Source organism: Phalacrocorax aristotelis, chromosome W (genome assembly GCF_949628215.1).
Source record: "Phalacrocorax aristotelis chromosome W, bGulAri2.1, whole genome shotgun sequence".
In the NCBI taxonomy this organism is placed as follows: domain Eukaryota; kingdom Metazoa; phylum Chordata; class Aves; order Suliformes; family Phalacrocoracidae; genus Phalacrocorax; species Phalacrocorax aristotelis.
The window spans coordinates 12,398,319-12,975,034 of record NC_134310.1 but is presented as its reverse complement, the minus strand read 5'-3'; the positions used below and the strand labels follow the sequence as shown (position 1 = coordinate 12,975,034).

The following is a 576,716-nucleotide window of genomic DNA, read 5'->3' as shown; positions in this document are numbered from 1 at the left end:
CGCCTTGTCAAAGTGTTAAAAATGTTCTGTCTTACTCTGCGCCTAGCATTGGAAATGAAAGTGATATTTACTCCAAAATTCCACGTGTGCGCCTCCTCTCTTTTTGTTTAAGGATGATCAGATCTATCCAGGAAACAGCACTGGCATCCCAAACTGAAATAATTAGGACGTTTATAGACCTGACAGAAATGGAAAGAGGGTGGGGAAGCTGACGGTCTGTCTTGCCTAATTGATTCTGTTAAAAGGCGTGCAGGAGATGTGAACGCCTGGGCGCTCCCATTCCCACGCTCGGGACAAGTGGCAATTCCATGCCCCGGCAGCCCGTGACAGACAGCCCTGCTGGGGGCTGGAGGATAAAAAAACTCAACAAACCAACAACCCATCAAGTGCACTATACCATGCTCATCTCCATCGCCTCCGTAAGTGGAGGCATTTCGCACCCACAGCTATCTGCAGGCTCCCAAGTGAGAACACCAACTGCTTTGTGGCCGCACACTGTCTCTTTCTGTTAATTCTGCAACCTCAGTACAAGCTCCTCGGGAGCAAGTTTCACTTTTCTTCCGTGGCCCAAGTATCGCAGATGATTTAGGAGAGGCAAGGCAGAGGCAAGGCAACTCGGGAGGTGCAGCTATGGAGACTGTGCCTCTCTTCCCTGATGGAAAAAATAGCAGACATCATGTGTTGACCTTGCAAACATCTCACGGTTCTTAATACACTTGTTTGAATGCTATTCATATTTATAATTATTGCAGTTTAGGCACCTTTTACAGTGAAATTGAGCAGGATTAATTTTTAAGGGTAACATTTTCCTTTGGACTTGACCTAAACATCTTTCTAGAGACACACTAGTGTATAATACTACCTTAAAAATTGAACATCTCTAAGGTAGATTAAAATAAGATCAGAGATAAGGGAGCAATTCTCAACGTTCTTCATAAATTAAAGGGCTAACCTTGTACAGGCAGGGTTTTGTTTGGGGTTTTTTGTTTGTTTGTGTTTTTGGTGTTTATTTTTTTTCAATTTTTACTTCGGAATAGGACGGCTCACATAAAATATTGTTTGGGGTTTTATAATGGAAATATTTACCTTTACGTCACATACTCTGAGAGGAAGGAAGCAGAGAACCATCAAACAGGTCCTAGAAACACCACACGCATTGTTGATTTAAAAGAAAGAGTTAGCCTCTGAAGTCATCTCATCTTCCCTGTAGTTCCAAATATATTCTATAGGTTTTTCAGTCTGAAGGGTTTACTTGGTGGCTTTTCTACTGAGATTCAGCTAGTACCCCAGCCAAACTGTATTTACATAAATTCCCACTTTAGCTGCTGTACACGTGCCAAAGTTTTACTACTGTAGTGACCGATGAGAAGCCCCTTGTTTATTTACATTTGAAGCACTGTTTGTGTGACCAGTCTTTCATTGCTGAGTGCCTGTGTGCCTTTCATTTACTGAGTGTCCAGGGGTGCTATTTACCTAGACCCATTGTCTACTACAATTAACATTTACATTACAAAGTATATGGTTTTCTTTCTCAAAGAGCTTCAATTAAGGCAATAAGCTGTTTTCTGGGGAAACCTATTGCTTACTTAGGCATTCAATGGAGTCAATTTACTTAAGCTTTTGCTGCGTCTTGGTCTTTTATGTAAATTTATTAAGAAAAACACCCAGGAAAAAAAATCAATATAATCGTGGTAGCCACTGTAATATTAAATGGATTTGTACCCTATTGACGTTACATGATTATCAATTAATAAAATACATCATTATTATTATTATTCATTGCTTAGAGAAGCAAAATGCCCCATTTCTTCCCCCTTTTGTCCTGAAAATCTTGGGAAAAGAGAGCATGTTAAAATGTAGTAGCATGCCTTCCAAGTTTATGCTTGCCTCACATAGCAAATAACGTTCTATAAAATTATCTATCTGTAAAATGCTGTTTCCTTAAAACTTGTAAAAAAATCAAACAATATACAGCTTTAAATAAAAAGAAGTGTAAATATGAGTTGAGCAGTCCTTTGAAAGCTAGTTTTAGCACTGGGAAAAAACAGATCAAGTTTATTTAGCATATCGCTCCATTGTAAAACAGTTGGAGTGAAGTTGCAAGTTGACTGAGTATGCATGTTAACTAGTAGGAACCCAGGCTTATTCTTTGTGAAAAGGGAGCAGCAGATTGCTGTGAAGGCCAATGTTAAAAAGGCAGCTAAATTTAACACCATCTGGAAGAAAAGATCCCTTCACAACTTTCTCACACCATCAGACAAAACTAGTCTCTTGTTCTGGGCCCTTGTCTATGCAACCATACAATACTGAGTCATTATACTTTTGCTGAGAGAAAATTTGAGAACACAATATGGGTAACCAGTGAATGATCAAGTTTCATTGTGCCTGCTTAAGTCAATTGAAATCTAGGTCTAGAGCTATGAATGGTAGTATTGTTTTCCTCACTGGGGCTGTACTAAATGTCAGCACAGTGTAAAGAAAAACTTGAAGTCTGCAAATAACTTACCAGATCTCAATTATAATATTTTCCCACACTAGAACTAATATCATTGCTAAGGTCTACAATGCCCAAAATGCAAAAAGAATCGGAGAAAAATGAGTTCATTTACAAAATATTTTAGTCAGATAAACTTTTGATTTTTCTTATGGGAACTTGAATTCAGCATATAGAGCTGGCTTATAGTTTCCTGAGAAGTTCAAGTTACAAACCTGCTTCTTATGTAGTTAAGAAAATAAACTGTGTCAGCAAGCTTGTATCTTGCAACTATTCCAACTCTCTAGCTTGGGACTGATAAAATGTAAATCAGTGTACTCCATATTACATGGGCTGCTTCTGAGTTGAGCCTAGGGAAAGATTTCCCCTTGAATATTTAGAAGAAATAAGACTGAAGTTGATAAACAAAGTAATGGCTAATATATTTCTGTAGGTGTTGGTGAAACCTGTTAATATATCTCAGTGTAGATCCAGGTACCAGAAGAAATGTTTCCAGTTCTCTCAGTTTTTATTACCTTTTTTTTTTCCTTGAGAACAGTTTCTATTATAAGTGCTATTCAGTTTAGTCCTCTATTTAGCATTCATATATCAATTAGCATTGTTCACAATGCAGACTGAGAAAAAGAAACAGTCCAAATGCATTACAAGGAGTTATATATTTTATTTGAATGCCTGTGTTTTTAATCTAATTGTGATTTTGTTAGTTTCATAAGATGTCATACAGTTCTTAGCATAAAACTGCAAAGCAATGAGCAACTACACTTTTGATGAATAATACATCTGTGCCAACCACATTACCTAGTAGATTTCTAAGCAGGAACAATATCTGCAGCATTTGACATTTGTAATTCTATTGTGTAATACTGACAGAGACACCACTCAGTGTGGCTTGTGAAAAGTTAATGTTAGAAAAGTTGTATTATCTTAATTTCAAACTAATTGTAAGTTAAGAACAATAATAGCAATTAGAATAATCCAGACTTGAAGTACAAAGATCAGAATGACACTAGAACACGTTTAAATTCCATTCATGGCAGGTAGAAAGAAAAGTCAAAACTCTGTAAACCTTCAGTAAGCCATAGCGCTAGTGGGGCTGTTGCACTGTCAGTAAAAAAAGCTGAGTATTGTACAAAATATGGCACTTAGGGAAACTATATTTACCAGTCCAGAAATTGGTTGTATGAATAGACATTTTCATGAGTGCATCTGCCCCTTCCTAAAGTTGCCATTAATGTACATTAATATAGAAGAAATTAATTGTTTCAATTAAAATAGAAATATTTAAATTTCAGTATGTGAAATATTTCATTTTATAAAGAACTTAACAGTGTGCTGTCTTTTAGGGCACATCCAGCCTTTCCAGTGTGAATTAGAAGTTGTTTTCTTATTTCTGTTGTCTAGCTCCAGAAGGGAAGGTGAAGTAGCAGTCCCACAGAGACACAATCATAGAATCATAGAATTGCTTAGGTTGGAAAAGACCCTTAAGATCATCGAGTCCAACCATTAATCTAATGCTGCCAAGTCCACCACTAAACCATGGCCCTAAGCACCATGTCTACACATCTTTTAAATACCTCCAGGGATGGTGACGCAACCACTTCCTCGGGCAGCCTGTTCTAATGCTTGACAACCCTTTCGGTAAAGAAATTTTTCCTAATATCCAATCTAAACCTCCCCTGGTGCAGCTTGAGGCTGTTTCCTCTTGTCCTATCACAAGTTACTTGGGAGAAGAGACAAACACCCATCTCACTACAACCTCCTTTCAGGTAGTTGTAGAGAGCGATAAGGTCTCCCCTCAGCCTCCTTTTCTCCAGGCTAAACAACCCCAGTTCCCTCAGCCGCTCCTCATAAAACTTGTTCTTTAGACCCTTCACCAGCTTTGCTGTCCTTCTCTGGACACACTCCAGCACCTCAATGTCTTTCTTGTAGTGAGGGGCCCAAAACTGAATACAGTACTCGAGGTGTGGCCTCACCAGTGTCAAGTACAGGGGCACGATCACTTCCCTACTCCTGCTAGCCACACTATTCCTGATACAAGCCAGGATGCTGTTGGCCGCCTTGGCCACCTGGGCACACTGCTGGCTCATGTTTAGCTGGCAGTCGACCAACACCCCCAGGTCCTTCTCCGCCAGGCAGCTTTCCAGCCACTCTTCCCCAAGCCTGTAGCGTTGCATGGGGTTGTTGTGACCCAAGTGCAGGACCCAGCACTTAGCCTTGTTGAACCTCATACAGTTGGCCTCATGCAATGAAAAAGTCCATTTAGATTTTTAAAATGCACAACAGTTTCATAGATTTCACACCCTGGGGTTAATTAGCCCTTACATCCTTCATTATTTTAATTTAGAGGAAAGAAAATGTCAGACTTATGACAAATTTCCCCACTAAATGGTAAATGCATGATATACATTTTTATGGCCCTTTCTGGGAGGGAACGGGAAAGGAGAAGAAGGGAGCCCTTTGGCTTCACAGTTTTCTACTAACAATAACCTGTTTTGTTCTTCTTGAACCTGTCACACGTATTTAGCTATATACATATGTACATGTATATATAGACCTATACATTTATAGTGTGTGGTGTAAAGCAGGTGTGAAGATTACCTGCAAGGGCCAGAGTCTAATCTGGATGAAATTGTGCTATTAGCTTTGCTGGAAACAGGACTGAGTCTCATACCAGAGTGTTGTTTAGCAGATTTATATGCATACATATAGTAGGAGAAAGGAAGGGAAGTGGGGTGTTCAGTCTGTGTCATTAAAGTTAATGCAATTTCCCCCCTAATTCAATATGATTAAGACTTAGCTATTAATGAGCCAAATCTTGCAGTTCTTGTTCTTAGAGCTGCCACTGAAAGAAAGATTGGATTAATGGTTGCCCACTCCTGTATGTGTTGAAGACAGTATGGGGAAATCTATTATTAAAGTGTAGCTTGCCAAGAAAGGGGCTCTGGCCCCATTCCCCCAATCTGTTGTCTACAGTGGACAAACACATGGGGCAGGGGAGAACAAAGATTCTTTGGGACCCCAGTGAAGGAAAGGCCTTGTGCTTTGGCCCTATAGAGTCCATGCACGAGGGTTCCCTTCTGGAAAATGAGGAAGCTGCGGGCAGCACTGCACCTGCCACCCTCCCACCCCAGCTTGCCCTGCGTGGGGCCTGGCCATCCTTGGCAAGCTTGAGGGTTACCCAGGCCACTGGCCTCCCAGGGAGGGGTCACTTCACCCTTAACAGCTTTTCCAACTGAATTCAACTGGAGATGAGCTGAAACCTTGGTGTTGGAACCTGCTTGCTGCCCTGGTCGCCTCAGCCTGCAGTGAGCGTCGTGCGGGAGGCACCTCTGCAGGACTGAAGACAACCCCCACGACCTCCCACCGCTGAGGGCTGCTGCTCTGCCGAGATGGCAGTCTGCTACCAGTGGAGTGTTGCGCGCCTCCTGCAACTGGGGTGCTGATTAGCGTTTCCTGGGAGACCAGCAGCAGCGGCAGGGCTCTCCTAGGTGCTGCTGGGCCATGTTAGTCATGCTGGGGATCATCCTCCCTCACGTCCCAGTGGCTGCCGACCTTTTTCCTACTATAGTCTTATATATAGTTATGTACATATGTATTTAGCTTATATACTTATACTGAGTATGCTGGTTTTGGCTGAGAAGGGGTTAATTCTCTTCACTGTAGTGGTCGGGTACCTTTCCAGCTTCCTGCGCTCTGCCATGTCGGTGGGAGGCTGGGAGGGGCGGGGCCACAGGTGGGGCAGCTGACCCTGACTGGCCAATGGGATGTTCATTCCATACCATGTGGCACCATGACCAGTATATTAAGGGGGGGCAGTTTGTGGCTTGAGGTGTGGTGTTGGGTTGGTGGGTGGTTGTGTTGTGTGCTGTTTGTTTTGGTGGTTCGTCCCCCCAGGGTTTTGTGCCTCTTGTTTTCCTTTCCATTGCATTTTTGTTGTTGCTTTTTAAAAATTTTAATTATTAAACTGTTCTTATCTCAATCCATGAGCGTTACCCTTCTGATTCTCTCCCCCATCCCACTGGTGGGGGAGTGACTGTGTGGGGCTGAGTTGCTGGCTAAACTATGACACTGAGTTATTATTATACTGATTTGTCATTATGCCAAGTGCTTTCATTTGCATGTGGAAAGCTCCTCCTGTGAATAAAGTGAGACCTCTCCAGGTGTGTGACTGTCCCTTGGCTTGAGGGTTGCCTTGCGGCCCCTCACCTGGTGCACCTCGCTGCCTGGCCACGAGGACTGCGTGAACAGTATGCCAAGGGAGACAGTGGTGGCTATTAACTGTTTCGGTGTGCCTTTGTGTAAGTTTGCATCATTGCAACGTGGTGATGGGGTGGGGGAGCTGGGAGCTGCTCCATGCCCCCCTCCCTCTTCATGCCTCAGGAAAGCCTCCCAGGCTGTGGAGAGTTACCTCCTGACCAGTGTGTCGTCAGAAGGCTGAGCTATCCCCTTTTGGTAGAAAGAAGTTGACCAGAGGTATTTTATAAAAAAATTTGTGTCTTAAGTACTTACTAAAGCCAGTTAATAACATCATGCATGGACATTTAAACTTCTTGTAAATTCCAGAAAGGATTAGAGAGAAATCATGCTGTGTGCAGCTAATGATACCATCTTAACTCTTCAGTTCTTTAAGGTGAAGCTAAATCCACCTTGGTATGGTGCATGGCCACTTTCCTTTTAGCCTGCATGGAGGCCAAGGAAGACAAGGAGTAAGGGCAAGTATGATACAAGGACACCTGGTCAGACAGGGACACTCCTCCTCAGTTCCAGCTGCCCACTATTGCCTTTCCTAGTTCAGTGGTCTATTAACAGTCAGGGTAAAGCTGCATTTCTAAAATGTACCTTAATGACTAATGTTGCCTCCCCAGCATCAAGGCCTTGCCAAGTTTTTTCTTTCATAGGTAAACAGCAGCAGTTCCAACAGATCTCAGAATTGTTCTTTCCTAGGGCTCTGCCATAGGCTGATAAGAAGGGCTAATTTTTCCATGCTACACTGTTTTGCTTTAACTCTGAGGCAATATTTGATACAATGGAAATACTGCTGATTCTTCACTGCATCAGTAGTAGATTTTCTTACAAGAAGTAGCATTTTGAAAATGTTTTTTTGCTACCCCAACCATTTGTAATGTTATTCAATTTTATATCTGTAACCTCTTGTCTTTAAATATTTTTGCATCTGGGCTACACCTAAATACAGGTATTTGTACAATAATTTATAGTAGAATGGTAAACACATGGTAAACACACACATATTTAATGTAGACATAATCATGGGATGCATAGAGTTCAGGGCAAGATCGAGGTTGTTCCTCCAGGTGTAGGTGGTTTCTTGCCTGTTGTGAGAACATCTTTTTCAGTTCCTTGAGCTCTTACAAAAATCTGAGGCATGTAACATTGGAAGGTAATGATGAACTGATATTTATTCACTTATCCTAAATACTGATTATTTAAATATTTATGCTAAAGTGCAATTTGATAAGAACACTGGTCGTCTTCATTTGCTTAATGTTTTGTAGACTGTTATGGCTTTGATGATGCTGAAAACCATGTGAGTAAGGTCACAGCAGTGAGCAGGATCACCAGCCTCCTCTGATACAGAAACTAAGGGAACCGCCAATATAAAAGATTTAGGTAAGGAACCACCTTCTGTTTAGTCTTTCCACTTCCGGTTTGTGTATCAGTATGGAGAAAATAGAAACTAGGTCAAAATGAGCTTCATAAACGAATGACTATGAGAAATGATCAGTAATTTGTCTTGTTTAAAGTCTAAGAAGAGTTGTTTGGGAAAATTGAATGTCCCATGCTTTGGGTCAAAGCTTGGTCAGTCTATCTTTGGACTTGAATAATACCAGCATTTGGCCCTTTGTAAAGAACCTGTATGGTCTGATCAGCATAATTTTAATTCCAAAATAAACTCTGTGCAAAGACAAAGCGACATACAGTTGTTTTTTTAATCAGAATTTTCAAGAGACATCTTTTCAAATAAGTTACATTTATTCTGTTAATAATGTCAGTTCTCTGAAAGGGACATTAACATAAAAATACTCCACTGTCATTGTCATATAGAATATTATCTTTAGGAAACAAGAGTTTGGGGTGTTATAAAATAATATCATTATCATGATAATATCAGTAATAGTTTAATGTAATTGGAATCTAACGCAATAACCTTGTATGAGAAAGCTGAAGTCAGTAACAGAAAACCTGCACAATAAGGATAGAATGTACATGTGTGAGTTGTTCTCACTTCAGCAGCAGCTGTGGTACATAAAAAAATGTAAAATTAACACTTTCGTATAAATATAAATTATTGTCTTTAGCTGTTTTCTGTCACAGAAAGCAATTTCTATTGAAGCACTGTAGACTTCTCTGTAGGTTTACAGAATAGTATAACCTTGTGGTGCTACCAACTGAAATGGAACTGGAGCTAATTTTTCACTGATTTTTCTGTATTAAATATTTGCTTCAAAAAAGACCATTAAAACCTCCTTTCCTATAGCTGTAATTGATGTAAGCATACATTATATAGGTTACTGCTTAGTTGAGTATTGAGGATTTTATGAGGTACCAATATTTTACCAGTAGCCATAAATATATTGTTGGAAATGTATGACTATTAATTTCATATCTTCCTCTAAATCCACCTAATTCTCAAATAGCATAAATTAGTTTCATATGATAGCTATGTAGATTCTCTTTTTATTTTAGAAACATACATGAACAGAATTGACGTATGCACTCAAACTTGTTTGTGTGTATGTGTATGCATATGTAAGTTTAAATGCTTAAAAAAACCCTATGATCTGTATCTGCATATGCACTTTCATGAAGTAAGTTCACTACACTCCCAGTAACCATAAGCTCTACCACATTTACCTCAAAAAGACTTCACATGCTAAGGGAAGATTCATAGTACAACTGAGTTAACAAGAGTGAGTTACCGCTATCACCCATCTGTCTACAATGACAAGTCAGAAAACTTCCATTTCTCTCCTGCATTGTTGTTTACAATTGATTGCCAATGTGATAATCTAAAATAACTGAACTAAATAAATAACTATTTAATGATATTATGATAATAAAAATCAATGTTTCTTCTGACAGTTGAAAAAGAGAGACTCCAGGGTTTTATTGTAAATTATACTTAAATTCACTTACATTCTACTAGGAATAATATTATATTTGCTATAGAATATTCTAATCCTATTCTGTATTTAAAAATTGTCTTTTTCATAAAATGAAACTAAAAAGAGAAAACAGTATTTATGCTTTCATAATTTAAAAATGGTTAACCAAATATAGTGATGTTAGATATGACATCTTGCACACCACTGCATTATTAAGTAAATTTAATGCCCAGAGTCATTGTGCATGTTCCTGGGTGTCTTTCTGATATCTCTCTAGTCCACTGGATTTTGAAGTGTGATTATGTAAATTTTTCATTGATAAATAAATTACTACAATTGTAGTTGAAATATCACTCAAATTCTTAAGACCATTGCATCTAAATAATATATTATGCATTACTTATTTATAAAAACTAATTAAAAATAACTGTAGGGCAAAGCATAAATTTATTTTCAAATAGTCTTTTTTTTGCACCAGGTAGAAAGAATATTCCAGATGTGTAAAAAAAAAACAAACCACCCCCAAATAATCCCCCCCCCAACATACCCCCAGCAAAAAAAACCCCAACCCAAACCCCCAAGTTTCCTTCATTAAATGCATTTTTTTTTTTTTATTAATAAGATTGTTAGTGTGTCATGGTTTAACCCGAGCTGGCAACTAAGCACCACACAGCCGCTCACTCACTCCCCCCACAGTGGGATGGGGCAGAGAATCAGAAGAGTAAAAGTGAGGAAACTCCTGGGTTGAGATAAAGACAGTTTAATAGGGAAAGAAAAAAAACTGTGCACAAACAAAGCAAAACAAGGAATTTATTTGCTACTTCCCATCGGCAGGCAGGTGTTTAGCCACCTCTAGGAAAGCAGAGCTCCATCAAGCATAATGTTTACTTGGGAAGACAGACACCATCACTCCAAACATCCCCCCCCTTCCTCCTTCTTCCCCCAGCTTTATATACTGAGCATGACATCATATGGTATGGAATATCCCGTTGGTCAGTTTGGGTCAGCTGTTCTGGCTGTGTCCCCTCCCAGTTTCTTGTGCACCTGGCAGAGCATGGGAAGCTGAAAAAGTCCTTGACCAGTGTAAGCGCTACTTAGCAACAACTAAAACATTATCAACACTGTTTCCAGCACAAATCCGAAACATAGTCCCATACTAGCTACTATGAAGAAATTTAACTCTATCCCAGCCAAAACCATGACACAGTGATGCCATTCTTATTGGGACCATGCTATCAATTCAAATATATGTTGACTGATATATATATAGTTTCTATTAACAGGAATACAGGAATGGAGCAATTAATGTGGGTGGGAGGTTAGTGTATATAGCAGTAAGAACAGCATTTTTAACTTGCACTGAGAAATAGTGAGGAGCTGGCAAGATTTTGGTGGCTATGGATTTATCAGTGACAGTCAGAGATATATAAAAAAGTGCAAAATTAATACCATGGGCTATGTGTATTTTAAACCTAGCATTCAATACTAAATGTGCAAAGGCTCAGTGAACTTCCTGGTGGTTATTAGCAGTACTAGACTGCTTTCAGGGAGGTCATTTAACTGTACTTCATAGACGCATAGAACAGTTTGGGTTGGAAGGGACCTTTGAAGATCATCTAGTTCTAACCCTCTGCAATGAGCAGGGACATCTTCAACTAGATCAGGTTGCTCAGAGCCCCATCCAACCTGACCTTGAACGTTTCCAGGGATGGGGCATCTACAACCAGTCTGGGCAACCTGTTCCAGTGTTTCACCACCCTCATCGTAAAAAATTCTTCCCAATCTCTAGTCTGAATCTACCCTCTTTTAGTTTGAAACCATTACCCCTTGTCCTATCACAACAGGTTGTCATGGTTTTAGCTGGGATAGAGTTAATTTTCTTCACTGCAGCTGGCATAGTGCTGTGCTTTGGCCTTAGTATGAAAACAATGTTGATAACACACCGATGTTTTGGTTGTTGCTGGGTAGTGCTTGTACTAGTCAAGGACTTTTCTAGCTTCCCATGCTCTGCCGGGTGCGCAAGAAGCTGGGAGGGGAGGGGGCATGGCTAAGAGAGTGGATTCAAACTGGCCAAAGTTTTACATAAACTTTTACTGGCCAAAGATTACATATCATGTAATGTCATGCCCAGTATGTTAACTGGGAGGAGCTGGCTGGGGAAGGGAGGCAGCAATCACGGCTCAGGGACAGGTGGTGAGTGGTTGTATTGTTTGTTTCTGTTTTTTTCCCTTTTTCCCTTTTATTATATTATAATTGTTATAATAATAATAATTATAATATTTTATTGTAATTATTAAACTGTTCTTATCTCAGCCCACAAGCTTTTTCTTTTTTGTGCTTTTGCTCTTCCGATTCTCTCCCCTGTCCCACAGGGGTGGGGGGAGTGAGCGAGCAGCTGCGTGGTATTTAGTTGCTGACTGGGGCTGAACCACGACAAAAGTCTGTTCCCGTCTTTCTTATAAGCCCCCTTTAAGTATTGATAGGCCACAATAAGGTCTCCCTGGAGCCATCTCTTCTCCAGGCTAAACAACCCCAGCTCTCTCAACTTGTCAAGGAATTTTAGTTTTACTCTTGTGCAAATTCTAATTCTAGACTGGGTTTTAATCATCATGTAGACATCATAGATATAATAATTTTGCACTGTATATGCAATAGTTTTCCTTTTCACAACAGACCTTTATCTAGTTGCTAATGAAGTACAGGATATTGATTGCAGAAAACCCGTGAGGGCATATTTACTCTGCCATATATAGTAAGCCCCATTTGATGCATTAGCATTTAGTAATTTTCTGCAAGTTTAGCAAGAAAATGACTCATGTATGATTTAATATGCATCAGCAGTAACTCATAACATCCTTATAAGAGGAAAGGAATTAAAAATTCATTAGAAAACTAGACTAGTGTTGTTACATGGTTAAAACATTATTAAAGCATTTTTCAGTGTTTTGCTTACATTAGTTTTCCCATCATGGTGCCACCATTTCATGACAAAGAGCATAGAGGAGAAAACATTCAACTTAAAATGTCTGCTGGCACACATCACTGAATTTGTATGTCACTAAACAATGGACGAGCATAGACTTGAATACCAACTATTTAATTAGCACTTTAACCATTCATACGTAGCAAATAGATCATTTACATGCATCATGCTTAGCTATTATTTCCATAAATAGCTACCAATATTTTGTCTAATGTATGTTGCATTCTACTATGCCATCATAAGAAAATCAAAACATATATTATTTTTAAAACCTTGACGCTCAAAAATTTAATTAAAACATGTAAAGCCTTTTTATTTCTCTTGGAAGTTTATTTTAATTATATAGTTTAACCTTAAGTCTGCCATAAAAGTCTTGATACAACTAATAATTAAGAACTTCAAAGGGCAACAGAAACCCTCAAACAGTCCCCAGTTTAATAAAGGCTATTATTACAAAGCTCTTGGACACACAGTTACATTTAATGACAAATGGTGACTTCCAAATGCTGCATTTGAAAGATACTGCTCTTATTCTAAACACTGTTGATAGATGATGCTGAAACAAAAATTCCCCCAGTGAAATAGTATATTTTGAACATAAATGGGATACATTTGTGAAGCATTTTGCTTAGAAATATTCATTAGTTTTTTTCCATGCCTCTCAGTATCTGCACAACAAATAGAATATCATTGAAGGAAAAAGGTATGCCAGTTAATGTAAATGAAAGTCAGCCACTTGAACCACATTTTGCTAATAATGTATAGGATACAAATACATAGACTTGCTATACACATGATAAACATAAGATACTATATTTAACACAAATGTTTAATTTGTTACATTTAACTTATAATATTTTTCCATGCTGACCTAAGAAAAATTAAGTTTCGGTGTATTTAACCCATGTTTTTGTAAACAATATAAACCAAAGTATCTGTAGGAATGTAGGCCAAAACATCTGCCAAATCAGAAGACGTTGTACAAACTATTACTTATGTGTAGAGCCAAATCCTGTAAGGTCCCAGTTATTCAGGTAGTCATTACTTACATAAGGTGTTTCCCTAGTTTAAGTGAGGCAGCTCCTATAAATAAGAACTAGGTTGGGCCTATCATACAGCAAATTAAAATTGCTCATTAATGTATACAAGTTTGTGTATGCTGAATTTTCAAACTGATTTTGACCTGTTCTTTCTGTGTCTTCATCCCTGTGGTTTTGCTACCTGAAATCAAGCCCAAGCCTGGCTTTAACATTAATTAAACAGAATGTTAAAGACCAGAGGATATTTGAAGTCTCAGGTATAATATGACCAGTACACCAAAAAAAAGTGAACAAAGGAATATGTAATTTTATTGCTCTAATACATTTACAAATGAACAATGTAATTTTTTTCAAAAATGCTTATATAATTAGAATAATAGAATGGTTTGGGTTGGAAGGGACCTTTGAAGATCATCTAGTTCTAACCCTCTGCAATGAGCAGGGACATCTTCAACTAGATCAGGTTGCTCAGAGCCCCATCCAACCTGACCTTGAACGTTTCCAGGGATGGGGATCTACAACCAGTCTGGGCAACCTGTTCCAGTGTTTCAACACTGTCATGGTTTTAGCTGGGATAGAGTTAATTTTCTTCACTCTAGCTGGTATAGTGCTGTGCTTTGAAATTAGCATGGAAAACAAAACCTGTTGAGATAACACACAGATGTTTAGGCTGTTGCTGGGTAGCGCTTATACTAGTCAAGGACATGTCTAGCTTCCCATGCTCTGCTGGGTGCACAAGAAGCTGGGAGGGACTGGCCGGGGGAGGGGGGAGCAATCGCGGCTCGGGGCCGGGCAGCGTCAGTCGGCGGGTGGTGAGCAGTTGTATCATTTGTGTTTCTGTGGTTTTTTTCCCCCTGTTTTTCCCTTTCCCTTCCTTTTCCCTTTTATTATATTAACATTATTGTCATTATTATCATAATCATTTATCATTATCATTTTATTGTCATTATTAAACTGTTATTATCTCAACCCACAAGTTCTTTTGCTCGTCCGATTCTCTTCCCCATCCCACAGGGGTGGGGGGGGTGAGCGAGCGGCTGCGTGGTGTTCAGTTGCCAGCTGAGGCTGAACCACGACAGTCTATTTTTGGCGCCCAATGTGGGGCACGAAGGGTTTGAGATAATAACAGTTGCTGGTCACAGCATTGATTCATCTACTCTCAGTATTAGTTTGTCCAGTCTTTACCATGCTGATTGTAAAGTACATGTTAAAACTTGCTGTTGGTTTTGTCAGTTTGCTGTGCTCTGCAGTGATTAGAGATATTTTGCCTAGGAGACTTGTTATTAAAACACTGGCCTTGACTGTTATTGGTTATTTAGGTCTTGCATGGAAGCCGTTACTGTACTACAGCTACCACCTCATGGAGGCAATTAGCAATTATACCTCCTCCTCTGAGAAGTTTTTTATGGAGGAAATACAGAATGGCACCGTAGCTACCATCTTATGTAATGTCTCCTCCTTCATTACAACAACTTTTCAGTATCTTGAACATCCTTGTGTAGTCAAGATACATCTGTTGATATTGCTTTGGCAGATGGTATCAGATCTGTCTAAGGTTAGTAAGCAAGTTAAGAATATAATCCAGAGATCTGTCCCAAGGCTCGATAGCTATGCGTGGCAGGGTATGTGGGATAGTATGGGCAAATGCCTAAGACGGTGGGCACCCCCCGTGGTGTGGGACTTCACCCCTGAACAAGTGCAGAATCCTGAAAAATTAGTAGAACATTTGGAGGAAGTATGTTGTCACCCTGGCAATTCCAGGGAGATACAAATCACTGCAATGTGCTGGGGTCTGGCTTATGCCTATCGAGCCCGATTTAACACTATTCAGTACCCCCAAGGGAAAGAGAAGGGAGCTACTCCAACCCCCGTGACAAGCACTGCGGCCACTCAAACCCCCAAGACAGACACTGCAGCTACTCCGACCCCAGCGACAAGCACTGCGGCCACCCAACCCCCTACGACAGATACTGCAGCTACTCCAACCCCAGCGACAAGCACTGCGGCCACCCAACCCGCCACGACAGATACTGCAGCTACTGCAACCCCAGTGACGAGCACTGCGGCCACCCAACCCGCCACGACAGATACTGCAGCTACTCCAACCCCAGTGACGAGCACGGCGGCCACTCAAACCCCCATGACAGGCACTGCAGCTACTCAAACCCCAGTGCCAAGCATTGCAGCTAAACCAGAGGACCAACCTGTGCCAGTATCAGTCGCCCCTATACGCAAGAAGAAATCATGGAAGAGAAGGTCAACTCATTTAGAAAGAGATTACGAGGAACCAGGACCATCACGAGAAGAGGAGGAGGAAGAGGAAGAATGTGTACAAGAAACGGAAACTACCCGATCTCTATCCTTGAGTGAGTTGCAGGATATACGGAAAGATTTCGGGCGTCATTCAGGTGAACACGTTATCACCTGGCTGCTCCGATGCTGGGATAATGGGGCCAGTAGTTTGGAATTAGAGGGGAAGGAAGCCAAACAACTGGGATCCCTCTCTAGGGAAGGGGGCATTGATAAAGCAATTGGAAAAGGAACACAAGCCCTCAGCCTCTGGAGGCGGCTCCTGTCCGCGGTGAGAGAGAGGTATCCCTTCAAAGAAGATATTGTATTTTGCCTAGGAAAATGGATGACCATGGAGAAAGGCATTCAGCATCTAAGGGAATTAGCCATGCCTGAGGTGGTTTATGGTGACCTGGATGATCAACGGTCCTCCAAAGATCCAGATGAAGCCGAGTGCACACGACCCATGTGGTGGAAGTTTGTACGGAGCGCACCATCCTCATATGCAAACTCATTGGCAGTGATGTCCTGGAAAGATGATGAGACACCAACGGTGGCTGAGTTGATTGATAAACTCCGGGAATATGAAGCGAATCTCTCTTCCTCGCTCGTCTCTGCTGTTGAGAAACTGTCCCGAGACTTCCAGCAACTCAAAGAAGATAGGTCCTACTCCCCACCAGTACGGACCAGTATCTCAGCCATTAGGAGTAAGCGTCCCTTGGCTCAAGAGAAGGGATACACACGACGGGGCACCCTATGGTTTTACCTGCGTGATCACGGAGAGGACATGAAGAAGTGGGATGGAAAACCTACCTCAGCCTTAGAGGCATGGGTACGTGAGCTGCAAGGGAAAACAATCACTCAGGGGAGTTTCTCCAGGAGACCTGCTGCTCCAGTTTCCAGTAAGCAATTCCCCAGACAGAGGAGCAGAAGTGCTGATGTCCTGACTGATCTTAACAGAGACACCCGTGATTCATATTTACCGGAAGTGAGTGATGAATACTATGATCAGGACTAGGGGGGCCCTGCCTCCAGCCAGGTGGAGGAAAGGGATAACCGGGTTTACTGGACTGTGTGGATCCGATGGCCTGGCACATCTGACCCACAGGAGTATAAAGCTTTAGTGGACACTGGTGCACAGTGCACCTTAATGCCATCAAACTATATAGGGGCAGAACCTATTAGCATTGGTGGAGTGACAGGGGGATCCCAAGAGCTAACTGTATTGGAGGCCGAAGTGAGCCTCACTGGGAATGAGTGGCAAAAGCACCCCATTGTGACTGGCCCAGAGGCTCCATGCATCCTTGGCATAGACTATCTCAGGAGAGGGTATTTCAAGGACTCAAAAGGGTACAAGTGGGCTTTTGGTGTAGCTGCCTTGGAGACGGCGGAAAATAAACAGCTGTCTACCTTGCCTGGCCTCTCGAAGGACCCTTCTGTTGTGGGGTTGCTGAAGGTCAAAGAACAACAGGTGCCGATCGCCACCACAACAGTGCACCGGCGGCAATATCGCACCAACAGAGACTCTCTGATCCCCATCCATAAACTCATTCACCAACTGAGGAGCCAAGGAGTCATCAGTAAGACCCACTCACCCTTTAACAGTCCCATATGGCCAGTCCGGAAGTCTAATGGAGAGTGGAGACTAACAGTAGACTACCGTGGCCTGAACAAAGTCACTCCACCGTTGAGTGCTGCTGTGCCAGACATGCTAGAACTTCAATACGAACCGGAGTCCAAGGCAGCCAAGTGGTATGCCACAACTGATATCGCTAATGCATTCTTCTCCATCCCTCTGGCAGCAGAGTGCAGGCCACAGTTTGCTTTTACTTGGAGGGGCGTCCAGTACACCTGGAATCGACTGCCCCAGGGGTGGAAACACAGCCCTACCATTTGCCATGGACTGATCCATAATGCTTTGAAAGAAGGTGGAGCTCCTGAACACCTACAATACATTGATGACATCATTGTGTGGGGCAATACAGCAGAAGAAGTTTTTGAGAAAGGAAATAGTTCAAATCCTCCTGAAAGCTGGTTTCGCCATAAAAAAAAGTAAAGTTAAGGGACCTGCACGAGAAATCCAGTTCTTGGGAATAAAATGGCAAGATGGTCGTCATCAGATCCCCATGGATGTGATCAACAAAATAGCAGCCATGTCTCCACCAACCAGCAAAAAGGAAACACAAGCTTTCTTGGGCATTGTGGGTTTTTGGAGAATGCATATTCCACACTACAGCCTGATTGTAAACCCTCTCTATCAAGTGACCCAGAAGAAAAATGATTTCAAATGGGGCCCTGAGCGACAACAAGCCTTTGAACAGATTAAACGAGAAATAGTTCATGCAGTAGCTCTTGGGCCAGTCCGGGCAGGACAAGATATAAAAAATGTGCTCTACACTGCAGCCGGGGAGAATGGCCCTACCTGAAGCCTCTGGCAGAAAGCGCCAGGGGAGACCTAAGGTCGACCCCTAGGGTTTTGGAGTCGGGGATACAGAGGGTCCGAAGCCCGCTATACTCCAACTGAAAAAGAGATATTGGCAGCATATGAAGGGGTCCGAGCTGCTTCAGAAGTGGTTGGTACTGAAGCACAGCTGCTCCTGGTACCCCGACTGCCAGTGCTGGGCTGAATGTTCAGAGGGAACGTCCCCTCTCCACGTCATGCAACTGATGGTACATGGAGTAAATGGGTTGCCCTGATCACCCAGCGGGCTCGAGTAGGAAACCCCAGTCTCTCAGGAATCTTGGACGTGATTATGGACTGGCTAGAAGGCAAAGACTTTGGAATATCACCAGAGGAGGAGGTGACACATGCTGACGAATCCCCACTGTATAACAAACTGCCAGAAAATGAGAAATAATATGCCTTGTTCACTGATGGGTACTGCTGCCTTGTGGTAAAGCACCGGAGATGGAAGGCTGCTGTATGGAGTCCTGCACGACAAGTAGCAGAAACTGCTGAAGGAGAAGGTGAATCGATCCAGTTTGCAGAGGTAAAGGCCATCCAGCATGCCTTAAACACTGCTGAATGGGAAAAGTGGCCAGTGCTCTATCTCTATACTGACTCCTGGATGGTGGCAAATCCCCTGTGGGGCTGGTTACAGCAGTGGAAGCAAAGCAACTGGCAGCGCAGAGGCAAACCCATCTGGGCCGTCGCATTGTGGCAAGATATTGCTGCCCGGTTAGAGAACCTGGTTGTAAAGGTACGTCATGTGGATGCTCACGTCCCCAAGAGTCAGGCCACTGAAGAACATCAAAACAACCAGCAGGTAGATCAGGCTGCCAAGGCTGAAGTAGCTGGGTGTGTCTGGACTGGCAACATATACAGTGAACTATTTCTAGCTCGGTGGGCCCATGACACCTCAGGCCATCAAGGGAGAGATGCAACATACAGGTGGGCTCGTGATCGAGGGGTGGACTTGACCATGGATGCTCTTGCACAGGTTATCCACGAATGTGAAACATGCGCTGCAGTCCAGCAAGCGAAGCGGGTAAAGCCTCTTTGGTATGGGGGACGATGGCTGAAATATAAATATGGGGAGGCCTGGCAAATTGACTCTGTCATACTCCCACCAACGCACCAAGGCAAGCGCCATGTGCTGACAATGGTAGAAACAACAACTGGCTGGATGGAAACATATCCCATGCCCCACGCCACTGCCCAGAATACTATCCTCGAAAAACAAGTCCTGTGGCAACATGGCACCCCAGAGAGAATTGAGTCAGACAAAGGGACTAATTTCCGAAACAACGTCGTAGACAGCTGGGCCAAAGAGCAGGGCATTGAGTGGGTGTATCACATCCCCTATCACGCACCAGCCTCTGGGAAAATCAAAAGATACAATGGACTGTTAAAAACTACACTGAGAGAAATGTTGGGGGTGGAACATTCAAGCACTGGGATAGACATTTAGCAAAAGCCACCTGGTTAGTCAACACGAGGGGATCTGCCAGACAAGCTGGCCCTGCCCAATCAGAATCCTTACATACTGTGGAAGGGGATAGAGTCCCTGTAGTGCACATAAAAAATATGCTGGGCAAAACAGTCTGGGTTCTTCCTGCCTCAGGCAAAGGCAAACCCATTCATGGGACTGCGTTTGCTCAAGGACCTGGGTGCACTTGGTGGGTGATGCGGGAAGATGGATGAGGCCAGTGTGTACCTCAAGGGGATTTGATTTTGGGTGAAAACAGCCAATGAACTGAATGGTATGCTGTTAATTGCCGTATAATGTTGTATGTCATCACTACTATGGTTGCTATATGCCATATCAATGGTATCATGGTGGGAATCTCCCAAATTAATAATAATAAAAAATGAACTTTCAATTGAACCAAGCGAAGTGCAGCACTGAGAGAACAAGAACTAACAGTGCAGCGGTGATGGAACGAGGACTGACTTCAGCATGCAAGAATCCAACACCACACACAGCACCTCTCTGAAAGACTCTTACAATAGATGAAACCCAAAGTCATGGACTAAATGAACTCAATGGACATTTCACAGACATTTTACAGGGGTGGTCCATAGGCTAGGGGAATGATAAATTAAATCTGTATGTTCTGATAAAGGATGCGAAGGCGGATAGGTGTTATTGAAATTGTACTGGATAGTATGGGACCTGAGCATGACGTAAATGATATGGAATAAGGGGTGGATACTGTCATGGTTGTAGCTGGGATAGAGTTCATTTTCTTCACTCTAGCTGGCATAGTGCTGTGCTTTGAACTTAGCATGCAAAAAAACCTGTTGAGATAACACACAGATGTTTTGGCTGTTGCTGGTCAGTGCTTGTACTAGTCAAGGACATTTCTAGCTTCCCATGCTCTGCTGGGTGCACAAGAAGCCGGGAGGGGAGGGGGCACAGCTAAGAGAGCGTATTCAAACTGACCAAAGGGATATTCCATATCATGTAATGTCATGCCCAGTATGTTACCTGGGAGGAGCTGGCCGGGGGAGAAGGGAAGCAGCAGTCGTGGGTTGGGGACCGGCAACGTTGGTCGGCAGGTGGTGAGCAGTTGTATCATTTGTGTTTCTGTTGTTTTCCCTTTTTCCCTTTTCCCTTTTATTATATCATTATCGTTATTACTGTAATAATAATCATTATTATAATTATTATTTTATTGTCATTATTAAACTGTTCTTATCTCAACACACAAGTTTTTTTTCTTTTGCAAAAGTGTTTTCCTAAAGATCAGCCTTGAAGATTAGATGTGCCTTTAACATTAATGATATGCTTCTATTAAGATCTGCACACTATGCAGCAGAGATCTGCAAAGCTGTTTGTGGCAAAGCATATTAGTGTAGGCAAGCAATGGAATCCCTTTGCTTGAGGTAAGCAAGTTGGCATCCTTCTGAACAAAATGTCCAAACATATGTGTCATGGTACAAAAAAAACACAAAAATGAACGGGTGCTAGTGGATGGCCAATTTTCAATCATGTATACTTTGGAAGACGTTTGTTTTGTGCACTGATATTTAGTGAGATGAGAATTTCAGTGAATGCCATGAAGGAAGCCTATGTTGCTGTGGAAGATCTCTGCAGTTCACTGGGGGTGGGTGAGAGGAAGGAAATTGGGTATATTCTCATACCCCATCTTGTACATTTAAATCCTGGGATGGAGAGCTAATATTGGAAAGATTTATCCTCTATGGATATTATGTTTCAGTCGCTCTTATGTTCCCCTCGCTTCTAGGAGGAATGTGGAGACAAATATCCATGTTGAGGAAGGTAGAATTAATTCTCCCCATTCCTCATCCCAGTATCATGTAGTTAGGCTGACATAAGATGGCAAATTACTTTTAATGGGCAGAGGGGATAATATATAAATAGCAAGGCTCTTTTGTTTGCATTAAATATTAGTTTATTGATAAATTGGTATCAGAAATAAATTTTTGTGACATAAACCAGACATTTTGTCACAAGTGGAGTCTCCCAGGGATCGATATTGGGCCCAATGTTATTCAACATCTTCATAAGTGATCTGGATAATGGGATCAAGTGTAGCCTGATGAAGTTTGCGGATGACACCAAGTTGAGTGTGGAAGTAGACACTCCAGAAGGGAGAGCTGCTCTGCGGGAAGATCTGGATAGGCTGGAAGAGTGGGCCAACAAGAACCTTATGGAGTTCAGCAGGGACAAGTGTAAGGTCTTGCACCTGGGAAAACATAATCCGGGAGTGCAGCACAGACTGAGATCCACCTGGCTGGAGAGCAGCTCTGTGGAAAGGGAAGCGGGGGTCCTGGTGGACAGGAAGCTCAATATGAGCGAACAGTGAGCTGCTGCGGCCAAGAAGGCCAACAGGATGCTGGGTTGCATCTAAAAGGGCATTGTGGTGAATCACGACACGGACTCCATATTCATGCACAAGCAAAGCCAAAGCCGTTTGTTAGCAAGAGATCAGCCTTAATATAGCCTGCCTCCTGAGCTAGTATTTTTCCCTTCTCTCCGCCTCTGAATGTGTTCTATCACACTAGCTCCATATATGGTATAAACATAGATAAGCGCACTGTTCTGCTTCGGTGCTCCAGCTGTGCCCCTGACCTTCTGTCCCACATTTCAAGGCCTCAGTTCTGTGTTTTTGTGGGTTGTTTTTCTATCCCATGGCTTGCGTCCAACAAGGGCGATGAGATCTCCGGTGCTGTCATGGGAGGCCACATTCACTTATTCCACAATTCCCCCTTCTTTTTCAACTATCAATATGGTTTTCAGAGATTTATCTATTAAACGGTGTAAGCATTGTAATAAGCATAGGATACAGATAACAATACACAAAAATATTCCAATGCAAAAGATTACATACTTCACAAGGGTGTTTACCAATCCGCCCAGACCTAGCCCACCAAAGAACTGATCAGGCCAACTCCAATCACTGTCCATTTGCAGTTTCTGCAGGTTTTGTTCTAGCTGCTGAATACTTTTGTGAATAGATTCAGAATGAACGAGTCTTGGTTTATGGCTTTCGCCAGTGTTACCCAAACATTGTTAGATGATGGCAGCTTGGGTAACCCTGGTGTCGTGGTTTAGCCGGCAACTCAGCCCCACACAGTCGCTCGCTCACTCCCCCACCGGTAGATGGGGGAGAGAATCAGAAGGGTAAAGCTCGTGGGTTGAGATAAGAACAGTTTAATAATTATAATTAAAAGAAACAACAACAGAAATGCAATGGAAAGGAGAACAACGAGAGGCGCGAAACCCGGGGGAGGGGGAAGGGAATGAACCGCCGAAACAAACCGCACACGACGCAGCCGCTCACCGCCCGCCGAACCAACGCCGCGCCTCCCTGAGCCGCAAACTGCCCCCCCTTAATGTACTGGTCATGGTGTCACATGGTATGGAATGAACCTGCCATTGGCCAGTCAGGGTCAGCCGCCCCTGACATGGCCCTGCCCCTCCCAGCCTCCCGCCGAAGTGGCAGAGCGTGGGAAGCTGGAAAGGTAGCTGACCCCCCACAGTGAGGAGAATTAACCCCTTCTCAGCCAAAACTAGCACACCTGGCCAAGAACATACCCAGTTACATGAACAGATTATAAATACAATCAACAAACAGAGCATCTTCATTTTCCTTCAGTAGGGTTTGGTTCTTCCGATACGGAATTTTCTGTTGAGGGTTGATACCGATACGGCCGAACACAACGGGCTGGGATCCAGCGATGTCCTGACCCTGTGGAGACACAAGCATAACCTCTCCCCCATGTTATTAGGGGGAAGGGACCCTCCGTTATCCCGGATTCTAAATTTCATACAAGGACCTGCGCCTTTCCTTCAGTGCTCTGCCGGTCTGTTTGCAGAGAGAGATAGTGTCGGCTCATTGGGGGACCTGTATCGGAAAAATTAAAAAAGTTAAGGACATAGAGTGCTTTTGCTAAACACTCTTGTGGAGTTAAGGTTCCAGCTCCCCTGCTTTGTTGTAACAACATGCATTTTAAGGTGTTATGTGCTTGTTCAACGATGGCTTGCCCTGTGGGGGAGTGAGGAATACCTGTGATGTGTTTCACCCCCCAATCTTGAAAAAAGGTTAGTAGACGATGTGAGAGAGAGGCTGGGCCATTATCGGTCTTAATTATACGTGGGATACCTAAGGATGCAAAGGCACAGGTAAAGTGTTTGCTTATGTCTCGGGCTCTTTCTCTCAATGATAAGAAGCTGTTGTGGTTTAGCCAGCAGCTCAGCCCCTCACAGTCGCTCGCTCACTCCCCCACCGGTAGATGGGGGAGAGAATCAGAAGGGTAACACTTGTGGGTTGAGATAAGAACAGTTTAATAATTAAAATTAAAAGAAACAACAACAGAAATGCAATGTAACGGAGAACAACGAGAGGCACAAAACCCGGGGTGGGGGGTGGGGGTGGTGGTGAAGGGAGGGGGAAGGGGAATTAACCGCCGAAACAAACTGCATGCGATGCAGCCGCTCACCGCCGCGCCTGCCCCGAGCCGCAAACTGCCCCCCCTTAATATACTAGTCATGGTGTCACATAGTATGGAATGAACATGCCATTGGCCAGTTGGGGTCAGCCGCCCCTGACATGGCCCTGCCCCTCCCAGCCCCCCCCCCCCGCCACTCGGGAAGCTGGAAAGGTAGCCAACCCCCCACGGTGAGGAGAATTAACCCCTTCTCAGCCAAAACCAGCACAGAAGCGAAAATTGCTCCCGAGAAGGTATCAACAGAAACGTGAATATATTTCAAGCGACCAAATATTGGAAAATGGGTAACATCTGTTTGCCATAATTCTAAGGCAGTCAATCCCCTAGGATTAATGCCTGCGCGTGATATTGTGCTAAATAAGCCTTGGCAGTCTGGACAAGCACTAGTAATGTCACGGGCTTGTACAGACGTCAAAGAAAACATTTTTTGTAACGCTTTCGCATTTTGGTGAAAAAACGCGTGGGAAATCCGGGCTTGTTCCATCATATTGGGAAGTACTTGAACAGGCATGGTCAGGGCATCTGCTCGCCGTTCGCCTTCAACCAAAGGGCCAGGGAGAGTCGTATGCGCTCTAATATGCATAATAAAATAAGGTTCTTTTCTGTCATTCAAAAGACGGGAGAGCTGGAATAGCTAGTGGAATAATAGCGGATGAGAAATGTCCTGCAAACATTCATTTTCTAAACGAGATACTAGCCCGGCTACATAAGCTGAGTCTGTTACAATACTGAGGGGTTCTTGCCAAAGTTGAAAAGCTCGGACTACTGCAGTGAGTTCCACAATTTGTGGAGAACCATCAGCATGGCTGATATCTGACAACCAAGTTTGAGTACATGGATCTTTCCACACAATAACCGCCCGTCCGGTTCGACCTGATCCATCGGTAAATATGGTGAGGGCTGATAGAGGTATATGTCTTCTGTTTAGGGTTTCATATAATATAAAGTCGTGTTGGATCAACTCGTGGCTCGGGTTATGATTATCTAGCTGACCAGGAAAGTCTACTAAAGCCGTTTGAAAGTCCAGAGAAGTTTGCATCAAATACTGTAACATATGTGACGACACTGGTACAATGATTCTGGCAATATCTTGTCCTGCTAATACTGTGAGTCGTTGTCGTCCTTTCATAATTAGCAGGGCAAAGCTTTCAGGATGCGTCGCGACGGTCTTATGTAACTGATAAGCAAGAAATATCCATTCGATTATCACTAAGGGGTCATTGCATGTTACATCCCACTGATAAAGCAGTGCATGTGGCTGAGTAGATGGATTCAAGATGACTAGTTGAAAGGGTAGTTCAGGGCAGGCGCGATCTGCTTGACGCGAAGCGATAGCGTCAGAAACCTTTGGCAGTGCCACCGTCGCTTCAGGGGTTAAAACGCGAGGTGATAAAAGCTCAGGGTTGCCTTTCAATAGAGAAAATAAAGGGCTTAATTCATGATTCGTAATACCTAACAGAGGTCAAACCCAATTAATAGTACCTAAGAGTTTTTGTAAATCATGAAGTGTCTTGACATTAGTTTGGATTTTTACATGTTGTGGCCTGATTTTTTGTTCTGTTATTCTCCACCCTAAATACTGCCATGGGCTCGCCCGTTGAATCTTCTCTGGTGCAATTTGCAGACCGGCCTGCTTTATTTGGTGGGATGCAAACGCTAAGGTCATTTGCATATATTCATCAGATTCTGCGGCTATAAGGATATCATCCATATAGCGATAGATAAGTGCTTCAGCAAATTGTTCACGTACTGGGGATAGGGCTTTCGCTACAAACCATTGACATATTGTAGGGCTATTTTTCACGCCTTGTGGCAATACTACCCAATGATAGCATTTGTGGGGCTCACTAATATTAATGGAAGGGACTGAAAACACAAATTTAGGGGCATCGTTAGGATGCAAAGGAATTGTAAAGAAATGGTCTTTTAAATCAAGAACAGTAAGATGCCAATTGCGGGGGATCATGGCAGGTGATGGCATCCCTGGTTGTAGCGCACCCATATCCTCCATTACAGCATTAACTTTCCTTAGGTCATGTAAGAGACGCCATTTGCCACTTTTCTTCTGAATTACAAACACAGGTGAATTCCATGGACCAGTGGTAGGTACTATGTGTCCTGCACGTAATTGTTCGTCAACTAATTCGTGTAAATGGTGCAATTTGACAACAGGCAGGGGCCACTCTTCCACCCATACCGGAGTTTGTGTTGTCCATGTCAATTCTAAGGTGGCTTGCACCGCAGTGGCCCTCAGGGTAAATTTGACCCAATTTGCACCCCCCACTGACTCATACAGTCCCGTCCCCATAATGTAATTGGTGTTGCTAATACAAACGGGCGCACCGACGCTACATGTTTGTCAGGCCCTTCGATTGATATCATGTTTTTACTCTGCAAAGGTAAAGCATTCCCGCCAATTCCAGTTACAGCTTCCCCAAGTTGCACCAGAGACCAGTCTTTGGGCCACAGTTCTTTAGAGATGACGGTGACATCAGCACCAGTGTCAATACCGGCTAATCAGAGAGATTTCTTGTCTTTCGTCGTCAGGGTACAGTGCAGCATGGGGCGCGTAGCACTCACTGTTTGGGCCCACAAAATATGCGGGGCTCCTGTTGATTCAAAGCCTTGACACCCTTGTACTGTGTCAGTGGTTTGTGGGGGATGGGCATTAAAGTAGACTAACTGGGCTATTCGTGAGCCTTGCACAATAGTGCAAGGTGGGGTGGGAGTCCAGGCCATAATTTTGATTTCACCAGAGTAATCTGAATCAATAACGCCGGGTAAAACAAATAGCCCTTGCAGGGTTGTAGACAATCATGGGGCACCAGGGTAAAAGATTTCATGACCAACCCCAACATGTTCCTTGAATATGGGGATCCCAGGCCATATTCTATCACTCCTCGTCGCATTTCCTTAATAATGGAAAAGTTAAGTCCTTCCCATCTCGGTTGTTGATTGGGATCATAGATGACAGGGGATACAATCTTTGCGGCCAGCTTGTAATCCCCAGCGGCTAATGGCTCTCTGCGGATCGCTTGCCATTGATCATGTGGGTCGGGGGGATACAAATTAGGTTCTTTCTCTGGGTCAATGGGTCCAGGATCAAATGGGTCATCAGGGTCATCATCACTGTTCGAGGACCCTAGGTAAACTTGAGTCTTACATCAGGTGCCTTCCCTTTTTTCTGGGACCTCAGATTTAGCTGGCATTAGGGGGGCAGCAGGTAGAGCAGCGGAGTCACACTCTCCGGCATCTCGGTAACTAGCTTCCTGCTTGTGCATAAGCTCTAATATTTGTCTCCAGGGAGTTAAGAGCTCTGCCACAATTTTATCCGACCTTGTTGCTCTATCCCACAATTTAACTCCTGCTTCGTCCCAAGTTTCAGAGTTAAAAATGTTAACTGCATCGACCCCCTCACAGTTTATCGATACCCACTTCAAAAGTCTCTTTAATGACTGCGGGTCGATATCAACCTTGTGCTTTTGTAGGAGTCCCTCCATTAGGCTCCGTACTGACTTCTCCTCGGACGTTATATTACTCCCCATAGTTCCCCACAGCTCACCTCACTCGATGAGGGATTCCAGCCGGCTCTTGCTTCCTTTCAGCAGCACTTCAGTCCTGTGGGGCTCGCCACCGGTTCACCTTCTTCGGTCGATTTGTCGCTCCTCACACGGGGCACCATTTGTGACGATTCAGGACACGGACTCCGTATTCATGCACAAGCAAAGCCAAAGCTGTTTGTTAGCAAGAGATCAGCCTTAATAGAGTCTTCCTCCTGAGCTAGTATTTTTCCCTTCTCTCCGCCTCTGAATGTGTTCTATCACACTAGCTCCATATATGGTACAAACATAGATAAGCACACTCTTCTGTTTCGGTGCTCCAGCTGTGCCCCTGACCTTCTGTCCCGCATATCAAGGCCTCAGTTCTGTGTTTTTGTGGGTTGTTTTTCTATCCCATGGCTTGCGTCCAACAAGGGCGATGAGATCTCTGGTGCTGTCACAGGAGGCCACATTCACTTATTCCACAGGGCATCACCAGCAGAGATAAAGAAGTAATTATCCCACTCTACTCAGCGCTCGTCAGGCCACACCTGGAGTACTGTGTACAGTTCTGGTCCCCTCTATACAAAAAAAGATGTGGACAGGCTGGAAGGGGTCCAGAGAAGGGCCACCAAGATGATCAAAGGACTGGGAAGCCTGCCATATGAGGATAGGCTGGGAGAACTGGGTTTGTTCAGCCTTGAGAAAAGGAGGCTTAGAGTCCAACCTAGAAAGGCTGGACTAGATGATCCCTGAGGTCCCTTCCAACCCGGGAGTCTGTGATTCTGTGATTTTCCTTTCTCAAGCATCCACCTAGTTGTGCCAAGCCCACTGGCCAGTCAAATAGCATGTTTGTAAGCTTATAATTTAGGATTAACTGAAAACACAGACAGTTTTTGATGCATTGTGGTAATGCTGTCTTAATTTGTTCCCATCCTTTACATATGGCAGACAGTAACTGGAGCCAGTTTTTGGCATAAATGAACACAAAATGAATCATGATCATGATCATTATCAATTTCTTGTTCAGACCAGGTCTTCCATGAATTAGGAACTAATTGGAAAATTTTTGCTGAATGTTACAGAGATAAATCCAACCTCCTGTTTGGCCCTGGAATAACAGTAGACAGAAAGAAAATGGTATATTCCAGTGAAGCGCCAAAGCCAAAAATCAAAAACATTTTCCATTTTCGAAGTCTATTTCTGGCTACAATTTTTGCATTAAAAATGAAAAACCTGACTTAGGTAACAAACATTGTCTGTCTTCATTCTCAGTTATACATTCTGGAAAAATGGATGAATGCTTTTCTAAATATTTTTAATTTCAAAATGTTGTTAGTGTTTGAAAAAATATTTTAGCAGACTATGATAAAATATATAATATTTATTATTTAAAATATAAAAGAACAAAAATCTTTCATTTATAGGATGAAATAAGTACCTTAAATTCTCATCTTCCATGATCATAAACAACACTAGCTGGTTTACTTGCTGTTTTAATGCCAAGTGCTACAATAGTATGGTAGTTACAAAAAATGTGTAGTTGTTGAAAAATTATGTCATAAATGGATCGATCAGTGTCTGTACTTTAAGGAAACAAATTCAAGGATATTGTAGAACAAGCAAATTAGTGCGATAACTTCATACAGAGATGTAGATGACAAATATTTAGTCATACTGAAATCAAAATATAAAGAGCCATTGCTTTTCTAAGTGCATAGAGTAACAAGCCAGCCTGATGCTTTTCTCCCTTATATAAACAACAAAATGAGTATAAGTAGGATGGTAGCAAGTGAAACCAGAAGAATTCCCCTAAAATTCATGTAAGCAGCCTCCATAAAATGATAACAAGAAAAGTTTGAAGCTAGGAATTCATATTAATCTTCATAGCATACTTTCCTTGAAGATTTCCACAGAATTCTGCAAAGAATTGCCAATCTATCAGCATTAACTTACATCCTCAGTTTCTGTGTTGTTTTCCAAATGGGCTTGTGCACTGTTTATCACAACATTAGGAAAGGTTTTGCCAGCATGACTTCTAAGTTAGTTGTATTATTGTATTTGTATAAAACTCTACAGCCAGTGCATTTATTTCAGCACTTTTTCACCTGTTTGAAGGATCTGCTGAATTCATAGGCTTCATCCCATTCCCTCTGCATGGGGCTACAGTTCCTTCCCTTAGTGGAAAATTTCAGAGAAAATTCTGTGGAGAATGTTATGGCATTGTCTTTTTTTTTTTTTCCCATCTTAAGTATATTTATTTGTGAATGGAATGCCTTAGTTTTATATTTTTACCCAATAATAATTGCACTTGCAGCGTTAGCACAAAAGTGAAATGAATAAAGCAAAATCAGTCAATTGTTTTATCATCTAGAGAGAAAGAAAATATTTCAGTTAGCTTTATCTACTAATAGGAAGATCCAGAAAACAATAAAGTTATTTGTAGCATACCAAATATGGGTAAGAACACTTCTCAACTCCCTAACACAAATGTCTTGTATCTCTTTTGCAGGTGCAGCAGGTACAGAGTGAGCTAAGCACAGGGAATGGACAAGGCTTCATCAACATACCTGAGCTTTCTAGCAGGCACAGTGATGCAGGGGTAAGGGATAATTTACTATTGGAAGAGATCACCTACAGATTACTGTTCTCTGGAGCAAGGGGTGGACAAAATAAAAAATTGTGACTTTCTAGAAGTCTCTCTGAAATGAATCGGTACACATTACTGCTTAGACAGAGCTAGTTGTATAAGTAGTCTAACTCTAAAAGAAGAGCACTCAATTAAAAGAAAATCACAAGTGCTTTCCTTTCTAATTTAAATAATTCAGCGAGCTATTTAGTAGCTTTACCTGCACTGATACTTTAGCAGGATATTTATTCTTTTTAAAGAGTGGTAGTGATTTTTGTAAAAGAGACATAACATTATTAGAATACAGTAATGTGAACACTTCAGAATATAAGTAACTTCTATCATATAAGTAGTCCCACAGAAGTCAACAGTGCTTTGAGTGCTTCCCTGTTTGCATTTCTGGGCACTTGATGCTATTTCTTTTATTTTGAATCACTGAGGTTTATGTGAATTATGTTCACTCTAGAAATATATTATCTAAAGATTTTTTTTATATTTATATTGACACAATATACAGCTATGGTACAAATTTTATGAATGCCAGAGAGTAAAGTACCTTTTCCAAGCACGCCAACATTCATCATGAACTGACATCTCTGCAAACTGTTTATGTTTCTGTCACATTCACAGTTATTGGATCTGGGCTTATTCCTGCAAACAATTAGAATAATTGAATCATAGAATTGTTTAGGTTGGAAAAGACCCTTAAGATCATTGAGTCCAACCATTAACCTAACACTGCCAAGTCCACCACTAAACCATGGCCCTAAGTGCCACATCTACACGTCTTATAAATACCTCCGGGGATGGTGGCTCAACCACTTCCCTGGGCAGCCTGTTCCAATGCTTGACAACCCTTTCGGTGAAGAAATTTTTCAGAATACCCAATCTAAACCTCCCCTGACGCAACTTGAGGCCGTTTCCTCTCATCCTATCACTTGTTACTTGGGAGAAGAGATCGAGACCCACCTCACTGCTACTGGGCAGCTTTCCAGCCACTCTTCCCCAAGCCTGTAGCGTTGCATGGGGTTGTTGTGACCCAAGTGCAGGACCTGGCACTTAGCCTTGTTGAATCTAATACAATTGGCCTTGGCCCATCGATCCAGCCTGTCCAGATCCCTCTGTAGAGCCTTCCTACCCTCAAGCAGATCAACACTCATGCCCAACTTGGTGGTGTCTCCAAACTCGATCCCCTCATCCAGATCACTCATAAAGATATTAAACAGAACTGGCCCCAATACTGAGCCCTGGGAAACATCACTTGTGACCAGCCGCCAACTGGACTTAACTCCATTCACCACAACTCTTTGGGCCCAGCCATCCAGCCAGTTTTTCACCCAGCAAAGAGTACGCCCGTCCAGGCCATGAGCAGACAGTTTCTCCAGGAGAATGCTGTGGGAAACGGTGTCAAAGGCTTTACTAAAGTCCAGGTAGACAACATCCACAGCCTTTCCCTCAGCCACTAAGCGCACCACCTTGTCATAGAAGGAGATCAGGCTAGTCAAGCAGGACCTGTCTTTCATAAACCCATGCTGACTGGGCCTGATCACCTGGGTGTCCTGCACATGCCGCGTGATGGCATGCAAGATGATCTGCTCCATAACCTTCCCCAACACCGAGGTTAGACTGGCAAGCCTGTAGTTCCCCAGATCCTCCCTTCCAGCCCTTCTTGTAGATGGGCATCACATTTGCTAACCTCTAGTCAACTGGGACCTCCCCGGTTAGCCAGGACTGCTGATAAATGATTGAAAGTGGCTTGGTGAGCACTTACACCAGCTCCCCCGGTACCCTCGGGTGGATCCCATCCGGCCCCATGGACTTGTGTGTGTCTAAGCCGTGTAACAGGTCGCTAACCATTTCCTCTTGGATTATGGGGGCTTCATTCTGCTCCCCGTCCCTGTCTTCCAGCTCAGGGGGCTGGGTACCCCCAGAACAACTGGTCTTAGTATTAAAGACTGAGGCAAAGAAGGCATTAAGTACCTCAGCTTTTTCGTCATCCTTTGTCACTATGTTTCCCCCCCGCACCTAATAAAGGATGGAGATTCTCCTTAGCCCTCCTTTTGTTGCTAATGTATTCATATAAACTTTTTAAATTGTCTTTTACAGCAGTAGACAGATTAAGTTCTAGCTGGGCTATGGCCCTTCTAATTTTCTCCCTGCATAACCTCACGACATCCTTGTAGTCCCCCTGAGTTGCCTGCCCCTTCTTCCAAAGGTCATAAACTCTCCTTTTTTTCCTGAGTTCCAGCCAAAGCTCTCTGTTCAGCCAGGCCAGTCTTCTTCCCCACCGGCTCATCTTTTGGCACATGGGGATGGCCTGATCCTGTGCCTTTAAGATATCCTTCTTGAAGAATGTCCAGCCTTCCTGGACCCCTTTGCCCTTCAGGACTGCCTCCCAAGGGACTCTGTCAACCAGGCTCCTAAACAGGCCGAAGTCTGTCCTCCAGAAATCCAAGGTGGAAGTTCTGCTACCCCACCCCCCCCATCTTCTCTGAGAATCAAAAACTCTATCATTTCATGATCGCTATGCCCAAGACGGCCTCCAACCATCACATCACCCACAAGTCCTTCTCTGTTTGCAAACAACAGGTCCAGCAGGGGCACCTTCCCTAGTTGGCTCGCTCACCAGCTGTGTCAGGAAGTTATCTTCCACACTCTCCAGGAACCTCCTAGACTGTTTCCTCTCTGCTGTATTGTATTTCCAGCAGACATCTGGTAAATTGAAGTCCCCCATGAGAGCAAGGGCTAGTGATTGTGAGACTTCTCTCTGCTGCTTATAGAATATTTCATCTGCCTCTTCATCCTGGTTGGGTGGTCTATAAGAGACTCTCATCATGTTATCTGCTTTGTTGGCCTTTCCCTTGATTCTTACCCATAAACACTCAGCCCTTTCATCACCATCGTCAAGCTCTAGACAGTCAAAACACTCCCTAACATACAGGGCTACCCCGACGCCTCTCCTTCCTTGCCTATCCCTTCTGAAGAGTTTATAGCCATCCATTGCAGCACTCCAGTTGTGCGAGCCATCCCACCATATTTCTGTGATGGCAACTATATCATAATTTTCCAGCTGCACAACGGCTTCCAGCTCCTCCTGTTTGTTGCCCATGCTGCGTGCGTTGGTGTAGATGCACCTCAGTTAGGTTGTTGATCCTGCCACCTTTTTTTGGGGAGAAGCCCTAATTCCTATGTGATTGTTCTCAGGCGCTTCCATGGTTTCTAACACATCAATAACCCTTGCGTCTTTGTTGCCTGTGCTGGTTTTGGCTGAGAAAGGGTTAATTCTCTTCACTGTAGTGCCTGTAGTAGTCAGGGACCTTTCCAGCTTCCCATGCTCTGCCACGTGGGCAGGAGGCTGGGAGGGGTGGGCCATGGCCGGGGCAGCTGACCCCGACTGGCCAATGGGATGTTCATTCCATACTATGTGTCATGGTTTTAGCTGGGATAGGGTTAGTTTTCTTCACTCTAGCTGGTATAGTGCTGTGCTTTGAAATTAGCATGGAAAAAAAAACCTGTTGAGGTAACACACAGATGTTTGGGCTGTTGCTGGGTAGCGCTTGTACTAGTCAAGGACATTTCTAGCTTCCCATGCTCTGCTGGGTGCACAAGAAGCCAGGAGGGGAGGGGGCACAGCTAAGAGAGCGGATTCAAACTGACCAAAGGGATATTCCATATCATGTAACGTCATGCCCAGTATGTTAACTGGGAGGGGCTGGCCGGGGGGAGGAGGGAGCAATCGCGGCTCGGGGCCAGGCAGCATCGGTCGGCGGGTGGTGAGCGGCTGTATCGTTTGTGTTTCTGTGGGTTTTTTTCCTTTTTTTCCCTTTCCCTTCCTTTTCCATTTTATTATATTAACATTATTGTCATTATTATCATAATAATTGGTACTATTATTATAATTTTATTGTAATCATTAAACTGTGCTTATCTCAACCCACAAGTTCTTTTGCTCATCCGATTCTCTTCCCCATCCCACAGGGGTGGGGGGGGGGGAAGTGAGCGAGTGGCTGCGTGGTGTTCAGTTGCCAGCTGAGGCTGAACCACGACACCATGTGATGCCATGACCAGTATATTAATGGGGGCAGTTGAAGCTTGGGGACTGGTGGCGTTGGGTTGGTGGGTGGCTGCATCATGGGTGGTTTGTTTTGGTGGTTCACTCCCCTTCCACCCTGCGCCGGGTATCGCGCCTCTCATTGTTTTCCTTTCCATTGCATTTTTTTTGGTTGTTGTTTTATTTTAATTATTAAAATGTTCTTATCTCAACCCATGAGCTTTACCCTTCTGATTTTCTCCCCCATCCCACCGGTGGGGGAGTGAGCGAGCGGCTGCGTGGGGCTGAGTTGCCAGCTAAACCACAACACTGCCGCATGGATCTCTATCCCCTACCTCCACTGAGATGGCAGACCAAAGGACCTCGCTAGTGCACTGTCCCTGAAACATTGGCGTGCTGCCCCTATGCTTATCTCTAGCAAGCCCGGCTTTATCCCTTTCCCCCTTCAAATCTAGTTTAAAGCTCTTACAGTGAGCCCTACTAACTCCTGTGTGAAGATCCTTTTCCCCCTTTGAGACAGGTGTACCCCATCTGTCGCCAGCAGGCCTGGTGTTGCGCAGACCAACTGTACTGCTTCAGCCTCAGCTGGCAACTGAACACCACGCAGCCGCTCGCTCGCTCCCCCCCACCCCTGTGGGATGGGGAATAGAATCGGAAGAGCAAATGAACTTGTGGGTTGAGATAAGCACAGTTTAATAATGACAATAAAATAATAATGATAATAATGATTATTATAATAATGACAGTAATGTTAATATAATAAAAGGGAAAAGGAAGGGAAAAAAGGAAAAAAACCCACAGAAACACAAACGATACAACCGCTCACCACTCGCTGACTGACGCTGCCCGGCCCCGAGCCGCGATTGCTCCCTCCCTCCCCCGGCCAGCTCCTCCCAGGTATCATACTGGGCATGACGTTACATGATATGGAATATCCCTTTGGCCAGTTTGAATCCGCTCTCTTAGCTGTGCCCCCTCCCCTCCTGGCTTCTTGTGCACCCAGCAGAGCATGGGAAGCTAGACATGTCCTTGACTAGTACAAGCGCTACCCAGCAACAGCCTAAACATCTGTGTGTTATCTCAACAGGTTTTTTTTGCATGCTAAGTTCAAAGCACAGCACTATGCCAGCTAGAGTGAAGAAAATTAACTCTATCCCAGCTAAAACCATGACACAACCCATGATCAAAAAACCCCAAATTTTGCCGGTGACACCAGGCTCGGAGCCAGGTATTGATCTGCTGGCTCTTCCTGTTTCTTTCCTCATCATTCCCTGCAACTGGAAGGATAGAGGAGAACACTACTTGTGCTCCTGATCCCTTAACCAGTTGTCCCAAAGCCCTGAAGTCATAGAATCATTAAGGTTGGAAAAGACCTCTACGATCATCAAGTCCAACCGTCAACCAAGTCTCTCTTCATTGCCCTCGGACTTTTTGTTGCAACTTCATCACTGCCTACCTGAAAAATCAGTAATGGATAATAATACAAGGGCTGTACCAGGGTAAGACGTTTTCTCTTCACATCTTTAACCCGGGCCCCAGGGAGGCAGCAGACTTCCCTAAGAAGTGGGTGCGCATATCGGGCCTTCTGTTCCCCTCAGGAGAGTCTCCTATGACAAAGACCTGTCTTTTTTTCTTTATGGAAGTGGTTTTGATGCAGGGCGTAGGCTGACTTAACCTTGGCAACACCTCCAAGCTAGATAAACCATCATCCTCGTTATTGTTCGGTTCCACTTGCAGAGCCTTGTACCTATTATGCAAGGACACCTGGGAAGGTGGGGTAGTCACAGAGGAGACGTGCCTGCTGCGCCAGGCAGGAACTTGTTGCCATTGCCCCCTATCCCTTAAGTCACTGTGTTCAGCCAAGTGGAGAGAGGACAGGGAATCCTCCGTATCATGCATCTTGCCTGCCTGTCGGGCCTGTCCCAGGGAAGGTAGGGTACGATTCCAGTAGTCTATCTCTCCCTCAGGCTCCCTGATACTCCTCAACTTACTTCCTCCCGGAGTTCCTCTACTTGGGCATACCTCACACAGGTGTGTTTACTACTGCCTTCTGGTACTGGCATAAGAGTAGGGCTCACCCTGCAGCCCGACACCTGGGCGGCAGCATGTTCCCACTAGAGCTCTGTCTGGGAAGCTGTGTCAGTCACGGCGGGTGCAGAGTTTAGAGAGAACATGGCCTTCTGCTGGAACGATACCGTTGCTCCCTGGTGGAACCGGCAGAGCTACAGCGCCCTTCCGTGCAAACTGCCGCGCCGTGCCCTTGCTGATGCACCACGCCCTGATGGCTAGCGCCCCCTAGGGGCTTCTTTTATACATTTTTGTGGGCTTGGCCGCTGCTGCTCCTGGCCCCATCCAGGTCTCGTCAAGCCGCTGTCTTGCAAGCCGCGTGCTCCTGGCGGCTCTCTCAGCTCTCCCTGAGCACTAGAGCGCTCCGCTGCGGATCGTGCCGGCACCGGAGCTGCTCGCCTCGGCAACTGAGTGCCTCTATATTCCTTCTAGGTTACCTGTCCCTGCTTCCACCTTCTGTATACTTCCTTTCTGTGTTTGAGCTTTGCTAGGAGCTCATTGCTCATCCATGCAGGCCTCCTGCCATTTTTGCCTGACTTCTTGTTCATTGGGATGGGCTGCTCTTGAGCATGGAGGAGGTGGGCCTTGAATATTAACCAGCTTTCTTGGGCTCCTCTTCCCTCTAGGGCCTTATCTTATGAGACTCTTCAAAGCAAATCTTTGAAGAGGCCAATGTTTGTTCTTCTCTCAAGTCCAGGGCTGTGAGCTTGCTTTTTGCCTTGTTCCCTTCTCTCAGGATTCTGAACTCCACCATCTCATGGTCACTGCAGTCAAGGCTGCCTTTGACCTTAACATCCCCAATGAGCCCTTCCTTGTTTGTATGAGGTCCAGCACAGCACCTCTCCTTGTTGACTCCTCTATTGTTTGGATAAGGAAGTTGTCATCGATGCTTCCTGGATTGCTTATGCCCTGCTGTGGTGTCCCTCCAACAGATATCGGGGTGGTTGAAGTCCCCCAGGAGGACCAGGGCCTGCAAATGTGAGACTGCTTCTAGCTGTCTTTGGAAGGCCTCGTTCACTTGTTCTTTCTGATCAGGTGGCCTATAGCAGACACCCACTACAATGTCACCCATACAAGTCTGCTCTTTAATCCTTACCCATAAGCTCTCAACAGGCTCCTCATCCATCCCCAGGCAGAGCGCCATGCATTCCGGACGCTCTCTCACTTAAAGGGCAACTCTACCTCCTTGCCTCCCCGGCCTGTCCTTCTTAAAGAGCTTGTATCCCTCCATTGCAACACTCCAGTCATGCGAGCTACCCCACCACACCTCTGTGATCCCAACAAGATCATAGCCCTGCAACAGCACACAGATCGCTAATTCCTCATGTTTATTCTCCATGCTGTGTGCGTTAGTGTACAGGCACTCGAGAGAGGCACGCCAGCACGCTGATTTCCCAGAAAGGAAGTGCACAGCTATAAAAAAACCCATATACAATTATATGCAACATATACAATATATACATATATAGAAAGATATATATAAAGGCGAGTACAAATATGTATAAATGTACTATTTATTTATTCATAGATACACTATTATATACATATTCACATATGTATATGGGCAAATATATATTTGCCCATGGTTGTGCAGGATCTTACAGCTACCTGTAAGACCATTGTGTGGTGCAGGCTGGTGCTGTATGTATTTCCTTATCCTTAGGGAAATGCTGCAAAGAGGCAGAGGACTGCCCATGCAGTCAAGACTGTCCTGTTAGACAATGATTACTGCAAAAGCAGGCTTTGGGACACAGGCTGCAGCCCCGTGCTCTTAGAGACCACAGCTACTGCAGAAAGAACAAGCAGGTCAGTAAGAGCAATGGGGGTACTGCAGAACTGAAAGACCATGATTATCGTTTGGGCACAGAGGAGTGGCAGGCAGGGTGGTGGTGATAAAAGGGCTGGTGGGGCTATTAGTTCTGGGGCCTTGGCTTATAGGCTAGCAAAACAGAAAAAAAAGATACAAGAAAATGCTAATTAGGAAAAGTTTGTGTTGCTGCAAGTGTCATGTTGGCAAGGGGTTACGGGGACCATAAGGCCCCTTCAGTGCAAACTGCCTTTCTGAACTTGATGGGCCGGTGAACATGTCTTCCACTAGGGTAGAAAATCTCCCCCTTCACTACATGAAGCCTATGAAACATTTGTTTGGGGTGTAGAGCAAATTTTTGACCATTTACGCCAGCTGCTTGAACCTGGTGGTTATGCTCAGCTCTATGTTGAAACTCTTTATATTCTCCCGCTATTAATTGAAACAATATGAATGCAGAGAGAATTTTAGACTGAATCAGTACTCTCCTGCAAAGTAGAAGATGTATTTTGAACAGACTTTCCGCCTGGCTATCATTATTGTAAAAGCTGTTGGGGGTGGAGTTTGCAGAACCCATTCCAAAACTATAGACAAAACCCAGAGCTATTTAATTGATCTAAATAACAGTGACAATAACCTCTGTTTTGCTGGGAGTCTCACAGCACTTATAGCAGTGAGGGACCTGACATGCAGAACTGTTAAGCAGAGCAGAACAGCTACATGACAAACTGGGGTGGCCTGTGCCACCCCATGCTGAGTGTCATGCTGAGTTGTTTGAGGATCTGCTACATCTTAATATATGCATAATATCTGTTTATACATATTTGTACACTCCTTTAGATATATATTTCTATGTGGATATTGTATATAAATATATATATATCTTTATAGCTGTGTGCTTCCTGGACCAAGTGAAATGGACAGCCAGTCAGAGAGTGGTCTGAGATCCTGTGGGTATGACAGTGTCAAAAAATGGCACATGGGGAATGACTCTGTCAAAAGTGGCGGTCTCCCTGTATGTAGTGAGAGGGGGCTTCCTTTTCTGACATACTTCTGGGTACACTGGTAGGGGCAGCTAGTCCTAGCAGCCAATTACAGGGCAGTATGAAAACACACAGGGCGTGACATTGTCAAAAATGGTGCCTTCCTGCCATAAAATAGTGGCTGAAACAACATGGCAGATCCTGTACATTTAGAGGGAGGGGCCTCCTGCTCTGATATCCTTCTGGGGTAAACAGGAAGTGGGTGGCTGGTCCAGCCAGCCAATCACAGGGCTGCCTGGGAGCACATGGGTATGACTATGTCAAGAAATGGCTGTCAGCCAATCACAGAGCAGTTTGAAAACATGGGGGTGTTGTGGTTTAGCCAGCAACTCAAGCCCCACACAGTCACTCGCTCACTCACTCCCCCACCGGTGGGATGGGGGAAGAGAATCAGAAGGGTAACACTCATGGGTTGAGATAAGAACAGTTTAATAATTAAAATAAATAAATAAATAAAAACAACAAAAAAATACAACAGAAAAAAAAATCATGAGAGGCACAAAACCCGGGGGGTTTTTCCCAGGGGGAAATGAGGCACCAAAACACAACCACCCACCAACCCCAACACCACCCCTCCCCAAACTGCAACTGCCCCCATTAATATACTGGTCATGGTGTCACATGGTATGGAATGAACATCCCATTGGCCAGTCGGGGTCAGCTGCCCTGGCTGTGGCCCCGCCCCTCCCAGCCTCCTGCCGACGTGGCAGAGCGCGGGAAGCTGGAAAGGGCCCTGACCGCCACAGGCACTGCAGTGAGGAGAATTAACCCCTTCTGAGCCAAAACCAGCACAGGGGGTTATGACATTTAGCAAAATGGCAGCTCCCTGCCATAAAATGGTGGCTGAAACAAAATTATGGTCCCCCATGTATGTAGGGGAAGGGGCTTCCTGGTCTGATGTACTTTTGGGTAAACTGGAAGGGGCGGATGGTCCTGCCAGCCAATCACAGCAGAGCATGTGAACAGAAGATGGGAGCGACTTCCAGGGAGAATAGAACATGTGGCTGCCTGCAGGGGGCAGGACTTCTGCTGGAAGCTGGGGGTGGGGCACCTGTCACTTCTTATCAGTGGTCCCTATAATACTGACAGGGCCATTGTTTTACTTTATCTGATTAAACATTAAAATAAGACAGTATTGCCACAATGCATCAAAAACTGTCTGTGTTTTCAGTTAATCCTAAATTATAAGCTTACAAACATGCTATTTGACTGGCCAGTGGGCTTGGCACAACTAGGTGGATGCTTGAGAAAGGAAAATCACAGAATCACAGTCTCCCGGGTTGGAAGGGACCTCAGGGATCGTCTAGTCCAGCCTTTCTAGGTTGGACTCTAAGCCTCCTTTTCTCAAGGCTGAACAAACCCAGTTCTCCCAGCCTATCCTCGTATGGCAGCCTTCCCAGTCCTTTGATCATCTTGGTGGCCCTTCTCTGGACCCCTTCCAGCCTGTCCACATCTTTTTTTGTATAGAGGGGACCAGAACCGTACACAGTACTCCAGGTGTGGCCTGACAAGCGCTGAGTAGAGTGGGATGACGACTTCTTTATTTCTGATGGCGATGCCCTTTTTGATGGAACCCAGCATCCTGTTGGCCTTCTTGGCTGCAGCAGCACGCTGTCCGCTCATGTTGAGCTTCCTGTCCACCGGGACCCCCACGTCCCTTTCCACAGAGCTGCTCTCCAGCCAGGTGGGTCCCAGTCTGTGCTGCACTCCCGGATTATGTTTTCCCAGGTGCAAGACCTTACACTTGTCCTTGTTGAACTTCATAAGGTTCTTGTTGGCCCACTCTTCCAGCCTATCCAGATCTCCCTGCAGAGCAGCTCTCCCTTCTGGAGTGTCTACTTCCACACTCAACTTGGTGTCATCCGCAAACTTCATCAGGCTACACTTGATCCCGTTATCCAGATCACTTATGAAGATGTTGAATAACATTGGGCCCAATATCGATCCCTGCGTGACTCCACTTGTGACAGGTTGCCACTTGGAAAAGGAGCTATTTACCACCACCCTTTGGGTGCGGCCTGTCAGCCAGTTCCCCACCCACTGCACAGACCACTTGTCTAGGCCATAACGCATTAATTTCTCCAGGAGGAGGCTGCGGGGGACCGTATCAAAGGCCTTGGGGAAGTCCAGGTAGACAACGTCCACCGCCCGCCCCATGTCAACCAGGCAAGTCACATTGTCATAGAAGGCCACCAGGTTTGTCAAGCACGATCTGCCTTTAGTGAAGCCATGTTGGCTTTTCCCAATCATGTGCTTCATTTGACTTGCGATGGCCCTCAGGAGGATTCGTTCCATAGCTTTCCCAGGGATTGAAGTAAGGCTGATGGGCCTATAGTTACCCGGATCCTCCCTCGAGCCATTCTTGTAGATAGGGGTAACATTTGCCTTCCTCCAGTCCTCTGGGACATCCCCCGTTCTCCACGACTTCTCGAAGATTATGGAGAGTGGCCTTGCAACGATGTCAGCCAGCTCTCTCAACACCCTCGGGTGGATGGCATCAGGACCCATCGATTTGTAGGGGTCAAGCTCCTGTAATAATTCATGTACTAACTCTTCCTTCACTGATGGTGGGTCGGTGTTTGGATGAACCGGCAATTTCGTTCCCAAAGCCTGGGACCCGACAGTGTTGGTAAAGACAGAGGTGAAGGAGGTGTTGAGGACCTCTGCCTTTTCAGCATCGTTGGTGATTGACTCTCCTTTTCCGTTTAACAGCGGGCCTATGTTTTTCTTCTTTTTCTGCTTATGGTTGACATGTCTGAAGAAACCTTTCTTGTTATTTTTGACATCTACGGCCCGTTTCAATTCGAGTTGGGCTTTTGCTTTTCTAACTGCATCTCTGCACGCTCTGGCAGTGCCCTTGTAGCTCTCGACGGATAATCCTCCACTCCTCCATCTCTGGTATGCTTCCCTTTTGGATTTGAGTAGACCCAGGAGGTCATGGTTGAGCCAAGGGGGCCTCTTGCTCCGCTTACTTCCTTTTCCTTTGTAGGGGATAAATTGGCTTTGTGCTTCCAATAGAGAGTTCTTGAAGAACTCCCAGCACTCACTCTAGCTCCTTTGTCTTCCATGGAAGCTTCCCGTCGAATCCCTCCCAAATGAGCCTCGAGTGCACTGAAGTTTGCTCTTCTAAAATCCAGAACCCTTGTCTTAGAGCTGACCTTCAGTATGCTCAGCAGGATCCCGAACTCCACAATACTGTGGTCACTGCAGCCAAGGCTATCACTAACCGAGATATTACAAAGCAGGCTTTCTCGGTTTGTGACTAGCAAGTCCAGCAGTGCCTCCTTCCTGGTTGGCACTTCTAACATTTGTGTCGGGAAACAGTCCTCTATGCGTTCCAGGAACTTGGTGGATGCCATGCGAGCTGCCGTATTGTTCTTCCAGCAGATGTCTGGGTAGTTGAAGTCACCCATCAGGACCAGGTTCTGTTGGCCAGAAGCTTGCTTCAGTGCCCCAAGTATTGCTTCATCGGCATTGTCGTCAGGATTAGGAGGTCGGTAGCAGATGCCCACTGTGAGGTCCTGCTTGGAGATGACCCCTTTGACTTTAACCCAGAGGCATTCGATAGAGCAGTCGCAATCACCATAGTTGACTTCGATACTTTCGAGGTTTTCCTTAATGTAGAGTGCGGCGACTCCACCTCTTCTACCCTGCCTGTCCTTACGAAAGAGCCTGTAACCGTCCATTGCGATCCCCCAGTCATTTGAGCTGTCCCACTATGTTTCAGTTACTCCTATGATGTCATACCCCTCTGAGTGGGCACGGAGCTCCAGTGCCTCCTGTTTGTTACCTAGACTGCGTGCATTTGTATACATACACTTGAGGTGATTACTCTTCTGTTTCACCTCTTGGGAGACAGCTAAGGAACCTTTGTCACCACACTGCTTGGCCTGACTTACTCCCCCGTTGGACGTGCTGGTGTGAGCATTTTCGCAATGGATCCCACCCCCCCAAGTCCTTCAGTTTATAACCCCTGCCCCTAAATTGTCCAAACATTGATTCACACAGTTGATGCTGCTAGGTTATTTTAACATGTTTATTTGTCATTCAACACTGAACTCCTTTCCTATTGCCCACAGCTTGCCTGGAAGGTAGAGGTAACACAGACTTTGCTTCCCAAATAAATGACAAGCATCTGTCCTTTGTTCACTGTTCTGTCCTCTTATATGAAGTATCATGTTTCTTCAATGAACTGCTCACAACCTCCTTCCTCACCTTCAACTATCCCCACTAATTAAGTCTACATTTGTCATTACTGACAGGTTTCTCCTTAAAAAAGTCTGTGACCTCTGTTACACACTGCCTCATCTACCCCTGCCTTCTTTCTAAATTCTTGTACTGGGTTTGCGCAGCAAGGTTTTGGTAGCTGGGGGGTGGGGGGTGGGGCACAAGGGTGGCTTCTGTGAGAAGATGCCAGAAGCTTTCCCCAGGTCTGACAGAGCCAGTGTCAGTCGGCTCCAAGACGGACCTGCCGCTGGCCAAGGCCGAGCCAATCAGCGACGGTGGTAGAGCCTCTGGGATAACATATTTAAGAAGGGGGAAAAAACTGCTGTGCAACAGCAGCCAGAAGATAGGAGTGAGAATATGTGAGAGAAACAACTCTGCAGACACCAAGGTTCGCGAAGGATGGGGAGGAGGTGCTCCAGGCGCTGGAGCAGAGATTCCCCTGCAGCCTATGGTGAAGACCATGGTGAGGCAGGCTGTCCCCCCGCAGTCAATGGCGTTCCACAGTGGAGCAGATATCCACCCTGCAGCCCATGGAGGACTCCACACCCGAGCAGGTGGATTCGCCCAAAGGAGGCTGTGACCATGTGGAGAACCCATGCTGGAGCAGGCTCCTGGCAGGACCTGTGACCCCGTGGAGAGAGGAGCCCACACTGGAGCAGGTTTTCTGACAGGACCTGTGACCCCGTGGGGGACCCATGCTGGAGCAGTCTGTTCCTAAAGGACTGCACCCCATGGAAAGGACCCATGCTGGAGCAGTTCTTGAAGAACTGCAGCCTGTGGGAAGGACCCACGTTTGAGAAGTTCTTGGAGGACTGTCTCCCATGGGAGGGGCCCCAGGCTGGAGCAGGGGAAGAGTGTGAGGAGGAAGGAATGGCAGAGACAATGTGACCACGACCCCCATTCCCCGTCCCCCTGTGCCACTCGTTGGGGGAGGAGGTAGAGAATTTGGGAGTGAAGTTGGGCCTGGGGAGAAGGGAGGGGTGGGGGTGGGGGAAGGTGCTTTAAGATTTGGTTTTATTTCTCATTACCCTACTCTGACTTTTGATTGTCAATAAATTAAATCAATTTTCCCAAGTCGAGTCTGTTTTGCCCATGACAGTAACTGCCGAGTGATCTCCCTGTCCTTATCTTGATGCATGAGCCTTTTGTTATATTTGCTCTCCCCTGTCCAGTTGAGAGGGAGTGATAGAATGGCTTGGTGGGCACTGGGTGTCCAGCCAAGGTCAACCGACCACAATTCTGTCTCTGAGGACACTACACTCCAGCTTCTTCTAGCTCAGAGGACCTTCATTCAATATTTCTTTGCGGCTACAGTCACCCCCATGAGCTCTTTTTTTTTTCATAGCTAGCCCTGTTTTGTGTTCTCACACTGACAGATAACCTAGGAAGTAGGGGTAAAGCAGTAGTAATAGAAAGAAGTAGCGGTTAAGTTACAGAAATTAATGCTAAGACATTAGCAGCATCTTTAGCTGTAAAATACCAGTATCATTAAATCACACTATCAATAACCTTATTTTTTCAGCAAAACAAGTGGAAAAACATTGCTCCCCATTAATTGCAAACACAAGAATAACGGCAAATTTCTTTAGTGGTATGTCATTAACATGATACAAACTTACTGAATTGTGTGTGTTGGAATAACAGAAACAGCACTGTGTCAGGTCTTGTTTTCTTGCAATCTTTTACATTTATGTAGTATATGGTTCTCCTTACTCAATGAAGATGAACAATAAGATCTTGGTTTCTGATCATGAGATCAAAGATGGACAAAGAAGGTAAAACCCACTTCATACAACCTTACTCTGCGTATCCTTGCTTCTTTACAAAAAAGAAGTATAGGAAGGATACGTACTAAGTGTTAAAATTGCAACTCTCAAGTACAGGCATTGAAGGCACTCCAAAGTAATTTGCTTTTTTGAAGAACTCGCTGTTGAACACTAAAAACTACTCACTGTTCCTTGAAGTCCACTGATACCATTGTTTTTTCAAGGAAAATTTGCTTCCAGACTGTTAGTTGAGGTGATGGAAGCTGTATATTATGAAGCAAAATGCATGGTTTTCCTAGTATGTCCTAGAGTTGTTGGAAAATAATGGCAGCATCATGACTACCATCTTTTGAGTGTCAGACAGTGCAAAGAGCCATCTGCTTGTCATGTCAAGCAGACGTTCTCTTAACATGATGTTCCCATTCTTCATCTCTTCAGTTGATTTACTGATGACTGTTGCAGTTTCACCACATAGGAATTGCAACAGTCACAAATGCAATGACTCTGTTGGTTTACTAAAAAACAAATTTAGATAATAACTTGGAGCAGAGAGTAAAAATACAGTCAAAGTTAATGGATGCCTTATCTAAAGTCTTTAGAAAATCTTTCACTCTCTGCAGTAATTTCTTCAAAATCTAAAACTTCTGTCCTGGTTTCCTCTGTTGGCCAGAAGCTTGCTTTAGTGCCCCAAAGAGTGCTTCAGAGAGGCCAAAGTCAGTATGATTTTAATGATATTATGGTTATAACATGGGTATATTATGGGTATAACACCACCCCCCACCCCCCTTTTTTTAGGGGAAATAGCCCTCACATTTTTTCTACCATTTACAGAACTTGGAAAACCTCTGTCAATGCACTCAAATTATTATTAAATAACACATTAAGATATCCTAAAACACATCACAAACAATACAGAAATCCTTCATGTTCAGAAATCCCATTTCCTTCAAAGGATTGACTTGATTTCAGTGTAAACAGGGGGATGAAAATCTAGTTTCTTAATAATAAAAAAATCCTGATTCCGAAAATAGAGATGACAAAAAAAATCAAGCACGTTTTAAGAAAAAGCTTGAACACAGATGTTCTGTAGGGCTTTATCATATTCATTTTAGCTATCGAAATCTCATGCATATGCAAGTTAATATAAAGTTAATAAATGTCTTATGTACTAGAACTCATTTGTGAGATATATGGGTGAATTAACATCTCTTAAAGACAAATGTTTCCTTAACATACATGCACACATTTTCTAATAGCTGTCACAATTGCATGCTTCTTGCCAAGTCAAAATATGTCCCAACATACATATACAATTCGCATTCTTTAAGAGGAATTTCTCACATAATGATATATATATTTATATACATATGTATGCACATCCTTCTCTAATTTCTAGTGGTTTCTAATTCCAGAAGTAAAATGAATGCTTACATTGCTTTCAGGTGCAAATGTCCCATCAAGCTCTTACAAAGAGAGTACTTAATTTAAACAATATTTTATTCATTTAAAATGTAACAAAATATTTAATCTCTTCAGTACTTTTAATTGTAGCACCACTCTTACTCCATGAAAGCATTAATGAGATCTCACACTGATTTTGATTCTATTACTCATCTTAGATTTTTGTTAAATCACAGAATCACAGAATGGCAGGGGTCGGAGGGGACCTCTGGAGACCATCTCGTCCAACCCCCCTGATTGAGCAGATAGACCTAGAGCAGGGGGCACAGGACTGCGTCCAGGCAGGTTTTGAATGTCTCCAGGGAAGGAGACTTCACAGCCTCTCTGGGCAGCCTGTTCCGCTGCTCTGCCACCCTCACAGTAAAGAAGTTTTCTTCTCATGTTTAGGTGGAACTTCCCGTGTTCCAACTTGTGCCCATTGCCCCTTGTCCTGTCATTGGGCACTACTGAAAAGAGTTTAGTCCCATCATCCTGACACCGACCCTTTAGATATGTATAGGTATTGATGAAATCCCCCCTCAGTCTTCTCTTCTCCAGGCTGAACAAACCCAGGTCTCTCAGCCTTTCCTCACAAGGGAGATGCTCCAGGCCCCTGATCATCTTCGTAGCTCTCCGCTGGACTTGCTCAAGCAGTTCCATGCCCTTCTTGAACTGGGGGGGCCAGAACTGGACACAGTACTCCAGATGTGGCCTCACTAGGGCGGAGTAGAGGGGGAGGATAACCTCCCTCGGCCTGCTGGCCACACTCCTTTTTATGCACCCCAGGATACCATTGGCTTTCTTGGCCACAAGGTCACATTGCTGGCTCATGGTCAGCTTGCTCTCCACCAGCACTCCAAGGTCTGTCTCAACAGAGCCGCTTTCCAGTAGGTCAGCCCCCAACCTGTACTAGTGCATGGGGTTGTTCCTCCCCAGGTGCAGGACCTTGCACTTGCTTTTGTTGAATGTCATCAGGTTCTCCTCGGCCCAGCTCTCCAGCCTGTCCAAGTCTCGCTGGATGGCAGCACAGTCTTCCGGCGTATCAGCCGCTCCTCCCATCTTGGGATCATCAGCGAACTTGCTGAGGTTACACTCTATCCCTTCGTCCAGATCATTGATGAATATATTAAACAGGACTGGAGCCAGCACAGACCCCTGGGGAACACCACTAGTTACGGGCTTCCAGCCAGACTCTGCCCAGTTGATCATGGCCCTCTGAGTTGTGCTGTTAAGCCGGTTCTCTATCCATCTCACTGTCAACTCATCCAACGCACACTTCCTTAGCTTGTCTATGAGGACGTTATGGGAGACAGTCTCGAATGCCTTACTGAAGTCGAGATAGACAACATCCACTGCTCTCCCTTCGTCGACCCAGCCAGTCACGCCATCATGGAAGGCTATCAGGTTGGTCAAGCATGATCTTCCCTTGGTGAATTCATGTTGACTATTCCTGATAACCTTCTTGTCCTCTACATGCCTGGAGATGACTCCCAGGATGAACTGCTCCATCACCTTTCCGGGGATGGAGGTGAGGCTGAGTGACCTATAGTTTCCCAGGGCCTCCTTTCTTGCCCTTTTTGAAGATTGGAGTGACATTTGCTTTCCTCCAGTCCTCGGGCACCTCTCCTGTCCTCCACGACCTTTCAAAGATGATGGAGAGTGGTTCAGCAAGAACATCCACCAGCTCCCTCGGCACTCACGGGTGCATCCCATCGGGGCCCATGGATTTGCAAGGATCCAGTTTGCCTAGGTGATCTCTGACCCAATCCTCCTCAACCAAGGGGAAGTCCTCCTTTCTCCAGTTTTTTTCTCTCTCCTCTGGGGGCTGGGATGCCTTAGCAGTAAAGACCAAAGCAAAGAAGGCACTCAGTAACTCCGCCTTCTCTGCATCCTGCATCACCAGGGCCCCTTCCTTGTTCAGCAGTGGGCCCACTGTATCCCCAGTCTTCCTTTTACTGCTGATGTATTTAAAGAAGCCCTTCTTGTTATCCTTGACATCCCTCGCCAGATTTTGTTCCAAGTGGGCCTTGGCCTTCCTCGTCGCACCTCTGCATACCCTGACAAGATTCCTATATTCCTCCCAAGTGGCCAGTCCCTTTTTCCACATACTGCGAAACTCCTTCTTCCATTTGAGTTTCTCTAGAAGCTCCTTGCTCATCCATGCGGGTCTCCTCTGTCTGACTTCTTCCTCCCAGAGATGCACCGATCTTGAGCTTGGAGGAAGTGGTCCTTGAATACCGTCCAGCTCTCTTGGACCCCCTTGCCTTCTAGAGCCCTAGCCCATGGGATTCCTCCAAGCAGGTCTTTGAAGAGGCCAAAGTTGGCCCTCTTGAAGTCCAAGGTTGTAATCCGACTTGTTGCCCTGCTTCTACCACACAGTATCCTGAACTCGACCATGTCATGGTCACTGCAGCCAAGGGTACCCCCAACTCTCACATCCTCAACCAGCCCTTCCTTGTTTGTTAGGATAAGGTCGAGCAGCACATCTCACCTCGTTGGTTCCTCCACCACTTCCATCAAAAAGTTGTCCTCGATGCTCTGCAGGAGCCTTCTGGATCGTGCATGCCTTGCCATGTTGCTTTTCCAGCAAATATCAGGGTGGTTGAAGTCCCCCATGAGAACCAGGGCCTGCGATTGTGAGGTTACTTCCAGCTGTCTGTAGAAGGCTTCATCAACTTCCTCTTCTTGATCAGGTGGCCTGCAGTAAACGCCCACAACAGTGTCACCCATATTTGGCTGTCCTTTAATTTTTGCCCACAAGCTCTCAACTTGCTCTCCTTCCACTCCTAGGCAGAACTCGATGCATTCCAGTTGCTCCCTCACATAAAGAGCAACTCCCCCACCTCGCCTTGCTGGTCTGTCTTTCCTGAAAAGCCTGTAGCCATCCATGACCACATTCCAGTCATGCGAGCTATCCCACCATGTCTCTGTGATTGCAATCAGATCATGGCCCTGCGACTGCACACAGACCTCTAGTTCCTCCTGTTTATTCCCCATGCTGTGTGCATTGGTGCACAGGAATTTCAGAAAGGTGCTTGAGCATACAGGTTTCCCCAGAGGGGTGCATGAGGACCCACTATAGCCATGCAAAGTCTTGAGGTGGTTGGTCTCTTTGTTGCCATCGCATGAGTCCGCTACGGCAACTTTATCACTGCTCTGGTTGTCCTGTCTTATTCCCTCATTGTATGTGATGGCATTAGCATTGCAGCGTCATTTGTGCCCACATGGAAGAGCAGCAGAGGATAGTAATCAGTGCTCCTGATAAGTTGTGGCACCCTCTCAGTGATGTCTCGGATCTTAGCTCCTGGAAGGGAGCAAACCTCTCGTGACTCCCTGTCAGGTCGGCAGATGGGTGCCTCAGTGCCTTTTAATAGAGAGTCACCCACTACGAGCACTCGTCTCTTCTTTTTACTGTATCCACTCTGTGCTGCTGGTACAGTTGCACCTTGCAGACCTTGCTCGTGGGTGTCTGCAGCCGCTAAAGCTTCAGATCTGTTGGTGGTGGTGATACTGCAAGGTGGGGGCTGAAGCAGAGCCCTGCTTTTGTGGGTCACCAGGGTCCAAGGTGCCTCCTCAGTGGTGTCTGCTACAGAAGCGTGGTTCTGAAACCACCTATTTATCTCTGCCTCAGTTCTACTAATACTACGCAGCCTTCTAACTGTTTCCTGCAACTCAGCCACCTGGCGCAACAGGTCATCAACCTGTGCACACCTTGTGCAGGTACTGACCTTCACAACAGGAGAAGTGTCAGGGCACTTGTTGCAACCTACCGCCTGTACTGAAGCCTCCTTCCTTACCAGTTCCATCTGAGTGGATGCATCAGACCTCTCTGGGGCTTTCACCGTGGGAACACTGGTTTTAGCTCTGCGGCAAGTGCCCACCATCCTGGCAGAGACCTAGACAACTTCCCTGGGCTGTGGGCCTACAAGCGGGATGCAGCACCCTCCCTGCTCACTCTGCCTGCGCAAACTACCGCGCCACACCGTGGTCGCCGCGCTCCCTAGGGGCCCTTTAAATCTCCAGCGGTTGCTCGTGGCAACGTCCAGGCCGCGTCAGCCTCACTCGCGAGAGCTGCGGGGACCTGGCGGGCCGCTCTGCGCTTCCTCGGGCTTCCATGGCTCCGGAAACCCCTTTGTCCGCCCCAATCTAGCGCCCAGCCACGGAACTTATCGTTGCCGACTGACCGGGCTGGCGGTTACACCGCGTTTAAATATGCATAACTCAATTACTGATCTTTTATGGTACAAGCTAAAACCAATGGAAACTGAAGCACATCTAGAACATGGCAAAAGTAAGTCTCCTATAATAATTTAGTTTCCTGAAGAGTAGTGAATTTAAGTACAGGCTATATATAGGAGTGCAAATTACCTTGCAGTGTGTCGTGGTTTAGCCCCAGTCAGCAACCAAGCACCACGCAGCCGCTTGCTCACTCCCCCCACAGTGGGACGGGGGAGAGAATCAGAAGAGTAAAAGTGAGGAAACTCATGGGTTGAGATAAAGACAGTTTAATAGGGAAAGAAAAAGCCGCGCGCACAAGCAAAGCAAAACAAGGAATTAATTCATTACTTCCCATGGGCAGGCAGGTGTTTAGCCATCTCCAGGAAGGCAGGGCTCCATCACGCGTAACGGTTACTTGGGAAGACAAACACCATCACTCCAAACGTCCCCCCCTTCCTCCTTCTTCCCCCAGCTTTATATACTGAGCATGACATCATATGGTATGGAATATCCCGTTGGTCAGTTTGGGTCAGCTGTCCTGGCTGTGTCCCCTCCCAGTTTCTTGTGCACCCGGCAGAGCACAGGGAGCTGAAAAAGTCCTTGACCAGTGTAAGTGCTACTTAGCAACAACTAAAACACCTCCGCATTGTCACCACTGTTTCCAGCAAAAATCCAAAACACAGCCCCATACTAGCTACTACGAAGAAATTTAACTCTATCCCAGCTAAAACCAGGCCAAGTGCTATACCACTGCTACTCAGGAGAGTTTTCATGAACTTTCATATAAATTACAATGTGGTGTGCTCTTAACTCTTGGGGATACAATAAGAATCAACAAGCTAATCAACAGTATCATTTGCCTTAGCCCTGCAAAATAGTTTGGATAGGACAAATTTTGTTCAGTTGGGCTGACTTGAATCAAAAAGGTAGCGGCATTTGTTGTGGTATTTGTTCATCTTCTGAAGAAGTGTGATAGCACTAGTATAGAGATTCTTTTGTTAAAATACCTATAGGTATTTTATCTGCTGGTGTTCCTTCTAAATTTTTTGTTCTCTCTGGTCTACTGAATCTTGAATATTTCTTAGCAAAGTGGCACATCTTGAACAGGAGTGAAGAGTGCCCTCACCCAAGAATAGTCCATTCCTGGTATGCAGAGCAGGTTCTGACTTTCCCTATGTCATTATTTTAGCTGGGATAGAGTTGGTTTTCTTCACTGTAGCTAGTATAGTGCTGTGTTTTGGACTTAGTATGAAAACGGTGTTGATAACACACCGATGTTTTGGTTGTTGCTGGGTAGAGCTTACACTAGTCAAGGACTTTTCCAGCTTCCCATGCTCTGCCAGGTGCACAAGAAGCCGGGAGGGGAGGGAGCACAGCTAAGAGAGCGGATCCAAACTGGCCAAAAGGATATTCCATATCATATGACGTCATGCCCAGTATATTAATTGGGGGGAGGTGGCCGGGGGCAGGCAGCGATTGCGGCTAGGGGACCGGCAACGTTGGTCGGCAGGTGGTGAGTGGTTGCATCGCTTGTAGTTTTTTTTTCCTTTTTTTTTTTTCCGGGCTTCATTTCTCTCTGTGATTTTGGCTGGGATAGAGTTAATTCTCTTCGCTGTAGCTGGTAAAGTGCCGATGGCACACTGATGCTTTAGTTGTTGTTAAGTAGTGGCTAAGTGTCGCTAAGTAGGGCCTATAGTAGTTAGGGATCTCTCCAACTTCCCATGCTCTGCCACATGGGCAAGAGGCCTGGAGGGGAGGGGCCACAGCCAAGACTGCTGACCCAAACTGGCCAATGTGATAGTCCATACCATGTGATGCCATGACCACTATATTAACCGGGGGAGTTGGCGTAGGGTGGGGTAGGTGGTTGTGGCTTAGGGATTGGTGGTATTGGGTCGATGGGTGGGGTTTTGCCCCCCCCGCCCCCCATGTCTATCTCTCTCTCTCTCTCTCTCTTCCTTTTCATTGCATTATTACTGTTGTTATTATTGTTTTATTTTAATTATTAAACTGTTCTTATCTCAACCCACGAGCTTTCTCGCTTTTACCCTTCTGATTCTCTCCCCCATCCTGCCGGTGGGGGAGTGAGCGAGTGGCTGTGTGGGGCTGAGTTGCCGGCTAAACCACAACATTATATTATCATTATTATTATTATCACAATTGTTATTATTACTATCGTTACCATTATTACTTTATTTTAATTATTAAACTGTTCTCGTCTCAACCCATGAGTTATCTTGCTTTTGCTCTTCCGATTCTTTCCCCCATCCCACAGGGGTGGGGGGAGTGAGCGAGCAGCTGCGTGGTGTTTAGTTGCCAACTGGGACAGAGAAAAACCTACGGGCAGCCAGTGACAGACACAGGGACTTTGGTGAAATTCAGGTCGGCTGAATCCAAGCCAGTTTAATCTAACTCATTCTTTCTGACATCTTTTCTGAGTCTGCTAAATAAGTCAGAGAGTGGTGGTGACTTTGTGATATAGGCACATGTTGTGGTTTAGCCCCAGTCAGCAACTAAGCACTATGCAGCCACTCGCTCTCTCCCCCCCACAGTGGGATGGGGGAGAGAATCAGAAGAGTAAAAGTAAGGAAACTCATGGGTTGAGATAAAGACAGTTTAATAGGGAAAGAAAAAGCTGCGCGTGGAAGCAAAGCAAAGCAAAGCAAAGCAAGGAATTCATTCACTGCTTCCCATGGGCAGGCAGGTGTTCGGCCATCTCCAGGAAAGCAGGGTTCCATTAAGCGTAACAGTTACTTGGGAAGACAAATGCCTTCACTCCGAACATTCCCCCCCCCCTTCCTTCTTCTTCCCCCAGCTTTATATACTGAGCATGATGTCATATGGTATGGAATATTCCTTTGGTCAGTTGGGATCAGCTGTCCCAGCTGTGTCTCCTCCCAGCTTCTTGTGCACCTGGCAGAGCATGGGAAGCTGCACAAGTCCTTGACTAGTGTAAGCACTACTTAGCAACAACTAACACATCTCCGCATTATCACTGCTGTTTCCAGCACAAATCCAAACCATAGCCCCATACTAGCTACTACGAAGAAAATCAACTCTATCCCAGCTGAAACCAGGACAGCACACAAACAGAGAACAACTGAACTCACCCCGAATAAGACTACTTTCTTGGAAAGTAAGGGTCTTGAGCAAAGTTCTGATCTCTCTGGAGATTACGTAAACAGAATAACCTACTGCATGGATAGAGCAGAAGTCTACTCTCTCTGGCGGATACAACCTACCACTTACTGCTTTTGCATTTATTTATAAAAGGGAAGAGCCCTATAATGAAATGCCCTCTCCTGTTCTGAAGGGAATGAAAACCAAGATGAAAACAAATAATAAAATAAATATCAGCATTAACACAAAATCACTGCTTTATGTACTTTTTCACATCATAAACTCTTTTCCGTTTTAATTAATTACTTAGTTATAATTGCTATAATCCTTCCAAGGTCTGCATGTTACTTGAAGAGGGACTTCTTTTGTTATCATTTTATGGAAATAATGTGGTATGCATATGAGTATATATGGCAGAGAGAGAAAAACAAGCCCTTCTGCTTGCATGAAGACCTTAGAAAATTTTAAGATTGGAAGTTTTGCAGTAAGTCAATATACCAAAAGTTTTATTAAAAGAGAATCATGTACAGTCAAGATTTTAAAAGGTTGGAAATCATAGAATAGTTTGGGTTGGAAGGGACCTTTAAAGGTCGTCTAGTCCAACCACCACTGCAATGAGCAGGGACATCTTCAACTTGATCAGGTTGCTCAAAGCCCCGTCCAACCTGACCTTGAATGCTTCCAGGGATGGGGCATCCACAACTTCTCTGGGCAATCTGTTCCAGTGTTTCACCAACCTCATCATAAAAAATTTCTTTCTTATATCCAATCTAAATATACCTTCCTTTAGTTTGAAACCATTACCCCTTGTCCTATCTCTACAGGCCCTGGTAAAATGTCTCTCTCCATCTTTCTTATAAGCCCCCTTTAAGTATTGAAAGGCTGCAATCAGGTCTCCCAGAAGCCCTCTCTTCTCCAAGCTGAACAACACCAACTCTCTCAGCCTGTCCTTGTAGGAGAGGTGCTCCATCCCCCTGATCATTTTTGTGGCCCTCTCTGGACCTGCTCTAACAGGTCCATGTCCTTCTTGTGCTGAGGACTCCAGAGCTGGATGCAGTACTCCAGGTAGGGTCTCACCAGAGCAGAGTAGAGGGGCAGAATCACCTCCCTCGACCTGCTGGCCACACTTCTTTTGATGCAGCCCAGGATATGATTGGCTTTCTGGGCTGTGAGCACACATTGTTGGCTCATGTCCAGGTTTTCATGAATCAGTACCCCCAAGTCCTTCTTCCCAGGGCTGCTCTCAATCCCTTCACCCCCCAGCCTGTACTGATAATGGGGGTTGCCCTGACCCAAGTGCAGGACCTTGCATTTGGCCTTGTTGAACCTCATGTGATTCTCACAGGCCCACCTCTCCAGTTTGTCCAGGTCTCTTTGGATGACATCCCGTCCTTCTGGCGTGTCAACTGCACCACTCAGCTTGGTGTCATCTGCAAACCTGTTGAGGGTGCACTCAATCCCACTATCTCACTGATGAAGCTATTAAACAGTACTGGTCCCAATATGGACCCCTGAGGGACACCACGCGTCACCGATCTCCATCCGGATATTGAGCCGTTGACCACTACGCTCTGGATGTGACCATCCAGCCAAGTCCTCATCCACCGAACAGTCCACACATCAAATCTGTATCTCCCCAGTTTAGAGAGAAGGATGCTGTGGGGGACCATGTCAAAGGCCTCACAGAAGTCCAGCTGGATGACATCCGTTGCTCTTCCCTTTTCCACTGATGTAGTCACTCCATCATAGAACGCCACTAGGTTCGTCAAGCAAGACTTGCCCTTGGTGAAACCATGCTGGCTGTCTCAAATCACCTCCCTGTCCTCCATGTGCTTTAGCATAGCTTCTAGGAGGATCTATTCCATGATCTTCCCAGGCACAGAGGTGAGGCTGACAGGTTGGTAGTTCCCAGGGTCCTCCTTTCTACCCTTTTTAAAAATGGGTGCAATGTTTCCCTTCTTCCAGTCCCCAGGGACTTCACCTGACTGCCATGATTTTTGAAATATCATGGAGAGTGGCTTAGCAACTACATCAGCCAATTCCCTTAGGTCTCTGGGAAGCGTCTCATCAGGTCCCATGGAATTATGTATGTTCAGGTTCCTCAGGTGGTCTCTAACCTGATCTTCTCTTACAGTGGGAGGGACTTATGGCTGACATACCTATAGAACCCCTTCTTATTCTTTGCGTCCCTTGCCAAGTTCAGCTCCAGCTGTGCCTTGGCCTTCCTGACCCCATCCCTACACAACTGGGCAACGTCCCTATACTCTTGCCAGGATACCTGTCCCTGCTTCCACTGCCTGTGCAGTGCACTATAGCCATGCAAACTCTTGAGGTGGTAGGTCTCTTCGTTGCCATCACATGAGTCCACTACGGCAACTTTATCACTGTTCTGGTTGTCCTGTCTTATTCCCTTGAATGTGTCAGTGTAGGGAAGACATATAGACAGATGAATGTCAGTCATGACCTTGAACCTAAACTGGTTTCATCATTTCAATGATTCCATCTGCAGTGGAGACATGCACTGCAGCTGGATCTGTGGCATTGCCTGTCATTTCCTCTGTTCAGACGCCAAGCATTTAACTGACAATTTCACCACGTTGCTAGACCCTGCTAATAAGCATCAGGGAATATTCACTTATTAGTGATGTTGCTAACAACATGTTCAGCATTCTAAACAGACTATCGCTGGCATTTACAAAACAGAAAACATAAAGCAAAGCAAAGCCAGTCACCACTGATAAAATGTAAGCATATAAGACTATGCAGCCAAAAAAGGCACAAGCTGCTCTGTTATGAAGCAATGTTTTTCTTGACTTGATTGTTGCACTTAGAGACCAGGTATCCAGTACCTGAGGGAACTAGCTGTGCTTGAGGTCATTTATAGTGACCTGGATGATCAACAGTCATCCAAAGATCCAGACGAAGCCGAGTGCACACGACCCAAGTGGCGGAAGTTTGTACGGAGCGCACCATCAATGCGTGGGAACTCATTGGCAGTGATGTCCTGGGAAGATGACAAGGCACCAACGGTGGAGGAGTTGATGGATAAACTCCGGGAGTACGAAGCAAATCTCTCTTCCTTGCTCGTCTCAGCTGTGGAGAAACTGTCCCGGGAGGTCCAGCAACTCAAAGAAGATAGGTCCTACTCCCCACCGGTATGGACCAGTACCTCAGCCATTAGGAGTAAGCGTCCCTTGGCTCAAGAGAAGGGATACACACGACGGGGCACCCTATGGTTTTACCTGCGTGACCACGAAGAAGTGAGGTGGAAACCCTACCTCGACCCTAGAGGCACAGGTACGTGAGCTGCAAGGGAAAACAATCACTCAGGGGAGTTTCTCCAGGAAAGCTGCTGCTCCAGTTTCCCGTAAGCAATTCTCCAGACAGAGGAGCAGAAGTACTGATTTTCCTTCTGATCTTAACAGAGACACTTGTGATTCGTATTTACAAGAAGTGAGTGATGAATACAGTGATCAGGAATAGAGGGGCCCTGCCTCCAGCCAGGTGGAGGAAAGGGATAACCAGGTTTACTGGACTGTGTGGATCCGATGGCCTGGCACATCCGACCCGCAGGAGTACAGAGCTTTAGTGGACACCGGTGCACGGTGCACCCTAATGCCATCAAACTGTACAGGGGCAGAACCCATCAGTATTGCTGGAGTGACAGGGGGATCCCAAGAGCTAACTGTATTGGAGGCCGAAGTGAGCCTCACTGGGAATGAGTGGCAAAAGCACCCCATTGTGACTGGCCCAGAGGCTCCGTGCATCCTTGGCATAGACTGCCTGAGGAGAGGGTATTTCAAGGACCCAAAAGTCTACAAGTGGGCTTTTGGTGTAGCTGCCTTGGAGATGGAGGAAAGTAAACAGCTGTCTACCTTGCCTGGCCTCTCAAAGGACCCTTCTGTTGTGGGGCAGCTGAGGGTCAAAGGAGAACAACAGGTGCCGATCGCCACCACAACAATGTACCGGCGGCAATATTGCACCAACCGAGACTCCCTGATTCCCATCCATGAGCTCATTCGTTGACTGGAGAGCCAAGGAGTCATCAGCAAGACCCACTCACCCTTTAACAGTCCCATATGGCCAGTCCAGAAGTCTAATGGAGAGTGGAGGCTAACAGTAGACTATCGTGGCCTGAACGAGGTCACTCCGCCACTGAGTGCTGCCGTGCCAGACATGCTAGAACTTCAGTACGAACTGGAGTCAAAGGCAGCCAAGTGGTATGCCACAATTGATATTGCTAATGCATTCTTCTCAATCCCTCTGGCAGCAGAGTGCAGGCCACAGTTTGCTTTCACTTGGAGGAGTGTCCAGTACACCTGGAATCGACTGCCCCACGGGTGGAAACACAGCCCTACCATTTGCCATGGACTGATCCATAATGCATTGGAACAAGGTGGAGCTCCTGAACACCTACAATACATTGATGACATCATCGTGTGGGGCAACACAGCGGAAGAAGTTTTTGAGAAAGGGAAGAAAATAGTCCAAATCCTTCTGAAAGCTGGTTTTGCCATAAAACAAAATAAGGTGAAGGGACCCGCACAAGAGATCCAGTTCTTAGGAATCAAATGGCAAGATGGTCGTCGTGAGATTCGAATGGATGTGATGAACAAAATAGCAGCCATGTCTCCACCAACTAGCAAAAAGGAAACGCGAGCTTTCTTGGGCGTTGTGGGTTTTTGGAGAATGCATATTCCAAATTACAGTCTGATCGTAAGCCCTCTCTATCTAGTGACGCGGAAGAAGAACGATTTCAAATGGGGCCCTGAGCTACAACAGGCCTTTGAACAGATTAAACAGGAGATAGTTCATGCAGTAGCCCGTGGGCCAGTCCGGGCAGGACAAGGTGTAAAGAATGTGCTCTACACTGCAGCCGGGGAGAATGGCCATACCTGGAGCCTCTGGCAGAAAGCACCAGAGGAGACCTGAGGTTGACCCCTGGGGTTTTGGAGTTGTGGATACAGAGGGTCCGAAGCCTGCTATACTCCAACTGAAAAAGATTTACTGGCAGCATATGAAGGGGTTTGAGCTGCTTCAGAAGTGGTTGGTACTGAGGCACAGTTGCTCCTGGCACCCCGACTGCCAGTGCTGGGCTGGATGTTCAGAGGGAACGTCCCCTCTACACACCACACAACTGATGCTACATGGAGTAAATGGGTTGCACTGATCACCCAGCGGGCTCGAGTAGGAAACCCCAGTCGCCCAGGAATCTTGGAAGTGATCATGGACTGGCCGGAAGGCAAAGACTTTGGAATATCACCAGAGGAGGAGGTGACACGTGCTGAAGAAGCCCCACTGTATAACAAACTGCCAGAAAATGAGAAGCAACATGCCTTGTTCACTGATGGGTCCTGTTGCCTTGTGGGAAAGCACCGGAGATGGAAGGCTGCTGTATGGAGTCCTGCATGACAAGTCGCAGAAACTGCTGAAGGAGAAGGCGACTCGAGCCAGTTTGCAGAGGTAAAGGCCATCCAGCTGGCCTTAGGCATTGCTGAATGGGAAAAGTGGCCAGTGCTCTGTCTCTATACTGACTCCTGGATGGTGGCAAATGCCCTGTGGGGCTGGTTACAGCAGTGGAAGCAAAGCAACTGGCAGCGCAGAGGCAAACCCATCTGGGCAGCCGCATTGTGGCAAGATATTGCTGCCCGGTTAGAGAACCTGGTTGTGAAAGTGCATCACGTGGATGCTCACTCCCCCAAGAGTCGGGCCACTGAAGAACATCGAAACAACCAGCAGGTGGATCAGGCTGCCAAGTGGCTGAGGTGGATCTGGACTGGCAACATATACAGTGAACTATTTCTAGCTCGGTGGGCCCATGACACCTCAGGCCATCAAGGGAGAGATGCAACATACAGGTGGGCTCGTGATCGAAGGATGGACTTGACTATGTACGCTACTGCACAGGTTATCCATGAATGTGAAACATGCGCTGCAATCGAACATGCGAAGCGAGTTAAGCCTCTGTGGTATGGGGGACAATGGCTGAAATATAAATATGGGCAGGCTTGGCAGACTGACTATATCACGCTCCCACAAATGTGCCAAGGCAAGTGCCATGTGCTGACAATGGTGGAAACAACCACCGGCTGGCTAGAAACATATCCTGTGCCCCATGCCACCGCCTGGAACACTATCCTGGTCCTGCAAAAACAAGTCCTGCGGCAACATGGCGCCCCAGAGAGAATCGAGTCAGACAACGGGACTCATTTCCGAAACAACCTCATAGACAGCTGGGCCAAAGAGCAGGGCATTGAGTGGGTGTATCACATCCCCTATCATGCACCAGCCTCTGGGAAAATCGAAAGATACAATGGACCATTAAAGACTACGCTGAGAGCAATGGTGGGTGGAACATTCAAGCACTGGGCTACACGTTTAGCAAAAGCCACCTGGTTAGTCAACACTAGGAGATCTGCCAATCGAGCTGGCCCTGCCCAATCAGAACCCTTACGTACTGTGGAAGGGGATAGAGTCCCTGTAGTGCACGTAAAACACATGCTGGGGAAAACAGTCTGGGTTCTTCCTGCCTCGGGCAAAGGCAAACCCATTCGTGGGATTGCTGTTGCTTGAGGACCTGGGTGTACTTGGTGGGTGATGCGGGAGGATGGAGGAGTCCGCTTTGTACCTCAAGGGGATTTGATTTTGGGTGAAAACAGCCAATGAACTGAATTGTACGGTGTTAATTGCCATATAATGTTGTATGTCATCACTACTATGGTTGCTATATGCCATATCAATGGTATCATGGTGGGAATCTCCCAAATTAATAAAAAAATCAACTTTCATTGAACCAAGCAATAGAACAAGGACTAACAGTGCAGCGGTGATGGAACGAGGACTGACTTCAGCATGCAACAATCCAACACCACACACACCATCTCTCTGAAAGACTCATACAATACATGGAACCCAAAGTCATGGACTAAATTAACTCAGTGGGCATTTCACAGGCATTTTACAGGGGTGGTCCATGGACTAGGGGAATGATAAATGAGATCTGTATATTCTGTGCCTGTGCCATTCCTTCTTGCCTTTTAGTTTGACCAGCAGGTCTTGACTCAGCCATGCTGGTCTCTTGCCTTCCTTTCCCAATTTCTTACACCTGGGGAGCAAGAGCTCTTGTGCTCTATGGAAAGTATCCTTAAAGATCTGCCAGCTCTGTTCTGCTCCCTTGTCCCTGAGGACTGTTTCCCAGGGGGTCCTATTGACTAACTCCTTGACCAGCTGGGAGTTTTCTTACCTAAAATTCGGGGTCCTGACTTTGCTCTTCGCCTGACCCATATCCCTCAGGACTGCGAACTCCACCAGTGTGCGATCACTGCAGCCCAGGCTTGACATCACCGACTGACATTACCACTTGCGTTGGTGACCAACAGGTCCAGTATTGCAGCCCCTCTGGCAGTGCTGTCTGTTACCTGGCTTAATAAATTATCCTCGATGCACTCCAGGAGTCTCCTGGATTGCCTACAGCTCACCATGCTACTTTTCCAGCAGATGTCAGGGTGGTTGAAGTCCCCCAGCAGGATGAGAGCCCGCAAGCACAATGCCTCCTGTAGCTGGAGTAAGGTTTTGTCAATAGGCTCCCCTTGTTCAGGTGGCCTGTAGTAGACACCAATCACAAGGTTCCCTTTGTTGCCTCAGTCTCTAATTCTTACCCATAAACTTTCAACCTGCTCGTGGCTACTCTTCAGAGACAGCTCTTCACGATCTATTCATTTCTTGATGTAGAGGGCAACCCCTCTGCCCCTCCTTCCTTGCCTCTCCCTTCTGAACAGTCTGTAGCCATTGATAGCCACATTCCAGTCACGGGATTCATCCCACCAAGTTTCAGTAATGGCAACTAGGTAATAGCTTTCTAGCAGCACAGTGGCTTCCAGCTCCTCCTGTTTGTTGCCCATGCTGCCTGTGTTGGTGTAGAGGCACTTAAGCTGGGCTGTTGGCCGTGTCACCTTCTTAGAGGAACACGTCTTAATTCCTTTGAGGTATTTCACTGGTGTTTCCCTGTTGGCTCCTATTACCTCAGATGCCCCTGGCTCCTATCTGTAAAACTTCAAGTGTGCTGTAGTGTACCCCGCACGTCTCAGAGCAACAGGCTGAGGACCCTCGCTAGCACCCTGTCCCTCTAACCTTGGCATGTCATCCCACAGCTTGTCACGGGAAAACCCGATATTATCCCCTTCCCCCTTCAAGTCTAGTTTAAAGCTCTGTCAATGAGCCCCACTAGCTCTTGAGCAAAGACCCTCTTCCCCCTTTGAGAAAGGTGAATCCATCTGATGCCAGCAGGCCTGGTACCATGTAGGCCATCGAAAAAACCCAAATTGTGGCGGTGACACCAGCCATGGAGCCATGTATTAATAGACTGGGTCTGTCTTTTTCTTCCAGTGCCACTGCCCACAACTGGAAGGAGAGAGGGAAAAATAACCTGTGCTCCAGATTCCCTTACCAACCGTCCCAAGGCCCTGAAGTGTCTTTTGATTGCCCTTGGACTATGTGTTGCGGCTTCATTGCCACCCACACGGAAGAGCAATAATAGGTAATAGTCTGAGGGTCATACCAGGCTAGGAAGTTTCCTAGTGATATCCTCAACCTGAGCCCCAGGGACCCCATGGTGGCTGTACCCCTTTGGGTCCTTAAAGTACCCTCTCCTGAGGTAGTCTATGCCAAGGATGCACAGGGCCTCTGGGCTGGTCACACTAGGATGCTTCTGCCACTTGTCACCTGTTAGGCTCACCTCAGCCTCCAACAGAGACAACTGCTGGGATCCCCTTGCCACTCCCAAAACCCAGATGGGTTCTGCTCCCTTGTACCTTGATGGCATTAGGGTATACTGTGTACCAGTGTCCACTAGAGCCTTATACTCCCGTGGATCTGATGTGCCAGACCATTGAATCCAGAGAGTCCAGGAAATCCTATTGTTCCTTTCCTTTCTTCCTGGTCAGAGTATTTGCTATCTGAATCCTGCAGTATCAGACCAGAAGTCCCATCACTGAGGTCAGGAGGAGAGGCATTCTCAGACCTTCTTCTACATCTTGGGGATTGCTGCTTGCCTTCCAATGTCTCAGTAGCAACTCGGGTGGCAGCCTTAGCAGATGTCTTCCCCCACAGTTCATGTATGCAGGCTTATAGCTTTGAGGTGGACGCACCGTCCCACTTCCACATATTCTCCTCCTGGTCACATGGGTGGAACCATAGGGTGCCATGCAGCGTGCACCTGGGGTTCCTCCTCCTCGTCGTCCCTTACTAACAGATTGTATGGACCCATCAACCTCTGCAACCCATTGTTTTGTTTTGACTACTGGGGAAATTACTGTGGGGTTTGGGTCTCTGTCTCAGCCATGCTGTCTTCAGATGCAGAGGACCTCCTTCCCCTGCTCCTCTGATGGTGCTGGAGAGAGTCTTAATGGGCATAGGCCAAGTCCCAAAGCAATGCTAGGAGTTGCTGGGTCTCATAGGGGTAAGCAAATCACCCTTCTGTCAAGTGGCGCACCAATTCAACAGTATTCTATACCTGTTCAGGCATAAAATCCCAGGCTATTGGAGGTGATAACTGGCCCAGGCACCTGCCCAAATCCTCCCACATACTCTGCCACCCAGGTATCAAACAGCTTGGGGCACATTTCTTTGTCACATCACCAGCTGGTTGTTTACTCGTACGCCAGGACCAAGTCAGGTTCCACACACCTAACAACAAGACAACCATGCTGGATAATATGATTACACAGTTTACATGCGGATGTATAAGAAACTCAGGACCCCATGCAGCAAAGCTGAATTCTATCATTCATTTCATCCCAGAGGAGAAAAAGGGATGTGTAACCTAAAGATAGACCATCAGATTGTGTTTTTAGCAACAGTGCTATCAAACTGAAGAAACCCCACTAATTTCAGAACAGCTGCCTTGGATTTACATATGAATTACAGATGTCAAATCAGTCTCTAATTTATTGCTGAACATTAATATATTGAGTTTAAGCGGCAAGGCTTTGGTAGCAGGAACTGTGGCTCATAGAGAGGAGCCCACACAGGAGCAGGTTTTCTGGGAGGAACTGTGGCCCATGGGGGACCCATGCTGGAGCAGTCTTTCCCTGAAGGACTGTATCCTGTGGGAAGGACCCCAAGCTGGAGCAGGAGGAAAGTGTGAGGATTAAGGAGCAGCAGAGACGAAGGGTTATGAACTGGCCGCACCCCCCATTCCCCATCCCCTCTGAGCTGCTCAGGGTGGGGAGGATGTAGAAGAGTTGAGAATGAAAGAGTGGAGTTGAACCTGGGCAGAAGGGTGGGGGAAGGTGGTTTTTTAGTTTTGTCTTTGTTTCTCACTACCTGAATCTAATTTTAATTGGCAATAAATTAAATTCATTTTCCCCAAATCGAGTCTGTTTTGCCAGTGATGGTAACTGATAAGTTATCTCCCTGTCTTTATCTCGACCCACAAGCTTTTAATCTTATTTTCTCTCCCTGTCCTGCTGAGGAGGGGGAGTGAGAGAGCAGTTGGGTGGGCATCTGGCAGCCAGCCAAGGTCAACCCACCATAATTACCAAATACAAATTTCTGATTGCAATTCTAATTCTTGCCACCAAGGTTGAGGAGAAGGCTGAGGTACTTAATGCCTTCTTTGCCTCAGTCTTTAATAATCAGAACAGTTATCCCCAGGGTATTCAGCCCCCTGAACTGGAAGGCAGGGACAGAGAGCAGAATAAACCCCCCCATAATCCAGGAGGAAGCAGTTTACGACCTGCTGCGCCACCTGGACACTCACAAGTCTATGGGGCCAGATCGGATCCACCCAAGAGTACTGAGGGATCTAGTAGAGGAGCTTGCCAAGCCACTCTCCATCATTTATCAGCAGTCCTAGTTAACAGGGGAGGTCCCAGATGACTGGAGGCTTGCCGATGTGACACCCATCTATAAGAATGGCCGGAAGGAGGATCTGGGGAACTACAGGTCTGTCAGCCTGACCTCGGTACTGGGGAAGATTATGGAGCGGTTCATCTTGAGTGGGCTCACCTTGCATGTGCAGGACAACCAGGGGATCAGGCCCAGTCAGCATGGGTTCATGAAAAGCAGGTCATGCCTGACCAACCTGATCTCCTTCTATGACAGGGTGACCCACCTAGTGGATGAGGGAAAGGCTGTGGATGTTGTCTACTGGGACTTTAGCAAAGCCTTTGACACCATTTCCCACAGCATCCTCCTAGAGAAGCTGGCGGCTCATGGCTTGGATGGGTGTACTCTTCACTGGGTAAAAAAACTGTCTGGATGGCCGAGCCCAGAGGGTTGTGGTGAACAGGGTTGGCAGCCGGTCACAAGCAGTGCTCCCCAGGGCTCAGTGTTGGGGCCAGTCTTGTTTAATAGCTTTATCAATGATCTGGATGAGGGGGTTGAGTGCACCCTCAGTAAGTTTGCAGATGACACCAAATTGGGTGGGAGTGTTGATCTGCTTGAGGGTAGGAAGGCTCTGCAGTGGGATCTGGACAGGCTGGATCGATGGGCCGAGGTCAGTTGTATGAGGTTCAACAAGGCCAGGTGCCGGGTCCTGCACTTTGGTCACAACAATCCCATGCAACGCTACAGGCTTGGGGAAGAGTGGCTGGAAAGCTGCCTGGCGGAGAAGGACCTGTGGGTGTTGGTCGACAGCCGGCTGAACATGAGCCAGCAGTGTGCCCAGGTGGCCAAGAAGGCCAACAGCATCCTGGCTTGTATCAGGAACAGTGTGGCCAGCAAGAGTAGGGAAGTGATTGTCCCCTCGTACTCAGCACTGATGAGTCTATACCTTGAATATTGTGTTCAGTTTTGGGCCCCTCACTACAAGAAGGACATTGAGTTGCTGGAGCGTGTCCAGAGAAGGGCAATGAAGCTGGTGAAGGGCCTGGAGAACGAGTCTTATGAGGAGTGGCTGAGGGAGCTGGGGTTGTTTAGTCTGGAGAAGAGGAGGCTGAGGGGAGGCCTTATCGCTCTCTACAACTACCTGAAAGGAGGTTGTAGTGAGGTGGGTGTTGGTCTCTTCTCCCAAGTCAGGAAATTTTTCTTACAGGAAAGAAAAATTGCCATTAAAAACCTAGTATAATAATATGCATACCAAGACAAAGCATTTAGGCCTAAATTTTCTAAATAGCCTTTATAACCTGTATGAAACTATTGCCACAGAGAACAAGATTCTAATTCTGGACAGACTACACGTGGGGGTTTGGTACAGATTTATAGAGCTCACTGAAGATTCAGTAGTTTGCTTGCTGTTCTGAAGACCCAGAGTCCAATAATCCATATTCCTAGATTGTATCTTCCAGTTTTTATGGACTATGCCCCATGCAAAATATATGTTATGAGAATGAAAACAACTGCTTTATCTCACGTATGAAAGATTTTCATGCAATTCATAGCAATTAAAAGCACCACACAGTGCATAATATTATTTAAAAGTATGCACTGAATATAGCTGTCTTTGAACCAAGTGATTGTGGCAGCTCCTGTATAGGTGCAGGCAAATTCTTATAGGTAATCTTAAGGAGGCAGATGTTTCCTCTTCTAAATTATGGAGCTATTTTATCTATGTGACATCATATCAATGAGTTGTAAAACAGTTTTGCTAGGAGATGCTCTGAAACAAGGAGATGAGGGCATGATTGTATTCTTTAACATTAGCTTGAGAGATATTATCCTTTCAGAAAGAAAATAAGTTTTTGTCTTCTAGTTTCTTGGAGGAAGGTGATAATGGCGGTATTGGATCATGGTCAATCAGTTCAGAGCTACTAAAAATCGTTCTTGTTTATAAAGAAGTTTAAAGATGTTGTATTTGATTAATTCCATATTACCACAAGATGGAAATTAAACAAATGGGTAATGTCCCATGTAGGAATTCCACAGAACTGAAGGTACGTAGTATCATGAAAGACAAAGCTGAAGCAGCCAAATTCTTTCTTCTTTTTGCATCCTAAAGATGCTGAAAGCAAAGAAAATGTTTTTATTGTGTGAAATTATGCCTGTCAACATGGACCCATTTGTGTTCCCTTTGCAGTCAGTGGGAGTTTACCATTCTCTTTTGAGTGGGCTACATTAAACCCTCTATCGCAGACTTTTGAATAGAAACCAAGGACCTGATTCTGAAACATTCCCTCTGGTTAGCAGATTGTCCTGGTTTCAGCTGGGATAGAGTTGAATTTCTTTGTAGTAGCTAGTATGGGGCTATGGTTTGGATTTGTGCTGGAAACAGCAGTGATAATGCGGAGATGTGTTAGTTGTTGCTAAGTAGTGCTTACACTAGTCAAGGACTTGTGCAGCTTCCCATGCTCTGCCAGGTGCACAAGAAGCTGGGAGGAGACACAGCTGGGACAGCTGATCCCAACTGACCAAAGGAATATTCCATACCATATGACATCATGCTCAGTATATAAAGCTGGGGGAAGAAGAAGGAAGGGGGGGGGGAATGTTCGGAGTTAGGGCATTTGTCTTCCCAAGTAACTGTTACGCTTAATGGAACCCTGCTTTCCTGGAGATGGCTAAACATCTGCCTGCCCATGGGAAGTAATGAATTAATTCCTTGTTTTGCTTTGCTTGTGCGCGCGGCTTTTTCTTTCCCTATTAAACTCTTTATCTCATCCCATGAGTTTCCTCACTTTTACTCTTCTGATTCTCTCCCCCGTCCCACTGTGGGGGGAGTGAGCAAGCGGCTGCGTGGTGCTTGGTTGCTGACTGGGGCTAAACCACGACACAGATCCACTGAAATCAATGTTATAAAGCTGGATAAACGAACCTCAAATTTCCATAACATAAAAATATACTTGGTGGAGTAGAAGAAAAAGAAAAACAAATATGTTAAAGTCTCTTTGTTTTAAGATCCAAGGAAAGCAGATGCCCTTGAAATTGAAGGTTAGCTGTCCATATTGAAGCTTATATGTGCAATTCAAAAATATATTTTATAATATCACTTTATCAAGATCCGTATAGATAGGTATATAGCAGATATCTCACTTGTCATAAATATAATAGTACTTCTTACCTGTTACCTATGGCTACTATATTTGCTTAAACAGATATCAACAAAAAACCTCAGTGTATTACTAAATCAAAAGATTTTTGGAGGTAGTTTAGACATTGGCTTTTCATTTTTTTAAATAATTGTAAATCCATTATTATTTCATAAACAAGAACATACATTTGGTTTAAGGTTGAATTATATTGATAAATTAAATCCTAATATCAAATGGCTGGAACAATTTTAAAGAGAAAAAACCCCTCTGTATATAGGTTTTGCTTTGTACTCTGCTGTATTCTATATCAGAACAAAGGCTATATGTATAACGAAGCTGTGCAAATGAAGTGAAATCAGCAAAAGTATAGTGGAAGAGGGAGTAAAATATGCCCATCAGTATAATGACCAAGGAGTAGAGAATTTAAATGTTTAATGCTCGCACATTCAAGTTTATTTCTCTGTCATCTTTTTAAATGGGTATGTTGTCCAAAAAGCATATTCGTCACCCAGTGTGCAATGAGTCAATAATCACACACTCAGGAGAGATATTGCTAATTTATTTCAGGGTTGCGCAAGCCTGGGTGCTTGGTGGTTTTCCACAAATCAAGCACACAGAAGCCAGCTACTTTATTATATTTATACAATAAATTCATACATATTCTACCTATCTAATACATATTCATTCTAATCTACATAGGTTGCGTAATGGCATTAAGTCACTCCTCTTGGCTCTGCTTCAGATCCTTCTGTGCATGCCTTCCTCTCTTCGGGGGTCCTTGGTGGTCTTTACAGATGAAGTAACCTAACCCTTTCTATCCATATATGGTTGCGTGTCACCTAAGGACAATTCAAGGATAATTTCTCTTGCCAACTCTCATTTATTTTCTTCCAAAAGGAACGTTTTTCCTTTATTAAATGGATAATGCTGATGGCCAAGATATCATGTCCCTAAGCTTAGCTTAAATATTAAAACACCCAACCATGCTTGATCAAAAAGAAAGGAGTCTAGATTCATGCTAATTAAACATAGACAATACCTCTTCTTTCCAAGGGGGAGTTGTTCTTTTACAGGTAGACTGAGACTCTTGAAAGACTAGAATGAGAAGATCTCTGTTTTGGACCAAAAGGTTTAATAACATTCTTTAACAGACTGTCCAGATATACCTTTCTAGCCTACAGCAGTTTACTTTTATTTTTAAAATAAAGCAGCATGGTAATAATTAGTGGGGATAATGGAGGAGAGGGAGAACCCCCATTTTCTGTGCTTTCAGTGAGTGGGCTTTTTGCCCTGCTGCTCTGTCTGGATGCTAGTTCCCCATGTCGCAGCCATGATGGAAGCTTAGAGTACAATAGAAACACAGAAACAATATGTATTACAAATAGTTGTATATCTTACTGCATGACCACCCCCTTTGAAATGAATATAGTCTAAAAATATCCTCCACTCTAAACTGCTTTACTATTGAGGCAGTCTTGCAAAAACACTACATTTACAAATTAAAAATCCAAACCCCAGACAGAATAATCTTGATGTGAATGGTTTTTCTTCTGTTTGCAAATTCACTATCTTTTTGAAAGATATTAGTCTCATTTAATAATATAAAGTGCATGCCTATGTTAAGAACAATAGTATTTTACTTATAGTGAATTTATGAGGAATATATTGTCACTTCAAATAAAAAAGGGAAAAAATGTAGGAACTATACATGATCAATATATATAATGTTATTTTTCATTGTTGTAGCCTGACAAAACTAAATAATGTCAGCTCTTGGAAAAGAATTAATGTCAAATATTTGTTCACAAGTGAACCTCTTGAGCAAAAAAGAGAAAAAATACACTGAAATAATAAATGGAATGCATATTGAATTTATTTTTTTTTATTTTAGAGCCTGATTCAGTAAATTCACTTATAAGAAACTACTCATATGAGTAACCCCTTTGATATTAAGAGGTTTACTCAAGTAACGATAGTTACTTGTGTGCCAGAACTTGCAGAATCAAGCCCTGTCAGTAAATATTTAGAAAATAAATCATTGCTGAAATACACTATATTTTCAATTTACAAGATTAAAATGTCCATTTGGAAATTGCAAAATGTGCTACAGAAATGCTTTCTTAAAAAAATGAAAATTAGCTAAGTATGAATGACTTCCTTTGAACTAGTTAAATCCATTCTTTAGTTGCTACCAAAAGAAAAACTAAAAGTAATAACTTTCTTTAGCATTTTAATTCTTTCTGTAAAATGTTAACATTGCCAATGTCAGAGTATGGGGCTTAATCAGCATGATTGACAAGGATTTATGAACTTTTTAATTCCAAATGCATTTATATACACACAAGTGTGTATGTATACATAAATTCTTTTTATTACAGCCATTTTACACAAAAAGAACCTTAAGTAGTTGAAAAAAACCCAAACAAAATACTCTTCATATAGCCATAAGTCCATAAACCTTTAAAAATTGTCTTGCTAAATGATGGAAATTCAGACTGCATTATTTGAACATTTGCCAGTTATATCTTGGTTCTTATTTGAAAAGCCCTCAAGAAGATAGGCATGCCAGCAATATAAACCATAGAAGCAGGAAAAAAGTAGGATGCAAGGACTTGTAAATAAATCCATGGCTATCAAGAAGCAGAAATGCTAAGTACACTTCTATGCTTGTAAACCATAATGTGAGATATTGGTGAGATGCAGTATTGCCAGCTCTGCAGAGAAGGGGATGGGGGGAGAGAGTTTGTGTGTGCCCATGTGCATGTGTATGCGTGTGTGTATGTGAAAGGGAGCAGAGGAAGAAGGGAGAGGTGCAAGGGGGAGAGGAAGAGAGGTGGGGACAGGCAGACACAATAAAGCATAATAACATTTCTGCATGTCTAATAGCTTAAGTATGCTATGTCCCTCTGTTTTCTCTTGCTTTATTAACAATTGGTTAATATTTCATCAATAGTTCATATTTGATTCAAGTACTTTTTACAAAAAAGGAAAAAATGCGTAGCTTTGAAGTAAAGGGAAAAATTAAATGTTTACTTTAACAATATTTTCAAGATACAACAGTGTTTGCGTAATTCATGGTAAGTGCCAATCATAAAATAGTAACATTAAATTATTTATATTTTAGTTATGTAGCACAACTTATTATTGGTAAATTAATATTAATAGTTCCAACTTCTCTTTTAATAATAGCCTATTTTAAAATATTACCATTTTAAAGATGCAAAATAAAGCCAAGTCCATAGCTAGCAATGTCCTTTTTTGATGTTAATTAGCTTTATGTTTGTTATTTTATGAAAATACATTTTTTTAAATTTGACAAATACTGCAGCTTTAATAAAGAATGACTGAATTGTCTTAACAAAGAGGATGAAGGCTGTGCGTTACTTACAATAGAATAAACACCTTCCAGAGCTCTTAAATCCACAATATATGTAGTGCAGGTCCTGAGTGGCTTTTGTTTTCAATGTTTTGTAAGCTTTTAGGTTTTTTCTGCATCAAATATGTCAAGTTAATTTACAGGGCTCTATTACTGATATGTTTCCTTGGTTTGTGGTTTTCTGTGAAAGGCAGGCAGCTGAGACCAAATCTTCAGATGGAGGGGGAGGGGCAGGAGGAGAACATATACACATATAGTGTGCCAGTGTCTGTAAATCGGCATATGACAGCAGGCCAGGAGAAACCTCCAGTATCCATTTGCATGCTGAAGAATATCAAGGATTAAACCAAACTGATTTTCCTACAGGATTTAGGCCTGACATTTATTATTCAGTTCACAGACACCTTGAAGGAAAGTTTATTTTCCATTCATAGATGAAAAATCGTCTAAGATAAATAAAGGCTGGCTTAGCATTAACAGTAAATAAATCTCTTTCCTGTATTTCTTATGAATTTATCTTATATGATTACTAAACAGATGTTTGCCACCAAATGATTATATTTTGCTCCTCAACAACTCAAAAATATGTCACACTTACTGTGCAGCATTTGTAAAATATGTCTATTTAATTCCAGAAGTTTGCTTTCCATAAATAAAATTATAGATAATGATTTTTTAAAAATTAATTAAAATAATATTTTGAAAAAAGCTATAAATAAATACATAAGAAAGATTTTTATATCTTTCTATCTTTATGTAGACAGATGTATTTTTCTACCTACTGTATGCATCAAGTAGTATTTTTCAAGCAGTATGGAAAATATTGAGCAACTGTTACATGTGAGTTTGCATGTAGTGAATTTATAACATAGCAGTAGTTCATTCTCATCATCTAATAGATTCATAAAATGTTTTGGTGATGCTTAGCATTACAGCCTTGATAGCTGGTACTGCTAAAACTTCATAATCTAATGTAACAAAATTTTAAATAAACCAAGCCTTCTCTTTTAATGAGAGCTAGTATAGTGCTTTGACTTGTCACTAATTTAAAGAAATATATTACAAATTTTCAAGGTGCTGCTCTCCAGATAGCTCTTCCAATAATTTTGACAGGATGTTGGTACCTCCTCTGAGCTGTTTAGTGTCTTGCAGGATCAGGGCCTTAGTAAGCATATCCACTTAAACATTACTTCAAAATCTCTAGCCTTTGCTGAACAGCTTTTAAAACTTAGCTTAGCCTGAAAACTGAAAACAGAGGACAAATGCAGGCTCAGTTTAATGGCTGTTTCTTCAAGAATTAGGATATATTATCATTAAAAAATGTATAGGGACAAATCCCTAGGTGATGTAAACTTTCCTAGTATATTTCATTCAGATAGGTTGTGACAATTTACATGTGCCTGAGAACTGCGTCCTAATGTTTGTTTTGGTCCGATGTCTGTAAGGCACTGAGCAGCTTCAAGGGGACAGCACTCAGTTCACTAGTGTAAAACCACAATGAGAGTTTGTGTTCAGTGGTGTTCAGGTTTAGACACTTTATGAACACAGAGCAGAACAGGATAAAAGACACTCCTATGACTTCTGAATACAAAATACATATTCAAAGTAAACAGGTAAAATTCCTACATTTATGTATTTGGATATCCATGTTTTCTGAAAAAAAATGGAAAGACATTCATTTGGTCTTCATGGATGTTCTGATAGATTATAAATTTATCATTTAAAATATAATACTTGAGGGCCATATTGTTTTGTTCAGGTGTGATGTACATGCATACACACACACATTCACACACATGCATACCCATTCATTTGGGTATGCACAGTATTTTTTTATTCCTTCATATGCAATAACACAATTGTAAGTTATTTTTGTAGTGTGTCACAGTCAAGTTTATACATACAGTCACTTGAAAAAAAAATGTAAAATGCTAGATTTAACACTCCTATGTTATATAAAGCAAAGATTTCCCACTTATTCCATTATTTCATTACTTTCTGGCTTATTTCCCCAATTAAATTTGAGCTCTCATATAATAACAAAATACAGGACTTTCAGTGAGCTTCTCTTCCACTACATTATTACACATGAAGGACAGTATTGGGCTTATGTCCATTAAAAAAATTCTATAGCTGTCATGGTTTAGCACCAGTCGGCAACTAAGCACCACACAGCTGCTCGCTCACTCCCCCCACCCCAGTGGGATGGGGGAGAGAATCAGAAGGGCAAAAGTAAGAAAACTCATGGGTTGAAATATGAACACAGCACTATACCAGCTACAGTGAAGCCAATGACAAATGGCCAAAGCCATGACAATAGACTACATCAGTAAAATATTAATGAATAAAATAAAAATTATGGCTTCTTTCATAAGTGCAAATGCAGTGATGTATTTATAACACAATAAAGTGTACTCTTAAATTTTATGAACAGACAGTAAGTTCAACTAAGAACATATACAACTAAAATTGTGCTTTCTCTTTAATTTGGCCTGCAATATTTTTTAAGTTTAGGTATATAACCATAGAAAAATTTCTATTAAGACTGAAGGATTAATATAGGACTGATATTGCACACATTGTTTCATGAATATTTTGAAGCTTGTGGCAGCCTAACACACATGTTTTTGCAAATTAATTAACTCTATAACAGTATCCAGTAATACTGTATTTGCAGTGTAACAGGCAACTTTATTTGTTTTTTATAAAAAGCTAGACTTCTCAATCTTACTGTTGCATACTAATATATGGTGAATATCTACTACTATTTTGATTTTTTACAATGCATTATACCTTCATCTGCAAGTAACTTTACTGATTTCAAATGAAATCATGTAATGAATTTGAGGGCCTAGCTGATGTGCTAGCTGCTTAAAATATACAGAACAAAAATGATCATATTTAATAGTCATTATTAGTAATAATTACAAATAGGAAATTCTTAGGCTAAGTCCCAATTAATTTCTTTAATAAAAACCATATCCAAATCCCTAGGATATGCAACAGATCTAGAATATAATTCCAGTATGTCATAGTTACCAAGAAACAATTTAGTGTCATTGTTTCAAAAGTTTACACTTAAAATAAAAGTGAGAAGAGAAGCTTGCTAAATCATTCTATCAGGTGGGTGATCACATTATTGAAATAATTAGATCAAACTCATTTTCAGAAATCAGTCCAATATAAGAGACATTTTAGCCTCCATTGTTATCTGTAGGTAACATAATAATACATAAAATAGCTACAAAAAGACTTTTATAAATTTCATGTAAATCTTAAAGACAGACTATCTTACATCCATGCACACATATCACATGTATATAAAAAACCTGAAGCTTTTAAAAGTAGTATGCTAATAAAGTAACTGATTTTTAAAATCCTACCAGTTTATCCTGCTCCCAGGAGAGACCAAGGAAATATTAAAAATAAAAAGGATAACATATTTGTCACTCTCATTTAAATTGATGCTGCTGTCCTATAAATGTCACATTAGATAATCCTGGAAAATTACCACGAATCTCCATAAATGTGCATATTCATGGTGGTGTTTTGCATAGTGCTAGGAGCAGGCTGCATGGGGGGATATGAAGGGAGGAGGGTGAGGAAAGACAAAGGATTTGACAGACTAAAATTATTACCAGCATCCTAGAAATAGACTCAGCAACAGTTTCAGTTTGCTCGGTTTACAAAAACAAAACAAAGTCCATAGCACTATCCTTATGATGCTTATAATTCATTATTATTTTTGTGCTCTATATTTAGCCATAAAAACTTAATACGCATAAATTGCTGAGAAATGCCAATGCTAATTAGAAGGTTCTTTTTATTACTGACAGTTGTAAAGAAAGCAAGGAATGAAAAATCAGGAGTACTTTTCAGAACTGCCTTTTTTTGTTGCATTTCCAGCATCAGACCAAATCACAAATTTCTCATTCGTTCACATGATATAGATGAGCGTGAATTAAGGTGCACTGTTGTTTCTGCACCAAAAATCACGCCTAAGCAATATTCAGTAAACTATGAGACTTCAGTAAAATAAAAGACTATGAGAGACAGAAAAGTTGTCCTGTGTCTAGCTCAATAGCTATTTGTGCTGAAGCAGAGAGCAGAGTTAATCAGAGGCTTTAGAAGTAATTATCGGCAGAATTTGGATAGTACAAATCCTTGGGTAAACAGCAATTATTCTTTCCACAAGATCCCAAATAGAAACAACAATACTGGTATTGTCCTCCACTTCCATTAAGGGGATTCAGGGATGGAGATGAGTGCCTGAGGTGGATGAGAAACTGTCAGGCAAACTGTGCTCTGAACAAATGTCTCATGATCGCACTACAACAGGCTCAGGCTTCTGGCCTCAGCAGTGCCAGCTGCACTGGGAGAAGCCAAGCCTGTAATACCATCTTCTCATCAAATCTTCAATGCAAACACAAAAGCATAGAGCTTACTGAAGAAAAAATACAAAGGAGAAGATTAGGCCTTGTTAACACTTTCATTCATTTCTTCCTATAAAAAACCTGCAATGAAGGGACTGCTTTACATAATTTTTTAATAAGGAGAGAATTATATTGTTGAGGTGTTGTTTTTATAAATGTTTTTTATACATCTTGCCATGAACACATAACTACAACCCAATGTCGTGGTTCAGCCCCAGTCAGCAACTAAACACCACGCAGCCACTTGCTCATTCCCACCAACCCTGTGGGATGGGGGAGAGAATCGGAAGAACAAAATCACAAAAAAAAACTTGTGGGTTGAGATAAGAACAGTTCAATAATTAAAATAAAATAAAAATTATAATATTGATTATGATAACAGTAATGATGATATAATAAAAAGGAAAAGGGAAAAAGGAAAAAAACAAAACCACAAACGATAAAACCGCTCACCACCACCGACCGATACTGCTGGTCCCTGAACCGTGATTGCAGCTTCCCTCCCCCAGCCAGCTCCTCCCAGTTAACATATTGGGCATGACTTTACATGATATGGAATATCCCTTTGGCCAGTTGGTCAGCAATAGAGCAGAACCCAGCCTAGCGAGAGAGCAGAACCTAGCTTACAATACCTACGATAATTTAAATATCATACTTGTCCTGTTCAGCTTCGTTCAGTCAGGGATTGTAAAGGGTCTGACTGGGATGGGGTTAACTTTGTTCATAGCAGCCCATATGGTGCTGTGCTTTGCATTTGTGGATAAAAGAGTGTTGATAACACACCAATGATTTTGTTATTGCTGAGCAGAGCTTGCACCAGCATCAAGGCTTTCTCTCTTTCCAACTCTGCACTACCACCTTTCCCACTCAGTGAGTAGTCTGGGAGTGGGCAAGAGGTTGGGAGGAGGCACCGCTGGGACAGTTGACCTGAAATGAAATTATATTCCATACCATAGGACATTGTGCTCAGCAATAAAAGCTCAGGAATAGGAGGACTATGGGGAGATGTTAATGGTTATGGCATTTGTCTTCCTAAGCAACTTATATGCACGGTGAGGCCCTGCATCCCAGGAAGTTGCTAAACATCTGCCTGCCAATGGGAAGTAGTGAATGAATGCCTCTTTTTGTTTTGCTTGCACACCCTCCCTATTAAATTGTTATTATCTCGATCCAGAACTCTTTTCGCCTTCCATCTATTTTCTTCCCGTCCTGTGGGAGACAGGAGTGAGTGAGCAGCTGTGTGGGTGTTTGGCTGTTGGCTTGGATCAACGCACCATAGTCTTTTTGGTTTGCAATGTAGGGCTTAAGATGATGACAGGTTTGATTAGAGCATATTACACTGCATTTATACTTGTTCAGTTGTTATTTGGCAGGCTCCTGTGTTGGTCACAGGGCTTGCATACTTTCCTGTATAATGCAGTCCAGAGCTTATTAGTAGATGCTGTCAGCTTTTTCTGTTTGCTGTACCACTTAGAATCATAGAATAGAATAGAATCATTAAGTTACTTGGGAAGACAAATGCCCTAACTCCGAACATTCCCCCCCCCTTCCCCCAGCTTTATATACTGAGCATGATGTCATATGGTATGGAATATTCCTTTGGTCAGTTGGGATCAGCTGTCCCAGCTGTGTCTCCTCCCAGCTTCTTGTGCACCTGGCAGAGCATGGGAAGCTGCACAAGTCCTTGACTAGTGTAAGCACTACTTAGCAACAACTAACACATCTCCGCATTATCACTGCTGTTTCCAGCACAAATCCAAACCATAGCCCCATACTAGCTACTACAAAGAAATTCAACTCTATCCCAGCTGAAACCAGGACAATCTGCTAACCAGAGGGAATGTTTCAGAATCAGGTCCTTGGTTTCTATTCAAAAGTCTGCGATAGAGGGTTTAATGTAGCCCACTCAAAAGAGAATGGTAAACTCCCACTGACTGCAAAGGGAACACAAATGGGTCCATGTTGACAGGCATAATTTCACACAATAAAAACATTTTCTTTGCTTTCAGCATCTTTAGGATGCAAAAAGAAGAAAGAATTTGGCTGCTTCAGCTTTGTCTTTCATGATACTACGTACCTTCAGTTCTGTGGAATTCCTACATGGGACATTACCCATTTGTTTAATTTCCATCTTGTGGTAATATGGAATTAATCAAATACAACATCTTTAAACTTCTTTATAAACAAGAACGATTTTTAGTAGCTCTGAACTGATTGACCATGATCCAATACCGCCATTATCACCTTCCTCCAAGAAACTAGAAGACAAAAACTTATTTTCTTTCTGAAAGGATAATATCTCTCAAGCTAATGTTAAAGAATACAATCATGCCCTCATCTCCTTGTTTCAGAGCATCTCCTAGCAAAACTGTTTTACAACTCATTGATATGATGTCACATAGATAAAATAGCTCCATAATTTAGAAGAGGAAACATCTGCCTCCTTAAGATTACCTATAAGAATTTGCCTGCACCTATACAGGAGCTGCCACAATCACTTGGTTCAAAGACAGCTATATTCAGTGCATACTTTTAAATAATATTATGCACTGTGTGGTGCTTTTAATTGCTATGAATTGCATGAAAATCTTTCATACGTGAGATAAAGCAGTTGTTTTCATTCTCATAACATATATTTTGCATGGGGCATAGTCCATAAAAACTGGAAGATACAATCTAGGAATATGGATTATTGGACTCTGGGTCTTCAGAACAGCAAGCAAACTACTGAATCTTCAGTGAGCTCTATAAATCTGTACCAAACCCCCACGTGTAGTCTGTCCAGAATTAGAATCTTGTTCTCTGTGGCAATAGTTTCATACAGGTTATAAAGGCTATTTAGAAAATTTAGGCCTAAATGCTTTGTCTTGGTATGCATATTATTATACTAGGTTTTTAATGGCAATTTTTCTTTCCTGTAAGAAAAATTTCCTGACTTGGGAGAAGAGACCAACACCCACCTCACTACAACCTCCTTTCAGGTAGTTGTAGAGAGCGATAAGGCCTCCCCTCAGCCTCCTCTTCTCCAGACTAAACAACCCCAGCTCCCTCAGCCACTCCTCATAAGACTCGTTCTCCAGGCCCTTCACCAGCTTCATTGCCCTTCTCTGGACACGCTCCAGCAACTCAATGTCCTTCTTGTAGTGAGGGGCCCAAAACTGAACACAATATTCAAGGTATAGACTCATCAGTGCTGAGTACGAGGGGACAATCACTTCCCTACTCTTGCTGGCCACACTGTTCCTGATACAAGCCAGGATGCTGTTGGCCTTCTTGGCCACCTGGGCACACTGCTGGCTCATGTTCAGCCGGCTGTCGACCAACACCCACAGGTCCTTCTCCGCCAGGCAGCTTTCCAGCCACTCTTCCCCAAGCCTGTAGCGTTGCATGGGATTGTTGTGACCAAAGTGCAGGACCCGGCACCTGGCCTTGTTGAACCTCATACAACTGACCTCGGCCCATCGATCCAGCCTGTCCAGATCCCACTGCAGAGCCTTCCTACCCTCAAGCAGATCAACACTCCCACCCAATTTGGTGTCATCTGCAAACTTACTGAGGGTGCACTCAACCCCCTCATCCAGATCATTGATAAAGCTATTAAACAAGACTGGCCCCAACACTGAGCCCTGGGGAGCACTGCTTGTGACCGGCTGCCAACCCTGTTCACCACAACCCTCTGGGCTCGGCCATCCAGACAGTTTTTTTACCCAGTGAAGAGTACACCCATCCAAGCCATGAGCCGCCAGCTTCTCTAGGAGGATGCTGTGGGAAATGGTGTCAAAGGCTTTGCTAAAGTCCCAGTAGACAACATCCACAGCCTTTCCCTCATCCACTAGGTGGGTCACCCTGTCATAGAAGGAGATCAGGTTGGTCAGGCATGACCTGCTTTTCATGAACCCATGCTGACTGGGCCTGATCCCCTGGTTGTCCTGCACATGCAAGGTGAGCCCACTCAAGATGAACCGCTCCATAATCTTCCCCAGTACCGAGGTCAGGCTGACAGACCTGTAGTTCCCCAGATCCTCCTTCCGGCCATTCTTATAGATGGGTGTCACATCGGCAAGCCTCCAGTCATCTGGGACCTCCCCTGTTAACTAGGACTGCTGATAAATGATGGAGAGTGGCTTGGCAAGCTCCTCTACTAGATCCCTCAGTACTCTTGGGTGGATCCGATCTGGCCCCATAGACTTGTGAGTGTCCAGGTGGCGCAGCAGGTCGTAAACTGCTTCCTCCTGGATTATGGGGGGGTTTATTCTGCTCTCTGTCCCTGCCTTCCAGTTCAGGGGGCTGAATACCCTGGGGATAACTGTTCTGATTATTAAAGACTGAGGCAAAGAAGGCATTAAGTACCTCAGCCTTCTCCTCAACCTTGGTGGCAAGAATTAGAATTGCAATCAGAAATTTGTATTTGGTAATTATGGTGGGTTGACCTTGGCTGGCTGCCAGATGCCCACCCAACTGCTCTCTCACTCCCCCTCCTCAGCAGGACAGGGAGAGAAAATAAGATTAAAAGCTTGTGGGTCGAGATAAAGACAGGGAGATAACTTATCAGTTACCATCACTGGCAAAACAGACTCGATTTGGGGAAAATGAATTTAATTTATTGCCAATTAAAATTAGATTCAGGTAGTGAGAAACAAAGACAAAACTAAAAAACCACCTTCCCCCACCCTTCTGCCCAGGTTCAACTCCACTCTTTCATTCTCAACTCTTCTACATCCTCCCCACCCTGAGCAGCTCAGAGGGGATGGGGAATGGGGGGTGCGGCCAGTTCATAACCCTTCGTCTCTGCTGCTCCTTAATCCTCACACTTTCCTCCTGCTCCAGCTTGGGGTCCTTCCCACAGGATACAGTCCTTCAGGGAAAGACTGCTCCAGCATGGGTCCCCCATGGGCCACAGTTCCTCCCAGAAAACCTGCTCCTGTGTGGGCTCCTCTCTATGAGCCACAGTTCCTGCTACCAAAGCCTTGCCGCTTAAACTCAATATATTAATGTTCAGCAATAAATTAGAGACTGATTTGACATCTGTAATTCATATGTAAATCCAAGGCAGCTGTTCTGAAATTAGTGGGGTTTCTTCAGTTTGATAGCACTGTTGCTAAAAACACAATCTGATGGTCTATCTTTAGGTTACACATCCCTTTTTCTCCTCTGGGATGAAATGAATGATAGAATTCAGCTTTGCTGCATGGGGTCCTGAGTTTCTTATACATCCGCATGTAAACTGTGTAATCATATTATCCAGCATGGTTGTCTTGTTGTTAGGTGTGTGGAACCTGACTTGGTCCTGGCGTACGAGTAAACAACCAGCTGGTGATGTGACAAAGAAATGTGCCCCAAGCTGTTTGATACCTGGGTGGCAGAGTATGTGGGAGGATTTGGGCAGGTGCCTGGGCCAGTTATCACCTCCAATAGCCTGGGATTTTATGCCTGAACAGGTATAGAATACTGTTGAATTGGTGCGCCACTTGACAGAAGGGTGATTTGCTTACCCCTATGAGACCCAGCAACTCCTAGCATTGCTTTGGGACTTGGCCTATGCCCATTAAGACTCTCTCCAGCACCATCAGAGGAGCAGGGGAAGGAGGTCCTCTGCATCTGAAGACAGCATGGCTGAGACAGAGACCCAAACCCCACAGTAATTTCCCCAGTAGTCAAAACAAAACAATGGGTTGCAGAGGTTGATGGGTCCATACAATCTGTTAGTAAGGGACGACGAGGAGGAGGAACCCCAGGTGCACGCTGCATGGCACCCTATGGTTCCACCCATGTGACCAGGAGGAGAATATGTGGAAGTGGGACGGTGCGTCCACCTCAAAGCTATAAGCCTGCATACATGAACTGTGGGGGAAGACATCTGCTAAGGCTGCCACCCGAGTTGCTACTGAGACATTGGAAGGCAAGCAGCAATCCCCAAGATGTAGAAGAAGGTCTGAGAATGCCTCTCCTCCTGACCTCAGTGATGGGACTTCTGGTCTGATACTGCAGGATTCAGATAGCAAATACTCTGACCAGGAAGAAAGGAAAGGAACAATAGGATTTCCTGGACTCTCTGGATTCAATGGTCTGGCACATCAGATCCACGGGAGTATAAGGCTCTAGTGGACACTGGTACACAGTATACCCTAATGCCATCAAGGTACAAGGGAGCAGAACCCATCTGGGTTTTGGGAGTGGCAAGGGGATCCCAGCAGTTGTCTCTGTTGGAGGCTGAGGTGAGCCTAACAGGTGACAAGTGGCAGAAGCATCCTAGTGTGACCAGCCCAGAGGCCCTGTGCATCCTTGGCATAGACTACCTCAGGAGAGGGTACTTTAAGGACCCAAAGGGGTACAGCCACCATGGGGTCCCTGGGGCTCAGGTTGAGGATATCACTAGGAAACTTCCTAGCCTGGTATGACCCTCAGACTATTACCTATTATTGCTCTTCCGTGTGGGTGGCAATGAAGCCGCAACACATAGTCCAAGGGCAATCAAAAGACACTTCAGGGCCTTGGGACGGTTGGTAAGGGAATCTGGAGCACAGGTTATTTTTCCCTCTCTCCTTCCAGTTGTGGGCAGTGGCACTGGAAGAAAAAGACAGACCCAGTCTATTAATACATGGCTCCATGGCTGGTGTCACCGCCACAATTTGGGTTTTTTCGATGGCCTACATGGTACCAGGCCTGCTGGCATCAGATGGATTCACCTTTCTCAAAGGGGGAAGAGGGTCTTTGCTCAAGAGCTAGTGGGGCTCATTGACAGAGCTTTAAACTAGACTTGAAGGGGGAAGGGGATAATATCGGGTTTTCCCGTGACAAGCTGTGGGATGACATGCCAAGGTTAGAGGGACAGGGTGCTAGCGAGGGTCCTCAGCCTGTTGCTCTGAGACGTGCGGGGTACACTACAGCACACTTGAAGTTTTACAGATAGGAGCCAGGGGCATCTGAGGTAATAGGAGCCAACAGGGAAACACCAGTGAAATACCTCAAAGGAATTAAGACGTGTTCCTCTAAGAAGGTGACACGGCCAACAGCCCAGCTTAAGTGCCTCTACACCAACACAGGCAGCATGGGCAACAAACAGGAGGAGCTGGAAGCCACTGTGCTGCTAGAAAGCTATTACCTAGTTGCCATTACTGAAACTTGGTGGGATGAATCCCGTGACTGGAATGTGGCTATCAATGGCTACAGACTGTTCAGAAGGGAGAGGCAAGGAAGGAGGGGCAGAGGGGTTGCCCTCTACATCAAGAAATGAATAGATCGTGAAGAGCTGTCTCTGAAGAGTAGCCACGAGCAGGTTGAAAGTTTATGGGTAAGAATTAGAGACTGAGGCAACAAAGGGAACCTTGTGATTGGTGTCTACTACAGGCCACCTGAACAAGGGGAGCCTATTGACAAAACCTTACTCCAGCTACAGGAGGCATTGTGCTTGCGGGCTCTCATCCTGCTGGGGGACTTCAACCACCCTGACATCTGCTGGAAAAGTAGCATGGTGAGCTGTAGGCAATCCAGGAGACTCCTGGAGTGCATCGAGGATAATTTATTAAGCCAGGTAACAGACAGCACTGCCAGAGGGGCTGCAATACTGGACCTGTTGGTCACCAACGCAAGTGGTAATGTCAGTCGGTGATGTCAAGCCTGGGCTGCAGTGATCGCACACTGGTGGAGTTCGCAGTCCTGAGGGATATGGGTCAGGCGAAGAGCAAAGTCAGGACCCCGAATTTTAGGTAAGAAAACTCCCAGCTGGTCAAGGAGTTAGTCAATAGGACCCCCTGGGAAACAGTCCTCAGGGACAAGGGAGCAGAACAGAGCTGGCAGATCTTTAAGGATACTTTCCATAGAGCACAAGAGCTCTTGCTCCCCAGGTGTAAGAAATTGGGAAAGGAAGGCAAGAGACCAGCATGGCTGAGTCAAGACCTGCTGGTCAAACTAAAAGGCAAGAAGGAATGGCACAGGCACAGAATATACAGATCTCATTTATCATTCCCCTAGTCCATGGACCACCCCTGTAAAATGCCTGTGAAATGCCCACTGAGTTAATTTAGTCCATGACTTTGGGTTCCATGTATTGTATGAGTCTTTCAGAGAGATGGTGTGTGTGGTGTTGGATTGTTGCATGCTGAAGTCAGTCCTCGTTCCATCACCGCTGCACTGTTAGTCCTTGTTCTATTGCTTGGTTCAATGAAAGTTGATTTTTTTATTAATTTGGGAGATTCCCACCATGATACCATTGATATGGCATATAGCAACCATAGTAGTGATGACATACAACATTATATGGCAATTAACACCGTACAATTCAGTTCATTGGCTGTTTTCACCCAAAATCAAATCCCCTTGAGGTACAAAGCGGACTCCTCCATCCTCCCGCATCACCCACCAAGTACACCCAGGTCCTCAAGCAACAGCAATCCCACGAATGGGTTTGCCTTTGCCCGAGGCAGGAAGAACCCAGACTGTTTTCCCCAGCATGTGTTTTACGTGCACTACAGGGACTCTATCCCCTTCCACAGTACGTAAGGGTTCTGATTGGGCAGGGCCAGCTCGATTGGCAGATCTCCTAGTGTTGACTAACCAGGTGGCTTTTGCTAAACGTGTAGCCCAGTGCTTGAATGTTCCACCCACCATTGCTCTCAGCGTAGTCTTTAATGGTCCATTGTATCTTTCGATTTTCCCAGAGGCTGGTGCATGATAGGGGATGTGATACACCCACTCAATGCCCTGCTCTTTGGCCCAGCTGTCTATGAGGTTGTTTCGGAAATGAGTCCCGTTGTCTGACTCGATTCTCTCTGGGGCGCCATGTTGCCGCAGGACTTGTTTTTGCAGGACCAGGATAGTGTTCCAGGCGGTGGCATGGGGCACAGGATATGTTTCTAGCCAGCCGGTGGTTGTTTCCACCATTGTCAGCACATGGCACTTGCCTTGGCACATTTGTGGGAGCGTGATATAGTCAGTCTGCCAAGCCTGCCCATATTTATATTTCAGCCATTGTCCCCCATACCACAGAGGCTTAACTCGCTTCGCATGTTCGATTGCAGCGCATGTTTCACATTCATGGATAACCTGTGCAGTAGCGTACATAGTCAAGTCCATCCTTCGATCACGAGCCCACCTGTATGTTGCATCTCTCCCTTGATGGCCTGAGGTGTCATGGGCCCACCGAGCTAGAAATAGTTCACTGTATATGTTGCCAGTCCAGATCCACCTCAGCCACTTGGCAGCCTGATCCACCTGCTGGTTGTTTCGATGTTCTTCAGTGGCCCGACTCTTGGGGGAGTGAGCATCCACGTGATGCACTTTCACAACCAGGTTCTCTAACCGGGCAGCAATATCTTGCCACAATGCGGCTGCCCAGATGGGTTTGCCTCTGCGCTGCCAGTTGCTTTGCTTCCACTGCTGTAACCAGCCCCACAGGGCATTTGCCACCATCCAGGAGTCAGTATAGAGACAGAGCACTGGCCACTTTTCCCATTCAGCAATGCCTAAGGCCAGCTGGATGGCCTTTACCTCTGCAAACTGGCTCGAGTCGCCTTCTCCTTCAGCAGTTTCTGCGACTTGTCATGCAGGACTCCATACAGCAGCCTTCCATCTCCGGTGCTTTCCCACAAGGCAACAGGACCCATCAGTGAACAAGGCATGTTGCTTCTCATTTTCTGGCAGTTTGTTATACAGTGGGGCTTCTTCAGCACGTGTCACCTCCTCCTCTGGTGATATTCCAAAGTCTTTGCCTTCCGGCCAGTCCATGATCACTTCCAAGATTCCTGGGCGACTGGGGTTTCCTACTCGAGCCCGCTGGGTGATCAGTGCAACCCATTTACTCCATGTAGCATCAGTTGTGTGGTGTGTAGAGGGGACGTTCCCTCTGAACATCCAGCCCAGCACTGGCAGTCGGGGTGCCAGGAGCAACTGTGCCTCAGTACCAACCACTTCTGAAGCAGCTCAAACCCCTTCATATGCTGCCAGTAAATCTTTTTCAGTTGGAGTATAGCAGGCTTCGGACCCTCTGTATCCACAACTCCAAAACCCCAGGGGTCAACCTCAGGTCTCCTCTGGTGCTTTCTGCCAGAGGCTCCAGGTATGGCCATTCTCCCCGGCTGCAGTGTAGAGCACATTCTTTACACCTTGTCCTGCCCGGACTGGCCCACGGGCTACTGCATGAACTATCTCCTGTTTAATCTGTTCAAAGGCCTGTTGTAGCTCAGGGCCCCATTTGAAATCGTTCTTCTTCCGCGTCACTAGATAGAGAGGGCTTACGATCAGACTGTAATTTGGAATATGCATTCTCCAAAAACCCACAACGCCCAAGAAAGCTCGCGTTTCCTTTTTGCTAGTTGGTGGAGACATGGCTGCTATTTTGTTCATCACATCCATTCGAATCTCACGACGACCATCTTGCCATTTGATTCCTAAGAACTGGATCTCTTGTGCGGGTCCCTTCACCTTATTTTGTTTTATGGCAAAACCAGCTTTCAGAAGGATTTGGACTATTTTCTTCCCTTTCTCAAAAACTTCTTCCGCTGTGTTGCCCCACACGATGATGTCATCAATGTATTGTAGGTGTTCAGGAGCTCCACCTTGTTCCAATGCATTATGGATCAGTCCATGGCAAATGGTAGGGCTGTGTTTCCACCCGTGGGGCAGCCGATTCCAGGTGTACTGGACACTCCTCCAAGTGAAAGCAAACTGTGGCCTGCACTCTGCTGCCAGAGGGATTGAGAAGAATGCATTAGCAATATCAATTGTGGCATACCACTTGGCTGCCTTTGACTCCAGTTCGTACTGAAGTTCTAGCATGTCTGGCACGGCAGCACTCAGTGGCGGAGTGACCTCGTTCAGGCCACGATAGTCTACTGTTAGCCTCCACTCTCCATTAGACTTCTGGACTGGCCATATGGGACTGTTAAAGGGTGAGTGGGTCTTGCTGATGACTCCTTGGCTCTCCAGTCAACGAATGAGCTCATGGATGGGAATCAGGGAGTCTCGGTTGGTGCAATATTGCCGCCGGTACATTGTTGTGGTGGCGATCGGCACCTGTTGTTCTCCTTTGACCCTCAGCTGCCCCACAACAGAAGGGTCCTTTGAGAGGCCAGGCAAGGTAGACAGCTGTTTACTTTCCTCCATCTCCAAGGCAGCTACACCAAAAGCCCACTTGTAGACTTTTGGGTCCTTGAAATACCCTCTCCTCAGGCAGTCTATGCCAAGGATGCACGGAGCCTCTGGGCCAGTCACAATGGGGTGCTTTTGCCACTCATTCCCAGTGAGGCTCACTTCGGCCTCCAATACAGTTAGCTCTTGGGATCCCCCTGTCACTCCAGCAATACTGATGGGTTCTGCCCCTGTACAGTTTGATGGCATTAGGGTGCACCGTGCACCGGTGTCCACTAAAGCTCTGTACTCCTGCGGGTCGGATGTGCCAGGCCATCGGATCCACACAGTCCAGTAAACCTGGTTATCCCTTTCCTCCACCTGGCTGGAGGCAGGGCCCCTCTATTCCTGATCACTGTATTCATCACTCACTTCTTGTAAATACGAATCACAAGTGTCTCTGTTAAGATCAGAAGGAAAATCAGTACTTCTGCTCCTCTGTCTGGAGAATTGCTTACGGGAAACTGGAGCAGCAGCTTTCCTGGAGAAACTCCCCTGAGTGATTGTTTTCCCTTGCAGCTCACGTACCTGTGCCTCTAGGGTCGAGGTAGGGTTTCCACCTCACTTCTTCGTGGTCACGCAGGTAAAACCATAGGGTGCCCCGTCGTGTGTATCCCTTCTCTTGAGCCAAGGGACGCTTACTCCTAATGGCTGAGGTACTGGTCCATACCGGTGGGGAGTAGGACCTATCTTCTTTGAGTTGCTGGACCTCCCGGGACAGTTTCTCCACAGCTGAGACGAGCAAGGAAGAGAGATTTGCTTCGTACTCCCGGAGTTTATCCATCAACTCCTCCACCGTTGGTGCCTTGTCATCTTCCCAGGACATCACTGCCAATGAGTTCCCACGCATTGATGGTGCGCTCCGTACAAACTTCCGCCACTTGGGTCGTGTGCACTCGGCTTCGTCTGGATCTTTGGATGACTGTTGATCATCCAGGTCACTATAAATGACCTCAAGCACAGCTAGTTCCCTCAGGTACTGGATACCTGGTCTCTAAGTGCAACAATCAAGTCAAGAAAAACATTGCTTCATAACAGAGCAGCTTGTGCCTTTTTTGGCTGCATAGTCTTATATGCTTACATTTTATCAGTGGTGACTGGCTTTGCTTTGCTTTATGTTTTCTGTTTTGTAAATGCCAGCGATAGTCTGTTTAGAATGCTGAACATGTTGTTAGCAACATCACTAATAAGTGAATATTCCCTGATGCTTATTAGCAGGGTCTAGCAACGTGGTGAAATTGTCAGTTAAATGCTTGGCGTCTGAACAGAGGAAATGACAGGCAATGCCACAGATCCAGCTGCAGTGCATGTCTCCACTGCAGATGGAATCATTGAAATGATGAAACCAGTTTAGGTTCAAGGTCATGACTGACATTCATCTGTCTATATGTCTTCCCTACACTGACACATTCAAGGGAATAAGACAGGACAACCAGAACAGTGATAAAGTTGCCGTAGTGGACTCATGTGATGGCAACGAAGAGACCTACCACCTCAAGAGTTTGCATGGCTATAGTGCACTGCACAGGCAGTGGAAGCAGGGACAGGTATCCTGGCAAGAGTATAGGGACGTTGCCCAGTTGTGTAGGGATGGGGTCAGGAAGGCCAAGGCACAGCTGGAGCTGAACTTGGCAAGGGACGCAAAGAATAAGAAGGGGTTCTATAGGTATGTCAGCCATAAGTCCCTCCCACTGTAAGAGAAGATCAGGTTAGAGACCACCTGAGGAACCTGAACATACATAATTCCATGGGACCTGATGAGACGCTTCCCAGAGACCTAAGGGAATTGGCTGATGTAGTTGCTAAGCCACTCTCCATGATATTTCAAAAATCATGGCAGTCAGGTGAAGTCCCTGGGGACTGGAAGAAGGGAAACATTGCACCCATTTTTAAAAAGGGTAGAAAGGAGGACCCTGGGAACTACCAACCTGTCAGCCTCACCTCTGTGCCTGGGAAGATCATGGAATAGATCCTCCTAGAAGCTATGCTAAAGCACATGGAGGACAGGGAGGTGATTTGAGACAGCCAGCATGGTTTCACCAAGGGCAAGTCTTGCTTGACGAACCTAGTGGCGTTCTATGATGGAGTGACTACATCAGTGGAAAAGGGAAGAGCAACGGATGTCATCCAGCTGGACTTCTGTGAGGCCTTTGACATGGTCCCCCACAGCATCCTTCTCTCTAAACTGGGGAGATACAGATTTGATGTGTGGACTGTTCGGTGGATGAGGACTTGGCTGGATGGTCACATCCAGAGCGTAGTGGTCAACGGCTCAATATCCGGATGGAGACCGGTGACGCGTGGTGTCCCTCAGGGGTCCATATTGGGACCAGTACTGTTTAATAGCTTCATCAGTGAGATAGTGGGATTGAGTGCACCCTCAACAGGTTTGCAGATGACACCAAGCTGAGTGGTGCAGTTGACATGCCAGAAGGACGGGATGTCATCCAAAGAGACCTGGACAAACTGGAGAGGTGGGCCTGTGAGAATCACATGAGGTTCAACAAGGCCAAATGCAAGGTCCTGCACTTGGGTCAGGGCAACCCCCATTATCAGTACAGGCTGGGGGGTGAAGGGATTGAGAGCAGCCCTGGGAAGAAGGACTTGGGGGTACTGATTCATGAAAACCTGGACATGAGCCAACAATGTGTGCTCACAGCCCAGAAAGCCAATCATATCCTGGGCTGCATCAAAAGAAGTGTGGCCAGCAGGTCGAGGGAGGTGATTCTGCCCCTCTACTCTGCTCTGGTGAGACCCTACCTGGAGTACTGCATCCAGCTCTGGAGTCCTCAGCACAAGAAGGACATGGACCTGTTAGAGCAGGTCCAGAGAGGGCCACAAAAATGATCAGGGGGATGGAGCACCTCTCCTACAAGGACAGGCTGAGAGAGTTGGTGTTGTTCAGCTTGGAGAAGAGAGGGCTTCTGGGAGACCTGATTGCAGCCTTTCAATACTTAAAGGGGGCTTATAAGAAAGATGGAGAGAGACATTTTACCAGGGCCTGTAGAGATAGGACAAGGGGTAATGGTTTCAAACTAAAGGAAGGTATATTTAGATTGGATATAAGAAAGAAATTTTTTATGATGAGGTTGGTGAAACACTGGAACAGATTGCCCAGAGAAGTTGTGGATGCCCCATCCCTGGAAGCATTCAAGGTCAGGTTGGACGGGGCTTTGAGCAACCTGATCAAGTTGAAGATGTCCCTGCTCATTGCAGTGGTGGTTGGACTAGACGACCTTTAAAGGTCCCTTCCAACCCAAACTATTCTATGATTTCCAACCTTTTAAAATCTTGACTGTACATGATTCTCTTTTAATAAAACTTTTGGTATATTGACTTACTGCAAAACTTCCAATCTTAAAATTTTCTAAGGTCTTCATGCAAGCAGAAGGGCTTGTTTTTCTCTCTCTGCCATATATACTCATATGCATACCACATTATTTCCATAAAATGATAACAAAAGAAGTCCCTCTTCAAGTAACATGCAGACCTTGGAAGGATTATAGCAATTATAACTAAGTAATTAATTAAAACGGAAAAGAGTTTATGATGTGAAAAAGTACATAAAGCAGTGATTTTGTGTTAATGCTGATATTTATTTTATTATTTGTTTTCATCTTGGTTTTCATTCCCTTCAGAACAGGAGAGGGCATTTCATTATAGGGCTCTTCCCTTTTATAAATAAATGCAAAAGCAGTAAGTGGTAGGTTGTATCCGCCAGAGAGAGTAGACTTCTGCTCTATCCATGCAGTAGGTTATTCTGTTTACGTAATCTCCAGAGAGATCAGAACTTTGCTCAAGACCCTTACTTTCCAAGAAAGTAGTCTTATTCGGGGTGAGTTCAGTTGTTCTCTGTTTGTGTGCTGTCCTGGTTTCAGCTGGGATAGAGTTGATTTTCTTCGTAGTAGCTAGTATGGGGCTATGGTTTGGATTTGTGCTGGAAACAGCAGTGATAATGCGGAGATGTGTTAGTTGTTGCTAAGTAGTGCTTACACTAGTCAAGGACTTGTGCAGCTTCCCATGCTCTGCCAGGTGCACAAGAAGCTGGGAGGAGACACAGCTGGGACAGCTGATCCCAACTGACCAAAGGAATATTCCATACCATATGACATCATGCTCAGTATATAAAGCTGGGGGAAGAAGAAGGAAGGGGGGGGGGAATGTTCGGAGTGAAGGCATTTGTCTTCCCAAGTAACTGTTACGCTTAATGGAACCCTGCTTTCCTGGAGATGGCCGAACACCTGCCTGCCCATGGGAAGCAGTGAATGAATTCCTTGCTTTGCTTTGCTTTGCTTTGCTTCCACGCGCAGCTTTTTCTTTCCCTATTAAACTGTCTTTATCTCAACCCATGAGTTTCCTTACTTTTACTCTTCCGATTCTCTCCCCCATCCCACTGTGGGGGGGAGAGAGCGAGTGGCTGCATAGTGCTTAGTTGCTGACTGGGGCTAAACCACAACATGTGCCTATATCACAAAGTCACCACCACTCTCTGACTTATTTAGCAGACTCAGAAAAGATGTCAGAAAGAATGAGTTAGATTAAACTGGCTTGGATTCAGCCGACCTGAATTTCACCAAAGTCCCTGTGTCTGTCACTGGCTGCCCGTAGGTTTTTCTCTGTCCCAGTTGGCAACTAAACACCACGCAGCTGCTCGCTCACTCCCCCCACCCCTGTGGGATGGGGGAAAGAATCGGAAGAGCAAAAGCAAGATAACTCATGGGTTGAGACGAGAACAGTTTAATAATTAAAATAAAGTAATAATGGTAACGATAGTAATAATAACAATTGTGATAATAATAATAATGATAATATAATGTTGTGGTTTAGCCGGCAACTCAGCCCCACACAGCCACTCGCTCACTCCCCCACCGGCAGGATGGGGGAGAGAATCAGAAGGGTAAAAGCGAGAAAGCTCGTGGGTTGAGATAAGAACAGTTTAATAATTAAAATAAAACAATAATAACAACAGTAATAATGCAATGAAAAGGAAGAGAGAGAGAGAGAGAGAGATAGACATGGGGGGCGGGGGGGGCAAAACCCCACCCATCGACCCAATACCACCAATCCCTAAGCCACAACCACCTACCCCACCCTACGCCAACTCCCCCGGTTAATATAGTGGTCATGGCATCACATGGTATGGACTATCACATTGGCCAGTTTGGGTCAGCAGTCTTGGCTGTGGCCCCTCCCCTCCAGGCCTCTTGCCCATGTGGCAGAGCATGGGAAGTTGGAGAGATCCCTAACTACTATAGGCCCTACTTAGCGACACTTAGCCACTACTTAACAACAACTAAAGCATCAGTGTGCCATCGGCACTTTACCAGCTACAGCGAAGAGAATTAACTCTATCCCAGCCAAAATCACAGAGAGAAATGAAGCCCGGAAAAAAAAAAAAGGAAAAAAAAACTACAAGCGATGCAACCACTCACCACCTGCCGACCAACGTTGCCGGTCCCCTAGCCGCAATCGCTGCCTGCCCCCGGCCACCTCCCCCCAATTAATATACTGGGCATGACGTCATATGATATGGAATATCCTTTTGGCCAGTTTGGATCCGCTCTCTTAGCTGTGCTCCCTCCCCTCCCGGCTTCTTGTGCACCTGGCAGAGCATGGGAAGCTGGAAAAGTCCTTGACTAGTGTAAGCTCTACCCAGCAACAACCAAAACATCGGTGTGTTATCAACACCGTTTTCATACTAAGTCCAAAACACAGCACTATACTAGCTACAGTGAAGAAAACCAACTCTATCCCAGCTAAAATAATGACATAGGGAAAGTCAGAACCTGCTCTGCATACCAGGAATGGACTATTCTTGGGTGAGGGCACTCTTCACTCCTGTTCAAGATGTGCCACTTTGCTAAGAAATATTCAAGATTCAGTAGACCAGAGAGAACAAAAAATTTAGAAGGAACACCAGCAGATAAAATACCTATAGGTATTTTAACAAAAGAATCTCTATACTAGTGCTATCACACTTCTTCAGAAGATGAACAAATACCACAACAAATGCCGCTACCTTTTTGATTCAAGTCAGCCCAACTGAACAAAATTTGTCCTATCCAAACTATTTTGCAGGGCTAAGGCAAATGATACTGTTGGTTAGCTTGTTGATTCTTATTGTATCCCCAAGAGTTAAGAGCACACCACATTGTAATTTATATGAAAGTTCATGAAAACTCTCCTGAGTAGCAGTGGTATAGCACTTGGCCTGGTTTTAGCTGGGATAGAGTTAAATTTCTTCGTAGTAGCTAGTATGGGGCTGTGTTTTGGATTTTTGCTGGAAACAGTGGTGACAATGCGGAGGTGTTTTAGTTGTTGCTAAGTAGCACTTACACTGGTCAAGGACTTTTTCAGCTCCCTGTGCTCTGCCGGGTGCACAAGAAACTGGGAGGGGACACAGCCAGGACAGCTGACCCAAACTGACCAACGGGATATTCCATACCATATGATGTCATGCTCAGTATATAAAGCTGGGGGAAGAAGGAGGAAGGGGGGGACGTTTGGAGTGATGGTGTTTGTCTTCCCAAGTCACCATTAGGCGTGATGGAGCCCTGCTTTCCTGGAGATGGCTAAACACCTGCCTGCCCATGGGAAGTAATGAATTAATTCCTTGTTTTGCTTTGCTTGTGCGCGCGGCTTTTTCTTTCCCTATTAAACTGTCTTTATCTCAACCCATGAGTTTCCTCACTTTTACTCTTCTGATTCTCTCCCCCGTCCCACTGTGGGGGGAGTGAGCAAGCGGCTGCGTGGTGCTTGGTTGCTGACTGGGGCTAAACCACGACACACTGCAAGGTAATTTGCACTCCTATATATAGCCTGTACTTAAATTCACTACTCTTCAGGAAACTAAATTATTATAGGAGACTTACTTTTGCCATGTTCTAGATGTGCTTCAGTTTCCATTGGTTTTAGCTTGTACCATAAAAGATCAGTAATTGAGTTATGCATATTTAAACGCGGTGTAACCGCCAGCCCGGTCAGTCGGCAACGATAAGTTCCGTGGCTGGGCGCTAGATTGGGGCGGACAAAGGGGTTTCCGGAGCCATGGAAGCCCGAGGAAGCGCAGAGCGGCCCGCCAGGTCCCCGCAGCTCTCGCGAGTGAGGCTGACGCGGCCTGGACGTTGCCACGAGCAACCGCTGGAGATTTAAAGGGCCCCTAGGGAGCGCGGCGACCACGGTGTGGCGCGGTAGTTTGCGCAGGCAGAGTGAGCAGGGAGGGTGCTGCATCCCGCTTGTAGGCCCACAGCCCAGGGAAGTTGTCTAGGTCTCTGCCAGGATGGTGGGCACTTGCCGCAGAGCTAAAACCAGTGTTCCCACGGTGAAAGCCCCAGAGAGGTCTGATGCATCCACTCAGATGGAACTGGTAAGGAAGGAGGCTTCAGTACAGGCGGTAGGTTGCAACAAGTGCCCTGACACTTCTCCTGTTGTGAAGGTCAGTACCTGCACAAGGTGTGCACAGGTTGATGACCTGTTGCGCCAGGTGGCTGAGTTGCAGGAAACAGTTAGAAGGCTGCGTAGTATTAGTAGAACTGAGGCAGAGATAAATAGGTGGTTTCAGAACCACGCTTCTGTAGCAGACACCACTGAGGAGGCACCTTGGACCCTGGTGACCCACAAAAGCAGGGCTCTGCTTCAGCCCCCACCTTGCAGTATCACCACCACCAACAGATCTGAAGCTTTAGCGGCTGCAGACACCCACGAGCAAGGTCTGCAAGGTGCAACTGTACCAGCAGCACAGAGTGGATACAGTAAAAAGAAGAGACGAGTGCTCGTAGTGGGTGACTCTCTATTAAAAGGCACTGAGGCACCCATCTGCCGACCTGACAGGGAGTCACGAGAGGTTTGCTCCCTTCCAGGAGCTAAGATCCGAGACATCACTGAGAGGGTGCCACAACTTATCAGGAGCACTGATTACTATCCTCTGCTGCTCTTCCATGTGGGCACAAATGACGCTGCAATGCTAATGCCATCACATACAATGAGGGAATAAGACAGGACAACCAGAGCAGTGATAAAGTTGCCGTAGCGGACTCATGCGATGGCAACAAAGAGACCAACCACCTCAAGACTTTGCATGGCTATAGTGGGTCCTCATGCACCCCTCTGGGGAAACCTGTATGCTCAAGCACCTTTCTGAAATTCCTGTGCACCAATGCACACAGCATGGGGAATAAACAGGAGGAACTAGAGGTCTGTGTGCAGTCGCAGGGCCATGATCTGATTGCAATCACAGAGACATGGTGGGATAGCTCGCATGACTGGAATGTGGTCATGGATGGCTACAGGCTTTTCAGGAAAGACAGACCAGCAAGGCGAGGTGGGGGAGTTGCTCTTTATGTGAGGGAGCAACTGGAATGCATCGAGTTCTGCCTAGGAGTGGAAGGAGAGCAAGTTGAGAGCTTGTGGGCAAAAATTAAAGGACAGCCAAATATGGGTGACACTGTTGTGGGCGTTTACTGCAGGCCACCTGATCAAGAAGAGGAAGTTGATGAAGCCTTCTACAGACAGCTGGAAGTAACCTCACAATCGCAGGCCCTGGTTCTCATGGGGGACTTCAACCACCCTGATATTTGCTGGAAAAGCAACATGGCAAGGCATGCACGATCCAGAAGGCTCCTGCAGAGCATCGAGGACAACTTTTTGATGGAAGTGGTGGAGGAACCAACGAGGTGAGATGTGCTGCTCGACCTTATCCTAACAAACAAGGAAGGGCTGGTTGAGGATGTGAGAGTTGGGGGTACCCTTGGCTGCAGTGACCATGACATGGTCGAGTTCAGGATACTGTGTGGTAGAAGCAGGGCAACAAGTCGGATTACAACCTTGGACTTCAAGAGGGCCAACTTTGGCCTCTTCAAAGACCTGCTTGGAGGAATCCCATGGGCTAGGGCTCTAGAAGGCAAGGGGGTCCAAGAGAGCTGGACGGTATTCAAGGACCACTTCCTCCAAGCTCAAGATCGGTGCATCTCTGGGAGGAAGAAGTCAGACAGAGGAGACCCGCATGGATGAGCAAGGAGCTTCTAGAGAAACTCAAATGGAAGAAGGAGTTTCGCAGTATGTGGAAAAAGGGACTGGCCACTTGGGAGGAATATAGGAATCTTGTCAGGGTATGCAGAGGTGCGACGAGGAAGGCCAAGGCCCACTTGGAACAAAATCTGGCGAGGGATGTCAAGGATAACAAGAAGGGCTTCTTTAAATACATCAGCAGTAAAAGGAAGACTGGGGATACAGTGGGCCCACTGCTGAACAAGGAAGGGGCCCTGGTGATGCAGGATGCAGAGAAGGCGGAGTTACTGAGTGCCTTCTTTGCTTTGGTCTTTACTGCTAAGGCATCCCAGCCCCCAGAGGAGAGAGAAAAAAACTGGAGAAAGGAGGACTTCCCCTTGGTTGAGGAGGATTGGGTCAGAGATCACCTAGGCAAACTGGATCCTTGCAAATCCATGGGCCCCGATGGGATGCACCCGTGAGTGCCGAGGGAGCTGGTGGATGTTCTTGCTGAACCACTCTCCATCATCTTTGAAAGGTCGTGGAGGACAGGAGAGGTGCCCGAGGACTGGAGGAAAGCAAATGTCACTCCAATCTTCAAAAAGGGCAAGAAAGGAGGCCCTGGGAAACTATAGGTCACTCAGCCTCACCTCCATCCCCGGAAAGGTGATGGAGCAGTTCATCCTGGGAGTCATCTCCAGGCATGTAGAGGACAAGAAGGTTATCAGGAATAGTCAACATGAATTCACCAAGGGAAGATCATGCTTGACCAACCTGATAGCCTTCCATGATGGCGTGACTGGCTGGGTCGACGAAGGGAGAGCAGTGGATGTTGTCTATCTCGACTTCAGTAAGGCATTCGAGACTGTCTCCCATAACGTCCTCATAGACAAGCTAAGGAAGTGTGCGTTGGATGAGTTGACAGTGAGATGGATAGAGAACCGGCTTAACAGCACAACTCAGAGGGCCATGATCAACTGGGCAGAGTCTGGCTGGAAGCCCGTAACTAGTGGTGTTCCCCAGGGGTCTGTGCTGGCTCCAGTCCTGTTTAATATATTCATCAATGATCTGGACGAAGGGATAGAGTGTAACCTCAGCAAGTTCGCTGATGATCCCAAGATGGGAGGAGCGGCTGATACGCCGGAAGACTGTGCTGCCATCCAGCGAGACTTGGACAGGCTGGAGAGCTGGGCCGAGGAGAACCTGATGACATTCAACAAAAGCAAGTGCAAGGTCCTGCACCTGGGGAGGAACAACCCCATGCACTAGTACAGGTTGGGGGCTGACCTACTGGAAAGCGGCTCTGTTGAGACAGACCTTGGAGTGCTGGTGGAGAGCAAGCTGACCATGAGCCAGCAATGTGACCTTGTGGCCAAGAAAGCCAATGGTATCCTGGGGTGCATAAAAAGGAGTGTGGCCAGCAGGCCGAGGGAGGTTATCCTCCCCCTCTACTCCGCCCTAGTGAGGCCACATCTGGAGTACTGTGTCCAGTTCTGGCCCCCCCAGTTCAAGAAGGGCATGGAACTGCTTGAGCAAGTCCAGCGGAGAGCTACGAAGATGATCAGGGGCCTGGAGCATCTCCCTTGTGAGGAAAGGCTGAGAGACCTGGGTTTGTTCAGCCTGGAGAAGAGAAGACTGAGGGGGGATTTCATCAATACCTATACATATCTAAAGGGTCGGTGTCAGGATGATGGGACTAAACTCTTTTCAGTAGTGCCCAATGACAGGACAAGGGGCAATGGGCACAAGTTGGAACACGGGAAGTTCCACCTAAACATGAGAAGAAAACTTCTTTACTGTGAGGGTGGCAGAGCAGCGGAACAGGCTGCCCAGAGAGGCTGTGAAGTCTCCTTCCCTGGAGACATTCAAAACCTGCCTGGACGCAGTCCTGTGCCCCCTGCTCTAGGTCTATCTGCTCAATCAGGGGGGTTGGACGAGATGGTCTCCAGAGGTCCCCTCCGACCCCTGCCATTCTGTGATTCTGTGATTTAACAAAAATCTAAGATGAGTAATAGAATCAAAATCAGTGTGAGATCTCATTAATGCTTTCATGGAGTAAGAGTGGTGCTACAATTAAAAGTACTGAAGAGATTAAATATTTTGTTACATTTTAAATGAATAAAATATTGTTTAAATTAAGTACTCTCTTTGTAAGAGCTTGATGGGACATTTGCACCTGAAAGCAATGTAAGCATTCATTTTACTTCTGGAATTAGAAACCACTAGAAATTAGAGAAGGATGTGCATACATATGTATATAAATATATATATCATTATGTGAGAAATTCCTCTTAAAGAATGCGAATTGTATATGTATGTTGGGACATATTTTGACTTGGCAAGAAGCATGCAATTGTGACAGCTATTAGAAAATGTGTGCATGTATGTTAAGGAAACATTTGTCTTTAAGAGATGTTAATTCACCCATATATCTCACAAATGAGTTCTAGTACATAAGACATTTATTAACTTTATATTAACTTGCATATGCATGAGATTTCGATAGCTAAAATGAATATGATAAAGCCCTACAGAACATCTGTGTTCAAGCTTTTTCTTAAAACGTGCTTGATTTTTTTTGTCATCTCTATTTTCGGAATCAGGATTTTTTTATTATTAAGAAACTAGATTTTCATCCCCCTGTTTACACTGAAATCAAGTCAATCCTTTGAAGGAAATGGGATTTCTGAACATGAAGGATTTCTGTATTGTTTGTGATGTGTTTTAGGATATCTTAATGTGTTATTTAATAATAATTTGAGTGCATTGACAGAGGTTTTCCAAGTTCTGTAAATGGTAGAAAAAATGTGAGGGCTATTTCCCCTAAAAAAAGGGGGGTGGGGGGTGGTGTTATACCCATAATATACCCATGTTATAACCATAATATCATTAAAATCATACTGACTTTGGCCTCTCTGAAGCACTCTTTGGGGCACTAAAGCAAGCTTCTGGCCAACAGAGGAAACCAGGACAGAAGTTTTAGATTTTGAAGAAATTACTGCAGAGAGTGAAAGATTTTCTAAAGACTTTAGATAAGGCATCCATTAACTTTGACTGTATTTTTACTCTCTGCTCCAAGTTATTATCTAAATTTGTTTTTTAGTAAACCAACAGAGTCATTGCATTTGTGACTGTTGCAATTCCTATGTGGTGAAACTGCAACAGTCATCAGTAAATCAACTGAAGAGATGAAGAATGGGAACATCATGTTAAGAGAACGTCTGCTTGACATGACAAGCAGATGGCTCTTTGCACTGTCTGACACTCAAAAGATGGTAGTCATGATGCTGCCATTATTTTCCAACAACTCTAGGACATACTAGGAAAACCATGCATTTTGCTTCATAATATACAGCTTCCATCACCTCAACTAACAGTCTGGAAGCAAATTTTCCTTGAAAAAACAATGGTATCAGTGGACTTCAAGGAACAGTGAGTAGTTTTTAGTGTTCAACAGCGAGTTCTTCAAAAAAGCAAATTACTTTGGAGTGCCTTCAATGCCTGTACTTGAGAGTTGCAATTTTAACACTTAGTACGTATCCTTCCTATACTTCTTTTTTGTAAAGAAGCAAGGATACGCAGAGTAAGGTTGTATGAAGTGGGTTTTACCTTCTTTGTCCATCTTTGATCTCATGATCAGAAACCAAGATCTTATTGTTCATCTTCATTGAGTAAGGAGAACCATATACTACATAAATGTAAAAGATTGCAAGAAAACAAGACCTGACACAGTGCTGTTTCTGTTATTCCAACACACACAATTCAGTAAGTTTGTATCATGTTAATGACATACCACTAAAGAAATTTGCCGTTATTCTTGTGTTTGCAATTAATGGGGAGCAATGTTTTTCCACTTGTTTTGCTGAAAAAATAAGGTTATTGATAGTGTGATTTAATGATACTGGTATTTTACAGCTAAAGATGCTGCTAATGTCTTAGCATTAATTTCTGTAACTTAACCGCTACTTCTTTCTATTACTACTGCTTTACCCCTACTTCCTAGGTTATCTGTCAGTGTGAGAACACAAAACAGGGCTAGCTATGAAAAAAAAAAGAGCTCATGGGGGTGACTGTAGCCGCAAAGAAATATTGAATGAAGGTCCTCTGAGCTAGAAGAAGCTGGAGTGTAGTGTCCTCAGAGACAGAATTGTGGTCGGTTGACCTTGGCTGGACACCCAGTGCCCACCAAGCCATTCTATCACTCCCTCTCAACTGGACAGGGGAGAGCAAATATAACAAAAGGCTCATGCATCAAGATAAGGACAGGGAGATCACTCGGCAGTTACTGTCATGGGCAAAACAGACTCGACTTGGGAAAATTGATTTAATTTATTGACAATCAAAAGTCAGAGTAGGGTAATGAGAAATAAAACCAAATCTTAAAGCACCTTCCCCCACCCCCACCCCTCCCTTCTCCCCAGGCCCAACTTCACTCCCAAATTCTCTACCTCCTCCCCCAACGAGTGGCACAGGGGGACGGGGAATGGGGGTCGTGGTCACATTGTCTCTGCCATTCCTTCCTCCTCACACTCTTCCCCTGCTCCAGCCTGGGGCCCCTCCCATGGGAGACAGTCCTCCAAGAACTTCTCAAACGTGGGTCCTTCCCACAGGCTGCAGTTCTTCAAGAACTGCTCCAGCATGGGTCCTTTCCATGGGGTGCAGTCCTTTAGGAACAGACTGCTCCAGCATGGGTCCCCCACGGGGTCACAGGTCCTGTCAGAAAACCTGCTCCAGTGTGGGCTCCTCTCTCCACGGGGTCACAGGTCCTGCCAGGAGCCTGCTCCAGCATGGGTTCTCCACATGGTCACAGCCTCCTTTGGGCGAATCCACCTGCTCGGGTGTGGAGTCCTCCATGGGCTGCAGGGTGGATATCTGCTCCACTGTGGAACGCCATTGACTGCGGGGGGACAGCCTGCCTCACCATGGTCTTCACCATAGGCTGCAGGGGAATCTCTGCTCCAGCGCCTGGAGCACCTCCTCCCCATCCTTCGCGAACCTTGGTGTCTGCAGAGTTGTTTCTCTCACATATTCTCACTCCTATCTTCTGGCTGCTGTTGCACAGCAGTTTTTTCCCCCTTCTTAAATATGTTATCCCAGAGGCTCTACCACCGTCGCTGATTGGCTCGGCCTTGGCCAGCGGCAGGTCCGTCTTGGAGCCGACTGACACTGGCTCTGTCAGACCTGGGGAAAGCTTCTGGCATCTTCTCACAGAAGCCACCCTTGTGCCCCACCCCCCACCCCCCAGCTACCAAAACCTTGCTGCGCAAACCCAGTACAAGAATTTAGAAAGAAGGCAGGGGTAGATGAGGCAGTGTGTAACAGAGGTCACAGACTTTTTTAAGGAGAAACCTGTCAGTAATGACAAATGTAGACTTAATTAGTGGGGATAGTTGAAGGTGAGGAAGGAGGTTGTGAGCAGTTCATTGAAGAAACATGATACTTCATATAAGAGGACAGAACAGTGAACAAAGGACAGATGCTTGTCATTTATTTGGGAAGCAAAGTCTGTGTTACCTCTACCTTCCAGGCAAGCTGTGGGCAATAGGAAAGGAGTTCAGTGTTGAATGACAAATAAACATGTTAAAATAACCTAGCAGCATCAACTGTGTGAATCAATGTTTGGACAATTTAGGGGCAGGGGTTATAAACTGAAGGACTTGGGGGGGTGGGATCCATTGCGAAAATGCTCACACCAGCACGTCCAACGGGGGAGTAAGTCAGGCCAAGCAGTGTGGTGACAAAGGTTCCTTAGCTGTCTCCCAAGAGGTGAAACAGAAGAGTAATCACCTCAAGTGTATGTATACAAATGCACGCAGTCTAGGTAACAAACAGGAGGCACTGGAGCTCCGTGCCCACTCAGAGGGGTATGACATCATAGGAGTAACTGAAACATAGTGGGACAGCTCAAATGACTGGGGGATCGCAATGGACGGTTACAGGCTCTTTCGTAAGGACAGGCAGGGTAGAAGAGGTGGAGTCGCCGCACTCTACATTAAGGAAAACCTCGAAAGTATCGAAGTCAACTATGGTGATTGCGACTGCTCTATCGAATGCCTCTGGGTTAAAGTCAAAGGGGTCATCTCCAAGCAGGACCTCACAGTGGGCATCTGCTACCGACCTCCTAATCCTGACGACAATGCCGATGAAGCAATACTTGGGGCACTGAAGCAAGCTTCTGGCCAACAGAACCTGGTCCTGATGGGTGACTTCAACTACCCAGACATCTGCTGGAAGAACAATACGGCAGCTCGCATGGCATCCACCAAGTTCCTGGAACGCATAGAGGACTGTTTCCCGACACAAATGTTAGAAGTGCCAACCAGGAAGGAGGCACTGCTGGACTTGCTAGTCACAAACCGAGAAAGCCTGCTTTGTAATATCTCGGTTAGTGATAGCCTTGGCTGCAGTGACCACAGTATTGTGGAGTTCGGGATCCTGCTGAGCATACTGAAGGTCAGCTCTAAGACAAGGGTTCTGGATTTTAGAAGAGCAAACTTCAGTGCACTCGAGGCTCATTTGGGAGGGATTCGACGGGAAGCTTCCATGGAAGACAAAGGAGCTAGAGTGAGTGCTGGGAGTTCTTCAAGAACTCTCTATTGGAAGCACAAAGCCAATTTATCCCCTACAAAGGAAAAGGAAGTAAGCGGAGCAAGAGGCCCCCTTGGCTCAACCATGACCTCCTGGGTCTACTCAAATCCAAAAGGGAAGCATACCAGAGATGGAGGAGTGGAGGATTATCCGTCGAGAGCTACAAGGGCACTGCCAGAGCGTGCAGAGATGCAGTTAGAAAAGCAAAAGCCCAACTCGAATTGAAACGGGCCGTAGATGTCAAAAATAACAAGAAAGGTTTCTTCAGACATGTCAACCATAAGCAGAAAAAGAAGAAAAACATAGGCCCGCTGTTAAACGGAAAAGGAGAGTCAATCACCAACGATGCTGAAAAGGCAGAGGTCCTCAACACCTCCTTCACCTCTGTCTTTACCAACACTGTCGGGTCCCAGGCTTTGGGAACGAAATTGCCGGTTCATCCAAACACCGACCCACCATCAGTGAAGGAAGAGTTAGTACATGAATTATTACAGGAGCTTGACCCCTACAAATCGATGGGTCCTGATGCCATCCACCCGAGGGTGTTGAGAGAGCTGGCTGACATCGTTGCAAGGCCACTCTCCATAATCTTCGAGAAGTCGTGGAGAACGGGGGATGTCCCAGAGGACTGGAGGAAGGCAAATGTTACCCCTATCTACAAGAATGGCTCGAGGGAGGATCCGGGTAACTATAGGCCCATCAGCCTTACTTCAATCCCTGGGAAAGCTATGGAACGAATCCTCCTGAGGGCCATCGCAAGTCAAATGAAGCACATGATTGGGAAAAGCCAACATGGCTTCACTAAAGGCAGATCGTGCTTGACAAACCTGGTGGCCTTCTATGACAATGTGACTTGCCTGGTTGACATGGGGCGGGCGGTGGACGTTGTCTACCTGGACTTCCCCAAGGCCTTTGATACGGTCCCCCGCAGCCTCCTCCTGGAGAAATTAATGCGTTATGGCCTAGACAAGTGGTCTGTGCAGTGGGTGGGGAACTGGCTGACAGGCCGCACCCAAAGGGTGGTGGTAAATAGCTCCTTTTCCAAGTGGCAACCTGTCACAAGTGGAGTCACGCAGGGATCGATATTGGGCCCAATGTTATTCAACATCTTCATAAGTGATCTGGATAACGGGATCAAGTGTAGCCTGATGAAGTTTGCGGATGACACCAAGTTGAGTGTGGAAGTAGACACTCCAGAAGGGAGAGCTGCTCTGCAGGGAGATCTGGATAGGCTGGAAGAGTGGGCCAACAAGAACCTTATGAAGTTCAACAAGGACAAGTGTAAGGTCTTGCACCTGGGAAAACATAATCCGGGAGTGCAGCACAGACTGGGACCCACCTGGCTGGAGAGCAGCTCTGTGGAAAGGGACGTGGGGGTCCCGGTGGACAGGAAGCTCAACATGAGCGGACAGCGTGCTGCTGCAGCCAAGAAGGCCAACAGGATGCTGGGTTCCATCAAAAAGGGCATCGCCATCAGAAATAAAGAAGTCGTCATCCCACTCTACTCAGCGCTTGTCAGGCCACACCTGGAGTACTGTGTACGGTTCTGGTCCCCTCTATACAAAAAAAGATGTGGACAGGCTGGAAGGGGTCCAGAGAAGGGCCACCAAGATGATCAAAGGACTGGGAAGGCTGCCATACGAGGATAGGCTGGGAGAACTGGGTTTGTTCAGCCTTGAGAAAAGGAGGCTTAGAGTCCAACCTAGAAAGGCTGGACTAGACGATCCCTGAGGTCCCTTCCAACCCGGGAGACTGTGATTCTGTGATTTTCCTTTCTCAAGCATCCACCTAGTTGTGCCAAGCCCACTGGCCAGTCAAATAGCATGTTTGTAAGCTTATAATTTAGGATTAACTGAAAACACAGACAGTTTTTGATGCATTGTGGCAATACTGTCTTATTTTAATGTTTAATCAGATAAAGTAAAACAATGGCCCTGTCAGTATTATAGGGACCACTGATAAGAAGTGACAGGTGCCCCACCCCCAGCTTCCAGCAGAAGTCCTGCCCCCTGCAGGCAGCCACATGTTCTATTCTCCCTGGAAGTCGCTCCCATCTTCTGTTCACATGCTCTGCTGTGATTGGCTGGCAGGACCATCCGCCCCTTCCAGTTTACCCAAAAGTACATCAGACCAGGAAGCCCCTTCCCCTACATACATGGGGGACCATAATTTTGTTTCAGCCACCATTTTATGGCAGGGAGCTGCCATTTTGCTAAATGTCATAACCCCCTGTGCTGGTTTTGGCTCAGAAGGGGTTAATTCTCCTCACTGCAGTGCCTGTGGCGGTCAGGGCCCTTTCCAGCTTCCCGCGCTCTGCCACGTCGGCAGGAGGCTGGGAGGGGCGGGGCCACAGCCAGGGCAGCTGACCCCGACTGGCCAATGGGATGTTCATTCCATACCATGTGACACCATGACCAGTATATTAATGGGGGCAGTTGCAGTTTGGGGAGGGGTGGTGTTGGGGTTGGTGGGTGGTTGTGTTTTGGTGCCTCATTTCCCCCTGGGAAAAACCCCCCGGGTTTTGTGCCTCTCATGATTTTTTTTTCTGTTGTATTTTTTTGTTGTTTTTATTTATTTATTTATTTTAATTATTAAACTGTTCTTATCTCAACCCATGAGTGTTACCCTTCTGATTCTCTTCCCCCATCCCACCGGTGGGGGAGTGAGTGAGCGAGTGACTGTGTGGGGCTTGAGTTGCTGGCTAAACCACAACACCCCCATGTTTTCAAACTGCTCTGTGATTGGCTGACAGCCATTTCTTGACATAGTCATACCCATGTGCTCCCAGGCAGCCCTGTGATTGGCTGGCTGGACCAGCCACCCACTTCCTGTTTACCCCAGAAGGATATCAGAGCAGGAGGCCCCTCCCTCTAAATGTACAGGATCTGCCATGTTGTTTCAGCCACTATTTTATGGCAGGAAGGCACCATTTTTGACAATGTCACGCCCTGTGTGTTTTCATACTGCCCTGTAATTGGCTGCTAGGACTAGCTGCCCCTACCAGTGTACCCAGAAGTATGTCAGAAAAGGAAGCCCCCTCTCACTACATACAGGGAGACCGCCACTTTTGACAGAGTCATTCCCCATGTGCCATTTTTTGACACTGTCATACCCACAGGATCTCAGACCACTCTCTGACTGGCTGTCCATTTCACTTGGTCCAGGAAGCACACAGCTATAAAGATATATATATATTTATATACAATATCCACATAGAAATATATATCTAAAGGAGTGTACAAATATGTATAAACAGATATTATGCATATATTAAGATGTAGCAGATCCTCAAACAACTCAGCATGACACTCAGCATGGGGTGGCACAGGCCACCCCAGTTTGTCATGTAGCTGTTCTGCTCTGCTTAACAGTTCTGCATGTCAGGTCCCTCACTGCTATAAGTGCTGTGAGACTCCCAGCAAAACAGAGGTTATTGTCACTGTTATTTAGATCAATTAAATAGCTCTGGGTTTTGTCTATAGTTTTGGAATGGGTTCTGCAAACTCCACCCCCAACAGCTTTTACAATAATGATAGCCAGGCGGAAAGTCTGTTCAAAATACATCTTCTACTTTGCAGGAGAGTACTGATTCAGTCTAAAATTCTCTCTGCATTCATATTGTTTCAATTAATAGCGGGAGAATATAAAGAGTTTCAACATAGAGCTGAGCATAACCACCAGGTTCAAGCAGCTGGCGTAAATGGTCAAAAATTTGCTCTACACCCCAAACAAATGTTTCATAGGCTTCATGTAGTGAAGGGGGAGATTTTCTACCCTAGTGGAAGACATGTTCACCGGCCCATCAAGTTCAGAAAGGCAGTTTGCACTGAAGGGGCCTTATGGTCCCCGTAACCCCTTGCCAACATGACACTTGCAGCAACACAAACTTTTCCTAATTAGCATTTTCTTGTATCTTTTTTTTCTGTTTTGCTAGCCTATAAGCCAAGGCCCCAGAACTAATAGCCCCACCAGCCCTTTTATCACCACCACCCTGCCTGCCACTCCTCTGTGCCCAAATGATAATCATGGTCTTTCAGTTCTGCAGTACCCCCATTGCTCTTACTGACCTGCTTGTTCTTTCTGCAGTAGCTGTGGTCTCTAAGAGCACGGGGCTGCAGCCTGTGTCCCAAAGCCTGCTTTTGCAGTAATCGTTGTCTAACAGGACAGTCTTGACTGCATGGGCAGTCCTCTGCCTCTTTGCAGCATTTCCCTAAGGATAAGGAAATACATACAGCACCAGCCTGCACCACACAATGGTCTTACAGGTAGCTGTAAGATCCTGCACAACCATGGGCAAATATATATTTGCCCATATACATATGTGAATATGTATATAATAGTGTATCTATGAATAAATAAATAGTACATTTATACATATTTGTACTCGCCTTTATATATATCTTTCTATATATGTATATATTGTATATGTTGCATATAATTGTATATGGGTTTTTTTATAGCTGTGCACTTCCTTTCTGGGAAATCAGCGTGCTGGCGTGCCTCTCTCGAGTGCCTGTACACTAACGCACACAGCATGGAGAATAAACATGAGGAATTAGCGATCTGTGTGCTGTTGCAGGGCTATGATCTTGTTGGGATCACAGAGGTGTGGTGGGGTAGCTCGCATGACTGGAGTGTTGCAATGGAGGGATACAAGCTCTTTAAGAAGGACAGGCCGGGGAGGCAAGGAGGTAGAGTTGCCCTTTAAGTGAGAGAGCGTCCGGAATGCATGGCGCTCTGCCTGGGGATGGATGAGGAGCCTGTTGAGAGCTTATGGGTAAGGATTAAAGAGCAGACTTGTATGGGTGACATTGTAGTGGGTGTCTGCTATAGGCCACCTGATCAGAAAGAACAAGTGAACGAGGCCTTCCAAAGACAGCTAGAAGCAGTCTCACATTTGCAGGCCCTGGTCCTCCTGGGGGACTTCAACCACCCCGATATCTGTTGGAGGGACACCACAGCAGGGCATAAGCAATCCAGGAAGCATCGATGACAACTTCCTTATCCAAACAATAGAGGAGTCAACAAGGAGAGGTGCTGTGCTGGACCTCATACAAACAAGGAAGGGCTCATTGGGGATGTTAAGGTCAAAGGCAGCCTTGACTGCAGTGACCATGAGATGGTGGAGTTCAGAATCCTGAGAGAAGGGAACAAGGCAAAAAGCAAGCTCACAGCCCTGGACTTGAGAGAAGAACAAACATTGGCCTCTTCAAAGATTTGCTTTGAAGAGTCTCATAAGATAAGGCCCTAGAGGGAAGAGGAGCCCAAGAAAGCTGGTTAATATTCAAGGCCCACCTCCTCCATGCTCAAGAGCAGCCCATCCCAATGAACAAGAAGTCAGGCAAAAATGGCAGGAGGCCTGCATGGATGAGCAATGAGCTCCTAGCAAAGCTCAAACACAGAAAGGAAGTATACAGAAGGTGGAAGCAGGGACAGGTAACCTAGAAGGAATATAGAGGCACTCAGTTGCCGAGGCGAGCAGCTCCGGTGCCGGCACGATCCGCAGCGGAGCGCTCTAGTGCTCAGGGAGAGCTGAGAGAGCCGCCAGGAGCACGCGGCTTGCAAGACAGCGGCTTGACGAGACCTGGATGGGGCCAGGAGCAGCAGCGGCCAAGCCCACAAAAATGTATAAAAGAAGCCCCTAGGGGGCGCTAGCCATCAGGGCGTGGTGCATCAGCAAGGGCACGGCGCGGCAGTTTGCACGGAAGGGCGCTGTAGCTCTGCCGGTTCCACCAGGGAGCAACGGTATCGTTCCAGCAGAAGGCCATGTTCTCTCTAAACTCTGCACCCGCCGTGACTGACACAGCTTCCCAGACAGAGCTCTAGTGGGAACATGCTGCCGCCCAGGTGTCGGGCTGCAGGGTGAGCCCTACTCTTATGCCAGTACCAGAAGGCAGTAGTAAACACACCTGTGTGAGGTATGCCCAAGTAGAGGAACTCCGGGAGGAAGTAAGTTGAGGAGTATCAGGGAGCCTGAGGGAGAGATAGACTACTGGAATCGTACCCTACCTTCCCTGGGACAGGCCCGACAGGCAGGCAAGATGCATGATACGGAGGATTCCCTGTCCTCTCTCCACTTGGCTGAACACAGTGACTTAAGGGATAGGGGGCAATGGCAACAAGTTCCTGCCTGGCGCAGCAGGCACGTCTCCTCTGTGACTACCCCACCTTCCCAGGTGTCCTTGCATAATAGGTACAAGGCTCTGCAAGTGGAACCGAACAATAACGAGGATGATGGTTTATCTAGCTTGGAGGTGTTGCCAAGGTTAAGTCAGCCTACGCCCTGCATCAAAACCACTTCCATAAAGAAAAAAAGACAGGTCTTTGTCATAGGAGACTCTCCTGAGGGGAACAGAAGGCCCGATATGCGCACCCACTTCTTAGGGAAGTCTGCTGCCTCCCTGGGGCCCGGGTTAAAGATGTGAAGAGAAAACGTCTTACCCTGGTACAGCCCTTGTATTATTATCCATTACTGATTTTTCAGGTAGGCAGTGATGAAGTTGCAACAAAAAGTCCGAGGGCAATGAAGAGAGACTTGGTTGACGGTTGGACTTGATGATCGTAGAGGTCTTTTCCAACCTTAATGATTCTATGACTTCAGGGCTTTGGGACAACTGGTTAAGGGATCAGGAGCACAAGTAGTGTTCTCCTCTATCCTTCCAGTTGCAGGGAATGATGAGGAAAGAAACAGGAAGAGCCAGCAGATCAATACCTGGCTCCGAGCCTGGTGTCACCGGCAAAATTTGGGGTTTTTTGATCATGGGTTGTGTCATGGTTTTAGCTGGGATAGAGTTAATTTTCTTCACTCTAGCTGGCATAGTGCTGTGCTTTGAACTTAGCATGCAAAAAAAACCTGTTGAGATAACACACAGATGTTTAGGCTGTTGCTGGGTAGCGCTTGTACTAGTCAAGGACATGTCTAGCTTCCCATGCTCTGCTGGGTGCACAAGAAGCCAGGAGGGGAGGGGGCACAGCTAAGAGAGCGGATTCAAACTGGCCAAAGGGATATTCCATATCATGTAACGTCATGCCCAGTATGATACCTGGGAGGAGCTGGCCGGGGGAGGGAGGGAGCAATCGCGGCTCGGGGCCGGGCAGCGTCAGTCAGCGAGTGGTGAGCGGTTGTATCGTTTGTGTTTCTGTGGGTTTTTTTCCTTTTTTCCCTTCCTTTTCCCTTTTATTATATTAACATTACTGTCATTATTATAATAATCATTATTATCATTATTATTTTATTGTCATTATTAAACTGTGCTTATCTCAACCCACAAGTTCATTTGCTCTTCCGATTCTATTCCCCATCCCACAGGGGTGGGGGGGAGCGAGCGAGCGGCTGCGTGGTGTTCAGTTGCCAGCTGAGGCTGAAGCAGTACAGTTGGTCTGCGCAACACCAGGCCTGCTGGCGACAGATGGGGTACACCTGTCTCAAAGGGGGAAAAGGATCTTCACACAGGAGTTAGTAGGGCTCACTGTAAGAGCTTTAAACTAGATTTGAAGGGGGAAAGGGATAAAGCCGGGCTTGCTAGAGATAAGCATAGGGGCAGCACGCCAATGTTTCAGGGACAGTGCACTAGCGAGGTCCTTTGGTCTGCCATCTCAGTGGAGGTAGGGGATAGAGATCCATGCGGCAGTGTTGTGGTTTAGCTGGCAACTCAGCCCCACGCAGCCGCTCGCTCACTCCCCCACCGGTGGGATGGGGGAGAAAATCAGAAGGGTAAAGCTCATGGGTTGAGATAAGAACATTTTAATAATTAAAATAAAACAACAACCAAAAAAAATGCAATGGAAAGGAAAACAATGAGAGGCGCGATACCCGGCGCAGGGTGGAAGGGGAGTGAACCACCAAAACAAACCACCCATGATGCAGCCACCCACCAACCCAACGCCACCAGTCCCCAAGCTTCAACTGCCCCCATTAATATACTGGTCATGGCATCACATGGTGTCGTGGTTCAGCCTCAGCTGGCAACTGAACACCACGCAGCCACTCGCTCACTTCCCCCCCCCCCCACCCCTGTGGGATGGGGAAGAGAATCGGATGAGCAAAAGAACTTGTGGGTTGAGATAAGCACAGTTTAATGATTACAATAAAATTATAATAATAGTACCAATTATTATGATAATAATGACAATAATGTTAATATAATAAAATGGAAAAGGAAGGGAAAGGGAAAAAAAGGAAAAAAACCCACAGAAACACAAACGATACAGCCGCTCACCACCCGCCGACCGATGCTGCCTGGCCCCGAGCCGCGATTGCTCCCTCCTCCCCCCGGCCAGCCCCTCCCAGTTAACATACTGGGCATGACGTTACATGATATGGAATATCCCTTTGGTCAGTTTGAATCCGCTCTCTTAGCTGTGCCCCCTCCCCTCCTGGCTTCTTGTGCACCCAGCAGAGCATGGGAAGCTAGAAATGTCCTTGACTAGTACAAGCGCTACCCAGCAACAGCCCAAACATCTGTGTGTTACCTCAACAGGTTTTTTTTTCCATGCTAATTTCAAAGCACAGCACTATACCAGCTAGAGTGAAGAAAACTAACCCTATCCCAGCTAAAACCATGACACATAGTATGGAATGAACATCCCATTGGCCAGTCGGGGTCAGCTGCCCCGGCCATGGCCCACCCCTCCCAGCCTCCTGCCCACGTGGCAGAGCATGGGAAGCTGGAAAGGTCCCTGACTACTACAGGCACTACAGTGAAGAGAATTAACCCTTTCTCAGCCAAAACCAGCACAGGCAACAAAGACGCAAGGGTTATTGATGTGTTAGAAACCATGGAAGCGCCTGAGAACAATCACATAGGAATTAGGGCTTCTCCCCAAAAAAAGGTGGCAGGATCAACAACCTAACTGAGGTGCATCTACACCAACGCACGCAGCATGGGCAACAAACAGGAGGAGCTGGAAGCCGTTGTGCAGCTGGAAAATTATGATATAGTTGCCATCACAGAAATATGGTGGGATGGCTCGCACAACTGGAGTGCTGCAATGGATGGCTATAAACTCTTCAGAAGGGATAGGCAAGGAAGGAGAGGCGTCGGGGTAGCCCTGTATGTTAGGGAGTGTTTTGACTGTCTAGAGCTTGACGATGGTGATGAAAGGGCTGAGTGTTTATGGGTAAGAATCAAGGGAAAGGCCAACAAAGCAGATAACATGATGAGAGTCTCTTATAGACCACCCAACCAGGATGAAGAGGCAGATGAAATATTCTATAAGCAGCAGAGAGAAGTCTCACAATCACTAGCCCTTGCTCTCATGGGGGACTTCAATTTACCAGATGTCTGCTGGAAATACAATACAGCAGAGAGGAAACAGTCTAGGAGGTTCCTGGAGAGTGTGGAAGATAACTTCCTGACACAGCTGGTGAGCGAGCCAACTAGGGAAGGTGCCCCTGCTGGACCTGTTGTTTGCAAACAGAGAAGGACTTGTGGGTGATGTGATGGTTGGAGGCCATCTTGGGCATAGCGATCATGAAATGATAGAGTTTTTGATTCTCAGAGAAGATGGGGGGGGTGGGGTAGCAGAACTTCCACCTTGGATTTCTGGAGGACAGACTTCGGCCTGTTTAGGAGCCTGGTTGACAGAGTCCCTTGGGAGGCAGTCCTGAAGGGCAAAGGGGTCCAGGAAGGCTGGACATTCTTCAAGAAGGATATCTTAAAGGCACAGGATCAGGCCATCCCCATGTGCCAAAAGATGAGCCGGTGGGGAAGAAGACTGGCCTGGCTGAACAGAGAGCTTTGGCTGGAACTCAGGAAAAAAAGGAGAGTTTATGACCTTTGGAAGAAGGGGCAGGCAACTCAGGGGGACTACAAGGATGTCGTGAGGTTATGCAGGGAGAAAATTAGAAGGGCCATAGCCCAGCTAGAACTTAATCTGTCTACTGCTGTAAAAGACAATTTAAAAAGTTTATATGAATACATTAGCAACAAAAGGAGGGCTAAGGAGAATCTCCATCCTTTATTAGGTGCGGGGGGGAAACATAGTGACAAAGGATGACGAAAAAGCTGAGGTACTTAATGCCTTCTTTGCCTCAGTCTTTAATACTAAGACCAGTTGTTCTGGGGGTACCCAGCCCCCTGAGCTGGAAGACAGGGACGGGGAGCAGAATGAAGCCCCCATAATCCAAGAGGAAATGGTTAGCGACCTGTTACACGGCTTAGACACACACAAGTCCATGGGGCCGGATGGGATCCACCCGAGGGTACCGGGGGAGCTGGTGTAAGTGCTCACCAAGCCACTTTCAATCATTTATCAGCAGTCCTGGCTAACCGGGGAGGTCCCAGTTGACTAGAGGTTAGCAAATGTGATGCCCATCTACAAGAAGGGCTGGAAGGGAGGATCTGGGGAACTACAGGCTTGCCAGTCTAACCTCGGTGTTGGGGAAGGTTATGGAGCAGATCATCTTGCATGCCATCACGCGGCATGTGCAGGACACCCAGGTGATCAGGCCCAGTCAGCATGGGTTTATGAAAGACAGGTCCTGCTTGACTAGCCTGATCTCCTTCTATGACAAGGTGGTGCGCTTAGTGGCTGAGGGAAAGGCTGTGGATGTTGTCTACCTGGACTTTAGTAAAGCCTTTGACACCGTTTCCCACAGCATTCTCCTGGAGAAACTGTCTGCTCATGGCCTGGACGGGCGTACTCTTTGCTGGGTGAAAAACTGGCTGGATGGCTGGGCCCAAAGAGTTGTGGTGAATGGAGTTAAGTCCAGTTGGCGGCTGGTCACAAGTGATGTTTCCCAGGGCTCAGTATTGGGGCCAGTTCTGTTTAATATCTTTATGAGTGATCTGGATGAGGGGATCGAGTTTGGAGACACCACCAAGTTGGGCATGAGTGTTGATCTGCTTGAGGGTAGGAAGGCTCTACAGAGGGATCTGGACAGGCTGGATCGATGGGCCAAGGCCAATTGTATTAGATTCAACAAGGCTAAGTGCCAGGTCCTGCACTTGGGTCACAACAACCCCATGCAACACTACAGGCTTGGGGAAGAGTGGCTGGAAAGCTGCCCAGTAGCAGTGAGGTGGGTCTCGATCTCTTCTCCCAAGTAACAAGTGATAGGATGAGAGGAAACGGCCTCAAGTTGCGTCAGGGGAGGTTTAGATTGGGTATTCTGAAAAATTTCTTCACCGAAAGGGTTGTCAAGCATTGGAACAGGCTGCCCAGGGAAGTGGTTGAGCCACCATCCCCGGAGGTATTTATAAGACGTGTAGATGTGGCACTTAGGGCCATGGTTTAGTGGTGGACTTGGCAGTGTTAGGTTAATGGTTGGACTCAATGATCTTAAGGGTCTTTTCCAACCTAAACAATTCTATGATTCAATTATTCTAATTGTTTGCAGGAATAAGCCCAGATCCAATAACTGTGAATGTGACAGAAACATAAACAGTTTGCAGAGATGTCAGTTCATGATGAATGTTGGCGTGCTTGGAAAAGGTACTTTACTCTCTGGCATTCATAAAATTTGTACCATAGCTGTATATTGTGTCAATATAAATATAAAAAAAATCTTTAGATAATATATTTCTAGAGTGAACATAATTCACATAAACCTCAGTGATTCAAAATAAAAGAAATAGCATCAAGTGCCCAGAAATGCAAACAGGGAAGCACTCAAAGCACTGTTGACTTCTGTGGGACTACTTATATGATAGAAGTTACTTATATTCTGAAGTGTTCACATTACTGTATTCTAATAATGTTATGTCTCTTTTACAAAAATCACTACCACTCTTTAAAAAGAATAAATATCCTGCTAAAGTATCAGTGCAGGTAAAGCTACTAAATAGCTCGCTGAATTATTTAAATTAGAAAGGAAAGCACTTGTGATTTTCTTTTAATTGAGTGCTCTTCTTTTAGAGTTAGACTACTTATACAACTAGCTCTGTCTAAGCAGTAATGTGTACCGATTCATTTCAGAGAGACTTCTAGAAAGTCACAATTTTTTATTTTGTCCACCCCTTGCTCCAGAGAACAGTAATCTGTAGGTGATCTCTTCCAATAGTAAATTATCCCTTACCCCTGCATCACTGTGCCTGCTAGAAAGCTCAGGTATGTTGATGAAGCCTTGTCCATTCCCTGTGCTTAGCTCACTCTGTACCTGCTGCACCTGCAAAAGAGATACAAGACATTTGTGTTAGGGAGTTGAGAAGTGTTCTTACCCATATTTGGTATGCTACAAATAACTTTATTGTTTTCTGGATCTTCCTATTAGTAGATAAAGCTAACTGAAATATTTTCTTTCTCTCTAGATGATAAAACAATTGACTGATTTTGCTTTATTCATTTCACTTTTGTGCTAACGCTGCAAGTGCAATTATTATTGGGTAAAAATATAAAACTAAGGCATTCCATTCACAAATAAATATACTTAAGATGGGAAAAAAAAAAAAAGACAATGCCATAACATTCTCCACAGAATTTTCTCTGAAATTTTCCACTAAGGGAAGGAACTGTAGCCCCATGCAGAGGGAATGGGATGAAGCCTATGAATTCAGCAGATCCTTCAAACAGGTGAAAAAGTGCTGAAATAAATGCACTGGCTGTAGAGTTTTATACAAATACAATAATACAACTAACTTAGAAGTCATGCTGGCAAAACCTTTCCTAATGTTGTGATAAACAGTGCACAAGCCCATTTGGAAAACAACACAGAAACTGAGGATGTAAGTTAATGCTGATAGATTGGCAATTCTTTGCAGAATTCTGTGGAAATCTTCAAGGAAAGTATGCTATGAAGACTAATATGAATTCCTAGCTTCAAACTTTTCTTGTTATCATTTTATGGAGGCTGCTTACATGAATTTTAGGGGAATTCTTCTGGTTTCACTTGCTACCATCCTACTTATACTCATTTTGTTGTTTATATAAGGGAGAAAAGCATCAGGCTGGCTTGTTACTCTATGCACTTAGAAAAGCAATGGCTCTTTATATTTTGATTTCAGTATGACTAAATATTTGTCATCTACATCTCTGTATGAAGTTATCGCACTAATTTGCTTGTTCTACAATATCCTTGAATTTGTTTCCTTAAAGTACAGACACTGATCGATCCATTTATGACATAATTTTTCAACAACTACACATTTTTTGTAACTACCATACTATTGTAGCACTTGGCATTAAAACAGCAAGTAAACCAGCTAGTGTTGTTTATGATCATGGAAGATGAGAATTTAAGGTACTTATTTCATCCTATAAATGAAAGATTTTTGTTCTTTTATATTTTAAATAATAAATATTATATATTTTATCATAGTCTGCTAAAATATTTTTTCAAACACTAACAACATTTTGAAATTAAAAATATTTAGAAAAGCATTCATCCATTTTTCCAGAATGTATAACTGAGAATGAAGACAGACAATGTTTGTTACCTAAGTCAGGTTTTTCATTTTTAATGCAAAAATTGTAGCCAGAAATAGACTTCGAAAATGGAAAATGTTTTTGATTTTTGGCTTTGGCGCTTCACTGGAATATACCATTTTCTTTCTGTCTACTGTTATTCCAGGGCCAAACAGGAGGTTGGATTTATCTCTGTAACATTCAGCAAAAATTTTCCAATTAGTTCCTAATTCATGGAAGACCTGGTCTGAACAAGAAATTGATAATGATCATGATCATGATTCATTTTGTGTTCATTTATGCCAAAAACTGGCTCCAGTTACTGTCTGCCATATGTAAAGGATGGGAACAAATTAAGACAGCATTACCACAATGCATCAAAAACTGTCTGTGTTTTCAGTTAATCCTAAATTATAAGCTTACAAACATGCTATTTGACTGGCCAGTGGGCTTGGCACAACTAGGTGGATGCTTGAGAAAGGAAAATCACAGAATCACAGACTCCCGGGTTGGAAGGGACCTCAGGGATCATCTAGTCCAGCCTTTCTAGGTTGGACTCTAAGCCTCCTTTTCTCAAGGCTGAACAAACCCAGTTCTCCCAGCCTATCCTCATATGGCAGGCTTCCCAGTCCTTTGATCATCTTGGTGGCCCTTCTCTGGACCCCTTCCAGCCTGTCCACATCTTTTTTTGTATAGAGGGGACCAGAACTGTACACAGTACTCCAGGTGTGGCCTGACGAGCGCTGAGTAGAGTGGGATAATTACTTCTTTATCTCTGCTGGTGATGCCCTGTGGAATAAGTGAATGTGGCCTCCTGTGACAGCACCAGAGATCTCATCGCCCTTGTTGGACGCAAGCCATGGGATAGAAAAACAACCCACAAAAACACAGAACTGAGGCCTTGATATGCGGGACAGAAGGTCAGGGGCACAGCTGGAGCACCGAAACAGAAGAGTGTGCTTATCTATGTTTGTACCATATATGGAGCTAGTGTGATAGAACACATTCAGAGGCGGAGAGAAGGGAAAAATACTAGCTCAGGAGGAAGACTCTATTAAGGCTGATCTCTTGCTAACAAACAGCTTTGGCTTTGCTTGTGCATGAATACGGAGTCCGTGTCCTGAATCGTCACAAATGGTGCCCCGTGTGAGGAGCGACAAATCGACCGAAGAAGGTGAACCGGTGGCGAGCCCCACAGGACTGAAGTGCTGCTGAAAGGAAGCAAGAGCCGGCTGGAATCCCTCATCGAGTGAGGTGAGCTGTGGGGAACTATGGGGAGTAATATAACGTCCGAGGAGAAGTCAGTACGGAGCCTAATGGAGGGACTCCTACAAAAGCACAAGGTTGATATCGACCCGCAGTCATTAAAGAGACTTTTGAAGTGGGTATCGATAAACTGTGAGGGGGTCGATGCAGTTAACATTTTTAACTCTGAAACTTGGGACGAAGCAGGAGTTAAATTGTGGGATAGAGCAACAAGGTCGGATAAAATTGTGGCAGAGCTCTTAACTCCCTGGAGACAAATATTAGAGCTTATGCACAAGCAGGAAGCTAGTTACCGAGATGCCGGAGAGTGTGACTCCGCTGCTCTACCTGCTGCCCCCCTAATGCCAGCTAAATCTGAGGTCCCAGAAAAAAGGGAAGGCACCTGATGTAAGACTCAAGTTTACCTAGGGTCCTCGAACAGTGATGATGACCCTGATGACCCATTTGATCCTGGACCCATTGACCCAGAGAAAGAACCTAATTTGTATCCCCCCGACCCACATGATCAATGGCAAGCGATCCGCAGAGAGCCATTAGCCGCTGGGGATTACAAGCTGGCCGCAAAGATTGTATCCCCTGTCATCTATGATCCCAATCAACAACCGAGATGGGAAGGACTTAACTTTTCCATTATTAAGGAAATGCGACGAGGAGTGATAGAATATGGCCTGGGATCCCCATATTCAAGGAACATGTTGGGGTTGGTCATGAAATCTTTTACCCTGGTGCCCCATGATTGTCTACAACCCTGCAAGGGCTATTTGTTTTACCCGGCGTTATTGATTCAGATTACTCTGGTGAAATCAAAATTATGGCCTGGACTCCCACCCCACCTTGCACTATTGTGCAAGGCTCACGAATAGCCCAGTTAGTCTACTTTAATGCCCATCCCCCACAAACCACTGACACAGTACAAGGGTGTCAAGGCTTTGAATCAACAGGAGCCCCGCATATTTTGTGGGCCCAAACAGTGAGTGCTACGCGCCCCATGCTGCACTGTACCCTGACGACGAAAGACAAGAAATCTCTCTGATTAGCCGGTATTGACACTGGTGCTGATGTCACCGTCATCTCTAAAGAACTGTGGCCCAAAGACTGGTCTCTGGTGCAACTTGGGGAAGCTGTAACTGGAATTGGCGGGAATGCTTTACCTTTGCAGAGTAAAAACATGATATCAGTCGAAGGGCCTGACAAACATGTAGCGTCGGTGCGCCCGTTTGTATTAGCAACACCAATTACATTATGGGGACGGGACTGTATGAGTCAGTGGGGGGTGCAAATTGGGTCAAATTTACCCTGAGGGCCACTGCGGTGCAAGCCACCTTAGAATTGACATGGACAACACAAACTCCGGTATGGGTGGAAGAGTGGCCCCTGCCTGTTGTCAAATTGCACCATTTACACGAATTAGTTGACGAACAATTACGTGCAGGACACATAGTACCTACCACTGGTCCATGGAATTCACCTGTGTTTGTAATTCAGAAGAAAAGTGGCAAATGGCGTCTCTTACATGACCTAAGGAAAGTTAATGCTGTAATGGAGGATATGGGTGCGCTACAACCAGGCATGCCATCACCTGCCATGATCCCCCGCAATTGGCATCTTACTGTTCTTGATTTAAAAGACCATTTCTTTACAATTCCTTTGCATCCTAACGATGCCCCTAAATTTGTGTTTTCAGTCCCTTCCATTAATATTAGTGAGCCCCACAAATGCTATCATTGGGTAGTATTGCCACAAGGCGTGAAAAATAGCCCTACAATATGTCAATGGTTTGTAGCGAAAGCCCTATCCCCAGTACGTGAACAATTTGCTGAAGCACTTATCTATCGCTATATGGATGATATCCTTATAGCCGCAGAATCTGATGAATATATGCAAATGACCTTAGCGTTTGCATCCCACCAAATAAAGCAGGCCGGTCTGCAAATTGCACCAGAGAAGATTCAACGGGCGAGCCCATGGCAGTATTTAGGGTGGAGAATAACAGAACAAAAAATCAGGCCACAACATGTAAAAATCCAAACTAATGTCAAGACACTTCATGATTTACAAAAACTCTTAGGTACTATTAATTGGGTTTGACCTCTGTTAGGTATTACGAATCATGAATTAAGCCCTTTATTTTCTCTATTGAAAGGCAACCCTGAGCTTTTATCACCTCGCGTTTTAACCCCTGAAGCGACGGTGGCACTGCCAAAGGTTTCTGACGCTATCGCTTCGCGTCAAGCAGATCGCGCCTGCCCTGAACTACCCTTTCAACTAGTCATCTTGAATCCATCTACTCAGCCACATGCACTGCTTTATCAGTGGGATGTAACATGCAATGACCCCTTAGTGATAATCGAATGGATATTTCTTGCTTATCAGTTACATAAGACCGTCGCGACGCATCCTGAAAGCTTTGCCCTGCTAATTATGAAAGGACGACAACGACTCACAGTATTAGCAGGACAAGATATTGCCAGAATCATTGTACCAGTGTCGTCACATATGTTACAGTATTTGATGCAAACTTCTGTAGGCTTTCAAACGGCTTTAGTAGACTTTCCTGGTCAGCTAGATAATCATAACCCGAGCCACGAGTTGATCCAACACGACTTTATATTATATGAAACCCTAAACAGAAGACATATACCTCTATCAGCCCTCACCATATTTACCGATGGATCAGGTCGAACCGGACGGGCGGTTATTGTGTGGAAAGATCCATGTACTCAAACTTGGTTGTCAGATATCAGCCATGCTGATGGTTCTCCACAAATTGTGGAACTCACTGCAGTAGTCCGAGCTTTTCAACTTTGGCAAGAACCCCTCAGTATTGTAACAGACTCAGCTTATGTAGCCGGGCTAGTATCTCGTTTAGAAAATGAATGTTTGCAGGACATTTCTCATCCGCTATTATTCCACTAGCTATTCCAGCTCTCCCGTCTTTTGAATGACAGAAAAGAACCTTATTTTATTATGCATATTAGAGCGCATACGACTCTCCCTGGCCCTTTGGTTGAAGGCGAATGGCGAGCAGATGCCCTGACCATGCCTGTTCAAGTACTTCCCAATATGATGGAACAAGCCCGGATTTCCCACGCGTTTTTTCACCAAAATGCGAAAGCGTTACAAAAAATGTTTTCTTTGACGTCTGTACAAGCCCGTGACATTACTAGTGCTTGTCCAGACTGCCAAGGCTTATTTAGCACAATATCACGCGCAGGCATTAATCCTAGGGGATTGACTGCCTTAGAATTATGGCAAACAGATGTTACCCATTTTCCAATATTTGGTCGCTTGAAATATATTCACGTTTCTGTTGATACCTTCTCGGGAGCAATTTTCGCTTCTGTGCTGGTTTTGGCTGAGAAGGGGTTAATTCTCCTCACCGTGGGGGGTTGGCTACCTTTCCAGCTTCCCGAGTGGCGGGGGGGGGGGGCTGGGAGGGGCAGGGCCATGTCAGGGGCGGCTGACCCCAACTGGCCAATGGCATGTTCATTCCATACTATGTGACACCATGACTAGTATATTAAGGGGGGGCAGTTTGCGGCTCGGGGCAGGCGCGGCGGTGAGCGGCTGCATCGCATGCAGTTTGTTTCGGCGGTTAATTCCCCTTCCCCCTCCCTTCACCACCACCCCCACCCCCCACCCCGGGTTTTGTGCCTCTCGTTGTTCTCCGTTACATTGCATTTCTGTTGTTGTTTCTTTTAATTTTAATTATTAAACTGTTCTTATCTCAACCCACAAGTGTTACCCTTCTGATTCTCTCCCCCATCTACCGGTGGGGGAGTGAGCGAGCGACTGTGAGGGGCTGAGCTGCTGGCTAAACCACAACAGCTTCTTATCATTGAGAGAAAGAGCCCGAGACATAAGCAAACACTTTACCTGTGCCTTTGCATCCTTAGGTATCCCACGTATAATTAAGACCGATAATGGCCCAGCCTCTCTCTCACATCGTCTACTAACCTTTTTTCAAGATTGGGGGGTGAAACACATCACAGGTATTCCTCACTCCCCCACAGGGCAAGCCATCGTTGAACAAGCACATAACACCTTAAAATGCATGTTGTTACAACAAAGCAGGGGAGCTGGAACCTTAACTCCACAAGAGTGTTTAGCAAAAGCACTCTATGTCCTTAACTTTTTTAATTTTTCCGATACAGGTCCCCCAATGAGCCGACACTATCTCTCTCTGCAAACAGACCGGCAGAGCACTGAAGGAAAGGCGCAGGTCCTTGTATGAAATTTAGAATCCGGGATAACGGAGGGTCCCTTCCCCCTAATAACATGGGGGAGAGGTTATGCTTGTGTCTCCACAGGGTCAGGACATCGCTGGATCCCAGCCCGTTGTGTTCGGCCGTATCGGTATCAACCCTCAACAGAAAATTCCGTATCGGAAGAACCAAACCCTACTGAAGGAAAATGAAGATGCTCTGTTTGTTGATTGTATTTATAATCTGTTCATGTAACTGGGTATGTTCTTGGCCAGGTGTGCTAGTTTTGGCTGAGAAGGGGTTAATTCTCCTCACTGTGGGGGGTCAGCTACCTTTCCAGCTTCCCACGCTCTGCCACTTCGGCGGGAGGCTGGGAGGGGCAGGGCCATGTCAGGGGCGGCTGACCCTGACTGGCCAATGGCAGGTTCATTCCATACCATGTGACACCATGACCAGTACATTAAGGGGGGGCAGTTTGCGGCTCAGGGAGGCGCGGCGTTGGTTCGGCGGGCGGTGAGCGGCTGCGTCGTGTGCGGTTTGTTTCGGCGGTTCATTCCCTTCCCCCTCCCCCGGGTTTCGCGCCTCTCGTTGTTCTCCTTTCCATTGCATTTCTGTTGTTGTTTCTTTTAATTATAATTATTAAACTGTTCTTATCTCAACCCACGAGCTTTACCCTTCTGATTCTCTCCCCCATCTACCGGTGGGGGAGTGAGCGAGCGACTGTGTGGGGCTGAGTTGCCGGCTAAACCACGACACCAGGGTTACCCAAGCTGCCATCATCTAACAATGTTTGGGTAACACTGGCGAAAGCCATAAACCAAGACTCGTTCATTCTGAATCTATTCACAAAAGTATTCAGCAGCTAGAACAAAACCTGCAGAAACTGCAAATGGACAGTGATTGGAGTTGGCCTGATCAGTTCTTTGGTGGGCTAGGTCTGGGCGGATTGGTAAACACCCTTGTGAAGTATGTAATCTTTTGCATTGGAATATTTTTGTGTATTGTTATCTGTATCCTATGCTTATTACAATGCTTACACCGTTTAATAGATAAATCTCTGAAAACCATATTGATAGTTGAAAAAGAAGGGGGAATTGTGGAATAAGTGAATGTGGCCTCCCATGACAGCACCGGAGATCTCATCGCCCTTGTTGGACGCAAGCCATGGGATAGAAAAACAACCCACAAAAACACAGAACTGAGGCCTTGAAATGTGGGACAGAAGGTCAGGGGCACAGCTGGAGCACCGAAGCAGAACAGTGCGCTTATCTATGTTTATACCATATATGGAGCTAGTGTGATAGAACACATTCAGAGGCGGAGAGAAGGGAAAAATACTAGCTCAGGAGGCAGGCTATATTAAGGCTGATCTCTTGCTAACAAACGGCTTTGGCTTTGCTTGTGCATGAATATGGAGTCCGTGTCGTGATTCACCACAATGCCCTTTTAGATGCAACCCAGCATCCTGTTGGCCTTCTTGGCCGCAGCAGCTCACTGTTCGCTCATATTGAGCTTCCTGTCCACCAGGACCCCCGCTTCCCTTTCCACAGAGCTGCTCTCCAGCCAGGTGGATCTCAGTCTGTGCTGCACTCCCGGATTATGTTTTCCCAGGTGCAAGACCTTACACTTGTCCCTGCTGAACTCCATAAGGTTCTTGTTGGCCCACTCTTCCAGCCTATCCAGATCTTCCCGCAGAGCAGCTCTCCCTTCTGGAGTGTCTACTTCCACACTCAACTTGGTGTCATCCGCAAACTTCATCAGGCTACACTTGATCCCATTATCCAGATCACTTATGAAGATGTTGAATAACATTGGGCCCAATATCGATCCCTGGGGGACTCCACTTGTGACAAAATGTCTGGTTTATGTCACAAAAATTTATTTCTGATACCAATTTATCAATAAACTAATATTTAATGCAAACAAAAGAGCCTTGCTATTTATATATTATCCCCTCTGCCCATTAAAAGTAATTTGCCATCTTATGTCAGCCTAACTACATGATACTGGGATGAGGAATGGGGAGAATTAATTCTACCTTCCTCAACATGGATATTTGTCTCCACATTCCTCCTAGAAGCGAGGGGAACATAAGAGCGACTGAAACATAATATCCATAGAGGATAAATCTTTCCAATATTAGCTCTCCATCCCAGGATTTAAATGTACAAGATGGGGTATGAGAATATACCCAATTTCCTTCCTCTCGCCCACCCCCAGTGAACTGCAGAGATCTTCCACAGCAACATAGGCTTCCTTCATGGCATTCACTGAAATTCTCATCTCACTAAATATCAGTGCACAAAACAAACGTCTTCCAAAGTATACATGATTGAAAATTGGCCATCCACTAGCACCCGTTCATTTTTGTGTTTTTTTTGTACCATGACACATATGTTTGGACATTTTGTTCAGAAGGATGCCAACTTGCTTACCTCAAGCAAAGGGATTCCATTGCTTGCCTACACTAATATGCTTTGCCACAAACAGCTTTGCAGATCTCTGCTGCATAGTGTGCAGATCTTAATAGAAGCATATCATTAATGTTAAAGGCACATCTAATCTTCAAGGCTGATCTTTAGGAAAACACTTTTGCAAAAGAAAAAAAACTTGTGGGTTGAGATAAGAACAGTTTAATAATGACAATAAAATAGTAATTATAATAATGATTATTATTACAGTATAAATGATAATTATAATATAATAAAAGTGAAAAGGGAAAAAAAGGGAAAAACCATAAACACAAATGATACAACCGCTCACCACCCGCCGACCGACGCTGCCTGTCCCCGAGCCGCGATTGCTGCCTCCTCCCCCCGGCCAGCCCCTCCCAGGTAACATACTGGGCATGACATTACATGATATGGAATATCCCTTTGGTCAGTTTGAATATGCTCTCTTAGCTGTGCCCCCTCCCCTCCTGGCTTCTTGTGCACCCAGCAGAGCATGGAAAGCTAGACATGTCCTTGACTAGTACAAGTGCTACCCAGCAACAGCCTAAACATCTGTGTGTTATCTCAACAGGTTTTTTTCATGCTAAGTTCAAAGCACAGCACTATGCCAGCTAGAGTGAAGAAAATGAACTCTATCCCAGCTAAAACCATGACAGTATCCACCCTTTATTCCATATCATTTACGTCATGCTCAGGTCCCATACTATCCAGTACAATTTCAATAACCCCTACCCGCCTTCGCATCCTTTATCAGAACATACAGATTTCATTTATCATTCCCCTAGTCTATGGACCACCCCTGTAAAATGTCTGTGAAATGTCCATTGAGTTCATTTAGTCCATGACTTTGGGTTCCATCTATTGTAAGAGTCTTTCAGAGAGGTGCTGTGTGTGGTGTTGGATTCTTGCATGCTGAAGTCAGTCCTCGTTCCATCACCGCTGCACTGTTAGTTCTTGTTCTCTCAGTGCTGCACTTCGCTTGGTTCAATTGAAAGTTCATTTTTTATTATTATTAATTTGGGAGATTCCCACCATGATACCATTGATATGGCATATATCAACCATAGTAGTGATGACATACAACATTATATGGCAATTAACAGCATACCATTCAGTTCATTGGCTGTTTTCACCCAAAATCAAATCCCCTTGAGGCACACACGGGGCTCCTCCATCTTCCTGCATCACCCACCAAGTGCACCCAGGTCCTTGAGCAAACGCAGTCCCACGAATGGGTTTGCCTCTGCCGGAGGCAGGAATAACCCAGACTGTCTTGCCCAGCATATTTTTTATGTGCACTACAGGGACTCTATCCCCTTCCACAGTATGTAAGGATTCTGATTGGGCAGGGCCAGCTCGCCTGGCAGATCCCCTCGTGTTGACTAACCAGGTGGCTTTTGCTAAAAGTGTATCCCAGTATTTAAATGTTCCACCCCCACATTGCTCTTAGTGTCATCTTTAATAGTCCATTGTATCTTTCGATTTTCCCAGAGGTTGGTGAATGATAGGGGATGTGATACACCCACTCAATGCTGTGCTCTTTGGCCCAGGTGTCTATGAGGTTATTTTGGAAATGAGTCCCGTTGTCTGACTCAATTCTCTCTGGGGTGCCATGTCGCCACAGAACTTGTTTTTCGAGACCCAGGATAGTGTTCCGGGCAGTGGCGTGGGGCACAGGATATGTTTCCAGACAGCCAGCCCATCATGACTGTGACAAAATTACTACAAAATCAGCTTAGATAATTTAAACATTTTGATTTTAGTGTTCTAAATTTAGGTTGCAGTTTTTGATTGACATGACTATGGTACATTCTTGCTTAGGGCATTCCTGATTTCTAGTGATTGTGTCTTGAGATAAAGCTGGTAACTCTTGTTCAAGGCCACATTATTCTTCTGTTTTTTCCTGTTTTCTTTATCCCTGTTTTATTTTCTTATATTCCATTTTGTCCTGAAAAAAACTTATATTCCAATAGCTTTTTTCTATTTTGTAGACCTAAATCTGCTACTGATAAAATCAGTGAGACCTACACCATTGATATCTGAAGAAGTATGACAAAGCACTCATTTGGATAAAATATACCAAGCAAAGGGGCTTATTGAAATTTTAAATGCTGATTCATGCATCATTTTCTTTTATAGTTAAACTTGGCTCCTCACTGACCCAATTCATTTGCACACTTCTGCCTTTTAAGTAAGAAATAAACACCATAATGTATCAGACATTCTTCTGTAGAGGTAAGGGTAATCATTAATAAAGGAAGTGTTTAGCTGCAGCAATATTGCTAAAATAATGTTTGGCCTTTTGTGGATGAAGGACAAAGAGTTTTCTGTATTTAACAATTAAGAATATCTCTGGTGGTCTTGACACACTGATGTAAATTATATCATAAACCAAGCACTCTAATACCCTCCCCCTTTTTTGACTAAGAAGTCAATATCTGACTTTAAAAATAATACTGATTATTTTTCTTTTTGCTATAGCCTGCTAATTACACCAAGTCTTACTCATATATTGTTGGGGGAAAGTTAATTAATAGTAATAAAATCAACCTTTTGAAACTCAAACTGCAGTTAGACAAGATTGTAGCATTTTTCAGTTGTAATAGACACATTTTGTGTTGTTCAAAACTAGACATTTTAATTGCATTATCTGATTCTTTAGAAAAACAGAAATAATTTTTAAAACATAAAAGAATCACTAGTATAATTTTATTTTTCAACAGCACACAGCCAAACCAAGCAGTTTACAAAGAAGGGCTTTAGATAATTTTGTTCTTACTGATGAAAAGAGGGGAGGGGGGACAGATAGGGAGGGAAGAGGCAAAGGGGGTGGGAATAGCTTACTATTCTAATAGTGCAGTCTCTTATGGAAGGACTGCTGAAATACTCTTTGAGTCAATTTTTAATCTAGAAGGAGAATTATTTGATGGGTTTACCCAGTAATTAGCAAGATCCATAATCAGGATAACTGATTCTTTTCTTATTGGGCAATCTAAGAAATTGAACACATCTGTTACAGCACACAGACAAGTAGTCTACAACTGACCTGCTTTGTCATACTAATGTTAGTAGTGTCTGATAAGAAAAAAGAAAGCTATCACTGTATTAATAGCTAAGTTCATGTAAAAATAAAAAAAATATTTATCCAATAGCAATAACAAATGCAGTGTATTACTGAATTGGGTGTCCTACAGTATAGGTAGCAATAAACACAACCAGATGTTTTGAGCTATACCTGGTATAGACAAGTGGCTTGTAATATCTCAAAATAGGCTCAGAATTAAATAATTTTTAATACTTAACTTAAAGAATTTGCAGGTTGAAAATTATTTGAGCTTTTTTTTTTGTAATCTTGTAGCAGATAACTTTTGACAACTTTAATGTTTTAGGGTTGTTTATTGTTTAGATTGTTGCTGAGGCTTAGCAGAAGAGACACTTTCATATTCTGTTCTAGGAACCTCAGGGCTCTCCTTTAGGCAGTTTAGCCTAATGGAATTAAGCCTGACATGTTTCAACTCTATTTTTAATAAAAATAAACAAAACAGTGGTTTAGATGTCTAATAAAACTCTTGAACCACGTGAGACGAAAACTTTCCCTGTTCCTTTACGCATCTGTAAATAAAGATCATAGAAGAAGAGTACAACAGGATAAATCAATATGAATTTGAAATTCACTGCAGCATATTAAATGGTGCAGTCTCACTGAAAGAGAGGGTGACCCCATAGCTTCTTGCAGGTTGAAGCTAATTGTTTTTGTCAGGATGGGAACATCTGGAAGTCCATTGCGGTGTCCCATCAGCAAGACTTCAGTAACTGAGCCAGCTTGCAGAGAATGGATCCACTTTGTAGCAGCACAGCAGTCTCAGACACCACCATGCATAACAACTTCATTGTGCTAAACTGAACTTGAAAGCAACCAAAAGCTATGAGAAGAAGAGGCTACGAGAAAAGCATGCTGTCAGTGTTGGCAAAGGCTGACCTGGAAAGCAAGCTTAGAGACAAGAGAATAAAAGACCAGGGTCCATGAACACAGCATATTGTTTCATTTTAAAACACGATTCCCATACAAGAGAAAGTAGCAAATGTGATGTAAATGTATTTAAATAGATTCCACCACTTAAAAGTTTGCCAGCCGCTCTTATCCAACTTTCCCAGCTCTCTGATTCGTTACTTACAGTGGGAACATAATGACATATAATCATCATTGTAACAGCTTTTTTGCAGGGGCACAATGATGATTAATAGCTAGCAGAAAATTTTCACATGGGCTCTGAAGCACTGTAGCATTAAGCAGCCAAACGCTCCCAAATCCACCATTTCTGTTCCAAAGTTCTCTCCTTGTATCTTGCGGATATGAACAAAGCCTATCTTAATTCCAATCAGCTTTTCCTCATTCAAAGAAAAGTTCTTTTTTTTTTTCCATAATTAATCCATGTGCATTTTTTTAGGGTCTGGGCAATCTGCAACATTAGTACAGACTGGGAGATGAAAGGATTGAGAGCAGCCCTGCAGAGAAGGACTTGGGGGATACTGGCAAATTAAAAGCTGGAAATGAGCCAGCAATGTGCACTTGCGGCCCAGAAAGCCAGTCATATCCTGGGCCGCATAAAAAGAAGCATAGCCAGCAGGTTAAGGGAAGTAATTCTGCCCCTCTGCTATGGTGAGACCCCACCTGGAGTACTGCATCCAGCTCTGGAGTCCTCAGCACAAGAAGGACATGGACCTGTTAGAGCAGGTCCAGAGAGGGCCACAAAAATGATCAGGGGGATGGAACACCTCCCCTATGAAGAAAGCCTGAGAGAGTTGGGGTCGTTCAGCTTGGAGAAGAGGAGGCTCCAGGGAGACCTTACTGTGGCCTCTCAGTACTTAAAGGGGACTTATAAGAAAGATGGAGAGAGACTTTTTACCAGGGCCTGTAGAGATAGGACAAGGGGTAATGGTTTCAAACTAAAAGAGGGTATATTTAGATTGGATATAAGAAAGAAATTTTTTATGATGAGGTTGGTGAAACACTGGAACAGATTGCCCAGAGAAGTTGTGGATGCCCCATCCCTGGAAGCATTCAAGGTCAGGTTGGACGGGGCTTTGAGCAACCTGATCAAGTTGAAGATGTCCCTGCCCATAGCAGGGGGGTTGGACTAGATGATCTTTAAAGGTCCCTTCCAAACCAAGCCATTCTGTGTTTCTGATTATGATTCTAAAGCTCTACATATGCATCACATACACACTTAATGCTTAATTGATACACTTTGCACATGATTGGTGTTCCACTCTGCGCTGGTTTTGGCTGAGAAGGGGTTAATTCTCCTCACTGTGGGGGTCGGCGACCTTTCCAGCATCCCACGCTCTGCCGCGTGGCGGGGGGGGGGGGGGGGGGGGGGGGGGGAGGGGGCGGCTGGGAGGGGCAGGGCCATGGTGGGGGCGGCTGACCCCGACTGGCCAATGGCATGTTCATTCCATACCATGTGACACCATGACCAGTATATTGGGGGGGGGCAGTGGCAGCGCGGAGGCGGCGCGGAGGCGGGTCGGCAGGCGGTGAGCGGCTGCGGCACGTGGGGTTCGTTTTCGCAGTTCGTTCCCCCTCTCCCCTCCCTTCCCCCCCTCCCCCGGGGCTTTGCGCCTCTCGTTGTTCTCCTTTACGTTGCATTTCTGTTGTTGTTTCTTTTAATTTTAATTATTAAACTGTTGTTATCCCAACCCACGAGTGTTACCCTTCTGATTCTCTCCCCCATCTACCGGTGGGGGAGTGAGCGAGCGACTGTGTGGGGCTGAGCTGCCGGCTAAACCACGACAGTCATTTTGGCGCCCAACGTGGGGCTCAAGGGTTGGAGATAACAACAGCTGCTGGTCACAGCACCATGTTGTCCTTTTTGCAGTTGGTGTTAAAGATCGGTGTTGGTTTGTTGAGTCTGCTGTGTTCTGCTGTGATTAGTAATGTTTTGCCTACAAGATTTGTTATGCAAACAGTGGTTTTCAGCTTTATCTGGTATTTGGGGTTTTTGCTGAAACCGTTACTGTACTTTGGATACCACCTTGTTGAGGCAATTAGCAATTATACCTCCTCCTCGGAGAGGTTTTATATGGAGGAAATACAGAATAGTACCTTTGCAACTTTGTTCTATGATGTCTCTGCCTCTATTACAACAACCTTTTTGTATCTTGAACATCCTTGGGTGGTTAAGGTGCACTTATTGTTAGTTTTTGGCCATGTTGTTTTGGTTTTGACTAAGCAACTTAAGAATATCACCCAGAAATCTGCCCCAAGGCTTGATAGTTATGAGTGGCAGGGCATGTGGGATAGCATGGGCAAATACCTAGGGCAGTGGTCACCCCCAGTGTTTTGGACCTTTATCCCTGAACAAGTGCAGAAGCCTGAAAAACAAGTAGAATATCTGGAGAAAGTATGCTGTTACGCTGGGAACTCCAGAGAGACACAGATAACTGCAATGTGCTGGGGCCTGGCCCATGCATACCGAGCCCTGCTCAACAGTATTCAGTGCCCCCAGGGGGAAGAGAAGGTCTCTGCATTGAAATGCAAAGTGACTGGCACTGTAGACAATCCAGCCCTGAGGACAGGCACTGCAGCCACTCAAACCCCCACAACAAGTACTGGAGCTGGCTCAGAGAATCAACCCATACCAGTATCAGTTGCCCCCATACACAAGACGAAATATTGGAAGCGGACATCAACTCGTTTAGAACGGGATGATGAAGAACCAGGGCCATCGCGGGGAGAGGAGGGAGAAGTAATAAATGAAATAGAGACCACCCGATCCCTGTCCTTAAGTGAGTTGCGAGATATGCGAAAAGATTATAGCAGTCGTTCAGGTGAGCACATTGTCACCTGGCTGCTCCGATGCTGGGATAATGGGGCCAGTAGCCTGGAACTAGAGGGAAAAGAAGCCAAACAATTGGGATCCCTTTCTAGGGAAGGGGGCGTTGACAAAGCAATTGGAAAAAAACCACAAGCCCTCAGCCTCTGGAGGCGGCTCCTGTCCGGGGTGAAGGAAAGGTATCCCTTCAAAGAAGATGTTACATATCGCCCAGGAAAATGGACAACTATGGAGAAAGGCATCCAGTATCTAAGGGAATTAGCTGTGCTTGAGGTGATTTATGGTGACCTGGACGATCAACGGTCATCCAAAGATCCAGATGAAGCCAAGTGCACACAACCCATGTGGCGGAAGTTTGTACGGAGCGCACCATCTTCGCATGCAAACTCATTGGCAGTAATGTCCTGGAAAGATGACGAGACACCAACGGTGGCAGAGGTGTTTGATAGACTCCGGGATTACGACACAAATCTCTTCCTCGCTCGTCTCTGCTGTTGTGAAACTATCCCAAGAGGTCCAGCAACTCAAAGAAGATATGTCCTGCTCCCCACCTCAACAGAGTAGTGTCTCAGCTGTTAGGAATAAGCGTCCTTTGGCTCAAAGAAGGGGATACACACCACGGGCCACCCTATGGTTCTACCTGCGTGACCACGGAGAGGACATGATGAGGTGGGATGGCAAGCCTACCTCGACCCTAGATGCACGGGTACATGACCTGCAAGGAAGACCAATCACTCAGGGAGGTTCTTCCAGGAAAGCTGCTGCTCCAGTTTCCAGTGAGCAAGTCCCCAGACAGAGGAGCAGAAGCACTGATTCCATTTCTAAGCGTAATAGAGGGACTCCTGATTCCCATTTACAGGAAGTGAGTTGTGACTGCCATGATCAGGACTAGAGGGGCCCTGCCTCCAGCAAGGTGGAAGAAAGGGATAAACGGGTTTACTGGACTGTGTGGATCCGATGGCCTGGCACGTCTGACCCACAGGAGTATAAAGCTTTAGTGGACACTGGTGCACAGTGCACCTTAATGCCATCAAACTATATAGGGGCAGAACCCATCAGCATTGCTGGAGTGACAGGGGGATCCCAAGAGCTAACTGTATTGGAGGCCGAAGTGAGCCTAACTGGGAACGAGTGGCAGAAGCACCCCATTGTGACTGGCCCAGAGGCTCCGTGCATCCTTGGCATAGACTGCCTCAGGAGAGGGTATTTCAAGGACCCAAAAGGGTACAGGTGGGCTTTTGGTGTAGCTGCCTTGGAGATGGAGGACACTAAACAGCTGTCTACCTTGCCTGGCCTCTCGAAGGACCCTTCTGTTGTGGGGTTGCTGAAGGTCGAGGAACAACAGGTGCCAATCGCCACCACAACAGTGCACCAGTGGCAATATCGCACCAACAGAGACTCTCTGATCCCCATCCATAAACTCATTCACCAACTGAGGAGCCAAGGAGTCATTAGTAAGACCCACTCACCCTTTAACAGTCCCATATGGCCAGTCCGGAAGTCTAATGGAGAGTGGAGACTAACAGTAGACTACTGTGGCCTGAATGAAGTCACTCCACCGTTGAGTGCTGCTGTGCCAGACACGCTAGAACTTCAATACGAACTGGATTCCAAGGCAGCCAAGTGGTATGCCACAATTGATATTGCTAATGCATTCTTCTCCATCCCTCTGGCAGCAGAGTGCAGGCCACGGTTTGCTTTTACTTGGAGGGGTGTCCAGTACACCTGGAATCGACTGCCCCAGGGGTGGAAACACGGTCCTACCATTTGCCATGGACTGATCCATAATGCTTTGAAAGAAGGTGGAGCTCCTGAACACCTACAATACATTGATGACATCATTGTGTGGGGCAACACAGCAGAAGAAGTTTTTGAGAAAGGGAAGAAAATAGTCCAAATCCTTCTGAAAGCTGGTTTTTCCATAAAACAAAATAAGGTGAAGGGACCCGCACAAGAGATCCAGTTCTTAGGAATCAAATGGCAAGATGGTCGTCGTCAGATCCCCATGGATGTGATCAACAAGATAGCAGCCATGTCTCCACCAACCAGCAAAAAGGAAACACAAGCTTTCTTGGGCGTTGTGGGTTTTTGGAGGATGCATATTCCACACTACAGTCTGATCGTAAGCCCTCTCTATCAAGTGACCCGGAAAAAGAATGATTTCAAATGGGGCCCTGAGCAACGACAAGCCTTTGAACAGATTAGACGAGAAATAGTTCATGCAGTAGCTCTTGGGCTAATCCGGGCAGGACAAGATATAAAAAATGTGCTCTACACTGCAGCCGGGGAGAATGGCCCTACCTGGAGCCTCTGGCAGAAGGCACCAGGGGAGACCCGAGGTTGACCCCTGGGGTCTTGGAGTCGGGGATACAGAGGGTCCGAAGCCCGCTATACTCCAACTGAAAAAGAGATATTGGCAGCATATGAAGGGGTCCGAGCTGCTTCAGAAGTGGTTGGTACTGAGGCACAGTTGCTCCTGGCACCCAGACTGCCAGTGCTGGGCTGGATGTTCAGAGGGAACGTCCCCTCCACACACCATGCAACTGATGTTACATGGAGTAAATGGGTTGCCCTGATCACCCAGCGGGCTCGAGTAGGAAACCCCAGTCGCCCAGGAATCTTGTAAGTGATTATGGACTGGCCAGAAGGCAAAGACTTTGGAATATCACCAGAGGAGGAGGTGACACGTGCTGAAGAAGCCCCACTGTATAACACACTGCCAGAAAAGGAGAAGCAGTATGCCCTGTTCACTGATGGGTCCTGTTGCCTTGTGGGAAAGCACTGGAGATGGAAGGCTGCTGTGTGGAGTCCTACACGACAAGTAGCCAAAACTGCTGAAGGAGAAGGAGAATCGAGCCAGTTTGCAGAGGTAAAGGCCATCCAGCTGGCCTTAGACATTGCTGAACGGGAAAAGTGGCCAGTGCTCTGTCTCTATACTGACTCCTGGATGGTGGCGAATGCCCTGTGGGGCTGGCTACAGCAGTGGAAGCAAAACAACTGGCAGCGCAGAGGCAAACCCATCTGGGCTGTCACATTGTGGCAAGATATTGCTGCCCGGCTAGAGAACCTGGTTGTGAAAGTACGTCACGTGGATGCTCACGTCCCCAAGAGTCGGGCCACTGAAGAACATTGAAACAACCAGCAGGTATATCAGGCTGCCAAGATTGAAGTGGCTGAGGTGGATCTGGACTGGCAACATAAGGGTGAACTATTTCTAGCTTGGTGGGCCCATGACACCTCAGGCCATCAAGGGAGAGATGCCACATACAGGTGGGCTCGTGATCGAGGGGTGGACTTGACTATGTACGCTATTGCGCAGGTTATCCACGAAGGTGAAACGTGCGCTGCAATCAAGCAAGCGAAGCGGGTAAAGCCTCTGTGGTATGGGGGACGATGGCTGAAGTATAAATATGGGGAGGCCTCGCAAATTGACTATATCACACTCCCACAGATCTGCCAAGGAAAGCGCCATGTGCTTACCATGGTAGAAGCAACCACCGGCTGACTGGAAACGTATCCTGTGCCCCACGCCACTGCCCGGAACACTATCCTGGGTCTCGAAAAACAAGTCCTGTGGTGACATGGCACCCCAGAGGGAATTGAGTCAGACAACGGGACTCATTTCCGAAATAACCTCATAGACAGCTGGGCCAAAGAGCACGGCATTGAGTGAGTGTATCACATCCCCTATCACGCACCAGCCTCTGGGAAAATCAAAAGATACGATGGACTATTAAAGATGACACTGAGAGCAATGGGGGGGTGGAACATTTAAACACTGGAATGCACATTTAGCAAAAGCCACATGGTTAGTCAACACGAGGGGATCTGCCAGGCGAGCTGGCCCTGCCCAATCAGAATCCTTACGTACTGTGGAAGGGGATAGAGTCCCTGTAGTGCACATAAAAAATATGTTGGGCAAGACAGTCTGGGTTATTCCTGCTTCAGGGAGAGGCAAACCCACTCGTGGGATTGCATTTGCTCGAGGACCTGGGTGCACTTGGGTGATGCAGGAGGATGGAGGAGTCTGGTGTGTGCCTCAGGGGGATTTAATTTTGGGTGATAACAGCCAATGAACTGAATAATAGGCTGTTAATTGCTATATGATGTTGTATGTCATCACTACTATGGTTGATATATACCATATCAATGGAATGTTATCATGGTGGGAATCTCCCAATTAATAATAATAGCAAATGAACTTTTAATGGAAATGAGCAAAGTGCAGCACTGAGAGAACAAGAACTAACAGCGCAGCGGTGATGGAACAAGGACCGACATGCAAGAATCCGACACCACACACAGCACCTCTCTGAAAGACTCTTACAATAGATGAAACCCAAAGTCATGGACTAAATGAACTCAATGGACATTTCACAGGCATTTTACAGGGGTGGTCCATAGACTAGGGGAATGAGAAATGAAAAATCTGTGTGTATATATATACTGTTAAAGGATAAGAAGATGGGTAGGTATTATTGAATTTGTACTGAATAGTATGAGACCTGAGCATGATGTAAATGCTATGGAATAAGGGGTGGATACTGTCATGGTTTTAGCTGGGATAGAGTTCATTTTCTTCACTCTAGCTGGTATAGTGCTGTGCTTTGAACTTAGCATGGAAAAAAAACTGTTGAGATAACACACAGATGTTTGGGCTGTTGATGGGCAGTGCTTGTACTAGTCAAGGACATTTCTAGCTTTCCATGCTCTGCTGGGTGCACAAGAAGCCGGGAGGGGAGGGGGCACAGCTAAGAGAGTGGATTCAAACTGACCAAAGGGATATTCCATATCATGTAATGTCATGCCCAGTACGTTAACTGGGAGGGGCTGCCTGGGGGGAGGAGGGAGCAATCGCGGCTCGGGGACAGGCAGCGTCAGTCAGTGAGTGGTGAGCGGTTGTATCGTTTGTGTTTCCGTGTTTTTTTTTTTTCCTGTTTTCCCTTTCCCTTCCTTTTCCCTTTTATTATATTAACATTATTGTCATTATTATCATAACCATTTATCATTATCATTTTATTGTAATCATTAAACTGTGCTTATCTCAACCCACAAGTTCTTTGCTCATCCGATTCTCTTCCCCATCCCACAGGGGTGGGGGGAGTGAGCGAGCGGCTGCGTGGTGTTCAGTTGCCAGCTGAGGCTGAACCACGACAATGGGAAAGACTTAACTTTTCCATTATTAAGGAAATGCCACGAGGAGTGATAGAATATGGACTGGGATCCCCATATTCAATGAACATGTTGGGGTCAGTCATGAAATCTTTTACCCTGGTGCCCCATGATTGTAAAACACTGGTGCAGCTGCTTCTGACTCCCACACAGTTCATGTTATGGGAGGCTGCATGGAGGCAAGCGTTAGAACAGCATCAATTAGATTATATGGGCCGTCCAGTAGGGGACCCTGCTAGAGTTATGACCCTCAATCATCTCATGGGGACAGGGCAGTATCAACTTCCTCATCGCCAAGTTCGGGAGATTCCCCTCCCCGTTTTAAACAATATTAAAGATGATGCCTACAAAGCCTTTTTAACAGTCCCAGATGTAGGGAAGTCCCAACAATCATTTACAGAAATCAAACCGGAGGCTAAAGAACCGTACATGTCTGTTATCAATCGCCTCCGCGAATGTCTCGATAAACAGGTCCAGCATGAGGAAGCCAGGGAAATCCTCTTGATGAAGTTGGCGGTAGAAAATGCTAATGCTGATTGCCGCCGTGTGCTAAATACATTACAAAATCCCAGCCTTATAGAAATGATTGAGGCATGTAATAGAGTCGGGACAACAGAATACAAATATGAAGCCATGGCAGCTGCTTTTGCAGCAGTCAACTTAGGATCTCAGAATTGTTTTGCCTGTGGCCAGTTTGGCCACCTCAAGAAAAACTGTCTGAATACAAACCAAATGCCATCTCCTAATGTGTGGCCGAGGTGTAGAAAGGGACGGCATTATGCGAATCAATGCCGGTCTAAATATGATAAAGATGGGAAGCCAATCTCAGGAAACTGACTGCAGAGTCCGTGTAGTGAATCACCACATCACGTCTGGCAGAATCTATAACACTGAGGTATCCAGTCTTCCAATACCATGTATGGAGCCACAGAAAGCCAGACTCTGCACTACCCTCTCCTCTTCCCTCCTCTCATTATGTTTAGGTATTTCATATTAAGGAATCACAGAAGCTGAGGCTTGACCTCACATCCAACATATATATTGCCCGAGTCCCTGTTCTTCATCAACTGCCCTACCCACTGCCTGCCTTTTCCTCCCTGCCCTGGTAAATCTAAATTATTTTATGCAGAATACAACAGCTCAGACACAATGGACTGAGAGGATCTCCCACCCTGGAGTACTCTGTCAGGCCATCTCTTAAGAAATTAAATATATGGATTAAATTCAGCAAAGTGAAGGTGGGATGTAAGCATGCATTTCCTATATACTTTATGAGTTATCAAAGCAAGCATAAATAATAAAAAATAAAAGCATAAATAAATATAATAGATATACATACTAAGTAAATAGCAAAAGAATAAAAGTAATAAAAGGTAGGAGGTATCACTGACTCCAACACTGTTTTTTTGTCATGTCCTGTCTAACAGGGGTTTTCTTGATAATCTGGAGAGATGAGCTAAGGTGATAAAGCGCAACAGGCTAAAGATGTGTGTGCTGGTTTTGGATGGGATAGAGTTAATTTCCTCCATAGTAGCTAGTATGGGGCTACGTTTTGGATTTGTCCTGAAAGCAGTGTTGATAATAGAGAGATGTTTTCGTTATTGCTGAGCAGTTCTTACACAGAGTCAAGGCCTTTTCTGCTTCTCATACCACCTCCCAGCGAGTAGGCTGGGCATGTACAAGAAGCTGGGAGGGGACACAGCTGGGACAGCTGACCCCCAACTGACCAAGGGGATATTCCATACCATATGACATCAGGCTCAGCATATAAAGCTGGGGGAAGAAGAAGGAAGGGGCAGATGATGGCATTTGGGAGTGATGGCATTTGTCTTCCCAAGTAACCATTATGCATGATGGAGCCCTGCTTTCCTGGAGATGGCTGAACACCTGCCTGCCAATGGGAAGTAGCGAATGAATTCTTTGTTTTGCTTTACTTATTAAACTGTCTTTATCTCAGCCCACACGTTTTCTAACTTTTTCTCTTCTGATTCTCTCCTCCATCACATTGCAGGGGGAATGAGCGAGTGGCTGCGTGATGCTTAGTTGCCGGCTGGGGTTAAACCACCACAATGTGAAGGAGGCACTTGGCTCTTCAATACTGGACTTTATGTTGAGAACAAGCATGGTAAGTGCCTGTATGGTCTGATGAGAATTTTAGACTATACTCCTGCTTATGCATTTTAATAAACCTCATACCTAGTGCTTTTCTCAATTAGTTGTCTCAAGTAATGATATCAATGCTGCTATAATATCAACACTATGAACATTGTACTGTAATTTACTGTATATTCAAATGGACAATAATATTTGAAGAATTATTTATATTAACAATGATCTAAAAAGATAGCTCTCATTTAGCTCAGCTGATGTTTAAAATCATGTGACAGGCATTTATGTTCAGGCATCTGCTGCTCGATATTATCATCATCATTTCACATTAACAGAATTACTTGTTATGTCATATATAAATTTAAATACAATCTGTAATGGCATTTTAACAGCTGTTGGGAAGTAAATGTTTACTTTCCATAGCCTGGGATAAATGATGTTAGCAAGTAAGTATATACTGCATAGAGATGGAAACTGTTATTTTACAGTAGACAGGTACTAAAAAGTTAAAAGCCAAAGAAAATTCTTGTCAGTTTTCCACAGAATTAAACCCCAAACCAATCAGAGCTTAGGTGTTTTTATGATCTGTAACAAGCTAGGAAGTTAGGCTGGACTCATTGACATCTGCAGATACCAAATTTCGTCCATTTCATGTTTCAGGTGGAAATCATACAAAGCTTATGACTTCTGGCATCAGGATAAACTTAAAAGCCGGAGTTCAGTTCTGATTTCAATTTTTTCATTGAAAGTTTGAAAACTTCAAAATTATAAACGGTGTGCTGTGAGAGGCTGAAAGAGTTAATGTCTCAAACATTGTTGTAAAGTGGGATATAGTGAACTGCAGGTGGGAAACTGATGGACACAGGGTATGGGGGGCATGTTAGAAGATGCGCAGTCCCAGGTTCTGCTGGGCCTCACGTAGCAACTTCCTGAGATCATACAAAGTTTATTTGAGGAAGGGGCTAATGACAGCCCAAAAGACCCCTCGTGACCACCCCTCACAATGGCGCCTGCTCAGAAGATCACAAAAATAACCTGTCGTGGTTCAGCCTCAGCTGGCAACTGAACACCACGCAGCTGCTCGCTCACTCCCCCCACCCCTGTGGGATGGGGAAGAGAATCGGACGAGCAAAAGAACTTGTGGGTTGAGATAAGCACAGTTTAATGATTACAATAAAACGATAATGATAAATGATTATTATAGTAATGACAATAATGTTAATATAATAAAAGGGAAAAGGAAGGGAAAGGGAAAACAGGAAAAAAAACCACGGAAACACAAACGATACAACTGCTCACCACCCACCGACCGACGCTGCCTGTCCCCAAGCCGCGATTGCTCCCTCCTCCCCCCGGCCAGCCCCTCCCAGTTAACGTACTGGGCATGACATTACATGATATGGAATATCCCTTTGGTCAGTTTGAATCCGCTCTCTTAGCTGTGCCCCCTCCCCTCCCGGCTTCTTGTGCACCCAGCAGAGCATGGAAAGCTAGAAATGTCCTTGACTAGTACAAGCACTGCCCATCAACAGCCCAAACATCTGTGTGTTATCTCAACAGTTTTTTTTCCATGCTAATTTCAAAGCACAGCACTATACCAGCTAGAGTGAAGAAAATGAACTCTATCCCAGCTAAAACCATGACAGTATCCACCCCTTATTCCATAGCATTTACATCATGCTCAGGTCCCATACTATTCAGTACAAATTCAATAATCCCTACCCATCTTCTCATCCTTTAACAGTATATACAGATCTTTTTCTTTTTTTCTTTTCTCATTCCCCTAGTCTATGGACCACCCCTGTAAAATGCCTGTGAAATGTCCATTGAGTTCATTTAGTCCATGACTTTGGGTTTCATCTATTGTAAGAGTCTTTCAGAGAGGTGCTGTGTGTGGTGTCGGATTCTTGCATGTCGGTCCTTGTTCCATCACCGCTGCGCTGTTAGTTCTTGTTCTCTCAGTGCTGCACTTTGCTCATTTCCATTAAAAGTTCATTTGCTATTATTATTAATTGGGAGATTCCCACCATGATAACATTCCATTGATATGGCATATATCAACCATAGTAGTGATGACATACAACATCATATAGCAATTAACAGCCTATTATTCAGTTCATTGGCTGTTATCACCCAAAATTAAATCCCCCTGAGGCACACACCAGACTCCTCCATCCTCCTGCATCACCCAAGTGCACCCAGGTCCTCGAGCAAATGCAATCCCACGAGTGGGTTTGCCTCTCCCTGAAGCAGGAATAACCCAGACTGTCTTGCCCAACATATTTTTTATGTGCACTACAGGGACTCTATCCCCTTCCACAGTACGTAAGGATTCTGATTGGGCAGGGCCAGCTCGCCTGGCAGATCCCCTCGTGTTGACTAACCATGTGGCTTTTGCTAAATGTGCATTCCAGTGTTTAAATGTTCCACCCCCCCATTGCTCTCAGTGTCATCTTTAATAGTCCATCGTATCTTTTGATTTTCCCAGAGGCTGGTGCGTGATAGGGGATGTGATACACTCACTCAATGCCGTGCTCTTTGGCCCAGCTGTCTATGAGGTTATTTCGGAAATGAGTCCCGTTGTCTGACTCAATTCCCTCTGGGGTGCCATGTCACCACAGGACTTGTTTTTCGAGACCCAGGATAGTGTTCCGGGCAGTGGCGTGGGGCACAGGATACGTTTCCAGTCAGCCGGTGGTTGCTTCTACCATGGTAAGCACATGGCGCTTTCCTTGGCAGATCTGTGGGAGTGTGATATAGTCAATTTGCGAGGCCTCCCCATATTTATACTTCAGCCATCGTCCCCCATACCACAGAGGCTTTACCCGCTTCGCTTGCTTGATTGCAGCGCACGTTTCACCTTCGTGGATAACCTGCGCAATAGCGTACATAGTCAAGTCCACCCCTCGATCACGAGCCCACCTGTATGTGGCATCTCTCCCTTGATGGCCTGAGGTGTCATGGGCCCACCAAGCTAGAAATAGTTCACCCTTATGTTGCCAGTCCAGATCCACCTCAGCCACTTCAATCTTGGCAGCCTGATATACTTGCTGGTTGTTTCAATGTTCTTCAGTGGCCCGACTCTTGGGGACGTGAGCATCCACGTGACGTACTTTCACAACCAGGTTCTCTAGCCGGGCAGCAATATCTTGCCACAATGTGACAGCCCAGATGGGTTTGCCTCTGCGCTGCCAGTTGTTTTGCTTCCACTGCTGTAGCCAGCCCCACAGGGCATTCGCCACCATCCAGGAGTCAGTATAGAGACAGAGCACTGGCCACTTTTCCCGTTCAGCAATGTCTAAGGCCAGCTGGATGGCCTTTACCTCTGCAAACTGGCTCGATTCTCCTTCTCCTTCAGCAGTTTTGGCTACTTGTCGTGTAGGACTCCACACAGCAGCCTTCCATCTCCAGTGCTTTCCCACAAGGCAACAGGACCCATCAGTGAACAGGGCATACTGCTTCTCCTTTTCTGGCAGTGTGTTATACAGTGGGGCTTCTTCAGCACGTGTCACCTCCTCCTCTGGTGATATTCCAAAGTCTTTGCCTTCTGGCCAGTCCATAATCACTTACAAGATTCCTGGGCGACTGGGGTTTCCTACTCGAGCCCGCTGGGTGATCAGGGCAACCCATTTACTCCATGTAACATCAGTTGCATGGTGTGTGGAGGGGACGTTCCCTCTGAACATCCAGCCCAGCACTGGCAGTCGGGGTGCCAGGAGCAACTGTGCCTCAGTACCAACCACTTCTGAAGCAGCTCGGACCCCTTCATATGCTGCCAATATCTCTTTTTCAGTTGGAGTATAGCGGGCTTCGGACCCTCTGTATCCCCGACTCCAAGACCCCAGGGGTCAACCTCGGGTCTCCCCTGGTGCCTTCTGCCAGAGGCTCCAGGTAGGGCCATTCTCCCCGGCTGCAGTGTAGAGCACATTTTTTATATCTTGTCCTGCCCGGATTAGCCCAAGAGCTACTGCATGAACTATTTCTCGTCTAATCTGTTCAAAGGCTTGTTGTCGCTCAGGGCCCCATTTGAAATCATTCTTTTTCCGGGTCACTTGATAGAGAGGGCTTACGATCAGACTGTAGTGTGGAATATGCATCCTCCAAAAACCCACAACGCCCAAGAAAGCTTGTGTTTCCTTTTTGCTGGTTGGTGGAGACATGGCTGCTATCTTGTTGATCACATCCATGGGGATCTGACGTCGACCATCTTGCCATTTGATTCCTAAGAACTGCATCTCTTGTGCGGGTCCCTTCACCTTATTTTGTTTTATGGAAAAACCAGCTTTCAGAAGGATTTGGACTATTTTCTTCCCTTTCTCAAAAACTTCTTCTGCTGTGTTGCCCCACACAATGATGTCATCAATGTATTGTAGGTGTTCAGGAGCTCCACCTTGTTCCAAAGCATTATGGATCAGTCCATGGCAAATGGTAGGGCTGTGTTTCCACCCCTGGGGCAGTCGATTCCAGGTGTACTGGACACCCCTCCATGTGAAAGCAAACTGTGGCCTGCATTCTGCTGCCAGAGGGATTGAGAAGAATGCATTAGCAATATCAATTGTGGCATACCACTTGGCTGCCTTGGACTCCAGTTCGTACTGAAGTTCTAGCAAGTCTGGCACAGCAGCACTCAACGGTGGAGTGACTTCATTCAGGCCACAGTAGTCTACTGTTAGTCTCCACTCTCCATTAGACTTCCGGACTGGCCATATGGGACTGTTAAAGGGTGAGTGGGTCTTACTAATGACTCCTTGGCTCCTCAGTTGGTGAATGAGTTTATGGATGGGGATTAGAGAGTCTCTGTTGGTGCGATATTGCCGCCGGTGCACTGTTGTGGCGATTGGCACCTGTTGTTCTTTGACCTTCAGCAACCCCACAACAGAAGGGTCCTTTGAGAGGCCAGGCAAGGTAGACAGCTGTTTAGTGTCCTCCATCTCCAAGGCAGCTACACCAAAAGCCCACCTGTACCCTTTTGGGTCCTTGAAATACCCTCTCCTCAGGCAGTCTATGCCAAGGATGCACGGAGCCTCTGGGCCAGTCACAATGGGGTGCTTTTGCCAGTCATTCCCGATTAGGCTCATTTTGGCCTCCAATACAGTTAGCTCTTGGGATCCCCCTGTCACTCCAGCAATACTGATGGGTTCTGCCCCTATATAGTTTGATGTTGTGAGAGTGCACTGTGCACTAGTGTCCACTAAAGCTTTATACTCCTGTGAGTCAGATGTGCCAGGCCCTCGGAACCACATAGTCCAGTAAACCCGGTTATCCCTTTCCTCCACGCGGCTGGAGGCAGGGCCCCCCTAGTCCTGATCATTATATTCATCACTCACTTCCGGTAAATATGAATCACGGGTGTCTCTGTTAAGATCAGTCAGGACATCAGCACTTCTGCTCCTCTGCCTGGGGAATTGCTTACTGGAAACTGGAGCAGCAGGTCTCCTGGAGAAACTCCCCTGAGTGATTGTTTTCCCTTGCAGCTCACGTACCCGTGCCTCTAAGGCTGAGGTAGGTTTTCCATCCCATTTCTTCATGTCCTCTCCGTGATCACGCAGGTAAAACCATAGGGTGCCCCGTCGTGTGTATCCCTTCTCTTGAGCCAAGGGACGATTACTCCTAATGGCTGAGATACTGGTCCGTACTGGTGGGGAGTAGGACCTATCTTCTTTGAGTTGCTGGACCTCTCGGGACAGTTTCTCAACAGCAGAGACGAGCGAGGAAGAGAGATTCGCGTCATATTCCCAGAGTTTATCAATCAACTCAGCCACCGTTGGTGTCTCGTCATCTTTCCAGGACATCACTGCCAATGAGTTTGCATACGAGGATGGTGCACTCCGTACAAACTTCCGCCACATGGGTCATGTGCACTCGGCTTCATCTGGATCTTTGGAGGACCGTTGATCGTCCAGGTCACCATAAACCACCTCAAGCACGGCTAGTTCCCTCACGTACTAGATACCTTTCTCCATGGTCATCCATTTTCCTAGGCAAAATACAATATCTTCTTTGAAGGGATACCTCTCTCTCACCGCGGACAGGAGCCGCCTCCAGAGGCTGAGGGCTTGTGTTCCTTTTCCAATTGCTTTATCAATGCCCCCTTCCCTAGAGAGGGATCCCAGTTGTTTGGCTTCCTTCCCCTCTAATTCCAAACTACTGACCCCATTATCCCAGCATCGGAGCAGCCAGGTGATAACATGCTCACCTGAATAACGCCCGAAATCTTTCTGTATATCCCGCAACTCACTCAAGGATAGAGATTGGGTAGTTTCCGTTTCTTGTAGACATTCTTCCTCTTCCTCCTCCTCTTCTCGTGATGGCCCTGGTTCCTTGTAATTTCTTTCTAAACAAGTTGACCTTCTCTTCCATGATTTCTTCTTGCGTATAGGGGCGACTGATTCTGGCACAGGTTGGTCATCTGGTTTGGCTGCTACGCTTTTCACTGGGGTTGGAGTAGCTGCAGTGTCTGTCGTGGGGGTTTGGGTGGCCGCAGTGCTTGTCACTGGGGTTGGAGGAGCTGCAGTATCTGTCGTGGGGGGTTGGGTGGCTGCAGTGCTTGTCACTGGGGTTGGAGGAGCTGCAATGTCTGTCGTGGGGGGTTGGGTGGCCGCAGTGCTCGTCACTGGGGTTGGAGTAGCTGCAGTGTCTGTCGTGGGGGGTTGGGTGGCCGCAGTGCTTGTCACTGGGGTTGGAGGAGCTGCAGTATCTGTCGTGGGGGGTTGGGTGGCCGCAGTGCTTGTCACTGGGGTTGGAGGAGCTGCAGTATCTGTCGTGGGGGGTTGGGTGGCCACAGTGCTTGTCACTGGGGTTGGAGTAGCTGCAGTATCTGTCGTAGGGGGTTGGGTGGCCGCAGTGCTCGTCGCTGGGGTTGGAGTAGCTGCAGTATCTGTCTTGGGGGTTTGAGTGGCCGCAGTGCTTGTCACAGGGGTTGGAGTAGCTCCCTTCTCTTTCCCTTGGGGGTACTGAATAGTGTTAAATAGTGCTCCATAGGCATAAGCCAGGCCCCAGCACATTGCAGTGATTTGTATCTCTCTGGAATTGCCAGGGTGACAACATACTTCCTCCAAATGTTCTACTAATTTTTCAGGATTCTGCACTTGTTCAGGGGTGAAGTCCTACACCACGGGGGGTGCCCACCGTCTTAGGCATTTGCCCATACTATCCCACATACCCTGCCACCCATAGCTATCGAGCCTTGGGACCGATCTCTGGATTATATTCTTAACTTGCTTACTAACCTTAGACAGATCTGATACCACCTGCCAAAGCAATATCAACAGATGTATCTTGACTACACAAGGATGTTCAAGATACTGAAAAGTTGTTGTAATGAAGGAGGAGACATTATATAAGATGGTAGCTACGGTGCCATTCTGTATTTCCTCCATAAAAAACTTCTCAGAGGAGGAGGTATAATTGCTAACTGCCTCCATGAGGTGGTAGCTGTAGTACAGTAACGGCTTCCATGCAAGACCTAAATAACCGATAACAGTCAAGGCCAGTGTTTTAATAACAAGTCTCCTAGGCAAAATTAATCACTGCAGAGCACAGCAAACTGACAAAACCAACAGCAAGTTTTAACATGTACTTTACAATCAGCATGGTAAAGACTGGACAAACTAATATTGAGAGCAGATGAATCAATGCTGTGACCAGTAACTGTTATTATCTCAAACCCTTCGTGCCCCACGTTGGGCGCCAAAATCGACTGTCGTGGTTCAGCCTCAGTTGGCAACTAAACACCACGCAGCCGCTCGCTCACATCCCCCCCACCCCTGTGCGATGGGGAAGAGAATCGGACGAGCAAAAGAACTTGTGGGTTGAGATAAGCACAGTTTAATGATTACAATAAAATGATAATGATAATAATGATTATGATAATAATGACAGTAATGTTAATATAATAAAAGGGAAAAGGAAGGGAAAGGGAAAACAGGAAAAAAAACACGGAAACACAAACGGTACAACCGCTCACCACCCACCGACCGACGCTGCCCGTCCCCGAGCCGCGATTGCTCCCCCCTCCCCCGGCCAGCCCCTCCCAGTTAACATACTGGGCATGATGTTACATGATATGGAATATCCCTTTGGTTAGTTTGAATCCGCTCTCTTAGCTGTGCCCCCTCCTCTCCCGGCTTCTTGTGCACCCAGCAGAGCATGGGAAGCTAGACATGTCCTTGACTAGTACAAGTGCTACCCAGCAACAGCCTAAACATCTGTGTGTTATCTCAACAGGTTTTTTTTTCCATGCTAATTTCAAAGCACAGCACTATACCAGCTAGAGTGAAGAAAATGAACTCTATCCCAGCTAAAACCATGACATAACCAGAGACTACAAACCGCTTTAACGGGAGCCTTAGAGCGGGAAACAAAATTTCGGAAGCAATTAAATGAAACCCATTCCCAAATTGGTGTAGAAAATATGGATGTAAACTTTGATGGGGGAAAAGAGTTGGGGTTGTTATACCCTCTTAGAGACTTAAAGAAATGTGTTTTCCCCAAAAGGGAGAAGCCAGAATACGCCTCTAATTAAGCCTGAAACTACAGATGGGGGTCCAGGAGGAGGTCAGCAATTTATCACCCATACTGTTCCCTATTCCCCTACCAATTTGGCTAAAATTGAAGAAGAATATTCCTTGGGATCTTGAGAGGCAGAAACTGAATATGTATGGAGGGTGCCCCTTACTGGGGGTGACCATATCTTGCTGAGTGAGGATGAAGCAAGAGGATATTGGGGGCCGGGAGTTTTTATAACCACAAAAGACAACTGAGAGCCTTGGTCCCTGACCCAAAGACTAGTGTATTGGGAAGGTGGATTAGATCCTATGGAGTGGGCGGATCCCTTTTCGATTAAAACACCTATGGCAAGTCACATCTTAGGGAGTGTAAAGAAAGCTGCATGTCTCCAGTTAATGCATGACCAAATACTTGCTCTGTGTCATGGTTTTAGCTGGGATAGAGTTAATTCTCTTCACTGTAGCTGGTATAGTGCTGTGTTTTCGACTTAGTATGAGAATAATATTGATAATACACAGATGTTTTAGTTGTTGCTAAGTATTGCTTACACTAGTCAAGGACTCTTCTAGCTTCCCATGCTCTGCCAGGTGTACAAGAAGCTGGGAGGGGAGAGGGCACAGCTAAGACAGCTGATCCAAACTGGCCAAAGGGATATTCCATATTATGTAACATCACGCCCAGTATATTAAGCGGGGGGAGCCGGCCAAGGGAAGGAGCAATTGCAGCTTGGGGGCACGTGGGGCTGGTGGTGAGCAGTTACAGCACTTGTTCTTTGTCTGTTTTTTTTATTCCACACACCCACCCTGGGTTTTGCCCCTCCCTCCCTCCTTCTCTCTCTCCCCATTATATTATTTTTGTTGTTATTATTGTTTTACTTGAATTATTAAACTGTTCTTATCTCAACCCATGAGTTTTCTTGCTGTCCTGGTTTCAGCTGGGATAGAGTTAAATTTCTTCATAGTAGCGAGTATGGGGCTATATTTTGGATTTTTGCTGGAAACAGTGGTGATAATGTGGAGATGTTTCAGTTGTTGCTAAGTAGCACTTACACTGGTCAAGGACTTTTTCAGCTCCCTGTGCTCTGCCGGGTGCTCAAGAAACTGGGAGGGGACACAGCCAGGACAGCTGACCCAAATTGACCAACGGGATATTCCATACCATATGACATCATGCTCAGTATATAAAGCTGGGGAAGAAAGAGGAAGGGGGGGGATGTTTGGCGTAATGGCGTTTGTCTTCCCAAGTAACCGTCACGCGTGATGGATCCCTGCTTTCCTGGAGATGGCCGAACACCTGCCTGCCCATGGGAAGTAGTGAATGAATTCCTTGTTTTGCTTTGCTTCCGTGCGCAGTTTTTGCTTTACCTATTAAACTGTCTTTATCTCAAACCATGAGTTGCCTCACTTTTACTCTTCTGATTCTCTCCCCCGTCCCACCAGCAGGGAGGGAGTGAGCGGCTGCGTGGTGCTTTGTTGCTGACTGGGGCTAAAACATGGCAGTCCTTTTTGGCACCCAAACTGGGGCATGAAGGGTTTGAGATAATAAGAGTTGATGGTCACAGCATTGATTCATTTGTTCTCAATATTAGTTTATCATATGTACACCATGATCTTGGTTTTGCTCTACATATTAAGGAATGGTGTTGGGTTTTTGTAGTTTGCTTTGCTCCACAGTGATTAGCAATGTTTTGCCTGGGAGATTTCCTATTCAAACTGGCCTTGAGCTTTATTGGGTATCACCTCATGGAGACAATTAGCAATTATACCTCCTCATTTGAGAGGGTTTTTTTTTAAGAAAACACAGAATGGCACCTTAGCTATGGTCTTCTATGTCTCCTCCCTCATTACAACAACTTTTCAGTATCTTGAACATCCTTGGGTAGTTAAGATACTTATATTGGTATTGTCTGGGAGTATTCTTTTGGTTCTGTCTAAGCATAGAAAGCAATTTAATAATAGCATCCAGAGATCTGCCCCAAGGCTCCATAGCTATGCGTGGCAGGGTATGTGGGATAGTATGGGCAAATGCCTAAGACGGTGGCCCCCTCCAATGTTTTGAAACTTCACCCCTGAACAAGTGCAGAATCCTGAGCAATTAGTAGAATACTTGGAGGAAGTACGTTGGCACCCTCGCAATTCCAGAGAGATACAAATCGCTGCAATGAGCTGGGGCTTGATCAATGCCTACTGAGCCCTGTTTACCACTATTCAGTACCCGCAAGGGCAAGAGAAGGCCTCTGGATATAAAAAGACAAAGACAAGGAAAATTACAAGCACTGCAGCCACTCAAACCCTCACAACAGGCACTGCAGCTGAATCATAGAACCAACCTGTGTTGGTATAAGTCACCCCTATACACAAGAAGAAATTTGGAAGCAAAAGTGAACTTGTTTAGAAAAAGATGATTAAAAACCAGGGTCATCACGAGGAGAGGAGGAGGAAGAGGAAGAACTTGTAAACGAGATGGACACCACCTGAACCCTTGAGTGAGCAGCAAGATATGTGAAAAGATTTCGGCTGTCGTTCAGGTGAGTGCATTGTCACCTGGCTGCTCCAATGCTGGGATAACAGTGCCACTAGCCTGGAATTAGAGGGCAGGGAAGCCAAACAACTGGAATCCCTTTCTGGGGAAGGGGGCATTGACAAATCAATTGGAAAAGGGGAACAAGCCCTCAGCCTCTGGAGGCGACTCCTGTCAGGTGTGAAGGAAAGGTGTACCAAGGAATATGTTATATATCATCCAGGAAAATGGACCACCATGGAGAAAGTTATCCAGTCCCTGAGGGCACAGTCACGAGCCCATCTCTAAGTTGCATCTCTCCCTTGATGGCGTGAGGTGTCATGGGCCCACCAAGCTAGAAATAGTTGTTGTGGTTTAGCCCCAGTCAGCAACAAAGCACCACGCAGCCGCTCACTCCCTCCGTGCTGGTGGGATGGGAGAGAGAATCGGAAGAGTAAAAGTGAGGCAACTCATGGTTTGAGATAAAGACATTTTAATAGGGAAAGCAAAAGCTGCGCACGGAAGCAAAGCAAAACAAGGAATTCATTCACTACTTCCCATGGGCAGGCAGGTGTTCGGCCATCTCCAGGAAAGCAGGGACCCATCACACGTGACGGTTACTTGGGAAGACAAACGCCATTACGCCAAACATCCCCCCCTTCTTCTTTCTTCCCCAGCTTTATATACTGAGCATGATGTCATATGGTATGGAATATCCCGTTGGTCAATTTGGGTCAGCTGTCCTGGCTGTGTCCCCTCCCAGTTTCTTGAGCACCCGGCAGAGCACAGGGAGCTGAAAAAGTCCTTGACCAGTGTAAGTGCTACTTAGCAACAACTGAAACATCTCCACATTATCACCACTGTTTCCAGCAACAATCCAAAATATAGCCCCATACTAGCTACTATGAAGAAGTTTAACTCTATCCCAGCTGAAACCAGGACAATAGTTCACCCTTATGTTGCCAGTCCAGATCCACCTCAGCCACTTCAATCTTGGCAGCCTGATCTACCTGCTGGTTGTTTCAATGTTCTTCAGTGGCCCGACTCTTGGGGATGTGAGCATCCACATGACGTACCTTTACAACCAGGTTCTCTACCTGGGCAGCAATATCTTGCCACAATGTGGCAGCCCAGATGGGTTTGCCTCTGCGCTGCCAGTTGCTTTGCTTCCACTGCTGTAGCCAGCCCCACAGGGCATTTGCCACCATCCAGGAGTCAGTATAGAGATAGAGCACTGGCCACTTTTCCCATTCAGCAACGTCTAAGGCCAGCTGGATGGCCTTTACCTCTGCAAACTGGCTCGATTCACCTTCTCCTTCAGCAGTTTCTGCTACTTGTCGTGTAGGACTCCACACAGCAGCCTTTCATCTCCGATGCTTTCCCACAAGACGACAGGACCCATCAGTGAACAGGGCATATTGCTTTTCATTTTCTGGCAGTTTGTTATAAAGTGGGGCTTCTTCAGCACGTGTCACCTCCTCCTCTGGTGATATTCCAAAGTCTTTGCCTTCTGGCCAGTCCATGATCACTTCCAAGATTCCTGGGTGACTGGGGTTTACTCCACCTGGCTGTTGGCTGGACCTCTCTAATCCCGATCACAGTATTCGCTACTCAGTTCTTAAAAATGTGAATCAAGAAATAAAATTCGTGCTTCTACTGTACTGTCTGGGGACCTGCTCACTGGAACATGGAGCAGCAGCTTTCCTGGACGAACCTCCCTGAGTGATTGTTTTTTCCTTGCAGCTCATGTACCCGTGCCTCTAGGGTCGAGGTAGGTTTTCCATCCTACTTCCTCACGTCCTCTCTGTGGTCATGCAGGTAGAACCATAAGGCGACCCTTGGTGTGTATACTCTCTCCTGAGCAAAGGGACGCTTACTCCTAATGGCTGAGCAGGAGTCTGTAGAGGTGGGGAGTAGGAATATCTTCTCTGAGTTGCTGGATCTCCCGGGAAAGTTTCTCCACAGCCAAGACAAGAGAGGAAGAAATATTTGCTTTCTAATCCCGGAACTTATCAGTCAACTCCGCCGCCATTGGTGCCTCATCATCTTTCCCAGAGATTACTGCCAATGAGTTTACATACAAGGATGGCGCACACTGTACAAACTTCTGCCACATGGGTCGTGTGCACTGGGCTTCATCTGGATCTTTGAATGACTGTAGATTGTCCAGCTCACCATAAATCCCATCAAGTGCAGCTGTGCTGGTTTTGGGTGAGAAGGGGTTAATTCTCTTCACTGTGGTGCCTCTGGTGGTCTGGGACCTTTTGAGCTTCCTGTGCTCTGCCACGTGGGCAGGAGGCTGGGAGGGGCAGGACCACAGCCAGGGCAGCTGACCCCGACTGGCCAATGGCATGTTCATTCCATACCATGTGACACCATGACCAGTATATTGGGGGGGGGCAGTTGCAATTTGGGGAGGGGTGGTGTCCAGTGTGCAGGTGGTGAGTGGCTGTATCACTTGTGGTTTGTTTTGGTGGTTCATTCCCCCCCTGGCGTTTCACACCTCTCATTCTTTTCCTTTCCATTACATTTTTGTTCTTGTTTCTTTTAATTTTAATTATTAAACTCTTCTTATCTGAACCCATGAGGGTTACCCTTATGATTCTCTCCCCCATCTACTGGTGGGGGAGTAGCGAGCAACTGCGTGGGGCTGAGCTGCCGGCTAAACCACGACAGTCTTTTTTGGTGCCCAGCGTGGGGCTCAAGGGTTGGAGACAATAACAGCTGCTGGTCACAGCACCATGTTGTCCTTTTTGCAGTTGGTGTTAAAGATTGGTGTTGGTTTGTTGAGTCTGCTGTGTTCTGCTGTGATTAGTAACATTTTGCCTACAAGATTTGTTTTACAAACACTCGTTTTCAGCTTTATCTGGTATTTGGGGTTTTTGCTGAAACCGTTACTGTGCTTCGGATACCACCTTGTTGAGGCAATTAGCAATTACACCTCCTCCTCTGAGAGATTTTATATGGAGGAAATACAGAATAGTACCTTTGCAACTTTGTTCTATGATGTCTCTGCCTCTATTACAACAACCTTTTTGTATCTTGAACATCCTTGGGTGGTTAAGGTGCACTTATTATTAGTTCTTGGGCATGTTGTTTTGGTTTTGACTAAGCAACTTCAGAATATCACCCAGAAATCTGCCCCAAGCCTTGATAGTTACGAGTGGCAGGGCATGTGGGATAGCATGGGCAAATACCTAAGGCAGTGGTCACCCCCAGTGTTTTGGACCTTTATCCCTGAACAAGTGCAAAAGCCTGAAAAACTAGTAGAATATCTGGAGAAAGTATGTTGTTACACTGGGAACTCCAGAGAGACATAGATAATTGCAACATGCTGGGGCCTGGCCCATGGGTACTGAGCCCTGCTCAACAGTATTCAGTGCTCCCAAGGGGAAGAGAATGTCTCTGGATTGAAATGCAAAGTGACTGGCACTGCATCCACTCAAACCTCCAGGACAATCACTGTGGCTACTGAAACCCCCATGACAAGTATTGGAGATGGCTCAGAAAATAAACCCGTACCAGCATCAGTCACACCCATACACAAGAAGAAATCTTGGAAGCAGACGTCAACTCGTTTAGAACGAGATGATGAAAAAGCAGGGCCATCATGAGGAGAAGAGGAGGAAGAAGGCATACATGAAATAGAGACCACCCGATCCCTGTCCTTGAGGGAGATGCGATATATGCGCAAAGATTTCAGGCATCGTTCAGGTGAACACATTGTCACCTGGCTGCTCCGATGCTGGGATAATGGGGCCAGTAGCCTGGAACTAGAGGGAAAAGAAGCCAAACAACTGGGATCCCTTTCTGGGGAAGGGGGCATTGAAAAAGCAATTAGAAAATGAACACAAGCCCTCAGCCTCTGGAGGTGACTCCTGTCTGGAGTGAAGGAAAGGTATCCCTTCAAAGAAGATGTTACATATCGCCCAGGAAAATGGACAACTATGGAGAAAGGCATCCAGTCTCTAAGGGAATTAGCTGTGCTTGAGGTGATTTATGGTGACCTGGACGATCAACGGTCATCCCAAGATCCCGATAAAGCCGAGTGCACACGACCCGTGTGGCGGAAGTTTGTACGGAGCGCACCATCCTCGTATGCAAACTCATTGGCAGTAATGTCCTGGAAAGATGACGAGACACCAACGGTGGCAGTGGTGATTGAGACTCCGGGATTATGAAACAAATATCTCTTCCTCACTCATCTCTGCTGTGGAGAAACTATCCCAGGAGTTCCAGCAACTCAAAGGAGATATGTCCTACTCCCCACCGGTACGGACCAGTACCTCAGCCATTAGGAGTAAGTGTTCCTTGGCTCAAAGGGGAGGATACATGCAATGGGCCACCCTATGGTTCTACCTGCGTGACCACGGAGAGGACATGATGAGGTGGGATGGCAAGCCTACCTTGACCCTAGATGCATGGGTATGTGAACTGCAGGGAAGACCAATCACTCAGGGAGGTTCTTCCAGGAAAGCTGCTGCTCCAATTTCCAGTGAGCAAGTCCCCAGACAGAGGAGTAGAAGCACTGATTCTATTTCTAAGCATAATAGAGGGACTCCTGATTCCCATTTACAGGAAGTGAGTTGTGACTGCCATGATCAAGACTAGAGGGGCCCTGCCTCCAGCGAGGTGGAAGAAAGGGATAACCGGGCTTACTGGACTATGTGGTTCCGAGGGCCTGGCACGTCTGACTCACAGGAGTATAAAGCTTTAGTGGACACTAGTGCACAGTGCACTCTCACACCATCAAACTATATAGGGGCAGAACCCATCAGTATTGCTGGAGTGACAGGGGGATCCCAAGAGCTAACTGTATTGGAGGCCAAAATGAGCCTAATCGGGAATGAGTGGCAAAAGCACCCCATTGTGACTGGCCCAGAGGCTCCATGCATCCTTGGCATAGACTACCTCAGGAGAGGGTATTTCAAGGACCCAAAAGGGTACAGGTGGGCTTTTAGTGTAGCTGCCTTGGAGACGGAGGAAAATAAACAGCTGTCTACCTTGCCTGGCCTCTCGAAGGACCCTTCTGTTGTGGGGTTGCTGAAGGTCAAAGAACAACAGGTGCCGGTTGCCACCACAACAGTGCACCGGCAGCAATATTGCACCAACTGAGACTCCCTGATTCCCATCCATGAGCTCATTCACCGACTGAAGAGTCAAGACTGATTCAGACTGTACTGGAACAGGGAGAAGCTCCCGAACACCTTCAATACATTGATGACATCATCACGTGGGGCAACACAGCAGAAGTAGTTTTTGAGAAAGGAGAGAAAATAGTTCAAATCCTTCTGAAAACTGGTTTTGCCATAAAACAAAGTAAGGTGAAGGGACCTGCAGAAGAGATCCAGTTCTTAGGAATAAAATGGCAAGATGGTCGTCGTCAGATCCCCATGGATGTGATGAACAAAATAGCAGCCATGTCTCCACCAACTAGCAAAAAGGAAACACAAGCTTTCTTGGGCGTTGTGGGTTTTTGGAGAATGCGTATTCCAAGTTACAGTCTGATCGTAAGCCCTATCAAGTGGCCCGGAAGAAGAATGATTTCAAATGGGGCCCTGAGCAACGACAGGCCTTTGAACAGATTAAACGAGAAATAGTTCGTGCAGTAGCCCTTGGGCCAGTCTGGGCAGGACAAGGTGTAAAGAATGTGCTCTACACTGCAGCTGGGGAGAATGGCCCTACCTGGAGCCTCTGGCAGAAGGCACATGGGGAGACCCGAGGTCGACCCCTAGGGTTTTGGAGTCAGGGATACAGAGGGTCCAAAGCCTGCTCTACTCCAACTGAAAAAGAGATATTGGCAGCATATGAAGGGGTTCGAGCTGCTTCAGAAGTGGTTGGTACTGAGGCACAGTTGCTCCTGGCACCCCGACTGCCAGTGCTGGGCTGGCTGTTCAAAGGAAACGTCCCCTCTACACATTATGCAACTGATGCTACATGGAATAAATGGGTTGCCCTGATAACCCAGCAGGCTCGAGTAGGAAACCCCAGTCTCCCAGGAATCTTGGAAGTGATCATGGACTGGCCAGAAGGCAAAGATTATAACCAGAGGAGGCCAGTGCTGTATCTCTATACTGACTCCTGGATGGTGGCAAATGCCCTGTGGGGCTGGCTACAGCAGTGGAAACAAAACTACTGGCAGCGTAGAGGCAAACCCATCTGGGCCGCCACATTGTGGCAAGATATTGCTGCCCAGTTAGAGAACCTGGTTGTAAAGGTACGTCATGTGGATGCTCACATCCCCAAGAGTCGGGCCACTGAAGAACATCGAAACAACCAGCAGGTGGATCAGGCTGCCAGGATTGAAGTGGCTGAGGTGGATCTGGACTGGCAACAGTAGCGTGTATTATTTTCAGCTCGGTGGGCCCATGACACCTCAGGACATCAAGGAAGAGATGCAACATGCAGATGGGCTCTCAATCGAGGGGTGGACTTGACCATGGATGCTATTGCACAGATTATCCATGAATGTGAAACATGTGCTGCAATCAAGCAAGTCAAGTGGTTAAAGCCTCTGTGGTATGGAGGACAATGGCTGTAACATAAATAATGGGAGGTCTGGCATGCTGATTATATCACACTCCTACAAAGGTAAGCGCCATGTGCTTACAGTGGTGGAAGCAACTGCCCTTTTATCCCAAAAAGCAGGTTTATTCTTCCGGTGTGCATAACACCGAAGTACACACAGAGCAGATTGGGTCTTGGTGCCCTTTTTACCTGTGAATTGATGCTGTGAAAAGCTGAAATCAGAACTCAATAGTCTGAACATTTATTAAGCAGGTATTCATTATTGCAGCACTGTACACACAAGGGATCACTCCTCCTAATGTACATGCCTGCACAGATTTAGTTGCATAAGTTATTCAAGCTTTACATCCATATTCACTAGTTTCCTGATAAAATATACACATATTCATTAATTTTCCCTATGAATCATTATCATATGCACATGTCCTTTGCACATGCCTGTTGGTGTCTCTGGGTGGTTGTCAGGGGTCTCTGGATGAAGGATATGCTCTTCCTCACTGTGTCTGCTAGTTAACTTTTGCTTTCGCGCAAACTCAGTTCTGAGATCATGTATATACTGTCCTTGAGGGATGGTCTGTCCTGGTTTAGTGTTTGGCTCTGCAGTTCCTTATCTTTATGGTTCTGTACATCTGCTTCTTCTAAGGTCAAATGTCATCATCGTAAATTTGTTTAGGCGCTTCTTGTCTTGAAGCCTTTCTGACTCCCCCAAATCAACAAGTTTTAGTCACAACAGTTCTAACTCTATCAGTATAATGAATCCGGGAATCAATTCCTTCTACCTTAACCACAGTATAAGTCTTCAATAGTACAATATATGGTCCTTTCCACTTCAGCAGTTCATCTTTCTAAGTTCATATGTAGACAGTGTCCCCTTGCTGGAATGGGTGAACTGGTGCATCCAAGAGAAGAGGAGTCCTTTGATTTAGGTACCTGTATAGTGAAGACAAAGTCTGCGAGAGAGGAATCAAATATTCTTTGATGGCAGCCTGTCCTCTTATATGCATTTGGTTTAGTTTAAGAAGTTTGTAGGATATGCCTTACTATATACAATCTCAAAGGGGCTTACTCCTTCCTTAACCCTAGGGGTTATTTGAATTTGCAAAAATCTGAAGGTAAGGCTTCTATCCATTTAAGGTATGCTTCCTGGCTGTTATGGTTTAGCCGGCAACTCAGCCCCCCACAGCTGCTCCCTCACTCCCTCACCAGTGGGATGGGGGAGAGAATCAGAAGGGTAAAGCTCATGGGTTGAGATAAGAACAGTTTAATAATTAAAATAAAACAATAACAACAACAACAGCAACAATAATGCAATGGAAAGGAAAACAAGGAGAGAGGCATGAAACCCAAGGCAGGGAGGGGGAAGGGGGAAAATGAACAACCAAAACAAACAGCACATGACACAGCCACTCACCACCCACTGACCCGACACCACCAGTCCCCAAGCAACAACTGCCCCTCCACACACCAACTTCCCTGGTTAATATACTGGTCATGGCATCACATGGTATGGAATGAATATCCCATTGGCCAGTTGGGGTCAGCTGTCTTGGCTGTGGTTTCACCCCTCCCGGCCTCTTGCCCACATGGCAGAGCATGGGAAGCTGGAAAGGTCCCTGACTACTACAGGTGCTACAGTGAAGAGAATTAACTCTTTCTCAGCCAAAACCAGCACTGGCAAAATTTAGAAACTTGCCTGTTGAAGGTCTGATTCAGCCTTTCTACTTTTCCACTAGGTTGAGGTCTCCAGGGGGTGTGTAATTCCCACTTAATATGTAAAAACTTGAAAATTCCCTGCACTAATTCTGTAATAAAGTGAGGCCCATTGTTAGAGGAGATTTCTGGAATACCAAATCTAGGAATAATTTATTTCAGTGAAATCCTAATTACTTCTCTAGCTTTGTTGGTGCAACAAGAGAAAGCGTCCAGCCACCAAGAAAAAGTATCTACTAATGCCAATAAATATTTATACTGATTACATTTAGGTAAGTCTGAAAAGTCTATCTGCCAGTATTCCCCAGGAGTTATTCCTTGTCTTTTAAGTCCTTCCATAATCTTCTTCCTGATTTTTGCATTATTAGCACAACAGACAGAACATTTTTTTCCACTACAATGTCTTCTATAGTTTGCATCTTGGGCCCAAAACCGCTTCTTTTAACAGTTAATACCAGCGCATCTGCTCCTGTGTGCATTTCTTGGTGTAGCCTTGTAATTAATATTTCCATCATTTTCTCAGGAACCAATAAATGTGTCAGTGGCATCACCCACCAACCTTGATTATTTTTGGAGCAATCCAATTATTCTGGTAACTGCTTTTCTTTATCAGCATATTTTGGTGACGATAGTTCTAAACAATCCTGGAATTAAGGCTCCTTCCAATGTTGACTCTTTCAGGGCTACCTCTTTAGCTAACCGATCTGCTTTTCAATTACTTTTTGTAATTTCTCTATTTCCCTGTTGGTGAGCTTTATAATGTATTATTGCAACCTCCTTTGGTTGGAGAACTGCTTGCAGAAGTCTCAAAATGGCTGTTCCATATTTTATTGGAGCCCCTTGTGAATATAATAATCTTCTTTCCTTCAAAATTGCCCCGTGTGCAGGTACCACTCCAAATGCATATTTGGAATCAGTATATATATTCACTCCTTTCTCATGACTCAGTTCTAAGGCTCGAGCCAGTGCTGTCAACTCCACCTTCTGAGTGGATGTATTACCAGTCAGTGCTCTGGTTTCCAATGTTTGGGTATTTGTTACCACCATGTATCCAGCTCTGCATTTTCCTTCCAACAGGTAGCTGCTACCATCGGTAAAGAGCTCCACTTCCACGTCAGGCAGAGGCTCATCCTGTAAATCTGGTCTGCTGGAATACACTTGTTCAAAGGTGGTTAGACAATCATGCTGTAATTCCTCAGACTCAGACACAGGGAGTAAAGTGGCAGGATTTAAGGTGGAGGTTAGGGAAAGCATGACATCATCTTGTTCTAGTAATATGGTTTGATACCTCACTAACCTATTCGGGGAAATCCATTGGTGTCGCATGTTTTCAAGGAGAGACAATACAGCATCAGAGAGAAACACAGTAATTGGGTGACCCAGTGTCAGTTTTCAAGATTCCTCAATTAAGGCTTGTGCTGGTTTTGGCTGAGAAGGGGTTAATTCTCCTCACTGTGGGAGTCGGCTGCCTTTTCCAGCTTCCCCCGCTCTGCTCGTGGTGGGGGGCTGGGAGGGGCAGGGCCATGGTGGGGGCGGCTGACCCCGACTGGCCAATGGCATGTTCATTCCATACCATGTGACACCATGACCAGTATATTGAGGGGGGGGCAGGTTGCGGCTCCGGAATGGCACGGCTTTGGTTCGGCGGGCGGCTGCGTCGCGTGCGGCTTGTTTCGGCGGTTTGTTCCCCCTCTCCCCTCCCTTCTCCCCTCCCCTAGGGCTTTGCGCCTCTCGTTGTTCTCCTTTACATTGCATTTCTGTTGTTGTTTCTTTTAATTTTAATTATTAAACTGTTGTTATCCCAACCCACGAGCGTTACCCTTCTGATTCTCTCCCCCATCTACCGGTGGGGGAGTGAGCGAGCGGCTGTGTGGGGCTGAGCTGCCGGCTAAACCACGACAGTCTTTTTTGGCGCCCAGCGTGGGGCTCAAGGGTTGGAGATAATAACAGCTGCTGGTCACAGCACCATGTTGTCCTTTTTGCAGTTGGTGTTAAAGATTGGTGTTGGTTTGTTGAGTCTGCTGTGTTCTGCTGTGATTAGTAATGTTTTGCCTACAAGATTTGTTATGCAAACAGTGGTTTTCAGCTTTATCTGGTATTTGGGGTTTTTGCTGAAACCGTTACTGTACTTTGGATACCACCTTGTTGAGTTGATTAGCAATTATACCTCCTCCTCTAAGAGATTTTATATGGAGGAAATACAGAATAGTACCTTTGCACTTTGTTCTATGATGTCTGTGCCTTTGTTACAACAACCTTTTTGTATCTTGAACATCCTTGGGTGGTTAAGGTGCACTTATTGTTAGTTTTTGGCCATGTTGTTTTGGTTTTGACTAAGCAACTTCAGAATATGACCCAGAAATCTGCCCCAAGCCTTGATAGTTAAGAGTGGCAGGGCATGTGGGACAGCATGAGCAAATACCTAGGGCAGTGGCCACCCCCAGTGTTTTGGACCTTTATCCCTGAACAAGTGCAAAAGCCTGAAAATTAGTAGAATATCTGGAGAAAGTATGTTGTTACACTGGGAACTCCAGAGAGACACAGATAACTGCAACATGCTGGGGCCTGGCCCATGGGTACTGAGCCCTGCTCAACAGTATTCAGTGCCCCCAGGGGGAAGAGAAGGTCTCTGCATTGAAATGCAAAGTGACTGGCACTGTAGACAATCCAGCCCTGATGACAGGCACTGCAGCCACTCAAACCCCCACAACAAGTACTGGAGCTGGCTCAGAGAATCAACCCGTATCAGTATCAGTTGCCCCCATACACAAGATGAAATATTGGAAACGGACGTCAACTCGTTTAGAACGAGATGATGAAAAAGCAGGGCCGTCATGGGGGGAGGAAGAAGAAGTCATAAATGAAATAAGGACAGGGATCGGGTGGTCACTGAGTGAGTAACGAGATACGCGAAAAGATTTCAGCCGTCGTTCAGGTGAGCACATTGCCACCTGGCTGCTCCGATGCTGGGGTAATGGGGCCAGTAGCCTGGAACTAGAGGGAAAAGAAGCCAAACAACTGGGATCCCTTTCTGGGGAAGGGGGTGTTGACAAAGCAATTGGAAAAAAACCACAAGCCCTCAGCCTCTGGAGGCGACTCCTGTCTGGAGTGAAGGAAAGGTATCCCTTCAAAGATGTTGTTACATATCACCTAGGAAAAAACACAACTATGGAGAAAGGCATTCAGCATCTAAGGGAATTAGCTGTGCTTGAGGTGATTTATGGTGACCTGGACAATCAACAGTAATCCAAAGATCCAGATGAAGCCGAGTGCACACGACCCATGTGGCGGAAGTTTGTACGGAGCGCACCATCTTTGCATGCAAACTCATTGGCTTTAATGTCCTGGAAAGATGACGAGACACCAACGGTGGCGGAGGTGATTGATAGACTCCGGGATTACGACACAAATATCTCTTCCTTGCTCATCTCTGCTGTGGAGAAACTATCCCAAGAGGTCCAGCAACTCAAAGAAAATATGTCCTACTCCCCACCTCGACAGAGTAGTGTCTCAGCTGTTAGGAATAAGCATCCTTTGGCTCAAAGAAGGGGATACACACCACGGGCCACCCTATGGTTCTACCTGCGTGACCACGGAGAGGACATGATGAGGTGGGATGGCAAGCCTATCTCAACCCTACAGGCACGAGTGCATGAACTGCAAGGAAGAAGAGTCACTCAGGGAGGTTCTTCCAGGAAAGCTGCTGCTCCAGATTCCAGTGAGCAAGTCCCCAGACAGAGGAGTGGAAGCGCAGATTTTATTTCTAAGTGTAATAGAGGGACTCCTGATTCATATTTACAGGAAGTGAGTTCTGACTGCCATGATCAGGACTAGAGGGGCCCTGCCTCCAGCCGGGTGGAGGAAAGGGATAACCGGGCTTACTGGACTGTGTGGATCCGATGGCCTGGCACGTCTGACCCACAGGAGTATAGAGCTTTAGCGGACACCGGCGCCCAGTGAACCTTAATGCCATGGAACTATATGGGGCAGAACCCATCAGCATTGCTGGAGTGACAGGGGGATCCCAAGAGCTAACTGTATTGGAGGCCGAAGTGAACCTCACTGGGAATGAGTGTCAAAAGCACCCCATTGTGACTGGCCCAGAGGCTCCGTGCATCCTTGGCATAGACTACCTCAGGAGAGGGTATTTCAAGGACCCAAAAGGTTGCAAGTGGGCTTTTGGTGTAGCTGCCTTGGAGATGGAGGACACTAAACAGCTGTCTACCTTGCCCAGTCTCTCGAAGGACCCTTCTGTTGTGGGGTTGCTGAAGGTCAAAGAACAACAGGTGCCGATCGCCACCACAACAGTGCACCGGCAGCAATATCGCACCAACAGAGACTCTTTGATGCCCATCCATTAGCTCATTCGTTGACTGGAGATCCAAGGAGTCATCAGCAAGACCCACTCACCCTTTAACAGTCCCATATGGCCAGTGGGGAAGTCTAATGGAGAGTGGAGGCTAACAGTAGACTATTGTGGCCTGAATGAAGTCACGCCATCATTGAGTGCTGCTGTGCCAGACATGCTAGAACTTCAATACGAACTGGAGTCAAAGGCAGCCAAGTGGTATGCCACAATTGATATTGCTAATGCATTCTTCTCAATCCCTCTGGCAGCAGAATGCAGGCCACAGTTTGCTTTTACTTGGAGGGGCGTTCAGTACACCTGGAATCGACTGCCCCAGGGGTGGAAACACAGCCCTACCATTTGCCATGGACTGATTCAGACTGTACTGGAACAGGGAGAAGCTCCCGAACACCTACAATACATTGATGACATCATTGTGTGGGGCAACACAGCAGAAGAAGTTTTTGAGAAAGGAGAGATAATAGTCCAAATCCTTCTGAAAGCTGGTTTTGCCATTAAAACAAAATAAGGTGAAGGGACCCACACAAGAGATCCAGTTCTTAGGAATCAAATGGCAAGATGGTCGTCGTCAGATTCGAATGGACGTGATGAACAAAATAGCAGCCATGTCTCCACCAGCTAGCAAAAACGAAACGCAAGCTTTCTTGGGCGTTGTGGGTTTTTGGAGGATGCATATTCCACACTACAGTCTGATCGTAAGCCCTCTCTATCAAGTGACCCGGAAAAAGAATGATTGCAAATGGGGCCCTGAGCAACGACAAGCCTTTGAACAGATTAAACGAGAAATAGTTCGTGCAGTAGCCCTTGGGCCAGTCCGGGCAGGACAAGGTGTAAAGAATGTGCTCTACACCGCAGCCGGGGAGAATGGCCCTACCTGGAGCCTCTGGCAGAAGGCACATGGGGAGACCCGAGGTCGACCCCTAGGGTTTTGGAGTCGGGGATACAGAGGGTCTGAAGCCTGCTATACTCCAACTGAAAAAGAGATATTGGCAGCATATGAAGGGGTTTCAGCTGCTTCACAAGTGTTTGGTACTGAGGCACACCTGCTCCTGGTACCCCGACTGCCAGTGCTCGTCTGGCTGTTCAAAGGAAATGTCCCCTCTACACACCATGCAACTGATGCTACATGGAGTAAATGGGTTGCACTGATCACCCAGCGGGCTCGAGCAGGAAACCCCAGTCTCCCAGGAATCTTGGAAGTAATTATGGACTGGCCAGAAGGCAAAGACTTTGGAATATCACCAGAGGAGGAGGTGACACGTGCTGAAGAAGCCCCACTGTTTAACAAACTGCCAGAAGATGAGAAGCAATATGCCCTGTTCACTGATGGGTCCTGTCGCCTTGTGGGAAAGCACCGGAGATGGAAGGCTGCTGTATGGAGTCCTACACGACAAGTAGCCAAAACTGCTGAAGGAGAAGGTGAATCGAGCCAGTTTGCAGAGGTAAAGGCCATCCAGCTGGCCTTAGACGTTGCTAAATGGATAAAGTGGCCAGTGCTCTATCTCTATACTGACTCCTGGATGGTGGCAAATGCCCTGTGGGGCTGGCTGCAGCCGTGGAAGCAAAGCAACTGGCAGCATAGAGGCAAACCCATCTGGGCTGCCACATTGTGGCAAGATACTGCTGCCCGGCTAGAGAACCTGTTTGTAAAGGTACGTCATGTGGGTGCTCACATCCCAAAGAGTCGGGCTACTGAAGAACATCCGAACAACAGCAGGTGGATCAGGCTGCCAGGATTGAAGTGGCTGTGGTGGATCTGGACTGGCAACATAAGGGTGAACTATTTCTAGCTCGGTGGGCCCATGACACCTCAGGCCATCAAGGGGGAGATGCAGCATAGAGGTGGGCTCGTGATCGAGGGGTGGACTTGACCATGGATGTTATTGCACAGGTTATCCACGAATGTGAAACATGTGCTGCAATCAATTAAGCGAAGCGGGTAAAGCCTCTGTGGTATGGGGGACGATGGCTGAAGTATAAATATGGGGAGGCCTGGAAAATTGACTATATCACACTCCCACAAACCCGCCAAGGCAAGCGCCATGTGCTTACCATGGTAGAAACAATGACTGGCTGGCTGGAAACATATCCTGTCCCCCATGGCACTGCCCAGAGCACTATCCTGGGTCTTTAGAAACAAGTCCTGTGGCGACATGGCACCCCAGAGAGAACTGAGTCAGACAATGGGACTCATTTCCGAAATAACCTCATAGACACCTGGGTCAAAGAGCATGGCATTGAGTGGGTGCATCACATCCCCTATCATGCACCAGCCTCTGGGAAAATTGAACGGTACAATGGACTGTTAGAAACTACGGTAAAAGCAATGGGGGGTGTAACATTCAAGCACTGGGAAACACATTTAGGAAAAGCCACGTGGTTAGTCAACACGAGGGGATCTGCCAACTGAGTTGGCCCGGCCCAGTCAGAAATCCTACATACTGTGGAAAGGGATAGAGTCCCTGTAGTGCACGCAAAAAGTCAGCTGGGCAAAACAGTCTGGGTTCTTCCTGCCTCCGGCAAAGGCAAACCCATTTGTGGGATTGCTTTTGCTCGAGGACCTGGGTGCACTTGGTGGGTGATGCAGGAGGATGGAGAAATCCGATGTGTGCCTCAAGGGGATTTGATTTTGGGCGAAAACAGTCAATGAACTGAATGGCACAATGCGAACTGCTATATAATATTGTGTGTCACCTTTGTGTTGTATCAATGTTATCAGAGTACGAGCCTCCCAACCCATGGAAGATAAACTGTGAAACAAGCCATGCAGCAGTGATGGAACGATGACTGACTCGGTAGGCAGCAACCCAACGCCACACACCCCATCTCTCCCACCCTGAAAGCCTGATACAACAGATGGAGCCCAGAGTCATGGACTGGGTGAAGTCAATGGACATTCTAATGGACATTTTGCAGGGAAGGTCCATAGACTAAGGGAATGATGTCTGTATATAATGTTAAAGGATGGGAAGGGGAGGGGTGGTGGTTGGTACGGTTGTATTGCATCATATGGGACCTGGGCATGGTGTAAATGGTATGAAATAAGGGGTGGCGAATGTGCTGGTTTTGGCTGAGAAGGGGTTAATTCTCCTCACTGTGGGGGTCGGCTACCTTTCCAGCTTCCCAAGCTCTGCCGCGTGGCGGTGGGTGGGCTGGGAGGGGCATGGCTGTGGTGGGGGCGGCTGTCCTCGACTGGCCAATGGCAGGTTCATTCCATACCATGTGACACCATGACCAGTATATTGAGGGGGGGGCAGTTTGCGGCTCGGGAGTGGTGTGGCATTGGGTCGGCAGGCGGCGAGCGGCTGTAGCGCCTACGGTTTGTTTCGGCGGTTCGTTCCCCCTCTCCCCTCCCCTGGGGCTTTTCGCCTCTCGTTGTTCTCCTTTACATTTCATTTCTGTTGTTGTTTTTTTAATTTTAATTATTAAACTGTTCTTATCCCAACCCACGAGCGTTACCCTTCTGATTCTCTCCCCCATCTAGCGGTGGGGGAGTGAGCGAGCGACTGTGTGGGGCTGAGCTGCCGGCTAAACCACGACAAGGCTACAGTCACTACTGCTGCCCTCAAGCAGGCAGGCCAGCTTTTACTAACCTCATCTAATTATTTGGCAAAGTATCCTACAGGCCTCTTCCAGCTCCCCAGCTTTTGTGTCAGCCCTCCCAATGCCACTTCTTGTCTTTCATGTACATATAATTGAAGGGGTTTTCTCAAATGTAGGAGTCCCAAGGCAGGGGCTTCCATTAATTTTCTCTTATATTCTGACTGACATTCCCTTAATTGTCTATGTTCTAACTCTTACGTACTGTGGAAGGGGATAGAGTCCCTGTAGTACATGTAAAAAATATACCGGGGAAAACAGTCTGGGTTCTTCCTGCCTCAGGCAAAGGCAAACCCGTTGATGGGATTGCTTTTGCTCGAGGACCTGGGTGCACTTGGTGGGTGATGCAGGAGGATGGAGGAGTCTGATGTGTGCCTCAAGGGGATTTGATCTTGGGTGAAAACAGCCAATGAACTGAATGGCATAATGCAACCTGCTATGTAATATTGTATGTCATCACTACTATGGTTGCTATATGCCATATCAGTGATATCATAGAACAAATCTCCCAATCCACGGAAGATGAACTTTGATGAAACAAGCAAAGTGCAGCAGTGATGGAACGAAGACTGACTTGGCATGCAGCAACCCAACACCACACACACCATCTCTCCTGCCCTGAAAGATTGATACGACAGATGGAGCCCAGAGTCATGGACTGGGTGAACTCAATGGACATTTTTTAATGGGCATTTTACAGGGAAGGTCCATAAACTAAGGGAATGATGTCTGTGTATTATGTCAGAGGATGGGAAGGAGAGGGGTGGTGGTTGGTACGGTTGTATTGGATGGTATGGGACCTGGGCATGGTGTAAATGGTGTGAAATAAGGGGTGGAGAATGTGCTGGTTTTGGCTGGGATAGAGTTAATTCCCTTCACTGTAGTGCCTGTAGTAGTCAGGGACCTTTCCAGCTTTCCATGCACTGCCATGTGGGCAAGAAGCTGGGAGGGGTGGGGCCACAGCCAAGACAGCTGACCCAAGCTGGCCAATGGGATATTCATTCCATACCATGTGACACCATGACCAGTATATTAACCAGGGAGGGGAGGGGAGGAGGTGTAATTGACTAAATTAACTCAATGGACATTTTGTGGACATTTTATGGACATGTTACAGGGGTAGTCCATAGAGTAAGGGAATATTATCTGTGTATTATATCAAAGGATGGGAAGGGGGTGGTGGTGGTTAATGAGGCTGTATTGGATAGTATGGGACCCGAGCATGACGTAAATTATATGGAATAAGGGGTGGATACTGTCATGGTTTTAGCTGGGATGGAGTTAGTTTTCTTCATTGTAGCTGCTGTGGTGTGTTTTAGACTGTATGGGATTGGTGTTGATAGTACACTGATGTTGTAGTTGTTGCTGAGTAATTGCTAATTAGGTGCTATGTTTTGCCAGGTGGTGCTTATACTGATCAAGGACTTCTCTGGCTTCCCTGTTCTATGCTGGGGGTGCAGAAGGCTGGGAGGAAAAGGGGTGTGGCTGGGGCAGGCGGTTAAAACTGGCCAATGGGATATTCCATATCATATGATGTCCTGTCTGGTATATTAACAGGGAGGAGTTGGCATAGGTAAGCAGCAGTTCTGGATTGGGGTTGGTGGTTCGGCTTTTTTGTTTATTTTCCCCCAGTTTTGTGTCACTTGTTATTTTCCTTTTTATTATTATTGTTAGTTATTTTTACTATTATTGTTTTATTTTAATTGTTGAACTGTTCTTATCACAACCCATGAGTTTTCTCACTTTTGCTCTTCTGATTTTATCACAGAATCACAGGTTGGAAAGGGACCTCAGGGATCATCTAGTCCAACCTTTCTAGGAAGAACACAGTCTAGATATGATGGCCCTGCACCCTGTCCAGATGACTCTTGAAGGTGTCCAATGTGGCTGAGTCAACCACTTCCCTGGGGAGATTATTCCAATGGTTGACTGTCCTCACTGTGAAAAATTTCCCTCTCATGTCCAATCGGAATCTCCCCAAGAGCAACTTTTATCCATTCCCCCTTGTCCTCTCCATGTGACTCCTTGTAAAAAGGGAGTCTCCATCTTCTTTGTAGCTACCCCTTAAGTACTGGTACATGGTGATGAGATCCCCTCTAAGCCTCCTTTTCTCAAGGCTGAACAAACCCAGTTCTCCCAGCCTAACCTCGTGTGGCAGGCTTCCCAGTACTTTGATCATCCTGGTGGCCCGTCTCTGGACCCCTTCCAGCCTGTCCACATCCTTTTTGTATAGCGGGGACCAGAACTGTACACAGTACTCCAGGTGTGGCCTGACAAGCGCTGAGTAGAGTGGGATGATGACTTCTTTATCTCTGCTGGTGATGCCCTTTTTGATGCAACCCAGCATCCTGTTGGCCTTCTTGGCCGCAGCAGCTCACTGTTCGCTCATGTTGAGCTTCCTGTTCACCAGGACCCCCACATCCCTTTCCACAGAGCTGCTCTCCAGCCAGGTGGATCTCAGTCTGTGCTGCATTCCCAGATTATGTTTTCCCAGGTGCAAGACCTTACACTTCTCCTTGTTGAACTTCATAAGGTTCTTGTTGGCCCACTCTTCCAGCCTATCCAGATCTCCCTGCAGAGCAGCTCTCCCTTCTGGAGTGTCTACTTCCACACTCAACTTGGTGTCATCCGCAAACTTCATCAGGCTACACTTGATCCCGTTATCCAGATCACTTATGAAGATGTTGAATAACATTGGGCCCAATACTGATCCCTGGGGGATTCCACTTGTGACAGGTTGCCACTTGGAAAAGGAGCTATTTATCACCACCTTTTGGGTGCGGCCTGTCAGCCAGTTCCCCACCCACTGCACAGACCACTTGCCTAGGCCATAACGCATTAATTTCTCCAGGAGGAGGCTGCGGGGGACCGTATCAAAGGCCTTGGAGAAGTCCAGGTAGACAATGTCCACCGCCCGCCCCATGTCAACCAGGCAAGTCACATTGTCATAGAAGGTCACTAGGTTTGTCAAGCATGATCTGCCTTTAGTGAAGCCTTGTTGGCTTTTCCCAATCACATGCTTCATTTGACTTGTGATGGCCCCCAGGAGGATTCATTCCATAGCTTTCCCAGGGATTGAAGTAAGGCTGATGGGCCTATAGTTACCCGGATCCTCCCTCGAGCCCTTCTTGTAGATAGGGATAACATTTGCCTTCCTCCAGTCCTCTGGGACATCCCCCGTTCTCCACGACTTCTCAAAGATTATGGAGAGTGGCCTTGCAACGATGTCAGCCAGCTCTCTCAACACCCTCGGGTGGATGGCATCAGGACCCATCGATTTGTAGGGGTCAAGCTCCTGTAATAATTCATGTACTAACTCTTCCATCACTGATGGTGGGTCGGTGTTTGGATGAACCGGCAATTTCGTTCCCAAAGCCTGGGACCCGACAGTGTTGGTAAAGACAGAGGTGAAGGAGGTGTTGAGGACCTCTGCCTTTTCAGCATCGTTGGTGATTGACTCTCCTTTTCCGTTTAACAGCGGGCCTATGTTTTTCTTCTTTTTCTGCTTATGGCTGACATGTCTGAAGAAACCTTTCTTGTTATTTTTGACATCTACGGCCCGTTTCAATTCGAGTTGGGCTTTTGCTTTTCTAACTGCATCTCTGCACGCTCTGGCAGTGCCCTTGTAGCTCTCGACGGATAATCCTCCACTCCTCCATCTCTGGTATGCTTCCCTTTTGGATTTGAGTAGACCCAGGAGGTCATGGTTGAGCCAAGGGGGCCTCTTGCTCCGCTTACTTCCTTTTCCTTTGTAGGGGATAAATTGGCTTTGTGCTTCCAATAGAGAGTTCTTGAAGAACTCCCAGCACTCACTCTAGCTCCTTTGTCTTCCATGGAAGCTTCCCGTCGAATCCCTCCCAAATGAGCCTCGAGTGCACTGAAGTTTGCTCTTCTAAAATCCAGAACCCTTGTCTTAGAGCTGACCTTCAGTATGCTCAGCAGGATCCCGAACTCCACAATACTGTGGTCACTGCAGCCAAGGCTATCACTAACCGAGATATTACAAAGCAGGCTTTCTCGGTTTGTGACTAGCAAGTCCAGCAGTGCCTCCTTCCTGGTTGGCACTTCTAACATTTGTGTCGGGAAACAGTCCTCTATGCGTTCCAGGAACTTGGTGGATGCCATGCGAGCTGCCGTATTGTTCTTCCAGCAGATGTCTGGGTAGTTGAAGTCACCCATCAGGACCAGGTTCTGTTGGCCAGAAGCTTGCTTCAGTGCCCCAAGTATTGCTTCATCGGCATTGTCGTCAGGATTAGGAGGTCGGTAGCAGATGCCCACTGTGAGGTCCTGCTTGGAGATGACCCCTTTGACTTTAACCCAGAGGCATTCGATAGAGCAGTCGCAATCACCATAGTTGACTTCGATACTTTCGAGGTTTTCCTTAATGTAGAGTGCGGCGACTCCACCTCTTCTACCCTGCCTGTCCTTACGAAAGAGCCTGTAACCGTCCATTGCGATCCCCCAGTCATTTGAGCTGTCCCACTATGTTTCAGTTACTCCTATGATGTCATACCCCTCTGAGTGGGCACGGAGCTCCAGTGCCTCCTGTTTGTTACCTAGACTGCGTGCATTTGTATACATACACTTGAGGTGATTACTCTTCTGTTTCACCTCTTGGGAGACAGCTAAGGCACCTTTATCACCACACTGCTTTTCTTCCTCATTCCCCTGTGTAGTGCTCATTTGTGAATGGGGGTTAAACTATACCATCCACCTCCACTTTTGGAGTGGGATGGGAGCCTGGGAGTCTTGGCAGGTTGATTATATAGGCCCCTTCAGGAAGTTAGATGGGAAGCAATATGCCGTTGTTGGGGTAGAGGTGATGTGTTGGGTTGATGGTTAGACTTGATGATCTTAGAGGTCTTTTCCAACCTTAATGATTCTATGATATTGGGGCTTATGCAGGCTGAGGCCTTTGTGAGAGCAACTGGAGACAATATGGTAAAAGGGTTGAAGCTATGGTTTAGTTACTTATCAAAACCCCAATCGATCCAACCAGATAATGGCAGCTGCTTTAATGCCAGTGTGGTTCAGGAATGGGCAAAAGGCGAGGGAATACAGTTGACGTTTCACATCCCCTATTACCCTCAAACGAATGGGATAGTGGAAAGAACAAATGGGTTGTTGAATTGTGTCCTCAAATCCCATGATTCTGGATGGCCTGTGTGACTCCCTGTTGCTGTAACAAAAGTAAATAGTTGCTGGGAGGTAAACGGATGTCCTAGGCTCATTGTGTTTTGTCCCAGACCCCCTTCCCTCCTCTCAGAGAAAAGGGAACCAAAAGACCTTGTAAAACCACTCCACTACCCAGGACAACCTGTTCTGGTAGATTTGCCAACAGTAGGCGGAAACCCCTTAATTCTAAAAACTCTACTTAATCTCTATTCCTGGGTAGCCACTGATGCTCATGGAAGGGATCACTGAATCAGTACCAGATGGATTGTGCTATCCTTTTGAACTTGTTTTTATTCAATATTAGCTTGTTCAAGATATTCTGAGCACCCTTCTGTATGATTGTCAAACAAATTCTTCATTATACCAATGGTTTACTCTAAAAATTATGTGTTGGCCTCAGTGAACGACTGAGATTTTGATGTATTTATAGGTCATCGTGGAGACCCTTTCATGAACCCTATGTTTATCTTGCTGCCCTTGGTGGTTGTTTGTACCATTTTTTGATTCTCTTCATTGTTTTTTGTATGTTATAACAGAGCACAATGCTTTGGGGAGCCCTCCTTTTCACCTTTGCTCTCCTTGGGGAGGTAAGAGGAAGTAAATCACCCAACTTAGCTTGGGAACTGATTCGAGAGTTTGTATGTGTCTGGACTGACCAAGGAGTTTGTGTTCAAATTCCTAAATCTTCAGGAGAAGGTATTGGCTTTGCTATTATTTTAGTTTTTCCCAGCTATTGGAAAGTAAATTAAACACAGTTGTTAAGAAATGTACTGCCAATTGCACCTGGGGCAGAGTGAGAGCTCCATTTGAGAGTCAATATAATGACATTTTTTATTTTAATGGGAGCTGGAGGGTGAATCAGGATGCATTTTACCAAATTTCCATGGCAAATTAGACTACATGTAATAGATGGAACATGAGTGAGCTAGTAACTCCCATACTGGAGGCCCCATTCATATTACCAATATCTCCTTGTCCTGAAGATTTGATGAACATACATAATGCATCAGGTAAATGGTGGAGCCAAACTCACTGTGAGAATCCCTGCAGGATATCATGCACCCAAGTCCCTTTTTGGCCTCCACCCCCTGAGACAGTACTTCTTGAGCATCTCTATATGGTTAAATGGTCTCCTACATGGTACGTACAAACCCCTGACTGCCCAGGATGAGAATATGGTAAGATTAATAGAACTAGATATGAGTGGGCTTGGTCCATCAAACACGTTGTATGGAGATGCTGATCCTGATCATCCCATTGATGAGGAGAATGATGAAATCCCTTCCCCAGAATACTCCTAATTAATGAACTCTACCACAATCTTAAATTGTACCACGGGTGCAGGAGACCCTATTGAGACATGGTACCTCCCCGAACTTCGAGCCTATATATGGGATATATGTACTTGCTGGGGATACCCTTCCAGGGCTTTTTGAAATTCGGACAATAGATGTGATGGAACCTGAAAAATGGGGAGAACTGCGATTAGGTGCTGTATTCCCACCTCCCATGGCCTGGAACGCCATAGAGTATGGGATAGAGACCTACAGGGTATTTGGGTACCCAGAGATTACTATTATCAATGTAATACAGCATTATACCTGGCCTCACTTGGAACTTTATGGGGGTGTTTGAATGGAAAGATATATTTCCATCTTAATGTAAGAAAACATGCCGGATTACGATATGGAATAGGAGTTCATACAGTATGTTCTTCTAGAGTGTTTGACTTCTTGAGGACTCATCAAAACAGAAGGCACTGAGAAAGTAGTGAGCCCAAAGCACGACCTGAGTGGACAGTACATGGAGTCCAGATACCTGATTATTATACCTGGGCTATGACAACATCTCTAATGTTAGAAAATACATTCACCCCATATGTAACCCTTAAAAGACACCAATTTGTCTTAGAAAATTTAACCTGGCAAGTACACGCCCTGAGCACTTGGGCCAAGTATGCCATCAAGGAAATAAATGTACAGATTCAGCAGGTATCTAAAATGACTTTGCAAAACACATTAGCTTTAAATATGTTATTGTTAAAAGAACAAGGTGTATGTGGAATGTTGAATCTTACCAACGGAGAATGCTACCTCACCATACACAACGCCACCATTACTGTAGAAGAAGCATGGAAGAAAATGAAAGAAGTATCAGAAAAAAACTGAGAACTTTTCCAAGCCACGCAGTCAGTGGACTGGTTTGCTGGTTGGGACCCTAAATCCTGACTTAGCTCCCTCCTGTACACACTAGGGCTTACCGGTTGGGGAAAATGTTCTTTTGAATATTATTGTAATGATAGGCTGTGGGTTCTTGTTTTTAATGATTGGCATAGCCATTGCAAAATGTATGGTTTCATGAACACTATCTTTGTCCTCTCTATCCTCTGTCCGCTATGTGAGTATCACCACCCAGAAAGAAGATTATATTAGACAATTTTTGAGCCACGGGGTGGTGTGAGGGACTGAAAGAGTTAATGTCTCAAACGTTGTTGTAAAGTGGGATGTAGTGAACTGCAGGTGGGAAATTGATGGACACGGTGTGGGGGGTATGTCGGAGGATGCGCAGTCCCAGGTTCTGCTGGGCCTCACATAGCAACTTGCTGAGGTCATACAAAGTTTATTTGAGGAAGGGGCTTACGACTGCCCAAAAAACCCCTCGCGATCACCCCTCACAATGGTGCCTGCGCAGAAGATCATGAAACTTCTGGAACAAGAACCATATAAGCTCACAGGAGGCATATCTGAAGGCAGGGCTTTGACTATAAAAGACACTACAACAGAGAGACTGATGCGCACCCACCACTGGAGGATTGACACATCTGTCCTCATAGGCGCTGGATCCAAGGGTGGTGATATCTCTCCTCCCCTCTCTTTTCCTCCTCTCCTTTTACAAATATTCTTAATAAGAACCCCCACTGTCAACACTTTTGCATGTTTTAAAGTTTGAGTTGCCTTTTGAAGTTTGAATTACTTCTGCATTGAAATAAAATGTTTAATTGATCATTTGGTGTCATTTTACCTTAATTTAGTCTGAGGGGATCATTAGAACCTTGGTCGCTGTCCCTCCTCCTCTCAGGTTGGGACATGATATGTGTCAGAAACCTTAACAAATCAAGAAAAGTTACGTGGATGAGACCACTGAAGAATCAGTCTGTTGCATATGGGGTTGATAAGTATCTGGAACAATGTAGTATATGAGTGCCGTGGTTTAGCCGGCAGCTCAGCCCCATGCAGTTGCTCGCTCACTCCCCCACCGCTAGATGGGGGAGAGAATCAGAAGGGTAACGCTCGTGGGTTGGGATAAGAACAGTTTAATAATTAAAATTAAAAGAAACAACAACAGAAATGCAATGGAAAGGAGAACAACCAGAGGTGCAAAGCCCCGGGGGAAGGGGGGGGAAGAGGGGGAACGAACCGCCGAAACAAACCGCATGCACTACAGCCGCTCGCCACCTGCCGACCCGATACCGCACCACTCCCGAGCCGTGAACTACACCCCCTTTAATATACTGGTCATGGTGTCACATGGTATGGAATGAACATGCCATTGGCCAGTCGGGGTCAGCCACCCCCACCATGGCCCTGCCCCTCCCAGCCCCGCCGCCACGCGGCAGAGCGGGGAAGCTGGAAAAGTAGCCGACCCCCACAGTGAGGAGAATTAACCCCTTCTCAGCCAAAACCAGCACATCCGGGCAGCAATACCTTGCCACAATGCGACAGCCCAGATGGGTTTGCCTCTACGCTGCCAGTTGCTTTGCTTCCACTGCTGTAGCCAGCCCCACAGAACATTCACCACCATCCAGGAGTCAGTATAGAGATAGAGCACTGGCCACTTTTCCTGTTCAGCAATGTCTAAGGCCAGCTGGATGGCCTTCACCTCTGCAAACTGGCTCAATTCACCTTCTCCTTCAGCAGTTTCTGCTACTTCTCGTGTAGGACTCCATACAGCAGCCTTCCATCTCCGATGCTTTCCCACAAGATGACAGGACCCATCAGTGAACAGGGCATACTGCTTTTCATCTTCTGGCAGTTTGTTATAGAGTGGGGCTTCTTCAGCACGTGTCACCTCCTCCTCTGGTGATATTCCAAAGTCTTTGCCTTCTGGCCAGTCCATAATCACTTCCAAGATTCCTGGGAGACTGGGGTTTCCTGCTCGAGCCCGCTGGGTGATCAGTGCAACCCATTTACTCCATGTAGCATCAGTTGTGTGGTGTGTAGAGGGGACGTTCCCTCTGAACAGCCAGCCCAGCACTGGCAGTCGGGGTGCCAGGAGAAGCTGTGCATCAGTACCAACCACTTCTGAAGCAGCTCGGACCCCTTCATATGCTGCCAATATCTCTTTTTCAGTTGGAGTATAGCGGGCTTCGGACCCTCTGTATCCACGACTCCAAAACCCTAGGGGTCGACCTTGGGTCTCCCCATCTGCTGTCTGCCAGAGGCTCCAGGTAGGGCCATTCTCCCCGGCTGCAGTGTAAAGCACATTTTTTACATCTTGTCCTGCCCGGATTAGCCCAAGAGCTACTGCACGAACTATTTCTCGTTTAATCTGTTCAAAGGCTTGTCGTTGCTCAGGGCCCCATTTGAAATCATTTTTCTTCCAGGTCACTTGATAGAGAGGGCTTATGATCAGACTGTAATTTGGAATATGCATTCTCCAAAAACCCACAACGCCCAAGAAAGCTTGCGTTTCGTTTTTGCTAGTTGGTGGAGACATGGCTGCTATTTTGTTCATCACATCCATTGGAATCTGACGACGACCATCTTGCCATTTGATTCCTAAGAACTGGATCTCTTGTGTGGGTCCCTTGACCTTATTTTGTTTTAATGGCAAAACCAGCTTTCAGAAGGATTTGGACTATTTTCTCTCCTTTCTCAAAACCTTCTTCCGCTGTGTTGCCCCACACAATGATGTCATCAATGTATTGAAGGTGTTCTGGAGCTTCTCCCTGTTCCAGTACAGTCTGAATCAGTCCATGGCAAATGGTAGGACTGTGTTTCCACCCCTGGGGCAGTCGATTCCAGGTGTACTGGACGCCCCTCCATGTGAAAGCAAACTGTGGTCTGCACTCTGCTGCCAGAGGGATGGAGAAGAATGCATTAACAGTATCAATTGTGGCATACCACTTGGCTGCCTTTGACTCCAGTTCGTATTGAAGTTCTAGCATGTCTGGCACAGCAGCACTCAGTGGCAGAGTGAATTCGTTCAGGCTACGATAGTCTACTGTTAGCCTCCACTCTCCATTAGACTTCTGCACTGGCCATATGGGACTGTTAAAGGGTGAGTGGGTCTTACTGATGACTCCTTGGTTCCTCAGTTGGTGAATGAGTTCATGGATGGGCATCAGTCTCTGTTGGTGCGATATTGCTGCCGGTGCACTGTTGTGGTGGCGATTGGCACCTGTTGTTCTTTGACCTTCAGCAACAGAAGGGTCGTTTGAGAGGCCAGGCAAGGTAGACAGCTGTTTAATTTCCTCCGTCTCCAAGGCAGCTACACCAAAAGCCCACTTGTAACCTTTTGGGTCCTTGAAATACCCTCTCCTGAGGTAGTCTATGCCAAGGATGCACGGAGCCTCTGGGCCAGTCACAATGGGGTGCTTTTGCCCCTCACTCCTAGTTAGGCTCACTTTGGCGTCCAATACAGTTAGCTCTTGGGATCCCCCTGTCACTCCAGCAATGCTGATGGGTTCTGCCCCTTTTTAGTTTCATGGCATTAAGGTTCACTGTGCACCAGTGTCCACTAAAGCTTTATACTCCTGTGGGTCGGATGTGCCAGGCCTTTGGATCCACACAGTCCAGTAAGCCCGGTTATCCCTTTCCTCCACCCGGCTGGAGGCAGGGCCCCTCTAGTCTTGATCATGGCAGTCACAACTCACTTCCTGTAAATGGGAATCAGGAGTCCCTCTATTACACTTAGAAATAAAATCTGCGCTTCTACTCCTCTGTCTCGGGACTTGCTCACTGGAAACTGGAGCAGCAGCTTTCCTGGAAGAGCCTCCCTGAGTGACTGTTCTTCCTTGCAGTTCATGTACTCGTGCCTGTAGGGTCGAAGTAGGCTTGCCACCCCACTTCATCATGTCCTCTCCGTGGTCACGCAGGTAGAACCATAGGGTGGCCTGTGGTGTGTATCCCCTTCTTTGAGCCAAAGGATGCTTATTCCTAACAGCTGAGACACTACTCTGTCGAGGTGGGGAGTAGGACATAACTTCTTTGAGTTGCTGGACCTCTTGGGATAGTTTCTCCACAGCAGAGATGAGCAAGGAAGAGATATTTGTTTCGTAATCCCAGAGTCTATCAATCACCTCCGCCACTGTTGGTGCCTCGTCATCTTTCCAGGACATTACTGCCAATGAGTTTGCATGCGAAGATGGTGCGCTCCGTACAAACTTCCGCCACATGGGTCATGTGCACTCGGCTTCATCTGGATCTTTACATGACCGTTGATCGTCCAGGTCACCATAAATCACCTCAAGCACAGCTAATTCCCTTAGATACTGGATGCCTTTCTCGATAGTTGTCCGTTTTCCTGGGTGATATGTAACATCATCTTTGAAGGGATACCTTTCCTTCACTCCAGACAGGAGTCGCCTCCAGAGGCTGAGGGCTTGTGTTTTTTTCCCCAATTGCTTTGTCAATGCCCCCTTCCCCAGAAAGGGATCCCAGTTGTTTGGCTTCTTTTCCCTCTAGTTCCAGGCTACTGGCCCCATTATCCCAGCATCAGAGCAGCCAGGTGACAATGTGCTCACCTGAACAACAGCTATAATCTTTTTGCGTATCTCGCAACTCACTCAAGGACAGGGATCAGGTGGTCTCTGTTTCATTTATGACTTCTTCCTCCTCTCCCTGTGACAGCCCTGCTTTTTCATCATCTCATTCTAAACGAGTTGACGTCTGCTTCCAATATTTCATCTTGTGTAGGGGGGCAACTGATACTGATACGGGTTGATTTTCTGAGCCAGCTCCAGTACTTGTCGTGGGGGTTTGAGTGGCTGCAGTGCCTGTCGTCAGGGCTGGATTGTCTACAGTGCCAGTCACTTTGCATTTCAATCCAGAGACATTCTCTTCCCCTTGGGAGCACTGCATACTGTTGAGCAGGGCTCGGTAGCCATGGGCCAGGCAACTGCAAGATGCTGGGGTCTGTGCCTCTCTGGAGTTCCCAGCATAACAACATACTTTCTCCAGATATTCTACTAGTTTTTCAGGATTCTGCACTTGTTCGGGGAGAAAGCTCCAAAACACAGGGGGTGCCCACTGCCCTAGGTATTTGCCCATGCTATCCCAAATGCCCTGCCACTCGTAACTATCAAGGCTTGGGGCAGATTTCTGGGTGATATTCTGAAGTTGCTTAGTCAAAACCAAAACAACATGGCCAAAAACTAACAATAAGTGCACCTTAACCACCCAAGGATGTTCAAGATACAAAAAGGTTGTTGTAATAGAGGCAGAGACATCATAGAACAAAGTTGCAAAGGTACTATTCTGTATTTCCTCCATATAAAATCTCTCCAAGGAGGAGGTGTAATTGTTAATTGCCTCAACAAGGTGGTATCCAAAGTACAGTAACGGTTTCAGCAAAAACCCCAAATACCAGATAAAGCTGAAAACGAGTGTTTGTAAAACAAATCTTGTAGGCAAAACGTTACTAATCACAGCAGAACACAGCCACTCACCAACCCAACACCACACCACTCCCAAGTCCCACCCTGCCCCCCCTTAATATACTGGTCATGGTGTCACATGGTATGGAATGAACATGCCATTGGCCAGTCGGGGTCAGCCGCCCCCACCATGGCCCCGCCCCTCCCACCCCCCCCCCCCGCCACGTGGCTGAGCGGGGGGGGGGGGGAAGCTGAAAAGGTAGCCGACTCCCACAGTGAGGAGAATTAACCCCTTCTCAGCCAAAACCAGCACAATGAGATAAGAGAAGCATTGCTGATGGAGTTTACACAGACAGACATTTACAATCACAGGTTAATAAAACCAACTGCCAGTTTTAATATGACAGTTAAAAGATAGCTTTCTGTATCATATTTAAGTATAACTTCGTTACCCAGAGGCTTTCTTTTTAAGAAGTTCTGTAATTTTTAAAACAATGATGTTACTTGAAGTTTGCAGGCACCCTACTCTGTTTACAGCAATGCAGCCGGTCCATATCCCTGTGTTCTTAAGAATCATAAATAACAGATTTTGCAACAGGACAATCTATAAAGAAAAATACATACTATTGCCTAACTGAAACCAGCTGGCCAATACAAATCCCATATCATCTCTGTTCTGTACTGATATTCACTTGGAGCTGTGTGAAACTACTGAAAAATTCATCCAGTTTTTGTGCTGCACATTCAGTTTTCTTTCCCTGCTGAAGCTATACAGCTATATATGGATTAAAACTGCACCACAGCTATATAAGATGGGAAGGAAGAAAAATTTCTAGCAAAATCAACTCCTGCTAGTAGGAAAAGGGAGCTCTTTGCTTCCAGATCTTAATGGCAGTGTACTGGTTTTAGCTGGTACAGAGTTAACTTTCTTCATAGCAGCTCATATGGTGGTGTGTTTTAGGTTTGTGAACAAAACAATGCTGATAATACACTAATGTTGTATTTATTGCTGAACAATGTTTGCATAGCATCAAGGCCTTCTCTTTCTCACTCTGCCTCCCCAGGGAGTAGGCTTGGGGTGGGCAATAGGCTGGGATGGGGCACAACCAGGCAGATGACCCGAACTAACCAAAGAGATATTCCATACCATATGACATCATGCTCAACAATAAAATGGAGAGGAGGGGGATTTTAGGGAGGTTATCCATCTTTTGCTTGGGAACTGGCTGGGCATCAGTCTACCCACAGAAAGTGGTACATGATTGCCTTTGCATCACTTGTTTTGTTTCTCTCTTCTTCCACTTATCCTTTGTTTATTAAACAATTTTTAGCTCAACCCCTGAGAATTTTGCTTTTACTCTTCCACTCCTCTTCCCCCATCCCACAGGGAGTGGGGTGAGGGAGTGAGCAAGGGTACTTAGCTGCGTGGATGAATCACAACAGTCCTTTTTGGTGTCCAATGTGGGGCTTGAAGGATTTGAGATGATAGATTTGTTTCAAGTGTGCTAGACCAAATTTTTAGCCGTTATAGCTGTTTAGCTATTAATCAGCAGGCTTCTGTGCTTGCCATGGGGCTTGCCTGCCTTACTGTATATTAGAGTCTAGTGCTTGTTAGTGGCTGCTTTTTGCTTTTGCTACTTGCTGTACTGCTGTATCATCTTACTCTACTGTGCCTGGGAACATTTTGATAACAGCAATGGCCATGTGCCTGGGCCGGCAGATGGCCAGGGTACTGCTGCTGTTCCTGTACTGCTGTACTGGACAGGATGGAATTCCAGTGTGAACTTGAGTGGAAATGACTGTGACCTGTGGATAAGTCCACGTGGGAGCAGGTACTCCTCGAAGTGTCTGTGGCCATGGATAAGTCCATGTCACAGCAGGTACACCCCAAAGGGACTGTGGCCTGTGGCTAAACAGGAGCAAGGGGAGGAATTCATTGCAGCGTTAAACCCAGTGGTCTGGTCAAAAGGGACCAGGGATGGAGACTGTAATGGAAATACGTTTAAACTGTTGTAACCTGGGATTTGAGTTGCATGTTATAGGAATTACTATAGCAGAAACCACCCGAACAAATGGAGGATGAGACTCACAAGTCTCACAAGCAGTGCAAGTGCAGCGGTGACCCAACCTGAGCTGTCTTTGGCACCAAATAACTCCATGCAACACATCGCCTCTCCTGTCCTGAGTGACCACCGTAACAGATGGAACCTAAGTCATGGACTAAATTAACTCAGTGGACATTTTATGGGTATTTTATGGACATTTTACAGGGGTGGCCCATAGACTAAGGGGGTCATGGCCAATGAGGATGTATTGGAGAGTGTGGGACCTGAGCATGACATAAATGGTATGGACTAAGGGATGGAGATTTTACTGGGTTTAGCTGAGATGGAGTTAATTTTCTTCACAGTAGCTAATATGGGGCTATGTTTTGGATTTGTCCTGAAAACAGTGTTGATAACACAGGGGTGGGGTTTTTTTAATTGCTGAGCAGTGCTTACACAGAGTCAAGGTCTTTTCTGCTTCTCGCACCACCCCACCAGCGAGTAGGCTGGGGGTGCACAAGAAGTTGGGAGGGGACACAGATAGGACAGCTGACCCCAACTGACCAAAGGGATATTCCACACCACATGATGCCGTGCTCAGCAATAAAAGCTGGGGGAAGAATAAGGAAGGGGGGGAATGTTCAGAGTTACGGCATTTGTCTTCCCAAGAAACCATTATGTGTGGTGGAGCCCTGCTTTCCTGGAGATGGCTAAACACCTGCCTGCCAATGGGAAGTAGTGAACAAATCCCTTATTTCGCTTTGCTTGTGCACACAACTTTTGCTTTACCTATTAAACTGTCTTTATCTCAACATATGTGTTCTCACACTTTTGCTCCTGATTCTCTCCCCCATCCCACTGCGCAGGAGTGAGCGAGAGGATGTGCGGGGCTTATCTGCTGGCCAGGGTCAAACCACAACACTGTATGAACAGTAACGGATTTCTGTGCATATTGTGTATTCTGTAAGTGTGATCTGTTACTGGAATTTGACTTTTTAAATCAATAAAATTCCCTTTCTAGGAACCCTAAATTTGTGAACAATAGAGTCACAGTTGGATACAATCCCACTCTCGATCACATGCAGGAAGCTCTCATTATATTACACTTGAAGCTTGGAGAGTCTTAGAAGGACTGGGACTCCCTGATGCCACATGCAGCACAAGCACAAAGGCAGAGAGATTCCCTGTCTCTGCAGGGTTTACAAGTTAATTTAAAACAGTATGTACCACATGATGTAATAACACCAGACAAAGGGGAAGGAAGGTGTGCAGGTAACAGTCTTAGAATACTGTAGTTTCATTTACTGATATCACACCTTTACACCATGGGGTTTTCCTGCTATGCTTACGGTGTGTTGCTGCAGAGCATCTCCTTTTTGGATTATTCTAGAGTTATCTCAAAAGACTATTTTATTTCTGAGGAGGATGGCAGACATGGCTGAAACTGTACTTCCTGGATGTATCTGTATTAGGCCAAATGCTGTAATGCCAAAGTAAGTCCATTGTAGCTTGTAAGCTTTTTGGATAGGTGCAACATCTTCACGTGACATCTTTCACAGAGCCTAGGGCAACATAAAGCAAGCAATAATGACAGTACAATTAATTACAATTAATAATGATAACCCTGTTTATTCACACATCATGGAAGACTAGTGCCATAGCCATAGTAAAGATTATCCTGCAGATTGCTGCTTGCTATTTACTATATTTGCCTGTCACACCTGCTCTGTTCTTCTACTTCATAAAACATTAATGTTCTTTCCAAAACAGGATTCTCTCTGGATGAAAGCACATTAGCACAAGGAAATGTAAAATAGTCTAATTCAAGTACTTTTAGAAAACAGTCATAAAATCAACTGTAATAATATAAGCAGAGGTGAAATTACACTCCAGCAGAGAAAGAGAGAAATAGAGACACTGAAACAGAGTGATAGACAGCTAAACAACCACTATATGTCTATTTTGAAACACACTTATTCACAATAAGAAACATATATCTACCCACAGAGTCACGCAAAACATTATACTAATTTTCATTTATAGGAATCAGAACTGTCATTCTCACTTTTTTTATGCTGTACAAACCCTTTCCAAAGAGGACAATCTGTTTCTGGAGAATAAGAGAGAGTGTCCCTCAGGCATGGTATGAAGCCCTTTTACTAACAAGGTCATATTCAGCCCTCCAGCAGGTGAGATGGATAGTGCAGGGCTGCCATGGAAGGCAGCAGGATTAGAAAGAGCAATGAAAACCTCAAAAAGTACCAAACATAACTTCTCTGGATACAAATATTTGATGCCTGGGAAGTCTTACAATGGGCTTTTTAAGAGCTAGAAGCATGCGGTAGATCCATTTAGGGAACTCCTTTTTAAACAGACATAGAACTCCTTTTTTCAGCCTCTCAACGTTAAGGTGGCAGATACTAAAATCATTATATATTTGGGTATATAGAAAATTTACAAGCCACAGATGAAATTTCTTCTCTATTTTTGGGGCATATTCAGTTGGAAGATCTAGATGCTATTCACATCTGGGGGAAAGGGAATAATTTTCTGGTATTTGTTTATAAATGGTGGGAGTTTTATTTTATTTTAACAAGACCTCAAGGAGATGGATCAATAGGCAGCAGGAAGGTCAGATGATCAAAGGGACATGTTAAATTATTGCTTCAGGTTTGTTTATATATTTTGTTTATCTGTTAACTCCTGTCTTTCATTATGTACTGGGTTTGCGTGTGTACTGGTTTAGGCTGAGAAGGGGTTAATTCTCCTCACTGTGGGGGGTCGGCTACCTTTCCAGCTTCCCATGCTCTGCCACTTCGGCAGGAGGCTGGGAGGGGCAGGGCCATGGTGGGGGTGGCTGACCACGACTAGCCAATGGCATGTTCATTCCATACCATGTGACACCATGACCAGTATATTAAAGGAGGGGCAGGTTACAGCTTGGAGGAAGTGTGGGGTTGGGTTGATGAGTGGTTGTGTGTGGTTTGTTTTGGTGGTTTGTTACCCTTCCCCCCTCCCCCTCCTCCCCCCCCCCCCCCCCCCCAGTTTCGTGCCTGTTGTTGGTCTTCTTTCCATTGCATTTTTGTTGTTGTGGGGTTTTAAAAATTATTTTAATTGTTAAACTGTTCTTATCTCAACCCACAAGCATTACCCTTCTGATTCTCTCCCCCATCTACCGGTGGGGGAGTGAGCGAGCGACTATGTGGGGCTGAGCTGCCGGCTAAACCATGACAGTCTTTTTGGTGCCCAACGTGGGACTCAACGGTCAGAGATAATAACAGCTGCTGGTCACAGCACCATGTTGTCCTTTTTGCAGTTTGTGTTAAAGATTGGTGTTGGTTTGTTGAGTCTGCTGTGTTCTGCTGTGATTAGTAACGTTTTGCCTACAAGATTTGTTATGCAAACAGTGGTTTTCAGCTTTATCTGGTATTTGGGGTTTTTGCTGAAACCGTTACTGTACTTTGGATACCACCTTGTTGAGGCAATTAGCAATTATACCTCCTCCTCTGAGAGATTTTATATGGAGGAAATACAGAATAGTATCTTTGCAATTTTTTCTATGATGTCTCCACTTTTATTACGAGTGGCAGGGTATATGGGATAGCATGGGCAAATACCTAAGGCAGTGGTCACCCCCAGTGTTTTGGAGCTTTATCCCTGAACAAGTGCAGAATCCTGAAAAACTAGTAGAATATTTGGAGAAAGTATGCTGTTACGCTGGGAACTCCAGAGAGACACAGATAACTGCAACATGCTGGGGCCTGGCCCATGGCTACCGAGCCCTGCTCAACAGTATGCAGTGCCCCCAAGGGGAAGAGAATGTCTCTGGATTGAAAGGCAAAGTGACAGTCACTGCGGCCACTCAAACCCCCACGACAAGTACTGGAAGTGAATCAGAGAATCAACCTGTGCCAGTATCAGTCGCCCCCATACACAAGATGAAATTTTGGAAGCGGATGTCAACTCGTTTAGAATGGGATGATGAAAAAGCAAGGCCGTCACGGGGGGAGGAAGAAGTCATAAATGAAACAGAGACCACCCGATCCCTGTCCTTGAGTGAGTTGCGAGATATGCGAAAAGATTTCAGCCCTTCACTCTAACCATTATAGATGCTGTCATAAAGATTTCTGCTCCTTTCCTTCTCTTTGAGCCAGGTCATGAAAGCACAGCAGTGATTACACAGTACAACCTATTATATGTGTTAGTAATTATTAGGCTTTTCAGAGTACAGATCAGAAGAGCATATGACTCTTAATTATAAAATCATAATAGCTGACTTCTTGTGCTACTTTATAAGTAGCACTATCAATTGATGTACAGAATGGTTCCATACAGCATACTTCCAAGGACTGGTACACTCCAAAAGAAAGTGGTCTAAAAAAGTGCAGAAGGACCATGGCAATAATATCCTTGACAGGAAGCAAGTAAATTTTGCAATTAAGCATGTAAAGGAAAAAGTCCATTTTTACCAGTGTCCCTGTCTAATTATGACCAGAATAAACAACATATAAAAGATGGCCCTTTCCCCAAAGAGTTTACAATTTTAAAAAAGGAAAAAATTGGTAGTATGAGTGAAAAATGAGCTGTTATTGCTCAGTGTGATAAGTAGCAGCCATCTTGTCAGGGCCAAACAAAATCATCTCAGGGACTGCCTACCTATTGAGTGCCATTTTCAGATAATGAAGGTACAGGCCTAGAAAGTTTGCTGCACATATCTGCTTTCCACAGTTTTTTCCCAGACTGCGTGCAGTGCAGTTCCTAAAACTTCTTCAGCATAATATCTTGAGAGGGTTGTGGGTTTTTTTGTTATCAGTGGTTCTTTCTTGCTAAGATACTTTTAGGTATTAGTGGCAAAAAAAAATATCCCCTTGTGACAGAGTGGCATGATGCATATTAATTGATACAGTTAAGTTTTGTAGAAATTTCTTTATCATAGGTTTCTGATGCTTTATACTTAAAAAAAAATATGGAAATAGCCTGCAGTCCTATGAGTCTTTAGAACAGGCTTAATTCCAGCTCAGTATTAGGTTCAGTAAGTGAAAAGCTGAGCAGTGTGTACCGCTAATTACAGTGTAAACATCTCATAAATATTCCTTCTTTTTATCCTTTGCCCTTTTCAAAAATGAAAGGTTGTAATTTACATGTGCAATAGTTCCTAATTGCCTCTTCACAAAACCTGCTTGTTTTATGTATTTTCAATTTTCTTTTGGGAAGAGGTGGAGCACATGAAAAGAGAGCAACATTTCTACCCTCATCTACATCTTCTGTAAAACAACACTCCCTTCAAAATCACCTCCCCAACTTCCTCCCCACAAAAAAATAGATCACAGCCAAGATTATGCATCCACTGGTGAGCTCAAGTGATAATTCTACTGAACTGCATTTTTAATTATAGAATAGCTATCTGTAGACATATGTATGCATACATATGTACACATATTTTGTGCAAAAGCATAGTTTGTTTGCTTTTCTGTTTTATAACTATTCTAATACTGAGACTTTGGGTGGGGGTGGTTTGTTTTTTACAGCAAAGTATGGCTGCAGAAATGGTTATGTTTGGGCTCCATATGCAGGTTCCAGTCATATACTGAAGCTGGACAATAAAGCAGGGAAAAAACAGCTGATATACAAAAAGGACTGTCTAGACAGTGCCCCATCAGTCTGGCTAAATTTGGTGCTGGCATTCCCAAAGGGACTGTAATATAATTGTTCTGGTGTCTGCATTCATTCCTCCTGTCAAACAACATCCCAAATATAGATCCTTTTTTCAATACAATAGGCCCAAACTGTGAAACAACCTAAGCAAATATCTCCTAATGCACAAATCCCCTGTTCTTTAATTGCTGGAAGGAAAAAACACATTGTTCTTTAATCAAAATGGAATTAATTTGATTTTCAAACAAAATCTAATTATTTTAATTAAGAAACTAAAAATAATTTGGGAAAAAAATCCTGAAAGTATAGTTTTACATGGACACAGCAAAGGCATCTTTTTCTGTATGTTTATTAACCACTCAGACAAAATTTAACAGAAACTCAGATGTGAAACTAATGATAGCTATGAATCATAAATTCTAATGAAAAAATAATTTCTAATGAAAAAATGTAATAAAAAAAGTGTTCATGAGCAAAAAGCAAGGAAAAATGCTGTTGTTTTACCCTCCAACAATTCAAAGGAACCAGAGGTTATTTCTTGAATATCTGCAAAGAGGCGATCTTATTTATTTGGACTATTTTGATAGCTCAAAAGATATTTGATAAATACGAGAAGCCTAAACTTATCTTGATTAAAACTTGTTCTATATATTTTGTAAAAATCTGTGAACATTTTATCAAGGAAATAGAGCACAAATTTGGAGCTTCAAAGAAAAAAAAAGGAATTAAGAATATTGTTTATATCACAGGTGTCCACAGAGAGAAACATAGAAGTCAAAATGTGCAAATAAAATGCAAAGAAGTAAAATCCCTACTTTAGGAAAGTAAAATACAGGAAATATGTTTGGAATTTGACCATATTTACATTTATGTGTTATCTCCTTTGCTCTTTTGTTCTTTTATTTCAAGACCTTTATATATAAATAGGAGTGAAAAATTATTTTAAACATTTTAAAGAAATATTATTTTGACTAACTAAAGAGTGTGACTGTGCTGGTACTGGCTGATAAGGGGTTAATTCTCCTCACTGTGGGAGTCGGCTACTTTTTCCAGCTTCCCTCGCTCTGCCATGTGGCGGGGGGGCTGGGAAGGGCAGGGCCGTGGTGGGGGCGGCTGACCCCGACTGGCCAATGGCATGTTCATTCCATACCATGTGACACCATGACCAGCATATTGGGGGGGGGGCAGGTTGTGGCTCTGGAGTGGCGCGGCGTTGGTTCGGCGGGTGGTGAGTGGCTGCGTTGCGTGTGATTTGTTTCGGCGGTTCGTTCCCCCTCTCCCCTCCCTTCCCCCCTCCCCCGGGGCTTTGCGCCTCTCGTTCTCCTTTACATTGCATTTCTGTTGTTGTTTCCTTTAATTTTAATTATTAAACTGTTCTTATCCCAACCCACGAGCATTACCCTTCTGATTCTCTCCCCCATCTACTGGTGGGGGAGTGAGCGAGCGACTGTGTGGGGCTGAGCTGCCGGCTAAACCACGACAGTCTTTTTTGGCGCCCTGCGTGGGACTCAACGGTCAGAGATAATAACAGCTGCTGGTCACAGCACCATGTTGTCCTTTTTGCAGTTTGTGTTAAAGATTGGTGTTGGTTTGTTGAGTCTGCTGTGTTCTGCTGTGATTAGTAACATTTTGCCTACAAGATTTGTTATGCAAACAGTGGTTTTCAGCTTTATCTGGTATTTGGGGTTTTTGCTGAAACCGTTACTGTACTTTGGATACCACCTTGTTGAGTTGATTAGCAATTATACCTCCTCCTCTGAGAGATTTTCAAAGGTACTATTCTGTATTTCCTCCATATAAACTTTGTTCTATGATGTCTCTGCCTCTATTCCAATAACCTTTTTGTATCTTGAACATCCTTGGGTGGTTAAGGTGCACTTATTGTCAGTTTTTGGGCATGTTGTTTTGGTTTTGACTAAGCAACTTCAGAATATCACCCAGAAATCTGCCCCAAGGCTTGATAGTTACGTGTGGCAGGGCATGTGGGATAGCATGGGCAAATACCTAGGGCAGTGGCCACCCCCAGTGTTTTGGAGTTTCACCCCCGAACAAGTGCAGAATCCTGAAAAACTAGTAGAATATTTGGAGAAAGTATGTTGTTACGCTGGGAACTCCAGAGAGACACAGATAACTGCAACATGCTGGGGCCTGGCCCATGGCTACCGAGCCCTGCTCAACAGTATGCAGTGCCCCCAAGGGGAAGAGAATGTCTCTGGATTGAAAGGCAAAGTGACAGTCACTGCAGCCACTCAAACCCCCAGGACAAGCACTGCAGCCACTCAAACCCCCACAACAAGTACTGGAGCTGGCTCAGAGAATCAACCCGTACCAGTATCAGTTGCCCCCATACACAAGACGAAATATTGGAAGCAGACGTCAACTCGTTTAGAATGGGATGATGAAAAAGCAGGGCCGTCACAGGGAGAGGAGGAAGAAGTCATAAATGAAACAGAGACCACCCGATCCCTGTCCTTGAGTGAGTTGCGAGATATGCAAAACGATTATAGCCGTTGTTCAGGTGAGCACATTGTCACCTGGCTGCTCTGATGCTGGGATAATGGGGCCAGTAGCCTGGAACTAGAGGGAAAAGAAGCCAAACAACTGGGATCCCTTTCTGGGGAAGGGGGCATTGAAAAAGGAATTGGGAAAAAACCACAAGCCCTCAGCCTCTGGAGGTGACTCCTGTCTGGAGTGAAGGAAAGGTATCCCTTTAAAGAAGATGTTACATATCGCCCAGGAAAATGGACAACTATGGAGAAAGGCATCCAGTATCTAAGGGAATTAGCTGTGCTTGAGGTGATTTATGGTGACCTGGACGATCAACGGTCATGTAAAGATCCAGATGAAGCCGAGTGCACATGACCCATGTGGCGGAAGTTTGTACGGAGCGCACCATCTTCGCATGCAAACTCATTGGCAGTAATGTCCTGGAAAGTTGACGAGACACCAACGGTGGCGGAGGTGATTGATAGACTCCAGGATTATGAAACAAATATCTCTTCCTCGTTCGTCTCTGCTGTGTAAAAGCTGTCCCGAGAGGTCCAGCAACTCAAAGAAGATATGTCCTCCTCCCCACCTCGACAGAGTAGTGTCTCAGCTGTTAGGAATAAGCATCCTTTGGCTCAAAGAAGGGGATACACACCACGGGCCACCCTATGGTTCTACCTGCGTGACCACGGAGAGGACATGATGAGGTGGGGTGGCAAGCCTACCTCAACCCTACAGGCACGAGTGCATGAACTGCAAGGAAGAACAGTCACTCAGGGAGGCTCTTCCAGGAAAGCTGTTGCTCCAGTTTCCAGCGAGCAAGTCCCGAGACAGAGGAGTAGAAGCGCTGATTATATTTCTAAGTGTAATAGAGGGACTCTTGTTTACCATTTACAGGAAGGGAGTTGTGACTGCCATGATCAAGACTAGAGGGGCCCTGCCTCCAGCAAGGTGGAAGAAAGGGATAAACGGGTTTACTGGACTGTGTGGATCCGATGGCCTGGCATGTCTGACCCACAGGAGTATAAAGCTTTAGTGGACACTGGTGCACAGTGAACCTTAATGCCATCAAACTATATAGGGGCAGAACCCATCAGCATTGCTGGAGTGACAGGGGGATCCCAAGAGGTAACTGTATTGGACGCCAAAGAGAGCCTAACTGGGAGTGAGGGGCAAAAGCACCCCATTGTGACTGGCCCAGAGGCTCCGTGCATCCTTGGCATAGACTACCTCAGGAGAGGGTATTTCAAGGACCCAAAAGGTTGCAAGTGGGCTTTTGGTGTAGCTGCCTTGGAGACGGAGGAAACTAAACAGCTGTCTACCTTGCCTGGCCTCTCAAAGGACCCTTCTGTTGTGGGGTTGTTGAAGGTCAAAGAACAACAGGTGCCAATCGCCACCACAACAGTGCACCGGCGGCAATATCACACCAACAGAGACTCTTTGATGCCCATCCATAAACTCATTCACCAACTGAGGAGCCAAGGAGTGATCAGTAAAACCCACTCACCCTTTAACAGTCCCATATGGCCAGTGCAGAAGTCTAATGGAGAGTGGAGACTAACAGTAGACTATCGTGGCCTGAATGAAGTCACGCCGCCATTGAGTGCTGCTGTGCCAGACATGCTAGAACTTCAATACAAATTGGATTCCAAGGCAGCCAAGTGGTATGCCACAATTGATATTGCTAATGCATTCTTCTCCATCCCTCTGGCAGCAGAATGCAGGCCACAGTTTGCTTTCACATGGAGGGGCGTCCAGTACACCTGGAATCGACTGCCCCAGGGGTGGAAACACGGTCCTACCATTTGCCATGGACTGATTCAGACTGTACTGGAACAGGGAGAAGCTCCAGAACACCTTCAATACATTGATGACATCATTTTGTGGGGCAGCACAGTGGAAGAAGTTTTTGAGAAAGGAGAGAAAATAGTCCAAATCCTTCTGAAAGCTGGTTTTGCCATAAAACAAAATAAGGTGCAGGGACCCGCACAGGAGATCCAGTTCTTAGGAATCAAATGGCAAGATGGACGTTGTCAGACCCCAATGGATGTGATGAACAAAATAGCAGCCATGTCTCCACCAACTAGCAAAAACGAAACGCAAGCTTTCTTGGGCGTTGTGGGTTTTTGGAGAATGCATATTCCAAATTACAGTCTGATCGTAAGCCCTCTCTATCAAGTGACCCGGAAAAAGAATGATTTCAAATGGGGCCCTGAGCGACAACAAGCCTTTGAACAGATTAAACGAGAAATAGTTCATGCAGTAGCTCTTGGGCCAGTCCAGGCAGGACAAGATGTAAAAAATGTGCTCTACACTGCAGCTGGGGAGAATGGCCCTACCTGGAGCCTCTGGCAGAAAGCATATGAGGAGTCCTGAGGTCGACCCCTAGGGTTTTACATTCGGGGATACAGAGGGTCCAAAGCCCGCTATACTCCAACTGAAAAAGAGATATTGGCAGCATATGAAGGGGTTTCAGCTGCTTCACAAGTGTTTGGTACTGAGGCACACCTGCTCCTGGTACCCCGACTGCCAGTGCTGGGCTGGATGTTCAGAGGGAACGTCCCCTCTACACACCATGCAACTGATGCTACATGGAGTAAATGGGTTTCCCTGATCACCCAGCGGGCTCGAGTAGGAAACCCCAGTCGCCCAGGAATCTTGGAAGTGATTATGGACTGGCCAGAAGGCAAAGACTTTGGAATATCACCAGAGGAGGAGGTGACACGTGCTGAAGAAGCCCCACTGTATAACACACTGCCAGAAAAGGAGAAGCAGTATGCCCTGTTCACTGATGGGTCCTGTTGCCTTGTGGGAAAGCACTGGAGATGGAAGGCTACTCTATGGAGTCCTACACGACAAGTAGCAGAAACTGCTGAAGGAGAAGGTGAATCGAGCCAGTTTGCAGAGGTAAAGGCCATCCAGCTGGCCTTAGACATTGCTGAATGGGAAAAGTGGCCAGTGCTCTATCTCTATACTGACTCCTGGATGGTGGCAAATGCCCTGTGGGGCTGGTTACAGCATTAGAAGCAAAGCAACTGGCAGCGTAGAGGTAAACCCATCTGGGCCGCCACTTTGTTGCAAGATATTGCTGCCCGGGTAGAGAACCTGTTTGTAAAGGTACGTCACGTGGATGCTCACGTCCCCAAGAGTCGGGCCACTGAAGAACATCGGAACAACCAGCAGGTATATCAGGCTGCCAAGATTGAAGTGGCTGAGGTGGATCTGGACTGGCAACATAAGGATGAACTATTTCTAGCTCGGTGGGCCCATGACACCTCAGACCATCAAGGGGGAGATGCAACATAGAGGTGGGCTCGTGATCGAGGGGTGGACTTGACCATGGATGCTATTGCACAGGCTATACACGAATGTGAAACATGCGCTGCAATCAAGCAAGCGAAGCAGGTAAAGCCTCTGTGGTATGGGGGACGATGGCTGAAGTATAAATATGGGGAGGCCTGGTAAATTGACTATGTCACACTCCCACAAACCCGTCAAGGCATGCGCCATGTGCTTACAATGGTAGAAACAACGACTGGCTGGCTGGAAACATATCCTGTCCCCCACGCCACTGCCCGGAACACTATCCTGGGTCTCGAAAAACAAGTGCTGTGGCGACATGGCACCCCAGAGAGAATTGAGCCAGACAATGGGACTAATTTCCGAAATAGCCTCATAGACACCTGGGCCAAAGAGCATGGCACTGAGCGGGTGTATCACATCCCCTGTCAAGCACCAGCCTCTGGGAAAATTGAACAGTACAATGGACTGTTATGAACTACGCTAAAAACAATGGGGGGGTGGAACATTCAAGCACCTGGATATACATTTAGCAAAAGCCACGTGGTTAGTCAACATGAGGGGATCTGCCAACTGAGATGGCCCTGCCCAGTCAGAAATCCTACATTCTGTGGAAGGGGATAGAGTCCCTGTAGTGCACGCAAGAAGTAAGCTGGGCAAAACAGTCTGGGTTCTTCTTGCCTCCGGCAAAGGCAAACCCATTTGTGGGATTGCTTTTGCTCGAGGACCTGGGTGCACTTGGTGGGTGATGCGGGATAATGGAGAAATCCGATGTGTGCCTCAAGGGGATTTGATTTTGGGCGAAAACAGTCAATGAACTGAATGGCACAATGCGAACTGCTATATAATATTGTGTGTCACCTCTGTGTTGTATCAATGATATCAGAGTACGAGCCTCCCAACCCATGGAAGATAAACTGTGAAACAAGCCGTGCAGCAGTGATGGAACTATGACTGACTCGGTATGCAGCAACCCAACACCACACACACCCCATCTCTCCCACCCTGAAAGACTAATACGGCAGATGGAGCCCAGAGTCATGGACTGGGTGAACTCAATGGACATTTTAATGGACATTTTACAGGGAAGGTCCATGAACTAAGGGAATGATGTCTGTGTATTATGTTAAAGGATGGGAAGGGGAGGGGTGGTGGTTGGTAAGGTGGTATTCCGTCGAATGGGACCTGGGCATGGTGTAATGGTATGGAATAAGGGGTGGCGAATGTGCTGGTTTTGGCTGAGAAGGGGTTAATTCTCCTCACTGTGGGGGGGTCGGCTACCTTTCCAGCTTCCCGCGCTCTGCCGCATGGCGGGGGGCTGGGAGGGGCAGGGCCATGGTGGGGGCAGCTGTCCTCGACTGGCCAATGGCATGTTCATTCCTTACCGTGTGACACCATGACTAGTATATTAAGGGGGACAGTTTGTGGCTCGGGAGCGGTGGGGCATCGGTTCGGTGGGCGGTGAGCGGCTGCGTCGCGTGCGGTTCGTTTCGGCGGTTCATTCCCCTTCCCACACCACCCCCCCCCCCCCGGGTTTTGCGCCTCTCGTTGTTCTCTTTTACGTTGCATTTCTGTTGTTGTGTCTTTTAATTTTAATTATTAAACTGTTGTTATCCCAAACCACGAGCATTACGCTTCTGATTCTCTCCCCCATCTAGCGTTGGTGGAGTAAGCAAGTGACTGTGTGGGGCTGAGCTGCCGGCTAAACCACGACAGTTGTAACAGTCATGGACTGGGTGAACTCAATGGACATTTTAATGTCCATTGTTCTCTCACTGCTGCACTTTGCTCAGTTCCATTGAAAGGTCATTGGCTATTATTATTTTTTTGGAGATTCCCACCATGATAACATTCCATTGATATGGCATATAGCAACCATAGTAGTGATGACATAAAACATCATATAGCAATTAACAGCATATTATTCAGTTCATTGACTGTTTTCACCCAAAATTAAATCCCCCTGAGGTACACACCGGACTCCTCCATCCTCCCGCATCACCCACCAAGTGCACCCAGGTCCTCGAGCAAAAGCAATCCCACGAGTGGGTTTGCCTCTCCCTGAAGCAGGAATAACCCAGACTGTCTTGCCCAACATATATTTTATGTTCAGTACAGGGACTCTATCCCCTTTCACAGTACGTAAGGATCCAGATTGGGCAGGGCCAGCTCGGCTGGCAGAGCCCCTCGTGTTGACTAACCAGGTGGCTTTTGCTAAATGTATATCCAGGTGCTTGAATGTTCCACCCCGCCATTGTTTTTAGCGTAGTTCATAACAGTCCATCGTACCGTTCAATTTTCCCAGAGGCTGGTGCATGATAGGGGATGTGATACACCCACTCAATGCCATGCTCTTTGGCCCAGGTGTCTATGAGGCTATTTCGGAAATGAGTCCCATTGTCTGACTCAGTTCTCTCTGGGGTGCCATGTCACCACAGGACTTGTTTTTCGAGACCCAGGATAGTGTTCCAGGCAGTGGCGTGGGGGACAGGATATGTTTCCAGCCAGCCGGTGGTTGCTTCTACCATGGTGAGAACATGGCGCTTGCCTTGGCGGGTTTGTGGGAGTGTGATATAGTCAATTTACCAGGCCTCCCCATATTTATACTTCAGCAATCATCCCCCATACCACAGAGGCTTTACCTGCTTCGCTTGCTTGATTGCAGCGCACGTTTCACATTCATGGATAACCTGTGCTATAGCATCCATGGTCAAGTCCACCCCTCGATCACGAGCCCATCTGTATGTTGCATCTCCCCCTTGATGGTCTGAGGTGTCATGGGCCCACCGAGCTAGAAATAGTTCACCCTTATGTTGCCAGTCCAGATCCACCTCAGCCACTTCAATCTTGGCAGCCTGATCCACCTGCTGGTTGTTTCGATGTTCTTCAGTGGCCCGACTCTTGGGGACGTGAGCATCCACGTAACGTACTTTCACAGCCAGGTTTTCTACTCGGGCAGCAATATCTTGCCACAATGTGGCAGCCCAGATGGGTTTGCCTCTGCGCTGCCAGTTGCTCTGCTTCCACTGCTGTAGCCAGCCCCACAGGGCATTTGCCACCATCCAGGAGTCAGTATAGAGATAGAGCACTGGCCACTTTTCCCATTCAGCAATGTCTAAGGCCAGCTGGATGGCCTTTACCTCTGCAAACTGGCTCGATTCACCTTCTCCTTCAGCAGTTTCTGCTACTTGTCGTGTAGGACTCCATAGAGCAGCCTTCCATCTCCAGTGCTTTCCCACAAGGCAACAGGACCCATCAGTGAACAGGGCATACTACTTTTCATCTTCTGGCAGTTTGTTATAGAGTGGGGCTTCTTCAGCACGTGTCACCTCCTCCTCTGGTGATATTCCAAAGTCTTTGCCTTCTGGCCAGTCCATAATCACTTCCAAGATTCCTGGGCGACTGGGGTTTCCTACTCGAGCCCGCTGGGTGATCAGGGAAACCCATTTACTCCATGTAGCATCAGTTGCATGGTGTGTAGAGGGGACGTTCCCTCTGAACATCCAGCCCAGCACTGGCAGTCGGGGTACCAGGAGCAGGTGTGCCTCAGTACCAAACACTTGTGAAGCAGCTGAAACCCCTTCATATGCTGCCAATATCTCTTTTTCAGTTGGAGTATAGCGGGCTTTGGACCCTCTGTATCCCCGAATGTAAAACCCTAGGGGTCGACCTCAGGACTCCTCATATGCTTTCTGCCAGAGGCTCCAGGTAGGGCCATTCTCCCCAGCTGCAGTGTAGAGCACATTTTTTACATCTTGTCCTGCCTGGACTGGCCCAAGGGCTACTGCATGAACTATTTCTCGTTTAATCTGTTCAAAGGCTTGTTGTCGCTCAGGGCCCCATTTGAAATCATTCTTTTTCCGGGTCACTTGATAGAGAGGGCTTACGATCAGAATGTAATTTGGAATACGCATTCTCCAAAAACCCACAAAACCTAAAAATGCCTGTGTTTTCTTTTCGCTGGTTGGTGGAGACATGGCTGCTAGCTTGTTGATCACATCCATGGGGATCTAACGACGACCATCTTGCCATTTGATTCCTAAGAACTGGATTTCTCGTGCGGGTCCCTTAACTTTACTTTGTTTTATGGCAAAATCAGCTTTAAGGAGGATTTGAACTATTTTCTTCCCTTTCTCAAGAACTTCTTCTGCAGTATTGCCCCGCACAATGATGTCATCAATGTATCGTAGGTGTTCGAAAGCTGCACCTTGTTCCAAACCATTATGGATCAGTCCAAGGCAAATGGTAGGGCTGTGTTTCCACCCCTGGGGCAGTCGATTCCAGGTGTACAGAACGCCCCTCCAAGTAAAAGCAAACTGTGGCCTGCACTCTGCTGCCAGAGGGATTGAGAAGAATGCATTAACAATATCAATTGTGGCATACCACTTGGCTGCCTTTGACTCCAGTTCGTATTGAAGTTCTAGCATGTCTGGCACAGCAGCACTCAACGGTGGAGTGACTTCATTCACGCCATGATAGTCTACTGTTAGCCTCCACTCTCCATTAGACATCCGGACTGGCCATATGGGACTGTTAAAGGGTGAGTGGGTTTTACTGATGACTCCTTGGCTCTCCAGTCGACGAATGAGCCCATGGATGGGGGTCAGAGAGTCTCGGTTGGTGCTATGTTGCTGCCGGTGCACTGTTGTAGTGGCGATTGGCACCTGCTGTTCTTCGACCTTCAAGCAACCCCACAACAGAAGGGTCCTTTGAGAGGCCAGGCAAGGTAGACAGCTGTTTAATTTCCTCCATCTCCAAGGCAGCTACACCAAAAGCCCACCTGCAACCTTTTGGGTCCTTGAAATACCCTCTCCTGAGGTAGTCTATGCCAAGGATGCACGGAGCCTCTGGGCCAGTCACAATGGGGTGCTTTTGACACTCATTCCCGGTTAGGCTCTCTTTGGCGTCCAATACAGTTACCTCTTGGGATCCCCCTGTCACTCCAGCAATGCTGATGGGTTCTGCCCCTATATAGTTTGATGGCATTAAGGTGCACTGTGCGCCGGTGTCCACTAAAGCTTTATACTCCTGTGGGTCAGACGTGCCAGGCCATCGGATCCACACAGTCCAGTAAACCCGTTTATCCCTTTCTTCCACCTTGCTGGAGGCAGGGCCCCTCTAGTCCTGATCATGGCAGTCACAACTCACTTCCTGTAAATGGGAATCAGGAGTCCCTCTATTACACTTAGAAATAAAATCAGCGCTTCTACTCCTCTGTCTGGGGACTTGCTCACTGGAAACTGGAGCAGCAGCTTTCCTGGAAGAGCCTCCCTGAGTGACTGTTCTTCCTTGCAGTTCATGCACTCGTGCCTGTAGGGTTGAGGTAGGCTTGCCACCCCACCTCATCATGTCCTCTCCGTGGTCACGCAGGTAGAACCATAGGGTGGCCTGTGGTGTGTATCCCCTTCTTTGAGCCAAAGGATGCTTATTCCTAACAGCTGAGACACTACTCTGTCGAGGTGGGGAGGAGGACATATCTTCTTTGAGTTGATGGACCTCCCGGGACAGCTTTTACACAGCAGAGACGAACGAGGAAGAGATATTTGTTTCGTAATCCTGGAGTCTATCAATCACCTCTGCCACCGTTGGTGTCTCATCATCTTTCCAGGACATCACTGCCAATGAGTTTGCATACGAGGATGGTGCGCTCCGTACAAACTTCCGCCACATGGGTCGTGTGCACTCAGCTTCATCTGGATCTTTGGAGGACCGTCGATCGTCCAGGTCACCATAAACCACCTCAAGCACTGCTAATTCCCTTAGATGCTGAATGCCTTTCTCCATGGTCATCCATTTTCCTAGGCGAAATACAATATCTTCTTTGAAGGGATACCTCTCTCTCACCGCGGACAGGAGCCGCCTCCAGAGGCTGAGGGCTTGTGTTCCTTTTCCAATTGCTTTATCAATGCCCCCTTCCCTAGAGAGGGATCCCAGTTGTTTGGCTTCCTTCCCCTCTAATTCCAGACTACTGGCCCCATTATCCCAGCATCGGAGCAGCCAGGTGATAACGTGCTCGCCTGAATGACGCCCAAAATCTTTCCGTATAACCCGCAACTCACTCAAGGATAGAGATTGGGTAGTTTCCGTTTCTTGTACACATTCTTCTTCTTTCTCCTCCTCTTCTCGTGATGGCCCTGGTTCCTTGTAATTTCTTTCTAAACAAGTTGACCTTCTCTTCCATGATTTCTTCTTGCGTATAGGGGCAACTGGTACTGGCACAGGTTGGTCCTCTGGTTTAGCTGCAATGCATGGCACTGGGGTTGGAGTAGCTGCAGTATCTGTCGTGGGGGTTTGGGTGGCCGCAGTGCTCATCACTGGGGTTGGAGTAGCTGCAGTATCTGTCGTGGGGGGTTGGGTGGCTGCAGTGCTTGTCGCTGGGGTTGGAGTAGCTGCAGTATTTGTCGTAGGGGATTGGGTGGCCGCAGTGCTTGTCACTGGGTTTGGAGTAGCTGCAGGGTCTGTCATGGGGCGTTGGGTGGCCGCAGTGCTTGTCACAGGGGTTGGAGTAGCTGCAGTGCCTGTTGTGGGGGTTTGAGTGGCTGCAGTGCTTGTCACGGGGGTTGGAGTAGCTCCCTTCTCTTTCCCTTGGGGGTACTGAATAGTGTTAAATAGGGCCCGATAGGCATAAGCCAGACCCCAGCACATTGCAGTGGTTTGTATCTCTCTGGAATTGCCAGGGTGACAACATACTTCCTCCAAATGTTCTACTAATTTTTCAGGATTCTGCACTTGTTCAGGGGTGAAGTCCTACACCATGGGGGGTGCCCACCGTCTTAGGCATTTGCCCATACTATCCCACATACCCTGCCACACGTAGCTATCGAGCCTTGGGGCAGATCTGTGGATTATATTCTTAACTTGCTTACTAACCTTAGACAGATCTGATACCACCTGCCAAAGCAATATCATCAGATGTATCTTGACTACACAAGGATGTTCAAGATACTGAAAAGTTGTTGTAATGAAGGAAGAGACATTACATAAGATGGCAGCTACGGTGCCATTCTGTATTTCCTCCATAAAAAACTTCTCAGAGGAGGAGGTATAATTGCTAACTGCCTCCATGAGGTGGTAGCTGTAGTACAGTAACAGCTTCCATGCAAGACCTAAATAACCGATAACAGTCAAGGCCAGTGTTTTAATAACAAGTCTCCTAGGCAAAATATCTCTAATCACTGCAGAGCACAGCAAACTGACAAAACCAACAGCAAGTTTTAACATGTACTTTACAATCAGCATGGTAAAGACTGGACAAACTAATATTGAGAGCAGATGAATCAATGCTGTGACCAGCAACTGTTATTATCTCAAACCCTTCGTGCCCCACGTTGGGCGCCAAAAATAGACTGTCGTGGTTCAGCCTCAGCTGGCAACTGAACACCACGCAGCCGCTCGCTCACTCCCCCCCCACTCCTGTGGGATGGGGAGGAGAATCGGATGAGCAAAAGAACTTGTGGGTTGAGATAAGCACAGTTTAATGATTGCAATAAAATGATAATAATAGTACCAATGATTATGATAATAATGACAATAATGTTAATATAATAAAATGGAAAAGGAAGGGAAAGGGAAAAAAGGAAAAAAAAAAAACCACGGAAACACAAACGATACAACCGCTCACCACCCACCAACCGACACTGCCCGTCCCCGAGCCGCGATTGCCTCCTCCTCCCCCGGCCAGCCCCTCCCAGTTAACATACTGGGCATGACGTTACATGATATGGAATATCCCTTTGGTCATTTGAATCCGCTCTCTTAGCTGTGCCCCCTCCTCTCCCAGCTTCTTGTGCACCCAGCAGAGCATGGGAAGCTAGAAATGTCCTTGACTAGTACAATCGCTACCCAGCAACAGCCCAAACATCTGTGTGTTATCTCAGCAGGTTTTTTTTTCCATGCTAATTTCAAAGCACAGCACTATACCAGCTAGAGTGAAGAAAATTAACTCTATCCCAGCTAAAACCATGACAACATTTTACAGGGAAGGTCCATGAACTAAGGGAATGATATCTGTGTATTATGTTAAAGGATGGGAAGGTGAGGGGTGGTGGTTGGTACGGTTGTAATGCATCATATGGGACCTGGGAATGGTGTAAATGGTATGGAATAAGGGGTGGAGAATGTGCTGGTTTTGGCTGAGAAAGGGGTTAATTCTCCTCACCGTGGGGGGTCGGCTACCTTTTCCAGCTTCCCGCGCTCTGCCGCGTGGCGGGGTGGGGGGGGGGCTGGGAGGGGCACGGCCATGGTGGGGGCGGCTGACCCCGACTGGCCAATGGCATGTTCATTCCGTACAATGTGACACCATGACCAATATATTGAGGGGGGGGGCAGGTTGCGGCTCGGGAGCGGTGGGGCATCGGTTCGGTGGGCGGTGAGCGGCTGCGTTGCGTGTGGTTTGTTTCGGCGGTTCGTTCCCCCTCTCCCCTCCCTTCCCCCCTCCCCCGGGGTTTTGCGCCTCTCGTTGTTCTCCTTTACATTGCATTTCTGTTGTTGTTTCTTTTAATTTTAATTATTAAACTGTTGCTATCCCAACCCACGAGCGTTACCCTTCTGATTCTCTCCCCCATCTACTGGTGGGGGAGTGAGCGAGTGACTGTGTGGGGCTGAGCTGCCGGCTAAACCACGACAGTGACTCTCAAAGCAGAATGATACTATTTATATTACACATTAAGAGTCCACATATATTGCAGTTCATGTCAATGGAAATAGCCACACTGTCTCACATTGGGGCAGTATTTGGAGCATATTTTTTGCATGGCCATTTTACTAATGTTGTAAGCCAGTAATCTAGAATTCTTCCCCCATCTGCAGTTCTTCCCCCAGTCTTGCAGTTCTGACAAATAGTAGCCAGAAGTCTAAAGTATGCCAATAACCCAAATACCAGGCATATATTAAACCCAAAAAACATCTCCCTCCAAACACTACTGCCTCTCATTCCTTGAGTTTTCACTATAGAAAATTTGGTTCCAGCAACTTTTGCGGGCTGAGTGACGGAAAGGACAGAGAGGAAACTCAAGTAACATGAGAGGAGTGTGAGGTGGGGAAAGAGATATTCCCCCCCCAACTCTGCCCATAAATGCGTTGGAAGGAACAGGTGGAACCACAGCTCATGCACTGCAGTATTAAAATCCATGTGCCATCCACAGAGAACTGCAAGGACTAAATGAAGATGTATAAATAAGGACAAAAATCAAGTGAAGGTTTAATGTTAGGTTCACTGGTCAAGCTGGCAGTCACAAAGAGGCCGCCCCACGGCGTGGGGTAGGGAGGGCGAGGCACCTTGCTCTCCCTGGGCCGTTCCGGGGCTGCGACGGGTGCACCGCTTCTCTTCGCGCGCAGGGGCGGGCTGCGCCTCCAGGGCTACAACGCTCCACCAGCGCTCAGGTCAGTGGCTTAAAAGGAGCGTCGGGGGAGGTGGGGTTGGGGATGCCGTGTTGTAGTTTCTTGGAGGCTGGGCCGGGAGTGGGGGGTGAGTGCTGGGCACGGGTCATCTGCCGCCCCGCGCAACGCCACTCAGCGCGGCGCCCTCCGGACTGAGGGAGCGGGGCTGGGGGAGGCGCTCTGCAGCTGCCCCACTCGCACTTGAATAAAGGAGAACTTTTCTTTTGGGACAGGGCGAGATCTGTGAATAGCTTGCTCAATAAGAGATGAGGCATATTGAAAACTGTATTAAATTACCCTCATTAACAATTTATCCACGAACAGGGAAGCTTTGGGAGATCCCTATAGGCAGGGCTGGGGGCTATTCATGCCAGTAGCTAAGAGGTCAAAAGGTTTCTGAAGTTCACAGGCTCAGAGCCTTTGTAATACTAACAGACAATTTCAAATCAGCCACCTGCTGGAGTGTGAAATATAAATGATTCTTTGAGAACTTACAATAAGTTGTCACTCTTGTTCTCCAAATACCAGGACAAGCTGCAAATTTTTAGCAGGCCCTTTCTGCAACATCAGAAGTCCTAAATTAATGCCTTTGTGGTTCAAATAGTATTTTTAAGGAAGCTGTCCTACCATAATAGCCCAAATGTATTTGGTTTTGACTACAAAAAGAAAATCAGGAGTTCTCCAAACCTGACTTTTCCTGTGCTGGAGGTGTTTGGGAAGGGTGGGAGAATGTTAGCACTTAGGAGGCCTAGGGTATTAATGCTATAGTCTGGGAGTTACTGAGAGCCAAAGGTTCAATCCCTCACCCCCGCTCTGAAAAAAACCCAGGACAAGATTTATGTGTCTCAGCAGACTCTAAAGCTTCCTGCCTCCCTTTTTACCAGAGAAGCCATTTAGGTCTGATTTAGGGTACTTAGAAAAAGGGCATAACATAGCCACCCCCCACCCCACCCGCCCCCCCCCTGAAATCCTATAATCCCGCAGCCCCACTGTTTTTGGTAAGCTTCCTGCAGAAGCCACGTGTATCTCTTGGGCAGGAGGATGAATTACCTGAGAAGAATCCAGCTTTGCCACCTATAGTTGAGGGCAATGACATGAGGAAGCTGAACTAAAATAGTTCACAAGGTCTCAGATTTGAAGTCTGAAGTCTAGAGCTGATGAGGAAAAGGCAGGCGCACAAGGTTACGGCAGAGGTACTCTGAGGTGGTAGAGTGCTTCCTACCCGCACTGGGGGCGTGCCACCTCTGCCTCCATAGAGTTCCACTTCTTTCAGGGTGTCCCTGGGACAGAGTAACTTTTTCTCATTGCATAAAATCGGTAGATAAAATATTAGATGTGAGACTAATTTGCTTACACTGGAAATAAAAATCAATCTTTCTTTCTTTATTTGAGCAGATATATGCATGTGGGGGTTATTATTCTGAAACACCGGAATCATGAATTAGCCATGTTCTCAGAGTTATTAATAACACTTAACACTTCCGACGTGCTTTGGGTTTACAAAGAGCTGAGCAAACACAAACTAATCAGGGTTGCCAATTTGTTTTACATATTGAGACATTTTTAAAGGGAAAAAGTTTTCAATTTTCCTGCAAGTCTTCAAACAAATAAAAAACCACTACATTCAACCTACTATTGAAAGCTTGTTGGTAAATTGCCGATAGTGGCAAAATCAATAACCTCTGCAACTGCTAATCTTGAACCAAACACTCTGTATGTTAATGGAAATGCTGCTGATGGCATTTATTCCATTGACAAATAACTTCACTCCCTGGTGAGAGAATTTTAAGCTCTAGAATTTTGTTTTCTTTCTAAAAAAAAAAAGCTATAACAAGGCAGAAATTGTATAATAGCAGGTCATGTCATTACTAAACAGAAGTAGTAAAGAGAATTCGTAGGACAAAATATTTTTTGAGATGATCTTTATACAATAGTTTTAGTACAAAGTTAGGAACTGCATGAAATAGCAATTTTGTTGAAATATGATCAGCACATTAAATAGAATTGACATTAACAGGAACTAATGCTCTTAAGATTTTCCAGAGATAATATAAACAATTTCAACAGTAAATAAGTCATTCAATACATATCAGCAATATTAGACAGCATTAATTTAATTTGGAAAAGGGAGCATCCAGCAGTTTTTTGTCATTCCTGAATGGTATATCTGCGTGCTAGCTTGCAGACATTTATCTCATTCACAAGAATAATATTTTGCTTACATATTTGCTTTCTGTACATACATTTCAACAGAAAACCATACAACAGAAAAAATTATGCTTCATCCATACGTTTGAGTAAATATAAAGGCGGATATGGTTTGCTTGTTGTGCAGATTTTGGCTGAGAAGGGGTTAATTCTCCTCACAGTGGGGGGGTCGGCTACCTTTCCAGCTTCCCAGCTCTGCCACATGGCGGGGGGCTGGGAGGGGCAGGGCCATGGTGGGGGTGGCTGACCCCAACTGGCCAATGGCATGTTCATTCCATACCATGCGACACCATGACCAGTATATTAAGGGGGGGAAGTTTGCGGCTCGTGGGCGGCGCAGCGCTGGGTTGCTGGACAGTGAGCAGCTGTGTCATGTGCAGTTTGATTTGGGGGTTCGTTCCCCTCCCCCCTCCCTTCCCCCCTCCCCCCCCCCCCCGGGCTTTGCGCCTCTCGTTGTTCTCCTTTACATTGCATTTCTGTTGTTGTTTCTTTTAATTTTAATTACTAAATTGTTCTTATCCCAACCCACGAGCATTACCCTTCTGATTCTCTCCCCCATCTACCGGTGGGGGAGTGAGCGAGTGACTGTGTGGGGCTGAGCTGCCGGCTAAACCACGACAGTCTTTTTGCCGCCCAAAGTGAGGCTCAAGGGTTGGAGATAGTAACAGCTGCTGGTCACAGCACCATGTTATCCTTTTTGCAGTTGGTGTTACAGATTGGTGTTGGTTTGTTGAGTCTGCTGTGTTCTGCTGTGATTAGTAATGTTTTGCTATGAGATTTGTTATGCAAACACTCGTTTTCAGCTTTATCTGGAGGCACTTAGCAATTACACCTCCTCCTTGGAGAGATTTTATATGGAGGAAATACAGAATAGTACCTTTGCAACTTTGTTCTATGATGTCTCTGCCTCTATTACAACAACCTTTTTGTATCTTGAACATCCTTGGGTGGTTAAGGTGCACTTATTGTTAGTTTTTGGGCATGTTGTTTTGGTTTTGACTAAGCAACTTAAGAATATCACCCAGAAATCTGCCCCAAGCCTTGATAGTTATGAGTGGCAGGGCATGTGGGATAGCATGGGCAAATACCTAAGGCAATGGGCACCCCCAGTGTTTTGGAGTGGCACCCCTGAACAAGTGCAGAATCCTGAAAAACAAGTAGAATATCTGGAGAAAGTATGTTGTTACGCTGGGAACTCCAGAGAGACACAGATAACTGCAATGTGCTGGGGCCTGGCCCATGCATACCGAGCCCTGCTCAACAGTATTCAGTGCCCCCAAGGGGAAGAGAATGTCTCTGGATTGAAATGCAAAGTGCCAGTCACTGCGTCCACTCAAACCTCCAGGACAATCACTGGAGCTGGCTCAGAGAATCAACCCGTACCAGTATCAGTTGCCCCCATACACAAGACGAAATACTGGAAGCAGACGTCAACTCGTTTAGAACGGGATGATGAAAAAGCAGGGCCATCACGGGGAGAGGAGGAGGAAGTCATAAATGAAACAGAGACCACCTGATCCCTGTCCTTGAGCGAGTTGCGAGATATGCAAAACGATTATAGCCGTTGTTCAGGTGAGCACATTGCCACCTGGCTGCTCCGATGCTGGGTTAATGGGGCCAGTAGCCTGGAACTAGAGGGAAAAGAAGCCAAACAACTGGGATCCCTTTCTGGGGAAGGGGGCATTGAAAAAGGAATTGGGAAAAAACCACAAGCCCTCAGCCTCTGGAGGTGACGCCTGTCTGGAGTGAAGGAAAGGTATCCCTTTAAAGAAGATGTTACATATCGCCCAGGAAAATGGACAACTATGGACAAAGGCATCCAGTATCTAAGGGAATTAGCCGTGCTTGAGGTGATTTATGGTGACCTGGACGATCAACGGTCATGTAAAGATCCAGATGAAGCCGAGTGCACGACCCATGTGGCGGAAGTTTGTACGGAGCGCACCATCTTTGCATGCAAACTCATTGGCAGTAATGTCCTGGAAAGATGACGAGACACCAACAGTGGCGGAGGTGATTGATAGACTCCAGGATTATGAAACAAATATCTCTTCCTCGTTCGTCTCTGCTGTGTAGAAGCTGTCCCGGAAGGTCCAGCAACTCAAAGAAGATATGTCCTCCTCCCCACCTCGACAGAGTAGTGTCTCAGCTGTTAGGAATAAGCATCCTTTGGCTCAAAGGAGGGGATACACACCACAGGCCACCCTATGGTTCTACCTGCGTGACCACGGAGAGGACATGATGAGGTGGGGTGGCAAGCCTACCTCAACCCTACAGGCACGAGTGCATGAACTGCAAGGAAGAACAATCACTCAGGGAGGCTCTTCCAGGAAAGCTGCTGCTCCAGTCTCCAGTGAGCAAGTCCCCAGACAGAGGAGTAGAAGTGCTGATTTTATTTGTAAGCATAATAGAGGGACTCCTGATTCCCATTTACAGGAAGGGAGTTGTGACTGCCATGATCAAGACTAGAGGGGCCCTGCCTCCAGTGAGGTGGAAGAAAGGGATAACCGGGCTTTCTGGACTGTGTGGATCCGATGGCCTGGCACGTCCGACCCACAGGAGTACAAAGCTTTAGTGGACACCGGCGCACAGTGCACCTTAATGCCATCAAACTATATAGGGGCAGAACCCATTAGCATTGCTGGAGTGACAGGGGGATCCCAAGAGCTAACTGTATTGGAGGCCGAAGTGAGCCTAACCAGGAATGAGTGGCAAAAGCACCCCATTGTGACTGGCCCAGAGGCTCCGTGCATCCTTGGCATAGACTGCCTCAGGAGAGGGTATTTCAAGGACCCAAAAGGTTGCAAGTGGGCTTTTGGTGTAGCTGCCTTGGAGACGGAGGACACTAAACAGCTGTCTACCTTGCCCGGTCTCTCGAAGGACCCTTCTGTTGTGGGGTTGCTGAAGGTCAAAGAACAACAGGTGGAATCGCCACCACAACAGTGCACCGGCAGCAACATAGCACAAACCGAGACTCTCTGATCCCCATCCATGAGCTCATTCGTCGACTGGAGAGCCAAGGAGTCATCAGTAAAACCCACTCTCCCTTTAACAGTCCCATATGGCCAGTGCAGAAGTCTAATGGAGAGTGGAGGCTAACAGTAGACTATCGTGGCGTGAATGAAGTCACGCCGCCATTGAGTGCTGCTGTGCCAGACATGCTAGAACTTCAATACGAACTGGAGTCAAAGGCAGCCAAGCGGTATGCCACAACTGATATTGCTAATGCATTCTTCTCAATCCCTCTGGCAGCAGAATGCAGGCCACAGTTTGCTTTCACATGGAGGGGTGTCCAGTACACCTGGAATCGACTGCCCCAGGGGTGGAAACACAGTCCTACCATTTGCCATGGACTGATTCAGACTGTACTGGAACAGGGAGAAGCTCCAGAACACCTTCAATACATTGATGACATCATTGTGTGGGGCAACACAGTGGAAGAAGTTTTTGAGAAAGGAGAGAAAATAGTCCAAATACTTCTGAAAGCTGGTTTTGCCATAAAACAATGTAAGGCGAAGGGACCTGCACGAGAAATCCAGTTCTTAGGAATCAAATGGCAAGATGGTCATCGTCAGATCCCCATGGATGTGATCAACAAAATAGCAGCCATGTCTCAACCAACTAGCAAAAAGGAAACACAAGCTTTCTTGGGCGTTGTGGGTTTTTGGAGGATGCATATTCCACACTACAGTCTGATCGTGAGCCCTCTCTATCAGGTGACCCGGAAAAAGAATGATTTCAAATGGGGCCCTGAGCAACGACAAGCCTTTGAACAGATTAAACGAGAAATAGTTCATGCAGTAGCTCTTGGGCCAGTCCGGGCAGGACAAGATGTAAAAAATGTGCTCTGCACTGCAGCTGGGGAGAATGGCCCTACTTGGAGCCTCTGGCAGAAAGCACATGTGGAGACCTGAGGTTGACCCCTAGGGTTTTACAGTCGGGGATACAGAGGGTCCGAAGCCTGCTATACTCCAACTGAAAAAGAGATATTGGCAGCATATGAAGGGGTCCGAGCTGCTTCAGAAGTGGTTGGTACTGAGGCACAGTTGTTCCTGGTACTCCGACTGCCAGTGCTGGATGTTCAAAGAAAATATCCCCTCTACACACCATGCAACTGATGCTATGTGGAGTAAATGGGTTGCACTGATAACCCAGCAGGCTCGAGTAGGAAACCCCAGTCTCCCAGGAATCTTGGAAGTGATTATGGACTGGCCAGAAGGCAAAGACTTTGGAGTATCACCGGAGGAGGAGACGACACGTGCTGAAGAAGCCCCACTGTATAACACACTGCCAGAAGATAAAAAGCAGTATGCCCTGTTCACTGATGGGTCCTATCACCTTGTGGGAAAGCATCGGAGATGGAAGGCTGCTGTATGGAGTCCTACACGACAAGTAGCAGAAACTGCTGAAGGAGAAGGTGAATTGAGCCAGTTTGCAGAAGTAAAGGCCATCCAGCTGGCCTTAGACATTGCTGAATGGGAAAAGTGGCCAGTGCTCTATCTCTATACTGACTCCTGGATGGTGGCAAATGCCCTGTGGGGCTGGTGACAGCATTAGAAGCAAAGCAACTGGCAGCGTAGAGGCAAACCCATCTGGGCTGCCACATTGTGGCAAGATATTGCTGCCCAGTTAGAGAACCTGGTTGTAAAGGTACGTCATGTGGATGCTCACGTCCCCAAGAGTCGGGCCACTGAAAACATCGGAACAACCAACAGGTATATCAGGCTGCCAAGATTGAAGTGGCTGAGGTGGATCTGGACTGGCAACATATACAGTGAACTATTTCTAGCTCGGTGGGCCCATGACACCTCAGGCCATCAAGGGAGAGATGCAACACACAGGTGGGCTCATGATCGAGGGGTGGACTTGACCATGGATGCTATTGCACAGGCTATACACGAATGTGAAACATGCGCTGCAATCAAGCAAGCGAAGCAGGTAAAGCCTCTGTGGTATGGGGGACGATGGCTGAAGTATAAATATGGGGAGGCCTGGCAAATTGACTATATCACACTCCCACAAACCCGCCAAGGCAAGCGCCATGTTCTCACCATGGTAGAAGCAACCACCGGCTGGCTGGAAACATATCCTGTCCCCAACGCCACTGCCCGGAACACTATCCTGGGTCTTGAAAAACAAGTCCTGTGGCGACATGGCACCCCAGAGAGAATCGAGTCAGAGAACGGGACTAATTTCCGAAATAGCCTCATAGACACCTGGGCCAAAGAGCATGGCATTGAGTGGGTGTATCACATCCCCTATCACGCACCAGCCTCTGGGAAAAATTGAACGGTACAATGGACTGTTATGAACTACGCTAAAAGCAGTGGGGGGGTGGAACATTCAAGCACCTGGATATACATTTAGCAAAAGCCACGTGGTTAGTCAACATGAGGGGATCTGCCAACTGAGATGGCCCTGCCCAGTCAGAAATCCTACATTCTGTGGAAGGGGATAGAGTCCCTGTAGTGCACGCAAAAAGTATGCTGGGCAAAACATTCTGGGTTCTTCCTGCCTCAGGCAAAGGCAAACCCATTCGTGGGACTGCTTTTGCTCGAGGACATGGGTGCACTTGGTGGGTGATGCGGGAGGATGGAGAAATCCGATGTGTGCCTCAAGGGGATTTGATTTTGGGCGAAAACAGTCAATGAACTGAATGGCACAATGCGAACTGCTATATAATATTGTGTGTCACCTCTGTGTTGTATCAATGATATCAGAGTACGAGCCTCCCAACCCATGGAAGATAAACTGTGAAACAAGCCGTGCAGCAGTGATGGAACGATGACTGACTCGGAATACAGCAACCCAACACCACACACACCCCATCTCTCCCACCCTGAAAGACTAATACGGCAGATGGAGCCCAGAGTCGTGGACTGGGTGAACTCAATGGACATTTTAATGGACATTTTACAGGGAAGGTCCATGAACTAAGGGAATGATGTCTGTGTATTATGTTAAAGGATGGGAAGGGGAGGGGTGGTGGTTGGTAAGGTGGTATTCCGTCGAATGGGACCTGGGCATGGTGTAATGGTATGGAATACGGGGTGGAGAATGTGCTGGATTTGGCTGAGAAGGGGTTAATTCTCCTCACTGTGGGGGGGTTGGCTACCTTTCCAGCTTCCCGCGCTCTGCCGCGTGGCGGGGGGCTTGGAGGGGCCGGGCCATGGCGGGGGCAGCTGTCCTCGACTGGCCAATGGCATGTTCATTCCTTACCATGTGACACCATGACCAGTATATTGAGGGGGGGGCAGTTTGCGGCTCGGGAGCGGTGGGGCATCGGTTCGGTGGGCAGTGAGCGGCTGCGTCGCGTAGGGTTCGTTTCGGCGGTTTGTTCCCCTTCCCCCCCCCTCCCCTGGGGTTTTGCGCCTCTCGTTGTTCTCCTTTACATTGCATTTCTGTTGTTGTTTCTTTTAATTTTAATTATTAAACTGTTGTTATCCCAACCCACGAGCATTACGCTTCTGATTCTCTCCCCCATCTAGCGTTGGGGAGTGAGCAAGTGACTGTGTGGGGCTGAGCTGCCGGCTAAACCACGACAGTTTTAACTAGTAGACAGTGACTGCCTGAATGCCAAAGGGAAATGCAACTATTCTCTAGTATATGGCATTATGAGATTATGTTTTTACATATCAAGTATTGTCTTTGAGGCTGATTAAGGTAAAAGGTAATATCACAGCAAAGGAAAGACTGTGTGGAAAAGAACCAAGGAGAAAAAGTGTAAGATGACATCCACAAGATGGCTGCCTTTTCATTCTTTCTCTATGATTATAGTAAAATTTCTAGAAGAAAATTAATGTAAAATGTTCTTTAGCAAATCAGAGGAACTACAGTTGCTTTCTCCTACACATCTGCAATCTAATAAAATGTATTAAGCACATTTTGGTTTATATAAATACAAGAGAATATTATATATACATGTATATACACATTATATATGTATACATATGTCTGAAGCAATACCTACTGCACATTAGTCATCATGCTAATATCTACAAGTTTGGGTGCATGAGAAAAGCAGTAAGTAATGGAAGAATAAAATGAAAGAGAACAATATGAAAGGCAGAATTAGGATACATGCATGTAACAACTACATTATTTTAGCAGATGGGAAAACAGTGTGAATAATATATCAGAATATTTAAAACATATCTTTAGGCTTTTTTTAGAAAGGCTTTTGAGATTTGAGCAAGAAAATTATTTCTTTCAATGATCTTATTAACTCCTTTCTTCTTGGCCTGAAATCTACATTTATTAAAAATGACAGCATTAAAATTAAGGTAATGTTCAACATTGAATTTATAACCATGAATTGGAAGCTTAATAAACCCAAAAAACCTATATTACAAAACATTATATTCAAACTAGGGAGTTTAGACAGAAATAAAGTTTCATATAAACTGTAAATAGTTTGGATTTTAGTCTATTCAGCAAAATTGTTAGGTTACAAGGCTACTATGTGGGCTGAGACTACAGATGAAGAATAAAGCAAATGGTTCATTTTCAACAGGAAATATAATAAAAGCTCTTTATCTAAAAGCCATCAGGGACAAGCACTCAGTACAAGTTAACAAGCAGGAACTGATAAGATAATGTTTATATGAGGTCAGAAGTCAAATGCCAGTCAAAGGCTTTTAACCTCTTGGGTCATAAACAGGAATAGTTAAAACACACAAATAGTTATTTATTGAATTTAAAAGGTATCTGATCATTGTGAGTGAATGACAGGATGATTTAACCAATTGGGATTTATAGAAGAGGAACTCTATAGTCGTTAAAATAAAATGCAAAGCTTCAAGCCTATAATAATAATTCTTTTTTTAAATTTGCCTTTCTGTCTCTCATAAATCTATAAATCAAAGCAGACAGGACCAAAATTATAAACATTATCTTAAAACAGACCAGTACTCAGTCAATATGTGGGTTGATCTGTGCAATCCAAGACTTGTTTAATGATTCAATAGACTAAATATTTACAGTCAACATAGATAAAAGAACAATAACCATCCTCCCTATTGTGGCGTTAATGCCACTGGAGTTTTTTTTTGTTGCTTTTCTTCGCGTCCACTCAAGTAAAAAGGAATCTCATTCCAGGGTAAAGATGATGGGATTTCCCTTCATAAAAAAAACCCAGGTTTTAACATTAAAAATACCTAATTTTAAGTGCATAAATATCACAGGTAGACTTAGAAGAGCTTTAATTATACGTCTCATCTAGTCAGTGAATAGTTATCTCTCCTTTAAATAGTTTTTATTTCCTCTTGTAGATTTACTCTCCAAATTCTGTAATTTGCCTACATTTACATCCAAATGAACATTCTGAAGGTAATAAATAAAAATTACCAAATAAAATATATTTGTCTTCCTAGAGAGAAACGGATTTGTGGGGGGCCTTTTTAGGCCCCCCAAGGAGAACAAGGACTAACCTTTTTCATTCATTTAATGTTTATTAAAAAACAAGCAAGCTTAATCAGCATGCTGATTGCATCATCAACTAACAAATAATTTACTACTCTGAGCACTGCATTCCATTAAAAGCTCGTTGAATTTTCTCTTCTCTAATGGGAGCTTTAGGTTTTGAACCGCATGCTTTTGCTTCAAATTATCATTTCTTCAGTTTTTTGCAAAATGTTTTTCAAAGCATAGATGAGAATTTCAGTACCTATATGCACAAAAGACATGGGAAAATAGATGCCTGATTTTGATTTCTATTATAAATTCAACAACCTTGGGGGGCGCAGAGAGAAATTACTTTGCTAGATTCTAACCTAAGCAGTTTAACTTTGGTGAAACATCCCCCTACTGTGGAGATGAAATGTGAATGATTTAGGTATGCATTATGTTTTGAAGATGAGGGAGGCATAACAGAGCAGTGTTTTGTCCTATAAATTGGAGGTGATCACTTGTTGGGGGAAAAAAAAATGGAAAAATAAGTCCTTTCTATTTTATTATTGTAAACAATGAACAAATTTTAAAAAATCTTTTGGGTTACAGAGTACAAAACTTCTGCCTGTCCTAAATATAAGGGACTATAGTCAGGATGTTGTAGGGAGGGCTCACAGGAGAGGAAAAAGCTCAGATATTCTTCCTCAGCCTTGAATACTAAGCTGCACGTAGTAATTATATTTCATAAGTGAAATGCTAGAAAATGTCAGACCCTAAATTAACATGCATCTTTGGATTGCTAATTGTGCTCATTGCAAGTTTGGGTCATTTTGCATGAGTAACTCTAACATAGGGCTGAAATTGCCATATAGCACAGTGGATTCTTGATTCCCTGTGCTAATCCTGAACTCAGTGATTGTGTCAGGTGCAGTTCTGTATGCTCCAGCAGCTGGTTCATCCTCATCAATGCAAATAAGGCAACTCCTACAATCAAAGCTTTTCAACTCTTAAGCCTGATTACCAAGGATAGGCTAAAGCACTGCATGAACTTACTTTCAAATCACGCTGACAAGGCAAGTGTTATGTCCCTCCGGTTCAAAATCAGTCTTTTGCCAAACAAAACAAAAGAACAGGGAGATCCATCAGTCTAGGGGTGTACAAAATGTAGGTAGATCTTCATGGTTGGTGGTAAAATAAATTAAAAGATAACCCCTGAACTTGAATGAAAGTCTGCACTAGTAATAAAGTAATATTTGAAGAGTTATGAAGAAGTCGGGCAACTAATGACTATATGTAAAGCATGGGCTTTTTCTTTTCTCAAGGACATTTCCTAAGGACTCTTTTCAAAGTGTCCATTCACTTCCACAGGCACACCCACAGCAGGAAAATGTAGACAAAATGCAGGTGCCATCCTTGGGCCATCCTGTCCCTCAGGCTCTGCTCCCAACAACGGCCCAGCTCAACTCCATGCCCCTCCCCTGCTCTTTAGGGCTCTTCCTCATCACCTTTCTCCATGGGAGGGGTTGCTTGACCACGAAGGAGACAGGCCAATTATTAGCTATTCAAGTCAATTGTTAGCTCTTCTCCCACCCAACCAGCTGGTTTGACTCTGAAGTGGGATGCCCTTCTGTCCCTTCCCCCGCCCCCACCTCCACCAGGTGCTTATACCCACACACAGTTAGTTGTGCATGTGTGTCCATGCATATGTGGGTGGGGGGCCCTACCTGTGGGTATTGTACAGGTTCAACTCACACCAGTGCTGCAGTCCTCTGCCATGGTTTTCAAAGCACCTGTCTCATGTTCATGCAACCACTCTGGCTGCACCTTGGAGGCAGTTTCTAATTTACCTTTTGAACGTCTATCTGAAAAAAGAGACAGGCTTGTGGTGTCCTTCACCCACCCACTCATTTCTTCCTCCCATCTCTCAGGAAAACCCCAAAGCAACACTCTTAGAAAAATCTCCCCACTACCTGCCCCCAAACTTTGGGTGTTGCTTAATTGCCTTTTTAGAAAGCCCCCAAATATTAACATGTTGCCTAAAAGTGATTAAGGGTGTGAGAGAGATGTAAAAATCTAAAGACTACATTCCTCAAATGATCAACATATATAAACACAAAACAGGCTAATGTAAGGGAAATATTAGCCTTTGCAGTAGGATAACATAAACCCTCATAGACAGAGCAAAGCTGCAACTCCAATAATGCTGACATGGTGCTGAAATTCTGATGCAGATAGTATGTTTTTGCAAAGTGGCCTTAGGTAGTGCAAACTGTGTCACATCCCTCCTGTGTTTCCAGAAATAAACACATAGATAAGAATACAGATATTTGTAGCTCAGGCCAGAACAAGGGCTCCAAGTTAGTCACTGTCCACAGAACAGGGACTGCCCAGTAGGAGAGTTAAATCTTGCAATCTTGCAATTTGCTGAAACACCAACTTTCCCTTTCCCTCTCCCTCTCCAGCCAGGACAGCAGTCTTTGGCCAGGGGCACTTGCTGCCACTGCCCGCCTATTTTGGAGATGCCCTTACCTACATAACACCACAACTCACATAATTTGGAAACCATCACCAAAAACTGTGACAGTAAATCAGACCCAACTAGAACCCAATTTTTTACAGCTGCTCCAGCCACATAACTGATTCTTGCTCACTCATGCCTTTCTGTGCTGGTTTTGGCTGATAAGGGGTTAATTGTCCTCATCGTGGGGGGTCGGCTACCTTTCCAGCTTCCCGCCCTCTGCCGTATGGTGGGGGGCTGGGAGGGGCAGGGCCATGGTGGGGGCGGCTGACCCCGACTGGCCAATGGCAGGTTCATTCCATACCATGTGACACCGTGACCAGTATATTGAGGGGGGGCAGGTTGCGGCTTGGGGACGCGCGGCGTCGGGTCGGCGGGTGGTGAGTGGCTGTGTCGTTTCTATCGGCGGTTCGTTCCCCTCCCTTCCACCCACCCCCCTGCCCCAGGGTTTTACGCCTCTCGTTGTCCTCCTTTACATTGCATTTCTGTTGTTGTTTCTTTTAATTTTAATTATTAAACTGTTCTTATCCCAACCCACGAGCGTTACTCTTCTGATTCTCTCCCCCATCTAGCGGTGGGGGAGTGAGCGAGCGACTGTGTGGGGCTGAGCTGCCGCTAAACCACGACAGTCTTTTTTGGCGCCCAACGTGGGGCTCAAGGGTTGGAGATAACAACAGCTGCTGGTCACAGCACCATGTTGTCCTTTTTGCAGTTGGTGTTAAAGATTGGTGTTGGTTTGTTGAGTCTGCTGTGTTCTGCTGTGATTAGTAACGCTTTGCCTACAAGATTTGTTTTACAAACACTCGTTTTCAGCTTTATCTGGTATTTGGGGTTTTTGCTGAAACCGTTACTGTACTTTGGATACCACCTTGTTGAGGCAATTAGCGATTACACCTCCTCCTCTGAGAGATTTTATATGGAGGAAATACAGAATAGTACCTTTGCAACTTTGTTCTATGATGTCTGTGCCTCTATTACAACAACCTTTTTGTATCTTGAACATCCTTGGGTGGTTAAAGTGCACTTATTGTTAGTTTTTGGGCATGTTGTTTTGGTTTTGACTAAGCAACTTAAGAATATCACCCAGAAATCTGCCCCAAGCCTTGATAGTTACGTGTGGCAGGGCATGTGGGATAGCATGGGCAAATATCTAAGGCAGTGGCCACCCCCAGTGTTTTGGACCTTTATCCCTGAACAAGTGCAGAATCCTAAAAAACTAGTAGAATATTTGGAGAATGTATGCTGTTACGCTGGGAACTCCAGAGAGACACAGATAACTGCAACATGCTGGGGTCTGGCCCATGGCTACCGAGCCCTGCTCAACAGTATTCAGTGCCCCCAGGGGGAAGAGAATGTCTCTGGATTGAAATGCAAAGTGACTGGCACTGTAGACACTCCAGCCCTGACGACAGGCACTGCAGCCACTCAAACCCCCACAACAAGTACCGGAGCTAGCTCAGAAAATCAACCCGTACCAGTATCAGTTGCCCCCCTACACAAGACGAAATCTTGGAAGCAGACGTCAACTCGTTTAGAACGGGATGATGAAAAAGCAGGGCCGTCACAGGGAGAGGAGGAAGAAGTCATAAATGAAACAGAGACCACCTGATCCCTGTCCTTGAGTGAGTTGCGAGATATGCAAAAAGATTATAGCTGTTGTTCAGGTGAGCACATTGTCACCTGGCTGCTCTGATGCTGGGATAATGGGGCCAGTAGCCTGGAACTAGAGGGAAAAGAAGCCAAACAACTGGGATCCCTTTCTGGGGAAGGGGGCATTGACAAAGCAATTGGGAAGAAACCACAAGCCCTCAGCCTCTGGAGTCGACTCCTGTCTGGAGTGAAGGAAAGGTATCCCTTTAAAGAAGATGTTACATATCGCCCAGGAAAATGGACAACTATGGAGAAAGGCATCCAGTATCTAAGGGAATTAGCTGTGCTTGAGGTGATTTATGGTGACCTGGACGATCAACGGTCATCCCAAGATCCAGATGAAGCCGAGTGCACATGACCCACGTGGCGGAAGTTTGTACGGAGCGCACCATCTTTGCATGCAAACTCATTGGCTTTAATGTCCTGGAAAGATGACGAGACACCAACGGTGGCGAAGGTGATTGATAGACTCCAGGATTACAAAACAAATATCTCTTCTTCGCTCGTCTCTCTTGTGGAGAAACTATCCCAAGAGGTCCAGCAACTCAAAGAATATCTGTCCTACTCCCCACCTCGACAGAGTAGTGTCTCAGCTGTTAGGAATAAGCATCCTTTGGCTCAAAGAAGGGGATACACACCACGGGCCACCCTATGGTTCTACTTGCGTGACTACGGAGAGGACATGATGAGGTGGGATGGCAAGCCTACTTCGACCCTACAGGCACGAGTGCATGAACTGCAAGGAAGAACAGTCACTCAGGGAGGCTCTTCCAGGAAAGCTGCTGCTCCAGTTCCCAGAGAGCAAGTCCCCAGACAGAGGAGTAGAAGTGCTGATTTTATTTGTAAGCATAATAGAGGGACTCCTGATTCCCATTTACAGGAAGGGAGTTGTGACTGCCATGATCAGGACTAGAGGGGCCCTGCCTCCAGCCAGGTGGAAGAAAGGTATAACCGGGTTTACTGGACTGTGTGGATCCAATGGCCTGGCAGATCCGACCCACAGGAGTACAAAGCTTTAGTGGACACTGGCACACAGTGCACCTTAATGCCATCAAACTATAAAGGGGCAAACTGTTCTTATCCTAACCCACGAGCATTACCCTTCTGATTCTCTCCCCCATCTAGCGGTGGGGGAGTGAGCGAGAGACTGTGTGGGGCTGAGCTGCCGGCTAAACCACGACGCTTTCTCCCTCCCTTCCCCTAATAGTGTTAACAGACATTTTCCTAAAAGCAGATCAGAATTTGTCAAATCATGTGTGACAGTCGATTTGCTCACAATATCTGCTTTCTTTCAGTACTGAAACAGCACTATCCTCACACAGTTTAATCAGGCTGATATAAGGCATCTTTGAGGCAAACATTTGTCTTAGCACCTTTACCCTCTTTAATTTTTAACATTTCTTTAAAACACCTCTTAGCAGACTAAGATCACCAGAGCCTCAGGAACCCTGGCATCCTGATGGTGCAATTCATGCACAGTATTATTGCAATGAAAGGCTTCTTAATGATTCTTGTAGTCTGCTTTCAACTATGTCTCAGGTTCAATAATCCCCTTTGGAGGCTCTATGCCATGCTGTGCAGCCCTGGCTACTGTGCTCATGGGGGGGCTCCGTGGGGCAGCCTGTGGCTTTGCCCAGCTCTCTCCACTCCCCTGCGGGCCCCATGACCACCCCCTCCCCAAGCCCCTCCAAGCCATCTTCTCCTGCAGCACCCGAGCAGCAGGGGGGCGCTCCCCACCCGTGGATCTGTGCCTTTGCCCTTCCCTGTGTGGCTGGGAACGAGGGGGGAAAACCTCATGGCTTAAGGATGGCAAAAAACTGGGCTGCAAATGAACCTCGAAGGGCTCCTTTTCTTTTCCAGAAGACAGTTTGTGATGCTAGTAGATGGCCCTTCCTAATGGATTAGTCTTCAAATGCCAGTGCTGCTCTCTGCACTGGAATGGTGCATACTGCAGGAGGAAAGAAAACTCTGCCAATCTGGAAGCAGGACTAAATCCTGCAAATTGGTATATCTAGAGTCCAGCTTTAAAGCTGTGTGTGCTAAAAAAGGACAAGGCAGCTGCAGCGCTTTGGCTTTGAGGCAATCACAGGGTTGCTCTGCTCAACACGGGTGCTGTGAACCACTGCAGCTCTTGGCAGTATCTCAGAGTAGGTGCTTTAACTATGTTTCCATCTCAACCCTCTTCCAGGGGCCTTAAAAGGAGATCCCATAAACCTTGTTTCACTGCAAAATCCCCTTGTTTTCCCAAAAAGCAGGTTTATTCACCTGGTGTGCAAAATGCCAAACTACACACAAAGTGGAGGTATTTTATTAATTTCATTTTTGCACAAAGATGGATGCTAGGTGGTAACTCCACAAAGCTAGCACAGCACCAAGAAACTACAAGGTATTTATACAGTTAAATGTGTCAGTAACAGCTAATATTCACGCCCCCCAGCTAATCATTGGTTAGTTTCTTCCTCACTTCACCTTAAAGGTACAGCTCCCTTTAAATTTGCCATACATGCTCAGAGAGTAAGGGGCTTATTTGAGTAGGGGGCTTTCTGACCTATGGGTGTGATTTTTGGTATTATAATGAGGATAGTTCACCTAAAGGACACTTAGTTTTAGTTCTTATCAACATGCATAAACATCCCAATTAGTAGTCCTCCTTGACTTCATACTTTATCACTACTCAGCTTTTGGTGTCTTCTGAGGCAGGATGTTCCCTTTTATCAGTCTCTCAGTTCTTCTTTAAGGATAGAGTAATAAAATAAATGCTTCCTTATCTATCAGTTCCCTCCTCTGTCCACTCGATTCTGTTTTGCAAAGCTCACATGGTCCATTGCTATTACTTAGTGAAAAATTTCATTTTCTGCAGGATATCATCCTATGTGTTAGGGTTTTTCAGCGGTAAGATTTTCTGGGACTCCTTTTGTAGATAAGTGCAGTTAGGCAGCAGAGAACCCCTAAAGACAAAATCTTTTACTGCATTTAAAATTACCTATAGATTTTCTTAGGTTAATTTGATCCGAGTTTGCTACACATTGTGAGAACAGAATGAGGAGCCTGCAACTGTTTCACTTCCAATATCTATGCATCTATATCTCTGTAATTTTGTGGTTTTTTTCTCAGTTAACAGGTAAACATATAAGATTTGAATTAAAGGGTACTTTAATTTTCAGTAACCTTCTTAGAAACTAATTAGAATTTGTGAAAATAACAGCAAACATTTATTTTAAAGGGTAATTACTTTGAATTTTCCACAAGTCAGATTATATTTTGTTCTAATTTCATCTTCTGCTTTTAAAAGCATTCTCTTTATTTGCAACTGATAATCTTCAAAGAGTTAAGATGAGAGTTTTACACATTACAAAAATTATATGCTAATGTATGAAATTTAAAAATACAGTGAGCCATAAAACCTAGAGATGATGTGGCAGTAGCTCCACAGTTGGAAGTTGTAAAGAAAATGGCACAAGGCTTTAACTGTATCAAAATAGAGGAAACATCATAGTATATATATACAGTGTATGAGAGAAAACTTCTTTACTGTGAGGGGGACAGAGCAGTGGAACAGGCTGCCCAGAGAGACTGTGGAGTCTCCTTCCCTGGAGACATTCAAAACCCGCCTGGACACAGTCCTGTGCACCCTGCTCTAGGTGTACCTGCTCAAGTAGGGGGTTTGGACAAGATGATCTCCAGAGGTCCCTTCCAACCCCTACCATTCTGTGATTAGCAAATCTTTCTATCAAGAGGGTCACCAGCCAGTAGCAATGTCTTAAATCCATTTGACCATACATATAGGTGTATTGGGTTTGTGTGGCAAGGTTTTGGTAGTGGGGGTCTACAGGGGTGGCTTCTGTGAGAAGATGCCAGAAGTTTCCCCCATGTCAGATAGAGCCAATGCTCCAAGATGGACCTGCTGCTGGCCAAGGCTGAGTAGATAGCCACCCTGCAGCCGGTGGAGGACCCCAGACCAGAGCAGGTGGATGTGCCCAAAGGAGGCTGTGACCCCATGGAGAGCCTGTGCTGGAGCAGGCTCCTGGCAGGACCTGTGACCTTGTGGAGAGGAGCCCATGCTGGAGCAGGTTTTCTGGCAGGACCTGTGACCCCATGCAGGATCCATGCTGGAGCAGTTCGTGGAAGACTGTCTCCTGTGGGAGGGACCCTGCACTGGAGCAGGGGAAGAGCATGAGGAGTCCTCCCCCTGAGGAGGAAGGAGTGGCAGAGACAACATGTGATGAACTAACCGCAACCCCCATTCCCCTGTGCCACTTGGGCGGAGGAGGTATGTTGTGGTTTAGCCTCAGCTGGCCCCACACAGCCACTCGCTCACTCCCCCACCAGCAGGATAGGGGATAAAATCAGAAGGGTAAAAGTGAAGAAGTTCATGGGTTGAAATAAGAAGAATCAAATAATTAAAACAATAATAACAATACTAATAATAATGAAAATGAAAATAATGAGAGGCGAAATGTGGGGTGGGGGGAAGGGGGAATGAACAACCAAAACAAACAGCACATGCCACAGCCACTCACCACCCACTGACCCGATACCACCAGTCCCTAAGCCACAACTGCCTCCTCCACACACCAACTCCCCTGGTTAATATAATGGTCATGGCATCATATGGTGTGGAATATCCCATTGGCCAGTTTGGGTCAGCTGTCTTGGCTGTGGCCCCTCCTGGCTTCTTGCCCAGGTGGCAGAGCATGGGAAGCTGGAAATGTCCCTAACTACTATAAGCGCTACTTAGCAACAACTAAAACATCCTTGTGTTGGCACTATAACAGCTACAGTGAAGAGAATTAACTCTATCCCAGCCAAAACCAGCACAGAAATCAGGACAGCACACTTCTGAGAAATCAGGAGTGAGGTTGAGCCTGGGAAGAAGGGAGGGGTGGGGGGAAGGTGTTTTGAAATTTGGTTTTATTTCTCATTATCCTACTCTGATTTGATTGGTAATAAATGAAATTAATTTTTCCCTAAGTTGAGTCTGTTTTGCCTGTGACAGTAATTGCTGAATTATCTCTCCCTGTCCTTATCTTGACCCACAAACCTTTCATTATATTTTTTCCCCACATTGTCCAGCTGAGGAGGGGGAATGATAGAGCGGCTTGGTGGGCACCTGGCATCCAGCCAAGGTCAACCCCCCACAATGGGGAACTCTTTCCTGCATAATCTGAGATCTGTTTAGCTAACAGCTTTCTAGGACTACTCAACGGATTTTAATTTAGATACATTCCTTCCCTCTTCAAGAGGCTGCTCCTGATCAGTGAGTTTCATTGAAAAAATTATTGAAGTATATATTGTTAACTCACCTGTTTTAATAAAACTCAGCCTTTGCTCAAACTCTTTAGAGCTATCTTGTGTAGGTGATTTTGTAACACACGCTCCCTTATATATTACTGTGTTCATATATCCTATGAGCTATCCCATCTATTACATTTTGAGTCAGGTTGTCCATTCAGTACAGACTGAACAAACAAACCAGGTAGGTGAACAAAACAAAACAAAAAAGCAATATAACTTTAAAAAAAGCTAATAATCAATACATGAAAATGATCTAATGTTGAGATGGCTCAGTGATACATACTAAATGCACAATATCTAGATAACAATATCATATTCTATTGTGAGAGTTATAGTTTTGGCCAACACAGGCTGTTACACTGAGAGCTTCTAAAATTAAACATTAGTCTTACAGCTAAAGCTAAAAAGTCAGATTCCATGGTTAGAACCTGTACCAAACTCACTTTCCTTGTGGGTCAAGCACAGAGAGGAATATATACCAAAATACGCATAATAAAAGCTTAGCAAGACACAAGTTGCAAGACAATAGGAAAAAGACAGAATGATGTGGTTCTTATGCTGTTTTCTATATTCAAAGGTGCTCGTTCAGGGCTAACAAACAAATAAGGAACCTCCTAGCAGAGCTGATAGGGACAGATATGTAGAAGGGGATGTAATACTTAGTGCCAATGACTGCCTAAAAGCCTATGTACATCATTCCATTTTTTGGCCTGTCACAAAAATTCAGCCCCGAACAAGACAAGAGGGGAAAAAAGAGATGCCAGAACATAAGATCGCTTTAGGTATACACCAGAATATTCAGTATTTATAACTTCAGCTTTCTTCTGGATATCTACCTTAGTTTGACAATACAGCCATGACACTTATATGCTGACACTTCAGTAATTCACACAACTATTACCTTATTCTAGGGCCGGTTTTCTTGCATCTTGAATTTATCTTATTTGTATACCAAAATACGTTAGCTGAAGTTAATATAAAAACTGGAAAATTATAATATAATTTTAAAATGTCAACTCTGACTATAGAGGAAATACTCAAGATAGTCTGTTGGTAAACAAAGAATAATGATGGAGCTCCTATGAAGGAGCAATGTGCCAAATCAGAGCTATCAATCAAATCAATATAATTTTCCATTATCTCCTGATTATCTGCTCTTTCACTGCACAGACAACTAGGTAGCATGGAAGGAACATGGAAGGGTGGAGCTGGTTGTAACATATTTACTCAAGTAAATGTTTGGATGTAGAAATAATTTTGTTTTAAAATATTAATGTTATATAAATGTTAGTTGAAGTTGAAAGTAAATATTTGTGCTGCGTTTGGCTGAGAAGGGGTTAATTCTCCTCACCGTGGGGGGTCGGCCACCTTTCCAGGTTCCTGCGCTCTGCTTCGTGGGGGGGGGGGATGGGAGGGGCAGGGCCATGGTGGGGGCGGCTGACCCCGACTGGCCAATGGCATGTTCATTCCATACCATGTGACACCATGACCAGTATATTGAGGGGGGGCAGTTCGCGGCTCGGGAGCGGCGCGGCGTTGGGTCGGCAGGTGGTAAGAGGCTGCGTCGCGTGCGGTTTGATTTGAAAAAACCCCCTGGGTTTTGCGCCTCTCATTGTTCTCCTTTACATTGCATTTCTGTTGTTGTTTCTTTTAACTTTAATTATTAAACTGTTCTTATCTCAACCCATGAGCGTCACACTTCTGATACTCTCTCCATACCGGAGGTAGACCCCTAGGGTTTTGGAGTCGGGGATACAGAGGGTCCGAAGCCCGCTATACTCCAACTGAAAAAGAGATATTGGCAGCATATGAAGGGGTCCGAGCTGCTTCAGAAGTGGTTGGTACTGAGGCACAGTTGCTCCTGGCACCCCGACTGCCAGTGCTGGGCTGGATGTTCAGAGGGAACGTCCCCTCTACACACCATGCAACTGATGCTACGTGGAGTAAATGGGTTGCACTGATAACCCAGCAGGCTCGAGTAGGAAACCCCAGTCTCCCAGGAATCTTGGAAGTGATCATGGACTGGCCAGAAGGCAAAGACTTTGGAATATCACCAGAGGAGGAGGTGACACGTGCTGAAGAAGCCCCACTGTATAACAAACTGCCAGAAGATGAAAAGCAGTATGCCCTGTTCACTGATGGGTCCTGTCGCCTTGTGGGAAAGCACCGGAGATGGAAGGCTGCTGTGTGGAGTCCTACACGACAAGTAGCCAAAACTGCTGAAGGAGAAGGAGAATCGAGCCAGTTTGCAGAGGTAAAGGCCATCCAGCTGGCCTTAGACATTGCTGAACGGGAAAAGTGGCCAGTGCTCTATCTCCATACTGACTCCTGGATGGTGTCAAATGCCCTGTGGGGCTGGCTGCAGCAGTGGAAGCAGAGCAACTGGCAGCCTAGAGGTAAACCCATCTGGGCTGCTACATTGTGGCAAGATATTGCTGCCCAGTTAGAGAACCTGGTTGTAAAGGTACGTCATGTGGATGCTCACGTCCCCAAGAGTCGGGCCACTGAAAACATCGGAACAACCAACAGGTATATCAGGCTGCCAAGATTGAAGTGGCTGAGGTGGATCTGGACTGGCAACATATACAGTGAACTATTTCTAGCTCGGTGGGCCCATGACACCTCAGGCCATCAAGGGAGAGATGCAACATACAGGTGGGCTCATGATCGAGGGGTGGACTTGACCATGGATGCTATTGCACAGGTTGTCCACGAATCTGAAACATGCGCTGCAATCAAGCAAGCAAAGCGGGAAAAGCCTCTGTGGTATGGGGGACGATGGCTGAAGTATAAATATGGGGAGGCCTGGCAAATTGACTATATCACACTCCCACAAACCTGTCAAGGCAAGTGCCATGTGCTTACAATGGTAGAAACAATGACTGACTGGCTGGAAACATATCCTGTCCCCAACGCCGCTGCCCGGAACACTATCCTGGGTCCTGAGAAACAAGTCCTGCGGCGACATGGCACCCCAGAGAGAATTGAGTCAGACAACGGGACTAATTTCCGAAATAGCCTCATAGACACCTGGGCCAAAGAGCATGGCATTGAGTGGGTGTATCACATCCCCTATCACGCACCAGCCTCTGGGAAAAATTGAACGGTACAATGGACTGTTATGAACTATGCTAAAAGCAATGGGGGGGTGGAACATTCAAGCACCTGGATATACATTTAGCAAAAGCCACGTGGTTAGTCAACACTAGGGGATCTGCCAACCGAGCTGGCCCTGCCCAGTCTGAAATCCTACATACTGTGGAAGGAGATAGAGTCCCTGTAGTGCACGCAAAAAGTAAGCTGGGCAAAACAGTCTGAGTCTGGGTTCTTCCTGCCTCAGGCAAAGGCAAACCCATTCGTGGGACTGCTTTTGCTCGAGGACATGGGTGCACTTGGTGGGTGATGCGGGAGGATGGAGAAATCCGATGTGTGCCTCAAGGGGATTTGATTTTGGGCGAAAACAGTCAATGAACTGAATGGCACAATGCAAACTGCTATATAATATTGTGTGTCACCTCTGTGTTGTATCAATGATATCAGAGTACGAGCCTCCCAACCCATGGAAGATAAACTGTGAAACAAGCCGTGCAGCAGTGATGGAACGATGACTGACTCGGAATACAGCAACCCAACACCACACACACCCCATCTCTCCCACCCTGAAAGACTAATACGGCAGATGGAGCCCAGAGTCGTGGACTGGGTGAACTCAATGGACATTTTAATGGACATTTTACAGGGAAGGTCCATGAACTAAGGGAATGATGTCTGTGTATTATGTTAAAGGATGGGAAGGGGAGGGGTGGTGGTTGGTAAGGTGGTATTCCGTCGAATGGGACCTGGGCATGGTGTAAATGGTATGGAATACGGGGTGGAGAATGTGCTGGATTTGGCTGAGAAGGGGTTAATTCTCCTCACTGTGGGGGTCAGCTACCTTTTCCAGACTTCAGAACTCTGCCACGTGGCGGGGGTGTGTGTGTGTGTGCTGGGAGGGGCAGGGCCGTGGCGGGGGCAGCTGTCCTCAACTGGCCAATGGCATGTTCATTCCATACCATGTGACACCATGACTAGTATATTAAGGGGGGGGCAGTTTGCGGCTCGTGGAGGTGTGGTGTCGGGTCGGCAGGCGGTGAGCAGCTGTGTCGCGTGTGGTTTGTTTCAGCAGTTAATTCCCCTTCCTCCTCCCTTCCCCCCTCCCCCGGGACTTTGCGCCTCTCGTTGTTCTCCTTTACATTGCATTTCTGTTCTTGTTTCTTTTAATTTTAATTATTAAACTGTTCTTATCCCAACCCACTAGCGTTACCCTTCTGATTCCCTCCCCCATCTACCGGTGGGGGAGTGAGCGAGCGACTGTGTGGGGCTGAGCTGCCGGCTAAACCACGACAATATTGAATAGGCATATCAAAAGGGCATTGTATCATCATTACTTCTCCAGTTTTAAGTCTAACATTCATGCTGTCACTTGCTGTTTGTATCCATTTTCTTATAGAAAATTAATTTTTTAAAATTATACCAGAATGATGATTCAGTATGACAGAAAAAAGAGAGAAGGAGAAAGTTTAAAGATCTTGCTGCCCACAAGAGATTGCGACCAAATTCCCAGGTCTATTGTTTGATTTGTAATGATAATTAGCATTTAGTTATTTGGTCTCTTCTTTCTTTTTCAGGACATTAGAATGAAAGGTACACAGAAGAATGAATTCTCAAGTGATTATATTTTTTTAGCATAATGGAAGCATCACGAAAGTGCTGTTGCTAAAATAACTTATGTCATGGGTTTTTTTTTAAGTGATGCACTATTCATAAGTGCTATATAACATTCGTGCAGATATAGTAGAGACCAAAAACACTCAGGAGACAGGGACAGAAAGAAGAAAATAGAATTAAAAGTGCTGTGAGAAAATCTCAGCTACATGTTCCTAGTCATGTCCAAAGGCAAAATGTTCTAATTCCCTTATGTGCATTGCAATAAGGTTTCTAAATAAGGTATTACTTACCAAGGGACACAATATTGTTTACAATGTTTCTAAATTATGGTCCATTTAAAAGATTCTCCTGAGTCCAAGAGACCTTAGCAAAAGTGTCTCTGCATGGTTTGTGCTCCCAAATATGCCACATACAGGAGACTGAAATGGAGAATGGATATATGGGACTGAAATTATTGCTGATGTGATTTGAACAGAGCTTTCAAGAGGGAAAAGATAGCATAATCACCGTTTTCCCCTAATTTAATATTGATGTAATTCTGTCTGCTACTAGTAGTTTCCTAGGGGTAGAGTTCATATTATCCATGTCTTCTACAATCTTGGAATTCATATGGATAGATTGCATTAAGCACGTGTAAATACATATGTATTCACAATTATTTTTGCTTACTTTCATAGCTAAAATACTTTTTGTCTGTCTTTTGAGCTTGTTAACACTTGTATCTGATGTTGACATTTGCAAACCACTTCTAAACTAATATCCCATTACAAATGTCTCCTTGTTCAGCCACCAAGTTGAGTTCAAACATTTTTGTAGGGAACTGTCATGGTTTTAGCTGGGATAGAGCTGATTTTATTCACTGCAGCTGGCATAGTGCTGTGCTTTGGACTTAGTATGAAAACAATGTTGATAACACACCAATGTTTTGGTTGTTGCTGGGTAGAGCTTGTACTAGTCAAGGACTTTTCTAGCTTCCCATGCTCTGCCAGGTGCACAAGAAGCCGGGAGGGGAGGGGGCACAGCTAAGAGAACAGATTCAAACTGACCAAAGGGATATTCCATATCATGTAACGTCATGCCCAGTATGTTAACTGAGAGGAGCTGGCCGGGGGAGGGAGGCAGCAGTCGCAGGTCAGGGACTGGCAGCGTCGGTCGGCGGGAGGTGAGCGGTTGTATCATTTGTGTTTCTGGTTTTTCCCTTTTTCCCTTTCCCTTTTTATTATATTATCATTATTGTCATTATTATAATAATCATTATTTTATTGTAATTATTAAACTGTTCTCATCTCAACCCGCAAGAGTTTTTTTGTGCTTTTGCTCTTCCGATTCTTTCCCCCGTCCCACAGGGGTGGGAAAACTGTGCTGCTGGAAAAGCAGCACAGCAAAGCTGTAAGCAGTCCAGGAGACTCTTAATCCAGATGATAGCAAAACCAGAAGACAAGCATTACTAGACCTGTTGTTTACCAACACAGATGAACTAATTAGAGATGTCAAGATTGGTGGTAGCCTGGGCTGCAGTGATCATGCCCTGGTGGAATTCATAGTCTTGAGGGGTATGGGCCAGGTGAAGAGTGGAGTCAGGACCCTGAATTTTATGAGAGCAAGCTTTCAGTTGTTTAAGGAATTAGTTTATGGGACCCCCTGGGAAACTTCCCTCAAGGACAAATGAGCTGAACAGAGCTGGCAGCTCTTTAAGGACATTTTTTCTCAGAGCACAAGGAAAGTCAATTCCCATGTGTAAGAAATCAGGCAAGGAAGGCAGGAGACCAGCATGACTGAGTAAGGACCTCTTGGTCAAATTAAAGTGTAAGAAGGAAATGCACACGCAGTGGAACTAGAGACACTGTACTGGGTTTATGTGGCAAGGTTTTGGTAGTGGGAGGGCTACAGGGATGGCTTCTGTGAGAAGATGCCAGAAGTTTCCCCCATGTCCAATAGAGCCAGTTCTGGCTGGCTCCAAGATAGATCTGCCACTGGCCAAAGCTGAGCCAGTCAGCGACGGTGGTAGCACCTCTGTGATATTTCAGAAGAGGGAAAACCTGCCACACAACAGCAGCTGGGAGAAAAAAGTGAGAATATGTGAGAGAAACAACTATGCAGACACTAAGGTCAGTGAAGAAGGAGGGGAAGAGGTGCTCTAGGCACTGGAGCAGAGATTCCCCTGCAGCCTGTGGGGAACACCATGAAGAAGCAGGTTGTCCCCCTGCAGCCCATGGAGGACCATGGTGGAGCAGATATCCTCCCTGCAGCCCATGGAGGACACCAGACTGGAGCAGGTGGATGCACCTGAAGGAGGCTGTGACCACATGGACAACCCATGCTGGAGCAGGCTCCTGGCAGGACCTGTGACCTCATGGGGAACTCACACTAGAGCAGTCCATTCCTGAAGGACTGCACTCTGTGGAAAGGACCCACACTGGAGCAGTTCGTGAAGAAGGTCCTGTGGGAGGGACCCCATGGTGGAGCAGGGGAAGAGTATGAGGAACAAGAAGCAACAAAACCAATGTGTGATGAACTGTCCACAACTGCCATTTTCCATTCCCAAGTGCTGCTCGGGGGGAGGAGGTGGAAGAGTCTGGCGTGAAGCTGGGCCTGGGAACAAGGGAGGGGTGGGGGGAAGGTGTTTTAAGATTTGTTCTTATTTCTCATTATCCTACTCTGATTTGTTTGATAATAAATTAATTTCCCTGAGTCGAGTCTGTTTTGCCTGTGTAAGGGACTAGAAAGTTGTCTCAACGTTGTTTGCAGGCAAGTTTAACTACCAAAGCCTGATCACCACGGCAACTGAGCAGGACAGTTGAATAACCAAGGCAGCCCATTGAGTTCTACCCAACAGGAATGTGTGTGTCCTGTTGTCTTGGAGTACATGTCCTCTGCGCATGTGCCCGGGCCCAGGGTCAACTGAAAACATATGGGTGGGGCTCAGACCCTCTAGAACTTTCAAGCACCCTCTAGTGACAGTACTGGGCATGCGCCCCACTGCCGAGTAGGAGGCGTGAGTATGCAAAACAGTTATTGACTATGCGAGAGGACAACCCTATAAAAAGGGGAAACCAGCGGAAACCACGAGGAGTGTTCTGGAACATTCCCCCTCCACCAGATTCGAAGATACATTGGACGGACAGACAGACAGACGGACTGCATGGACGGACAGACTGCTGCAGATCCATGGTGATAGCTATTGCAACACTCGTTCTCTCTCTTTCCCTTTCTCACTTTTTCCCTCTTTCTCTGCTTTTCTCTTGCGTATTTATTGTTGGCCAAATAAAGTGACTTGGCACTTGACTCTGTTTTGAGTCTTAATTCTATTTCTGAGAATGTAAAAGGAACCTAGTCACAATAAAACATTGGAGTTAATCAGAAGTTAAGCCCAGCCGTCCCCAACCTCCCAGGGCTACCTGAGGTCGGTTGGAAAGCAAGGGGGTTTAACCTCTGCCAAATTGTTCAACCCAACAGTGGATCATGACATTTTTTAATTGGCGTCATGGACAGGATTCTCGGAGAACAGAAAGTACAAAATTAATGTATGACCTCCTGAGGGTGAAGAATAGGGGAAAATTGAAATATTAAGGTGTGGCCCCCTCAGGATGATATAGCCCCTTTGTGTTAAATAAGATGGCCGCTCGGAACACAGTGGATGCCCACGATTATGTCTCTTCACTGGTGGAAGGGATAAATAAGCTATATCATCTTCTGGAGGCGCACCAATCTCGTCCCTCACCCCAGGGACAAGATTGGGCAAAAAACCATTGGTTTCAACCACAGAGTGTAGTAGACCAGATAAGGGTGCTACAGAAAGAAACTAAGGTTAGATCAGGGAAAGGAAAAGCTATAATTTGCGCGGTATTGGGAATGAGTCTGGCAGCGGTGGTGGAAGATAAGAAACAGAGGCTTTGTCAAGCCAATGCCATAATAGACTCACTGCAGATGGTCATAAGGTCACTGCAGGAACAATTGGAGGAAAATAAGCAATTGTTGGAGGAAGAAAGAAATCAAAATTCCATAATGAAGGAAGAATTGAGGAATGAACTTTTGAGGGAAGCGGATACACTGGCAGAGGCAGAGGTGAAGCTTTTGGAGAAGGGGATATGGCAAGTTTACCCTCAGGGAGACTTGCAGAAGGCAAGGGAAACCGTAGAAAGCCTCCCCACATGTATCCACTGGTTAAAACAGTATTTGTATGAGGACAATAACGATGACCATCCTCAAGTTCTTACCAAAGAAGTCCCATTTACAGCAACTGAACTAGCAAAGTTGAAAAAAGACTTTGCAAGAACTCCGAGGGAATCAGAGACAGAATATGTGTGGAGAGTGTCCCTGTTGGGGGGGGATGGAATTTTGTTGTCAGAGCAGAAGGATATTGGGGTCCAGGTGTGTTCCTAACTACAGGTAATTGCTGAGCCCCATGGTCATTAACCCAGAGGGCCACATATTGGGCTGGGGGGCTGAACCCTTTGGCGAGGGGAGATCCCCTTGCCATAACGGGTACGGTGGATCAGTTAGTGGAAAGTGTGCAGAAAGCAGCCTGTCTCCAAGTGATGTATGATCAGGAGCTCAAGCCTAACCAGAGTTCCCCGATGCTGATGCCTGTGGACCCAGAGAGGATGACTCCCCTGATCCAGGGACTCCCTGATTCCCTGAAACCCACTGGCATTCAATTACAGGGGAAAATTCAAAATACTTCTGAAGGAGAAAGAACTACGGCCGCTCTAGAAGGGATGATAACCCCTGACCATTGGCGGTCAGGAAGGAAAGTGTGGACATGGGGGGAGGTAGCACAGGAATTAATTAATTTTGGGAGAAAATATGGCCCTGTTGGTGGATCATTCAAAAAAAAAAAAATGAAACTAGGGTTGTATGGTCTGCAGAGCAAGTTAACAACCTGCAGCTGTCAATTGGGAAGGGCCAAGATTTGAAGCCACTCCATGGCATTTATCTGGGGAGAGAGAGACCCCTAAGCTGACAGGGGTTATGGCATCTAGGGCTTCAGAAAGGCATTCCCCGAGACCTGATGGATGGACTCCCGACCCAAAAATTGGAAAAGCTTGTAAAGAAATGGTCAGGGAGGAAAGCTACTCTCGGACCAGTTCCTGATGCTCCACCCCTGATAGATCTTGAGGGGGAGCCGACCAGGGAAAAGGTGGGAAACTAGAACCTCCATTCCCTGAAGGTGGGGGGTATGGATGGAGGATGGATGTTTTTAAGACAACTCACCTTGAATGTAAGGGGGGATTTATTAATCACAGTTGCTGTAAGACCAAGGAAAAGACCGGTAATTTTTCTAATTGATACTGGGGCACAAATCACCACACTGATGTGGACCAAAGCAGAACAATGTCGGATCTCGATCCCATCTAGAAATCTAATTATCTTAAATGCTCTGGGAAAAACACAGTTGATGCCTATGACTTTAGTGACACTATGGTTACCAGGAGAGGAAGCCTCCATCAATACAATGGTAGCCATAGGACCTTTTCAGACGAACCTTTTAGGTATAGATGTGTTGAAGGGAAGGCAGTGGCATGCCACACAGGTCTTTTGGCATCCCCCAGATAAGGCAATTAGCTGAAACACCTTGGGCAGAGGTGTGCCTATTGTAAACAGCACCTGCCCTTCCCCCCTCCAAGATTACCAATGTGAAACCCTATCCGTTGCCGCTAGGAGCCAGGGAAGGGATAGCCCCAGTAACTGAGGATCTCAAACAGTATGGGACCTGGGGAATGGTTGTCGTGGTTCAGCCTCAGCTGGCAACTGAACACCACGCAGCCGCTCGCTCACATCCCCCCCCCACCCCTGTGGGATGGGGAAGAGAATCGAATGAGCAAAAGAACTTGTGGGTTGAGATAAGCACAGTTTAATGATTACAATAAAATGATGATGATAAATGATTATGATAATAATGACAATAATGTTAATATGATAAAAGGGAAAAGGAAGGAAAGGGAAAACAGGAAAAAAAACCACAGAAACACGAACGATACAGCCGCTCACCACCCGCCGACCGACGCTGCCCATCCCCGAGCCGCGATTGCTCCCTCCCTCCCCCGGCCAGCCCCTCCCAGGTAGCATACTGGGCATGACGTTACATGATATGGAATATCCCTTTGGTCAGTTTGAATCCGCTCTCTTAGCTGTGCCCCCTCCCCTCCCAGCTTCTTGTGCACCCAGCAGAGCATGGGAGGCTGGACATGTCCTTGACTAGTATAAGCACTACCCAGCAACAGCCTAAACATCTGTGTGTTATCTCAACAGGATTTTTTTTTCCCTGCTAATTTCAAAGCACAGCACTATACCAGCTAGAGTGAAGAAAATTAACTCTATCCCAGCTGAAACCATGACAGTATCCACCCCTTATTCCATATCATTGACATCATGCTCAGGTCCCATACTATTCAGTACAAATTCAATAATCCCTATCCATCTTCTCATCCTTTAACAATATATATATATCTCTCTATACAGATTTTCATTTATCATTCCACTAGTCTATGGAACACCCCTGTAGAATGCCTGTGGAATATCCATTGAGTTCATTTAGTCCATGACTTTGGATTTCATCTCTTGTAAGGGTCCTTCAGAGAGGCAGTGTGCGTGGGGTCAGGTTGTTGCATGTCAGTCCTTGTTCCATCACCGCTGCACTGGTAGTTCTTGTTCTCTCACTGCTGCACTTTGCCTGGTTCCATTGAAGGTTCATTCGCTATTATTATTAATTGGGAGATTCCCACCATGATAACATTCCATTGATGCAACCATAGTAGTGATGACATACAACATCATATAGCAATTAACAGCATATTATTCAGTTCATTGGCTGTTTTCACCCAAAATTAAATCCCCCTGAGGTACACACCGGACTCCTCCATCCTCCCACATCACCCACCAAGTGCACCCAGGTCATCGAGCAAACGCAGTCCCACGAGTGGGTTTGCCTCTGCTGGAAGCAGGAATAACCCAGACTGTCTTGCCCAGCATATTTTTTATGTGCACTACAGGGACTCTATCCCCTTCCACAGTACGTAAGGATTCTGATTGGGCAGGGCCAGCTCGCCTGGCAGATCCCCTCGTGTTGACTAACCATGTGGCTTTTGCTAAATGTGTATCCCAGTGTTTAAATGTTCCACCCCCCATTGCTCTCAGTGTCATCTTTAATAGTCCATTGTATCTTTCGATTTTCCCAGAGGCTGGTGCGTGATAGGGGATGTGATACACCCACTCAATGCCGTGCTCTTTGGCCCAGGTGTCTATGAGGTTATTTCGGAAATGAGTCCCATTGTCTGACTCAATTCTCTCTGGGGTGCCATGTCACCACAGCACTTGTTTTTCGAGACCCAGGATAGTGTTCCGGGCAGTGGCGTGGGGGACAGGATATGTTTCCAGCCAGCCAGTGGTTGCTTCTACCATGGTGAGAACATGGCGCTTGCCTTGGCGGGTCTGTGGGAGTGTGATATAGTCAATTTGCCAGGCGTCCCCATATTTATATTTCAGCCATCGTCCCCCATACCACAGAGGCTTTACCCGCTTCGCTTGCTTGATTGCAGCACATGTTTCACATTCGTGGATAACCTGCGCAATAACGTCCATGGTCAAGTCCACCCCTCGATCATGAGCCCACCTGTATGTTGCATCTCTCCCTTGATGGCCTGAGGTGTCATGGGCCCACCGAGCTAGAAATAGTTCACCCTTATGTTGCCAGTCCAGATCCACCTCAGCCACTTCAATCTTGGCAGCCTGATCTACCTGCTGGTTGTTTCGATGTTCTTCAGTGGCTCGACTCTTGGGGACGTGAGCATCCACATGACGTACCTTTACAACCAGGTTCTCTAACTGGGCAGCAATATCTTGCCACAATGTGGCAGCCCAGATGGGTTTACCTCTGCGCTGCCAGTTGCTTTGCTTCCATTGCTGCAGCCAGCCCCACAAGGCATTTGCCACCATCCAGGAGTCAGTATAGAGATAGAGCACTGGCCACTTTTCCCGTTCAGCAATGCCTAAGGCCAGCTGGATGGCCTTTACCTCTGCAAACTGGCTCGATTCACCTTCTCCTTCAGCAGTTTCTGCTACTTGTCGTGTAGGACTCCATAGAGCAGCCTTCCATCTCCGGTGCTTTCCCACAAGGCGACAGGACCCGTCAGTGAACAGGGCATACTGCTTCTCCTTTTCTGGCAGTGTGTTATACAGTGGGGCTTCTTCAGCACGTGTCACCTCCTCCTCTGGTGATATTCCAAAGTCTTTGCCTTCTGGCCAGTCCATGATCACTTCCAAGATTCCTGGGAGACTGGGGTTTCCTACTCGAGCCTGCTGGGTTATCAGTGCAACCCATTTACTCCACGTAGCATCAGTTGCATGGTGTGTGGAGGGGACGTTCCCTCTGAACATCCAGCCCAGCACTGGCAGTCGGGGTGCCAGGAGCAACTGTGCCTCAGTACCAACCACTTCTGAAGCAGCTCGGACCCCTTCATATGCTGCCAATATCTCTTTTTCAGTTGGAGTATAGCGGGCTTCGGACCCTCTGTATCCCCGACTCCAAAACCCCAGGGGTCGACCTTGGGTCTCCCCATGCGCTTTCTGCCAGATGCTCCAGGTAGGGCCATTCTCCCCGGCTGCGGTGTAGAGCACATTTTTTATATCTTGTCCTGCCCAGACTGGCCCAAGAGCTACTGCATGAACTATTTCTCGTTTAATCTGTTCAAAGGCTTGTCGTTGTTCAGGGCCCCATTTGAAATCATTCTTTTTCCGGGTCACTTGATAGAGAGGGCTCACGATCAGACTGTAGTGTGGAATATGCATTCTCCAAAAACCCACAACACCCAAGAAAGCTTGTGTTTCCTTTTTGCTAGTTGGTGGAGACATGGCTGTTATTTTGTTGATCACATCCAGGGGGATCTGACGACGACCATCTTGCCATTTTACTCCCAAGAACTGGATTTCTCGTGCAGGTCCCTTAACTTTACTTTGTTTTATGGCGAAACCAGCTCTCAGAAGGATTTGGACTATTATCTCTCCTTTCTCAAAAACTTCTTCTGCTGTATTGCCCCACACAATGATGTCATCAATGTATTGTAGGTGTTCGGGAGCTCCACCTTGTTCCAAAGCATTATGGATCAGTCCATGGCAAATGGTAGGGCTGTGTTTCCACCCCTGGGGCAGTCGATTCCAGGTGTACTGGACCCCCCTCCATGTAAAAGCAAACTGTGGCCTGCACTCTGCTGCCAGAGGGATGGAGAAGAATGCATTAGCAATATCAATTGTGGCATACCACTTGGCTGCCTTGGACTCCAGTTCGTATTGAAGTTCTAGCATGTCTGGCACAGCAGCGCTCAACGGTGGAGTGACTTCATTCAGGCCACGATAGTCTACTGTTAGTCTCCACTCTCCATTAGACTTCCGGACTGGCCATATGGGACTGTTAAAGGGTGAGTGGGTTTTACTGATGACTCCTTGGCTCTCCAGTCGACGAATGAGCCCGTGGATGGGGATCAGAGAGTCTCGGTTGGTGCGATATTGCCGCCGGTGCACTGTTGTGCTGGCGATCGGCACCTGTTGTTCTTTGACCTTCAGCAACCCCACAACAGAAGGGTCCTTTGAGAGACCGGGCAAGGTAGACAGCTGTTTAATTTCTGCCGTCTCCAAGGCGGCTACACCAAAAGCCCACTTGTAACCTTTTGGGTCCTTGAAATACCCTCTCCTGAGATAGTCTATGCCAAGGATGCACGGAGCCTCTGGGCCAGTCACAATAGGGTGCTTTTGCCACTCATTCCCAGTGAGGCTCACTTCGGCCTCCAATACAGTTAGCTCTTGGGATCCCCCTGTCACTCCAGCAATGCTGATGGGTTCTGCCCCTATATAGTTTGATGGCATTAAGGTACACTGTGCACCAGTGTCCACTAAAGCTTTATACTCCTGTGGGTCAGATGTGCCAGGCCATCGGATCCACACAGTCCAGTAAACCCGGTTATCCCTTTCCTCCACCTGGCTGGAGGCAGGGCCCCCCTAGTCCTCATCATAGTATTCATCACTCACTTCTTGTAAATATGAATCACAGGTGTCTCTGTTAAGATCAGTCAGGCCATCAGCACTTCTGCTCCTCTGTCTGGAGAATTGCTTACAGGAAACTGGGGCAGCAGCTCTCCTGGAGAAACTCCCCTGAGTAATTGTTCTCCCTTGCAGCTCACGTACCCGTGCCTCTAAGGCTGAGGTAGGTTTTCCATCCCACTTCTTCATTTCCTCTCCGTGATCACGCAGGTAAAACCATAGGGTGCCCCGTCGTGTGTATCCCTTCTCTTGAGCCAAGGGACGCTTACTCCTAATGGCTGAGATACTGGTCCGTACTGGTGGGGAGTAAGACATGTGGGAAACTATAGGCTTGAATCCACATGCGGGTCCCCTGATAAGTTGTTTGAGATAGAAAGCGGGCTGGAGGATTATAGGTACGCGATGGAATTAGCTTGACTACAGACCCAGTGTCAGACCCGCTGATGGAAAATTACAGAGATCAGACCCGATGATGGGAAATTACAGAGAATCTGCAAGTCACCAGGAGGAGGAAGAAAGGCGAGAGATATCTCGGCCTTGAGAGCAAAGAAGAAAGGCAGGGATATCTCTCGGCCTTGAGAGCATCCGACAAACAACAAGGAGTTTAGGCACGAAGTACAGAAATAGACTGTTCGTTAAGGAGGTGTCGCAATCCGTATGAAGTAATTGTTGAAGCTTGTTTACAAGAGCATATAAAAGCGCTGTGACTTAAAAATAAAACTGAAGCTTGCTCTATCACTCACGTTGAGTTGGCTGCTTGCTTTCCTCGCTCACCGCAACTGGCGCCCGAACAGGGACCTGAAAAGGACTATTTCTGATACGGCAGCGAGAGACGGAGACGCACTGGCAGACGGCGGCCAGGGGGCAAAAGAGGAGTCGATTTATGCATCATTTCTGATACGTTCCGACCCTCCGGCCTGGGTCCAACCTCGGAATTCAAGAGGGGATCCGCTTTCCGCAGTTGAAGCTAACCCAGGAGCGAGAGCCGTACAAACGACGCTGATTTATCCTCACATCGGGCGATGGAGGTCGAGGTAGCTTTTGAATTATTAAAGCGCTTTTTAGAAAAGCGGGGAGTAAGTCAGTTAAAAGACTTGTCAAGGCTAGTTACAGTGGGCAAAGTGAAAGAGTTCTTTAAAGAACCGGAGTCGATTTTTGAAGTAGAGGAGTGGAGAGCTTATGGTGATTGTTTGTGGGACTTGGTGATAGATGACGATAAGACAGCGAAAAAGCTAATGAAACCTTGGCGGGAAGTGATTAACTGTATGAAAAAATATAAAACTGAAAAAAGATTAGCAACAGCCGCCTCTGATCGGCTAAACAATTGTGACCCCAATGCTGGAAAGATTGGAATTGGCTTAGGCAATCCTTCGCCTCCCTTCTCGGGGATCCCAGTTACCGTACCTCGAAAGCCCCTTATTCCTCCTCCTCCCCCTCCTCCTCCTCCTGGTGGATCTGTAGAAACTAGCGGAGAAGGAATAAGCTTGGGAAAGGGAGGTGAAGATATTGAAAATTTATGTGATGTAGTTTCTCCGGTGGAGGAAAATAAGCCGAGCACCCCGTCTAGTCACCGTTCTGTGCCTAATGTGCGCAGCCGAGTTGACTGGCGGAAAATCGGGTTAGAGGCATTACAAAATGGGGACCTAGAGACCGCCGACTTGTTGGCTCAGGCTTTCCCTGTCATCTATCAACCGGACCCTGCTAACAATCAAAATTTATTCGCACACCATACTCCTCTTGATTGGAAAATCTTGAACCAGCTGAGAAGTACTGTCAGCGAATCGGGTGTACACAGTGAGCCGACCAGACAGATGCTAAATTACATTTGGGGAAGCGGGCTGCTTTGTCCCGAGGATATTAAAAACATTATGAAGTTCATACTGACACAGTCGCAGCAGCTTTTATGGCAGGCTCACTGGCACGCCCTATGCGATAGATCGGCAAACACCCAGCGCCAGCAAAACGATCCGCTAGCAGGAGTAATAGTAGAACAACTTATGGGAATAGGACCCTTCTCATCTCTAGACATGCAAATGCAGACAGGCCCTGATGTATTAAGAGAATCAATGAGGCTAGCAAGGGACGCCTTACAGCGCGTCAAAACAGCACCAATCACCCCTTCTTACATGTCGATTAAGCAAGGGAGGGAAGAGCTTTTTGCCACATTTGTAGATCGAGTTACAGAAGCGTTAGATCGTACCGACTTACCTGAGTTTATGAAGGGCCCATTGCTGCGTCAATGTGTTATGGAAAACTCCAACCAAGCTACTAAAAGTATTTTAATTACACTTCCCCTAGACGCAGGCATTGAGGTGATGCTTGAACGCATGAGTCGAGTACCTACCGGTCCTCAAGCTATGTTAGTTGAGGCACTGAGGGAAGTTGGGCAGGGAATGGTACAGGTTCAACAACAAGTTTGTGCCGCTCTCGCCCCATTGGGTCCAGCTAAAAACCCTAACAGAGGGCCAGCTACTTTTAGATGCTTCCGCTGCGGAAAAGCAGAACACATGAAGAGACAGTGCAGCGAAGCTAACTTATGGTGCAAACACTGCCAAGCTCAAAGCCACAATACAGCTGCCTGCCGGCGTTCGGGAAACGGGAAGCTGAGCACCCAGAGTCGCAGCGCGCAGGCACCAATTGCGGCTCCAGTGACTTCTCAGCACTCCGTCACCACGCCACCAGTCGTGCCGAGCAGCTCCGGCCAGCTTCCAATTTGCAACCCGCCACCAGAGGAAGCCTCGGCTTGGACTTGGCAACAGCAGTAGATGTCACTTTGATGGACACTCGTCCACAGAAGATCAGCATGGCTCACAGAAGAGCCAGTATGGGTCGGGCAGTGGCCGCTCAAACGGGAAAGTCTACAGCAAGCCCACATATTAATAAAAGAACAATTAGATCAAGGACATCTCCGACCGTCGACAAGCCCCTAGAACACCCCTATTTTTGTTATCAAGAAAAAGTCAGGGAAATACAGGCTGTTACATGATTTACGGGCAGTAAATCAGCAAATGCAAGCGATGGGGGCTTTACAGCCTGGCCTTCCAAATCCAGCCATGTTACCAGCTGGTTGGCATTTGCTAATTATTGACTTAAAGGACTGCTTCTTTAATATAAAGCTGCATCCTCAGGATACCCAGCGATTTGCATTTACGTTACCAGCAATCAACAGAGAGGGTCCTGACTTACGTTTCGAATGGACAGTATTGCCACAAGGCATGAAGAATAGCCCTACTCTGTGTCAACTTTTCGTAGATGCTGCATTAAAAAACGTGCGGCAGCAATGGCCGGACACTATAATTTACCATTACATGGATGACATCTTGTTCGCGCAACAACAACCCTTCTCAGCACAGCAAGAATTATATTCACAGCAACAGCTCCAGCTACACGACCTAGTAATCGCAGCAGAGAAGGTTCAACGTTCGCCAGTATGGAAATACCTCGGATGGCGCATCAGTGACTCTCAAGTAAGTCCACAGAAACTTACGTTACACACAGCAATTAAAACCCTCAATGATGCTCAACGGCTGTTAGGAGACTTACAATGGCTACGGCCAGTAGCCGGAATCACTAATGATGACTTGGAGGTTCTTCGCCCTATGTTAAAGGGCACTGACCCTGCCGCGCCAGTCCGACCGACTGCCGAACAAACCTCGATGATACAACGCCTCAGCTCCGAGATCGTTCAGAGAGCAGTAGACCGGCTGGACCCCGATCTCCCCATCGATCTCACCATACTCCATGGTTCTACTCACATTTTGGGTGCACTTAGCGCAAAAAGAAAAAGGGGGAGAAGATAAGGGTGTTGGAATGGATATTTACAAGCCTACAGCCGAAGACAAGCCTGCCCTACCTGCAGCCATCACGGACCAGGCATAGGGCTAGGAGTTAATCCCAGAGGCCTTCAGGCCAGGGAAATATGGCAAATGGACGTTACGCATGTGTCAGAATTTGGGAAACTAAAATATGTTCACGTTACTATCGATACTTATAGCAAGTTTTTATGACCAACAGCACAGTCAGGGGAAAAGGCCGTCCATGTTATACGTCATTTAACAGTCTGTTTTGCTGTAATGGGAACTCCAACACAGATTAAGACAGACAATGGGTCAGCATACTGTAGTCAGAAGGTCCAAGGTGGATACCCAGCAGATGGGTAAAGGCTATGCCTAATGAACAGAAGAACGAAATCTGCGAAGTGACAGGAGACAGTGAAGACGTATGACTGCACCGGTAGAGGTAGCCAGGATACAGATAGAATGTCCCCAATGTAATAAGTGCCGACCCTGGGTACTAAGAGAGTGTCATAGCTGTCAACAGCGCGGGTGGGTAAGAACCCATCGAGCTAGGGGGTGGTGTGACAGTTGCTACTATCACCCATTACAGACACATAAGGTTTTAATTATCGCAGGCCACGAAATAGAGGGTTCTAGACGATATGAATTGCACACCCTTGACTGGATTAGACAAATCAATAGTACTCCCGTTAGTCATCGTAAGTATCGTGATAAGAATCACCGAGGGCATGTACATACCGCCCCAGCCAAAACAGAATGTATGGGTTACCCTGGCAAATCTAACAGGCCAAGATTTCATCTGCCTATCATTGTCATCGCCAGGAAATCCCCTCTCCACCTGTTTGGTTGGAGTGCCGGTTGATAATTGGACGCTAGTGATACCACAAAATACACCACACTTAGGGAGCCTTTGTGATACTCCCCAGAATTGTGTGAATAATTGGGACGGTTGGGCAGTCCATCGCCCTCAAACTAATCTCGAGCCACAAGAGCTTGAGCTATTGGGTTCTTTGTCAATGGATGCTTGTTTATACTTTAATTATACGGAACGAAACCAGTCTCTTTCTTGGCCTGTGAATGCCACCCTAAGTGTATATAAAAATGCCACTGCTTGGTGTAACTACACCTCTGCAAATATCTCACGCTCTAGCAATATGCCTATTGCGCTACCTGCAGGTTTGTTTTTAATTTGTGGAGACCGGGCTTGGCCTGGCATCCCGTCACATATAAAGGGAGGGCCTTGCTCTATAGGTCGCCTAACACTTCTTACTCCTAACACTTCAATGATTTATCAACATTATAGAAAGATGAGAAGCAAAAGGAGCACTCATAAGTTTGAGAACAGCTGTGACTCTACAGCTGAGTTTTGGAATCCGGCAAAGATCATAGCTGCTTCCTTCTTGGCTCCTGGAGTTGGTGTTGCTCAAAGCCTCACGACATTAAACAAGCTAGGGTGTTGGCTAGCTAAGCAAACAAATGCCACATCAAAGGCGTTATCTGACTTATTACTAGATGTAGGCTCTGTAAGACACGCTACGCTGCAAAACCGCGCAGCCATAGATTTTTTGCTTTTAGCCCAAGGACATGGGTGTGCTGAATTTGAAGGGATGTGTTGCATGAATCTATCAGATCATTCGGAATCAATACATGCAAGTATTGAGAGCTTAAGAAGGAGGGTCTCAGAACTTAGGGAGGATGATCCATGGCATTGGTTTAACAGCTTGTTTAATGGATGGGGCATTGGCAATTGGATTAAGAGTATTTTGCAGATGGGACTAATGATATTTATACTGTTTATCATTGTATTAATGTGTGTTCCTTGTATATCGCAATGTATGCGACGAATGATGGAAAGAAGTATGAGTGCCGTGTTCCTTTCTCAAGGAATAAAAGAAAAAGGGGGAAATGTGGGAAACTATAGGCTTGAATCCACATGCGGGTCCCCTGATAAGTTGTTTGAGATAGAAAGCGGGCTGGAGGATTATAGGTACGCGATGGAATTAGCTTGACTACAGACCCAGTGTCAGACCCGCTGATGGAAAATTACAGAGATCAGACCCGATGATGGGAAATTACAGAGAATCTGCAAGTCACCAGGAGGAGGAAGAAAGGCGAGAGATATCTCGGCCTTGAGAGCAAAGAAGAAAGGCAGGGATATCTCTCGGCCTTGAGAGCATCCGACAAACAACAAGGAGTTTAGGCACGAAGTACAGAAATAGACTGTTCGTTAAGGAGGTGTCGCAATCCGTATGAAGTAATTGTTGAAGCTTGTTTACAAGAGCATATAAAAGCGCTGTGACTTAAAAATAAAACTGAAGCTTGCTCTATCACTCACGTTGAGTTGGCTGCTTGCTTTCCTCGCTCGCCGCAAAGACATATCTTCTTTGAGTTGCTGGAACTCTCGGGACAGTTTCTCAACAGCAGAGACGAGCGAGGAAGAGAGATTCGCTTCATATTCCCGGAGTCTATCAATCAACTCAGCCACCGTTGGTGTCTCGTCATCTTTCCAGGACATCACTGCCAATGAGTTTGCATATGAGGATGGTGCGCTCCGTACAAACTTCCGCCACATGGGTCGTGTGCACTCAGCTTCATCTGGATCTTTGGAGGACCGTCGATCGTCCAGGTCACCATAAACCACCTCAAGCATGGCTAATTCCCTTAGATGCTGAATGCCTTTCTCCATGGTCATCCATTTTCCTAGGCGAAATACAATATCTTCTTTGAAGGGATACCTCTCTCTCACCGCGGACAGGAGCCGCCTCCAGAGGCTGAGGGCTTGTGTTCCTTTTCCAATTGCTTTATCAATGCCCCCTTCCCTAGAGAGGGATCCCAGTTGTTTGGCTTCCTTCCCCTCTAATTCCAGACTACTGGCCCCATTATCCCAGCATCAGAGCAGCCAGGTGATAACATGTTCACCTGAATGACGCCCGAAATCTTTCCGTATATCCCGCAACTCACTCAAGGATAGAGATCGGGTAGTTTCCGTTCCTTGTACACATGGTTCCTCCTCCTCCTCCTCTTCTCGTGATGGCCCTGGTTCCTCGAAATCTCTTTCTAAACGAGTTGACCTTCTCTTCCATGATTTCTTCTTGCGTATAGGGGCGACTGATACTGGCACAGGTTGGTCCTCTGGTTTAACTGCAACGCTCGTCACTGGGGTTTGAGTAGCTGCAGTGCCTGTCGTGGGGGTTTGAGTGGCCGCCGTGCTCGTCACCGGGGTTGGAGCAGCTCCCTTCTCTTTCCCTTGGGGGTACTGAATAGTGTTAAATAGGGCCCGATAGGCATAAGCCAGACCCCAGCACATGGCAGTGATATGTACCTCTCTGGAATTGCCAGGGTGACAACATACTTCCTCCAAATGTTCTACTAATTTTTCAGGATTCTGCACTTGTTCAGGGGTGAAGTCCCACACCACGGGGGGTGCCCACCGTCTTAGGCATTTGCCCATACTTTCCCACATACCCTGCCACGCATAGCTATCGAGCCTTGGGACAGATCTCTGGATTATAGTCTTAACTTGCTTACTAACCTTAGACAGATCTGATACCACCTGCCAAAGCAATATCAACAGATGTATCTTAACTACACAAGGATGTTCAAGATACTGAAAAGTTGTTGTAATGAAGGAGGAGGCATTACATAAGATAGCAGCTACGGTGCCATTCTGTATTTCCTCCATAAAAAACTCCTCAGAGGAGGAGGTATAATTGCTAATTGCCTCCATGAGGTGGTAGCTGTAGTACAGTAATGGCTTCCATGCAAAACTTAAATAACCGATAACAGTCAAGGCCAGTGTTTTAATAACAAGTCTCCTAGGCAAAATATCTCTAATCACTGCAGAGCACAGCAAACTGACAAAACCAACAGCAAGTTTTAACATGTACTTTACAATCAGCATGGTAAAGACTGGACAAACTAATACTGAGAACAGATGAATCAATGCTGTGACCAGCAACTGTTATTATCTCAAACCCTTCGTGCCCCACGTTGGGCGCCAAAAATAGACTGTCGTGGTTCAGCCTCAGCTGGCAACTGAACACCACGCAGCCGCTCGCTCACATCCCCCCCCCACCCCTGTGGGATGGGGAAGAGAATCGGACGAGCAAAAGAACTTGTGGGTTGAGATAAGCACAGTTTAATGATTACAATAAAATGATGATGATAAATGATTATGATAATAATGACAATAATGATAATATGATAAAAGGGAAAAGGAAGGAAAGGGAAAACAGGAAAAAAAAACGCAGAAACACGAACAATACAGCCGCTCACCACCCGCCGACCGACGCTGCCCGTCCCCGAGCCGCGATTGCTCCCTCCCTCCCCCGGCCAGCCCCTCCCAGGTAGCATACTGGGCATGACGTTACATGATATGGAATATCCCTTTGGTCAGTTTGAATCCGCTCTCTTAGCTGTGCCCCCTCCCCTCCCAGCTTCTTGTGCACCCAGCAGAGCATGGGAGGCTGGACATGTCCTTGACTAGTATAAGCGCTACCCAGCAACAGCCTAAACATCTGTGTGTTATCTCAACAGGATTTTTTTTTCCCTGCTAATTTCAAAGCACAGCACTATACCAGCTAGAGTGAAGAAAATTAACTCTATCCCAGCTGAAACCATGACAATGGTGTAAATGGTATGGAATAAGGGGTGGAGAATGTGCTGGTTTTGGCTGAGAAGGGGTTAATTCTCTTCACTGTAGTGAGTGTGGTGGTCAGGGACCTTTCCAGCTTCCCATGCTCTGCCATGTGGGCAGGTGGCTGGGAGGGGCAGGGCCATGGCCGGGGCAGCTGGCCCCAACTGGCCAACGGGGTGTTCATTCCCTACCACGTGACGCCATGACCAGTATATTAATGGGGGCAGTTGCGGCTTGGGGACTGGTGGTATTGGGTCGGCAGGCAATGAGCAGCTGTGTCACGTGTGGGTTGTTTTGGTGGTTCATTCCCCTTCCCCCCACCCCTCCCTGCCCTGGGTTTCATGCCTCTCATTGTTTTCCTTTCCATTGCATTTTTGTTGTTGTTGTTTTATTTTAAGTATTAAACTGTTCTTAGCGCAACCCACGAATGTTACCCCACCAGTGGGGGAGTGAGCGAGCGGCTGTGTGGGGCTGAGTTGCCGGCTAAACCACAACACACCCCATGGAAGAGTTCCCACTCCATTTGAGAGATAAAAAGACCCTTTGGGCGATTTGGCAAATCAGTTATATTGGGCCTTTCCAAAAGTCGGAAGGGAAACAATATGTATTAGTGGGCGTGGAAGTAATTTCTGGCCTAGTCCAAGCTGCAGCATTTCCACGAGCAACTGGGGAAATACAGTGCGGGCCCTAAAAATTTAGTTTAGCTCCCTCCCAAAGCCTAGTTCTATTCAGTCAGACAATAGTAGTCATTTTACTTCTGCCAGAGTACAGGAGTGGGCACGGGAAGAAGGAATCAAGTGGGTACTCCGCTCCCCGTATTACCCCCAAGCCAATGGGATAGTGGAACAAACTAATGGGCTCTTAAAACGATTTCTGAAACCTCATAAGCCGCATTGGGCAGAGCGTCTCTGGGACGCAGTTGCCCGAGTCAATGATCAGAATTATCTGAGGTCGGTTGGAAAGCAAGGGGGTTTAACCTCTGCCAAATTGTTCAACCCAACAGTGGATTGTGACAGCCTGTGACGGTAATTGCTGAGTGATCTCCCTGCCCTTATCTCGACCCATGACCTTTTCATCATATTTTCTTTCCCCCTGTCCTGTTGAGGAGGGGGAGTGATAGAGTGGCTTTGGTGGGCACCTGGTGGTCAGCCAAGATCAACCCACCACAGACATGTATCCTGCTAAGAATATAGGGACGCTGCCTGGATGTGTTGAGATGGGATCAAGAAACCTAAGGCACAGGTGGAGCTATATTTGGCAAGGGATGCGAAGAATAATAAGAAGGGATTTTACAGGTATGTTGGCCTGAAAAGGGAGATGAAGGAAAATTCACCCACCCATGTCATACACTGTTCCCGGATTGTTATCTGCTGCGAGACATATTCTGTTTTTTAATGTGCTTCACTGATGAGACACCAGACGGTCAACATATACCACAATTTTATTATATTTTCCGCTGTCCTTAAGCAAGTTGCATTAACCCATATAGTAAGCTTAATACATAATAAGACAGAAATTGGTATAGCAAGATGCATGAAATTGGGGGAAGGGGGATACGACCTGTTCGGTGTTCCAGTAGGTCAAAGGTGAAGACGGTCTCAGGTCAGCTGAGAGGGAGCTCCACCAAGTTACTCCCATTCTCCAATTTTATAGCTGGTGTGAAGCCCCTAGTTCCTACATATCTTTGTACCCAGAGTTTTAATTGCCACAGCATACTCTGCTATGACTTTTGGAGCTGAACAGGGGCTGTTTGGGTAGATAAATGAGAGGCGAGAGAGGAGGGAAGGCCTCATGGTTCAGCAAAAATGTTCATGCTTCTACAGTTTAAAAGAGCAACACAACTAAACTGTCAACCATGAGCTGAGCTTGTGATTAGTGTTTAGCTGCAAGTGGGTGACAGCTTCTTGGTTTGGTTTAAATACTTCCCCCAGAGTGTTTTGTTAGAAACTGTCTAGGCTCTTGACACAAGTTTAGGCTTAATTTTCTGGCAGCTGATAAGCAGTGTAGGGAGTGGCAGAGGCATATTATCAGAGTCTGCACAGTGGGGGCTGGGGGCTAAGCAAGGGGTGACTACCAAGTCTTCACCGCCCCTCACCTCGGCCTCATCGTGGTGTTCCCCTCCTCAGCAGACCCTTGATTTTAGTCTGGTCCCAGGGTCAGGACCCCACACCCTGGTAAATAAGACAGGAGAGCTGGTGACAACCGACATAGAGAAGGCTGAGGTACTCAACAATTTTTTTGCCTCAGTTTTCAATGGTAATCTCTCTTCCCACATCTCTCAAGTCCCTAAACCTTAAGGCTGGGATTGAGGGAACGAAGTCCCTCCCATTGTAGGAGAAGATCAGGTTCAAGACCACCTGAGGAATCTGAACATACATAAATGGAAAAGCTGGACATGAGCCAGCAATGTGTGCTTGCAGCCCAGAAAGCCAATTGTATCCTGGGCTGCATCAAAAGAAGCGTGGCCAGCAGATCGAAGGAGGTGATTCTCCCCCTCTACTCTGCTCTGGTGAGACCCTCTGTGGAGTACTGTGTCCAGCTCTGGAGTCCACAGGACAAGAAAGTCATGGACCTGTTAGAGCAGGTCCAGAGGAGGGCAATGAAAATGATCAAAGAGCTGGAACACCTCTCCTATGAAGAAAGGCTGAGGGAATTGGGGTTGTTCAGCCTGGAGAAGAGAGAGAAGGCTCCGGGGAGACCTTATTGCAGCCTTTCAATACTTAAAGGAGGCTTATAAGAAAGATGGAGAAAGATTTTTTACCAGGGCCTGTAGTGACAGGACAAGGGGCAACGGCTTTAAACTGAAAGAGGGTAGATCTAGATCAGACACTAGGAATTATTTTTTTTTTTACCATGAGGGTAGTGAGACACTGGAACAGGTTGTCCAGAGAAGTTGTGGATGCTCGATCATTGGAAGTGTGCAAGGCCATGTTGGATGGGGCTTTGAGCAACTTGATCTAGTGAAAGATGGCCCTGCCCATGGCAGGTGGGTTGGAACTAGATGATTTTTAAAGGTCCCTTTCAACATAAGCCATTCTATGATTCTATGAATACATTCAGGTTTTTCATCTCCCAAAACTCAAGGGTCCTGTTATTCAGAACTGTGTATTCCCTGTTAACACCATCTCTTTTTTGCATACCAGAAATGTAATGCTAACTCTGCTTCTATGACACTTCATATTACAGAAGGATGGCAGCTTTCTTCATGTTTTTACCTTAGGGCTTCCTTGTAGTTACAGTAAGGTGCAGATGGTTTGAAAGCACTCAACAGGTGCATTGTTCTGTTCTAATGTTTGATTTGCTTGGTTTTCCATGCATGCAGTCCTTGCAGTTCTGTATGTAGTTCACTGAGCCAGCCCTGTCTCTGTCCTAGACAGCGCAGGGAAGTAGAAAATTCTTCACTGACCCCAATCTCCTCTTCTAGTAGGTGGACCAGGAAAGAGGAAAGCTTGTTTTCTGACCCTAGTCTCCCCTTTGACAGCATGGGACTAGAACAAGAAAAAGTCACTGCCTGATCTCCACCCCCTCACAGTCCTTCATCCTGGGGCCCCTTTCATGGTTTAGAGCTCTGTGAGGAATGTAGAGGCATGTGCACAGATTATAATCAAGGATTGAGGATTCCTATTTGTGAGCATTAAAAATACTGATTATTTAATTTGATTCATAAAAATAAATGAGAAGAATATTCTTGGAGTGTAAAGTTTTTGTTTTTGTTTTTTTTTACAAGGAAAATCAGTTGAAGGCACATCATAATACTTGCAAGTTCTTGAAATACATTTTTGGATGCCTGAGGAACTTAAACACTGAGTAGGCCTATGGCACTTCTGCAGAGCTTTTGAAAAAATGCTCTTGTCGGGTTGTTAACCTGCTCCTAAGCCTCAGAACATACTGTAGTTATTTTGTTCATTACACTACTTCCCTGTGAAGCAGATGATTGATTTTAAAATTCTTTTTCTGACCTATAAAACCTTCAGTGGTCTACTTCCTGCAAACCTACATAAACTCTTTTCCCTACTTGCACTGCAGATATGAGTTTACTGTTCATCATCTGGTATTAGCTCTAATACCAAAATGCTAAAGAACTAAATTTTTTTTTGCATTACACTTCTGGAATACTTTGCCAATTTGTAGTCCGCTCACTCATGATAAGATTTTTTTATACATGAATGATACTCTGAAAAATTACAGAATGTACTGGCCTATAGTTAATACAATTACGTTCTGATTGCTGCTGTTATAACTGTTTTTCAAACACATTAGTGTTATTAAAACAATGTAGATGAAACCTTAAAGTACAGTACAAAAAAAAAAAACAAACATCAAAACCACTTTGTGTTTTTTAAAAGGAAATACTACTGTGGAAAGACATTTATTAAGACTCTTTTTAGCATGTAGTGATTAAGCAAAATCAAAGCACACCACAGGCCTTTTCTATCTCTACCACACTGTTCATCAAGAATGCACTTTCTGCTGAATAACTTGATTTTCTTAGAAAAAAATGAAACGTGTGTTCACTACAAGAAAGTACATTTCAAGTTAGCTTAATTGAACAGTAGAAGAGTAACCACTTCAAAAGTAACACATAGTAGATAAAATGAGTGCCTTGTTTTAAGTGGCAGACATGGAGCCTACAGTTTGATTATCTATTGTGTTCTCATATGGAAGAGTATGAGCTTTAGATAACACAAGTTTTATATGTAGGGGGGGGTATAGCTTTGGGAATCAATATATGAAAAGATGTACTTTCATGTATAGTTAAATTAATTTGCTCATAGATAGATTGTGTGCAGGGGGGTTTAATATCTAGAAAATCCAGGCCACACTTAGGCCCTGGGAGACTAGATAAAACACACAAACACAAAAAAATGAACCCACAGGCTTTGTAGTCATACCATTTTGTTTTATGGCATGGTAAAACAGGTAAAACAAAGACACTAGTGGCATAAATAGAAGTGGGGTTTTATTCTGATTTCATATGGAAATAAGACATATATGTCCTGCAGTGTGATATGTAAATACTTATATACAAATTCATATGGATATACGAATCTGTGTACTTGTATGTTGGTAAGTGCTTTTTCATTAAGTTTGGAACCCACCGGCCTGTAGCAAACAAATGATAATGTAACATTCTCAAAGATAATTACACTGCTATAAATTTAACAAAAGTAAGCGTCTGCGCATAAGACAGAGACATCACAAATGCCCCAACCAGAGAAACACTTAAAACAGAAACTTGCATTTCCAGTCAGTCAGTCTCTGTTTCCTTTAGACTCTGCCTTTGTCCAGATTAAGATTGCTGCCATATCAGAGAGTGCAGTTACAAAGTGGTTATTTCATGATGTAATTGTGATGGAGATCAGAAACAGTTCTGCCACAGCGACACTAAGATTTCTTTATAACCCCAATGATGTAAGGGGCCTGCTAGATATAAAAGTGAGAACAATGCTAGACAACTGTACTGGGTTTGCGTGGCAAGGTTTTGGTAGTGGGGGTCTACAGGGGTGGCTTCTGTGTGAGAAGATGCCAGAAGCTTCCCCCATGTCTGATAGAGCCTGTTCCAGCCGGCTCCAAGATGGACCCGCCACTGGTGAGCCAATCAGTGACAGTGGTAGCGCCTCTGTGACAACATATTTAAGAAGGGGGAAAAACTGCTGCGCAACAGCAGCCAGAAGAAAGATGAGTGAGAATATGTGAGAGAACTATGCAGACACCAAGGTCAGTGAAGAAGGTGGGAGAGGAAGTGCTCCAGGCGCTGGAGCAGAGATTCCCCTGCAGCCCATGGAGAAGACCATGGAGATGCAGGTTTTCCTCCTGCGGCCCATGGAGGTCCATGGTGGAGCAGATATGCACCTGCAGCCCATGGAAGACACCATGCCGGAGCAAGTGGATGTGCTCTGAAGGAAGCTGCAGCCTGTGGCAAGCCCATGCTGGAGCCAGCTCCTGGCAGGACCTGTGACCTCATGGGGTACCCACACTGGAGAAGTCTTTTCCTGAAGGACTTTACCCCATGGAAAGGACCCATACTGGAGCAGTTTGTGAACTGCAGCCCGTGGGAGGTACCCACGTTAGAGAAATTCATGAAGGACTGTCTCCTGTGGGAGGGACTCCACACTGGAGCAGGGGAAGAGTGTGAGGAGGAAGGAGTGACAGAGGCCCCCATTCCCCATCCCCCTGCGCTGCTCAGGGGTAGGAGGTAGAGAAGTGGGGACTGAAGCTGAGCCCGGGAAGAAGGGAGGGGTGGGGCAAAGGTGTTTTTTAGATTTGTTCTTATTTCTCATTACCCTACTCTGATTTAATTGGCAATAAATTAAATTAATTTCCCTGAGTCGAGTCTGTTTTGCCCATGACAATAACTGCTGAGTGATCGTCCTGTCCTTATCTTGATCCAATAACCTTTTGTTATATTTTCTCTCCCCTGTCCTGTTGAGGAGGTGGAGTGACAGAGTGGCTATGTGGGCACTTGACATCCAGCCAATGTTAACTCACCACAGGTTTCCATGTAACATGTTGCATGTTATGCAAAAATTTTTTTTTCCTGTAGAGGTCAAGGAATCATTGAGGGGGGAAAGGTAACTTAAAGGAAAAGAGAGTTTATTGATATGGAAGAAAGAGAACTGAAGGGTATGAAAGCAGCTGAAAAATGAGACTGCATTTGACAGTCTATAAAATGGCTGGATATTTTTGGGAAGTCTTGCCTGTTTCCTAAAGAATGAGGCATATATGTATTGCTTAATCTACCCTCATATCCAGGTGGCAGTGTTAACAAGGTTATGTCTAATCTAATAGGTTTCTTAAAATATGTCAGTTGTGCAACATCAGAGGTTCTAGGGAGAGCAAGTCTATAGGTGAGATGGTTTATTTATCAGCTGTATTTTATAATGCATGGTATGATCTTCTTTAGCTTGCTTGCTGTAAAGGTCCTACTGAGCTAATATAAGTCCTTTTAAAATATCCATTTTGCTTAATGATTACACCACCTTTGGTCTCCGTTTTATTTTAGTTAATAAAATAGCCATGCTTGTTATCAGTATCAATTGCATATTTTTTATGAAATACCACCAAATCCTTACTAGCAATGAAACATCATGGCAAAGAGTTCCACAGGTAAATTTAAAAATTTCCTGCAAAAGATATAAATATTTTGAGAGTTTTAAATTCAGAAGTTTTAAATGTGTATCAAAGTGTCGCTTTCCAAATGCATCAGAACTCTTACTATTCTTAAACTAGGGACAAGATTAATGTTGTTCATTTATAACCCTAAGAACTTATTTGGTATTCTCTGTATGCCATAAATAAATGATTAATGATTTAAATGGAATATTTTTAGAATTTTTTATTATTTTAAATTGACAGTACTCTCCTCTACCATGCTACATTTGCCACAAATCATAGAATCATAGAATCATTAAGGTTGGAAAAGACCTCCAGGAATATCAAGTCTGTCAACCCAACACTACCATGCCTCCTAAACTATGCCCTGAAGTTCCACGTCTACATGTTTTTTGAACACCTCCAGGGATGGTGACTCCACCACCTCTCTGGGCAGACTGTTCCAATGCCTAACCACTCTTTCAGTAAAGACATTTTTCCTAATATCCAACTGTCGTGGTTTAGCCGGCAGCTCAGCCCCACACAGTCGCTTGATCACTCCCCCACCGCTAGATGGGGGAGAGAATCAGAAGGGTAACGCTCGTGGGTTGGGATAAGAACAGTTTAATAATTAAAATTAAAAGAAACAACAACAGAAATGCAATGTAAAGGAGAACAGCGAGAGGCGCAAAACCCTGGGGGAGGGGAGAGGGGGAACGAACCACCGAAACAAACCACACGCGACGCAGCCGCTCACCGCCCGCCGACCCGACACCACGCCGCTCCTGAGCCGCGAACTGCCCCCCTCAATATACTAGTCATGGTGTCACATGGTATGGAATGAACCTGCCATTGGCCAGTCGGGGTCAGCCGCCCCCACCATGGCCCTGCCCCTCCCAGCCCCCCCCACCACACAGCAGAGCGCAGAAAGCTGGAAAGGTAGCAGACCCCCACAGTGAGGAGAATTAACCCCTTCTCAGCCAAAACCAGCACATTCTACACCCCTTATTCCATACTATTTACACCATGCCCAGGTCCCATATGATGCAATACAACCATACCAACCACCACCCCTCCCCTTCCCATCCTTTAACATAATACACAGACATCATTCCCTTAGTCTATGGACCTTCCCTGTAAAATGTCCATTAAAATGTCCATTCAGTTCACCCAGTCCATGACTCTGGGCTCCATCTGTCGTATCAGTCTTTCAGGGTGGGAGAGGTGGTGTGTGTGGCGTTGGGTTGCTGCATACCGAGTCAGTCATCGTTCCATCACTGCTGCACGGCTTGTTTCACAGTTTATCTTCCATGGGTTGGGAGGCTCGTACTCTGATATCATTGATACAACACAGAGGTGACACACAGTATTATATAGCAGTTCGCATTGTGCCATTCAGTTCATTGACTGTTTTTGCCCAAAATCAAATCCCCTTGAGGCACAAATCGGATTTCTCCATCCTCCCGCATCACCCACCAAGTGCACCCAGGTCCTCGAGCAAAAGCAATCCCACGAATGAGTTTGCCTTTGCCTGAGGCGGGAAGAACCCAGACTGTTTTGCCCAGCATACTTTTTGCGTGCACTACAGGGACTCTATCCCCTTCCACAGTATGTAAGGGTTCTAACTGGGCAGGGCCAGCTCAATTGGCAGATCCCCTCATGTTGACTAACCAAGTGGCTTTTGCTAAATGTGTATCCCAGTGTTTAAATGTTCCACCCCCCCATTGCTCTCAGTGTCATCTTTAATAGTCCATTGTATTGTTTTATTTTCCCAGAAGCTGGTGCATGATGGGGGGGATGTGATACACCCACTCAATGCCATGCTCTTTGGCCCAGGTGTCTATGAGGTTATTTCGGAAATGAGTCCCATTGTCTGACTCCATTCTCTCTGGGGTGCCATGTCGCCACAGGACTTGTTAATGTATTTGTAAAAACATTTTTTGTTATCTCTTACAACAGTGGCCAGAATGAGTTCTAGCTGGTCTTTTGCCTTTCTAATTTTCTCTCTTCAAGACCTAATGAGACCCCTGTATGCTTCTTGAGTTGCCGGCCCCTTCTTCCAAAAGTGGTAAACTCTCCTTTTTTTTCCTGAGTGCCAGCAGAAGCTCCCTGTTCATCCAGGCCAGTTGTCTTCCCCACTGGTTCATCTTGTGGCACTTGGGGACAGCCTGATCCTGCACCCGAAAGACTTCCTTCTTGAAGAAAGCCCAGCCTTCCTGGACTCCTTTGCCCTTCAGGACTGCCTCCCAAGGGACTCTCCCAACCAGTGTCCTGAACGGGCCAAAGTCTACCCTCCTGAAGTCCATGGTAGTGATTCTGCTGACCCCTCTTCTTACTTCACCAAGAATTGATAACTCAATCATATTATGGTCACTAAGCCCAAGACAGCCTCTGACCTCCACATCTCCCACCAGTCCTTCTCTGTTTGTAAACAGGAGGTCAAGCGAGGCACCTCCCGTGGTAGACTCACCAGCTGTGTGAGGAAGTTATCTTCCACACACTCCAGGAGCCTCCTAGACTGTTTCCTCTCTGCTGTGTTGTATTTCCAGCAGACGTCTGGTAAGTTGACGTCCCCCACTAGAACAAGGGCAACTGACTGTGACATTTCTGCCAGCTGCTTGTAGAACGCTTCATCTACCTCTTCATCCTGGTTGGGTAGTCAATAACAGACCCCCAGCAGGATATCTGCCTTGTTGGCCTTCCCCCTCATCTTTACCCATAAGCTATCAACCTTATCACAGTTGCTAAGCTCTATACAATTGAAACACTCCCTAACATACAGAGCCACCCCACTGCCACCCTTTCCTTGCCTATCCCTTCTGAAGAGCTTATAGCCATCCATTGCAGCACTCCAGTCATGAGTCATCCTACCAAGTTTCTGTGAAGGCAAGTCATAGCTATCCTGCTGCACAATGGCTTTCAGCTCCTTTAAATTGTTTTTATATTGATTAAATATTATAGTGTTAATAAATTGGGAGGCCCAAAACTTACTGACTAATATAGAATGTTTCAAATAATAGGTCAAACCTGACTTGTCTTCACAGTTGGTACTATAATCTCTTGTATCTGAGTGGATTTGCTTGAGGATATGGTTTAGTGGTGGACTTGATGATCTTAAGGGTCTTTTCCAACCTTAAAAATGCTATGATTCTGTGATTTCCTTTGAGGTCTATTTTCTCTATTTCCTATTGTTTTACTGTTGTAATGTTGAGTGCTTTTTGTCAGTTTTTTGTTTTAGTATTTCAAAGGAACAATTAAAAATGTCAGAATGTCATAGTTCGTAAGTCTTCATGATAGTTATTAAGTTATACTTTTGTATGTATTTGTGTGTGGTGTGAGATTTTGATTCACTCTGAACCACTCTCTCCTGGGATTCTTTAAAAGGCAGGTAAAGTTAGCCAAAATACCAAAAATATTACTTCTCTATTCAAGCAGAATTTCTGTGTTTCAGTTTCCAGCTCACACATGAAATAATGTCTTTGTATATTTAAAGAAGTAGGATTTACAAGTAAGATATGTTATTATTACAGTTATAGATACAATTTAAAACTGTTCTATTGGGATGGTATGTCATGGTTTTAGCTGGGATAGAGTTAATTTTCTTCACTGTAGTTGGTATAGTTCTGTGCTTTGGATATAGTATGAAAATAATGTTGATAACACACTGATGTTTCAGTTGTTGCTAAGTAGTGCTTATATTAGTCAAGGACTCTTCTAGCTTCCCATGTTCTGCCGGATGCACAAGAAGCCAGGGAGGGGAGTGAACAGTGCACCCTAATGCCATCAAACTATATAAGGGCAAAACCCATCAGTATTCCTGGAGTGACAGGGGGATCCCAAGAGCTAAATGTATTGGACACCAAAGTGAGCCTAACTGGGAGTGAGGGGCAAAAGCACCCCATTGTGACTGGCCCAGAGGCTCCGTGCATCCTTGGCATAGACTACCTCAGGAGAGGGTATTTCAAGGACCCAAAAGGGTACGGGTGGGCTTTTGGTGTAGCTGCCTTGGAGACGGAGGAAACTAAACAGCTGTCTATCTTGCCTGGTCTCTTGAAGGACCCTTCTGTTGTGGGGTTGCTGAAGGTCGAAGAACAACAGGTGGAATCGCCACCACAACAGTGCACCGGCGGCAATATCGCACCAACAGAGACTCTCTGATCCCCATCCATGGGCTCATTTGTTGACTGGAGAGCCAAGGAGTGATCAGTAAGACTCGCTCACCTTTTAACCATCCTATATGGCCAGTGCGGCAATCTAATGGAGAGTGGAGGCTAACAGTAGACTATCGTGGCCTGAATGAGGTCACTCCAGTGCTGCTGTGCCAGACATGCTAGAACTTCAATACGAACTGGAGTCAAAGGCAGCCAAGTGGTATGCCACAACTGATATCGCTAATGCATTCCTCTCAATCCCTCTGGCAGCAGAGTGCAGTTTGCTTTCGCTTAGAGGGGTGTCCAGTACACCTGGAATTGAATGCCCCTGGGGTAGAAACACAGCCCTACCATTTGCCATGGACTGATCCATACTGCACTGGAACAGGGAGAAGCTCCCAAACACCTTCAATGCATTGATGACATCATAGTGTGGGGCAACACAGCGGAAGAAGTTTTTGAGAAAGGAGAGAAAATAGTCCAAATCCTTCTGAAGGCCTGTTTTGCCATGAAACAAAGTAAGTTCAAGGGACCTGCACAAGAGATCCAGTTCTTAGAAATCAAATGGCAAGATGGACATCGTCAGATCCCAATGGATGCAATCAAGGAAATAGCAGCCATGTCTCCACCAACTAGCAAAAAGGAAACACAAGCTTTTTTAGGTGTTGTGGGTTTTTGGAGAATGCATATTCCAAATTATAGTCTGATCATAAGCCCTCTCTATCAAGTGACCCAGAAGAAAAATGATTTCAAATGGGGCCCTGAACAACAACAAGCCTTTGAACAGATTAAACAGGAGATAGTTCATGCAGTAGCCCTTGGGCCAGTCCGGGCAGGACAAGATGTAAAGAATGTGCTCTACACCGCAGCCGGGGAGAATGGTCCTACCTGGAGCCTCTGGCAGAAAGCACATGGGGAGGCCCGGGGTCGACCCCTAGGGTTTTGGAGTCGTGGATACAGAGGGTCCGAAGCCTGCTATACTCCAACTGAAAAAGAGATATTGGCAGCATATGAAGGGGTTTCAGCTGCTTCAGAAGTGTTTGGTACTGAGGCACAGTTGCTCCTGGCACCCTGACTGCCAGTGCCGGGCTGGCTGTTCAAAGGAAACGTCCCCTCTATACACCATGCAACTGATGCTACATGGAGTAAATGGGTTACACTGATCACCCAGCGGGCTCGAGTAGGAAACCCCAGTCTCCCAGGAATCTTGGAAGTGATCATGGACTGGCCAGAAGGCAAAGATTTTGGATTATCATCAGAAGAGGTGGTGATACATGCTGAAGAAGCCCCACTGTATAACAAACTGCCAGAAAAGGAGAAGCAATATGCCCTTTTCACTGATGGGTCCTGTTGCCTTGTGGGAACGCACCGGAGATGGAAGGCTGCTGTATGGAGTCCTACACGAGAAGTAGCAGAAACTGCTGAAGGAGAAGGTGAATTGAGCCAGTTTGCAGAAGTAAAGGCCATCCAGCTGGCCTTAGATATTGCTGAACGGGAAAAGTGGCCAGTGCTCGATCTTTATACTGACTCCTGGATGGTGGCAAATGCCCTATGGGGCTGGCTACAGCAGTGGAAGCAGAGCAACTGGCAGCCTAGAGGTAAACCCATCTGGGCTGCCACATTGTGGCAAGATATTTCTGCCCGAGTAGAGAAACTGGTTGTGAAAGTACGTCACATGGATGCTCATGTCCCCAAGAGTCGGGCCACTGAAGAACATCGAAACAACCAGCAGGTATATCAGGCTGCCAAGATTGAAGTGGCTGAGGTGGATCTGGACTGGCAACATAAGGGTGAACTATTTCTAGCTCGGTGGGCGCATGACACCTCAGGCCATCAAGGGAGAGATGCAACACGCAGGTGGGCTCATGATCGAGGGGTGGACTTGACCATGGACGCTATTGCACAGGCTATACACGAATGTGAAACGTGCACTGCAATCAAGCAAGAGAAGCAGGTAAAGCCTCTGTGGTATGGGGGACAATGGCTTAAATATTAATATGGAGGTGCTTGGTACATTGACTATATCACACTCCCACAAATCTGCTGAGGCAAGCGCCATGTGCTGACATGGTAGAAGAACGAATGGCTGGCTAGAAACATATCCCATGCCCCATGCCACCACCCGGAGCACTATCCTGGGTCTCGAAAAACTAGTCCTGTGGCGACATGGCACCCTAGAGAGAACTGAATCCGATAAGGGGACTCATTTCCAGAACAACCTCATAGACACCTGGGCCAAAAAGTAAGACATTGAGTGGGTGTATCATATCCCCTATCATGAACCAGCCTCTGGGAAAGTAAAACGATACAGTGGACTATTAAAGACTACACTGAGAGCAATGGTGGGTGGGACATTTAAACACTGGGATACACATTTAGGAAAAGCCACGTGGTTAGTCAACACTAGGGTATCTGTGAATTGAGCTGGCCCAGTCAGAACCCTTACATACTGTGGAAGGGGATAGAGTCCCTGTAGTGCACATAAAAAAAATATGCTGGGAAAGACAGTCTGGGTTATTCCTGCCTCAGGCAAAGGCAAACCCATTTGTGGGATTGCTTTTGCTCGAGGACCTGGGTGCACTTGGTGGGTGATGCGGGAGGATGGAGGAGTCTGACGTGTGCCTCAAGGGGATTTGATTTTGGGTGAAAACAGCCAATGAACTGAATGGTATGCTGTTAATTGATATATAATGTTGTATGACATCACTACTATAGTTGCTATATGTCATATCAATGGTATCATGGTGGGAATCTCCCAAATTAATGAAAAAAAAAATGAACTTTCATTGGACCAAGCAAAGTGCAGCAGTGATAGAACAAGGACTGACAGTGGAGTGGTGATGGAACAAGGACTGACTTCAGCATGCAAGAATCCAACACCACACATGCCATCTCTCCGGCCCTGAAAGACTCATACAATAGATGGAACCCAAAGTCATGGACTAAATGAACTCAGTGGGCATTTTGTGGGCATTTGTGGACATTTCACAGACATTTTACAGGGGTGGTCTGTAGACTAAGGGAATGATAAATGGTATCTGTATATTCTATTAAAAGATTAGAAGGTGGGTAGGGGTTATTGAAGTTGTATTGGATAGTATGGGACCTGAGCATGATGTAAATATTATGGAATAAGGGGTGGATACTGTCATGGTTTTAGCTGGGATAGAGTTAATTTTCTTCACTGTAGCTGGTATAGTGTTGTGCTTTGGACTTAGTATGAAAATAATGCTAATAACACACAGATGTTTTAGTTGTTGATAGGTAGTGCTTATAGTAGTCAAGGACTTTTCTAGCTTCCCATGCTCTGCCAGGTACACAGGAAGCCAGGGAGGGGAGGGGGCACAGCTAAGACAGCAGATTCAAACTGTCCAAAGGGATATTCCATACAATGTGACATCATGCCCAGTATATTAATTGGAGGGAGCTGGCTGGGGGAGCAGCAATCACGGCTCGGAGACCAACAGCATTGGTCGGTGGGTGGTGAGCGGTTGCATCACTTGTTGTTTGGCTTTTTTCTTTTTTCCTCCTCCCAAGGGCTCATCTCTCTCTTTCTCTCTCTCGTTATTTTCTTTTTCATTATATTATTATTGTTATTGCTATTAATGTTTTATTTTAATTATTAAACTGTTCTTATCTCAACCCTTGAGTTTTCTTACTTTGGCCCTTCCGATTCTCTCCCCCATCCCACAGGGGTGGGGGGAGTGGGTGAGCAGCTGTGTGATATTTAGTTGCTGACTGGGGCTAAACCACAACATGGTGGAACTGGTATCAAGGCATATTCTGTTATGATGGTGACTATATATAAAGTGGATCGGGGTTAATATTTTTTGCCTTGAAGAGCTGCTTAAAGGCAGAAACATGGTAAATGTTTTCCAGGTCAAATGCCAGTACCATACATCCTTTTATGCACATGCAGGTGTAGTGCCATGATGCAACAGGCATGCTTGTTCTTGTGCTCAGGACGGAAGTCAAAATGAATCTGCAGGTACTTCTTTAAGAGGTTATTTCTAGATCGTTTGAATTCTCTCAAGTAAAAGGAAGGTCTTTGTCTAAATATCAGTATACACAGTGGATCCACATTGGCAGACAGCACTGTTTTTTGTGTCTGCAGCACAGGACACTAGCATTGGTAGGCTAGGGTGCTTTTGAACCTGGGAATCAGTGTGCCTGATGCATCTTTTGCAGGTGGGCTGTGATCCCTTCAGCCTGCTGGCTGGCTAGGCTTTTCAGAAGGCTTCACAGTACCCTAGCACAAGTTAGGGAAAAAGGTGATTATCTTTAATTATCCTGTCTATTCATCATTCACTAGATGAGAGTGCATAGGAGCTCCTGGAGCAGTGTTTCAGCCTTAGTGCCATCACTAGCTTGGGATCACCACGGAGAGGAGCCATGCAGGAGACCATGTATAGGTTCAAACCCCAGCCATCCCAGGGCTACAGATGGAGAAGGGACTGGCTTCAAGAAGCAAAGTGCGGCTCATGGGGGCAAACCAATCACTCACAATTAAAGCTTCCAAATCAAAACAGTGCCACTGCAGGCATAGCAGGAAAGTTCCCCCAGATAGGAAAAGAAAGCTAATGGGGCCAGTGGGGTGATAGGGCCAGGGTTGGCTGAGGCAAGGGAACAGAGCGGTGCCAAGCTCAGCTGTCTGTGCATACCACTGCAGGTCCCCTGAAAGAGTCCCTACAGCAGGGACAGACACCTGCCACCAACCACCTTGACGGGGGAAGAAACCATCACCACACTCAGCAGCACATGCAGGCGCTCAGCACATCCCACTCCTACCCCACCAGGCCGCACCCGAGACTCAAGAGGGGGCCCCAACCTCTCTGCATATGCACCTCGACCATTCCACCCATCCTCCTCGGGTTGTGCCAGGGCGCATGCGTGGAGGTGCTACTGTGCCCTACAGCTGAAGCTGCTGTCAGTAGCAGCCGCCTCTTCTTTCCTCTGTGCAAGCTGCTGATCTGCAGCTTCAATTCAACCCCCACCAGACTAGAGTTTGTCTGTCGGCAGACACCTCCTTCCTCGGGATTGATTCTGTTGCCCTTTTCCTCCCAAGTACTCCCTGCCCACCTGCCTGCTTGCCCTGCAGGCAACTCAGCTGCCTGCCTGCCCCTTCCAGGCCACTGTTACAGTCAGCCATGTGCCAGCCCCCAGAGCTCTTTCTCAGTGGGGCTGAGGAACACCCCACTCACCCCTGTGAGGTCAGCACTTTGGTGATGTCCCATGTAACGGGGCCACGCTACCACCCTGCGCAGAATCAGCTACCATTGCTGTGCCTGACGGGGAGGGCACCAAAGACTTGCTTGCTTTGTTCCCTGATGGGTGTCTTTCATCATCTAGTTATCCTCCGTATGTGTGGGCAGAACGGGCAGGGGCAGAGTTGGATAATATTGAGCAGCCCTGGCGTGCTACAGCCTTGTCTGTGCAGGCAGTTGGGAGGGCAGCTTAGTTGGGCCTCTGGCTGACGGGGTCCTGGTGCGACTGAGGGTGAGGTGAGGTGTGGTGTGAGCCAAGTAGGAGCTGGTGTGGGGTGGGTGTTTGGCAGCTGTTTGTCTGCCTCGGTGGAGGTGGGCAAGGCTGGGCAGCTGGAACAGCAGCAGGTGAAAGCAGCTCGAGCACCATGGTGAGAGGGAGGACAGCCCCTGTGTGCGGGCCAGTTGGGGGATTCGGACCTTGCAGGGGCTGGGAGGAGGCTTCTGTCTGCGGGGTTGGGTCTCTGGGGATGTAACTTCTCCACTGGGAGGAGGTGAATGGGTGAGAGGCACTTAAGGATTGCACTCTCTCTTGGCTCCATACTAAGCTGGGGGTAGGGGCCCTCTTCATTCCTCTGCTCTCTTGTGATTTAGGGCTGAGGTCCTACAACTGTAGGTTGCTTCAGTGGTAATGACAGTAGTGATTTTTAAAATGCCTTTGTTCTGGTCATGGGATTTCTACAGCAATAACTTGATTTGTTTAATAGTCACTAGCAGAGAGTTTTATATTTATGCATAGAGAATCTCAATGTAAAAAAGAAGCAGGACTGACTGTAAGGTAATTTTCTTTTTAAACAAAACACCTTATCTCAAAGCGAGTTGTGCTGTTTTTGACTGCTTCCATCTAGCAGTTCATGACCCTCCTTTGAACATGTGGAAAGACACTGGTCAAGAAAGAAGTGACCTTCAGGTGGGAAAGGCCCATGAAGGTGAGCAGTTTGATGGTAGTCCATAATTCCTTGTGTGTTCTTGATGCTACTTTATGCATCTTTTTTTTTTTTTCTTCTCTGCTGTGCTTTAAACAGTGATAGGAAGCAAGAAACAAATTTAGGAAAACTTGGTTATGAAAACAAAACACCCCTAAATTATGAAGAGGCCTCCTGATGTAGATGTCTTTCCCAAAGCTAGATTTATGAATATTTTATGCTTATGGACAGTAAGATTTGTAACTGACTTAGAGCCTTTAAATACCAATATTGTCAACTGTATCAGATATCATTCTGACCCTAGGTGTTTTGTAAAAGTAGTCTTTTCACAGAAAGCATTCAGTTTAAGACTCGATACGGTGAGCTCTCTTTTCTTTGGCAATCCCATACAATATTTTCTATGATGTAGGAGCCAATTTTGAATTACCTTTGCATTTTAGCCAAGTACTATCTTGTTTTTTCAAGTGCAGCTTGAGCATGCACATGTACATATGGAGGAAAGGTTTTATGTGTAGAAAAGTCCAGTCTAATAGGAAGAGCAATAACTTGTTACTGATTAAATGGCAATTCAAATATGTTGTATTCATTTAGCTTCTAGACTTCACAAATGCCGTTACACTTTTCCGACTGTACCAGATGAGTATTTGCTATATTCTCCTAGAGACTTTGCTGATTGTTGCTAATACAAAAGCTTTTCCATTTCTCACTTGAAAATTCACAGCCTTTTTAGTATGTTTGTATGCTACTGTTAATTCAGGGCACATTGATTTTCTTTTTTTTTTTTTTTAATATCTATAGAATGCATCTACAGGATACTAATATGCACTTGTATAGCCTTCTAGAAGGCAACCTGATATCCTTCTATGATGGTGTGACTGGCTGGGTCAACGAAGGGAGAGCAGTGGATGTTGTTTATCTCAACTTCAGTAAGGCATTCGAGACTGTCTCCCATAACATCCTCACAGGCAAGCTAAGGAAGTGTGGGTTGGATGAGTGGACAGTGAGGTGGATAGACAACTGGCTCAACAACAGAACTCAGAGGGTCGAGATCAACGGAGCAGAGTCTGGATGGAGGCCTGTCACTAGTGGTGTTCCCCAGGGGTCTGTGCTGGGTGCAGTCCTGTTCAACATAGTCATCAATGACCTGGATGAAGTGATTGAGTGCAACCTCAGCAAGTTTGCTGATGATCCCAAGCTGGGAGGAGTGGCTGATACATCAGAAGGCTGTGCTGCCATCCAACGAGAACTGGACAGACTGGAGAGCTGGGCTGAGGGGAACCTGATGACATTCAACAAGAGCAAGTTCAGGGTCCTGCACCTGGGGTGGAACAACCCCATGCACTGGTATAGGCTGGGGGCTGAACTACTGGAAAGCAGCTCTGTTGAGAAGGACCTGGGAGTGCTGGTGGACAGCAAGCTGACCCTGAGCCAACAATGTGCCCTTGTGGCCAAGGCGGCCAATGGTATCCTGGGGTGCATAAAAAGGAGAGTGGCCAGCAGATCGAGGGAGGTTATCCTCCCTCTCTACTCTGCCCTAGTGAGACCACATTTGGAGTACTGTGTCCAGTCCTGGGCCCCCCAGTTTAAGAAGGAAAGGGAAGTGCTTGAGCAAGTCTAGCGGACAGCTACGAAGATGATCAGGGGACTGGAGCATCTCCCTTATGAGGAAAAGCTGAGAGACTTGGGTTTGTTTAGCCTGGACAAGAGAAGACTGAGGGGGGATTTCATCAATACCTATAAATATCTAAAGGGTGGGTGTCTGTGGTGATTCATGAAATGGACTCCGTATTCATGCACATGCAAAGCCAAAGGCTGTTTATTCACAAAAGAGCAGCCTTAATATAGTCTGCCTCCTGAGCTAGTATTTTTCCCTTCTCTCCGCCTCTGAATGTGTTCTATCACACTAGCTCCATATATGGTATAAACATAGATAAGCACGCTCTTCTGCTTCAGTGCTCCAGCTGTGCCCCTGACCTCCTGTCCTGCATATCAAGGCCTCAGTTCTGTGGTTTTTGTGGGTTGTTTTTCTATCCCATGGCTTGCATCCAATAAGGGTGATGAGATCATGGGAGGCCACATTCACTTACTCCACAATTCCCCCTTCTTTTTCAACTATCAATATGATTTTCAGAGATTTATCCATTAAACGTTGTAAGCATTATAATAAGCATGGGATACAGATAACAATACTGTCCTGGTTTCAGCTGGGATAGAGTTAAATTTCTTGGTAGTAGCTAGTATTGGGCTATGTTTTGGAGTTTTGCTGGAAACAGCGGTGATAATGTGGAGATGTTTTAGTTGCTAAGTAGCACTTATACTGGTCAAGGACTTTTTCAGCTCCCCATGCTCTGCCGGGTGCGCAAGAAGCTGGGAGGGGACACAGCCAGGACAGCTGACCCAAACTGACCAATGGGATTTTCCATACCATATGACATCACGCTCAGTATATAAAGAAGAAGGAAGGGGGGACATTGGGAGTGATGGCTTTTGTCTTCCCAAGTAACCATTACGTGTGATGGAGCCCTGCTTTCCTGGAGGTGGCTGAACACCTGCCTGCCTATGGGAAGTAGTGAATGCATTCCTTGTTTTGCTTTGCTTCCGCGCGCAGTTTTTGCTTTACCTATTAAACTGTCTTTATCTCAGCCCATGAGTTGCCTCACTTTTACTCTTCCGATTCTCTCCCCCGTCCCACCAGGGGGCAGTGAGCGAGCGGCTGCGTGGTGCTTGGTTGCTGACTGGGGCTAAACCATGACAAATACACAACAACATTCCAATGCAAAAGATTACATATTTCACAAGGATTTTTACCCATCTGCCCAGGCATAGCTTACTAACAAGGTGAGCAAGCCAACTCCAATCAGTCTCTCTTTGCAGTTTCTGCAGGTTGTTTTTTTTTCTCTGGCTGCTGAATATTTTTGTGAATAGATTCAGAATGAAAGAGTCTTAACTTATAGCTTTCGCCAGTGTTACCCAAACATTATTAGACAATGGCAGCTTGGGTAACCCTGGCCAAGAACATACCCTGTTACATGAACAGATTATAAATACAATCAACAAACAGAGTGTCTTCATTTTCCTTCAGCAAGGTTTGGTTCTTCCGATGCAGATTTTTCTGTTGAGGGTTGATACTGATATGGCCGGACACAACGGGCTGGGACCCAGTGAGGTCCTGACCCTGTGGAGACACAAGCATAACCTCTCCCCATGTTATCAGGGGGAAGGGACCCTCCATTTTTCCAGATTCTAAATTTTGTACGAGGACCTGCGCCTTTCCTTCAGTGCTCTGCCGGTCTGTTTGCAGAGAGAGATAGTGTCGGCTCATTGGGGGACCTGTATCGGAAAAATTAAAAAAGTTAAGGACATAGAGTGCTTTTGCTAAACACTCGTGGAGTTAACGTTCCAGCTCCCCTGCTTTGTTGTAACAACATGCGTTTTAAGGTGTTATGTGCTTGTTCAACGATGGCTTGCCCTGTGGGGGAGTGAGGAATACCTGTGATGTGTTTCACCCCCCAATCTTGAAAAAAGGTTAGTAGACGATGTGAGATATAGGCTGGGCTATTATCGGTCTTAATGATATGCGGGATACCTAAGGATGCAAATGCACAGGTAAACTGTTTGATCTAGCTGACCAGGAAAGTCTACTAAAGCCGTTTGAAAGTCCAGAGAAGTTTGCATCAAATACTGTAACATATGTGATGACACTGGTACAATGATTCTGGCAATATCTTGTCCTGCTAATACTGTGAGTCGTTGTCATCCTTTCATAATTAGCAGGGCAAAGCTTTCAGGATGCGTCACGACGGTCTTATGTAACTGATTAGCAAGAAATATCCATTTGATTATCACTAAGAGGTCATTGCATGTTACATCCCACTGATAAAGCAGTGCATATGGCTGGGTAGCTGGATTCAAGGTGACTAGTTGAAAGGGTAGTTCAGGGCAGGCGCGATCTGCTTGACGCGAAGCGATAGCGTCAGAAACCTTTGTAAGTGCCACCGTCGCTTCAGGGGTTAAAACGCGAGGTGATAAAAGCTCAGGGTTGCCTTTCAATAGAGAAAATAAAGGGCTTAATTCATGATTCGTAATACCTAACAGAGGTCAAACCCAATTAATAGTACCTAAGAGTTTTTGTAAATCATGAAGTGTCTTGACATTAGTTTGTATTTTTACATGTTGTGGCCTGATTTTTTGTTCTGTTATTCTCCACCCTAGATACTGCCATGGGCTCACCCGTTGAATCTTCTCTGGTGCAATTTGCAGACCGGCCTGCTTTATTTGGTGGGATGCAAACGCTAAGGTCATTTGCATATATTCATCAGATTCTGCGGCTATAAGGATATCATCCATATAGCGATAGATAAGTGCTTCAGCAAATTGTTCACGTACTGGGGATAGGGCTTTCGCTACAAACCATTGACATATTGTAGGGCTATTTTTCACGCCTTGTGGCAATACTACCCAATGATAGCATTTGTGGGGCTCACTAATATTAATGGAAGGGACTGAAAACACAAATTTAGGGGCATCGTTAGGATGCAAAGGAATTGTAAAGAAATGGTCTTTTAAATCAAGAACAGTAAGATGCCAATTGCGGGGGATCATGGCAGGTGATGGCATCCCTGGTTGTAGCGCACCCATATCCTCCATTACAGCATTAACTTTCCTTAGGTCATGTAAGAGACGCCATTTGCCACTCTTCTGAATTACAAACACAGGTGAATTCCATGGACCAGTGGTAGGTACTATGTGTCCTGCACGTAGTTGTTCATCAACTAATTTGTGTAAATGGTGCAATTTGACAACAGGCAGGGGCCACTCTTCCACCCATACCGGAGTTTGTGTTGTCCATGTCAATTCTAAGGTGGCTTGCGCTGCAGTGGCCCTCAGGATAAATTTGACCCAATTTGCACCCCCCACTGACTCATACAGTCCCATCCCCATAATGTAATTGGTGTTGCTAATACAAACGGGCGCACCGACGCTACATGTTTGTCAGGCCCTTCGATTGATATCATGTTTTTACTCTGCAAAGGTAAAGCATTCCCGCCAATTCCAGTTACAGCTTCCCCAAGTTGCACCAGAGGCCAGTCTTTGGGCCACAGTTCTTTAGAGATGACGGTGACATCAGCACCAGTGTCAATACCGGCTAATCAGAGAGATTTCTTGTCTTTCGTCGTCAGGGTACAGTGCAGCATGGGGCGCGTAGCACTCACTGTTTGGGCCTACAAAATATGTGGCGCTCCTGTTGATCCAAAGCCTTGACACCCTTGTACTGTGTCAGTGGTTTGTGGGGGATGGGCATTAAAGTAGACTAACTGGGCTATTCATGAGCCTTGCACAATAGTGCAAGGTGGGGTGGGAGTCCAGGCCATAATTTTGATTTCACCAGAGTAATCTGAATCAATAACGCCGGGTAAAACAAATAGCCCTTGCAGGATTGTAGATGAGCACCCCAATAGGAGAGTACTTCATTGTTGAACAAGAAGTCCAAAGATTTCAGTAGGGATTAAATGGACTGCAGATGTTTTTAAGGTTATTGATCTAGAGGCTTCCAATTCCACTCCAGCACTCCCCCGGGTACTGGAGCATAGGTGGGTAGCGCTTCTGGGGAGGCTGGTCCCGGACCTACTTGTGTCTTTGCATGGTGCCAGGGCACACTCCACAGTTGGTTTCCCAAGATTGCCTTCCCATCTTTATCATATTTAGACCAGCATTGATTCACATAATGCCATCCCTTTCTATAACTCGGCCACACATTAGGAGATGGCATTCAAGTTATATTCAGATAGTTTTTCTTAAGGTGGCCAGACTGGCCACAGGCAAAACAATTCTGAGATCCTGAGTTGACTGCTGCAAAAGCAGCTGCCATGGCTTCATATTTGTATTCTGTTGTCCCAACTCTATTACATGCCTCAATCATTTTTATAAGGCTGGGATTTTGTAATGTATTTAGCATGCAGCGGCCAACTACCGCCAACTTCATCAAGAGGATTTCCCTGGCTTCCTCATGCTGGACCTGTTTATCGAGACATTCACGGAGGCGATCGTTAAAAGACATGCATGGTTCTTTAGCCTCCTGTTTAATTTCTGTAAATAATTGTTGGGGCTTCCCTACATCTGGGACTGTTAAAAAGGCTTTGTAGGCATCATCTTTAATATTGTTTAAAACGGGGAGGGGAATCTCCCGAACTTGGCGATGAGGAGGTTGATACTGCCCTGTCCCCATGAGATGACTGAGGGTCATAACTCTAGAAGGATCTCCTACTGGACGACCCATATAATCTAATTGATGCTGTTCTAATGCTTGCCTCCACGCAGCTTCCCATAACATGAACTGTGTGGGAGTCAGAAGCAGCTGTGCCAGTGTTTTACAATCATGGGGCACCAGGGTGAAAGATTTCATGATTGACCCCAACATGTTCCTTGAATATGGGGATCCCAGTCCATATTCTATCACTCCTCGTCACATTTCCTTAATAATGGAAAAGTTAAGTCCTTCCCATCTCGGTTGTTGGTTGGGATCATAGATGACAGGGAGTACGATCTTCGCGGCCAGCTCAAGATCCCCAGCGGCTAATGGCTCTCTACAATTGCTTGCCATTGATCATTTGGGTCAGAGGGGTACAAATTAGGTTCTTTCTCTGTATCAATGGGTCCAGGATCAAACAGGTAATCAGGGTCATCATCACTGTTCAAGGACCCTAGGTAAACTTGAGTCTTACATCGGGTGCCTTTCCTTTTTTCTGGGACCTCAGATTTAGCTGGCACTGGGGGGGCAGTGGATAGAGCATCGGACTCACACTCTCCGGCATCTCGGTAACTAGCTTCCTGCTTGCGCATAAGCTCTAATATTTGTCTCCAGGGAGTTAAGAGCTCCACCACAGTTTTATCCGACCTTGTTGATCTATCCCACAATTTAACTCCTGCTTCGTCCCAAGTTTCAGAGTTAAAAATATTAACTGCATCGACCCCCTCACAGTTTAGCAATACCCACTTCAAAATTCTCTTTAATGATTGCACGTCAGTATCAACCTTGTGCTTTCATAGGAGTCCCTCCATTAGGCTCAGTACTTACTTCTCAGACAATATATTACTCCCCATAGTTCCCCACAGTTCACCTCACTCGATGAGGGATTCCAGCTGGCTCCTGCTTCCTTTCAGCAGCACTTCAGTCCTGTGGGGCTCACCACCGGTTCACCTTCTTCGGTCGATTTGTCGCTCCTCACACGGGGCACCATTTGTGACGATTCAGAACACGGACTCCGTATTCATGCACAAGCAAAGCCAAAGCCGTTTGTTAGCAAGAGATCAGCCTTAATATAGTCTGCCTCCTGAGCTAGTATTTTTCCCTTCTCTCCGCCTCTGAATGTGTTCTATCACACTAGCTCCATATATGGTATAAACATAGATAAGCGCGCTCTTCTGCTTCAGTGCTCCAGCTGTGCCCCGACCTTCTGTCCCACATATCAAGGCCTCAGTTCTGTGGGTTTTTTTTGTGGGTTGTTTTTCTATCCCATGGCTTGCATCCAATAAGGGTGATGAGATCAAGAGAGGCCACATTCACTTACTCCACAGGTGTCAGGATGATGGCACTAGGCTCTTTTCAGTAGTGCCCAATGACAGGACAAGGGGCAATGGGCTCAAGTTGGGACATAGGAAGTTCTACCTCAATATGAGAAAAAACTTCTTCACTGTGAGGGTGACAGAGCAGTAGAACAGGCTGCCCAGGGAGGTTGTGGAGTCTCCTTCCCTGGAGACATTCAAAACCTGCCTGGACGTGTTCCTGTGTCCCCTGCTCTAGGTGTCCCTGCTCAATCAGTGGGGTTGGACAAGATGATCTCCAGAGGTCCCTTCCAACCCCTACCATTCTGTGATTCTGTGAAACTGACTTCTTGGCTTCCTCATCTAAGATGGTTAAAACAATTATTCATTGGATTGGTTATGCTAATGGTTTTAGGAATGTTTGTTTGTGTGTCTCTCAGATGTTTTCTCTGGTGTTGTCGAAATTCAGCTGAAACATAGGGTAACTGGAAAAGAAAGAAGATTAGACACCAAGTGGAAACAGGGAAATATTTTACTCTGGCCCTTGAAAAGGATTAATTATTATGAAATTACAAACAAACATAAAACCCTTCTATAATAGTCTCTGTTTGAGACAGTAAATTCTTGTATTGAGGACTGTAGCAGGTAAGCTACAAGTCCTCAAAAAGAAAAGGAGGGATTGATAGAGTTAGAACTGTTATGGCTAAAACTTGTTGCTTTGGGGGAGTCAGAAAGGCTTCAAGACAAGAAGCACCTAAACAAATTTACGATGACGACATTTGACCTTAGAAGAAGCAGATGTACAGAACCATAAAGATAAGGAACTGCAGAGCCAAACACTAAACCAGGACAGACCATCCCTCAAGGACAGCATATACGTGATCTCAGAACTGAGTTTGCGCGAAAGCAAAAGTTAACTAGCAGACACAGTGAGGAAGAGTATGCCCTTCATCCAAAGACCCCTGACGACCACCTGGAGACACCAACCGGCATGCTAAATGGACATTTGCATTAGATAATGAGTTCTTGAAAAAAATGAATATGTATATCTTTTCTTGGAAAACTAATGAATAGGTATGCAGAGCTTGTATAAATTATGCTACTAACCCTGTGCGGGCATGCACATTAGGAGGAGTGATCCCCTGTGCGCCCAGTGCTGCAATAAAGAATACCTGCTTAATAGTCATTCAGACTGTTGATTCCTGATTTCGGCTTTTCATGGCATCAGTTGAGATAAAGATATTTTAGTAAGTAAAGCAAAAGCTGTGCATGCAAGCAAAGCAAAACAAGGAATTGATTCACTGCTTCCCATTGGCAGGCAGGTGTTCAGTCATCTCCATGAAAGCTGGCTCCAGCATGCATAATGCTTACTTGGGAAGCACAAATGCCATCACTCCAAATGCCCCCCCCCCTTCTTCTTCCCCCAGCTTTATATACTGAGCATGATGTCATATGGTATGGAATATCCCTTTGGCCAGTTGGGGTCAGCTGTCCTGGCTGTGTCCCCTCCCAGCTGCTTGTCCATGCTCAGCCTACTTGCTGGTGAGGTGGTGTGAGAAGCAGAAAAGGCCCCGAGTCTGTGTAAGGACTGCTCAGCAATAACAGAAATATCTCTATTATCAACAGTGTTTCCAGCACAAATCCAAAACATAGCCCCATACTAGCTACTGTAAAGAAAATTAACTCTTTCCCAGCCAAAACCAGCATGTGTAATTTGAGATAGTTTGGATTGGTGTAGATTTTTCCAGTATGCATTACATGATATTGATATACTCATTTGTCGTGGTTTAGCCGGCAGCTCAGCCCCACACAGTCGCTCACTCACTCCCCCACTGGTAGATGGGGGAGAGAATCAGAAGGGTAACGCTCGTGGGTTGGGATAAGAACAGTTTAATAATTAAAATTAAAAGAAACAACAATAGAAATGCAATGGAAAGGAGAACAACGAGAGGCGCAAAGCCCCGGGGGAGGGGGGAAGGGAGGGGAGAGGGGGAACGAACCGCCGAAACAAACCGCACGCGCCGCAGCCGCTCGCCGCCCGCCGACCCGACGCCGCGCCGCCTCCGCGCTGCCACTGCCCCCCCTCAATATATTGGTCATGGTGTCACATGGTATGGAATGAACCTGCCATTGGCCAGTCGGGGTCAGCCGTCCCCACCATGGCCCTGCCCCTCCCAGCCCCCCCTGCCACGCCACGCGGCAGAGCGCGGGAAGCTGGAAAGGTAGCCGACCCCCACAGTGAGGAGAATTAACCCCTTCTCAGCCAAAACCAGCACATTCTACACCCCTTATTCCATACCATTTACACCATGCCCAGGTCCCATATAATGCAATACAACCATACCAACCACCACCCCTCCCCTTCCCATCCTTTAACATAATACACAGACATCATTCCCTTAGTCTATGGACCGTCCCTGTAAAATGTCCATTAAAATGTCCATTGAGTTCACCCAGTCCATGACTCTGGGCTCCATCTGTTGTATCAGTCTTTCCGAGTGGGAGAGATGGTGTGTGGCGTTGCGTTGCTGCATACCGAGTCAGTCATCGTTCCATCACTGCTGCACGGCTTGTTTCACAGTTTATCTTCCATGGGTTGGGAGGCTCGTACTCTGATATCATTGATACAACACAGAGGTGACACACAATATTATATAGCAGTTCACATTGTGCCATTCAGTTCATTGACTGTTTTCACCCAAAATCAAATCCCCTTGAGGCACACATCGGATTTCTCCATCCTCCCGCATCACCCACCAAGTGCACCCAGGTCCTCGAGCAAAAGCAATCCCACGAATGGGTTTGCCTTTGCCGGAGGCAGGAAGAACCCAGACTGTTTTGCCCAGCATACTTTTTGCATGCACTACAGGGACTCTTCTCCTTCCACAGTATGTAGGATTTCAGACTGGGCAGGGCCATCTCAATTGGCAGATCCCCTCGTGTTGACTAACCACGTGGCTTTTGCTAAATGTGTATCCCAGTGCTTGAATGTTCCACCCCCCATTGCTCTCAGTGTAGTTTTTAACAGTCCATTGTACCGTTCAATTTTCCCAGAGGCTGGTGCGTGACAGGGGATGTGATACACCCACTCAATGCCATGCTCTTTGGCCCAGGTGTCTATGAGGCTATTTTGGAAATGAGTCCCGTTGTCTGACTCAGTTCTCTCTGGGGTGCCATGTCGCCACAGGACTTGTTTTTCTAGACTCAGGATAGTGTTCCAGGCGTTGGCTTGGGGCACGGGATATGTTTCCAGCCAGCCAGTGGTTGCTTCCACGACTGTCAGAACATGGCGCTTGCCTTGGCGGGTTTATGGGAGTGTGATATAGTCAGTTTGCCAGGCTTCCCATATTTATATTTCAGCCATCGTCCCCCATACCACAGAGGCTTTACACGCTTCGCTTGCTTGATTGCAGCGCATGTGTCACATTCGTGGATAACCTGTGCAATAATATCCATAGTCAAGTCCACCCCTCGATCACGTGCCCACCTGTATGTTGCATCTCCCCCTTGATGGCCTGAGGTGTCATGGGCCCACTGAGCTAGAAATAGTTCACCCTTATGCTGCCAGTCCAGATCCACCTCAGCCACTTCAGTCTTGGCAGCCTGATCTACCTGCTGGTTGTTTCAATGTTCTTCAGTGGCCCGACCCTTGGGGACGTGAGCATCCACATGCCGTACCTTTACAACCAAGTTCTCTACCCGGGCAGCAATATCTTGCCACAATGTGGCAGCCCAGATGGGTTTGCCTATGCGCTGCCAGTTGCTTTGCTTCCATTGCTGCAGCCAGCCCCACAAGGCATTTGCCACCATCCATGAGTCAGTATAGAGATAGAGCACTGGCCACTTTTCCCGTTCAGCGATGTCTAAGGCCAGCTGGATGGCCTTTACCTCTGCAAACTGGCTCGATTCACCTTCTCCTTCAGCAGTTTCTGCTACTTGTCGTGTAGGACTCCATACAGCAGCCTTCCATCTCCGATGCTTTCCCACAAGGCAACAGGACCCATCAGTGAACAGGGCATATTGCTTCTCATCTTCTGGCAGTTTGTTATACAGTGGGGCTTCTTCAGCACGTATCACCTCCTCCTCTGGCAATATTCCAAAGTCTTTGCCTTCTGGCCAGTCCATAATCACTTCCAAGATTCCTGGGCGACTGGGGTTTCCTACTCGAGCCCGCTGGGTGATCAGGGAAACCCATTTACTCCACGTAGCATCAGTTGCATGGTGTGTAGTGGGGATGTTTCCTCTGAACATCCAGCCCAGCACTGGCAGTCGGGGTGCCAGGAGCAACTGTGCTTCAGTACCAAACACTTCTGAAGCAGCTCGAACCCCTTCATATGCTGCCAATATCTCTTTTTCAGTTGGAGTATAGCAGGCTTCGGACCCTCTGTATCCCCGACTCCAAAACCCTAGGGGTCGACCCCGGGTCTCCCCATGTGCTTGCTGCCAGATGCTCCAGGTAGGGCCATTCTCCCCGGCTGCAGTGTAGAGCACATTTTTTACATCTTGTCCTGCCCGGACTGACCCAAGAGCTACTGCATGAACTATCTCCTGTTTAATCTGTTCAAAGGCTTGTTGTTGCTCAGGGCCCCATTTGAAATCATTCTTTTTCTGGGTCACTTGATAGAGAGGGCTTACGATCAGACTGTAGTGTGGAATATGCATCCTCCAAAAACCCACAACGCCCAAGAAAGCTTGTGTTTCCTTTTTGCTAGTTGGTGGAGACATGGCTGCTATTTTGTTGATCACATCCATGGGGATCTGACGATGACCATCTTGCCATTTGATTCCTAAGAACTGGATTTCTCGTGTAGGTCCCTTCACCTTACTTTGTTTTATGGCAAAACCAGCTCTCAGAAGGATTTGGACTATTATCTCTCCTTTCTCAAAAACTTCTTCTGCTGTGTTGCCCCACACAATGATGTCATCAATGTATTGAAGGTGTTCTGGAGCTTCTCCCTGTTCCAGTACAGTCTGAATCAGTCCATGGCAAATGGTAGGGCTGTGTTTCCTCCCCTGGGGCAGTCTATTCCAGGTGTACTGGACGCCCCTCCAAGTGAAGGCAAACTGTGGCCTGCACTCTGCTGCCAGAGGGATTGAGAAGAATGCATAAGCAATATCAATTGTGGCATACCACTCGGCTGCCTTTGACTCCAGTTCGTATTGAAGTTCTAGCATGTCTGGCACAGCAGCACTCAACGGTGGAGTGACTTCATTCAGGCCACAATAGTCTACTGTTAGTCTCCACTCTCCGTTAGACTTCCGCACTGGCCATATGGGACTGTTAAAGGGTGAGTGGGTCTTACTGATGACTCCTTGGCTCCTCAGTTGGTGAATGAGTTTATGGATGGGGATTAGAGAGTCTCTGTTGGTGCGATATTGCCGCCGGTGCACTGTTGTGGTGGCGATTGGCACCTGTTGTTCTTCGACCTTCAGCAACCCCACAACAGAAGGGTCCTTTGAGAGGCCAGGCAAGGTAGACAGCTGTTTAGTTTCCTCCGTCTCCAAGGCAGCTACACCAAAAGCCCACTTGTAACCTTTTGGGTCCTTGAAATACCCTCTCCTGAGGTAGTCTATGCCAAGGATGCACGGAGCCTCGGGGCCAGTCACAATGGGGTGCTTCTGCCACTCATTCCCAGTTAGGCTCACTTCGGCCTCCAATACAGTTAGCTCTTGGGATCCCCCTGTCACTCCAGCAATGCTGATGGGTTCTGCCCCTATATAGTTTGATGGCATTAAGGTGCACTGTGCGCCGGTGTCCACTAAAGCTTTATACTCCTGTGGGTCGGACGTGCCAGGCCATCGGATCCACACAGTCCAGTAAGCCCGGTTATCCCTTTCCTCCACGCGGCTGGAGGCAGGGCCCCTCTAGTCCTGATCATGGCAGTCACAACTCACTTCCTGTAAATGTGAATCAGGAGTCCCTCTATTACACTTAGAAATAAAATCAGCACTTCTACTCCTCTGTCTGGGGACTTGCTCGCTGGAAATTGGAGCAGCAGCTTTCCTGGAAGAGCCTCCCTGAGTGACTCTTCTTCCTTGCAGTTCATGTACTCGTGCCTGTAGGGTCAAAGTAGGCTTGCCATCCCACCTCATCATGTCCTCTCCGTGGTCTATGCAGGTAGAACCATAGGGTGGCCCGTGGTGTGTATCCCCTTCTTTGAGCCAAAGGACGCTTATTCCTAACAGCTGAGACACTGCTCTGTCGAGGTGGGGAGTAGGACAGATCTTCTTTGAGTTGCTGGACCTCTTGGGATAGTTTCTCCACAGCAGAGACGAGCGAGGAAGAGATATTTGTGTCGTAATCCTGGAGTCTATCAATCACCTCTGCCACCGTTGCTGTCTCATCATCTTTCCAGGACATTACTGCCAATGAGTTTGCATGCGAAGATGGTGCGCTCCGTACAAACTTCCGCCACATGGGTCGTGTGCACTCGGCTTCATCTGGATCTTTGGATGACCGTTGATCGTCCAGGTCACCATAAATCACCTCAAGCACAGCTAATTCCCTTAGATACTGGATGCCTTTCTCCATAGTTGTCCATTTTCCTGGGCGATATGTAACATCTTCTTTAAAGGGATACCTTTCCTTCACTCCGGACAGGAGTCGACTCCAGAGGCTGAGGGCTTGTGGTTTTTTTCCAATTGCTTTGTCAACGCCCCCTTCCCCAGAAAGGGATCCCAATTGTTTGGCTTCTTTTCCCTCTAGTTCCAGGCTACTGGCCCCATTATCCCAGCATCGGAGCAGCCAGGTGGCAATGTGCTCACCTGAACGACGGCTATAATCTTTTCGCATATCTCGCAACTCGCTTAAGGACAGGGATCCGGTGGTCTCTATTTCATTTGTTACTTCTCCCTCCTCTCCCCGCGATGGCCCTGGTTCTTCATCATCCCGTTCTAAACGAGTTGATGTCCGCTTCCAATATTTCGTCTTGTGTATGGGGGCAACTGATACTGGTACGGGTTTATTTTCTGAGCTAGGTCCAGTACTTGTTGTGGGGGTTTGAGTGGCTGCAGTGCCTGTCCTCAGGGCTGGATTGTCTACAGTGCCAGTCACTTTGCATTTCAATCCAGAGACATTCTCTTCCCCCTGGGGGCACTGAATACTGTTGAGCAGGGCTCGGTATGCATGGGCCAGGCCCCAGCATGTTGCAGTTATCTGTGTCTCTCTGGAGTTCCCAGCGTAACAACATACTTTCTCCAAATATTCTACTAGTTTTTTAGGATTCTGCACTTGTTCGGGGGTGAAACTCCAAAACACTGGGGGTGCCCACTGCCCTAGGTATTTGCCCATGCTATCCCACATGCCCTGCCACTCGTAACTATCAAGCCTCGGGGCAGATTTCTGGGTGATATTCTGAAGTTGCTTAGTCAAAACCAAAACAACATGCCCAAAAACTAACAATAAGTGCACCTTAACCACCCAAGGATGTTCAAGATACAAAAAGGTTGTTGTAATAGAGGCAGAGACATCATAGAACAAAGTTGCAAAGGTACTATTCTGTATTTCCTCCATATAAAATCTCTCAGAGGAGGAGGTATAATTGCTAATTGCCTCAACAAGGTGGTATCCAAAGTACAGTAACGGTTTCAGCAAAAACCCCAAATACCAGATAAAGCTGAAAACCACTGTTTGCATAACAAATCTTCTAGGCAAAACATTACTAATCACAGCAGAACACAGCAGACTCAACAAACCAACACCAATCTTTAACACCAACTGCAAAAAGGACAACATGGTGCTGTGACCAGCAGCTGTTGTTATCTCCAACCCTTGAGCCCCACGTTGGGCGCCAAAAAGACTGTCGTGGTTTAGCCGGCAGCTCAGCCCCACACAGCCGCTCGCTCACTCCCCCACCGGTAGATGGGGGAGAGAATCAGAAGGGTAACGCTCGTGGGTCGGGATAAGAACAGTTTAATAATTAAAACTAAAAGAAACAACAATAGAAATGCAATGGAAAGGAGAACAACGAGAGGCGCAAAGCCCCGGGGGAGGGGGGAAGGGAGGGGAGAGGGGGAACGAACCGCCGAAACGAACCGCACGCACCGCAGCCACTCGCCGCCCGCCAACCCGACGCCGCGCCGCCTCCGCGCTGCCACTGCCCCCGCTCAATATATTGGCCATGGTGTCACATGGTATGGAATGAACCTGCCATTGGCCAGTCGGGGTCAGCCGCCCCCACCATGGCCCTGCCCCTCCCAGCCCCCCCTGCCACGCCACGCGGCAGAGCGCGGGAAGCTGGAAAGGTAGCCGACCCCCACAGTGAGGAGAATTAACCCCTTCTCAGCCAAAACCAGCACATCATTAAGTACATCCTGGCAAAAGAATGGAGTTGACAAAATGTGTTTTGCATATGGCATGCTATAAAATCAAAATTGGGATTTGGGTTTTTTTGTTTATTTGTGGATATGGGTTGTGTTGTTTTTTTAATGGCTTAAAAGTTGCTAGGTTGTTTTCAGTTGTAAGTAGAAATATTTTTTTTAGGCTTTTCTATTTTTGAGGAAACACAGGAGTAACCTCTATGGAAGTGAGTATGATGAATTTCTGCTGAAATGGAAGGAGACGTCTAATAGCTGAAGACAAAATGATCCTAATGGGTTCAGTTATAACTTGCAGTCATCACTTCAGTAAAGAAAATTAGATTCCCTGGATGCAATTTTAAATAGACTGTTGACCTGTAAGCATTTTAGCTGAGCTGTTGGACCTGCTACCTTGTGTAAAAACTAACTGCCTTGAGTTGCATAATTTTGCTTCCTGTGAGTTATCTTGAAGACACATTTTCTTTTACTTAAAAATGCAAATCCCTAGGAGTAATTGGAGAGAAAACATTGGCACCTGTTTAGGTGTTTTTTATAGAGAAATATTATTGTAGCTTTACCCTGAGATAATGAACTCTGAGGTTCAAGGCTTAGCAAGCAAGCTAGGTTGAGGAACAGTGGTTTGTCTCCCACTGGATGAAAACAGGCTCATCATATGAGACGGTCAGAATAAATATTTGGTTTTGAAATGCATAGTTTGTTTTGGTATTTAAAATGTATCAAATATACAGGCAACTTTTGAAATAACAATTTATTTCATTCCAAGTCCACTTCCCTTTAGCTAGATAATTGCTTTGGGTAGTCTAATGCACATGACTCCAAAATGACAAGAATCCCTAACAAAGTGTTGTGGTTTAGCAGGCAACTCAGCCCCACACAGCCACTCACTCACTCCCCCACCAGCAGGATGGGAAAGAGAATCAGAAGGGTAAAGCTCATGGGTTGAGATAAGAACAGTTTAATAATTAAAATAAAACAATAACAGCAACAATAATGCAGTGAAAAGGAAAACAATGAGAGAGGCACAAAACCCAGGGCCAAAGGGAAAATGAACAACCAAAACAAACAGCATGTGACACAACTGCCCACCAACACACCAACTGCCCCGGTTAATATACTGGTCATGGTGTCACATGGTATGGAATGAACATCCCATTGGCTAGTTGGGGTCAGCTGTCTTGGCTGTGTCCCCGCCCCTCCCTGCCTCTTGCCCATGTGGCAGAGCTTGGGAGGCTGGAAAGGTCCCTGACTACTACAGGCACTACAGGGAAGAGAATTAACTTTCTCAGCCGAAACCAGCACACAAAGATTAAGTATTTAAATGCTACATAGAGTTTTCAAGCCTGATCTTCACAGAATCATAGAATAGCCCAGGTTGGAAGGGACCTCAAAAGATCATGTGGTCCAACCTTTCGTTGGAAAGGGAGCCTAGATTACATTATCTGTCACCTTGTCCAATCACATCTTGAAAACCTTCGGTGATGGGGACTCTACTACATCCCTGGGGAAGTTGTTCCAGTGACAGATTGTTCTCACTGTAAAATACTTCTTTCTTATATCGAGATGAAACATGTCCTGGTGCAACTTGTACCTGTTGCCTCTTGTCTTCTCCATGTGACTCCTTGTGAAGAGAGACCCTCCATCCTCTTTGTAGCTGCCTTTTAAGTACTGGAATACTTTAATGGGATATCCCTGTGTTGTCCAAAAAGCAGATTCATCATCTGGTGTGCAATAAGCTAATAATCACACATTCAGGATAGACACTGCCAATTTATTTCAGGGTTGCACAAGCCTGGGTGCTCGGTGGTTTTCCACAAATCAGGCATACTGAAGCCGGCTGCCTTATAATATTTATACAATATGTCCATACATATTCTACCTATCTAATACATATTCATTCTAATCTACATAAATTATATAATTGGCACTGAATCATTCTTCTTGGCTCTGCTTCAGTTTCTTCCATGCATGCCTTCCTTTCTTCAGGGGTTTTTGGTGATATTGATGGATGAGGCATCCTAACTCCTGTTACATAGAAACAACTTAAAACTATTTTCTCTTAGCAACTCTCACTCATTTTTCTTCTAAAAAGAAACGCTTGTCATTAATTAAATGAGTGAGCTGATGGCCAAGACATCTCATCCCTAGTCTTAGGTTAACTATTAACAATGCTTAATCAAAAAGGAAACAGTCTATATTAATGCTAACTTAATCATATACAATATCCCTTAGATTCATGCTAGCTAAACATATACAACACTCCTTAGATTCACTCTAACATTACTTGTATCCAAGGGGGGGGTGGGTTTGTCCTCTATCACCCGCCCCCCCCGAGCCTTCTCTTTTCTGGGGAGAAAAGACCTAACTCCTTCAGTCTTTCCTCATAGGGCAGATTCTCTAGCCATTTGATCATCTTTGTGGCCCTCCTTTGGACCCTCTCCAGCCTGTCCACATCTTTCTTGAATTGTGGGGACCAGAACTGGACACTGTACTCCAGGTGTGGCTTGACAAGCGCTGAGTAGAGTGGGATGATCACATCTCTACCCCTGCTAGTAATGCCCTTGCAGATGCAGCCCAGGATCTGATTTGCCCCTATTGCTGCAGTGGTGCACTGCTGAGTCACATTCAGCTTGTTGTCCACCAGGACCCCCAGGTCCCTTTGAGCAAGGCTGCTCCCCAGCCACACAGAGCCTAGCCTGTACTGGGCTCTTTGGTTATGTCGTCCCGGGTGCAGGACTTTGCACTTGTCTTTGTTAAACTTCATACAGTTCTTGCTAGCCTGCTCTTCCAGTCTGTCCAGGTCTCTCTGTAAGATGGCTCTCCCTTCTGAGGTGTCCACCTCACCACCCAGTTTGGTGTCGTCAGCAAACTTGGTGAGGGTGCTTTCAATCCCATTGACCAAACCATTTATGAATACGTTGAACAGTGTGAGGCCCAGCGTTGATCCTAGGGGGACCCCACTTGTGACAGGCTACCAGCCTGAGTAAAACCATTGATCACCACCCTCTGAGTGCAACCTGTTAGCCAATTTCCAACCCATCGCGCAGGCCACCCATCCAGTCTGTATCTTGCCAATTTGTCCAGGAGAAGGCTGTGGGAAACAGTGTGGAATGCTTTGCTGAAGTCCAGGTAAACAACATCCACTGCTCTTCCCATGTCAACAGAAGATGTTATTTTGTTTTAGAAGGTGATCAGGTTAGTCTGGCGTGATTTGCCTTTGGAAAATCCGTGCTGGCTTTTCCCAATCACCTGCTTCATTTATTTTGTAATAGTTTCTAGGAGGATTTGTTCCATTACTTTCCCAGGGACTGAAGTAAGACTAATGGGCCTGTAGTTTCCTGGGTCCTCTTTTGGGCCCTTCTTGTAGATGGGTATGACATTTGCCTTCTTCCAGTCATTAGGGATATCCCCTGATCTCCATGACTTTTCAAAGATTATAGATAGTGGCCTTGCAACAATGTCAGCCACTTCTCTTTAACACTCTGGTGTGGATTCTGTCTGGGTCCATAGATTTATGTGGGTTGAGCCCTTGTAAGAGGCCACAGACCAGCTCTTCCTCCCTTATTGGTGGGTTGACACGTGTTGTAGCTACTGGATCCTGTGATCTGAGGTCCAGCTATGCTGGTCAAGACAAGGTATTGAGAACCTCTGCCTTGTCAGCATTATTAGCGACTAGTTTCCCTGTCCTGTTAAGCAATGGGCCTGTGCTTCTGCTTACTGCTCACATATCTGGAGAACCCTTTCTTGTTGTTCTTGACATCTCTGGCCAATTTCAGTTCTATCTGAGCCTTAGCCTTCCTGACTGCATGCCCTAGCAAGATTCTTGTAGTCCTCATTGGCTATTTGGCTGCCTTTCCATAGCCAGTAGGCTTCTTTTTTTCTTTTAAACACACACAACTGCTCATTGTTAAGCCAGGGTGGTCTCTTGTTCTGCCTTCTTCCTTTCCCTTTGTAGGGGATTGTGGTGGGTTGACCAAGCCACTCTATCACTTCCCCTCCTCAGCAGGACAGGGGGTGAAAATAAGATGAAAAATTCATGGGTCAAGATAAAGGCAGTTTAATAAAGAAAAGCAAAGGCCACATGCGGAAGCATAGCAAAGCAAAAAGTTTTATTCTCTACTTCCCATCAGCAGGTGATGTCCAGCCACTTCCTGGGAAGTAGGGCCTAAGTACAGGTAGCGGTTGCTATGGGAAGACAAATGCCTTAATAACGAATGTCCCCCCCTCCTCCTTTCTCTTAGCTTTTATTGCTGAGCAGACATCATATGGTATGGAATATCTTTTTTTGGTCAGTTTGGGTCACCTGTCCTGGCTATGTCCCCTCCCAACCTCTTGCCCACCCCCAGACTACTGGCCTTTGGGGGCAAGGGAGTTGGAGAGACAGTCTTGATGCCAAAACACTGGTGTGTTATCAACACTGTTCTAGCTACAGATCAAAAACAGAGCATAGCACTATGAGGGCTGCTATGGGGAAGTTAACTCCATTCTAGCCAGACCCAATACAGAAGTATAATTCTGAACTTCAGAATGTGCTGATTCTGGCTGAGAAGGGGTTAATTCTCTTCACTGTGGTGCCTGTGGTGGTCGGGGACCTTTCCAGCTTCCTGCGCTCTGCCACATCAGTGGGAGGCTGGGAGGGGGTGGGGCCACAGGCGGGGCAGCTGACCCCAACTGGACAATGGGATGTTAATTCCATAACATGTGACACCATGACCAGTATATTAAGGGGGGCAGTTTGCAGCTCGGGGAGGCGCCGCGTTGGGTCGGCAGGCGGTGAGTGGCTGTGTCGCGTGCAGAGTTTGTTTCAGTGGTTCATCCCCCTCCCCCCTCCCTCCCCGCCCTGGGTTTCGTGCCTCTCGTTGTTTTCCTTTCCATTGCATTTTTTTTTTTTTTTAATTATTATTTTAATTATTAAACTGTTCTTATCTCAACCCACAAGCGTTACCCTTCTGATTCTCTCCCCCCATCCCACCGGTGGGGGAGTGAGCGAGCAATTGTGTGGGGCTGAGTTGCCAGCTAAACCACAACACAGAAATACAAAGGGATATATTTTGTCTTTAAGATATTGTTAATAACTAGCAATATTCAAAGACTGATGTTTAAGAATAAATATGCATATAGTCTTATGCCACTACTTAAATGTGGTGTTTTGTGTGCTGATTGAAAATGTGCATATGCTCCTTTTCATGAGAGAGTATTTTGAAAAACATCACTTAAAAAAACAAGAAGTTATTTATTTGTTTGATCTTTGGTGCTTTTTAACTTGCATATTTTGGTAAATTGGTAAATTTCACTTGTATGCCTACATTTGGTTTTTGGTTTTGTTTTTTTTTTTCTTGTGATGCTTTAAGCATGAAAATGTGGCATGTAAATAGAATGCTGAAATTTCAAGTCATAAATGCAAATTTTATAAATCATTGTTAATTCCTAGTAGGTTTGTGCAGTGTCATCTTAGTTATGTCAGAATTGAAAAGACCACCAAAAGCAAGATCATGATCAGTGATGTAATTTTAAGGTATAATATCTTGTGAAATGCCATGCTATCATGTGGCTTAACATCTGTTAAACAGAGAAGCTCTTGTACTATGTGATGGCTCAAATACATATGTTACTATCCTTCTGGTTTGGCAATGTCTTTCCTTTTTGGATTACTATAGCAAGTTCCAGGGGATTTGTTGAAAACAGATGCAGTATTGTTTTTCTTCCCCTGCAGTTTAAAAAGAACCAAAAATATTATCCCTACTATATGAAGGTGTTTTTAAATTTTTTTTTTTTTTTTAAAAAAAAAAGTACTTCAGTGCCTTTTTTTAAAAAAAAACAACACGCAAACACACTGACTTCTTATTAACTTATTCCTCTGCAGGGTATGATAGGTGTACAGCTGGTGGTTACCATCGTAATGGCTAGTGTCATACAGAAGATCATACCTCACTACTCTTTTGCTTGTTGGCTTCTCTGTAGTGGCAGGTAAGATAAGAAAAAGTTGCTGCACTGTGAATATGGTAACACAATTACACATTAGAGTAGAAACAGTAAAGTGAACTAATTTAAATTACACTTTTTTGAAAAAATAATTCATCTGCTATTCTTGAATTTTAGGAAAACTATAGTATTGTGACACTAAGCTTACAGGCTCAAAGTTTAAGACAGTGTTGCTGTAAAAGAAAAGGCTGAAGTTTGTTATTTTAATCATATCGGTCACAGTTAGCTGCCATCCAGCTCTTTTTAAAGGCATAAACCACATCTTTTAATATTAAAAAGCTAAATTGAATACAAGACACTGCAAGAACAGAAGGATTTTTTTTTCTCTGCACTGCCTCAGTATTTTTAATAACCTGTCTGCTGATTAGCCTTACATATAAAGAGCGCTTAGGTACTTACTAAAAATTCTTTTTTAATACTTCATAGGACAGGATTAGTATAAATGTCAATATGCTACTTCATAACAATAAATCAAATACATGAGTTGCAAGGGGAGCATTCCATGTGTGACTATATCCATAATAACTAAAACCACCAGCTGTTTTAAATATAAATCTTAAATATTAAAAACCAAACAAAAACACAGACACTTTGTCTTTTCTTCCAGGAAGGGAAATGCTCTGTGTGGTTAGAAAATAGTATGCTGTCTTTTATAATTGTTGAAATTTTCAGAATATCAAATGTCTACTTTTTTTTGCAAAAGGTTGAGAGGCTTTTCTAAGTGCGGTTGTCTGAAATATATACATGAAATAGCCCTCCCATTTGTGGAGGGTGGATAAACACATAACCAGTCAAAAATAGAAAAACCAGGAACTTAAGTGACCAGTTCATTTCAAGATGCCTGTATGTGTACATTCAAAGTCCTAAAAAGGCATTGTTAGAACGGATAGATGGAAGGTAATTATTCATTTACAGAATGAACAAGTATCATTGAAAAGCTATTTACTTAAATTTGAAAAGAAATATAAATGCTTTCAGCAGTAAATCTGTGCTGTTTTCAGAGCTTGAACAGAATTTTAAGAATCATACTAACTGAACTCAAATAACTGGCAGCTCAGGTATTTACATAGGCTTTTGCATTTTTAGCTAATAAATTGATCTCTACCAAAATGTTGCTTTTAAGTTTCTCAGCTGCTTCTATCCTATTTTTTGGGCCATTTTAGGAAGAGAGAAGAAAACTGATGTTTTGTTGGTCATTCATTAATGAACTTCATTCGATTTAACTAGGAAACTCGATTTAACTTTGCAACTCAAGAAGAGTACAGAGACCTCGTTAGGTCTTGCAGAGAGAAAATTAGACAAGCAAAAGCCCAGCTAAAAGAAGACCTGGCCACTGTTGTAAGGGATAACAAAAATGTTTTTACAAATACATTAACAACAACAACAGAACCAAAGAGGATCTCCATCCTCTACTGGACGCAGAAGTGAACGTTGCCACTGAGGATGAGGAAAACGCTGAGGTAATAAATGCCTTCTTTGCCTCAGTCTTTTGTAGATGACACCCATCTACAAGAAGGGCCAGAAGGATGATCTGGGGAACTACAGGCCTGTCAGCCTGACCTTGGTACTGGGGAAGATTATGGAGCGGTTCATCTTGAGTGGGCTCACCTTGCATGTGCAGGACAACCAGGGGATCAGGCCCAGTCAGCATGGGTTCATGAAAGGCAGGTCCTGCCTGACCAACCTGATCTCCTTCTATGACAGGGTGACCCACCTAGTGGATGAGGGGAAGGCTGTGGATGTTGTCTACCGGGACTTTAGCAAAGCCTTTGACACTGTCTCCCACAGCGTCCTCCTAGAGAAGCTGGCGACTCATGGCTTAGACAGGTATACTCTTTGCTGGGTAGAAAACTGTCTGGATGGCTGAGCCCAGAGAGTTGTGGTGAACGGAGCTAAATCCAGTTGGTGACCAGTCATGAGAGGGGTTCCCCAGGGCTCAGTATTGGGGCCAGTCTTGTTTAATATCTTTATAAATGATCTGGATGTGGGGACTGAGTGCACCCTCAGTAAGTTGGCAGACAACACCAAATTGGGTGGGAGTGTTGATCTGCTTGAGGGTAGGAAGGCTCTGCAGTGGGATCTGGACAGGCTGGATTGATCGGCCAATTGTATGAGGTTGTCATGGTTTTAGCTGGGATAGAGTTAATTTTCTTCACTCTAGCTGGCATAGTGCTGTGCTTTGGACTTAGTATGAAAACAAGGTTGATAACACACAGATGTTTCAGTTGTTGATAGGTAGTGCTTGTATTAGTCAAGGACATTTCTAGCTTCCCATGCTCTGCCAGGGGCACAAGAAGCCGGGAGGGGAGGGGGCACAGCTAAGAGAGCGGATTCAAACTGGCCAAAGGGATATTCCATATCATGTAACATCATGCCCAGTATGTTAACTGGGAGGAGCTGGCCTAGGGAGACAGACAGCAATCACGGCTTGGGGACCAGCAGCGTTGGTTGGCAGGTGGTGAGCAGTTGTATTGTTTGTGTTTTAGCTTTTTCTCCCTTTTTCCCTTTTCATTTTTATTATATTATCATTAATTTTATTATTATTATTATCATCATCATCATTATCACTATTGTTTTAATTATTAAATTGTTCTTATCTCAACCCACAAGTGTTTTTTCTTTTGCTTTTGCTCTTCCGATTCTCTCCCCCATCCCACAGGGGTGGGAGGAGTGAGCGAGCGGCTGTGTGGTGTTTAGTTGCCAACTGGGCCTGAACCATGGCAGTCCTTTTTGGCGCCAAATGTGGAGCATGAAACATTGGAGAAAATAACAGTTGCTGATCACAGCATAGACTCTGTTCTCAATATTAGTTTACCCTATCTGCACCATGCTCTTGTATTTGCTGTGTCTGTTAAAGATTGGTGTTGGGTTTTGCGGTCTGCTGTGCTCTGCAGTGATTAGAGATGTTTTGCCTGGGATAGCTGTTTTTAAAACAATGGCCTTCAGTTTTATTTGGTATTTGAATTTTATATTGGAGCCGTTACTGTACATCGGGTACCACCTCATGGAGACAATTAGCAATTATACCTCCTCCTCTGAGAGGTTTTTTATGGAGGAAATACTGAATGGCACCTTAGCTACCATCTTCTATAATGCCTCCTCCTTCATTACAACAACTTTTCAGTATCTTGAACATCCTTGGGTAGTCAAGATGCATCTGGTGATATTGCTTTGGCAGACTGTTTCAGCTCTGTCTAAGGTTAATAAGCAATTTAAGAATATCATCCAGAGATCTGCCCCAAGGCTCGATAGCTACGTGTGGCAGGGTATGTGGTATAGTATGGGCAAATGCCTAAGACGGTGGGCACCCCCAGTGTTGTGGGACTTCACCCCTGAACAAGTGCAGAATCCTGAAAAATTAGTAGAATATTTGGAGGAAGTATGTTGTCACCCAGGCAACTCTAAAGAGATACAAATCACTGCAATGTGCTGGGGCATGGCCCATGCCTATCGAGCCCTATTAAACACTATTCAGTACCCCCAAGGGGAAGAGAAGGTCTCTGGATCTAAAAAGACAAAGACAAGGAAAGCAACAAGCACTGAGGCCACTCAGACCCCCACGACAGACACTGCAGCTACTCAAACCCCAGTAACAAGCATTGCAGCTAAACCAGAGGACCATCCCATGCCAGTATCAGTTGCGCCTATACTCAAGAAGAAATCTTGGAAGAGAAAGTCAACTCGTTTAGAAAGAGATTATGAGGAACCAGGGCCATCACAAGAAAAGGAGGAGGAAGAGGAAGAATGTGTACAAGAAATGGAAACTACCCGATCCCTATCCTTGAGTGAGTTGCGGGATATACGGAAAGATTTCAGGCATCATTCAGGTGAGCACATTATCACCTGGCTGCTCCAATGCTGGGATAATGGGGCCAGTAGTCTGGAATTAGAGGGGAAGGAAGCCAAACAACTGGGATCCCTCTCTAGGGAAGGGGGCATTGTTAAAGCAATTGGAAAAAGAACACAAGCCCTCAGCCTCTGGAGGCGACTCCTGTCAGGTGTGAGAGAAAGGTACCCCTTCAAAGAACATATATTGCATTTCACCTAGGAAAATGGATGACTATGGAGAAAGGTATCCAGTATCTAAGGGAATTAGCCGTGCTTGAGGTGATTTATGGTGACCGGGACGAATAACGGTCCTCCAAAGATCCAGATGAAGCCGAGTGCGCATGACCCATGTGGAGGAAGTTTGTACAGAGCACACTAACTTTGCATGCGTACTCATTGGCAGTAATGTCCTGGAAAGATGATGAGACACCAACGGTGGCGGAGGTGATTGATAAACTCCAGGAGTATGAAGCAAATCTCTCTTCCTCGCTCCTCTCTGCTGTTGAGAAACTATCCCGAGATGTCCAGCAACTCAAAGAAGATAGGTCCTACTCCCCACCGGTACCTCAGCCATTAGGAGTAAGCATCCCTTTGCTCAAGAGAAGGGATACACACGACGGGGCACCCTATGGTTTTACCTGCGTGACCATGGAGAGGAAATGAAGAAGTGTGATGGCAAGCCTACCTCGACCCTACAGGCACGGGTATCTGAACTGCAAGTAAGAAGAGTCACTCAGGGAGGCTCTTCCAGGAGAGCTGCTGCTCCAATTTCCAGTGAGCAGGTCCCCAGGCAGAGGAGTAGAAGTGCTGATTTTATTTCTGATCTTAACAGAGACACTTGTGATTCGTATTTACAGGAAGTGAGTGATGAACACTATGATCAGGACTAGAGGGGCCCTGCCTCCAGCCAGGTGGAGGAAAGGGATAACCCGGTTTACTGGACTGTTTGGATACGATGGCCTGGCACATAGGACCCGCAGGAGTATAACGCTCTAGTGGACACTGGTGCACAGCGCACCCTAATGCCATCAAACTATATAGGGGCAGAGCCCATCAGTATTGCTGGAGTGACAGGGGGATCCCAAGAGCTAACTGTATTGGAGGTCAAAGTGAACCTAACTGGGAATGAGTGGAAAAACCACCCCATTGTGACTGGCCCAGAGGCTCCATGCATCCTTGGCATAGACTGCCTCAGGAGAGGGTATTTCAAGGACCCAAAAGGGTACGGGTGGGCTTTTGATGTAGCTGCCCTGGAGACGGAGGAAACTAAACAGCTGTCTATCTTGCCTGGTCTCTTGAAGGACCCTTCTGTTGTGGGGTTGCTGAAGGTCGAAGAACAACAGGTGCCAATCGCCACCACAACAGTGCACCGGCGGCAATATCGCACCAACAGAGACTCCCTGATACCCATCCATGAGCTCATTTGTTGATTGGAGAGCCAAGGAGTGATCAGTAAGACTCGCTCACCTTTTAACAATCCTATATGGCCAGCGCGGCAATCTAATGGAGAGTGGAGGCTAACAGTAGACTATCGTGGCCTGAATGAAGTCACTCCAGTGCTGCTGTGCCAGACATGCTAGAACTTCAATACGAACTGGAGTCAAAGGCAGCCAAGTGGTATGCCACAATTGATATTGCTAATGCATTCTTCTCCATCCCTCTGGCAGCAGAGTGCAGGCCACAGTTTGCCATCACTTGGAGGTTGTGTCCAGTACACCTGGAATAGACTGCCCCAGGGGTGGAAACACAGCCCTACCATTTGCCATGGACTGATCCATAATGCTTTGGAACAGGGAGAAGCTCCCGAACATCTTCAATACACTGATGACATCATTGTGAGGGGCAATACAGCAGAAGTTTTTGAGAAAGGGAAGCAAATACTCCAAATCCTCCTGAAAGCTGGTTTTGCCATAAAACAAATTAAGGTTAAGGGACCTGTACAAGAGTTCCAGTTCTTAGGAATAAAACAGCAATATGGTCGTTGTCAGATCCCCATGGATGCAATCAAGGAAATAGCAGCCATGTCTCCACCAACTAGCAAAAAGGAAACACAAGCTTTCTTGGGGAAGGTGGGTTTTGGAGAATGCAAAATGCTCTTCTGATTCTCTTCCCCATCCCACAGGGGTGGGGGGGAGTGAGCGAGCACCTGCATGATGTTTAGTTGCGAACTGAGGCTGAACCACGACAGTAGCTCTCTGTTGGACTTGCTCAAGCAGTTCCCTGTCCTTCTTAAACTGGGGGCCCAAAACTGGACACAGTACTCCAAATGTGGTCTCACTTGGGCAGAGTAGAGGGGGAGGATAACCTCCCTCGATCTGCTGGCCACTCTCCTTTTTATGCACCCCAGGATACCATTGGCCGCCTTGGCCACAAGGGCACATTGCTCTCTCATGGCCAACTTGCTGTCCACCAGCACTCCCAGGTCCTTCTCAACAGAGCCGTTTTCCAGTAGTTCAGCCCCCAACCTGTACTGGTGCATGGGGTTGTTCCACCCCAGGTGCAGGACCTTGCTCTTGTTGAATTTCATGAGTTCCCCTCAGCCCAGCTCTCCAGTCTGTCCAGTTCTCGTTGGATGGCAGCACAGCTTTCTGGTGTATCAGCCACTCCTCCCAGCTTGGGATCATCAGCAAACTTGCTGAGGTTACACTCAATCACTTCATCCAGGTCATTGATGACTATGTTGAACAGGACTGCATCCAGCACAGACCCCTGGGGAACACCACTAGTGACAGGCCTCCATCCAGACTCTGCTCTGTTGATCTCGACCCTCTGAGTTTTGTTGTTGAGCCAGTTGTCTATCCACCTCACTGTCCACTCATCCAACCCACACTTCCTTAGCTTGCCTGTGAGGATGTTATGGGAGACAGTCTCGAATGCCTTACTGAAGTTGAGATAGATAGCATCCAAACATCCACTGCTCTCCCTTCGTCGATCCAGCCAGTCACGCCATCATGGAAGGCTATCAGGTTGGTCAAGCATGATCTTCCGTTCGTGAATCCATGTTGACTACTTCTGATAATCTTCTCGTCCTCTAGATGCCTGGAGATGACCTCAAGGACGAACTGTTCCATCACCTTTTCCGGGGATGGAGGTGAGGCTGACTGGCCTATAGTTCCCCAGGTCCTCCTTCTTGCCCTTTTTGAAGACTGGAGTGACATTTGCTTTCCTCCAGTCCTCGGGCAGCTCTCCTGTCCTCCACAACCTTTCAAAGATGATGGAGAGTGGCTCAGCAAGAACATCCGCCAGCTCCCTCAGCACTTGCAGGTGCATCCCATCGGGGCCCATGGATTTGTGAGGATCCAGTTTGCATAGGTGATCTCTGACCCAGTCTTTCTCAACCAATGGTAAGTCTTCCTTTGTCGCAATTTGTCCTCTCTTCTCTGGGGGCTGAGATGCCTGAGGGCCAGCCTTAGCAGTAAAGACTGAGGCAAAGAAGGCACTCAGTAACTCCGCCTTCTCTGCATCCTGCATCACCAGGTCCCCTTCCTTGTTCAGCAGTGGGCCCACTGTAGCCCCAGTCTTCCTTTTACTGCTGATGTATTTGAAGAAGCCCTTCTTGTTCTCCTTGACATCCCTCGCCTTGGCCTTCCTTGTCACATCTCTGCATACCCTGACAACATTCCTGTATTCCTCCCAAGTGGCCAGTCCCTTTTTCCACATTCTGTGGACCTCCCTCTTCCATTTGAGTTTCTCCAGAAGCGCTTTGCTCATCCATGATGGTCTCCTGGCTCCTTTGCTTGACTTCTTCCTCCTAGGGATGCACTGATCTTGAGCTTGGAGGAAGTGGTCCTTGAATACTGACAACTTACCTCCTCTTCTACTGTCCTTTTTCAAGGTAAACCTACAATGACTTCAATAGCAATTTTAGTTCTGGAAAACATGGGAATCAGGCCTTTGGTGTTATTTGATATTAAAACTCTTTGTCTTCCACAGTAGTTCTTTATATTTTTTTATTAGTTTTCTTTTATCTCATCAGGTTTGCATATATCGGAATTTACTAATACTAGCGAGTACACCAAAGGGTCTCATCAGTGTTTCCCTTATCATTCATAAAACATTATTTTAAGGGTTATTATTTCAACAGCTGTAAATCACATTTTACCAAAATGAAACACCTGGATTTGAGTCTATTCTTTTCCTTCTAAAATTGGTTTCAACCCATTACATCCTTTTGTTGGTGGTGGTTTTTTTAAATTTTTTTATTAGTGATAAGGGACATAGCAGTAGGCTGCATCCTCAGCAAGCACTTGTTTGGAATCACCTAAATAACTTCACTGCCCAAGGGTGGAAAGAGGTAGAGAATTATAATTAAAACATCATCAAAACTGAGGGTGATAGGCAAAACTAGTCTTGCCAGCAAGATTAGGAAATTCCATAGATTGCAAATAGAAGCATAAAGATGTTAACTCTGTACTTGTGAGAGAGGTGTTCTTCTTCAGTAATTGTTCTCTTTATTTTCAAATCCAAGATGAATTCCCTATTGTCTGCCTCACCTGGGTCCGTTCAGGTTCCTATATCACTCACATAGTCAGGCTGCCTGTGTCCTTCACTGACTTTGTTTCTCTCTCTCCATTCCCTCTGTCCCCATTTAGCCAGCACTGACTGTTTTCCAGAGTCTGAACACTACTGGTTTCAGAATCATCTTCTGTGCAACTTCAAAAAGTCACTAAAAACCTAAGCAGTAGCTCTTTATCACCAATGCTATCTCCCTGTCACTAATGATAGTGTGCATGATATATTTTGCTGCTTTTTTACAACTCTTTTCCTCCTCCTCTCTTTGTTATTAATGAACTTTGTAACTACTTTATACAAAAATCCTAATCATGCAGTGCTTCTGAAGACCTCCAGCAACAGCATGCTTTTTGCAGTGCAAGAGGCATGCTAATTCTGTTCATCCTCATGAGAAAGAGTTTGCTTTTTCTCCACAGAAGATCAGATCTGCTTACTGATGGAGCAAGCTGGTGAAACTCTCATTCTTTCACCATCTCTTTTGGGGAGTCTAGAGCTGTTAGCAGTATGTCACCCAGGAATTCCAGTCCCACCAAAATCTATAGCAGCTTCCATTTCATTTAGGGACTAAACCCTAATCCTACTGAAATCTAAAACTGCAGAAAGCTCAAATGCAGAAACTACACTTAGCCATAAATTTTGTTTTGCAGAGATGTTCTTTTACAGAGATGTTGATGTTTTACAGAGATGGACATAATCTCTCTCTAATGAGAGATATTAATTACCATTTACTTAATTAATTCTGGTTCAAAATATATAAAAAGAACTAGAGGTAGTCCAAAACAATTCATATGAATATGTTGTGGTTTAGACCCAGTCAGCACCTAAACACCACACAGCCGCTTGCTCACTCCACCCACGCCTGTGGGATGGGGGAGAGAATTGGAAGGGCCAAAGTAAGAAAACTCAAGTGTTGAGATAAGAACAGTTTAATAATTGAAATAAAACAGTAATAACAATAATTATAATAATGGTAATATAATGAAAAAGAAAATAGCAAGAGAGAGAAAAAGAGAGAGATGGACTATCGGGAGGAGGACAAAACCAAAAATCCAAAGAAGTGATACAACCACTCACCACCCACCAACCAATGCTGTTGGTCTCTGAGCCGCGATTGTGTCCCCCCACCAGCCAGCTCCCCCCAGTTAATATACTGGGTGTGGCATCATATGTTATGGAATATCCCTTTGGCCAGTTTGAATCCGCTCTCTTAGCTGTGCCCCCTCCCCTCCCAGCTTCTTGTGCCCCTGGCAGAACATGGGAAGCTAAAAAAAGTCCTTGACTATTATAAGCCCTACTTAGCAACAACTAAAACATCAGTGTGTCATCAACATTGTTTTCATACTAAGTCCAAAGCACAGCACTATATCAGCTACAGTGAAGAAAATCAGCTCTATCCCAGCTAAAACCATGACAGTATCCAGCCCTTATTCCATAGAGTTTACGTCATGCTCAGGTCCCATACTATACAGCTTCAATAGCCCCTACATACATGATCATCCTTTAATAGAATATATAGATATGCTTTATCATTCTCTTTGTCTATAGGTAACCCCTGTAAAATGTCTGTGAAATGTCCACAGAAGTCCACAACCATGTCCACTGAGTGCATTTAGTCAATGGCATTGGGCTCCATCTATAGTAACAGTCTTTCAGGGCCGGGGAGATGGTGTGTGTGGTGTAGGATTGTTGCATGCTGAAGTCAGTCCTTGTTCCATCACTGCTGCAATTTGATTGGTTCAATGAAAGTTCTTTTTTTTTTTTCATTAATTTGGAGGATTCCCACCATGATACCATGGATATGACGAATGGCAACCACAGTAGTGATAACATACAACATTATATAGCAATTAACAGCATACCATTCAGTTCATTGGCTGTTTTCACCCAAAATCAAATCCCCTTGAGGCACACGTCAGACTCCTCCATCCTCCCGCATCACCCACCAAGTGCACCCAGGTCCTTGAGCAAACGCAGTCCCATGAATGGGTTTGCCTTTGCCTGAGGCAGGAATAACCCAGACTGTTTTCCCCAGCATATTTTTCACATGCACCACAGGGACTCTATCCCCTTCCACAGTACGTAAGGGTTCTAACTGGGCAGGGCCAGCTCAATTGGCAGATCCCCTCATGTTGACTAACCAGGTGGCTTTTGCTAAATGTGTATCCCAGTGTTTAAATGTTCCACCCCCCCATTGCTCTCAGTGTCATCTTTAATAGTCCATTGTACCGTTTTATTTTCCCAGAAGCTGGTGCATGATGGGGGGGATGTGATACACCCACTCAATGCCATGCTCTTTGGCCCAGGTGTCTATGAGGTTATTTTGGAAATGAGTCCCATTGTCTGACTCAATTCTCTCTGGGGTGCCATGTCGCCACAGGACTAGTTTTTCTAGACTCAGGATAGTGTTCCAGGCGTTGGCTTGGGGCACGGGATATGTTTCCAGCCAGCCAGTGGTTGCTTCCACCACTGTCAGAACATGGCGCTTGCCTTGGCGGGTTTATGGGAGTGTGATATAGTCAGTTTGCCAGGCTTCCCATATTTATATTTCAGCCATCGTCCCCCATACCACAGAGGCTTTACACGCTTCGCTTGCTTGATTGCAGCGCATGTTTCACATTCGTGTATAGCCTGCGCAATAGCGTCCATGGTCAAGTCCGCCCCTCAGTCACGTGCCCACCTGTATGTTGCATCTCTCCCTTGATGGCCTGAGGTGTCATGGGCCCACCGAGCTAGAAATAGTTCACCCTTATGCTGCCAGTCCAGATCCACCTCAGCCACTTCAATCTTGGCAGCCTGATCTACCTGCTGGTTGTTTCGATGTTCTTCAGTGGCCCAACTCTTGGGGGAGTGAGCATCCACATGACGTACCTTTACAACCAGGTTCTCTACTCGGGCAGAAATATCTTGCCACAATGTGGCAGCCCAGATGGGTTTACCTCTAGGCTGCCAGTTGCTTTGCTTCCACTGCTGTAACCAGCCCCACAGGGCATTTGCCACCATCCAGGAGTCAGTATAAAGATAGAGCACTGGCCACTTTTCCCATTCAGCAATGTCTAAGGCCAGCTGGATGGCCTTTACCTCTGCGAACTGGCTCGATTCACCTTCTCCTTCAGCAGTTTCTGTGACTTGTTGTGTAGGACTCCATACAGCAGCCTTCTATCTCCGATGCTTTCCCACAAGGTGACAGGACCCATCGGTGAACAAGGCACACTGCTTTTAATTTTCTGGCAGTTTGTTACAGAGTGGGGCTTCTTCAGCACGTGTCACCTCCTCCTCTGGTGATAATCCAAAATCTTTGCCTTCTGGCCAGTCTATAATCACTTCCAAGATTCCTGGGCGACTGGGGTTTCCTACTCGAGCCCACTGGGTGATCAGTGCAACCCATTTACTCCACGTAGCATCAGTTGCATGGTGTGTAGAGGGGATGTTTCCTTTGAACATTCAGCCCAGCACTGGCAGTCGAGGTACCACGAGCAGCTGTGCCTCAGTACCAACCACTTCTGAAGCAGCTCGAACCCCTTCATATGCTGCCAATATCTCTTTTTCAGTTGGAGTATAGTGGGCTTCGGACCCTCTGTATCCCCGACTCCAAAACCCTAGGGGACGACCCCGGGTCTCCCCTGGTGCTTTCTGCCAGAGGCTCCAGGTCGGACCATTCTCCCCGGCTGCAGTGTAGAGCACATTCTTTACATCTTGTCCTGCCCGGACTAGCCCAAGGGCTACTGCATGAACTATTTTCTGTTTAATCTGTTCAAAGGCTTGTTGTTGCTCAGGGCCCCATTTGAAATCATTCTTTTTCCAGGTCACTTGATAGAGAGGGCTTACGATCAGACTGTAATTTGGAATATGCATTCTCCAAAAACCCACAACACCTAAAAAAGCTTGTGTTTCCTTTTTGCTAGTTGGTGGAGACATGGCTGCTATTTCCTTGATCACATCCATTGGGATCTGACGATGTCCATCTTGCCATTTGATTCCTTATAACTGGATCTCTTGTGCGGGTCCCTTCACCTTACTTTGTTTTATGGCGAAACCAGCTCTCAGAAGGATTTGGACTATTTTCTCTCCTTTCTCAAAACCTTCTTCCACTGTGTTGCCCCACACGATGATGTCGTCAATGTATTGAAGGTGTTTGGGAGCTTCTCCCTGTTCCAGTACAGTCTGAATCAGTCCATGGCAAATGGTAGGGCTGTGTTTCCACCCCTGGGGCAGTCGATTCCAGGTGTACTTGGACGCCCCTCCAAGTGAAGGCAAACTGTGGCCTGCACTCTGCTGCCAGAGGGATTGAGAAGAATGCATTAGCGATATCAATTGTGGCATACCACTTGACTGCCTTTGACTCCAGTTCGTATTGAAGTTCTAGCGTGTCTGGTACAGCAGCACTCAATGTCGGCGTGACTTCGTTCAGGCCACGATAGTCTACTGTTAACCTCCATTCTCCATTGGATTTCCGCACTGGCTATATGGGACTGTTAAAGGGTGAGTGGGTTTTACTGATGACTCCTTGGCTCTCCAGTCAGTGAATGAGCTGTCGGCTGTCTTAGCTGTGGTCCCACCCCTCCCAGCCTCTTGCCCAGCTGGCATAGCATGGGAAGCTGGAAAGGTCCCTGACTACTACAGGCACTCTAGTGAAGAGAATTAACCCTTTTTCAGCCAAAACCAGCACAGTTCATTTAGTCCATGCCTTTGGGCTTCATCTATTGTAACAGTCTATCCGGGCTGGAGACATGGTATGTGTGGTGTTGGATTGTTGCATGTGTGAAGTCAGTCCTTGTTCTATCACCGCTGCACTTTGCTTGGTTCATCAAAGTTCATTTTTCATTAATTTGTGAGATTCCTACAATGATGCCATTGGTATGGCATATAGCAACCATAGTAGTGATGACATACAACATTATATTACAATTACTGTCATACCATTCAGTTCATTGGCTGTTTTCACCCAAAATCAAATCCCCTTGAGGCACACGTCAGACGACTCTGTCCTCCCACATCACCCACCAAGTATACCCAGGTCCTTGAGCAAAAGCAAGTCCACGAATTCTTCACACATTCTTTCAAATGATATTGTGGCCACCATTGATTGCAATAACTTTTCAAATTATCTTTTGTCATGGGGTCCCCACCAAATTTTGGTTAAAATTTGTAAATGACCATGCATGCCCACTATGATTTTTGAGACCTTTACTTCCTTAACCTTTTGGGTCAGTGGGTTTCTTCAGTGTGTGGATTTTGAGTCAGTGGTCATGATCTCCCCCTGCCGGAATTACCTTTCCCCTAGTTTCACTTAAATTTGGCAACACCAAGCAGTCCTTCACCGTCTGTTAACAAAGCAGACTATCATTCACTTTGGGGCTTTTTTTCTGAGACACAGATATCCTGTTCCACTATGCCACAGTATTGTTAGGATTAAGTGAGCTAAGTTAATCTTTATCAATATCATCCGTGCACATTACAAATCAGCTGGGAGCTTATCACTCCCCCAGTCATGGTCCTCCAACCCAGGGCTCCAGGGGGTCCCAAAGCCCATAACTGGTGTTAAAAACAGAGGCAAAGAAGGCATTAAATGCCTCTGCTTTATCTTTATCCCTGTTTGTGAGGTGATCAACGTTTTCTTTAGTCCTCCTTTTACTGTTAGTTAACATATTTTTTAAAGACTTATTTGTTTTCCACCAAACTATTATTCAGCTTCAATTCCAGTTGAGCTTTGGCCACACAAATTTTCTCCCTACAGTGGTGAACAGCATCTCTGTAGTCCTCCTGTGTCGTCTGTCCTTGCTTCCAAAGTCCATGTGCTTTCTTTTTCCATCTAAGTTCCATAAGGTGATCCCTGTTCAGGCAAGCTGGCCCTCTGTCCCACTTGCTTGACTTCCAACACATTGGATTTGCTTGCTCCTGCACTCTTAAAAGATGGCTCTTAGAAAGTGACCAGCATTTATGGACCCCAATTCCCTCAAAAGCAGATTCCCAGGGGACCTTACTAACTTGTTCCTTGAGCAGCCTAAGGTCTGCTCTCCCAAAATCCAGGATAGTAGCTCTGCTGACAGTTTTTCTCATATCACCAAAGATTTTAAATGCAACCATTTGATGATCGCTGTGGGCAAGACAGCTGCCAATAATACCTTAACCCACAAGACCATCTCTCTTTACAAATGATAGATTTAGGAAGGCACCTTTCCTAATGAGCTCCCTTAGTACCTGTATCAAAAAGTTACCTTCAATGTGTTTCAGGAATTTCCTGGACCTGTTAATGTCTTCTGTATGATAGTCTCAGTTAATATCTGGGAAGTTGAGGTCACCTATAAGGACAAGGGCAACCGATCTGGAGATTTTCCTTAATTCCTTATACATCGGTGTCATCATCCTGGCTGGGTGATCTATAGTAGACTCCCACAACAACATCCACTTTATTAGCTTTCCCCCTAATCCTTACCCAGAGGCTCTCAATCATGTCGTCCCCAACTGCAAGCACTGTACAGTCCAACCCCTGCTTTACATACAGTGCTACCTGTCTGCCTTCCCTTCCCTGCCTATCTCTCCTGAAGAGCCTATAACCATCCATCACAGCACTCCAGTCACAGGACTCACTTATGCCAATGATGTTGTAGCTCTGGGACTGAGCTAAAGCTTCTTGTTCATCTTGTTTATTCCTTATACCATGTGCAGTAGTGTACAAACATTTCAGATGTGCTCCAGTGTACTCAGTACATCATGGAGCAGAGTGAAAGCCCTCACTAGCACGCTTCGTCTCAAACATTGTCATGCCATCACATAGCTTATCACTAGTAAGTCTGATTTTATCCCTTTCTCCCTTCAAACCTAGTTTAAAGCTTGTGCTGGTTTTGGCTGGGACAGAGTTAATTTTCTTCACTGTAGCTGGTAAAGTGCCAATGGCACATTGATGCTTTAGTTGTTGTTAAGTAGTGGCTAAGTGTCACTAAGTAGCGCCTATTGTAGTTAGGGACCTTTCCAGCTTCCTATGCTCTGCCACATGGGCAAGAAGCCGGGAGGGGAAAGGCCACAGCCAAGACAGCTGACCCAAACTGGCCAATGGGATATTCCATACCATATGACATCATGACCAGTATATTAACTGGGGGAGTTGGTGTGGGGCAGAGCTGTTGCAGCTCAGGGACTGGCAGCGTTGGGTCAGCAGGTGGTGAGCAGCTGCATGACTTGTTGTTTGTTTTGGTTGTTTATGCCCCCTTCCTCCTGTCCCAGGTTTCACCTCTCTCTCATTATTTTTCTTTTCATTACATTATTATTGTTGTTGTTATTATTGTTTTATTTTAATTATTAAATTGTTCTTATCTCAACCCACTTTTACCCTTCTGATTCTCTCCCCCATCCCGCCAGTGGGGGAGTGAGTGAGTGGCTGTGTGGTGCTTAGTTGCTGGCTGGGGTAAACCACAACAAAGCTCTTTCAGTCTGCCCCTGTGAACTCATGAGCAAAAATACTTTTCCCCCATTGAGAAAGGTGAAGCCCGTCAAGCCCCAGGAGGCCCGGTGTCACATAGACCATCCCATGATAGAAAATCCCAAAATTCTGTTGGTGACACCAGCCTCAGAGACAGTTATTGATAAGCTGGGTCTGCCTGTTTCTTCTGATGGCATTCCGTACAATTGGGAGGACAGAGGAGAATACTACCTGCACTCCTGATCCCTTTACCAGTCTTCCCAAGGCCCTGAGATCTCTTTTGATCTCCTTTGGCCTTCTCATCACAACTTTGTTGGTACCCACATGAAAAAGCAATAGTAGATAATAATCTGAGGGCTGTACCAGGCTAGGAAGTTCCTAGTAATGTCTTTAAACCAAGCTCCAGGGAGGCAGCAAACTTCCCTAAAAGGTCTGTCTGGTCAGCAGATTGGGCTCTCTGTTCCCCTCAGAAGGGGAACAAGGACAATAGCCCATTGGTTTTTTTCTTCATGGAGTTGGTCATGATGTGGGGGATAAGCTGACCTGACCTTGGAGACTCCTCTAGCATAGATGGATTGTCATCTACCTCATCATGTCCTTGTCCTTCCAATTCCAGAGCCTCATATCTGTTGTGTAAGGATACCTGGGAAGGCAAGGTAGACAAGGGGGAGCTTCTCCCACTGCCCCCTGAGCAGTGGGAAACACTTGCTTCCATCCACCTCTGTCCCTTAAGTCACTGCCTTCTGCCTCATAGAGAGAGGGCGCAGGATCCCCCCTTGTCATGTGCTATGTCTAGTTGACATTTCCGTTCCAGTGAGGGCAAAGTATGGTTCCACCAGTCAATCTCCTTCTTGGACTCCCGGGTGCTTCTCAACATGTCCACTTCCTCCTGAAGCTCAGCCACCAAGCCGGGCAGTTCTTCTACCTGGGCGCACCTCCCACAAGAGTTGTCACTACTGCCCTCAGACACCAGTAGAAACCTCAGGCACAACCCTGCAGCCAGAGATCTGGATGGCTGCATATTCCCTTAGGAGCTCTGTCTGGGTAGCTACATCAGTCCCGGTGGGTGCTAATAACAGAGCGGATGCAGAGGACATAGCTTTCTGTCAGGTGGTCACCACTGCTTGAACTCCCTGTGGGGTGATTATGACCAGTGGCAGGGACCCTGGGGGTGGGCGGTCTGGCTGGTGAAGCTGCAGTCCCCCAGCATCTTGGTGTCTTTCAGCAGCTGGTCATCCTTGCTGCCGCCTGGTCCCTCCACACACACAGCCCAAGGGTGTCGAGGGCCAAGAAACCCCCTAAGACCCCCCGGGTACATTGCAAGTCTCGCACTCCTCCAAGCACGTGGCTGCTGCTTCTGCTGGTAGCATCAGCTTCCCGTGATTTGTACATGTAAAGCCCTTACCACTCAACTGCAAAACCCTTTCAGAATGGTTTAATACAGAACAATTTGCAAATATGTTGTTAAAGGAAAAGTCTGGTCATTAACCAACTGAAAGATCTATGGCAAAATGCATAGGTCTCAGGTTCTATGAGAGTGAAAGTGCCTAGCAGGAGATGGTTAAAGGGGGAAGTCGTGGAGGTATGAGAGGGAAAAAATAAATACTTCTGGGCATCCATAAATAATACCTAATATCCACAAATAGACTGTAAAGTTAATTTTTGCACATTATTCTGTGAAACCATCCAACTCCACTCCATTATATGCTGAAGGAGGGTGTTTCTTTCTAACTGATTAGAGGCTGAAATACAGAGCTGGCATGCAGATTTGCAATGTGGTCCAGCCCATAAATTCCTGTGCCAATACATGGAGAAAAAATTCCACAAATCTGTGTGTTAGAAAAACATTTGTCAGCTAGCTCTGTATCTTCTGATTTCAGAAGGAGCTGGTATTTGACTCATGTAATTTTCCTGGTTCCCAAATACTAGTGAGATGCACCATTATATACATACAGCCTTATCTTATATACTTTAGTTCAAAGTGAATCCAGTGCAAAAGCATGTACAAAAGGTTGGTTATTCATGACCACAGAAATCTGACTTTGGATAGCAATTATCCATGAATGTTAGGCATGCTATATGGTGTGTATCTCCTGTTCTTCCTGGAACTTCTAATGTGTCCCTCTAAAATGGTGAAAGATTCATCTCAACCTAGTATGCACTAGCTAGGCACTAGTAATAGTGTTTAGTCTAAATGAATGGCTCCCAGAGCACATTAAAGTTTCTTCCATTACTTTTTGTTTCTCACTTTATTTCTTCTCAAGCTAATGAGGCCCAGCGTATTCACAATGATCTGTGCTGTGAATCAAATAAGCTCCAGGAATTCACTGGCCCAAGAAGAGGTTTGGGAGAGCAACATTCCATGCCTGGTAAGAAGGCATTATTTCATGGAGAGCAAAATCCTTGCAGTAAATTTATCTTACGCTGCTTAGGTGAATTTTTATGTGATAGAGCATTGTTGGAGCAAAATATGGGAAACGCTGAACTGGGCCAGAGGCTTGCAGGGGTCCTTGCTGCCATGGGGCTCTTTTTGTAGAGACCACTAGATGGCAGGAAAGCATCGTGCTGCCGCAGAGTGGGAGGGAGCTTCCGGCTCTTAGAACCGCCCTGCTGCCCCAGCGGGGCTTAGTCAGCTCTGCCACATCACTCTCAAGGAAATAAGGAATTTTTTTTGTCTTTGGAAAAATACGATTCGTCCTGGAACAGTGAAACTTCGACTTGTTCAGTAGTTTGTCTGTGGGACTCTCCTCTGGCACTTCTGGGGTTACTCTGCTGTTTGTTACTCTTCAGGGCAGTCTTAGTAAAAGTAATAGGCTTCCTTAGGATGGCTTTTGTGCAAAAACAAGTGAATATAAAGTTTGCATGTTCTCGGCCATATTTCTTAATGGCTTGTGATTTTTTTCATCTAAAATTCTCTTTGTCTTTCCCCTCTTTGGTAGCATGGTGTTCTTCATTAAGGCTTGGAAAGGGAATAGCAAAATGTGATACAGGATATCAAAATGATATCTGAACATTCTTTTAATATCCCTGATAGTAAGGCCACAGCAATGTATAGCTTTTCTAATTTTATTAGCATTCTTTCAAGTGTGCTGCTATGCGCCTTGTTGCTGAGTGTTCTATCTGATTCTCAGGACAGGGAGCTGAAAGAACTGTTCCTCTGATAGCCTGAAAAGTCATGCACACTTGCATCTCTCTCATTCATTCCTGGTGTAAATTCATTGATCTCAATGAAGTTACATTAGGGATAAATTTGGCTTTTATAATATACTTATTAGGTTTTTAGCACTACCTATCTGCACCTTTACTATATGAAAAATTACAATATTCCTGCACTGCTATCATTTCCTCCATCACAAAATGTCCATTTAAAAGCTGTTTTGTTCTTTTGAATAAGTGCTTTATTTTAAAATAGCAGAAAAAAAGTAAAATTAAGCCTCTATGTTCAGTAATGGGTAGAATCATAGATTCATAGAATCATTAAAGACGGAAAAGACCTCTAGGATCATCAAGTCCAACTGTCAACCCAACAATGGTCTCCGAAACCATGCCCTGAAGCGCCATGTCTACACATCTTTTAAGTACCTCCAGGGATGGTGACTCAACCACCTCGCTGGGCAGCCTGTTCCAATGCCTGACCACTCTTTCAGTGAAGAAATTCTTCCTAATATCCAATCTAAACCTCCCCCGATGCAGCTTGAGGCCAACATAAGTTCATATCATCTAAAAAGTAATATAAAAGAACTAATAATTGTATTTTGCCATAAACTCTTTTTTAAATTTCAGTATCTTACAATTTAGAATTCCCAATTATTACAAGTAATGGGGTAAATCTTATGAAAAAGTCTTGCAGATCTGAACAGGGTTCAACCCAGTTGGGTTGTATGAAGAGGCCAGCGGTTCTATATAGCAATCTGTTTTGTATCACGGTGGTCTGACTGGTGAAGACGCAGTCCCCCAGCGTTTTGGTGACTTCCATCAGCTGGTCATCCTTGCTGCTGCCTGGTCCCTCCCCACATACAGCCAAAGATGGCCCCAATGTAGAAAATGGTATTGCACATGTAATTCTTGTATAGAATTTTATGTTTGGGATAGAATTTGAGGTTAAACTCTGTCAGATTAAGCAACTCTTCTCAAAATAAACTAATGTAAATTAACTTTAAAAAAAGAAAACCTTGATGAAAACTCATCAGGTGTTTTTGAATTATCTAAGGCTTTTCTATAGATATCTATAATTTTTAAGTCTGTGCTGGTTTTGGCTGGGATAGAGTTAATTTTCTTCACTGTAACTGGTATAGTGCCAATGGCACATTGATGATTTAGTTTTTGTTAAGTAGCAGCTAAGTGTTGTTAAGTAGTGCCTATAGTAGTTAGGGTCCTTGTGGGATATCTGGAAAGCAAAGGACATGTAGTGAGCAATCCAGGCTCAGACTGTGTGGACTTAATCTGCCTGGGAACAAGAAGGCCTCAAGGATGTTGCAAGTTAAAACCAATGTATGTAGCTATTAATAACAGCTGTGATTTTGTATTTCCCAAGGCTTACAAAGCGGCATGGTACGAGCTTACTGTGGGAATGTGTAGGATGGCATTACGCCTTCCTGATAAGTTGTATTCCAAGATTGGCCACAGGTGCTACTCTGTCAACAGGGGCCGCATCCCATACCACCGGCGGGAGTGTCTCGTTACAGGGTAGCAAAACAAGGCGGGAGTTGCCGATGCTGCTAGTAGCTATCTTTGGGATAAAGCCCAAGGCCGTGCTGACCAACTAATAATAGGCTTGTGTATAATAAACAATAGAGGCTTGTGTGTGATAAGGTGGTTGCAGAGCTATATTAACTGCGCTGTGTCTGTAATAAACTGGCATTTGCTTGATCATATTGGTCGTGTGCAGCGTCCGTGACTTCCGCGTCAGCAAGTGGCGCCCGAACAGGGACCCCCGGATCAGAGTTGGATTTTCCGACGGAGCCGAAGACGGAGGGTGCAGAAGCCGGCCGTAGGTGAGTGCTGCCCCGGCACTCAGGAAGACGCTAGCGCAAAAGATTGGATCTCGCCCTGATCAGGCAGGCGGCCGGGGAGGAGATGGGGTCCACCATGACAAAAGAAGACTCAGCAGTGGTTAAGCCCCTCCAACATATCCTCTCAATGAGAGGGCTGAGTTATGACTCGTCGACCCTGAAGGCTTTGCTATCTTGGGCAAAGGGAAAAGACTTGATCCCCACAGCTGGAGCCGTCTTTGATGTATCAATATGGGAAAAAATAGGGGCAGAGCTGTGGGATGAAATAAGTAAAGGATCCAGGGAGGCGAGCAAATTCTCTACCATGTGGAGGTTGATTAATGAAACATTGAAAAGCATGAGGGCTGAACGGCAAGCTGTGGCGTCTGCATTTGCGGCTCTGCCTCCAGCCGACAGGTCTGCCTCTGCAACTGGCATGCTGTTCTCGGGTCCAACGATCCCTGCCGCAACCCCGGCTCGTGGTGCGGGGGGGGTCCGAATCCCAGCAGAAACTGTAGCCACAGCCCACACCGCCGCACATGTACCATCACCAGAGGGAAAAGCTGCAGAAGATTTTCTACCACCGCCAGATGCAACGCAGTCAGACAGTCCTCAGATTTGTGGCGACACCGATCCACCATCCCGACCCTCTTCACTGGCGCCGACCACTTCACTTTACCCTCCCATGCCACCTTCTTCTCCACTGTCACGTTGCGAAGAGGAGGAGGGGGGAGCAAACGGTTTGGGGGATGCACAGTTGCGGGAATTGGTAAAAAGGCTGGAAACTTCAGAGGCTCGCCTAGGGGCGTCGCCAGAAAAGTTAACAGCTCTTCTGTCTTGGCCATGCCCCGGACCATCGGGGTCTAACCCATTCGTCCCAAATGAAACACCGGGTGGGACCAGTGCTCCTGCACCAATACCAGTGCCACCAGCGTCAGCGGTATTTGGGCAAGGGTTGTTGGCAGGGGAGGCAGGAGACCTATCCATGCGATGGAAAGGGGTAATTCGAGATGCCATGATAGAAGGGCAGTTTTTGCCAATGGCATTTCCAGTTATAGCAGATAATAATGGGAGAGGGGTGTGGGAAGCGTTGGATTGGAAAATGTTGAAGGAGGCCAAAAATGCTGTTACTCAGTATGGGTTAAAATCACCATATACTCAGTCTGTGTTGCAACACATTTTTTCCTCACAGTTATTAACTCCTTATGACTCTAGGATGATTGTCCGGATGCTGTTGCCACCCTCGCAGCAGCTACAATTTTTCCGCTAAAACAGGAGAGGCTGCAAATTTTACAGGACTTAGTAAATGAACAATTAGCAGCGGGTCATATCGTGCCTTCTACAAGCCCTTGGAACACTCCCGTTTTTACCATTCCGAAAAAATCCGGCAGATGGCGACTACTGCACGATTTACGAGCGGTAAACGCTGTTATGCAGGACATGGGGGCACTACAGCCAGGATTACCTTCCCCTGTAATGATCCCTGAGAACTGGGATTTGCTTATCATTGACTTAAAAGATTGTTTCTTTACTATTCCCTTGCATCCAGACGATACAGAGAAATTTGCATTTACGGTACCGACAATTAACAAACAAGAGCCGCCGAAAAGGTATCAATGGGTGGTGTTACCTCAGGGCATGAAGAACTCACCTACATTGTGTCAAAATTTTGTAGCATGGGCTCTACAGCCATTCCGAAAGCAACATCCATCCTTACTAATTTTTCACTGTATGGATGACATATTGATTGCCGGTGAAAAGATGGATTTGGAAGGAATATTACAAAAGTTAGTAGAAACCTTAGAGCCAAAAGGGCAAAATAGCCCCAGAAAAGGTGCAGCGCCAAGGTCCATGGCAGTATTTGGGCTGGACCATTACTGGGAGTGCAGTCCGACCACAGAAAATCGAACTTAAAACAGACATTAAGACCCTCTTAGATGCTCAAAAATTGATGGGAGACATTCAGTGGGTAAGACCTGTTAGTGGAATCACTAATGATGATTTAGCTCCTTTAATGCCCCTCTTAGGAACCATGAACAAAGCCAACGAGCGACGAAGTCTATCAGTAGAACAGAAACAGGCGTTAGATCAGATTGTGGAAAAAATTCTAACGGCTACTGTACAGAGAAAAATTGCTACTTTGCCTTTGCAGTTTTTGATTGTTAATTCCTCACCCAAACAAAAGCATTTAGTAGGACTCATAATGCAATTAGACGAACAGCACATCAACATTCTGGAATGGGTATTCTTATCAACCCAAAAATACGGTTTGTACACGGGTTGAGCTGTTAGCTAACATAATTATTAAAGGCAGAGGAAGGATTTGGGAGTTATCAGGACAAGAGCCCACAACGATATTTATGCCTATAGCACAGAGCTATTTGGACTGGCTCTTAGCGACCTCAGAGACAATCCAAATCGCTCTTGCCGAGTATCCAGGTACGGTTACTAATAAATATCCATCAGCAAAAATTTTATCCCTATTGCAAAACCAGGAATTTGAGGAAATCCCTCGCAGGTCAGAAGTACCAGTGGAAGGACTCACAGTATTCACCGATGCTGGAAGGAAATCAAAACGAGCTGCTATTGCTTGGCACAGCAACAACCAGTGGCATCATCAGCTTCTTACAGGGAGCGCCACAGACTCTTTGCAGACACTCGAACTGAGAGCAGTCTTGTGGGTTTTTCAACGCTGGCCTGACAACCCTTTAAATGTAGTTTCGGACCCACTCTATGTGGTGGGAACGGTACAGCGCTTGGAACACGCCATGATCAAAACTCTAAAAAATAACACCTTATATATATTATTGATGCAGCTTTTGTTTTTGTTGAATCAACGCAGACAAGCCTATTTTGTGACACACATTCACAGCCATCAGTTTAATCAAGGCTTGTCTATCGGAAATAACGTAGCAGACAAGCTAGTCGCTACTGCTTGGAAAAATCACAATGTCAACCTGTTTGAGCAAGCCCGTTTGTCTCATGAATTTTTACATCAATCCGCAAAGGTGTTAGCAAAACAGTTTAACTTAAAGCTGTCAGATGCCCAAGGCATCGTGCAGTCGTGTCCAGCTTGCCAAAAACTGGGATTTGGTCTGGGTCTTGGGGTAAATCCTCGGGGCTTAGGAGCCTTGCAGTTATGGCAAATGGATGTCACTCATATTACAGAATTTGGGTGTCAAAAATATGTGCGTGTCAGTATTGATACTTATTCCCATGCATTGTGGGCCACTGCTCAGACAGGAGAATCAGCCAAACATGTTGTGAAGCATATGCATGCGGCCATTGCTGCTTTAGGAACTCCTCAGGAAGTAAAAACAGATAATGGCCCTGCATATATTTCACAAACATTCAAACGCTTTTGCCAATTGTGGGGCATTCGCAGAGTAACTGGCATACCCCACTCCCCTACAGGACAGGCCATTGTGGAACGTGCACATGCTACCTTGAAATCGCTGTTGCAAAAACAAAAAGGGGGAGAACTGGCTCCTTCTGAACGTCTTGCAAAAGCGATTTATGTTCTAAACTATTTGAGGCTAACAGGAGACCGTGACTCTCCTCCAATTGTAATTCACCATCTGTCATTGCAATCTGGACTACAAAAAGCTGACTCGGTAAAAGTACAGTATCGAGATTTAAAAACTGGGGAATGGAAGGGTCCCGCAGAAGTAAAAATGACCGGTCAAGGTTATGTTTGTGTTTTGACAGACGAAGGCCCACAGTGGGTGCCTAGCCACTGGGTGAAACCATGGAGAGAAGATCTGGGACCAGCAACTAGATCAACTTAAGAAACTAACCAATGAGTTAAAAGCTAGCTCTCTAGGCCTTGATTCATGGTTAACTGGGTTAGGTATCTCAGGATGGGTAAGAGATTTAATTACCCACGGGCTTGTCTTATTATTAGGATTATTATTAACTGTGCTAATATTAGGATGTGTCTTTAAGTGTTTCATGAAAACAGTAGTGCGCATGATGACTGGAGCCTGGATTGTTCAAAAACAAAAAGGGGGATTTGTGGGATATCTGGAAAGCAAAGGACATGTAGTGAACAATCCAGGCTCAGACTGTGTGGACTTAATCTGCCTGGGAACAAGAAGGCCTCAAGGATGTTGCAAGTTAAAACCAATGTATGTAGCTATTAATAACAGCTGTGATTTTGTATTTCCCAAGGCTTACAAAGCGGCATGGTACGAGCTTACTGTGGGAACGTGTAGGAGGGCATTACGCTTTCCTGATAAGTTGTATTCCAAGATTGGCCACAGGTGCTACTCTGTCAACAGGGGCCGCATCCCATACCACCGGCGGGAGTGTCTCGTTACAGGGTAGCAAAACAAGGCGGGAGTTGCCGATGCTGCTAGTAGCTATCTTTGGGATAAAGCCCAAGGCCGTGCTGACCAACTAATAATAGGCTTGTGTATAATAAACAATAGAGGCTTGTGTGTGATAAGGTGGTTACAGAGCTATATTAACCGTGCTGTGTCTGTAATAAACTGGCATTTGCTTGATCATATTGGTCGTGTGCAGTGTCCATGACTTCCGCGTCAGCAGGACCTTTCCAGCTTCCTATGCTCTGCCACTTGGGCAAGAAGCCAGGAGGGGCAGGGCCACAACCAAGAGGGCTGACCCAAACTGGCCAATGGGATATTCCATATCATATGACATCGTGCTCAGCATATTAACTGGGGGGAGTTGGCCAGAGTGGGTGGAGTGATTGCATTTTGGGGGTTGGTGGTGTAGCTTGGTGGGTGGTTGCATCACTTGTTATTTGTTTTGGTTGTTTATTCCCTCTCCCTCCCCTCCCCCCAGCCCGGGTTTTGCCTCTCTCTTTTTCTTTCTCATTATTTTCCTTTTCATTATTATTATTAGTGTTTTATTTTAATTATTAAACCGTTCTTATATCAACCCACAAGTTTTCTCACTTTTGCCCTTCTGATTCTCTCCCCCATCCCGCCGATGGGGGAGTGAGCGAGCGGCTGTGTGGGGCTTAGTTGCCGACTGGGGCTAAACTGATGCTGTAAGTCGGCAATTAAAAAACCCTCTAAAACTCAATGTGTAGTTTTAGAAAGCAGGCATTCTTTATTGCAGAGCCGGGTGCACAGGGGATCACTCCACCTAGCGTGTGCCCAGAGTTGCTCTGCTACAGGGATTATATGCAATCAAAATATACATATTCATTAGATTTCTATGAAATAATTATCATATTCACACTATTCTTTGAACTCATTAATATATGCAAATGTCCTTAACGCATGCACATTCATGTTAATTGGTGGTCTTCCAGGGTCTTCTGGTAGTCACTGATAGTCTTCCTCACTGTGTCCGCTGGTTGAACTCAGTCTCTGGGTGTGCTCCGTTTGTTTTTGGCTTAGTTACACAATTCTTACTGATACTACACTAGGTTATTCTAGCACATCTCCCTTATTTATTCTACTCAAGGATACAGTGTCTCCAGACTCCCTTGTATCTAATCACATATAGCAAGTTCTAAGACTATCTTACTCATAAAGTATTCCAAGTATTTCAAAACTTAGCTATGTTGCTCCAATTAGAGGAGGCCATATGTTCTTTTGAAGCCAGCATCACATATCAAAACCAAAACAGTCTCATCAGTGAATATCATTCCAAAGCAGTGGATGACTAGAGAGTAGACTTTACTAAAGTTTAGCAATGCATCCTTGCAAGGCAGCTGATGTTAATCTGTAGTGAGAACCATTATTATAAACTTGCTGTAAAGAAGCAGGTAGCTAGAGTTCTGATAGACCTGCATGAGCATGTTTGAAGTCATTTTCCACACAAAAAATGCAGGTACCTCATAATATAGGGCACCCAGATAATAGTGCATAAGGCAGGTACTTTATTGCCAGCGCAGCAGTTGCTTCCTGCTAAGGAACTGGGCAGTGCAGTCTATCCATCTGAGCTAGTCTCGAGAGAGTTCATTTTGATCCCCTTCAGTGTCAGCACACACACAAATCACAAAATTTAGTGTGGAATATGCTGGGTGCAGCAGTCTTCAGTGGACAGCAGTGCTGTGCAGCACATATCCACATGACAATATGGGTTGCACATATACACTGAGGGAGCTGCCCTTTGCTCAGTGAAATGGTCTCTACAAGAATTTCTAGCAAAGCCAGCAGCCATTTCAGATGGCCTTAAATTTCTATATGCGCAAAATCAAGCCTGCAATGCCAAGAAACACAATTTTAAAATTAAAAAAAAATTAAATGTTTAACATTGACTAAAATTGTTTGTACAAGTATCTTAAAAGCCCTGCTTGGTGTGACTCCCATAACCTTATGTTGTGGTTTAGCCCCAGTCAGCAACTAAGCACCATGCAGCCACTCGCTCACTTCCCCCCACCCAGAGGGACTGGGGAGAGAATCAGAAGAGTAAAAGTGAGGAAACTCATGGTTTGAGATAAAGACCGTTTAATAGGGAAAGCAAAAGCCATGTGTGCAAGAAAAGCAAAACAAGGAATTCTTTCACTCCTTCCATCAGCAAGCAGGTGTTCAGCTACCTCCAGGAAAGCAGGGCTCCATGAAGCCTAACAGTTACTTGGGAAGACAACTGGCATAACTCTGAACATTTGAACACTCCCCCCTTCCTTTTTCTTCCCCTGGCTTTATATACTGAGCATGATGTTGTATGGTATGGAATATCCCTTTGTTCAGTTGGGGTCTATTTTACACAAAACTCTGGCCACCAGCAAGAGAAAATGTTTTTTTTGCTAAACCTCAGTTACTGGTGCTGCTATTGCTGTCTGTCTACCTGTATGGCAAGCCACAGACTAGTTTGTTTTGGGAGACCAAAGCCTGGTTCTATTAGAATTGATGTAAAATTGGACTTAAATTCAAGAGGACAGGATTTCACTCAGGATGCTTACAAAAGGGAAATGGGGTGAATTTTCATAAGTCTGTTAGGCCACCTTTCATCAGATGTGGGTGAAATAAGCTAGCTTAGTTTAAACACAAAGTTGCATTTCAGTTAGGTAGTTCACTTCATAATTCCTACCTAGTGTGCAGAAACTGTTGTAAGCAACAGTGTGTTGTGTGCATGCACCTGATACAGGCACAGGTCTTTGTCATTGTGATCCCTTCAACTAACGCTGAACCCACATCATGGTTTCCCTCTGCTGTCTCCTCCTAACTATTACTAAACATTGTCTCTTCCTTTTGATGCCGTGAAAAGCCGAAATCAGGACTCAATAGCCCAAATGACTATTAAGCAGGTATTCTTTATTGCAGCGCTGGACGCACAGGGGATCGCTCCTCCTAATGTGCGTGACCGCACAGGGTTAGTTGCATAATTTATACAAGCTTTACGTACACATTCATTAGTTTTCCCCGAGAAAAGATATACATATTCATTATTTTCCAAGAACTCATCATCAGATGCAAATGTCCATTGAGCATGCCGGTTGGTGTCTCCAGGTGGTCGTCAGGGGTCTCTGGATGAAGGATATACTCTTCCTCACTGTGTCCGCTAGTTAACTTTTGCTTTCGCGCAAACTCAGTTCTGAGATCACATATATACTGTCCTTGAGGGATGGTCTGTCCTGGTTTAGTGTTTTGCTCTGCAGTTCCTTATCTTTATGGTTCCGTACATCTGCTTCTTCTAAGGTCAAATGTCGTCATCGTAAATTTGTTTAGGTGCTTCTTGTCTTGAAGCCTTTCTGACTCCCCCAAATCAACAAGTTTTAGTCGTAACAGTTCTAACTCTATCACTTTATATCCTTTTTCCCAAACAGAACACTTTTTCCTACTCATCATTGAATCTTAGCATAATAACTAGTCTAAACCAATCAGAAAGTTCTGATGCTATCTCCCCAAAATTAGATTTGGCCCTTTCTCTTTAGGCCCAGATGAAAGCATTTTTATTCTCTCTTGTTCCACATCTGCTTTGCAGGATAATATTTATGAAGGTTAGCTATTTCATATGGTATTTTTAAAATTAATTATGTGACTTTTCCTTGAAAACTGAACATTAGCTTTAAAACAATATTGAAAATATTTATAGTTCAAAGTATAAAATAACCTTCATATGATTTATCACAAAATGCTCATCTGGAACCTAGAAAGTTGACAAGGATTATAAGGATTAAAGCCTTTCTATTGGCATTGTGGACACTAGTTCAGGCTCTTTGAGAGTCTTTCTGTATTTCTGTAATTTCTGTCAGACAACTCCCCCCCCCCCCAACTGTATATAAGTTTGTAGAAATTGTATGTTTTTATATACTTGTAAACCTGACTTTTCATAAGCAAGAATAGAGGTGAATTCCCCTCTGGAAGAGTGATGTCCTTTATCTGATGCAGAGCACTATCTTGCATGACTGAGGTCACAAACCTTTTCCCGAAAACACCAAAAAAAAGAATGAGTGGAGCTATTTACCAACAGGGCAGTACCCATGTCATGGTTCAGCTTTGTCTTTTTCTGTTCTTTAAAATCTGGAAAATTGATGGTCTAATCTCTACTATCTGTGCAAGTGCTATTTAAACCAGTAGAAGTGTACCTGCTTGCATTAGCAATATTTCATAATATAAATTACAAATAACATTTATTCCCCTTCATCTGTTACATAATATCACATAAAAATAGGCATGCAAGTATATCTACTGACTCTGGTATCTTCTGCCTGTGGTGTCTTATGCATAATATTTCTCATTGCGTTTTGACCATTTCTGGTCTTTGGAGTACTCTAATTATAGTAAAAAATGTTTACAATTCTGCTGAAATATGCAAATGATGCAAGACTAAGTGTAATAGCAAAATGTATTTTTAAGAGAAAAATACATAAACTGATGTGATGCAGAAGATAAGTGCTTTTGAGAAAATAACGTCCATGCAACAGAAGGTGGACAAATAATGCAGAGTAAAAAAGGAATGCATCTCTTTAAAACGGTACAAGCTCTCTTCGGACATACAAGCAATTCAGTAGGAAGGAAAAAGACTAGAATTTAATTTAGCTGATGCAAATTAAATTAAAGCTAAACTGGTTGTGACATTGTTGTTTAGCCCCGGTCATCAAGTAAGCACAACACAGCCACTCGCTCACTCTCCCCACCCCTGTGGGATGGGGGAGAGGATCAGAAGAGTAAAAGTGAGAAAACTCATGGGTTGAGATAAAGATAGTTTAATAATTAATTTATTTTAATAAATAAAGCAAAAGCCACACATGCAAGCAAAGCAAACCAAGGAATTGACTCACTGCTTCCCATCAGAAGGCAGGTGTTCAACCATCTCCAGGAAAGCAGGGCTCCATCAAGCATAACAGTTACTTAGGAAGGCAAACACTATCACTCCAAACATCCCACCCCTTCTTCTTCTTCTTCCCCCACCTTTATATACTGAGCGTGATGTTGTATGGTATGGAATATCCCTTTGGTCAGTTGGGGTCAGCTGTCCTGCCTGTGGGACAACTCCCAACTTCTTGTGCATCTGGCAGAGCAAGGGAAGATAGAAAAGTCCTTGACTAGTGTAAAGCACTACTTAGTAACAACTAAAACATCTCCACATTATCACCACTGTTTCCAGCACAAATCCAAAACATAGCCTCATACTAGCTACTACGAAGAAAATTAACTATCCCAGTCAAAACCAGGTCACACATCAAGATGATGCCAACTATGTAAATTTTTGCTATTTATTAAACTGCCATTTAGAATGGGATAAAAATATAAGGCTCTCTTATTGTTCATTTAAAATTCATTGTGCATTTAAAAGCACATATATACAGATTATTCGCCCCTCACATCTTTAAGAATGAAATTTAAAATCTCTTCTACTTTTTGCCAGTATTTTCTTGTAATTATAGCTCACATACTGTAGTTCCAGGCTACCAACCCCCCAACCCAAAACCCACCAGGCTTTTCTAGCTAAGCAGGATCCCGTTACATCTGATTGCTTCAGATACATTCATTCTTTACAATATCGTTGGCTGTTTCAGGTTAATTACCAAAATAAGTTGCCTGAGAAGCGAGACTTAATTGCTTTACAACTACCTCTGTGAAGTACAATAGGGATTACAAGTACTCATTGATTATACTATTGGTTAGATTAAGGAACTCTAATTATAGCATTTCTCATTCATTTTGTCATTGCATTCTCTTTGAAAGAGACCAAATGGGTCCCAGCAGGTGAAAGCAAAGAAACCTAAAAGTCTCCCTTTGATGAATGACAATACCACAGCTGCCCTTTCCCCATTTATGGAGATTATAAACCTTATTAAATCATGTTAGATATTGATTGAGAGTGAGCTAAACTAAAACCAGCAATAGCAGCATGGATCAGAGAACAGTGCTTTCATCAATGGGCACCGAACACAGCTAAGCTTTTCTCTCCTTTTGCTGTGTGGGTGTTTTTTTAAAAAACTATTTACTTTGTTAAACCATTATACAAGTAATTCACACAATTATACCAGCTTTGTCAATCACAAATAACCAATAGCTGTCCCTATAATACTAGGAATTAATCTTTTATACAATATTAAAGTTAATGCTCTAGACTTTATTATTATTATTTCTATTTTGAGCAATTCTCACAACTCTCACTGATTTCAGGATGCCCTTAATTATAACAAGGCTGGTTTGGAACAAACTGTATGAAAGGAACCAATGAAACTGATACCTTGGACAAAAGCTAAAAGATACAGTTCCACTGTGCCTTTTGTGGTAGACAGGATGTGCTTAATTTAAGCCCAGCCAACGCACCAGAGTTGTTGCCTCAAATGTGTATGTGTATATTATTCTTGGATGAAATGGAATAGCACAGGAGTTATTAGTAATTAAGAAAGGATCACAGTTAGGAGTGGAAACTAACACCTGAGAATTTTAACAAGGTAGTAAGTAATGCTTAGGCCAGATAGGAGGGTATTAGCAATGACTGCCTCATTAACAAGAACCTCCTAAAAGAATACAACTCAGTAGAACTTCAAGGACTGACAGTGGAAACATCCTGCTACAAAGAAGCTTGTGAAGATAAGGGAAGGCCACAGATCAGTGGTGATAAAAGGGAATATCTTGGCCCAGAAGGCACCGAAGCAGGGAAACTGGAGAAAAGGTAATTCTGGCAGGGGGAGATTGTGACCACCGACTCAATTGAGGGACAAAAGAAATACCCCTCCACACTCTTGAGCATGCGCAATGAATTAAAATCACATTGTAGCTTTAAATTTAAGCAAAGATACAGACCAACAGAAGAAGAGGATGCTTAGTCAGGTCAATGATTACATATTAGATAGGCGTGATGTGTTAACTTTCACGTATAAATGTCAAAAATGAACTCCAGTGGATATGCACGCTAGGAGGAATTATCCCCCATGCATCCGGTGATGTAATAAAGAATGCCTGCTTCTTAATACTACATAGGTGTTAAGGAGTTTTGCTCCTGATTTTGGTGACACCATGGGCCGCAGTTCCTGCCAGGAGTCTGCTCCTGTGTGGGCTCCTCTCCATGGGCTGCAGATTCCTTCAGGTCACATAGACCTGCTCTGGCATGGGGGCCTCCACGGGCTGCATTGTGGCTATCTGTTCTACTGTGGACCTCCATGTGCTGCAGGGGGACAGCCTGCTTCACTATGGTCTTCACCACAAGATTCAGGGAATCTCTGCTCCAGCACCTGAAGCACCTCCTCCCCCTCCTTCTTCACTGACCTTGGTGTCTGCAAGATTGTTTCTCTTACATTGTTTTCCTCACTCTTACAACTGCTGTTGCACAGTTGTTTTTTACCCTTTCTTAAATATGTTATCACAGAGACACAACCAGCTTCACTGATTGGCTCAGCTTTGACCAGCCGTGGGTCCATTTTGAAGCAGGCTGGAACTGGCTCTGTCTGACATGGGAGCAACCCCTGGCCTCTTCTCACAGAAGCCACCCCTGCAGCCTCACCCCCGCACACCCCCCACCCCCCCCCAAAACCTTGCCATGTGTCATGGTTTTAGCTGGGTGTCGTGGTTTAGCCAGCAGCTCAACCCTACACAGTCGCTCGCTCACTCCCCAACCAGTAGATGGGGAAAGAATCAAAAGGGTAACGCTCACAGGGCCCCTCTAGTCCTGATCATAGTATTCATCACTCACTTCCTGTAAATACGAATCACAAGTGTCTCTATTAAGCTCAGAAATAAAATCAGCACTTCTACTCCTCTGTCTGGGGACCTGCTCACTGGAAATTGGAGCAGCAGCTTTCCTGGAAGAACCTCCCTGAGTGACTCTTCTTCCTTGCAGTTCACGCACTCGTGCCTGTAGGGTTGAGGTAGGCTTGCCATCCCACCTCATCATGTCCTCTCCGTGGTCACGCAGGTAGAACCATAGGGTGGCCCGTGGTGTGTATCCCCTCCTTTGAGCCAAAGGATGCTTATTCCTAACAGCTGAGACACTACTCTGTCGAGGTGGGGAGCAGGACGTATCTTCTTTGAGTTGCTGGACATCTCGTGATAGATTCTCCACAGCAGAGAGGAGCGAGGAAGAGAGATTTGCTTCATACTCCCGGAGTCTATCAATCACCTCCGCCACCGTTGGTGTGTCATCATCTTTCCAGGACATTACTGCCAATGAGTTTGCATGCAAAGATGGTGCGCTCCGTACAAACTTCCGCCACATGGGTCGTGTGCACTCGGCTTCATCTGGATCTTGGGATGACCGTTGATAGTCCAGGTCACCATAAATCACCTCAAGCACAGCTAATTCCCTTAGATACTGGATGCCTTTCTCCATAGTTGTCCATTTTCCTGGGTGATATGTAACATCTTCTTTAAAGGGATACCTTTCCTTCACTCCGGACAGGAGTCGCCTCCAGAGGCTGAGGGCTTGGGGTTTTTTCCCAATTGCTTTGTCAACACCCCCTTCCCCAGAAAGGGATCCCAATTGTTTGGCTTCTTTTCCCTCTAGTTCCAGGCTACTGGCCCCATTATCCCAGCATTGGAGCAGCCAGGTGACAATGTGCTCACCTGAACAACGGCTGAAATCTTTTCGCATATCTCGCACCTCACTCAAGGACAGGGATCGGGTGGTCTCTATTTCATGTATGCCTTCTTCCTCCTCTCCTCATGACGACCCTGCTTTTTCATCATCCCATTCTAAACGAGTTGACGTCTGCTTCCAATATTTCTTCTTGTGTATGGGGGCGACTGATACTGGTACGGGTTGATTCTCTGAGCCAGCTCCAGTACTTGTCATGGGGGTTTGAGTGGCTGCAGTGACTGTCACTTTGCCTTTCAATCCAGAGACCTTCTCTTCCCCTGAGGGCACCGAATACTGTTGAGCAGGGCTCGGTATGCATGGGCCAGGCCCCAGCAAGTTGCAGTTATCTGTGTCTCTCTGGAGTTCCCAGCGTAACAACATACTTTCTCCAAATATTCTACTAGTTTTTTAGGATTCTGCACTTGTTCGGGGGTGAAACTCCAAAACACTGGGGGTGCCCACTGCCCTAGGTATTTGCCCATGCTATCCCACATGCCCTGCCACTCGTAACTATCAAGGCTTGGGGCAGATTTCTGGGTGATATTCTGAAGTTGCTTAGTCAAAACCAAAACAACATGGCCAAAAACTAACAATAAGTGCACCTTAACTACCCAAGGATGTTCAAGACGCAAAAAGGTTGTTGTAACAGAGGCAGAGACATCATAGAACAAAGTTGCAAAGGTACTATTCCGTATTTCTTCCATATAAAATCTCTCAGAGGAGGAGGTATAATTGCTAATTGCCTCAACAAGGTGGTATCCAAAGTACAGTAACGGTTTCAGCAAAAACCCCAAATACCAGATAAAGCTGAAAACGAGTGTTTGTATAACAAATCTTGTAGGCAAAACATTACTAATCACAGCAGAACACAGCAGACTAAATAAACCGACACCAGTCTTTAACACCAACTGCAAAAAGGACAACATGGTGCTGTGACCAGCAGCTGTTATTATCTCCAACCCTTGAGCCCCACGCTGGGCACCAAAAAAGACTGTCGTGGTTTAGCCGGCAGCTCAGCCCCACACAGTCGCTCGCTCACTCCCCCACCGGTAGATGGGGGAGAGAATCAGAAGGGTAACGCTCGTGGGTTGGGATAAGAACAGTTTAATAATTAAAATTAAAAGAAACAACAGCAAAAATGCAATGGAAAGGAGAACAACGAGAGGCGCAAAACCCCGGGTGGGGGGAGGGAATGAACTGCCAAAACAAACCGCAGCCACTCACCACCCACCGACCCGATGACGCACCGCCCCCGAGCCGCTAACTGCCCCCACTTAATATACTGGTCATGGTGTCTCATGGTATGGAATTAACGTGCCATTGTCCAGTCGGGGTCAGACGACCCTGCCATGGCCCTGCCCCTCCCAGCCTTCCGCCAATGCGGCAGAACTCGGGAAGCTGGAAAGGTAGCGGACCCCCACACACAGGGAGGAAAATTAACCCCTTCTCAGCCAAAACCAGCACACTGGGACAGAGTTATTTTTTTTCACTGTAGCTGACATAGTGCTGTGCTTTGGACTTAGTATGAAAACAAGGTTGATAACACACAGATGTTTTGGTTGTTGCTGGGTAGTTCTTATACTAGTCAAGGACTTTTCCAGCTTCCCATGCTCTGCCGGGTGCACAAGAAGCCGGGAGGTGAGGGGGCACAGCTGAGAGAGTGGATTCAAACTGACCAAAGGGATATTCCATATCATGTAACGTCATGCCCAGTATGTTAACTGGGAGGAGCTGGCCAGGGGAGGGGGGAAGCAATCGCAGCTCGGGGACGGGCAGCGTCAGTCGGTGGGTGGTGAGTGGTTGTATCGTTTGTGTTTCTGCTTTCTTCCCTTTTCCCTTTTCCTTCTTATTATATTATCATTATTGTTATTATTATCATAATCAATATTATTATCATTATTATTTTATTTTCATTATTAAACTGTTCTTATCTCAACCCACAATTTTTCTTCTTTTGCTTTTGCTCTTCCGATTCTCTCCTCCATCCCACAGGGGTGGGGGCAGTGAGCGAGCGGCTACGTGGTGTTTAGTTGCTGACTGGGGCTGAACCACGACACCATGTAAACCCATTACAGCTCTATGAGAGCATAGAATTGGTTCTTGCTTCCTTAGCACCTGACTTATTCAACACTCAGATGGCAAATCAGCAAAGCACTGATGTTTATGTCTCCACATTGTCCTGCCGACATCAGTAGGGCTTCTTACACAATCAAGAGCAGTATATGCTTAAATGTTGGTGGATTAGGATCAAAGCACCTTTAAGCACCATATACTAGAAGCTGTAAAACGACAGCAGAACATGTGTTTTCTTTGGGATTTATTTTTTTTTTACAAAGTGGAGTTTTGAGTGCTTCATTTGTGACCTAGTGACCAGTTGATCAGAAAGCTACTACTGGCCATCAGTGAAAAATCACTTTTCCTTCTTTTTACACAAATTCATATTCATACTGTTGCACATATTTTACATTTCAAATCTGAATTTGTATATGTGTACTAAAGGTTGATGGTTTTCAGAGATTATATGTTAAAGCAGGAAAAATATTTTCTGTAAAAATATTAGATATCTATTTCTATCTTTATAAAAAATATACTTTATATGTCTGTGGCTTTGTGTGCAGGGTATAAATACATATTGTACATGAATGATTTAGTATAGAAATATCAATGTTTCTAGATTACACTGCATACTAGATGAGCTGTCATTAGCAAAAAAAGGATATATAGCTTTTCAACAAAAGAGAATGAGGCAGACAGAGTGTTGCAGTGGTTTGGGTGTTTTAGTGTGCATGCAGGGGGGCGTGTGTCTTTGTGTCTTTTTTTTTTTTTTTTTAGCATCTATCCCGGCCAATCTTTGCATTGCCAGTAAGGAAAATTATATCCATGGCAACTGACTGCATCATTCCTATCCACATCAATGATGCCTCCAGTCTAAACTGTCAAATATTCTATGCACATCATGTAAAATGTGTCTCTCATATCTCTGTGCATCTATTTTTTGTGGCTACGTGTTTATGCAAATGAGAATTGTCCTTTTTCTTTCAGGTTTATTGAATAGTGATTTTGTTTTGCACCTTGGCAATGCAAAGTCATGCTGTCTTGACACCTGGTTTACCACATAATTGCAAAAGTGATATCATAATGATAATGCTCCTTAAATTAGTCTGACTCATGAGGAAGACTTGGAGTTCCCTTTTGTTGCATTAATAGGTGAAGAAATTTGGCAGAAAATAAACCCTCTTGCAGTCTAGCTAGTCCTCAGATGTCCGAGGGACTGGGGGTGGCTGGGCTTAGATTCTGAGTGATACCCGATTCAGCACTGTTAGTCCATGAGGGATTCACTAACAGTACGATCGCTATTAGTCTAGTCGTGCCCAATAACCCTTCACGGCCAGATTCACTAATAGTGCGGTTTATTGAAGCAACAGAAATACAGGTTCTTATCGGATTGCCAGTGATAAATGCATTGTCTGCAAAGCACGTGCAAGTATAAAGCGCTAAAACACAAAACACAAAATAACAAGCTTGTTCTCTAAATTTCCCGGGGAATCACTCGATATAACCAAGTGTTCGAGTCTTCCCCAATAGGCGCCCCTATGGGAGAGAAGAGAGTTTCAGCCCGTCGACTGATCCCAGTAGTCTGTGATGGTATCTTCCCTAACGTCCCTTCTCTCCTAGAGGTCATTTTATACTATTTTATCTTCAGGTAGAGCTTGAGTGACTCTAGTCATACATACTTTTGTTACCGATTGGTGTAGAAATTCCTTGCTTCGATTTAAAGGTATAGACTAAGAGAAATTCAGAGTGCATGCTCAGTGAGGGGTGGTTGCACCTTGGAGGCGGGTAACTTTGGGATGGAGGTGTGTGTTTTGGTATTATAATGAGGTTATAATGAGCAATGTTCACCCACAGGGCATGATGTTATGGTGCTGGTCAGGGCATGGCTCCATGGTTCCATCCAGTTCACAGGTCTGCAGTGATTTATGGACGAGTTTGGCCGTGGAGCCTTCACTTCACTCCCTCCTCCAATTATCTCTCTTAGAACTAGTACACTGAGTTCCCCCAGTGTTCCTAACATCTAAGAGTACAGGTTATGTTGCTTAGGGAACAATCAATGAACCAATTTCCAGAATGCCAACCGCATTCCATCCTGGAAGTTAACTTTTATGAAATGTGGATATAACTTTAGCATCAATAATTTCAGCCTCAATATATTTACCCCTGGTAATCATTCCACACCTTTAAAAGGAGAACATTAATATGGGGCTGAGATATGAGAACAGTGTTTAATTGGGTCTCGACTGTACTAATTTTCAGGACTGGAAAGCTAGCAGTTGATTTGTTCTTTTTAGTTAGAATGAGGAAATATCCTTTATAAATTCTGAATGACATATTAGCCATCTTTTTTTTGTAGAAAGACCAAGAATACCAAGCATTGTCCTTTTCTTACTTGGCAGGAAAAAAAAAATCCCACCAAACACTCTAGGTTTCTGCCTCACATTTAATGGACATGTAATCAAATACTTCCTTGATCTCATTTGAATGCAAGTGGCTAAACCTACAAATCCCACAGGAATGCTAAGTGGAGTAGTTGAGATGCATCAAGCAGAACCTGCACTCAGCAGTGCTAAGCCCCACTGTAGCTGCCCCACCTACAGTTCTTCGTAGAGAGTAGGGAGTAGAAGATACTTCTAGTTTCAGTCAACATAAACCACAGCAGGTTTTAGAAAGGGTAAAGGGTTTGGCTTCTGGTTTGATTTTGGGTTTTTTTCACATAAAGAAAGTTCTGGATGTCAGGACCTTGTCAATGTTACCTGATGGGTTTCAGCTGGGATAGAGCTAATTTTCTTTCTAGTAGCTGGTATAGTTCTGTGTTTTGGGTTTAGTATGAGAATAATCTTGATAACACACTGATGTTTTAGTTGTTGCAAAGTAGTGCTTACACTAGTCAAGGACTTTTTCAGCTTCCCATGCCCTGCCAGCGAGAAGCTGAGAGGGGACACAGCTGGGCCAGCTGACCCAAACTGACCAAAGGGATATTCCATATGATATGACGTCATGCTCTGTATATAAAGCTGAGGGAAGAAGAAGGAAGGTGGGAATGTTTGGAGTGCTGGTGTTTGTCTTCCCAAGTTGCCATTAGGCGTGATGGAGCCCTGCTTTCCTGGAGATGGCTGAACACCTGCCTGCCCATGGGAAGTAGTGATTGAATTCCTTGTTTTGGTTTGCGTGTGTGTGTGGCTTTTGCTTTACCAATTAAATTGTCTTTATCTCAACCCAGGAGTTTTCTCACTTTTACTTTTCTGATTCTCTCCCCCATCCCACTGGGGGGGAGTGAGCAAATGGCTACGTGGTGCTTAATTGCCGGCTGGGGTTAAATCATGACACCTAGTAAATAAAAAGTTCTGGACAAAATATACAGCATTATAAAATATTATTCCTTTGAAGCAATTGCTCTTTTGATGGCATTTATGTCTGATTTGCAAGAATAATTTGGTGAAGACTCTTGTATGCTGTGGGCTGTGAGAAGGGTGAAATGGTTGCATAATGTGAAGTCTGTGACTTAGCACGACAGTCATCAAAAGCAAAAGTGTTGTTCTTGAGAACAACAAACCTAAAATGTAACCAACAGTGAATATTCAAACAAAGAGATATTTGCGATAAATGTCATTCTAAAAGTTTCATATATGAACTGTTTCTTCAGCCCTTGCTTACCAATCACTTAGCCCACAGAAGTGAGCTTCCTTACAGAAACAGCATATTTAATACAGTATTTCAGTAACAGCCTCACCTACAAGCCTTGAAATTCTCCTCTAAAAGCTAACTTTTCCCTTTAGGATTTGTGCTGGTTTTGGCTGGGATAGAGTTAATTTTCTTCACTGTACTTGGTATAGTGTTGATGGAACATTGATGGAACATTGATGTTTTAGTTGTTGTTAAGTAGTGCCTATAATAGTCAGGGACCTTTCCAGCTTCCCATGCTTTGCCACTTGGGCAAGAAGCCAGGAGGGGCAGTGCCACAGCCAAGACAGCTGACCCCAAATGGCCAATGGGATATTCATTTTTGCAGCCCTCCTCTTCTTTCAATTTCCCTGCAAAATCCTAGTGCAGGATTATGTTCTGATTCTGTGACAATATCAATTCTATCAGAAACACATACAAAAATGTCCATAAAAACTATTTACCCAGCTGCTAAAATTTTAAACACCTTTCGTGTTGCTACTCACCACAGAACAGAGGCTTTTTTCCAGAACCATGCAGATGTCTGGGATGAAATTCTGAGCCAGTGAACCTGCCAGGTTGCATGGTTCATTACAAACTAAAAATTCAGGTCATTTTTCTCTATAATTCACAAACCCAGGCCCTCTTTTTAGTGCACTTTGAACTAAGGCAGCTTTTGATGAGTTTTTTTTTTTTTTGTGATTAAATTTGGTGAAGAGATAGAAAGTTACGGTTTGGGGTTTTTTTGGGGGGTTGTTTCTTTTTTTTTTTTTTTTTTTTTTTTAGTTTGAGGAGCAACCAAAGGCAATTCATGTGCAGTGACAACAAAGAATAATTCTAAACAAAAACACAGAAAGAAGAAAACCCATTTTGGTTTGCTCAGCTCTGATCTTCCCACAACTACTTTAAACTTAATACAGTGGAATCCTAATCAAGATGCCCTGGCAGATGGCCCTTTGTCTCCATTAAGAATAGAATCATAGAATGGTTTAGTTTGGAAAGGACCTTTAGAGGTCATCTAGTCCAACCCTCCTGCAGTGAGCAGGGACATCTTCAACTAGATCAGGTTCCTCAGAGCCCAGTCCAACTCGACCTTGAATGTCTCTCGGGATACGGCATCTGCCACCTCTCTGGGCAACCTGTTCCAGTGTTTCACCACCCTCATAGTAAAAAATTTCTTCCTTATATCCAGTCTAAATCTACTCTCCTTTAGTTTAAAACCATTGCCCCTTGTCCTGTCACAATAGGCCTTGCCAAAGTGATTGCCCCCATCATTTCTATAGTCCCCCTTTATGTACTGGAAGGCTGCAATAAGGTCTCCCCACAGCCTTCTCTTCTCCAGGCTGAACAACCCCAACTCTCTCAGCCTGTCTTCATAGGAGAGGTGTTCCAGCCCTCAGATCATTTTTGCGGCCCTCCTCTGGACCCACTCCAACAGTTCCATGTCCTTCCTGTGTTGAGGGCTCCAGAGCTGGACACAGTACTCCAGGTGGGGTCTGACAAGACCGGAGTAGAGGGGCAGAATCACCTCCCTCGACCTGCTGGCCACACTTCTTTTGATGCAGCCCAGGATATGGTTGGCCTTCTGGGCTGCAAGCACACATTGTTGGCTCATGTCCAGCTTTTCATCCCCCAGTGCCCTCAAGTCCTTCTCTGCAGGGCTGCTCTCAATCTCTTCATCCCCCAGCCTGTACTGATATTGGGGGTTGCCCCAACCCAGGTGCAGGACCTTGCATTTGGCCCTGTTGAACCTCATGAGGTTCACATGGGCCCACCCCTCCAGCTTGTCCAGGTCTCTTTGGATGAGATCCCATCCTTCTGGTGTGTCAACTGCACCACTCAGCTTGGTGCCATCTGCAAACTTGCTGAGGGTGCACTCGATCCCACTGTCTATGTCATTGATGAAGATATTAAATAGTACCAATCCCAGACCCCTGAGGGACACCACTCATCACTGGTCTCCATCTGGACGTTGAGCCATTGACCACTACCCTATGGATGCGACCATCCAGCCAGTTCCTTATCCACCAAACAGTCCACCCATCAAATCCATATCTCTCCAGTTTAGAGAGAAGGTTGTTATGTGTCAAAGGCCTTACAGAAGGTCAGATAGATGACATCCGTAGCTCTTCCCTTGTCCACTGATGTAGTCACTCCATCATAGAAAGCCACTAGGTTGGTCAGGCAGGACTTGCCCTTGGTGCAGCCATGCTGGCTGCCTCGGATCACCTCCTTGTCCTCCATGTGCCTTAGCATAGCTTCTAGGAGGATCTGTTCCATGATCTTCCCCAGCACAGAGGCGAGGCTGACAGGTTGGTAGTTCCCCGGGTCCTCCTTGCTACCTGTTGCAAATGCAGGTTTGTGGATATGGCTGCCTACACCAAATTGTCTGGAATATGATTTGTTACGCAGATTTAGTTAGCAATTTAAGATTTATTAATATTTTGGAGATAGATCACAATATTATGGTGCATAATTCTTAACAGCATTAGCCAATTTAAAACAGCAATTTGATGGAATTTTTTTACAGTCAACAGCGACTTAGTTAAAGACTCGAGAATGGCAAGGTTCAGTCTATTACTTACAGAGAAGAAGTGTACAAAGGAAAATTGAGGTATACTCAAGTTAGAATGATTCAGAGGGACTGTGGATGCAGGGGATAAGGAGGACCCTCCCGTTGAGTCACGAGGTTCAGAATAGACCCCCTTGCTTTCTAAACTTCTTTCAGAGAGAAGTCTAGGTGCGGCTAGGTCCAATCTCAGCCTCAGACTTGGTCAACGGTTTATAAGAATAGAGATTTTATATATATATAGTCGAATTGCACACACACACACGCACCAAGGTTAACCTGTGAATAAAATTTCCCCTTCCGTGAGTTTCACAAATTACTCACTTTTATGTGCTGGCATTTGTCAGCATATGGCCGGCAAACCTCGTGAAATCAGGCCTTTTGAGTCCTCGCGAAATCGTCAGCAGACAATCTTTCACTCCTCACAAAATCTACCCTGAGGCGTCCCAGCCCGGGGGAGATACAGGGTCACACATCCTGCTGCGGTCCTGGAGATCTCAAAGGGTCTCCCTCTTGGATTGCTATTTATAGGATCGAGATGATTGGCTTTGGTCAATATGTTACATTCTGGCCGCAATTCTGGTACACAAGTCAGGGAGCAGATGGCCCAGGGATGGACAGCGATTTCCTGGCACCCAAGTCGTTATGACCAAGACAACAGCAAGATGGGTCTTATCCTGAGATCTCAGGGTGGTTCTGATGTGCCATTCAGGCAGCAGATGGATTGCCTGGGGCCCAAGTCGTTATGACTAAGATAACAACACAATATCGCTTGTGCTGGGATCCCAGAGTGGCCCAGGGGCTGCACCACCACACTACCCTTTTTAAGGATGGGCACAATGTTTCCCTTCTTCCAGTCCCCAGGGACTTCACCTGACTGCCATGACTTAAATATCATAGAGAGTGGCTTAGCAACTACATCAGCCAATTCCCTCAGGGCTCTGGGATGCATCTCATCAGGTCCCATAGACTTGTGTATATCCAGGTTCTTCAGGTGGTCATGAACCTGATCCTCCCTTACAGTGGGAAGGGCTTTATACCCCTGCTCTCCATCCTGTGGTCCATCGACTTGGGAGGGGTGAGGAGAGAGGTTACCAGTGAAGACTGAGGCAAAAAAGTTGTTGAGTACCTCAGCCTTCTCCCCATCTGTTGATACTAGGCCACCATTCTTGTTCATCAGGGGGTTATGCTTTCTTTAACTTTCCTTTTCTCGTTCACGTACCTGTAGAAGCCCTTCTTGTTATTCTTTGTATCCCTTGCCAAATTCAGCTCCAGCCATGCCTTGGCCTTCCTGACCCCAGCCCTACACAACTGGGCAGCGTCCCTATACTCTTCCCAGGACACCCGTCCCTGCTTCCACTACCTGTGCAGCTCCCTCTTGCTCTTTAGCTTGACCAGCATGTCTCAACTTAGCCATGCTGGTCTCTTGCCTTCCTTGCCTGATTTCTTACACCTGGGAACTGACAGCTCTTGCGCTGTATGGAACGCGTCCTTAAAGATCTGCCAGCTCTCTTCTGTTCCCTTGTCCCTGGAGACCATTTCCCAGGGGGTTCTGCTGACTAACTCCTTGAAGAGCTGGAAGTCCGCTTTCCTAAAATTTAGGGTCCTGACTATACTCCTCGCTTTTCCCGTATCCCTCAGGAGTGCAAACTCCACCAATGCATGATCACTGCAGCCCAAGCTGCCTCCAATCTTGATGTCACTGATGAGCATTGGTGACCATCAGGTCTAGTATTGCATCCCCTCTGGTAGGGTTGTCTATTACCTGGCTCAAGAAGTTATCCTCAATGCATTCTAGGAATCTCCTGGATTGCCTACAGATCGCCGTGCTACTTTTCGGGGTGGTTGAAGTCCCCCAGCAGGATGAGAGCCTGTGTGCGCAAAGCCTCCTGGAGTTGGAGGAAGAAGGCTTCATCAGTATGCTCCCCTTGGTCAGGTGGCCTGTAGTAGACACCAACCACAAGGTTCCCTTTGTTGCCTTGGTCTCTAATTCTTACCCATAAGCTTTTGACCTGTTCATGGTTATTCTTCAGAGACAGCTCTTCACACTGTATCGATTTCTTGATGTAGAGAGCAACGCCTCCGCCCCTCCTTCCTTGCCTGTCCCTTCTGAACACCCTGTAGCCATTGATAGCCACATTCCAGTCATGGGATTCGTCCCACCAAGTTTCAGTAATGGCAATCAGGTCGTAGCTTTCTAGCAGCACGGTGGCTTCCAACTCCCCCTGTTTGTTTCCCATGCTGCGTGTGTTAGTGAAGAGGCATTTCATTCAGGCTGTGGGCCATGTCTCATTCTTAGTGGAAAACCCATCGATTCCCTTGATGTGTTTCATGGGAGTTTCCTTGTTGGCTTCTACTACCTCAGGAGCCCCCAGTTCATCTCCACAAGACTCCGACTGTGCTGCAGTGCCCCCAGCACACCTCTGGGCAACAGGTTGAGGGCTCATACTAGCAGCCCGTCCCTCTAACCTTGGCATGTCATCCTACAGCTTGTCACAGGCAAACCTGATATGTTCCCCCTCCCCCTTCACCTCTAGTTTAAAGCCCTGTCAATGAGCCCCGCAAGTTCCTGAGCAAAGACCTCTTTCCCCTTTGAGAAAGGTGGCTCCCATTTGACACCGGCAATCCTGGTGCTGTGTAGGCCATCCCATTATCAAAAAACCCAAAGTTGTGTCGATGACACCAGCCACAAAGCCATGTGTTGATAGATTGGGTCCGCCTATTCCTTTCAATGTCTGATAATACTACACTCTATGGGGATTACAAAGGCATTTCACATATACTGGTGTAAACAGAATATAATAAACTATTTCAATTGGAAGAGACCTACAACGGTCATCTAGTCCAACTGCCTGACCACTTCAGGGCTGACCAAAAGTATAAGAATACTATATTCTTAATATAATAGAAACAAGTATGTTAAATGTCTTGTCTGAACTGCTGCTGAAAAGGCAGGGATCTTCAGCTTAAAAGAGAGCCTAATAAGAGATTGTGTGAGACACACACAAAAGAAGCTGCGTAGAGAAGGCAGATCATATTTATGACCTGTGACAAAGATGTTCATTGAAAATGTAAGGCAAGCAAATCTAATACTGATATAAGCAAAGTCTTGTTTGGTAGCATGTATAATTTACCTGTGGAAATCATTGTCATCAGATACCACACAGGTTGACAGTTTAGCACTATTAAAATAGATATGGGTGTTGATATAAATATTGAGGATGTCTGTAGCTATATTAGATAGATATCTATTAATTAATGGATAAATACCCAACTGCTTCTAATATATAAGCCAGTTTTGAACTCCTAGCAATGAGGAAAAAGGCAGGAAGAGGAACATCCTGCACAACCATAAATGCCTGTACTTCCCTGTGAGGATTGTGGTGCTGGCCAGCATTACTTAGGGTACTCACAGAGAAACATTTGGTGTGATCCACGAAAACACTATAGATTTTCCTGCTTTTGTATTTAGAATTGAGTTAATGGTGAGAAAGTTATTTCCATTTCAATCCTGGCTTTAAAAATGCAGCAGGAAAATATTCTTAGATTATTTTTTCAAATCTCTTACAGGGGCTTTGAACAATGATACTGAAATAACATTTCAAGTACATCACTGTGCCTAATGAGTTACAGAGCTCTTGATTAATGGCACTTGTTCAGCATCATACTGACAGCAGTATGAAGTGTAAAAGAACGGTGTTTCTGCCTGGTATGTTTTCTTCTATGACACAGACCAGGCATCATAGAATAGAATAGAACAGAACAGAATATTTCAGTTGAAAGGGACGTACAATGATCATCTAGTCCAACTGCCTGACAACTTCAGGGCTGACCAAAAGTTAAAGCATAGTATTAAGGGCTTTGTCCAAATGCCTCTTGAACACTGACAGGCATGGAGCATCAACCACCTCTCTAGGAAGCCCCTTCAAGTGTTTGACCACCCTCTTGGTAAAGAAATGCTTCCTAATATCAAGACTAAACCTCCCCCGGCACAGCTTTGAGCCATTCCCACGTGTCCTGTCACTGGCTACCAGGGAGAAGAGATCAGCACCTCCCTCTCCACTTCCCCTCCTCAGGAAGCTGTAGAGAGCGATGAGGTCGCCCCTCAGCCTCCTTTTCTCCAAACTAGACAAACCCAGACTCCTTAGATGCTCTTCATAGGACATTCCTTCCAGCCCTTTCACCAGCTTTGCTACCCACCTCTAGATACATTCAAGTACCTTAACATCCTTCTTAAATGGTGGGGCCCAGAACTGCACACAGTACTCAAGGTGAGGCTGCACCAATGCTAAATACAGCAGGATGCTCACCTCACTTGACTGACTGGCTATACTGTGTTTGATGCACCCCAGGATGCGGTTTGCCCTCTTGGCTGCCAGGGCACACTGCTGACTCATATTGAGCCTTCTGTCAGGCAGCACCCCCAGATCCCTTTCTGCAGGATTACTCTCCAGCCTCTCCTCCCCCAATTTATACTTGTGCCTGGCATTACACTGTTCCAGGTGCAGAATCCAGCATTTGTTTTTGTTAAATTTCATCCCATTAATCATTGCCCAATGTTCCAATCTATCTCGATCCCTCTGCAAGGCCTCTTTTCCCTCAAAAGAGTCAACAGCACCTCCCTGTTTAGTATCATCAGCAAACTTGTTAATGGTACATTCGACTCCTGCATCCAGATCATTGATAACAATATTGATCAAAATTGGCCCTAGGATTGAGCTCTCAGGAACACCAACATCTGGCTGCCAGCCAGATGTAGCCCCATTCACTACAACCCTTTGAACTCTACCTTTCAGCCAGTTCTTCACCCAGCGCACTGTGAACCCACTCATCTCAGGATACGGTTGGCTTTCTGGGCTGCAAGCACAGCTTGCTGGCTCATGTCCAATTTTTCATCCACCAGTATCCCCAAGTCCTTCCCTGCGGGGCTGCTCTCAATCCATTCATCCCCCAGGCTGTACTGATACCGGGGGTTCCCCCGACCCAGGTGCAGGACCTTGCACTTGGCCTTGTTGAACCTCATGAGAGTTGCATCATGGGCCCACCCCCTCAAGCCTGTCAAGGTCCCTCTGGATGGCATCCCTTCCCAGCTCAGCTTGGTGTCTTCTGCAAACTTGCTGAGGGTGCACGCGACCCCTCTGTGTATGTCATTGATGAAGATATTAAACAGTACTGGTCCCAATACAGACCCTTGAGGCACACCACTCGTTACTGGTTTCCACTTGGACATTGAGCCACTGACAGTAACTCTTTGGATGCAGCCACCCATCCAATTCCTTATCCATCTAACAGTCCATCCTTCAAACCCATATCTCTCCAATTTAGTGGCAAGAATGTTGGAGGGGACGACCGTATCAAAGGCTTTACCAGAAGGCCAGGTAGATGACATCTGTAGCTCTTCCCTTATCCATCGATGCAGTCATTCCCTTGGAGAAGGCTACCAGATTAGTCAGGCACAAGTTGCCCTTGGTGAAGCCATGTTGGCTGCCTCGAATCATCTCCCTGTCTTCCATGTGCTTTGACATGTCTTCCAGGAGGAGCTGCTCCATGCTCTTACTGGGCACGGAGGTGAAACTGGTTGGTAGTGCCCAGGGTCCTCCTTTCTACCCTTTTTAAAAATGGGTATGATGTTTCCCTTTTTTCCAGTCACTGGGGACTTTGCCTGACTGCCATGACTTTTCAAATATGATGGAGAGTGGCTTAGGAACTTTGTCTGCTGGTTCCCTCAGGACCCAGGCATGCATCTCATTGGGTCCCATGCACTTATGTTCAGGCTCCTCAGGTGTTCTCGAACCTGATCTTCTCCTACAATGGGAGATAATCATATGCCCCATTAGATGTTGGGAACCTTGAGTGGCATGGCATCAAACAGGCCTCCAATCCACGCACAGCATGTCATGCAAACCCTGGCCATAGCAGATATTCTCCCCTTTCAGTCATTCAAGGTATTATAGGATTTTCCTACAAAGAAACAACTCTATAATTTTTACTGTCAAACACAAAGGATGTTCTCATGGGAAGTCCTTGCTGCACTTCTAGATAAAGGCAAGGCCACACGGGTGCCGTTATTGCCTGTACCAAATGGGAGCTGACTGCAGGCTCTTTTGTTACAATGAGCTGGCTGAGTTTATCCCACGGCCAACAGATTTGTGCAAAACAAAACAGGCCTGAAGGCTGCACTGGACACGCAGCAGTGTGGCACAGCAAAGAATCGCACAGGCCTGGGCCTACTCAGGTTAACTGTATCGTGGATCACTGACTCCTCAATGTGCAATGGTCTTCTGGTCAGGATCACTACAGATGGCTAAATATCATATTCTCAACAGGTACTATATCCCACTTATGTTAGGTATTGTCATGAAAATTCACAACTGGCCCATTCCAACTGAGGAGAGAGGCTAGGATCCAAAGTATAGAATTACAAGGGTAAATATTTATTCATATGCATAAGGTGTCCCAGCCACATTGGGGCACCCCGAATGTGGTTTTACACAGAGTTCTTATACCCTTCAAACATTCAGGTACAAGACTGTGATCCCAAAAAGCAGGTTTGTTCGTCCGGTGTGCAAAACACCAAACCACACACAGAGCGGAGGTATTTTATCCAATTCATTTTTGTGATGCCATGAAAAGCTGAAATCAGGACTCAATAGCCCGAATGACTATTAAGCAGGTGTTCTTTATTGCAGCGCTGGACGCACAGGGGATCACTCCTCCTAATGTACGTGACCGCACAGGGTTAGTTGCATAACTTATACAAACTCTGCATACACATTCATTAGTTTTCCCAAGAAAATATATACATATTCATTATTTTCCAAGAACTCATTATCAGATGCAAATGTCCATTGAGCATGCCGGTTGGTGTCTCCAGGTGGTCATCAGGGGTCTCTGGATGAAGGATATACTCTTCCTCACTGTGTCCGCTAGTTAACTTTTGCTTTCGCGCAAACTCAGTTCTGAGATCACATATATACTGTCCTTGAGGGATGGTCTGTCCTGGTTTAGTGTTTTGCTCTGCAGTTCCTTATCTTTATGGTTCTGTACATCTGCTTCTTCTAAGGTCAAATGTCGTCATCGTAAATTTGTTTAGGTGCTTCTTGTCTTGAAGCCTGACTCCCCCAAAGCAACAAGTTTTAGCCATAACAGTTCTAACTCTATCAATCCCTCCTTTTCTTTTTGAGGACTTGTAGCTTACCTGCTACAGTCCTCGATATAAGAATTTACTAAGTCTCAAACAGAGACTATTATAGAAGCGTTTCATGTTTATTTGCAAATTTCATAATAATTCATCCTTTTCAAGGGCCCAAGTAAAATATTTCCCTGTTTCCACTTGGTGTCTAATCTTCTTTCTTTTCCAGTTACCCTATGTCTCAGCTGAATTTCGACAACACCAGAGAAAACATCTAAGAGACACACAAACAAACATTCCTAAAACCATTAGCGTAACCAATTCAATGAATAATTGTTTTAACCATCTTATATTAGGAAGCCAAGAAGTCAATTTATCCCACAAATCTCAAGACCCTAAAGAAGTGTCATCTAGAGAGACGTCATGGAATATTTATGTTTTTTTCCCCGAAGTGCATTCAGATCTGCTTCTATCTGCTTATCTTTGTTGATATATGCACAGCAGCTGGTATTAACAATCATGCATACACCCCCTTCTTTGGCAGTCAGTAAATCCAATGCCATTCGATTTTGCAGCACAACTTTACTAAGGGATGACACCTCCATCTACAAATTCTTTTTAGTTTTGAATCTTGATTGCAGTGAAGGTGGTCAGCAACACCTGGTAAGGTCCATTCCACTTTCCCAGAAGATTACCTGAAAAATTCTTAAGATAAACCCAATCTCCAGGGCTAAATGGGTGGATCGGATGATCTAATCCTTTGGCTCTGGCTCCCAAAACACTTTTATTAATCTTTTCCAATTGTTTTTTTTTAAGGCTATAACATAATTTTCTAAGTAATGATCTCCTAACTGGTTCAAATCCTCCCCTTGGTACTTAGCCTGATGCGGTCTTCCATATAGTATCTCAAAAGGGCTCAAATTTTCTTTAGCCCTAGGTTTTACACATATTCGTAGTAGTGCAATAGGTAGCGCTTGGTACCAATAGAGGTTTGCTTCCTGGCATATCTTTGCTATTTGTTGTTTTATCATGCGATTCATTTTTTCTACTTGTCTGCTGGCTTGTGGTCTGTAAGGTGTACGTAATTGCCAATTGATTCCCAATAGCTTGCTGACTTGCTGCACTACTACTGCACAAAAATGTGTACCCCTGTCTGATGAAATTATCGTAGGTACCCCAAATCGGGGTATTATTTCATTTAGTAGTACCTTAGTAACCTCCCTCGCTTTATTTGTTCTACAAGAAAATGCTTCTGGCCATTCGGAAAAGGTGTCTGTGAGTACCAATAGGTATCTATAACCTCCTTTTCTTGGAAGTTCTGAGATATCAATTTGCCAGTGGTCCCCGGTATATTTCCTTTCCCAGTATTCCCCAATTGTACCTGGTTGTCTGTATTAGGATTATTTTTCAAACATATTTTGAATTAAGGTTGGACTAGATGATCCCTGAGGTCCCTTCCAACTTGTGATTGTGTGATATTTCACATTGCTGAGTCACCTGCCAGAGTGTAGTATATACATTTCTCCCTATTAATTTCCAATTTAAAAAGTTATACAGGGAGTCTGCCCCTCAATGTGTTCTATTATGTTCCTCTTTAACAGTTCCCCATATCTGTTTGGCAGGAATTATAATTTGGCCGTCACTCGAATGGGCCCATCCTCTGGAGGGAGCCCACCCTCCCATTTCTTCTATTAATTATTTGTCGGCCTTAGAATATTCAATATTTTCTTGGTCACCTAGGCTCTTACTTCTATTATCTGGAATTAAGGCTAAAATCTCTAGCATTCTCTCCGCTGCCTGCTTAGCCTCATAGTCAGCCAATCTATTACCTTTTTCCTGTTCAGTGTTACCCTTTGGGCGTCCTTGACAGTGCATGATGGCAACTTTGGTTGGTAATCGGACTGCTTCTAATAAATGCAGGATTTCCTCAGCGTGCTTAATCTGCCTTCCTTGTGTAGTTAGTGGCCCTCATTCTTTCCAAATTGCTCCATGAGCATGGACAACTCCAAAGGCATATTTGGAATCTGTCCATATATTTATCTTTCTCCCTTTTGCCAGCTCCAGGGCCCTCATCAGGACAATAATTTCAGCCTTTTGAGCTGATGTTCCAGCAGATAGTGACTGAGATTCAATTATTTTGTTTGCTGTTGTCACCGCGTATCTGGCCTTTCGAGTACCTTGTCGGACGAAGCTGCTTCCGTCCGTGAACCAGGAATCTTGTGCATCTTCCAGAGGTGGTTCTTTCAAATATGATCTGCTAGAATATACAGTCTCTACGGTCTCTAAGCAATCATGTGTTAATGACTCAGATGTCACCCCACTGAGGGAAGAAGCTGCATTCGTAACATTAGTTACTTCAATAGTAACATCATCTGGTTCAATTAAAATGGCCTGGTATTGTAGCAATCGAGATGGGGAAAGCCAGTGATTCCCTTTCTGTCCCAACACAGCTGATACTGTGTGTGAAACCAGTACTGTGATCTTTTGGCCTAAGGTGAGTTTCCGGGCCTCCTGAATATTCAAGACCACAGCCGCCACAGCTCGCAGGCACCCTGGCCACCCCTTGCTTACTTCATCAAGCTGTTTAGAAAAACAGGCCACAGCTCTTCTGTAGGGTCCTAGCCATTGAGCTAGGACTCCCAGAGATACACCTTGTCTTTCATCGGAAAACAGCCAGAAGGTTTAGTCACCTCAGGTAGGCCCAGGGCCGGGGCCTTCATTAGTTCCTTTTTAAGTGTCTTGAATGCATTTTGAGCTTCTTTGGACCAGACCAATCGAGTAGGGTTGTTTTTCAAAAGTTCATACAAAAGTTTTACTATTATTCCATAATTATAAATCCATAACCGGCACCAACCTGTCATTCCCAAAAAGATCCTAAGTTCTTTTACCATCTGAGGGAGGGGGGTTCTGCAGATGGCTTCTTTTCGTTCTTTTCCTAATTCCCGTTTTCCCTCTAGATAATTCATATCCAAGGTAGGTTACTTGTTGACGCACCATCTGAGCTTTCTGTTGAGAGACTCGATACCTATTTAGTCCCAAGAAGTTCAACAAACTGATAGTCTATTGTATACAATAATCAGGTTTTGTTTCAGTTGCTATTAATAAGTCATCCACATCCTGTAAAAGGACTCCTTCCCTGGAGGGAGGATCCCACGTTTCAAGTTCTCGTGCTAATTGATTTCCAAAGATCGTTGGACTATTTTTTTAAAGCCTTAGGGCAACACTGTCCAGGTAAGCTGGGGTTTCCTACCAGTGGTAGGGCTTTCCCATTCAAATGCAAATAATTTTTTACTTTCTTTGGCTAAAGGCAAACAGAAGAATGCATCTTTTAAATCTAATACTGTAAACCATACTTGATTATCCCATAATTTAGTAAGTAAGGTATAAGGATTAGCTACCACAGGGTGCAGGGTCCTTAATAATTTTGTTCACTTCTCTTAAATCTTGCACTACCCAATAAGTTCCATCTGGATTTTTTTTACCAGTAATATGGGGGTATTATATTCTGGTTCACATTCTATTGATAGCCTGTGCTGTCAAAAGTTATTAATTGGTCCTCCTATTCCCTTTCAGCCTTCTAACTTCTAACTTCATTTTACCGATGTCCTTCCTCCCAACAATACACACTGATTCTTTCCCAGTCCCCTTCTATTTCCAGAGGGCCTTCCCCTTCCTCGTCCTCTAAACCCTCCTCTGCTTTGCCATTCCTCTCTGTTCCAAAGCTGCCACCGTAGCTGTTGCCATCACTTTCGACAGTTTTCCTCTATCTACATTCTCCTGATGCCTAAAAACTCTCCATGCCTCCTCAAGTAATTTCTGCAAGTTTCTTATTTCGGGTTCCTTTAGTTTCTGTAGCTTCTTTCTTATATCTGTAGATGATTGTCCCCAAAATAGAGAAACGAGTTGTTGTCGTCCCACATCCAAGGAGGGATCTAGGGTAGTGTATTTTCACACAGCATTTCTCAATTGATCCAAAAATTCAGTAGGGATCAGTGGGGGTCTCTTGATAATCTCTCATATGATAGCATATAATGCTGACCAATTTACAGCTTTTGGAATTGCATTTTCTAATCCCAATTTTATCCAATCTCAGTATCTTTTTAATAATCTATAATCACGCCCGTCATTGGGGTCCCAATGTGGGTCAGTCAAGTGAATGTAATCGTCCACATTCCCTTGTAAGGTTCCCCCAGTAATCTGGGCCTGTACATGAGTTCGTGCAGTTTTAATACTAATTGTTTTTCTGTTTCCGTCATTTCCCCCCAAATCAAATCTACATCTGTCCATTCAAGGTCCTGTTGTTTGGGTTGTTTTGTATTATTATTATTATTATTATTCAAATACTTTTGCCGCTCGAGAGGGGTCATCCCAGTATCCCCTAGCTACCTCTTTCCAGGCATCTAAATCAGTAGTGGAGAAGGGTACTTTTACTCTAGCCAGCTCTCCTGCCCCCATTACCTCTCGTAATGGAGCCAGGAGTTGTGGAGCTTTCTCTGTTCTATTCCTGGTCCATGCTGTAACAGGAGTAAAAGCACTTATTGCTCCTTCCTTCTCGCTGTTATCATCCATTTCAGATAACAGTGATGGATGAGGGGGAGACAGATTAAGGGGTGAAGGGGGCAATCCCAAATCCTCAGGTTGATCCTCTATCTCCTCCCTTTTCTTTCTGGGGCTTGTTATTTTCAAACATCTCTGCCCAATACTACATGCTGAACAGCATCTCCTTATTTTCTCCCGCTCCTTCTTTTCACTTCTCTCTTTTTTTTCTAAAGATAAAACCAGGGGAATCTTCTGGTGGAATATTAATACCGCAGTCTCTCTGCCACTCCAGATGATTCCACAAAGTGGAAAACATATCTGCATACGCAAACTCATCCCACATTCCTTCTTTCCTTTTAAAAACAAAACAAAACAAAAAAAAAAAAAAAACCAACATCAGCCGCAATACAGTGTTTTCTTATTCACACGCTCACCTGGCAGTCCCCCTATATCTTTACAGTGTGCTAGGATACATCCTAGGGGCCTTTTCTTTGGAATTTCGCTGCTCTGATTCCCCCCCCCATTCCGTTTTCTTATTTACGAGGCACACAGGACATCAATGTGTACGTAGATAGCACAATATTGGTCCGTAATAAAGTTAATCGCTTCGTTCCGGTCATACCCCTCGCGGGATAGCGGAACCAAGGGTCAGAACTCCACACTCGCTTTGCAGCTATGCTGCGTCTCAGTCACTCATTCCTTCACCAGTCACACCAGTTAACTCAGCTCATTCATACTTAGTTATCAATTTTACAACACCTGATGGGTATATCCAAATTCAATGTCAACAAGCCAGTATCCGAGTTCAATATCAATAAATCCGTACCACCAGAGTACAAAACTTATGTGGGTTACATAAGTGTACCAATACCAGAAGTACGTTACTGCAGAAATACGAAGCCTAACCCGTGCCCGTACCCACGTACTAAATACCAGAGTACACTACCCACGATGAGCATGCACCACCAGATGTATCCCTCAGGCACTAGTAGCCTGGACACACGGCACTCTGCATAGGACGTCTCCTACAGCTTACAAGAACCCCAAATGACCGGTCCCAAATTCAAAAACAGAAAACCAAAAATATTTAAAGAATACCTTTATTCCTTTAGATGGTCCTTCTCTGCTCCCACAGTGATCCAACTGAGGCGAGGACTCCCTCCGGGAAATCCCGGGGGTACCCTACGGAGTCCTGTTCTCAGCGGGTCCTGCAGCCGACCTGAGAAGGCCCCACCTGGGTCGCCAAATTGATGCCGTGAAAAGCCGAAATCAGGACTCAATAGCCCGAATGACTATTAAGCAGGTATTCTTTATTGCAGCGCTGGACGCACAGGGGATCACTCCTCCTAATGTGCGTGACCGCACAGGGTTAGTTGCATAATTTATACAAGCTTTACGTACACATTCAGTCATAACAGTTATAAATCTATCAGAGGTTAGACTAATAGGTCTGTAGTTCCCTAGTGGGTCTTTCCTTGCGCCCTTCTTGCAAATTAGAATAATGTTGGCTAGCTTCCAGTCAGCGGGGACCACCCCAGACTCCCAAGACTTTGGGAAGATGATCAAGAGGGGTCCTGCTCTAACATCTGCTAAGTCCTTCAGTACTCTGGGTTGAATCCTAACAGGCCCCATGGACTTGTGAACATTCAGCTGTTGTGGTTTATCCAGCAACTCAGCCCCACACAGCCACTCATTCACTCCCCCACTGGCGGGATGGGGGAGAGAATCAGAAGGGTAAAGCTCGTGGGTTGAGATAAGAACAGTTTAATAATTAAAATAAAACAGTTACAACAACAGCAGCAACAATAATGCAGTGGAAAGGAAAACAAAGAGAGGCACGAAACCCAGGGCCGGGGGGGGGAAGGGGGAATGAACGACCAAAACAAACCGCACATGATGCAGCCACCCAACGCCACCAGTCCCCAAGCCACAACCACCCTACAGCACACCAACTGCCCCAGTTAATATACTGGTCATGGCGCCACATGGTATGAAATGAATATCCCATTGGCCAGTTGGGGTCAGCTGACTTGGCTGTGGCTCCGCCCCTCCCAGCCTCTTGCCCACGTGGCAGAGCTTGGGAGGCTGGAAAGGTCCCTGACTACTACAGGCGCTACAGTGAAGAGAATTAACTCCTTCTCAGCCAAAACCAGCACACAGCCTGTGCCTTACCATTTCAGTGTCCACAAATGGAAAGCCGCTACTGTTCCCACACTCGTGGTCCTCTGACTCAGGGGACTGGGCGGCCCAAGGTCTATCAGTATTATTAAAGACTGAGGGGAAGAAAAAAAGCATTGAATGCCTCTGCTTTTTCTTCATCCCTATTAGCCAGGTGACCATCTTCAGCAAGTATTGGTCCAATGCTTTCTTTAGACGTCCTCTTGCTATTAATGTACTTTAAAAAGCCTTTCTTGTCGTCTGACACAACACTGGCCAGTTTCAGCTCTAATGGAGCTTTGGCCTTTTGTGTCTTCTCCTTGCATACATGAACCACAGCTCTGTAATCTTCCTGCAAAGCCTCACCTGGCTTCCAGAGATAATACCATTTCTTTTTCCTCTTGAGTTCCACGAGGGAGTTCCCTGTTCAGCCAAGCTGGTCTTCTGCCCTGCTTGCTTGACTTGTGACACAGGGGATTTGCCTGATCCTGTGCTTCTAAAAGGTGGTTTTTAAAGACTGACGAGCTCTCATGGACCCCTAAGCCCTCAAAAGCAGATTCTCAAGGGGCATTGCTAACTAGCTCCCTGAATAGCTTATAGTTTGCTCTCTTGAGCTCCAGGGTAGCAACTCTGCTGACCTTTTAAACTCAACTATTTTGTGATCACTGTGGCCAAGACAGCCACCTACCCTCACATCTCCCATGAGTCCTTCTCTATTCACAAATGACAAGTCTAGGAGGGCATCTTTCCTAGTTGGCTCACTGAGTGCTTGTGACAAGAAGTTATCTTCCACAAACTTCAGGAATTTCCCAGACTTGCTTGTCACAGCAGTATGATATTCCCAGTTGATGCCTGGGAAGTTGAAATCTCCCATAAGGACAAGGGCTACCGATCTAGAGATTTCTCCTAATTGCCTGTAGAATAACTCCTCAGTGCTATCATCCTGGATGGGGTGGTCGGTAACAGACACCCACTACAATATCTCCTTCATTTTCCATCACCCTAATCCTCACCCAGAAGCTCTCAACCACATCACCTCTAACTGTAAGGGCTGTACAGTCACAACTCTCCCTTACATATAGTGTAACACCTCCACCTCGCCTGCCCTGCCTATCCCTTCTGAACAGCCTCTAGCCCTCTATCCCAGCACTCTAGTCATGAGACTCATTCCACCAAGTCTCACTAACAGGAATGACATCATAGCTCTGGGAACAGGCCAATACTTCCACTTCATCCTGTTTGTTTCTCATACTGCATGTGTTGGTGTACAAGCACTTCAGATGTGCTCCTGAGCCCTCAGTGTTCCCAGGAGCAGTGTAAATGTTCCCACTAGCATTGCCACCTTCAGGTGATGCCATGCCAACCCTTGGCTCACCTACTGCAATCCTGTTGATATCCCCCATTGATTCTAGTTTAAAGCTCTCTTGATCACTCCTGCCAGCTTACGCCCAAAGACCTGTTTTCCTCATTGTGACAGGTGGATTCTGTCAGGCCCCAGCATACCTTGTCTCTTGAAGGCTCTTCCATGGTTTAAAAACCCAAAGTTTAGGCACAGGCACCAGTCCTGGAGCCAGGTATTGATATTCTGGGCTCGCCTGTTTCTTCTGAGTTCTCCCCCCATTACTGGGAGGATTGAGGAAAACACTACCTGCGCTCTCAAAGTTTTTTAGTGTTCTTTCCAGGGCTCTGGAGTGTCTTTTGATTGACCTCAGACTTTCTTGCGATATCATTTGTACCCATGTGAAAGAACAGGAATGGATGGTAGTCTGAAGGTTGAACTAGGCTCTCCAGTCTTGTGGTGACATACCTAATTCAGGCCCCAGGGAGACAGCAAACTTCCCTGTAAAAGAGGGTCCAGTCTGCAGATGGGTGCTTCTGTTCTGCACAGGAGGAAATCACCAATGATCGTAACTTGTCATTGTTTCTTCTTAGCACTGGTCTTAATGCAGGTTTTATTACGAGGGGTTGGTCTCTGACCTTGGCAAGACTGCTTAAGCAGGTTCCTCCTCTTTTTCATTATATGTGTTATCTACCATACCCAGGGCCTCGTTCCTATTCTGTAAGGATAGCTTAGAGGGTAAGGAAGGATTTCTCTGACCACTCTGTGCTGTAACCTTCTTCCACCCTGCCTTATCCCTTGTGACACTACCTTATTCCTGGCACGAAGCAGATCCAGGACCTGCCCCTGTAGCAGCCACACTGAGTTGGCTTCTATGCATCATAGATGGTAGAGTATGGGTCCATTGATCAATCTCCCTGCCAAACTCTCAATCCTCAGTCTGCTCACCTCTTCCTGCAGCTTGGCCACCAAGCAGAGCAGTTCATCAATCTGGTCACCATTCCCACAGTCTTGCTTGCAGTCACTTTCCACCTCTAGGAATATCCCTTCACACATCCCACATCTGGAAACCTGGGTGGTCACATGCTTGAACAGGAGCGCCGTCTGTGTGGCTGCATTGGTTCTACCAGGTGCTAGAAGGTCAGGAGAAGCAGGGGACACTGTGATTTTTAGTATTATAATGAGGATATTTCCCCTACTGGGAACTTTGTTTTAGTTCTTATCCACATCCCAATTAGTTGTTCTCCTTGATTATACACTTTATCACCCTTTTCTCACTGTCTTCTGAGGTGGGATGTTTGCTTTGATCAGCTCTCAAGGATATAGTCGTAAAACAAGCGCTTCCCTATCTCTCAGATCCCTTCTCTAGCTGTTAAATTCTGTTTTGCCAAGCTCACATGGTTCATTGTTATGGCTTAGCGGAAAATTCAAAAAATTCTGTTTTCTTTGGGATATCAACATGATTTGACTAATCACTAACACCCACACTTCCGGTTACTGATCATAGGAAAACTTTGCAAAGCAACTACATTTCTGCAGCATGCTTGCTGCTTGTCTATCAATCCAGACGTCTCTGGAGTCAGTCTTGCTATAGTTACTCATCTATGATGCCAGAAGATGCTGGGAGGGTTTCAAAGACATGACAGAGGGCCTATGATGCTGGTGTTGTCTTGGTTGTTCAGGGGTATTCTTTATCTTTCATGGACAGCTCTAAACTTCCAAGAAGCAAAGACTTTATTTCCAGGGCTGGGCTGACCTTTAGTTTGTTTTACTCAAGCATGAACAATACCAAAGTCTCCAGTAAAATTCCACTACCTCATTACAGTACAGTGTATAATGTGAACTAATATATATGTTAACAAAGTTAATACACTTTCATACTATAAAGACTGACTGATAAAATAGTTAGGGAAGGGGATTTTCATAACAGTATTTGAAGGGGAAATCCATGTTCCTAGGGCAAACAGGTAGAATCAGAAAAGGTCTTGGAAAAGAAATTGTCAAATAGGTGCTGAATAAGGAGAAATAAAATCACAGAATGGTAGGAGTCGGAGGGGACCTCTGGAGATCATCTTGTCCAACCCCCCTGCTTGAGCAGGTACACCTAGAGCAGAAGGCACAGAACTGCATCCAGGTGGATTTTGAATATTTCCAGGGAAGGAGACTCCACAGCCTCTCTGGGCAGCCTGTTCCACTGCCCTGTCACCCTCACAGTAAAGAAGTTTTTTCTCATATTGAGGTGAAACTTCCTGTGTTCCAATTTGTGCCCATTGTCCCTTGTCCTGTCATTGGGCACCACTGAAAAGAGTCTGGCCCCATCCTCTTGACACCCACCCTTCATATATCTATAAGCATTGATAAGATCCCCCCTCAGTCTTCTCTTCTCCAGGCTGAACAGACCCAGGTCTCAGTCTTTCCTCATGAGGGAGATGCTCCAGGCCCCTAATTATCTTCATAGTTCTCTGCTAGACTCTCTCCAGTAGTTCCCTGTCTTTCTTGAACTGGGGGGCCCAGAACTGGACACAGTACTCCAAATGTGGCCTCACTAGGGCAGAGTAGAAGGGGAGGATAACCTCTCTGGATCTGCTGGTCACACTCTTTTTTATGCAACCCAGGATACCATTGGCCTCCTTGGCCACAAGAGCACATTGCTGGCTCATAGTCAACTTGCTGTCCACCAGCATTTCCAGGTCCTTCTCAGCAGAACAATGAATGAAAAAATTAAACCTAAAAAAATCCCTCTTGCCAAAATCAGTATAATTGTGCAAACAAAAGCAAACAAAACAAGACCACCACCCCACCACCCCCCGTACAAAATACCCACCTATTAAAAAAACACCATCCAGAACAACAAGATAATGGTAGAATATTTCCCTTTTCCAAAATCTCATCTTAATCCTGTAATTTTTTTGCCACAACACTTTGTTTGTGTCCCATCTTCTCTGAAATTCAGTATCTCAAACATATTTTTGTGTCTAACTGACAAAAACCCCACAACAAACAACAAGAAATACCCAATATTGAAGTAATTCAAAGTAAATAGTTTCCCTTCTTGCTGTTACTTCCAACTCTTCTCTTCCCCCCCCCCCATGTGTCAAACCAGTTGAGCAGATGAACTCAGGATTATAATGGAAACTATCAAAACAGCCGAGGCTGTGAAATCACTATCATGGCTCCATAATACAATAGTAGGCCTTGGCATTACCTTTCAACATGTGCCAGTAACAAACATAGCTATAGCTAGTCCATCTCCACAGAGTAGAGGCCTCATAGTAATAGACACTGATAGCCTTTTAAGTCCTTATGAAAATTACTTTTCAGAAGACAGGGTATGACAGTGATGAAATCACATTTGGCTTCAATGTACTGTCAACAGAGTACACTAGCATTTCCTTACAGAAACAGAAGTCGTCTTTCTATAAGAAACCACCTGAGAAGAAAGGTAATGGGGATCAAGATTAAAGTAAGAAACCTTAATGTTAAACAAAATGTCTTTATTTTAAGCATTCTATTTTATTCTTCTTTTCTTAACTTTCTTTGTATTCTCAATCTTTATATATCCTGAATATAGTTTTCCAGAGGAAGATCACAACTTGCTGAAGGAAGTTCCTAAGACATGAGTGATGATTGCCACCTATCTACATACAGTACCATCACCTTTCTCTCTAGTCAAAGGCAAAACCTACTAGCTGCTGCTTTTCTTTTTTTCTGTCTGCTGCATTTTAGACTGTACAATAAAGAGTAGTTGTAGAACATTCAATAAAATGAAAAGGAATAAAATATCTGTGGAAGTTCCAAGGTTGCAAGGAGTTTTATGTTACATACTGGTATTAACCTCTGTATAGTAAAGCTTTCTCCTAGGTTTTCAAGGGGAAAATATTCTTCTATTTGTGAAATCTGCACATAGATCACTACAATATCTTTTTCAAATATTCATTTGTAAACAATAGGCAAATAGAAGTACATCAAACAGTAGCAGGTTTTGCTAGTATTATTCTTGAAATTGGAGTGTGTCAGTTTCCTAGACAGCAGAAGCCTAAAGAATAATTCAGTGCTGAGATATCCTACATATGAGTCAGGTTACACCTACTTCAGCAGGTGCTCCAGTTAGCCTTAATCCTGCCTAATTTTACCGATTTACAGAAATGTTAATATCTTTAAAAAGCATTTTTCAGACAGTGATTATTCTTTCTTTCCCACGTTTGGTAATCAAGATTATTATTGAGAAAACCATAAACACTGAAGAAAACTAAATCTATCATGGTGCATATACCTACACAGCAGTCATGATACCTGCTGCGTCTAACATGTTTACAGAGTCTGAGAGGTCTGCCATGAGGATCAACTGCCTATTTGAAAGACAGAACTTATGTCATTGGAGGTTTGTATAAAATTTTTTTGAGAACAGGAAAACATTACCATCTATATGTTAAGGTAGCAAAGAAATCGGAAAAGCCCAAATTCCATTTTTCTTTTTATGGCTTAATTATCTTCATTAGTTTATTTATTAGCTCCAGGTGACTTGACTATATTCCTTGCATGTTGTGGGAAAGGCATGCAATTTTTGAGGATGGAAAGGATGGGGTTTGAAAGAACTAGAGTACAGTGTTTTGAAGTTAACCACTCATTTTTTCTACCTATACAGTCTCTCTCAAGAGCAGATGTAACCTTAACCTAAATGATGGGGATATACATCTGCATTTCCACAACCACATGATGTGATTTGAAAGGAGACTACAGCCCAATTAGCCTTTACTTCCTCCCCCAGCTCTTCTGCCCCCACAATAAATATGTGCTTTATCAAATAGTCTGTAAAACTGCTGATATACAGCAGGAAAGTAGGGTTTTGTGTATCTGTGCTGTAATACTGTCCTTGTACAGCTGTACCATCCTGGTTTTATGCCCCTTACGTAAAGAGTTGGCCTTCAAAAAGAAAAATCTGTTAGACACAAAGCTGGATGTCAAGTGAGATATTTACAACTCTAGATGTTACTAACGGGAGTCCCAATGACGTAGTTATGAAAACTTTTTTAGGTTGAGAACTCTTCTAGGCATGGACTACATTCATTCTATGTACCCAATATCCAGTGCAACTGTGGCTGTAGTTCACTGCATTGTATATGGCAGCATTACTTTAATGAAATATATATTACTGTATAACAGGAATACATTATTTATATAATACTACACATTTTTATTTTTCTGGTCCTAATCTTTAGCATCAATTAAAAATCAGCTCTGTCAACCAGATATAAAAAAATGTAGGAAATATAAGGCTACTTATTATCACTGTTGCCCTATACATGTGTATATATATATAAATTGTAGTTTATTGTTAAGCTATCTGCCAAGAGATGCAAAGTCTCATTTAGCTCTGGCTGCAAAGAAAATACTGTACAATATAATTAATATAAAACCTCAAGACAAACATATTAGAAACTCATCAAAATCAGTTGTAGAAATTGCAATGCTTCCTGTTGTTCTAACTAAACAATCTTAGTCAGTAGTTTTGAGGTGGCATACATTTTGCAGTCACTGACAACTAACAGTATGTTTAAAAACTTTACATCCCTTTGTGTAAGTTAGAAAAATACCATGGAGTATGTAGATTATTATACTTAATCATTCTCTCCAAAATAGTTTTTATTTCATGATACCATCTAGGAACGCTAAAGAATAAATAATTCTGCTTTCCCACCCCTCTCCCCAAAGGATATTTACACAAATATTCACATAGAAAATAAGAGTAGAACTACTTTTTACCATTTATACACTCAGTCTTTTTAAAATAATGCTATCAATTCTTTTATTTCTGGACTTTATAACATATATAGAAGATGGAAAACATTATTTCCCTATCAATTATATCACTGGTTTTTTTCATTTAGCAAACACTGAAATGTTTGTCTCATTCTTTTTTATTCTATTTAATTATTTATTTTATGGAGCAAGAATTATCTGTTGGTTCAAGTACTGGAATGAGTTTAAAGAAAACTCCTGAAACTGATTTTACATGACCTTGGATGAGCCATTTAATGATAATTTCTTAGTGTTTTAGCCCCTATCAGTAATACAGAAATATGTAACAGATCCTAATTTTATTGCAATGTTCTGAGGATAAATTCATAAATACTTGCCATGTTCTCAGCTGTTGTTTGACCTGGGCATCCATGGAGATAGTCACTGCAAATGCAAAATCAAATAGCAAATGACCTGATGTGGTGGGCAGAACTTGGCTGGCTAGCAGGTGTCTACCAAGCTGCTCTATCACTCCCCTTCCTCAACTGGGCAGTGGGTGAGAAAATATGACAAAAGGCTCATGGGTCACGATAAGGACAGGGAGATCAATCAGCAATTGCCGTCACAGGCAAACCAGACTTGACTTGGGGAAATTAATGTAATTTATTGCCAATTAACCATGGAGTAAGATAATGAGAAATAAAACCAAATCTTTAAACGCCTTCCCCCCACCCCTCCCTTCTTCCTGGGCTAAACTTCACTCTTGATTTCTCTACCTCCTCCACCTGAGTGGTGCAGGGGGATGGGGAATGAGGGTTGCGGTCAGTTCATCACACAGTGTCTCTGCCACGCCTTCCTCCACACTCTCTTCCCATGTTCTAGCATGGGGTCCCTCTCATAGGAGACAGTCCTCCACAAACTTCTCCAATGCGGGTACTTCCCATGGGATGCAGTTCATTAAATGCTCCAGTGTGGGGTCCCTTCCATGGGGTGCAGTCCTTCAGGAACAGACTGATCCAGCATGGGTCCCCCATGGGGCCACAGATCTTGCGAGGAGTCTGCTCCAGGATGGGCTCTCCACGTGGTCACAGCCTCCTTCGGGCACATCCATCTGCTCCAGTGTGGGGTCCTCCATGGGCTGCAGATGAATACCTGTTCCACCATGGACCTCCATGGGCTGCAGGGTGACAACCTGCATCACCATGGTCTTCACCGTGGGCTGCAGGGGAATCTCTGCTCCAGTGCCTGGAGCACCTCCTCCCCATCCTTCTTCACTGACCTTGTTGTCTGCATAGTTGTTTCTCTCATATTCTCACTCATCTCTCTTCCAGCTGCTGTTGTGCAGCATTTTTCCCCCTTCTTAAATATGTTATAACAGGCGCTACCATGGTCACTGATTGGCTCAGCTTTGGCCAGCACTGAGTTCGTCTTGTAACTGGCTACATCTGACATAGGGGCAGCTTCTGACATCATCTCACAGAAGCCACCCCTGCAGCCCTGCCTAGCATGAGGACAAGAGGTAGGAATCTGTTTTTAACTGGTATTTCAGCGTTAGGACAATTAATAGTCAAATATTGTAAAGTCAGTTAGAAGTCACTATTGTATTATATTCATATATTCAACAGAGTGAGGACTAAAACATAGTATTTCAGACATTAAATTTAGGACTACTGACAAACTCACAGTAGAATGAAATATAGGAAATATCAAAATCACTTCAATATGGGATGTGATAAATTGTGGCGTTGTGTTTTCCTCTCTCAGGCTTCTAAACATTTCCATGAACATCAACAAGGTTAACTCTTTCTTCCTCTACATGTATCACCATCTTCCTAGACTACATAAAAGGCTTAAAAGAAAATAATTATTCATGTTCTCAACTGAATTATGAGCAAGATGAATTTATCCCTCCAAAAGCACTAGGTATCGGGCCCAAATCACTACGGTTTTAATGGAAACAGAATTAACCCCATGAATTCTGAAAACTGAAAACCAAACTGAAACACAAGAGGTTCCATCTGAACATCATGAAACACACTTTTACTGTGAGGGTGACCAAGCACTGGAACAGGTTGCCCAGAGAGGTTCTGGAGTCTCCATCCTTGCAGCTAGTCAAAAGCCATCTGGACATGGTCCTGGGCAACTGGCTCTAATTTGCCCTGCTTAAGCAGGAGGGTTGCATGAGATGACCTCCAGAGGTCCCTTCCAAACTGAAACATTCTGTGATTCTGTGATTCAAAAATGTTAGGCTCCTGTAAACCTGAGATGAGGAAAATACACTCAATTACAAAAGTTTGAGACTATGTGTATATGAAGACAATTTTCTTTGGCAATAGCTTCACAAAACTCCAATTATGTGACCTTATAAAAGTTTAGATAGACTATTTTTAAAAAACTAGGCAATTTTTAAAAAAATCCTTATATCATAGAATCAGAGAATCATAGAATGGTTTGGGCTGGAAGGGACCTTTAAAGGTCATCTAGTCCACCCCCCCTACAATGAGCAGGGACATCTTCAACTAGATCAGGTTGCTCAAAGCCCCGTCCAACCCAACCTTGAAAGTTTCCAGGGATGGGGCATCTACAGCCTCTCTGGGCAACCTGTTCCAGTGTTTCACCACCCATATTGTACACAACCAGACAACATCCCTGTACTCTTCCCAGGATACCTGGGATTGAGAGCTCTTGTGCTCTATAGAAAGCATCCTTAAAGATCTGCCAGCTCTCTTATGTTCCCTTGTCCCTGGAGACCATTTCCCAGGGGGTCCTACTCACTAACTCCTTGAACAGCTAGAAGTTTGCTTTCCTAAAATTCAGGATCCTGACTATACTCCTTGCTTTTCCCATATCCCTCAGGACTGTGAACTCCACCAATGCATGATCACTGCAGCCCAAGCTGCCTCCAATCTTGACGTCACTGATGAGCTCACTTGCATTGGTGACCATCAGGTCTAGTAACACAGCCTCTCTGGTAGCGCTGTCTATTACCTGGCTTAAGAAGTTATCCTCAATGCACTCCAGAAGCCTCTTGGATTGCCTACAGCTCACCATGCTGTTTTTCCAGCAGATGTCGGGGTGGTTGAAGTCCCCCAGCAAGATGAGAGCCTGGAAGCATGATGCCTCCTGTAGCTAGAGTAAGAAGGCTTCGTCAACAGGCTCCCCTTGATTGGGTAGCCTGTAACAATCACCAACCATAAGGTTCCCTTTGTTGCCTTAGTCTCAAATTCTTACCCATAAACTTTCATCCTGCTCGTGGCTATTCTTCAGAGACAGCTCTTCACAATCTATCAATTTCTTGACATAGAGGCCAACCCCTCCCCCCCCCTTATATCATAGGTTTGCTCTGGCTTTTCACCATACACGTAATCTTGAATAAATTTTCTTTTATTATTTGGTGAAATGCAGCTCCTCTATAATTTTAGAATATATGTGACATTAATTTTGCTGCATTTTTCCCATCTTTGGTTTATTACAGTGAAAACACTGTATTGTGCACTATGTATATTGAGTATGGTTTAGATCTCCTTTAGAGTATCAGCATAATTCTTTACTATTCAGAGACCATTGTATAGCACTTTTCATTTATAACTGTTTTTTTAAAAAAAACCCACCAAATTTAATTAGCATCAACCTCAACTACAATATGGGAAAACTGAAGAAAAGTCATGTGTCCTATGTAAGATATTGGGGTCATCAACAGAGGTCCTAATTTCTACTTCCCAGTCTACTGGATTGTACTTTTAGGAACCATAACTTTTCCTTCATGGAAGTTGACAGGAATATAATTCTGGATAATTCTTTAGATTTAAGTTACAACTTTTCTCATGTTGTACATTTGAGTATGATTTGAATAGTGAAACTAAATTTTTAGGCAAAGATACTGAAAACCTTTCTCCTCTTCCAAACATTCGACTGCGAAAAAAAGGAAATGACACATCACATTCCTTCATCCTGACTCTGCATTCACTATAGGCTCAAGCAAAAACAGTCTTATTTTTTTCTCATACATTACTAGCAAAAAGCCCAAAACATAACTATGGCAACAACAGTACCAACAATAGCACAGTTACATGTGAATCTATATGTAACAAAGACTGGAAAAGCACACAAGGACTGTTTTCAAGATCTAAGATCTAAGTGTAAGAAAGCATTATAAAGAGACGGTAAGAACCCCATCTAGCTCCCACTGAAGGCAATGGAAGTTTTATTCTGAATTTAAATAAGCGACTACTCACTTATTCCTAGTATCCAGTAGGAATGGACCATTTTCAGAATCCTAGAAAGATACCAGCTATTTTTCTATTTGAGTCCCATGTTGGGTCCGTTTCATCCAACCTCCCTTGAGGCAAAAAGGACGTGACACTATCAAAAATTCCAGGCAGATTTGGCTTGTGAGTATGAACTGCACCGGGGAATGGGTGCAGTAGGAAGTCATAGTAAGAGCACTTATGAGAAAACCTCAGACATGCAAACATGACTGAACTCAACCAGCTGCTGTTTGAAGGGCTAAAGTTCTGAGGAATCAGAAGAAAAACAAAACCAAACAAACACAGAAACCCTCCCCAAAGCAAACAAAAAACCCCACATAACTTCAAGGACAACAAGAATTACAAAGCTGGAAGAAGCCAGAGAGAGAGGAAAAAATGGTATCCCAGGCGTGCCAAGATGTATCACTATGACTTGAGGATTACCATTTGTTCTCTTCCTAAACTTCTTCCCAAAAACATAAGTGCTTGTTTATGCAATAAAACAGAGTTCTAGAGGCCTTGGGGAAGATTGTCCATCAAAGAGGAAAGCACAAGAAGAGATCCATGCTTGCCAACAGGGCACTAAGGGGACAGACAGGTTCTTTTAGGGATCCTTGGCAGAATGATGACAGCACTAAATCATAGTTACAATTAAAGCTTTATTTACTTAACAGGATATTATTATTAGAATAACACAGAATCTATGATTGGAATGGCACATTATTTCTACAAGCAGAATCATAGAATCATCGAATTATTAAGGTTGGAAAAGACCTCTAGGATCATCAAGTCCAACCATCAATCCAACACTACCATGTCACCTAAACCATGCCCTCAACAGCCACGTCTACACGTCTTTTAAATACCTCCAGGGATGGTGACTCCACCACCTCTCTGGTCAACCTGTTTCAATGCCTGACCACTCTTTCAGTAAAGAAATTTTTCCTAATATCCAATCCGAACCTCCCCTGGCACAACTTGAGGCCATTTCCTCTCGCCCTATCGCTAGTAACTTGGGAGAAGAGACCAACACCCACCTACCTACAACCTCCTCACAGGTAGTTGTAGAGCGCGATAAGGTCTCCCCTCAGCCTCCTCTTCTCCAGGCTAAACAATCCCAGTTCCCTCAACCTCTCCTCATAAGACCTGCTCTCCAGACTCTTCACCAGCTTCGTTGCCCTTTGGACATGCTCCAGCAACTTGATGTCCTTCTTGTAGCGAGGGGCCCAAAACTGAACACAATATTCAAGGTGTGGCCTCACCAGTGCCGAGTACAGGGGTACGATCACTCCCCTAGTCCTGCTGGCCACACTACTCCTGATACAAGCCAGGATGCTGTTGGCCACCTTGGCCACCTGGGCACACTGCTGGCTCATGTTCAGCTGGCTGTCGATCAACACCCCCAGGTCCTTCTCGCTGGGCAGCTTTCCAGCCACTCTTCCCCAAGCCTGTAGCATTGCATGGGGTAGTTGTGACAAAAGTGCAGGACCCAGCACTTGGCCTTGTTGAACTTCATACAATTGGCCTCAGCCCATCAATCCAGCCTGTCCAGATCCCACTGCAGAGCCTTCTTACCCTCAAGCAGCTCAACACTCCCGCCCAGCTTGGTGTCATCTGCAAACTTACTGAGGGTGCACTTGATCGCCTCATCCAGATAACTGATAAAAATATTAAACAAGACTGGCCCCAACACTGAGCCCTGGGGAACCCCACTTGTGACCAGTTGCCAACTGGATTTCGCTCCATTCACTACCACAACTCTCTGGCCTTGGCCATCCAGCCAGTTTTTAACCCAGCAAAGAGTACACCTGTCTATGCCATGAGCTGCCAGCTTCTCTAGGATTATGCTGTGTGAGACAGTGTCAAAGGCTTTACTAAAGTCCAGGTAGACAACATCCACAGCCTTTCCCTCATCTATTAGGCAGGTGACCTGGTCATAGAAGGAGATCTGGTTGGTCAGGCAGGACCTGTCTTTCATGAACCCATACAGACTGGGTCTGATCCCCTGGTTGTCCTGCACTTGCCTAGTGAGCTCACTCAAGATGAACCGCTCCATAATCTTCCCTGATACTGAGGTCAGGCTGACTGGCCTGTAGGTCACTGGATCCTCCTTCTGGCCCTTCTTGTAGATGGACGTCACATCGGCAAGCCTCCAGTCATCTGGGACCTCCCCTGTGTCGTGGTTCAGCCTCAGCTGGCAACTGAACACCACACAGCCGCTCGCTCACTCCCCCCCTACCCCTGTGGGATGGGGAAGAGAATCGGACGAGCAAAAGAACTTGTGGGTTGAGATAAGCACAGTTTAATGATTACAATAAAATGATGATGATAAATGATTATTATCATAATGACAATAATGTTAATATAATAAAAGGGAAAAGGAAGGAAAGGGAAAACAGGAAAAAAAACGCAGAAATACGAACGATACAACCGCTCACCACCCGCCGACTGACGCTGCCCGTCCCCGAGCCGCGATTGCTCCCTCCCTCCCCCGGCCAGCCCCTCCCAGTTAACATACTGGGCATGACGTTACATGATATGGAATATCCCTTTGGTCAGTTTGAATCCGCTCTCTTAGCTGTGCCCCCTCCCCTCCCAGCTTCTTGTGCACCCAGCAGAGCATGGGAGGCTGGACATGTCCTTGACTAGTATAAGTGCTACCCAGCAACAGCCTAAACATCTGTGTGTTATCTCAACAGGTTTTTTTTCCATGCTAATTTCAAAGCACAGCACTATACCAGCTAGAGTGAAGAAAATTAACTCTATCCCAGCTGAAACCATGACACCCTGTTAACCAGGACTGCTGATAAATGATGAAGAGTGGCTTGGCAAGCTCCTCCACCAGCTCCCTCAGTACTCGGGTGGATTCCATCTGGCCCCATAGACTTGTGAGTGTCCAGGTGGAGCAGCATGTTTTAAACTGCTTCCTCCTGGATTATGGGGGGTTTATTCCACTCCCCGTCCCTTCCTTCTAGCTCAGGGGGCTGAAAAATCTGGGGATAACTGGTCTGACAGTTAAAGACTGAGGCAAAGAAGGCATTTAGTACCTCAGCCTTTTCCTCATCCTCAGTGGCAATGTTCCCCTCCGTGTCTGTCATGGTTCACCCTCAGTTGGCAACTAAACACCACGCAGCTGCTTGCTCACTCCCCCCACCCCTGTGGGATGGGGGAGAGAATCGGAAGAGCAAAAGCAAAAAAGAAAAAAGACTTGCGGGTTGAGATAAGAACAGTTTAATAATTAAAATAAAATAATAATTATAACAATGATGATTATTATAGTAATAAAAATAATGATAACATTAAAAAAGGGGAAAAATGGAAAAAAGACAGAAACACAAATGATACAACCACTCACCAACTGCCGACCGACACTGCCCGTCCCCGAGCTGTGATTGCTGCTTCCTTTCCCCGGCCAGCTCCTTCCAGTTAACATACTGGGCATAACATTACATGATATGGAATATCCCTTTGGCCAGTTTGAATCCGCTCTCTTAGCTGTGCCCCCTCCCCTCCCGCCTTCTTGTGCACCTGGCAGAGCATGGGAAGCTAGAAGAGTCCTTGACTAGTATAAGCAATACTTAGCAACAACTAAAACATCTGTGTGTTATCAATATTATTCTCATACTAAGTCGAAAACACAGCACTATACCAGCTACAGTGAAGAGAATTAACTCTATCCCAGCTAAAACCATGAGACCATCCAATAGAGGATGGAGATTTTCTTTTATTCTCTTTTTGTTGTTAATATATTTGTAAAAACATTTTTATTATCCCTTACAGCAGTGGCCAGGTTGAGTTCTAGCTGGGCTTCTGCTTGCCTAATTTTCTCCCTGCAAGACCTAATGAGGTCTCTGTACTCTTCTTGAGTTGCCTGCCCCTTCTTCCAGAAGCCGTAAATTACACTTTTTTTCCTGAGTGCCAGCAAAAGCTCCCTGTTCAGCCAGGCCAGTTGTCTTCCCCACTAGTTCATCTTGCGGCACTTGGGGACAGCCTGATCCTGTGCCTGCAAGACTTCCTTTCTGAAAAATGCCCAGCCTTCCTGGACTCCTTTGCCCTTCAGGACTGCCTCCCAAGGGACTCTCCCAACCAGTGTCCTGAACAGGCCAAAGTCTACCCTCCGGAAGTCCATGGCAGCGGTTTTGCTGACGCCTCTTCTTACTTCACCAAGAATTGAGAACTCAGTCATATTATGGTAGCTAAGCCCAAGACAGCCTCCAACCACCACATCTCCCGCCAGTCCCTCTCTGTTTGTGGACAGGAGGTCAAGCGAGGCACTTCCCCTGGTAGGCTCACTTACCAGCTGTGTCAGGAAGTTATCTTCCACACACTCCAGGAACCTCCTAGACTGTTTCTTCTCTGCTGTGTTGTATTTCCAGCAGACATCTGGTAAATTGAAGTCCCTCACTAGAACAAGGGCAACTGACTGTGACACTTCTGCCAGCTGCTTGTAGAATGCTTCATCTACCTCTTCATCCTGGTTGGGTGGTCTATAACAGACCCCCAGCAGGATATCTGCCTTGTTGGCCTTTCCCCTCATTCTTACCCATAAGCACTCGACCTTGTAACCAAAATCGCTAAGCTCTATGCAATCAAAGCACTCCCTAACATGCAGAGCCACCCCACTGCCACCCTTTCCTTGCCTATCCCTTCTGAAGAGCTTATAGCCATCCATTGCAGCACTCCAGTCACAAGATTCATCCCACCATGTCTCTGTGATGGCAACTAAGTCATAGCTATCTCGCTGCACAATGGCTTCCAGCGCCTCCTGTTTGTTGCCCATGCTGCATGCATTGGCATAGATCCACTTGAGCTGGGCTATTGGTTTCACCCTCAACCCTGGCTCCTCTCTAGTGCGCCTGGCTATATCCCCTTCCCGCTCTGAACATAGTTTAAAGCCCTCTCGATGAGCCCTGCCAACTCATGTGCAAGAATCCTTTTCCTCCTTTGAGACAGGTGAACTCCATCTGCTGCCAGCAGGACCGGTGCCATGTAAACCTCCCCATGATCAAAAAAGCCCAAAATTCCAGCAATGGCACCAGCCTCTGAGCCACATATTAATCAGATGAGCTTTCCTGTTCCTTGCAGTATTGTTCTTCCCTGCCACTGACAGGATTGAGGAAAACACTACCTGCACTCCCGATCCTTTGACCAGTCGCTCTAGCTCCCTAAAGTCCCTTTTGATTGCTCTTGGGCTTCTCTCAGCAACCTCATCACTGCCCACCTGCACAACCAACAGTGGGTAGTAATCAGAGGACTGTACCAGACTATGGAGTTTCCTAGTAACATCTCTGACCCGAACCCCAGGGAGGCGGCAGACTTCCCTGTGGGATGGGTCTGGTCGGCATATTGGGCCCTCTGTCCCCCTCAGAAGGGAATCGCCTACAACAATTACCCTCCTTTTCTTCTTAACAGAGGCAGTCATAATGTGTGGGGCTGACTGACTCACCCTAGGCAACCCCCCGGCTGGACCTTCACCTACATCCTGGAGAGCAGCTCTGTGGAAAGGGACCTGGGGGTCCTGGTGGACAGACAGCTCAACATGAGCGAACAGTGTGCTGCTGCAGCCAAGGCGGCCAACAGGATGCTGAAAATGGGACACTGCAATATAATACCATCTTGCAATTAATGTTGTTTTGTAAAAAGGTAAGGCAAATCGGCGGAAGTGGCATATGTTGATTTGTTCTTTACACTGCGGAATCATCCAGAGTGGCAGAAACAGTGTGGGACATGTCCACAAGATTCTATGGCAATGGTTTTGAAAGGAGGAAAATGTGGTGAGAACTTGAAAAAGTGTTGTTCTACTTGTGATACTGGATACTTTGCTTGAGGAAACTGACAAGAAAATGGTATGGTGTTGTGGTTTAGCCGGCAGCTCAGCCCCACACAGTCGCTCGCTCACTCCCCCACCAGTAGATGGGGGAGAGAATCAGAAGGGTAACGCTCATGGGTTGAGATAAGAACAGTTTAATAATTAAAATTAAAAGAAACAACAAAAGAAACACAATGTAAAGGAGAACAAAGAGACGCGCAAAGCCCCGGGGGAGGGGGGAAGCGAGGGGAGAGGAGGAACGAAACGCCAAAACAAACCGCATGCAACGCAGCCGCTCACCACCCGCCGAACCGACGCCGCAAACTGCCCCCCTTAATATACTGGTCATGGTGTCACATGGTATGGAATGAACATGCCATTGGCCAGTCGGGGTCAGCCGCCCCCACCATGGCCCTGCCCCTCCCAGCCCCCCCGCCAAGTGGCAGAACACGGGAAGCTGGAAAGGTAGCTGACCCCCACAGTGAGGAGAATTAATCCCTTCTCAGCCAAAACCAGCACATTCTCCACCCCTTATTCCATACCATTTACACCATTCCCAGGTGCCATACGATGCAATACAACCATACCAACCACCACCCCTCCCCTTCCCATCCTTTACCATAATACACAGACATCATTCCCTTAGTTCATGGACCTTCCCTGTAAAATGTTCATTAAAATGTCCATTGCGTTCACCCAGTCCATGACTCTGGGCTCCATCTGTTGTATCAGTCTTTCTGGGTGGGAGAGATGGTGTGTGGCATTGGGTTGCTGCATACCGAGTCAGTCATCGTTCCATCACTGCTGCACGGCTTGTTTCACAGTTTATCTTCCATGGGTTGGGAGGCTCGTACTCTGATATCATTGATACAACACAGAGGTGACACACAATATTATATAGCAGTTTGCATTGTGCCATTCAGTTCATTGACTGTTTTCACCCAAAATCAAATCCCCTTGAGACACACATCAGATTTCTCCATCCTCCCGCATCACCCACCAAGTGCACCCAGGTCCTCGAGCAAAAGCAATCCTATGAATGGGTTTGCCTTTACCTGAGGCAGGAAGAACCCAGACCATTTTGGCCAGCATACTTTTTGCGTGCACTACAGGGACTCTATCCCCTTCCACAGTATGTAGGATTTCTAACTGGGCAGGGCCAGCTCGGTTGGCAGATCCCCTCGTGTTGACTAACCACGTGGCTTTTGCTAAATGTGTATCCCAGTGCTTGAATGTTACACCCCCACATTGCTCTCAGTGTAGGTTTTAACGGTCCATTGTACTGTTCAATTTTCCCAGAGGCTGGTGCGTGATAGGGGATGTGATACAACCACTCAATGCCATGCTCTTTGGCCCAGGTGTCTATGAGGTTATTTCAGAAATGAGTCCCATTGTCTGACTCAGTTCTCTCTGGGGTGCCATGTCGCCACAGGACTTGTTTCTCAAGACCCAGGATAGTGTTCCGGGCAGTGGCGTGGGGGACAGGATATGTTTCCAGCCAGCCAGTCGTAGTTTCTACCATTGTAAGCACATGGCCCTTGCCTTGATGGGTTTGTGATATAGTTAATCTGCCAGGCCTCCCCACATTTATATTTCAGCCATCGTCCCCCATACCACAGAGGCTTTACCCGCTTCGCTTGCTTGATTGCAGCGCACATTTCACATTCGTGGATAACCTGCGCAATAGCGTCCATGGTCAAGTCCACCCCTCGATCACGAGCCCACCTGTATGTTGCATCTCTCCCTTGATGGCCTGAGGTGTCATGGGCCCACCGAGCTAGAAACAGTTCACCCTTATGTTGCCAGTCCAGATCCACCTCAGCCACTTCAATCTTGGCAGCCTGATCCACCTGCTGGTTGTTTCGATGTTCTTCAGTAGCCCGGCTCTTGGGGATGTGAGCATCCACATGACGTACCTTTACAACCAGGTTCTCTACCCGGGCAGCAATATCTTGCAACAATGTGGCAGCCCAGATGGGTTTGCCTCTGCGCTGCCAGTTGCTTTGCTTCCACTGCTGCAGCCAGCCCTACAGGGCATTTGCCACCATCCAGGAGTCAGTATAGAGATAGAGCACTGGCCACTTTTCCCATTCAGCAATGTCTAAGGCCAGCTGGATGGCTTTTACCTCTGCAAACTGGCTTGATTCTCTTTCTCCTTCAGCAGTTTCTGCTACTTCTCGTGTAGGACCCCATACAGCAGCCTTCCATCTCCGGTGCTTCCCCGCAAGACAACAGGACCCATCGGTGAACAGGGCATACTGCTTCTCATTTTCTGGCAGTGTGTTATACAGTGGGGCTTCTTCAGCACGTGTCACCTCCTCCTCTGGTGATAATCCAAAATCTTTGCCTTCTGGCCAGTCCATGATCACTTCCAAGATTCCTGGGAGACTGGGGTTTCCTACTCGAGCCCGCTGGGTGATCAGTGCAACCCATTTACTCCACATAGCACCAGTTGCATGGTGTGTAGAGGGGATGTTTCCTTTGAACATCCAGCCCAGCACTGGCAATTGGGGTGCCAGGAGCAACTGTGCCTCAGTACCAACCAGTTCTGAAGCAGCTCGAACCCCTTCATATGCTGCCAATATCTCTTTTTCAGTTGGAGTATAGCAGGCTTCGGACCCTCTGTATCCCCGACTCCAAAACCCTAGGGGTCGACCTCGGGTCTCCCCGTGTGCTTTCTGCCAGAGGCTCCAGGTAGGGTCATTCTCCCCGGCTGCAGTGTAGAGCACATTTTTTATATCTTGTCCTGCCCGGACTGGCCCAAGGGCTAGTGCATGAACTATTTCCTGTTTAATCTGTTCAAAGGCTTGTCATTGCTCAGGGGCCCATTTGAAATCATTCTTTTTCTGGGTCACTTGATAGAGAGGGCTTACGATTATACTGTAATTTGGTATATGCATTCTCCAAAAACCCACAACACCCAAGGAGGCTTTTGTTTCCTTTTTGCTAGTTGGTGGAGACATGGCTGCTATTTTGTTGATCACATCCATGGGGATCTGACGATGACCATCTTGCCATTTGATTCCTAATAACTGGATCTCTTGTGCGGGTCCCTTCACCTTATTTTGTTTTATGGCAAAACCAGCTTTCAGAAGGATTTGGACTATTTTCTCTCCTTTCTCAAAAACTTCTTCCACTGTGCTGCCCCACAAAATGATGTCATCAATGTATTGAAGGTGTTCTGGAGCTTCTCCCTGTTCCAGTAGTCTGAATCAGTCCATAGCAAATGGTAGGGCTGTTTTTCCACCCCTGGGGCAGTCGATTCCAGGTGTACTGGACACCACTCCATGTGTGTCGTGGTTCAACCTCAGCTGGCAACTGAACACCACGCAGCCGCTCGCTCACTCCCCCCTCACCCCTGTGGGATGGGGAAGAGAATTGGACGAGCAAAAGAACTTGTGGGTTGAGATAAGCACAGTTTACTGATTACAATAAAATGATAATAATAGTACCAATGATTATTATCATAATGACAATAATGTTAATATAATAAAAGGGAAAAGGAAGGGAAACAGAAAAAAGGAGAAAAAACAACACAGAAAGACAAACGATACAACCGCTCACCACCCGCCGACCGACGCTGCCCGTCCCCGAGCTGTGATTGCCTCCTCCCGCCCCGGCCAGCCACTCCCAGTTAACATACTGGGCATGATGTTACATGATATGGAATATCCCTTTGGTCAGTTTGAATCCGCTCTCTTAGCTGTGCCCCCTCCCCTCCCGGCTTCTTGTGCACCCAGCAGAGCATGGGAAGCTAGACATGTCCTTGACTAGTACAAGCGCTACCCAGCAACAGCCCAAACATCTGTGTGTTATCTCAACAGGTGTTTTCCCATGCTAATTTCAAAGCACAGCACTATACCAGCTAGAGTGAAGAAAATTAGCTCTATCCCAGCTAAAACCATGACAATGTGAAAGCAAACTGTGGCCTGCACTCTGCTGCCAGAGGGATAGAGAACAATGCATTGGCAATATCAGTTGTGGCATACCACTTGGCTGCCTTTGACTCCAGTTCGTATTGAAGTTCTAGCATGTCCAGCACAGCAGCACTCAATGGTGGAGTGACTTCATGCAGGCCACGATAGTCTACTGTTAGTCTCCACTCTCCATTAGACTTCCGCACTGGACATATGGGACTGTTAAAGGGTGAGTGGGTCTTACTGATCACTCCTTGGTTCCTCAGTCGACGAATGAGCCCATGGATGTGGATCAGAGAGTCTCTGTTGGTGCGATATTGCCGCCGGTGCACTGTTGTGGTGGCGATTCCACCTGTTGTTCTTCGACCTTCAGCAACCCCACAACAGAAGGGTCCTTCGAGAGACCAGGCAAGGTAGACAGCTGTTTAATTTCCACCGTCTCCAAGGCGGCTACATCAAAACCCACTTGTAACCTTTTGGGTCCTTGAAATACCCTCTCCTGAGATAGTCTATGCCAAGGATGCACAGAGCCTCTGGGCCAGTCACAATAGGGTGCTTTTGCCACTCATTCCCAGTGAGGCTCACTTCGGCCTCCAATACAGTTAGCTCTTGGGATCCCCCTGTCACTCCAGCAATGCTAATGGGTTCTGCCCCTATATAGTTTGATGGCATTAAGGTACACTGCACGCCGGCGTCCACTAAAGCTTTATACCTCTGTGGATCCTATGTGCCAGGCCATCGTATCCACACAGTCCAGTAAACCCGGTTATCCCTTTCCTCCACCTGGCTGGAGGCAGGGCCCCCCTAGTCCTGATCATAGTATTCATCACTCACTTCCGGTAAATATGAATCACGGGTGTCTCTGTTAAGATCAGTCAGGCCATCAGCACTTCTGCTCCTCTGTCTGGAGAATTGCTTACGGGAAACTGGAGCAGCAGCTCTCCTGGAGAAACTCCCCTGAGTAATTGTTCTCCCTTGCTGCTCACGTACCCGTGCCTCTAAGGCTGAGGTAGGTTTTCCATCCCACTTCTTCATGTCCTCTCCGTGATCACGCAGGTAAAACCATAGGGTGCCCCGTCGTGTGTATCCCTTCTCTTGAGCAAAGTGACGGTTACTCCTAATGGCTGAGATACTGGTCCGTACTGGTGGGGAGTAGGACCTATCTTCTTTGAGTTGCTGGACCTCTCGGGACAGTTTCTCAACAGCAGAGACGAGTGAGGAAGAGAGATTCGCTTCATATTCCCGGAGTTTATCAATCAACTCAGCCACCGTTGGTGTCTCGTCATCTTTCCAGGACATCACTGCCAATGAGTTTGCATACGAGGATGGTGCGCTCTGTACAAACTTCCGCCACATGGGTCGCGTGCACTCGGCTTCATCTGGATCTTTGGAGGACCGTTGATCATCCAGGTCACCATAAACCACCTCAAGCACGGCTAATTCCCTTAGATGCTGAATGCCTTTCTCCATGGTCATCCATTTTCCTAGGCGAAATACAATATCTTCTTTGAAGGGATACCGCTCTCTCACCGCGGACAGGAGCCGCCTCCAGAGGCTGAGGGCTTGTGTTCCTTTTCCAATTGCTTTATCAATGCCCCCTTCCCTAGAGAGGGATCCCAGTTGTTTGGCTTCCTTCCCCTCTAATTCCAAACTACTGGCCCCATTATCCCAGCATCGGAGCAGCCAGGTGATAACGTGCTCACCTGAATGACGCCCGAAATCTTTCTGTATATCCCGCAACTCACTCAAGGATAGAGATCGGGTAGTTTCCGTTTCTTGTACACATTCTTCCTCTTCCTCCTCCTCTTCTCGTGATGGCCCTGGTTCCTCGTAATCTCTTTCTAAACGAGTTGACCTTCTCTTCCATGATTTCTTCTTGCATATAGGGGCGACTGATACTGGCACAGGTTGGTCCTCTGGTTTAGCTGCAATGCATGGCACTGGGGTTTGAGTAGCTGCAGTGCCTGTCGTGGGGGTTTGAGTGGCCGCAGTGCTCGTCACTGGGGTTTGAGTAGCTGCAGTGCCTGTCGTGGGGGTTTGAGTGGCCGCAGTGCTCGTCACTGGAGTTGGAGTAGCTGCAGTATCTGTCGTGGTGGGTTGGGTGGCCGCAGTGCTTGTCACTGGGGTTGGAGTAGCTGCAGTATCTGTCGTAGGGGGTTGGGTGGCCACAGTGCTTGTCACTGGGGTTGGAGTAGCTGCAGTGTCTGTCTTGGGGGTTTGAGTGGCCGCAGTGCTTGTCACGGGGGTTGGAGTAGCTCCCTTCTCTTTCCCTTGGGGGTACTGAATAGTGTTAAATAGGGCTCGATAGGCATAAGCCAGACCCCAGCACATTGCAGTGATTTGTATCTCTCTGGAATTGCCAGGGTGACAACATACTTCCTCCAAATGTTCTACTAATTTTTCAGGATTCTGCACTTGTTCAGGGGTGAAGTCCCACACCACGGGGGGTGCCCACCATCTTAGGCATTTGCCCATACTATCCCACATACCCTGCCACCCATAGCTATCGAGCCTTGGGACAGATCTCTGGATTATATTCTTAACTTGCTTACTAACCTTAGACAGATCTGATACCACCTGCCAAAGCAATATCATCAGATGTATCTTAACTACACAAGGATGTTCAAGATACTGAAAAGTTGTTGTAATGAAGGAGGAGACATTACATAAGATAGCAGCTACGGTGCCATTCTGTATTTCCTCCATAAAAAACTCCTCAGAGGAGGAGGTATAATTGCTAATTGCCTCCATGAGGTGGTAGCTGTAGTACAGTAATGGCTTCCATGCAAGACCTAAATAACCGATAACAGTCAAGGCCAGTGTTTTAATAACAAGTCTCCTAGGCAAAATATCTCTAATCACTGCAGAGCACAGCAAACTGACAAAACCAACAGCAAGTTTTAACATGTACTTTACAATCAGCATGGTAAAGACTGGACAAACTAATACTGAGAACAGATGAATCAATGCTGTGACCAGCAACTGTTATTATCTCAAACCCTTCGTGCCCCACGTTGGGTGCCAAAAATAGACTGTCGTGGTTCAGCCTCAGCTGGCAACTGAACACCACGCAGCCGCTCGCTCACCCCCCCACCCCTGTGGGATGGGGAAGAGAATCGGACGAGCAAAAGAACTTGTGGGTTGAGATAAGCACAGTTTAATGATTACAATAAAATGATAATGCTAAATGATTATGATAATAATGACAATAATGTTAATATAATAAAAGGGAAAAGGAAGGGAAAGGGAAAACAGGAAAAAAAAACATGGAAACACAAACGATACAACCACTCACCACCCGCTGACCGACGCTGCCCGTCCCCGAGCCGCGATTGCTCCCCCCTCCCCCGGCCAGCCCCTCCCAGGTAGCATACTGGGCATGACGTTACATGATATGGAATATCCCTTTGGTCAGTTTGAATCCGCTCTCTTAGCTGTGCCCCCTCCCCTCCCAGCTTCTTGTGCACCCAGCAGAGCATGGGAGGCTAGACATGTCCTTGACTAGTATAAGCGCTACCCAGCAACAGCCTAAACATCTGTGTGTTATCTCAACAGGTTTTTTTTTCCATGCTAATTTCAAAGCACAGCACTATACCAGCTAGAGTGAAGAAAATGAACTCTATCCCAGCTAAAACCATGACACTGATATAGTGGAATATTATTGATCTAAGATGGAAGTATTGAAAAGATGATTATTTCAAGACTTCCAAAGGGGGGAAATGGAACCAGAGTGATGGAATTAACCAACCATGGATGTTGCTATACTCCTTGTACAGCCCTATCCACCTGGACATGAAGTCTGGGGACATGGAGTATATCAATCAGTGTATCTGTTTCCATTCCTCCCCATCTCTTCCCTCCTTCTGCTTGGTGGCAAGAGGGTAGGGGATGCTCTGCTTCTTGTGGAGCCTCCATCCACTGCCTTGGCCCCAGGGATGATAGGGTGCAGCTCCACCAATCTATCTCCCTCTCACACTCCCTGATGCTCCTTAACCTTTCCACTTCCTCCTTCAGCTCTGCCACCAGGCTGAGCAGATCATCCACCTGGTCACACCGCAAGCAGCTGCTGTCTCTGCTGCCCTCAGGTACGAGTGCCAGGCTCAGGCACTCCCTGCAGTCGGAGACCTGGACAGCTGCGTGTTTATGTGGGGGCTCCGTCTGAGTCACCACATTCCTTCTGGCAGTGGTTCTCAGGCATGTGGAGACCACGGCTAGGGCCTCTCCTGGGGCAGGGTGATGACAACTAGCTGAGTTACTCGTTAGAGCCTTTAGAACAAGGAAAGGGACTGTGCCCCACCCGCACGCCTGCCCGATTGAACTGCTGCTCCACACCCTTCTGACGCGCCATGCCACGCCCTGTTTTCCCCCTCCCTGGGGGCTGCTTTTGTATGTGCGGGGGGTTTTGGCGGTCTTCACTCTTGTCCCCACCCACGCTGAGTGAGAGCTCCCTCACGACAGGAGCTCACTCCTTCCGGCTCTGGAGGGGCAGGCTGGGATACCCTCTCTATCCCTGCGATTTTGCTTTTGAATTTGCGCTTTTGCTGCGGTTTTGCCGCGGTTTTGCCGCTTTGGGAAGGATCCTCCAGCATGACCCTCTGCTCCGGAACCCTTCGCCTCGGAAGCTTCCAATGCTACTATGTACTATCAATGTAGTACAATCTATAAGTAACATAATACAGATTTTATAATACAACTTAACTTATGATTTCTAATCACCTAAGTAGTACAGAATTTATCCTATTGGAGTGCTGGGATGGAGGGCTAGAGGCTGTTCAGAAGGGATAGGCAGGGCAGGCGAGGTGGAGGAGTTGCACCATATGTAAGAGAGAGGTGTGACTGTACAGCCCTTACAGTTAGAGGTGATGTGGTTGAGTGCCTCTGGGTGAGGATTAGGGGGATGAAAAACAAAGGAGATGGGTGCCTACTACCAATCGCCCAGCCACGATGTTAGTACTGATGAGTTATTCTACAGGCAATTAGGAGAAATCTCTGGATCGGTAGCCCTTGTCCTTATGGGAGATTTCAACTTCCCAGGCATCAACTGGGAATATCATACTGCTGTGACAAGCAAGTCTGGGAAATTCCTGAAGTTTGTGGGAGATAACTTCTTGTCACAAGCACTCAGTGAGCCAACTAGGAAAGATGCCCTCCTAGACTTGTCATTTGTGAATAGAGAAGGACTCATGGGAGATGTGAGGGTAGGTGGCTGTCTTGGCCACAGTGATCACAAAATAGTTGAGTTTAAAATTTTTGGTGTAATGAGAAAAAAGGTCAGCAGAGTTGCTACCCTGGAGCTCAAGAGAGCAAACTATAAGCTATTCAGGGAGCTAGTTAGCAATGCCCCTTGAGAATCTGCTTTTGAGGGCTTAGGGGTCCATGAGAGCTCGTCAGTCTTTAAAAACCACCTTTTAGAAGCACAGGATCAGGCAAATCCCCTGTGTCACAAGTCAAGCAAGCAGGGCAGAAGACCAGCTTGGCTGAATGGGGAACTCCCTCGTGGAACTCAAGAGGAAAAAGAAATGGTATTATCTCTGGAAGCCAGGTGAGGCTTTGCAGGAAGATTACAGAGCTGTGGTTCATGTATGCAAGGAGAAGACACAAAAGGCCAAGCTCCACTAGAGTTGAAACTGGCCAGTGTTGTGTCAGACGACAAGAAAGGCTTTTTAAAGTACATTAATAGCAAGAGGACGTCTAAAGAAAACATTGGACCGATACTTGCTGAAGATGGTCACCTGGCTAATAGGGATGAAGAAAAAGCAGAGGCATTCAATGCTTTTTTTCTTCCCCTCAGTCTTTAATAATACTGATAGACCTTGGGCCGCCCGGTGCCCTGAGTCAGAGGACCACGAGTGTGGGAACAGTAGCGGCTTTCCATTTGTGGACACTGAAATGGTAAGGGACCAGCTGTATCAGCTGAATGTTCTCAAGTCCATGGGGCCTGATGGAGTACTGAAGGACTTAGCAGATGTTACAGCAGGACCCATCTCAAGCATCTTCCCAAGGTCTTGGGAGTCTGGGGAGGTCCCTGCTGACTGGAAGCTAGCCAACATTATTCCGATTTACAAGAAGGGTACGAGGGAAGACCCAGAAAACTACAGACCTGTTAGTCTAACCTCAGTACCTGAAAAAATTATGGAGAAGATAATTCTGGAGGCTACTGAAAGGCATTTAAAGAACAATGCGATCATCAGGCACAGTCAACGTGGGTTCACAAAAGGAAAGTCCTCTTTAACTAATCTGATATCCTTCTACAATAAGGTCACCCGCCTAAGTGGGTGAAGGGAAGGCAGCGGATGTAGTTTTTCTGGATTTTAGTAAGGCTTTTGATACTGTGCCTCACAGCATCCTTCTGGACAAGTTGCCCAACTGTGAGATGAGCAGGTACACGGCGCGCTGGGTGAAGAACTGGCTGAAGGTCAGAGCTCAAAGGGTTGTAATGAATGGGGCTACATCTGGCTGACAACCAGTAACCAGTGATTTTCCTCACGGTTCAGTTCTAGTGCCTGTTCAATATTTTTACCAGTGATCTGGATGCAGGAGTGGAATGCACCATTAGCAAGTTTGCTGATGATACTGAACAGGGAGGTGCTGTTGACTCTCTTGAGGGACAAGATTCTGCACCTGGGATGGAGTAACACCAGGCACAAGTATAAATTGGGAGAGAAGTGGCTGGAGAACAGCCCTGCAGAAAGGGATCTGGGGATGCTGGTTGACAGCAGGCTCAATAAGAGTCAGCAGTGTGCCCTGACAGCCAAGAGAGCAAACTGCATCCTAGGGTACATTAAACGCACTAGATCCAGCCAGGCAAAAGAGGTGATTATCCTACTGTATTTAGCATTGGTGCAGCCTCACCTTGAGTATTCTTGTTGATGTTTAGCCCCAGCCAGCAACTCAGCCCCACACAGCTGCTAGCTCCCGCACCAGCAGGATGGGGGAGAGAATCAAAAGGGTAAAAGTGAGAAAACTCATGGGTTGAGATAAGAACAGTTTACTAATTAAAATAAAACAATAACAGCAACAACAACAACAATATAATGGAAACGGAAATTAATGAGAGGCAAAACCCGGGTGGGGGTGGGGTGTGTGGGGAGATAAACAACCAAAACAAATAAAAAGTGATGCAACCACTCACCACCTGCAGACCTGACACCAGTCCCTGAGCAGCAACCCCCCCCCACGCCAACTCCCCCAGTTAATATATTGGTCATGACATCATACGATATGGAATATCCCTTTGGCCGGTTTGGGTCAATTGACTTGGCTGTGGCCCCTCCCCTCCTGGCTTCTTGCCCACGGTGGCAGAGCATGGGAAACTGGAAAAGTCCCTAACTGCTATAGGCAGTACTTAGTGACACTTAGTGGCTACTTAACAACAACTAAAACATCAATGTGCCATCGGCACTATACCAGTTACAGTGAAGAAAATTAACTCTGTCCCAGCCAAAACCAGCACAATTGTGTGCAGATCTGGTCCGCACAAGTTAAGAAGGATGTTAAGGTACTTGAATGCATCTAGAGGCGGGTAACAAAGCTGGTGAAAGGGCTGGAAGGAATGTCCTATGAAGAGCATCTAAGGAGTCTGGGTTTGTCTAGTTTGGAGAAAAGGAGGCTGAGGGGTGACCTCATCGCTCTCTACAGCTTCCTGAGGAGGGGAAGTGGAGAGGGAGGTGCTGCTCTCTTCTCCCTGGTATCCAGTGACAGGACGTGTGGGAATGGCTCAAAGCTGTTCCAGGGGAGGTTTAGACTTGATATTAGGAAGCATTTCTTTACCGAGAGGGTGGTCAAACACTGGAACAGGCTTCCTAGAGAGGTGGTCTATGCCCCATGCCTGTCAGTGTTTAAGAGGCATTTGGACAATGCCCTTAATACTATGCTTTAACTTTTGGTCAGCCCTGAAGTTGTCAGGCAGTTGGACTAGATGATTGTTGTAGGTTCCTTCCAACTGAACTGAACTCAACTCCTCTCATAATTTCTTATATAATAAAGAAACAGCTCTTGAACCTTTAGGATTTTTAAAAATAATATGAATGCATCTGAAGTTCTAAGGGTTTGTACTTATATAGTTTAATTTCTGAGTGATTATCATATGCAGGATCAGATTTGAGCTGGCCAGTTCATGTTCACAAAAGAAAATCGAGCTTAATTTTTTTTTAAGCTTATAGTACCTGTACATTGTTTATACCTTGAGGCTTCACTAACGCTGAAGATAGCTGATATTGATATTTATAGCTGTAAGTAATTAGGGTATAATTATATACAAGTGTACAATCAGTTCTAATCTACTTATCTTTTGGGGGATTTACCAGTTTATAGATGAAGTCATTAGTTAATATCAATACAAAGACCATAAGTGGTGTGGTCTGATCAAATGGGAAATGATAGAAGGAATCCACAGGGTACTGGCTGACTGTAGATGACTAAGCTACCAAAGTGATGAAGCCATAAAAAGGGCAAGCTATTATTAAACAGTCCCAATATGAGTTCAGGCATTCTGTGCATTGTTCTCAGTAATGAAGACAGATGAGCTAAACCTGAAACAGGTGATGAAAAAGAGCTGCTAGAATGATTGTGGCTTTTAGAGTAGGCATAGGTAACTGGGTTTAAGATTGAAGTGCTTAGTCAACACTAGTTCAAATGTTTTTTCCAGGCTCTAGTCTGTTCATGGAATACTGCCACTACATACTAAATCCTGGGCATAGAGGTCAAAAGTTTGTTTGTTTTTTTTTGTGTGTGTTTTTTATTTCTTTATGGCATGTTTGCAGAAGCAAAAATTTGGACTGGATCCAGGAGGTTTTCTGGGATTAGTCAGCATTAGCCGAAACTCAAATCTTCCCTATGATGAATTTACTTGTTTTTATTTTTCCCCTGCAGAAGACACCGAATACAGTGGGTAATATTGCTGAAGGGGCAAGAGACATTTTCAGTGAACCCAGGAAGAAAACCATAATTGGAGTCTTTCAACAAACTAGGGAAAGCCTGAAGAAACTCTTTATGCTGTACTCATATTTAGCAATGCAAGAAAGTCTGAGCACAAATCTAGACTGTGTGGAGGCTGAAGAAAGAAAATATCTTCTCAGGTTGTTGAGCAATTGTTGTCCATTGTCTTAGAGGTCAGGTTTCCTTTCAACCTCTCATGATGTACATAATGAATATACATTTTATCTCAAGTAAATTCTGTGTATGACTTGTAGCAATTTTGATTTCTTGTTTGAGCTAGTCTTCCTTGCCCAGTTTCCTACATGTGGGAATTGAGAGCTCTGTTCAGCTCCTTTGTCCCTGAGGCAATTGTTTAAGGTTCATAGAATGTTAACAGAGCTTTAAGGTTAGCAGAACATTAAGTACTTTAGAGCAGGATGCACTGGCTTCTTCCCAAGCTTGTCATTTAACTAATTGAAAGAAAACAACCTTGCTTATAACATTTTCAGCATTCCCAACATTCTTCTCAAATGTACTGTTAAAAAGAGACTGCAGCATCTACAGTATGGAACATAATCATAGTTGTGTGACTTAACCTGTTGCTGCAACTGCTGATCCTGCACCTATAATCTCGGATTAGATTACTGTGGCTAATGTACACGAAGACTACTGAGAATAATTAAGAAAACTAGACATATAAAACCCCAGAAACATCAAGTAGTTATATGCTGTCCAAAGCTAGGTCAAAGTATTTAATTGTACTGGTTTTGGCTGGGATGGAGTCATAACTTTCCTCATAGCAGCCCATATGGTGCTGCGTTTTGGATTTGTGACTATAACAATCTTGACAACACACCAGTGTTTTGGCTATTGCTGAACAATGTTAGCACAGTGTCCAGGCTTTCTGTTTTTCCCACTCTGCCCCACCGGGGAGTAGGCTGGGGAATGAGCAAGAAGTTTGGATGGGACAGCTGACCTAAACTGGCCAAAGGGATATTCCATTCCATATAACGTCATGCTCAGCAATAAAAGTGGAGGGAAGGGTTTGTTTTTTTTTTTTTTTGGGGGGGAAGGTAGCTGTTGTTCAGAGATGGCTGGACATCAGTCTGCTTCTGGAAGGTGGTGAGTGATTGCCTTTGCATCACTTGTTCTGTTTTTATTTTCTTCATCTTTCCTTTCTCAACCCCTGAGTTTTCTTGCTTTTGCTCTTCCTATTCTCTCCCCTGTCCTGCTTGGGGCAGTGGGGGGGAAGTGTGGTGCTTAAGCTGCTGGTGGGGGGTAAACTACAACATTATTTTTCACACACTGTTTTAGGAAATAAGTAGTGGTGTCAATTTTTTAAATATACATACCTAAATGCAACTTTGAGATTTACCTACAGTCATATTTATCAATGCATTTTATACATAGTAGATAAATAGCCAACCTTATCTGTTATCCAAGTTTCATTTTTACAATGTTCTATTACTTGCACCCAAAGTTAGCCAGTTTCCATAAAGATTCTATCAGCAGCTTGATTATTTTAAAACCTGATTTTTCAAGTTTAAAAATAAGATTCATGGTAGTCTTACATCACACACAAGACCAAACAATACATATTTTATAAAATGGTTTAATGGATGCATGCATGTCTGATATAGTGATAAGAAATTTACTGAATTCTAATTATTCACTGTACAAAAGCATTGTGATTTACCTGGATGGATACACAGTCCTTGATGGAAGAATTATTTAGACTGAATCAGTGGCACATTAAAGAATAAAGCTGACAAGATCAGGTCCCTTCTGCATATTCTTTTGACATGATTCCAGCAAGAGAAGCAACACAGTATAAAAAGTATACAGGAAAGATTGTTCTTACCATAGCCATCAAACTCTGAAAACTGTAAATACAAGTTCAAGTGGTCGAAACAAAGTCATAATAATTGTAACCAGTCAGAAATTACAGTAAGAAATGTTATCCAGTTACATGTAGCTGTCAAACAATGCATTTCTTTCCTTGTCAGTTGATAATTCTTTTCCAACAAGACAGAAAAACTTTGGCAATTGCAGGTGTTGAAAATAATTTTCAAAGTTCAAGACAGTCACAGCATTTTCTTTGCAGAAGGTAAACTGTACACCAAGGCTCAGAGGCTGTAAAAACTGGTTCCAAGTGGGAAAAAAGTGCAAATATCCTGCACAGATAGTTTAAAAAGCTGCTGGTACAATAATTCACTAACAGAATCTTTGTTTTCTTTTTGCATAGTTCACACATCAGTGGGAATGTGATAAGGTGTGCTATTTGGCAAGAGCAAAAAAAGTGATACTTGTGTGAGTTGCCACGTTAGACATGCTGGATCCATGCAGAATTCAGTTAGAGAGCTGCTACCTGATGTTGTTAGACACTGAATACTGATTTTGTTTTTGTTGAAGCAGTTCTGTAATAGCCAACAGCTTCTTAAGAACATGCTGTAGAAAAAAAAAAAACACAAAACAAACCAAAACAAACAAAAAAAACCCCAGTACAACCCTACATTAGCAACTAGAAAAAAACAAAACCCATCTTGCTTGAGAAGCATCTTCAACATTAACCTACCAGACTCAGAACTAGGTAGTTTAAAATATACTTAACCCACACCCCATACCCCCCCAGCTCCAATTCCCTAGTCACTAAGACATTACTTCAAAAGGCAACTGTAAAACAGCAATATGAAATTTATCTGCACCCGTGGAGACCCATTAAGTCTTGCCAACTTAACCTCAGAGTTTCAAAATGAGAGAGAGTTCTCCTATCTGTTAAAAACAATCTGTAAACCAAAAATCCATTCTTGGATATTGTCCCCATGTGAAAGTGCAGAACTGTGCCAAGAAAATGAAAAAGAAAGTGTGGTGACCAAAAAAAGAGGTGATAATACAATTTACTTCTGCACAGGCAAAACTACCCTCTGTTAACTTTCTGAAAACCTGGTCATTAAAATAAACCAAATGCAACTGAACATACACATAAAACAGGCTGAGAAATTGTATTGCTAACGCACTGTCAGGAGTTCAATCATTTTTTCATTATGGTAGAACTATGTTCAACTACAATAGGGTAATCCTGAACCATTAGGGCACTTACAGGAGGAAAAAGGGGAAAAAATTAAAGAGTTTTCTTTATGGAAACCCATGAGGAGAAATTACTCCTCTGAAGCAGAAATATAAGTGTATTGTGAAATTATATCACATCTGTAATCATTAAGTACTTCAGATAAAGGCCTTGTGAAAATTATATCCTTTACCTGTAAACAACACATATTTAGTACTGAAAACTTCTACTATCCTGCCTTGCCAGTCTAGCCATCATTTTTGCTTTGTCAAGACTAGCAGTAGCTCTAAGTGAATTATGAACTTGAACACGATTGATTTTCTTTCCCCTCATATGTCACTGAAGAGGTAAATTGTAGAAGTCATTAAACTGGATTAGTTCTGAACTGCTATAATGAAGCATTATCTCCTTTTTAATTCCTTGAGCTTTCTTCTGCCAAAAATGATTAAATACAAATATATTTTTACCTTTTGCAAAATCATAAGAGTTCCCAGTAATCTCCTTACTTAAAAAACATTACTACTGAAAAATGCATTATTTGAGTAACATCTGCTGCCAGGAGAAAGAAATATATATTTATCATCTACCTGGGTTTAAATTAAGGCCTTAAAAGAGTCAGGATATAGGAAGCCCAGTCTTTAAACCATGAGAATAATAAGACATCTGATTACAAGAAGTTATTTTGAAACAATTAAATTAAAAACTAATTTAAAAACTACCTCTTTGAAAAAGAGTCATTAAATAAGTAGTTTAAGCGGATACTGATTAAATTCTAGGAAGACCATCTCTAAACAAAAAGGTTTTCTATAGTACACCTGACCCTGTCCCCAAATCATTAGCATTAAAAAGGGAAGACTACTTAAATTATCTCCTGCACAGCACAGTATACTAGTTCAGCATACCAAAACATATTACTGTGCAATAAGTAGAATTGCTGACTTGAAGTTCAGAGATAAAGAAGTCATTATCCCACTCTACTCAGCGCTTGTCAGGCCACACCTGGAGTACTGTGTACAGTTCTGGTCCCCGCTATACAAAAAGAGATGTGGACAGGCTGGAAGGGGTCCAGAGAAGGGCCACCAAGATGATCAAAGGACTGGGAAGGCTGCCATACGAGGATAGGCTGGGAGAACTGGGTTTGTTCAGCCTTGAGAAAAGGAGGCTTAGAGGGGATCTCATCACTGTGTACCAGTACTTAAGGGGTAGCTACAAAGAAGATGGAGACTCCCTTTTTACACGGAGTCCCATGGAGAGGACAAGGGGTAATGGACACAATTTGCTCTTGGGGAGATTCCGATTGGACACGAGAGGGAAATTTTTCACACTGAGGTCAGTCAACCATTGGAATAATCTCCCCAGTGAAGTGGTTGACTCGGCCACATTGGACACCTTCAAGAGTCGTCTGGACAGGGTGCTGGGCCATCTTGCCTAGACTGTGCTCTTCCTAGAAAGGTTAGACTAGATGATCCCTGAGGTCCCTTCCAACCTGTGATTCTGTAATTAGTAGACCATAGGCAAGTATATTACTTTTGCAGTATTTTGAGACAATGCATGAAGTCTTGTGAATTTTTTTCCTCTTAAAAAATAAGTTTTCATAAAAGCTGTGTAGAAGATTAATAGTTGGAACAGAACACTCATTTACAGTGCTTGCTAGAGAAGTTTGCCCTGTTTGTTTACACATGTAATAAATCAGGAAGCAAAAATGAAGTAGTGATAGAAAGCTAAGGCAAATACATTTAGTTATTTAGTTCTCAATTAGAAGAACTAGATCCTAAAACTAGAGCCTGTCAGGAGACAGTAATTTCTTGGGTTTAGGCTTCATCTAGAAACTAAACAAAAAAAAAAAGGCAAAAAACCAAAAGCAAACACCCACACCCCCCCAAAAAAAACACCCCACCACTAAAACAAGAAAATAACCCAACCCACTGCTTTAAAACATCTTTGGTTTTGATGTATAAATACTTAGTTCATAGTTTTGAGCTTCCTTACAACTAGCAACCTCCTGGTGACATGTACATATTATTTATCACTCATACTGCTGGACAGAATAATTACAAAAGAATCACGATATTAAGCAATAACTCAAGACACACTCTGTCCCTGTGATTTTTGTCAGCCATTGTAGTTTACCTGCATTACACCTCGCTCATTACTGAGTGTCCGAAGTTCATCTGAATGTGCCACACACATCTCATGCAAGGCTGCCAGATAACGAGATAAGTCAGTTCTAGAATGCTCTGTAGTGTCTGGAAGCTCCGGAACATTCTTTAACAAAAATTATGAGAGCAGACTTAGAATGGTGAGTAGCCAGGCATATAAGAAATTAAATTACATTTCTACAGACCTGCCAACAGCTGTTTTGATACTGCAAGCAAGTACCACAATGTTTTTCTTCACAATTAAGTCTTCTGTCCAGGTTATCTAATACAAATTATATATTTCCTCATCTCCACAAGCATCTATTTTATGAATTATGGTTACACACTTCACATGGACAGATTACTAAATATAAAGCAATTCCTATTCTTACTAGGAGGGTTCTACTAAAAGATTTGATGTTGCTATGCTATCTCTGAGCTGCCTAGAAAGATAATGAGAAAAGAGATTCATATTATATCCTCCCCCAAATGAGGGGGATACATCCATCAGGTGTTGGGGTTTTTTATTTTAAATTTAAAACAGACAACAGCAGCAGCAAAAATGGACACCAAAAAAAACCCCAATCAAGTCAGTAAATCTGTTAATAAAATAATGGAATTAAAACAGTAGATTAATCAGTTATTTTAAAACCCAACAGTTTTCTGAGTCCTCATGCATAATCTGCCATTTAAAGAAAAAAAACAGTCATAATATGCAGAAGTTGCCATTTAACCATAAAAAGGTGACATATGGCAGTCCACCTGAATGACACGCTTCAAAACACTCATTCTTATAGATTATCAAAATAGTCTGATATGTCTTCTAGGTCACTTTTTATGGATCAATTCAGGAAGCTAGGCACATTTATTTAATCTTCATTTTTAAAACAAAATCTTGGTTTAAACATATACATATAAACATAAATGAGTTCCTAACTTGTTATAGCTATCATACACAAAACAGTAACAGTTTCAAAGTGAACTGCAATTATTATTTTCTTTTAAACTCAACATCTAGAATTCATGCAGTGAGACATTTGATAATGTATAACTGAAATGGAACATAATATTTTTTTAAAGCTTCACTTTTTTCAATCTTGGGTCAAAACCATATGACAAATTACACATAAGAATTTTTTGATTTAAAATATTTTTTAAAAGATTGGTATTTTTGGCCAAAAGCCCTAATCCTTGGGGGAAAGCTCAAATAGATTTCATGTCTACAGCAGTACTAAATGAATAAAATCTTTCTAACAGGACATTTGATTGGTTTTAATTCTCTACAACAGGCCAGCAATCTGCAGTTCCTAAACATGCATAAGAAAAATTTTTCAGTAACAAGCATTCAAAATTGTGTGGAAGCTGATGCATTTTTGAGCTAGTTAACAAGAACTGTAAAGAATTTTAATTTACAATGTTGCTGTACAACTTCCAATAATACTTTTTTAAACCACTTACCCCAAGTTCATCTAAGAACATGATCATGCGATGTTTGTTACTCTTGATGAATGGATTTACCCCCTCCATATATGGCTCCTAGTAATTTTTAAAAGTATTTATTAGAACAAATTTATACTAATTTAATAGTCATACCTGAAGTGAACACATTGTAATCAGAGACAAATGACACTGCAAAACACAAATGTGTCATCTGGAGTGATTTTATTTTTTCAAGTGAATTTATGACTGGTGTACAACCAGTCAAAAGATTACACTTTTTGTATTCTGAAATTGTTTATATATGCATTGTGACATGAAATTTTACATTTCTGAAATATTAAAGATGGACTTTTTTTCATTGCTGCTATCTAATGGAGAAAACACTTTTAGAGGTAACATCAGGACATAAGCGCCCTCCTTCTTGTTCTTTCATTAATGCTTACATTCCAAGTTGTGTGTGTCAGACAAATGGCTTTATAATGGCAGCCTGAACTCACTTTCTTTCATTATGCTCAAGTCATCAGATTTTTATTGTTCAACCGTGTTGCGACTTGGGAACCAGTACAGACCAGTTGTTGCTGGCATTCTTTTAGTGATGCAGTAGGAACTTCATTAAAAGCTGAGGCTTTTTAGTGCAACTTGTAAAACTGATTTACAAAAGTATGTCAAGCAATATGAAAATGAGTACAAATAAAAGGGGCATTTCAAAAGGCTGTACCAACAGAAAACGCCAGTCTAAGGAATAAGTAGAGGAAAAGTGTGTGTGCATAGGAGGGAGCCAGAGGTTGGTAGTTGTTCGTTTGTTTCAGAATTGAAGTACTCTATATCCAAGCTGAAAGTTTAGTCCTAATTGGTCTCAATTTGAAAGTGAATTATTACATACAGCATATAAAAGAACATGGGTGTGGAATGTATTTCAAGGTTCTGTACAGAGACATGCCAGTATTACTGAAAGATGTCTCCCCATTTTGACATCAAATAATCAATGGCAATACAAAAAGGGTCCCATCATCTACTTAAGGCAGATGATACATCCTTCTTGAACAGATTCTTTATAATCACAGATTTCTACTCTAGCATTTCTCAGCTCTTTTTGATATGGATATTCCTAAAGAAAATTTACCCATTTTACCATCACATAGATGTTTTCTTTGTGGAGGGATGGCTGCCTGCCTCTCCTCTCCTACTTTTCCAACTCAAACATCCATCTAGTTGACCAAGGGAAGCCAGTAGATGTGGTGGTTTTGGATTTTAGCAAAGCTTTTGATACTGTCTCTCACAGTATCCTTCTGGATAAAATGTCCAGCACACAGCTAGACAAGTCCATAATACAATGGGTGAGCACTTGGCTGATGGATCAGGCTCAAAGAGTTATAATAAATGGGGTTACATCAGGCTAGTGGCCAGTCATCGGTGGGGTTCCCCAGGGCTCAATTTTAGGGTCAGTGCTCTTTAATGTTTTTATAAATTATCTGGATGCAGGAATCAACCATACATTAAGTAAGTTTGCTGGCCATACTAAACTAGGAGGAGCTGTGGACTCCCTTGAGGGTAGAGAGGCCTTACAGATAGATCTGGATAGACCAGAGAGCTGAGCAATCACCAACTGTATGAAATTTAACAAGAGCAAGTGCCGGATTCTCTACCTGGGACAGGGTAATCCTGGTTATACGCACAAATTGGGGGACAAGAGGCTGGAGAGCAGCCCCGCAGAAAGAGAGCTGAGGGGTTGGGTTGATGGCAAGTTGAATATGAGTCAACATTGTGACCTGGCAGCCAAAAGGGCTGACTGTGTCCTGGGGTGCATCAAGCACAGCATAGCTAGCCGGTCAAGAGAGGTGATTGGCCCACTCTACACTGCACTGGTGTGGCCCCACTTTGTGTGCAGTTTTGGGCACTAGAGTGTGTCCAGAGGAGGCTGACCAAGATGGTGAAAGGTCTTGAGGGCAAGACTTATGAGGAGCAGCTGAGGTTACTCGGCTTGTCCAGCTTGGAGAAGAGAAGGCTGAGGGATGACCTCATCGCAGTCTACAATTTCCTCAAGGTCACTGCTGTTGTTCATACTACCAGATTCAAAATCTTCATGGTATGTACCAAATCATTCACAGAAGTTTCTAGATGGCTCATTCTCAAATGATTGACTCCTCTTTCCAATTCAGCCAGAATTTATGCTACTGCTCAAGTTTAAATCAATACCCTGTTGAGCTCCAACTGAAGAGCATAGAAGAAACTGTGGGAACAAGGCTTCCTTGCTGATGAAGACACCCAGTTCACACATCAGGATTTGCACAAGAAAACAGCAACAGATTTTTGTCTGTATTAAACAGGAACATTGAAATATATTGGAAATGCAGTTCTAAGCTGTTCTGTGTAAAATCTTATTTCTGTGTAAAATCATATTCACCTTAGCTCCAAATTCAACCAGATTTGCTAAGTTCTGCACAGACTTGGCAACCAGCGTTAGCGTTCTTGCAGCTGTAGGGGAAGGAGAATCTGATAGGAATACAAAGTAGAGAGTTACTGGCCGTTTCATTTAAAACTTCCAGCAGTCACATGAAAGTTAAGCTCTTCTACAATTTGTTATTTATCATGGAATTAAATACTTTGAATGCTGTAACAGAACTGCATGTGGCAAATATCTCATGATCAGGTAAACTTTTCTTGTTTTAGTAATTATGTCCACAAAAAAAAATTAATATGCATATCTGACTTTCTGTACTAGTTGCTTACAGAACAAAGTAAGCAAAATAAAGTGTTCCTCAGAAGCCTAAGGTTAACAAAAGTTTTATGAATTAAGTGAAAAGCCTTTTCACAAAAATCAAACAGCTCTGTTAAAAGAAAGATTATTTGTTGTTAGATTATAATAAAATAATTAAGCTTACCTTTTTCCTTTTTTGCATATACCCATATGTTGTGCTTTAACCCCAGTCAGCAACTAAGCACCACACAGCCACTCACTCACTCCCCCCACAGTGGGATGGGGGAGAGAATCAGAAGAGTAAAAGTGAGAAAACTCCTGGGTTGAGATACAGTTTAATAGGTAAAGCAAAAGAGTAATAGTAATAATAATACTGATGATAAAAGTAATAATATAATTAAAAGGAAAAGCAAAAGCTATGTGCGCAAGCCAAACAAAACAAGGAATTCATTCACTACTTCCCATGGGCAGGCAGGTGTTTAGCCATCTCCAGGAAAGCAGGGCTCTATCACGCGTAACGGTTACTTGGGAAGACAAATGCCATCACTCTGAATGTCCCCCCTTCCTTCTTCTTCCCCCAGCTTTATATGCTGAGCATGATGTCATATGGTCTGGAATATCCCTTTGGTCAGTTGGGGTCAGCTGTCCTGGCTGTGTCCCCTCCCAGTTTCTTGTGCACCTGGCAGAGCACGGGGAGCTGAAAAAGTCTTTGACCAGTGTAAGCACTACATAGCGACAGCTAAAACACCTCCACATTATCACCACTGTTTCCAGCACAAATCCAAAACATAGCCCCATGCTAGCTACTACGAAGAAATTTGACTCTATCCCAGCTGAAACCAGGACACCATATAAGTAGGTCCTGCATTGTTACACTTTAAATTATGAGTACCAGGAAAATAGACTAAACATTGCATGCAATTGTGGCTTGTACTTCCATGAAAGTATAGCTATTTACTGCACAAATCAAATGCTAGAAACTCCTGGTACAATCACTTGTTGGAAAAAGTTGTTTTAACTGACTAAGAGATTAGTGTTAAGCATAGGGTTTTTTGGTTTGTTTTTAAACAGTTATGGTCAAATCTGACTTTCCACTTACAGGCCATTTAAGTGTTCCAAAATTGACATGGTTATTATATAAACTCTAAATTTCACAGTGCTTCATAAGAATGCTATATACTCTTCACTGTCTATCTGTATGTTTTGATCTTGTGTCTTTCTGCCCCCTTTCCCGCTGTGGAATAATCACTGGAGGTGACTTAGAAATTAAACTTATATTTTTAGAGAAGGTACAGCATGGAAGAAGCTTTCAGGGTAGAGTGCAGCTGACGTGTGAGAAATCCATTCCACAGAAGTACCCTAGTAACCTTAGATGTCAGCAATGCCAGGAGAACTTGGTGTACTGACTCTAAGAGGATTTGTCCGGAGGGCGGAGCGGTGTGGAGGCACCATGGCCAGGCTCTGTGATAAATGGGGACTCGAGGTACCATGGAGCTGGTGTGCTGCATATTTGCTACCCTGAGGCAACAGTCTGTCGTGCTTTTGACAAAATGCTGTCCTTTTGGTGAACTTTGCTCATTATAATATCATTATAATACCAAAACACAACTCCATCCCAAAAGCTACCTGCCTCTAAGGTGCAACCACCCCTCACTGGGCATGCGCTTTGAATTTTTCTAGTCTATACCTTTAAAAGTAAAGCGAGGACATTTTACACCAATCATAATAAAGGTATGTATGACTACAGTCACTCAAGATCCACCTGAAAGATAAAAAATAGTATAAAATGTGTGAAGAGAAAGAGGGTGTTAGGGAAGATACCATCGCATACCACTCTGACTTCTGGGACCAGTCGACGGGCTGAGCCTCTCTTCCCACCATTGGGAAGCCTTTGGGTAAGATTAAAACATTTGGTTATACCAAGTGTTTCCCCAGGAAAACTTAGAAAACTCTCTATAGCTTCACTTTAAATCTCCAATGCTTCATATTTGCTTAATGCACTTGTAGCCTAGCAGTGTTACTCATTTTATTAGTATTTATGTGTGTCTTGTAACCAGCAGTTCTATCTCCGGTAATCCAAAGAACCTGTGTATCTGTTGCTTTAATAAATTGCACTATCCATTAACCTAGCCATGATCATTCTCATTGAACGCAACCGGCCTGGGCAGCTGCCAAGTTAGTTACTAACAACAAATACTCTGATGAGTGGTTACTTCTACAACCCTTAGAAAATAAACTGTTGAGCAAGTCTGAGACTAAGACTGGATTTAGCCGCACCCAGACTCCTCTTGGAGAAGGAGTTTAGAAAGCAAGGGGGTCCTGTCTGAACCTCGTGACTCAATGGTAGAGTCTCTCCCTAGACACTCCTCAGACTCCTACCACTAACGCAACACCTGCTCAACAATTAATCAAAAACTAAGTTCCAACTTTTCCAGTAAGTTCCAACAGTTCCAACTGGAGCTTAGACTGAGGCACTAATCATACAACTAATCTCAGTTGTTCATAGCATATAGTGCTTAGTACTGTACATTCCTTTGAAGAAGCAATGCTGGAAAACATTACGAGACTTAGAATTAGGAAGCTCAGGTGAAGAGAACTGATCTAAAGAAGTGTATTCTTTTTTTAAAACAAAATCAACGAAGAAATTTGAAACAAAGGACTTAACTTTTTCAGTAAAGATTGAGGACAGTTGTTGAGGTGACAGGATATGCACATTGCTGCTGAAATTGAACTCTATCTATACACCCAGCCTTCAGAATATTCCCCCTCTCCACCCCAATACAGCAAGGAAGTATGTTAGAAGCTTTTTTTTTTTTTTAACAGCCCTATATAGAGTCAGTAAATTTACCTTAGCAAAAGTGAAGAATATTATCTGAACTTCTAAACACGACTAACACTTACGGATAAGCTTAAAATGTATTACACAAATTTATGGATAACAACTCCATTTACAGCTAAAGACACAGTGGTTTCAATGCAGTCCCCAAGTTAGAAAATATGTAACACAAATCTGAAGATGATAAAAATACTAAAGAAAGGATCACCATATACAAGGCTATGGTTCTTAAATGCTTTCCCCAAAGTGTGTATGAAAATCATTAAAGGGAGAAAGGAACTTTTGGACTGACTCAGGCCTTCTCATTTAGTATAGCTTAAAGACAGAGGACAGAAAACTTGCTTTATTGTCTGAAAAGCTGCCTATAAAGGCGAAAAAGGAAAAATTTTTTCCCAAAGGGTTTCTGACACAAGTGATTTCTGATTTCTTCCTATTTCCAAACCAGCATTTTACAGGTAAAACTGAGAAGGTGTTAGGGAGGGAAGGAGGAAAAACAACAGCTAGTGCAAACCAAATACCCTCTAGGTTGGGATGATCTTTGAAAAGGAAAAAAAAAAAAAAAGGAGGGGGAATGATGACACAAAGATCTAGTATAACATATGCAAACTTTTTAAAACTACAGAACTCATATGTCCCATCATTTTAGTACTACAGTTTTCCCACTAGTAGTTTATGCCTTTCCTTTCTTCCTCCCACAAGGATGCACTGGGTTTGTGTGGCAATGTTTTGGTAGTGGAGGTCTACAGGGGTGGCTTCTGTGAGAAGCTGCTAGAAGCTTCCCCCATGTCCGACAGAGCCAGTTCCAGCTGGCTCCAAGACAGACCCACCACTAGCCAAGGCTGAGCCAATCAGCGACGGCAGTAGCACCTCTGTTATAACATATTTAAGAAGGGGGAAAAAAAAACCCAAACCCAAACTGCTGTGGAAGAGCAGCTGGAAGAGAGGAGTGAGAATATGTGAGAGAAACAACTCAACAACTCTGCAGACACCAAGGTCAGTGAAGAAAGAGGGGGAGGAAATGCTCCAGGTACTGGAGAAGAGATTCCCCTGCAGCCCATGGTGAAGACTAGTAATGCAGGCTGTCCCCTTGCAGCCCATGGAGGTTAGAGGTGGAACAGATATCCACCTGCAGCTCGTGGAGGACCCCATGCTGGAGCAGGTGGATGCACCCAAAGGAGGCTGTGACCCCGTGGGAAGCCCACGCTGGAGCAGGTTTGCTGGCAGGACTTGTGACCCTGTGGGGGACCCATGCTAGAGCAGTCTGTTCCTGAAGGACTGTCTCCCATGGAAGGGACCCCACACTGGAGCATTTCATGAAGAACTGCAACCTGTGAGAAGGACCCATGTTGGAGAAGTTCATGGAAGACTGTCTCCCATGGGAGGGACCCCATGCTGGAGCAGGGAAAGAGCGTGAGAAGGACGGAGCGGCAGAGACCACGAATGATGAACCAACCGCAACCTCCATTCCCCATCTCTCTCCGCTGCTTGAGGGGGAAGGAGGTAGAAGAGTCAGGAGTGAAGTTGAGCCCAGGAAGAAGGGAGGGGTGGGGGGAAGGTGTTTTAAGATTTAGTTTTTATTTCTCATTATTCTACTCTGATTTGATTGGTAATAAATTAAGCTAATTTCCCCAAGTTGAGTCTGTTTTGCCCATGATGGCAAGTGGTCTCTCCCTGTCCTTATCTTGACCCACAAACCTTTTGTTATATTTTCTCTCTCCTGTCCAGCTAAGGAGGGGGAATGATAGAGCGGCTTTGGTGGGCACCTGGCATCCAGCCAGGGTCAATTCACCACAAAGGAATACAGCAAAACTTAAAACCTGAAATCCCATCAACACAGCCTTATGTCTAGAACAACAGTAACATGCATACTAGTTGTTGCATCTCTAAGACCTCAACTACATCTGTAAGTTAATATGCTCAGAAACATTTCTAGGTGCTTAAGCCAACTGCCATGCCCTCACTGTTAAAGCTTCACAACAAAGCCCCGTGCCAACTGTCAGATGTGGTCCCTGATGCATGCCAACACCCAAATCACTCCTAAAAACTGTTTAGGAGGATGTTATCTGATATCAGCCAGAACTGTGCTACAGATTAGTATAGCAATTTCACAATCCCATTCTAGCAAACAGGATTAGTCCCTGTCACTTTTTTATTTACTGATAGAGGTGCACTCTACAAAGAGAGCATCAAAAAACAGGGTAACATTTTTGTACTGAGCCTGGCCAGGATAGAGTTAATTTTCTTAATAGCAGCTCATATGGTGCTGTTTTAAATTTTTGACCAAAACAGTACTGATAATACACTAACATTATAGCTTTTGCTGAACAGTGTTTACACAGCATCAAGGCAGTCTGTATTTCTCTCTCTGCCTCCCCAGAGAATAGATTGGGGGGTGTGCAACAGGCTGGGAGGGGACACAACTGGGCAGATGACCCAAACTAACCAAAGAGATATTCCATAATATAACATCATGCTCAGCAATAAAAGTGAAAAGAGGGGGTTTTATGGGTGTTAGCCATCTTTTGCTCAGGAACTGGCTGAGCATCAGTCAACCCATGGGAGGTGGTGTGATTGCCTTTGCATCAATTGTTTTTTTTGTTCCATTTATCCTTCACTTATTAAACAATTATTTAATTTTTGTTTGTTTGTTTTATCTTGACCCCCAAGTTTTCTTGGTTTTATTCTTCCTTTCCTCTTCCCCCATCCCACTGAGGGTGAGGAGGGAAGTGATCAAGCAACTGTGTGGTGCTTATCTGCCCACCAGGGTTAACCCACAACAATTTTCTTTATGAAACACTTTTCTTGAACATTCTTTTTTTTTTTTTTTTAACTTTAAAACAAGGCATTGGGAATAAACACTGTCTAACCTTTGAGGGTGAAAACCGTATGCTGGCTGCCTTAGGGAGAAAGTCAATCAATTGATACGGTTAACGTGACTTTGGACACAGTGTTCAAAAGACTTCGTATTTTGCTAAATTAGACACTAAAGTAAGTTCATGCCTATTACAACATAAAAGTATGAATTCAGTCTGAAGCATAGTCACCTGAGATAATATTAAACATCCTTGGGTTCAGGATAGCAGGACAAATCAGTCGAAGAAAAACAAAGCCACTGAAATGGAAAAAAAATGTATTTTGTTCAATAATAAAGTTAAAGAATTAATGTAAAATTATGTAGTCTTTAAGCATTTAAGTCAGTGTGGAAATCTTTTTGAGATAGATGACAAACAACCCAGCCTGTGCTCTGTGAATACATTTGTTAAGAATGCCTTGTTATGATTTCAACTATGATAAAAACTGAAATAAAAACAGGCATATTGATTTCCCAATTAAGGTGAACCTCTGAAACCACCTGGGAAAAGCTTAACCGTAAAGCCACACTGAAGCCTGTAGTCTAAGACCATGCTGGCTTTAAAAAGGAGGAGCACTTTGTCTCCTGCCTCCCACAAGTGTTCCACTTTCTACTACAGCAAGTAACTCATCCTGCAGCCACTCGCTTCCCCAAGCCAACATAAGGAGAGCAAGAGTGCACAGTCAGAATGGAACCTCTCTTTTGGCAGCAACACGGTCTTAGTTCAGCTTGAACCGATCCATATCCTGATAACAGCACACTACTATCCTAGAAGAATAATATTGGATCAGCTCCTTTCCTCACAGAAGTAATTGCTGCCACCCAGACAATCTAGAAAACTAGGGAAAAGCGCTCAGTTTGACCGCAGAACTAGGAACTTATTAAACAGAAACCCAAAACAGCCTTCAGTTTAACATGAGAAAAATTTGACTTTCTGTTGACAGCTGAAGTAAAAAATATCCATCTCAGTCTAACCATAATTCTGGAAGATTGCTATAAAATGAAGTGACATATGGACCAACTAAAGCAATCTAACTCACCTCTAATTTTGTTCAGAGTGTGTGGACACTACCAGCAGGCTGCTTTTTCACTACAGCAATACCAAAGCCTGACCACTTGCAAAAGAATGGAAGTGGTCCTTGCACTACCTTGCTTGTTAAATATGCAATGATGGCATTATCCATTATTAATTGGAAGCGACACACGTAGCAGTGAGGTTAACACACCTTTCATGTGTCCAAGACACTTGAATTCCAATATATCCTGTTATAGAAGTTTCCTATTTCTCCAAGAACCATGGATTATGGGCTGACAAAACACTCCTGGCTCAGTGTGAAACAAAAATATTTTCTATGACATGAACTTAAAGCTATGAGGAAGTAAATAATTTTGAAGTCATGGCACATACACCAATTTCTCTTGTAGATGACCTGAAGTTGAAGACAACTGGGGTAATGGACCTTGCAGATACAGAAGATTTGGTGCTTCTTACACCAGTCAAGCTAAATTAAGAATGAGTCAATACCTATGCATGGGTTTTTACAAACAGACAGAAATGGCAGCACTTTCTGAATCATATAGAAGGGAAGCTACCCAGACACTTAAAAACTATCCACCTGTCTTTGAATATGTAATGATTCTTGGACCAAAACCAGTGCAATAAAAGAAAATATTCTTCACTAGAGGCTGCAAAAAAACCTGTACTCTAGAGACAAGTCACAAGTATCTGCTTATGAAGGCTAAGATGATGAGAGAAAGGGACCCAATATTTATAGCATCCAGCAGAGACCCCAGGAAAATTGTGAATGTCAGCTGTATCCACTTAAGGAAAGCTACATGGCATGCTCTGGAGATGGGGAGGAACAGAAGGAAACATGGTATTTGCTTCTAAGTTCTACAACCTTGCTAGGTGTTGGCTAGCCCCAACACCTCTGATAAGAGCAGCCTCAATTTGAAGGCAAAACCCCTGCAGAACACTGTTGGCTGGCATTTTTCTTCAAGAAAATCTTGAGTCACTATTGTTACAAACACTAAATGATAGGGAAATAAGCATGGAAGGTACTGTACTAATTACACTAACATTTACTGAAACTCTGGGGAAGGAAGGGCTCCCATGTCTTCATTTCCGTCTTCAGCCAAAGTGATAAACAAGAGCCATGACAAATCATCTGGAAGGCTCTGTTCAATGGGAGATTAACTTCAGCAAATCATATCAGTGCCAGATACTGGTCTACCAGCAAGCTAGGCTTGCAAAAAAAAGTAAAGCAAATATAGAAGAGATGTGGCTCTGATACCCTTAAACCCCCAGTATCATTTAGAACAACAGTGTCAAGACCTCATTTATTTTGACCTGCACTGGCAACTGATAGTGATAAAGGAAGAACTATTTATTCAATTGATTTACGAATGCAGACTGGAGTTTTTGTACTCAGTGCCAGTTCAGAGGAGCCAGGTTCAGTAGCCTGCAATATTTTTACAGAGGCTCCGGAATGTTTCAACATGATTGGGCTGGAGCAGAGAAATGAAACAAAACCGGGACAGCATAGAAGTACATGTTTCCAGAAATGAACACTGTGTCTTGATTCTGAGTGATCAGCACTGGGAGTCTTCACTTATGCAGAAAACTATATATTCCAATGCAGACAGTACCTCAGTGAAATCTAATGACAGTCCAGTCGCCTTTCTGAGAAGGTATTAGTTTCCTTAACATATTATGTCTGCATTTTAAAGGACATTCATCTTAGAATGTGTAAAATCTTCCCAATAATTAACACACACTACATAGGAGTCCCTGGATAAGGCATGGTCCTCTCAGATGGCATATGACAGGAACATCATCTTCAGAGGTCACTGCTTTCCAGAGGTATCACAAAAGTTAATTATCACTTCGAGAGAACTTTTTCTCTTTCCCAACATGAAAAAGGAAATAAATATTTTAGATTAGTTTGTAAAACTTCACAAAATACAAGTAAATTCAAATTTAAAGCTATTAAGTATAGCTATACTGACCTCTACACTACACCTCTAGCAAGGCTCCAACAGCAGGACTTAAGAATCTAGCAAGCTCTCAATCCTTAATTGGGATATCATGCCCTAGTACCATAATGATCTTAAGTATTCTTGTAACCTATATAAGTACTATAAAGTTTTGGCACTAAAAGCAAAAATAGATAAGCACACTGAAGTATGACAGTAATAAGACATTAAAAGATTATTTTCAGCATAGAATAAAGTAACAAGTAACTTACCTAACAACTCTTGTTCTCATTGTGGTATTAGCTGGCCATTTGTTTTGAACAGACTTCTGCAAGCATCCATAAATATATCTCAATGTCCTGTGAAAATAATAGCTAATTAATAATTTCATTAAAAAACTTCACTGAATTAAAAAAGCTGGTCAGAAAGGCTCTAGTCCAACCTCCTGCTTAATGTAGAACTATTATCAATGCCAGGTTTATAATTCAGACATAAGCTTTAAATTAATTTAAAATCTGCTATGACAGTCCATTTACAAATGGCAAAGAAAGCCCTTGACTAATACACTATTCTATTGTGCAGGTAAAATTCTGATTACTAATGTATGCATTAAATGTTTTATAATATGTTTTTCCTATTTCTTAGGTAGTGCTTCCTCTTAAAAAATAAATAAAAAAAAGATGGCTTGGTAGCTTTTCTTTCCACTTTTTAACTGAATGAATAACAATTGGTGTATCCATAAATACAGGTTAGGTGTTTAAAAGTAATTAAGCAATAGTCCTCTCCTATCAAAAAATGGGAGCACTCTGGTGTATTTCAGAAAATGTTAAGAGATGCACCATATACTTAAAAGAATGAAGCTTTTAATGCTAACCTTGCCATCACTGACACAAAAGAAACTTCTGTGCTATTCTGCCATTCTGTGGTGGGTTGACCCCGGCCAACAGCTAAGTCCCCACCCAGTCGCTTGCTCACTCCCCCTCAGCAGGATAGGGGAAAGAATCAGAAGGGCAAAAGCAAGAAAAACTCGTGGGCCGATGTGCTGGTTTTGGTTGAGAAAGAGTTAATTCCCTTCACTGTAGTGCCTGTAGTAGTCAGGGACCTTTCCAGCTTCCCATGCTCTGCCACATGGGCAAGAGGCAGGGAGGGGCGGGGACACAGCCAGGACAGCTGACCCTGACTGGCCAATGGGATGTGCATTCCATACCATGTGATGCCATGACCAGTATATTAATGGGGCAGCTGGTGTGTGGGTGTGGGATGGGCAGTTGCGATTAGGGAACTGGTGGCATTGGGGTCATGTGCTGTTTGTTTTGGTTGCTCATTCCCCTTCCCCCCCACCCTGGGTTTTGTGCCTCTCATTGTTTTCCTTTCCATTGTGTTATTGTTGCTGTAGTTATTGTTTTATTTTAATTATTAAACTGTTCTTATCTCAACCCGTGAGCGTTACCCTTCTGAATCTCTCCCCCATCCCACCAGTGGTGGAGTGAGCAAGCAGCTGTGTGGGGCTGAGTTGCCCGCTAAACCACAACAGCCGACATAAAGACAGTTTAATGGGTGAAGTGAAGCTGCACATGCAAGCAAAGCAAAACAAGGAATTCATTCACTAGTTCCCATTAGCAGGCGGATGTCCAGTCACTTCCAGGAAAGCAGGGCTTCATCACACGTAATGGTTACTTGCGAAGACAAACACCATAACTCTGCACATCCTCCCTTCCTCCTTTCCCCAGATTTTATTGCTGTCCATGACATCACATGATATGGAATACCCTGCCCTTTGGTCAGTTGGGGTCAGCTGTCCTGGTTGTATCTCCTTCCAACCTCTTGCACACCTCCAGACTACTTGCTGGAGGGGGTGGGGGGTGGGCAGAATGGGGAAAGAAAAAACAACCCTCAGCACTGTGCAAGCACTGTTCAACCAAAACAAGGGTGTGTTACCAATACTGTTTCAGTCACAAATCTAAAACACAGCATCATACAGGCTGCAATGAAGAAAATTAATTCCATCCCAGCCAAAACCAGTACAAATCTCCACCCCTTATTCCATACCATTTGCATCATGCTTGGGTCCTACACTACCTAGTACATCCTCATTAACCACCCCCTCCCCTTCCCATCCTGTAGTATACATACAGATATAATTCCCATAGTCTATGCCCCCCCACATGAAGTGTCCATAAAATGTTCAGTGAGTTCATTTAGTCTGTGACTTGGGCTCCATCTGTTATGGCGGTCACTCAGTGTGCTGGTTTTGGCTGAGAAGGGGTTAATCCTCCTCATCGTGGGGGGTCGGCTACCTTTCCAGCTTCCCGCGCTCTGCCACGTGGGCAGGAGGCTGGGAGGGGCAGGGCCATGGTGGGGGCGGCTGACCCCAACTGGCCAATGGCAGGTTCATTCCATACCATGTGACACCATGACCAGTATATTAAGGGGGGGGCAGTTTGCGGCTCAGGGGCGGTGCGGCATCGGGTCGGTGGGCGGTGAGCGGCTGTGTTGCGTGCGGTTTGTTCCGGCGGTTCGTTTCCCTTCCCCCCTCCCCCGGGGTTTTGCGCCTCTCGTTGTTCTCCTTTACATTGCATTTCTGTTGCTGTTTCTTTTAATTTTAATTATTAAACTGTTCTTATCCCAACCCACGAGCGTTACCCTTCTGATTCTCTCCCCCATCTAGCGGTGGGGGAGTGAGCAAGCGACTGTGTGGGGCTGAGCTGCCGGCTAAACCACAACAGTCTTTTTGGCGCCCAGCGTGGGGCTCAAGGGTTGGAGATAACAACAGCTGCTGGTCACAGCACCATGTTGTCCTTTTTGCAGTTGGTGTTAAAGATTGGTGTTGGTTTGTTTAGTCTGCTGTGTTCTGCTGTGATTAGTAATGTTTTGCCTACAAGATTTGTTATACAAACACTCGTTTTCAGCTTTATCTGGTATTTGGGATTTTTGCTGAAACTGTTACTGTACTTTGGATACCACCTTGTTGAGGCGATTAGCAATTACACCTCCTCCTCTGAGAGGTTTTATATGGAGGAAATACAGAATAGTACCTTTGCAACTTTGTTCTATGATGTCTCTGCCTCTATTACAACAACCTTTTTGCGTCTTGAACATCCTTGGGTAGTTAAGGTGCACTTATTGTTAATTTTCGGGCATGTTGTTTTGGTTTTGACTAAGCAACTTAAGAATATCACCCAGAAATCTGCCCCAAGGCTTGATAGTTACGAGTGGCAGGGCATGTGGGATAGCATGGGCAAATACCTAGGGCAGTGGGCACCCCCAGTGTTTTGGAGTTTCATCCCCGAACAAGTGCAGAATCCTAAAAAACTAGTAGAATATCTGGAGAAAGTATGTTGTTACGCTGGGAACTCCAGAGAGACACAGATAACTGCAATGTGCTGGGGCCTGGCCCATGCATACCGAGCCCTGCTCAACAGTATTCAGTGCTCCCAAGGGGAAGAGAAGGTCTCTGGATTGAAAGGCAAAGTGACAGTCACTGCGGCCACTCAAACCCCCACGACAAGTACTGGAGCTGACTCAGAGAATCAACCCGTACCAGTATCAGTTGCCCCCATACACAAGAGAAAATATTGAAAGCGGACATCAGATCGTTTAGAACGGGATGATGAAAAAGCAGGGCCGTCATGAGGAGAGGGGGAAGAAGTCATAAATGAAATAGAGACCACCTGATCCCTGTCCTTGAGTGAGTTGTGAGATATGTGAAAAGATTTCAGCCGTCGTTCAGGCGAGCACATTGTCACCTGGCTGCTCTGATGCTGGGATAATGGGGCCCGTAGCCTGGAACTAGAGGGAAAAGAAGCCAAACAACTGGGATCCCTTTCTGGGGAAGGGGTTGTTGACAAAGCAATTGGGAAAAAACCACAAGCCCTCAGCCTCTGGAGGCGACTCCTGTCCGGAGTGAAGGAAAGGAATCCCTTTAAGGATGATGTTAAATATCGCCCAGGAAAACGGATGACCATGGAGAAAGGCATTCAGCATCTAAGGGAACTAGCTGTGCTTGAGGTGATTTATGGTGACCTGGATGATCAACGGTCATCCTAAGATCCAGATGAAGCTGAGTGCACATGACCCATGTGGTGGAAGTTTGTACGGAGCGCACCATCTTTGCATGCAAACTCATTGGCAGTAATGTCCTGGAAAGATGACGAGACACCAACGGTGTTGGAGGTGATTGATAGACTCCAGGATTATGAAACAAATATCTCTTCCTTGCTCCTCTCTGCTGTTGAGAAACTATCACGAGATGTCCAGCAACTCAAAGAAGATACGTCCTGCTCCCCACCTCTACAGAGTAGTGTCTCAGCTGTTAGGAATAAGCGTCCTTTGGCTCAAAGGAGGGGATACACACCACGGGCCACCCTATGGTTCTACCTGCGTGATCACGGAGAGGACATGATGAGGTGGGATGGCAAGCCTACCTCAACCCTACAGGCACGAGTGCGTGAACTGCAAGGAAGAACAGTCACTCAGGGAGGCTCTTCCAGGAAAGCTGCTCCAATTTCCAGTGAGCAAGTCCCCAGACAGAGGAGTAGAAGTGCAGATTTTATTTCTAAGCGTAATAGAGGGACTCCTGGTTCACATTTACAGGAAGTGAGTTGTGACTGCCATGATCAGGACTAGAGGGTCCCTGCCTCCAGCCAGGTGGAGGAAAGGGATAACCGGGCTTACTGGACTGTGTGGATCCGATGGCCTGGCACATAGGACCCACAGGAGTATAAAGCTTTAGTGGACACTGGTGCAGAGTGCACCTTAATGCCATGAAACTAAAAAGGGGCAGAACCCATCAGCATTGCTGGAGTGACAGGGGGATCCCAAGAGCTAACTGTATTGGAGGCTGAAGTGAGCCTAACTGGGAATGAGTGGCAAACACCCCATTGTGACTGGCCCCGAGGCTCCGTGCATCCTTGGCATAGACTACCTCAGGAGAGGGTATTTCAAGGACCCAAAAGGGTACAGGTGGGCTTTTGGTGTAGCTGCCTTGGAGATGGAGGAAACTAAACAGCTGTCTACCTTGCCCGGTCTCTCGAAGGACCCTTCTGTTGTGGGGTTGCTGAAGGTCAAAGAACAACAGGTGCCAACAGCCACCACAACAGTGTACCTGCAGCAATATCGCACCAACAGAGACTCTCTCATTCCCATCCGTGAGCTCAATCACCAACTGAGGAACCAAGGAGTCATCAGTAAAACCCACTCACCCTTTAACAGTCCCATATGGCCAGTACGGAAGTCTAATGGACAGTGGCTATTATCGTATATTATATTATTATATATATTATTATAAGATTAGTATATTATATTATAGTATATTAAGGGGGGGCAGTGTGCGGCTCAGGGGCAGCACGGCGTCGGGTCGGCGGGAGGCTGCGTCGCATCCGGTTTGTTTCAGCGGTTCGTTTTCCTTCCCCCCTTCCCCGGGGTGTTGCGCCTCTCGTTCTTGTCCTTTACATTGTGTTTCTGTTGTTGTTTCTTTTAATTTTAATTATTAAACTGTTCTTATCCCAACGCACGAGCGTTAGCCTTCTGATTCTCTCCCCCATCCCACCGGTGGGGGAGTGAGCGAGCGACTGTGTGGGGCTGAGTTGCCGGCTAAACCACGACACCTGCAAATGTCTGACAGAGAGTGGAAACTAACAGTGGACTCTTGTAGCCTGAATGAAGTCATGCCACAGTTGAGTGCTGCTGTACTGGGCCTGGAGGAACTCCAGTACAAGCTGGAGTCAAAGTGACTTTGGTCTGTGGATAAGGCCATGCTAGAGCAGGTACACCCCTGTGAAGGGACTGTGACCTGTAGATAAGACCATACCAGAGCAAGTATGCCCCTGTCATGGTTTAGCTGGCAGCTCAGCCCCACACAGTTGCTCGCTCACTCCCCCACCAGTAGATGGGGGAGAGAATCAGAAGGGTAACACTCGTGGGTTGGGATAAGAACAGTTTAATAATTAAAATTAAAAAACCAACAACAAAAATGCAATGGAAAGGAAAACAACGAGAGGCGTGAAACCCAGGGGGGAGAAGGAGGGGGGAGGGGAATGAACCACCAAAACAAACCGCACGTGACACAGCCACTCACCACCCAATGCCGCACCTCCCCAAGCTGCAACTGCCCCCCTTAATATACTGGTCATGATGTCACATGATATGGAATGAACATCCCATTGGCCAGTCGGGGTCAGCCGCCCCGGCCATGTCCCCGCCCCTCCCAGCCTCCCGCTGACGCGCGGGAAGCTGGGAAGGTCCCCAACCACCACAGGCACCACAGTGAAGAGAATTAACCCCTTCTCAGCCCAAACCAGCACAGCAGGCCACATGGAACTATTCAAGGGTGACTGAGTCTTGCTGATCACTCCTTGGCTCTCCAATCAGTGAATCACCTCATGGATGGGAACCAGAGAGTCTTGCTTGGTACGATACTGCCACTGCTTCAATGTCATGGTAGCAGTCAGCACCTGCTGCTCTTCAACACACAGCAATGCCACATCAGAAGGGTCCTGCAAGAGGCTGGGTAAGGCAGACAGCTGTTTGACCTTCTCCGCATCCACAGCAGCTACACCAAAGGCCCACCAGTACCCTTTTTGGTTCTTGATGTACACTCTCCTGAAACAGTCTATACCAAGGACACATGGAGGCTCCAGACCAGTCACAATAGAGTGCTTCTGCCACTTGTCCACTGTTAGGCTCACCACAGCCTCTAACACAGACAACTGTTGGGATCCCCTTGCCACTCCAGAAATAGAGATGGGTTCCATGCCCCAATATTCTGATGGCATTAGGGTACACTGTGCACCCATATCCACCAAAGCCTTATACTCCCATGGCTGTAATGTGCCAGGCCATCAATTCCACAAAGTCCAATAAACCTGGGTGTCCCTTTCCTCTGCCTGGCCAGAGGTAGGATCTCTCTCTTCCTGGTTGGAGCATTTATTACTCAGCTCCTGTAATTGCAACCCATAATTCCCTTCATTAGGATCAGCCCTTCTACTGTGTCTGAGGGTGTCATGGTTTTAGCTGGGATAGACTTAATTTTCTTCACTGAAGCTGGCATAGTGCTGTGCTTTGGATTTAGTGTGAAAACAATGTTGATAACACCCCAATGTTTTGGTTGTTGCTGGGTAGTGCTTGTACTAGTCAAGGACTTCTCTAGCTTCCCACTGGGTGCACAAGAAGCCAGGATGGGAGGAGGGCACAGCTAAGAGAGTGGATTCAAACTGACCAAAGGGATATTCCATATCATGTAACATCATGCCCAGTATGTTAACTGGGAGGGTGTCCTGGTTTCAGCTGGGATAGAGTTAAATTTCTTCGTAGTAGCTAGTATGGGACTATGTTTTGGATTTTTGCTGGAAACAGCGGTGATAATGTGGAGATGTTTTAGTTGTTGCTAAGTAGCAGTTACACTGGTCAAGGACTTTTTCAGCTCCCCGTGCTCTGCCGGGTGCACAAGAAGCTGGGAGGGGACACAGCTGGGACAGCTGACCCAAACTGACCAATGGGATATTCCATACCATATGACATCATGCCTAGTATATAAAGCTGGGGAAGAAGAAGGAAGGTGGGACATTTGGAGTAATGGCGTTTGTCTTCCCAAGTAACCGTTATGCGTGATGGAGCCCTGCTTTCCTGGAGACGGCTGAGCACCTGCCTGCCCATGGGAAGTGGTGAATGAATTCTTTGTTTTGCTTTGCTTCCGCGCGCAGTTTCTGCTTTACCTATTAAACTGTCTTTATCTCAAACCATGAGTTACCTCACTTTTACTCTTCTGATTCTCTCCCCTGTCCCACCAGGGGGGAGTGAGTGAGCGGCTGCGTGGTGCTTGGTTGCTGACTGGGGCTAAACCACGACAGAGGGGCTAGCCAGGGGAGAGGGAGGCAATCGCGGCTTGGGGAGGGGCAGCATCGGTTGGCAGGTGGTGAGCGGCTGTATCGTTTGTGTTTCTGTTTTTTTTTCCTTTTCCATTTTATTATATTATCATTATTGTCATTATTATAATCATTATTATTATAATTATTTTTATTGTAACGATTAATCTGTGCTTATCTCAACCCACAAGTTCTTTTGCTCTTCTGATTCTCCTCCCCATCCCACAGGGGTGGGGGGAGTGAGTGAGTGGCTGCATGGTGTTTAGTTGCTGACTGAGGCTGAACCACGACAGTCCATTTTGGCGCCCAATGTGGGGCACGAAGGGTTTGAGATAATAACAGTTGCTGGTCACAGCACTGATTCATCTGTTCTCAATATTAGTTTGTCCAGTCTATATCATTCTGATTGTAAAGTAGACATTAAAAATAGCTGCTGGTTTGTGTACTTTGCTGTGCTCTGCAGTGATTAGAGACGTTTTGCCTAGGAGATTTGTTATTAAAACACTGGCCTTGAGCATTCCTAGTTATTTAGGTCTTGCATGGAAGCCATTACTGTACTTCAGCTACCACCTGATGGAGACAATTACCAATTATACTTCCTCCTCTGAGAGATTTTTTATGGAGGAAATACAGAATGGCACCTTAGCTACCATCTTCTAAAATGTCTCCTGCTTCATTACAACACCTTTTCAGTATCTTGAACATCCTTGGGTAGTTAAGATACATCTGATGATATTGCTTTGGCAGGTGGTATCAGATCTGTCTAAGGTTAGTAAGCAAGTTAAGAATATAATCCAGAGGTCTGCCCCAAGGCTCGATAGCTATGGGTCGCAGGGTACGTGAGATAGTATGGGCAAATGCCTAAGACGGTGGGCACCCCCAGTGTTGTGGGACTTCACCCCTGAACAAGTGCAGAATCCTGAAAAATTAGTAGAATATATGGAGGAAGTATGTTGTCACCCTGGCAATTCCAGGGAGATACAAATCACTGCAATGTGCTGGGGCCTGGCTCATGCCTATCGAGCCCTATTTAACACTATTCAGTACCCCCAAGGGGAAGAGAAGGTCTCTGGATCTAAAAAGACAAAGACAAGGAAAGCAACAAGCACTGCGGCCACTCAGACCCCCATGACAGACACTGCAGCTACTCCAACCCCAGTGACAAGCGTTGCAGCTGAATCAGAGGACCAACCCGTGCCAGTATCACTCGCTCCTATACACAGGAAGTAATATTGGAAGAGAAAGTCAACTCATTTAGAAAGAGATGACGAAGAAGCAGGGCCATCACAAGAAGAGGAGGAGGAAGAATGTGTACAAGGAATGGAAACTACCTGATCCCTATCCTTGAGTGAGCTGCGGAATATACAAAAAGATTTTGGCTGTCGTTCAGGTAAGCACATGATCACCTGGCTGCTCTGATGCTGGGATAATGGGATCAGTAGTCTGGAATTAGAGGGGAAGGAAGCCAAACAACTGGGATCCCTCTCTAGGGAAGGGGGCATTGATAAAGCAATTGGAAAAAGAACACAAGCCCTCAGCCTCTGGAGGCAGCTCCTGTCTGTAGTGAAAGAGAGGTATCCCTTCAAAGAAGATATTGTATTTCGCCTAGGAAAACGGATGACCATGGAGAAAGGCATTCAGCATCTAAGGGAACTAGCTGTGCTTGAGGTGATTTATGGTGACCTGGACGATCAACGGTCCTCCAAAGAGCCAGATGAAGCCGAGTGCACACAACCCATGTGGCGGAAGTTTGTACGGAGTGCACCATCCTCATATGCAAACTCATTCGCAGTAATGTCCTGGAAAGACGACGAGACACCAACGGTGGCTGAGTTGACAAACTCTGGGAACATGAAGTAAATCTCTCTTCCTCGTTTGTCTCTGCTGTTGAGAAACTGTCCCGGGAGGTCCAGCAATTCAAAAAAGATATGTCCTACTCCCCACCAGTACGGACCAGTATCTCAGCCATTAGGAGTAAGCGTCCCCTGGCTCAAGAGAAGGGATACACACAACGGGGCACCCTATGGTTTTACCTGCGTGACCATGGAGAGGACATGATGAGGTGGGATGGAAAACCTACCTCAGCCTTAGAGGCACGGGTACGTGAGCTGCAAGGGAGAACAATCACTCAGGGGAGTATCTCCAGGAGAGCTGCTGCTCCAGTTTCCCGTAAGCAAGTCTCCAGACAGAGGAGCAGAAGTGCTGATTTTCCTCATGATCTTAATAGAGACACTTGTGATTCGTGTTTACAGGAAGTAAGTGACCAATACTATGATCAGGACTAGAGGGGCACTGCCTCCAGCCAGGTGGAGGAAAGGGATAACCAGGTTTACTGGACTGTGTGGATACGATGGCCTGGCACATAGGACCCACAGAGGTATAAAGCTTTAGTGGACTCCGGCGCACAGGGCACCTTAATGCCATCAAACTATATAGGGGCAGAACCCATTAGCATTGCTGGAGTGACAGGGGGATCCCAAGAGCTAACTGTATTGGAGGCCGAAGTGAGCCTCACTGGGAATGAGTGGCAAACACCCCACTGTGACTGGCCCAGAGGCTCCGTGCATCCTTGGCATAGACTACCTCAGGAGAGGGTATTTCAAGGACCCAAAAGGGTACAGGTGGGCTTTTGGAGTAGCTGCCTTGGAGACGGAGGAAATTAAACAGCTGTCTACCTTGCCTGGCCTCTCGAAGGACCCTTCTGTTGTGGGGTTGCTGAAGGTCGAAGAACAGGTGCCGATCGCAACCACAACAGTGCACTGGCGGCAATATCGCACCAACAGAAACTCTCTGATTCCCATCCGTGAGCTCAATCACCAACTGAGGAACCAAGGAGTCATCAGTAAGACCCACTCACCCTTTAACAGTCCCATATGGCCAGTGTAGAAATCTAATGGAGAGTGGAGGCTAACAGTAGACTATCGTGGCTTGAATGAAGTCACTCCGCTATTGAGTGCTGCTGTGCCAGACATGCTAGAACTTCAATACGAACTGGAGTCAAAGGCAGCCAAGTGGTATGCCACAATTGATATTGCTAATGCATTCTTCTCCATCCCTCTGGCAGCAGACTGCAGGCCACAGTTTGCTTTCACTTGAAGGGGCGTCCAGTACACCTGGAATAGACTGCCCCAGGGGTGGAAACACAGCCCTATCATTTGCCATGGACTGATCAATAATGCTTTGGAACAAGGTGGAGCTCCCGAACACCTACAATACACTGATGACATCATTGTGTGGGGTAACACAGTGGAAGAAGTTTTTGAGAAAGGAGAGAAAATAGTCCAAATCCTTCTGAAAGCTGGTTTTGCCATAAAACAAAGTAAGGTGAAGGGACCCGCACAAGAGATCCACTTCTTAGGAATCAAATGGCAAGATGGTCATCGTCAGATTCCAATGGATGTGATCAACAAAATAGCAGCCATGTCCCCACCAACTAGCAAAAAGTAAACACAAGCTTTCTTGGGCATATGGGTTTTTGGAGAATGCATATTCCACACTACAGTCTGATCGTAAGCCCTCTCTATCAAGTGACCCAGAAAAAGAATGATTTCAAATGGGGCCCTGAGCAACGACAAGCCTTTGAACAGATTAAACAGGAGGTAGTTCATGCAGTAGCCCTTGGGGCAGTCTGCGCAGGACAAGATTTACTAAAATTGTGCTCTACACCGCAGCTAGGGAGAGTGGTCCTACCTGGAGCCTCTGGCAGAAAGCACATGGGGATACCTGAGGTTGACCCCTAGGGTTTTGAAGTCGGGGATACAGAGGGTCCGAAGCCTGCTATACTCCAACTGAAAAAGAGATATTGGCAGCATATGAAGGGGTCTGAGCTGCTTCAGAAGTGGTTGATACTGAAGCACAGCTGCCCCTGGCACCCCAACTGCTGGTGCTGGGCTGGATGTTCAAAGGAAACGTCCCCTCTACACACCATGCAACTGATGCTACATGGAGTAAATGGGTTGCACTGATCACCCAGCGGGCTCGAGTAGGAAACCCCAGTCGCCCAGGAATCTTGGAAGTGATTATGGACTGGCCAGAAGGCAAAGATTTTGGATTATCACCAGAGAAGGAGGTGACATGTGCTGAAGAAGCCTCACTGTATAACAAACTGCCAGAAAATGAGAAGCAATATGCCTTCTTCACTGGTGGGTCCTGTAGTCTTGTGGGGAAGCACCGGAGATGGAAGGCTGCTGTATGGAGTCCTATATGACAAGTTGCAGAAACTGCTGAAGGAGAAGGTGAATTGAGCCAGTTTGCAGAGGTAAGGGCCATCCAGCTGGCCTTAGACATTGCTGAATGGGAAAAGTTGCCAGTGCTCTATCTCTATACTGACTCCTGGACGGTGGCAAATGCCCTGTGGGGGTGGTTACAGCAGTGGAAGCAGAGCAACTGGCAGCGCAGAGGCAAACCCATCTGGGCTGTCACATTGTGGCAAGATATTGCTGCCCAGGTAGAGAATCTTGTTGTAAAGGTACATCATGTGGATGCTCACATCCCCAGGAGTCGGGCCACTGAAGAACATTGGAACAACCAGCAGGTAGAGCAGGCTGCCAAGATTGAAGTGGCTGAGGTGGATCTGGACTGGCAACATAAGGATGAACTATTTCTAGCTCGGTGGGCCCATGACACCTCAGGCCATCAAGGGAGAGATGCAACATACAGGTGGGCTCGTGATCGAGGGGCGGACTTGACCATGGACGCTATTGTGCAGGTTACCCATGAATGTGACACATGCGCTGCAATCAAGCACGCAAAGCGGGTAAAGCCTCTGTGGTATGGGGGATGATGGTTGTAGTATAAATATGGGGAGGCCTGGCAAATTGATTATATATATCACACTCCCACCAACCCGCCAAGGCAAGCGCCGTGTGCTTACAATGGTGGATGCAACCACTGGCTGGAAACATATCCCGTGCCCCATGCCACTGCCGGGAACACTATCCTGGGTCTCGAAAAACAAGTGCTGTGGCGACATGGCACCCCAGAGAGAATTGAGTCAGACAATGGGACTCATTTCCGAAATAACCTCATAGACAGCTGGGCCAAAGAGCACGGCATTGAGTGGGTGTATCACATCCCTCCCCTATCATGCACCAGCCTCTGGGAAAGTAAAACGATACAATGGACTATTAAAAACTACACTGAGAGCAATGGTGGGTGGAATATTTAAACACTGGGATACACATTTAGCAATAGGCACCTGGTTAGTCACCACTAAGGGATCTGCCAAGCGAGCTGGCCCTGCCCAGTCAGAACCCTTATGTACTGTGGAAGGGGATAGAGTCCCTGTAGTGCACATAAAAAATATGTTGGGGAAAACTGTCTGGGTTCTTCCTGCCTCAGGAAAAGGCAAACCCATTCATTTGATTGCGTTTGCTCAAGGACCTGGGTACACTTGGTGGGTGATGTGGGAGGATGGAGGAGTCCGGTGTGTACCTCAAGGGGATTTGATTTTGGGGGAAAACAGCCAATGAACTGAATAATATGCTGTTAATTGTTATATAATATTGTATGTCATCACTACTATGGTTGCTATATGGCATATCAATGGTATCATGCTGGGAATCTCCCAAATTAATAAAAGAAATGGACTTTCTATTGAACGAAGCAAAGTGGAGCAGTGAGAGAACAAGGACTAACAGTGCAGCAGTGATGGAATGAGGACTGACTTCAGCATGCAACAATCCAACACCACACACAGCACCTCTCTGAAAGAATCGTACAATAGTTGGAACCGAAAGTCATGGACTAAATGAACTCAATGGACATTTCACGGACATTTTACAGGGGTGGTCCATAGACTAGGGGAATGATAAATGAAATCTGTATATTCTGTTAAAGGATCAGAAGGCGGGTAGTGGTTATTGAAATTATATTGGATAGTATGGGACCTGAGCATGGTGTAAATGATATGGAATAAGGGGTGGATACTGTCATGGTTTTAGCTGGGATAGAGTTCATTTTCTTCACTGCAGCTGGCATAGTGCTGTGCTTTGGACTTAGTATGAAAACAATGTTGAGATAACACACAGGTGTTTTGGTTGTTGATAGGTAGTGCTTATAGTAGTCAAGGACATTTCTAGCTTCCCATGCTCTGCCAGGTGCACAAGAAGCTGGGAGGGGAGGGGGCACAGCTAAGAGAGTGGATTCAAACTGGCCAAAGGGATATTCCATATCATGTAACGTCATGCCCAGTATGTTAACTGGGAGGGGCTGGCCGGGGAACAGGGGAAGCAGTCGCAGCTCGGGGAGGGGCAGCATTGGTCAGTGGGTGGTGAGCGGTTGTATTGTGTGTGTTTCAGGTTTTTTTCCTTTTTCATTTTATTATATTGTCATTATTGTCATTATTATAATAATCATTATTATTATAATTATTATTTTTATTGTAATTTTTAAACTGTGCTTATCTCAACCCACATGTTCTTTTGCTCTTCTGATTCTCCTCCCCATCGCACAGGGGTGAGGGGCGAATGAGCGAGCGGCTGCGTAGTGTCTAGTTGCTGACTGAGGCTGAACCACGACAGAGGGATTGCTCAACAGCAACTGGAATAGTAATCTTCTCTGGATGGAGCCTTTTCGGCTGCTGTTTTTCCTTGGAATTCATGTATGTGGTCTTCTAGGTTTGAGGTAGGTGCAGTGCCCCACTTCCCCATGTCTTCCCTGTGGTTGCAGAACTAGAACCACAGGTTAGCACATGGCATGTGCCCACAGTTCCCTTTCCCTTGAGCAGAGAAAGGCTGATTTCATATGGCACTTTTGATAGCTGAGACACCAGGCTGTAGGGGTAAGAAGAAAGAGGTATTCTCTTCAAGTTGCTGGAACTGTTGGTACAGTTTCTCCGCAGCTGAGACACACGACTGTAGGGTCAGGGAGGAAGAGAGACTCTCTTCAGAGCACCAGAGCTGGCAGGCCAGTCTTTCCACAGTTGGTGCCTTGATGTCTGTCCAGTACATTATCACCAGGGTGCTGGCATACAATGTCAGTGTTCCATACAAACTTCTGCCACATGGACTGCAAGTACTGCACTTCATCTGGATCTTTGGAGGCCTGGTTATTGTCCATGTTGCTGTAGGTCACCTCCAGCACCACTAATTCCCTCAGATACTGAATACCTTCCTCAGTCATGGCCCACTTGCTTTGGCAGTTTACAAGACCTTCCCTGAGAGGGTATTTTGTCTTTACGCTCAACAGAAGCCACTTCCAGAGGCTGTGGATTGTTGCCCCTCTTTCAGTCCCTTTGTTGATTCCATGGTCCCTTGTTATGGATGCCAGCTGCCAATCTTCCCTACCTTCTAATTCCTGACTGTTGGCCCCAATATCCCAGCATTGGAGCAACCAGGTGATAATTTGCTCATCTGGCTGGTAGCCATAATCTTTCCACATATCTCACAGCTTGCTCAAGGGACTGGGTGATTTCTGACTCGTTTATAATTTCAGCCTCTTCACAGAATGGTTTGGGTTGGAAGGGGCCTTTAGAGGTCATCTAGTCCAACCGTCCTGCAGTGAGCAGGGACATCTTCAACTAGATCAGGTTCCTCAGAGCCCAGTCCAACTCGACCTTGAATGTCTCTCGGGATACGGCATCTGCCACCTCTCTGGGCAACCTGTTCCAGTGTTTCACCACCCTCATAGTAAAAAATTTCTTCCTTATATCCAGTCTAAATCTACCCTCCTTTAGTTTAAAACCATTACCCCTTGTCCTGTTACAATAGGCCTTGCTAAAGAGTTCATCCCCATCCTTCCTATAGTCCCCCTTTAAGTACTGAAAGGCCACAATAAGGTCTCCCCACAGCCTTCTCTTCTCCAGGCTGAACAACCCCAACTCTCTCAGCCTGTCCTCATAGGAGAGGTGCTCCAGTCCTTGGATCATTTTTGCGGCCCTCCTCTGGACCCACTCCAACAGTTCCATATATCCTTCTTGTGTTGAGGGCTCCAGAGCTGGACACAGTACTCCAGGTGGGGTCTCACCAGAGCAGAGTAGAGGGGCAGAATCACCTCCCTCGACCTGCTGGCCACGCTTCTTTTGATGCAGCCCAGGATATGGTTGGCCTTCTGGGCTGCGAGCAAACATTGTTGGCTCATGTCCAGCTTTTCATCCCCCAGTGCCCTCAAGTCCTTCTCTGCAGGGCTGCTCTCAATCTCTTCATCCACCAGCCTGTACTGATATTGGGGGTTGCCCCAACCCAGGTGCAGGACCTTGCACTTGGCCCTGTTGAACCTCATGAGGTTCACATGGGCCCACCCCTCCAGCTTGTCCAGGTCTCTTTGGATGAGATCCCATCCTTCTGGTGTGTCAACTGCACCACTCAGCTTGGTGCCATCTGCAAACTTGCTGAGGGTGCACTCGATCCCACTATGTCATTGATGAAGATATTAAATAGTACTGGTCCCAGTATGGACCCTTGAGGCACATCACTTCCTTCTCCTGTTCTTGTGGCTGCTCTGTTGCAGAACAGGCTGCCCCTTCTGATTCTTCCTCCTGCTCTCCCCTCAGGAGGAGTTTCTTCCTCCCTTACTAAATTTGTGGACCTCTACTTCCACTGTTTCTTCTTGACTATAGGAATGACTGTTATAGTTGAGGGTTCGGTCTCTGGCTTAGCTACAGTGTCTGTTTCTATGTCCTCAGATCCAGAAACCCTCTTGAGCCCTCAGAGGCTCAGTAGGGGTAGAGCAGGCCCCAGCACAATGCTAGAAGTTGTGCCTCTAATATAGACAAGGCATCATTTCTTCAAGTGTTCTGTCACTTCAGTACCACTCCACGCCTGTTCAGGTTTCAAGTCCCACACCATTGGAGGTGGGGGGTGGGGAACGCTCTAGGTACCTGCCCAAGTTCTCCCCCATACTTTGCCACCCATGACTCATGTGCCTCAGGGCACATCCCTGTGTGGCATTAGTCGGTTACCCTTTTGAAAAGCTGGAATTAGATTCACAACACATACCAATATAAGCATTCTGGTTACACAAGGATATTCCAGAAACTGAAGAGCCATTGTAGCAAGGCAGGAAACATCTACCCCTGAGGAGAAGAAAGAGGAGCTGCCATTCTTCATTTCCCCCACAAAATGTTTCCCGGAGAAGACGACGAAAAAGGTGTAATTGTTAATTGTCTCTGAGAGTTGGTTCCCAGAGTACTGGGACAACAGCAATGCATAGCACAAACACCAGATTAGGGTCAAGGCCAGTGCTTTTACCATAGGTCTCCCAGGCAAAACACAACAAAGTGATAAACAGCACAGCAAACTGCAAAAGCCAAAAGCAGCCATTAACGAGCTCTAGAGTTTGAGGTAGAGCAAGAGATGGACCATGCCATGGAGCAGATGATGGAACAAATAAACCAGTATTGATAACAAACAAGTCAACATTGTGACCAGCAAGAGCAAGTAACAACTTGCCAAGTAACAACTAAACAGCTATAACAACTATAAATGTAGTCTAGCACACTCTAGCACACTCAGACCAAATCTGTCATCATCTAGAACCTCTCAAGCTTCACATTGGGCACCAGAAAGGACTGTGGTGGTTGACCCCGGCCAGCTGCTAAGCCCCCACCCAGTCATTTGCTCACTCCCCCTCAGCAGGATAGGGGAAAGATCCAGAAGGGCAAAAGCAAGAAAAACTCGTGGGCTGACATAAAGACAATAGGTGAAGTGAAGCTGCACATGCAACAAGCAAAGCATTGGAATTCATTCACTACTTTCCATTGGCAGGCAGGTGTCCAGCCGCTTCCTGGAAAACTGGGGCTCATCATGCATAACAGTTACTTGGGAAGACAAATGCCATAACCCTGAACACCCCCCTTCCTCCTCCTTTTCCCCAGCTTTTATTGCTCAGCATGACATCATATGGTATGGAATATCCCTTTGGTCAGTTGGGGTCAAGCTGTCCTGGTTGCGTGCCCTCCCAACCACTTATGCACCCACAGTCTACTTTTTTTTTTTTTTGGGGGGGGGGGGGCAGCGGCGGGGCGGGACACGACACAACACACCACACGGGACGGGATGGGACGGACACCAGCAGGCAGCAGCTGAGTAACAAAAAGGAGGACAAAAAAAAAAAGGAAACCTCCACACTCTGCAAATACTGCTCAGCAGTAGCCAAAAATACTGGTGTAATTTACCCTGTTTTAGTCACAAATCCAAAACACAGCACCATACCAGCTACTATGAAGAAAATTAACTCCATCCCAGCCAGACCCAGTACACAACACAAAATTCAGCATTTTGTTTATGTTAAAAGCTAATGATAAAATAGCGAAAGAAAACTTAGTGCTATGCACTTCTTATTCCGTGGTTTCAGTCTGAAAAAGTTATTTTAGCTTTTTTAAAAAAAGGAAAAAAATAACTTGTGCATTTCCCTGATAAAGAGAAGTTATCACAGCAGGGTGTCATTCTAATACCACCCGTCTGTATTTTTAATGCTGTCAATAATTTCATCTCTTTTTCAGAGTAGGAGGACTGGAAAGAATTTGTAACGAACTTAAATATATACAGTTGCCTGATACCTAGTACTGTCCTCTACCTCTTTGTGGAGATAATATATTGATATTTTAATTTTTTTCTTCTTTCTCTGACCCCTTGGATCTAGTAGCTTCTGCCTCAAAGAAAAGCACGTGTGATAGCCAAAAGCTTTAGTTCTGTACTGGGTTTGCATGGCAAGGTTTTGGTAGTGGGGGGGCTACAGGGGTAGTTTCTGTAAGAAGTTGAGAGAAGCTTCCCCTATGTCCGATAGAGCCAGTTCCAGCCGGCTCCAAGACGAACCCACCACTAGCCAAGGCTGAACCAATCAGTGACGGCGGTAGCACCTCTGTGATAATGTATTTAAGAAGGGGAAAAAACTGCTGTGGAAGAGCAGCTGGAAGAGAGGAGTGAGAATATGCGAGAGAAACAACCCTGCAGACACCAAGGTCAGTGAAGAAGGACAGGGAGGAGGTGCTCCAGGCGCTGAAGCAGAGATTCCCCTGCAGCCCATGGTAAAGACCATGGTGATGCAGGCTGTCCCCCTGCAGCCCATGGAGGTTAAAGGTGGAACAGATATCCACCTGCAGCCCATGGAGGACCCCACGCCAGAGCAGGTAGGTGCGTCCAAAGGAGGCTGTGAACCCGTGGAGAGTCTCTGCTGGAGCAGGCTCCTGGTAGGACCTGTGGACCCATGGAGAGAGGAGCTCACACTGGAGCAGGTTTGCTGGCAGGACTTGTGACCCCATGGGGGACCCACGCTGGAGCAGTTAGTGAAGAACTGCAGCCTGTGGGAAGGACCCATGTTGGAGAACTTCATGGAGGACTGTCTCCCCACTCTGGAGCAGGAAAACAGTGCAAGGAGGAAAGAGTGGCAGAGACAACGTGTGATGAACTGACCGCAATCCCCATTCCTCATCTCCCTGCGCCGCTTGAGGGGGGAGGAGGTAGAGAAAATCAGGAGTGAATTTGAGCCTGGGAAGAAGGGAGTGGTGGTGGGAAGGTGTTTTAAGATTTGGTTTTCTTTCCCATTATTCTACTCTGATTTTGATTGGCAATAAAAATAATTTAATTTCCTCGAGTCAAGTCTGTTTTGCCTGTGACAGTAATTGGTGAGTGATCTCCCCCTGTCCTTATCTCAACCCACAAGCCTTTTGTTATATTTTCTCTCCCCTGTCCAGCTGAGGAGGGGGAGCTGTAGAGTGGCTTGGTGGGCACCTAGCATCCCACCAAGGTCAACCCACCACATGTGCAAAAAGCACAATTCATTCAAGTGTTATTTTTTTTCTCTGTACATATAACATCCCTAAAGAAATTAGTCTTAGGACTGATTAGCATAAGATAAACAAATAAGAACACCATTTTATGGTGCAATGTAAATCACACAAACAGCAATTTTCAAGTACAAATTTGAACAGAATAGTGCAAACTTACGGAGGCAGTATCTCTGCAGCCATGAATATTTTCTCCACCAATTCTGAAAGTATACTGAGTAGATGTGCCAAATTAGTGTTTACATCTTCATTTTTTTCTAATTTTGAGGGGTTTAACTAAAAATGAAAGGAAAAAATATTGTTTCTTCTCTTGAATAGAACTACACATAGAATTTGATATTACACACTGAATACTATTTCAAAATAAATATTCTACTCTTGTACAAATCTCAGACTTGTACAGAACTTATAAATCTGCTTCAAGGGTTAGCCAGAAAACTAATGTGAAAAAGCAATTTTTTAGAGTTCTAGTGTGCTGTGCTTTTAACAGCACAGACATTTAACACTATCCATACCTACCCATCTTTTTTTAACTATATATATTTTCATATCTTTTAATCCAGTCTTCTGAAGACACCCTCCCCTTCTGTAATTAAGTTCAGGTGAAACAGAAGATAGGAGGGTAATTTTAGAAAGAAAGATAGGATCTAACACAAGCAGTTAATGTAAGGGAGTTTTAAAATGAAACTAAGTTCAGACATTGACTTCTAGTATATCTGGAGCTTACCACAAGTTATTTAGGGTAGGCCACTGAGTAACTGCTACAAAAGAACCTACAATTGCTAAAGACTAAATACATAATTTAATGAAATTTGAGTTAAAAAACTTATTTAAAAGTGATGCTATGAACATTGTTCAAGCTAACATTTAGAAAAAACTCATAAGCAGTTCAGTTCCGGTACTGAAATGATTTCCAAAGGATTAATAAATGCTTCCAAAGCAAAGAACCAGTAGATCATAACTTCAACAAATCAAAATTTTTAAGAAAACATAGTTCAAGGTATCACCTCACAGGACTGCTTGCTCTCCATTATCTTTAATATACTGTCTTTCAGTGCATGGTGAACAAAACGTGTTGCTGTGGCTTTCATATATTGCTCCATAAGTGTACTTGCTAAAGTGGTGGCACGAAACAAAGTAGTAGCTTCATCTGAAAAAAAAATTAAGTGAAAAGTTGGGAAAAGGAGACAACAAAAAGCAGAGGGAAAAAATATGCTGTGTTCACAGTTTGATATATGATGTAATTAAGGGAGGAGACAGAAACAAAGACATGGGGGCCCTTCCCGCCCCAGAGTTTCAGTAAATGTTAATTAGTACAGTACCTTCCATGCTTATTTCCCTGTCATTCAGTGTTCGTAACAACAGTGACTCAAGCTTTTCATGAAGAAAAATCTTCAATAAAATGCCAGCCAACAGTGTTCTATCCTGTCCACAAACATGTGATAAGGCATAGACTACATGCATCTCTTTCTGGAGTATGAGCTGAAAGAAAACCAGAATAATGTTCAGAAACTTGTCCTAACATAACAGTCATTACAAATTCTACTTAGTGATGTCTCTTAATGTTTTTGAAATCTCTCTCAAACACAGAGAAAGTTAATTTTGACAGAAAAACTGAGGAAACAAGCTTAATACCTCTTTAAACTCACTGTATTCCTCTTCTGGCATGATCTTCTCCATAGAATATCGTGCTCGAACACGCAAAGATCCTGGCTCAATACCCTTCAGTGGTATATGGGAACTGAGTTGAAACCACTCATCTGTTGCTTGTCCTTTCTGTAATCGACTTAATTGGCAACGCATAAACACTTTAGGAAAAAAGCATTAAGTAGGTTATCTCCAGCAAAACAGTGCTAGTATTGAATAAAAAAAGTTTGTTTTCAGCACATTATCTTGTTTCAGCAAGAGTATTAATAAAAAATGATCAATATTTGTGCCATCAAATATATTGACAGATTATCTCTTAGATGGTTTAACAGACTCCTGAAAACTGAAGCTGAAATATAAAGCATGCTGTAAACAATGTATACACACAGATATTAACAAAGTTTTCTTTTTAACACCCAAATAGGGGAAAAAGCCCACCTCTCCCCTAGCAAACCTAGGCAGCAATCAGAAAATTAAAACAGGTAAAGTGATTAGAAGTCATTGTCCTCTTATGAGCCCAAGGCTTCAAACCTCCATTAGGTCTGCTCTTGAACCACTTTGTTACTATTTTTAGTATTTATTATTAGCATTACTACATCTTTCCCAAATATTGCCAGATGCATTTCCTTAATACTTAGGAACTCCCAGGTTAAGGTTGTAACAGTTTATGCAAACCATATATAAAAAAAAGCATTCCCAGACAGCTTACTGCCCAAATAATGACAAAAGTCAACCAAGAATGACAAAATCATTAATTCACTTTTTTTGTGGTGTTGGTACCTTAAAATTACTAAGCAATGACCTGCACCAGCCTATTCAACCATAATTGAAAGTCTGGTCTGACAGCTCACTGGTAAGCTGCATCAATCAGACCACTGACCATTCCAAAATAAGCACATGCCCTCCTAAACTGAGTTACTTCACATAGAAGGGCCCCAGATGCTTGCAGAGATACCATTCTACTTATGATATACCCACAAAGTTCCAAGAGGAGATACACAGTTTCAGTTTCACATTTAGCCTGTCAGACTGTCTGGAACTTCCAAGCAAACACCTTTTTCCCTGCAACTCTCAATGAAATCTACTTTTAATCAAGTTCCTCACATATAAACAAAACACACACACCCCAAAAGAAAAAAAGAAAACACAATCAAAACCACCATCACATGCTTGTTTTTCACTTTTCTACAAAGCCTATGAACAGTTCTAGTAGACTTTCCATTGCCCCAATTCAGCAAAACGTTGGGACATCATTTGCACAATCAGATAATGGAACAGAATAACATCACATTTCTAATACACACTACATATTTCATATTCTTTGGAGTTCATGAACTGATAAGGTAACACATTCAAGTCAGTCAAGTAGTGGGTAAACCGATTCATCATCATCTGCTGCTTATCACAAGTGTGGATTGGACTGTTTTTAGACTAAATAATTGACTGACTTTCCCAAAATATTTCTTCTGAGCAAAGCTCTCATGTTCTCAGCTGAGCAACATGCTTCCTTCTTGTTTTGCTTGCACATATAAGGCACATATCTCATTGACAGGAACAGTGAGATACAGGAGTCAGAATAATCTGATGATTTAATTTTTCCCATGGTTATATAGTAGCACTTCCTAGTGATAATATAAATGCTATAATCTTGTTTTGATCTTAAAAGATTGAAACAGAAATATCAATATATGGACTGCAGAATACTTATCGTAATTTACATTCAAAGACTTTAAAGGAACACTTTCTGCTACTTAGCAACGTATATTGAACTATTTAGGCTATGTTCAATAAGAGACTGCCATTAGTTGAGAATTTAAGGATGTTTACACTTTGCAGTCTAGCACATTATGATAGAATAACAAATATACAGGGGAAAAAAAAAAATCAATAGTTGATCCCTCCTCTGCAAGCACAGTTAATAACTATATACAACAATCTTGATCTAAGAATATTTTACATTATGAACATTAGCACAAAAAAAAGTAAGTCTGTGGTTTCTTAATGGTTTATTTGCAAATAAAGATTAGGGATTAATATTTAGGAATAACTTTATATTTTGATTGATAATTATAACCTGGAAATCAAACTTAAAAGTGGTTCAAACTTATGTTTTCTTCAGAATGGAAATGAACTTAAGTTTACAGTGAAGCCTTTGTTGAACCCAACTAGAACCAACCAAAAGCAGCCACTCCCTCAAAAAAACCAACTACCTAAAAACATTTACAGTTACTGATTCAGAATAAAAGCCTATCTAAATGTTGACAAAGAAGAAATTGCTCAATACATGGACATACTAAATCCTGGCTTTCCCACCCACAGCTCACCGACATGTTAGCACAATCCATTTGCAAGGCAGTGAGGAGCTTTTAAGGGCTGGAACCTCTTAAACTTTTCTCTTCAGAGAAGGAGCTGTCAGCATCTTATTTTTGGTACCTAGCATCGATAGACAATACGTTGTTACTACTTTTAACAAGTGCCTGATAGGGTCCAGAGTTTCTCCCCCTTGTCCAAAGTCCACCCATGTCTATGTAAGAGTGTTTACTACATGCTTTGCACTTAATGTGTTTAGCACATATTTCCTGGAGAGTATGGGAGGGAAGGAGCCAAGCCTATAACCTGCCATAGTAGGCTCATTTCCCAGTGCCACAGAAGTGATAAATGTGTAGCACAGTGACAATTTTTTTCCTACAGCTGCATATTCTCAAATACCAACTTCAAAAACAAGCTGTGGCACTACTGCAAATACAAACTGCCTGAAAGGAGAGACAATGTGTGCTTACAGCCCAGAAAGCCATTCAAAAGAAGTGTGGCCAGCAAGTCGAGGAAGTTGATTCTCCCCCTCTACTCTGCTCTTGTAAGACCCCACCTGGAGTACTGCATCCAGCTCTGGGGCCCCCAACATAAGACAGACATGGACCTGCTTGTGGTCCAGAGGAGGGCCACAAAGAGCACTGGAGCACCTCTCCTATGAGGACAGGCTGAGAGAGTTGGGGTTGTTCAGCCTGGAGAAGAGAAGGCTCTGGGGAGACCTTATAGCAGCCTTCCAGTAATTAAAGGGGGCCTACAGGAAAGATGGGGAGGGACTCTATCAGGGAGTGCAGTGATAGGACAAGGGGTAACAGTTTTAAACTGAAAAAGGGTAGATTTAGATCAGATATTAGGAAGAAATTCTTAACTGTGCGGGTGGTGAGACAGGGGAACAGGTTGCCCAGAGAAGCTGTGGATGCCCCCTCCCTGGAAGTATTCAAGGACAGGTTGGATGGGGCTTTGAGCATCCTGATCTAGTGGAAGGTATCCCTGCCCATGGCAGGGGGGTTGGAACTAGATTATCTTTAAGGTCCCTTCCAATCCAAACCATTCTATGATTTTGCACTACAGACTTGACTGCATGAGGTGACTGCCTCTAATATAAAAATGTTTTCTTTTTCAACATGAATTAATCTGAAATTAACCAACTATCCTGGTGCAAAACCAAACCAGAACTTCCACTCCAGCTGAACCCTATGTGGAACTGCCCTGAGACATTTACCGATTTAACTGTCTGATCAAATTTGAGCATCTCAATTTTCAGTAGCAACAGATGAAATCTAACAATATATTCCAGACATTTTGGTTTGGTTTTTTTTTTTCTTTTTCCAAGCCATATTTACATATTTATTTGAATAAATTATTAACAAACTGTTAGCGAAACAAAGAAAATTAGAATTGATGCTGAAGTGTTTAGTATAATTTCTGAATATTTGAAATACCTTTTAAAAGAAAAAATACAAAAATAATAATAGAATGAATACTCCTAATAGGCAAATTTCAAAGTGAAAGACTTGAGAACTAAAGAAATATTTTTAAATACTTGTACTGGGTCTGGCTGGGATGAAGTTAACTTTCCTCATAGCAGCCCTCATAGTGCTGTGCTCCAAAGCAACCACTACGCATACTGAGGCCCTACATCCCAGGAAGTGACTGGACATTGCCTGCTGATGGAAAGCAGAGAATAAATCTTTTTGTTTTCCTTTGCTTCTGTGTGCAGCCTTTGCTTTCTTTATTAAGCTGCCTTTATCTCGACCGATGAGTTTTTAATCTTATTTTCTCCCCCGTCCCACTGAGGAGGGGGAGTGAGAGAGCAGCTTGGTGAGCACCTGGTGGCCAGCCAAGGTCAACCCACCACAAATACTGAAAAAAAATACCCTTCATACTCATATCATTTTGGTATTTAGTTTTGTGTGTTATGATGGAAGAAAAAGAAGTGAAACCAATACCAGATTTTTGGGCCCTCAATCTCCTTCATATGACAGGAAAAACAAGCAGGAAAGTTGACTTAACAGGTTAGCTGGGAAGATGAGCTTCACATTACTCCCACTTCAGAGCAATCCACATTTAATAACTGTGGCTACAAAGGAGAAATGTTCAGAAAGGTAACCAACCCATTTTCTTGCTTTTGGAGAGGTTATGGGTTTAGGCAACACAGCAGACAGGCAAGTTGGATAAGGTCTCTTTTAGGTCAGTTTTCCCCTCCATATACTTCAAATATTTAATAGGGATGGGGATGTAGGCAGAGGTGCTTGTTAATTCAAGTTGATATGGTCTAATCCTTATCCCAAAATGAAAGGACTGTTAGGTTATACTCTAAGAGTCTACCTAACCATAATCAAGAAACATTGCCAATCCTCTTGACCTATATATGCAAACAATCTATAACACTCCATCAGTTGGATACATCTAAAGGTAGCACAATCTCCTTAATCCTGACAGAGAGTAGGAAACTACAAAAAAAAACAACTTTAAAAGAAGTTACCAAATATTCCATTCATGAATCATCCTTTGAAAGGTTCTTTTACTAACCAAAGCTTTGTCCCAGATAAAGAATTTTCTAGCTCATATGAATAGAACTGTGCAAGAACAAGGTCACAACTGCAATTAGAAAGTCCTTTTGTCTGTCAAATGAAATACACCTTTTTTCCTTCTGCTATGCAGAAACTTCTCTAGTCAGAGGAAAGGGCAAGAATTTTGAAATTGAATTAGGTTCTGCAAGAGCATTCAGTCTTAGTAATTCTTCTACTTTGGTCAAGGCTTCCCTACAAATCTCTTCTCTGAGAGGAAAAAAAGAGAAAGAAATTGATGCTGAGGCAATCATAACAGGCCAGTAACACAATACATGCAAACCAAAACCAACAGCAACAGATTATAAATACTGTGCCAGGCTTTGGGACAGGTCTGAACACAACAGAAAAGTACCAGGAACAAATCTTGGGTGGGGGGGTATCTGCACTGCAGGCAACAGAGAGGAGGCAAGGATTGAAATTACAAGACAAGTATGGTGGGAAACAAGATACCTTGAAAACCAAAAGAATCCAGGTGTGGGGTTTTGGGGGAGGGTGGTTTTTTTGTTTGGGTTTTTTTTTTTTTTTCTTAAGCTGATAAATCTTACCATCTTGCTAGTAATTTGCTGGAATAGAAAAACAGAAACAAAACAGCTAAAGAAGCTGTGCACAAAACAGGAAGAAAGTAAATTCTTGGGAACACAGATAAGATAGAACGGGGGGGAAGAACAGGATGACACAGGACTGAGGCAAATTTTGTTTTACAGACTGTCAAGTTGCATTTTTATATGTGAGGAAAGTACTACCTTTCCCTCCCTCTTTCTCACTGGAAGCACCAAAAAAACTGAAAAGGACAAAAGAAACTCCACACAGTTGGTCTTAAAACAGATTAAAGAAATTAACTCAGTGGAACATAACATTTTATAGAGCAGGTTAATTCTGACAGCTTCTCTTACCTCTTTTTTTTTTGTAAACATGGTCACAGTATAACATAATAGGTATACTAGAATAGAGCTAGAAAAGCCATCAGATACATAGGATTGGATTACCGTGCATTTTACTACTAAAACACATGCAGGTTCTTTTTGCAAAAACATTAATGTAGAATCAGTAACAGACATCCAAAACATACCAATACAGCTGTGTGGTAATCACAGAATATACTTAATTATCTCGTGACAATGTTTGACAAGAGCAATGAAAACTGTTGTTGCAATATATATGCATCTTTTACAGAAAAATACTTACATATATCTGGATCTTTACTTTTCTTTGTTTTGTTACTAAGACTTATCTCAAATCTATTAATATCAGATGAAAGATCACTAGAGGAAGACAGAAAGCCTCAATTAATACTATACTTGGCCAACATTTAAACTTATTCTAAAGTTATTTCAATCCTGAGTTCTCATGATCAGCCAAAGACAATTATATTAACAAAAATACTTTATGCATACATAAAATTCTACCCATGCATTTGTGGCTGAAAGATGGCTGCTATATAACCATGCATACAGTATTTTTAAAAAACATATGCAAAACAGTACAGTGTAAAGAATCTTAAATGCAATGCAACTTTCAAGTGAAATTCAGTAATTCAATAAGATTAGACTTACTCAAAGACAAATTCTTCTGACCACACAGGGTTCTGCCCTTCCCTGATATGTGTTTTTGCTACCTGGACACTGTTCAGGTAGATGTTACAATACGGATTAGTAAAATGTTTTACTGGGAGCGTATGAGCTTCTTCTACATGCAAAATAAGACTGCTGACCTAAAGAAAATATACACAAAATTTATTTATTTTTTTTTTTTAAAAAAAGAAAGAATGGAATTCCCACCCATGTGAAGGCTTAATGTTAAGGTATAAATCTTAAATACAAAACACAATTTCCTAATAGAAAGAGCAGAGAACAGGAATAATGGAACAAGATTTTAAGAGGCACCAGTGACAAATTAAGAGGAACTCAACTTGAAAATAAAACTCCAGTACCATAGTTTTAAAAGTAAAAAATAAGATGAGTTAAAACCATCGCTACAAGACATCAAGATTTGCAAGTACTAACTTTTCTATGCATAGAAAATTCTACTGAAGTCAAAGACTTGTATTTTGAGTAAGAGCCATGGACAACTCCAAACACAATGCCATATTTGGTGCTTTCCTAACAGATTAGGCTCATTATGAGTCTGCAGTGTGCCCTGGCAACCAAGAGGGCAAACCACATCCTGGGGTGCATCAAACACTATATCTAGCCGCTCAAAAAGGTGATCATCCTGCTGTATTTAACACTGCTGTGGCCTCACCTTGAGTATTGTGTCCACTTCTGAGCCCCACAATTTAAGAAGGATGCATCCAGAATGCATCCAAAGGAGGGCAACAAAGCTGGTGAAAGGGCTGGAAGGAATGTCCTATGAAGAGCAGCTAAGGAGTCTGGGTTTATCTAGTTTGGGGAAAAGGAGGCTGAGGGGTGACCTCATCGCTCTCTACAGCTTCCTGAGGAGGGGAAGTGGAGAGGGAGGTGCTGATCTCTTCTCCCTGGTATCCAGTGACAGGACTCGTGGGAATGGCTCAAAGCTGTGCCAGGGGAGGTTCAGAGCAGACATTAGGAAGCATTTCTTTACCAAGAGGGTGGTCAAACACTGGAACAGGCTTCCTAGAGAGGTGGTCGATGCCCCATGCCTGTCAGTGTTTAAGAGGCATTTGGACAATGGCTGTAATAACATGCTTTAACTTTTGGTCAGCCCCGAAGCGGTCAGGCAGTTGGACTAGATGATCCTTGTAGGTCCCTTCCAACAGAAAGTATTCTATTCTAAACTACAGTAGATTACATAAAATTCCCTTGTTTAACACAGTACACTCTTTTCTCCCTGTTAAAAGGAAGATATTAGTCTGTACTATAGATTCTCAAAATAACAGCACTTGGAAATTTAATTTCCCAAAAATAAGAAGTGAACTCTCTGAAATAATTTACATTAAATACATTTTAAACAGTCTACAATTTTACAAACTTCTGAATTGCATGCAAGTCATAGCTTAATCAAATATCTACTGATATAAATTGAAGTCAATTTAGACAAATACAGGAAATGTCATAGTTGATCAGGTCAAAATTCCATTTAAATCAAAATATTTAGTACCAGAAGTTTCAAAAACAGTTCAAGAAACCCTGAAACTGATATAATTTCTGTAAGGCAGTCATGGAAGTATGATTTTTTTATCTTTATATGCTTTATCTACCTTGATCATTCATGCTTTTTATACTTTTCACCTCTCTAAATAGTCCAATACTTCCCACACTTTTATTTACTTGGAAATTCTTTTACTCATTCCAGCCTATAATGAAAATAATTTTCTGATTTCCTTTATGTATTTTGATACAATATAATAAAAACTAACTGTACCCTCAATGAGAATAACATAAATATTAAATAGCATCTATTTTCTGTTCTATTCCTTCATGCAGCCTAACATTTTCTTTGCTTTTGGAAGTACAAAATTAGTTCAGATGATCACTCTGTAGGTGCTTTGCTTTTGTGGCTCCCAATTTCTTCTACCAGTTCATATATTGATTTACCTAATTTAGTTTGGTTCTTCAGAAGTATTCAGTCACCTTTAATGTTAACCACAGAATAATTCTGCGTTTCCTAAAAAAACCCATTTTATTGCTTTTTCCATAGACTGATAAAACAGCTACTTCCAACATACATAGCATTCAAAGATACCAGTGATTCTTGATTCCTGTTATTCTCCAATCATCACTGATGTAGCCATTTATGACTATCTGTCCTTTACCTCTGAAAGAAATTCTGGCCACAACAGTACTCTCAAGAGACCAAAAGAAATTAAGCTATAATCACAGTTCAACACGTATTTGTCACTGAAAAATGAATAATATTAGTTATACTAGTATTTTGGTTACACGTGATATGTGTCTGTCAAATCTGGTGAATTGTAAGAGTTAAGACAATACAAATGCTGAATTCTTAACACTTTTACTCAAATGTGGTAAGAAATTAATACCTAGCAAAGCATCTGCCAATTGCCTAAAAACATTGTTCTTTGTGTATATAGATATTATAATAAAGTGGAAGTCATTCCAGTTGGTTTAAAAAAGATACTGCATAACTCTAAGAAAAAGAAAGTACATGCAGGCTTTACTATTATTGAAAGGAAAGTTCTGAGATGTATAATCATCATTTTGCAACAAGGAGACAACCTGCCCCCCGTAACTATATAGCTTCACCTGACGCAGACGTTTATTTGATGTCCCTGGACTGTTTTTTCTTAAACTGCAAAACATCTGCAGAGCCTTCATCCAGTCCTAAGAGAGAAAGGCACAAAACATTGTAACTGTTGTGGTTTAGCCCCAGTCAGCAACTCAGCCCCACACAGCCGCTCGCTCACTCCCCCACCGGCAGGATGGGGAAGAGAATCGGAAGGGTACAAGTGAGAAAGGTCGTGGGTTGAGATAAGAACAGTTTAGCAATTAAAATAAAACAAGAATAACAACAACACAATGAAAAGCAAAATAACGAGAGAGAGGCGAAACCCAGAACGAGGAAGTGGGAATGAACAACCAAAACAAACAGCATGTGACACAGCCACTCACACCAGGACACAACCAGTCCCCAAGCCACAACCACCTCCATCACATGCCAACTGCCCCAGTTAATATACTGGTCATGGCATCACGTGGTATGGAATGAATATCCCATTGGCCAGTTGGGGTCAGCTGTCTTGGCTGTGGCCCCGCCCCTCCCGGCTTCTTGCCCACGTGGCAGAGCATGGGAAGCTGGAAAGGTCCCTGACTACTATAGGCGCTACTTAGTGACACTTAGCCACTACTTAACAACAACTAAAGCATCAATGTGCCACTGGCACTTTACCAGCTACAGTGAAGAAAATTAACTCTATCCCAGCCAAAACCAGCACAGTAACAAAAAGTCAGATTCAGCTTCTTGCAATAGAACAGACATGTCTAAAAAAAACATACATTGAAGTATCTGAAGTTGTTACTTTAGTTTAAAAGGAAGCAACTTGTATGCAATTCAAAGTATGAAAATTTGAATTGTAAAGCAAAATTCATATCTTTCTCAGTAAAACTAATTAAAGCATTTGCAAATCTGAAAGTTTCTCTTTTAGAAATATCAAGCATTACTAATGGATATACAGTGTGACCTTTATCAATTTTCCAGATTAGTCATAATTAAATAAAGATGGTATGTAAAATGAAGCAAGACTTGGTTGCTGCTGAGAAAATAACAGTCAACAAGTCAAACTATTCTGATCATTCTCTCCTCTATTTTTATATTGCAGTCATATTTTACTCCATATGCTTCAAACAAAAAACAAAGCAGCATTAACAGAAAAACACTGAAAAGTATAACCTACACCCCCATTCTCTCTGCTCTCAAACACATAAAGCAGAGTAGATACTTTGGAAGGTGGAAGATATGCTATAGCCTCATTCCCATGTTTTCACACACACCCCCCCCCCCCACCCCCAAAGTTTGTGAGCTCTTATGAAGCACAAAATTTAGGCTTTGATTAACATTCATAAGGGTGTAGCTCAAAGATCTGCTACCTACTCTCAAAGTACAATTTAATAATACCATTAAAGAAAAAAACATTTTCAGTCTTACCCTTTACCTTCCACATTTTTAAAATACAGGTACATCCTATATTGCAGCTATTATCAGGTAAACCACTTTGGGAGTAGTTTTAGCTTTCAAAACCTTCCATAAAAGGAAGAACTGTCAACTATGCATCATATTTTCATTAGCTTACTTTCTTACTCAAATAAGGAAAAGCAAAGAAAGAACCACAGAACCTACTAAATACTCTAAATTAATCTAAATATTTCCTAGATACAAAGTCATCTTTATTCTCCCTCCTAACAGGAAAACCTATCCCCTTAAATACCAAAGTTTACAGCAGCAAGTATGAGCAATGCACCATAGTATTCACAATGACACTAGCATACAAGGCTACAGTCCGTGGTTTGTACAAACCTCAGACAACATGCAATCCATTGGACAGCTGCTTTCATATTTACCACGTTATATGAAATCCATCAAGTTTTCCTTAGTATACCAACAAAACTATTCTGTGAAATGTTACAAGGTACAGACAGCTGTACCTTCTAAGAACAGAAGTATCAGTAAAACATCTGACTTGCCTGAACCAGAATCATTTTACAAAAGAAGTCCCAGTATTCTGTGTAAATACACTGAACAGCTTAAGCGTTAAGCAAATCTAAACCAAAAGCAGATTATACCAAATGTTCAGAAAACAGGACAGGATATTCTGTCTACTACACATTCTTAAATAAAATCAAATGCATAGCTTAACTTCTGACACAACAGGTATATTTCAGAGCTCTGGAATACCAAAACAATTTAACGAATAAGAACATTGTCACATCTTCCATATGCTCTTCTGTTCATGAGAGACTGCTAGAGAATTAGACTCCATTCCTATAATTCTTAATCAGCAAACATTAACTGCTAGAGAGCTAATAGCTAAATGATACTAATGTAAAACAGAACAAACCCCCCCCCTTATTTTTCATGCAAGATCAGGGCCTAAGACTATAAACAATGACCAATTTATGGGCAGGACAAATAACTGTAAAAGGCTCAATAGATTTTGGTTGGTGGGCATATTTGCATTAGCATTTTAGTTCATACCAGGAACATGTTCTTGAATCAGAACTCCCACTTACCATGCTCTGGTTCATTACATGGAAGAGTGTTGGAGAGCAAACAACTTTTTTTTGGAGTGAACTACTCCAAAAGATATTCTCCAGAAATATCAAATGGAAGTTTAGTCCATGGGACCAGACTAAAACTTGTCCAAAGTAAAATCCCTAAAGCACAGGTAATGTAGGTACTGGATTCTCAACACCAACTATTTCCCTTACAGATCTGCTACTATTGCATGGTAATATTTGCTAATGCAGACATAGCCACCATCTGTGGTACACTTTCTTTTCTATTAGAAAAGGATAATATTAAATACTACAAAACAAAAAATTACATTTAAAATTATATTTACCAACAAAAGCTCTCACCTGTGCTTGTTCTGGAGTTTCTCCTGCAAAGTAAAAGATGTAATGCTCTTCACTGAAGTGCTGAACTACTATCTGAAAACAGTTTGGCCTTAAAAACAAACAAAACAAAAATGTAGCATCATCACACTTGGAAACAGGAAAAACCCCAACAAGAAAAGTTTCTACATGCTTCAAAAGTGCATTTTGGTTTGAATGAATTATGTAATTTCAAGAAAATTGCACTGCAGTTCAACTAGTTTGTTTCAGAATATTTAAGAAACTTGGAAGAGTTTTTATTGAATATGCACATACACTGACTTACAGTTGAGGCAAAATACACGTGATAACATAAAAGACTTGTTAATGAGTGCTATTCCCCACAAACATTTTAAATAATGCACAGGTTCAGCATTAGTTCCCAACCAATTAATTATGTATTATGGATTTGTTGTCTTAGGAGTTCAGGAAACTATATTAACATAAGGAATTCCTTATCTGAAAGTGTTCCACAGCTCTCACAACCAATAAAACACATATTGAATCACATACTAATCATTTAATACATGTGATATAAACTATTAAAGCTTTAAATGCAATTATAGCATCTTTGCTATTTCATGTATCTACACTCATTTGTCAAGAAGTATCAAAAATATTTTGCACTGTCACATTACAAGCTAAAGTGCACACTTGATTCATGGCCTTCCACATTATGTTCAAGGGAATTTAGGTCTCCCAAACACAAGGTTACATGAAGGATCTTACTTCACTTGCAAATGATGTTTCAGTCTTCCCTTCCCCCCATCCATTGCTTAGGGAAATATTGGCATGGCGTTTTATGGCCATGCCCACAGGAGGATTAGGGAGGGGAAGGGGGGGCAAGAAGTAGCTAGGCCAGGGGCTACTTAAATCACTGTCACCAAAGACATGCAAACCTACAGCCTTCACTATACCTCTGAGAAAAGGGGAAAGGAAGTTTTTACCACCTACTTAAAATATTAGAGGAATTTTGTCTCAGCTACAGTTCTTCACCAACAGCTTTCCCAAGCAGGTGCAACCATGCATCTCCTTCTACCCACACTTTTACTGTTACCTATTATCCAACTATATTTTAACTCACAGTACAGTGTTTCTTAGAAGCTGCTTAGAATCATAAAATCATTAAAGGTTGAAAAAGACCTCTAGGATCATCAAGTTCAACCATCAACCCAACACTACCATGTCTCCTAAACCATGCCCTGAAGTGTCACATCTACACATCTTTTAAATACCTCCAGGGATGGTGACTCCACCTCTCTGGACAGCATGCTCCAGTGCCTGACCACTCTTTCACAGAATCACAGAATCACAGGTTGGAAGGGGCCTCAGGGATCATCTAGTCCAACCTTTCTGGGAAGAGCACAGTCTAGACAAGATGGCCCAGCACCCTGTCCAGACGACTCTTGAAGGTGTCCAACGTGGCCGAGTCAACTGCTTCCCTGGGGAGATTATTCCAATGGTTGACTGTCCTCAGTGTGAAAAATTTCCCTCTCATGTCCAGTCGGAATCTCCCCAAGAGCAACTTGTGTCCATTCCCCCTTGTCCTCTCCATGGGACTCCGTGTAAAAAGGGAGTCTCCATCTTCTTTGTAGCTACCCCTTAAGTACTGGTACACGGTGATGAGATCCCCTCTAAGCCTCCTTTTCTCAAGGCTGAACAAACCCAGTTCTCCCAGCCTATCCTCGTATGGCAGCCTTCCCAGTCCTTTGATCATCTTGGTGGCCCTTCTCTGGACCCCTTCCAGCCTGTCCACATCCTTTTTGTATAGAGGGGACCAGAACTGTACACAGTACTCCAGGTGTGGCCTGACAAGCGCTGAGTAGAGTGGGATGATGACTTCTTTATCTCTGCTGGTGATGCCCTTTTTGATGCAACCCAGCATCCTGTTGGCCTTCTTGGCTGCAGCAGCACCCTGTTTGCTCATGTTGAGCTTCCTGTCCACCAGGACCCCCAGGTCCCTTTGCACAGAGCTGCTCTCCAGCCAGGTGGATCCCAGTCTGTGCTGCATTCCCAGATTATGTTTTCCCAGGTGCATGACCTTACACTTGTCCCTGCTGAACTCCATAAGGTTCTTGCTGGCCCATTCTTCCAGCCTATCCAGATCTCCCTGCAGAGCAGCTCTCCCTTCTGGAGTGTCTACTTCCACACTCAACTTGGTGTCATCCGCAAACTTCATCAGGCTACACTTGATCCCGTTATCCAGATCACTTATGAAGATGTTGAATAACATTGGGCCCAATATTGATCCCTGCGTGACTCCACTAGTGACAGGTTGCCACTTGGAAAAGGAGCTATTTACCACCACCCTTTGGGTGCGGCCTGTCAGCCAATTCCCCACCCACTGCACAGACCACTTGTCTAGGCCACAACACATTAATTTCTCCAGGAGGAGACTGTGGGGGACCGTATCAAAGGCCTTGGAGAAGTCCAGGTAGACAATGTCCACTGCCCGCCCCATGTCAACCAGGCAAGTCTCATTGTCATAGAAGGCCACCAGGTTTGTCAAGCACGATCTGCCTTTAGTGAAGCCATGTTGGCTTTTCCCAATCACGTGCTTCAATTGACTTGTGATGGCCCCAAGGAGGATTCATTCAATAACTTTCCCAGGGATTGAAGTAAGGCTGATGGGCCTATAGTTACCCGGATCCTCCCTCGAGCCCTTCTTGTAGATAGGGGTAACATTTGCCTTCCTCCAGTCCTCTGGGACATCCCCTGTTCTCCATGACTTCTCGAAGATTAGGGAGAGTGGCCTTGCAATGACGTCAGCCATCTCTCTCAACACCCTCGGGTGGATGTCGTCAGGGCCCATTGATTTCTGGGGGTCAAGCTCCTGTAATAATTCATATACTAACTCTTCCTTCACTGATGGTGGCTCGGTGTTTGGATCAATTGGCAATTTTGTTCCCAAAGCCTAGGACCCAACAGTGTTGGTAAAGACAGAGGTGAAGCAGGTGTTGAGGACCTCTGCCTTTTCAGCATCGTTGGTGATTGACTCTCCTTTTCCATTTAACAGCGGGCCTATGTTTTCCTTCTTTTTCTCCTTATGGTTGACATGTCTGAAGAAATCTTTTTTGTTATTTTTCACGTCTACAGCCAGTTTCAAGTCAAATTGGGCTTTTTGCTTTTCTAACTGCATCTCTGCACACTCTGGGTATGCCCTTGCAGTTCTCGGAGGATAATCCTCCACTCCTCCATCTCTGGTATGCTTCCCTTTTGGATTTGAGTAGACCCAGGAGGTCATGGTTGAGCCATGGGGCCTCTTGCTCCGCTTACTTCCCTTTCCTTTGTAGGGGCTAAATTGGCTTTGTGCTTCCAATAGAGAGTTCTTGAAGAATTCCCAGCACTCACTAGCTCCTTTGTATTCCATGGAAGCTTGCCATCCAATCCCTCCCAATTGAGCCCTGTGTGCACTGAAGTTTGATCTTCTAAAATCCAGAACCCTTGTCTTAAAGCTGACCTTCAGCACAGTCGGCAGGATCCCGAACTCCACAATACTGTGGTCACTGCAGCCAAGGCTATCACTAACCGAGATATTACAAAGCAGGCTTTCTCGGTTTGTGAATAGCAAGTCCAGCAGCGCCTCCTTCCTGGTTGGCACATGTAACATTTGTATCAGGAAAGAGTCCTCTATGCATTCCAGGAACTTGGTGAATGACATGCGAGCTGCCGTATTGTTCTTCCAGCAGATGTCTGGGTAGTTGAAGTCACCCATAAGGACCAGGTTCTGTTGGCCAGAAGCTTGCTTCAGTGCCCCAAGTATTGCTTCATCGGCATTGTCGTCAGGATTAGGAGGTCGGTAGCAGATGCCCACTGTGAGGTCCTGCTTGGAGATGACCCCTTTGACTTTAACCCAGAGGCATTCGATAGAGCAGTTGCAATCACCATAGTTGACTTCGATACTGTCAAGGTTTTCCTTAATGTAGAGTGCGACTCCTCCACCTCTTCTACCCTGCCTGTCCTTACGAAAGAGCCTGTAACCGTCCATTACAATCCCCCAGTCATCTGAGTTGTCCCACCATGTTTCAGTTACTCCTACGATGTCATACCCTTCTGAGGGGGCACGGAGCTCCAGTTCCTCCTGTTTGTTACCTAGACTGCGTGCATTTGTATACAGTGAAGAAAGAGTGACTGAATGGTGACTGCTTAACAGACAGTCACCATTAACCAAAATGTTCCCTGTTTAAAGTCTACACCAAAGCTTCCTGCATAATTGCAACTTACATGAGGAACATTCCAGTAATTTTTTTGAAATGGTACTCTCATATCTATGGCTCCTCATTCCAATAGTTGCGTAGATTTTTCAAAATGATTCAGAAGTGTATAAAAAATCAGATGGTGCAACAACACCAGATCTTTGCAGCTTAAGAAATGCCACTAATTTTAAACATCTATCTTCACATTAACTCTGTGAAAAGACTTAAAGTTGATTAAATACTTTTAATAAATATTAAGATGCATGGAAGAACCAGAGCTTGTTTAATGTATTTTTCTATCTGTTACAAAAAAATAACAACATTTGTAGGAGTAAATGCATCTTTTTCTTCTATATCACACAAGACTGCACATTTTTTTGTAATTAACAATGAAAAAAAGGACGTGACCTCTTTCATCTTAGTTACCAATATCAGAAAGTGTTTTGATTCTCAACTGCTTTGCCAATGATCACATCACTTGTAGTTGACATATTTTGAATAATCAAAATACAGTAAATGAAACTGTGAAAATTATCTCTGAATCTAATTATCTTGCAAAAATAATTTGTAAAATGCTTATATGAACTAACCTACCGCTCTGATGTTGTCCTAATCTGATTCTTAAATAGAAAAGTACTGATAAGTTATCTAACTAATGTAGCTTTCGAATACCTATCAACAAAAGAATGCAGATCTTTTGGAATTGACAAAATTATTGATCAATTCTTGGTTCAATAGGATTAAAACCCTCAATACAGTTGCTTCATAATCTTTTTAATGCCTGTAATGCAAAATGTGGAACAATCAATACACAATAATGAAAAATTACAGTGCAAAAGGCCAAATCATTATCACATCATATTACATGAGAAAATCTTAAGTTCTTAAATTTCTTACTAGAAGCTGTTTATGAACAGTTGCTAGTAATCAAGTTGCCATGGCTTAACAAGTTACCGTTAATCAGTTAAATCTGTCCACATATGCTCTTACAATCTATACCAACTATGGACTAAAATGCAATATGAACCAAGAGTCATAATGCCTTCATTTCACAATCAGCAAAAGCTAAAAAAACACATGTGGACAGTTAGCAGGGCTCAGGTGTCAAAAAGCAAGCTGCTTATGCTAGGCCAAGTTGTTCATTAGTGACATGTTGCCCATATCTTGCATATGCCTCAAACTAGTAGTTAACCATCCTACTGCATGTACAAGAATTAAAAGCCAGTGCCCTACCTGCCAAATAAACTGTCATGTACTCCATAGACTGAACACACACTAAGGTCTATTAATCCTTTAGGTTTTGTGGCTCGTTTTTCATTTTCAAAATAAATAAGCTGGGCATCATTTCCCTCCAATATGAAGTACAAGCTTTTCCATCTCTTTCCTTTACCTGTAAGGAAAGAACATAAGAAGTTACAACATTGTTTTAAAGAAAATGTAAATTTTGTAAATGAAGAAAAAAAGAGGGCAGTAAGGTTTTTGTCAAAACACAAACAGAAGAACAATGTACAGTTAATCATGCTTAAGCAATAAAATCAGTATACATACTCAATTTTTTTTCTGCATGTAGCTAAAACTAGACCCTCTACACAGATTCAAGTACAATTTTAGATGGTTCTCTAAACATTTTCATTAACCTCAACAGGATTAAGCAAGTGCATATAAGCTCCGTTCATATCAGTGGGAAGACTGTGTCTATACAGTTTGCAAACAATGTGTGATGCTGTAAGTGATCCAATTTATTATGGCTATGTAGTGGGTTGACCCTGGCTGGATACCAGGTGCCCACCAAAGCCACTCTATCACTCCCCCTCCTCAACTGGATAGGGAAAAGAAAATATAACGAAAAACTTGTGGGTTGAGATAAGGACAGGGAGAGATCACTCACCGATTACCGTCACAAGCAAAACAAACTCAACTCAGAGAAATTAGCTTAATTTATTACCAGTTGTGCTGGTTTTGGCTGGGATAGAGTTAATTTTCTTCACTGTAGCTGGTATAGTGCCAATAACACATTGATGTTTTAGTTGTTAAGTAGCACCTATAGCAGTTAGGGACCTTTCCACCTTCCCATGCTCTGCCATGCGGGCAAGAAGCCAGGAGGGGAGGGGCCACAGCCAAGTCATTTGACCCAAACTGGCCAATGAGATATTCCATATCATATGATGTCATGACCAGTATATTAACTGGGGGGGTTGGCATGGGGTGGGGGAGGTGGTTGTGGTTTAGGGACTAGTAGTGTTGGGTTGGTGGGTGGTAAGCAGTTGCAGTACTTGTTTTGGTTGTTCATTCCCCTTCCCTAGGTTTTGCCTCTTTCTCTTTTTATTTTCCTTTTCATTATTATTGTTGTTGTTACTATTATTGTTTTATTTTAATTATTAAACTGTTCTTACCTCAACCCCTGAGTTTTCTCACTTTTACCCTTCTGATTCTCTCCCTCATCCTGCTGGTGGGGGAGTGAGCAGCTGTGTGGGGTTTAGTTGCCAGCTGGGGCTAAACCACAATATCAATCAAATCAGTGTAGGAAAATGAGAAATAATACCAAATCTTAAAACACCTTTCCTCCACCCCTCCTCTCCTCCCGGGCTTAACTTCATTCCTGATTCCTCTACTTCCTTCCCTCCAGCAGCACAGGGGGATGGGACATGGGGGTTGTGGTTGGTTCATCGCAGGTTGTTTCTGCTGCTCCTTCCTCCTCAGGGGGAGGACTCCTCACACTCTTCCTCTGCTCCAGTGTGGGGTCCTTCCCATGGGAGACAGTCTTCCATGAACTTTGCCAACATGGGTCCTTCCCACAGGCTGCAGTTCTTCATGAACTGCTCCAGTGTGGGGTCCCTTCTGTGGGAGATAGTCCTTCAGGAATAGACTGCTCTAGCATGGGTCCCCCACAGGGTCACAAGTCCTGCCAGCAAACTGCTTCAGCATAGGCTCCACTCTCCATGGGTCCACAGGTCCTACCAGGAGCCTGCTCCAGCAGAGGCTCTCCACAGGTTCACAGCCTCCTTTGGGTGCATCTACCTGCTCTGGCGTGGGGTCCTCCATGGGCTGCAGGTGGATATCTGTTCCACCTTTAACCTCCATGGGCTGCAAGGGGACAGCCTACTTCACCATGGTCTTTACCATGGGCTGCAGGGGAATCTCTGCTTCAGCACCTGGAGCACCTCCTCCCTGTCCTTCTTCACTGACCTTGGTGTCTGCAGAGTTGTTTCTCTCACATGTTCTCACTTCTCTCTCCGGCTGCAGTTGCGCAGGTTTTTTTTTGTTCCCCCTTCTTAAATATGTTATAACAGAGGTGCTACCACCATCGCTGATCAGCTCAGCCTTGGCCAGTGGTGGTTCCATCTTGGAGCCGGTTGGCATTGGCTCTATCAGACATAGGGGAAGCTTCTATCAACCTCTTACAGAAACCACCCCTGTAGACCCCAGCTACCAAAACCTTGCCATGCAAACCCAATACAGGCTTTTTTAATTAACGAATAGATTTCTTTTGACATGAGAAAATTATTCCTAAACTCTAATCAACTGATCAGCATAACAGATTGCATCACAATATCTTAAATTAGAATGACTGAAGAAAAGAAACGGGAATACAATATATACAAACTTGGATCACAACCATGCCCCAAACACACCTATATTCAAAAATTTGACCAGTCCCATGTTTCAGAAAAAAACCCCAACATTAAAAAAATTTAATAACTGGAGATTTAAATGTCACAGTTTGTTAGAAGACACATTAGATGTATCGGTAAAATGTGGATTTAGCCAATGACTAAAACAAAAATAAATGACTCATTGTTTAATGTCCTCTGAATTACAACTTTCTGCAACTAATTCATACATAAACCACAGTATGTTTTAGAAAAACATTCAGCCTTAATTTTCAACTTGATCATCATAGATCCACCACAGCCCTCCATAAACAAGCACTAGTACTAACTGTTTTGGAAAACTAATTTAACATCCAGTTATTATACTCTACTAGGTGGAAGAATGATTTTATTAAATTTCTGTTCTGTATGCAGGTATGTGCATCTCTCCACACCTACTCAGTACTCCTGCTTGCACATTTAAAGTGTCTCATTATTCCTTTTAGGGAAAGATTTTCACTTCAAGTTCATTCTCAGCTGATTCCTCACCCTACCACATCCCTCTACACTTTCTCTCAGAGTTATCACTCTCAAGAGAATAGATGCTTTCCTTGATTTATTCAGAGGATCTAGTTTTTATTTCCTTTGAATGCGTCTTAAATTTGGCTATATTTAAATGCTTGCCTTCTTTCTCTCTTTACTTGCTATCCAGATCACTATCTGTTACTTATTGTTTTAGCTATTGTCTGTGTCATATGTAGAAACATTATTACTCTTTTTTTTTATTTATTTATTTATTAAATCAACTTTAGTGAAAACAGAAAAACTAAAATCATGATACTTGGAAAGGGACTAGCTTCCTCGGAACTTCAAAATTTTGTTCAATGGTAATTCTTCAGGGATATATTGAGATGAGTCAGGCAGCTTTTAATCCAATTATTCTATGCTATGTTGACTGTGTCAGTGTTAGAACCTTAAAAAAGTCTCAATGTACCTCGTACACCAGAATATACGTTTTAAATTAAATATATTACCTAACTTGGAATAACAAAATTAAACCAGCTCTGGTCTCCGATGAATGTACTGATTTACATTAATCTAGCTCTCTTTCACCCATGTAATCAGTTTAAAATTAAACAACTTGTATATTAAATATGAATACATTTTATGAAAATGTACTTCATTTAGTGAGTCTGAATGTTACCTTTGATAGAAGGTGCTTAGTTTTTGTGCTGTTTTCTGATTTTTTCGGCAAGAACTGCCAATCAACATCTTTATATTGCATGACATTTTTTGTATTATGTCTTTCTATTATGTACTTCTTAAGGAAAAAGAACCTTTCATACCCTTTACACTTTCTACCACCTCTTGCTCACTTCAATTTTGCCTCCACTAGTACCAGTACTACACAAAATATGCATCCATATCTGCATTTTTTAGAAAAAAAAATTCATAAAAGCAAACAGAACTCACTTTTTTTCAGAAGATATCCTTTTTTGACAATATTTTTATAAAAAGCATCCTTTGTTTTGTGACGAATTGTATTGTAGATTTCTTTTCCATCCATTATATCATTAAGCACTTGTTCTTGATGCTGGTAAACAGGGAAGAAATCACCGTGAAACAATTGCACACTATAAAGCTGCAACTGAAATTTTATTGAATGCTACCAATTCTTTATTATTAGTCTCTCATATGTCTTAACAAACTAACATAATTTAATACAATACCTTTGACAGAAATGTAATTTAAGTATTTCTTGTGGAATGATTAGGCCAGAATTATAATATGAGAAGAAAAAAAAGGTTTAAATATAGACCAACTTTCACAAAGTAACATCTGTATTTATTTAACACTGAATAGAAAACACATCTTTCACAGTGATTTATGCAAAATTTACACAAGTCTTTAAAGGTTATTTAGCTTCTAACTGTCTTCTACCAAGGCTTTTGGGACTGAGTAATTAAGGACAAACTCTGAATTAACAAGAATAGTGCAGATCACAATTGAAATCAAATGATTAACACACAAAGTTGCATAGTCCCTCACTAATCTTATTAGTACTCATGTCCTAAATTAGTATCATTCTAACAAAAAGCAGTAGGAGAAAGTAAAAACAGGAAATAGAAAAAGGATAAATTCACATAGAAACCTAAGATCTGGAAATGTAAATACTAAGTTAGAACAGCCAAAAGCCAAGCCAAGTTTGACCTTACCGAGTCAGCTGATCAACAAATGTTCTTTAGCCATAAGAAAACATGAAAAGCAAGACTGTCAAGCAGTGACAACAGTATTGAGATGAAGTGATACATGTACTGGCTCCATACTAAATACTCTACTTTTCTCCCTTTCCCCCCATATATCTATAAGAATTATAGTTTTGAACAACATGAAAAAGACAAGATAAAAAACATTTCAGTAATAGGAATTACAGGACTCACAATGGAAGAAATACCCAAATTTTTACTAACTCAATATAATCTCCATAACACATCTATGAAAGAAACAATGTACAACACAGATCTAGTGAAAAATGTTTTAAAGTAAATTTCAAATTAGAAACAGGAAGTCTATTAGATTGAACCAAATAGTACGCAAGACTTCTGAAATTTTTTTCTTCAAAAACAGAGCATGACAGTGTGTGGGAGAACACACAACCCAAATGTAATTACACCACCAATAACTTTTTTTTTAAACAAAGGGAAGTCACAAATATATCTGAATAGCTTAAAAGAATTTCATGCAGTCTCACATGGAAAATTAGTCAACGCAGAGAAACTTATTGATACAGGAACCATAAGTGGATATACAAAGTGCCAAAGTGAAGATGATTGCCATGATCCAAAAAGAATTATGGAGAACAAGGAAAGTTACTAGGTGAAGCTTTTCAAGGATCAATCTCTGAATTCAAATTTCCTCACATTTGTCTCAATCACGTTACAGAGCGTGAGTTAATAATAGCAGACAACTAGAAAGCATTGATGACAAGCCAATCAGCAATAAAGGAACGATCAGAATAAGGCGGCATAAGTCTAGTAATATAACATAAAATTTGCACTTGTTGATACCAACAGAAAACAATATAAATTAATGTGGCTACGATAATGACACAGATAATATTCTCAGATATATCTGGTAAGTACCCTAACAGAAAAAAGGAATTACTAACAACATGGTATTCTGAGCTGTTCTGGTCGATTGCATTCAAGAAACACAAACTCACGCTGGAATTGGTGGTAGTAGGGCAACTACAAGAATGTTATGAATAGACAAAAAACATATTTGGTATGCTCAGCTTAGTGAGCTAAGGGAGAATACAAGAAATGCCCTTGTATTAATAAAAGAGATCTAACAGGTAACTATTTAGGTTGGAAATTAAAACCAAATTTCTAACCATCAAAACAGGGAAGTTTGAGAATATATAGGGAACAAAGTATACAAATATACTTTAGAGCTAGCTATAACTTTATGAAAAACTAGACAACGTGGTTTGTTTATTATCGGTGGTCTCTTCGGATGAATTTATGCTACAGGGCAACAATGTTCCAGAACACATCCTGCAATCCCAGCGCCCCAATCATATCTGAAGCTTTTCTGTGCATATATGCTTTCTCTGGGGAAAGAGAGATGCCGGAAACAGAAGAATGGAGGGCAGCCTAGTTCCCCCCCCACATCCTAACATGGTATTAAGACACAGCATTGGTTCAACCAGGGACCAGAGCTGGGGGCACAAGACAGAGCAGTCATACCCCAGAGCACAGACAAAGCTTACCATATCTTCTGTTTACTACAAGCCAACCTTAGATAAGTGAATGCATGTGAGGATAAAATGAAAGAAACACACAAGCTCAAAACAATAATTCAGGAGGGGATGATGCTGTTTAACTATCATGGATACTTCTGCTGTAATTCAGTTCCTATGTTATAAATATTTGAGGATTAAGTCAATATCTTCAATAACAAGTGCTCAGAGATGAAGTTTTACCTGCATTGGAACAGGATCTTTAAGGTAATATCCTTCAACAATCTGTTCTTTTCTATAATGTTCAATGATCTCAGCAATACTGTTCAAATAAGAAAAATAAGATTTAAAATGTTAAACCAGTTAGTTTTTACTCTGTATGAGAATTTGCTTTTCCATGCAATCACGCTACATTTCCTCACAAATTTATAATAAAAATCAAGTGTTAAACATCATAATCTCATTTGCAGCAATGACAATTTACTAATACATTGAAGTCAAGAAAATTCACGGAACTGTACTCATAATGTATTAATTCTAAACTCCACAGAATATTTTCAATCAGTTGTTGAAAATGCCTGTATTAGGTCTGGCTGGGATGAAGTTAACTTTCGTCATAGCAGCCCTCATAGTGCTGTGCTCTGTATTTGTAGCTAGAACCTGTTGATAACAAACTAGTTTTGGTTACTGCTGAGCAGTGCTCCCACAGAATCAAGGCTGCCTCTCCAACCCCACTCCTCAAAGGCCAGCAGGCTGGGGGTAGGCAAGAGGTTGGGAGGGGACATAGCCAGGACAGCTGACCTAAACTGACCAGAGAGATATTCCATACGTAGTGTTCAGCAATAAAATCTAAGAGAAAGGAGGAGAGGAGGAGGGCATTCGTTATTAAGGCGTTTGTCTTCCAAAGCAACCACTACGCATACTGAGGCCCTACATCCCAGGAAGTGACTGGACATTGCCTGCTGATGGAAAGTAGAGAATAAATCTTTTTGTTTTCCTTTGCTTCTGTGTGCAGCCTTTGCTTTCTTTAATAAGCTGCCTTTATCTTGACCCATGAGTTTTTCACCTTATTTTCTCCCCCTGTCCCACTGAGGAGGGGGGAGTGAAAGAGCAGCTTGGTGAGTACCTGGTGGCCAGCCAAGGTCAACCCACCACAATGCCAAATGAGTACACTACCTTTTCCACATTCAAGTAACACATGCATTTCCCAGCTCTCCAACCAGGCTGAAAATTGCTATTTTACTGGCAATAATTTTCAAAGTCCTAGAGTAACTAGGGAAGGGGAATGAGAGGTACTTCAAACTGTGCAAAACAATTTCTTTCTAGGAAGACAGGAGTGGGAAACAAAAAAGTTTTGTAACATCGATTACGTAGATTATACTTCAAAATCACTGAGCTATCATGTTAAATTAACCACCTAGTCAGTAACACTCCTCTAAGGGGGAAGTTTGCATTCTAATTACCAGAATAAGGTTTAAACTGTATTTTAAAGGATCAGGAAAGAAGTAGTGACAGATGCAAGCTAAAATTCAATGTATCTTTGAGTTGCTCTTATTTTTGCAGTTATTGAAAGTTACATTGTAATAAAGAGAAATAATGTTAACATCAACACAGATGAATCATTCACATACAAAATATCAACCTGAAAATAAAGAACTAAGTAATTAAGTGGAGAACAAAAAAATACTTTATGTGTTTTCTCACTTTATATATACTGTTAGTTGTGTGTGCAAACATAATCAATAGGGCACATGTAATGTGATCCTTGGCCTATTACAGTTGGGTAAAATTTAGTCCAAAGGAAAGATATCGGATACTATAGAAATGATCATAAAAACATGTAAATAAAACAACAGAAAGACATCTTTGCTTTTTCTCTATCTCATTCTTCTAAAGCTATGAACTAGTGTATGCTTGTTAAGTCAATGAATCTTCCAACAAACATTTTTATTTTTCTGATTTGTAAAGTGACTTGAATTTCTCAGTATTACTAAAAATCAAATAAATTTCAATTTTTATTGCTAAGCAATATGCATATTCCATTTTCTCCATTAAAATTTAAGCTTTACCACACTGTATAAAATAATCACTTGTATTTTGCATGTTGAACAGCTATTGCCAACATCTTGTTATGAGGGCAATCAATAATAAAGCACCTTTATATAATATTTTCCTCATTCATCAAATCAAGAATACCTTGACTGCCAATGTCTCCTCTCCTTCCTTAGTTAAAAAACCAGGAGTCATCCCTCAACATAAGAAGCAATTGCCTGATTTCTTCCAATTTTGTAAAATGAGCTGAAGAACTGAGTTCTTTTTGAAAACTCATTTTGGAGTTAGAGTACCATATAGACTAAGACTTTATGCCTTGATGGAGTGATTAAGGGTTTTTTCTTTAGCTCTCTTCTCCTCTGCACAAATTCAACTCGGATGGTCATTGTATATTGTCTTACCACTAAAGCAGCCCAAATGGCTGAACAAGCCAAACACTGCAAACAGAAAGATACCACATATCTTCAAACACACTTGAGAATGAATTTGCAAGTGACATGTAAAATGTAAAGCATTAAATCAGATTGACCACAAAAAGAATCTATGGGACAGGAAAAAAAGGGTTTATAACTTTTTTCAGTGTCTGATGGCAACAAAGTCCTACTTACACAAAATACATCAATGAAGATATAAATAAGTATGACTTAAAAAAAAATGGTTAAACTTGGTTTGATATAGAGAAATAAAGATGAATCTCAATACCACATTGCAGTTACTTTAGTAAATTTAAGATGTTTAGCATAGGGATTATTAGGCTGTCAGATCCTAGCAACCCGAATAATTTTAAAAGTACCTCATCATCATGAGCAGTATCACTCTTTTAATATGTAAGGTGAGTTAAGAGTTATTCCAACTGCTGACATTTCAAATACAGTAAAGAAACCAGAAAGCAGAACACTACTCTATACATCATTAAATTTTAAAGTTTTATTTCCCAGATAGTCTGTATATCCAGAAATAGGACTGGAAGTTTGTGGGATATCTGTTAATTCCTCACCCAAACAAAAACATTTAGTAGGACTCATAATGCAATTAGACAAACGGCACATCAACATTCTGGAATGGGTATTCTTATCTTATCAACCCAAAAATATGGTTTGTACACGGGTCGAGCTGTTAGCTAACATAATTATTAAAGGCAGAGGAAGGATTCGGGAGTTATCAGGACAAGAGCCCACAACGATATTTATGCCTATAGCACAGAGCTATTTGGACTGGCTCTTAGCGACCTCAGAGACAATCCAAATCGCTCTTGCCGAGTATCCAGGTACGGTTACTAATAATTATCCATCAGCAAAAATTTTATCCCTATTGCAAAACCAGGAATTTGAGGAAATCCCTCGCAGGTCAGAAGTCCCAGTGGAAGGACTCACAGTATTCACCGATGCTGGAAGGAAATCAAAACGAGCTGCTATTGCTTGGCACAGCAACAACCAGTGGCATCATCAGCTTCTTACAGGGAGCGCCACAGACTCTTTGCAGACACGCGAACTGAGAGCAGTCTTGTGGGTTTTTCAACGCTGGCCTGACGACCCTTTAAATGTAGTTTCGGACCCACTCTATGTGGTGGGAACGGTACAGCGCTTGGAACGCGCCATGATCAAAACTCTAAAAAATAACACCTTATATATATTATTGATGCAGCTTTTGTTTTTGTTGAATCAACACAGAAAAACCTATTTTGTGACACACATTCGCAGCCATCAGTTTAATCAAGGCTTGTCTATCGGAAATAACGTAGCAGACAAGCTAGTCGCTACTGCTTGGAAAAATCACAATGTCAACCTGTTTGAGCAGGCCCGTTTGTCTCATGAATTTTTACATCAATCCGCAAAGGTGTTAGCAAAACAGTTTAACTTAAAGCTGTCAGATGCCCGAGGCATCATGCAATCGTGTCCAGCTTGCCAAAAACTGGGATTTGGTCTGGGTCTTGGGGTAAATCCTCGGGGCTTAGGAGCCTTGCAGTTATGGCAAATGGATGTCACTCATATTACAGAATTTGGGTGTCAAAAATATGTGCATGTCAGTATTGATACTTATTCCCATGCATTGTGGGCCACTGCTCAAACAGGAGAATCAGCCAAACATGTGAAGCATATGCATGCGGCCATTGCTGCTTTAGGAACTCCTCAGGAAGTAAAAACAGATAATGGCCCTGCATATATTTCACAAACATTCAAACGCTTTTGCCAATTGTGGGGCATTCGCAGAGTAACTGGCATACCCCACTCCCCTACAGGACAGGCCATTGTGGAACGTGCACATGCTACCTTGAAATCGCTGTTGCAAAAACAAAAAGGGGGCGAACTGGCTCTTTCTGAACATCTTGCAAAAGCGATTTACGTTCTAAACTATTTGAGGCTAACAGGAGACCGTGACTCTCCTCCAATTGTAATTCACCATCTGCCATTGCAATCTGGACTGCAAAAAGCTGACTCGGTAAAAGTACAGTATCGAGATTTAAAAACTGGGGAATGGAAGGGTCCTGCAGAAGTAAAAATGACCGGTCGAGGTTATGTTTGTGTTTTGACAGATGAAGGTCCACGGTGGGTGCCTAGCTGCTGGGTGAAACCATGGAGAGAAGATCTGGGACAGCAATGGTCATTGCCCTGAAGCATTTCCTCCTATCATTCCTCTCCATTGTTGATCTCGGCCACTTCTGGATTTCGTATGAACCTTACAGATAACTCCAATTCAATTTACCAGCTACTAGATCGACTTAAGAAACTAACCAATGAGTTAAAAGCTAGCTCTCTAGGCCTTGATTCATGGTTAACTGGGTTAGGTATCTCAGGATGGGTAAGAGATTTAATTACCCACGGGCTTGTCTTATTATTAGGATTATTATTAACTGTGCTAATATTAGGATGTGTCTTTAAGTGTTTCATGAAAACAGTAGAGCGCATGATGACTGGAGCCTGGATTGCTCAAAAACAAAAAGGGGGATTTGTGGGATATCTGGAAAGCAAAGGACACGTAGTGAACAATCCAGGCTCAGACTGCGCGGACTTAATCTGCCTGGGAACAAGAAGGCCTCAAGGATGTTGCGAGTTAAAACCAATGTATGTAGCTATTAATAACAGCTGTGATTTTGTATTTCCCAAGGCTTACAAAGCGGCATGGTACGAACTTACTGTGGGAACGTGTGGGATGGCATTACGCCTTCCTGATAAGTTGCATTCCAAGATTGGCCACAGGTGCTACTCTGTCAACAGGGGCCGCATCCCATACCACTGGCGGGAGTGTCTCGTTACAGGGTAGCAAAACAAGGCGGGAGTTGCCGATGCTGCTAGTAGCTATCCTTGGGATAAAGCCCAAGGCCGTGCTTACCAACTAATAATAGTCTTGTATATAATAAACAGTAGAGGCTTGTGTGTGATAAGGTGGTTGCAGAGCTATATTAACCGCGCTGTGTCTGTAATAAACTGGCATTTGCTTGATCATATTGGTTGTGTGTGGTGTCCGTGACTTCCGCGTCAGCAGAAGTTCCACAACCTAAATAAGCAATACTATGTCTCTGCCTATGTTCCAAAAGCAAACACAGGGAGCGTTTTCCTCAATCTTCCTAGCAATGGGGAGAGGCTTTGGAAGAAACAGATGTGCCCAAGACATCAATACCTGGCTCCAGGACTGGTGACTCCACTAGAACTTGGGTTGCAATAACCATGGAAGAGTCTCTGAGACACAAGGCATGCTGAAGCCTGACAGAATCCACCTGTCCCAATGGGGGAAACACAGCTTTGCTCATAAGCAGGCAGGACTGATTGAGAGGGCATTAAACTAGACTCGATGGGGGAAGGGGATACCAACAGGATTGCAGTAGGTGAGCCAAGGGTTGTCATGGCATCACCTGAAGGTGGCAATGCTAGTGGGAACATTTACACTGCTCCTGGGAGCACTGAGGAGCACATCTGAAATGATTCTCCACCAATGCATGCAGTATGAGAAACAAATAGGATTAAGTGGAAGTGTTGGTCACTTCCAGGAGCTATGATGTCATTGGTATTGGTGAGACTTGGTGGGAACAGGTCCCACAACTGGAGTGCTGGGATGGAGGGCTGGAGGCTGTTCAGAAGGGATAGGCAGGGCAGGCGAGGTGGAGGAGTTGCACCATATGTAAGAGAGAGGTGTGACTGTACAGCCCTTACAGTTAGAGGTGATGTGGTTGAGTGCCTCTGGGTGAGGATTAGGGGGATGAAAAACAAAGGAGATGGGTGCCTACTACCAATCGCCCAGCCACGATGTTAGTACTGATGAGTTATTCTACAGGCAATTAGGAGAAATCTCTGGATCGGTAGCCCTTGTCCTTATGGGAGATTTCAACTTCCCAGGCATCAACTGGGAATATCATACTGCTGTGACAAGCAAGTCTGGGAAATTCCTGAAGTTTGTGGAAGATAACTTCTTGTCACAAGCACTCAGTGAGCCAACTAGGAAAGATGCCCTCCTAGACTTGTCATTTGTGAATAGAGAAGGACTCATGGGAGATGTGAGGGTAGGTGGCTGTCTTGGCCACAGTGATCACAAAATAGTTGAGTTTAAAATTTTTGGTGTAATGAGAAAAAAGGTCAGCAGAGTTGCTACCCTGGAGCTCAAGAGAGCAAACTATAAGCTATTCAGGGAGCTAGTTAGCAATGCCCCTTGAGAATCTGCTTTTGAGGGCTTAGGGGTCCATGAGAGCTCGTCAGTCTTTAAAAACCACCTTTTAGAAGCACAGGATCAGGCAAATCCCCTGTGTCACAAGTCAAGCAAGCAGGGCAGAAGACCAGCTTGGCTGAATGGGGAATTCCCTCGTGGAACTCAAGAGGAAAAAGAAATGGTATTATCTCTGGAAGCCAGGTGAGGCTTTGCAGGAAGATTACAGAGCTGTGGTTCATGTATGCAAGGAGAAGACACAAAAGGCCAAAGCTCCATTAGAGTTGAAACTGGCCAGTGTTGTGTCAGACGACAAGAAAGGCTTTTTAAAGTACATTAATAGCAAGAGGACGTCTAAAGAAAACATTGGACCGATACTTGCTGAAGATGGTCACCTGGCTAATAGGGATGAAGAAAAAGCAGAGGCATTCAATGCTTTTTTTCTTCCCCTCAGTCTTTAATAATACTGATAGACCTTGGGCCGCCCGGTGCCCTGAGTCAGAGGACCACGAGTGTGGGAACAGTAGCGGCTTTCCATTTGTGGACACTGAAATGGTAAGGGACCAGCTGTATCAGCTGAATGTTCTCAAGTCCATGGGGCCTGATGGAGTACTGAAGGACTTAGCAGATGTTACAGCAGGACCCATCTCAAGCATCTTCCCAAGGTCTTGGGAGTCTGGGGAGGTCCCTGCTGACTGGAAGCTAGCCAACATTATTCCGATTTACAAGAAGGGTACGAGGGAAGACCCAGGAAACTACAGACCTGTTAGTCTAACCTCAGTACCTGAAAAAATTATGGAGAAGATAATTCTGGAGGCTACTGAAAGGCATTTAAAGAACAATGCGATCATCAGGCACAGTCAACGTGGGTTCACAAAAGGAAAGTCCTCTTTAACTAATCTGATATCCTTCTACAATAAGGTCACCAGCCTAAGTGGGTGAAGGGAAGGCAGCGGATGTAGTTTTTCTGGATTTTAGTAAGGCTTTTGATACTGTGCCTCACAGCATCCTTCTGGACAAGTTGCCCAACTGTGAGATGAGCAGGTACACGGCGCGCTGGGTGAAGAACTGGCTGAAGGTCAGAGCTCAAAGGGTTGTAGTGAATGGGGCTACATCTGGCTGACAACCAGTAACCAGTGGTTTTCCTCACGGTTCAGTTCTAGTGCCTGTTCAATATTTTTACCAGTGATCTGGATGCAGGAGTGGAATGCACCATTAGCAAGTTTGCTGATGATACTGAACAGGGAGGTGCTGTTGACTCTCTTGAGGGAAAAGAGGCCTTACAGAGGGATCTATATAAATTGGAGCATTAGGCAATCATCAGTGGCATGAAATTTAACAATAAGAAATGCCAGATTCTGTACCTGGCATGGAGTAATGCCAGGCACAAGGATAAATTGGGGGAGGAGAGGCTGGAGAGTAATCCTGCAGAAAGGGATCTGGGGGTGCTGCCTGACAGAAGGCTCAATATGAGTCAGCAGTGTGCCCTGGCAGCCAAGAGGGCAAACCGCATCCTGGGGGTTCATCAAACACAGCATAACCATTCAGTCAAATGAGGTGGTTATCCTACTGTATTTAGTATTGGTGCAGCCTCACCTTGAGTACTGTGTGCAGTTCTGGGCCCCATGTTAAGGTACTTGAATGCATCCAAGCAGAGGGCAACAAAGCTGGTGAAAGGGCTGGAAGGAATGTCCTATGAAGAGCAACTAAGGACTCTGGGTTTGTCTAGTTTGGAGAAAAGGAGGCTGAGGGGTGACCTCATCGCTCTCTACAGCTTCCTGAGGAGGGGAAGTGGAGAGGGAGGTGCTGATCTCTTCTCCCTGGTATCCAGTGACAGGACGTGTGGGAATGGCTCAAAGCTGTGCCAGGGGAGGTTCAGAGCAGACATTAGGAAGCATTTCTTTACCAAGAGGGTGGTCAAACACTGGAACAGGCTTCCTAGAGAGGTGGTCAATGCCCCATGCCTGTGTGTGGACAATGCCCTTAGTAATATGCTTTAACTTTTGGTCAGCCCAGGACTAGATGATCATTTTAAGTCCCTTCCAACTGGAACTATCCTAAATTTAAAAAAAAAAGGCAAACAAACAACAAAACCCAAACAAACAGAACAACCACATACCAACACACCCCCACCAAAACCACAAAAAAAGTAACATCGGGAAAGAAAAAGCCACCCCCAAAAAACCAAACCAAACCAAAATACCAGAAAAAAAACCACACCAAACTGTAAAACATGCAAGTTATTCACAGAGTAGTTGAGATTGGAAGGGACATCCGAGTTCATCTAGTTCAAGTCCCTATTTCAAAGTGGGGTTAACAATAAAATACTGCTTAGGACCCTGTTCAGTCATCTTTTGAGTATCTCTAAGGATGGAGACTCTACAACCTCTTTGGGCACCCTCTTCCAGTGTTCAATCACCCTCAAAGTAGGAGAGAAAAAAAAAAAAAAGTGGTTTGTGTTCAGATGGAATTTTCTGTATTTCAGTTTGTGCCCACTGCCTCTTTTTCTTTCACTGGCCTCCACTAAAAAGAGTCTGTCTCTCTCTCCTTTGCTCCCTCCCATCAGGTATTTATACACAGTGAATCACAGAATCACAGTGATAAGATTCCCTGCCCCTTCTCTTCTCAAAGCTGAACAGTCCCAGCTCTCTCTACCTGTCCTCATATGAGAGATACTCTAATCCCTTCATCATCTTCATGGCCCTTTGCCTACAACACCTGGACTCAATATTCCCAAGCAGTCTCCCATCCAAGTACTAACTGGGCCCAATGCTGCTTAGCTTCTGAGATGAGATTAAATAGAGCATGTTCAGGATGGTGTGGCCTATAAGTAAGCATATGTTTTCTGTTTGTGATTTCATGACACACTGTTAGTAAAATCACCTGCCCCCCCCAACAGACTTTGCCAATTTTTACATGAAAAAGTAGATATTACTCCAGTAGTCACCTACCTTATCCATAGAATAAACAGAAAGATCACACAAGTTATGAGCCTTACTGGAGTCCATGGGAAAATACTATTTCATTATATAATCAAAATAATTCACTTAATATGTATATAACATTTCCTATATATAAGGATCTTCAAATAGACAACTAAAAGACTACAGATTGGCTGTTTTGTAGAGATGATATACGTATAAGAAATAATGATAGCAGACCTCCATATGAGAGAGTGTAAATACAGTCTGTTAGTTATACTCATCAATAGAATTTTTAAGCAACTTATATACAGAATGGTGGGAGAACACACAAAGGGAAAAGGTTAGTGGAAATAGTAGTCTTCCTACGCATCACAGAACACTAGATTCTGGAGATGTGCCCAGGAATTTTTCCCCATGATCACCCAGAATAATTTTGGCTTGCTTTCGGAATATAGGCAGAGACGTAGCATTGCTTATATAAGTTGCAGACCTTCCAGTCCCATGTCTGGATATTCAAATTACCTGGGAAATAAAACAGTAGTCAAATTTTGAGTTGGTTTCCTTACTATTCTTCAGGCTCTTACTTTTGTATGGAAAATCTTGGTCTATAATTTAAGTGACTATAACTGTAATCAATACTCTGCAAACAAAGAACAGATTGGCTTTATTTTATAATTTTCTTTAATCCCACTTACAATCACTAAAACAGCAAGAGAAGAATATTAAAAGAAACAACACTACTACCAAGGATGATTCTTTTAAAGTTCCAGTCTAATAACTAGTATCAAATTTAAAACAGATACCTTCAGACCTTTTAAAGAAATAGCTTATTATTTAAAAAAAAAAAATCAATGAAAACTGTTTAACAGATGGATTTAAACAAGCAGCACTTCTTCAACCTCTAGTTTTTCACCTTGAAGACAAATTCTACATTTTCAAGTAAGTTATAAAGAAGAAAAACAGATGTTCTCTCTGCCCCAAGAAATGCTCATAAATAATTTCATTATCTTGCATAAATTCATACTTCCTACGCTTCTGTTCTGGATTCAATGCTGTTTGATGCTTTTCAGCCACTTCTGATTGCTCCATACAACAATCCACCTTAGTCTTCATATATTTAAAGACTTACTCCTTCCAGCGTCCATTACAAATAAACCAGTACAAGAATTAAAAAGCCCACAGAAAGTTATTCCTTCTTTCCTGCTTCTTATTTATTGCCCTCTGCAGTAGATCTTATGGTAAATAATTTGGGGCATTTACCACCTTCATTTTGCATTCTTATTATCTTGGATTACATACCATTTGAACTTCCAAGAAGTTTATCAACTTTCAGTAAATACTAACTTGGACAGAATTTGAGCCTAGGGGTATATTAGTAATTCCAAAAAAAAATCAACTAAAGTAGAAGTCTTTCAAAGCCAAGCAGATCTCTTTCACCAAGGAGGATCTTTGCAACCTAGGTACCAAAGTATTCAAAAATCCCTCTAAAAGCATATTATCATAACTTAGTGATGCTTAATCTTTTAATCTTGTTTTTCCATCCAATATCAAGGAAAGAATCTTCTCTAGGTAAATGTATTTTATATATACACTTCAAGTGAATCATCCAGCAGTGGGAAATTAATTTCTTAAAGTAATAACTTATTGCAGCAAGCTTCTGGAGTTATTAGTCTCAAATGGCTTTGCAACATTTGATAGTATAAGACTTCCACTAATTCGCTAATTAGTTTGATATCATCTAAGGTATGGGCTTTTAGCCTATCATCCTCCTAATAAGCCATGTAACTAGAGAATGGGCAAAAGAAGATTTACCTTCATCAAAGGCTGACACTGCAGCTAGCTTGATTTTCAATGAGGATGTCTGGAGGCCAGACTGATTAGTGTAGAAGGTACTCAAGCAGCCTGTGTGTGGGATATACATAGGTTAATAAGGTTCCAATTGCTTAGTCTCAAACCATTGTCCATTTGAAATCATATGAAGAAGTCCACTGAACTTCTTAGGAGACCTCAACATTTTCCCAGACACACCAGCTGCTGGATCTCTACCCACTCAGAAGCCAAGCTGGAAATGGGAGAAATTCTCTATTGGGATGAAGAATGCCCTGGTTCTAGGTGAACATATCTGGAAAATTTCTGATTATGTGACAGGCAATGGCCTCAATTAAGAGAGAAAGGTGAGTTTTCACTACTGAGAAGTCTTGATAACCTTATTCATAGAGTTGTCACAGATTCAAGGATGGAGCTGTATCAATAGCTTCTCCCATGAAAAGGAAAACTTTTCTCTTGTCATTTCTTTTTATACATATTATCATATTTTTATACCCATGGCAAAACAAACCCATCCCAAGTTTCATCACTCTAAATGAATTGATCTGCACTTCCGACCAAAGTATCATTCACATGTTCTAAGGTGATTTAATGAATTTTTCAACAATGAAAATAGTTTTTCCCTTTCTTGTCAATACCCATTTCTATTATTTATACTTTAAAATCTGTACTGAATGTCTCTGATAAAAATAACATTTTTATTTTCCCCTTTCATATACACAAAACTCCCTCTTATAAATAGTAGCTTCCAAGACAACACAGCATTCTCCTAATTACAAGTCATAATCCAATTTATAGGGTTGAAGAAAATAATTTACAGAAGGAGAAAAATACTTCAAAAGAAACAAGTTACACTTAAGCTTTTGAAGGCTTAGATCATGCTTAGTTACAACCAACTACTAAGCAAGTTAATGAAAACTCTTAGTATATTCTTAAGAAATACTGAAATCTTATGATCATATCAGTAAGCTATCAGCAATATGCTATACAAATTCTTTAAAGAAGTATAAGATACACACAACTATTAAAACTTACCTATTATAATATCTGCCTCCCATCATAAACTGATTGCTTGATGTTGGACATATTTTAAAACGCTGAATATTTTCAGTGGTCCGAAAGTAAAGTGAATAATCACCAGGTGTATTATCTGAAGGCCTCACAAGAAAACTGCACACCTGACCAACTGAAAAAATATCATAATACAGTGTTATTCACCGTTACTTATCTTATTGTCATTTATGAGCTCTTATCAAAGCTCTTTCTGTAGAAATTAGCAAGAATTGCACACTTAAAGGAGAAAGCCTGATGTAAGATCCAACAGCAATCCCCATTCTTCACCCAAATGGGATGAAGTAGTACTAAACTGCCAAAGTTAATGTAAAATAATTTGGCTGTAGCTGACAACCTATCCCCACTTTTGCCACCTCTTTACAAGAGCATATGGTATGCATGTGGGAGGCCTGACAATTAAAAAAAAAAACAAACAAAACTAAAGATTTTTGTTCTCATATTTAAGGTATGTTCTTTGACAGCATGAGTCAGAAATCTTGATGTTTTCATTTTAAAAATTATTACTTCTGAGGAGACTAAAAAAGTTTATAATACATTCTCCCACAAGTAAATAACAGTATTTTTCCCTCAGCATTTTGATGAAGCCCAAGGTATTTTATATTTTTATATATTACAAAAATTAAAAAATATTTAACTATTTCAATTAGAATTATGAAACTAACTGTACTTGAGAACATAAAAAAAATACTCAGTGCTCAGCCATGAGACTTTTTTCCAATGCAGTAGCAACCATAGGTCTGATGCTCATATGTTCATACAGAAAAAACAGGTTTTGCTGCAGTCTGTTATAAACAGGATTACTTTGTGTCATTCCACTACCACTGTATTTCCATCTGAAATACAAGTACCTGTCATCAGCAAATTGTAAGCCTCTTGTTTTGAGATCTTCCCATGGAACCACCTTAAAGATGAAGAGAAAAATTAGAAAGCAAGACTATCAGCTCTCTTTTTTAGTTGTTGTGATATCTAAGGCTCTGACACCTATGAATTAATCTTTATTTTAAAAATCTAGTATATATAGATTATATAAGCAACTGTTATGTTACTCAGTCATCCCATTTTTCTACCAACAGAATGAAAAGTAAGTATCTACAGCTACATAAATAAACTCATTTCAATATAAGTGTCCAACACGAAGTTCAAATACAAGTGTGTTTAGAGATGAAAAGGCATTGTTTAAATGCTAGATAATTTGACAGGCATATTTGAAGTCAGTCTTAGATAGCAATTTATTTGAAGCATGAAATGCAAAGCTCAAACAGAGAGATTAATGTAAGTTAAATACTATACAGAATAACTAAAATTAAATTTTGCTAGAAGCTGAGGAAATAATACGTAGCTTTGTTAGACTACTGAATATCAATTGCTTTAATCTTCACCTTGCATCTTCCACAGACTCCTGCATTAGAGCATCATCCTAAAAAATACAGCAGTCTGTCCAGTCTCAATCTGATACCTATGATTATAGGAAACAGCTTGATATTGCATGGCTATTCAGTTTACATGTGGCACACCACATGCTACATCTTAAGAGCTGTCATCCTGTCCTTTAAAGGAAAGATAGAAACATGGCCTTTCATTGCAGTGTGTGTGTGTGCACATGCACGTGTGCTTAAGTGTGTAAAAGAAAGCCTCTTTTACGTATCCAAAAAGAGCTCTAGTTCTAAATTGTTTTCTATATTACTATACAGGACAATCTCTGGCTATTGGAAGATTCACAGAAATCCCTGCCTCCCCTGGAATCCTCTGAGCAGCATGAGTAACTGGACTGACAGCGTCAAAGCTCTAAGAATCTGCTACAAACTACCTCGTTAAAAAAAAAAAAAAAGTTCCTATATTTGAAGGCATCCCTACTACTGTTATACTGCTATGCCAAACTGACTAGCAGAACATTGGGGACCAGTAAACTGGAGCCACACGCCAATGATTTTCTTTCCCCTACTAAAAAAATTTAAAAAGCCACACAAAACAAAAAACCAACAGGAAACCCAAACCACACACCACAAAAAAAACCCAGAACACCACCACAAGAAATGCCTTCTTCACTCATCAGTCCTTTGGAGACTGCAAACTGGGCAATAAACACAGGAAGCAGCAGCTGCAATTATAGCAAGCAAATGGAGGGCAGATGAAGTTATCCGGCTACTAGAAATTTTCTATAACTTTCATTTGCTACTCATCTTTGCTACTGAAAATAATATAACAATAAACAGTTTCCCATAATATCAATCCATTGTAAATTCTGTTAGTTTTTTGGGTTGTTTGTTGTTTTTTTTTTATATTTAAAAAAAGTTGAACAAGTTGGAATTCACTGCAAACAGATTATTCTGTAGTCTCCTGGTTTTCACTTTGTTAGCACATGAGGCTAATACAGAAAGTGTTACTATTACACTATCAATCCTCTAATGATAATTTGTTCCCTCTCCTGCATTTAGAGTTGAGCAGACCTGAAAAAAGTTTACCTCTACAGTAAACTGTATGTACATAAAAACACCCCACAGATCGGAAAACACCACACCCTCCATTGTACATATTCTGGGTAAAGCAATCACACAGAGACTCATCCAAGACTTAATCACTGAAAAAACCATTAACATTAGGCATAACTAATATAGGACTTCATGTCAATTACCTATGAATCTTCAACAGCTAGTATAGAAGAAAAATCTTAAGAGCAAAACACAAGTACACACAGCTTTGGCTCACCTTCCCAATCTCATAGCTAAAGTTTAGTTATTTTATGATTTGCTTTTAATAACAAAAAAAAAAATCCTTACATTTTGCCTTCATGTGGATCTTCTTCTCTTCCCTAATAGGAGAATTAGCATATTATGTTAAGTGCATGACAACAGTATGCTTGAATTTAGAAAAGTAAACTTCATAGGTTAAGACCTTCTGTAGAAATAAACAGCACTAAGAAGTCCAAGGTATTTTTGAACTAGACAGTTTATTGCACAGTTCATGTAAAGAGGATTTTAACTTCATTTACTAAGTGGAAATTCAGTCATAACACATTATTTCAAAAGATTGTTTCCATCACTCTTCAAGTCCTTCTTTACATGTGGTAACTTAAATCTCAACTTTCCTGAATTTCAACCACTAATGTAGAAATCTACAGTTAGATACTCTAACACTGCCATTTCAATTTAGCCATTCACATCCTGATATAGATGTGAGAAACAGGTGAAGCAAACTCTAATAGCAAAATATATACGCTACAATGCAAACATCATCAGGAATCCAAAGCAATGGTGAACTATTTGAAAAGAAGACAGTGGGAGGATGGGGTGGGTGGTTTTGTCCGTTAAATCATCTCTTCTCCTGCAGTAATTCAATTACATTTGGGTCACCTGATTAGCTTCCTGACTTAGCATAAGCCCTTCTAGGTATAATTAACACATCAATATACTTCTTATACCACAATTGGCCCTTAAAAAGACATACCACCGTGCAAAATTTCAGTCCATACATTTATGAATGATTCATAGCAAACAAAACAAAACAAAACAAAAAAAGAATGCAACTGAATGACTAGCAAGTTTTATTACACGATTTAAAAACTGGCAGATTCAATTACTGCAGGAAGGTTTAGAAAAGTACATAATTCAGGCAGTTAAATGCCACTAGTTTGTGTTTATTTCATTGTTAACTTACACACAATCAATAGTAAAAAATAATCAAATCTCAGTTCTACAACAGATTTGCATACAAAATTACTTACCACTTCTTCTACCAGATCTTCAACAATAAGACCCTGTTCATCTGTCCGTAGGTTTGTAACCCACATCCAGCCATCTTCCAATTCATTATGGACAATAAACATATCTCCTTTAAGAAAACTTAAGAGAATTACAGTAAGATTTATGTTAGAAGTACAATCATAATATAAAGTTTAATGAACACAATTAATTCCTCAGTATAGTTTCAGCAAAACATTTGAGGAAATCTAATCATGAAAGATACATTTACTGGTATCCCAAGCACACCATGTGGATTTTTCACACAGTTTAAGTAGCTATGATAGATGACTATCCTTATTTGATTTACATTTACAATCTAATAGATACTTTAAAGTGTGCAAGGGATGCATAAAACAAAAAACACCACAACAACATTAAAAGATAGTAATATTCTTTTATCAAAAGGGATCACATATTAAACACAAGAAAAAACAATACAGATTCCCATAAAAGTCTAAAAAAATAATACTTGTATCAAAACATAATTCTGTATAATTATCGTGGTTCAGCCCCAGTCAGCAACTAAATACCACGCAGCCACTTGCTCATTCCCCCACCCCTGTGGGATGGGGAAGAGAATCGGAAGAGAAAAGCAAAAAAAACCTTGTGGGTTGAGATAAGAAGTTTAATAATTAGAATAAAATATTAATGATAATAATGATTATGATAATAATCATAATGATAATGTAATAAAAGGGCATGACGTTACATGATATAGAATATCCCTTTGGTCAGTTTGAATCCACTCTCTTAGCTGTGCCCCCTCCCCTCCCGGCTTCTTGTGCACCTGGCAGAGCATGGGAGGCTAGAAAAGTCCTTGACTAGTACAAGCACTACCCAGCAACAACCAAAACACCTGTGTGTTATCTCAACATTGTTTTCATACTAAGTCCAAAGCACAGCACTATGCCAGCTGCAGTGAAGAATATTAACTCTATCCCAGCTAAAACCATGACAGTATCCACCCCTTATTCCATATCATTTACACCATGCTCAGGTCCCATACTATCCAATACACTTTCAATAACCCCTACCCGCATTCTCATCCTTTAACAGAATATACAGATTTCATTTATCATTCCCCTAGTCTATGGACCACCCCTGTAAAATGTCCGTGAAATGTCCATTGAATTCATTTAGTCCATGACTTTGGGTTCCATCTATTGTACGATTCTTTCAGAGAGGTGCTGTGTGTGGTGTTGGATTGTTGCATGCTGAAGTCAGTCCTCATTCCATCACTGCTGCACTGTTAGTCCTTGTTCTCTCACTGCTCCACTTTGCTTCGTTCAATAGAAAGTCCATTTCTTTTATTAATTTGGGAGATTCCCAGCATGATACCATTGATACGGCATACAGCAAGCACAGTAGTGATGACATACAACATTATATAGCAATTAACAGCATATTATTCAGTTCATTGGCTGTTTTCACCCAAAATCAAATCCCCTTGAGGCACACACTGGACTCCACCATCCTCCCACATCACCCACCAAGTACACCCAGGCACTTGAGAGAAAGCAGCTCCAAAAATGGGTTCGCCTTTGCGTGAGGCAGTGTCCTGGTTTCAGCTGGGACAGATTTAACTTTCTTTGCAGTAGCTAGTATGGGGCTGTGTTTTGGAGTTTTGCTTGAAACAGTGGTGATAATGTGGAGATGTTTTAGTTGTTGCTAAGTAGCAGTTACACTGCTCAAGGACTTTTTCAGCTCCCCATGCTCTGCCGGGTGCACAAGAAGCTGGTAGGGGACACAGCCAGGACAGCTGACCCAAACTGACCAAAGGGATATTCCATATCATATGATGTCATGCTCAGCATATAAAGCTGGGGGAAGAAGAAGGAAGGGGAGAATGTTTGGATTAATGGCGTTTGTCTTCCCAAGTAACCGTTACGATTGATGGAGCACTGTTTTCCTGGAGACAGCTGAAAACCTGCCTGCCCATGGGAAATAGTGAATGAATTCCTTGTTTTGCTTTGCTTCCGCGTGCAGCTTTTGCTTTACCTATAAAACTGTCTTTACCTCAATCCATGAGTTGACTCACTTTTACTCTTCCGATTGTCTCCCTGGTCCCAGCAGGGGGAAGTGAGTGAGAGGCTGCGTGGTGCTTGGTTGCTGACTGGGGCTAAACCACAACAGGCAGGAATAACCAAGACTGTTTTCCCCAGCATATTTTTCACGTACACTACAGGGACTCTATCCCCTTCCACAGCACATAAGGGTTCTGATTGAGCGGGGCCAGCTTGGTTGGCAGATACCCTTGTGTTGACTAACCAGGTGGCTTGTGCTAAATGTGTATCCCAATGTTTAAATATACCACCCACCATTGCTCTCAGTGTAGTTTTTAACAGTCCATTGTATCGTTTTACTTTCCCAGAGGCTGGTGCATGATAGGGGAGGGATGTGATACACCCACTCAATGCCATGCTCTTTGGCCCAGGTGTCTATGAGGTTATTTCGGAAATGAGACCCGTTGTCTGACTCAATTCTCTCTGGGGTGCCATGTCGCCACAGGACTTGTTTTTCCAGACCCAGGATAGTGTTCCCGGCAGTGGCATGGGGCACAGGATATATTTCCAGCCAGCCGGTGGTTGCTTCCACCACTGTCAGCACATGGTGCTTGCCTTGGCAGGTTTGTGGCAGTGTGATATAGTCAATTTGCCAGGCCTCCCCATATTTATATTTCAGCCATCGTCCCCCATACCACAGAGGCTTTACACGCTTCGCTTGCTTGATTGCAGCGCATGTTTCACATTCATGGATAGCCTGTGCAATAACGTCCATGGTCAAGTCCACCCCTCGATCATGAGCCCACCTGTATGTTGCATCTCTCCCTTGATGGCCTGAGGTGTCATGGGCCCACTGAGATAGAAATAGTTCACCCTTATGTTGCCAGTCCAGATCCACCTCAGCCACTTCAATCTTGGCAGCCTGATCTACCTGCTGGTTGTTTCGATGTTCTTCAGTGGCCCGACTCTTGGGGACATGAGCATCCACGTGATGTACCTTTACAACCAGTTTCTCTACCCGGGCAGCAATATCTTGCCACAATGTGGCAGCCCAGATGGGTTTGCCTCTGCGCTGCCAGTTGCTCTGCTTCCACTGCTGTAACCACCCCCACAGGGCATTTGCCACCATCCAGGAGTCAGTATAAAGATAGAGCACTGGCCACTTTTCCCGTTCAGCAATGTCTAAGGCCAGCTGGATGGCCTTTACCTCTGCAAACTGGCTCGATTCACCTTCTCCTTCAGCAGTTTCTGTGACTTGTCTTGTAGGACTCCATACAGCAGCCTTCCATCTCCAATGCGTTCCCACAAGGCGACAGGACCCATCTGTGAACAGGGCATACTGCTTCTCCTTTTCTGGCAGTGTGTTATACAGTGGGGCTTCTTCAGCACGTGTCACCTCCTCCTCTGGTGATAATCCAAAATCTTTGCCTTCTGGCCAGTCCATGATCACTTCCAAGATTCCTGGGAGACTGGGGTTTCCTACTTGAGACCGCTGGGTAATCAGTGCAACCCATTTACTCCATGTAGCATCAGTTGCATAGTGTGTAGAGGGGACGTTTCCTTTGAACATCCAGCCCAGCACTGGCAGTCGGGGTGCCAGGAGCAGCTGTGCTTCAGTACCAACCACTTCTGAAGCAGCTCGAACCCCTACATATGCTGCCAATATCTCTTTTTCAGTTGGAGTATAGCGGGCTTCGGACCCTCTGTATCCCCGACTCCAAAACCCATGGGGTCGACCTCGGGTCTCCCCATGTGCTTTCTGCCAGAGGCTCCAGGTAGGGCCATTCTCCCCAGCTGCGGTGTAGAGCACATTCTTTACATCTTGTCCTGCCCGGACTGGTCCAAGTGCTACTGCATGAACTCTCTCCTGTTTAATCTGTTCAAAGGCTTGTTGTTGCTCAGGGCCCCATTTGAAATCATTCTTATTCCGGGTCACTTGATAGAGAGGGCTTACAATCGGACTGTAACCTGGAATATGCATTCTCCAAAAAGCTTGTGTTTCCTTTTCAAATTGCTTTGTCAATGCTCCCTTCCCTAGAAAGGGATCCCATTTGTTTGGCTTCTTTTCCCTCTAGTTCCAGACTACTGGCCCCATTATCCCAGCATCGGAGCAGCCAGGTGATAATGTGCTCACCTGAACAATGGCCGAAATCATTTTGCATATCTTGCAACTCACTCAAGGATAGGGATCGGGTAGTTTCTGTTTCTTGGATGAGTTCTTCCTCTTCCTCCTCCTCTTCTTGTGATGGCCCTGCTTCTTCATCATCTCTTTCTAAACGAGTTTACTTTCTCTTCCAGGATTTATTCTTGTGTATAGAGGCAACTGATACTGGCACAGATTGGTCCTCTGATTCAGCTGCAATACTGGTCACCGTGGTTGGAGTCGCCACAGTGTCTGTCGCAGGGGTTTGAGTGTCCGCTGTGCTTATCGCTTTCCTTGTTCTTTTAGATCCAGAGGCCACCTCTTCCCCTTGGGGGTACTGAATAGTGTTAAATAGGGCTCAATAGGCATGGGCCAGGCCCCAGCACATTGCAGTGATTTGTATCTCTCTGGAATTGCCAGGGTGACAACATACTTCCTCCATATATTCTACTAATTTTTCAGGATTCTGCACTTGTTCAGGGGTGAATTCTCACAACACTGGGGGTGCCCACCGTCTTAGGCATTTGCCCATACTATACCACATACCCTGCCACACGTAGCTATCGAGCCTTGGGGCATATCTCTGGATGATATTCTTAAATTGCTTATTAACCTTAGACAGAACTGACACCATCTGCCAAAGCAATACCAACAGATATATCTTAACTACCCAAGGATGTTCAAGATACTGAAAAGTTGTTGTAATGAAGGAGGAGACATTATAGAAGATGGTAGCTTAGGTGCCATTCTGTATGTCCTCCATTAAAAAATCTCTCAGAGGAGGAGGTATAATTGGTAATTGTCTCCATGAGGTGGTACCCGATGTACAGTAACGGCTCCAATATAAATTTCAAATACTGAATAAAACTCAAGGCCAATGTTTTAAAAACAACTCTCCCAGGCAAAACATCACTGATCACTGCAGAGCACAGCAGACCACAAAAACCAACACCAATCTTTAACAGACACAGCAAGTACTAGAGCATGGTGTAGATCGGATAAACTAATATTGAGAACAGAGTCTATACTGTGACTAGCAACTGTTATTATCTCAAACCTTTCGTGCCCCACGTTGGGCGCCAAAAAGGACTGTCGTGGTTCAGCCCCAGTCAGCAACTAAGCACCACGCTGCTGCTCGCTCACTCCCCCCACCCCTGTGGGATGGGGGCGAGAATCGGAAGAGCAAAAGCACAAAAAAACCCACTTGTGGCTTGAGATAAGAGCACTTTAATAATTAGAATAAAATAATAATATTGATTATGATAATGATAACAGTAATGATCATATAATAAAAAGGAAAAGGGAAAAAGGGAAAAAAACAAAAACACAAACGATACAACCGCGCACCACCCGCCGACCGACGCTGCCAGTCCCCAAGCTGTGATTGCTGCTTCCCTCCCCCGGCCAGCTCTTCCCAGTTAACATACTGGGCATGATGTTACATGATATGGAATATCCCTTTGGCCAGTTTGAATCTGCTCTTAGCTGTGCCCCCTCCCCTCCCGCCTTCTTGTGCACCCAGCAGAGCATGGGAAGCTAGAAAAATCCTTGACTAGTACGAGCACTACCCAGCAACAACCAAAACATCTGTGTGTTATCTCAACATTGTTTTCATACTAAGTCCAAAGCACAGCACTATGCCAGCTGCAGTGAAGAATATTAACTCTATCCCAGCTAAAACCATGACAATAATAAAGCCTGTGGAATATCTATTATTTAAATCTTTGCATATGAACATAAGTGCTAAAAAGAAGATGAAGAATAGTTCCTCGAAAAGACATGCAGTTAGCTACAATAAGAACATAAATAGAAAGCATTGAAATGTCCAAGGGAGTTTCACTACTGGAAGGTTAGTATAAGCTATTCCTTAAGTGTAATTCCAAACTCAGGTGTACTAGTTGTGGCTGGGATGGTTACATTTCTTCACAGTAGTTTGTATGGGGCTGTGTTTTGGATTTTTGCTGAAAATAGTGTTGATAACACACTGATGTTTTAGTTATTGCTGAGCAGCGCTCACACAGCGTCAAGGCCTTTTCTGCTCCTCACTGCCCTGCCAGCAAGTAGATTGGAAGTGCACAAAAAGTTGGGAGGGGACACAGTTGGGACAGCTGACCCCAGCTGACCAAAGGGATATTCCATACCATATGACATCACTGACTTGATGCTCAGCAATAAAACTGGGGGTGGAAGTTGGCAGGGAAGGCCACTGCTCAGGGACTGGTTGGGCATCGGTCATTTGGTGGTGAACAACTGTTTTCATTTGCATCAGTTGTCTTTCTTGGGTTTTATTTTCCTCTCTCTGTTGTTTTTCTTGGGAGTTTTTTGTTTGGGTTTTTTTTTTTTATTCCTCAAATTTTTATTTTTTAATTTCTTTCTAATTATTAAACTGTCTTTTTCTCAACCCATGAGTTTCTCATTTTTACCCTTCCAATTTTTCCAATACCCCATCCCACCAGCAGGGAGCAAGCAAGCAGCTGTGTGGAGCTTAGTTGCAGGCTAGGTGGTGTTGTAGATGCAGCCATATTGGAGAAGCCAGTAGCTTTAATCTCCAGCGGTTCTCCTTTCTCCTGAGGATCTATACCACCTGCCCAGTATGCAACCCGTGCAGTTAAGGAATAGCTATGATTTTCTGGCGTGGAGGTTAAGAATACTCCCGGCCCCCAGTAGCTTCCAGCTTCTTCCTCACTTAACATAATTCGTTCTCCTCCTTGAAGAGAAACTTGCCACACATACTCAACTTTTGATTCTCCTGGCCGCCTTGAGAATTTCTCCTGTATTTGCAGTAACTCCACTGGTGACCATGGAATTGTTTGCACAGTAACGCGGGTTCCATCATCATCATCGACAGCGGTCTCAGTTTTAATCAAAGGTCTTAAAGGAACTGGTTCTGGCTTGGGATCGGGGGTTTCTGCAATCTCATCATCGCTATCAAGCCAAATATCCCCATCCCAGGTCTCAGGGTATGTACAGGGCATTAATCTGCGAATCTGCTTAATTGGGGTGGAAGGTAGCACTTTATCAGCCAATTCAACCTTTTCAACTGTTGTTTAAGATAATTATTTTCGCTCAAAAGTTGATTGTTTTCACTCGCAAGTTGTTTATTTTCACTCACAAGTTCATCAACTCGGGTTCCTAGTTTTTTGCCTGTCTCCCTCTCAAAGGCCAATGATTATTTTAATACTTCATTTTCTGATTTTAAAGCTGCATATTCAGCATTTGAAATTTGTTGGGGAGCAGGGGATTCCTTCGCTTCTTGCTGAGCACAAGACCAACGGGCTCCCAGCACTGCACAAATTACACCCTTACTGTTTGCTCCCAGCCTTTGCGCAGCCTGACACTGCTCAATGTGTTCTACCACTTTCTCTTTACTCCTCCAAAATTTTTGAGCCCACTCGTTCCCAGCCTGTGAAGGGGCACATTTGTGTTTTTGCAGCAATTTATCCATGGTAATCCTGCCGACTACGCCAATTTTCTGTTGTGTTAATAGTAGGAGTCTGAGGAGTGGCTAGGGAGAGACCCTACCGTTGAGTCATGAGGTTCAGACAGGACCCCCTTGCTTTCTAAACTCCTTCTCCAAGAGGAGTCTAGGTGCGGCTAAGCCCAGTCCTAGTCTCAGACTTGGACAACCATTTATTTTCTAAGGGTTGTAGAAGTAACCACTCATCAGAGTATTTGTTGTTAGTAACTAACTTGGCAGCTGCCCAGGCCGGTTGCGTTCAATGAGAATGATCACGGCTAGATTAATGGATAGTACGATTTATTAAAGCAACAGATACACAGGTTCTTTGGATTACTGGTGATAGAATTGCTGGTTACAAGACACACACAAATACTAAGAAAATTAGTAACACTGCTAGGCTACAAGTGCGTTAAGCAAATATGAAGCGACTCTAATGCATTGGAAATTTAAAGTGAAGCTATAGAGAGTTTTCTAAGTTTTCCTGGGGAAACACTTGGTATAACCAAATGTTTTAATCTTACCCAAAGGCATCCCAATGGGGGGAAGAGAGGCTCAGCCCGCCAACTGGTCCCAGAAGTCAGAGTGGTATGCGATGGTATCTTCCCTAACACCCTCTTTCTCTTCACACATTTTATACTATTTTTTATCTTTCAGGTGGATCTTGAGTGACTGTAGTCATACATACCTTTATTATGATTGGTGTAAAATGTCCTCGCTTTACTTTTAAAGGTATAGACTAGAAAAATTCAAAGTGCATGCCCAGTGAGGGGTGGTTGCACCTTAGAGGCAGGTAGCTTTTGGGATGGAGTTGTGTTTTGGTATTATAATGATATTATAATGAGCAAAGTTCACCAAAAGGACAGCATTTTGTCAAAAGCACGACAGACTGTTGCCTCAGGGTAGCAAATATGCAGCACACCAGCTCCATGGTACCTCGAGTCCCCATTTATCACAGAGCCTGGCCATGGTGCCTCCACACCACTCCACCCTCCGGACAAATCCTCTTAGAGTCAGTACACCAAGTTCTCCTGGCATTGCTGACATCTAAGGTTACAAGCCTAGGGTACTTCCGTGGAATGGATTTCTCACACGTCAGCTACACCCTACCCTGAAAGCTTCTTCCATGCTGTACCTTTTCTAAAAATATAAGTTTAATTTCTAAGTCACCTCCAGCGATTATTCCATACTAGGGTTAAACCATGACAGTCCTTTTTGGTTACCAATGTGGGGCTCAAAGGGTTTCAGATAACAGACTGGACCAGAGTATATTGGAAGGAATTTATAATTATTATAAGTGTTAATAGTTGCTGGTCACAATATTGATTTATCTGTTCTCAATATTAGTTTATCTGATCCGTGCCATGCTCCCTTTTTTGCTGTACATGTTAAAGACTGGGTTTGGGTAACCAAAATACTCATACTGGTATTTCTGCGGAATATTGTTTTGGCTTTTTCCGAGGTTAACCAACTATTTAGGAATATCACACAGGCCCCGCGGCAGTGTGGTTATGGGTGGCAAGGCATGTGGGAGAATATGGGCAGGTATCTAAAAAGGTTGTCACCTCTGATGGTCTGGAACTTCACTCCCAGATCCTGATGAAGTGATAGAAAGTTTGAAAAAAGATGCCCTGGCTATTCCAAAGAGGCAGAACTTATTGCACTGTGTTGGGGCCTGGCCAGCACCTCCTGAACACTGCTCAACACTATTGAGTACCCTCAAGGAGACAAGAGAGTCTCTGGAGCTGAAAACATACCAACAGACACTATGGCTAAACTAGAGACCCAGCCTTCAACTATATCAGTCACCTCTATAATTATAAAGAAACAATGGAAGCAGAAATCAACTCCTTGGGTAAGGGATGAAGAAGCTTCTCCTAAGAGGGAGCAGGAAAGAGAATCAGAAGCAGCAGCCTGTTCTGCAGTAGAGCAGTCACAAGAACAGGAGGGGGAAGAGACTGAAATCATAAATGAAACAGAAGCTACCCAATCCCTGTCCTTAAGTGAGCTATGAGATATGCAAAACTGTCAACCACGTGAGCAAATTCTCAGCTGGTTACTCCAGTACTGGGATACTGGAGCCAATAGTCAAGAATTAGAGGATAAGGAAGCCTGGCAGCTGGGATCCCTTCCTAGGGATAAGGCCATTGACAAAGGGATTGGAAAAGGGGAAGCAGTCCTCAACCTCTGGAGGCAACTGTCCAGTGTGAAGGACAGGTATCCCTTCATGGAACACATTGCAAATTCCCAAAGCCAGTGGACCACCACTGAGGAAGGTCTGCAGTATCTGAGGGAATTAGCTGAGGTGGAGGTTATCTATAGCAACCTGGACAACAACCAGGTATCCAAGAACCCAGATGAAATCCTGTGCACACGGTCCATGTGGCAAAAGTCTGTATAAAATGCACAAATGTCACATGCCAACACCCTGGCGATAATAATCTGGAAATACACGGAAGCACCAACGGTGGATGGATTGACCAGCCAACTCTGAGAATTCAAACAGAATCTTGCTTTCTCCCTACAGGCCTGCATCCTGGCTGTGGAGAAACTGGCCCAACAATTGTCCCAGCAACTGAAGAAAGATAGGTCTTCCTCACCCATACCAACCAATGTCTTGGCTATTAAGAGTCAGCCATTTTTGTGTTCAGGGAAGAGGGTTACCAGCGGCGCACACCACATGCCACCCTGTGGTTCCATCTGTGTAAGCAGGGAGAGGACATGAGGAAAAATGGGTGACTAGAAATAGGTGAATAATGCAAATCAACTCCTGTTTATGTGGCTGGTGTCAACGTGAGGGTTTTGGCTTTTATGACAATGGGATGTTCTTCAACAACCATAGGCTGCTAGGGAGGGATGGACTCCACCTGTTTGGAAGGGGAAAGGGAATCTTTGGCAGCAGGCTGGCAAACTTGGTGAGGAGGGCTTTAAACTGAGGAACTTGGGGGATGGGGGCCAAAGTGACAATGCTAATGCCATCGCATACAATGGGGGAATAAGACAGGTAAATCAGAGCAGTGATAAAGTTGCTGTAGTGCCTTCATGCGATGGCAACCATGAGACCAACCACCTCAAGACTTTGCATGGCTATAGTGGATGCTCGTGCACCTCTCCAGGGAAACCTGTATGCTCAAGCACCTTTCTGAAATGCCTGTACACCAACACACACAGCATGGGGAATAAACAGAAGGAACTAGAAGTCTGTGTACGGTCGCAGGGCCATGATCTGATTGCAATCACAGAGACATGGTGGGATAGCTCGCTTGACTGGAATGTGGTCATGGATGGCTACAGGCTTTTCAGGAAAGACAGACCAGCAAGGCGAGGTGGGGGAGTTGCCCTTTATGTGAGGGAGCAACTGGAATGCATCGAGTTCTGCCTAGGAGTGGAAGGAGAACAAGTTGAGAGCTTGTGGGCAAAAATTAGACAGCCAAATATGGGTGACACGGTTGTGGGCGTTTACTACAGGCCACCTGATCAAGAAGAGGAAGTTGATGAAGCCTTCTACAGACAGCTGGAAGTAGCCTCACAATCACAGGCCCTTGTCCTGTGATTGCTGGAAATACACTGATATTGACTGTCCTGATATTTGCTGGAAAAGCAGCACAGCAAGCCATGCACAATCCAGAAGGTTCCTGCAAAGCATCGAGGACAACTTTTTGATGCAAGTGGTGGAGGAGCCAACGAGGTGAGATGTGCTGCTCAACCTTATCCTAACAAACAAGGAAGGGCTGGTTGAGGATGTGAGAGTTGGGGGTAGCCTTGGCTGCAGTGACCATGACATGGTCAAGGTCAGGATACTGCGAGGTAGAAGCAGGGCAACAAGTCGGATCACAACCTTGGATTTCAAGAGGGCCAACTTTGGCCTCTTCAAAGACCTGCTTGGAGGAATCCCATGGGCTAGGGCTCTAGAAGGCAAGGGGGTCTAAAAGAGCTGGACAGTATTCAAGGACCACTTCCTCCGAGCTCAAGACTAGTACATCCTTAGGAGGAAGAAGTCAGGCAGAGGAGCCAGGAGACCCGCATGGATGACCAAAGAGCTTCTAGAGAAACTCAAATGGAAGAGGGAGGTTCACAGTATGTGGAAAAAGGGACTGGTTGCTTATGAGGAATCTAGGAATGCTGTCAGGGTATGCAGAGATGCAACAAGGAAGGCCAAGGCCTGCTTAGAAAAAGATCTGGTGAGGGATGTCAAGGATAACAAGAAGGGCTTCTTCAAATACATCAGTAGTAAAAGGAAGACTGTGGAAACTCTGGGCCCACTGCTGAACAAGGAAGGGGCCCTGGTGACGCAGGATGCAGAGAAGGCGTAGCTACTGAATGCCTTCTTTGCTTCAGTTTTTACTGCTAAGGCTGGCCTTCGGGCATCTCAGCCCCCAGAGGAAAGAGAAAGAAATCTGGAGAAAGGAAAACTTCCCCCTTGGTTGAGGAGGACTGGGTCAGAGATCACCTAGGCAAACTGGATCCTCACAAATCCATGGGCCCCGATGGGATGCACCCGCGAGTGCTGAAATTGCTGGTGGATGTTCTAGCTGAGCCACTCTCCATCATCTTTGAAAGGTCATGGAGAACAGGAGAGGTGCCCGAGGACTGAAGGAAAGCAAATGTCGCTCCAGTCTTCAAAAAGGGCAAGAAGGAGGACCTGGGAAACTATAGGCCAGTCAGCCTCACCTCCATCCCTGGAAAGGTGATGGAGCAGTTCATCCTGGAGATCATCTCCAGGAATGCAGAGGACAAGAATGTTATCAGAAATAGTCAACATGAATTCACCAAGGGAAGATCATGCTTGACCAACCTGATAGCCTTCCATGATGGCGTGACTGGCTGGATCAATGAGGGGAGAGCAGTAGATGTTGTCTATCTTGACTTCAGTAAAGCATTTGAGACTGTCTCCCATAACATCCTCACAGGCAAGCTAAGGAAGTGTGGGTTGGATGAGTGGACAGTGAGGTGGATAGAGAACTGGGTCAACGACAGAACTCAGAGGGTCATGATCAACAGGGCAGAGCCTGGTTGGAGGCCTGTCACTAGTGGTGTTCCCCAGCAGTCTGTGCTGGGGCCAGTTCTATTCAACATATTCATCAATGATCTGGATGATGGGATAGAGTGTAACCTCAGCAAGTTCGCTGATGATACCAAGATGGGAGGAGTGGCTGATACACCAGAAAGCTGTGCTGCCATGCAACGAGACCTGGACAGGCTGGAGAGCTAGGCCGAGGGGAACCTGATGAAATTCAACAAGAGCAAGTATAAGGTCCTGCACCTGGGGAGGAACAACCCCATGCACTAGTACAGGCTGGGGGCTGAACTACTGGAAAGCAGCTCTGTTGAGAAGGACGTGGGAGTGCTGGTGGACAGCAAGCTGACCCTGAGCCAACAATGTGCCCTTGTGACCAAGGCAGCCAACAGTATCCTGGGCTGCATTAAAAGGAGTGTGGCCAGCAGATCCAGAGAGGTTATCCCCCCCTCTACTCTGCCCTAGTGAGACCACATTTGGAGTACTGTGTTCAGTTCTGGGCCCCCCAGTTTAAGAAGGACAGGAAACTGCTTGAGCAAGTCCAGTGGAGAGCTACCAAGATGATCAGGGCACAGGAGCATCTCCCTTATGAGGAAAGGCTGAGTGACTTGGGTTTATTTAGCCTGGAGAAGAGAAGACTGAACAGGGATCTCATCAATACTTATAAATATCTAAAGGGTGGGTGTCAGGACAATGGGACTAGACTCTTTTCAGATGGGACTAGACTCTTTTCAGTAGTGCCCAATGACAGGAGAAGGGGCAATGGGCACAAGTTAGAACACAGGAAGTTCCAGTTCAACATGAGAAAACTTCTTTACTGTGAGAGTGACAGAGCAGTGGAACAGGCTGTCCAGAGAGGTTGTGCAATCTCCTTCCCTGGTGTCCTGGTTTCAGCTGGGATAGAGTTCAATTTCTTCGTAGTAGCTAGTATTGGGCTACATTTTGGAGTTTTGCTGGAAACAGTGGTGATAATGGGGAGATGTTTTAGTTGTTGCTAAGTAGCAGTTACACTGGTCAAGTGCTTTTTCAGCTCCCCGTGCTCTGCCAGGTGCACAAGAAGCTGGGAGGGGACACAGCTGGGACAGCTGACCCAAACTGACCAATGGGATATTCCATGCCATATGACATCATGCTCAGTATATAAAGCTGGGGGAAGAAGGAGGAAGGGGAGACACTGGGAGTGGTGGTGTTTGTCTTCCCAAGTAACTGTTATGCGTGATGGAGCCCTGCTTTCCTGGAGACGGCTGAACACCTGCCTGCCCATGGGAATTAGTGAATGAATTCCTTGTTTTGCTTTGCTTCCTCGCGCAGCTTTTGCTTTCCCTATTAAACTGTCTTTATCTCAAACCATGAGTTACTTCACTTTTACTCTTCTGATTCTCTCCCCCGTCCCGCCAAGGGGGAGTGAGCAAGCAGCTGCCTGGTGCTTGGTTGCTGACTGGGGCTAAACCACGACACCTGGAGACATTCAAAACCCACCTAGATGCATTCATGTCTACCCTGCTCTAGGTGTACCTGCTCAAGCAGGGGGGTTGTCACCTCCTCCTCTGGTGATAATCCAAAATCTTTGCCTTCTGGCCAGTCCATGATCACTTCCAAGATTCCTGGACGACTGGGGTTTCCTATTCGAGCCCGTTAGGTGATCAGTGAAACCCATTTACTCCACGTGGAGAGGGCCATTCTGTATTTCCTCCATATAAAACCTCTCAGAGGAGGAGGTATAATTGCTGATTGGGTACCACCTCATGGAGACAAAGTACAGTACCCAAATACCACATAAAGCTCAAGGCCAGTGTTTGAATAACAAATCTCCTAGGCAAAACATCTGTAATCACTGGAGAGCACAGCAAACTACAAAAACCCAACACCAATCTTTAATATGTACAGCAAAAACAAGAGCTTGGTGTAGATCGGATAAACTAATATTGACAACTGATGAATCAATGCTGTGACCAGCAACTGTTGTTATCTCAAACCCTTTGTGCCCCACATTGGGCACCAAGAAGGACTGTCATGGTTTAACCCCAGCCAGCAACTAAGCATCACACAGCCGCTCACTCACTCCCCCCACCCCTGTGGGGTGGGGGAGAGGATCGGAAAGGCAAAAGTTAGAAAACTCGTGGGTTGAGTTAGGAACAGTTTAATAATTAAAATAAAATAGTAATAGTAATAAGCAGACGCAGCACTTCAGGGCATGGTTTAGGAGACATGGTAATGTTGGGTTGACAGTTGGACTTCATGATCCTAGAGGTCTTTTCCAACCTTAATGATTCTATAATAATAATAATTATTATAGTAATAATAATATGAAAAGGAAAGTAACAAGAGAGAGAGAAATGAAACCCAGGGAAAGAAAAAAAAAAACCAAACCCCAAGTGATGGAGCTGCTAACCACCTGCTGGCTGACACTGCCAGTTCCTGAGCCGTAATCACTGCTTCCCCCAGCCAACTTCCCCCAGTTAATATACTGGGCATGACATCATATGATATGGAATATCCCTGTGGCCAGTTTGGATCAGCTGTCTTGGCTGTGCCCCCTCTCCCCTCCTGGCTTCTTGTGCACCTGGCAGAGCATGGGAAGCTAGAAAAGTCCTTGACTAGTGTAAGCACTACCTAGCAACAACTAAAACATCTCCACGTTATCAACACTGTTTTTAGCACAAATCTAAAACATTGCCCCATACTAGCTACTATAAAGAAAATTAGCTCCATCCCAGTCAAAATGATGACACGTATGTTCTTTTATTAGATATAGGACTGTTGGTTTTGCATCCTTTCCACATAACACATATTGTGAAAAAGCAAGAGAAGTGGGGAGTAAAGATCATCCCACAGGTTTTCTTGGTAGATCAGTGTTAGAAAGGAAATGAGTAGCAGTAGCATTTTAAAAAAAAAAAGCATAAGAGAGTATGTACTAAGTTTACACAGCAAGGTTTTGGGTGGGGGGAGCTGCAGCAGTGTCTGAGCCAAACAGCAACAGTGGTAGCACCTGTATGATAATGTATTTAAGAAGGGGGTAAAAACTGCTGCACAACAGCAGGCGGTAGAGAGATATGTGAGACTATGTGAGAGAAATAACTGCAGACACCAAGGTCAGTGAAGAAGGAGGGGGAGGAGGTGCTCTGGGCACCAGAGCAGAGATTGCCCTGCAGCCCACAATGAAGACCACAGTAAGGAAAGCTGTCCCCCTGCAGCCCATGGAGGCCCATGGTGGATCACATAGCCACCCTACAGCTTGCGAAGGACCCCACGCTGGAGCAGGTGGATGTGCCTGAAGGGGGCCATGACCCCATGGAGAGCCCATGCTGGAGCAGGCTCCTGGCAGGACCTGTGACCCCGTGGGGGACCCATGCTAGAGCAGTCCATTCCTGAAGGACTCCTTTCCCCATCTCTAACAATCTCCATTCCCCATCTCCCTGCGCCACTTGGGGGGAAGAGACAGAGAATTCTAAAGTGAAGTTGAGCCCAGGAGGAAGGGAGGGGTGGGGGGGAAGGTGTTTTTAGATTTGTTCTTATTTCTCATTATCCTACTCTGGTGTTAATTTGCAATAAATTAAATTAATTTCCCCAAGCTGAATTTGTTTTGCCCATGACAGTAATTGCTAAGTGATATCCCTGTCCTTATCTTGACCCACGAGCCTTTCATCATATTTTCTCCCCCCTGTCCAGTTGAGGAGGGGGAGTGATAGAGCTGCTTGGTAGACACCTGCTAGCCAGAGAGGCAATTCAATAACTTTTTAAAATATTAAGATGTAAAGTATCATTTGTTCGATACAGACTCTTTCCAAAAGAGGGGAGAGGGAGAAGGAAAGGGAATCATTCTTGCTCCATTTTAAGGACAGTTTTTAGGCACAAGCAACAAAACTAGTGCTAGAATGTTAAAGGCAAGGTTTTTTGGCTGTGTCTCCTTTTTTTCCTTATTTCAAGGAAGACACTAAAAATACTGTTCTTAATTTTATCAGACTCAATTCTCACATTCTCTTTATAGTGGTCAAGATTGGTTTGGATTGAACTATTTATCTGTTACTAGCTACTTCTGCAGGCAAATTCAGAGCCAATTTCAAAACCTCACGAGACACTTCTGCACAGAATTCCTTCATGCAAAAACTTATATCTTTCTCAAAGTAGGTAAGCCTTTGAAATTAGCAATGTTCTACTTCTAAACTAAGTTTCACAGTTCTAGCAATTAAATGTAACTCCCCTTACAATAAATACAAACAGTATACCCAGAATAAAAGTGTTATTCCTATATTGGGGGGAAGAAAAAGAGAAAAAAAGACAAGGAGAGAAATGACAAGACAAAAAAAGAAAAAAAAAGAAAAAGAGGCATCATACCTTTAACCTCTCAGAGCATTAAGTCTAAGATGTAACTGGAAAGCATTTGCATAGCGAACATATACTGACATCATTAGGATTTATAAATACTCCAAGAATTTCACAATTGCTTCTAGCTATTATTAAAACATACCTTATTTCATCAGTTTCTGGCACTTTGGTGTAAGGTAGAATTGCTCGAACTCTCCTTCTATCCTCCACAGGCTACAATTGAAGAGTGCAAAGATATTAATTTTCCCTTTCATTCTAGTGTAGACTTCCTCTCGCCACCATTATGCTATTCTGAGACAAGAGGCTGGTAATAGTCATTTGTATTCATTTGCTAGTTTTAATTTTTCAAAGGGTTAAAAATAGTAAGAGCTGGAAATGCTTAATTCCTAAAGTTATCTACAAAAGCTCTAATTTTGTTTCTAGCCTTATAACATTATCAGTCACATTATCTCAAATTATCAATAATGTAATTCCCATGAAAGAGTACTTTAGAACTTTCTTCCACTTAATGGAAATTTATGAAAGTTTAACATTCAGAAATGGGGGGGGGATGTCACAGTCTGGCAGGTGTTTCAGGTGGGGGCTGTTTTGTTTGGGTTGTGGTTTTTGGTTTTTTAGTTTTTTTTTTGTTTGTTTATTTGGCGTTGGTTTGTTTGGGGTTTTGTTTGTTTGTTTGTTTTAATTACTGATATTGTCTTAAGGATAGTCACTTGAAAGAAGCCCAGCTTTCAGGAACTTTGGTTATTCCCAGGATGCATATTTTGAAATCTTTTCTACGAAATAGTAATATTAATTTTTAAATACTTTATTAAGTCAGTGTAAAACCCTAGAGGCTAACTACATTACAGTGGTGCTCTGTCTTAGCCAAGAACCACACATTTTCTTGTTTATCTCAGTTTACATACAATGTTATTACTACATTTGGAGATAGCTATATATCAGGTATTGCAGTTATCTCATTACAAATTTCCATTAAAAACCAATTTTTTATCATTACTTTCTATCAGTAAGAACATGTTTATATATTCCTTACACTTCACCATATGCTGAGACGGCTCTAGAACTAGGAGAAACTGTCTACAATTCTTTTTTCATAGAAAACTATGAATACTGAATGCAAGATTAATTATATTAATATTTAAGTAAATGACATTTTAAAATTTTACTACTTGCCTCTGGAGGTGCTACTGGAAAGAACAGTTTTTCCCCCTTCAGCAAACAAGACACATGACTGTAGTAACCAATTAGGTCCGAGAGTGAAGCAAAGCGACGTCCACCAATGTAATAGTCTCCACACATGGCAATAATCCTGTTAATAAAGAAAAGGATGCTTGACAGAAAAAAAAATCTTTCACTACAAACCATTGTGGTGGTTTTTTGTTGGCTTTGTGATTCTTTTATTTTTTTAAAAGGAAGTTAGGATAACACTGAGTTTTTAAAGCAGGCTGTTTACATTCAACAAAATGCAATATTACAAACTCACTCTCTCTCATATATCATATAATCATAGAATGGTTTGGGTTGGAAGGGACCTTTAGAGGTCATCTAGTCCAACCGTCCTGCAGTGAAGCAGGGACATCTTCAACTAGATCAGGTTGCTCAGAGCACCGTCCAACCTGACCCTGAATGTCTCTAGGGATTGGGGCTCCACGATCTCTCTGGGCAACCTGTTCCAGTGTTTCACCACCCTCATAGTAAAAAATTTCTTCCTTATATCCAGTCTAAATCTACCCTCCTTTAGTTTAAAACCATTACCCCTTGTCCTGTCACAATAGACCTTGCTAAAGAGATTGTCCCCATCCTTCCTATAGTCCCCCTTTAAGTACTGAAAGGCCACAATAAGGTCTCCCCACAGCCTTCTCTTCTCCAGGCTGAACAACCCCAACTCTCTCAGCCTGTCCTCGTAGGAGAGGTGCTCCAGCCCTCGGATCATTTTTGTGGCCCTAAATATATATATATACACACACACACACCCCTCCTTAACTAATTAATATCTCGTCATCAATTACTGATAAACATCATGACATGAAAATATTTGAAGATTGTAAAGGAGATGTAGATTTAAAAAAAAAAAGTAAGCAGATTTGCTAGAACTAAATTAAACACAAAAATGTAATTAACAGCATCCTGGACAAATTACATACTACATTAGTAGAGGTAACAGCATTAATACTTCCATCATGCAGGACATAAAGCTTATATGATAAGCCTTTATAAATTTGGCAAAGTATCAATATCTTTTGGTAACAAATAACAACACTTAATTATAAAGTGCAGAATACTGAAATACCTTCAAAAATTACTCACTTCTCTAGTTAGTCTAGTATCCATGCTAAAAAATAAGACATAACTTTGTAATAACGTACTCAATGTAAAAGCCTACTTAAATTGAAAAGTGCTTAAAAAAACATTCTAATAGTTTAACACAAAAAGAAAATTCTTATAAAATTGCTCATCTTACTTGCTAACTTATATAGTTGGGGTGTGGGGATGTGTGTGTTTGTTCTGGGGTTGGGGTTTGTTTGTTTTTTTTTTGTGGGGGTGTGTGTGCATATTTTAGTACCCATATTTGTGAACACACTTGTCATGCCAAAAAAATTGAAAATACCATGCCTGTTTATATTACTATGCAATACAAATTCTAAAAAGAGTCAGAAATAATTCACTTAGGTAAGAGGTAACTGTTTTTAAAACTTTTGTATTAGACAAGAGCCTATCATATAAGGATAAAAAGTACATCAGTTGAAACAATATTTTTGACCAGACAATCTAAAGAAACAATCAGTTATTTAAACTGATGGCATCAAGAGGACCTGAATTTTTCCAGCAACACAGAAGTTGGACAGCAGTCCTGAGTAATAACACTTCTTTAAAAATGTAAAATTCTGTCTGGAAAAGCAACTTGGAGAAGGGAGAAAATGCTGACAGAGGGATTGAACTATTCCTTTAGTTATCCATCGTGGGGGTGGGGTGAACAAGATATTTGATCTACTTAAAGACTATAATTTTGGTAAAAATTGTGAAATCAGCAGTTTTATGAAGCCTGCGGAATGCTACTATTATGTAGTAAATGGGAAAAACATCATACTTTCCACCAGAACTCGTTGCAGAGTGTCAAAACAACAACTTTTAGGATCATAGAATCATTTAGGTTGGAAAAGACCTCTAAGATCATCAAGTCCAACTGTTCACCTAACACTGCCAAATTCAACATTAAACCATGTCCCTAAGCACCACACCTACATATCTTTTAAATACCTTCAGGGATGGTGACCCCACCACCTGTCTGGGCAGCCTGTTCCAATGCCTGACCACTCTTTCAGTAAAGAAATTTTTCCTAACATCCAATCTAAAACTCCCCTGATGCAACTTGAGGCCATTTCCTCTCGTCCTATCGCTAGTAACTTGGGCAGAGTTCAACACCCACCTCGCTACAACCTCCTTTCAGGTAGTTGCAGACAGTGATAAGGTCTCCCCTCAGCCTCTTCTCCAGGCTAAACAACCCCAGCTCCCTCAGCCACTCCTCAGAAGACTTGTTCTCCAGACCCTTCACCAGCTTCTTTGGACACGCTCCAGCACCTCGATGTCCTCCTTGTACTGAGGGGCCCAAAACTGAACACAGCATTCATGGTGGGGCCTCACCAGTGCTGAGTACAGGGGCACGATCACTTCCCTACTCCTGCTGGCCACACTATTCCTGATACAAGCCAGGATGCTGTTGGCCGCCTTGGCCACCTGAGCACATTGCTGGCTCATATTCAGCTGGCTGTCGACCAACACCCCCAGGTCCTTTTCTACCAGGCAGCTTTCCAGCCACTCTTCCCCAAGCCTGTAGTGTTGCATGGGGTTGTTGCGACCAAAGTGAAGGACCTGGCACTTGGCCTTGTTGAAATTCATACAATTGACCTTGGCCCATCGAACCAGCCTGTCCAGGTCCCTCTGCAGAGCCTTCCTACCCTTGAGCAGCTCAACACTCCCACCCAACTTGGTGTCATCTCCAAACTTACTGAGGGTGCACTCGATCCCCTCATCCAGATAACTGATAAAGATATCAAACAAGACTGGCCCCAAAACTGAGGCCTGGGGAACACCGCTTGTGACTGACTGCCAACTGGATTTAAGTCCATTCACCACAACTCTCTGGGCTAGGCCATTCAGCCAGTTTTTTACTCAGCGAAGGCTATGCCCATCCAAGCCATGAGCAGCCAGTTTCTCCAGGAGAATGTTGTGGGAAACAATGTCAAAGGCTTTACTGAAGTCCAGGTATACAACATCCACAGCTTTTCTCTCATCCACCAGGTGGGTCATCTTGTCATAGGAGGAGATCAGGGTTAGTCAAGCAGGACCTGCCTTTCATAAACACATGCTGACTGGGCTTGGTCACCTGGTTGTCCTGTATGTGCTGTGTGATAGCACTCAAGATGACCTCCTCCATAATCTTCCCCAACACCAAGGTCAGACTGACAGGCCTGTAGTTCCCCGGATCCTCCTTCCAGCCCTTCTTATAGATACATGTCACATTTGCTAACTTCCAGTCAACTGAGAGCTCCCTGGCTAGTCAGGACTGCTGATAAAGGAATGAAAGTGGCTTGGTGAGCACTTCTGCCAAAGGAAGTCTTATGATATACCTTCACAAACTAAAGCCTATGAATATATAACATCATTGATCAGTGAAGATAAAAATATGCTATAAAATACAACAACCTGAGAGAAACTATTAGTCAGTTAATCAAACCTCACTTAAAGAAAAAACTTTACATCTAACATCATGTTACCTCTCCAGTTTGCAGAAGACAAATTATCTTAAAGATATTTCAAAACAAATTACAGTACATGTTCCAGCATGTTCTCACTGGAACAGGCTGCCCAGAGAGGCTGCGGAGTCTCCTTCCCTGGAGACATTCAAAACCTGCCTGGATGCAGTCCTGTGCCCCCTGCTTTAGGTGTACCTGCTCAGGCAGGAGGGGTGGACAAGACGATCTCCAGAGGTCCCTTCCAACCCCTACCATTCTGTAATTCTATGAAAGGTTAAACATGTCTGACTCTACTTAGTTTTCTACTTAGCATTTGACTTCTTTACAAAGCTCATTAACAATTCAAAAGCAATAGGGAAAAACAAATTTAACTGCTTAGAAACTCAGATGAGTATCTTATTTATCTGTACTTGGTTTCTTACACTGTTATTCTATTTTTCTTTAACAGCTCAGTATTCTGATACATTCTTGCTTTAAAAATATGTCTTCTCAGGTCAGTTGTTTAAACTATATTATTTCTTCCAAACAGGAGTGTAAAACGTATACTAAGATGAATCTTTAGAGATGAAATTTGAAGTTTTTAAGCATATAACACTGCAAGGGGAGTCAGCAAATAACATAACTTTAAGAATCTAGACTAGGTCTCTTGGCATATTTTCTACCAGATTCCTTATGAAATCCATGGTAAAATTATTCAGAGATTAGGCTTCTAAATGAAATTTAGTGTTTCACATTTTATTATTAAATCAAGCTCAAATGAAACCTTTCTTCAGAACACACGGGACTAGTAAATACAAAGACTTCTGTAATCACAGAAAATTCTGAAGGACAAGATGAAAAGATAAAGATTTTCTTTCCCGATATTTTATATCATTCAGCAACTCACCAAAAGACCATACTACTTCAGCCAAAAAGAATTTAGTTTTGATGGACTCATACACTATCTGTCAATCATATGCTGCATGAACATATGCACATATCCAACTTGGCGGGGGGGAGGGATTTGGAGAACTTTGACCTAAAATATTGGTATTTTAGTCAAACAGAAATATGTAAGGAAAGTTTAATCTGAAAAAAATTATCACTTTTAGAAAAGAAAATATCAGTGAGATTGTTGAGCAATGGAAATTTTACCCATTTTTGAAAGGGTGCAATTAGCAAAGAAGCAGCTTTGATGAAAGTGACACTTCCAGTCTGTGGGACCCAGTGGACACATCCCTATAATTTGGCTGAAGTAACTTCAAGACTGCCATTCTGGAGGCCCTTCTAATAACAAAAACATATATACTCTGCAGTCAACAAATTAAACCAAAAGCATATCTGTTCTATGAAAAACAGTATCAGCAAACAAATTAGTTTCCTTTGAATAGTTATCTCTTCACATATTTAATGGATCCAAGAAGGAAAGATTCTTTAAGATTTGAAAAGATTATAAGGATCCCTTTCTTAGAAAATCTTTAATGGTTTCCCATTTTCTGAGATGCCAGAAACAATTTTTATGGTGGACATGAACTAACATTCAACACCTGATATTGACTACAATAAGCAGAAGTTATTAAAAATAAGACTCTTAAAAACAACACTTAAAAAGCAAGTATTAACATAATTTAATTTTCTACTACTGCTATATAGTAACCAGTTCCCAAACAAGAATCAGTATACCTGAGAAGCATGAATTGTTAGCTCAGACAGCATGATGCAAACATGAGCATGCTATTTTTATTTGCTTTGCAAGTAAATTTGCTTTCTGTTTATTTCTTGTTATCTAGATAGCTGACAAATGTTTTTTCTACTGCTGAAGATGCACTTGATATCCTATTTTGTGAAGATGAGCATTACACTGCAGCACTGCTGACTAACATTCAAGTGCTTCCCAGAACATCTCATTTACACTAAATGAGAATAAATTAATGTATATAACTTGCTAATGGTAAAATAACCCTGGTTACAATTTTGGATAAAGGGCTATTTGTATTTAGAACAACTAATTCTAACATACTGAAAGCTGATTCCAGCAAATCCTCATATTATTAAATATATAACCTCCTTGTTTCTCCTTGTTACTTCTTTCTTATAAAGAAAACACCCAGATTTGCTATGACTTTGACATTCAAGTATGTCCTGTGAGCTGCAATAACTGAGGAATAGACTCAAAATAATCTCCTCAGTTTACTAATAAGAAGCCTGCATGTTACTGTAAATTTAGCCACAACAGCTTTAGACAAGCGTGTCTATTCTGATGTTGTTGGTTTCCTCACATTTTCATTCTTTAGCCTGTAAAGGAATTTTTAAGTAGCATGGTTTAAAACAATTAAACCCTAGTAAAGAGCTATACCATACATGGATAAAAAGTAAAAAATATTCAATTTATAATACAGTTGTTTTCTATACTGTACTAAGTTCTAAAACCACAAATAAACAGGTTATAGTGTTTTAAAAGAAGACATTTAATTCGCACCTAAAATGATTGACATTTGTTTTACTAAGGAATGAAAGTACAAATGAACCCGGTCTCCGATCACTCTCTCGAATAAGGTAACTTCCAGGTTTTCCCGCTTGCCGAAGACGTTCTTCTGCAATTGCTCTGTCGAGTTTTCCATGATACCACCTAAAAAAACAATGTAACAATGGGTGTCCTCAGCATTTAAGGCTACTGTTTATTTTCAGAGAACAGATCTGTGAAACTAGTGAAAGTTCTCAGTTAAAATTGATGCAATTCCAAACCTTTGTTTCAAATAAAGTTATCAGATATTTACATGTGCAATCTCTCTCAAATTACTTATTTCCAATACACAGAATTTTTAGAACTTCACAGGTTCAGATAACCTGTTTCCCCAAATAACTCAAACTGGAGGAAAGCACTCAACCATCCAATAGGGACAAAGGCTCTCTATAACTAGCTTTTACTTTCCTCCCAAATTTGCTCATTTTCAGTAAATAAGCAGAACCAGAGGTAACTGATCAGACTCACACTGCTCTATTTTAAGCCTACTCAGGCTTCAGTTCAGGCTATAACCTGTTTCTCAAACAAACACAGATCACAGTATTAAAGCCTGCACCTAAACAAAATGACAGCAGTCACCAGACCATATTTCAGCCAAAAAAAGTCTTCCCCAAACCTGTAACCAGGGTGATGGAATTAACCAACCAGGGATGTTGCTATACTCCTTGTACAGCCCTATCCAACTGGACATGAAGCCTGGGGACATGGAGTATACAAATCAGTGTATTCATTGATCTGTATTTTAGTCCCTAGGTAATCATTAATGCAAACGAAACAATAGAAAATGTGTTTCTGTCAGAAGAGGATGACAAAATGTGGTTTCGTGTAGCGGACTGAGAAAACTGGCCAGGACTGCCAGAATTAAGAACCAAGTAGGTAAAAGGTAATTCCGGCAGGGGGAGATCATGACCACCGATTCATGAACCACCTACCCAAGTAATACCCCCTACTCAAAAGAGAACAATTGGAAAGGACAACTGAGCCTGTGCAATAATTTACATGTGAAGCGAGTGAGTTTGTGCCAATCACCAAAGAGAATAATATTGAATATGTATGGATAAGATTAATATGTATATTTTTGGTCTATATAAATCACATGGGAAAGGTGTGTAAGGTATGCACGTTAGGAGGAGCGATCCCCCGTGCATCCAGCGCCGTGAATAAAGAATGCCTGCCTTTTAACACTACATTGGTGTTACCAGGTTTATCCCCGATTTCTGTGACAAACCCAGCATACAGCCTATTAAAAGCAAATACAGATGCACAGCAACTCACAGACTGCAAAATATGACAAAAGAACACTTCAGTTTAAGGCAGAGGTTAGACTCATCATTGCAACATTCCTTACCCTTATCTCAATTTTCTTTTATTTACAAAACACTAGTCAGACCTGTTTCTACCCCAAACAATCAAATGGGGGTGGGGAGACGAAACAGCAGTAGAGGGAGCAATTGAAACAAAGCCAAGTGTTGCCAAGCATTGTTCTCAAAACCTCTTAAGAAGGAAAACTTTTATACAGCTACTGTTTTATACTATTTAACTTATCAACTATTTCAGACCATTCACCTATTGATTCTACCAGTTCACACGTCTTACGAGACTTGCAAAAAAAGCATTTTTGAAGAGATATGAAAGTGATCTTTTGGCTTAACATACACAAGAAAAAAAATTTAAAAGTGCAATGTTGTAGGGGAATAGACAGGGATCGGTGACTGGAAGATCACGGGATGTGACAGAAAGATAGACTCCTCCCCATAGGAGTGGCAGGAACAGGAAGCGCAAGAGCTATATAAGCGTGTGACGCAGTTAAATAAACGGACATTTTGTATCCATCATATTGATGTCTGTGCATCACTGTCCCCAGGGTGGGTAGAGCCCTGTGTCCCGGAGATATGCGGCCCAAGATAAGTTCTCCCGTAGAAGCGTACAGCAACAAGTGGTGACCCCGACGTGATCGGCGGGGCGGCATGGCAAGTTCGCCTGGGGGAAAAGATAGCTTGGGGCACGCAGGGGCGGGACGGGGAGCCGCAGGACGGCAGGCGCGCCATGGAATCAGTCGTAAAGGTACTGAAGGGATTGGGGAAGGAATATGGAACTTCGATTTCGAAGGCGCCTACCTCAAAGGCCATCCAATGGATGATTACGCAGGGGCTCATACGGAGCCCCGCAGACATATTTAATAAAGATAATTGGGTGAGAATTAAAGAGGAGTTAGCCGAAAGGGCTATGATGGGAAAACCCCAGTACATACAGCTCTGGGGAAAGATACATCGGTTACTATTGAAAGCTCGGGATGATCAGGAGGCGGGGCGGCAGGCGCAGCTGTGCCTGCACGGTGCTACAGTCAACAGTAGCCCGGAAATAGACCCAGGATGGGCAGTGGGGACACAGGCAGGGGCAAGCATCGCGGGGGATGGGGAAGAAGCGGGGAGTTCGGACGGAGTAGCCCGGCCAACTACTCAGTCAGAGGCTCCCAAAGAGGTGGATCGGGAAGCGGCGGTGTTCCCTGTTGAGCCAGCAGGACCTTTGGAATGCCCCCCTGCATACCCCTGGGACGACTTGGCACAGGCGCGGGTACTTGCGCGCGGGGAGGGGGACGTGGCGGCGGGCGCAGCGGGAGTGACGGAGCGGAAGGAGAAAGATAAGCAGCGCCACCACCCTCTGCCCGACCCTCGAGACGGGCTCCCGGGGCAACCCTTGAGATGGGAGTCAGGCGAGGAGGAGGATTGGGGTGCCTGGAGGGAAGGACAGGGTGGGTATAGAACAACCTCGAGTAGCAGCGAATCAGAAGTTGGGGGAGAAACCGATGTCCACATGTGGGAAGAGGGGGCAGATTGCCTGCAGCGCCCAAAAAAGAGGCATAAGGCAGCAGGGACTCGGAGGACCAATCAGAAGGAGGGAGGAGAGGGACCGCCAAAAGGGGAGGTCCGGAGCGCTGCAGCTCCGGAGGGGTCCGCGGAGGACGTGCTGCGGCAGCTGCAGCAGGCTATGCGCGCACTAGGGGAAGTAACTCGGCGGCAGACAGGACTCTTAACGAAGGGGGCGCCCCAGCGACAGTCAGTCGAGTTACCTAACTGGCGGCTGATAGCCAGAGATTGTAGCCTCGATGGAGTAAGGATAGAGATGCCCAGGATATTCCCTGTCCGGATAGCTCCTGGAGGAGGGGCAGGGAGCTGCAAGCAGTAACGGAGAGTTCCCGTAGAGCGTATAGCGAAGTGGGCACGTATCAAAAAAAAAAAAAAAAAAAGCGGAACCTTGGCAAAAGATACAGCAAAGACTAGAAGAGCCATTTACAACGTTTTGTGACAGGTTGCAGAAGGCTATTATAGAATCAGAATTGCCGCCGGCGGCCAAGGATGCAGTCCTTATGGATTGCCTCCAAAATCAAGCAAATCCGCAGACACAAGATGATGTCCTCCACACCCTGGCGGCAGGGGCATCATTGGGTCAAACCATCAGGCATGTCTTGCGCCAGGAGGCGTTGAATCAGCATGGCGGTGTGGGAGCGCACATCTGCCAGAACCCTGACTGTGGAAGTGAAGAAAGGGTGATGGTGCAAGCGGCCGGGGTGGGGCCGAGATGTCATTTGTGTGGACGGCTAGGGCACTTTAAAGCTGGGTGCCCGCTAGGGGAAAGGGGAGGATGTAATGGAGGAGGAGCGCACCCAGTAGGGAGGTGCTGGGTGTGTGGGAAGTTGGGACACCTGGCAAGAGATTGTCCAGCCACAAAGCCGGGAAACGGCCAAAGGAGGGCGAAGCGAGGGGGATTCACGCCTCCTGTGAGTCAAAGGGCCCCCATCATGGTGCCAGTGCCAGGAGCTTGGCCCACCGTAGCAGGCCAAGGGGGAGTGAACCTTCAGGCAGGGGAGCAGAACCAGCAAGATTTGCAGGTTACAGCCCCTGCGTGGCCTTGGTCATAGGCTGTGACGAGAGGCCCATGGCGGTGGTGATGATTACCCCGCAAGAGCCGAGTTGCCCGGCACGGATATGCCTGGGAATGTTAGTGGATACCGGGGCAGATGTCACAGTGATGCCACTCAAATGGTGGCCACCAACTTGGCCCCTCGCCATGGGAAAACGTATCATAGGGGTGGGAGGAGAACAACAAACGAGGACTAGTACTTGCCCTGTGAAACTCGAAGTCATGGACGAGGAGGCAGGGAAGCTCCTCACGGCCGTTATAACAATACTAGTAGCAGATGGGGTAGCAAGCCCCTTGCTGGGGTGAGACGCCCTTGCCCAGATGGGGATCGGGTTGAAAAATTTAGCATAAGGGCCACTGCCTCAGAGGGGCTTCATCAGCACAAATTAGTGTGGAAAACCGAACAGCCCGTCTGGGTGGAGCAGTGGCCCCTGACAACAGAGAAAACAGGCTGTAAGAGCTATAGTAAAACGAGAGCACGAAGCAGGGCACCTAGAGCCCTCGATGGGCCCATGGAACACCCCTATATTTGCTATAAAAAAGAAAGATAAAAACCAATGGAGGATGCTGCATGACCTTAGAGCAGTAAATCAGCAAATGGAGGACATGGGGCCTCTCCAACCCGGCCTACCAGATCTGAGTGCTGTCCCGAAACGATGGCGAGTCATTGTTTTAGATATCAAAGACTGCTTCTTCAGCATTCCGCTACATCCAGATGATAGAAAGAGATTTGCCTTTACTCTGCCCGCGGTGAACCGCACAGAACCAGGTAGTAGATGGCAGTGGACAGTACTTCCGCAGGGGATGAAAAATTCTCCAGCGATCTGCCAGAGGTATGTGGCTTCTGCATTGCAGCAACAGTATCAGGAGAGAATCTACATGATCCGCTACATGGATGACGTCCTCATAGCTGCGCCCACCGAGGCGTTATGTGAACAAGTCTTTTCAGACACCCAAAGGGGCCTTGCGGGACAGGGCCTCAAGGTAGCTGAGGCAAAGGTACAGCGAGGACCAGTGTGTGGATTTCTGGGTGCTAGATTACAAGGGTATTGCATACAAGCTCAGCCTATTAAACTTACACCTAAGGTTAAAAATTTACACGATGTACAGAAGCTGGTAGGAGCACTGCAGTGGTTGCGGACGTTCATGCGCGCCACTGGTGAGGAGATGCAACCTTTCTATGCGTTGCTGAAAGGGACCGACCCATGGGAGGCCAGGAGTTTAGACCCTGAGGCAGTCCAGCAGTTGCAGATGATAGAACGTCGAATGCAAAAGGAAGGAGTATGGCGGTGGGACCCTCAGGAGGAATTAATCGCAGGTTGGATTCTGACCGTCGGTGGAGGATTAGGATTGCTATATCAAATATGGGCGGGGGAAGAAAAAACACTGCAATGGGTATATCAGAAGGTTCCCAAGGATGCATTCTCCACAAAAGTCAAGGTAGCCGGGGGAATGATTTGGCATCTGCGACGGGAAAGCAAGGGAATCTTTGGGAAGGAGCCAGATAAGCTGACAGTGCTGTGGAATGGGGAGAAATGGCAGAAGGTGGTAGAGAGTGAAGAGGATATACAATTGGCGGTATACTCGTACCCAGGGAAAATCGTCACAGGCACGGTACAGAGGTGGGCCGAGACAGCCAAAGTGGTGGATTTAAGTGTGGATAGTAGAGTTTTGGATACCCCTCACCCAGGACCAACATATTTCACAGACGCTTCCTCGAAGACGAACAGAGCGGCGGTAGTGTGGAAACAAGAGAATAGTTGGATGTGCCAGATGTATGAGGAGCAGGGTAAAAGTGTGCAGTGGCTAGAAGCGAAAGCGCTAGAGATGGCCCTGCGAAAGGATATAGATCGGCATATAAATGTGTGCACAGACTCCTTATACGTGTATAAATTAGTCACGTCCATGAAACAAGAGGGTGTACCACACACGGAAATTGCCTTGATGCTAGAGGTTGCTTTATCGCAGCGAGGAGCAACTGTGACAGTAATTCACATTCGCAGTCATCAGACGGGGCCTGGACCACTGATTGAGGGGAATCGCATGGCTGATGAGGCAGCCGCGGGAGCCTGGACGTTGACGGAGGCGAAGAAGCTGCATGAACAACTGCACCTGGGTGCTAAAGCCTTGGCAAAGGAGTGTGGCATCTCAATAAGAGCAGCAAGAGAAGTAGCAGCCACCTGTCCTTACTGTCAGCACTCGCCATTGTGGGAGGCAGGAGTCAACCCTCGAGGACTGGAAGCAAATGCTATCTGGCAGACTGACTTTACTGAATGTCCACAGTTGGCCCCCGGACGGCACCTGGCAATTACAATTGATACATATAGTGGAGTCATCATGGTTACTCAACACCGGAAGCAGACCGCAACGCACTTGACTGCGCATTGGACCACGGTGATGGCGTGGCTTGGAAAGCCCACCGAGATAAAAACAGACAATGGACCATGCTTTCGGGCTCGAAGTACCGAATAACGGTGTAAAGCTTGGAATATTGTATTAAAACACGGCATTGCTTACAATAGCACGGGGCAGGCAATAGTTGAACGCGCTCATCGCACCTTGAAAGCAAAAATAATACAGCTTGGGGAGGGGGAGGGGTATAAGGGAGCTATACCCGTAGCAGCTCAGCAAACTATTTTAATGCGTGCACTATATTCGCTTAATCATTTTATACGCGGGCAGGAGCAAGTTACAGCAGTGGAGAAGCACTTTGGCAAAGCTCAAGCAGGCGAGCGCTATCCGCAGGTACGAGTAAGGTTCCCAGGCAGTGAGCAATGGGAGAGAGGATGGAAACTGAGATGCCTGGGGAGGGGCTACGCCGCGGTTGAGAATGAAGGGCTGTGCTGGTTTTGGCTGAGAAGGGGTTAATTCTCCTCACTGTGGGGGTCGGCTACCTTTCCAGCTTCCCGCGCTCTGCCGCGTAGCGTGGCAGGGGGGGCTGGGAGGGGCAGGGCCATGGTGGGGGCGGCTGACCCCGACTGGCCAATGGCAGGTTCATTCCATACCATGTGACACCATGGCCAATATATTGAGCGGGGGCAGTGGCAGCGCGGGGGCGGCGCGGCGTCGGGTCGGCGGGCGGTGAGCGGCTGCGGCGCGTGCGGTTTGTTTCGGCGGTTCGTTCCCCCTCTCCCCTCCCTTCCCCCCTCCCCCGGGGCTTTGCGCCTCTCGTTGTTCTCCTTTACATTGCATTTCTATTGCTGTTTCTTTTAATTTTAATTTTTAAACTGTTCTTATCCCAACCCACGAGCGTTACCCTTCTGATTCTCTCCCCCATCTACCGGTGGGGGAGTGAGCGAGCGACTGTGTGGGGCTGAGCTGCCGCTAAACCACAACAAGGGCGCATAGAATGGGTGCCTGCAAAGTGTGTGAAAGCAGAACTGTGCAAGGATGTACAATGAATAATCCCTTTCTGAGTTGTCTCTTTGCAGGGTCTGCTGACTGGGATCCTCATGCTAGCCGTACCATTGGGAAAAGAAATGAGCTCCTTGACAAGATCGCAAGCAATACTGCAACGAGAGCGACACTGGGAAAGGGCGGCAAAAGAGAGATATTGACTGCGATTGGATAGTAATAATTGGGGGGATCTTGTTGTGCGTAGTAACCATGGTTACTTGTGGGCTGCCATTGTTATGCTGTGTTATAAGACAAATCAGAGAGCGCCTGCAATAGTTACATGAATATAGACCTGACCGCAATATGTATCCGCTTACGCAAGTAGCTTTGTAGAACTTTTAGTAGCATGGGGAGGGGGAGATGTAGGGGAATAGACAGGGATCGGCGACCGGAAGATCACGGGATGTGACGGAAAGATAGACTCCTCCCCATAGGAGTGGCAGGAACAGGAAGCGCAAGAGCTATATAAGCATGTGACGCAGTTAAATAAACGGACATTTTGTATCCATCATATTGATGTCTGTGCATCACTGTCCCCAGGGTGGGTAGAGCCCTGTGTCCCAGAGATATGCGGCCCAAGATAAGTTCTCCCATACAAGTGTACAGCAACACAATGTTTAAAAAAAAATTTAAAAAGAGAACAGCTTTGCTGTTGATAAAAATCTCGCGAGAAACCTTTTTTCCCCTATGAAATGAAAGTTGGCTATGAGAACTTCTGTCAGAATGGAAGTCAAATAGATGATACAGATACAGGTCACATATACCAGCAGAAGCAGTACCAGTGTAGATATTGTTTACATTGGCAAAGCTGCAGTCTTGTTAGTATAGCTCTCCTTTGCTTCTCTGTAACCAGGGTGATGAAGTTAAGCAAACATGGATGCTGCTATACCATCCAACTGAACATTAAGTCTGGGGACAATCAATATATTCATTAATCTGTATTTTAGTCATTAGTTAATCCTTAATGTAACAGATAATGTGTTTCTGTCAGAACCCCTCTCCTTTCAGACTCAAAGCCTAATTTTTAGATCCTAAACCCCTCACTCCTAGTGCTTAGGGTCCAAACCTCTGTTTTAAGGATTAAATTAAAGCCTCACTTTTCTGTAGCAATGATTCAGGGTATAAATGGTTGGGAGTTACTAATACAATCTAGTGTAGCTCAACTAAGGCTGGGACCCGGAGCCAAAACTTAACTAAGATAAGGAGGTAGCCTAAACAAGAACAGCCTGCACGGTGACTAAACCTTGTTGCTTTAGGGGAGTCAGAGTACCTAAACAAAGTCACGATGACATTTGGCCTTAAGAAAAGCAGACATACAGAGCCATAAAGATAAGGAACTGCAGAGCAGACACTAAATCAAGAACAGACCACCCCTCAAGGGCAGTACATACATAATCTCAGAACTGAGTTTGCGTGAACACAAGGGTTAACTAGCAGACACAGGGAGGAAGAATATGTTCTTCATCCAGAGACCCCTGACGACCACCCCCACCCAGAGACACCAACAGGCATGCGCAAATGACGTCTGCATATAATATGTATATCTTTTATCAGAAATCTAATGAATATGTATATGAAGCATGTACTTAACCGGCACAAAGAGATCTGACGGTATGCAAGTTAGGTGGAGCTATCCCCCATGCATCCGGCGCCGCAAATAAAAAATGCCTGCCTTTTAACACTACATTGGTTCATTCCCGATTTCGGTGACATCTCCTCATCCTGATTAAAACAAATTAAACCAGTGAAAGAGTTGTTTAGTCTGTACAACCCTATAGCACTTGAGGCAATGTTAGAAAGATTGTCTGTGATAGGTTGACCCCAGCCAGCATCTAACCATCCACACAGCTGCTTGCTCACTCCCCCCAACCCCCAGCAGAACAGGGTAGGGAATAAGAAGAGCACAAGCAAGAAAATTCGTGAGTTGACATAAGGTTTAATAAGTGAAGGAAAAATGAAGGAAGGAGGCAGGGGAAAACAGAAAACAACACAACATATGCAATGCAAAGGCTCACTACTCACTATCTCCCACAAGCAGACCAACACCCAACCAGTCTCTGAGCAATAGCTACCTTGGAAGACACATACACCCCTCCCTGGTTTTGTGTTTTGTTTTTTTTTTTTCCATTGCTGAGCATGACTTGATATTGTTATAAGGGGCCTCAGGCAAGAATGCACTCAAGGACATAATCTTCCGAAGCCTGATGGGGGAACATCCTGGAGGGATGTAAACAACCTAACAGCAGGCACCAGTCAAAACCAAGACAAAAGGAACTAAGGACATCTCCATCTAGATAAGAGTCAGAACACCAGTTGAAACCAACACACCTTGCAACACACTCTGAAAAGATTACTGGATGGGACAACTCATGACCATATGTGGAAGAAGGACTCAGAGTTCATGGAAAGGATGCAAAAACACACCCCTTCAACAACCCACTGGGGACCATCAGAGACCACCTGATACCTCTCTTCAGGGGCTCCTAAGGGACTTAAAACACATGGGCAATTAAGACACAAGTATTATAATTAGTTCTAGGAAATAGAATGAATACATATACCTATTCTGGGCAATCTAATGCATATGTATATAACTGAGAAATAAAAGCTTTGTCTATCATGACTTGTGGCATGCATGCTAGGAAAAATTATCCCCTGTGCATCTGGCACCATAATAAAGAATGCCTGCATCTTAATACTACATTGGTGTTAAGGAGTTTTATTCCCAATTTCGGTGACAAAAGTACACCATGAAGCATCAGTGGCTCTGCATGAGGTCATGCTGGAGCACCTCAGAGCATGCGGCCATGGATAAGCCCTTGACAGAGCAGGTATGCACCTGGAGGGACTGCAGCCATGGGCAAGGCCACATTGGTCTGGTCCAAAGGGACCAGGGGTGGAGATTGTAATGGAAATACCTTTAAATTATTGTAAACTGGGATTTGATTTACATGTTATGGGAATTACTGTAGCAGAAACCCCTTGTTGCTAGCCAGGCTAGGAACAAGGGGAGGAGTTCATTGCAATGTTAAAACCTATAAGCTGATGTGGTGTTACAGCCCCCCAGGCCACTCTGGGATCCCAGGTTAAGCCCTATCTTGCCGTTATCTTGGTCATAATGACTTGGGCACCAGTCAACCTCTGTCCACGCCTGGGATATCTGCTCCCTGACTTGTATACCAGAATTGTGGCCAGAATGTAAAATACTGACCAAAGCAAATCATCTCGCTCCTAGAAGTAGCGATCCAAGAGTGAGACCTTTTGAGCTCTCCGGGACAGAAGCAGGATGTGTGACCCCGTATCTCCCCCTAGGCTGGGACACCTCTCAGGATAGATTTCGTGAGGACTGCAGGATCATCTGCTGACGATTTCACGAGGTTTGCCGGCAATGTGCTGATGAATGCCAGCACACAAGAGTGAGTAATTTCTGAAACTCACAAAAAGGGAAATTTTATTCACAGGTTAACTCTGGGGGGTGGGAGGTGTGCAAGCAATTTGACTATACACACACATAATATATTATCCCTATTCACAAACTGTTGACCAAGTCTGAGACTAAGATTGGACCTAGACTTCTATCTGAAATAAGTTTAGAAAGCAAGGGGATCTATTCTGAATCTTGTGACTCACACTCAAACAAAATTCTAAACATTAGTATTTTTAGTACCTTTTTGGTTCTTATGATATCATTGCATTTCCTTTTCATGTTAGAACTGCAGCCGAGGACAACAGCTGAAAAGCCATTCAAATGATGTTCCTGTTCAGGCAAAACCCAAACTATGTTTATCTTTGTCATGCTTTAGCCGGCAGCTCAGCCCCACACAGTCGCTCGCTCACTCCCCCACCGGTAGATGGGGGAGAGAATCAGAAGGGTAACGCTTATGGGTTGGGATAAGAACAGTTTAATAATTAAAATGAAAAATACCAACAAAAATGCAATGGAAAGGAGAACAACGAGAGGCGTGAAACGCGGGGGGGGGAATTACCGCCGAAACAAACTGCACGCGACGCAGCCGCTCACCACCCGCCGCCGCGCCGCTCCCAAGCTGCAAACTGCCCCCCCTTACTATACTGGTCATGGTGTCACATGGTATGGAATGAACATGCCATTGGCCAGTCAGGGTCAGCCGCCCCTGCCGTGGCCCTGCCCCTCCCAGCCTCCCGTTGATGCAGCAGAGCCCAGGAAGCTGGAAAGGTAGCTGACACACACCCCCCAGGGAGAATTAACCCCTTCTCAGCCAAAACCAGCACAATCTTGAAGGCAGCCTATGCTTGTAGTTTTCAGTTCAGATACTCAAACAAAATGAGAATCAGTTCTACAGATGTTCTTAAAAAAAATATACTCAAATCCTATGAAAGACTACAAAAGAAACAAAACAAACATCATTTGGGGAAATAAAATAATGAAGGACCTTGAGATATGGAAGACTGGAGAAATCCATATGCAAATAAAAAGGGTCAGAATCCCTTTTGTAAGGTCAAACCAAAGGTTCCAGTTCAGCAAAAAGCTTATGCTCCACTCATTCACTGTAGCTTCACTGACTTCACTGGAGATAAGGTGGAGCTTAAAGGGTAAAGATGAGATAAAGTTTCTATAGAAAGAGTCCTCTGCAATTAGAGAAAGTGAATTACTAGCTGCTTCCATTAGGTCAAAGTCCTACTATAAAGTTAGGATATGACAGAGTTTGAGCTTGTCATTAACCTGCTCCAATCCAGACTGATCTGTATGCTCTGCAGAGAGATGTGACAATAATAAGTACTGTCTATGCTAAATTTGGGTGGCTGGGAAAAGAGTTGGGGGTGAATTAATGACCATACATGACTTGACTCTACTTGACTTTGTAAGTAGAAGCTCACACAGAGGAAAAGATCTATCATTCCAACATTATACTAGACAAGTGGCCCAGCCTACTCCATTAAATGCAATGACCCTTCCACAGTGAAGCCATGGGAAAGAAATTGGAAGTTTTTTGAAGCTGGATTATACTGAAGATGTATTAAATATGTTACCATTAACCATCACCCCCAAATTTCAAGTGTAGCTGTGTATATAAATTAAAAGAAAAAAAAACTCAAGAAAACATATTTGCTCTTAATATAAATTTCACTTTGCTTGGCACCAGCTAGTAATCAGAGTAGCTTGCTGCATGTCTAAATTAATTTCAATAGGAAATGGAAATTAATGGAAATATTAGGACATTCAATTTATGCTCCCAATGGCAGTCAGTATCAAATATCTCACAGGCATAGCAGGGGTTTCAACAGAAGATCCTATGAGATCTCATTCTGAACCTTATAACCTCTAACTACCTTTCAGCAGCCAACACTGTAATCATGAGGCAGCAACATAATCACAGTAATTAGTTAACCTAGTTATTCAGTTAATTGTTTATATTTTGGTTCAATCCATATCCCATTTCCAAACACAGATTTAATTTCAGTATTCTTTTAACATGAACTCTGTTTCCTCTGATAAATTCAGGAGGATTCAAGTTTGGCAGTCACTGTGGCCATATCCAGGTTTCAGGCAACTTCCTCTTCCTTTTGATACAGAAGCAGCCTACCCCAACCCTCACATGAGAGCAAGCAAACATACAGGCATACTTCCCTCTACTTTCAGCAAAAGCCAAACACACCTTCCTATATTTGTTACAGAGTGCTGGGCTGCTACCACATATTTGTGTAGTCACCCTCCTGACCCATACAGACAGATTTTACTGCTGTAGGCAGTGAAGTGGCAGCTGTTGTTGGGAGAGGCCATCTCCAACCTTCAGCAACAAGACTTGCTGGTCATGATGGATAAATAATCCAAATAGGACCTTCCAAGATGTTGCTGTAAAATGAAAAATAAGTTATTAATGCACGCTTGAACAAGAGAATGTAAACTCAGAAGGTTATGGTAACATTGTATTTGTTGCTGGTGGTACTGGTATACTGTGTGGTATGAAAGAGTTACGTGGCTTCTATGATTCTATGCATTGGAAAAGGCTGCCCAGAGAGGTGGTGGATTCACCATCCCTGGAGGTGTTCAAAAAACGTGTAGACGTGGCACTTCGGGACATGGTTTAGGAGGCATGGTAGTGTTGGGTTGATGGTTGGACTTGACGATCTTAGAGGTCTTTTCCAACCTTAATGATTCTACAATTTAATTACAGGACTGAAATCCATTTAGTTTATCCAAGTGAGACTCTGACCATGGTCTATTGGTCTGAACCAAAGTTTAGTAGAAGACCGTTTTTCCATGTAGAAATGGTATAACAAGTGGCTGGATATTGAAGGCAAAGCTAGAGGGGGATTAAAAAAAAAAAAAGACAATATGGACAGCCTATCTGAAATTGTGGGGGCAGTGGGTGAGATTCACTTCACCTCATTTTAGCTGGCTAATATTTGAATGTTTAGTCTAAATTAGTGTGGGTGCCCTGTATTGTCAATAGATATTCCCCAGAGGGCGATTCATCCCCTCTTTAGCATCTATCTTGTGATGCAATTAGTTGTTCACTGGAGGTTCTTATGTGTCTCCACTGATTATATACAGAGTCCACCCAATTGAGGTAGACTGAATACCTGTGATTAACAGCTAGAGTCAGATAAGATGAAACCTACTATATACGTACATATATACACGCATTTATATCATTGAGCTCAATTATATCTAATAGGCCTGAAGGTACAAATTATTCAGGGAAGCGCTTTAGTTTGAATCTTGGAATCTATATTTTAGTAGTTTTCAGCAATGCAGTTGTCCCTATGACAGAGATCATGTTTCAGTTTCTTGTAGATATATGGTACCTTCAATTTAGTATCTCATTTAACTTCTAATTTCCCATACAATTGTACATCAGCCAGTTCAGATAGTCCTAACAGAAGAATGATCTTTGTCCTTGCTTGTCTTCAAAGGTTTCACTGAGAGACCACATATGATGACAGGCTCTTTAAATTAGTGCTATATTCACTGAAAACACTTTTCTTTTGTTTCTTCCTATTCATTATGGATTTAGAACCCTTAGAGGTTATCTATGAATAAGAGCAACAAACTATAAATAATGACCATCTATTCATCGGAAATTAGCTCATTATGGTCAAACTATTTGTCACTTATAAATTAAAACTGATAACAATTTGAGTAAACCAAGTTGTCTTAGACCAATACAAGAAAAAATGATCAAACTTTTTGGAAAAATAAAATCTGAAGACTGAAGCAATATGTGCACAATATTACTTCCCTATTTAGGAGGATGAGATAATTTTTCTAGACGATTCACAATTTCTTCTCTTTAAAACAGGTATCATCCTTTTTTAATTCCCAAGTGAACAAATTTTAGTGAAAAGGTGTCATGGGCAGCAGTACTATGCGACTCCTGCTTTTAAGCTATTTAATTCATTACTTCGCTATTACTCGTCCACTTGCATTTGTTCAAAGCAATGTCATTAATAACAAAAATCTCTGTCCTTAATACACTTTGCTTTTACGCAGAAAAGTCCATATTGTTTACATTTATCTTGTGTTCTATCTATTTCTGCTTACATATTTTAAGTCACTGAAGCTCAAGCATAGAGTGTATGCTGAAAGATTTAAAAGGATATCAATTTAGACTGATCTTTGAAGAAGACATGCAGAATTATTTCCTCTACAGTGACTAGAGCAAGCTTCCTATAAACTGACTGTGGTTAGTGTCCAGGCTTTGTTCATCCTATATGCTACATCAGAACACCACACATGCCTTGCTGTCATAGTTTAACCCCAGTAGGCAGCTAAGCACGACAGGGCTGCTCACTCACACAAACACACCCACGCCCCCACAGGCTCGTAGGTTGAGATAAGAACAGTTTAATAATTAAAATTTAAAAAAACCAAAACAACAAAAATGCAATGGAAAGGAAAACAATGACAGGCGCAAAACCCCGAGTGGGGAGGGGAGGGGAAAGAACCACCAAAACAAACTGCACTTGACGCAGCCGCTCACTGCCCGCCGACCCTACGCTGCCAGTCCCTGAGTCGCAACTGCCCCCATTAATATACTGATCATGGCGTCACATGGTATGGAATGAACATCCCATTGGCCAGTTGGGGTCAGCTGCCATGGCCCCGCCCCTCCCAGCCTCCCACCCACGTGGCAGAGCACAGGAAGCTGGTATGGTCCCTGACTACTACAGGCACTACACTGAAGAGAATTAACCCCTTCTCAGCCAGAACCAGCACATTCTCCACCCCTTATTCCATACTATTTACACCATGCCCAGGTTCCATACCATTCAATACAACCTTAACAACCACGCCTCCCCTTCCCATCCTTTGACATAACCGAAGGAAATGATGTCTGTGTAGTACGGGCCTTCCCTGCAAAGAGTCCATAAAAATGTCCACCGAGTTCACCCAGTCCATGACTCTGGGCTCCATCTGTCCTATCAGTCTTTCAGGGTGGGAGAGATGGTGTGTGGCGTTGGGTTGCTGCATACCGAGTCAGTCATGATTCCATCACTGCTGCGCTTCGCTTGTTTCATCAAAGTTGATCTTCCGTGGATAGGGAGGTCTGTTCTATGATATCATTGATAGAACATAGAGATGACACACAATATTATATAGCAGTTCCCATTGTGCCATTAGGTTCATTGGCTGTTTTCGCCCAAAATCAAATCCCCTTGAAGCACACATCAGATTTCTCCATCCTCCCGCATCACCCACCAAGTGCACCCAGGAGCTCCAGCAAAAACAGTCCCACGAATGGGTTTGTCTTTTCCTGAGGCAGGAAGAACCCAGACAGTTTTGCCCAGCATATTTTTCACATGCACTACAGGGGCTCTATCCCCTTCCACAGTATGTAGGATTTCTGACTGGGCAGGGCCAGCTCGATTGGCAGATCCCCTCGTGTTGACTAACCAGGTGGCTTTTGCTAAATGGGTATCCCAGTGTTAGAATGTTCCACCCCCCATTGCTCTTAAAAAGTACGCTAACAGTCCATTGTACTGTTCAACTTGACCAGAGGCTAGTGCGTGACAGGGGATGTGATACACCCACTCAATGCCATGCTCTTTGGCCCAGGTGTCTATGAGGTTATTTTGGAAATGAGTCCTGTTGTCTGACTCAATTCTCTCTGGGGTGCCATGTTGCCACAGGACTTGTTTTTCCAGGACCAGGATAGTGTTCCAGGCAGTGGCATGGGGCACAGGATATATTTCCAGCCAGCCGGTGGTTGCTTCCACCACTGTCAGCACATGGTGCTTGCCTTGACAGGTTTGTGGCAGTGTGATATAGTCAATTTGCCAGGCCTCCCCATATTTATATTTCGGCCATTATCCCCCATACCACAGAGGCTTTACCCGCTTCACCTCCTTGATTGCAGTGCATGTTTCACATTCGTGGATAACCTGTGCAATAACATCCATGGTCAAGTCCACCCCTTGACCATGAGCCCACCTGTATGTTGCATCTCTCCCTTGATGGCCTGAGGTGTCATGGGCCCACAGAGATAGAAATAGTTCACCCTTATGTTGCCAGTCCAGATCCACCTCAGCCACTTCAATCTTGGCAGCCTGATCTACCTGCTGGTTGTTATGATGTTCGTCAATAGCCCGACTCTTGGGGACATGAGCATCCACATGACGTACCTTTACAACCAGGTTCTCTACCAGGGCAGCAATATCTTGCCACAATGTGGCAGCCCAGATGGGTTTGCCTCTGCGCTGCCAGTTGCTCTGCTTCCACTGCTGTAGCCAGCCCCACAGGGCATTTTGCGACCATCCAGGAGTCAGTATAGAGATAGAGCACTGGCCACTTTTCCCATTCAGCAATGTCTAAGGCCAGCTGGATGGCCTTTACCTCTGCAAACTGGCTCGATTCTCCTTCAGCAGTTTCTGCTACTTGTCGTGTAGGACTCCATACAGCAGCCTTCCATCTCCGGTGCTTTCCCACAAGGCGACAGGACCCATCCGGGAACAGGGCATACTGCTTCTCATTTCCTGGCAGTTTGTTATACAGTGGGGCTTCTTCAGCACGTGTCACCTCCTCCTCTGGTGATAATCCAAAGTCTTTGCCTTCTGGCCAGTCCATGATCACTTCCAAGATTCCTGGGCGACTGCGGTATCCTACTCAAGACCGCTGGGTGATCAGGGAAACCTATTCACTCCATGCAGCATCAGTTGCATGGTGTGTAGAGGGGATGTTTCCTTTGAACAGCCAGCCCAGCACTGGCAGTCAGGGTGCCAGGAAAAGCTGTGCTTCAGTACCAACCACTTCTGAAGCAGCTCAAACCCCTTCATATGCTGCCAATATCTCTTTTTCAGGTGGAGTACAGCGGGCTTTGGACCCTCTGTATCCCCGACTCCAAAACCCTACGGGTCGACCTCAGGTCTCCCCATTTGCTGTCTGCCAGAGGCTCCAGGTAGGGCCATTCTCCCTGGCTGCAGTGTAGAGCACACTCTTTACATCTTGCCCTGCACAGAACTGCCCAAGGGCTACTGCATGAACTATCTCCTGTTTAATCTGTTCAAAGGCTTGTCGTTGCTCAGGGCCCCATTTGAAATCCTTCTTCCGGGTCACTTGATAGAGAGGGCTTACGATCAGACTGTAACTTGGAATATGCATTCTACAAGAACCAATAACCCCTAAAAGACCTTCGATTTCCTTTTTTCTAGTTGGTGGAGACATGGCTGCTATTTTGTTGATCACATCCATTGGAATCTGACAACGACCATCTTGCCATTTGATTCCTAAGAACTGGATTTCTCGTGCGGGTCCCTTGACCTTCCTTTGTTTTATGGCAAAACCAGCATCCAGGAGGATTTGGACTATTTTCTCTCCTTTCTCAAAAACTTCTTCCGCTGTGTTGCCCCACACAATGATGTCATCAATGTATTGAAGGTGTTGTGGAGCTTCTCCCTGTTCCAGTACAGTCTGAATCAGTCCATGGCAAATGGTAGGACTGTTTCTCCACCCCTGGGGCAGTCGATTCCAGGTGTACTGGACACCCCTCCATGTAAAAGCAAACTGTGGCCTGCACTCTGCTGCCAGAGGGATTGAGAAGAATGCATTAGCAATATCAATTGTGGCACACCACTTGGCCACCTTTAACTCCAGTTTGTATTGAAGTTCTAGCATGTCTGGCACAGCAGCACTCAGTGGCAGAGTGACTTTGTTCAGGCCACGATAGTCTACTGTTAGCCTCCACTCTCCATTAGATTTCCGCACTGACCATATGGGACTGTTAAAGGGTGAGTGGGTCTCACTGATCACTCCTTGGCTCCTCAGTCGGTGAATGAGTTTATGGATGGGGATCAGAGAGTCTCCGTTGGTGCGATATTGCCGCCAGTGCACTGTTGTGGTGGTGATTCCACCTGTTGTTCTTTGACCTTCAGCAACCCCACAACAGAAGGGTTCTTTGAGAGACCAGGCAACGTAGACAGCTATTTCATTCCCTCCATCTCCAAGGCAGCTACACCAAAAGCCCACTTGTAACCTTTTGGGTCCTTCAAACACCCTCTCCTGAGGTAGCCTATGCCAAGGATGCACGGAGCCTCTGGGCCAGTCACAATGGGGTGCTTTTGCCATTCATTCCCAGTCAGGCTCACTTCGGCCTCCAATACAGTTAGCTCTTGGGATCCCCCTGTCACTCCAGCAATGCTGATGGGTTCTGCCCCTATAGTTTGATGGCATTAGGGTGCACCGTGCACCAGTATTCACTAAAGCTTTATACTCCTGTGGGTCGGATGTGCCAGGCCATCGGTTCCACGCAGTCCAGTAAGCCCGGTTATCCCTTTCCTCCACCCGGCTGGAGGCAGGGCCCCTCTAGTCCTGATCATAGCGTTCATCACTCCCTGTCGATACAAATCACAAGTGTGTCTATTAAGATCAGGAAGAAAATCAGCAAATTCTACTCCTCTGTCTGGGGACTTGCTAAATGGAAACTGGAGCAGCAGCTTTCCTGGAAGAACCTCCCTGAGTGACGGTTCTTCCTTGCAGCTCACGTACCCGTGCCTCTAGGGTCAAGGTAGGCTTGCCATCCCACCTCATCATGTCCTCTCTGTGGTCACACAGGTAGAACCATAGGGTGGCCCATGGTGTGTATCCCCTCCTTTGAGCCAAAGGACGCTTATTCCTAACAGCTGAGACACTACCCTGTGGAGGTGGGGAGGAGGACATATGTTCTTTGAGTTGCTGGACCTCTTGGGATAGTTTCTCCACAAGAGAGACGAGCGAGGAAGAGATATGTGCTTCATAAGCCCAGAGTCTTTCAATCACCTCTACCACTGTTGGTGCCTCGTCCTCTCTCCAGGACATTACTGCCAATGAGTTTGCATGCGAAGATGGTGCGCTCCGTACAAACTTCCGCCACATGGGTCGTGTGCACTTGGCTTCATCTGGATCTTTGGATGACTGTTGATCGTCCAGGTCACCGTAAATCACCTCAAGCACAGCTAATTCCCTTAGATACTGGATGCCTTTCTCCATAGTTGTCCATTTTCCTGGGCGATATGTAACATCTTCTTTAAAGGGATACCTTTCCTTCACTCCGGACAGGAGTCGCCTCCAGAGGCTGAGGGCTTGGGGTTTTTTTTCCCCAATTGCTTTGTCAACACCCCCTTCCCCAGAAAGGGATCCCAATTGTTTGGCTTCTTTTCCCTCTAGTTCCAGGCTACTGGCCCCATTATCCCAGCATCAGAGCAGCCAGGTGACAATGTGCTAACTGAACAACGGGTGAAATCTTTCCGCATATCTCGCAACTCACTCAAGGACAGGGATCGGGTGGTCTCTATTTCATTTATTACTTCTTCCTCCTCTCCTCGTGACAGCCCTGCTTTTTCATCATCCCGTTCTAAACGAGTTTACGTCCACTTCCGATATTTCGTCTTGTGTATGGGGGCGACTGATACTGGCACGGATTGATTCTCTGAGCCAGCTCCAGTACCTGTCATGGGGGTTTGAATAGCCACAGTGATTGTCCTAGGGGTTGGATTGTCTACAGTGCCAGTCACTTTGCATTTCAATCCAGAAACATTCTCTTCCCCCTGGGGGCACTGAATACTGTTGAGCAGGGCTCAGTACCCATGGGCCAGGCCCCAGCATGTTGCAGTTATCTCTGTCTCTCTGGAGTTCCCAGCGTAACAACATACTTTCTCCAAATATTTTACTAGTTTTTTAGGATTCTGTACTTGTTCGGGAGCGAAACTCCAAAACACTGGGGGTGACCACTGCCCTAGGTATTTGCCCATGCTATCCCACATGCCCTGCCACTCATAACTATCAAGCCTCGGGGCAGATTTCTGGGTGATATTCTGAAGTTGCTTAGTCAAAACCAAAACAACATGCCCAAAAACTAACAATAAGTGCACCTTAACCACCCAAGGATGTTCAAGATACAAAAACGTTGTTGTAATAGAGGCAGAGACATCATAGAACAAAGTTGCAAAGGTACTATTCTGTATTTCCTCCATATAAAGTCTCTCAGAGGAGGAGGTATAATTGCTAATTGCCTCAACAAGGTGGTATCCCAAGTACCCTAACAGTTTCAGCAAAAACTCCAAATACCAGATGAAGCTGAAAACCAGTGTTTGCATAACAACTCTCATAGGCAAAACATTACTAATCACAGCAGAACACAGCAGACTAAACAGACCAACACCAATCTTTAACACCAACTGCAAAAATGAGAACATGGTGCTGTGACCAGCAGCTGTTATTATATCTAACCCTTGGGCCCCACATTGGACACCAAAAAGACTGTTGTGGCTTAGCCAGCAAGTCAGCCCCACACAGTCGCTCACTCACTCCCCCACCGGTGGGATGGGGGAGAGAATCAGAAGGTTAACGCTTGTGGGTTGAGATAAGAACAGTTTAATAATTAAAATTAAAAAAAAAAAAACACACCACCAACAAAAATGCAATGGAAAGGAAAACGAGAGGCACGAAACCCCGGGCGGGGGAAGGGGAATGAACCACCAGAACAAACCACACATGACTCAGCCACCCAGCCCCAAGCCACAACTGCCCCCCCTCAATATACTGGTCATGGTGTCACATGGTATGGCATGAACATGCCATTGCCCAGTCGGAATCAGCCGCCCCCAGCTGTGGCCCCGCCCTTCCCAGCCTCCCACGCAAGTGGCAGAGCACAGGAAGCCGGAAAGGTCCCTGACTACTTCATGCACTAGGGTGAAGAGAATTAACCCCTTCTCAGCCAAAACCAGCACAAGCATACAGAAGTCTCAAGAACAGTATCATGAAGACGGGAGAACACAACCAAGATATCCTGTATTCTCATTTGTTTCTTTTTTTTAATTCTGCTTTCCATCCCTGATAATTAATAGCTGAAGAGTTGATGTTCATATTTCACTGTTCAAGCTTCATATTAGACTTTCTAGTTTTTCTCAGCCTAAAATGGTAACTGCATTCTTAGCATCATCATTTTTTATCCAAACTATGCCTTTTAACACTTTGTCCCATCTTTGTTAGATTTACGCAGATATCATGCAAGGTTGCATTATTTCCTTTATGTGCATTATTCATTAAAATTTAATTAAGGTAGATTTCACTCATACTTTAATAAATTTATTGCCTTCCTCTGTCTTGTTATTTACCAATTTTTAACTGGGTCTTTGCAGTTCTCCACTTTACAAAACTTCCTGACAGAAAAAACTCTGCAAACCTTTCAACTTTTACAGTGGACAGATGCATGTGAAAGATAACAAAACAAAAGAGCTCAAAGTAACCTGAAACTAAAAAAAAAAATAAAATATGGGCACAACCAAAAAAGCCAAGCAATTGTCCATTATCCTTTATCCAGCATACATAAAATTAAGAGTGTTTCACACTCTTCTAGGAAAATGAGGTTTTAAATCCTTTTTCAATCCCTATACATTTTTCTAAGTGGAGGTACAAAGCAAATATAAGCCTAATAAAGAGTAAGTATGCTTTTCTCAGTTACCTGTTCTAAAACCCCTTTGAAACAGTATGTAGAAAAATAGAACACTGTTGCACTTCAAGATTAGGAACCAGGCAACTGAAATAGAAAGTCACTCTCATAGACGTTCCTCAGTATGCCAGCTGTGCCAAGCCATTAACTGAGGGAGTTGTACACATTACTGATACCAGCCATTAAAATACTTCCAGTGCATACATAAACTATGGACTTACACAAAACAGATGAACCAAAAACCTCAATAAATCTTAACAAAAATAGTAAACAAGAATAGAAGGCGAAATAAGTGTACATTCAAAAGGTAATACATTTTAATAACTTCATTAAAGCAAGGTTCTAAACGTTTCAAGTACTATAAGGACAAACTGTAATAAGCTTTAAAATAGACATGCAACAACAGCATAATATCAAGCTTTGCAACTCAAACTATTTCTTCCAATCCTACCTGATATATATATAGATGGGTTTTTTTAGTAAAAAGAACATTGACTGCCTTTTGAGAGAAAAAAACAACCAAACAAAAAACCCCAACCAAACCACAAAACACCAATTAATAGGTGAAGTTTAGCTAAATAGGCTCTTGAAGCAGCTCACATTTTCTTACTGAAAGCTCAGCTTGCGAAATGAATGCTGGAACTCATTAAAGTTCTTAGCAAGAAGTATCTCATTTTTACATGCCTCATTCTTGTGCCCTCAGGTCAAAGATATGCCTTTTTCTGTTTAAATTAGGAGCAATGCTCCTATGGAAACAATATTAATACTGTTGTGAAAATCTGTTGGCAATGGTTAAGAATTTCTAAAGTGTTATTTGTCTTGTCTGCCATCAATTTCATTAAAAGTACCAATGTTTCCTTGACTTTCTCCTTGCACTTCATCCTCTCCTACCTCTAGCCTTCTTGGACTTTCTCCTCATCCTTTTACTATTCTACCCACTCAGTCAGTTTTGCTCATTGGAAGCAACACTAATGTTCCAAGGGACTGAAATATAGAATCCCTGCCTCTACTAGTGCGAACCTTACCTTCATACCAATCTTTGTTTTCACTTCCCAGTCAGCAGCACAGCTCTGGATTAGAGCCCAAACTAACCTAGCACAGGTGGTTTTTTTGTTTGGTTTGGGTTTGTTTTGGTGTTTGGTGGTTTTGGTTTGGGGTTTGGTTTTTGTTGTTTTGTTTTTTTTTTTTTTATGTTGTGCTCCACTCTCACCTAATCTTTGATGCTAAAATGCCTCACTAGTGAGGTACGTCTCAGTGAAAAACTGCTGCTCTAATTAGAAAACTCTGAAGTTTAGAGCTTTATACACTAAAATCCAAGACAGAAACAATGCCTAAATCAATAGATGTCCAATGCTTCACACCTGCAATAGGAACAGGTGGGAATTGCCTATAGAGTACGATCCATATACACACTGAATCCAATAGTGTGATGTAAAAGAACTGCATGTTGAACTAAGAAAAGAACAAATAGAATGTAAACTATCCAACTCAATGCTTGTTTTGAATGACTTGCAGCCTCACAATTCTACTAAGTGTGTGTATGTGTGTGTGTATGGGTATAAATAAAACATTCTATATTCAAGTCTAGAAACAATAAGATGATTACTACAGAGGTTATTTGTTACATTCTGCTTTTGGAAAGATAAAGACACTTCTGTAGCATCCCTTAGATTGCCAAGGAGTAGAAAGAATAACAAAAAATACCCTCCCTCCACAGATGCTCAGGAAGTACAGAAATCTTTGTAAAAAGAAAGGGTATAGAAATCTGGTTGTAGTTTGAACAAGACAATGCAAGCCATTCCTTAATCTTCTGGACTAAGCAAATATTCAAGCTTGGATCTTGCAAAGTCTTCAATGTTATTTATTCTACTAAGAGATGGTTGTATGGAAAAGGAATTAATTGATTTATGGTTCCTCTTAAATTGCACTAAACTTTCTATATATAAATGTTATCTATAAAATAACCAAACAAAACCCAATGAGTAAGCCACAGATAATATCCTTTTCGGGGGATACTACATATAGGGGAATGCGTACATACATATGCGTAATTTTACAGGAAAAAAAAAAAAAAAAAACGGGTAGACTTAGTTTTTTATTTATTTATAGAAAAACTGCTTATACAAACTACACAGAATCACCATAGATTCCCAAGCTGATTATCAGATGTTAGCTAAATCTAAATGCATCATTAACCTCAGTTTCCAGAAACTATCCCAGAAAAATAAAGCAACATACTCTGTATGGGGAAGTTCATAAAAGAAACCCTTTTCCAAATATCTATAAGTAGGTATTAACAAGAAAATAATATATATACCCACCCCTGCTGAGCCAATGACAGGATACCTTAACAGCAAACTAAGATTTTAAATATTCCCATATAGTTACACACTCAACTTTTCTTTAAATACAGTTACATATAGCTAAAATACCTTAACATTAACATACATATTCCAACCCGAGGAAAACTTCATACTTACATAAACTCAAATCCCACTTAAGGATGAACAAGTATTACAATTTCAGTGTTAACAAAATGAAACAATCAACCTTTAATTAAAAAAAATTCTTTCTATGTGAAATTGGTCCCAAGAAGTTGTTGAAAATATAAAGTTGAACATTAAGATAAGAATAACTTTTTTTAGAACGCGATCACTGCAAGAATCAGACTTCTAACTAACTTATCAGAACACTGAATGGGTACACTGAGTGCCCTAGCAAGCTGGCTACACCTTTCCTCAAATGTTAGCGCAGCTTACAGGTTTATTTAGCAACATTGGTTTCTATACATTAATTATTAATAGAAAGATAAATATTTAATCATTTTTAATGTGTACCTTTTTAAAGTTAAGCAACACTGTTAGCTACCTTAGAAAGAATTAAAAAAGACAAGATGAATTCTTGAGCTTCTGCAGAAGAAATTAGGAGGAAAGTTGTCGATACAGAAAATAATAAAATATTAATAAATTTTATTAATTAAATTTATAGTATATATAATTTTATATATATAAATATATATATATTATTATGTAACAAATTAATATAAATTTAATAAAACGTTTATCCACCTCAGCTTTTCTAGTACTTTTCTTCAATGCCTTTGCTAATAGCTATTCTAACAGATATAATCCCAGACTAATTCAAGTAACAAGTTTCAGCAAGCAGGTCCCCTAATAATGGTCCTCAACTATAAACAGTATATTTATAAATATATAAAACATAATTTAAAGATAGATCCCTGCAAAAAAAATTAACTTTTTTTCTATGCCTGAAAGTATATAAAACAGTAGAGGGAACTTGTCAAGAACCAGCAAAATCTTATTGGTGCTGACTATAATCTAGAGGAACACAGAATAACACAGAACTCTTGTTTCATTGGGATAGTTCTATGCAACACAAACACAATGTTGAAATAAGATGCCTTCTCCATTCTCTTACTGTGCCCACCAGCAAGATAAATATCAAGGGTTTGTTTTGTTGTTTTAAAGGAAAAAGGAAGATATGAGATATGGGGGAAACAGAAGAACTACTGCAGGAATCCTAATTCATAGCTGAAACAACAGATGTGGTCCTATGCTGAAGAGATCTATGCCCCCTAACAGCAAAATTAGTGTTCCTCCCCAGCCACCAAAAAAAAAAAAACCCCAAAACAAAAAAAAAACACAATCATCATAGAGTCATTTAGGTTGGAAAAGACCTTTAAGAGCATTGAGTCCAAAAAGAAGACAAAAGGTAAAGAAATGATGGTATGCTTCTCAATAGGGTAGGCCAGTAGGTGAAGTGCATAAGCCTCGTGTTGAAGTTCTGGGAAACAATATACAACAAAATAAATACTTGATAAAGTACAGATTAAGAGTCTCTATTCACTGTTTAGATTAAATAACCTTCAACTGCTGTTAATTAAAAGTACTGACAAAAAAAAAAAAAAACACACAAACCCACACAACCAAAAGAAAAACCAGCACACCACTAAAACAAAACACACCACATACACCCCAGAAAATTCCTCTTCAAACTTTTTCCCGCATCAAACACAGTTCCACTTTTATTTTTCCGAATCTGAAGTGCATATATAAATGGAAGCTTATGTTCGGTTTACTTACTGCTTCACTTCCAATATAAGGTTAAAGTACAGTTTTGTTCTGCTGCTCCTAAACATTCTTTTTAAACAACATTTCTGACACCATCTATTCAGACAGAAATAAAACCAGATTTACATACAATTCTATTCTGTAAGTACACAAATTATAAGATCTGGACAAATCAGCAAAATACACAGCAACTTAAAAAAAAAGGTGTTTCCCTTTATCTTCTTTCTACATTTCAAGAACAGGCATTAGTAAAAGACACTCGTTAACTGAAGAAAAAAGGTTACCTACTAACCACATTAACTGTGAAACAGAAGAGAAACCTCATACACTAAAATCAAGTTACATCACAGCTACAGACAGCTAGAATTAGCCTCATGTCCACGGGGGGGGGGGGGGGGGAGGGAGAAGAAAGAGTTTAACCACCCCGATATCTGCTGGAAGAACAACACAGCAGGACATAAGCAATCCAGGAGGTTCCTGGAGAGCATCAATGACAGCTTCCTGACAGGGGTGACAGAGGAGCCAACGAGGAGAGGTGCTCTGCTGGACCTCATACCCACAAACAAGGAAAGGCTCATTGGGGATGCGAAGGCCAAAGGCAGCCTTGGCTGCAGTGACCATGAGATGGCAGAGTTCAGGGGAGCAAAAAGCAAGATCACAACACTGGACTTCAGGAGTGTAGTCTTGGCCTCTTCAGGGATCTGCTTGGAAGAGTTCCATAAGATAAGGCCCTGGAGGGAAGAGGAGCCCAAGAAAGCTGGTTAATATTCAAGGATCACCTGCACCAAAGGCAACAAGAAGGGCTTCTGTAAGTACACAAGTGGCAAAAGGAAGACTAGGCAAAATGTGGGCCCATTGCTGAACAGGGCAGGGGGCCTGGTGACACAGGATGTGGAAAAAGGCTGAGGTACTAGATGCCTTCTTCACCTCAGTCTTTACTGGCAAGACCAGCCTTCAGGAATCCCAGGTCCCAGAGACCAGGGGGAAAGGCTGGAGCCAGGAGGATGTACCCTTGGTGGAAGATCAGGTCAGGGAATGCTTAAGCAAACTGGACATACATAACCTCACGGGCCCTGATGGGATGCGCCCATGAGTGCCAAGGGAGCTGGCCAATGCCACTGCAAGGCCGCTCTCGATAATATTTGAATGATCGCAGCAATTGAGAGAGGTGCCCAAAGACTGGAAGAAAGCAAATGTCACCCCTATCTTCAAGAAAGAGGGCCCAAGGAACTACAGGCCAGTCAGCCTCATCTCAATCCCTGGGGAAGGTGATGGAGCAGCTAATCCTGGAAACCACTTCCAGGCATGTGAAGGACAAGAAAAAAAAAAAAAGTCACCAGGAGTAGTCAGCATGGATTTACCATAAGGAAGTCTTGCTTGACCAACCTGATAACCTTCTATGATAAAATGCCTGGCTTGGTAGATGAGGGGAGAGCAGTGGATATTGTCTACCTAGCCTTCAGGAAGACTTTTGACATCATCTCTCATAAGATCCTCATAGAAAAGCTGTTGACATATGGGCGGGGTGAGCAAAGAGTGAGGTGGACCGAAAACTGGCTGAACAGCCAGGCCCAGAGGGCAGTGGTCAGCAGCATGAAGTCTAGTTGGAGGTCAGTAACTAGCAGCGTACCCCAGGGATCAATACTGGGACCAGTCCTGTTCAACATCTTCATTAATGATCTGGATGATGGGGCAGAGTGTACCCTCAGCAAGTTTGTGGGTGACACAAAACCAGGAGGATCGGCTGATATACCAGAGGGACCTCAACAGGCTGGAGAAATTGGCTGACAGGAACCTCATGCAGTTCAACAAGGGGAAGTGCAAAATCCTGCACCTGGGGAAGAATAACCCCAGGCACTAGTATGTGTGTTGGGGGCTTACCAGCTGGAAAGCAGCTTTGCAGAAAAGGACCTGGGGGTCCTGGTGGACACCAAGTTGAACACAAGCCAGTAACGTGCCCTTGCCACAAAGAAGACTAACGGTATCCTGAGCTGCATTAGGAGGAGCGTTTGCCAGCAGGTCGGGGAGGCGATCCTTCCCCTCTACTCAGCACTGATGAGGCCGCATCTGGAGCCCTGTGTCCAGTTTTGGGCTCCCCAGTACAGGAGAGACACAGACATACTGGCGAGAGTCCAGGAAAGGGTCATGAAGATGAAGGGACTGGAGCATCTCTCCCATGAGGAAAGGCTGAGATGGGACTGTTTAGCCAAGAGAAGGCTCAGGGGATCTCATCAACATATATAAATACCTGAAGAGAGGGTGCAAAGACAACAGAGCCAGGCTCTTTTAAGTCGTGCCCAGTGACAGGACAAGATGCAATGGGCACTATCTGAAACACAGGAGGTTCTGTCTGAACATAAGGAAACACTTTCTTTTACCGTGAGGGTGACTGAGCACAGGTTGCCCAGAGAGGTTGTAGAGTCCAAATGTGACAATAGTATTTTCCCTCAGTTTTCAATGCAACACAAATTTGTTCTTTGGTACAGAGTACAGCCTTCAATAATTAATGTAAAACTATACACTTTCAGAAAAACATTGTTTTCTTATTAGCTACTGAAATAAACAAATGCTGTAGAACTCTGGAGTTGCTACCTCTGACAGACTTATCTGAAGAAACTATAACTTCATACTACATTGAAACAAAACATTTTTTACTTTCACTCAAACCATGTTTGTTTAATATTTCTCTACCGACCTCTCTATGTTCAACTGTTTTTTCTCACTAATATGTTGCCTCAACAGATACCAAGAGTGACTGTAAGAATACATCTACTGTGGGTAGGATTTTTGTTTTAACAAGACAGTATTTTGACAACCTATTTCATCTTGTAAGGTTAATATCTTTTGATTTCAACCGATTTCCATTTCAAACTGAAAATCACTGCTTAAAGAAACACCATATGAAAATATGAATGGTGTTGGAACATACAGGAACTGCTTCTGCCATCTTAATGCAACGTTAAGATATATCTTATGAACTTTAAGATTTTTATTCAAATACATAAACAATTAAACTATTTCACATATCACTGGTTTACTACTAAATTAAGTATCATTCATTTTGTAAGCATTTCTGTAACACCATTTCAGACTGCCATCAACCTCTGGCAGTGAGCTTTGCAGATGGGGTAGAGAGTGCAGAGAAAAAGACCAAAACACACACAGAATTGCCCGCTCTATTCCCTAGCATCCTGTGCCTCCCACCTACCACTAAGCTACAGCATAAACACGCTACTTCTATACTCAAAAAGCACGCACTGAACAGACAATCATTAAGTCAGTCTCACTCAGGACTGTGGGGCTAGCATTGCCTTACACAGTGTTTGCATGCCCCCTGCACGCCAAGAAGAGAACTGGAACAGAGGTAGGATGTGCGATGATTGGTTAACATGTCCAGATAGTGCTTCCGCAACTCAACAATTAAATAGGACGGCCCGATCAGGGAATTCCGAATTCCCCGAGCCCATCTGCTGGGCTGTGTCACTCATCCGAAGAAGCCATGCCCTGCTTCCTGCCACCCTGCCCGATAACCATGGTTATGTAAGCCTTTGCACTCCTGGATATTAAGTCTAGCCCAGTATTGGTAAATTATTGGACTTGCTGTTGATTTGACCCGGACAATTGTACTACTGAATTACTGGGTGTGTTGTTGTAACAACACGGATAACTGTACTACTGATCTGTATATATTACTGTACCTATATTTAGCAATAGCTTGTTTATCCCTGAAGCTGTTGATCTGTCATCTGTTACTGTATCCTGAACCTATAACTTGGCAGTGCCACCTTAGACCCTTACAAGGATCAAAGATAAATATCAATCATACTTTGGGATTTTGAGTATTTTAATAAAAAGAATCTGTTATGTATTGACAAACTCCTCCCACTGCTAGAAAATTAGTCACATTAAAATGTATTCCCATTTTCCTGAGGTACTTGGAAAAGAGAAAAGGAAGTTAAGTGTATTAGGTGTTTGCTTATAATATTAAGGTGACAGATCTTCATTCTGGTAATAAATCAGGAGTTCAATTTTATAAAAGCACTACTCACTGGTTCGTGGGGGGAGCGCTGAGCGGGATGGCCACCTCCTCCTCTTCATACTCCGGCCCATCCAGCGAGTCGCCTTCGTCCATGGTCCCCAGCCCCCCCGCCAAGGAAGGTGGCTGTGGCGGCGGTGGAGGAGGAAAAGCAACACTGCTGGGTTCGGGGGGGGGCAGCACCCCTCCGGACACCTCCGGCCTCTGGCCAGTTGCTGTCACGGCGCCACCGCCTCCGGACACTAGAGGGGCAGGCCCCGAGCCTAGTGCCAGGAGCCCCAGCGCCGAGCACAAAGCCGGACCGCTGGCGCCCGGGCTGTCCCCGCTAGAGCCCACCAGGAGGGGGGCCTGCGGCCCCAGCTCCTTGCCCCTGCATAAGGTGGGGTAGTGCTCAGACTCAGCTCCGCCAACGGCTCCCACCATCCCAGCGCAGGTAACCGAGCCGCCCTCCTCAGCCCCGGCCTCGGCCGCCATCATGTTGAGCCTCACCCCCTCCTACCTCCTCCCCTCCCCCTCCCGCCGACCGCCGCACGCCAGGGAGATGGCGACGACTTCCCCCTCCCCGCGCCTCCGCCTGCAGGGAGCAGAGCCGGAACGAGAGAATGATTTCTCCAGCAGAGACGGGCTCCGAACAACAGGCGTCTGGGCGCCTAAAGCAACTCCACAAGGTCCGAGCGCTGCTGTTTTATCCCCCTGCGGCCGCGAGGGGAGCAACTCCTGCCGAGACACAGCTCCACACTCTCACCCCACTTCCCCGAGATCCAGCGAGGGCGCGCGACTGCATGGGCGGGGCAAAGAAGAATAAAAGGGAGGAAGGGCGTGAGCTAGTTAGCTAGTGACAGAGAAAAGAGCAGATTGGTGAGCGGCTCGGCTCATGAAGGGAGTAGGCAGTACCTTCTTGAGGGGTGTAAGGGATACAGGGAGGGCAGAGACAAACAAGGAGTTCCCCCATCATCCCCGCCTCGGGGGAAAAATAAATCCGCAAAATAACGCCACAACCACCAAACAGGAAAAAGCAGATCTCCCCAGATCGTGCCAAAGTTTATTCTTCTCCCGAGAGACGGCATCGAAGTTGAGAACAACTGTGCGAGCCTCTTGTGCTACTAAAGCATGAAGCAGTAAATAGCACACGTAGGTCTTGTAGGGAAAGTGGGGTGGCTCGCAGATCATTCCAACGCGAGGAAAAAAAAAAAAAGCAGGAATTTGCTCAGTGCCATGCTGGTGCCTACAGGGAGAACAGGTCTAGTGAGGCACCGTAGCGCAGATGCTGCGAGTGCAGGGGGGAGGGGGGCGGTAGCTCTCATTAGGGGCGGGAGTGGCAGGGGATCGAGAGGAAGTCGGTTTTCATGCTCAGCTACCGTATGCGCCGTGATGAAGGTCTCGCTGGGTACTCACGTGCTTATTTAGAAGGTGGTGTGCTTTGAGTCGCAAGTGGTGCCTTCCTGGTGGGTTAGTTTCTGGGTAAAATTGGGTAGTATTCTGACAGGATTTAGTCAGGGGGAGTTCTTGGTGATGCTCTGGTACTTGGATCCAGAATTTCTCAGTGCACTGGAAGTTGCTGTGCTTGTACAGTAGCTTGAAAATACTACATAAGAGACTAGATGCAAAAAAAACTCAGACCGATTCAAAGGTCTAGTGTTAATTCACCACTTCTGGGCCTGACTGTCTTCATACAGGATGGCAACACTGCTCACTGAGATGGGTTTTTGTATAGAGTGGTGGCTGCTAGGTGTCTACCAAGCCATTCTACCACTCCCCCTCCATCAACAAGAGGGGGAGAAAATACAACAAAAAATCTTGTGGGTTGAGATAAGGACAGGGAGATTACTCAGCAATTACCATCACGGGCAAAACAGACTCAACATGGGGAAATTAATTGCATTTATTGACAACTAAACAGAGAGTAGGATAATGAGAAATAAGAACAATTCTCTCCCCCTGCCCCCTCCCCCTTCTTCCCGAGCTCAACTTCACTCCCGACGACTCTACCACCTTCCCCCTCAAGCAGCGCAGGGAGATGGGGAATAGAGGTTGCAGTTGGTTTGTTGCCTTAAACGTATATATTCTTCTTGGGTGAAATGGAATAGCACAGGAATTATTAGTAGTTAAGGGAGGATCACAGTTCAAGGTAGTGAATGATGCTTAGGCCAGATAGGAGGGTATTAGCAATGAATACCTCATTAACAAGAATCTCATAAAAGAATACAACTCAGTAGAACTTCAAGGACTGAAAATGGAAACATCCTGCTACAAGGAAGGGTGTGAAGATAGGGGAAGGCCACAGATGTGAAGTCACCAGTGATAAAAGGGAACATCTTAGCCAAGAAGGTGCTGAAGCACTGGTAACTGGGGGAAAGGTAATTCTGGCAGGGGGAGATTGCACATGCTCAAGTGGAGTGGTGAGGGATAGTTCTTTCTACCCTCAATTGTACAATCTCAGGTGTTAGTTTTCACTCCTAACTGTGATCCTTTCTTAATTACTAACAACTCCTATGCTATCCCATTTCATCCAAGAAGAATATATATGTGCATACACACACAGAGGTTTGAGGCAACAATTCTGGTGCATTGGCTGGGCATAAATTAAGCACATCCTGTCCACCACAAAAGGCACAGTGGAACCGTCTATCTTTTAGCTTTTGTCCAAGTGTCATGGTTTTAGCTGGGATAGAGTTAATTTTCTTCACTGCAGCTGGCATAGTGCTGTGCTTTGGACTTAGTATGAAAACAATGTTGATAACACACACATGTTTGGGCTGTTGCTGGGTAGCGCTTGTACTAGTCAAGGACTTTTCTAGCTTCCCATGCTCTGCCAGGTGCACAAGAAGCCGGGAGGGGAGGGGGCACAGCTAAGAGAGTGGATTCAAACTGACCAAAGGGCTATTCCATATCATGTAACGTCATGCCCAGTATGTTAACTGGGAAGAGCTGGCTGGGGGAGGGAAGCAGCAATCGCAGCTAGGGGAGGGGCAGCATCAGTCGGTGGGTAGTGAGCAGTTGTATCATTTGTTTCTGTTTTTTTCCCTTTTTCCCCTTTTCCTTTTTATTATATCATCATTATTGTTATTATTATAATAATCATTATTATAATTATTATTTCATTGTAATTATTAAACTGTGCTTATCTCAACCCACAAGTTTTTTTTTTGTGTGCTTTTGCTCTTCCATTTCTCCCCCCTGTCCAACAGGGGTGGGGGGAGTGAGCGAGCGGCTGCGTGGTGTTTAGTTGCCAACTGAGGCTGAACCCCACGACACCAAGGTATCAGTTGGATGTGTATTTTGAGACCAGTCTTTGATCTATACTTGCTACTGCCAGAGGGAATGCAAGCCAGACTCCAGTGCACACCAGAGGATTTTTTTTCTGGGTATCTCCAAAATCGGGAATAAACCTGGTAACGCCAATGTAGTGTTAAAAGGCAGGCATTCTTTATTCACGGCGCTGGATGCACGGGGGATCGCTCCTCCTAACATGCATACCTTACACACCTTTCCCATGTGATTTATATAGTCCAAAAATATACATATTAATCTTATCCATACATATTCAATATTATTCTCTTTGGTGATTGGCACAAACTCGCTCGCTTCACATGTAAATTATTGCACAGGCTCAGTTGTCCTTTCCAATTGTTCTCTTTTGAGTAGGGGGTATTACTTGGGTAGGTGGTTCATGAATCGGTGGTCATGATCTCCCCCTGCCGGAATTACCTTTTACCTACTTGGTTCTTAATTCTGGCAGTCCTGGCCAGTTTTCTCAGTCCACTACACGAAACCACATTTTGTCATCCTCTTCTGACAGAAACACATTTTCTATTGTTTCATTTGCATTAATGATTACCTAGGGACTAAAATACAGATCAATGAATACACTGATTTGTATACTCCATGTCCCCAGGCTTCATGTCCAGTTGGATAGGGCTGTACAAGGAGTATAGCAACATCCCTGGTTGGTTAATTCCATCACCCTGGTTACAATATCAGGAGGTACAAGGGAAAGATGAAACTCTGTCAGCTTTCTTTGAACGACTATGTGATGTGGCTAGGAAATGGATGGATTTGGATCCCGAGGTAGAGACCAATGCACTAATGTGTGTGACTCTGTTTGTGGGGCAGTTGAATCCTGATATTAGTAGAACATTGCAAAAGAGAGAAGGAGCAGAGGCAAGATGTATGGATAAGCATAGATAGAGGTAGCGTGGAAGGTGTATATTAATAGGGAGGAGAAGGAGAAGAAGCGACCGGAAAAGAAGCAAGTTAAGAAAGAGAATCACAAGGCTTATTTGCTTGCTGCAGCAATAGCATAAGGCAACCAAAATAGTAGAAGGTGAAATGATGGGTATATGTTAGATCGCCCTCCTATGGGAGGAAGTATGAGGACCTCCCCTTTAGACCCGGGGAGAGTAAACCTTTGACTAAGGATCAGTGCTTTTTTGTTTTTTTGTAAACAGAAGGGGCATTGGAAGAGGGAAAGTAATTTCAGAGAAATTTTCCAAGAAAACAGGAAAATCCCAAGGTGGAAGAGCTGCTTACTTTGGGTCAAGATTCAGATTGACGGGGACCAGGGGATGAATTGAAAGTCTCCCCAACACAACCCCTGGTTACCTTGAAGTTGGGGAATGATAAGATAGATTCTTTAATAGATACAGGAGCAGCATGTTCAGTGTTAAATACCTGTAAAGTTAAACTGAGTAAACAAAATATATCTATTATTGGAGCCACAGGGAAAAAGGAGGTAAGGTCTTTCTTCCAACCAATTAATTAAGTGTGGAATTGGAAGTCGAGTTTTGACTCACAAATTTTTATACATTCCCGATTGCCTGATGCCTTTGTTGGGAAGAGATTTACTTAGCAAATTAAATGCACAAATTGTTTTTGAAAAAGGCAATATACAGGTACAGATATCAGAAGAAAAAGCCCTGGAAGCGCAAGTGTTTATATTACGGGAAGAAGTACAAGAGACTCCGGAACCTGAAATAATTCCAGAAGAAATATTGAATGCAGTAACCCCTCTGGTATGCTCCTCCAGGATCCCAGGACAATCTCACACTGCTGAGCCAGTAAACATCACATTGAAATCTGGAGCATGACCAGTAAAATGAAAACAATATCCTATTAAACTAGAAGGAAGAAAGGGTTTAGAACCCCTAATAGAGAAGTTTATAGTTCATGGACTGCTACAAGAATGCCAGTTGGGGTGTAACACTCCAATTTTACCAGTAGAGAAACCTCATTCAAATGAATATAGGTTCGTCCAAGATTTGAGAGCAGTAAATCAAATTGTGCAAGATGTCTACCTGGTGGTAGCAAATCCGTACACTTTACTGATTGCAATTAAAGAAACAGATCAGTGGTTCACAGTATTAGATTTGAAGGATGCCTTCTTTTGCATCCCCTTGGAATTTGAAAGTCAAAAGATATTTGCCTTTGAGTGGGAAAATCCAAAAACTGGATGGAAAGCTCAACTGTGTTGGACCATTCTTCCACAGGGATTTAAAAATAGTCCAACAATCTTTGGAAATCAGCTAGCTAAGGAACTGGAGAATTGGCAAAAAGAAAATAGAGAAATAACTTTGTTACTGTATGTCGATGATATCCTTTTGGGAATGAGAACATTAGAGGACTCTATACAGTATACCATTGATCTCTTGAATTTTCTAGGAGCAGCAGGGTATAGAATATCAAAGAAGGTGGCACAAGCTGCACAACAGACAGTGACTTATTTGGGATTCACCATCGCCAAAGGCCAGCGAAGCCTTGGTCCAGGGAGAAATATGAAGACTTAAAGGGATTGCCGACCTATAACAAGTTAGCTAAGCTGCTCAACGCAGAGAAGAACAAAGAGGGATGGTGGATCACAGAAGATGATCAAGTAGTAGTACCTTCAAGTGTTATGAGAGGATTTATGGAAAAAGAACACAGAGGAACACATTGGGGGGGGTAGAAGCTCTTATAGACAATGTTAAACTCCACACTTCAAGTGTAGAGATGGGAAATATAGCTAAGAATATTATCAAGAAGTGTGAAATCTGCTAGCAAAACAAGCTTTCATGGGGCTTTATTTACATTACTATAACTCAATGAAGGAACAAGTGGAATCATATTTTCTTAATACTTCTTGTGTGCTTACAAATATATCTTTTTTTTTTTCTCCTGAAGAGCCTGGTATAAATGATGCTAGGATAGTTATTCCTTCATCACTGCTGTGGATTGTGTCAGATTAGATTATCTGAAGTGTCTTTACATATGCCCTAGAGTTAGTTTGCAGGATGGCAAATCAGGGAAATAAAATATACAAGAGGTTTTTTTCTCTGCTGGCTACTGGGTCTTCTATCCCTTAACCTTGGTCTAATATCGAAATATCACAGCATAGGTAGATTAGAAATTTTCTGTTGTTCGAATTCAAATAGGTTTTGGTTGCATTTGACTGATCTTTACAAGGGCCAAAACTGACTCTGACACATAAAAACACGTTGCACATTTGTTAATGTTCCCATTAAAACTCTGTTCATTTATTGATTTATGGTAAATAAAATTCTAATCACACAGTATTACCTGTGGAGAATTTATACGATCTGTGTCTGTACTAGTAAATAAAATGGAAAAAAACATTTTCTAAAATTAAATTAAATTAATAAAATTAAATAAATTGAATGGTAAATAAATTTTCTAAAAATACAGCTATAGCAACAAAGCAGACAATATTTTTTTTCCTGAATCCTAAGTGCTGTGAAAATGTATCTGGAAAGGCTAATACCTTTACGAGTCGGCAAGGCACGCGGCGGCAGCAACGGTAAGTCCTGCGACTGGGCGATAGATTGGAGTAGAAAAGGGGGTTTCCTGTGCCAGGGAACTCGATAAAGAGCCCGGTGGGGCCCTCGCGCCAAAAACAACCGGCTGTTCTCGTGAGCGAGGCAGACGGGGCTTGGGTGTTGCTGGGGCAACGGCGGGAGATTTAAACGGGCCCCTAGGGAGCGCGGCGACCAGGACGGGCAAACAGGGCGTGGTGCGGCAGTTTGCACGGCAGTTTGTGCAGGCAGGGCAAGCAGGCAGCTGGTGAGCTCTCCTCGTGGTCTACGCTCTCCCGGAAAAGACTTAGCCATGGTCTTCTCTCGGGCAAGAGCTATTGCCAGGAGGCATGTGGCGATGCAGACAGAACTCCCACTAAAACATGCAGCCACCCAGGTCTCTGGCTGCAGGGAGTGCCAGAGCCTTGCTCCAGTCATGGAGGGCTCCCAAGACAGGACCTGTGTGAGGTGCAAGCAGGTGGAGGATCTGCTCAGCATGGTGGCAGAACTGAAAGAAGTTGCAAGACTGAGGAGTATCAGGGAATGTGAGAGGGAGATAGACTGGAGGAGCCACTCCCTACCATCCCTGAGACAAGCACACCAGATAGAAGCATCAAGAGAAGGAGTGGCCCCCCTGCCCTCGTGCCGCCAGGCAGAGGGAGGGGACCCAAGAGACGGAAGATGGATGCAGATCCCTGCTCAGCGCAGTAGGCAAATCCTCTCCCGGCTGACTTCGCCCCCCCAGGTGCCCTTACACAGTAGGTATGGGGCTCTGGAACCTGAGGGCCAGGAGGATGAAGATACAGAGAGTGATCCACCCAAGGGGTTGACTAGAGGGAACCAGTCAGCCCCATGCATTACAACAGCCACTGGTAAGAAAAAACAGAAGGGTAATTGTTGTAGGCGACCCTTCTGAGGGGAACAGAGGGCCGGATATGCAGACCGGACCCATCCCATAGGGAAGTGTGCTGCCTCCCTGGGGCAAGGATAAGAGGTATTACCAGGAACCTCCCTAGGCTAGTAAAAGGATCTGATTATTATCTGCTAGTGGTTGCTAAAGTCAGCAGTGATGAGGTAGCTGAAAGAGGTGCAAAGACAATCAAAAGGGACTTGAGAGAACTGGGACAATTGCTTGAAGGCTCAGGAGCGCAGGTAGTGTTTTCCTCCATCCCATCGGTAGCTGGGAGACATACGGAAAGGAACAGGAAGTCCCATCTCATTAACATGTGGATCAGAGGCTGGTGGCAGCAGTGGAATTTTGGGTTTTTTGATCATGAGGAAGTTTACATGGCACCAGGCCTGCTGGAGACAGATGGGGTTCACCTGTCGCAAAGGGGGAAATGGATTCTGGCTCAGGAGTTAGCAGGCCTTGTTAAGAGGGCTTTAAACTAGATATGAAGGGGGAAGGGGATAAAACCAGGCTTGTTAGTGTGCTGGTTTGGGCTGAGAAGGGGTTAATTCTCCTCACTGTGGGGGTTGGCTACCTTCCCAGCTTCCCGGGCTCTGCCGGGTGGCGGGGGGCTGGGAGGGGCAGGGCCGTGGTGGGGGCAGTTGACCCCGACTGGCCAATGGCATGTTCATTCCATACCATGTGACTCCATGACCAGTATATTGAGGGGGGCAGGTGGCGGCTCGAAAGTGGCGCTGCGTGGGTCGGCAGGCGGCGAGCAGCTGCGGCGCGTGCAGTTTGTTTCGGTGGTTCGTTCCCCCTCTCTCCTCCCTTCCCCCCTCCCTCGGGGCTTTGCGCCTCTCGTTGTTCTCCTTTACATTGCATTTCTGTTCTTGTTTCTTTTAATTTTAATTATTAAACTGTTCTTATCCCAACCCACGAGCGTTACCCTTCTGATTCTCTCCCCCATCTACCGGTGGGGGAGTGAGCGAGTGACTGTGTGGGGCTGAGCTGCCGGCTAAACCACGACACTCTTTTTGGCACCCAACGTGGGGCCCAAGGGTAGGAGATAACAACAGCTGCTGGTCACAGCACCATGTTGTCCTTTTTGCAGTTGGTGTTAAAGACTGGTGTCGTTTTATTTAGTCTGTTGTGTTCTGCTGTGATTAGTAATGTTTTGCCTACAAGATTTGTTATACAAACACTCGTTTTCAGCTTTATCTGGTATTTGGGGTTTTTGCTGAAACCGTTAGCAAGTATACCTCCTCCTCGGAGAGATTTTATATGGAGGAAATACAGAATAGTACCTTTGCAACTTTGTTCTATGATGTCTGTGCCTTTGTTACAACAACGTTTTTGTATCTTGAACATCCTTGGGTGGTTAAGGTGCACTTATTGTTAGTTTTTGGGCATGTTGTTTTGGTTTTGACTAAGCAACTTCAGAATATCACCCAGAAATCTGCCCCGAGGCTTGATAGTTACACATGGCAGGGCATTTGGGATAGCGTGGGCACCACCAGTGTTTTGGAGTTTCACCCCCGAACAAGTGCAGAATCCTAAAAAACTAGTAGAATATTTGGAGAAAGTATGTTGTTACGCTGGTGTTGTGGTTTAGCCGGCAGCTCAGCCCCACACAGTCGCTCGCTCACTCCCCCACCGGTAGATGGGGGAGAGAATCAGAAGGGTAACGCTCGTGGGTTGGGATAAGAACAGTTTAATAATTAAAATTAAAAGAAACAACAGTAGAAATGCAATGTAAAGGAGAATAACGAGAGGCGCAAAGCCCGGGGAGAGGGGGAACGAACCGCCGAAACAAACTGTACGCGACGCAGCCACTCACCACCCGCCGACCCGACGCCGCGCCGCCTCCCCGCTGCCACTGCCCCCCCCCCCCCCAATATACTGGTCATGGTGTCACATGGTATGGAATGAACGTGCCATTGGCCAGTCGGGGTAGAGCCGTCCCCACCATGGCCCTGCCCCTCCCAGCTCCCCCCGCCACGCGGCAGAGCGCGGGAAGCTGGAAAGGTAGCCGACCCCCACAGTGAGGAGAATTAACCCCTTCTCAGCCAACACCAGCACAGCTGGGAACTCCAGAGAGACACAGATAACTGCAACATGCTGGGGCCTGGCCCATGCATACCGAGCCCTGCTCAACAGTATTCAGTGCCCCCAGGGGGAAGAGAAGGTCTCTGGATTGAAATGCAAAGTGACTGGCACTGTAGACAATCCAGCCCTGAGGACAGGCACTGCAGACACTCAAACCCCCACAACAAGTACCGTAGCTAGCTCAGAAAATAAACCCGTACCAGTATCAGTTGCCCCCATACACAAGACAAAATATCGGAAGCGGACATCAACTCGTTTAGAACGGGATGATGAAGAACCAGGGCCATAGCGGGGAGAGGAGGGAGAAGTCATAAATGAAATAGAGACCACCCGATCCCTGTCCTTAAGTGAGTTGTGAGATACGTGAAAAGATTATAGCCATTGTTCAGGTGAGCACATTGCCACCTGGCTGCTCCGATGCTGGGATAATGGGGCCAGTAGCCTGGAAATAGAGGGAAAAGAAGCCAAACAATTGGGATCCCTTTCTGGGGAAGGGGGTGTTGACAAAGCAATTGGGGAAAAAAACCACAAACCCTCAGCCTCTGGAGGAGACTCCTGTCCGGAGTGAAGGAAAGGTATCCCTTTAAAGAAGATGTTACATATCGCCCAGGAAAATGGACAACTATGGAGAAAGGCATCCAGTCTCTAAGGGAATTAGCTGTGCTTGAGGTGACTTATGGTGACCTGGACGATCAACGGTCATCCAAAGATCCAGATGAAGCCGAGTGCACATGACCCATGTGGTGGAAGTTTGTACGGAGCGCACCATCCTCGTATGCAAACTCATTGGCAGTAGTGTCCTGGAAAGATGACAAGACACCAACGGTGGCAGAGGTGATTGATAGACTCTGGGTTTACGACACAAATATCTCTTCCTCGCTCGTCTCTGCTGTTGTGAAACTATCCCAAGAGGTCCAGCAACTCAAAGAAAATATGTCCTACTCCCCACCTCGACAGAGTAGTGTCTCAGCTGTTAGGAATAAGCGTCCTTTGGCTCAAAGAAGGGGATACACACCACGGGCCACCCTATGGTTCTACCTGAGTGACCACGGAGAGGACATGATGAGGTGGGATGGCAAGCCTACCTTGACCCTACAGGCACGAGTGCATGAACTGCAAGGAAGAACAGTCACTCAGGGAGGCTCTTCCAGGAAAGCTGCTGCTCCAGTTTCCAGCGAGCAAGTCCCCAGACAGAGGAGTAGAAGCGCTGATTTTATTTCTAAGCGTAATAGAAGGACTCCTGATTCACATTTACAGGAAGTGTGTTGTGACTGCCATGATCAGGACTAGAGGGGCCCTGCCTCCAGCCGGGTGGAGGAAAGGGATAACCGGGTTTACTGGACTGTGTGGATCCGATGGCCTGGCATGTCCGACCCACAGGATTATAAAGCTTTAGTGGACACCGGCACACAGTGAACCTTAATGCCATGAAACTATATAGGGGCAGAACCCATCAGCATTGCTGGAGTGACAGGGGGATCCCAAGAGGTAACTGTATTGGAGGCCGAAGTGAGCCTAACTGGGAATGAGTGGCAGAAGCACCCCATTGTGACTGGCCCCGAGGCTCCGTGCATCCTTGGCATAGACTACCTCAGGAGAGGGTATTTCAAGGACCCAAAAGGGTACAGGTGGGCTTTTGGTGTCGCTGCCTTGGAGATGGAGGAAATTAAACAGCTGTCTACCTTGCCCGGTCTCTCAAAGGACCCTTCTGTTGTGGGGTTGCTGAAGGTCGAAGAACAACAGGTGCCGATCGCCACCACAACAGTGCACCGGCGGCAATATCGCACCAACAGAGACTCTCTGATCCCCATCCATAAATTCATTCACCAACTGAGGAGCCAAGGAGTCATCAGTAAGACCCACTCACCCTTTAACAGTTCCATATGGCCAGTCCGGAAGTCTAACGGAGAGTGGAGACTAACAGTAGACTATCGTGGCCTGAATGAAGTCACTCCACCGTTGAGTGCTGCTGTGCCAGACATGCTAGAACTTCAATACGAACTGGAGTCAAAGGTGGCCAAGTGGTATGCCACAATTGATATTGCTAATGCATTCTTCTCCATCCCTCTGGCAGCAGAGTGCAGGCCACAGTTTGCTTTCACATGGAGGGGCATCCAGTACACCTGGAATCGACTGCCCCAGGGGTGGAAACACAGCCCTACCATTTGCCATGGACTGATTCAGACTGTACTGGAACAGTCCAGAACACCTTCAATACATTGATGACATCATTGTGTGGGGCAACACAGCGGAAGAAGTTTTTGAGAAAGGAGAGAAAATAGTCCAAATCCTTCTGAGAGCTGGTTTTGCCATAAAACAAAGTAAGGTGAAGGGACCTGCACGAGAAATCCAGTTATTAGAAATTAAATGGCAAGATGGTCGTCGTCAGATTCCAATGGATGTGATCAACAAAATAGCAGCCGTGTCTCCACCAACTAGCAAAAAGGAAACACAAGCCTTCTTGGGCATCGTGGGTTTTTGGAGAATGCATATTCCAAATTACAGTCTGATCGTAAGCCCTCTCTATCAAGTGACCCAGAAAAAGAATGATTTCAAATGGGGCCCTGAGCAACAACAAGCCTTTGAACAGATTAAACAGGAGATAGTTCATGCAGTAGCTCTTGGGCCAGTCCACGCAGGGCAAGATGTAAAGAGTGTGCTCTACACTGCAGCCGGGGAGAATGGCCCTACCTGGAGCCTTTGGCACATGGGGAGACCCGAGGTCGACCCCTAGGGTTTTGGAGTCGGGGATACAGAGGGTCTGAAGCCCGCATACTCCAACTGAAAAAGAGATATTGGCAGCATATGAAGGGGTCCGAGCTGCTTCAGAAGTGGTTGGTACTGAGGCACAGTTGCTCCTGGCACCCCGACTGCCAGTGCTGGGCTGGATGTTTAAAGGAAACATCCCCACTACACACCATGCAACTGGTGCTACGTGGAGTAAATGGGTTGCACTGATCACCCAGTGGGCTCGAGTAGGAAATCCCAGTCTCCCAGGAATCTTGGAAGTGATTATGGACTGGCCAGAAGGCAAAGACTTTGGAATATCACCAGAGGAGGAGGTGACACGTGCTGAAGAAGCCCCACTGTATAACATACTGCCAGAAGATGAGAAGCAATATGCCCTGTTCCCGGATGGGTCCTGTCGCCTTGTGGGAAAGCACCAGAGATGGAAGGCTGCTGTATGGAGTCCTACACGACAAGTAGCAGAAACTGCTGAAGGAGAAGGTGAATCGAGCCAGTTTGCAGAGGTAAAGGCCATCCAGCTGGCCTTAGACATTGCTGAACGGGAAAAGTGGCCAGTGCTCTGTCTCTATACTGACTCCTGGATGGTGGCAAATGCCCTGTGGGGCTGGCTGCAGCAGTGGAAGCAAAGCAACTGGCAGCGCAGAGGCAAACCCATCTGGGCTGCTGCATTGTGGCAAGATATTGCTGCCCGGGTAGAGAACCTGGTTGTAAAGGTACGGCATGTGGATGCTCACGTCCCCAAGAGTCAGGCCACTGAAGAACATCGAAACAACCAGCAGGTAGAGCAGGCTGCCAAGATTGAAGTGGCTGAGGTGGATCTGGACTGGCAACATAAGGGTGAACTGTTTCTAGCTCGGTGGGCCCATGACACCTCAGGCCATCAAGGGAGAGATGCAACACACAGGTGGGCTCGTGATCGAGGGGTGGACTTGACCATGGATATTATTGCACTGGTTATCCACGAATGTGACACATGCGCTGCAATCAAGCAAGCGAAGCGTGTAAAGCCTCTGTGGTATGGGGGACGATGGCTGAAATATAAATATTGGGAGGCCTGGCAAATTAACTATATCACACTCCCACAAACCAATCAAGGCAAGTGCCATGTGCTTGCAATGGTAGAAATGATGACTGGCTGGCTGGAAACATATCCTGTCCCCCACGCCACTGCCCGGAACACTGTCCTGGGTCTCGAAAAACAAGTCCTGTGGCGACATGGCACCCCAGAGAGAATTGAGTCAGACAATGGGACTCATTTCCGAAATAACCTCATAGACACCTGGGCCAAAGAGCATGGCATTGAGTGGGTGTATCACATCCCCTGTCACGCACCAGCCTCTGGGAAGATTGAACGGTACAATGGACTGTTAAAAGCTACACTGTGAGCATTGAGGGGGTGGAACATTCAAGCACTGGGATACACATTTAGCAAAAGCCACGTGGTTAGTCAACACAAGGGGATCTGCCAACCGAGCTGGCCCTGCCCAGTCAGAAATCCTACATACTGTGGAAGGGGATAGAGTCCCTGTAGTGCACACAAAAAGTATGCTGGGCAAAACAGTCTGGGTTCTTCCTTCCTCAGGAAAAGGGAAACCCATTTGTGGGATTGCTTTTGCTCGAGGACCTGGGTGCACTTGGTGGGTGATGCGGGAGGATGGAGAAATCCGATGTGTGCCTCAAGGGGATTTGATTTTGGGCGAAAACAGTCAATGAACTGAATGGCACAATGTGAACTGCTATATAATATTGTGTGTCACCTCTGTGTTGTATCAATGATATCAGAGTACGAGCTTCCTAACCCATGGAAGATCAACTATGAAACGAGCCATGCAGCAGTGATGGAACGATGACTGACTCGGTATGCAGCAACCCAATGCCACACACCATCTCTCCCACTCGGAAAGACTGATACAACAGATGGAGCCCAGAGTCATGGACTGGGTGAACTCAATGGACATTTTAATGGACATTTTACAGGGAAGGTCCATAGACTAAGGGAATGATGTCTGTGTATTATGTTAAAGGATAGGAAGGGGAGGGGTGGTGGTTGGTACAGTTGTATTGCATCGTATGGGACCTGGGAATGGTGTAAATGGTATGGAATAAGGGGTGTAGAATGTGCTGGTTTTGGCTGAGAAGGGGTTAATTCTCCTCACTGTGGGGGTCGGCTGCCTTTCCAGCTTCCCTCGCTCTGCCGTGTGGCGGGGTGGGGCTGGGAGGGGCAGGGCCGTGGTGGGGGTGGCTGACCCCGACTGGCCAATGGCATGTTCATTCCATACCATGTGACTCCATGACCAGTATATTGAGGGGAGGCAGGTTGCGGCTTCGAAGCGGCGCAGTGTCGGGTTGGCGGGCGGCGAGCAGCTGCGGCGCGTGCAGTTCGTTTCGGCGGTTCGTTCCCCCTCTCTCCTCCCTTCCCCCCTCCCCTGGAGCTTTGCGCCTCTCGTTGTTCTCGTTTACATTGCATTTCTATTGTTGTTTCTTTTAATTTTAATTATTAAACTGTTCTTATCCCAACCCACGAGCATTACCCCTCTGATTCTCTCCCCCATCTACCGGTGGGGGAGTGAGCGAGCGACTGTGTGGGGCTGAGCTGCCGGCTAAACCACGACAGTTAGGAATGAGCCTAGGGGTGGCATACCTGTGTTGGAAAAGAGATCCATAGATCAGCTGAAGTGCATTTATACCAGTGCATGCAGCACAGGCAATAAACAGGAGGAGCTGGAACCCATCGTACGCCAGGGAAACTCTAATGCGGTTGCCATCACGGAAACATGGTGGGATGACTCACAACTGGAGCGCTGCAATGGATGGCTACAAGCTCTTTAGAAGTGACAGGCAAGGAAGGAGAGGTGGAGTGGTAGCCTTGTATGTTAGAGAGTGTTTTGACTGTCTAGAACTCAACAACGGTAATGATAAGGTTGAGTGCTTATGGGTAAGGATCAAGGGGAAGGCCAATAAGGCAGACATCCTGCTGGGAGTCTGTTATAGACCACCCAACCAGGATGAGGAGACAGATGAAGTACTCTACAAGAAGTTGGCTGAAGTCTCACAATCTCTAGCCCTTGTTCTTGTGGGAGACTTCAACTTACCAGATGTCTGCTGGAAATACAACACAGCAGAGAGAAAGCAGTCTCAGAGGTTCCTGGAGTGTGTGGGAGGTAACTTCCTGATGCAGCTGGTAAGTGACCCAACCAGGGGAGGTGCCCTGCTGGACCTGCTGTTTACAAACAGAGAAGGCCTGGTGGGTGATGTAGTGGTTGGAGGCTGTTCTGGGCTCAGCGACCATGACATGATAGAGTTCTTGATTCTTGGAGAAGTAAGGAAGAGGGTAAACAAAACCACTACCCTGGACTTCAGAAGGGTAGACTTTGGATTGTTAAGGAGTCTGGTTAACAGAGTCCCTTGGGAGGCAGTCCTGAAGGGCAAAGGAGTCCAGGAAGGCTGGATGTTATTAAAGAAGGAAGTCTCAAAGGCGCAGGAGCAGGCTGTCCCCATGTGCCGTAAGTCAAGCAGGCGAGGGAGAAGACCGACTTGGCTGAATAGGGAGCTTTGGCTGGAACTCAAGAAAAAAAGGAGAGCTTACTGCCTTTGGAAGAAGGGGCAGGTGACTCAGGAGGACTACAAGGATGTTGTGAGGTTATGCAGGGAAAAGATTAGGAAGGTGAAGGCCCAGCTGGAATTTAAACTGGCCGCCGCCATTAAAGATAACAAAAAAAATTTTTATAAATACATCAGTGACAAAAGGAGGGCCAGGGAGAATCTCCTTCCTTTCGTGGTAACCTTGCCATGAAAGACGAGGAGAAGGCTGAGGTACTTAATGCTCTCTCTGCCTCAGTCTTTAATAGTCAGACTGGTCATCCTTGGGGTTGTCAGGCCCCTGTGCTGGAAAATGGAGATAGTATGCAGAATGAAGTCCCAGTTGTTGAAGAGGTGGCAGTCACCGACCTGCTCCTTCACCTGGATGTTCACAAGTCCATGGGGCCGGATGGGATCCACCTGAGGATACTGAGGGAGCTGGCAGAGGAGCTCACCAAGCCACTCTCCATCATTTATTAGCAGTCCTGGTCAACCGGGGAGGTCCCAGATGACTGGGAACCAGCGAATGTGACGCCCCTCTACAAGAAGGGTCGGAAGGAGGATCCAGGGACCTACAGGCCTGTCAGCCTGACCTCAGTGCCAGGAAAGGTCATGGAACAGATCATCTTGAATACCATTACGCAGCACATGCCGGACAACCAGGGGATCGGGCTCAGCCAGCATGGGTTTATGAAAGGGAGGTCCTGCCTCACTAACCTGGTCTCCTTCTATGATAAGGTGACCTGCTTAGTGGATGAGGGGAAGGCTGTGGATATTGTCTACTTGGACTTTAGTAAGGCCTTTGACACTGTCTCCCACAGCATTCTCCTGGAGAAGCTGGCTGCTCATGGCTTGGACAAGTGCACTCTGCGCTGGATTAAAAACTGGCTGGACGGCCAAGCCCAGAAAGTGGTAGTGAATGGAATCAAATCCAGTTGGTGGCCAGTCACGAGTGGTGTTCCCCAGGGCTCAGTGTTGGGGCCGGTCCTGTTCAATATCTTCATTGATGATCTGGATGAGGGAGTTGAGTGTACCCTCAGTAAGTTTGCAGATGACACCAAGCTGGGTGGAAGTGTCAATCTTCGGGAGGGCAGGAAGGCCCTACAGAGGGACCTGGACAGGCTGGATCGTTGGGCCGGAGCCAACGGTATGAGATTCAAGAAGACTAAGTGCTGGGTCCTGCACTTGGGTCACAACAACCCCATGCAACGCTACAGGCTTCGGGAGGAGTGGCTGGAGAGCTGCCTGGTAGAAAAGGACCTGGGGGTGTTGGTTGACAGCTGGCTGAACATGAGCCAGCAGTGTGCCCAGGTGGCCAAGAAAGCCAATGGCATCCTGGCTTGTATCAGGAATAGTGTGGCCAGCAGGAGCAGGGAGGTGATGGTGCCCCTGTACTTGGCACTGGTGAGGCCGCACCTCGAGTACTGTGTTCAGTTTTGGACCCCTCACTACAAGAAGGACATCACGGTGCTGGAGTGTGTCCAAAGAAGGGCAATGAAGTTGGTGAAGGGTCTAGAGAACAAGTCTTATGAGGAGCGGCTGAGGGAACTGGGGTTGTTTAGCCTGGAGAAGAGGAGGCTGAGGGGAGACCTTATCGCTTTCTACAACTACCTGAAAGGAGGTTGTAGCGAGGCGGGGGTCAGCCTCTTCTCCCTAGTAACAAGCGATAGGACGAGAGGAAATGGCATCAAGCTGCGCCAGGGGAAGTTTAGGTTGGATATTAGGAAAAACTTCTTCACTGAAAGGGTTGTCAAACATTGGAACAGGCTGCCCAGGGAGGTGGTTGAGTCTCCATCCCTGGAGGTATTGAAAAGAAGGGTAGATGTGGTGCTTGAGGATATGGTTTAGTGGTGGACTTGGCAGTGATAGGTTAGCGGTTGGACTCGATGATCTTAATGGTCTTTTCCAACCTTAACGATTCTATGATTCTATATATAGTACAAGAGAGTGCAAAAAAAAAATTGTGTAAAAAAAAAATAAAATCCAACAAAACCCAATGAAGTAGTCTGTCAAAATACTCAAATTGTCTTAATTACTTTATTTTCCTGTCCCCAAATACTTTTCTGTAATTTCTATATATGCCTGTGAAAATGCACATTAATCGATGGCCATGATACAGCTTTTTACCACTTTGCAGGATTCTGCTTTTTAGAAAAGCCACTGTGGTTTGATTGTCAGACCCATTTTATGTGCTAATTTTAGACTGATGTCCTAGCACTTCACATAAACCTCCTGCAGTAGATGTTTTAAAAATAGATAGAGATAATGAAAACTTTACTGGTTCTTATATTTAGATTTTCTTATTGTAATTGTTACTCTTCAATAACTGTCACCGTGTATCTGGCAAAATATATTGACAAAAGCAAAACATTTGAGAGATCAGGCTTATTAGTTCAGACATAGCACAGTTGAATGCAGCTGCACTTGTGCTGGCTTGTTGTCAAAGTGCTATGCTGTATGGTCTTAAACAGGCTTAGGTCAATACTGACTTGGAGGTGTCAATATTATGCTTTAATTAACTGACCAATCTGAAAATTCATGAGATAGCCAAAACATAGCACCATACAAGGTACTATGAAGAAAATGAACTTTTTCCCAGCCAAAACCAGTACAAGTGCCCAAAGACTGGTAGGGTCTTGAGGTCAATGCTTACACCTGCATTGTGAAGGTGATATGGGGATATGTATCTTACAGCAAGTAAAAGGCGGTATCATATTGTATTGGACAAATGATACCACAACTATATCAGTGAACGTGATAAAATTGAAATATCCATGCTCCATCAAAATAAACAAATTATAAAAATGACCAAACATTTTGATAATGTTGCAAAAGCTAGATGGTGGGATATATTTAAGGAAATAAATCCCAATGCTAATGCTGTGATACATTTGATCACGCACCCTATTGTACTGCTTTCAACTACAGCATTGCTTACTATTGTTGTGATTACTCTGCATAGCTGTATTATTTTATTATTTGTTTTACTAAGCAGCTCTTAATATCCATAACAAACTGGCTCTTCAACAGATAGCAGGCAGGACCATGATCAAGAAGGGGTGGAGTGTATTGGGAGCCTTGTGGAAGACACTGTATTCAAGGAGCTAGGGATCTTGAACAGGCCACGTCTGCTCTATTGGGCCTTGTACTTTAGGCTTGAGAAGCTTGCATGTTATTAATATAATCTGAAACTTATAGTATATCTTTGGGAAAGGTAAACTGTATGTGGATCAAGGGCTGGAATATAGTGATCCTGACAGGAGGCCCTTGCACATTTAGGAGTTAGTGATTGTCATGGTTTTAGCTGGGATAGACTTAATTTTCTTCACTGCAGCTGGCATAGTGCTGTTCTTTGGACTTAGCATGAAAAAACTGTTGAGATAACACACAGATGTTTGGGCTGTTGCTGGGTAGCACTTGTACTAGTCAAGGACATGTCTAGCTTCCCATGCTCTGCCGGGTGCACAAGAAGGCGGGAGGGGAGGGGGCACAGCTAAGAGAGTGGATTCAAACTGACCAAAGGGATATTCCATATCATGTAACGTCATGCCCAGTATGTTAACTGGGAGGAGCTGGCCGGGGGGGGAGGAGGGCAGCAATTGCTGCTCGGGGCCGGGCAGAGTCGGTCGGCAGGTGGTGAGTGGTTGTATCGTTTGTGTTTCTGTGAGTTTTTTCCCTTTTTTTCCCTTCCTTTTCCATTTTATTATATTAACATTATTGTCATTATTATAATCATGATTATAATTATTATTTTATTGTAATTATTAAACTGTGCTTATCTCAACCCACAAGTTCTTTTGCTCGTCCGATTCTCTTCCCCATCCCACAGTGGTGGGGGGAGTGAGCGAGCGGCTGCGTGGTGTTTAGTTGCCAACTGAGGCTGAACCACGGCAGTGATCCACATAACAGTTAACCTGAGTAGGCCCAGGCCTGTCCTATGCTGCATGTACAACTTGGACTTCAGGCCTGTGTTGTGCTGCACAGGTTCCTTGGCCGCGGGATAAACTCAGCCAGCTCATTGTAACAGAGGAGCCTGCCAGGCAGCTCCACCTGGTATCGGCGATTACACCACCTGCATGGCCTTGCCTTTATCTAAAAGTGCAGCAAGAAGCTCTCATGTGAACATCCTTTAGGAATAGAGTTGTTTTCTTGTACGGAAATTATATATTACCTTTTATGGATTTATGGTAAATAAAATTCTAATCACACAGTATTACCTGTGGAGAATTTATATGAGCTGTGTCTGTACTAGTAAATAAAATGGAATATTCCCAAGCATTGGAATATGACTGTCTGCACACTTAAATCTAGTACAGTCCAGTTCATAGCACCCTTTTGTGCTATGCCTACAAGCATTTCACCAGACAATTCCTAGGAGCTGTTCAACAGTTGAGACAATGCAGGGACCCTTCCCAATGGACAGTTTGCATGCAGCCACCCTGTTTTGGAGCCAAAGAGAGTTTCCTCATAGAGTTGCATGCCATTCTGTGTCATTTTTTGCACTCTCTTGTGCTATATATATACTCTTAAAGTAGCTTGTACTTGAGCACTTCTTCCTAGACTCTGAAAAGATCCATGATCTTAGCTCAGGTAAGGAACCATGGCACAGGTCTACCTAAAAAAGCATGTTGATGCTGTGTAAGCACTGCTCAGCAGTAACTAAAACCTCCCTGTATTATCAACACTGTTTTCATCACAAATACAAAGCACAGTACCATACAAGCTACTATGAAGAAAATTAAGTCTATCCCAGCCAAAACCAGTAAAAGAAAATATGGCATATTTAAGAATGGTACCTTGGCAGCATAAAAGCAAGGTCTCAGCTGAGTTTGCAAGAATGTTAAAATCAGCCAAGCAATTTCATAAGAAGTTTCTTATGTATTTGTGCCATGCATTCCTATGAATTATTACTTCCTGCATCTTCCTACATTATCACCTAGCAATTCCTGTGACTAGATTAATTCACTGTCTTAATTAAGTGTAACTACCTCCTTGTATGCTATAAAGGAAATAACTAAAAATTGGTTTTATCACTGTCGTGGTTTAGCCCCAGTAAATAATTAAGCACCACACAGCCGCTTGCTCACTTCCCCCACCCCTGTGGGATGGGGGAGAGAATCAGAAGGGCCAAAGTAAGAAAACTTGTGGGTTGAGATAAGAACAGTTTAATCATTAAAATAAAACAGTAATAATATAATGAAAAGGAAAATAATGAGAGAGAGATATGCAACCTCAGGAGGAGGGAAAAAACCCAAACAACAAGTGATGCAACCGCTCACTACCCGCTGACTGACGCTGCCAGTCCCTGAGCTGTGATCGCTGCTTCCCACAGCCAACTCCCCCTGGTTAATATACTGGGTATGACGTCATATGATAGGGAATATGCCTCTGGCCAGTTTGGATCAGCTATCTTGGCTGTACCCCCTCCCCTCCCGGCTTACTGTGCAGCAACAGCAGAGCATCAGAGGCTGGAAAAGTCCTTGGCTAGTATAATCACTATTTAGCAACAACTAAAACATCAGTGTGTTATCAATATTATTCTCATACTAAGTCCAAAACACAGCACTGTACCAGCTACAGTGAAGAAAATTAACTCTATCCCAGCTAAAACCATGATAGTATCCACCCCTTACTCCATATTATTTACGTCATGCTCAGGCCCCATACTATCCAATACAACCTCAATAACCACCACCACCCCACTTTCCATCCTTTGATAAAATACACAGATATCATTTATCATCCTCTTAGTCTATGGACGACCCCTGTAAAATGTCTGTGGAGGGTACACAAATGTACACAAAACATTCATTGAGTTCATTTAGTCCATGATTTTGGGCTCCATCTATGGTAAGAGCCTTTCAGGGACAGAGAGATGGTGTGTGTGGTATTAGATTGTTGCATGCTGAAGTCAGTCCTCATTCCATCACTGCTGCACTTTGCTTAGTTCAATGACAGTTCATTTTTCATTAATTTCAGAGATTCCTACTATAATGCCATTGATATGACATACAGCAATCATAGTATTGATGACATAGAACATTATATAGCAATTAACAGCATACCATTCAGTTCATTGGCTGTTTTCCCCTTGAGGCACACACTGGACCCTCCATCCTCCTTGAGCAAAAGCAATCCCATGAATAGGTTTGCCTTTGCCTGAGGCAGGAAGAACCCAGACTGTTTTCCCCAGCATATTTTTCACATGCACTACAGGGATGTTATCAACTTCCACAGTACGTAAGGGTTCTGATTGGGGAGGGCCAGCTCAATTGGCAGATCCCCTTGTGTTGACTAACCAGGTGGCCTTTGCTAAATGTGTATCCCAGTGTTGGAATGTCCACACCCCCATTGCTCTCAGTGTAGTCTTCAACAGTCCATTGTACCATTCAATTTTTCCAAAGGCTGGTACATGATAGGGGAAGTGATACACCTACTCAGTGCCCAGGTGTCTATGAGGTTATTTCGGAAATGAGTCCTGTTGTCTGACTCAATTCTCTCTGGGGTGCAATGTCACCACAGGACTTGTTTTTCCAGGCCCAGGACAGTCCTCCAGACGGTGGCATGGGGCACGGAATATATTTCCAGCCAGTCAGTGGTTGCTTCCACCATTGTGAACACATGGCACTGGCCTTGGCAGGTTTGCGGGAGTGTGATATAGTCAATCTGCCAGGCCTCCCCATATTTATATTTCAGCCATCGTCCCCCATACCACAGAGGCTTTACACGCTTCGCTTGCTTGATTGCAGCGCACGTTTCACATTCGTGGATAACCTGCGCAATAGCGTCCATGGTCAAGTCCACCCCTCGATCACGAGCCCACCTGTATGTTGCATCTCTCCCTTGATGGCCTGAGGTGTCATGAGCCCAATGAGCTAGAAATAGTTCACCCTTATGTTGCTAGTCCAGATCCACCTCAGCCACTTCAATCTTGGCAGCCTGATCCACCTGCTGGTTGTTTCAATGTTCTTCAGTGGCCTGACTCTTGGGGACGTGAGCATCCACATGATGTACTTTCACAACCAGGTTCGCTACTCAGGCAGCAATATCTTGCCACAATGCGGCAGCCCAGATGGGCTTGCCTCTGCGCTGCCAGTTGCTCTGCTTCCACTGCTGTAGCCAGCCCCACAGGGCATTTGCCACCATCCATGAGTCAGTATAGAGATAGAGCACTGGCCACTTTTCCTGTTCAGCGATGTCTAAGGCCAGCTGGATGGCCTTTACCTCTGCAAACTGGCTTGATTCACCTTCTCCTTCAGCAGTTTCTGCTACTTGTCTTGTAGGACTCCATACAGCAGCCTTCCATCTCCGATGCGTTCCCACAAGGTGACAGGACCCATCAGTGAACAGGGCATACTGCTTCTCATTTTCTGTCAGTTTGTTATACAATGGGGCTTCTTCAGCACGTGTCACCACCTCCTCAGGTGATAATCCAAAGTCTTTGCCTTCTGGCCAGTCCGTAATCACTTCCAAGATTCCTGGGCGACTGCGGTTTCCTACTCGAGCCCGCTGGGTGATCAGTGCAACCCATTTACTCCACGTAGCATCTCTCTCCCTCAAGTCTCTCTCTCAAGCCCACCCCCCGCCAGCTCTCATAAGCCTATCTGAACTGTCTCCAGCCATGTCTCCATGAATGTGCTGGTTTTGGCTGAGAAGGGGTTAATTCTCCTCACTGTGGGGGTTGGCTACCTTTCCAGCTTCCCGCGCTCTGCCGCGTGGCAGGGGACTGGGAGGGGCAGGGCCATGGTGGGGGCAGTTGACCCCGACTTGCCAATGGTATGTTCATTCCATACCATGTGACAACATGACCAGTATATTAAGGGGGGGCAGGTTGCGGCTCGGGAGCGGCACAGCCTCAGGTTGGTCGGCGGCTGCATCACGTGCGGTTTTTTCGGCGGTTCGTTCCCCCTCTCCCCTCCCTTCCCCCCTCCCTTGGGGCTTTGCGCCTCTCGTTGTTCTCCTTTACATTGCATTTCTGTTCTTGTTTCTTTTAATTTTAATTATTAAACTGTTCTTATCCCGACCCACGAGCGTTACCCTTCTGGTTCTCTCCCCCATCTACCGGTGGGGGAGTGAGCGAGCGACTGTGTGGGGCTGAGCTGCCGGCTAAACCACGACAGTCTTTTTGGCGCCCAGCGTGGGGCTCAAGGGTTGGAGATAATAACAGCTGCTGGTCACAGCCCCATGTTGTCCTTTTTGCAGTTGGTGTTAAAGACTGGTGTCATTTTATTTAGTCTGTTGTGTTCTGCTGTGATTAGTAATGTTTTGCCTACAAGTTTTGTTATACAAACACTTGTTTTCAGCTTTATCTGGTATTTGGGGTTTTTGCTGAAACCGTTACTGTACTTCGGATACCACCTTGTTGAGGCAATTAGCAATTACACCTCCTCCTCGGAGAGATTTTATATGGAGGAAATACAGAATAGTACCTTTGCAACTTTGTTCTATGATGTCTCTGCCTCTATTACAACAACCTTTTTGTATCTTGAACATCCGTGGGTGGTTAAGGTGCACTTATTGTTAGTTTTTGGGCATGTTGTTTTGGTTTTGACTAAGCAACTTCAGAATATCACCCAGAAATCTGCCCCAAGGCTTGATAGTTACAAGTGGCAGGGCATTTGGGATAGCATAGGCAAATACCTAGGGCAGTGGGCACCCCCAGTGTTTTGGAGTTTCACCCCCGAACAAGTGCAGAATCCTAAAAAACTAGTAGAATATTTGGAGAAAGTGTGTTGTTATGCTGGGAACTCCAGAGAGACACAGATAACTGCAACATGCTGGGGCCTGGCCCATGCATACCGAGCCCTGCTCAACTGTATTCAGTGTTCCAAGGGGAAGAGAATGTATCTGGATTGAAAGGCAAAGTGACAGGCACTGCGGCCACTCCAACCCCTAGGACAAGCACTGTGGCTACTCAAACTCCCACAACAAGTACCGTAGCTAGCTCAGAAAATAAACCCGTACCAGTATCAGTTGCCCCCATACACAAGATGAAGTATTGGAAGCGGACGTCAACTCGTTTAGAACGAGATTATGAAGAACCAGGGCCATAGCGGGGAGAGGAGGAAGAAGTCATAAATGAAATAGAGACCACCCGATCCCTGTCCTTGAGCGAGTTGCGAGATACGTGAAAAGATTATAGCCATTGTTCAGATGAACACATTGCCACCTGGCTGCTCCAATGCTGGGATAATGGGGCCAGTAGCCTGGAACTAGAGGGAAAAGAAGCCAAACAATTGGGATCCCTTTCTGGGGAAGGGGGTGTTGACAAAGCAATTGGGGAAAAAAACCACAAGCCCTCAGCCTCTGGAGGCGACTCCTGTCCGGAGTGAAGGAAAGGTATCCCTTTAAAGAAGATGTTACATATCGCCCAGGAAAATGGACAACTATGGAGAAAGGCATCCAGTATCTAAGGGAATTAGCTGTGCTTGAGGTGATTTATGGTGACCTGGACGATCAACGGTCATCCAAAGATCCAGATGAAGCCGAGTGCACACGACCCATGTGGTGGAAGTTTGTACGGAGCGCACCATCCTCGTATGCAAACTCATTGGCAGTAGTGTCCTGGAAAGATGACAAGACACCAACGGTGGCAGAGGTGATTGATAGACTCTGGGTTTACGACACAAATATCTCTTCCTCGCTTGTCTCTGCTGTGGAGAAACTATCCCAAGAGGTCCAGCAACTCAAAGAAGATCTGTCCTACTCCCCACCTTGACAGAGTAGTGTCTCAGCTGTTAGGAATAAGCGTCCTTTGGCTCAAAGAAGGGGATACACACCACGGGCCACCCTATGGTTCTACCTGTGTGACCACGGAGGGGATATGAAGAAGTGGGATGGCAAGCCTACCTTGACCCTACAGGCACGAGTGCATGAACTGCAAGGAAGAACAGTCACTCAGGGAGGCTCTTCCAGGAAAGCTGCTGCTCCAGTTTCCAGCGAGCAAGTCCCCAGACAGAGGAGTAGAAGCGCTGATTTTATTTCTAAGCGTAATAGAAGGACTCCTGATTCACATTTACAGGAAGTGTGTTGTGACTGCCATGATCAGGACTAGAGGGGCCCTGCCTCCAGCCGGGTGGAGGAAAGGGATAACCGGGTTTACTAGACTGTGTGGATCCGATGGCCTGGCATGTCCGACCCACAGGATTATAAAGCTTTAGTGGACACTGGTGCTCAGTGCACCCTAATGCCATGAAACTATATAGGGGCAGAACCCATCAGCATTGCTGGAGTGACAGGGGGATCCCAAGAGCTAACTGTATTGGAGGCCGAAGTGAGCCTAACTGGCAATGAGTGGCAGAAGCACCCCATTGTGACTGGCCCAGAGGCTCCGTGCATCCTTGGCATAGACTGTCTCAGGAGAGGGTATTTCAAGGACCCAAAAGGGTACAGGTGGGCTTTTGGTGTAGCTGCCTTGGAGATGGAGGAAATTAAACAGCTGTCTACCTTGCCTGGCCTCTCGAAGGACCCTTCTGTTGTGGGGTTGCTGAAGGTCGAAGAACAACAGGTGCCAATCGCCACCACAACAGTGCACCAGCGGCAATATCGCACCAACCGAGACTCTTTGATCCCCATCCATAAACTCATTCAGCAACTGAGGAGCCAAGGAGTGATCATTAAGACCCACTCACCCTTTAACAGTCCCATATGGCCAGTCCGGAAGTCTAACGGAGGGTGGAGACTAACAGTAGACTATTGTGGCCTGAATGAAGTCACTCCACCGTTGAGTGCTGCTGTGCCAGACATGCTAGAACTTCAATACGAACTGGATTGCAAGGCGGCCAAGTGGTATGCCACAACTGATATTGCTAATGCATTCTTCTCCATCCCTCTGGCAGCAGAGTGCAGGCCACAGTTTGCTTTCACATGGAGGGGCATCCAGTACACCTGGAATCGACTGCCCCAGGGGTGGAAACACAGTCCTACCATTTGCCATGGACTGATTCAGCCTGTACTGGAACAGGGAGAAGCTCCAGAACACCTTCAATACATTGATGACATCATTGTGTGGGGCAACACAGCGGAAGAAGTTTTTGAGAAAGGAGAGAAAATAGTCCAAATCCTTCTGAAAGCCGGTTTTGCCATAAAACAAAGTAAGGTGAAGGGACCTGCACGAGAAATCCAGTTATTAGAAATTAAATGGCAAGATGGTCGTCGTCAGATTCCAATGGATGTGATCAACAAAATAGCAGCCATGTCTCCACCAACTAGCAAAAAGGAAACACAAGCTTTCTTGGGCATCGTGGGTTTTTGGAGAATGCATATTCCAAATTACAGTCTGATCGTAAGCCCTCTCTATCAAGTGACCTGGAAAAAGAATGATTTCAAATGGGGCCCTGAGCAACGACAAGCCTTTGAAGAGATTAAACAGGAGATAGTTCAGAAGTGGTTGGTACTGAGGCACAGCTGCTCCTGGCACCCCGACTGCCAGTGCTGGGCTGGATGTTCAAAGGGAACATCCCCTCTACACAGCATGCAACTGATGCTACGTGGAGTAAATGGGTTGCACTGATCACCCACCGGGTTTGAGTAGGAAACCCCAGTCGCCCAGGAATCTTGGAAGTGATTATGGACTGGCCAGAAGGCAAAGACTTTGGAATATCACCAGAGGAGGAGGTGAAATGTGCTGAAGAAACCCCACTGTATAACACACTGCCAGAAGATGAAAAGTAGTATGCCCTGTTCACTGATGGGTCCTGTCGCCTTGTGGGAAAGCATCGGAGATGGAAGGCTGCTGTACGGAGTCCTACAAGACAAGTAGCAGAAACTGCTGAATGAGAAAATGAATTGAGCCATCCAGCTGGCCTTAGACATCGCTGAACAGGAAAAGTGGCCAGTGCTCTATCTCTATACTGACTCATGGATGGTGGCAAATGCCTTGTGGGGCTGGTTACAACAGTGGAAGCAGAGCAACTGGCAGCGCAGAGGCAAACCCATCTAGGCTGCTGCATTGTGGCAAGATATTGCTGCCTGAGTAGAGAACCTGGTTGTAAAAGTACATCATGTGGATGCTCACGTCCCCAAGAGTTGGGCCACTGAAGTACATTGAAACAACCAGCAGGTAGATCAGGCTGCCAAGATTGAAGTGGCTGAGGTGGATCTGGACTAGCAACATAAGGGTGAACTATTTCTGCCTCAGTGGTCTCATGACACCTCTGGCAATCAAGGGAGAGATGCAACATACAGGTGGGCTCGTGATCGAGGGGTGGACTTGACCATGGACGCTATTGCACAGGTTATCCACGAATGTGAAACGTGCGCTGCAATCAAGCAAGCGAAGCGGGTAAAGCCTCTGTGGTATGGGGGACGATGGCTGAAATATAAATATGGGGAGGCCTGGCAGATTGACTATATCACACTCCCACAAACCCATCAAGGCAAGGGCCATGTGCTTACAGTGGTAGAAACGATGACTGGCTGGCTGGAAATATATCCTGTCCCCCACGCCACTGCCCGGAACACTGTCCTGGGCCTGGAAAAACAAGTCCTGTGGCGACATGGCACCCCAGAGAGAATGGAGTCAGACAACAGGACTCATTTCCGAAATAACCTCATAGACACCTGGGCCAAAGAGCATGGCATTGAGTGGGTGTATCACATCCCCTATCATCCACCAGCCTCTGGGAAAATTGAACGGTACAATGGACTGTTAAAAGCTACACTGTGAGCATTGAGGGGGTGGAACATTCAAGCACTGGGATACACATTTAGCAAAAGCCACGTGGTTAGTGAACACGAGGGGATCTGCCAACCGAGCTGGCCCTGCCCAGTTAGAAATCCTACATACTGTGGAAGGGGATAGAGTCGCTATTGTGCATGTGAAAAATATGCTGGGGAAAACGGTCTGGGTTCTTCCTGCCTCAGGAAATGGGAAACCCATTCGTGGGACTGCTTTTGCTCGAGGACCTGGGTGCACTTGGTGGGTGATGCGGGAGGATGGAGAAATCCGATGTGTGCCTCAAGGGGATTTGATTTTGGGTGAAAACAGTCAATGAAGTGAATGGCACAATGCAAACTGCTATATAATATTGTGTGTCACTTCTGTGTTGTATCAATGATATCAGAGTACGAGCCTCCCAACCCATGGAAGATAAACTGTGAAACAAGCTGTGCAGCAGTGATGGAACGATGACTGACTCGGTATGCAGCAACCCAACGCCACACACGCCATCTCTCCCACCCTGGAAGACTGATACGACAGATGGAGCCCAGAGTCATGGACTGGGTGAACTCAATGGACATTTTAATGGACATTTTACAGGGAAGGTCCATAGACTAATGGAATGATGTCTGTGTATTATGTTAAAGGATAGGAAGGGGAGGGGTGGTGGTTGGTGCGGTTGTATTGCATTGTACGGGACCTGGGCATGGTGTAAATGGTATGGAATAAGGGGTGGAGAATGTGCTGGTTTTGGCTGAGAAGGGGTTAATTCTCCTCACTGTGGGGGTCGGCTGCCTTTCCAGCTTCCCGCGCTCTGCCGCGTGGCGGGGTGGGGCTGGGAGGGGCAGGGCCATGGTGGGGGCGGCTGACCCCGACTGGCCAATGGTATGTTCATTCCATACCATGTGACACCATGACCAGTATATTGAGGGGGGGCGGTTTGCGGCTCGGGAGCGGCGTGGCTTCGGGTCTGCAGGCGGTGAGTGGCTGCGTTGCTTGCGGTTCGTTTCGGCGGTTCGTTCCCCCTCTCCCTTCCCTTCCCCCCTCCCTCGGGGCTTTGCGCCTCTCGTTGTTCTCCTTTACATTGCATTTCTGTTCTTGTTTCTTTTAATTTTAATTATTAAACTGTTCTTATCCCAACCCACGAGCGTTACCCTTCTGATTCTCTCCCCCATCTACCGGTGGGGGAGTGAGCGAGCGACTGTGTGGGGCTGAGATGATGTCTAAACCACGACAACCAACTAGCAAAAAGGAAACACAAGCATTTTTGGTGCTGTGGGTTTTTGGAGAACGCATATTGCAAATTACAGTCTGATTGTAAGCCCTCTCCATCAAGTGACCCGGAAGAAGGATTTCAAATGGGGCTCTGAGCCATAACAGGCCTTTGATGAAAATAAGCAGGAGATAGTTCGTGCAGTAGCCCTTGGGCCAGTCCAGGCAGGACAACATATGCTCTGCACCACAGCTGGGGAGAATGGTCCTACCTGGATCTACTGGCACAAAGCACCAGGGGAGACCCAAAGTCGACCTCTAGGGTTTTAGAGTCAGGGATACAGAGGGCCAAAGCCCACTGTACTCCAACTGAAAAAGAGATATTGGCAGCATATGAAGGGGTTTGAGCTGCTTCAGAAGTGGTTGGTACTGAAGCACAGTTGCTCCTGGCGCCCCGACTGCTGGTGCTAGGCTAGTTGTTCAAAGGAAAGATCCCCTCTACACAGTGTGCATGTACCCCAGCGGATTTGATTTTGGGTGAAAACAGCCAATGAAGTGAATGGCATAATGCTATTTCCTATATAATACTGTATTTCAGCTCTTCTGTGGTTACTATATGCCATATCAATGATATCACAGTAGTAATCTAATTCATGGAAGACGAACCTTGATGAAACTGAGCAAAGTGCAGCAGTGATGGAACAAGGACTGACTTTAGTATGCAACAATCCAACACCACACACACCATCTCTCCTGCCCTGAAAGACTGTTAAGATAGATGGAGCGCAAAGTCATGGACTAAGTGAACTTAATTGACATTTTTTGTGGATATTTTACAGGGTTGGTCCATAGAATAAGGGAATGATATCTGTGTTTTATGTCAAAGGATCGGAAAGGGGGTGGTGGTTGGTACGGTTGTACTGTATAGTATTGGACCTGGGCAAGACTTAAATGGTAATGAATAAGGGGTGGAGAATGCGCTGGTTTTGACTGGGATAGAGTTCATTTTCTTCACTGTAGCTGGTATAGTGCTGATGGGACACTGATATTTTAGTTGTTGTTAAGTAGTGGCTAAGTGTTGCTAAGTAGCAACTATATTATCATAGAATCATAGAATCATAGAATCATTAATGTTGGAAAAGGCCTCTAGGATCAAGTCCAACCGTCAACCCAACACTACCATGTCTCCTAAACCATGCCCTGAAGTGCCACGTCTACACGTCTTTTAAATACCTCCAGGAATGGCGACTCTACCACCTGTCTGGGCAGCCTGTTCCAATGCCTGACCACACTTTCAGTAAAGAAATTTTTCCTAATATCCAATCTAAACCTCCCCTGATGCAACTTGAATCCATTTCCTCTTGTTCTGTCTCTAGTGACCTGGGAGAAAAGACCAACACCCGCTTTATTACAACCTCCTTTCAGGTAGTTGTAGAGAGCAATAATGTCTCCCCTCAGCCTCCTCTTCTCCAGACTAAACCACCCCATTTCCCTCAACCTCTCCTCAGAAGACCTGCTCTCCAGACCCTTAACCAGTTTCATTGCCCTTCTCTGGACACACTCCAGCACCTCGATGTCCTCCTTGTACTGAGGGGCCCAAAACTGAACACAGCATTCATGGTGGGGCCTCACCAGTGCTGAGTACAGGGGCACGATCACTTCCCTACTCCTGCTGGCCACACTATTCCTGATACAAGCCAGGATGCTGTTGGCCTCCTTGGCCACCTGGGCAGACTGCTGGCTCATATTCAGCTGGCTGTCGACCAACACCCCCAGGTCCTTTTCTACCAGACAGCTTTCCAGCCTCTCTTTCCCAAGCCTGTAACATTGCATGGGGTTGTTGTGACCAAAGTGCAGGACCCAGCACTTGGCCTTGTTGAATCTCATACAATTGGCCTCAGCCCATCGATCCAGCCTGTCCAGGTCCCTCTGCAGAGCCTTCCTACCCTCCAGCAGATCGACACTTCCACCCAACTTGGTGTCATCTGCAAGCTTGCTAAGGGTGCACTCGATCCCCTCATCCAGATCATCAATGAAGATATTAAACAAGACTAGAAGTTAGTCCCTAGTAGTTAGGGACCTTTCCAGCTTCCCATGCTCTGCCACTTGCAAAAGAAGCCGGGAGAGACATTTCTCTGCAATGACTAGAAAATAATTGTCAAATGTCTGAGACTTCACTAAGATGCTGCTAGCACTGAAACATCACCTGTCAGGAAGATATTACCTTACCATGAAGAATACGATTGCTGCTTATTTCCTTCTAAACATTTACAAACTTAAGTGAGAACAAGAATAGCAGGTTTTACTGTACAAAAAAACCCTCAATATGTATGCATTGTCAGGTAACCTCACATTCTCTGACGAATAAGCAATTGAATTTGCAGTTGTTTGCACATCCCTACAAATATCAACAAAATCAGACATCTGTCATGCCAGATGAGGAAACATGACTCATTTAATATGCTTAGTACTCTATTAATCTTTGAGAAGGTCACTTGGATTTTAGCGTGTAAATAACCACGTAGCAACAAAAAAGTTATGGCCATATGTGGTGGGTTAGCCTTGGCTCACAGCCAAATGCCCACCAAGCTGCTCACTCACTCCCCCTCCTCAGCAGGATAGGGGAGGAAATAGGATGAGAAAACTCATGGGCTCAGATAAAGACAGGGAGATTGCTTACCAATTGCTTTAATGGCCAAAACAGAGTCAACTGGGGGAAAATTAATTTAGTTTATTGTCAATTAAAATAGATTTGGGTAGTGAGAAACAAAGATAAGCATTAAAACAACACCTTTTCTCTCCTTTCCCATGTCCAACTACACTCCAGGCTCCTGACTCCTCTACCCCTCCACCTGTGCTGCTCAGGTGGGGTGGGCGCAGGTTATGGTCAGTACATAGTGTTTTTCTTTCTGTAGTTCCTTCTCACACTCTTCCTCTTCTCTGGCATGGGTTCCCCACATGCTGCAGTCCTTTCAGGAAAAAATCTGCTCCAGTATGGGTTCTCCATGGGCTGCAGGGGATGTCTGATCAGGCACCATGGAGTACCTCCTTCTCCCTGACCTTGGTGTTCCTTCTGCTGTTTCTCACTCTTTTTGTTCCCTCCTCCTCTCTCTGTCTGGCATTTTTTTCCCTTTCTGAAATATGTTTTCACAGAGCTTCCACAAACTTCACTGACTGGCTTAGCTCTGGCCTGTGGTGGGTCCATTGCCGTGCCAGCTGGAACCAGGTGTGTGTGGCACAGGGCAGCCACTGACCTCTTCTCACAGAGGCCACCCCTGCAGCCACCCCACTACCAAAACCTTGCTACACGTACTCAATGCACCATATTCAGTTCCCCTTCAAATGACATATCTGATTAAGATAAAACATCATATTTAGCACAATCTGTTTAAAGTTTATTTTGGATATATGCAAAAACTTTCAATTATGAAGGACTTGAAAATAAAATAATTTTATTGAAGTAATGCTCATACTGCCCAGTCATGTCCCACTGAAATAAGCACAGAGCAAGCCAGAAAGTTTGCCTTGAAAGCTACCAGTTTAAGACAACAAACATACAAAGGTAGAATTTACTTTTCTGCCATTTTTCAGTACCAATAAACAATTCCATACAGAGTTCAATTGTGGCTTCAAGCCATCAGCTACAAGCAGGTATTGTTCATCTGCCAATAGCACAGGGACTAGACACCTTTTTGATTATATTTTGACTTGATGCATGAGGCTCTTTGGTCCAGTTCAGAATCCTGTCAGAAACGACTCATGCTAAGTGCTGCTTGTTATCCCTACTGACCTACAGCAAAAGTTAGGATAGTCCAAGAATGCCTCCCTTTGCACAGAGCTATTTAACTGAAAACTGGTCTTTTAAAACAATTCTCAATATCCTTTGTTATTCTTCATTGTCCTATATCCAAAATAACTGTTAATTTCAATAGGAGCCCTACATATAGGGGTGAATATAGACACGGTATGGAAGAGAGGATCTTTCCTGCTTCAGCAGATGGTGCTAAAGCATGGGCTACAGCCCCTTGGTCATACAGTCAAATTTTTTTGTTTGATGGTTTGTGGCTGGTTGACACCAGATGGCAGGTAAGCTACCACCAGTTCCTTGGTCATGCCCCGCTACAGCAAAATGTGGCAGGGAATCGAAAAGGCAAAAGCAAGAAAACTTGTGGGTTGAGATAAAGCCAGTTTAATAAGTGAAGAAGAAAATAAAGAAAAACCCACAAATTATGCAAAAGCAGTCACTTGCTACCAGCTGACCAATGCCCAGCCAGTCCCTGAGAAATGGCTACTTTAGGAAAACTGCCCCCCACCTCCACCCAGTTTTATTGCTGAGCATGATGTTATACGGTATGGAATATTTCTTTGGTCAATTTGAGTCAGCTGTCCTGGCTGTGTTCCCTCTTAGCCAACTTGCTGGGGGGGGCAGCGATCTACTACTGATCCTAGTGAAGGCCTTGATGCTGTGCAAGCATTGGTCAACACTAGCTAAAATTTTGGTGTGTTATCAGAACTGCTTTGGTCACAGATCTAAAACAAAGCACCATACAGGCTGCTATGAAGAAAATTAACTCCATCCCAGCCAACCCAGTATATGGCTACTGTAACCTACAGGCCTGTCAGCCTGACCTCGGTACTGGGGAAGATTATGGAGCGATACATCTTGACTGAGTTCACCAGGCAAGTGCAGGACAACCAGGGGATCAGGCCCAGTCAGCATGGCTTCATAAAAGGCAGGTCCTGCCTGACCAACCCGATCTCCTTCTATGACCAGGTGACCCGCCTAGTGGATGAGTGAAAGGCTGTGGATGTTGTCTACCTGGACTTTAGCGAAGCCTTTGACGCTGTCTCCCACAGCATCCTCCTAGAGAAGCTGGCAGCTCATGGCTTGGATGGGTATACTCTTCGCTGGGTAAAAAACTGTCTGGATGGCTGAGCCCAGAGAGTTGTGGTGAATGGAGCTATACCCAGTTGGTTGTCGGTCACGAGTGGGGTTCCCCAGGGCTCAGTGTTGGGGCCAGTCTTGTTTAATATCTTTATCAATGATCTGGATGAGAGGATCGAGTGTCATCAGTGTGTTATCAACATTATTCTCATACTGACTCCAAAACACAGCGCTATACCAGCTACTAGGAGGAAAATTAACTCTATCCCAGCCAAAACCAGGAGAGCAGCCCTCAATACCCCAAGCTTGGGGAAGGCTGCTTAGTTTCATGAGAAAATAATTTAAAGAATCTATGAAATGTATACTCAGACTGGGCACTTCTGTGTACATGCATTCACCACCTTGGGTGATTAATTGCACATCCATTTTTTCCTTCAGAAGTTGACTAACAACAAAGTAGCCATCACAGTCTTTGGCATTATGTGCTAAGAAAGTGTATCCCCAAAACTTTGTGTCCATAAACAACTGAATAAACTCCACAAGACACGTCCCCTTTAAACTCCCCTTCTCCTTCAGTTTTCCTTTCTGCCCTTTCTTCTTCATCCCAAGGGGCATTTAGATCTAACTACATGGCAAAAATGTAGTTCAGGATATGAGTCCCAGTTTCCTGCATAAATTCCATGTCATAGATAATATAGCCCTGCCTTTCTCTGGATTTTTGATCATGGGCATGAAATATTGGTGCTGGTTTACATTACAGATCTTTTCAAAGCACATTCTGCACTTCCAGCCTTTACATTTGTGATGCTTTTCCACATGTGTCTTACACTTTTCACAGAAATCATAGCCAAACAATCAATTTACTTTTTAAATAGCTAGGGCCTTGTGCTTCTGTAAGCATTCCCCAGACCTGCACAACGGCCTGCAGCTGGAGCACCTTATCCTTATCCTTGTCCCCAAGTTAAATGCACAAATGCTAGACAAGCAGAGCTGGCAATAATATTTACAGCTATGGCCATGGTTATACAATGTATGACAAAGCTCACAAAACACAAAAGTTTCTCGCTCCAGATACCTTCCTGACATCTTTAACACCATAATAATGTTCATCATGTAAAAGGAGGAAGCAGGTCTTGGGATATCGAAGATATTGTCTTTTGGCATAAAAATCTACCAACCCTTTTTCCTCACAGGTAAGAGGATGATGCATATATGCATCGTGTAGCAGAGCCTCAAACAAGGGGATGTCACTCAGCATGACCTTCCTGTGCGCAGACCATCCCCAGTTTGTCATGTAGCTCTTTTGCACCACTTAACAATTCTGCATCTATTATATCCCTCAGTGCTGTAATCGCTGCGAAACTCCCAGCAAACAGATATTATTGGAACTGTTACTTAGATCGCTGTCATGGTTTTAGCTGGGATAGAGTTAATTTTCTTCACTCTAGCTGGTATAGTGCTGTGCTTTGAGATTAGCATGAAAACAATGTTGAGATAACACACAGATGTTTTGGGCTCTTGCTGGGTAGTGCTTGTACTAGTCAAGGACATTTCCATCTTCCCATGCTCTGCCAGGTGCACAAGAAGCTGGGAGGGGAGGGGGCACAGCTAAGAGAGCGGATTCAAACTGACCAAAGGGATATTCCATATCATGTAACGTCATGCCCAGTATGTTAACTGGGAGGGGCTGGCTGGGGGAGGGGGGAAAGCAATCGCGGCTCAGGGACGGGCAGCGTTGGTTGGTGGGTGGTGAGTGGTTGTATCGTTTGTGTCTCTGTTTTTTTCCTTTTCCATTTTATTATATTATCATTATTGTTATTATTATCAAAATCATTATTATGATAACTATTATTTTATTGTAATTATTAAACTGTTCTTATCTCAACCCACAAGTTCTTTTGCTCTTCCGATTCTCTTCCCCATCCCACAGTGGTGGGGGGAGTGAGCGAGTGGCTGTGTGGTGTTTAGTTACTGACTGAGGCTGAACCATGACAATTGCTTAAATAGCACTGAGTTTTGTCCATAATTTTGGAATGGGAGATAGATTGCAGGATTCTGCAAACCCCACCCCCAACAAATTTTACAAGAATGATAGCCAGGTTGTCACCGAAATCGGGAATAAACCTCGTAACACCAATGCAGTGTTAAAAGGCAGGCATTCTTTATTTACAGCGCTGGATGCATGGGGGATCGCTTCACCTAACTTGCATACCGTCAGATCTCTTTGTGCCGGTTAAGTACATGCTTCATATACATATTCATTAGCTTTCTGATAAAAGATATACATATTCATCATCATATGCAAATGTCATTTGCACATGCCTGTTGGTGTCTCTGGGTGGTCATCAGGGGTCTCTGGATGAAGAACATACTCTTCCTCCCTGTGTCTGCTAGTTAACCCTTGTGTTCACGCAAACTCAGTTCTGAGATTATGTACGTACTGTCCTTGAGGGATAGTCTGTTCTGCTTTAGTGTCTGCTCTGCAGTTCCTTATCTTTATGGCTCTGTACATCTGCTTTTCTTAAGGCCAAATGTCATCGTGACTTTGTTTAGGTATTTCGAATCTTGAGGCCTCTCTGACACCCCTAAAGCAACATGGTTTAGTCATCGTGCAGGCTGTTCTTGTTTAGGCTACCTCCTTATCTTAGTTAAGTTTTGGCTCCGGGTCCCAGCCTTAGTTGAGCTACACTAGATTGCATTAGTAACTCCCAACCACTTATTCCCTGAATCATTGCTACCTAAAATTGAGGGTTTAATTTATTCCTTAAAATAGAGGTTTGGACCCTAAGCACTAAGAGTGAGGGTTCGGGATCTAAAAATTAGGCTTTGAGTCTGAAAGGAGAGGGGTTCTGACAGAAACACATTATCTATTACATTAATGATTAACTAATGACTAAAATGCAGATTAACGAATACATTGATTGTCCCCAGACTTAATATTCAGTTGGATGGTATAGTAGCATCCATGTTTGGTTAACTTCATCACCCTGGTTACAAGGTGGAAAGTCTGAGCGAAACACAGCTGTCACTCTCATGCAGGAGAGTACTGACTAAGTCTAAAAATCTCTCTGCATTCATATTGCTTAAATTAATAGTGGGAGAATATAAAGAGTTGTGCATGCTGACATCTTCAAGACAGAAATGAACCTAATCACCAAGTTCAAACAGCTAGTGTAAATAGTAAAAAAATGGCTCTACACCCCAAATAAATAGTTTATAAGCTTCATGAAGTGATACCTGATCTAAATTAACAAATCTGTATTTTTCTACATATCGCCTAGCCCCAAACCTCTGGATCAGCCATTCCCCTGCCAAACATGTTTCATCCTAGTTTCTAGGTGGTCTGCCACCTCCTCCAACACCCCTGCTACATTCGAAGGTGGGGATAAAGCTGGGCTTTCACATGCCCCCCTCAGGCCTTGGGAGTGCAGCGGGCAGCCTCCCCTGGGAAACATCTTCATTGTTTTCAACAGCATCTTGCTCTGCAGGGATCTGCAGTAAACAGGAAGTCCCTTCCAGGGGGTCTCTTCTACCTTAGTGGGGGACAGGTTCTGAAAAGCAGTTTGCATTTAAGGGCTCTTTTGGTCCCTGTAACTCCTTGCCAACAAGACACTTGCAGTAATGCAAAATTTGTTTAGCTTGCCTAATCAGCAGTCTTAGTTGTAACAGGGTTTTTTTCTGCTCTGCTGGTCTGTAAGCCAAGGCCCCAGAACTAAGAACCCCACCAGTCCTTTTATGAACCCCATCCTGCCAGCTACTCTTCTGTGCCCAAAAATAGTAATGGTCTTTCAGCTCTGCAACACCCTGCTTTCTCATACTGATCCGCTTGCTCTTTCTGTGGTAGCTGTGGTCTCTTACAGTATAGGTCTGCAGTCTGTCCAAAATCTTGGATCTTGCTGCTTTTGCAGTAATCAGGACAGTCTATCAGGACAGTCTTGATAGCATGCTCGGTATTCTGCCTCTTATTTGCAGTATTGCCCCAAGGATAAGGAAACACATATAGCACCAGCTTGCACCCCAGAATGGTCTTAAAGGTAGCTGTAAGATTCCCCCACAACCACATGCAAAGGGAACTCCCCCACCACCCACCCTTTCTGTGTGACACTGACCTCGAAATCCAGTTTGAAGTTCACAGGCCCATTGGACAGTTCTTCTGGTTCACATGGTCTTTTTCTTATTATCCCCATGCACATGTTCTTGTGAAGATGGCATTTTGTTCTGGTTTTCTGTTTTTGCGCACAGTGTGGCCTGTATCTTGCAGTACCATACAAAGCCCAAATCTGCCCCAGTACTTCATGGTCCTCCTGTTGGGCTAGTTCTGGATGCAGGGGCCTCTCAGTCCTGCTCACAGGACTAGGCCCTTCTTTGTGTGATGGATGCACCTGACCCCTTGACCAGACTGGCAGTGGTTTGGTGCAGGCTCCGGAAAAGGTAAAGGGTTAAGCTGTAGCCAGGCAGTGAACTCCTCTAGTTTCAATCTGTTCTCTGAAAACCCACAAAGGAGCAGAGTGACACAGTGAGCATTGATGCATATGAGCTTGGAACACCCGATCATGCGATTAACACATAAATAGTGGGAGGCTTTTCCAAGACTCATTTATCAAGGAACAAAGAAAGTTGTGGGTACAAGGAGTCTCCTGCATGCCTTTTCCATCGCATGTAATTTGACTACAACCCAACCACTTTATCCTATAAATATGACAGCCTAAGTGAGCCTTCTTTGAGCTCTCCCTGCTAGACAGCATGGCTGCATGGCAGTGATCTCCCCTTGAGCTGGGACACCTCTCAAGGTTGCTCGTCAAGGCAGAGAGACCTTTTACTGATGACAGATCTTTGGTAATGACTGATATCACGCATAACCTTGTAGTATGGTAACTTTGATTTTGTCTTGGTAACTTTGCATGCTGAACTGATGCTAATGAAACATTACATAAACTTTGCATGTACAATCCCTTAGACATAAACCATTGACCAAGTCTGAGACTAAGATTGGACCTAGCTGCACCTAAGCTCCATTGTGAGTTTACAAAGCAAGGGGGTCTACTCTGAAGGGACTTAAAGGGACTACTCCTAAGGGACTTAAAACACACGGGTAATTAAGATGCAAGCATTATAATTAGTTCCAAGAAATAGAATGAATACGTATAACTATTCCAGGAAATCTAAAGCATATGTATATAACTGAGTAATATAAGCTTTGTCTATTGTGACTTACAATATGCACGCTAGGAGGAATTATCCCCTGTCCATCTGGCACCGTAATAAAGAATGCCTGCTTCTTAATACTACATTGGTGTTAAGGAGTTTTATTCCCGATTTCGGTGACAGTTTTGGCAACCCAAATGGGACTCTGCTGCTGGACCACGATGGATCCACAGGATTGCAGGACCTCCAGCTGGAACCAAGGGATTCTTGTGGAGAATCTCTGATCCCTGGACCAAAGACCTCTGAGCAAGGCCCCTGGGAAGGTAAAGGCATTCTTTTCTTAAAGGATTTAAAGGAATATTAAAGGTAAAGGTTGCCTGCCTGTAAGTGTAACCAGAGTGATGAAGTTAACCAACCATGGATGCTGCTATACTCCTTGTACAGCCCTATCCAACTAGAAATCAAGTCTGGGGACAGTCAGTGTATTCTCTGATCTGTATTTTAGTCATTAGTTAATCATTAATGCAAATGAAACAATAGACGATGTGTTTCTGTCAGAACCCTTCTTTTAAGGCTCAAAGCCTAATTTTTAGGTCCCAAACCCTCACTCTTAGTGCTTAGGGTCCAAACCTCTGTTTTAAGGATTAAAGCCTCATTTTTAGGTAGCAATGATTCAGGGAATAAATGGTTGGGCGTTACTAATGCAATCTAGTGTAGCTCAACAAATGCTGGGGCCCAGAGACAAAACTTAGCCAGGATAATGAGGTAGCCTTAGCAGGAACAGCCTGCACGATGACTAAACCTTGTTGCTTTAGGGGTGTCAGAGAGGCCTCAAGATTCGAAATACCTAAACAAAGTCACGATGACATTTGGCCTTAAGAAAAGCAGATGTACAGAGCCATAAAGATAAGGAACTGCAGAGCAGACACTAAAGCAGAACAGACTATCCCTCAAGGACAGTACGTACATAATCTCAGAACTGAGTTTGCGCGAAAGCAAGGGTTAACTAGCGGACACAGGGAGGAAGAGTATATCCTTCATCCAGAGACCCCTGATGACCACCCAGAGACACCAACAGGCATGTGCAAATGACATTTGCATATGATGATGAATATGTATATCTTTTATCAGAAAGCTAATGAATATGTATATGAAGCATGTACTTAACCGGCACAAAGAGATCTGACGGTATGCAAGTTAGGTGAAGCGATCCCCCATGCATCCAGCGCTGTAAATAAAGAATGCCTGCCTTTTAACACTGCATTGGTGTTACGAGGTTTATTCCGGATTTTGGTGACAGTTTTGGCAACTCAGGTGGGACTCCGCTTGTGAATCTCAACGGATCCGCGAGATCACGGGACCTCCAGCCGGCACCGAGGGATTCTCAGGGAGAACCTCTGATCCCTGGACCGAAGAATTCCAAGGAACTCCCCTGGAAAGGTAACAAGGCATTCTTTTAAGGGGGTAACAGAAAGTGGGTTCGAGTCCCACCAGCCTGCTCATGAGATGCGGCAAAAGCTATGCAGAGTTGGGCTGAGAGGTACCTCTACAGGGTTAGAGTCCCCAAGGGGTTAGAGTCCCCACAGGTAACGCCTGCCTATAAGATGCGGTGAAAGCCTCACAGAGCTGGGCTAGGGTCCTGGGCAAGGATAAGGGATTCAAGTCCCCAAGGGGTTAGAATCCCCACAGGTGTAAGGAGGTTGGGATTTCCAGCAGGGGGCTGGAATCCCAGAGGGAGCTTCAACAGGGGTTGGGGTCCCTCTGACTAGTGACTGTGATAGTGCACAATCACACCCACTAGTCTCTTGGGAAGATGGGAACCTTTCTGAGCAAGAAACCCATCCCACAAAAGACACCTTTGGGATGTATCTTAAGACACTGGAAAGATCTAGGGGGTGATCCTTTAACTAGGAAACAATTAATTGAATATTGTAATTGCTGGTGGCCAATGTATCGGTTGGAAGGTGGGGAAAGATGGCCAGAAAATGGGATATTGCAATATAACACCATTTTGCAATTAATATTATTTTGTAAAAGAGAAGGAAAATGGAATGAAATGGCTTATGTTGATTTGTTTTTTACTTTGTGAAACCATCCAGAGTGGCAAGGGCAACGCGGAATCCATTTACCAGGTTCCGGGCTTATGGTTGTAACAGGAGAAAAATGTAGCGAAAATACAAGAAAGTGTTGATCTTCTTGCAGTTCTGGTGGGGGTCATTTGAAAAATGAAGCTGAGGAAGACAATGTTGAAGTAATGGTTGCACCCCATAGGAGATGGGGAAGAGGCCAGGAAGATCTAGAGCAGGACATTGAAAACCCTTCTGATCCCCGAAGGATTTAGCCCTATCTCAGGAAGGACAAGGGGAAAGGAAGGGAAGGGATCAACCTCCCTCCAAGCTCCCCTTAGGGAAGCTGTTGGGAATGATGGTCCAGTAATAGTGAAAGTTCCCTTTTCCATAACTGATTTGAGATCATGGAAAGAGACTGCAGGAACTTATTGGGAAGATCCTGAGAGAGTAGCAAAGGCAATTGAAACTATAATCAGGACACAGGATCCTGATTGGAATGATTTACAGGTAATATTATATACTTTGTTGGATGAAACTGAGAAAAAGATGGTATTAAATGCCACCAGGAGACAAGTAGAAGGGGCACATGCTAACGGGGATTTACAAGGAACAGTGGATCAGAATTTCCCATCCACGAACCCCGAATGGGACCCTAATCAACCAGGACCCAGGGGAATGCTGACTAGATATCAGAGATGGATTTTGTTTGGAGTAAGACATGCAATGCCAAAAGCAATAAATTGGTCAAAAATTTTTGAAGTGAGACAAGAATTAAATTACTCCCCTTCAGCCTTTATGGAAAGACTGAAGGTAACTGCCAGAAAATATAGTAATTTGGACCCAGAAAAACCAGAAGAAGCAATACAATTGGCCTCTATATTCATGGGACAATCGGCCCTGGATATTAGAAAGAAACTTCAGAAATTGGAAGGACCTGAACCTAAAGATTTGGCTGAAATGCTTGAAGTAGCTTGGCATGAAGGAGACCAGGGAAATCAACCCTAGCTGAACCTCTGGTTACATTGAAGCTAGGGAATGAAGAAACAGAATTCTTGGTAGATACGGGGGCCACTTATTTGGTATTGAATACATGTAAAGGGAAATTTAGTCATAAATCAGTAGATGTTGTTGGTGAGACAGGGCAAAAAGAAAATTGGCCTTTCTTAGAGCCATTAAAGTTTAAATTGGGGAAACAGTGGGTGTTGTGGTTTAGCCCCAGTCAGCAACCAAGCACCACGGAGCCGCTTGCTCACTCCCCCCGCACCCCTGTGGGATGGGGAAGAGAATCGGAAAAGCAAAAGAACTTGTGGGTTGAGATAAGCACAGTTTAATGATTACAATAAAATGATAATAATAGTACCAATGGTTATGATAATAATGACAATAATGTTAATATAATAAAATGGAAAAGGAAGGGAAAGGGAAAAAAGGAAAAAAAACAAACATGGAAACACAAATGATACAACCACTCACCACCCGCCGACCGACACTGCCCGTCCCTGAGCCGCGATTGCCTCCTCCTCCCCCGGCCAGCCCCTCCCAGTTAACATACTGGGCATGACGTTACATGATATGGAATATCCCTTTGGTCAGTTTGAATCCACTCTCTTAGCTGTGCCCCCTCCCCTCCCGCCTTCTTGTGCACCCGGCAGAGCATGGGAAGCTAGACATGTCCTTGACTAGTACAAGCACTACCCAGCAACAGCCCAAACATCTGTGTGTTATCTCAACAGGTTTTTTCCATGCTAATTTCAAAGCACAGCACTATACCAGCTAGAGTGAAGAAAATGAACTCTATCCCAGCTAAAACCATGACAGTATCCACCCCTTATTCCATATCATTTACATCATGCTCAGGTCCCATACTATTCAGTACAAATTCAATAATCCCTACCCATCTTCTCATGCTTTAACAGCATATACAGAGTTTTCATTTATCATTCCCCTAGTCTATGGACCACCCCTGTAAAATGCCTGTTAAATGTCCATTGAGTTAATTTAGTCCATGACTTTGGGTTTCATCTATTGTAAGAGTCTTTCAGAGAGGTGCGGTGTGTGGGGTCAGATTGTTGCATGTCAGTCCTTGTTCCATCACCGCTGCACTGGTAGTTCTTGTTCTCTCACTGCTGCACTTTGCTCGGTTCCACTGAAAGTTCATTTGCTATTATTATTAATTGGGAGATTCCCACCATGATAACATACCATTGATATGGCATATAGCAACCATAGTACTGATGACATACAACATCATATAGCAATTAACAGCATATTATTCCGTTCATTGGCTGTTTTCACCCAAAATTAAATCCCCCTGAGGTACACACCGGACTCCTCCATCCGCCCTTGATGGCCTGAGGTGTCATGGGCCCACCGAGCTAGAAATAGTTCACCCTTATGTTGCCAGTCCAGATCCACCTCAGCCACTTCAATCTTGGCAGCCTGCTCTACCTGCTGGTTGTTTCGATGTTCTTCAGTGGCCCGACTCTTGGGGACGTGAGCATCCACGTGATGTACTTTCACAAACAGGTTCTCTACTCGGGCAGCAATATCTTGCCACAATGTGGCAGCCCAGATGGGTTTGCCTCTGCGCTGCCAGTTGCTCTGCTTCCACTGCTGTAACCACCCCCACAGGGCATTTGCCACCATCCAGGAGTCAGTATAGAGACAGAGCACTGGCCACTTTTCCCGTTCAGCAATGTCTAAGGCCAGCTGGATGGCCTTTACCTCTGCAAACTGGCTCGATTCTCCTTCTCCTTCAGCAGTTTCTGCTACCTGTCGTGTAGGACTCCATACAGCAGCCTTCCATCTCCGGTGCTTTCCCACAAGGCGACAGGACCCATCAGTGAACAGGGCATATTGCTTCTCATCTTCTGTCAGTTTGTTATACAGTGGGGCTTCTTCAGCACGTGTCACCTCCTCCTCTGGTGATATTCCAAAATCTTTGCCTTCTGGCCAGTCCATAATCACTTCCAAGATTCCTGGGCGACTGGGGTTTCCTACTCGAGCCCGCTGGGTGATCAGTGCAACCCATTTACTCCATGTAGCATCAGTTGCATGGTGTGTGGAGGGGACGTTCCCTCTGAACATCCAGCCCAGCACTGGCAGTCGGGGTGCCAGGAGCAACTGTGCCTCAGTACCAACCACTTGTGAAGCAGCTGAAACCCCTTCATATGCTGCCAATATCTCTTTTTCAGTTGGAGTATAGCGGGCTTCGGACCCTCTGTATCCCCGACTCCAAAACCCTAGGGGTCGACCTCGGGTCTCCCCATGTGCCATAGGCTCTAGGTAGGGCCATTCTCCCCGGCTGCAGTGTAGAGCACATTTTTTACATCTTGCCCTGCGCGGACTGGCCCAAGGGCTACTGCATGAACTATTTCTCCTGTTTAATCTGTTCAAAGGCTTGTCGTTGCTCAGGGCCCCATTTGAAATCATTCTTTTTCCAGGTCACTTGATAGAGAGGGCTTACGATCAGACTGTAATTTGGAATATGCATTCTCCAAAAACCCACGATGCCCAAGAAAGCTTGTGTTTCCTTTTTGCTAGTTGGTGGAGACACGGCTGCTATTTTGTTGATCACATCCATTGGAATCTGACAATGACCATCTTGCCATTTTATTCCTAAGAACTGGATTTCTCGTGCGGGTCCCTTCACCTTACTTTGTTTTATGGCAAAACCGGCTTTCAGAAGGATTTGGACTATTTTCTCTCCTTTCTCAAAAACTTCTTCCGCTGTGTTGCCCCACACAATGATGTCATCAATGTATTGAAGGTGTTCGGGAGCTTCTCCCTGTTCCAGTACAGTCTGAATCAGTCCATGGCAAATGGTAGGACTGTGTTTCCACCCCTGGGGCAGTTGATTCCAGGTGTACTGGACACAACCTCCAAATGAAAGCAAACTGTGGCCTGCACTCTGCTGCCAGAGGGATGGAGAAGAATGCATTGGCAATATCAATTGTGGCATACCACTTGGCTGCCTTTGACTCCAGTTCGTATTGAAGTTCTAGCATGTCTGGCACAGCAGCACTGGAGTGACCTCATTCAGGCCACGATAGTCTACTGTTAGTCTCCACTCTCCATTAGACTTCCGTGCAGGGATGAATGTAATGGACTCCTGACAGATGTTCTGCATAAGACCTTTACTCTCAACTTTTCATTGCTTGTATGTCTTTTTGACACATTCCTCATGCGATCACGCGCACAAACAATTTCTGTTATTCGTAAGCTAGCTCTAAGCACGCGCCTTATGCTACATTCTAATACGCTGTTCTATTTGTGCTACTTCATTTGCTTTTGCTTACTTAAATTCTTCTTGGCATTTCCCACGTTCCTGTCTCTGTTTTATACTGCCACATTGCTTCAGTTCAAGGGCGTGTCAAACAGTGCTAAGTTACTTGCAAATTCATCACCCACACTTCCGCACTGGCCGTATGGGACTGTTAAAGGGTGAGTGGGTCTTACTGATCACTCCTTGGCTCTCCAATCGACAAATGAGCCCATGGATGGGGATCAGAGAGTCTCGGTTGGTGTGATATTGCCACCGGTGCACTGTTGTGGTGGCCATTGGCATCTGTTGTTCTTTGACCCTCAGCAACCCCACAACAGAAGGGTCCTTTGAGAGGCCAGGCAAGGTAGACAGCTGTTTAATTTCCTCCGTCTCCAAGGCAGCTACACCAAAAGCCCACTTGTAACCTTTTGGGTCCTTGAAATACCCTCTCCTGAGATAGTCTATGCCAAGGATGCACGGAGCCTCGGGGCCAGTCACAATGGGGTGCTTTTGCCACTCATTCCCGGTTAGGCTCACTTCGGCCTCCAATGCAGTTAGCTCTTGGTACCCCCCTGTCACTCCAGCAATACTGATGGGTTTGATGGCAAACAGAAGCAGACCCCCCACAAAATATCAAGATTTTTTTTCATACTGCTACTTTCCAGTTCTGTAACTGCATACTCTTAAGACATAATAGATACCAATCTCATGCTTATAATTTAATCTAAGACCAGGAAAAACTCTTCAAATAAATTTTAATGAATAGAAAGAGGTCCAGATATTGTATTTAAAATGTGATTTAAAAGTACGCCCTTTTTAAGTCTGGAACTTCTACCCTTGGAATTTCTATGGATTTAAATACTATGATTTAAAAAAAAAATCCTCTTAATTTATAAATACATAAGTAAAGAAAGATTGAGAAATCATATTTATAGACAGATTTCTTTTCACTTATCCCTCCCACTTTTGGCTACCATTAATCAAAATGAAACCACTAACAATTCAAAGAGAAAGGAAGTTCTGTACTATCTCAAATACTACTTTCAGTTAAATCCATGCTAAACCCTTCCCTATCATGTTTTAGAATACACATAGCAAATTATACAATCTTTTCTTTTTTGCCAGTGTGTGTCCAGTAAGTTTTCATTTTCTGAAGGCTAGTATCCAGTAGCATTAGCTTGGTCACAAAATGAAGGCCAAAGACTGATATACTTCAGAAAATCAGAGCAGATATTAAACCTCAACATTACAAGCTTAAAAAAAGGCTTTTAATTATAAATACAATAGAAGTTATCATGTGGAACTTACTGTGCTGGCAGTGAATCCAGTTAAACCCCTCTGGACATTTACAAACATATTCTATGAATGAGTCATCTTGATATGCTTTACGCATTTCATACATCTCACCATTATGACACAAATTAGGAAGGCAGGGTCCTGAGAGATTTAAAAAAAGTGTCTATATATTATAATAATAACAATATTTACAGTAATTTCTATGCTTTCATTAAAGAAATAAAATCCTCTATGTAGACCTTTATATTCCACTAACCAACTGTCATGATTTTAGCTGGGATAGAGTTAATTTTCTTCACTCTAGCTGGTATAGTGCTGTGCTTTGAAATTAGCATGGAAAAAAACCTGTTGAGATAACACACAGATGTTTGGGCTGTTGCTGGGTAGCGCTTGTACTAGTCAAGGACATTTCTAGCTTCCCATGCTCTGCTGGGTGCACAAGAAGCCGGGAGGGGAGGGGGCACAGCTAAGAGAGTGGATTCAAACTGACCAAAGGGATATTCCATATCATGTAACGTCATGCCCAGTATGTTACCTGGGAGGGGCTGGCCGGGGGAGGGAGGGAGCAATCGCGGCTTGGGGACGGGCAGCGTCGGTCGGCGGGTGGTGAGCGGTTGTATCGTTCGTGTTTCTGTGGTTTTTTTTTCCCTTTTTTTCCCCTTTCCCTTCCTTTTCCATTTTATTATATTAACATTGTCTTTATTATCATAATCATTATAATTATTATTTTATTGTAATTATTAAACTGTGCTTATCTCAACCCACAAGTTCTTTTGCTCGTCCGATTCTCTTCCCCATCCCGCAGGGGTGGGGGGTGAGTGAGCAAGCGGCTGTGTGGTGTTCAGTTGCCAGCTGAGGCTGAACCATGACACCGACTAAAATATACCCTTCACTTTGTTCAGATAATTTCCCAACACAGATTTTTATGAACAAGAAAAAATATGAAGCAGGTCACTAATTAATCACAACATTATTTTTTAATGTAAGAGAAGACAGGAGACAGAGAAGCTAAAGGTTGCTGTCCTATTAAAGATAACAGTCATTCTAACTTTTATACAAGGGAGGCAATATGCATTAATAAAATGTGTCTGTCATGTAGAGAGTGACACCTACAATAACCCAGAATAATTGCTATATGGCAAATTAGTAGTTTGGAGAGATCTTTGCTATGGCTTTGTGTGACTTTCTGAATGCATGACCATCTGGGCCAGTAGTTAGGTTACTAAACCAATTATTCCTTTTCTATTGAGTGGCTTTTTAGCATAACCATTTCAAATTGCTTTCAAAAATTTCCTCTGACTGAATTGATATTTTTTTCCCCAACTCACCACATGCTATCGTATGAAAAATTTCATCAGTGAGATCTAATTTTATGGTGGTTGTTGTAGTTTTAAAATCTGTTAGAGTGTTCTAGTAGTGATCTGCATTCTGTCAATACAGTTGATATTAGGTTTGTAATAATTATACGTACCTTCAAATAATAACATATCTTTGCCATCTTACTAATCTTATCTGTAACATACATCACAGAATCACAGAATTGTTTAGGTTGGAAGGGACCTCTTGAGATCATCTAGTCCAACCCCCCTGCTCAAGCAGAGTCAGCTACAGCAGGTTGCCCAGGACCATGTCCAGTCAGGTTTTGAGTATCTCCAAGGACAGAGACTCTACAAACTCTCTGGGCAACCTGTTCCAGTGTTTGACCACTCTCACAGTAAAAAAGTGTTTTCTTGTGTGCAGGTGGCATTTAATGATTTTTAACTTATGCCTATTGCCTCTTGTCCTGTGTCGTGGTTTAGCCCCAGCCAGCAAATAAGCACCATACAGCCACTTGCTCACTCCCCCACCCCAGTGGGATGGGGGAGAGAATCAGAAGGGAAAAAGTAAGAAAACTCACGGGTTGAGATGAGAACAGTTTAATAATTAAAATAAAAGAGTAATAATAATAATGATGATGATGATGTAATGAAAAGGAAAACAACAAGAGAAAGAGAAAGGTGAAACCCAGGGGAAAAAAACCCAAGTGATGCAACCGCTCACTACCCGCTGACCAACGCCACCAGTCCCCGAGCCGCAATCACTGCATCCCCCGGCCAACTCCCCCCAGTTAATATACTGAGCATGGTGTCATATGATATGGAATATCCCTTTGGCCAGTTTGGATCAGCTGTCTTGGCTGTGCCCCCTCCCAGCTTCTTGTGCACCTGGCAGAGCATGGGAAGCTGGAGAAGTCCTTGACTAGTGTAAGCACTACTTCGCAACAAATGAAACATCTGTGTGTTATCAACATCATTCTCATACTAAATCAAAAACACAGCACTGTACCAGCTAGAGTGAAGAAAATTAACTCTATCCCAGCTAAAACCAGGACATCCTATCAGTGAGCACCACTGAGAAGAGTCTGGTTCTCTCTTCTTCATTCCCTTTCATCAGGTATTTATACACATGGATAAAATCTCCCCGATCCCACCCTATTCACTTTGCTGTTCTTTTGGGTCCTTCTTTATGCTGTTCCAGTGGTAATAGCCAGCAATAATAAGTACAAGTATTCTCCAAAATGCATAATTACATTATTAAATTGAAATCACATGTTGTTTTTGAAAAAAATAAAGTTGAATGCTAACTTAAAGCATCACAGGAATTAAATCTTGTTGATGCTCTAACTGAATATTTGAGATTTTATAAATAGACGAATCAAATAAATGCATCCTCAGTGGAGTTGCAAAGGGGCTCAGGGAAGAACCATATTATCTGCTTTCTTCTGTTAAGAAAATCCCCCTCCCTAACTATTATATATCTATCAGTCTTTATAGTATCAAAGTGTATTAACTTTGTTAATATATATATTAGTTCACATTATACACTGTACTGTAATGAGGTAGTGGAATTTTACTGGACACTTTGGTATTGTTCATGCTTAAGTAAAACAAACTAAAGGACAGCCCAGCCCCAGAAATAAGGACTTTACTTCCTGGAAGCTTAGAGCTTCCCGTGAAGGATAAAGGATACCCTTGGACAACCAAGATAACGTCAGCATCCTAGCCCCTCTGACACATCTTTGAAATCCTCCCAGTGTCATCCGGTGTCACAGATAAGTAACTATAGCAAGACTGTCTCCAGAGACATCTGGATCAATAGACAAGCAGCAAGAATGCTGCAGAAATATAGTTGCTTTGCAAAGTTTTCCTATGACTAGCAATCATTAGTGTGGGTGTTAGTGATTTGTCAAATCATGTTGTACCTGCATGTTTGAAGGGTATAAGAACTCTGTGTAAAACCACATTTGGGGTGCCTCAATCTGGCTGGGACACCTCATGCACATGAATAAATATTTACCCTTATAATTCTATACTTTGTCCTAGCCTCTCTCAGTTGGCGGTTGTGAATTTTTGTGACACTATAAAATTATTTGTTTCCTGTTGCTCATATTAACAAAAAACCACTATCCCATATAGCACTAGCAAGGTTTCTCAAGAGTTGAGTTTCAGTGATAAATAGCACAGTACTGTTTCCATTTGAAAACTTAAGAGGTTTTTGGTATTATCTTCAAAATTTGTTATGTAACACTCCCAAGCACTAAAATTTGCATGCTTGTTTTTAAAATTCATGTGTTAGCAGTAGTTTTGTTATAGAGATGCACTGCAGCTCTAAAAACAGTAGGAAATTATGTGGGAGATGGATGAGAATTACCAAAGATGGAAATACCTCTTTGTCTTTGCAGTTGTTTAAAGGGAAAAGAAGAATTCACATTTAGAGCAATGAAGCTGGTGAAGGGTCTAGAGAACAAGTCTATGAAGAGCGGTTGAGGGAACTGGGATTGTTTTGTCTGGAGAAAAGGAGGCTGCAGGGAGACCTTATAGCTCTCTGCAACTACCTGAAAGGAATCATAGCATCATAGAATCATTAAGGTTGGAAAAGACCTCTAGCATCAAGTCCAACCGTCAACCCAACACTACCGTGTCTCCTAAACCATGCCCTCAAGTGCCACGTCTACATGTGTTTTAAATGCCTCCAGAGATGGTGACTCTGCCACCTCTCTGGGCAGCCTGTTCCGATGCCTGACCACTCTCTCAGTAAAGAAATTTTTCCTAATATCCAATCTAAACCCCCCCGATGCAGCTTGAAGCCATTTCCTCTTGTTCTATCCCTAGTAACTTGGGAGAAGAGACCAACACCCACTTCATTACAACCTCCTTTCAGGTAGCTGTAGAGAGCAATAATGTCTCCCCTCAGCCTCCTCTTCTCCAGACTAAACAACCCCAGTTCCCTCAACCTCTCCTCAGAAGACTTGCTCTCTAGACCCTTCACCAGCTTCGTTGTCCTTCTCTGGACACACTCCAAAGAATTTGGAGTGGTCTCAGTGGTCTGTCCAGATTAAAGTAGCTGAGGGTTCTGTGCATTTCCTCGAAAATTAAAACAGCCAGACTGACTGTGACATCATTGCTTGTCAGAAAAACATGCGGCTGAATTTCAGCTAGGTGGAAGCAAAGAAGATTTGGGAGCAGGAACACTTACAGGTGCCTTTCTTACCATTGTGCATCTTGTGTTCATGCCTGTCAGGGTCTCAGCCCACAGCTGTCCAGCTCAAACACTGGATCATGATTATCCTGACTGCTTAGTTGTGTTCCCACATGTGTGTTTTTTTTGGGGTGGGCTAATTAACATGGTTTTAGCTAAATCCCAGTTTAAGAATGTGGGTCAGTGTTGACGCGGAAGTCATGGACGCTGCACACGACCAATATGATCAAGCAAATGCCAGTTTATTACAGACACAGCGCGGTTAATATAGCTCTGCAACCACCTTATCACACACAAGCCTATTGTTTATTATACACAAGCCTATTGTTAGTTGGTCAGCATGGCCTTGGGCTTTATCACAAAGATAGCCACTAGCAGCATCAGCAACTCCCGCCTTGTTTTGCTACACTGTAATGAGACACTCCCGCCAGTGGTATGGGATGCGGCCCCTGTTGACAGAGTAGCACCTGTGGCTGACCTTGGAATTTGCAACTTATCAGGAAGACGTAATGCCCTCCTACAGGTTCCCACGGTAAGTTTGTACAATGCCCCTTTGTAAGTCTTGGACAATACAAAATCACATTTGTTAGTAATAGCTACATACATTGGTTTTAACTTGCAACATCCTTGAGGCCTTCTTGTTCACAGGCAGATTAAGTCTGCGCAGTCTGAGCCTGGATTGTTCACTACATGTCCTTTGCTTTCCATATATCCCACAGGTCAGAACTGGTTCCACATAGGAGTCCAGGGGTCTTGCTCCACCCTACATGTGTATTGGCTCCATCCCAGAAGGTTTAATGCCCTCAGACTTGGACTCCCCCAGGTGCTCTCCTGCCACGACTCTGGGTGCACAGTCTTAGGTGAAGCGCTTCACAAATGCTGCCCTGCTGCATGGCGTGGTGCTTGTGTTCACAGATGTAACCAGAAAAGGTTAAAAAGGAAAAACACAAACCCACAACCAAACCCACCCCACCCCCCCAAAAAAAAAAAAAAAAATCAACAAAAACTTTATGGCCAAAGATGGGTCAAGAAGAATCCCAGGGCAAATGCTGTGTGGTGTCGCTGGACTTTTATTTTAGTGCTGTGGCCTAGGTGAAAAGAGGGACAAGAGTACCTAAATGTGACCCTTTAGCTCAAAGACAAGCAGCTCCTTGGTAAACCTGGTATAAGGTGTTCCATGGTTTAGGTTGGGTTTTCCCTGAAGTGCTTCTCTTGATTAAACAGCTCTTTGCTTCGCAAGAGCTGGATGGTCAGTGGGTCAGACCTGATTGTGAGAAACCACAGTGTAAATTTGTGGCTCCAGTGCCAGGTCTAAAGGTCAAAAATGCTGCGTGCCCCCCCCGCGACCCCCCCCCCCGCCTTGCTCCTAGTTCACCTGAATATCTGGTGGCTCTAGCTGTTCCTCTGCCTGCACTGATGGACAAACCTGTCTTCCTGGATTTAAGCCAATGCACTGGAAACGGTGGGGAAGGGTCATACTGGTTTTAGTGAGCTTGTACTGGTAAGTAAAGAGGATAGAGGCTAGAGAGGAGTGCTATGAGTAGATTTGGACCAGGCAAGGTGATTTGGAGGGGAGGCAGCCAATATTTGTATTGGTGTTGTCCTATGCTGCATGAAGCTGCTTATGAGTTAAAGAAAGTAACACCCCTGTGTCTGTCAGCATGCACCACTCATGTATTATCAGGTAACACATGGTGACTTGAATACCTGGGAAATTTTGACAGTTTTAATTCTTATCATTTACTAATTTGCTTCTACCTTCCTAAAATAGCTGCCGCTTTTAGTCAAAATTTTGATGGTGTACCACAGTTTATGGCACTGAGAACCAAATTGCAATACATCATGAGCCACTTCCTGATACAAATTGTAACAAATGATCTTAATAATGTAACCTTCAAACTATGATTCTTACTTTCAACAGAACCTCTGCTATTAGGAATTGAGCAAGTATCAGAGAGAGAGAGAGAGGTAACTTCTTGTAAAGCACAGTTATAAAGGTTTATTAAAAGTATTCATGTAGATCTTTCATTTCCTTGGTGAATAGCTTTATGTATTGGGTTTGCATGGCAAGGTTTTGGTAGCAGGGGGGCCATAGGGGTGGCTTCTGTGAGAAGATGCCAGAAGTTTCTCCTATGTCTGATAGAGCCAATGCCAGCTGGCTCCAAGATGGACCCGCTGCTGGCCAAAGCTGAGCCAATAAACAATGGTGGTAGCGCCTCTGTGATGACATATTTAAGAAGGGGAAAAAAAACTGCTGTGCAACAGCAGCCAGAAGACAGGAGTGAGAATATATGAAAGAAACAGCTATGCAGACACCAAGGTCAGTGAAGAAGGAAGGGGAGGAGGTGCTCCAGGTGCCGGAGCAGAGATTCCCCTGCAGCTTGTGGTAAAGGCCATAGTGAGGCAGGTTGTCCCCCTACAGCCCATGGAGGTTAACAGTGGAGCAGATATCCACCTGCAGCCTGTGGAAGACCCCATTCCTGAGCAGGTGGATGTTCCCAAAGGAGGCTGTGACCCCATGGAGAGCCCATGCTGGAGCAGGCTCCTGGCAGGACCTGTGACCTTGTGGAAAGAGGAGGCCACGCTGGAGCAGGTTCGCTGGCAGGACTTGTGATCCCATGGGGGATCCACACTGGAACAGTCCATTCCTGAAGGACAGCACCCTGTAGAAAGGAGATGTGAAAAGGACTCATGCTGGAGCAGTTTGTGAAGAACTTCAGCCCATGGGAAGGACCCACATTGGAGCAGTTCATGAAGGACTGCCTCCTGTGGGTGGAGCAGGGGAAGAGAGTGAGGAGAAAGGAGCGCCAGAGACATGTGATGAACAGACTGCAACCACCATTCCCTGTCCCCCTGTGCTGCTCAGGGGGAGGAGATAGAGAAATGAAGTTGAGCCTGGGAAGACTGGAGGGGTAGGGGGAAGGTGTCTTAAGATTTGGTTTTATTTCCCATTGCCCTACTCTGACTTTTGATCGGTAATAAATTAACTTCCCCAAGTCAAGTCTGTTTTGCCCATGATGGTAATTGCTGATTGATCTTTCCCTGTACTTATCTCAACTCACAAGCCTTTAATTTTATTTTCTCCCCCTGTCCTGTTGAGGAGGGGGAGTGAGAGAGCAGCTTGGAGGACACCTGGTGTCCAGCCAAGGTCAATCCACTACACTTTCTAACTCAGGATTTCTCTGTGGTTGGTATTCTGAGAAATGTTGCTTTCATTTAATCTTTAAATCCAATGTTATAGCAAGTGTGTGTTTTTTTTTTTAAATTTTATTTCTATAAAGCACATTTAGTAAGTGCTTGCTGTGAAGTTTTTTGTGTGTCCTTTCCTATCTAGCAACTATATCTCTGCAGTAGAGATCCAAGTGAAATAGCCATCTGCTTTAGCAAAATGTTTTTCTGAACTTATATGCATGCAAGGAGAGCTTCCTGTTAAGCAAAATATTTATTTCTCAAACGGTATTTTATATCTTCTTTTTCTGTGCTGTTATTTAACAGCACAGGGCACTTGTCATGAACTTATGCTAATCAGCCCACTAGCTGCATTTATGAGCAGCATTATTCCTTTAGTATTTAGTAGAGTGTATAAACTAGTTTTATCAGCTAACTTTGTTGAAGATGAGCAGTTGCTTAGTAACCTAACCCTCGCTTGCACTCTCTCTGCTCCATTGAGTAGGCTGCTGGAGGTTGCCATCTCTTTCCAGAAGACTGGGAGGAGTATAGGTGTGGAAAGTGGATGAGGATGATCCTGGAATTACCTTTCTGTTCCTGTTATACTAAACTTGAGCTGTCCTACCCCTGCACAGCTGGTGTCTGGCTAGCAGTAGTACTCGGCAGAGTTGAGTGAACGTGGCAATAGATTATAATTATTAATAAATTTCAGTTTCATGTAGAAAAGGAATTGCTGTTTTAAAAACAAAAAGTGGAGTGAAAGATTTCTGCCTTAACTAAAGAATGTTCTTCTCACAGCTCTCATATCACTCCCACAATTTTCCATACTGAAATACACAGACAACTTCATGTTGCTTTTGTATGTTGGAAAGTGATTTGGGAAGTTTTGTTCAGAAAATGGTAAAAAGAGAAACTTTGACGTAAAGCAATGAACAAAAGAAACTTTATGAAGAATACCAGTTATTTAAAAAGTAATTTTAAACCTCACTGGGTAACCTTTTAACAGTTTTCCAACATTAAACATTTATAGGTTAGTTTATGCTCAGGCAAGTCAGAAATTATTTTCTGTGCTTCAGTGTTGATAAACTGCAGTAAGGGTTAGTGTTTTGTACTTCTTGTGCAAGCGTGGAAGACCTTGTATCACCTGAAGTCTCTTGTACATGAGGGCATAATAATGAAATATTTATTTATTCCTCTAAGCAGCTGTGAACAAAAAGTAAAAAGTTTCAAGATCTGTATCTTAAGAATTTATATATAATTTAAATAATCTCCTACAGAAATGCCTATGATAGTGCAATATATAATTTTTAGAAAGCAGAAATGCAGGGCATACTATGCCTAACTGTGGAAACTAGTCTTGATTGATGCATATGGTACTGTAGTTGTTTTTAGCTTATGTTGCTCTGAAAATTGTTGATAAATTGTGGAATGCTTTAAATTTAAGGTTTCTATTTTCAGTAGGAATAAGAGAATAAAGGTTTATATCACTAACCATAACTAACCACATACTATCTTTTAATGTTTTAGTGTACAAATGTACATGATAGAAATTACATAGAAATATTCAGGCATTATGCATATTTGTTATTTCATGTATATACCTCAACACCACATTTTATGGATGTTAAAACTGAATTGATAATTCTTATTTTTTTCCCCATTTATTTATTTTCTGGGTAAAAGTTTTGAATTTATTATTGCATTAAGGTAGATCAGTTCATATGTAGAGAATTAGAACTGATTACTCTAGGGTGTGAGAAGTGAGGCACTGAGCAGTGCGAGTGCAGTTTTCCTGTTGCTGTGTGTTGGAGTGTTTTTCCAGGAGGGACTCAGGAACCAGCTTGACTACAGTGTACTGGATCATTGCCACATTTCTGGGATGAGGAAATATGTTAATTAATAGTATCAAGTGCTGCAGAGAGTGTAGGAGTATGAACAGAGTATACTCTCTGCTAGATCAGTTTTTTGTTTTTTTTTTTAAGGTCTATTCTGTGTGCTAAATAAGGTAGAAGTCCTGTGGAAACAGTAGTATGTGATCATCTAATTGGGAGATTATGAGTATGCCCACAAAGGTTGAATTCAGTTTGCACTTATGCTTTTAACATGTGTGATTGATTTTTGCAAATTCACTATTCTTATATAATTCTTGTTGACAGCAAAACAGTCCCACTGCTGTTGAGCTTCAGGATGTTTTTGTAAATGGAAACATTACATTCAGTTTCATTTTTTTGAATAGCTGTTGTTTGAGACATCATTGCTTCCTCATTCCTGTGTCTTCCCTAGCCCCTCCAGTGGAAGAAAGAGCAAGAGGAGGTGTTACGCTGGCTCTGAGTATCCTGTGTAGTGGTGTGGTGCACTGACCCTTCAGTCATAGGTGGGGTGGGCTCATCCATCTTTGTAACAAGGGAAAGGAACTGGGCAAAAGGAGCAGGAGTTATTTAAACTGATGCTGGAGTAGAAGGGGATTTGTGTGACTTAGAACATTTTGGTTTTGTTGGATGTCCATGGTACCCAACCTAACAGTGAAAGTTAGATCATGGTGTTAAGTGAGACACATCCAATGTTAGTTCTGTTAATAGTGTGACTTGCAGCCCAATTCCACTCTTTCCTCTTTCCCTTTCTTGGTGTGGCCCTTTGCCGCATGCATACTCTGTCTACATGTTTTTGTGACAACAGATATAAAGAAAAATCTGTTCTCTCTACACTGCCATATAAAAAAAAGAAACCTTGGATAAGGTGAAAGACCTTGGCAGATATAACAATTTTATTATGAGTTTCTGAGCTCATTTTTTAAGAGGTACTCACTAGCTGTCCTATTTATTAATTTTACTCAAATATCTCAGGATTTTTAGCTGGTGATATAACTCATGAGACTATGCGGTGTAACCGTCAGGCCAGTCAGTCGGCGATGAACGCAGCAGCGGCAACGGTAAGTTCCACGGCTGGGCACTAGATTGGGGCAGACAAGGTGGTTCCCGGAGCCAGGGAAGCCCGAGGAAGCACAGAACGGCCCAGCAGCACTCGCGAGGGAGGCTGACGCGGCCTGGGCGTTGCCACGAGCAACCGCGGGAGATTTAAACGGCCCCTAGGGAGTGTGAGCGAGTGTTTGCATGGCAGTTCGAGTAGGTAGGGTGCTGCATCCCGCTTGTAGGCCCACAGCCTGGGAAGTTCTCTAGGTCTCTGCCAGGATGGTGAGCACTCACTGCAGAGTTAATACCAGTGTTATCATGGTGAAAACCCCAGAGAGGTCTGATGCATCCACTCAGATGGAACTGGTAAGGAAGGTGGCCTCAGTACAGGTGGTAGGTTGCAATGAGTGCCCTGACCCTTCTGCTGGTGTGAAGGTAAGCACCTGCACAAGGTGTGCACAGGTTGATGATCTGTTGTGCCAGGTGGCTGAGTTGCAGGAGACAGTTAGAAAACTGTGTAGTATTAGTAGAGCTGAGGTGGAGGTAGATAGGTGGATTCAGAACCATGTTCCTGTAGTAGACACCACTGAGAAGGAGGCACCTTGGACTCTGGTGACCTGCAAAAGCAGGGCTCTGCTTCGGCCCCTACCTTCCAGTACCACCACCAACAACAGATTTGAAGTTTTAACAGCTGTAGACGCTGATAAGCAAGGTCTGCAAGGTGCAACTGTACCAGCAGCACAGAGTGGATACAGTAAAAAGAGATGAGTGCTTGTAGTGGGTGACTGTTAAAAGGCACTGAGGCACCCATCTGCCAACCTGACAGGTAATCATGAGAGGTTTGCTCCCTTCTGGGAGCTAAGATCTGAGACATTGCTGAGAGGGTGCTGCAACTTGTCAAAAGCACAGATTACTATCCACTGCTACTCTTCCATGTGGGCACAAATGACACTGCAAGCCAGAGCCTGGGCAGAACTAAGGAAGACTATAAAAGCCCTGGGGAAGCAAGTGAAAAATATTGGTGCCCAAGTCATCTTCTCCTCCATATTATCTGCTGGAGAAAAATGGGCAACTAGAAAAAGAGTAATAATGCAAATCAACTCCTGGTTACGTGGCTGGTGTTGACTTTTATGACAAGGGGACATTCTTCAGCAACCATAGGCTGCTAAGGAGGGATGGACTCCACATGTTGGGAAGGGGCAAGGGAATCTTTGGCAGTAGGCTGGCCAACTTGGTGAGGAGGGCTTTAGAGTGAGGAACTTCGGGGATGGAGACCAAAGTGGCAATGCTAATGCCATCACATACAATGGGGGAATAAGACAGGTAAATCAGAGCAGTGATAAAGGTGCCTTAGTGGTCTCACACGATGATAACCAGGAGACCAACCACCTCAAGGGGTTGCATGGCTATAGTGGATGCTCATGCACCCCTCCAAGGAAACCTGTATACTCAAGTACCATTCTGAAATGCCTGTACACCAAAACATGCAGCACGGGCAATAAACAGAAGGAACTAGAGGTCTGTGTACAGTCACAGGGCTGTGATCTCATTGCAATCACAGAGATGCAGTGGGATAGTTCACGTGACTGGAATGTGGTTGTGGAAGGCTACAGGCTTTTCAGGAAAGACAGACCAGCAAGGTAAGGTGGGGAAGTTGCTCTTTATGTGAGGGAGCAACTGGAATGCATCGAGCTCTGCCTAGGAGTGGCAGGAGAACAAGTTGAGAGCTTGTGGGTAAAAATTAAGGGACAGCCAAATATGGGTGACACGGCTGTGGGCGTTTGCTACAGGCCACCTGATCAAGAAGAGGTATTTGATGAAGCCTTCTACAGACAACTGGAAGTAGCCTCATGTGCTGGTTTTGGCTGGGATAGAGATAATTCTCTTCACTGTAGTGCCTGTAGTAGTCAGGGACCTTTCCAGCTTCCCATGCTCTGCCATGTGGGCAAGAGGCTGGGAGGGAAGGGGCCACAGCCAAGACAGCTGACTCCAACTGGGCAACGGGATATTCATTCCATAACATGTGACACCATGAGCAGTAAATTAACAAGGGCAGCTGGCATGCGGGGAGGCGGTTGCAGCTCAGGGACTGGTGCCATCGGGTCAGTGGGCAGTGAAGGGCTGTGTCATGTGCTGTTTGTTTTGGTTGTGCATTCCCCGCCCCGGGTTTCGCGCCTCTCATTGTTTTCCTTTTCACTGCATTATTGTTGTTATTGTTTTATTTTAATTATTAAACTGTTCCTATCTCAACCCACAAGCTTTACCCTTCTGATTCTCTCCCCCATCCCGCCGGTGGGGGAGTCAGTGAGTGGCTGTGTGGGGCTGACTGTCATGGTTTTAGCTGGGATTGAGTTAATTTTCTTCACTGTAGTTGGCATAGTACTGTGCTTTGGACTTGGTATGAAAAAAAATGTTGAGATAACACACAGATGTTTGGTTGTTGCTAGGTAGCACTTGTTCTAGTGTCCTGGTTTCAGCTGGGATAGAGTTAAATTTCTTCGTAGTAGCTAGTATGGGGCTATGTTTTGGAGTTTTGCTGGAAACAGCGGTGATAATGTGGAGATGTTTTAGTTGTTGCTAAGTAGCACTTAGACTAGTCAAGGACTTTTTCAGCTCCCCATGCTCTGCCGGGTGCACAAGAAGCTGGGAGGGGACACAGCCAGGACAGCTGACCCAAACCGACCAAAGGGATATTCCATACCATATGATGTCATGCTCAGTATATAAAGCTGGGGAAGAAGAAGGAAGGGGGGACATTGGGAGTGATGGCGTTTGTCTTCCCAAGTAACCGTTACGTGTGATGGAGCCCTGCTTTCCTGGAGACAGCTGAACACCTGCCTGCCCATGGGAAGCAGTGAATGAATTCCTTGTTTTGTTTTGCTTCTGTGCGCAGTTTTTGCTTTATATATTAAACTGTCTTTATCTCAAACCATGAGTTGACTCACTTTTACTCTTCCGATTCTCTCCCCCGTCCCACCAGGGGGGAGTGAGCGAGTGGCTGCGTGGTGCTTGGTTGCTGGCTGGGGCTAAACCACGACAACTAGTCAAGGACTTTTCTAGCTTCCCATGCTCTGCCAGGTGCACAAGAAGCCGGGAGGGGAGGGGGCGCAGCTAAGAGAGTGGATTCAAACTGGCCAAAGGGATATTCCATATCATGTAACGTCATGCCCAGTATGTTAACTGGGAGGAGCTGGCCAGGGGAGGGAGGCAGCAATCATGGCTCGGGGACGGGTAGCATCGGTCGGTGGGTGGTAAATGGTTTTATCATTTGTGTTTCTGTTTTTTTCCCTTTTCCCTTTTCCTTTTTATTATATTATCATTATTGTTATTATTAACATAATCATTATTATAATTATTATTTTATTGAAATTGTTAAACTGTTCTTATCTCAACCCACAAGTTTTATTTTTGTGATTTTGCTCTTCCGATCCTCTCCCCCATCCCACAGGGGTGGGGTGAGTGAGTGAGCGGCTGCATGGTGTTTAGTTGCCAACTGAGGCTGAACCACATCAGTCCATTTTGGCACCCAACGTGGGGCACGAAAGGTTTGAGATAATAACAGTTGCTAGTCACAGCATTGATTCATCTGTTCTCAATATTAGTTTGTCCAGTCTATACCATGCTGATTGTAAAGTACATGTTAAAAATTGCTGTTGGTTTTTGTAGTTTGCTGTGCTCTGCACTGATTAGAGATGTTTTGCCTAGGAGATATTTTATTAAAACACTGGCCTTGACCGTTATTGGTTATCTGGGTCTTGCATGGAAGTCGTTACTGTACTTCAGCTACCACCTCATGGAGACAATTAGCAATTATACGTCCTCCTCTGAGAGGTTTTTTATGGAGGAAATACAGAATGGCACCTTAGCTACCATCTTATATAATGTCTCCTCCTTCGTTACAACAACTTTTCAGTATCTTGAACATCTTTGGGTAGTTAAGATACATCTGGTGATATTGCTTTGGCAGATGGTGTCAGTTCTACGGTTAGTAAGCAATTTAAGAATACCATCCAAAGATCTGCCCCAAGGCTCAATAGCTATGCATGGCAGGGTATGTGGGATAGTATGGGCAAATGCCTAAGATGGTGGGCACCCCCCGTGGTGTGGGACTTCACCCCTGAACAAGTGCAGAATCCTGAAAAATTAGTAGAATATTTGGAGGAAGTATGTTGTCACCCTGGCAATTCCAGAGAGATACAAATCACTGCAATGTGCTGGGGCCTGGCCCATGCCTATCGAGCCCTGCTCAACAGTATTCAGTGCTCCCAAGGGGAAGAGAAGGCCTCTAGAGCTAAAAAGACAAAGGCAAGGAAAGCGAGAAGCACTGCAGCCACTCAAACCCCAACGACAGACACTGCAGCTACTCATACCCTGGTGAAAGAGTTGCAGCTAAATCAGAGGACCAACTCCTGCCAGTATCAGTCGCCCCTATACTCAAGAAGAAATCTTGGAAGAGAAGGTCAACTCATTTAGAAAGAGATGATGAAGAACCAGGGCCATCACGAGGAGAAGAGGAGGAAGATTTCATTAATGAAACAGAGACCACCCAATCCCTATCCTTGAGTGAGTCGCAAGATATGCGAAAAAATTTCAGCCGTTTTTCAGGTGAGCACATTATCACCTGGCTGCTCTGATGCTGGGATAATGGGGCCAGCAGTCTGGAATTACAGGAGAAGGAAGCCAAACAACTAGGATCCCTCTCTAGGGAAGGGGGTGTTGACAAAGCAATTGGAAAAGGGAAACAAGCCCTCAGCCTCTGGAGGCGACTCCTGTCAGGTGTGAGAGAAAGGTACTCCCTCAAAGAAGATATTCTATTTCGCCTAGGAAAATGGATGACCATGGAGAAAGGTATCCAGTACCTGAGGGAACTAGCTGTGCTTGAGGTGATTTATGGTGACCTAGACGATCAACTGTCATCCAAAGATCCAGATGAAGCCGAGTGCACATGACCCATGTGGCGGAAGTTTGTACAGAGCACACCATCCTCGTATGCAAACTCATTGGCAGTTATATCCTGGAAAGATGACGAGACACCAACGGTGGAGGCGTTGATTGATAAACTGCGGGAGTACGAAGCAAATCTCTCCTCCTCGCTCATCTCAGCTGTGGAGAACCTGTCCCAGGAGTTCCAGCAATGGAAAGAAGCTATGTCCTACTCGCCACCAGTATGGACCAGTATCTCAGCTGTTAGGAGTAAGCGTCCCTTTGCTCAAGAGAAAGGATACACACCACGGGGTACCCTATGGTTTTACCTGCATGACCATGGAGAGGACATGAAGAAGTGGGATGGAAAACGAACCTTGACCCTAGAGGCATGGGTACGTGAGCTGCCAGGGAAAACCATCACTCAGGGGGGTTTCTCCAGGAAAGCTGCTGCTCCAGTTTCCAGTAAGCAGTTCCCCAGACAGAGGGGCAGAAGCACTGATTTTCTGTCTGATCTTAACAGAGAGGAGGCTGAGGGGAGACCTTATTGCTCTCTACAGCATTGGAACAAGCTGCCCAGAACGGTGGTGGAGTCACATGTTCAAAAAACTTGTAGACGTGGCACTTTGAGACATGGTTTAGGAGGCATGGTAGAGCTGAATTGATGGTTGGACTTGGTGATCCTAGAGGTCTTTTCCAACCTTAATAATTTTATGATTCTATGATTCTATGTTTCTCTCTCAAAAGACATCGAGATAAATTTGGCAGCTCTTTTCTTGCAAAAAATAAAAAATCCTGTTGCTTGTCATGGTTGATAAAATAAATGTTTTTCAGTCCATTACTAATACAGTGCTTTCAGCAGAGGAGTGAATCACACCAAGTGTTCTGTGGGACAGAGACACTGTATTCACAGTTTGTTTCATAGGAAACCATGGAATAAAGCATTGTTTACATTCTATAGCTGGAAACCAGGAAGTGATATTCCTGCAGTGGTGGCCTTCAGTGTGAAATGTAGAATGAGGGAGATTTTGTTTACTCTGAAAAACGTCACTACCCAATGTTTTAATCCTTTGTCAACAGTGAGCTTTCAGAAAGATGGCGTAGGGCAGTGAGCAAATTGATCAGTTACATTCTCCTATCACACTATATCACAGAGTTTGCAGGTTGCTCTGCTTAAACGGCTGTCTCAAATTTATGCTTCATGGGGATTTTTTTGATAAATCTCTGCAGACTATGCTTTAAGAATATGAGGAAGCACTAGAAGTTGTCTGTGAAAAATATGACACATTTCAAAATTATCTCAGATATGCAGTAATAGCAAGTAAAGGTTACTATACTTCAGTGGTCAGTACAATTAATGCCATTAAATTAATTAGGCCTGGCAGAAATAAGGTCAAATAAAGATAGTTTTGCAACAACAGTATGCCAGAGGAAAATTACTGACATTACCAACTAAATTATATTCTTTAAATTTTTGTCTTAATACTAAATGAATTAAGTTGTAATAATTGAAAGACTGATTACAAACTGAAATTAGCATATCTACTTACTCCCCAGTTGGCTAGAGTTAACATTGTAAATGTAATTAGAATCCTAGAATCGTTTAAGATAGAAAAGACCATTAAGATCATTGAGTCCAACTGTAAACATAACACTGCCAAATCCACCACTAAACCATGTCCACGTTCAGGATCCTGTGTGGTAGAAGCAGGGTGACAAGTAGGATTACAACCCTGGACTTCAGGAGAGCCAACTTTGGCCTCTTCAAAGACCTACTTGGAGGAATCCCATGGGCTAGGGCTCTAGAAGGTAGGGCGGGTCTAAGAGAGCTGGACAGTATTCAAGGACCACTTCCTCCAAGATCAAGATCGGTGCATCCCTAGGAGAAGGAAGTAAAGCAAAGGAGCGAGGAGACCCACATGGATGAGCAAAGAGCTTCTAGAGAAACTCAAATGGAAGAGGGAGCTTCACAGTATGTGGAAAAAGGGACTGGCCACTTGGGAGGAATGTGGGAATGTTTTCAGGGTATGCAGAGATGTGACAAGGAAGGCCAAGGCCCACTTGGAACTAAATGTGGCAAGGTATGTCAAGGATAACAAGAAGGGCTTATTCAAATACATCAGTAGTAAAAGGAAGACTGTGGAAACTGTGGGCCCGCTGCTGAACAAGGAAGGGGCCCTGGTGACGCAGGATGCAGAGAAGATGGAGTTACCGAATGCCTTCTTTGCTTCAGTCTTCACTGTAAGCCTGGCCCTCAGGAATCTCAGCCCCCAGAGAGAAAGAAAATCTGGAGAAAGGAGGACTTCCCCTTGGTTGAGGAGGATTGGGTCAGAGATCACCTATGCAAACTGGATCCTCACAAATCCATGGGCCCCGATGGGATGCACCCGCGAGTGCTGAGGGAGCTGGCGGATGTTCTTGCTGAGCCACTCTCCATCATCTTTGAAAGGTCATGGTGGACAGGAGAGGTGCCCGAGGACTGGAGGAAAGCAAATGTCACTCCAGTCTTCAAAAAGGGCAAGAAGGAGGACCTGGGGAACTATAGGCCAGTCAGCCTCACCTCCATCCCTGGAAAGGTGATGGAGCGCTTCATCCTGGAGGTCATCTCCAGGCATGTAGAGGACAAGAATGTTATCAGGAATAGTCAACATGGATTCACCAATGGAAGATCATGCTTGACCAACCTGATAACCTTCTATGATGGCATGACTGGCTGGGTAGATGAAGAGAGAGCAGTGGATGTTGTTTATCTTGACTTCAGTAAGGCTTTTGACACCGTCTCCCATAACATTCTCACGTTCAAGCTAAGGAAGTGTGGGTTAGATGACAGTGAGGTGGATAGAGAACTGGCTCAACAACAGAACTCAGAATGTCGTAATCAACAGGGCAGAGTCTGGTTGGAGGCCCGTAACCAGTGGTGTTGCCCAGGAGTCTGTATTGGGTCCAGTCCCATTCAACACATTCATTAATGACCTGGACAGAGTGTACCCTCAGCATGTTCACTGATGATAAAAAACTGGGAGGAGGGGATGATACGCTGGAAGGCTGTGCTGCCATCCAACGAGACCTGGACAGGCTGGAGAGCTGGGCCAAGGGGAACCTGATGAAATTTACCAGAAGTGTAGGGTCCTGCACCTGGGGAGGAACAACCCAATGCACCGGTACATGTCGGGGTTTGACCTGCTGGAAAGTGGCTCTGTTGAGAAGGACCTTGGAGTGCTGGTGGACAGTAAACTGACCATGAGCCAGCACTGTGCCCTTGTGGCCAAGAAGGCCAATGGTATCCTGGGTTGCATAAAAAGGATTGTGGCCAGCAGATAGAGAGAGGTTACCCTCCCCCTCTACTCTGCCCTAGTGAGGCCACATTTGGAGTACTGTGTCCAGTTCTGGGCCTCCCAGTTCAAGAAAGACAGGGAACTGCTCGAGCAAGTCCAGCGGAAAGCTACCAAGATGATCAGGGGACTGGAGCATCTCTCTTATGAGGAAAGGCTGAGAGACCTGGGTTTGTTCAGCCTGGAGAAGAGAAGACTGAGGTGGGATCTTATCAATACCTCTAAATATCTGAAGGGCGGGTGTCCAATGACAGGACAAGGGGCAATGGGCACAAGTTAGAACACAGGAAGTTCCACCTAAACATGAGAAAAAACTTCTTTACTGTGAGGGTGACAGAGCAGTGGAAGAGGCTGCCCAGAGAGGCTGTGGAGTCTCCTTCCCTGGAGACATTCAAAACCCACCTAGGACATGTTCCTGTGCCCCCTGCTCTGGGTGTGCCTGCTCAAGCAGGGGGTTAGACAAGATGATCTCCAGAGGTCCCTTCCAACCCCTATAATTCTGTGATTCTGTCCCTAAGCGCCACATCTGCATGTCTTTTCAATACCTCTGGGGATGCTGACTCAACCACTTACCTGGGCAGCCTGTTCCAATGCTTGTCAACCCTTTTAGTGAAGAAATTTTTCCTAATATACAGTATAAATCTCCCCTGATGCAACTTGAATCTGTTTCCTCTCATCTTATCACTTGCTGCTTGGGAGAAGAGACCAACACCCACCTCACTACAACCTCCTTTCAGGTAGTTGTATAGAGCAATAAGGTCTCCCCTCAGCCTCCTCTTCTCCAGACTAACAACCCCATTTCCCTCAGCCGCTCCTCATAAGACTTGTTCTCCAGACTCTTCACCAGCTTCGTTGCCCTTCTCTGGACACGCTCCAGCAACTCAAGGTCCCTCTTGTAGTGAGGGGCCCAAAACTGAAGACAGTATTCAAGGTGTGGCCTCACCAGTGATGAGTACAGGGGCACCATCACTCCCCTAGTCCTGCTGGCCACACTACTCCTGATACAAGCCAGGATGCTGTTGGCCTTCTTGGCCACCTGGGCACACTGCTGACTCATATTCAGCTGGGTGTCAACCAGCACCCCCAGGTCCTTCTCTGCCAGGCAGCTTTCCAGCCTCTCTTCCCCAAGCCTGTAGCGTTTCATGGGGTAGTTGTGACCAAAGTGCAGGACCCGGCACTTAGCCTTCGTGAATCTCATACAGTTGACTTCGGCCCATCGATCCAGCCTGTCCAGGTCCCTCTGCAGAGCCTTCCTAACCTCGAGCAGATCAACACTCCCGCCCAACTTGGTGTCATCTGCAAACTTCCTGAGGGTGCACTCAATTCCCTTATCCAGATCATCGATAAAGGTATTAAACAGAAATGGCCCCAATACTGAGCCCTGGGGAACACCACTTGTGACTGGCCACCAACTGAATTTAATGCCATTCACCACAGCTATTTGGGCCTGGCCATCTAGCCAGTTTTTTACCCAATGAACAGTACACCCATCCAAGCCATGAGCAGTCAGTTTCTCCAGGAGAATACTGTGGGAAACAGTGTCAAAGGCTTTGCTAAAGTCCAGGTAAACCACATCCACAGCCTTTCCCTCATCCAATAAGCAGATCACATTTTCATAGAAGGAGATCAGGTTAGTCAAGCAGGACCTGCCTTTCATACACCCATGCTAGCTGGGCCTAATCACCTGGGTGCCCTGTACATGCTGTGTGATGGCACTGAAAATTATCTGCTCCATAACCTTCCCTTGCATTGAGGTCAGTCTTGCAGGCCTGTAGTTCCCCGGATCCTCCTTCTGTTGTAAGGGGCCTCAGGCAAGAATGTACTCAAGTACCTAATCTTTGCAAGCAAGCGTGATGGGGGACACCCTGGAGGGATGCAAACAACCTAGCAGCAGCAGGTGACAGTCAAAACCACCAGTAGATGGGGGAGAGAATCAGAAGGGTAACGCTCGTGGGTTGAGATAAGAACAGTTTAAAAAATAAAATTAAAAGAAACAACAACAAAAATGCAATGGAAAGGGAAACAACGAGAGGCGCGGAACCCGGGGGGGGGTGGGGGCGGGGAATGTACCGCCGAAACAAACCGCCCATGATGCAGCCGCTCGCTGCCCGCCGACCTGACACCATGCCTCTTCTGAGCCGCCAACTGTCCCTCCCTTAATATTCTGGTCATGGTGTCACATGGTATGGAATGAACATGCCATTGGCCAGTCGGGGTCAGCCGCCCCTGCTGTGGCCCTGCCCCTCCCAGCCTCCCGTTGATGCAGCAGAGTGAGGGAAGCTGGAAGGGTAGCTGACCCCCCACAGTGAGGAGAATTAACCCCTTCTCAGCCAAAACCAGCACAGTTCCCTCCCAACTTCTTGTGCACCCCCAGTGTACTTGTTGGTGGGGTGGTGTGAGAAGCAGAAAAGGCCTTGACTCTATGTAAGCACTGCTCAGAAATAACTAAAACATCCCTGTGTTATCAACACTGTTTTCAGCACAAATCCAAAACACAGCCCCATACTAGCTACAAGAATATTAACTCTATCCCAAAAAAAACCAGCACAATGGCCCAGCCCATGTGAAAGTCTTGGCGAAGCCATCCCTAGGGGTAAGCTGCAGGACTGCTGAATGGGGGTTGGAGGCTGCAGAGTCATGGTGTGAACAGGGTCTGCTGTGTCAGCATGGGGTCCTGCCCAGGGCCCTCTCACACAGGCATTCCCATTACACACAGAGCTGGGAAAATAACAGAAAATACTTTCAAAGTGCATGCTTTCCAGCCAGTGTGGCAGCCGATATGATTGTAAACATTGCCAGTGGTACCTGGAATGGCTTGCTTGTGTCTGGCATTTGCAAGCATACATAATGTTACAAGGTACTGAAAATCACAGTCTCTCTAAGGTAACTTTTAGGTTATTTCACTTGGTGGTAAGCAAATATTTTAAGATCAGCAAGACCAAACCTACTTGTAGATCACTGTTGCTGTTTCTTTATGTTATACATTTTTCAAATGTAGATAATAGCCCTGATTTCTTAAAGTCAAGCTCTGTTTAGATACTTTTCACTTTGGGCTTGTCTGCAAAATCACAGTCATTTTCATGTTATTATACAGTGAGTAGGAGACACTGTATTTAGCATTGTGTAGGAGAAGGGTTATTATGGGAAGTGATCTACCATCATCAGCACATAATTTCAGCCTAAAGTAAATTATTCCTGAATTGCTGGTCTATTAACTAGCCAAGGCTCTCAGGAGGAGAGATTGCAAAAAATGTCTCTGCTTTATCTGCTTTACACCATCATTTTAATTTCTCAAAGCAGTGGTCATTGGAAGAGCTGTTTTTGCAATCACAACTGCCAAATGCTAGGTAAAATATCCTCACAAACCCCCTTAGATGGTAGTACTTATAGAGCCTTGCCTCTTTTCTTTCTCCCTCCTGGCTTTTGTATATAACCATACAGGGGAAGATACTGTCCAATGTACTGCATGATTATTGAAGAAGGTTTTTATCTATTTCTGAGGCAGAAATTACTAAAAGCCTACTTGCAGGCCTGTGGGTATATCTGTAGCAGTCACCTACCATGAGGGGTTGCAAAAAGACCACTTAACTCATACAATCTTGTCAGGGTAGAAATATCCTTCTTTCACAAAAAAGCCAATGCCCTCAAGATTTAGTATTTTTTTCACTGTTATTAATTTCTGCCTGGTCACAAAATTAAATTACAGCTTTGTATTTGTTTATATTTTACAAGACAGACAGAAGGCCAATAAATCAGTGATGTTTGTCTGAAATAGGAAATCCCTCTTTAATTATGTCTGCAACTGCAGTAATCTCAAAGAAAACTTCAGCCCCCTTTTTTTAATCTTGTCACACATATGCATCATATACACTAAGAAAAATAACCAACAAACATCTATTTTTAGCAAAAGGAATGTGAGACTTTTTTATCTTACACTCTTGGACACCATTGTTATGAGTAAATGTTCCTTTCTCCTTCTCCCAGAACAACCTAGCAACAAGATAAATCAGTGCAAACAACTGCAGCACACTTAACAAGAAATCAAGCAACAGAAAGGCATTCTCTCTATCTGCCCAACACAGCACCTGCCCCCAATCACCACTGGGGAAATGAGCTTTCCCACCTGTTGTGGCTTAACTCCAGCCAGCAACTAAGTACTACACAGCCACTCACTCATTCCCTCCACAATGGGATGGGAGAGAGAATCAGAAGAGTAAAAGTGAGGAAACTTCTGGGTTGAGAGAGTTTACTAGGTAAAGCAAAAGCCATGTATGTAAACAAAGATCAAACTTTTAATTGATGTGTGCAAAAATTACTTGCTCTGTAGATTAACTGTGGATCATTTATTATGGCTTTGCAGATTACCAGTGATCCATAGACTGGACTGTGGGAACCGGTGATGCAAACATACAGGCAAGTCATTATACATTCAGCAAATACTTATGTTAGATACTTTTTTTTTTTTTTTTGAGAAGCAATGCTAACAATGTGTTCTTCTTCTTTAGAACAGTCCACAGACTCTTTTACATTCATCTGCATACTTAGAAGGACTCTCAATTTGCTATCTAATCTAAAGGTCAGTATCTCTGATGGTTTAGCACACAAGTATAGGTTATATATGGAAACAAAGTACAACTGTGGTGTTTACAGAAGAGTAAAACAAGAACGACTTGGCAACTACAGGGAATGATTTATGAAAAACTGTGTGTTTGGGGATATGGAGAGAGTGCAAAAGGTAGACAGGATAGAACCTGTCTTTCTAACAGCAAGGGAGATAAAAATACAAAGAAGAAAACAAATACAGTTTAATATTAAAAATAAGATTCCTTACAGTAAAATGTGCTAATTGGTGAAATAAATTCTGTCCCAAAGGAAGCTGTTAAATCCTATTGGTTGGACTTTTAAAACTAGACTGGAAAAAGCACTAAAATATATAGAATAGAATGTCTCAAGTTGGAAGAGACCCATAAGGATCATCGAGTCCAACTCCCTGCTCTTCTCAGGACTACCTAAAATTAAACCACATGACTAAGAGCGTCATCCAGATGCTCCTTGAACTCTGAGAGGCTTGGTGCCATGACCACTTCCCTAGGGAGGCTGTTCCAGTGACCAGCCACCCTCTCAGTGAAGAATCTTTTCCTAATGTCCAATCTGTACTTCCCCTGATGCAGCTTCATTCCATTTCCTCATGTCCTATCTCTGGTCACCAGAGAGAGGAGATCAGCACCTCCCCCTCCACTGCCCCCCTTGAGGAAGCTGTAGACTGTGATGAGGTCACCCCTCAGCCTTCTCTTCTCCAAGCTGAACAAACCAAGTGACCTCAGCTGCTCCTCATAAGTCTTTCCCTTGAGACCTTTCACCCTCTTGGTCACCCTCCTCTGGACACACTCTAATAGTTTGATGTCCTTCTTATATTGAGTCACCCAAAACTGCACACAGTACTCAAGGTGGGGCCATACCGGTGCTGTGTAGAATGGGACAATCACCTCCCTTGACCAGCTAGCTATGTTGTGCTTGATGCACCCCAGGACACGGTTGGCCCTTTTGGCTGCCAGGGCACACGGTTGACTCATTCAACTTGCCATCAACCCAAACCCCCAGATCTCTTTCTGTGGGGCTGCTCTCCAGCCTATCCTCCCCCAATCTGTACATATAACCAGGATTACCCTGTCCCAGGTGGAGAATCCGGCACTTGCTCTTGTTAAATTTCATACGGTTGGTGATTTCCCAGCTCTCTAGTCTAGCCAGATCTATCTGTAAGGCCTCCCTACCATCGAGAGAGTCCACAGTCCCTCCTAATTTAGTATCGTTGGCAAACTTACTTAATTTATGTTTTATTCCTGCATCCAGATAATTTATATAAACATTAAAGAGCACTGACCCTAAAATCGAGCCCTGGGGAACCCCATTGGTGACTGGCTGCCAGCCTGATGTAACCCCGTTTACTAAAACTCTTTGAGCCCAACCTGTTATGGACTTTGTCTAGCTGTGTGCTGGACGTTTCGTCCAGAAGGATACTGTGAGAGACAGTATCAAAAGCTTTGCTAAAATCCAAAAAAACCCACATCTACTGTCTTCCCTTGGTCAACTAGATGGGTGATCTTGTCATAAAAGGAAATTAAGTTAGTTAAGTAGGACTTTCCCCTCGTGAACCTATGCTGGCTATGACCAGTGACTGCATTGTCTCTCAAGTGTTTTTCAATAACTACCAGAATGACCTTCTCCCTAATTTTACCAGGCACTGAAGTGAGACTCACAGGCCTATAATTACCAGGGTCTTCCTTCTTACTCTTCTTGAAAATTGGGACAACATTTGCCAGCTTCCAGTCAACTGGAACCTCTCCAGACTCCCAAGACCATTGAAAAATAATGGAGAGAGGTCCTGCGATAACATCAGCCAGCTCTTTCAGTACCCTGGAATGAATCCCATTGGGCCCCATAGACTTATGCGTGTCCAGCTGGAGCAGTAAGTCTCCAACAAGCTCAGAATTGGCTGGGAGTTTATCATTCCCCCAGTCACAGTCTTCCAACACAGGGGTCTGGGTGTCCCAGGGCCCATCATCGGTGTTAAAGACAAAGATGAAGAAGGCATTAAACATCTCTGCTTTGTCTACGCCCCTATTTGTGAGGTGACCAACCTCATCAAGTAATGGACCAATGTTATCTCTGATTCTTTTGCTGTTAACATATTTTAAAAAGCCCTTTTTGTTGTCCTTCACAGTGCTGGCCCTCTTGAACTCTAATCGAGCTTTGGCCACATGAATTTTCTCCCTACAGTGGCAAACAGCAACTCCGTAGTCCTCCTGTGTCGCATGTCCTTGCTTCCCCATATGCTATGGGGAATGATTCCATTTTGGCTTTGGAATGGACTGAATGACCTAGTAAGTCTTTCCCATCTCTTAACTAAGCAGTTTGGTGAAATGTTGCTGTAGAACTTGAACTACAAACCTTTGACTCAGACATGAGTATAGCTTTCAGTTTGTTATATAGACACTCAAACTTGTGCTTAAATTACTTGAGCACAAATATCTAGTGTGTTGTTTAAACATTCAGATAATATTAAAAATATTTCTTGCTTAATAGACTGTGATGAGAAACAGGCAATATATGTTAAAATCTATGTTATAGCCTTTTGTCATCGCCCTATTACTATATTACACAATGCATTTTTTACAGCTTCTTTCATATAATATAGGATAATATTTCATGGTCAACTATAACTTGTAATACAAATGATGGATGAAAGTACAGTATTTTAGTTAGGCAACATACACATATAGTAGTGCTAAGGTGAAAAATGCACAAAAGGCCAGAGGCTGGGTGCCACACTTCAGATTTTTAGAGTGAACAAATGAGCATGGGGAAATGAAACTGAGGTAGTAGGATTAGACTGTTTTATTAGAGAGAAGGCTTGGAGTCATAGGCCAGGGAGAGGGAAGATGAGCCAATTTGCAGAGAAGTAGTCAATTAGGTGTAAGGAGTCTGCAGTATAAGCTGGG

At 44.9% G+C, this 576,716-nt stretch overlaps 1 protein-coding gene, 4 long non-coding RNA genes and 1 pseudogene across 10 annotated transcripts; 4 read left to right on the top strand and 2 right to left on the bottom strand.

Moving 5' to 3' along the window:
- Positions 1-21,778: 21,778 nt before the first annotated feature.
- Positions 21,779-28,334, bottom strand: LOC142049557 (uncharacterized). 2 transcript variants are annotated; one of them, XR_012657754.1, is made up of 3 exons: positions 27,912-28,166; positions 23,420-23,745; positions 21,779-22,935 (listed from the first exon to the last, which is right to left on the bottom strand). It is a non-coding gene; the product is annotated as an uncharacterized LOC142049557 (long non-coding RNA). The 2 variants fall into 2 exon arrangements; XR_012657753.1 differs by lacking the exon at positions 21,779-22,935 and having other exon boundaries at positions 23,036-23,745; positions 27,912-28,334.
- Positions 28,335-116,904: 88,570 nt separating this feature from the next.
- LOC142049569 (uncharacterized) lies at positions 116,905-123,331 on the top strand. Of its 2 annotated transcripts, XR_012657757.1 has the most exons (3): positions 117,081-117,327; positions 121,494-121,819; positions 122,304-123,331. It is a non-coding gene; the product is annotated as an uncharacterized LOC142049569 (long non-coding RNA). The 2 variants fall into 2 exon arrangements; XR_012657756.1 differs by lacking the exon at positions 122,304-123,331 and having other exon boundaries at positions 116,905-117,327; positions 121,494-122,203.
- A 12,359-nt stretch (positions 123,332-135,690) lies between these two features.
- Positions 135,691-499,027, top strand: LOC142049262 (uncharacterized). 2 transcript variants are annotated; one of them, XR_012657651.1, is made up of 3 exons: positions 135,691-135,724; positions 483,005-483,108; positions 498,087-499,027. It is a non-coding gene; the product is annotated as an uncharacterized LOC142049262 (long non-coding RNA). The 2 variants fall into 2 exon arrangements; XR_012657650.1 differs by lacking the exon at positions 498,087-499,027 and adding an exon at positions 483,404-485,676.
- On the top strand, positions 229,347-230,883 carry LOC142049666 (uncharacterized; annotated as a pseudogene).
- On the top strand, positions 260,932-264,267 carry LOC142049500 (uncharacterized). 2 transcript variants are annotated; one of them, XR_012657742.1, is made up of 3 exons: positions 260,932-261,071; positions 261,549-261,629; positions 262,425-264,267. It is a non-coding gene; the product is annotated as an uncharacterized LOC142049500 (long non-coding RNA). The 2 variants fall into 2 exon arrangements; XR_012657743.1 differs by having other exon boundaries at positions 260,953-261,071; positions 261,516-261,629; positions 262,425-262,559.
- On the bottom strand, positions 370,844-503,502 carry LOC142049261 (ras GTPase-activating protein 1-like). 2 transcript variants are annotated; one of them, XM_075076768.1, is made up of 25 exons: positions 502,739-503,502; positions 472,331-472,480; positions 466,292-466,427; positions 465,261-465,331; positions 448,154-448,271; positions 447,210-447,241; positions 445,281-445,333; positions 444,394-444,544; positions 432,164-432,242; positions 429,652-429,772; positions 425,822-425,978; positions 420,378-420,465; positions 417,549-417,626; positions 414,921-415,078; positions 414,553-414,629; positions 408,476-408,648; positions 408,163-408,322; positions 407,848-407,990; positions 407,001-407,116; positions 387,526-387,612; positions 384,471-384,538; positions 378,297-378,385; positions 375,911-375,988; positions 374,445-374,579; positions 370,844-371,695 (listed from the first exon to the last, which is right to left on the bottom strand). In XM_075076768.1, the coding sequence occupies exons 1-25, from the start codon at positions 503,200-503,202 to the stop codon at positions 371,612-371,614; spliced, it is 3,066 nt and encodes a 1,021-aa protein (XP_074932869.1). In that variant the 5' UTR covers positions 503,203-503,502; the 3' UTR covers positions 370,844-371,611. The 2 variants fall into 2 exon arrangements, with proteins under 2 accessions (XP_074932869.1, XP_074932870.1); XM_075076769.1 differs by lacking the exons at positions 370,844-371,695; positions 374,445-374,579; positions 375,911-375,988; positions 378,297-378,385 and adding an exon at positions 378,912-380,479.
- Positions 503,503-576,716: the final 73,214 nt, after the last annotated feature.

What these genes read in the sequence shown, in the direction of transcription:
- LOC142049261 (XM_075076768.1), bottom strand. Translation starts at nt 503,202, where the DNA reads ATGATGGCGGCCGAGGCCGGGGCTGAGGAGGGCGGCTCGGTTACCTGC. An exon ending in AAACTCCAGAACAAGCACAG is followed by an intron (nt 417,627 to 420,377) that starts GTGAGAGCTTTT and finishes TTTCTCTCTTAG; the next exon opens with GACTGGATGAAGGCTCTGCA. An exon ending in AGAGCAAGCAGTCCTGTGAG is followed by an intron (nt 407,117 to 407,847) that starts GTGATACCTTGA and finishes TTTCATTTTTAG; the next exon opens with TTAAACCCCTCAAAATTAGA.